Source organism: Loxodonta africana, chromosome 6 (genome assembly GCF_030014295.1).
Source record: "Loxodonta africana isolate mLoxAfr1 chromosome 6, mLoxAfr1.hap2, whole genome shotgun sequence".
Classification (NCBI taxonomy): Eukaryota; Metazoa; Chordata; class Mammalia; order Proboscidea; family Elephantidae; genus Loxodonta; species Loxodonta africana.
This window is the reverse complement of record NC_087347.1, coordinates 53,290,994-53,867,709: the sequence shown is the minus strand read 5'-3', so window position 1 is coordinate 53,867,709 and position 576,716 is coordinate 53,290,994.

Genomic DNA, 576,716 nt, shown 5'->3' with positions numbered 1-576,716 from the left:
CTTCCTCCTGGCTTTACTTCATCACTTCCAGCATTTGGCTTTTCTGCTTTCCTTTCTCTCTCCTCCTCTGGTGAAATTGTTAAATAGTCATGACATTCTCTTTACATTATTGTACAGCATACCCACTACCTACTTTAGTATCTGCCTTCCAACCTCTCCAAATTATATTTTGTAGATAACTCACTCAGGTTTGCCAGAATGGGAAGTCCACATGCAAAGAAATGGGAGACAACTGGGAAATAACAGCATAAAACACAGGTGGCCTTGGTGTTTGTATAGAAATTTTATAGAAAAAAATTGATCTCGAGAGATAATAATGCTCATGGAAATATTCCTTTCAGTAGCAGAAGCTATCAACAGATCAAAGGGTCTAAAAAAGTTTCAGGAAGCAAAGGGATTCAATTACATTCAGGAATGATAAGCTGCCTAGATTTGTAACTGTAAAGGTATTATAAGTCATGCATAGGAAAAAAAAATATATAGGAACTATGAGTATCAGTCTATCAATACCCAAGCCTTCTCTATTTTTCCCTTTCTGTTTCTCCTGAAGTGTTGACATATTTCTTTAAGCCTGTAATTTCTTATCTAGTCCAAGTAATTGTCAGTGACACATATGTTAGACACATTTGACCTAATATAAAAACATCTGCCTAAACTCACAGAAAAGGGAAAAGTAATTGACAGGAATATGTATTGCCAGTTTATTCTAATTATTGATCATTTTCTCATCTACAGTAGATATTATCTCACATAATTCAAAACCTTCTTATGTGATTTTTCTAAAATCTAAGCTAAATGCACATAGCTAGCATATTTTTTATGCAAATGATGCATACCTTCTATGTTTGCTTGCCAGCTGTGCCCTCCCCTGATGAGACATTTTTGTAAGTACTACTGTGCTAATTTTTTTTACATGCTTCTGCAAAAAAATTAGCATAGCATACTTATGAAAAACCTAAAGGGGGGGTTGGGGGGAGGGGATGGCTGGCAAACAAACTTAGAAGGTACACATTATTTGTGTAAAAATATGTATTTGATGTCAAAGTTAGAACTAACATTTATATTTTTTACTATTCTTAAATATTTAGCAGAATTGAATAACAATAAATCTTTAAAGCTCTCAAAAATATCCAAATTCAAAATCTGGGTATTTGGCAGAATTGGTGTGTTTAGCAGAAGTGAATAACAATAAAAACAACAAAAATAACAATAAACATCATATCAAGGAAACTACCATAAAATTATGTTTGAAAATTTTTGAGACTCTCTATAATAACGAAGAAAACATACCCACTGTAGCACTGAAAATTACCAGCAATGATCTCAATTGATTATATTTATTACAGAACTGATTATTACAAAATTGACTGCCTAGAAAAACCCAAATTATTCCTGGCCAACATGTGTTTTCCCCAATTATCAATAAATTATTTTTTTCTATTTTGGATTTCATTTGTTTTCTCTTAATTAAATTTGATTTCTTCAAACTGAATCTAAAAAAGAAAGAAAACCCTAAAAAACAAAGAAAAAAAAAACTTTTGGTCTCTTTACAAATGTCAGCTGACAAGCCACTAAGTATCAATCTTCTAAATTTGTAATAAATGGATCACAATTACTGAAACTGAGTTTTGCTTGTTGTATCTAAATGTCAGGGAAAAAAGATTTTCACCGTCCCATTTGTCCAATGTCCGTTGCAAGTGATTATTTAACCTTTGAATGCACTAGATTGTAATACCAACGAAAACTTAATAATACTTAGAATGAAAGATGTATTTGCTATTGTAAGCCCTCAAATTAAAAACCCAGTCGTAAACTAAATGTTCGTCTGTAGTTATCTTGATTGGAAATCTGTATATATTATTTTTCTAAAAAAATCTTATAAATAATGGTTTACTAAACTTGTCCAAAACTCATATTTAATCACTATGAAAAATGACAAAATACGCTATAATACTTGTATGAATTTAAGAGAAATCGAATGATAAATGGCAATTGGCTATGAATTTTTGCCCTTCGGAAAGCAGGCATCATCATCATCAGAGAATGAGGGCTTACCTGGATCCTTTCTGGGCATTCTGACTCTGGATATTTTCAAGAGATTTACGTTACCTGATTTTAGTGTCTATAGTTTACTGCCCAAAAACGTAACTTAATTTTTTTCTCTTAAAAGTAATGCACCTATTATTTGTAAATTAATTAGCCATGACTTCATAAAATGATATAAAGAAAGATAAAGAAAATAATAAAGCAAGTAAAAGGAATGCTAGCACTAAATAAAATAGTAAAACCCGTTACTGTCGAGTTGATTCTGACTCATAGCAAACCTATAGGGTAGCATAGAATTGCCCCATGGGATTTCCAAAGATTGCCTGGTGGATTCGAACTGGTTAGCTGCTGAACTCTTAACCACTACACCACCAGGGTTTCCTGTAAAATAATAGAGGGCTAGAATGAAAAAAAAAAAAAGAAAGGTGTTATAGAGAAGAATGTAATTAGATTTACCTACAGAAAACAGGCAAAATTAGAAGAAAGGAGAAGGGGGAGTCCATTAAAAAAATATCTTCAGACACTTTTATTTTGTATTGTGGTAAGCATATATATATATATATATATATAAAACATTTGCCATTTCAACATTTTTTACATGTACAATTCGTTGACACTAATTACATTCATGATGTTGTGCAGCCATCACCACTATCCATTTCCAAATTTCCAAGTCACTAAAACAGAAGCTCGATGCCCCCTAAACATGGTTCCTTCTTCCTTTTCCCTCCCACCCCTGAAAACCACTAGTAAACTTTGGTCTCTATGTATTTGTCTATTCTAGATTTCCCATATAAATGGGATCATATATATATGTATATGCATATTTTATTTATTTTTTAGAATTGAATTATTTTAGGTATTGAGAGGTAGATTCAATATTCTCTTGATACCTACAATTTACTAGATGACTGGTGGTGTTACTATCCATCCAGTATGCCCAAAAAGATGCAGGGTTTACCCGCATCTTATTCATCATAAAACTCTGTGTAGTTACTGATTTTTTAGTACAAAAAAGAAAAGAAAGAAAGAAAAAGCTTTTACTCTACTTCAGGACATGCAGAGTTGCAGTTTATTCTGTGGGGATCCCACTCTTACCACCTGGCTGTTATGTGATATTGTGCTAAGGCTATGGAGTGTGATCAGAACATGTTTTTGCGAATTGACCCAAAGGCTGATAACAGATCAATAAATACCACAAAATACCTTGTTGCTGTTGTTGTTAGGTGCCGTTGAGCTGGTTCCCACTCATAGTGGCCCTATGTACAACAGAACTAAACACTGCCTGATCCTGGGCCATTCCCACAACCGTTGTTATGCTTGAGTCCATTGTTGCAGCCACCGTGAGGCAAGATATCTAGACCTAATCTTAGAAGAGTTGCGAAAGAGGTCTGTCAAGAACAGAAATATATATAGCCATATATTACTGTGAAATTGTTTTGATTCTTTCCAGAAAGTTAATGAATTAAATGGACACATATATTCTAGTTTCCCTCCTTATTTCAAATGGTACATTTCCACACGCAAATGTGAAATGGTGCAATAGGTGAATCCAGAAACAGTGACACTTTTAATCTATCAGAACTTTGAAAAATAAAATCGATAGATTCTGGTAGTGAATGCTTTTGATGTAATGGGTGCTTAAGACATCAATTTCTAATACTATGAATCTGTTTCTTTCCCCAAGGCTTTTGGTCCACTACCTTGTAACAATAAGTAGAAGCTTATCTATGAAAAATCCGTAATGTGCATTTATAATAGTCATCCAGCAGCTTCAACTATGTGATTATTGAACCACAAATATGCAGTTCTAACTTACCAAATAGGAAAATGAAGTGTTTGTTTAGGACACCATCATGTTGTTGAGCGGTTATGTGCCATCGAGTTTGTTCCAACTCATAGTGACCCTGTGTACAACAGAACGAAACACTGCCAGGTCCTATGCCATCCTCATGATCCTTGTTACACTTGAGCCCATTGTTGCAGCCTCTGTGTCAATCCATATTGTTGAGGGTCTCCCTTTTTATTGACCCTCTACTTTACCAAACATGATGTCCTTCTCCAAGGACTGATCCCTCCTGATATGTGTCCAAAGTATGTCAGACAAAGTCTTGCCACGCTCACTTCTAAGAGCATCCTGGCCGTACTTCTTTGAGACAGATTTGTTCATTCTTTTGGGAGTCCGTGGTGTATTCAATGCTCTTCGCCAACACCGTAATTCAAAGGAGTGAATTCTTCTTAGGTTTTCCTTATTCATTGTCCTGCTTTCACATGCATATGAGGCAATTGAAAACACCATGGCTTGAGTTAGGCAACAGATGTCCTTTAAGTGACATCTTTCCTTTTTAACACGTTAAAGAGGTCTTTTGCAGCAGATTTGCCCAAAGCAATGTGTCATTTGATTTCTTGACTGCTGCTTCCATGGGTGTTGATTTTGGATCCAAGTAAAATGACACCCTTGACAGCTTCAATCTTTTCTCCACTTATCATGAGGTTACTTATGACACCATCATAGCGAATCATAATCTTATATTTGAAAAAGAGTCATCATGTTAATTATCAGAATGTCTGGACACCTTTAGACTAATTTTATCTTTAATTGGAAGTAGGAGGCAATATAATGTGTTAAGTGCTTAGGGCTTCAATTTCTTATTATAATCCTTCAAATATGCCTACTCTTTACTCATTCTCATATTATTTCTTCTTCCTCTAATGCCCTCTGCTGTGTAGTCTCTCATTGGAATTCCAACTGTCTTTTAAAAAGTAGATACATTCCTTACTCCGGAAACTTTTGAATCAGAATTAATAGCTAAAGGGATTTTAGACTCCACAATCTTTTTTGTTTTTTTCATTTTAACAGTTAAAAGTTAAAAACTTAACATTTTCTTCATGTAATGGTGGTCAGTGTATGTCTAAACACCGTTACATGCTTACAAAACATCAAAAGTGTACTTCAAAAGCTTAAACTTTTTGAACCGAGAGGGAGTTTAGGGTTCCACCTCTTATAAACAATTAACCCAAGGCCCAGAGAATTAAACTGTTTTCCCAAAGAATAAAAGCCTATGGAATCGGTAATAGAAGCCACCTTTCCTGGCTTCTGATTTGGTACTCTTACCAAACTATCTTACAGAGTAATTCAAACATATTGGATATTCAATAAATGATTGTTGTATTGAATTACATTTGGACTTTGAATAACAGCACTTTTCAAAAATAGTCTTGATTAACTATTTTGGAATGCAAGTTTACTCTCTATTGATACACCATAGCCAGTATTCACATTTATCTTAAAATTGAAGTCCTTTGGGGGTGCCTTAGATTTGTTTATTAGTCGTTATAGTTTCTTTACTCCTACAACAATTGAAAATAGCTTACCCACAAAGTCGCAAAAACATCATTAACTATTAAAACAAGGAAAAATAACAAGAGCCAGGTAATAAATTGGATCTGAAAACAGGCTAACAGTAACTACTGATCTGAATACAAATTAAAGCTCTGAGCCTTCTGGAAATTCAGGCACATAAGAAACTACAATGTGCTACATCACTCTCATTATTTATTATATGAAGTGCCTTAGAAAATGCAGTGCTTTCTAATACAAAATATGTTGTTAGGTGCCTTTGAGTCCGTTCCAAGTCATAGCAAACCTAGGTACAACAGAAAAAAATAACGCCTGGCCCTGCAGCTTGTGCCCATTGTTGCAGCCACTGTGTCAGTCCATCTCATTGAAGGTCTTCCTCTTTTTTGCTGATCCTCTACTTTACCAAGCATGATGTCCTTTTCCACTTGCTGGTCCCTCTTGATAATATGTCCAAAGTATGTGAGGTGAAGTCTTGCCATCTTTGCTTCTGAAGAGCATTCTGGCTGTACTTCTTCCAAGACAAATTTGTTGGTTCTTCTGGTAGTTCAACATTCTTTGTCCACACCATAATTCAAAGGCGTCTATTCTTCTTAAAAAAAAAAAAAAAATTCTTCTTAGGTCTTCATTATTCATTATCCAGCTTTCACATGCATATGAGGTGATTGAAAACACCATGGCTTGGGTCAGGTGCATCTCAGTCCTTAAAAAGCTTTGCTTTTTAAAACTATGAAGAGATCTTTTGCAGCAAATTTTCCCAATGCAATATGTAGTTTGATTTCTTGATTGCTACTTCCATGGCATTGGTTGTGGATCCAAATAAAATGAAATCCTTGGCAACTTCAATGAAAAATACAAAGGGGTTTTACCTGATAAATCCATACATATGAAGTATTAAACAGTATATTGGAAAGTAACTTCAATAGTACTTTTAGAAGAGATCAGAGACATTCGTTTAACAGTTTTTTTTTTTTTTTTTAGGTCCACTTAATAAAAGATAAAGTCATAATGTTATCTTTTTTTTTATTTTATGAGGATAGTTCTAGGTGTAACAGACTGATATAAAATGAAATTCAGGTAGCGTTCAGAGGTTTTTTTTTTTTTCATTTTAAGTTTAAGAGTTTGAGTCTTGAAAACCTAGTGAGAAAATAGTTAGCGTGCTTTTCATTAACTGTCAATTAAAGGTTTCATTTTTTTTTTGCATAGGAACTAAAAGGTAAATTATTCAAAATAAAGCTATTATGATTTGGTCCTGAAATACAATTAAACTTTCTGTATTAATTATTGAAAATACTTAAATATCAAGAATGAAGGTGGCAAACTTGACATTTATTACGGAATTTAAAGAATGTGACATGAATTTGTAGCCCATATACTCCACTGAGATAGGCTACAGGGGTTTCAATAGGCAGAACCAAGTCTTTCTCAAGTAGCGTCACTGACTCTGCTCAAATGATCATATAAGCACTTTATTAAAATGCTGGGATTCTTCAACCTAAAGCTTGGAAGGCATTAACTTGACTATATATATATATATATATATATATATATATATATATATGGAGCCCTGGTTGTACAATGGTTAACAGCCTGACTGCTAACCAAAAGGTTGTCAGCTTGAATCCACCAGCTACTCCTTGGAACCCTATAGGACACTTCTACTCTCTCCTATATGGCCGCTATGAGTCAGAATAGACTTGATGGCAACAGGTTTATGTATGTATATATATATATGCATGTTTTATTTATATATTTTTTCAGAATTATATTATTCTAGGTCTTGAGAGATGAATGCAATATTCTCTTAATACTTACAATTCACTAGATGACTGGTTTTGTTACTATTCATCCAGTATGCCCAAAAAGATGTAGGGTTTATCTGCGTCCTATTCATCATAAAACTGTGTGTAATTATCGATTTTTTAGGGGGAAAAAAAAAAAAAAAGAAAGAAAGAAAAAGCTTTTACTCCAGGACATGTAGAGTTGGAGTTTATTCTGTTGGGATCCCATTCTTAGCATCTGGCTATTAGGGGATGTTGTGGGCAGGCTGTGGAGGTATCATCAGAAGTGCTTTGTTTACATGTTGTTTTTGCAAATTGACTCAAAAGCTGATAATAGATCAATAAATACCACAAAATGCCTTAAATTGTTTCTATTTTCTCAATATGTAGGAGTAGACTGTAGCAATTACCATGAGCCACTAACATAACTGAGCCTATGACCCTGAGAGATTTGAGATAGTGAGGTACAGAATGGCAGTTACTGAGAATGAAAATACTAAAAATAGTAATAATCACAAGTTTTGAGGAATTTTTGTAAGAATAAAACTTCAACTCAAAGAGGATGCAAATAATCGGGTAAGCAAGATTCTTCCCACCAGCCTTCTAACACTATTAGTTAACTATCAGTTAACTGTGCAGAGTACATTGGAGTATGGCGTTTCAACTACAGATGTAGTGGAGAAAAATTAGGGTAAACTTGTCCAACCTGGCATTGATGGAAAACTGTAACTCTGAAATTACTCTTTCTTAATTTATGTAACAGACACATTTGTCTCCACTTTCATTCATTTTTGGTAACTAGTGGCAAATACAGTCCCTCCTACTAAGACACATTTGTTTGAAAATGATAAGACACTTATAAACTACATAGTCACTTTTCCAATATTTTGATAGTTTCTCAGGGTTTTAGGGGTGGTTGTTATTGTTGCTGTTTAATTTCATTTTTATTTTTCTTCCCCAAAAGCCCAGAGGGTCACAGCACAGTCATGTCGTTGATAGGAGAGTCAGGAGGTTTCACGCTATCTGTCATCTGTGGGTATATACCTCATTACTCATAGTTATCCTGTTATTGTTGGACTTCTGAATATAACAGTTTCTCAGCTTCTGTGGCTGAGGACAAAATACAAGCAAACAAATAAAACCTCCTCATGGAAAATGTGAACTTCTACACCAAACAAAACCTGGAATACATTCTGAGCACTTTGTACTGCATAGCCTTTTGAAGTGGTCTCTTCTTGCAGAATCTCTGAACAGCACTGGGCTTGAACACATAACAGTCTGAGAAGGGATAGATGTGTCTGAAATGATTAAAAGATATTGAACATTGATGTATCAAGTGTTTTTCTGGCTTCTTCTTTCATTTGGTTCCTTCCTTTATTTAATCTACACAACCTGTGCACACACAACTTTGCAGCCATTGTTCTGGGTTGACACTACTAGAATAAAATGTGAATAAAATAGACACCCTATTCTGGTGACAAGAGATTTCTATCCTCTAATTACGGATAGTATGGCTAGTAAAAAACTTTTTCCTTAATTCCTATAAAATACAGTACTGCAATATCACTTAAAAAGAAAGTTTTTCTAGTTAGTACAATTTAGTACCCATGATAAGTGTCAATTTTAATTCATTATGAGGCATCATTGAGGTGTCATTATGACACAGTTATATGGGGACTATGACAGTGGCTCTACAAAAAAAAAACTTCTGCTCTCATGAGGTTTTGTTTTCAGTGTATACCATCTAATACCCTCGCCTACCCAGGTGCAGATGTATTTACCAGAAGATTGACTTGGTGTGCAAACCTCTGAACAATGATTCAAAATGTGAGCAACTATGTATGAGTTTCATAGATTATAAAGACCACAGTGTGATTCTCTTTGGGAAATTTTATTGTGTTATTTTTCAAATAGAATGAGGTTTTCTAGAATATTAATTCCAAGAAGCAAGAAGAGAGTACCATCAACTTCTCCTCAATCACCTATTTTAAGGACAATTCTGCCCTCTTTCATGAGAACAGGTACTTTTTTATTGCTTACTGATATTTCCTAGGAAGTCTTAATTCTTCTACACTGTTGCCCTCTTGAAGAAAAAACAGAATCATACATACATATATATATGTGTATATACATTAAAAAAAAAAAAAAGTTGCTTTTGTGTCGATTCCAACTCATAGCAACTCTATAGAACAGGATAGAACTGCCCCCTAGTGTTTCCAAGGAGTGGGTGGTGAATTTGATGGATTTGAACTGCCGACCTTTTGATTAGCAGCCAAACGCTTAACCACCGCTTCACTAAGGCCCAACATATGTGTGTGTGTGTGTATATATATATATATATACAACAAGATATGATCCATGCAAACCCAATAAGCATTTTTAAGAAAAACATATCATCCCAAAACTAACGGATTTTCCTCTCTTCTCCACCCTCCTCCCATAAACCGCTAACTACTTTAACTATAGAAATCCCAAAGGACCAAATTTTCGACTGTAATTGAACTAAAACATCTTCTTATATCTAAAAGAGTTAGGTAACTTTCAGACTATGCTATTCAAAGTTCATTAGAGTAAATTATCATAACTCTCATAGTAGTCTATATCATTTTTCCAAAACCATTTTTAGTATGTAGATTACAGATTAATACTTGACTCTAAATTATGTTTTGTGTTTTGTAAATTGGGTTTGCACTGCATATTTTACACACAGTAAAATTTTACCAACATTTGAAAATTAGAACATTTAATATGAAAATCTAGATTTCTAAATTCCTTTGGCAAATAGGAAGATGTGGCTGCAAAACGTATACATTTTTACAATGACTACTTCTAAGTATTTCCAGTTTGTTGCCACAGGTTCTCAAACTTTTATCTCTGAGGCCAAGAGCCGGTTGTCATGCTGCGTTTTAGATCTGGCTGACTTCATTCATTTATGCCCTGTCTCTGGCCCCTTGTTAAGTAAAAATCAAAAGGAGACCCATCCCAAAAAAGTGAATATAATTAACATCCCTACTTTCCCACTTCTCTGTCTCTGACAACAGTCATTTCTACAGCAGAGTCTCTCTCTGACCCTAGCCACCCAGAGTTAAATCAGATCTCATCCCATCTATCCTGAACCTGGTCAAAACATCTCTGACCACCTGAGGTCAGGTCATCTGGGATCAGCTGTAGGCTCAGAGCTCTGCACAGCTCTCTGTACTTCAGACCAGCTGTCCTCCCTTTCTTTCTCTCGTCTAGTCTTCTGGGACTAGGTCACAAGCTAGAAGGACTCTATTTTTCTTCATCGATTGGCTGTGCAGCCATTCCCTGTCACCCTAAACTGTATCTAAACAAATCTACTCTGTACTGCCAGCCCCTGTGGGTTCCATAATTCACTAGAATGACTCACAAAACTCAAGGAGACTTTTGCCTCTACTTACAGTTACCCATTTATTATAACCAGAAAGGATACAAGCAGGCAAGCTCTGGGAGAGGTCCCAGCACCACGAGGCTTTTATTGTCCCCAAGGACATGCTGTACACTCTCGCATGCGATATATTCAGACAGTAAATAAGAGAACACTCCAAAGATCTGGGTCCCCTAGTCATTGAGACCTCAGTGAATATGCACGGATTGGGCCTTAATGAATAGTTATGATTGATCCAAGCAATGAACACGCTTGACTCCATCAGGCTCCCCTCCCTTCCTGAAGTTAGTCCACCAGGTGTGGGATCTGTGTAAACCCTACTTGCCCGACTGTTTTGGAAAACAAAGGCATCTGGATTACTGAGTTTATTTTCAGAAACCAAAGTCAAAGAACCAAACCAATGTCTTTGTCTCACAGGCCCTTTAGTAGTTTGAGGTGTGGCCATCATTTTGAAAAGTCACAAGATGTTACCCAAGACATTAAAAAAAATTAGATAGTAGAATGTCTGACCTTTGAATTTGCCCCTATTTCAATGCTCTTTTATTTTGGCAAAGTGTGTTCCTTCTTTCTTCTGGAAATTTTCTAGGTTTACTTATATTCTTTCCTTGTTATTTGAACTTATATTTTTCTTCTGTTCATGGGTCAAACAATTATAGTAAGTTCTTTCCTATGTCTTAACAATACCAGGAATGTATGTCCCTGAGCATCTCCTTTCACTGCCAAGTGTTCCATATTTCAAATATATTACTCTGATTTTAATTTTATTTTCTTTAAAGATGATGGGTAGAAAACCTTCTTTGTGAGGTTAGGGAGATTTAGTTACTGCTTTGCCAAAGGGTTTTGATGATGAGAAAGATTATTTAAAATGCAAGTTAATGGAAAAGTCAGTGCAAGAACAAAATCTACTAAATAAAGGTTTTCACTGTTTTGCCTTCAGGATTCTGTTGCACGGTGTATAATAAGTTGATACATTATCTGATAAAATGGCTGTTTGCAATGATACAAATTAATAGAAGAGATTTACCATTTTTATCAAGTAATAGAAACAAGTACCCTCCTGAGAAATAGGACTTATCTCTGAATGAAGGCAATTAAGATTATGCCACTGAACCACACAATCTTAGTCTTGTGAGGTTATTTAAAATTGTGTCTGGTCACATGAAATACATTTTTAATGAGTAGCGTAGAGGGATAGAAGTACTTAAGGATTTAAAGACTTCATGGTAAACATCATTTTAAATCCCTGTTACAGTTTATATTACATCAAAGGTAATCCTATTATTCACTTCTGAAAGAAAGTTATACTTCCATTGTTGTCTAGGGCTTTCAGGAGGAAGAGTTTGTGATATTCGAAGAATAATGTAGAGGAACTAATTATATTTCATAGTTCACTATTGATATACATTTCCTTTCTTTGTGTAATTATATATGGATGCATTCTCATTTATGAATTATAATATGTACAAGTTTTCTTTATATACTTAGAAATGTGTCTTTATACATGATTTTAGAAGTGCATATAATTGAAGGAAAAAAAGTTACAACTTGTTCAGCCATTAGGACATGAAATGATTACTCAAATTATCCTATTGTTACATTGAACAACAATAGTATTATTTAAAAATAGTTTAGGAAATATACATGGTTTAAAATTACCTGAAAATGGGTGTACTGTAATGTATTTTTAGAAAAAAAATTAGAATCTGTATAATATAATCACTGAATTTTAGAGATGAAAGTGACCTTACAGTTACTTTATAAATTTTTACATAACCACTTTACTGTCATAGCAGTCCAAAATATTTTCATATCACAGTGTGAATAAAAAAACATAATGCTATCTGTGCCTATGTATGTTTGTATTGTCATGACATCAGTCTTGAGAAACAGTTTTTAATTCTCCTGAAATCTAGATTTCTGGGGTCCACAAAGTTGGGGTGACCTACCCAGACCATTTGCCTTTAGGTGTCCTTTTGAACCTTGAGGCTTGAAGAAACTGATTGTCTAAAAATCAGCTTTGAGTCAAAGAATAGTTTAAATAAAGTAATAAGACCACTTTGCCTTAAACATTGTGCTTTTTGAACTATTTCAGGAAATAGTAACAACAAAGGTCAGACTGTGAGCTATATTTTAGGGTAAATCAGTAATTATTTTAATTGTTCTTCAATTCCACGCTGTATGAAAACCTTCCTGACCACAAATTGTTTTTTGGTTCTGTTCCAGCCTTTTATCCATGGCAATGCCAATAAGACTGGGTATAAAAGTGTTTGGAGGTTCTCTTGTCTTCAGAACATCGGCTGCTAACCAAAAGGTTGGCAGTTCACACTTACCAGCTTCTCCCCGGGAAAAAAAGATGTTACTGTCTTGGAAGCCCTATGGGGCAGTTCTACTCTGTCCCATAATGTCACTATGACTCAGAATTGACTCGACAACAAAGGGTTTGGTGTTTTTTGGTAGTCAAAATATTACTCTGCTTTGCAAATCATATATTAAAAAAACTTCAATCAATTTCTACTATTGGTTTAATATGCTTTTTCTTTAACAGTCTTTTGAGGAAAAATATTGTATTGCATATTCTGAGAAACAGTCTTTTGTATGTCATAACAGCACAGAACTGGAAAACATGTTAACAAATGTATAAATTATATATCACATCTCCCCCTCTGGGTTCCTGCAAGTACAGCATAGGGAAAGTGAAGTAAACACTGCTGAGACATAAACTTGAAAACACATTTTTTTCTGTGCACTGAGTTAATGGTAAATGGTAGAAAATTTAATCGGGGGCAATAAAAACATGGAAAGTCTTTCAAAAGATGATCTCCTAGTCACTCTCCTAGCTACTCTCTACCACCTTGTAGGCCTTTTTTTTTTCTATATTTATACACCTTTAGAAAAAATTAGTGTGAATTTATTATAACAAGCCAATGAAAAAATGTTTATTTTTCATTAAAAGAAAATGAAATCACCACAGCAGTGCAAATAATTAATGAGCTTGGCTGCTAACCGAAAGATTGGAGGTTTGATTCAACCAGAGGAACTTTAGGAGAAAGGCCTGACAATTTGCTTCTGAAAAATCAGCCACTGAAAACGTTGTAGAGCACAGATCTACCCTGACACATGTGGTGTTATGGATTAAAATTGTGTCCCACAAAAACATGTGTCAACTTGACTAGGCCATGATTCCCACTATTGTGTAGTTGTCCACCATTTTATAATCTGAAGTGATTATCCTATGTGTTGTAAATCCTAACCTCTATGATGTTAATGAGGCAGGATTAGAGGTAGTTATGCTAATAAAACAGGACTCAATCTACAGGATTAGATTGTATCTTGAGTCAACCTCTTTTGAGATATAAAAGAGAGAAGCAAGCAGAGAGGAAAGGGACTTCCTACCACAAAGAAGGTAAGAGCCAAGAGTGGAGCATGCCCTTTGGGCCCTGGGTCCCTGCACCAAGAAGATTCTATACCAAGGCAAGTTTGATGACAAGGACCTTCCCCTAGAACTGACAGAGAAAACCTTCCACTGGAGCCAGAGCCCTGAATTTGGACTTCTAGCCTCCTTAAAAAAAAAAAAAAATCAAACCTGCTGCTATTGAGTCTATTCTGACTCATCATGACCCTATAGGACAAAATAGAATTGCCCCATAGGGCTTACAATGAGCTCTTGGTGGATTCGAACTGCCAGCTTTTTGGTTAGCAGCTGTAGCTCTTAACCATTATGCCACCAGGGTTTCCTCTACCCTCCCAGACTGAGAATAAATTTCTTTTTGTTAAAGCCATCCACTTGAAGTATTTTTTTTTTTATAACAGCACTAGATAATGAAGGTAGAATTTCGTACAAGGACAGTAGAGTGCTGCTCTTAACAGAAATCTAAAATGTGGAAATAATTTTGAAGCTGTGAGTGGTTGGAGGCTGGAAGAGTTTTAAAGCGCCTAGTAGTAAAAGCCTAAATCTCCTTGAAGAGACTGTTGGTGAAATTATGGACATCAAAGACAATTCTGGTGAGGGCTCAGAAGGAAGTGAGGAGGACTGTAACACTGGAGACAGTGCAGACAGCGAGAAGCAGCACCAGAAACACGGCAGCAGCAGAACCAGGAGACCGGTGCCAAATGGTGCGGGAGCCAACTCATGGAGCAAAAGAGCTGAGTGTCTTCAGGTAGGAGGCTTCTTGACAGAGTGGGGTGCTTCCAGGCACTGATTGGTAAAGATAAAGAGGTTTGAAACACTTGCCTGAGCAGGACAGATGCTGGGCCAGCCCAAGAAGCCTGAGGGGCTGAGGGGCCAAGGAACCAGAAAGGAGAACCTGAAAAGAGAAGGAGCACAGGAAGCAGTACCGCTTTGGTCTCAATGTGTACGGCCACAACCTCTGAGGTCTCAAAGGGTGGCACCATGCCCTGCTGGGTCTCAAAGTGTGGGGCCACGACCTGCTAGGTTTCATAGAGTCATATCTTTATGACCTTGTTTCCAGAGTGAGGGGCTGTCATTCGTGAGTGCCAGTGGAATGGGGCCAAACCACTGCCCAAAGCTGAAGGAGTGGTGGAGCCATGCGCAAGAGGAAGAAGAATGGGGCCTGCTGGACCAAGGGGGTAGGGTTGCCACTCTGACAGACTAGGAAAATGAGACCACCTACACCTGAGAGAGCAGAATTGCTGTCCCAGTGGGACTCGTACCTGCCAGCATCGTATGCATATGTTAACTTAATATTTAAATATTTGATAGAGCATTCCAAAACAGAATAGCACCTCTGTTTTTACTTTCTGGATTTGGGCATATCAGAATTGTGACCAGCGACAGGTAATCCAGACAAATAAGAAAAATATCATAATTCTAGGAGTCAAAAGTACATGAAAGATGGTATGTGTTGTATAAAAATAAGGAGAGAATTACACTCATATTAACCACATTCTATCTTTTATGCACTATGCTTACTCAGTATTTCTCCAACACATATTTATATATGTTTTTATATGCTAAATGTCCAGATTTTTCTTAAAAATTGATGACTTAAAGAAAAAGTTATTTCATAATGTTAGCTGTTATTACATGTTTACTTTGAATCAATAAATAATTATATGTTCACATTCAGAAAAAAATGATGAATGACCAACTTCTCCTTAGTCAGTTACAAATGGATTCACTTATAAAACACATTTTTAGTTCTCTTTTCTTTATACACCTGCATCCATGGTTACATACAACAGAAAGTTTAAACAATCAGGATAGAAATCTAAATAGAATGCTATACTCAAATTTGTATAAGAAATACCTAACTATTTCTGGAAGGAAGTCAACCAAATGTTAACAATGGTTATCTCTGTATGTTAGGATTTTGGATGACTTTTATTTTGATCTGTGTAATTATTTGCTTCTCAAATTTTCTGAAAAACAGAATTCTTAATACTGAAGTTATCACCTTATATCTGTCACAAATCCATCACTTATCAACGTGGTTAGTTTCCAAAACAGGGTCATTATGTGCAAATCACTATTTTCCAAAAATGGAGGACGAACATATTAGTTCACAAAATAGAGGATAGTTACATCATTATATGAGTGCCAAATTACACCATTACACTACTGCCAAATTACATCATTACATAACTGCCAAATTGTATCATTATATAACTTCCAAACCACTGAGAATCATGGCCCAGTCAAGTTGACCCACAGTCTTAACAATTATAGCCAGGATTACTCTCCCCTCATATCTCAGCATTCATTACTACCAGACATACATCATTATTGCATAAAATAATCAGATAGTAGATTTTTTACTATTGTCATAAATGTAAAATGTTGGATAACGAGATGTTTGATAAGTGAGGGATAGGTATATATGATGGATGGATGTGTGTGTGTGTTTGTGTGTGTGTGTGTATCACAGTAAAACCTGCAAAAGCCAGAACCTGTGTAAGGCAGAAACCTGTCAGAGGAGGGAAACTCAAATATTTTCCACTAAAAAAGAGGGATAGAAAAGTGGTAAACTGCACCTGGTCAAAGGAGGGAAACTTGTGAGCCCCAGAAAACAAGGTGGTCCTATAGAGTTCCGGCTTTCACAGGTTTCACTGTATATATATATATATATATATATATATATATATATATATATACATATATATATATATCTCCTTGTAAATATATATCAATAACTAAATATCCTTGGTGAATCTTTTCATTCACATGTATTGAAATGTTAAATTTTAGAAAGATGAATTAAGATTAATAAGGGTCTCTGCTTTATCATTGGACAATTACATCTGAAAGTTTTGTATTACTCTTATCTGATAATGACATTACAGTATTAGATTGATAATTCCAAAATCTAAACTAGTAATTAATTCATTGAGAGGGATTGAAAAATATGCACATTTAATTTTTTTTTTAATTCAGCATATAAATGGTGTTTTTCACTTACCTCATTTACCTTAACACACTTCCTGTGGATATGGGAGTCATTTATTCAATAATTTAATTTAATTTATGGCATCACGTTTGAGTTTAAAATTCAGATTCATCCTGTAAAGGTTAAAGACCCTTTGTGACCTTTGTACCAACTGCAACAGCATAGTAACTTTAGATTAGAAAGAACCTTATGTTAATTCTATCAATACCTGTTACTGCCTGAGTCTCTTACCAGAAACAAGCTCTGTGAACACAGGAACTGTTGCTCTCTCATTCACTGCTATATCCCAATGGTCCCAAAAGTTTCTTGCACATAGCATCTAATCAGTAAATGTTTCCTGAATGAAATCTACTAATTAATTGTAAAGAAAGCCAATTGTATCTTATTTTTAAATTAATAGACAATTTATTAGTAAACAGCTTTGAATTATAAAATCTTCTCCAAAACAGAACTAGGAGACATCAAAAGAAAACAAAAAAACAAACAAACAAAAAAACACATTGAAATGATAAAAATCATCACTGCATTTTAGTCTTTTTGTGATGAAAATTACATACACTGTCTGACATGGGGATTCTAACAGGATAACAAGAATTAAATATTTAAAACATCTTCAGGGCCACGATTTCAAAAGAGCTTTGCATACACAGAGTACTTTTGATATGTGTAAGGGATTCCTTAATTGGTATATTCCCAATTAAGAAATTCTCTTAGCTTCCAGTAAAGTTGGAATATATTATATGTTCAAAAAGAAGTCTCAGAAAGAATTCCGCTGAATCATTAAGGAAAGGTGCTCCCTAAATGGGAACTAATAGGAAGAGTAGAAAATAGAATGTCAGGGGCAAATCACATTTTTGTAGAAAAGGATTTTTTCCCCGAAATCCTCATCCCTCTCTCAAATAACTTACGTTATTAATATATTTTCTACACCAACCAACACAAAGTCCTGATTTTATTTTGATCGCACTAGTCCTGGTGGTGTAGTGGCTAAGAGCTACGGCTGCTAACCAAAAGGTCAGCAGTTCAAATCCACCAGTCACTCTTTGGAAACCCTATGGGGCAGTTCTACTCGATGACACCTAACAACTACAACAACTCATCTTAAGACTTATTTCTAAGGAACCATGGCAGTTGGAAATTAACACAAGATTAAGGATTTAAACAATCTAGGAGTTTATGTTGGGGTGGGACAATTTAGTAACAGGATTTGGATTTGAGTGAATGTCTTCAAAACAGCAAAACACTTAATGACGTTGCACTTTTAAATCCACAGACATCTACATATTTACTTAAACCTCATTGTCTATTTCCACCAGCCACACAATATATATCAGTAACTATTAAACTGCCTATCACTGTTTAAAGACATAGGAGCCCCCTCAGGAGAGTGCATACTTAAGGACCTTCATTATCTAACTATAATTTAGCTTCTCAACAGTCTCTTTCCCTTAACTCTTCTATAGACCACTCTTCTAGTGATTTGGCCAAAACATACCCCGGGGCATTCCTCACAACTACCCTGTGCCTTCTCTTTGCTGTGTGTACCGTCTGTGTTCACCGCACTTCTCCTCCCTCAAGAGGTTTACAATTGTGACTGAAATAATTTTGGGGGGGGGGATATTAGCAGTTTATTTTTCCTTCCCTTCCATTTAAGAAAGTTGCAATTTTCTGGCCAACATGATTTAAAAACTTGATCCTTCAGAATTATTAAGAAAATTGGTGGATATGCAGATTGCTTGAGTAAAATGATAGGGAAGTCCAGGGTATGTGAGGAGAAAGATTGAAGACATTAAGGGGGAGAAGGGGGTACCTGCATTTATCCCCATACCCAGTGCATGAACACACTATAAAAGATTTTCCTCTCCTCTTTGGCTGGATAGATTGAAAAGTGAGGAGAAAAGATTTCCAAAAATCATACAATAGTAACTGGTGTGTCTCAAAGAATGGATCCTGAACAGAAACTTTAGAATCTGAAAGGCAGGATTTTTTTGTTTGTTTTGTTTTGTTTTTCTTTCTTTCTTTCTGTCCTCTCATCACATAGGTTCTCTGAGAAAATGAATAAAGGATGAACAACTTTCTTAAATAGAGGGAAAGTAAAAAAAAAAATACTAAATAATGTTCGAATACAATGTTATCAGATTTCCAAAAATTGTACAATAGTTAAAAAAATATTAATCCCACTACACTGTCTTCTTGTTATTTATCCAAGTCATGAATTCCTTCTTGAAACCTTCCTTGGTTCTTCCTCATAGAGAAATATTGTTTCTATGTATGTCACAACAATATTATCATACTTGCCACTTTCAACATTTGGTTCCAACTCCCTGTATTTATATCTTTTATAGATTTTAAGTTGCTGAACAATATACATATTTTTTACCCTCTCACTCAGTGACCACAACATAAGGCCCCTTTCAGCCAGTTGAAGAAAACTAATATTCAATTCAATATGTATTTGCAAAAGAAACAAATGAATACATGAATAAGTGTGATAAATTCTGATCAATTTATTAAAAAGAGTCATTAAATGAGAAAGTAATGTTCAAAAAATTTAGAGTAAACTAGCTTTACAGTTTTTAAACCTTTAATGAATGAAGAAATAATTATATGATAAATTATATCAGTAAAATATATTTTATTGTCACCTATAAATTCATATTTGATTATACCACTAGGATTCCTACTTACAAAATATATAAAGTATTGTTAAATATGCACACACACATAGGTAACCACACACAGACAGACTAATTCAAGCAATTAAGATATCCAGTGGATGCGAATGACCTTACTTTTGTTACTGGGTATATATTTTGATCTGATTTGGTTTAGTTTGGTTTGTTTGTTTTGAGTTTATATTTCTTTTACTTGTTTACAGTCCTTATGTTCTTATGGTTTTGTGAGTTGGCTAATACTAAAGAAACAGTATTTCTTTTCCTTTTAATTCTAGAACTTACAATAAAGAGACTCGATATTTAGAAGAAAACAACCTATCAATTAAGGCATTTGTTTGTATAGGAACTGTCAACTTGTAAATTTCCTTTACATGTTTATATCAGGTGTACAGTCTATTCATCAGTTCACTCATGGTCAAATACTCTGATAACCAGCCACCTCAACTTCAGAAATTAACTAAAAATTTTCTACTGAAATCTTTTAGCAAGCCTGCATTCTTAAAGATCATTCTTTAAAGCTTTAAAGCTCTTTAAAGCTTCCAATGACCTCGTTGCTCTTAAGCATACACCCTCAACCACATACCCAAATAGTCAAATGGATATATTTATTCTTTCCTACGCTTATTTCCTAGACTCTTTTTACATTGTTTCCCCATCCTCCTTCTCCATATTACCTACCTAAAACCATCTGTCATGAATTGAATTGTGTCCCCCCAAAATATGTGTATCGATTCGGCTAGGCCATGATTCCCAGTATTGTGCGATTGTTCACCATTTTGTCAACTGATGTGATTTTCCTATGTGTTGTAATCCTATCTCTATGATGTTAATGAGATGAGATTAATGGCAGTTATATTAATGAGGCAGGACTCAGCCTACAAGATTAGATTATATCTTAAACCAATCTCTTTTGAGATATAAAAGACAGAAGCAAACACAGAAAGGAGAACTTCATACGACCAAGAAAGCAGCAATGGGAGCAGAGCACTTCCTTTGGACCTGAGGTTCCTGCACAGAGAAGCTCCTAGACCAGAGGAAGGCTGATGACAAGGACCTTCCTCCAGAGCTGGTAGAGAAAGCTTTCACTTAGAGCTGACACCCTGAATTTGGACTTCTAGCCTACTAGACTGTGAGAAAATAAACTTCTGTTTGCTGAAACCATCTACTTATGATATTTCTGTTATATCAGCACTAGATGACTAAGATACCACTAAAACAGAAAGTCTCACATTTTCCAAGAAGTCTTCTCCTAGCTCTGTCTCACCTTCCTTTCTTTTGACCACTACAATCTTCATTTCCTGTTACCTTATCACTTGCTCCCTGAGCACATCTTTTATGGAAATATATTTCATTTCTTCAAATATAGCATATATCCTCTTTTTTATTCTGGACCTTTAGATGTAGTTTTACCTTCCCCTTTCATGTCTTACCTGGATGAATGCTACTCTCCCTCTAGATCTTAGCTTAAATGTTACTTCTTCTAGGAGACTTCCTTAACTATTCCAGCATATGTTAGATACTTCTGCTATAAACCCAAATAGCCACATTAATTCTCCTTATATTGTATGAAGCACCTTTGGTGTCACAATGGTAAGCACTCGACAGTTAACTGAAAGGTAAACTGTTCAAACCCACCAGCCACTCTTTGGGAGAAAAGACCTGGTGATCTGCTTCTGTAAAGATTACAGCCTGGAAAACCCTGTGGGGACATAATCCTCTATCATATGGGTCAGAATCAACTCAATGGTACACAAAAACAACAAATATTGTACTTATTATGCTTAATCTAAGTATTTATTGTCTTTCCATTAGATTGCAAGCTCCATGTTAGGGTGGTAAATACTATTTTACTCACAAATGTGTCCATGTCACCATCTTTGCTCCTGTGTATTTCTCCTTCTTTCAGAATTTCTTCACTCATATCTTTATGGGTTGCTGTTATCTCAGATTTTTTTAGTATTTTTACTTTTCATTTGAAGTAGCAAAGACCCAGATAATATATTAGCTTAAAGATTATTTGTAGAAAAATGGTAGAAAAAAATAGATAAGAAAACAGAAATTAATTCAAACAGAGAGCAAGGAGAAGAGAATGAGAGTAAGGATAAATGAGGAAGGAGGTGAGCCAAGATGATGGAATAGTCAGATGCTTTGTGTTGTCCTTCTTACAACAAAGACCTGAAAAAATAAGTGAATCAGGTATATATATGACAATATAGGAACCCTAAATATCAAAAACAAAGCTAAAGAATCAGGATGAGAGACAGGTGGAGGGAAAGACAATTCAAAAACAATGCAAATGGAGAATTACAGATCCCTAGATCACTGGTACCTTTCTAGCTGAACCTGCACAGTGCAGACATATTGAGGCAAGCAGCAGCATCCCAAGCCAAAATCCACCCCATTTGGTGCAGCTAAGCAGAAGTGACTCTGCACACACCTCCAGAATCAAACAGCAGTGACACCAGATCAGTGAAAGTTAAGTACATACTCTTGACCCACTGCACATACCACAGCCCCACCACCAGATCTCCATGGGCCAAGGAGCACTCCCTCCCCTCATCCATTCCTCCCTCACTCTGACACCAGTCTGGTGGCATTCAGCACTGTTATGTCCCCTAAGCCAGGAACTCAAAGCTCTGGTCCAAAGATACCTGCCTCTTTCCCCAGCCACTGGCACAGGGGAACCACGGACTTGTAGCGACCCACAGCCCCTCCAATCACTCACACGAGTGCCTTACTAGCCGAATCAGTACAGCACATACGCACTGGCATAGGTGGCAGTTCTCATCTGAAGCCTGTTTTCACCAGCAGCAGACAAGTGGGAGCTGCAGATCTGTGGCATTCAACACTACCCTGCCTCCTAAGAAGGGAGCTCAATCACCCACACTGGGGCCCGAAGGCCAGAGGTACCACCTACTCCATCAAGCTACCTGTAACAGGGGCCTAAGAATTAGTGGCTTCCCCCAGTCCCTCCAGCCAATGAAACTGAATGCCCAAGGATGGGCTGCCCTACCCCCCACTACGCTCTCTAGAGAACAAGGGCATCCTCTTTATCCAGGCACCTGGTTAATGCTTACAGACCCCTACCTTGTCCCACACATTGCCCTTCACTTTAACCAGAGACCTGTGCCTGTTTCAAACATCCCCATGCAGCCCTGCCCACCTAGGACTGTAGGTGAGAGCCTCCACATCACATACTCAGCGACCAATGACCCAGGCATCTTTGCTCCAACCATCCAGCAAATGTGGAGCACACACATAACACCTAACCCAAGGACCACGGAGAACACTCCCTGCACCCACAGCCAGGTGACCAGCAGCACAGATATATCACCTCAGCAAAAACACCACCTATATCCTCAGCAGCCCCACATGAATAGTGAACAGAGTTCTAGGCTCAATACCTAGCGGCTGCTCTGCCCACCTGGAGACAGGAAGTGAGAGCTTCAATGTGGCCAGAGTAGTGCACATGCCCAGCCTGCATGAATATATCAAAAGGAAACAAAACAAAAATTCCAGATGCAATAAACTAACATACAATAATAATAATTCCTTAGTGCCTCAGAGACAACAGTCAGTATCAAATCACATAAAGAAGCAGAACAAGATGGCTGTAGTGAGTGACCAAAATATAGTACCAAAAAAATGGAACTACTTGATAAAGAATTCAAAAGACTAATAGAGCTCTCTAAGAGAAAAAGAAGGAGATCAGGCAACAGACAGACAAATCCAAGAATCACAGAGAAAAAGCAGGAGAAGAATTCAGGAAAACAATACCACAAAAAATTGACACAAAAATAAGTAACTAGAAACCATATGAAAACAATAACTAGAAATCCAAAAGGCTAACAATAAAATTTTAGAATTAGACATACAAGGTCACAGGAGCAGAATTAAGACAATGGAAGTCAGAGTTAGTGATATTGAATATAAATCCTTTTACACCAATTTGTTTGAAGAGAAATCAGGAAAAAAGAATGAAGAAAAATGAAGAAAGCCTAAGAATTATAGAATTATGGGGAATACTATCAAGAGGAAAAACCTACAAGTGATCAGAGTTTCAGGATGGGGGGATAACAGAAAAGCCACAGAGAATTGTTGGAAATTTGCTGGTAAAAACTTTCCTACTATCATGAAAGAAGAGAAAAGATATATCCAAGAAGCTCAACAAACCCCATACAAGATAAATGCCAAAAGAAAGTCACCAAGACATATCATAATCAAACTTGTCAAAACCAAAGACAAATAATCCTGAGGGCAGCTAGGATAAAAATCACCACAAAGTAGAACCAATAAGACTAAACTTTGATTATTCAGCAGAACCATGCAGGCAAGAAGGAAATGGAATGAAATATATAAAGCCTTGAAGGAAAAAAAAAAAATTACCATCCAAGAATTATATATCCAGCAACCACTCCCAAAGCCCACGTTTCAGACAAAGACTAGGCAGGCCTATAAAACAAACAATAACACACGAGGAAAATACCTCCTCAATCAAATATAAGGAAGCAAATGGGCAAGATGAGGAGCCAGGAAAGGACAGGAACTGGACAAATGGACACAAGAAACCCAGGGTGGAAAGGGGTAGAATGCTGCCACGTTATGGAGATTGCAACCAATGTCACAAAACAATGTTGTTATTGTTAGGTGCCGTCGAGTCGGTTCCAACTCATAGCAATCCTATGCACAACAGAATGGAACACTGCCCAGACCTGAGCCATCCTTACAATCGTTGTTATGCTTGAGGTCATTGTTGCAGCCACTATGTCAATCCACCTCATTAAGGGTCTTCCTCTTTTCTGCTGGCCCTGTACTCTGCCAAGCATGATGTCCTTCTCCAGGGACTGATCCCTCCTGAAAACATGTTCAAAGTATGTAAGATGCAGTCTTGCTACCCTTGCCTCTAAGAAGCATTCTGGCTCTACTTCTTCCAAGACAGATTTGTTCATTCTTTTGGCAGTCCATGGTATATTCAATACTCTTTGCCAACTCCACATTTCAAAGACGTAAACTCTTCTTCGGTCTTCCTTATTAATTGTCCAGCTTTCACGTGCATATGATGCGATTGAAAATACCATGGCTTGGGTCAGGCGCACCTTAGTCTTCAGGGTGACATCTTTGCTCTTCAACACTTTGAAGAGGTCCTTTGTGGCAGATTCGCCCAATGCAATGCATCTTTTGATTTCTTGACTGCTGCTTCCATGGCTGTTGATTGCTGATCCAAGTAAAATGAAGTCCTTGACAACTTCAATCTTTTCTCCATTTATCATGATGTTGCTCATTGGTCCAGTTGTGAGGATTTTTCTTTTCTTTATGTTGAGGTGCACTCCATACTGAAGGCTGTGGTCTTTGATCTTCATTAGTAAGTGCTTCAAGTCCTCTTCACTTTCAGCAAGCAATGTTGTGTCATCTGCATAACGCAGGTTGTTAATGAGTCTTCCTCCAATCCTGATGCCCCGTTCTTCTTCATATAGTCCAGCTTCTGGTATTATTTGTTCAGCATACAGATTAAATAGGTATGGTGAAAGAATACAACCCTGACGCATACCTTTCCTGACTTTAAACCGATCAATATCCCCTTTTATGACTATTATTCAAATTTACACACCAACCACTAGGGCCAAAGATGAAGAAATAGAAGATTTTTCTCAGCTGCTGCAGTCTGAAATTGATCAAACACGCAGTCAAGATGCATTGATAATTACTGGGGATTGGAATGCAAAAGTTGGAAACAAAGAAAAAGGATCAGTAGTTGGAAAATATAGCCTTGGTGATCGAAACAATTCCAGAAATTGAACGACAGAATTTTGCAAGACCAACGACTTCTTCATTGCAAATACCTTCTTTCACCAACATAAAAGGTGACTATACACATGGACCTTGCCAGATGAAACACACAGAAATCCAATCGACTACGTCTGTGGAAAGAGAATATAGAAAAGCTCGATATCATCAGTCAGAATGAGGCCAGGGCCCGACTGTGGAACTGACCATCAATTGCTCATATGCAAGTTCAAGCCGAAACTGAAGAAAATCAGAGCAAGTCCACGAGGACCAAATATGACCTTGAGTATATCCCACCTGAATTTAGAGACCATCTCAAGAATAGATTTGATGCATTGAACACTAGCGACTGAAGACTAGGCGAGTTGTGGAATGACATCAAGGACATCATCCATGAAGAAAGCAGGAAGTCACTGAAAAGACAGGAAAGAAAGAAAAGACCAAGAGGGATGTCACAAAACAATATGTGTATAAATTTTTGAATGAGAGACTAACTTGGGCTGTAAGTTTTCACCTAAAACATTACACAATTTTTTAAAAAAAATGCAGCAAAAGAAAATAAAGAAGAATAAGTGAGGGAAAGAAAAACATCAAAGATACAAAAAAAAATAAAAAAAAAAAGAAGGGAGAAAGTTGGTTTAAAAAGGAAAATGAAAAAACTCACTCTGGGGTGTTTTCTCTCACTGAAGTCCTCCATAGGAATAGAGATATAAGTGTAATATATTTAGCCTAGTCCTAAGAGTCCTAATATGTCATGTGGTTGATTATAAAAAAATTTGGTTTGTAACTTGTAATAAAAACAAGTTCTATCACAATAAACTTTAAAATATCAATTTATTGTACTGAAGTTTCAATTGTGCTATATTAACAAAAATTCACATTTTTATAATAAATTTTTAAAATGTAGAATTAAAATAATGCCTAGATTGATTTAAAATCTTGTCTATAAATTCTCATCATTCCTGTATGCACTTCCTCTATAATATGACTTTGTTACTCTTGCCATTATTGCTACTTTCTCCATCTCTGAAATCTGGGCTTGGCCAATGGTCGCTGAGTCAGAATTGACTTTACAGCAATGGGTTTTGTTTGTTTTTGAACGGGGGATTAGCAAATGTGAAACAAGCAGAGGCTTGGACAATGCTTGCTTATTGGCCCAAACCCCTTCGTGTTGGTTTCGAACACAGATGCCATATAAAATCCACACCAGCCTGTTAGATGTTGGACAAGTCTGTCTCAATTGTCGCCTATACCCCCAACCAAATCCAGATTATCTACCAGCTGACTGGAGCTGCTGTGAGCAATGGGGGAGGCCAGTTAAGTCCAGGCCAATTTACAACCCACAGAATCAGGACCTAATGAATGTTTTTTTGGGGGGGGGTGTTTGTTACACAGCAAGCGCTAACTAGTACAGAATTTTTTTTTTCTCCACTAATCTACATGCAATTAAGTTTAATAATAATTAGAGGACAAATGAAGTCATCTGAAAGTCAACCAGTATTTTTACTTGCTTTTAAGAATTCTTTTACTCACAATCATGTCTGGCCAAGTTTGAATCATGTTTCTCAGCAATAACACTTAAATAATGCTAGAAAAATGGCAATATGTGAAATAAATAACTTTTTGAGGAAAAGCTTCCAATTGATTAAAAAAGTAGCATGTATCAGATTAAAAAAGTTGCTTTCACTTCAAAAACATAGACTAGGAAGAATAATCAGAGTAAAAAGTCTGCAATACTACTAAACTGAGAAGTAGGCAGATAGCTATATAAAGCGCAGTTAAAATTATTAGACTTAGCGCACAAATAAAACCACCTTTTTTGGAAGCCCAGACAGGCAGTAAATGGAAATACCTGATAAGTAAAAATGCCAAAAGAAAAAAGGGACTAAGCAACCACAGTGGACAGTACATTAGAAAGACATTTTAAAAGTAATGAAAAAACCAATCCCATTAATGGAAAAATTATTCTGGATTTGTGATATGTTTTCTACACTGTTTTGATGATTGGAATGTTAATTTCAAAGTACAAAGAACAGACGAGTTGAAGGGAGTTATGAAAAGATCCTCAAGCATGATTAAGAAACTGAGGTAGTAATTTATAAAGAAGGATTAAAGGATATAAATGAAGAGAGCTTAGCTAAAGGTAAGTGGGTAAAAGTAGGACAGTGTTTTCCAAACTCAGGAGAGACATAGGGATACTTTTTTTAAAAAAAGGTTTTCACACTGATTTCAATGCTCAGAACTCTTTGAAAACTTCCATGAATGTTATATGATACTAAAAATGAACACAAAAATTTTCTCCATGTATAGGAAAGTATATTATATATAAAAAAAAGAATTTAAGGAAATACAGTTATTGTTCATTAAAAAAAAAGGAGAGAAAGATCATATGTTTGGGATTCTGAGCTTGGGGTAAGCTGTAACGGTAATAACAATTGCTATTATAGCACCAAAAAAGTTATGTGAATGTTACCATTGAAGTGATTTCTTTCCACAGTTTACTTCTCAAAAGATTTATAATTATATTCTATAGTACACATATAAATTAAAATCAAATAAATAGTGTATATGATATGAAAACATGATGCTCCGAAACTTTTAATATGATTGCTGTGATCGAGCATTAAATTTACCTCTGATCCTCTGTGTCATGGATTGAATTGTGTCCCCCCCCCACCCCAAATATCTGTCAACTTGGCTAGGTCATGATTCCCTTGTGTGGTTGTATGATTGTCTACCATTTTATCTTATGATTTGATTTCCCTGTGTTGTAAATCCTATCACTGTGATGTAATAAGGTGGATTAGTGGCAGTTATACTGATGAGGCCTAAAAGATTAGATAGTGTCTTAAGCCAATTTCTTTTGATATATAAAAGCAGAAGCCAGCAGAGAGACATGGGGACCTCATACCACCAGAAAGCAGTGCCAGAGTGGAGCAAGTCCTTTGGATCTCAGGTTCCTGCGCTGAGATGCTCCCAGACCAAGAGAAGTCTGATGCATTACAAGGACCTACCTCCAGAGCCAAAAGGGAGAGGAAGCCTTCCCCTGGAGCTGACTCCCTGAATTTGGACTTGAGGCCTACTAGACTGTGAGGGAATAAACGTCTCTTTGTTAAAGCCATCCACTTGTCGCATTTCTGTTATAGCAGCACTAGATGACTAAGACACTCTGCTTATCAAAAACAAACAAACTTCAGAAATTCCAGGATATATAATTTTATGTTCAGAGAAGGCAAGCCTATTCATTAGAAAAGATAAATAACATAATAATGTAGTCAGAAAATCTAAAATGAAATTTTCTTCTATTTTTTTTTACTGAAGTTTTCTTCTAATGCCTTAGGAAAACTACTTAATCCTCTGTGTCTCAAGTTTTACTGCCCTGTACAAAGACAGTTGTTGCAGTTTTTGTATCTCAAGCAGATGTTTTTGGGTAGTTCTTGGATGCTGTAACTTGAACTACAGGGCAAATTGTTTTATCCCAAGAATAAAATAGCTTTTTGCAAAGTGTCCTGTAATATTTTATATTATTTATGTCCTACAATGACAACAAAGAGGATTTTTTAAAAATTTTATTGTGGTGAAATATACATTAAAAAACACTGCAACCATTTTTACATGTACAATTCAGTGACATTAACTACATTCACCATGCTGTACAATAATCACCACTACCATTTTCCATTCTGATTTTTATCATCCCTAACAAAGACTTTGTACCTCTTTACCAATACACCCCATTTCCTCAAAAAAAAAGCAACTGTTAAACACTCATACCACAGTGATTAAATGTTGTTGCTGTGCTTAGTTGCTGTCGAGTCGGTTCCGACTCATCTGGCTCCGTGTGTGCAGAGTGGAACTGCACTCCAGAGGGTTTTCAAGGCTCTGCCCTTTCTGAAGCACATCACCAGACCTTCTGAGTTGCCTCTCTGGATGGGTTTGAATTGCCAACTTTTTGCTTAGTAGTCCAGCGTTTAACCATTGGCACCACCCAGAAACTCCTGTGATAAATATTAAACTATGTAAATCTGCTGTGGAAAAAATTAAAATAGCAAAAATTAGAGAAAGAATGCAGACATTTGGTTACAATTTTGGAAAGAGATGATAAGATAGAATTTATCTGTGTAGGTTTAGTAATCATATTTAGGCAATTAATATACTCTGAAAATGTGACTTATATACTTTGAGATCAAAAGGATTAATTTATAAAAAATCTCGGAACAACTAGAGTTTTATTAATATTTCTCAATTTGCCATTACTGACTGCTTGTTGTTACAGTGATTTATGACTGGTTTATGTTCTGATTTGACATTGGAAAATGTCTTTTATAGCAATGACAAGTGCCTCCACAGGGTCTGTGCAGTCCAATCAAGGGAATGACATCATTCTTATACAATCAACTTGTCCCCAGTTGTGTGCCAGTTTCCCTGCCATCTTCTCTTTCTCATGATCATCATTATGAGTTATAAGCCTCTTACGAATAATTTGGATGACCTCAATTTCCCTCCACATTCTTCTTTAGTACATGATATGTTCATTTTACTTTTTAACATCTTTCACATTTTAGCAAAGTAGTCATTTAAAATGCATGCAGAGCTAGAAAGTAAATTACTAGGGTAAAGGGCATTTCAAGATGATTGAAAATGTGCCTTGTGAGCTGTTGCCTTTTCTATTTCACAGCTAGAGTTGTAGAGAAGGTGTTAAAAATGTGATTTCACAGGTAAATGTATATGTACTCTATGTGCTTTCTATTTAAATGTACATTTCTTTAATGTTTTGCATCTTTATCCTCATTATAATGAAACCTGAAATAAATAATGCTGTCTATGATGTAGCTATACCTAGACAGGTTCAATACCTAGACAGATTCAAAATTCTCAAGCCCTTTTCACTGGAATTTCGTGGGTCTTTTTCATGGTACTAGTATACCTAAAACAGTTGAGAAATATTAACTGTAACTTCACATGCATTTTGTCTTATATTACCTGAATTTATGTACCTTCTAGGGTGGTTTATCAAAACGACCAGCACTTTGGTTAGGATGAAACAAATGGGAATTTAGATTACAAAAAATAAAGTTTTTCCAAGTATGTTCAATGAGCTACGTAGTTGGCCACAATTACAATGGTGTGGAATTTGGAAATGACCATATATTTTTAATACATATATATGTATATATTTAGCTAAGGAGAACTGGTGACTCAAAGGTTAAGCACTTGATTGTTAATTGAAAGGTTGGTGGTTCGAATCCACCCACAAGCTCTGCAGGAGAAATACCTGGTTATCTGCTTCCATAAAGATTACAGTATAGTAAACCCTATGGGGCAGCTCTGTTCTGTCACATGGGGTCACTATGAGCTGGAATTGACTCGATGGCACACAACAACAGCAACGTATTAAGGTACTGCTTCTCCTTCTCCTTTGAAAAGTTAGCTCTATGAACTTAATGCTGTATCTTAAATATGTTACATTTTCTTCTGTTTCTTTTCATAAAAGAGAATTTTGCAAAACATGGTTTCCCTCCTTTCTCAAAAGCATGCAGTTTTAAATATTCTCGGTGGATATGTCAAAAAACTAATTTGAGACGGAAGAAATTTTCCAAACAAATAAATTGCATATTTTTATTCAGCTATTTTTATGAATATTTCATTCGTTATCTACTTAGACCCATATTCGGAGCAGGCCTTGGGAAAAGTGGATCAAAGCAGGGTAGAGTCTGAGGGAAACAAAGAAGGGCTTTTAGAACATATTTGCACTACGCTCTTGGTCATTTGGAAACCCTGGTTGCGTGGTGGTTAAGAGCTACTGCTGCTAACCAAAAGGTCAGCAATTTGAATCCACCAGCTGCTCCTTGGAACCCTACAGGGCAGTTCTACTCTGTCCTATAGGGTTGCTGTTTCAGAATCCACTTGATGGCAAGGCAATGGGTTCTTGGTCATTTCGTCCTACGACTTCGTTCCTTTAGTCTTAAAAATCTCCAGTTTAAAAGTGAATATCCCAATGTGGGTCTTAAATTCTACGTTTTGTTAACTATTGCTCAAGTTCTTCCTATAGAAACATAGTACTCCAAACCTGCTAAAGCCAGACCTATATAAGGTGGAAACGTGTCAAAGAAGGAAAACTAAAATACTTCCCACTAACAGGAGCAATAGAAAAGTGGTAAGGCTACACCCTGTCAAAAGTGGGAAACTTGCAAGACTCAGAAAAGAAAGGCGGTTCCAGCTTTCACAGGGTTCACTGTATAGCTCTTGATATATGCCAGGTAGTCTTCAATATATTGACTTAATTTATCTTCATAACAACCTGGCATTATTTTTCCCACTTTGCAAACTGATTCTTAAAGACTTTAAGTAATGTATGCAAGTTTATTCACTCACGAAACATTAGTGCCAGAGTCAGTTGGAACCTTTTCTGCTGTAAAGAAAAGGTAGTAACAACTGGGATGGGGAACACGCAGTGACAAGGAATATAGAGAAAACAAAACAAAACAATGTTGCGAGGGATGGAGAAGGATAAGAGAGTGCAAAGGATTAACTTTAACCATTCTACTGTTTAGCTATGGTCCAACGTTATAAACACTAAAATCAAAACCAAACCAAACCCACTGCCATCGAGTAGATTCTGACTCATAGAAACCCTATGCTTTTGCCCATTGCCGTCGAGCCAATTTCGACTCCTAGCAACCCTACAGGACAGAGTAAAATTGGCCCATAGACTTTCCAAGGAGTACCTGGTGGATTCGAACTGATGACCTTTTGGTTAGCAGCTGTAGCACTTAACCACTATGCACCAGGATTTCTGTTATAAGTATTACAGGTGTAATTTCTGTGAATTTATTGGAAATTCTATTTGGACCACAGGGCATATAAAAAAGAATAGAACTTAGGCAGAAATCTAGGGTCCAAAGGATAAAATCTACATCAGACATTAAAATCTCTAAACCAGGCTGCAATCAAAACTACCATAAATGATTTTGAAACTTCACTTTTTTATTATGATACACTTAATAAAATTTCTGATAATTACAGAACACCTGGGTGAATGTACTACTATCTATTATCATAGAGTCTCAGATTGCCACATCGTACTTACATGAAGAATAAAACATAAGGTTCTCTATAAAAAAATTATAAAATTTCTGGGCAACAGACCTTACACTAGCAATATAGTTGCCCTCAGAATGTTATGCCAGAAAGTTTTATGCAAGTACATTAAAGTAAAATAATGTGAATATCAGTCTGAAAGGAATCTGTCCATTCAAACTCTGTCATATGGCTGTTCTGTCTTGACTCCCAATAAATTAACGCAGGTTACAGGACTGTTAGCACCTGAATTTTATGAAGAGTCTAAATATTTTCTTCCTCACAAAAAGCTCTTAAAAGTTTGACATATTAACTGTTTTAATTGTAATCAATTGAAATATCACAAAGGGCAGGTTGCAATGAATTTAGTTTTACTCCAATCACAGTATTCTCTCTTCAGAGTGTTGGATTTATTTCTCATCTCAGATGAAGACACAAATAGACCCTTGTCTCATGTGATTGGAGCAGGAATTTTCAACCTAGAGTTCATAGATCAACTGTGAGTCCCCTGAAGTTTTACCCACAAATTAGATGAATAAGCCAAAGTGAATTTTTCTAAGGAGAGAATCAAAAAGGTACATCGTTTATTAAATGATTGGAATTACAGTTTACATAAAAATTATGTAAGTATAAAAATACAATTTAATTACACTTGTATTTCTTTATTTAATCAGTAGTTTTCCCATTTATTTTTCCTTCCCATTGATACACATTAATTTTTGACACTTTACATAGCAAGTGGTAGATAGTATCTAAGATCCCAAGGCTTATTAAGAGTTTTTTTTAAAGTTATTAAAAATTATATTTTGATATACTTAAATGAAAGATATATGGAGCCATTAAAACTCACATTACTTTAAAAAATTATATTTTAATGCCTCTTCTAGAGATTGAATGAAGAGAATCAGCTTTTACCCACTGTGAAGTAGATTTTTTTCCAACAATAAATGTCAATTAAAAATCCAAGATATATTGCTGTTTAAAAAGATGGTAATTAGATTCTTAAACATATCTTAAAATTCTATGAAGTATTTAAGTATTGAGTGGAGGAAGGTGGGAAACAGTCTAGTGAAATTTCAGTAATCTTTGATTTTCTGTACATTTTTTATAAGAAACTGTCACTTTTTTAAGGCAAAATTCATTCATATAGTAAATATTACTCTGAGTCTTTTTATCTTGATTTTGCCCTTGTATCTTAGAATGAATCTGAATTACAACTAGTACAGAATTTATCTCTCTGTTGAGGGGCAGTGTTTGACTTAGACAATTAGTTTGTAAGAAGTAATATTTGAAATCATATTTTTCTAGAAGTGCTCATCTCAGCTGTAACGTACCCCAAATTTAAATTTCCTAGTCTTTTTATGTCCCTAACTCAGTTGACAATCTGAAAATACTTCCACCTTCCCAAGACTGACAAGTTGGGAATATGAAAAGCAGATTAGAATAATAAGTATTTCCCACTTTATATTTTAAGGAATATTTTAGTCTAACCATTTACCAGTTGAGACAGTGAGGATTATAATTAAAATTAAATAACATGATTTGGTACTACTTCCAGTTTCCTAATTGCCGTTTCAAATAGCTAAGTGAACATCAAAATGTCATATTCTAAAAACCACCAAGCTCTGAACACTTAAAATGTCAACAAGCTGAGATAAGGAAAAATCTTCCTCACTCCTAGGCTTTGCACCTACTTAGTAGGCCAATAAGGCTTTGAATATATTTGAGAATATACAGCACCTGGGCTTTAAAGTAAGCCAAAACATCTCATTACATGTAAGTGTTATGTCTTAGTCTAGCATACAGCAACTGAACAAACTGTCTGTAGAACTGACAGTGTCATTCTTTCTAGGAGCCAAAATTTCCAAACGAGATTTGACCAGATTATTCTTTAAACTTTCAAGACCCTGTTCTGTTAGAATTTTCTGTATTTAATAATACAGAGACAAAGCAAGTTGTTCGTACAATATTTTCAATATTGCAAAGAAAAATGAGAAGAAAGAAATAGAAACCGATATAAATAATGCTTTGGAGCATAGATCTACTCTGAAACACAGGGGATCACCATGATTTGGAATTGACTCCACAGCAGTTGGTTTGATTCTTTTTTTAATGAGTTGGAATTGTTTGAAGGATTTGAAAAATATAATGTTTAAAAATATGTTTAACATACTATGGATTTCAAATTTCTTCATAAATAAAATCTGAAAGAGCATGATTTTGTTGGTTTTTAAAATTAGTTGAGAGTCTTTTTGTTGTTGTTTGCTTTAATGAGTTCTCAAGGGAGAAGTACTTTGTATAAATATAACAATAGCTAATACGGACATAAGCTAATTGTCAGTCAGGTTTAGTCTAGTGCTTCATATGTATTCACATGTTTAATCTGCACACTGAACTATTAATTAAGTACTATTATTGACCCTGATTTTACAGACAGAAAATTGAAGTTTGAGGGCATCAGCTAGTAAACTGTGAAGGTGGGATTTGAACCCATGCAGTATGGCTTCGGACATTCTTAATCATTATATTATACCACCTATCAACTTGTAATTACACAAATAATGCAAATGAGCTGTGCAAGTTTATATTTAGATAGTTTCCATGAAAAGCATGTTAATGAATTCATATGCATCAATTCTTTAGACTTGTGCTATCCAATACGGTAGCTGCTAAGACACTGAATACACAACCTGCTAGGTGTAACCTATATATCTACTTTGGACATCGAAGGGAAGAAAGATGAGAACAATCATAAGTAACCTGCAAAAGCATAACATCATAAGATCTGAAGGAAGAAACAGTCTTACATATAGGTTTTCTATGTCATGTCTAGGGATACACAGAGTTTAAAAGCATTAGATGAAATGAATAGAATTTTACATGCTAAGATCAAAGCACAGGAGAATGCCAAGTGCGTAGGTGCATTCCGCATACATAGCATATAGCTCTATATTGCCTCTTTATTAATTACATTTTCAGTGTATCAATGCCCAATGTTTCAACTCTTACCAAGTATACTAGGAAAGAGTTTATGGAGAATGTCTATGCTGCCTTAATCCACAGTACTCATTAATCAAGAAAAATACGTAAAAATGCAAATATTTAGGTGTGATATATCTCAAAGGGAATTAAAAAAAATTTAAAGAATGTTATTTTTACAGTGTGGGGAAAAATAAGCTAAACAGTTTTTCAACTATTGTTAAAACATTTTAAATCCTTGGAGCTAGTCTCTACCAATGTAATTAATAATGTGTGTGTGATTATATATATGTGCGTATGCTTAGACTGCATTCACATGTCCAATATAAATTAAAAAAAATGTTAATTCGATGTTTTACTTTACCAAGAATGTTTGTTTCAATCACTGCATCTTCTTAGAATTGCCTACATAAAACGCTAAATTAGACATCAGGCATCTGATTTCTATGCATGTTTTAGTCTTCAGGCACCTAGTTGCAAATGGCAGAAATGTGTCTTAAACTCTGCTTAAGCAAAATGGAAACTTTAATGTAATTATGGTTAACAACAACTATGAGCTCACATTCCTTTCCCACTTTTCTGCCCCCAACCTAAGTTCCAATTCTGAAAAATCAAAGAAGTTAATTCTGTGGCCTGGCTTGTGTTGCATATGGAACTTGGACAATGATAGAGGCAAGAGGGGGAGGTAAGAATGGTAAATTGTGGGTATCTTGTCCATTCTTTCATCATCAGTGTGAAAGGGAGGGTGGTTAAGGAAATAAAGCTCCAATCAATTCACACTTGGAACAGGGTACTGTTTACTGGAGGGGAGAGCGGGAGCTGTAGATGAAAAGAAAAGAAAACAAAAATGATCTCACCTTTTGTTTAACAAGAATGCCTCCACTTCTTTCAGCCTCTAACCATCTGAAAGAATGATACTTTGATAACTTGCTTAAGAAATTTTTTCCTGTTAAAAAAAAAATAAAGGCTGCAAACTCCATGAAATTAGAGAATGTGGACCAAGTTTATAGGAAAAAAATAATATGGTGAAATATTTTTAAAAAAAGAGCACAACATGTGGGAGAAGATGATAAGCCAATCTGACTCACATTAAAAGAAGCTACCCCCCTTGGTGCCTCAACTGTAGGTGGTTTGGTCTTCCCTTCTAAATCCAAGGCTGTCTTTAACAAAATCTTAAGTGTCCATTGTTCATAGCATCACCAGCAGAAAATGTAGTTTACTTGTAGTACTACTTTCTCTTTTTAAAAGATCTGTTTTCTAAGGAGAAAGAGATTCTCTTGTTGAATAAGAACATCCATCATTGTTTAAACAGAATTTCTGGAATGACAGGTACCTTATTTAGGTAAGGTGAAACATTACAGCTTCCTTTCCCCCTCCTTTTTCTTATACAGTGAGATCTATATAGAGACAAAATTACTCTATCAGATCAAGTAAGTATCAAAGTCAGGCCCCATCTTCTGAGTTTTACATTTCATAGCCCCTTGAATTCATCTTCTAGCTGTTTGAAGGGCATTTGAAGTAGATTTCTGGTTTCTGTTGGTTACATCGAGTGTTAATGTGAACTGAAATTATTTTTTGGAGAAAGGTAATTGGAAAGAATTGTAGTAGTTCTGAAATGCTGCTACAGGCTGTAAAAAATCTGGATTAAAAAAGAATGAAATAGCTCTGAATGTCAGGGTTCTCCCTTTAAAATACATTGTAAGTCTTTCTGAAGTTCTAATTCACAATGAATTTCAATACGGAATGAGGAAATCCCACCCCTGATATTTTACTCCCTGTATAGTATTTTTTTTGCAACAATAACCTCAACATTTAATTAATAAAATAGAATGTTAGTGAACATTTCTCTCCTCACCCTGAAATCAATTGTTCAAGTTGATGCGACCATGAGAATTGAGAATATTTGTCAGTCAAATTAATAGTTAAGCATTTTAAGGAATAAAATAAAAACAAAACTGTTTCCCTGGAAAATTATAAAGAAGGCAAAAAATATAAATATCCATAATCAGATATTTCTTTCATATTAAAAAAAATAGTGCCGCATGCACCTTATGAGAGATAAAACCTGTCTTTGTATTTAGATAGAGCACTCCCTGTGAGGTATGATCTAAGAGTTACAAAACGGTGTGCTAGCTCCAAGGAAGCAGCCTCAGTGGCCTGACTAACTCACTGCCACCGAACAAAGTCATTTTCTAATTCATCTTGAATGTATGGACACTACATGGGAGGCTGACAAGGAATTTTAACATAAAATACTTTAGATTTGAAAAGAGCAGAATCTTAAAAGAAAGTAGAACAGACTACTGTCCTGGTTTTCTCTTAAAATATTTTATTATATATAAATACAGGGAAAAAGAAGAAAATAATTGTTTATCGCCATTAGCCTGATTTAGCCAGTGACAACGTATTTTGAATATATTTTGTAGTCAGTCTTTATTTTAAAATAATCTCTCTTTGATTTTGTAAAACTGATACATTCACATAATAAAGTTTCCAAACAAGCTGGAAATGTATATAAAACAACAATCCAAATCATGTCGTTGATATGTGAACATCATATTGGGTAAGCATGTTTGCAGAAACCTTCCTCTGCGTATATAAGAGTCACCTGTTGAATAATGTATGGAGAGATAGACAGATGAAAATATAAATAGATTGCTAAAATAAATAAAAAAAGATTAAAAAAAAAAACCCTATATTTTGAGGGAGAATCAAGTAACTCCTTGTCTTGAAGTCTGAAGGTTTTGAAACGCTTTCTTTCTACTATGACCTTTCCCTCACCTTGTTTGTTAATTAGGTTGTTATGGTTACATTGTCTAGATTCTTAACATTTACATTCTGTCCTCTAACCATAGTATATTCATTCTGAATTTAAATGGAATTAGTAGTCACCATCGATTATGTTACCATGGCTTCTCCATTCCCCAGGTTCTTTATTTTTAGTAATCAGCTAATTACATGATTTTGAAATTTATTCTTTAAAAAAGTCCTATCATGAGAAGGAATATTTTATTCTCCAAGTTCTTTTATGTTTGGAAATGTCTGCATGTGATCCTTAATATTTGATTAATACCTTGACTGGTTGTAGTATACTTCATAAGAATTTCCTTGAGAACTTCGAAGATTGCTCCACTGTCTTCTGGAATTAAATGTTGCTTTGGAGAATTTTTAGGTCAGTCTGAGTTTTCCCCTATTAAGTGATTGACTTTTTTCTGTCCTGATAATTGGAGAATTATTTATTTATTCTTAAAGTCCAATAGATTAAAGAAGTTATATGTCTCTTATGAGAAAACATTTTAATCAATTTCCTGAAAGATTTGTCTTGTCTTAGTCAACAAACTCCATTCTCCCTCACCCCTTCATGCCCAGCTAGGGAAAATGTCCAGAACTATACTAGTGAATTTATATATCATCAATTTCTTGAATTATTTTATATTGGTCTTCAATTTAGAGGCATCAGATATTCTTATGCTACATAGCCTTTTATTTCACATCATTTAGTAGCTTTCTAGACCCAAAGGTGCAAAAAGTTTGTTCTCATCTACTAACCTAAAGATTGATAGTTGGAAACCAACTTAACTACTTCAGGGAAGAAAGGCCTGGTAAGTTGCTGTCATACAGATTACACCAAGAAAATTCTTTTGAGCTCAGTTTTACTCCGTAACACGTGTGGTCACCAGACGTTACAATGACTGACTGGACGGCAACAGGTTTTAATTTTTTTTTTTTTTTAGTTGCCTTTTAATACCTCTAATCTCTTTTTCTTTATCCAGTATATTGATTATGACTGTTAAAAGTCATTTTTATTTGGAAATAACTTCATTTTTAGTGGTATCTATTCTGTTCAATGATAGTTTTAATTTATTTATTAATTCAGTAATGATGTTTTGGACTGCTTATTTCATTACTTCTTTAAGCTCTCCTTTTCTCTCACTTTCTATGTCTTTTGTTATAATGAATTCATTATTGATTAATTTATTTTACAGCATTGGGAAATTTTGACAAATTTGCTTTTATTCCATGTAATATTTTTCCTAGATTGTAATTTTTGCCTTTTTCCTGAATAAATTGTCATTTTTCCCCATATTTCTGTAATTTCACCATTCCCTTCGATTTCAAGTCACAATGCCCCTTCAAGGTTATAAAATACTTTCACTTTCTAAACTGTCAAAGAGCCTGACAGGATTTTCGTATTTGGCTGTTCAATACACTGTATAGTACAACCTTAAATTTTCTTTAGAAAAATATACTAATATGTGCACCTGACCAGAGAGGTGCACAATAGGCCTTTTTTGAAGTGAAGTAAAAGTTCTATATCTATACTGGTGGTGATGTTTATACAGTTTTATACAATTGTCGAAGCTCTTCTAACTGTACACTTAAGGCTTAGGCATTTATTACATTTAATTATACCTCAATTAAAAATATATGCTGCATGATAAACTACAATAATTTTGAATACAAATGAAAATACTTTTGAACCTATCCTTACTTTATTGCTTTTCTCAAATTAATTTCTATGGAAGCTTCTTTGTGTATTGCTTGGGGTCTGTGGTGAACAGATATAACTCTGAAAAGGGATGATTAAAAAAAAATGGGTTATTTAGAAATGTGTGGGACGAGTTAAGGGAAAGCAACAAGGATAATGATCTCCTCCAGCCTCCTGCCTATTTCCAAGCACTAGCAACAGTTGAAAATTTTTAGAACTACCTAGACCTGAAGGGTCAAAGACCTGGAGAGGTTTCCAGAACCAAGCAAGACCCGTAGCTGAAGTACAAGAGGTGTCTAACTGGGGTAATGTCTATTGGCAGAAGAAGGCAGCCATCGGCTACACATGATCAAATAGGAAATGAACAAGTGAATAAATATCAGACCTTACTCTGCTCTCCCCTTAAGTGCGCTGTCTGATCTTCCCATTGACAAAGCATATGGTAGCCTGTCTTCAAGATGAGGACTGTTAATTCCCCAACAAGTGGTGGACTTTATTGCTACCATCCCGTTGAATCTGCATTGGCATCAGTAATTTGCTTAAGCAGTAGAACGCTCTAGAAATGACTTTCTGGAAGTTTTGGTGCTAGGCCATAAGAAACTTTGTAGCCTCTACTGGGTCCATAATCTACTTGGAAAATTTTATGATTTAATTTCAGATTATCGTCAAAACTAAAAACGTAGATAAGCCAGCAGAAAATAACTAGGATCTTATTTTGTGACCCTGCTTTCCCATGAAGAAAGGCAATTTAATATTTCTTAAAATTATGCTGTATCATATATTTTTACTTAAATTATACCTTGCTTAGTATTTTGCATTCCTAAAAATTATGTGAAATTAAAAAAAAAAGGTATTCTATGTGAATTCTTGGTTTTCTCTGTGAGAATTTGTTTTTATTTTGTTTCATTTCCATGAAAACTTTAAACATTGAACATACAGAGCAATCATTTTCTTGCAGAACAGAGCACTGAAAAAAAAATACTCTATTAAGAAACAAGTAATACCTGTACAGAAAGAGAACAGATTACATAAAAACAAATAATATATTAAATACAGAGGAAAAGGAAAGTACAAAATATCGTTGCCAATCATCATACAGTTCGTCCTGCGTTGATGTCGTGCAATTCTTGAAGCTACAATAATAAAATTTAAGAGCATCTCTGATGTCTTGTATAATAATCAGTATTGTACTATATTCATAAAACAACAGTCCAGGTTCCTAATTTAAGCCCAGTGTAAAGTAGACATTTTTGTGTGTGTTTTATAACCTATGTTTCTTATATACTTTTTAATAAGCTTTTTTTCTGTCATCTAAATATATAATATGCATTGGCATTTGGTATATTCTAAATGTATGGTACATACTACATTATCTGCCAGAAATAAGTGTATCACTAAATGTTTACAAAGTGAACACCATCTGTGGTTTTACCCCAACACCATGAACCTATCGGATCTACTGCTTATGTTTTTGTATAAATTTTCTATAGCTGAGTAAAAAAAGAAAAAAAAAATACATATACGCCACAAACTTAGCAGCCCCCTCAGATACACACATTTATTATTTTATGGTTTCTGTGAGTCAGGAATCCGAGCACAGCTTCATTGGGTCATTTGCTCAGCATCTCATAAGATAACTCACAAGGCGTCAGCCAGGCATTACTCTTACATGGAAGTTTGAAGATTATTGGGGTTGTTGCAAAAATCATTTCTTTATAGTTGTATGACTGCTGGTCCAACTTGTAATGGTTGTTGGCTGGAGTTGTCTCTCAGCTTCTGAAATCTACCTGAGGTTCCTAGAGGTTGACTACAGTTCCTTATCATGTGGGTGTCTCAGACATGACCACTTACTTCATTAAGCCATCCAGGGAGTCTCTAGAGCCAGTTGACTAGTAAGACATAGAATTATATGGTGTAATATAATTATGGCAGTGACATCTCCTCAACTTTAATGCATTCTATTTATGGAATTAAGTCTTAGGCTGCATTTATACTCAAGGAGAGGGGGTTATAAAAGAGCATGAATACCAGAGGGTGGGGGACAATGGGGTAGCTTTAGGGTCTGTCAGTAATAGTTTTTAACATTTTGTCAGTTGCCTTTTGCTTAGTTTTCTGTAATTTACTCTACATAAACACATATTAAGGGTTAATTTATATTTTATGGGGAAACTATATGCAGAATATTCAGGTTGATTTTCTACAATTTTCCTTTCTCTATATCAACCCACTGCCATCGAGTCCATTCTGACTCATAGCTACCCTATAGGACAGAGTAGAACTGCCCCATAGGGTTTCCAAGGAGTGCTTGGTAGATTTGAACTGCCAACCTTTTGGTTAGCAGCCATAGCTCTTAGCCACTACACCACCAGGGTTTCCAGCCCTCCCTAATTCCAGGCTCCTTGGGTAACCCAGAAATATTATTTATATTCTCAACCCAAGAATGGTGCTGGAGGCTGGAGGCTGCTTCTTTTTCTTTGAGCTCTGTGCCCCTACTCTGACGATGCTCCATCTTGCCTACGGTAAATGCCAGCAGAGGAAAAAGCAGTGGTGAGTGCAGTCTCACTCCAGTGCATTTCCCTTTTGTGGTAGCCAGAATAATGTCCAGCTAGAGGTGACCAGGACCTAATACCTGAAACCTGTAAATATGCGAGAAGAGTAGGCTGAATTGCCCAGGTGGGCATAATGTAATCAATAAAGTCTTTCATATGAAGGAGACAGAAAGGTCAAAGTCAGAGAAGGAGACAGGAAAAGAGAAACAGAGGTCAGAATAATGCAATCACTGGAAGGGGCCCAAGAACCAAGAAATGCAGGCAGCCCCTAAAAGCTGGAAAAGACAAGGAAATAGTTGCTGTCCTAGATTTTTGAGAATCATTGCAAATCTGTCAACATTATTTTAGCCCCATAAGATCTGTTTCAGCCTTCTAACCTCCAGAATTGTAAGGTAATAAATTTGCTTCATTTTAAGCCTCTAAGTTTCTCGTAATTTATTACAGCATCAGTAGGACAGTAATGCCTCTTCTCTCCAGGATCTTGGTTGCTCAAGTCCTGCATTTCTTTTCCTTCTTTCTTTTTTTCTTTCCTTTTTCTTTGAACTTTATTCAGTTTTATAGTTGTTCTCAGCCAAAGGTTAGTCTAGTACCAGATCCTCCATCACATAGGAGGTGAGAATCTCAAATAGACTTAATATTCACAAATGCTTCATCCCATAATCTTTGCAATATAAATTTCTCCACTTTATCCAGCTACAAAATGAGGGCAATAATAGGTACTTCACTGGGTGACTCTGAGGATTACAGAGATTCAAGTATTAAGCTATGGCAACCATACCCAGTAACCAGACCATGCAGCATAGAAATATAAATGCTGAGAGGCTGGTTTTGCAGTTAGGTTCACAGCAAAGTGACTCATTTCATATCTGTTTCAAAGCTTGAAAAATAAAAACACATGTCTCCGCAAAATGAAAATTTCTACCCAGCCATTGACCTCCAAGAACAGTAGTGAGTAGGTGGAAACACAACTGAAAAAAATTGAGACCACGAGGAATACTATCAAATAAGATGGGGCCTTCAGGACATCAAAGACTGATAACATTATTTGAGTCTGCAATAATCTAAAGGATGTTATTGTGAGAAGTCTCATTTGAAGAATGGACTTTTTTCCTACACTGAATTCATATACATTTTTTTGAAGTTATGACTATCTTTTGAATGATATTTTATAAACCTAGTAGACTATAAACTTCAGGAGAAAAAGGACCAAATCCACTGTCATCAAGTCGATTCCGACTCATAGCGACCCTATAGGACAGAGTAGAACTGCCTCATAGGGTTAACAAGGAGCACCTGAGGGATTCGAACTGCCGACCTCTTGGTTAGCAGCCATAGCTTTTAACCTCTATGACACCAGGGTTTCTGAGAAAAAGGACAGTAATTATAAATGCACCAATATAGTGAAATGCATATTGTAAATTTTAATGATTAATGGTTAAATTAATTGAAGCTGTAAAAACTTCTACATAGGAAACTTAGTAGTTTTACTTAGAGTCATTTTAACACTGAAGTTATTTTTATAGTATAGTAATCTATGTATTACGTATATAAAAAGCAGAAAATTTGAATAATGAGACCATAATAACCCCTTGCAAAGTTAGGTAACAGAGAGGGCTGATCATAGCTGAGAGTGGTAAGTTTATGGGTGCACATGGGGTGAAAATGGGTGTATTTGAAATTATGTTCATATAAAAAGATGAAAGATAAGGTATGTGCAAACTGGCTTCTGTGTAGTATAATAATTCTAAAGTGCTTAGAACTACCAGGGCTTTTCAAAGATATAAGTACACAGTAGCCATGGTAAACATTTTTATAATTATTCTCTAATTCTTATTTAACGTAACATATTCGCCTTTTCATGACTCACACTCAAGAATGTTCCTGTTTTCTCCTCTCACCTAACCTATTTAATTGTCTAGTTCTTCATCTAACGAGAACACATAAAATTTTCCTGTAACTACAAATATGGGAAAGGATATTAGCTACTCAAGCTTTTCCTATGAAGAAATTTTTTGTTCAAACAAAACAGAGAGAGAGCAAAAGTTTTGCCATTATTAATTATTCCTGGAGATAACTTTTTAAAATCATTATTTAATGATATATTGTGAAAAATATTCCACCGAACATATCAGTTATGTATTCATGGCTATTACTGTCTAAAATATGGAGAAGTAATTAATCTCTCTATCTAGATGCTAAGAACATAACGCATTCATCCAAATCCATCCTCCCCAAATGCAAAAATTGGTCTGACCCTGAACGTTTCAGCAGAAATTATTCTTAAATTATAGCTATAAGTCTGAGATAATTCTTCATGAAGGCCATTACATCAGTTTGTCTTCTATTAATTTCCTATCTGTATAATACATTATTTACACAAGTTGAAAATATCTTTCAGAAATCGCCCATTTCGGCCTTTTAATGCAGACAATATGAATGTGATTACTGTCGTGGTCATCATTCTGATTACAGATCTCTCTCTTAAGGCCACTATTCTATTTTTTAATTAAAATCTATAAAATAATCCTTTTCTTTGAGATTATAGGTAAGGTTATTTTACTTGAACAGGCAGGAAAAATCTTGAGTCTCATTGTATTACCAAGAAGGTTTAGTTTATGAACAAGAAATCTCTTTCTATGAGCTGTTGTTGCCTGGCAACATCTGGAGGAAGCTATCTGTGAAGTGAAAGCTATAGTGAAAACACGAAGCACAGCATTGTCTAGAAAGGCCCATTATATTCTACATTTATATTCTACATTATCTGAATCAGTTTACAATATAGTCTGCTGTCATCAAGTAATTCCAAAATATGGGCAATAAGATTTTAATTATTACATTAGAATACGGCTTACTTTTTCTTAATAAGATGTAGAGAGAGTATCCTTTTCAATTTTATCTTGTTCTTTTCAATTTAGTAAAATAATGTGTATATTGGTTTAAAAAAATTTACTATATGGAAATGCCATTTGCATTGGCATTTGGAAAGCTTAAAAACCTGACTCAAGTTTTGTGTATTGTCATGATAAAAACTGAAATGACACCTGGAAATACCTTTTCAAAAGCATTTAAATCGTTAGAATTAGAAAGTCATAAGGGACATTGAGAGATTAATTAACTCATCCTTTTGCCATCTGGTAGGACTACGTTCACTATTTTAGATAGATGAGAATCTATTCCATTTCCATGAAGGGGATTCATGATCTCTCATTTTACAATCTACTTTAATAACATTTTTGACACAACATTTTCATTAGTAACATCTTGTAATTACTAAAAGCAAATTTATAAATGTAAATTAGTTTCTGTGCTCCCATCTATTTATTATGCATCTTAGATCACGTCTGTCTGGGAGGCTTAGTAATGGCTTCATAGAAGAGAGAATATTTTAAATATTCCAAGAATTGTAGTGTGGCAGAGACTTTATGCTATTTATCAAGACATGTATCTTCTTGGACACATAGCCAGGCTACATCGTCCAGACTTCCTGATCGAGTGTAACCATGTGACTGAGTTTTAGGCAATGAAATGAGAGCAAAAATTATTTGTGCATCTTAAAATCTGCCTGATAAAACCCTCCATGATCTTTTCTTCTCCGCTGACTTGATGAAAATGAGCATGGCAACGTGAAAGTAGAGACAGTGCTTGTAGCTACTTTCCGAATTGAAGATGGCAGAAACAGATGATTAAAGAAGCCTGAATTCCTGACTTATCCCTGTAGAGGAGAGCTGCCTGTCAAGCAAGAACAGATATTTGAGAACTTCCCATGAGCAAGAAATAAACTATCACATTAAATCACTGAGATTTTGTAGTTTATCTAGTATGACATTTGCCTTGTTGTTGTTAGGTGCCGTCAAGTCGCTTCCAACTCATAGTGACCCTATGTACAACAGAACAAAGCACTGCCTGGTCCTGCACCATCCTCACTATTGTTGTTATGCTTGGGCCCATTGTTGCAGCCACTGTGTCAATCCATCTCTTTGAGGGTCTTACTCTTTCACTGACCCTCGACTTTACCAAGCATAATGTTCTTCTCCAGGGACTGATCCCTCCTGATAATCTGTCCAAGGTATGTCAGACGTAGTCTCGCCATCCTAGCTTCTAAGGAGCATTCTGGCTGAATTTCTTCCAAAAAAAAAAAAAATGCTCTTTCTTTTGGCAGTTCATGGTATATTCAATATCCTTCACCAACACCATAATTTAAAGGCATTATCAGTTCTTCGGTCGTATTCATTGCCCCCAGCTTTCTCATGCATATGTGGTAATTGAAAACACCACGGCTAGAGTTATGGGCACCTTAGTCCTTAAAGTGACATCTTTGCTTTTTAACACTTTAAAGAGTTCTTTTACAGTAGATTTGCCCATTACAATGAGTCCTTTGATTTCTTGACTGCTGCTTCCCTGGGTGTTGATTGTGAATCCAAGCAAAATGAAATCTTTGACAACTGCAATCTTTTCTCCATTTATCAGGATGTTGCTTATTAATCCAGTTGTGAGGATTTTGTGACCTTATTCAATATATATAAGAAGAATTCGGATAGAGAAACCTAAGTGGGAAAGGAAGTTAAGACAAAAAAGGAGTTCAACACAGAAGGAGAAAGATGCAGAGGCAGGTAATAAGGCATTCGTCTAGATCCTAGTCAGTCTGACTGGGAGATAATAATAGTGTAAAATATGTTGTTAGGTGCTGTCGAGTCAGTTGTGGCTCATAGCAACCAACCCTATGTACAACAGAATGAAACACTGCTTGGTCCTGTGCCATCCTCACAATTGTTGCTATGTTTGAGCCCATTGTTGCAGACATGGTGTCAATCCATCTTGTTAAGGATCTTCCTCTTTTTCGATGACCCTCTGCATTACCAAGCATGAATTAGAAATTATGGTGTTGGCAAGAACATTGAAAAGACTACCAGAAGAAGGAAAAAATCTGTCTTGAAAGAAATATAGCCAGAATGCTCCTTAAAAACAAGGATGGTGAGACTTGTCTCAAGTGCGCTGAGCATGTTATCAGGATAGACCAGTTCCTGGAGAAGGACACCATGCTTGGTAAAATACAAAGTATATTGTGGCCATATTTTCAAAGGCTTCAAGTGCTAAAGTGATGCCTTTGACTTAATTTAGGAAATCATGGAGAGATAATTAAGGTAAGCGAGCAAAGATAATCAAGGCTAATGAACAGAGAAGGAGCCCTGGTGGCACAGTGGTTGAAGTGCTCAGCTGCTAACCGAAAGTTTGATGGTTTGAGCCCACCAGGCATGCTGTGGGAGAAAGATGTGGCAATCTGCTTCTGTAAAGATTTACAGCCTTGGAAACCTATGGGGTAGGCCTATTCTGTCCTATAGGGTCGCTATGAGCTGGAATCAACTCTACGGTGAGTTTTTTTTTTTTCCTTTTTTTGATTAAGGATCAAAGAAAAGACAGAATTTGAATTGCAGTATAAGTCTATTAAACTAACAGCTATAAATAGCATGATTTGGAGACTGGGGGTGAAGAAATCTTTGTAATAATGACCATAGATAAAACAAGATAATGCACACAGACTGAGGAAAGGAATGATGGTATTGGAGAGGTAGGATTCATAAACTTGGCACCTGAGTTCATGTGAAGGTGCAGGTAGAAATAACAGCAACTATAATAATAATGAGCTGATGCTTATAATCTTACTATATATATGTATGTGTATATATATGTGTGTGTATATATATATATATATATATGACAAAACCAAACCCATTGCCATGGAGTAGATTCTGATTCATAGTGACCATATAAGACAGAGTACAACTGCCCACAGTGTTTTCAGGGAGCACCTGGTGGATTCCAACTGCCAACCTTTTGGTTAGCAGCCCTGGCTATGTATCACCAACTGTGCTAACAGATTTTGTGTTTTGTTTCTCTCAATTTTTTCACAACCCTATAAAATAAATGTTAATATTGTCTATATTTTACAGAAGAGGGTGCAACTGAGACAAGTTTAGGGCATAGGGCATAGGGCATAGGAAAAGGTCATATTTAATTAAAAATGGTACAATCAAGATTTGAAACAATTTAATTTTTGTTTCAAAAATCCTTGGCTCTTAACGCTTACGAACTCAAGTACCAGTCATGAGAAGAATGGTGAACCACTTACAGATTTTGAGAAAAAGGAGGAAACATTCAATTAATATGTCTGTTTTGGTAATTTTTTATATTGAAATAATTTCAAACTCAGAGAAAAGTTGCAAGAATAGTCCAAGTAATTCAAATATACATTTTACTCAAATGTAAGCTATTTATACTTTTACACACACACTTGTATACACACATAAAGGGTGATGTTTGTTTTTTAATTTGTTGAAAGCAAAATGACTCTGGTATATTTGTATATTGATAACAGAAGCCAATTATTATTTATGACTTTTGACTGGCCTTTGGGAAAGGCTTCAGGGTTGGGTTTAATGGTATGGGATAAATTAGCACAGGCACAAATTAGTAAAATCAATAAAACCCTGAGTGAGAGAGTTTAGAAAAAACAGGACAATTCATTAGAAATAGGATAATTCTATGCAATGAGTGTCCAGCAAGGACAAAAATATACAGATATATAATCATAAGGTCAAAAGCTTCAGAACAGTCAAGAAATATGGGGAAAGATTAGATTTAGTATTCATGAAATCAGAGTGACCATCATATGACATTGTAGGCACTATACTGAAAAAGCACACTCAATTAAAAAGGGTAAGAAGAGTAATTGGTGAGAAAAGTGAAAATAAATGTAAGAAAAAAATTGTTGGTGTATTTATTGATATATTTTATTTTTTCTTCTGTGACTTGTCTATTAATTTGTTTTGCTTTTATTTTCAAAATTAAAAGCAGAAAAAAAAAAAAAAAAAAACAACACTTTGCAGAGGCCAGGCAGAAATCTTGAGGTGGGGTGGTGCAGAGTGGAGTGGTGACCATCACTTCAATCTGCTCTGGGCCACACTGAGGCATGGGATGGTGTATCTTTCTGGAAGCACACAGAGTTCTGTGAATACCCCCATAAACTCTGCTGAGAGTGATGTAGCAAATGGAATTGGGCAATTTTTAACAGCAACGTGTTCATGCCTGCCTAATTGATCAGGATGGGGATACAGCTCAGGTATTTTACTGCTTACAAATGAAAATAAAGCGTGGCACCTGAAAAGTGAGATACTTAAGGATATTTGGAATATATATGTAAGCATAATTGTGCACATATTCCGTGGATATATTTTATATATGCCATATACTATGTATAGTGAATATATACATATATATTTCTATCTCCACTCTGCTTTGTACTGGCATTGACTCTGGTTTAGAGAAAACTTTTCTACATCTCAAAGGTGGTGATTTCATTTAGGTCTTAAGTGAATAAACTCAATTCATTTAAGAAATGTTTTACAATTTCAGAAATTTTAGACATTTCCCTCATAGATGCTTTCACTGCCTTGTGATTCTCGCAAGGTTTATTTCTGTGAGATATAAGAAAAAAACCTTTTGTAGGTAAAAACTGAATAACTTGGAGGGCCCATTATTTCTTCTCATAAACAAATCAAGGCAAAAAGTTGTAAGTCATAATAGTAAAAATAGTAATAATGATACATAAGTAATATATTAAACTTAACATTTTGCCTTCACCTATGTTTTTCAACATAATTCTTTACTGTCCTCCAATAATCATTAGAATAAAAGTACTCTCTAAAAGTTTTCCGCTTAGGTCCTCTCATTTGTAAGTGGAGACTGCAGCTATTTACTGGGCTTGTGAAGTTAAACAATCTCCCATTACAGAACAGTGTCTACGACCATCATCACCTCATGATGGCCTGACTAAATCACTAGACTTTCCATTTTAAAATACTTAACCTGAAAGAGATTTTAATTGAGCAGTAGCAACAGCTCAGGAAGAAGTTATCTACTACCCAGATGGGTATCACAAGAGAAGCTTGGCTTACAAGCACATTCCATGAAGGATGGTGTATTTTGAAAAAAAGAACCAGTTAAATATTTTGCCTACGTTTGTTTGAACTGACACATCAATCAGTGTTTTCCTCACTGTGTGTGTCTGAACCTCCCTTTTCCCCATGATAATATAGATACCATACAAGTCATAACAATGGTTTCTCTTTATTATTTTAAAACTTTAAATCAATTAAAATAGTCATATTGGAGTGACATCAAGAAGATTTTAACTAAATTAACACCAGGGTGCACTGGCTGGACCATGCTTATGAAAGAGTGGTCTGCGGATCCCCCAAGGGAAAAGAGGCACCATTCTTCTCCAAGACAACCTAAATCAGGAGCTCTCTTGTTTAGAAAGAAAGAATGTCAGCAAGGAATCAGTAACTATAGATAGAATTTGCATCAATTCCCTCTATGTCTTTCAAGACATTTAAAACCAACAAGGCTGACAGTTTTATGAGAAGAGTGAATGTATTTCTTACCATGTATATGTTACCAAACAGTGTCTTCAGCATAGTAGGTCATCATTAGGTTTAATAGATTGGTGTTTGCAATTGTGTCCTTTTTGTTGTTTCATAGTGTGACCAGGAATGGGGACTCCACCCTAAGGAGTTGGCCAAATTCTATTGTTTCACCTTTCTCCCCTCCTCCTTTTCTTCCTCCCTCCCTATGTCTCCCTACTTCTTTTTATTTCTCTTTTGAACACTAGAGGAGTCCTGAAGCAGTGAACCTCAGCCAGCTCTTTCGTATGCATTGTGACCTGGACACATTTTTAGGCTTCCTTGTTAATTCTGGTTGTGTACATTAAAGTGTGTGCATGACTGCTAAATCCTGATGCTCTAAGAGATGAACCTTCACTTGGAAAAAATTCTTTTTTTAAAAAAAATGTATATTAACAGTATCAAAATTAATTCCAAACACTTGACAAAGATAAAGTATTTTAATCTACTGTTTATTAGTTGAAATTATTTATTTCAAATACATTTTAAATCACATTCACTTGCAAATCAACTTCGTTATTTGGTAAATTTGAGAAAAAAGAGTACCAGTAAATAAAAATATTTTAATATAAAATATTTTATTATATAAATATTTCATGTTATTACATTAAAGCTGATCAAAAATTTGAATCCTTAATGCATGATGTCTGGTCTTAGATAATTGCCTTTTCACTCTCTGCCTGTAGGTTTTAAACTTTCAAAGGTCAGAGTATCTATATCACGTTTACTGCAAAGAAGCAAGTTATTCTGATACTACCAGGTTGAAATTCTGCTAACATTCCTTTCATGCAGAGACTCTCATTGGGATTAACATATGTCACAATTCAAAAACCTAAACAGAATTCTATTTAAACTTACTGGTTCTGAAGGTGTAAGTGTTCAGGTGTTTTTTTTGTAGCACTTCTGGGAGAAACGCCAAACACTCAGAACATTAGTAATCCTGCAACTTTACATTCTCTTCCAGGAAATTCTTCTTCTGGAAAATGTACAATATTGTTCAAATATTAGATAATTAAGCCATACATAGTCACACATGTAATGATTTATTAATTGAGAAAAATGCGGGTGAGTGGGTAGACAGCAGATATTTAAAATAAAGGGGAGACATAGTCTCATTTTGTCAGGATGAATATGCTACCCCAATGATTGAAATACTTAGATTAATATTAATAATAAAAATATATCAAGTCTTACTGTAGTCCAGAAAATATACATCCATTGCCCTCTAATCTTTGGGGAAACCATGCAATGAAAGCTTATTAGTGGCATTTTAAAATTAAGAAAACTGAATTTGAGTCAGGTTAAAGTCAAAGATGGCTAGTAAAACAGCCTGTCTTGTTCACCTTTATATCCCCAACACCTGGATTGAGGTCTGCTTATAGTAAATATGTGTTGAAAAGCAAATGCCCATATAATGCCTAGGAAGGTAATTAGTGGCTATGGCAGAACATAAATATCACCATCTTGAACCACAAGTCTCACTAAGAAAGATAAGGAGATGATTGAAGTTTCTAAAGAAAGTGTCATTTAAAGTGATCATAAGGAGTAAATAAATCAGAGTTACACTACTAGAAAAATGAAGAGAATTGCAAAACCTACATGTTTCAGTGAGACTGAAGAATAGGTGTTTTAGAAAGCAGGGCACATAAGATCTGAGGTGCTAGGAACAGATTGCTTGGCTTTGTGTGTACATTACCACGAGTATCTGGGGGTGTAACACTAAATATAATTCCACACATTTTTATATTATGTTCTTTGTTTTAGGTATTTAAGTTGGTTTTGTTTAGTGGACTGTAAACTCATCTAATACAGGCACTGAGTTGTTTTTTTTTTTTTTTGCAAATTTCTACACAATTTTTGACACTTACTGATTGAAGTCTGATACTGTTTTGTAAAGTAAATGATTGAATAAACCGAGATCCACAAGGCAATTTCAGTGGAAACAGATGATACAGAGAGAAAGGATAGAATTTTTTATTCAGAAAGCAAAGTTCAGGGTTTGACAACCATGGATGTTGAGATATTTTGTTTGACAATGAGATGTGACCATAACGGAAGAAATCTAGTCATTAAGCTTCTAGGTTTCCAGAAGAAGCAATGGGAAGGAACTAGAATATATTGAGCATCTATTTGAGACAGATGTCAAGACTCTGCATTTAATTTGTTTGCTCATCATACCAGCTTTACAAATTAAACACATGTGGAGAAAACGCTGATAGGCTAAATGACTTTTTAAAGATAAGTCAGCTAGTTTTTGATGAGGGTAGAGTCTGAAGCATAGTTTTATGGCTGAACCATAATGACAAGTAAAGATTCTCTCTCTCACACTCTCACTCTATATATATATACACACATGTGTGTGTACGTTGTCATGTGAATTCCGACTCTTAAGATAGAGTAGAACTGCCCCATAGGGTTTTGTAGGCTGAAACCTTTATAGGAGCAGACTACAAAGTCTTTTCTCCCACTGAGCAACTGGTGGATTCGAACTGCTGACCTTTGGTTAGCAGCCTGAGCTCTTAACCACCTCACCACAATGATCATAAGTAAATAACGTTCTCACAGTAAAAGTGCAAGCGGCCTATCATACCACAGTCCACAGACTGGTCCAGGGCTGGGGGAAAAGTTACCACTTTAATAAAAGGAGTGTATAAGTTATTGATACTTTTAATAAAATATTTACTTATAAGCAGTATGTGATATGGCATCTGTCAAGCACTCAACACTTTCTAATATTTGAAGATTATCTAACACATCTGTTGATTATACACTTTTATAACATCCAAATTCATTAGTGACTAGGGTCAGATAACCAGAAAGCAATGTGTCAAGATCATATTCTCTTATTTTTTCTACATTCAGAAATTTACTTTGTTGTTTTCAATAAAAACTAATTTATTGAGTTACAATTAATTAATGTTTTTTAAGTCCTTTCTTGAGAATAAAATTGATTCTCATCTTAAAAAATAAACTAAAAATTTCAGAAGGTGAAAACATCACTGCTATCTAAGAGGATTAGGGTATACTTTTTAGATGAAATAACATTTGATCTGGGCTGTGAAAGATAGATTCGTATTAAAGAGAGATTTAAAACAGGATTGTCTAGGTGAAGTAAACAGTAAGAGCCAAACAATGGAGAGACAAAATGTAGGTTGTACTTTGTGAAAGGCATAAAATTTAGTCTAACTCTAAACAAAATTGTTGCAGTTGTGCTGATAGCGACCCTATAGGAGAGAGCAGAACTGTCCCATACAGTTTCCAAGGAGCAGCTGGTGGATTTGAACAGCTGACCTTCCGGTGAGCGGCCAAGCTCTTAATCATTGTGTCGTTAGGGCTCCATAATCCGACTCTAGCACGCAATAAATACATATATGGAAAAAAACACATCTAAGAAGCTAATTTAGAATTGTTGTACTTAGGTGCCATAGAGTTGCTTCCAACCCATAGGGACCCTATGTACAACAGAATAAAACACTGTCTGGTCCTGCACCATACTCATTATCATTGTTAAGCTTGAATCCACTGTTGCAGCCACTGTGTCAATCCATCTCATTGAGGGTCTTCCTCTTTTTGGGAACCCTCTACTTTACCAAACATGATATTCTTTACTACTATTTAGAATTAGACATTCAAAAACCATGCTAAGCATTTTTTTTTTTTTTAGGAAGAGGGATTCTTTGAAGTTTTGATGAGGGAAGTAACACTGTCATAATTCTACATTATAACAATTACTTGGATACCAGAGAAACTCTTACAGGAAGGTAAGTCATGGGGCTATTGCAAGTTTGAAATTTGATGGTCTAATCTAAGACAATTACAGTATAAATGCAAATGAAAAGACAAACAGATATTACAGAAGTGAAAAAAAATGAAGAGAGAGAACTTTGATACTCAGTGAAGATGGTAAAAAAGAGAAAGCAAAAACTCAACAAAGGACTAGTAATTCCACTTCAAGCAGAAAAATATATAGTCAGAACTTTATATTATGTAAAAAAAGAAAACACATTCATGAAGGAATAAATCCAGGTAAAATATTTTATTTTTCTTATTTTTAATTGATCTAAAATATAACTATTTAAAGTAATAGTAAAACAAAAAATTGAAACCTGTTGTCATTGAGTCAAGTCTAACTCATGGTGACTATATGTGTTACAAAGTAGAACTGCTCCATAGGATTTTCTTAGCTGTAATCTTTGTGGAAGCAGATTCCCAGGCCTTTCTTTCATGACATCCCTGTATGGGTTAAACTGTCAACCTTTACATTAATAACAATATAGTTGGTGAATATAACACACGAATAAGTGAAACTAATGACAACAATATCATAAGGGATTAGAGAGACAGATTGAGAACTTCGTCATAATGTATCTGCAGTATAGGTGAAGCATAATGGTGTTATTGTTGTTGTTAAGTGCCATGAAGTCGGATCCAACCCATAGTGACTCTATGTACAAGAAAACGAAACACTGCCCAGTTCTAGGCCATCCTGACAATCGTTGTTATCCTTGAGCCCATTGTTGCAGCCACTATGAGAATCCATCTCATTGAGATCTTCTTCTCTTTTGCTGGCCCTCTACTTTTCCAAGCATGGTGTCCTTCTCCAAGGATTGGTCCCTCCTGATAACACGTTCAAAGTATGTGAGATGAAGTATTGCCATCCTTGCCTCTAAGGAGCATTCTGGCTATACTTCTTCCAAGACAGGTTCGTTCGTTTTTTTGGCAGCCCATGGTATTTTCAATATTCTTCGCCAGCACCATAATTCAAAAGCATCAATTTTTTTTCGGTCTTCCTTATTCATTGTTCAGCAGTGATAGAAAACACCACGGCTTGGGTTGGGTACACCTTGGTCCTTAAAGTGACATCTTTCCTTTTTAACACTTTAAGGAGGTCTTTTGCAGCAGATTTGCCCACTGCAATGTGTCCTTTGATTTCTTGACTGTTGCTTCCATGAGCACTGATTGTGGATCCAAGTAAGATGAAATCCTTGACAACTTCAATCTTTTCTCCATTTATCATGATGTTACTTATTGATCCAGTTGTGAGGATTTTTGTTTTCTTGGTGTTGAGGTGTAATCCATACTGAAAGCTGTGATCTTTGATTTTCATGAGTAAGTGCTTCAAGTCCTCTTCTCTTTCAGCAAGCAAGATTGTGCCATCTGCATATAGTAGGTTGCAGGTATATATAAATTAGTTAAAATATGTTTTATGAAGTCTAGGACAAACATTAACATTTTTAATAATAATATATGTGATAGGTGAAACAGTAGATACAATATAATCATATAAAAAGCTCGATTAAAATATGTGAAGGCAGAAAAAGAGGAGGGAAAGGAACCAAAGAACAAATTCAATAAACAGAAAACAGTAACGAACATGGTAGATCTTAACCCAACTATGTCAATGAAAACTTTAAAGGTAAATGGCTAGATACAACAATTACAATAAGAAAACTTTCAGAATATATATTAAAAAAAACGAACAAAAAATAAAACAAAACTAAACCTAACTATATGTTGTCTACAAGAGAACCAATTTAAATATAAACAATTCAGATATGTTAAAAGTAAAGGGATAACTAAGAGAAATCAAAAGAAAGCTGGAATAGCTATACTAATTTCCAATAAAGCAGACTTTAGAAGAAGGAAAATTATCAAGGATAAAGAGGGACATTACATAACGAAAAAGGGTCAATTTTGCCAGAAGACATAGCAATTTTAATACCCCAAGACATAATATACCCTGTTAGATCATGTACCCAAAAAGACAAAGTCACAATACGTGAGACAAAAAATTGATAGAAGAGGAGAGACAGACAAATCCACTGCTGTAGTTGGTTACTCCAACACCCATATGTCAGTAGTTGATCGATTAAACCAGCATAAAATTAGTATGGATGTAGTTGAACCACACTATGAATCAACTTGATCTTTTTGTAATGTATAGAATACTCCACCCAATAACAGAAGAACACTCATTCTTCTCAAACTTGCATTGAACAATCTCCAAGGCAGACAACATCATGTGCCAGAAAACACACTTTAACAAGCTTAAAAGATTAAAAATCATACAAAATATAATGTAATTAATAAATCAATAACAGAAAGATAGCTGGGAAATCCTAAAATACTTGAAAATTAAAAAATAAATTTTTAACAATCCATGGTTCAGAGAAGAAGTCTTAAGAGAAATTAAAAATTATTTTAAACTACATGAAAAAAAATGTAATATAAAAATTTATGGCATGTATCAAAAGCAATGTTTAGAAGGTTATTGACAGAATTGAAGGCATTCTTAGCAAAGAAGAAAATCTAAAATCAATAATAAATTTTTTACTTTAGTAAACAAGAGAAAGAAGAAGAATTTAAGGTTAAAGCAAACATAAGAACAGAAATGATAAAAAATACAGCAGCAACTGATAAAACTGTAAATAAGAAAACAGTAGAGAAAATAACAATGAGCCAAATGTAGGTTCTTTGAAAACAGCAAGTAAATTGATAAACTTCTAGACTACGTAAGAAAAACTAGAAGACTCGAATTACCAATATCAGAAAAGAAGGATAAGTTATCACTGCTGATACCATAATTATTAAAAGAACAATAAAGGCATGCTATGAACAACTCTATGCTTTAAAGATAACGTCCACAAAATTAATAACTTGCATGAAATAGACCAATATCTTGAAAACACAACCTACCAAAGGTCTCACAAATAGAGAGAAATATATGAACAGCTCTGAACTTACTGAGGAAATAATATAAATACATAATAACATTCCAAAATAGAAAGTACCAGGCCCAAATGTTTTCACTGGTGGATTCTACCAAGCATTTAAGGCTGATAATACCAACCTTCCACAATAGCTTCCATAAAGTAGAACCATATACTTCATTCTACAAGGCCAGGATTCCACTAATACCAAAACCAGAGTTACATTAAAAGACCATGTTCTTTTTTTAGACATAGTTGCAAAAATTTTAGGTAAACACTAAGGCAATCTGTCTAATGTATGGCCATTGGCTAATAAGCATGTATTAATATTAGTTCATTATTTGTGACTATGTACCATATTAACATATTAATAAAAGGGGAGACTGGGTCTGGGGTATATGGGGTCTCTCTTGTATTATCTTGGCAACTTTTTCTGTAAATCTAAAGCTATTCTAAAATGAAAATGTTAATAAGAGCAAGCGGTTGAGGCCAGATTTTGAGCCTGAGTAGATGAGTGCTCCTGACATTCATAGAAATTGACAAATCAGGAGGAGATTATGAAAGAAATTATTAAGAAGAGTTGGCATAGTCTTAAATGTTAGGATAGTTAGGATATATATTTCTCTATATTTTACATATTCTAAGTAGATTTAGAAAGCAGATAATACAACCTTGCTTGCTGAAAGTGAAGAGGACTTGAAACACTTACTGATGAAGATCGAAGGCTTTAGCTTTCAGTATGGATTATACCTCAACATAAAGAAAACAAAAGTCCTCATGACTGGACCAATAAGAACATCGTGAAAAATGGAGAAAGGATTCAAATTGACAAGGATTTCATTTTACTTGAATCCACAATCAATACCCATGGAAGCAGCAATCAAGAAATCAAAGTATTGCATTAGAAAAATCTACTGCAAAGAAATTCTTTAAAGCGTTTAGAAAAAAAACAAAGACATCACTTTGAGGGCTAAGGTGTGCCTGACCCAATCCATGGTGTTTTCAATTGCCTCATAGAATGCAAAAGCTGGACAATGAATAAGGAAGACCAAAGAAAAATTGATGCCTTTGAACTCTAGGGTTGGCGAAGAATATTGAATATACCATGGACTGCCCAAAGAACGAACAAATCTGTCTTGGAAGAAGTACAGCCAGGATGCTCCTTAGAAGCAAGGATGGAGAGGCTTCATCTCACATATTTGGGCGTGTTGTCAGGAGGGACCAGTCCCTGGAGAAGAACATCATGCTTTGTAAAGTAGAGGGTCAGCAAAAGAGAGGAAGACCCTAAATGTAATGGACTGACACAGTGGCTGCAACAATGGGCTCAAATATAGCAACAATTGTGAGAATGGTGCAGAACCAGGCAGCATTTCCTTCTGCTGTACTTAGGATTGCTGTGAGTTGAAACCCACTTGAGGGCACCTAACAACAACATCATAGTTCAGTGACATTATGTTCATCATGTTGTTCAACCATCATTCTTATTAGCTCCCAAATTATACCATCAGCTTAACAGAAGTTCAATGTCCAATAAGAATTGATTTTTGATGTCATTGTGTTTTTAGGTCATAAAATAATTTTTTGATTATAAATGTACTTAAATCATAAGATACCTGTAATCACTAATATGCTGCATTGCCATGAAAATACTTTTATTTATATGTAAATGCTTACGATCTTGCTCTTTAATTCCCAAGTCTAATTCCCATATGTATTCAACTTCTTTTTAAGCTTTGCTTGTAATTTCATGTTTGGCGTTAGCTTTCCCCTTCAGAAGTTTTCAGTATGCCTTTCATGAGATGTACCTAGTTCAGCCCTGTTATATCTGGATTATATCATTACTTTCAAAATTGTGCAAATTAACTTAAGAGTTGCTGTTTTTCTAACTACAGCATCTCCATGGATATAATGAAGCAGGTGTTTGCATGACTCTTGTTGGGATTATGAAGTACTATAATATTTCTGGAAGGCAACTACTGAATACCATGTGAAAACAGAAGCAGAGATTGGAGTTATGCTGCCACAAGCCAAGGAATGCCTGGGGCTAACAGAAGCTAGAGGAGAAAAAAGAAAGATCTTCTCTTGAAGCCTGGAGAGAACATGGCCTTGCTGACACTCTGAAGTTGGAATTCTAGCCTCTGGAACTGAAAGAGAATAAATTTTGTTGTTAAAACTTTTTCGTGTTTTATGTACTCTGTCCCTTAATTCAAAAATGCGTTATGTTTGGTCTCCAAAGTACTTGTTATCTATTTCTCATGGCTTCCAGCCAACCACATATTTTCTCACTTACTTCTACATTTTCAACCAAGACATTGATAGAATATTGCCCAGTTAACACTAGCTTCACAGTCAGTAAACAACACCTGGCCATATGTTACAACCACTGTGCCCCATTTTGAAACTGCCAACAAATTCCGTAAGTCTTTGTGTCTAACTTCTCCTAAGATACAATTTAAAACAAATATATTATAAATCCATCCTTGTTTACATAGATAATAACTCAGTTTTAAGTATCATTTAGTTGATGAATATCTCCCTGAGTTTTTAAAGTCTGATCCTACTGATATAATCTCTAATCATACTCTTTATTTTTTGTCATAGCACGCATTGAAATTTTAAACTCCATGAAAGCAGAGATGATTACTATTTGGTCACAGTATATTTCCAGATTTAAGAGAGGGCTTGGTTAATATTTATTATTCAATAAATATTTGTTACATTTGTGAGTGGAAGCCGTAGGATAGCTATGAAAACAGAGCTACGGTTTAAGGGTTTAATACATGTATATTGAGTTCCTTTTCCAAAAATTGTTAAGCAACGGTAGTTTGTCCAGTTAAAAAAGACATGTCCTAAAACTGTTTAAAAATGCTATGCCTTCAGCTTCATGGATATATAACTGGAAAAGGTCCTTTTCTGAAGAATCTACCCTTGTCTCAGTAAGTCTTTCGCTTCTGTGAAGAGATATGAGTTCCAGTGTTAATCTGAATTTTTTCAATTGTCACCAACAGGTTTCCTGTAGGAAATGCTATCAAAGTGAATAACCGAGAACAAATAATAAAGGATTTCTGACTCACTGAAATAGCACTGCACTGAAAATAAAATACCTTTATGTTACAGCATTCCCTACTAAACTTGGTACCATGTCCAATGTCAAGTGGAAAGAATTCAGAGATAAAACTCCCGGATTTGTAAAACTTTCTGTTGGCTACTTCCTTGAAAAAAGAATCTATTTTTCTGCTACCTTATGCTGTACATTGCTTTTTTTGAGAGTTTGTGTCTACAGATTTTTGTATATTTATGGCTATGTTCTTTCACTGTTAAATTTCTTCTTCCTTTATTTCATTAATGTGAATTCAAGCTGGAGACATTAATAACTATTATGAAAACCACAAATTCATTTTCATGAGTATAATGCTCAATTTTTCCAAGGAGTACATTCTTCCATGACAAATTTCACGTTGTGATAATCTTTGGATTCTACCACGCCAACTAAATACAGCTCTTTTTTCTTCTTAGATGTGCCCGACCCACGTAATCTCTTACATTATGTTTAGTCAAAAAGAGAAAAATTAGTTTTATTCAAAATAAATATATTTACTGTATTTTTATGCAAATAATGCATGCCTTCTGCATTTGTTTGCAGGCTGTTCCCTCCCCCCATGAGGCATTCTCACAAGCACCACCATGCCAATCCTCTTCCACATGTTCCTGTAAAAAAAATGATCATAGAGCACTTACAAAAATACTTCCCCGGGGGAGGAAGCAACTGGAAAACAAATGCAGAAGGAGCGGGAGGGTGCGACCAGAAAATAAATGCAGAAGGAACATGTTATTTGCAATAAAATATGATATCTTGTATTTTAACACTCATATTAGTGAAGAAAACAAAAATCTTCTCAACTGGACCAATAAGCAACATCATGATAAATGGAGAAAAGGTTGAAATTGTCAAGGATTTCATTTCACTTGGATCCACAATCAACACCCATGGAAGCAGCAGGCAAGAAATCAAATAATACATTGCACTGGGCAAATCTGCTGCAAAAGATCTCTTTAAAGTGTTAAAAAGTAAAGATGAGAGGGGGCCAAGATGGCTGACTAGGTAGACGTTACCTCGGATCCCTCTTGCAACAAAGACTCGGAAAAACAAGTGAATCGATCACATACATGACAACCTACGAACCCTGAACAACAAACACAGATTTAAAGAGATGACCTGAGTGACAGAGACGGAGAACGAACAACTAGGGGGAAGTAGCAACTGTTTTTGGAGCCTGGAACCAGCATCCCAGTCAGGTAACCTTGGCGCCGGGCTTAGGACTGGGTGCAGGGGAGCTGAACACAACATCCTGTGATGGCGCAAACACGGGGCGCAGCCTACCCCCCTGAGCTGACCCCAGGAGGGGGCCCAGCCAGTCCGTGCGGGTGGCGCTGCGACAGGGCTGGTGGAAGGAGAAGTCGCCGGGAGCCAGTGACTGGTTTTGGAGCCGAGAGTGCAGCATCCCAGCCGGGGAACCTTGGCGCAGGGCTTTGGACTGGGCACAAGGGAGCTGAGCAGGATATCCTGTGAAGGTGCAAACACTGGGCGCAGACCTACCCCCCTGAATTGACCCAGGGAGGGGGCCCAGCCGGTTTGCGTGGGCGGCATGGTGACGTGGCTGGTGGGAGGAGAAGTCCCCGGGAGAGAGCGACTGATTTTGGAGCCAGGAGTGCAGCGTCCCAGCCGGGGAACCTTGACTCTGGACTTTGGACTGGCAGCGGAGGAACTGCCCGTGGCTTCTGCAGGCCAGACCCTTGGGGGCAATCTCTACACAGCCAGCACACATAGGCGAAACGCCCCTCGGGAATCTCAGATAAAATAGTCATCCCAAGCAAGATAAGCAACTTTGGCTATATTCTGGGGTGCTACTCTGTCCTGTTTTTCTGAACACTCCCCTCCCCTTCCCAGGCAGCTTCATTAACATTGGAATTTCCTGAGCCAGAGGGAGAATGGCTCCGGCTCCGCAGCTTTTCTCCCCCGCCCCTTTTTTTTTTGGTCTTTTCCTAACCCATTCTTCCGGCCTGAGAGAAGCAACCACAAAAAACCTAGGGACCAAAAATCCTTTCCTAATTGGACTACAAACACAGAACCAGCTCCAGCCAAGCATATATGATCCAAATCTCAGGCTTTCATCCTTACAGGGAACAAGGTGGCTGTTATAATGCAAAGGCAGTTCTGATAGGGATCTGACTGCATTTTTTTTTAGCAGATTTACTGGGAAAACAAGTTTCCCAGGTCTGAAATCTCTGCTTATTCAACAGAGCCCTCACTGACCCACAACAGGGAACTGAGGGCTGAAGCTCCCCCCAGACCACCTAGCCTCTTGCCTGAGGGGTCTAAGGAGGGTGACACCTACCAATCTGTAGAGGTACTTGCATTGGGGGCCTAAGGTACAGCTGCAGAGCCCTCCCACCAAGGTGCTTTAGGAATAGAGACACGCCTACCTCACTGACACTTGGGGAAGCCTGTCAGCATCCTGCCCCCTCTGGAGTGTGAACTCCAGCTGCTACTAGAATCTGGTGCACACAGCTATCACCACTACTTCTCGAGATGCATAGGTGTTAGGGTGCAGCACACACTTGATGACCCAAAATCAGATTCTACTCAAGAATAGTGAATAGACTCAGGCATATATATCTGGCAATAGCCCAAACCAGCTGGTAATAGGTCATAAGTAAGTCAAGGGCTACAACAATCAAGACAGCACAATCTAGTAGCCCATCCACGTATATTGAAAGAAAACAAAACAAGATAAGACTCAGTGAGCAAATATAGAAAAAATCACTATAATATCTTAGTGATGGCTCAGGGAGAGCAGTCGATATCAACCACATAAAGAAGCAGACCATGACAGCTTCTACAACCCCCCCAAACAAAAGAATCAAAATCTTTCCCAAACGAAGATACAGTCCTGGAATTATCAGATACAGAATATAAAAAACTAATTTACAGAATGCTTCAAGACATCAGGGATGACCTCAGAAATGAACTAAGGCAAACTGCAGAAAAAGCCAAGGAACACACTGATAAAACTGTTGAAGAACTCAAAAAGATTATTCAAGAAAATAGTGGAAAAATTAATAAGTTGCAAGAATCCATAGAGAGACAGCATGCAGAAATCCAAAAGATTAACAATAAAATTACAGAATTAGACAACTCCATAGGAAGTCAGAGGAGCAGACTCGAGCAATTAGAATGCAGAGTGGGAAATCTGGAGGACCAGGGAATTAACACCAACATAGCTGAAAAAAAAATCAGATAAAAGAATTAAAAAAAAAATGAAAAAACCCTAAGAATCATGTGGGACTCTATCAAGAAGGATAACTTGCATGTTATTGGAGTCCCAGAACAGGAAGGGAGGACAGAAAACACAGAGAAAATAGTTGAAGATCTGCTGACAGAAAACTTCCCTGACATCATGAAAGATGAAAGGATATCTATCCAAGATGCTCATCAGACCCCATTTAAGATTGACCTAAAAAGAAAAACACCAAGACATATTATCATCAAACTTGCCAAAACCAAAGATAAAGAGAAAATTTTAAAAGCAGCCAGGGAGAAAAGAAAGATTTCCTTCAAGGGAGAATCAATAAGAATAAGTTCAGACTACTCAGCAGAAACCATGCAGGCAAGAAGGGAATGGGATGACATATACAGAGCACTGAAGGAGAAAAACTGCCAGCCAAGGATCATATATCCAGCAAAACTCTCTATGAAATATGAAGGTGAAATTAAAGTATTTACAGATAAACACAAGCTTAGAGAATTTGCAAAAACCAAACCAAAGCTCCAAGAAATACTAAAGGAAATTGTTTGGTCAGAAAACCAATAATATCAGATACCAGCACAACACAAGGTCACAGAACAGAACATCTTGATATCAACTCAAATAGGGAAATCACAAAAACAAATTAAGACTAATTAAAAAAAAAAATGTTCAAAACAGGGAATCATTGAAGTCAATATGTAAAAGATCACAACAATCAAAAAGAGGGACTAAATACAGCTGGCATAGAACTGCCATATGGAGAGGGATACAAGGCGATATAGGACAATACAAGTTAGGTTTTTACTTAGAAAAATAGGGGTAAATATTAAGGTAACCACAAAGAGGTATAAAAAAAACAACTCCATAACTCAAAATAAAAACCAAGAAAAATGTAACAACTCAGCAAACATAAAGTCAAATACTATGAAAATGAGGATCTCACAATTTACAAAGAAAAACGTCTCAGCACAAAAAAGTAACTGGAAAAATGAAATTGTCAACAACACACATAAAAAAGCATCAAAATGACAACACTAAACACTTACTTATCTATAATTATGCTGAATGTAAATGGACTAAATGCATCAATAAAGAGACAGAGAGTCTCAGACTGGATAAAGAAACACTATCCATCTATATGCTGCCTACAAGAGACACACCTTAGACTTAGAGACACAAACAAACTAAAACTCAAAGGATGGAAAAAATATATCAAGGAAACAATAAGCAAAAAAGAAGAGGAGTAGCAATATTAATTTCTGACAAAATAGACTTTAAACTTAAATCCACCACAAAGGATAAAGAAGGACACTATATAATGATAAAAGGGACAATTGACCAGGAAGATATAACCATATTAAATATTTATGCACCCAATGACAGGGCTGCAAGATACATAAATTTTAACAGAACTGAAAAGTGAGATAGACACCTCCACAATTATAGTAGGAGACTTCAACGCACCACTTTCGGAGAAGGACAGGACATCCAGTAAGAAGCTCAATAGAGAAACGGAAGACCTAATTACAACAATCAACCAACTCGACCTCATTGGCTTATACAGAACTCTCCACCCAATTGCTGCAAAGTACACTTTTTTTTTCTAGCGCACATGGAACATTCTCTAGTATAGACCACATATTAGGTCATAAAACAAACCTTTGCAGAATCCAAAACATCAAAATATTACAAAGCATCTTCTCAGACCACAAGGCCATAAAAGTGGAAATCAATAACAGAAAAACTAGGGAAAAGAAATCAAATACTTGGAAACTGAACAATACCCTCTTGAAAAAAGACAGGGTTATAGAAGACATTAAGGAGGGAATAAGGAAATTCATTGAATGCAACGAGAATGAAAATACTTCCTATCAAAACCTCTGGGACACAGCAAAAGCAGTGCTCAGAGGCCAATTTATATCGATAAATGAACACATACAAAAAGAAGAGCGAGCCAAAATCAGAGAACTGTCCCCACAACTTGAACAAATAGAAAGTGAGCAACAAAAGAATCCATCAAGAACCAGAAGAAAACAAATAATAAAAATTAGAGCTGAACTAAATGAATTAGAGAACAGAAAAACAATTGAAAGAATTAACAAAGCCAAAAGCTGGTTCTTCGAAAAAATTAACAAAATTGATAAACCATTGGCTAGACTGACTAAAGAAATACAGGAAAGGAAACAAATAACCTGAATAAGAAACGAGAAGAGCCACATCAAAACAGACCCAAGTGAAATTAAAAGAATCATACCAGATTCTTATGAAAAATTGTACTCTAACAAATTTGCAAACCTAGAAGAAATGGATGAATTCCTGGAAAAACACTACCTACCTAAACTAACACAATCAGAAGGAGAACAGCTAAATACACCCATAACAAAAAAAGAGATTGAAAAGGTAATCAAAAAACTCCCAACAAAAAAAAGCCCTGGTCCGGATGGCTATACTGCAGAGTTCTACCAAACTTTCAGAGAAGAGTTAACACCACTACTACTAAAGGTATTTCAAAGCATAGAAAATGACGGAATACTACCTAACTTATTCTATGAAGCCACCATCTCCCTGATACCAAAACCAGGTAAAGACATCACAAAAGAAGACAATTACAGACCTATATCCCTCATGAACATAGATACAAAAATCCTCAACTAAATTCTAGCCAATATAATTCAACAACATATCAAAAAAATAATTCACCACGACCAAGTGGGATTTTTTATGCAAGGCTGGTTTAATATTAGAAAAACCATTAATGTAATCCACCATATTTTTAAATATAACAAAAGACAAAAACCACATGATCTTATCAAGTGATGCAGAAAAGGCATTTGACAAAGTCCAACACCCATTTATGATAAAAACTCTCACCAAAATAGGAATAGAAGGAAAATTCCTCAACATAATAAAGGGCATCTATACAAAGCCAACAGCCAACATCACTCTAAATGGAGAGAGCCTGAAAGTATTTCCCTTGAGAACGGGAACCAGACAAGGATGCCCTTTATCACCGCTCTTATTCAACATTGTGCTAGAAGTCCTAGCCAGAGCAATTGGGCTAGACAAAGAAATAAAGGGCATCCGGATTGGCAAGGAGGAAGTAAAATTATCTCTATTTGCAGATGACATGATCTTATACACAGAAAACCCTAAGGAATCCTCCAGAAAACTACTGAAACTAATAGAAGAGTTTGGCAGAGTCTCAGGTTATAAGATAAACATACAAAAATTCACTTGGATTCCTCTACATCAACAAAAAGAACACCGAAGAGGAAATCACCAAATCAATACCATTCACAGTAGCCCCCAAGAAGATAAAATACTTAGGAATAAATCTTACCAAAGATGTAAAAGACCTATACAAAGAAAACTACAAAGCACTCTACAAGAAATTCAAAAGCACATACTTAAGTGGAAAAACATACCTTGCTCATGGATAGGAAGACTTAACATAGTAAAAATGTCTATTCTACCAAAAGCCATCTACACATACAATGCACTTCTGATCCAAATTCCAATGTCATTTTTTAATGTGATAGAGAAACAAATCACCAACTTCATATGGAATGGAAAGAAGCCTCAGATAAGCAAATCATTACTGAAAAAGAAGAAGAAAGTGGGAGGCCTCACTCTACCTGATTTCAGAACCTATTATACAGCCACAGTAGTCAAAACAGCCTGGTACTGGTACAACAACAGACACATAGATCAGCGGAATAGAATTGAGAACCCAGATATAAATCCATCCACATATGAGCAGCTGATATTTGACAAAGGCCCAGTGTCAGTTAACTGGGGAAAAGGTAGTCTTTTTAACAAATGGTGCTGGCATAACTGGATATCCATTTGCAAAAAAATGAAACAGGACCCATACCTCACACCATGCACAAAAACTAACTCCAAGTGGATCAAAGACCTAAACATAAAGACTAAAACGATAAAGATCATGGAAGAAAAAATAGGGACAACCTTAGGAGCCCTAATACAAGGCATAAACAGAATACAAAACATTACCAAAAATGACAAAGAGAAACCAGATAACTGGGAGCTCCTAAAAATCAAACAGCTATGCTTATCTAAAGACTTCACCAAAAGAGTAAAAAGACCACCTACAGACTGGGAAAGAATTTTCAGCTATGACATCTCCAACCAGCGCCTGATCTCTAAAATCTGTATGATTCTGTCAAAACTCAACCACAAAAAGACAAACAACCCAATCAAGAAGTGGGCAAAGGATATGAACACACACTTCACTAAAGAAGATATTCAGGCAGCCAACAGATACATGAGAAAATGCTCTCAATCATTAGCCATTAGAGAAATGCAAATTAAAACTACAATGAGATTCCATCTCACTCCAACAAGGCTGGCATTAAAAACATTAGAAACAGAAAATAATAAATGTTGGAGAGGCTGCGGAGAGACTGGAACTCTTATACACTGCTGGTGGGAATGTAAAATGGTACAACCACTTTGGAAATCTATCTGGCGTTTCCTTAAAATGTTAGAAATAGAACTAACATACAACCCAGAAATCCCACTCCTCGGAATATACCCTAGAGAAACAAGAGCCTTCACACAAACAGATATATGCACACCCATGTTTATTGCAGCTCTGTTTACAATAGCAAAAATTTGGAAGCAACCAAGGTGTCCATCAACGGATGAATGGTTACATAAATTGTGGTATAGTCACACATTGGAATACTGCGCATCGATAAAGAACAGTGACGAATCTGTGAAACATTTCATAACATGGAGAAACCTGGAAGGCATTATGCTGAGCGAAATTAGTCAGAGGCAAAAGGACAAATATTGTATAAGACCACTATTATAAAATCTTGAGAAATAGTATAAACTGAGAAGAACACATACTTTTGTGGTTATGGGGAGGGAGCGAGAGTGGGAGAGGGTTTTTTACTGATGAATTAGTAGATAAGAACTGCTTTAGGTGAAGGGAAGGACAGTACTTAATACATGGAAGGTTAGCTTAACTGGACTGGACCAAAAACAAAGAAGTTTCCAGGATAAATTGAATGCTTCAAAGGTCAGTGGAGCAAGGGCGAGGGTTTGGGGACCATGGTTTAAGGGGACTTCTAAGTCAATTGGCAAAATAATTCTATTATGAAAACATTCTGCATCCCACTTTGAAATGTGGCGTCTGGGGTCTTAAATGCTAACAAGCGGCCATCCAAGATGCATCAATTGGTCTCAATCCACCTGGATCAAAGGAGAATGAAGAACACCAAGGTCACACAATAACTAAGAGCCCAAGAGACAGAAAGCGCCACATGAACCAGAGACCTACATCATCCTGAGACCAGAAGAACTAGTTGGTGCCTGGCCACAAACGATGACTGCCCTGACAGGGAGCACAACAGAGAACTCCTGAGGGAGCAGGAGATCAGTGGGATGCAGACCCCAAATTCTCACAAAAAGACCATACTTAATGGTCTGACTGAGACTAGAGGAATCCCGGCGGTCATAGTCCCCAAACCTTCTGTTGGCCCAGGACAGGAACCATTCCCGAAGACAACTCATCAGACATGAAAGGGACTGGACAGTGGGTAGGAGAGAGATGCTGATGAAGAGTGAGCTAATTATATCAGGTGGACACTTGAGACTGTGTTGGCATCTCCTGTCTGGAGGGGGGATGGGAGGATAGAGTGAGTTGGAAGCTGGCAAAATTGTCAGGAAAGGAGAGACTGGAAGGGCTGACTCATTAGGGGGAGAGCAAGTGGGAGTACGGAGTAAGGTGTATATAAACTTATATGTGACAGTCTGACTTGATTTGTAAACGTTCACTTGAAGCTCAATAAAATTAAAAAAAAAAAAAAAAGGTAGCAGGCCAGGCTTGAACTGTGGGTCATAGTTTGCTGACCTCATATTAGAACATTAACTACATAAGTATATAATTTACATATTTTGATTGCCACTCTCTCCTCTTCGCCTAGAACAGATTACAGTAGGTTTTAAATAAATACTGTTGCGTGAATAAATACACCCATGTTGAAGTGTAACAATGACTGTCCTCATGGCAAAACAAGAAGGGACGAAAGATTTTCTCTTAACAAGGTCTAAAAGAATTTATTTCTCATTTACATAACAGATAATAAGTATTCTTGGAATTGAATGAAATTAAATTTCTTTGTATTTCTTCTTCATAGAAGCCTTTGTTATATCTCCCCCATTAGAAAAATCTCAAAATCAGATTTGGTTTTAAAAAAAAAATTAATTCATTGTGGAAGCTAAGCCAAAGTAATTCAAGGCTTTTGAAGGAGTAATGAAATAGGATGAATAAAAGCAACTGAGATTGGTTTTACAGGTGTCCTGTGGAAGAAAGGGAAGGACACTCAGGCTCAAAAAACCTGAATGAAATCTTGGTTTTATTATTAATTACTTCTGTGACTTCAAGGTTAGGCATTTTTCTCAGCGTCTCAGTTTATTCATCTGTAAAAATAAAGGTATTGGATAGATGGGGAAATAGGTAGATAGATAGATATATAGGTAGATAACTCCTGTCAAATTGACTATGACTTACGGCAACGTTATGTACAAAAGAACAAAATGTTGCCCAATCCTATGCCATCTTCAGGTTCACCAGCGTGGCTGGGTCCATCACTGCAGCTATTGTGCCGATCCATATCATCAAGGGACCCCCTCACCCTCGCTGGCCCTCTACTTCACCAAACATAACGTCCTTCTCCAGACACTGATCACTCCTGATGATGGGCCCAAAGCAAGTAAAGAAAATGAAACCCACAAAAGAAAATTGATTTGTCCAAGGCCTTTCAGTTGGTGGTCCCAAAATTGGACCTGGAGCTATGATTGCTTGGTCCCTAACACAGAGATCTTTCTAAAGCTAGAATTTCCTGGGACTTGAGCCAGCAGCTTGCCGTCTGATCTGCTGATCTTGAGTTTGTCAGTCTCTGCAGCTACATGAGTCGGGAGAAGTCTCCAGCCTGATGCCTGACCCATAAAAAAAAAAAAAAAAAAACTGAAATTTTCCAGCCTCTACAACTGTGTAAGCCATTTTCTTGATGTAAATCTGTGTGTATGTATATACATATATATATACATATATACATATACATATATATATATATATATACAACCTTCGCTAGTTTTACTTCTCTAGAAGCAAGACAGTCTAAGACAACCATGGGCTGCCAGAAGAATGAACAAGTCTGTCTTGGAGGAAGAACATCCAGAATGCTCCTTAGAGGGGAGGAAGGCGGGATTTCATCTCACATACTTTGCTCATGTTGTTAGGAGGGACTAGTCCCTGGAGAAGGACATCAGACTTGGTAAAGTAGAAAAAAAAAAAAAACCCAGTGCTAAAGTAGAGGGGCAGTAAAAAAGAGAAAGACCCTCAACGAGATGGGTTGACACAGTGGCTGCAAAAAATGGGCTCAAACATAGCAATGATTGTGAGGATAGTGCGGGACCAGACAGTGGGACAGTGTTTCCTTCTGTTGTACACAGAATCGCTACATGTTGAAACTGACTCGATGGCACCTAACAGCAACAACATAATAATCCCATGAGTAGGTAATATTATCGTTATTGTTTTATACATGAGGAAATTGAGTCTCAGAGAGATTAGGTAACTTAACCAAGAACACATAGCTTGTAAACGTGGAGAAGTAATTCAAACTTAGGCAGTGTGATTCTGGAATCTATGTTTTTAATATTTATAATAAAATGCATCCTAAAAGGGGATGGACATTTCCCTTAAAAGCCAGTACTATTGTCTTAGGTTTTCATTGTTAGCTCTAATGACTTTGGGTTATAGGCTAATCTAGAAAAGCCTTCCATGGTGAGTGACATGCCAAGAGGATGACAGCTTTATTTTATTACCCAGAAAGAGGCTATGAAAGACTTCCACAATATGCCTCTTTCAAAGTGTTTTATAATTAAATATATTTGAGAAATGCTGAATCAAAAAAAAAAAAAGTAAAGATGTCACTGTCTTAATCATTTAGTGATGCTATAACAGAAATACCACAAGTGGATGGTTTTAACAAAGAGAAATTTATTTTCTCACAGTCTAGTAGGCTAGAAGTCCAAATTCAGGATGTCAGGTCCAGAGGAAGGCTTTCTCTGTCTGTCAGCTCTGGAGGAAAGTCCTTCTCATCAATCATTCCCTGGACTGGGAGCTTCTCTGCACAGTAATCCTGATCCAAAGGACACGCTCTGCTCCCAGTGGTTCTTTCTTGGTGGTATGAGGTCCTCCATCTCTGCTTGCTCCTTTTCCTTTTTATCTCTTGAGAGATAAAAGGTGGTGCAGACTACACCCCAAGTAAAATCCCGTTACATTGAATCAGGGATCTGACTTTAGTAAGGGCTTTAAATTGTAACATAAAATTTTAACATAAAATTACAATCACAAAATGAAGGACAACCACACAATACTGGGAATCATATCCTAACCAATTTGACCCATATTTTGGGGGGACACAATTCAATCCATGACAATCACCTTGAAGACTAAGGTGCACTTGGCCCAAGCCATGATGTTTTCAATTGCCTTATATGAATGTGAAAGTTAGATGGTGAATAAGGAAGACTAAAGAAGAATTGACGCCTTTGAATTATGCTGTTGGCAAACAATATTGCATATATCATGGATTACTAAAGGAATGAAACGAATCTGTCTTGGGAGAAGTAGAGTCAGAATGTTCCTTAGAAGGAAAGATAGCAAGACTTTGTCTCACATACTTTGGACATGTTATCAGGAGGGATCAGTCCCTGCTATCAGGAGGGATAGGTTACCAGACATCATGTTTGGTAAAGTAGAGGGTCAGCAGAAAAAAAGGAAGACTCTCAATCAGATGGATTGACATAGTGGCTGCAATGATGGGCTCAAGCATAACAAGGATCATGAGGATGGCGCAGGACTGGGCAATATTTCATTCTGTTGTACACAGAGTCACTATGAGTCAGAATACACTCAAGGCACCTAACAACAACAACAATTTTTGCAAGTGTATTTGTGTGAATGGGTATATACAATCTCTGAAATCAAATGTGTATTCTTCTAGATCAGGAGTTGGCAAACTTTTGGGTAAAGGGTCAGAGAGTAAATATTTTAGGCTTGTAGGATGAAAGGTCTGTTGCTACTACTTCACTCTGCTCTTCTAGTCTGACAATAGCCATAAACATTACATAAGCAGATGGGCATGGCTGTATTCCAATAACAGCTTGTTTACAAAATCATTCTGCCACCTAGGGGCTGTCGTTGGCCAACCCATGTTCTAGATTATTGAGAAAGTTTAAAAGATTTTCTGTTTTTTGCTTTATTCAATGATTTATTACTGTTGACCATAAATATATTTATGTGATGGCCAGAATAACATCTCAAAATTTTGAAATATTTATCCTAATATTTAGAAAATAAAAATATGTGTGTGTATTTACATTTGGATCAAATGTAGTTATCAGTGTTTATTACATGCACACATTTCTTCTTTGATTGTTAACTAAATTACTTTGATGTTTGTATGGTATTATTTCAGTCCCCTATATCATATCATGGAAACTCTGATGGTGTAGTGATTAAGTGCTATGGCTGTTACCCAAAAGGTGGGTAGTTAGAATCTGCCAGGTAATCCAGAAATAGTAAACTCAATGGGGCAGTTTTACTCTGTCCTATAGGGTCGCTATGAGTCAGAATCAACTGAACACCAATGGGTTATAACATATTACATCTACTTCCAAGATTTAGAAAAACACTAGGAAGCAAAGACTTGAAATGTTTGATTTTCTCAGTAGTTTTGTATGGACCCACATTTGATTTCATGGAAGTTTTGTCTTTATAACCCCTTATCTTACAGGTTTATTGGTGTGAAGGCCAAGCTTACTTCTTTGATTTATGTTATGTGCCTTCTTGAAATATGGCAGTACAATGGAACAACCAATCCATATGCAATATGCTTTACTAGAGTTTTTTCAAAGGCAGGGGTTAAATAAAAAAGGGAGGATGAAAGGAAAAAAAAAGAAACTTGTTGCCACGTAGCATTGTAATGACATACTTGATTGAAGTTTCCACAGCAACAAATTTTCACTCAGAGAAATGAATTTCCTTGACAGCCAGCATATTAAAGACAGCTAACTGACAAAAATAAATAGGTAGAAAAAAAAAGTGCAGTTGTATCTTCAGTAGATTAGTACTATAAAGTGGAAAAAGAATTCAATGTGTTGTTGCTCTTTGTGTGTATTCCTAGGCATTTCCTTATTTGTTTCTGTATATGGTTACATATTTACATATCACAAAATTAGGTAATTACAATTTTTGTGGTCAAGAAACAGAAACAGTACAATTTGCACATGGACTCATCTAAAAGTTCAGTAAAAACTGACCAAATTCAGAAAATCATATTTACAACAACCCAAAAAAAAAAAAATTTTTTTTTTTTTTATATTGGTTTAACATGTTAATACCAAAAAAAAAAAAAAAATCAGTTTACTACCTAATTTGATGTGACTCTCACAATCTTCTAATAGAGGTAGGGAAGTAAATTCAGGCCATCATTACTAAAGAGGATCTTGAGATCAAAGTGATAACCTCATTTGCCCAGGGGTGCACAATATGTAAATTGAAAGTTGGGGTTAGACACTGTCTTAGTGGTCTAGTGCTGCCGTAACAGAAATATCACAAGTGGATGGCTTTAACGAAGAGAAATTTGTTTTCTCACAGTCTAGTAGGTTTCAAGTCCAAATTCAGGGCGTTGGCTCCAGGTGAAGCCTTTCTGTCTTTGTCGGCTCTGGAGGAAGGTCCTTGTCCTCAATCTTCCCCTGGTCGAGGAGCTTCTCATGAACAGGGTCCCCCGGTCCAAAGGACACACTCTGCTCCTGGTCCTGCTTTCTTGGTGGTATGAGGTCCCCAACTGTCTGCTTGCTTCCCTCTGCTTTTATCTCTTGAGAGAGAAAAGGTGGTGCAGGCCGCACCCCAGGGAAACTCCCTTTTCCTTGAATCAGAGAGGTAGCCTGAGTAAGGGTGGTGTTACAATCCCACACTAATCCTCTCAACTTAAAATTACAATCACACAATACTGGGAATCATGGCCTAACCCAGTTGATACTCACATTTTTGGGAGGACATAATTCAATCCATTACAGACACCATGCTTTATGACTCTTGGTCTATACTACCTTGTCTATAATAATTTGTTTTTACTTAAAGAGGTTATTTAATAATATTAAGTTACAATTTAATAGACATAGTATATGTAAGTCACTAATCAAATTATTTTTCTCTGCTGTGCCATGAATCAAAATTTTCCATTTTAAAATCACTTTTAGTCTACATTATGTTCTTCTGGAATAGGCAGCGCAGGTTTGTTTGTTTTCTAAAAAAGCTAAAACCCCAAAGAAGTTAGTGGTTAAGAGCTCATTTACTAACCCAAAGGTCAGCAGTTTGAATCCATCAGTCACTCCTTGGAAACACTATGTGGCAGTCTAACTTTGTCCTATAGGGTCACTATGAGTCAGAATCGAGCCGACAACAAAGGGGTTTGGTTTTGTTTTTTAATGTTATACTCCTGGTTTTAGAATTGGAACTAGAAATAGATTCAAATTTCTTCATTGTTAGTCCATTAGTTATTTAATCAAATTATGGCTATTTGCTAATGCCAGGGAAAAAAAAATCACAGTGACTTCACAAATAATTGTAAATTAAAATGGTTTTCTGGCCTATAAACAGACAAACTTACAACAGCAATACTAATGATAAAAACGACAATCGAACAATAATAGTACTACTTATAAAACACCTAATATGTGCTAGGTAGTTTTCAAAGTGATTTGCATACTAACTCAATTAACTCATGGAAAATCAAAAGTGGAGCAGTTCAAGGCTGTCAAAGTACGATATTTATTTTGGAAGTTACTATTGGTGATATTTGCAATTTTAAGTATAATACTTTATCCACCAGCTTCCAATGCTACTGTTTAATCTATAGTTTTTTAGATACAGTTTTAGTGTCCCCATACCAAAAAACCCCTTGCTGTTGCATTGATTCAGACTTAGCAAACCTATAGGACAGAGTAGAACTGCTCCACAGTTTCCAAGGAGCTCCTAGTGGATTCGAACTGCTGACCTCTTGATTAGTAGCTGTAGCACTTAACCATTATGCCACCAGGGTTTCCAGTGTCCCTATATTACCCTCTAAATCTTTAATATCTATAGTTAGGTCTTTCTTATCTACATATTGATTTTAAACACTTGAAAATTCAATAAACAGAATTCACAATGTTAACATTATGTAACTATTATTTAATAAAGAACAAATATAATTGCATCTGTGGAGAAAAGACAATTGAAAGAAAATGTTTCAAACATTAGGGTCAAATGGATTTTAATCTCTTAGCATTCCATTAGGTTTATTAAAATCATGCTAGGAAGGACAATGTTTTTCTTAAAAACAAACAAAAACTTTCTCTTCCCCATTGAGCTAAAAAAAAAAAAAAAGAATTGTTTTGTGAAAGAGGTGTCATTTGCTTTCCGCTGCCTATCATTAATCGCATAATAGGCAAATATCCTAACTTGGCTGGATTGTTTTCTCGGCATGTATGCACTTATCATGATTTATTTTTCTCTTATTGTGCATATCTAGTTTGAATCCAGAGTTTCTTAGATTTCTTTCCTTTCTCTTCTTGTATTTCTACATTTTTAATTAGGTTAGATGATCTCAAGTAATTTCATAGAAAATGATGAATTGGAAGGAAGTATCTTTTTTGGGTCCAAACATATCTAAAAATGTCTTTATTTTTTTCCCCTTGCTTTTGGCTGATATTTTTGTTGGCTATAAAAATTTTTTTTTAGTTGAAATTTATTTTTTCTCAGGATTTCAAATGTATCATTCTGTTTCTGCTTTTATTATTCAGGCTCACTGATAAGAAGATAAATAATTTTGTATCATCTCATATTTTCTGGCTTTTCAGAAATCTCATAAGGGTATTTTTTTTTTTTTTTTTTCATTGATACTGTTAGGTCCACATCAATCCCATTCAATCTTAAGACTTGTGTCTTTCTTCAGTTAAAAATACTTTTTTATTTCATTTAACAATTTATGCATCTATATGTTCATATTCTCTGCTCTTTCTGGAACTTTTATCACATACATATTAAAATAAAAACCCTGGGGAGTTCTTTACTGACTCTTTAGAGCAGAATGAGAGTTATGGCCATTTTGGTGTGTCACATTAACTGTAACGTTAACTTTGAGGTGCAGAGAGAAGGAATAGGCAGACAGGATGAACCATTTTTAAAAAAATGCCAAGAGAAGCTGGTTGCTACATTGAGATGCAGTGTTTCACACTTAGCATAGTACACCCATATAGGCAGATCACTCAAATTTTTCAGAGTAATTTCCAGTTTCAGCATGAGTAAAAGTAACACCGACACACTCTCTGACCTGCTATCTCTAAGACTGGGCCCACTGAGAGTTTCTGCTCTAAGGATATGTTCATACCCAGCTGTAGTCTTATTTTATGCTTTCTCTGCCCTATGGATATTTCTATTCTGGTTTCTTCATAAGTGTACTTGGCTTTTCTCCTCCCAGGGTTTATTAAAACGTCTGAGTTCTACTTCTGGCAATGGTGGAACTGCTTGCTTCAAATCAAGCATACCACTGAGAACAACTAGAAAAACTGAACATTGGGAAAAACAAAACAAAACTGTTTGACAGTTTCAAGGTAATTCCAAAGTGGTGAGAATTTGCAGTGCAAAGACAGAGAAATAAGGAAGTCCCGGATAGAGGAAACTCACAACAGATGCAGCTTCCCTGCCCCCCCCCCCCCGCCCCCAAGACATTTGCCAATTCCAAAAAAATAGTCTCTGAAAGGCTGAAAGGCTATATAAGACTGACAGGATCTCAGTGGGTGAAAGTTATAGATCAGAGTCCAACAAGGAGGAGAGGCTCTGCTAAACACTGCGTAGTATTTAAGTTTTGTAATTTTTTGAGTTTCTTTTTACATTTCATGATTTTTCTTCTTATTTTAGCTGTCTTTTCTTGTTATATGATGTATTATTTTTCACTCTGCACTAGATATTTTATTAGAATATTGTAGAACTCATTTAAAGGTCTAGCTGGTGCTTCTGAAATTCAGCTAGTCCAGAGATGTGAACAAACCTAAAAACAAACTCAAAACTCACTGGATGGGTTTGAAAGTAGAATAGACACAGATGGGGAGATATATGTATATATAATATAACATAATAAAAATTGAGTTTATTCCAAAAATGCAGCATTGATTTCTCATTTAAAAAGAAAATATCAGTCACTGTAATTCATTATTTTAATAGAACACAAAAGATACATTCATATGATAAAATTTAACACCCAAATAGAATTGTAAGTCTTGGCCTTTATAGGTTTATTACCTCCCAAACTAAACAGTCATAAATACAATGCAATTAAAAAAAAATTGTTTGCAGTCATCAGAGAGCAACCAAAGAAGTGAAACACCTCAGATTCCATATTCAGCTCAGTTTCCTCCTTAAAGGCATTTCCAAACTGCACTGCAGATAAAGAAAGCACCTACTGAAAGTGGTAGCCTTACTAGTCAGAGGAAATAGAGATCAGAATTCAAGACCACCAAAGCATTCGAGATTTTGGGGGCAGGTTAACAGAGAGTAGATGCCCAATAATTTGTTTACAAATTTCCCTGAACATGTGCAGGGATGGACTTCACAAGCTCCCTGGGATGGCAGAGAGCTGAGCAGTATATTGACAGGCTGCACATTTCATACTTTCTAGCAGTAAAACCAAATCTAAAATAGAAATGTAAAGCCTGTGATAAAGCTTAGACAATCTAGTGTTTATTTATTTGATCCAGATTTAAGTTAACTGCCTACAAGGGGGAAAAAAAAAAGTAACTCTTTAGAGGAATATAACATAATCTGGACTCTCTACAATTTATCATATATGCAAACTACATAAAATTATAAATATTTTCATTTGTAAAGGAACAGGAAAAATGATGGATAATGAAAAGAAAAAAAAAGTCAATAGAAACCTATCCAGAAATGTTCAATATATTGCTGGTGGTAGAAAAAGACATCAAAATAACTAACACTGATATGGTAGAGACAATAAGGAAATATGAAAAAAAATGGACAATTTAGATTAGAAATCTACGCAGAAAATAAATGAATATATTATAATTAAAATATTCAGTATCTACAATAAGAACACTTCTAATGTACACAATAACAGGTGAGGAAGATCAGAATAAATTGAAGTAGAAAATAGATCGATACAAAATATTTTAATTAAAAATTGTTGTTGTTAGGTGCTGTTGAGTTGGTTCTGACTCATAGCTACCCTATGCACAACAGAACAAAACACTGCCCGGTCCTGAGCGATCTTACAATCATTGTTATGCTTGAGCTCCTTGTTGCAGCCACTGTGTCAATCCACCTCGTCGAGGGTCTTCCTCTTTTCCGCTGACCTTGTACTTTGCCAAGCATGATGTCCTTCTCCAGGGACTGATCCCTCCTGTCAACATGTCCAAAGTATGTAAGATGCAGTCTTGCCATCCTTGCTTCTCAGGAGCATTCTGGTTGTACTTCTTCTAAGACAGATTTGTTTGTTCTTTTGGCAGACTGTGGTATATTCAATATTCTTCACCAACACCACAATTCAAAGGCATCAATTCTTCTTTGGTCTTCTTTTCATTGTCTAGCTTTCACATGCATATGATGTGATTGAAAATACCATGGCTTGGGTCAGGCTCACCTTAGTCTTCAAGGTGACACCTTTGCTCTTCAACACTTTAAAGTGGTCCTTTGCAGCAGATTTACCCAATGCAATGTGTCGTTTGATTTCTTGAGTGCTGCTTCCATGGCTGTTATTGTGGATGCAAGTAAAACGAAATCCTTGGGAAGCAAAAATAGAAAAAAACGAAGATGAGAAATATTTGTGTTACATGTTGAAAACATCCACATACGTGTAATTTGAATCCTGGAAGGAGGGGAGAAAGAATGAGACAGAAGCAATACTTGAAAAAAAAAGGCCAAGAATTTTTCCATATGATGAAAAGCACCAATCCTCAAATTCAAGTGTCTCAGTAAATCTCAAGCAGGATAAATAGCAAGAAAACCAGAAACACAGTATAGTCGTATTTCTGAAGGTTAAAGACAAAGAAAAAAATTTAAAAGCATCCAAGATAGATGTATTACCTTTAAAGGGCAAAATTCAGTCTGATAGATGATGTTATAACAGAAATTATGAAGTGACAGGACAATGGAATGAGCCGTTTACAGTGCTGAAGAGAAAAAAAAAACTGCAATCTAGAATTCTGTAGACAGTGTACATATCCTTCAAAGGCACAGGCAAAATAGACTTTTCTCAGACCAAAAAACAATATGAAAAAATATGCTGCTGACAGACATGCTTTACAAAGTAAAATAAGTTCTTCAGGCTAATGGAAAATTATTTAAGAGAGAATAACAAAATTAAAACTGCAGAAGGGAATGATGGGTACCAGAAAGGGTAAATACTTTGGTAAATATAAATGTTGCTGTCGTGTGCCATCAAGTTACTTCTGACTCATAGTAACACTATATGGCAAGAATAGAACTACCTCATAGGGTTTCTGAGGCTATACCTTTACAGGTGTCACTTTGAGGACTAAGGTGCACCTGACCTAAGCCATGGTATTTTCAATCACCTCATATATATATGCAAAAGCTGGACAATGAATGAGGAGGACTGAAGAAGAATTGATGCCTTTGAAATATGATGTTGACAAAGAATGTTGAATATACCATGGACTGCCAGAAGAATGAACAAACCTGTCTTGGAAGAAGGACAGCCAGAATGCAACTTAGAATCGAGGATGGTGAGACTACATCTCACATGTTTTGGACATGTTATCAGGAGAGACCAGTCCCTGTAAAAGGACATCATGTTTGGTAAAGCAGAGGGTCAGCAAAACAGAGGAAGGCCCTCAACAAGATAATTTTGACACAGTGGCATAGCAGTGATTGTGAGGTTGGCGCAGGACTGGGTAGTATTTCCTACTGTTATACATAGGGTTGCTATGAGTTGGAACCAACTCGACCTGATGGCACCTAACAACGACAACAACAATCTTTATGGAAGCAGATCCTAGGTCTTCAGAGGAGCCATTGTTGGGTTCAAACAGCCAACCTTATAGTTTGCAGTCGAGGGCTTAACCATTGCACCATCAGGGCTCCTAAATATAGATTAATATTGACCATTTAAGAGAACAAAAGTAATAATGTCTTAAAAAAAAAAAGTGAGTTATAACATAGGCAAAAGTAAAATACATGGCAGCATTAGCACAAAGGCTGGTAGAGGTTAAATGGGGCTAAATGGCTGTAAGATTTGTGTTACTTGGGAAGTGGTAAAAGCATTAGATGAACATATGTTTAAATTAATCAGCGATACATGTTGTAACTCTAGGCTAAACAGTAAAAGAATCATTACAGAAGGTACAACTAAATAGCTTATGTGGGAAAAAATGGATGTTTTTTTTAAAAATTGATTAATCCAGAAAACAAAAGGAAATGAAGTAAAAGATAATTAGATGGCAGATATAAAGCAATTATACTAGCGATATATATAAAATTTTAATGGTATAAAGACTTTATAGATTATAAAATTGGATTTAAAAACTCTGACTATATTCTCTTTTTAAGGGGGGTAAATTTCTCTTTGAGGTTTGGAAATTAAAAGACACACTCCTAAATAAACCAGCAGTCAAAGATGAATTCACAGTGGAAGTTAGAAAATATATTGAGCCTAATAATAATAATTAAGAAAAAACACACATAAAAATTTGTAGAATATAACTATTATAGGGATTAGAGGGGAATTAGGAGCTTTAGATGTCTACATTAGAAAAAAACAAAAGCTAAAAATTATTTATTTAAATTTTCAACTTATGGAGATGGAAGGGAAAAATAGCAAATTAGATAAAAACAGTATCATCATTTTTGTTCTTCTGTAGTATTTCATAGTAGATATTTCTCAAATTTTACTAAAAATATCGAGATAAACCTCCCACTACATTTAAGACAGGCTTTCTGTTTTTATTATTTGATGTGTTGTTATTGTTTAGCCCTAAGATCTATTTTTATTGAAAGATCATTTTAAAAAATATAGTTTATGAAATACAGAGTATAAAATGACATATTTACTAACATCAAATAGGAGAAGGCATATAATAATTGTAATTAAAATGCTGTTTTAAAAGGTAGTGGATACAAGACAATTTGAATGTACTCAATAAAAAAAATTTTTTTTTTTTTAGTTAAAAATCATATATATAGATATTTATTATATATTCCCAAAATATTATTGGTTTATCTTTGGGTTATGTGATTACCAGTTTTCTTAGTTATTGTTTACAGTATTTTTAATATTCGTATAGTTAGCAATCTACTGCAATACGAATTTTTAAATAAATAATAATTCCCTTTCATTTATGCCAATTACTCACATGTATTTCCCAAGTTCAAGAGTCATGAGTAAAGATCTTCTAATGCCTCCTCTGAGAGATAAGCAACAAAGAGTTTTCTATGGAAATTTCAAGGAATGTTAATTTAATTATTTAATCAAAGTAATCCTCTATCAAGTAGATTTTCATTAATCTAGAGACGGGGACTTCAAAGATAGCAGAATTCCGTTAGTTGAAATCTATAATCTTATTAAAACTTTTAGCTTCTCATAATCACATTTTTTTAAAAAACATGTCCAAAGTTATTCATTACATAAAGTAGTCTCATTTCAAACTTCCCAATAGCCGTTATACAATTTAATTTTAAGTACAAATGCTTTAAACAAAATTTAAAGCAATATGTAATTACATATATATACACACACATGCAACGTACATATACAATGTGTATATTTTATATTTTATACATATACAATCCCATATATATACTTTTTCTCTCAAATTTTAGATACTAAAGTTTTATAAGTCCTTGGAAAATGATTTTATTTTGAATCACATGACAAAGTAGATACTGAAAATACATAAACAAATTATATGTCAATAGATTACCTAAATAAACCAAACTAAATATATTTGAGGAGTCGCTGGCTGGTGTAAATGGTTAAATGCTTGACTACTAACTGAAAAGTTGGCAGTTCAAATTCATCCAGAGGTGCCTAGGAAGGGTGATCTCGTCCTCAAAGGTCACAGTTATTAAAAACACTATGGAGCACAGTTCAACTCTGCCATACATGAAATTGTTCAAAATGACAGGACAGCAACTTGAAAAAAAAAAAAAAAAGTTTATTTAGGAACTGTATTTGTGGCCGTATATGCATTTTAAATTTATTTAATGTTTAAGGAATTTTAATTATACCAAAGATGGTAATAGTGACTCTTATAAAATATTTGGAAATCCTGCTGGCATAGTGGAATCACCTCAATGGCACTGGGGTTGGGGTGGGGCGTGGCATAGTGGTTAAGAGCTACAGCTGCTAGCCAAGGGGTAGGCATATAAGTTAAAATGTAAACTTACTCTTTCATATTCTCCCATCCTACACTGAACGTAAAATATACTTATGCACATTCTTCTCTGTACAATGATACTTAAAACAATTTTACAGAACTAAAAAAAAGTAGACAAATTAAACAGTATATCATTGAGGATTATTACAATTTAAAATTACACAGGTTCATTTTTGTCAACCTACAAATTGTGCTTCAAACATTTGTACAATTTGGAGAGATTTATGACCATTACATCTTTTTCTGCGTAAGAATTAAAAATACTTGCTAATGAAATTGGAGCCAAGTGCCTGTAATCACAAAGTGCAAATTAACACTTCTATTATCATCAATAGGAGTAAACACACACACATTAGTAGAAAATGAATCCTTATACTCTAAACTTCAAAGTTTATAGAGAAATAAATTAACCATAAAATTAGGATGTAGGCTCTTTTTTGAATAAAAAGTCTTAAAGGTATTTTAAAGTATTTAAAAAGCAGTATGTCCTTAACAAATTTAAGCAGAGACAGGTAAGTTGAACAAGGCAATTTAAAAATTGGACAAGATTTCCATTAAAATTAACCTTTGCTTAAGTTTCTGGAAAAGTGAATTGGGCTAACTGTAAGCTGCCTATATAATAAAAAGAGCAAATGAAATCTGCTCTCTTCCTCCCTAGATGATATTCATAGCAGTCTCTCCAAAATGACTACCACCAAGATTACTTTCCCAGTGTGTGTGTTGGGGTGGGGGTGGGGAATGGATAGAATGCTTTCAAAGAACATGGGAAGGAATATAAAAGAACACCAATTTAAAATGTAGATAAATTTATATCTGTGTAGTTTTTTATTGAAAGGAATTTATGTATGCTTTACCATGCAGGCTTTTTAGACATTTAAATAAAGGACAAATGTAGTGGAGCATGGAAAATTTCAGATGTTGGGTTTCCATAAAACAATTAGGACAAAAAATTACTTAGAAGGGTAAGATCTTAAGAACACATTCATGTGACAATGTAAAAATAGAGAGCTTAATGTGAGTCATGAAATACTCTCATCAAATATATTGTAAATTTGAGCTCTAAATTAGGATGTAGGCTGCTTTTTGAATAAAAAGCCTTAAAAGTATTTCAAAGTGTTTAAGGAAACCCTGGTGGCCTAGTGGTTAAGTGTTACCACTGCTAACCAAAGGGTATGCAGTTTGAACCGCCAGGCTCTCCTTGGAAACTCTATTGGTCAGTTCTACTCTGTCCTATAGGGTTGTTAGGAGTTGGAATCGACTCGACGGCACTTTGTTTGGTTTTTGGTTTTGGTTTAGTGCTCACTCAGTTATTCTGAAAAACAACAAAGTGCAAAAACGTTTTAAATTTTTAACGTATTCTGAGAAGACAATGATACTGAATTATCTAGATATATGTTACGAATCGTGGTTAATCTACTATCATGGTAACCTTTTATCACCATTACAAATTAGAAAAAATATATTTTAAAACACTAGTAAAATTTCCATTTGTTCCACCTACCACTCTAATTTGATCTCTGTAACTATGGTGTATTTCATATTACAAAATAGATAGAATCGGGATTTGCTGGATTAAATTTGAATCACTGGACTCAGCAATATACCTTTCCTTAAGCTTTGTTTTTATCACGACAATTTCTTTTTGCAAAAAACTTTTGAAAGTGCAAAGATATTTGTTCTTCGATTTAGATAAAGTCAATGAAGGAGAATTTAACTAAAACCACAAAAAAAAAATTCCAGGACCTTGTTACCATGATAATATTTATTTATAAGGCAAAAGGGTGAGAATTCAAAATTCAGTTTAGAATAATTTTTAATAATTTTCAGTGGTATCTAGTCCATATTTCCTAACACATTTTCTTTGGAAACCTCACTGAAATTAAAAAAAAAAAAAAAAAGGAAAATTAAAATATATAAGGACAGGCCTGCAATTTCTACTGTTTTGTACGCCACATTGTTTCTTCAGTTTGGATGTTTCCATTAGCAAATAAAAGGCAATATGGTATACAGTATTCTCTTTAACTTAGTAAATTAAAAAATAAAATTATAGTGTAATATTTCCAATCTATTTAAATCAATAAAAAAAGTAAAACAAAATCCTTGTACCCACCACTAAACTCAAGAGATAAAACATTACTGGCGTGGTTAAAGCTACTTCCATCTCCCACCTCTTCACTGGTAACCTTTATCTCATGTGTTGTTGGTTATTTTATTTTGTCCTACATTTATGTACAGATTCCTAAATACATAAGATTTTCTTCAAATTTTAAATTTTGAAATAAGTGTTTTCACATTGTATTCTTTGTCAAATACAATTTTTGGCTTGAATTTGTATTTGATATTCTCCCAGCTTAGTTTATATATCCATAAATTTTTTTTTTTTTTTTTTTTAGATCCAGTTTATTCATCTTCACTTTTGTGTCATTTTCATTGTTTGAGTATACCCCCATATTTATCATTCCTCTTCTTTGTTGGATATTTAAGTTGTTTCTGTTTTTGCCAATATAGAATTTAATGTTAATTTTTTTTATATTTATGGACCAATATGCAACATCATGATAAATGGAGAAAAGATTGAAGTTGTCAAGGATTTCATTTTAATTGAATCCATAATCAATCCCATGAGAGCAGCAGTCAAGAAATCAAACAATATTTTGCATTGGGCAAATCTGCTGCAAAAGATCTCCTTAAAGTATTAGAAAGCAAGGATGTCACCTTGAAGAATATGGTGCCCCTGACTCAAGCCGCGGTATTTTCAATCACCTCACATGACATGAATAAGAACGACTGAAGAAGAACTGAGGCCTTTGAATTGTGGTGTTGTAGAAGAATATTGAATGGACCATAGACTGCCAGACAAATGAACAGTCTGCCTTAGCAGAAATACAGCAAGAATGCTCCTTAGAAGAGAGGATGACAAGACTTTGTCTCACATACTTTGGACACGTTATCAGGAGGGATAAGTGCCTACAGAAGGACATCATGCTATCATGCTTGGTAAAAATCAAGAAAAAAGAGGAAGACCATCAATGAGATGGACTGACATGGTGGCTACAACAGTGGGTTCAAATTTAGCCACTATTCTGAGGATGACACAGGACCAGGCAGAGTTTTGTTCTGTTGTAAATAAGGTCACTATGAGTTGAAACATACTTAATGGCATCTAACAACAACTACATACATAGATACCTAGATTCACGTGCATGATAATTTCCCCCCCTCCCCACCCTGGGGAGGAATCAATCAAAACTGAACTGTCAGTCCTTCAACTTTCCTAGTGTTGCTAAATTTTACTCCCCTAAAAACTAGGTAAGAGCGCCTGTTGCTCCATATCAGCATTAACATTTTCAGAATTTTTATCTTTTGGCAGTCTGTGTGTATAAAACTGTATATTCTTATTCCTTTAATTTCCATTTCCAGGATTACAAATGAGATTAAGCATCTATATATATATATATATATATATATACAGAGAGAGAGATGTAAATACATATATATATATAGTCCATTTTGTTTTCCTCTCATGTAAATTGCCTAGTATATTTTACTGAATTTTATTTTGGTTATCATGTCATGTCATAGTGCCTGTTTTTATCCCTTGTTATCCTCTACATATAACAAGGGACATGAAAATAACTCGTTCTGGGAATCCTTCATAAGTAGGTTGCTGGATTACATTTTTTTTTTTTTATTGTGGTGAATGTATATGTAGCTATTTGCCATTTCAATTGTACAGTTCTTTGACATTAATTAGGATCGTCATGTGTTTCAACTATCACCACTATCCATTTCCACATTTTTTCTTCACCCGTAAGAGAAGCTCAGTGTCCCCTAAGCAATGAGTTCCTTTCCTCCAGCCATCCCCTGGTAACCATTAATGAACTTTGTTCTCTGTGTATTTGCGTATTCTAGGTATGTTGTATAAGTGGGACACTACAATATTTCTAATTTTTTTATTCACTTATTTCACTCAGCATAATGTTTCCAAAGTTCATTTATGCTACAGCATGTATCAGGACTTCATTTACCTTTATGCTGAGTAATATTCCATTGTGTGTATACACTACATTTTTGCTTATCCATTTATCAGTTGATAGACATTTAGGCTGTTTCCAACTTTCGCTATTGTGAACAGTGCTGCAAATGAACATTGGTGCACAAGAATCTGTTTGAATTTCTTGTTTTCAGTACTTTTGGCTATATACCTAGGAGTGCATTCGCTGGATCATAAGGTAATTTTAATTTTAACTTTTTGAGGAGGTGCCAAACTATTTTCCATAGTGACTGTAACATTTTACAATCTACCACCAATGAATGGGGCTCCCAATTTCTCCACATACTGGAAAACACCGGTTGTTTTTCTTGTTCTTCTTTTTTTTTTTAATCATAGCCATCTTGTTTGTTCCTGTTGGGTACCCTCAAATCAGTTATGATTCAAAGCAACCCTGTGTACAACAGAAAGAAATATTGCCCAGTCCTGTGCTATTCTCACAATTGTGGTTATGTTTGAGTTCATTGTTGTACCCACTGTGACAATCCATCTTGTTGAAGATCTTTCTCTTTTTCTCTTACCCTCTACTTTACCTAACATGATGTCCTTCTCCAGTGACTGGTCCCTCATGATAACATGTCCAAAGTATGTGAGACAAAGTCTCATCATTCTAGCTTTTAAGGAGCATTCTGGCTCTATTTCTTCCAACACAGATTTGTTTGTTCTTTTGGCAGTCCATGGTATATTGAATACTCTTTGCCAACACCATAATTCAAAGGTATCAGTTATTCTTTAGTCTTCCTTATTGATTATCTAGCTTTTGCATACATATGAGGTGATTGAAAATATCATGGCTTGAGTCAGGTGCACCTTAGTCCTCAAGGTGACATCTTTGCTTTTTTAACACTTTAGAGAGGTCTATTGCAGCCGATTTACCCAGTGCAATGCGTCCTTTGAATTCTTGACTGCTGCTTCCATAGCTGTTGATTGTGGATCCAAGTAAAATGAAATCCTCGGCAACTTCAATCTTTTCCCCGTTTATCATGATGTTGCTTATTGGTCTAGTTGTGAGGATTTTTGTTGTTGTTATGTTGAGGTATAATCCATACTGAAGGCTGTGGTCTTTGATTGTCATCAGTAAATACCTCAAGTCATCTTTACTTACAGCAAGCAAGGTTAGATGGATCTTGACTGAAAGCAGAGAATACCAGAAAGATTTGTATGCCTGAGTTCTATTGACTATGAGAAGGCATTTGGTTGTGTGGATCATAATTAATTATGAATAACATTGTGAAGAATGAGAATTCCAGAACACTTAATTGTGATCATGTGGAACCTGTACATAGACCAAGAGGCAGTTGTTCAAACAGAACAAGGAGATACTGCATGATTTAAAATAGGAAAAGGTGGGAGTCAGGGTTGTATCCTTTGACCATACTTATTCAATCCGTATGCTGAGCAAATAATCTGAGATGCTGGACAGTATGAAGAAGAATGTGGCATTAAGACTGGAAGAAGACTCATTAACAACTTGTCATATAGCCATTTTAATGGATGTGAGTGGTATTACAATTTGCTTTTGATTTGCATTTCCCTAATGTCTAACGCTATTAAGAATCTTGTTGGCCATTTTTATTTCTATGAGCTTCTATGTTGAAGCTATGTTGCTATTCTGCTAGCTGTGCACAGATTTATGCTCTTTGGCTGAGTTAATATTTAACAGTGACTTCCAGTTGTTTTTTTGCAAATCACAACTGTAGAGCAGCTGTAAACAGCATCATTTTTTTCCAGTTGTTTTCTTGCAAATCACAACTGTAGAGCAGCTGTAAGTAGCATCATCATTGCCTGCGTGTTTTCCTGTGGCTATTGTGAATTTCATGACTGCCTGAAAGCTGGCAACACACCTTAGCTAAATTAATGGCCACCGCTGATTATATCTTTCCTTCAGTCCAAGTCTATGTACTAATTCCTTAATGCCTGAAATGCATGGATAGTGTCTCTTTTTAATTCAATTTTCCAACATATTATAGATGAAGAGAGCACCGGTAAAGAAAGAGATGTCCTTTGATTTCTCGGCCTTAGGGATAAAGCAAAGTTTCTGACTGAAGTTTTTTCCACTCTTCCTGATGATAGTGTTCAAGGAGAATCACTCTTAGATATTGTGTCTTCAAGAAGGGAAAGATGACTTATGCTACTTAGCTAGTTGATTCCTGCTACTACCGTTAAGTGCAAACTCAAAAAGAAATATTGAGTTAAATAGATATTTTCTAGGGTACTATTTTAATTCAATTATTACTTCATTTACTATACATTTATTTAGAGAATCTTATAGACTTTCCGGAAGCCCTGGTGGCATAGTGGTTAAGTGTTATGGCTGCTAACTAAAGGGTCAGCAGTTCGAATCTGCCAGGCGCTCCTTGAAAATTCTATGGGGCAGGTTAATTCTGTCCTAAAGGGTCACTATGAGTCAGAAACGACTTGACAGCACTGGTTATAGACTTTCTACATATATCATAGGGGTTAGCTTAAAACATAAACAAGTATATTTATTGCTTCACAGTAATATGAATACATTTTATGGAAAATTTTATATTATCGTTGAAAAGTAGCAAAAATTGTGCTTAGGCAAAAAAGTTTTTTTCAAAACTAGCCTAAAAATAAATATCAATCCATATCAGGCACTAAAAAATCACCTTTAGGGGAATATTTCTTAGGCATAAATAGTTTTCTTACTTTACAGAAGTTATTTGTTTGTAAGTAGAAATTATGATCCATCTCAAGCAGTATTTGAATTGTCAATAAGAAGAAAATTGTGATTACCCATTGCTTTTATTGTGAAAGACAAAGAAACTTGCCTGTGTTTTGCTTCAACTTGACCTTCACATAAATTATCAAAAGCAGTTTACCTTTTGCTAATTTCAGGTGTTTAAAGCTGCGGTTAAGAGTTGACCATCAAAAGAAAGTTGATTTTTGTGTCATCTATTTTACCTAAATTCAATAATGTTGTCCTTTAAAAATAGAATATTTTATTCTGACAAACATTTTGAGAGTTCTTAAAACTTTAAAATGGTATTGTGTGTGTGCATATGTTGACATAGTTGTGAAAAGGTTAAGATGAAATAGAAAAATGGAAATATCAAATACGCTTACCGTTCTACTCTTGGGAGAGACTAGAAGGACAAAGCAGCTTCCTGAAGTCTACTAAAAAAAAAACTAGGAAGGATCAATGATAAATATTTGTTAGTACATTATGAATAAAACTGTGACTAGTGTTTCTAGAAAGCATGCTACATGAATAACTTTTGATATTTTATAATAATTGTTTAAATAAAATATACTGTCTAAATCATATTACAAAGTATATGATTTTAGAGATTGGGGGAGTTTAGCAATATTAGCTTACCTATTCTCATTCATCTCACTGACTAGGAAAAAAATGGAGTATAGGGAACATAATTAACTTCCTCCAAATTATTCACTAGCACCCAGCGTGAAATTTAAGGTGTTACTGTCAGTATTAACTTATTATTACCATTATTGAACAGTTAGTAGGGGCAAATTTAAAACAAGACCTCAAATTATTTGACCTTCTCTCATCAAGAGACAGGTTCTATATACTCTCACCTCTATTCTAAGCAGATTTTAAGTGTTTGATACAATTGTTGTGTTGGTTCTGACTCATAGCCACCCTATGCACAACAGAAGGAAACACTGCCCAGTCCTGCACCATCCTCACAATAAATCCTATGTTTGAGCCTACTGTTGCAGCCACTGTATCAATCCATCTTGTTGAGAGTCTTCCTCTTTTTTGCTGACTCTCTACCTTACCAATCATGATGTCCTTCTCCAAGTACTGGTTCATCCTGATAACATGTCCAAAGTTCATGAGACGAAGTCTTGCCATCTTGCTCCCAAGGAGCACTCTGGCTGACTCCCAGGACAGACTTCATTCTTCTGGCCATCCATGGTATATTCAACATTCTTTGCCAACACCATAATCCAAAGGCATCAATTCTTCTTTGGTCTTCCTTTTTCATTGTCCAGCTTTTGTATGCACATGAGGAGATTGAAAATATGGCTTGGGTCAGGTGCACTTTAATCCGTAAAGTGACATCTTTGCTTTTTAAGATTTTAAAGAGGTCTTTTTTTTTTTTTTTGCAGCAGATTTGCCCAATGCAATATGCCTTTTGATTTCTTGACTGCTGCTTCCAAGTAAAATGATTATGCATCCAAGTAAAATGAAATCCTTGACAACTTCAATCTTTTCTCCATTTATCATCAGTTATGATGATTTTTGTTTTCTTTACGTTGGGGTGTAATCTATACTGAAAGCTGTAATCTTTGATCTTCATAGCAAGTGCTTCAAGTCCTCCTCACTTTCAGCAAGCAAGGTTGTGTCCTCTGCATAACAGAAGTTGTTAATTGTGTCTTCTTCAAATCCAGATGCCACGTTCTTCTTCATATAGCCCAGCTTCTCAGATTATTTCCTCAGCATACAGATTGAATAAATATAGTAAAAAAATCTTTTCTGACTTTGAACAATGTAGTATCCCCTTGTTCTGTTCGAGTGACTGCCTGTTGGTCTATGTGTAGGTTCTTCATGAGCACAGTTAAGTGTTCTGGAATTCCCATCCTTTGCAATGTTATCTGTAATTTGCTATGATCCACATAGTTGAATGCCTTTGCATAGTTAATAAAATACAGATAAACATCTTTCTGGTATTCTCTGCTTTCAATCAAGATCCATCTGACATCAGCAATGATATCCCTCATTCCACATCCTCTTCTGAATCTGGTTTTAATTTCTAGTAGTTCCCTGTCAATGTACTACTGCAACTGTGTTTGAATTATCTTCAGTAAAATTTTACTCGTGTGTGATGTAAATGATATTTATTGTTTGATAATTTCCTCACTGTGCTGGATCACCTCTCTTTGAAATGGGCACAAATATGGATCTCTTTCAGTTAGTTGGCTAAGTAGCTGTCTTCCATATTTCCAGGCATGGACAAATGAGCACCTCTGACACTGCATCTGTTAGTTGAAACATCTCAATTGTTTTTTTGTCAATTCCTGGAGTCTTGCTCTTTGCCAATGTCTTCAGTGCAGCTTGGACTTCTTCCTTCAACACCATTTTTTCTTGATCATGTAATACCTCCTATAATGGCTGAACATTGACACATTCTTTTTGGTAGAGTGACTCTGTGTTTTCCTTCCATCTTCTTTTGATGATTCCTGTATCATTCAATATCTTGCCTTTAGAACCCTTTAAAATTGTAACTTGAGGGTTGAATTTTTTCATCAGTTCTTTCAGCATGAGAAATGCTGAGCATGTTCTTCCCTTTTGGTTTCCTAACTCCATATCTTTGCACATTTCATTGTAATTCTTTACTTTGCCTTCTCAAGCCATCCTTTGAAATCTTCCATTTAGCTCTTTGACCATTTCTTCTATTGGCTATAGATATTCTGGGTTCAAGAGCACATTTCAGAGTTTCTTCTGACATCCATTTGGTCTTTTCTTCCTTTCTGGTCTGTTTCACGACCTCTTGGTTTCTTCATGTATGATGTCCTTGATGTCATCCAATAGTGTTGGGCTAAGTGACACTATGTGATTTCCAAGACTAGGTCATAAAAATCTTCTGCCTGATTCTCTTGGAATGTTTGCTCTCTGGACAACTTCTTTTGGGATTTTCCTCTTGGAATTCACCCAGTCTTTTGTAAGAAGCCCAAATTATATAGAGAGGCTACATATAGGTAGTAAACAGTATTTTCTGAGTCTAGCCATTGAGCATCCAACTCACTCCCTAGACTGGTGAATGAATAAGGCTCTAGATGGTTCCATCTTTCAGCTGTTTAAATCATCATCACCTGTTTGAATCTTTTCATCATCACCTGTCTGAGACTCCAGACATCATGTATCAGTCAAGATATATTTTCTATGCACTGTCCAAATTCTGACCCACAGAGTACGTGAGCATAATAAAATGGTATTTGGCTTTATGTTGTCAGCTCCCATTAAGTTGGTCCCTGATTCATGTTTACCTGATGCACAACTGAATGAATCATTGCCTGGTCCTGAGCCATTCTCATCATTGGTTGTGAATCAGACCATTGTTACCCATAGGGTTTTCACTGGTTGATTTTGAGAAGTCAATTGCCAGGCTTCTCTTTGTGGTCTTAGTATGGAAACCCCATTGAAACTTGTTCAGCATCATAGCAATAAGCAAGCTTCCAGTGACAGACAGGTGGTGGCTCCACATGAGGTGTGTTGGCCAGGAATCACACCCGATTCTCTTGCATAGAAGGCATTAATTCTATCATTAGGCACCACCATCCCTCTAATTTATTTTGTGTTATGTCATTCATTTTGTAGTGGTTTGTTACACAGCGATATAGAGATGAACCTTAGTCAGAAATGATTTTTTTAGTTATGATTTACATTTATTGAGCAGTAATTATATGCCATGACCTCAGTAAGAATTTATTTCACATGCTCTATCACTATCATTGACAAAGGTACCAGAAAGTCATAAGTAAAACTTTGACTCTCAGAAAATTTGCTAAAAATTTTTTTCTGTTCTAAATGTATACAACAATCCATCAAACTTGTGCTCCAATTACTAAGAAAGATGGGTAAAAATAAATATGTAAATAGATACCTCCGCTTTGGAAAGAAAAACATGAACTATGGCATAAAACTAGGAAACTAAGTAGAAATCTGATCTATGATACAGAAAGACGCTGTATTGATAATACTAAACTAATGACATAATTTTGATAATAAGAAATAAAATGATAAGAATTGATATTTTTCTAAGAGGGTAAGAAAAAAAGAGGAGATATTAGACCCCCACATTTATGAAGAAAAAGAAGGAGCAACGTAAAGGAGAGAAGTAAAAGTTGAACAAAAATGCCTTTGATAAAATAAAAATATTTTCCTATTGTTTAGGTATATATAGATAAAATATTAGGGAAATTTATATGTCTTCTAGGTAAACAGAATTAGAGTATAAATAACTAAGGAAAGTTTTCTCAACTTTTCACTTCGATATATATGACACAGAAAAGGTGAAAGCCACCTGAAAACACGGAATACCATTTAGTGCATTAATCATTAGCATTACTAACTTCTGGGCAAATCACGACGGACTGGGAAAACCTCAGTTTACCAAAACCACACTACTTGAAAATTTGTAAAACACTGAAAATGAGTCATCAAGTCATGTATTCAATTTACTTATATAATAAATTTACTTATAAAGTTCATACATTCTTCCTCACCCAGGAAGCATAGAATTTAAAAAATAGTAGGTTTTTGATAATAATGATGAAAGGCAGTCCTATAGCAGAGGGTTTCAAGAATGATCTTGAGAACTGAGAGTGCCTCGAACATGGTCTCCTTGGCCTCAGCACCATCTTCTTTAAAATGGGATTAATGGCAGTACCTATCTCTACAGAATTACTATTATTATTATTATAAAATCAGATAATAGATGTGAAGTAGTTGAATCACTGTCAGGCACACAGTAACACCAAAGAAATGATAGTCTGTATTGCTTTACTCTAATTGAGCAGATATGCCTCTGCTGATTCAATACATGCATTCCTTCATCATAATCCTTGTAACAATTTATGAAATAGACACACTTTTTACCCCCATTTTACTGACAAGAAAACTTAAGCATATTAAATTTAAAGATCTGTTCCAAAGTTAAACAGCTGGTAGCTCAATACAAAATTTAAATAATTTACTTCCTCAATACTTCAGTATTCCACAGAAATGTTTTATGTGTACTTTCCATTTCGTCACAGAGAATATTACAAAGATATATATTCAGTGGTCAAAATTCACCAAAATTAATAATTTGTACTGCTTAAACAAGGGCATTCTTCAGTGAAATTGATTTTATTTCATTTTTCTGTGAGTGCATAGCAGAGGAGTATGCAATGTCTAGTAGTACACGGTGATTCCACAGCCTTCATTTGGCTTATGCACCAGCAGTTTTACCTACCATTATTTTGCTTCACTGTAAATGTCGATTCCACAGCCTTCATTTGGCTTAGGCACCAGCAGTTTTACCCACCATTATTTTGCTTCACTGTAAATGTCAACCAAATGAAAAAGGAAAATACTATTCTAACATTGTTGTGAAAATAGGCTGCCCTCAAGACCCCCTGAAAGGGACTCAGTGACTTTCAAGAGTCTGACAACCGCACTTTGAGAACCTCCCTTCAACATTATCCAAAAGAAATTCATACATTACAACTTATTAAATGAAGAGCACCACTGAGTCCAAGTTTTAGTCAACAAACCAAGCAAACACGTATAACCAATTCCTATTTCTATGCCTAATTTGTTAAATGAGTGTAAACAGGGCAAAGAAGGTCTTACTATTTTTATAAAAATAGTTTTGAACTGTAGACCTCATAGAAGGGTCTCAGGGAGGATGCTAAGAAGTATCTGAACCACATGTTGAGAACTACTGGCCCAGAGCATGCTGAATTCTGACTCATATCATAGGAGTAGAGGTAGTAAGTAGTGGTGATCTTGAGGAGACTTGGCATTCCTTGCAAGGCAACTGCCTCAGTTGAGATTATTATAGAATCATCTGGTGAAGGACGGCTAATTTCCTCAGGCATAAAGAAAAGGAGGCTGGGGGGCACCCGGAGTTCAAACTTCCCAGCCTTATTTCATTTCTTCTTTTTTTTTTTTTCCTTTTAAATAAACCTCAAAGATCTAACATTGTGTTGGTTGATGATTGTTCATGTATTTTTGGAAAATGTGTACCACACAAAACATTTGTCTCTTGTGCTTATTTTAGCCTATGTCACAGTTAGACCTTGTGAATGTAACCAGCTTTTTGCTGTCATTTTCACACACAACAGGAAATAGTTTTCCTACTTAGGAGGTACTACTCAGTGACTGGAAACCCTGGTGGCACAGTGGTTAAGTACTACGGCTGTTAACCAAGAGGTCGGCAATTCAAATCTACCAAGCGCTCCTTGGAAACTCTATGGGCAGTTCTCTGTCCCATAGGGTCGCTATGAGTTGGAATCGATGGCAGTGGGTTTTTGGTTTACTCAGGGACTAGTCTGAAAGGTAATACTATTTCATTCCTCACCTGTTTTGTTGCGAAGCCAAAAAAGTAAAAACACACCTTTTTCCTTATAGCTATACTACTTTTAACATATACTGAAGAAGATCAGTACTATTATACATACTTTCTTAACTCTTCAAGGACATCATTAAAATCATTTAACAAATTTAATGGGTGTTCATTGATATATGGATCAATAAAAACAACTGCACTGTTGATTGAAACCATTGAGGTTTCCGATACTGATAATTGTGATTCATTATTAACCAGCTTACTATATTGCAAGGTAGTGGCATGTTATCTCTCAGTTGTAAAATAGTAATGGAAAAAACAAGCTTTCTTAGCTTTAATTGGATTTGGGTATTCTTAACATAATATCCTTAATATAGTGCAGCTATATTTTACTTTGAAAGGTTTTTTTTTTTTAGCTTTTAAATTATCCTTTTTAACATTTTGACATGTTTAATTTTCTTATTATTAGTAAGCAGCCTAATTCACAGCTGTATTCTTTGAAGCAATTATATATAATTTTTAATACATTTTTAAGCAGAAATAAACTTTGAGTACCACTTTTTTTTATATATAAATGAAGTTTAAAACCAGCACAATATAGGATTGAGTAAAAATATAATGTGTAAAAAATAATGGTATTATAGTTTTCTTATTGAGCTTAATTTACATTTTCCAACTCCAATGTTGAAGATTAAGTGTGTTCTCAGTAAATTTACCAATGAATTGAGAGCTTTTTTCAGTAAGCGCTTGTCAACAATAATAAAATTATTAAAAGAAGTTGATAAAATTGTCATTATTTGCCTTAGAAAATCTCAGTACACAGAATGCCAAAAATAAGTAACAAAACATTTATTTGTAAAAATTACACTTTTTTTTTTCTATTCTATTTTGGGTGAGAGTTTACGCAGCAAATTAGGCTCCCATTCAACAATTTTTATACAAATTGTTTTATGACATTGATTATAATTTTCACAATGTGTCAGCATTCTCAACGATTTTCATTCAGTTTGTTCTGTTTCCATTGATCTAGCTTTACTGCCCCTCCTAGCCTTCCTATCTTTGCTTTTGGGTAAATGTTGACTGTGTAGGCTCATATAGTTGATAGTTTAAGGCAACACATTATTCACAGGTGCTATTATTTATTTTATAAGCCAATCTATTTTTTTTGGATGAAAGGTAACTTCCAGGAGTGGCTTCTGTTCCAAGTTCATAGGGTATTTTAGGGCAATAGTCTCAGGGGTTCCTCTAGTCTCTATGAGTTCAATTACTTTTTAGGAATTTGTATTTTGTTCTACATTTTTCTCATATCCTATCCAGGACCTTCTATTGTGTTCTCCTGGTCAGAATGGTCAGTAGTGGTAGCCAGGCATTTAGTTTGTCTGGTCTCAGGTTAGAAGAGGTTGTGGTTCGTGTGGGCTATTAATACTGTGGAATAGTTTCTTCTTTGAGTCTTTGGTTTCCTTCATTCTCTTTTTCTCCAGATGAATAGAGACAAATAGTTATATCTTATACGGCCACTGGCTAGCTTTTAAGACCCCAGATGCTTCTCACCAAACTAGGATGTAGAACATTATCTTCATGAAATAAAAAAATATGTTATGCCAATTGACTGAATTGTTCCACAAACTATGGTCCTGAGCTTTTAACCCAGTAAACCTATCCTGTGAGGTGATTGGGTATGTCTAGGAAGTCTCTGTAAATGTGCTGCTGTGTGGTTTATTATATATATGACTATATATGCAGCACACACAAACATGTATGTACATATGCCTACAGATACACGTATACATGTAGGCTCATGTACTCACGTATGCCTTCCTATACACACTTATGCATACTTATCTACCTATGTAACCATACTCACATTTTCTGGTTGTTACTACTGTTTTTGCAAAGTTGTATATGTTACAGCATTTATTGAAATTATACCTTATTATTGCATACTTCCTGGTGTCTTCATTTACCTTGGCTAAGTTGTGCAGAGTTCACCAACGTTGGGCATTGCTTTTCCCATCACCAAAAATAACAAGTGTCTACTATCTACAAAGTGATTCCCCCTCCTTTCCCTGTTGGATTTTCCTGTAGATTTTAGAGATTAGACCTTTGCTGGATTTGTCATAGCCAAAAATTTCTTCCCAGTCTGTAGGTTCTCTTTTTACTCGTTTGGTAAAGTCTTTTGACTAGTATAAGTATTTAATTTTTAGGAGGTCTCAGTTATCTAACTTAGCTTCTGTTGTTCCTTCATTTTTAATCGTGTTGGATAGTCTATTTATGCCAAAAATTAAGTCTCCTAGTTTTGTCCCTATGTTGTTTTCCAGGAACTTTATAATTTTAGCTTTTACGTTTAGATCTTTATCCATTTTGAGTTAGCTTTTGTGTATGATGTGAGGTATGGATTCTGTTTCATTTTTCTTCAAATGAATATCTAGTTTCACCAGCACCATTTGTTAAAGAGACTTCTTCTTCCCCATTAAATGGGCTTCAACTCTTTGTTGAAGACCACCTTCCCGTAGACGGATGCCTTTACTTCTTCTGGGCTCTCTTTTCTATTCCCTTGGTCCTGTGTCTTTCACTGAGCCAATACCAGGCTGTTTAGATTACTGTGGCTGTATGGTAAGTTTTGAGATCAGAATGTGTGAGGCTTACTACTTTGCTTTTTTCCTTCAGTATTGCTTTAGCTATTCAGGCCCTCTTTCCTTTCCATATATAAAGTTGGAGATTAATTTTTCCATTTCATTAAAGAATGTTGTTGGGATGTGGATCAGGATTGTGTTATATCTATAGACATTTTCACAACACTAAGCCTTCCAATCCATGAGCATGGAAGTTTTTTCATTTATGTAGGTCTCCCTTGGTTTTTTTTTTTTGCAGTAGTGTTTTATAGTTTTCCCTTTATAAGTCTTTGGTTAGGTTTACTCCTAGATATTTTATCCTTTTGGGGACTATTGTAAATGATATTGTTTTCTTGATTTCCTTTTCAGAGTTTGCCTTGTTAGTTTAGAGGAACCCAAATGATTTTCGTGTCTGTCTTTTACTCTGCCACTTACCTAAAGCCTTCTCCTTCTATTAGTTCTTATGAAACCTTTGAAATTATTTATATACACGATCATGTCATTTGTGCATAAGAATAGTTTTACTTCTTCCTTTCCAATTTGGATTTACCTCATTTCCCTTTTTTTGCCTTATTGTTCTGCCTAGGACTTCCAGTACAATATTGAACAAGAGTGGTGATAATGAGCCTCCTTGTCCCATTCCCCTTCTCAGGGGGAATGCTTTCAATCTTTCTGTGTTGAGAATAATGTTGGCTGCTGGTTTTTCATATATGTCTTTATTATGTTGTGAAATTTATCTTCTATCCCTATTTTACTGAGAGTTTTTATCAGGAAAGGGTGTTGGATTTTATAAAATGCCTTTTAGGCATCTATTGAGTTGATCATGTGATTCTTTTCCTCTGTTTTATTTATGTGGTGAATGACATCGATTGATTTTCTAATGTTGAGAACCCCTGGTATGAATACCATCTGATCATGATGTGTTATTATTATTTGATATGCTGTTGAATTCTGTTGGCTAGAATTTTGTTAAGAATTTTTTTGTCTATATTCATGAGGAAACCCTGGTGGCGTAGTGGTTAAGTGCTACGGCTGCTAAGCAAAATGTCAGCAGTTTGAATCCACCAGGCGCTTCTTGGAAACTCTATGGGGCAGTTCTACTCTGCCCTATAGGGTCGCTATGAGTCAGAATCGACTCCACGGCAGCAGATTTGTTTTTTTTTTTTTTTTTTTTTGGTGTATTCATGAGAGATATTGGTCTGTAATTTTCATTTTTTCATGATGTCTTTACCTGGATTTATATCAGGGTTATGCTGGCTTCATAGAATAAATTAGGGAATATTCCTTCCTTTTTAATGCACTGAAATAGTTTGAGTAGAATTGGTCTTGACTTTTTTCTGAATGTTTGGTAGAATTCTCCAATGAAACCTTCTGGGCTGGGGCTTTTATTTGCTGTTCTCGCTCTCTTTTTTAAATGACATGTTCAAGTTCTTCTTCCGTTATGGGTCTATTTAGATTTTCTACCTCTCTTTGTGTTAGTTTGGATAGGTAGTATGTTTCTAGAAATTTTCTTTTTCTTTTAGGTTATAACTTTGTTACAGTATAATTTTTCAAATATTCTGTTATGATTCTCTTTCTTTCAGTTCTATTGTAATGTCACCATTTCATTTTTTATTTTTGTTATTTGTGTTTTCTCTTTTTTTTTTCCTTCATTAATTTGGCCAGTGGTTTGTCAATTTTATTGATCCTCTCAAAGAATCAATTTCTAGTCTTGTCGATTCTATTTTTTTTTTTTTCTATTTCATTTATTTCTGCCCTGATACTTATTATTTTTGTTCTTCTGGAAACTATGGTCTTCTTTTCCTTTTCTATTTGTTCAAGTTGTCAGGTTAAATTTTTTATTTTAGATCTTTCTTCTTTTTGAATTATGCATTTATTGCTATAAATTTTCCTCTGAGCACTGCTTTTGATGTATCCCAAAGGTTTCGGTATGTTGTGTTTTCAATCTCATTTGATTCTAAGTATTTTTTAAATTTCATTTTTGATTTCCACTATGACTCAATGGTTTTAAGTAATGAGTTATTTAGTTTACACGTATTTAATTTTTTTTTTGTTTTTCCTGTTATTGATTTCTTGTTTTATAGTGTTATGGTCAGAGAAGATGCCCTATACTATTTTGATGTTTTTGAATTTATTGAAGCTTGCATTGTGACCTAAAATATGGTTAATTCTGGAGACTGTTCCATGTGCATTAAAGAAGAATATGTATTGTGCTGTTGTTCAGTGGTGTGTTCTGTATATGTCTCTGAGACATAGTTGGTTGAGTGTGTTATTTAGATCTGCAACTTTGTTGATTTTCTTTCTAGTTTCTGTCCATCATTAAAAATGGTATGTTAAAATCTCCAACTATTTTTGTAGAACTGTTTATTTCTCTTTTGTAAATATCACATTTTAATAAATAATAAATAATAACGCCAATAATAGAGAACCAAGTAAAATCTAAAGAAAGTGAATTTATTCCAAGATGGGGATCTGCTGATTAGGCATTATTACTCGAGGGGTATGGGCAACATTCAATCTGGAAGAAGTCAGTGTTCAAAAATGTTGAGGTGAAAGAAATTGTGGCAGATGCAATGAAACAAAACAAATGAAGAATTACTGGATGTAGACTGAGAGGAGAGAGGCCTTGTAAGCAATCTTAAATGATTGAATTTTATTATAAGGACTTTGGGAAGCTACTGTGAATTGCTAGATAAAGTTTACGTTTTCAACGGATTGAGGGTAAGCAAAATTGTGGGTCAAATTAAGAGTATACGAGGAAAATAATAGGAGGTAGCCCTGAGTATGCAGAAAAGTTGATAATTCAAGAATCTTGACAAGTGTTTTAAAAGGGATGATGAAAATTGAGTAGATAGGCTTAACTCATAAGTTGCTGGCTTTGACAAATGGGTAAAGCATGAGTTAAAGAACAGTGTCTTAGAGGAAAAATGATATTCCAGTTTTGAACGTGTGGAATTTGAAATGTCTAGAAAATATCTAACATGTGGAGCAGGTCTAAAAATAAAGATGTGAGCGTCCACAGCATATAGCTAATAATTAAAGCAGGAAAAACCAATCCAATAATGCCAGGGGAGAACTGAGCCTAGAATAAATATCAAGGAATGCTATCATTTGATATTAAAATAAGAGGAACCTGAAAATAAGGCTGAAAAACAGAGTGGTGGTACTAAGAAAACCAGGAAAGTGAGGAAAATTTTTGAAATCTCAAAAGGATGTACTCAGTTAAGGTTCACAATGATGCCAATGGTTAAGCCAATTAATGTCAAACAGCAAGGGCTGTTAACGCCAGGGGAAAACCAGATAGGAGTGAGTGAATAAATCAGTAAGTGGTAACCTGGAATGTAGGTGACTGCAGGAAGATGAGAGCTAAAACAACATTTGGATAGGAATTGGAGAGATTAAATTAAATATTCTATTAACTTGTAAAAATAAAGTAGAAATGCGCATTTCTGTTTAGAGTGACAAGAATGAATTGTGGTGTTAAGAACTCAAGGTTTATAGCAACCAGAGGTGTAAAACAGTTATTGCCAACTTCTGGCAATTCTTGCTACATTATTTTTGGCATAACACAGTGTAAGGTATATGAAATAACTATGTAGACTTTTCGGATTGTAGCAAAAGGGACCCTGTAACATTCAGTATCATATTTACCAGAGGAATGATTATTGTTATTATTTGTATGTTTACTTTGGGAAGAACCTCTTGAGCTCCAACAGTTTCATGAAACAGAATATGTGGGACAAGGGCTAAGGTAGATTATTCTTTTTTTTTTTTTAAAAAAAGGACAACACAATACAGGGGAAGTCAGCACAATTGGTCTAAAGCAAAAACAAAAAAGTTTCCTAGACACATTCAAAAACTTTGAGGGACACAGTAACTGGGTCTGGGGTCTGGGGACCATAGTTTCAAGGATGTCTAGGTCAATTGGCATAGTATAGTTTATTTTTTTTAAAAAAGTTCTACATCCCACTTCGATGAGTGGCTTCTGGTGTCTTAAATGCTTGTAAGCATCTAAGATACATTTATTAGTCCCATTCGACTTAGAGCAAAGGAGAATGAAAAAAACCAAAGACACAAACAAAATATCAGCCCAAAGAGCTAAAGGACCACATGAACCAGAGGCTCCACCAGTCTAAGACCAGAACTAGATGATGCCCAGCTACCAAGAATGACTGCCGTGACAGGGAACACAGCAGAGAGTCCCGGACACAGCAGGAGAAAACTGTAGAACAGAATTTACATTCACATAAAAAGACCAGACTTAATGGTGTGTCAGAGACTGGAGGAACCTCCAAAACTATGGTCCCCAGACATACTGTTAGCCCAGAACTGAAACTATTCCCAAGGTCCACCCTTTAGACAAAGGCTGGACATGACTATGAAAGAGAAATAATGCATGTGAGGAATGTGCTTCTTAGTTCAATCAGATGTGCGAAACCAGATGGGCAACTCCTGGCCAAGGTCAGGATAAGAAGGCAGGAAGGGACAAGGGCTGGTTGAGTGGACACAGGGAACCTGGGGTGGAAAGGGGAATATGTTGTCACATTGTGAGGATTGCAACTAATGTCACAAAATAATATGGGTATAAATTTTTGAATGAGAAATTGATTTGAGCTGTAGGCTTTCACCTAAAGCACAATAGCATAAATAATGAATAAATAAAGATAAAGAAACTGAGAACAAAACACCAGTGAACGTTGTTCTTAAGTGGGTCAATCATGTTCACTGCCCTGAGATGGAGGAAACCAGTTTTGGCTAACCTTGCTCAATTTGCTTAACGTTTTGAGTAAAGTTAGTTAATTATTGACGGTGTTACAATAACTTTTCAACCAAACTTTATTTGTCTAGGATATTTCAACAATAAAAAATTCTTCAGTTTGGAATATTTATTTCCATCAATTTTTTTAATGGCTTATAGATTCCCTCTTTTCAAGGATTTTTGATAGAAAACTATATTTCACAAAGTTCTGATGAAGGAGTAAGTGGTACTTAACTAGAAGAGCCTTGGTAAGTTTTAAATAACAAGCGCAACAGATTTCTGAGCTAGGTGAAAAAAGAAAGAACAATGTGAAATAAACTTTAATGACACTTGTAAGAGTGCTTCATCAATGCCTCTCTAACTCACCTACATTAAGACATGTGCAATCTTTTATGTACTTATTTCAAAAACAAAACATGGCTTTTCAATTGTCATAGAATGATTCAATATACACTTTGTATTTTCTCAACAAAAGAAAACCACTACTGAACCACTTTAACTTTTCCCTTTTCATTAAAATGTATTGTATGTGGTTGAGCTTTCAGGTATGTGAATCTCTTGCAGGATATCAAATTCTTATTTAAATCCATCTAAGTATACTTTGATGAACAACAACACTATCTTGTCTCTGATACTTCACTATATAATAGTGAAAGAATGATTCTGCCCAAAGCATTGGAGAATGATGAATACTTGACATTCAAGAACATCTCTAGAGAAGAATTGAACCACATTCATAAAGATTTTCTCTATTCTGGTGCTTTTATACTGTACGTAAAACATTTTAAGGGCTGTTTTTTAATATATGCACGTAATCTTTTTTTGAAAATTTTGAATCATGTGAAGAATTTAAAGAGAAATAAAATGTACATTGCATAAAAATGTTTTGAATTATATGTATCCTAATATCATAGAACTCTTTGGAAACAGACAGTTACTATAAAGCTAGGAAAGAATTCATAATTTTGCATCCTGGGACTTTTTCACACAGCTAACATGTTCCCTGAACAAAATCAAGAGTAATAGGCATATAAAAAAGGTCAGAGTTAACAGAAATGTTTTACTTGGAAAAAAAATTTATTGGTGTTTCCTTATTAGCAAGTATCTTTTAAGTATTAAATATTATGAGTCAAGTAAATGAGTATGCATTCTCCCAATAATTGTAATATGCAATTATAAAACAATGTTATGAAAAATGTTATTTAAACAAGATATATTTAAAAGTATAAACCTACTAATAGCATAGAAAACTACTTAGAGATTTTTGTCATTTAAAACAAATTTGAGGTTTATTTTATTTAATTAAACTAGTTTTATTTTCTTTGATTATAAAAATGAATTATGTCTTTTGTAAAGATTCAACAGTTTAAAAAAACACAAGGTATAATGTAAAAATACCATTATATTTGAAAGCTATTAATCTGTGAAGTATTTAGTAAATATTTTTCTACATCTTTCTTTACACACACAGATACCCATATAAAAAAATTTTTTTTTACCATATAAGCATATATAAAATCAAACACAAATTTACTTACAATGATATTTTAGTATAAATGTTTGATACTTTACACCTACCTAGAAATATGATGTAAATTTTGTTCCATGTTTATACATTTAGAAATTTAGAAAAATAATGTTTTTAGTGATTGTCTTGTTTCCCTTTATTTTAATGTCTGCAATTATAGTTCATTTAAGCATTCCCCCACTATTGGGCTTCTTGATTTTTTTTGTGTACTTTCACCATTATAAACAGCACAATAGAGAAAATCCTGATATGACTTCACCATCTTTTCTGATAACCATTTTAGGACACATTGACAATGGAACCATTGGAAAGATAATTTCTAATGTTAAGTAGAAGAGAATCTAGGAAGAAGTTCAAGTATAAATCAGGTTAAGAGTTATCGATGTTTTATTTTAATTCAATAAGAAAAGAATCAATATTTAAATAAATCCCAAGAAAGGTTATCAATCCATTTTATAAGAAACAAAATACCAGACTTCTACCACAATTAAATCTAAAACTAAATTTCAGAAGTGAACATAAAAGCAATATAGTGAAAATCAATTAGAAGAAAATATGGAATATATTGGCTTAGTTTGGGTAAAAGAGGTTTTCTAAAAAAAAAAACAGAAAAACTATAGATAAAACTTTAGAAAATTGGAAGTTTTTAAAATAACATTGGGCAAAATGACTCAAAAACAAAATCAAAACTTAAATAATAGGTGGCAAATTTAATACATATAGTTACAAAGAAATATATCTAATATATGAAAGGCTCTTCATGATATTAAAAAATATTTAACACTCAAGAGAAATTACTAAAGTATGTGAACTGAGTGTTCAAGCAAGGAGAAATACCAATGATTAATAAAAAAAGAATAATGAAATAATACTCAATTTCAATAATGTTTAGAGAAAAAGAAATGAGTGCAACACAGCTTTCACTCATCATATAAGCAAAAATAAAAATTTTAGAGAACTTAGACATGTCTTGCCTTAGTTGTGAAGAGTAATGAGTACTACACTTAACACTACTCTGGTTCCACTTAACAAATCTTTAAAACAAAGCACAAAAGGATGACATTTTCCAGGTAACTTAATTGTGTCCCACAAAAGAGCTCAAGAGTACAAAAATATCCACCAACTAAAAAGATAAAATATGCAATGATTGGCAACCAAACAAAGATTATCAGACATGAAAACATGACAGGCTAGAATTGTTAGGAAAAACATGACCCTTAAGAAAAAATTTAAAAAACAGTCTATTGAAACCAGCCCAGAACTGGTATGGATATTAGAATTAGGTGACAGATGCATTAAGTACTTTATAATAAATGCATTCCTTCTGTTCAAAAAGATAATTAGAGACATGGAAGATATGTATATAAAAGACCAAAATCAAACTTCTAGAAATGAAAACTACAATGACTGAAGTGAAAAATACAATGGATATGATTAACAGCAGACCAGATATAGCAGAAGAAAAGACTACCTAACTTGATTAGTAAGCCAGTAATAGTAATTTCACTCTTACATTTATACCTCTTAAAAAATGTACATTTGTCCATTTTGTGCAAAAGACATGTACAGCCAAGCTCATAGTATTGGTATTCATAATAGCTCCCAAAAGGACAAATTCCAAGGGTTCATCAATATTAAAGTGGATCAATAAATTATGGTACATTTTACAGTGTAAACACACACACACACACACAGAAATGAAAGTGAACAAAATTACCCGTCTCCAACAACATGAATCAATCTCACAATTTCATTAAAATATCCAGATCCAAACAATACTTAAATGAAACATGAAACAGGCAAACTACTTTATCGTAGTAGAAATCGGAATAATGAACACCCATAGAAGGATAGTTTTTTTGAGAGTCCATAAATCGGCATCTGCTGTCAAAGTCCTATTACTTAATACAATTGGTGGTTGAATGAGTGTGATCACTGTGATAATTTATACAGCTGCATATTCATGATGTTTGCACCTTTGTATGTGTGCAATAAAATTCAATAAATCAAGTAAAATGGTGGTGGGAGGGGAACAAAGGCAGCGGACCAGACACAAAAGAATACCAGGAGTAAAACAAGAGACACATATCAGAACAACTGAGGTTATAAAATTTTTGAGCAATCATAAATAATTTCAGTGAAACTGGATGCTAGGGTATTTCTTGACATGTGAGAAAGGAAGGAAAGCCCGTATATTGGCAAAAATAAGAAATGAAAGGGTATACTAGCACTGAGTATTGAAAAACCTCTTTTATGTCTCATGAATTTTTAGTTCGAATATTTCATAAATACTCATATGTATTTCCTCAAATTTTATTTCTTTGTTTTACCTGACGTAAAGCTTCTGTCAGCCTGGAGAAATATAGAACTTACTCCTATGCTTGCACTTTGAGAGAATCTGTGACAATAACCTTAGTGACATTCCTCTGGAATTTTTATTTCAAAATATTTTTTTTGTTTGTTTTGTCTTCCCATGCTATACATGATGCATGCTTTTGAATGCCTTCATATTTTACATAAAAACATCAAATGTTATACTTCATATCATTCTTACAAAAAAAAAGTCACTGTCATTCAAAATTATTCAGTGTCATATTTAGTTTTCTAGGTTAAAAAAGATGATTGTTAACTTTTGACAGGCCAAAATTCTTGGAGAAAAATTGCCTGTTTTTAAACAACTAATTAAATTACAACTACATCACTCTATATAAATTTTAGGAATGTGTCTGTCAGCTAAATTTATTATATTTCCCAATAAAATGTGCATTGTAGTTTTGGGATCAAATAATTGTTCTAACCTATTTCCAAGGTTCTTTTGTCAATGCTCACAAACACTTGACCCTAAAGTTTTAATGTTCTTGGTATTTTTTCTATATGTACATAATCTTCTAAGTGAGAGTTTTTGCTGAACTTTCATCTCTGAAAGAGGATATTTTTCATGTCATTTTCTTGCACAATTATGAGAAGGGATACTTTTCTTTTTCTGCCCCCCAAAAGAACTTAATATTAACCATGTCAGTTACATTGAATTGATCATTCAAATTAATTTCTCCAGCAGGTGCTTGTCACTATTTTTCAATGCACTATTATCACAAGCTGTTATTAATGCTTTTATTTACAATATATAATAATACATTTACCCCCTGCACTGTCACACTGACATACACAGGCACATATACCAACACATGCGCACACACACGCACACATACACAATTTACCAATTGAAAAGTAATTCCAAAAATCTGAGAAAACCAATGCAAAATGGCCAACACTTTGGATGTTAAAGAAGAAAATTATTTGAGTATCTTGGGAAAAAGATCAAGTTACTTATAAAACTAGATTAGATTATTATCCGACTTTTAGACAGCAATATATATACCAGAAGACCAAGGAGTAACATAGTTAACATATGCAAGGAGAGAAAGTGTGAGCAAAAGATTTTATATCTGCTAAAGTGACCTTCAGTGTAAATTCCTCAAACAAACACTTATGAACATGCAAGACCTTATGAAATATTGATTCATTGCCCTTCTCAAGGAATCTAGAGAGCAAACTTAATACAATCAAAATGGCTGAAATGACAGCAGCGTAAGGATTAATGGTGAGTATTAAATACAGATTTAACTATAGAACGAAGACTAGATGATGGTTATGAGCAAGAGAGAGCTATAATGTCTATATCCCCTGACACTTAGATAACATTTCAATTATCAAAAATGTGGGGAGTTTCTGTAAATTTAAAATTATGACAAAATAAAAAGTCACAAAAATTAGGGGAAAATTTGGAGAGTTTATGTGAAGTGTACGTCCTTATGCTTTCTCTTGGCCTTGTATGTATTAACTGGGAGTAAAATTTTCCCATTTTATAATAATTTTCCCTCAGTACTTCATATACTCTCTTGCTTTCACAATATTCAACTGCATCTAATTCTTTTTCAGAAATACTTCTTCACTGTTAAAATTAAAAAGCTGAGAGTGGTTGCTATTTACTCTCTGTGTCTATGTGAATTAGACCATAAAGGAGTTAAGACAAGTGGCAGTTTTACAAGGAATAAATCTTGCAGCTGAAGGAAGCTGTGAATAAGAGCTATGAAATTTGCTTAGGTGCTTAAGGAGGTTAAGGTTATCATCCTCTGTATGCCTTGCAGACTGTCTGCTGACCTATGTTTGAGTACACAGTAACCTAATAAATCAATCAGATCCTATGTTTCAGCTCAGCTGCTGGAACCATAATAATAAAACTTGTGGAACAGAATTGTTCTATTGATCTCTCCTTAATCTAATCCCCCTGTAGTATCAACCCATCACTAGGCTTCTACCCTTGCAGGACCCTTGCCCTAAAGCAATGACAGCTGGACTTGTTATAATATGGACAATATTCTCTTTCAGCTCTACCATCCATTATCAGGATGTAGTCATCAAAAAACATTTGCTTTTCATGACTTTTAACAATTCTCTAAGACTAGCATCGTTGAATATCTATACATCTATATGTCTATCTCTCTTTTTATATAGTATACATGCATGATATGTATGCATATATACACATAGTTTAATAGTCCCTAGTATAGGCTTATTGGCTGGAAAAGATTTAGTGCTGAATCAGGTAAGAGAAAAAAATTAATTACTCCTCTCCCAATTAATCAAGTTAGAATAGCATGAGTTAGAACTTGGGAATGCAGATGCTTCTTATTTCTATAAAAAAAAAAAAAATACTCAAGGCATTATCATTTATAAAAAGAAATAGAAGCTCATTTCAGTGACACTATGATCTTCAATAATTCCCAAACTCCTACTGTCTCTAATCTTTTTAAATGTTTTAAGGAGATATTTTCTTTATTTAACACAGGAATTAAAAATGCAGTGGTGAGGTCAGGTGTTTTGCAGAAATAGAGATTCATGGAAAAGAGATAAAGGAGGAATAATGCATTCCTGTTAGTAGTTTTGAGGAGTAAAAACTAAGCAAATTATTTGTATGTAAATCTATGTGGAAATATAATTTCTGTATTTTTAATAAAAAGTGCAAGTAATCTGAATGAGTGGAAAATAAAGTTATTTAATTATATATGTACATATTATTCATAATAAATATAACTACTAATAATATTGCAGATTCTCCATAGAAGATTATCGACCATTTTAATGAGGCTTAGAAAAAGAAACACACTATTTTGTTTGAAAGTCTAGAATGTGATATAAAGAATCTTAGTTGAAGACAGCATTAGAATATGTATATTTTTCTCATTCAAAAATTTGCACTTCTACTCTCTCCAATAGGGTCACTATGAGTTGGAACCGACTCGATGGCACCTAACAACAAAAATCTTTGGAAAGTGAGGTTCAGGAGTGGTTTCCGTTCTGAGTTAGCAGAGTGCCTGGGGGCCATAGTCTCGGGTTCTTCCGTTCTCTGTCAGACCTGTAACTCTGGTCATTTTTTGTGAACTTGAATTTTATTCTACATTTTTCTCTTAGTCTGTCCTGGACTGTCTGTTGTGATCCCTGCCAGAGTAGACATTGGTGGTAGCTGGGCACCATCTAGTTCTTCTGGGCTCAGGCTGGTGGAGGCTCTCATTCATGTGATCCTTTTGTCCTTTGGCCTAATCTTTTCCCTGAGTCTTTGGTTTTCTTCATTCTCTTTTGCGCCAGACAGGATGGGTTCAATAGATGTATCTTAGATGGCTGTGCACAAGCAACACTAGTATTCTTTAGATTTTTGAAATTAAAAAAAAAAAAATTTTTTTTTTTTAGAGCGTTTTCTTACCTCTTTTCTTTCTGGTAATAAAAAATGTAATAAATGTGCTGAAAGTGGGCTAATGACACCCAGGCTTTTAACATTCTCATTTTAAGACACTTACGAACTACAATTAGATAATTACTGCTAATTGGTATGTTGGGATAGCAGGATTATTAGAGTATAGAGAGAGTTAGCAATATGTTGAATGTATGATATTCATCCAGGGATCAGTGACGCTGGGATTTTCTTTGCTCTTTTCTGTTAACATTGGAATAAAGACTACTCTTATTCTTTATTACAATTTTTACTAGTTTATATTTTGTACTGCTTATGTTTGTGTCTGTGATATATTGGTCCTTTCCATAACTGAAGGGAATTTAACAAATTATTCACTGAGAACAGAAACCTGAAGGCAAAATTATAAACTGAACCGAAAAGAATTTTTACTATTTGAAAAGCCTTTCTTTATTCTAAATATCTAAATCTATTTTTTAATAAATTATTATGACAAAATGATATTTAAAGTTGCAAATCATATGACCATCACATGAATGTTATTATCTCAACTGTAAAGGTAGCCTGGTCTATGAGTCAAAGATAGGAAGAAGTTTAATAGTTCTATCCAAATACAGTGATGGATAAAAAATTAAAGACCTATACCAGTAACATTAATCTGTTGGGAAAAAAAAAAGATAATAAAAACTTAAGTGATCTGACCATTGTATATTCTTTTTCAACATATAATGCTAGTCAGACCATATAGAAGAAAGAGTTAGATAATACAAATGAATACATTCTTATGGTCCTTAAATTACATGGCTAGAATATTGCTTCAATAACAGAAAAAAATACGAACATTCCTGGATATCCACTGCATGGATATTCAAAGGCATTTACTTTGTCATGAAAAAACCATATGAGGCAAACTAGTCCCTAAAGGCAGTATTGAGAATTACTAAATATTATCTGCCATCTGAGCTATAATATTAAACATTACAATTCTTCTAGAGAAGGTCCTTTCGTTTAATCCTCATCTCTCCCTCTCATGCACACACACTTTTCAGAACTAACAGACTAAGATTCTGAGGTATAATTTGTACATATAGTTCAATGCCCAAGAGCAATTCTTTGTTCCAATGCTAAAAGATTCATTTAGGAGTCCCTGGGTGGTGCAAAGGGCTAACTGCTCAACTACTAGCCCAAAAGTTGGCAGGTCAAAGTCAACCAGAGGCACCTTGGAAGACAGGCTTAGTGATCTGCTTCCAAAAGATCCCAGCCATGAAAACCCTATGGAGCAGTTCTATTCTGTACACATGAGGTAGCCAGGAGTTGGAATCGATGTGACAGCAAGAACAGTCTCTAAAGGGGTTATTGAGAATTGCTAAATATTATCTGCCATCTGAGCTACAATATTAAACATTACATTTCCTCTGAAAAGGTCCTTTCATTTAATCCTGGTCTCTCCCCTCCCCATACACACTCACGTTTATCAGAACTAAAAGACTAGAATTCTGAGAAATAATTTGTGCATGTATTTCAATTCCCAAGAATGCTTTAAATGTTTTTAAAAAACTCATTTAAGGCCAGCATTAACACTTCATGCTCTAAAATGTCAAGCATACCATGCTTTATAGTCATCCTAATAGGTCTTCTTTGCTGTTATTTAACCATAGCTACTAACACCAATAAAAACCTGGTACCTAAAAGCATGGTAGTGAGCCTTAAGGACATATAAAAACCTGGTACCTAAAAGCATGGTAGTGAGCCTTTAGGACATATTACTTGTACTATCTTTCATTTGCTCCTTCAGTCAGCGAAACAAATCTTTTTGTTTATGTCACTATACACCATTAAGAAGTCCATAGGAAAAAAACTGATTTTACATTGTTGCTGTTATTAGGTGCTGTTGAATTGGTTCTGACTCACAGCGGCCCTGTATACAACAGAATGAAACACTGCCCAGTCCTGCACCATCTTCATGACCATTGTTATGCTTGAGCCCATTGTTGCAGCCACTATGTCAATCCATCTCATTGAGGTTCTTCCTCTTTTTCACTGACCCTCTACTTTACCAAGCACGGTGTCCTTCTCCAGGGACTGATCCCTCTTGATAACTTGTCCAAAATATGTGAAATGAAGTCTCCCCATTCTTGCTTCTTAAGGAGCATTCTGGATGTACTTCTTCCAAGACAGATTTGTTTGTCCATGCTATATTCAATATTCTTCACCAATATTTGGTAGTCCATGCTATATTCAATATTCTTCACCAACACCATAATTAAAAAGCAGAGAGTGTATGTTCACATCTTCTGCATCAAAATAAACAAATAAATTAACAGTCTTGCCATCTCCCTTTAGATACCATTCTATATCCTTTCCCTCTCAATTGAGCTTCTTGGAAGAGTAGTATAAATCCCTGGCCTTCTCGTTCCCAGTACCAATTACTTCTCTTCTCTTTGTAATATGCCCTTGGCTTCGTCACTTTGCAGAATCTGCTCTTGAAAAAGGCACCAATGGCCTAGGTATTGGAAAATATAATAAGAACTTATTAATTTTTTTAAGCTATATTGCATGGTGAATGGCTTATTGTTTGAAAAAAATCTATTTCTTTATCTTCTTAACACTCCTTCCTCACTGCTATTTATTCTTAGTTTCTTTTTGGTCTCTCCTTTTGAGTCCATAACCTATGACAACTTCCTTAAATCTTTAACTCTTATTCTTTACATATACTTTCTTTGAGTGATCTCATTCCCTCTTAGGTTTTTTTTTTTTTTTTAACTTAGTGGATATTGTTTTTTTGTTTAGTTGTTTTTAACGACCTTTATGCTACTGACCTAACTCGAATTTTCCAACACTGGATTATCCTGGAACTATAATTTTGCAGCCAGATTTATCTAAAAGCCAAATCTAGCTACATCAATCCCATGATTTAAAGTTTAAACTAATCCCTAGCTTCTTATTATTTGCAGACTGTTCTCAAACATTTTAGTATGCCCTGAAAGTCTGCAATTACTTGAACCTCAGCTGTGTCTTCAGTTCCTCTTACCTCACCCCAATTTGCACTTTACTATTTGTCATTACCCACACAACATCTATGATTTCTCCTGTGCATTTTTCTTGTTTTAGATTGCCCTTTTGAATATCCTGCACTTCATTAACCCCTTCCCATCTTTACTTTCACAGTATAATTTTTACATTCATCAGAAAAACCTCTCTGAACCCAAAATTATTTGAAGTACTCCTCCTACCTCGCATAGATCTCTAAGGAGACTTAAATTTAGCCCTTGAGTGATTTTGAAATGATCTGTTGCTGTACCCATTTCAGCTAATAGGCTGTAAAAACTCCAAGATCACTGTTCTGTCTTATTTATGCTTATGAGTCCTGGTATAGTGCCTCGCACCTAGGTATTCAATAATTACTTGTGGAATTTAAAATGAAATTATTATTTGAATACATAACAACATGACTTACAGAATTTTCTGAACTATTTTATGACATATTTTCAAAATAATTACAGCCACATAATAAATAAAAATAACAATAATAATTAATCTATATGGGTATGGGCCACTCTGACCCTCGAGCTCCTTCAATATCTTTTTTGTTTTCTTCAGTTATCTCCTTGTTTTGCTGGCATATAGATCAAATGACTCACCAGTCTAATCGTGGATTGTGCTGGCATTGCAAACGTAGTACACTTGCTGCAGTTCCTCAGCCATTAAATGAGGATAATAATATTAGCTACTGCATGAGTATGAATGAGATTATATGTAAATGTATATATATATACATGCATGTATATATATATATATATATATATACACATGTAAGATGTATATATAAATATTTTTGTAATTGTTGTCAGATACCATCAAGTTGGATGCAACTTGTGGCAACCCCAAGTATGGCAGAATGAAGCATTATCTGGTCCTACATCATCTTCACAATCATTGGTATACTTGAGTACCCTGTTGCAGGCACTGTGTGTTTTGAGTACCTTCTGACCTAGGGGACTCATCTTTCAGTACTGTACTAGGCAATATTCTGTTGTGAGCCATAGGGTTTCCACCGGCTAAGTTTTAGAAGTAAATTGTCAGATGTTTCTTCCTAGTCAATCTTAGCTTGGAAGCTCCACTAAAACCAGTCCTCCATGGGGATTTGAAATACTGGTGGCATAGTTTCATGCCAGTCAATACAGTACAACAAATTGACAGAAGGGCAGTGAACATACACACACACACACACACATATATATATATATATATATATATATATATATATATATACATACACAAAGAGAGAGAGAGCTGGGGGAAGGGAAAGATAGAAAGAAAAACTGAGTAAGACATGTTGGTTTATTACAAGGAGATTGTAATGTTTTGTTTGTATGTCTGGCAGAGAGAGAGAGAGAGATTTCAGCATAGTGTGTATGTATGTGTGTGTTCACAGGGAAAGTGCAGAAGATATCTCCACTTTATGTAAAAGAATGGTCATACCTAAATGGATGAGAAATATACTTAAAACCAACTGATTTTTTTCAGAAAAAGTAATAGGACACTTTTAACTATGTACAAGATGTCTGTAGCATCTGAATATCAGATCGTAAAATAGAGCACGGTGGGAAAAATCAGTACAAAAATAGTCTTGAAAAGCTGAGAGGTCCAGTTTGATAGGGGGATAGGTATAAGGTATAGAGGTGGGAAAAGTACAAAGTATAACTGATTGGGTAGGTTGAGACCAAACAGAGGCTTATAAATGTCATGCTACAGAATTTGAATTTTATTTTAGGCAGTGAAAAACCAAAGCAACTACCATCTAGTTGATTCTGACTCAGCAGCCCTATAGCATTTCCAAGGCTATAAATCTTTATGGAAGCAGACTGTCACATCTTTCTCCCACAGAGCTGCTGGTGAATTCAAACTGCCAACTTACGGTTAGCAGTCGAATGCTTTAGTCATTGCACCACCAAGGCTACTTTACTGTAGGCAATAGTAGCCGTTAAAGACTTGTTAATCAAGGAGTAACAGGACTCAACCTGTGTCTTAGGGTAATTAATTTGACTACCTTCATTAGTTGGATTGGAAGGCAAAGAAAAATGTAGATGTGGGAAAACCAGGTATGAAACTTTTGCAGTAGCACATAGGAGAAGTGATAAGGGAGTGGCTTTAGCATCAGAGGAAACGAGAAGAAAGGCACTACACTGAAAAGCCTTCTTATACTTCCAGCTTATGCTGGAGACTGTATCAAGAATGCAGTGCTAACTCCTGCATTTAATTACACAGACATTTTTCGCATTATGTAAAATTGTTTTGAGAGGAGAGATTAAGAAAAACGTAATAAAATTTACATCTTCTGGAAAGCATGGATTCAATCTTTCTAATTATTTATTGGAAAAAAGTACGCAAGAAAAAAAAAATGACAACTTCAGAAGCATTAGGAAAACAAATGGAAGTGTCAAGTTTCTGAATGCCCCATTACATACTCACCTCAGTGGACAGTGAGCAAATTGACATCAATCACCTTTGTCTGTCTTATGAGATGCATTCAGTGTCCCAGTACCTTGGTTTCCTTGCTGTAAATTTGTTTAATAAAATCGTTACCTCACTCACCGCTCCTGCTGTCCTCTGACAGTAAATAGTGGTATCTACATAGCAACATCAGTGGACACTAGAAAATTTAGCAAATGTTTTAGGGCATAGACATAAACCACATCATGAGTGAATTCAGGAAAGCATTTAAACACCAATTTGTCATTTTTCTCTCTGTATTTTTCCTCTTGATCTATCTTGTAATTAAAGGGCTAAAGTGCAGTGGTTTGAATATAAAGAGGCTCCTGAAATATGACACTTTGGTAAGGGCATTTTGTAGACTGTCTGATTCACAGTCACCCTTTCTTGTACTTCAGCTTTAGAAAATCTGTAATTCAAAAAGCCTCAGGAAAGAGCTCTTGGGCTGATGTATTTTGAAACAGATTATAGTCATAAAAATGTTTCCACATTAGTTTCTGGAGTGTCCAGAGCAATTATTAAGCCAGTCCTTCTCATTTTGTGACTGTCAATCGATTTTTCATCATCTTTTCACAGAGTAAAGGCTAGAATTTGTTGTTTCTTTGAGACAGAAAAATGTCTCTAATGTATGATAGAGTTTCCCATTTTATTCTTCATCATATTTCTATAGCCATTATGTTGTTGTTGTTAGGTGCCATAAAGTCGGTTCCGACTCATAGCAACACTATGTACAATAGAATGAAACACTGCCAGGCCCTCCACCATCCTCACAATCGTTGTTATGCTTGAGCCCATTTTTGCAGCCTCTGTATCAACTCATCTTGTTGAGGGTCTTCCTTTTTTTTGGTGATCCTGTACATTACCAAGCATGATGTCCTTCTCCAGGGACTGATCTCTTCTGACAACATGTCCAAATTATGTCAGACGCAGCCTCGCTATCTTTGCTTCTAAGGAACATTCTGGTTGTACTTCTCCCAAAGCAGATTTGTTCGTCCTTTTGGCAGTCCATGGTATATTCAATATTCTTCATCAACACCACAATTCAAAGGCGTTATTTCTTCTTTGGTCTTCCTTGTTCATAGTCCAGCTTTCACATGAATATGAGGTGATTGAAAACACCATGGCTTGGGTCAGGCACACCTTAGTCTTCAAGGTGACATCTTTGCTTTTCAACTCTTTAAAGAGGTCTTTTGCAGCATATTTGCCCAATGCAATGTGTTTTTTGATTTCCTGACTGCAGCTTCCATGGATGTTGCTTGTGGATCCAAGTAAAATGAAATTTTTAATGACGTCAATCTTTTCTCAGTTCATCATGATGTTGCTTATTGGTCTAGTTGTGAGAATTTTTGTTTTCTTTATGTTGTGGTGCAATCCATACTGAAGGCTATGGTCTTTGATCATCAGTTAAGTGTTTCAAGTCCTCTTCACTTTCAGCAAGCAAGGTTGTGTCATCTTCGTAACACAGGTTGTTAATGAGTCTTCCTGTGATCCTGATGCCCTGTTCTTCATATAGTTCAGCTTCTCCAATTATTTTCTCAGCATACAGATTGAGTAGGTATGGTGAAGGAATATAACCCTGACGCACACCTTTCCATGCAGTATCTCCTTGTTCTGTCTGAAGAACTGCCTTTTTTTCCTTTTCGTGTTAGTTTTATTGAAATTTTTTTTATTGTACTTTAGATGAAAGTTTACAGAACAAACTAGTTTCTCATTAAACAGTTAGTACATATAGTCTTTTATGACGTTGGTTAACAACCCCACAACATGTCAACATTCTCCCTTCTTAACCCTAGGTTCCCTATTATGAGCTTTCCTGTCCCCTTCTGCCTTCTAGTTCTTGTCCCAGGGCTGGTGTGCCCCTTTAGTCTCTCATTTTTTGTGTGTGTACATGTCCAATCTTTCGCTGAAGGGTGAAACTCAGCAGTGACTTCATTACAGGGCTGATAAGGTATCCAGGGGCCATACTTTCAGGGTTTCTCCAACCTCTGTCAGGTCAGCAAGTCTTTTCTTTTTTAGTTAAAATTTTGTTCTACATTTTTCTCTGGCTCTGTCCAGGATCCTCTATTGTGATCCCTGTCAGAGCAGTCAGTGGTGGTAGCCAGGCACCATCTTGTTGTACTGGACTCTGTCTGGTGGAGGCTGTGTAGATGTGGTCCATTTGTGCTTTGGACTAATCTTTCGGTTGTATCTTTAGTTTTCTTCAATCTTCCTTGTTCCCAAAGGGGTGAGATCAATGGAGTATCTGAGATGGCCACTCACAGGTTTTTAACACCTCAGATGCTACTCACCACAGAAGAATATAGAACATTTTCTTTATAAACTATGTTATGCCAGTTGAGCTAGATGTTCCCCAGGACCAGAGTCCCCACAGCCCTTACCCCAACAATTTGGTCCCTCGGGGAGTTTGGATATATGTATGGAGCTTCCATGAACTTGCCTTGCACAAGTTGTGCTGGTGAGCAACTTCCTTTGATCTAGGTACAGGTTCCTCATGAGCACAATTAAGTGTTCTGGAATTGCCATTCTTCACAATGTTATCCATAATTTGTTATGATCCACACAGTTGAATGCCTTTGCATAGTCAATAAACACAGGTAAACATCTTCCTGGTATTCTCTGCTTTCAGCCAGGATCCATCTGACATCAGCAATGATATCCCTGGTTCCAAGTCCTTTTCTAAATCCTGCCTGAATTTCTGGTACTTCCCTGTCGATATACTGCTACTGCCACTTTTGAATGTTCATCAGCATAATTTTACTTGCTTTTGATATTAATGGTATTGTTGGAAAACTTCAACATTCGGTTGGATCACCTTTCTTGGGAATAGGCATAAATATGGATCTCTTCCAGTTGGTTGGCCAGGAAGCTGTCTTCCAAATTTCTTGGCATAGAAGAGTGAGTACTTCCAGCATTGCATCCTTTTGTTGAAACATCTCAATTGGCATTCCGTCAATTCCTGCAGTTTTGTTTTTTGCCAATGCCTTCAGTGCAGCTTGGGCCTCTTCCTTCAGTACCATTGGTTCCTGATCATATACCACCTCTTGAAATGGTTGAATATCGACTAATTCTTTTTGGTATAATGACTCTGTGTATTCCTTCCATCTTCTTTTGATGCTTCCTGTGTCGTTTAATATTTTCCCCATAGAATCCGTCACTATTTCAACTCAAGGCTTGAATTTCTTCTTCAGTTCTTTCAGCTTGAGAAATGCCGAGCTTGTTATTCTCTTTTGATTTTCTACCTCTGGCTCTTTGCACATGTCATTATAATACTTTACTTTGTCTTCTTGAGCTACCCTTTGAAATCTTCTGTTCTTTTACTTCATCATTTCTTCCTATTGCTTTAGCTGCTCGACATTCAAGAGAAAGTTTCAGAGTCTCTTCTGACATCCATTTTGGTCTTTTCTTTCTTTCCTATCTTTTTAATGACCTCTTGCTTTCTTCATGTATGATGTCCTTGATGTCATTCCACAGCTCATCTGGTCTTTGGTCATTAGTGTTCAACACATCAAATCTACTCTTGAGAAGGTCTCTAAATTCAGGTGGGATATACTCAAGGTAATATTTTGGCTCTCGTGGACTTGTTCTAGTTTTCTTCAGTTTCAACTTGAGCTTGCACATGATCAATTGATGGTCTGTTCCGTAGTTGGCACCTGGCCTTGTTCTTACTGGTGATATTGAGCTTTTCCATTGTCTCTTTCCACAGATGTAGTTGATTTGATTTCTATGTGTTCCATCTGGTGAGGCCCATGTGTATAGCACCGTTTACGTTGGTGAAAAAATGTATTTGCAATGAAGAAGTCGTTGGTCTTGCAAAATTCTGGTATCCAAATACTGGACGCATAGCTTCCAGTATCACAGCAACACAAAAGCCCCCAAAGTATGACAAACTGACAGACACTTTGGGGAATTTCCTGGTAGAATCCTTCAATATTGCAACTCAGAGTGTGAGTTTTTTCTTCAGTTCTTTCAGCTTGAGACTTGCCGAGCGTGTTCTTCCCTTTTGATTTTCTATCTCCAGCTCTTTGTACATGTCATTGTAATATTTTCCTTTGTCTTCTAGAGCTACCCTTTGAAATTTTCTGTTCAGCTCTTTTACTTCATCATTTCTTCCTTCAGCTGCTCAATGTTCAAGGGCAAATTTCTGAGTCTCTTCTAACCTTCATTTGGGTCTTTTCCTTCTTTCCTGTCTTTGTAATGACCTCTTGCTTTCTTCGTGTATGGTGTGCTTGATGTCATTCCACCACTTCTCTGGTCTTCAGTGTTCAATACTTCAAATCTATTCTTGAGGGTCTCTAAATTGAGGTTAGGTATATATACTCAAGGTTGTGCTTTGGCTCTTGTGGATTTGTTCTAATTTTCTTCAGTTTCAACATTAAATTGCAGGTGAGCAGTTGATGGTCTGTTCCACAGTAGGCCCCTGGCTTTGTTTTCACTGATGATATTGAGCTTTTCCATTGTCTCTTTCCACAGATGTAGTTGATTTGATTCCTGTGTATTCCATCTGGCGAGGTCCATACGTATAGTCATTATTTATGTTGTTGCAAAAATGTATTTGCAAAGAAGTTGTTGTTCTTGCAAAATTCTAGCACATAATCTCAGACATCTTTTCCATAAACTAAAAGCCAAATTTTCCAACTACAGACCCTTTTTTCTTCATTTCCAACTTTTGCATTCAGTGCTTCCTAATTGAATGTTCAATCAATTTCAGGCTGAAGAATTTGGTAAAAATCTTCAATTTCTTTATCTCCACCCTTAGAGGTTCATGTCTAAATTTGAATAATAGTCATATTTACTGTTCTTCTTTGTTGCGGTATGGATGTTATCCTATCATTTACAGCATTTTACTTCAGAATAGATCTTGAAATGTTCTTTTTGATGATGAATGCAATGCCATTCCTTTTCAAGTTGTCATTACTGGCATAGTAGACCATATGATTGATCGATTCAAAATGGCCTGTACCAGTCCGTTTCATCTCACTGATACCTAGGATACTGATGTTTATGCGTTCCATTTCATTTTACATGATTTCCAGTTTTCCTAGATTCATATTTTGTACATTCTAAGTTCTGATTTTTTTTTATAATTTTTATTCTGCTTTAAGTGAAAGTTTACAAATCAAGTCAGTCTGTCACACAAAAACCCATATACACCTTGCTACACACTCCCAATTACTCTCCCCCTAATGAGACAGCCCACTCTCTTCCTCCACTCTCTTTTTTGTGTCCATTTCGCCAGCTTCTAACCCCCTCCACTCTGTCATCTCCCCTCCAGGCAGGAGATGCCAACATAGTCTAAAGTGTCCACCTGATCCAAGAAGCTCACTCCTCACCAGCATCCCTCTCCAACTCATTGTCCAGTCCAATCCATGTCTGAAGAGTTGCCTTCGGGAATGGTTCCTGTCCTGGGCCAATAGAAGATCTGGGTGCCATGACCACCAGAGTCCTTCTAGTCTCAGTCAGACAATTAAGTCTGGTCTTATGAGAATTTGGGGTCTGCATCCCACTGCTCTCCTGCTCCCTCAGGGGTTCTCTGTTGTGTTCCCTGTCAGGGCAGTCATCGATTGTAGCTGGGCACCATATAGTTCTTCTAGACTCAGGATGATGTAGTCTCTGGTTCATGTGGCCCTTTCTGTCTCTTGGGCTCGAAATCACCTTGTGTCCTTGGTGTTCTTCATTCTTCTTTGATCCAGGTGGGTTGAGACCAATTGATGCATCTTAGATGGCTGCTTGCTAGTGTTTAAGACCCCAGACGCCACTCTTCAAGTGGGATGCAGAATGTTTTCTTAATAGATTTAATTATGCCAATTGACTTAGATGTCCCCGGAAAACATGGTCCCCAGACCCCTGCCCCTATTACGCTGGCCTTCAAAGCATTCAGTTTCTTCAGGAAACTGCTTTGCTTTTGGTTTAGTCCAATTGTGCTGACCTCCCCTGTATTGTGTGCTGTCTTTCCCTTCACCTAAAAAGTAGTTCTTATTTACTATCCAATTAACAAATGCCCCTCTCCCACCCCCCCTCCCTCCCGCATCTCGTAACCACAAAAGAACATTTTATTCTCAGTTTAAACTATTTCTCAAGTACTTATAATAGTGGTCTTATACAATATTTGTCCTTTTGCAACTGACTAATTTCACTCAGCATAATGCCTTCCAGGTTCCTCCATGTTATGAAATGTTTCACAGATTCCTCATTGTTCTTTATCGATGTGTAGTATTCCATTGTGTGAATATACCATATTTATTTACCCATTCATCCCTTGATGGGCACCTTGGTTGCTTCCATGTTTTTGCTATTGTAAACAGTTCTGCAATAAACATGGGTATGCATTTTTTGTGTGTGTGTGTGCATATATCTGTTCGTGTAAAGGCTCTTATTTCTCTAGGATATATTCCAAAGAGTGGGATTGCTGGATCATATGGTAGTTCTATTTCTAGCTTTTTAAGGAAGTGCCAAATGGATTTCCAAAGTGGTTGTACCATTTTACATTCCCACCAGCAGTGTATAAGTGTTTCAATCTCTCCACAGCCTCTCCAACATTGATTATTTTGTGTTTTTTGGATTAATGCCAGCCTTGTTGAAGTGAGATGAAATCTCATTGTAGTTTTGATCTGCATTTCTCTAATGGCCAATGATCGTGAACATTTCCTCATATATCTGTTAGCTACCTGAATGTCTTCTTTAGTGAAGTGTCTATTCATATCTTTGGCCCATTTTTTAATTTGGTTATTTGTCTTTTTGTAATTGAGTTTTTGCAGTATTATGTAGATTTTAGAGATCAGGCGCTGATCAGAAATGTCATAGCTAAAACCTTTCTCCCAGTCTGTAGGTAATCTTTTTACTTTTTTGGTGAAGTCTTTGGATGAGCATAGGTGTTTGATTTTTAGGAGCTCTCGGTTATCTATTTTTTCTTCTGCATTCTTCATAATGTTTTGTATACCATTTATGCCATGTATTAGGGCTCCTAACGTTGTCCCTATTTTTTTCTTCCATGATCTTTATCATTTTAGATTTTATATTTAGGTCTTTGATCCATTTTGAACTCGTTTTTGTGCATGGAGTGAAGTATGGGTCTTGTTTCATTTTTTTGCAGATGGATATCCAGTTATGCCAGAACCTTTTGTTAAAAAGGCTGTCTTTTCCCCATTTAACTGTTTTGGGGCCTTTGTCAAATATCAACTGCTCATATGTGGATGGATTTATGTCTGGATTCTCAATTCTTTTCCATTGGTCCATGTATCTGTTGTTGTACCAGTACCAGGCTGTTTTGACTACTGTGGCGGTATAATAGTTTCTAAAATCAGGTAAAGTAAGGCCTCCCACTTTGTTCTTTTTCAATAATGCCTTATTTTTCTGGGGCCTCTTTCCCTTCCATATGAAGTTGGTGATTTATTTCTCCATGTCATTAAAGAATGTCCTCAGGTTTGGATCGGAATTGCATTACATGTATAGATCGCTTTTGGTAGAATAGACATTTTCACAAGGTTAAGTCTTCCTATCCGTGAGCAAGGTGTGTTCTTCCATGTATGTAAGTGTCTTTTGGTTACTTGCAGAAGTGTACTGTAGTTTTCTTTGTATACGTCTTTTACATCTCTGGTAAGATTTATTCCTAAGTATTTTATCTTCTTGGTGGTTACTGTCTATGGCATTGATTTGGTGATTTCCTCTTCGATATTCTTTTTGTTCGTGTAGAGGAATCCAACTGATTTCTGTATGTTTATCTTGTATCCTGATATTCTGCTGAACTCTTCTAATAGTTTCAGTAGTTTTCTGGGGGATTCCTTAGGGTTTTCTGTGTATAAGATCATGTCTTCTGCAAATAGAGATATTTTACTTCTTACTTGCCAATCTGGATGCCCTTTATTACTTTATCTAGCCTAATTGCTCTGGCTAGGACTTCCAGCACAATGTTGAAAAAGAGTGGTGATAAAGGGCATCCTTGTCTGGTTCCCGATCTCAGTGGGAATGTTTTCAGGCTCTCTCCACTTAGGGTGACGCCGGCTGTTGGCTTTGTATAAGTTCTCTTTATTATGTTGAGGAATTTTCCTTCTATTCCTATTTTGCTGAGAGTTTTTGTCATGAATGAGTGTTGAACTTTGTCAAATGCCTTTTCTGCCTCAATTGATAAAATCATGTGATTCTTGTCTTTTGTTTTATTTATGTGGTGGATTACATCGTTTTTCTAATGTGGAACCATCCCTGCATACCTGGTATGACTCCCACTTGGTCATGGTGAAGTATTTTTTTGATATGTTGTTGAATTCTATTGGCAGAATTTTGTTGAGGATTTTTGCATCTACATTCATGATGGATGTAGGTGTATAATTTTCTTTTCTTGTGGTGTCTTTACCTGGTTTTGGTATCAGGGATATGGTGGCTTCATAGAATGAGTTTGGTAGTATTACGTCCTTTTCTAAGCTCTGAAATACCTTCAGCAGCAGTGGTGTTAACTCTTCTCTAAAAGTTTGGTAGAACTCTGCAGTGAAGCCAACCGGAGCAGGGCTTCTTTTGGGGGGAAGTTTTTTGATTACCTTTTCAATCTCTTCTTTTGTTATGGGTCTATTTAGTTGTTCTACCTCTGTTTGTGTTAATTTAGGTAGGTAGTATTTTTCTAGGAATTCATCCATTTCTTTTAGGTTTTCAAATTTGTTCAAGTATAGTTTTTCATAGTAATGTGGTATGATTCTTTTAATTTCAGTTGGGTCTGTTGTAATATCACCCATCTCATTTCTTATTTGGGTTATTTGCTTCCTTTCCTGGTTACTTTTTGTCAGTTTGGCCAGTGGTTTATCAATTTTGTTGATTTTTTCAAAAAAACATCTTTTGGTTTTTTTGATTGTTTTTCTTTTTCTATGTCATTTAATTCAGCTCGAATTTTTATTATTTGTTTTTCTGGTGCCTGTGGGTTTTTTTTTTTTTTTTTTTTTTTGCTCTCTTTCTATTTGTTCAAGTTGTAGGAATAATTCTTTGACTTTTGGCCCTTTCTTCTTTTTGGATGTGTGCATTTGTTGGTATAAATTAACCTCTGAGCACTGCTTTTGCTGTGTCCCAAAGATTCTGATAGGAAGTATTTTCCTTCTCATTGGATTCTATGAATTTCTTTATTCCATCCTTAATGTCTTCTATAATCCAGTCTTTTCTGATCAGAGTATTGTTCAGTTTCCAAGTGTTTGATTTCTTTTCCCTGCTTTTCCTGTTATTGATTTCTGCTTTTATGGCTTTATGGTCAAAGAAGATGCTTTGTAATATTTCAATGTTTTGGATTCTGCTAAGGCTTGCTTTATGAACTAATATGTGGTCTATTCTAGAGAATGTTCCATGTGCACTAGAAAAGAAAGTATACTTGGTTACTGTTGGGTGGAGTGTTCTATATGTGTCTATGAGGTCAAGTTGGTTGATTGTGGCATTTAGATCTTCCATATCTTTATTGAGCTTCTTTTTGGATGTCCTGTCCTTCACTGAAACTGGTATGTGAAGACTCCTACTATTATTGTGGAGCTGTCTATCTCACTTTTTAATGCTGATAGAGTTTGTTTCATGTATCTTGCAGCCCCGTCATTGGTTGCATAAATATTTAATATGGTTATATCTTCTTGGTGTATTGTCCTTTTAATCATTATATAGTGTCCTTCCTTATCCTTTCTGATGGATTTAACTTTAAAGTCTATTTTGTCAGAAATTAATATTGCCAGTCCTGCTCTTTTTGATTGTTGTTTGTTTGATATATTTTTTTCCATCCTTTGAGTTTTAGTCTGTTTGTGTCTCTAGTCTAAGATGTGTCTCTTGTAGGCAGGATATAGATGGAGCTTGTTTTTAAAGCAATTCTGCCACTCTCTGTCTCTTTATTGGTGCATTTAGTCCATTGACATTCAGGGTAATTATGAATAGGTATGAATTTAGTGGTATCACTTTGATGTCTTTTTTTGTGTGTTGACAGTTTCTTTTTTCCCACTTGATTTTATTTGCTGAGTAGGTTTTCTTTATATATTGTCCTTTCCTCATATTTGTTGTTTTTGATTTTGTTTCTGCTGAGCCTCTATTTTTCCCTTGTATTTTATTTTGATGAGTAGGACAGTTTGTCTCCTTTGTGGTTTACCTTATTATTTACCCCTATATTTCTAAATTTAAACCTAACTTTTATTTCTTTGTATCACCGTCTCTTCCTCTCCATATGGAAGGTGTAAGATTACATGTCTTAGTCCCTCTTTATTATTTTAATGTTGTCTTCTTTTATATAATAACATTGTTGTTACCCTGTTTTGGGCTTTTTTTATATATATATAATCTTGCTTTGTTTTTTTGGATTTCCCTGTCTGGGTTGACTTCTGGTTGCTCTGCCAAGCGTTTTAGTCTTTGGTTGATACCTGATATTATTGATTTTCTAACCAAAGAACTCCCTTTAGTATTTCTTGTAGTTTTGGATTGGTTTTTACAAATTCTGTAAACTTGTGTTTATCTGGAAATGGCTTAATTTCGCCTTCGTATTTAAGAGACAATTTTGCTGGATATATGGTACTTGGCAGCCAATTTTTTTCCTTTAATTTTTTTAAATATGTCACCCCATTGGCTTATTGTGTGCACGGTTTCTGTAGACTAGTCCGAGCTTATTCTTATTTTTTTTTTAATAACTTTTATTAAGCTTCAAGTGAACGTTTACAAATCCAATCAGTCTGTCACATATAAGTTTACATACGTCTTACTCCGTACTCCCACCTGCTCTTCCCCTATTGAGTCAGCCCTTTCAGTCTCTCCTTTCGTGACAATTTTGCCAGCTTCCCTCTCTCTCTATTTCCCATCCCCCCTCCAGACAAGAGTTGCCAACACAATCTCAAGTGTCCACCTGATATAATTAGCTCACTCTTCATCAGTGTCTCTCTCCCACCCGCTGACCAGTCCCTTTCATGTCTGATGAGTTGTCTTCGGGGATGGTTCCTGTCCTGTGCCGACAGAAGGTCTGGGGAGCATGGCCGCCGGAATTCCTCCAGTCTCAGTCAGACCATTAAGTATGGTTTTTTTATGAGAATTTGGGGTCTGCATCCCACTGATCTCCTGCTCCCTCAGGAGTTCTCTGTTGTGCTCCCTGTCAGGGCAGTCATCGATTGTGGCCGGGCACCAACTAGTTCTTCTGGTCTCAGGATGATGTAGGTCTCTGGTTCATGTGGCCCTTTCTGTCTCTTGGGCTCCTAGTTGTCATGTGACCTTGGTGTTCTTCATTTTCCTTTGCTCCAGGTGGGTTGAGACGAATTGATGCATCTTAGATGGCTGCTTGTTAGCATTTAAGACCCCAGACTCCACATTTCAAATTGGGATGCAGAATGTTTTCATAATACAATTATTTTGACCATTGACTTAGAAGTCCTCTCAAACCATGTTCCCCAGACCCCCGCCCCTGCTCCGCTGACCTTTGAAGCATTCATTTTATCCCGGAAACTTCTTGGCATTTGGTCCAGTCAAATTGAGCTGACCTTCCATGTATTGAGTGTTGTCTTTCCCTTCACCTAAAGCAGTTCTTATCTACTGATTAATCAATAAAAAAACCGTCTCCCTCCCTCCCCCCTTCGTAACCACAAAAGTATGTGTTCTTCTCAGTTTTTACTATTTCTCAAGATCTTATAATAGTGGTCTTATACAATATTTGTCCTTTTGCCTCTGACTCATTTCGCTCAGCATAATGCCTTCCAGATTCCTCCATGTTATGAAATGTTTCACAGATTTGTCACTGTTCTTTATCGATGCGTAGTATTCCATTGTGTGAATATACCACAATTTATTTACCCATTCATCCACTGATGGACACCTTGGTTGCTTCCAGCTTTTTGCTATTGTAAACAGAGCTGCAATAAACATGGGTGTGCATATATCTGTTTGTGTGAAGGCTCTTGCATCTCTAGGGTATATTCCTAGGAGTGGGATTTCTGGGTTGTATGGTAGTTCTATTTCTAACTGTTTAAGATAACGCCAGATAGATTTCCAAAGTGGTTGTACCATTTTACATTCCCACCAGCAGTGTATAAGAGTTCCAATCTCTCCGCAGCCTCTCCAACATTTATTATTTTGTATTTTTTTGGATTAATGCCAGCCTTGTTGGTGTGAGATGGAATCTCATCATAGTTTTAATTTGCATTTCTCTAATGGCTAATGATCGAGAGCATTTTCTCATGTATCTGTTAGCTGCCTGAATATCCTCTTTAGTGAAATGTGTGTTCATATCCTTTGCCCACTTCTTGATTGGGTTGTTTGTCTTTTTGTGGTTGAGTTTTGACAGAATCATGTAGATTTTAGAGATCAGGCGCTAGTCTGAGATGTCATAGCTGAAAATTCTTTCCCAGTCTTTTTACTCTTTTGGAGAAGTCTTTAGATGAGCATAGGTGTTTGATTTTTAGGAGTTCCCAGTTATCGGGTTTCTCTTCATCATTTTTGGTAACGTTTTGTATTCTGTTTATGCCTTGTATTAGGGCTCCTAGGGTTGTCCCTATTTTTTCTTCCATGATCATTATCGTTTTAGTCTTTATGTTTAGGTCTTTGATCCACTTGGAGTTAGTTTTTGTGCATAGTGTGAGGTATGGGTCCTGTTTCATTTTTTTGCAAATGGATATCCAGTTATGCCAGCACCATTTGTTAAAAAGACTATCTTTTACCCAATTTACTGACACTGGTACTTTGTCAAATATCAGCTGCTCATATGTGGATGGATTTATATGTGGGTTCTCAATTCTGTTCCATTGGTCTATGTGCCTGTTGTTGTACCAGTACCAGGCTGTTTTGACTACTGTGGCTGTATAATAGGTTCTGAAGTCAGGTAAGGTGAGGCCTCCCACTTTCTTCTTCTTTTTCAGTAGTGCTTTGCTTATCCGGGGCCTCTTTCCCTTCCATATGAAATTGGTGATTTGTTTCTCTATCCCCTTAAAATATGACATTGGAATTTGGATCGGAAGTGCGTTATATGTATAGAAGGCTTTTGGTAGAATAGACATTTTTACTATGTTAAGTCTTCCTATCCTTGAGCAGGGTATGTTTTTCCACTTAAGTATGTCCTTTTGAATTTCTTGTAGTAGAGCTTTGTAGTTTTCTTTGTATAGGTCTTTTCCATCCTTGGTAAGATTTATTCCTAAGTATTTTATCTTCTTGGGGGCTAATGTGAATGGTATTGATTTGGTGATTTCCTCTTCGGTGTTCTTTTTGTTGATGTAGAAGAATCCAAGTGATTTTTGTTTGTTTATTTTATAACCTGAGACTCTGCCAAACTCTTCTATTAGTTTCAGTAGTTTTCTGGAGGATTCCTTAGGGTTTTCTGTGTATAAGATCATGTCATCTGCAAATAGTGATAACTTTACTTCTTCCTTGCCAATCCGCATACCCTTTATTTCATTGTCTAGCCTAATTGCCCTGGCTAGGACTTCAAGTACAATGCTGAATAAGAGCGGTGATAAAGGACATCCTTGTCTGGTTCCCGTTCTCAAGGGAAATGCTTTCAGGTTCTCTCCATTTAGAGTGATATTGGCTGTTGGCTTTGCATAGATGCCCTTTATTATGTTGAGGAATTTTCCTTCTATCCCTATTTTGGTAAGAGTTTTTATCATAAATGGGTGCTGGACTTTGTCAAATGTCTTTTCTGCATCTATTGATAAGATCATGTGGTTTTTATCTTTTGTTTTATTTATGTGATGGATTACATTAATGGTTTTTCTGGTATTAAACCAGCCTTGCATACCTGGTATAAATCCCACTTGATCATGATGAATTATTTTTTTTGATGTGTTTTTGGATTCTATTGGCTAGAATTTTGTTGAGGATTTTTGCATCTATGTTCATGAGGGATATAGGTCTATAATTTTCGTTTCTTATTCGGGTTATTGGTTTCCTTTCCTGTATTTCTTTAGTCAGTCTAGCCAATGGTTTATGAATTTTGTTAATTTTTTCGAAGAACCAGCTTTTGGCTTTGTTAATTCTTTCAATTGTTTTTCTGTTCTCTAATTCATTTAGTTCAGCTCTAATTTTTAGTATTTGTTTTCTTCTGGTGCCTGATGGATTCTTTTGTTGCTCACTTTCTATTTGTTCAAGTTGTCGGGACAGTTCTCTGATTTTGGCTCTTTCTTCTTTTTGTATGTGTGCATTTATCGATATAAATTGGCCTCTCAGCACTGCTTTTGCTGTGTCCCAGAGGTTTTGATAGGAAGTATTTTCATTCTCGTTGCATTCTATGAATATCCTTATTCCCTCCTTTATGTCTTCTATAACCCAGTCTTTTTTCAGGAGGGTATTGTTCATTTTCCAAGTATTTGATTTCTTTTCCCTAGTTTTTCTGTTATTGATTTCTAGTTTTATTGCCTTGTGGTCTGAGAAGATGCTTTGTAATATTTCGATGTTTTGGACTCTGCAAAGGTTTCTTTTATGACCTAATATGTGGTCTATTCTAGAGAATGTTCCATGTGCGCTAGAAAAAAAAGTATACTTTGCAGCAGTTGGGTGGAGAGTTCTGTATAAGTAAATGAGGTCAAGTTAGTTGATTGTTGTAATTAGGTCTTCCGTGTCTCTGTTGAGCTTCTTACTGGATGTCCTGTCCTTCTCCGAAAGTGGTGTGTTGAAGTCTCCTACTATAATTGTGGAGGTGTCTATCTCACTTTTCAATTCTGTTAAAATTTGATTTATGTATCTTGCAGCCCTGTCATTGGGTGCATATATATTTAATATGGTTATGTCTTCCTGATCAATTGTCCCTTTTATCATTATATAGTGCCCTTCTTTATCCTTTGTGGTGGATTTAAGTCTAAAGTCTATTTTGTCAGAAATTAATATTGCTACTCCTCTTCTTTTTTGCTTATTGTTTGCTTGATGTATTTTTTCCATCCTTTGAGTTTTAGTTTGTTTGTGTCTCTAAGTCTAAGGTGTGTCTCTTGTAGGCAGCATATAGTTGGATCGTGTCTCTTTGTCCAGTCCGTGACTCTCTGTCTCTTTATTGGTGCATTTAGTCCATTTACATTCAGCGTAATTATAGATAAATAAGTTTTCAGTGTTGTCATTTTGATGCCTTTTCATGTGTGTTGTTGGCAATTTCATTTTTCCACATACTTTTTTGTGCTGAGATGTTTTTCTTAGTAAATTGTGAGATCTTCATTTTCATAGTGTTTGACTTTATGTTAGTTGAGTCGTTACGTTTTTCTTGGCTTTTATCTTGAGTTATGGAGTTGTTCTACCTTTTTGTGGTTACCTTATTATTTACCCCTATTTTTCTAAGTAAAAACCTAACTTGTATCGTTCTATATCGCCTTGTATCACTCTCCATCTGGCAGTTCAATGCCTCCTGTATTTAGTCCCTCTTTTTGATTATTGTGATCTTTTACCTATTGACTTCCATGATTCCCTCTTATGTGTATTATTATTTTATTTAGTTTATTTTTTTTAATTAATCTTAATTTGTTTTTGTGATTTCCCTATTTGAGTTGATATCAGGACGTTCTGTTTTGTGACCTTGTGTTGTGCTGATATCTGATATTATTGGTTCTCTGACCAAACAATATCCTTTAGTATTTCTTGTAGCTTTGGTTTGGTTTTTGCAAATTCTCTAAACTTGTGTTTATCTGTAAATATCTTAATTTCGCCTTCATATTTCAGAGAGAGTTTTGCTGGATGTATGATCCTTGCCTGGCAGTTTTTCTCCTTCAATGCTCTGTATATGTCATCCCATTCCCTTCTTGCCTGCATGGTTTCTGCTGAGTAGTCTGAACTTATTCTTATTGATTCTCCCTTGAAGGAAACCTTTCTTTTCTCCCTGGCTGCTTTTAAAATTTTCTGTTTATCTTTGGTTTGGGCGAGTTTGATGATAATATGTCTTGGTGTTTTTCTTTTTGGATCAATCTTAAATGGGGTTCGATGAGCATCTTGGATAGATATCGTTTTGTCTTTCATGATGTCAGGGAAGTTTTGTGTCAGGAGTTCTTCAACTATTTTCTCTGTGTTTTCTGTCCCCCCTCCCTGTTCTGGGACTCCAATCACCCGCAGGTTATCCTTCTTGATAGAGTCCCACATGATTCTTAGGGTTTCTTCATTTTTTTTAATTCTTTTATCTGATTTTTTTTCAGCTATGTTGGTGTTAATTCCCTGGTCCTCCAGATGTCCCAGTCTGCATTCTAATTGCTTGAGTCTGCTCCTCTGACTTCCTATTGCGTTGTCTAATTTTGTAATTTTATTGTTAATCTTTTGGATTTCTGCATGCTGTCTCTCTATGGATTCTTGCAACTTATTAAGTTTTCCACTATGTTCTTGAATAATCTTTTTGAGTTCTTCAACAGTTTTATCAGTGTGTTCCTTGGCTTTTTCTGCAGTTTGCCTTATTTCGTTTGTGATGTCTTGAAGCATTCTGTAAATTAGTTTTTTATATTCTGTATCTGATAATTCCAGGATTGTATCTTCATTTGGGAAAGATTATGATTCTTTTGTTTGGGGGGTTGGAGAAGCTGTCATGGTCTGCTTCTTTATGTGGTTTGATATGGACTGCTGTCTCCGAGCCATAACTGGGAAACTAGTTTTTCCAGTAAATCCGCTAAAAAAAAATGCAGTCAGATCCCTATCAGAGTTCTCCCTCTGGCTCAGGCTATTCGGATGTTAATGAAGCCGCCTGGGGAGGGTGGGGGAGGGATCAGAGAGATAGGAGAGTAGCACCTCAGAATATAGCCAGAGTTGCTTGTCTTGCTTGGAATGACTATTATATCTGAGATTTCTGCGGGATGCGTCGCCTATGTGTGCTGGCTGTGTGGAGATTGCCCCCGGCGGGTCTGGCCCACTGGAGTCACGGTCAGATCCTCCACTGCCAGCCTGGGACTGTGCACTCCCGACTTCAAAATCAGTCGCTGCCTCCCGGGGACTCCTCGTCCCGCCTGCCGAGTCGCCGTGCATCCTCCGCGAACTGTCTGGGCTCCCCCCAGGCTCAGCTCAGACGAGTGGAGCAGCTCCCCGCGCCTGCACCGCGACCGCGTGTCCTGGCTGGGACGCCACTCTCCCCGCTCCAAGACCTGTCATTGTCTCCCGGGGACTTCTCCCACCGGCTGCGTCGCCACACCACCGGTGCGAACCTGCTGGGCCCCCTCCCGGGGTTAGTTCATGGGGATGGAGCAGCTCCCCGCGCTTGTGCTGTGCCCGCTCCCCACCTAAATCCCGGGGGGATGGCTCCCTGGCTGGGACACCGCTCTCCCCACTCCAAGACCCGTCACTGTCTCCCAGGGACTTCTCGCACCGGCTGCGCCGCCACGCCGCCCGCGCGAACCGGTTCGGCCCCCTCCCAGGGTTAGTTCATGGGGGTGGAGCAGCTTCCCGCGCCCACGCCCCGCCAAAATCCTGGTGGGACTGCTCCCTGGTTGGGACACTGCTCTCCCCGCTCTAAGACCAGTCACTGCCTCCCAGGGACTTTTCCCACTGGCTGCGCCGCCATGCCACCGGCACGAACCGGCTGGGCCCCCTCCCAGAATGAGTTGTTTGTGCCATCTGCCCCCCTGGGCTCTGCCCCAAATCGGGCGCAGAAGGTCACCTGACTGGTACTCTGGCTCCAGGCTCTGAAAACAATTGCTGCCTCCCCGTATTTGTTCGTTCTCCGTCTCTAAATTTGTGTTTGTTGTTCAGAGTTCGTAGATTGTTATGTATGTGATCGATTCACTTGTTTTTCCGAGTCTTTGTTGCAAGAGGGATCCGCGGTAGCGTCCACCTAGTCCGCCATCTTGGCCCCGCCTCCCCGAGCTTATTCTTATTGGCACTCCTTTGTAGATAACTTTTCGTTTATCCCTCACTGCTCTTATACTTCTCTCTTTATCTTTGGTTTTGGCAAGTTTGATTGTAATATGTCTTGGTGACTTTCTTTTAAGATCTACCTTATGTGGAGTTCAATGAGCATCTTGGATAGATATCTTCTCATCTTTCACAATATCAGAGAAGTTTTCTGCCAACAAATCTTCAACAATTTTCTCTGTATTTTCTGTTGTCTCTCCCTGTTCTGGTATTCCAATCACTCGTAGGTTATTTCTCTTGATAGAGTCTCACATGATTCTTAAGGTTTCTTCTTTTTTTAAAATTATTTTATCTGCTTTTTCTTCAGATACATTAGTGCCAAGTGATTTATTCTAGCTTCTACTTGCTCAATTCTGCTCTTCTGACTTTCTACTGAGTTGTCTACTTCTGTAATTTTATTGTTAATCTTCTGAATTTCTGATTGCTGTCTGTGTATGGATTTTTCCAGCTTATTAAACTTTTCATTATGTTCCTGAATAATCTTTCTAATTTCTTCAGCTGCTTTATCTGTGTGTTCCTTGGCTTGTTCTGTGTATTGCCTCTTTTCCTTCCTGATGTCTTGAAGGGTTGTGTATATTAAACTTTTGTATTCTGCATCTGGTAATTCCAGGAATGCACTTTCATCTAGAAGATCCCTGGATTCTTTGTTTTGAGAGCCTGTTGAGGTGATCATGATCTGTTTATGAGATTTGATATTGGTGTTGTCTCTGAGCCATCTATAAGTTATTATATTAGTTTATGCTTGCTTACTGTGTCATAGCTGCTTGCTTACTGTGTCATAACTGCTTGCTTTTTTTTGTTTTGGTATACCCCTATAGGTTGCTTGGGTGAGCTAGCTTGATTATTTTCACCTTTGGAGCTCTGTTGTCCTGTCCCCAGCTGACTGGAGCTGTTATCAGGTATATCAGTCTAGGAGTCCATTCAGTTTTCTTGTATGAATTCAGCTCAGTTTTCCAGGTAGCTGATCATCAAGTGTGTGGTACAGGCTCTGTCATACAGTCTTAGAGGGGCAGGTGTGATTGGTGTATATACTAGTATTTGATTGCAGCAGTGGGTCACACTTTGAACACAGCAGAGGCCTGAGAACCAACCCCCAAATGTCTCCTAGGAAAATGCATCTCTGTTCCTTAGAGCGTGCAGGTGGGTGGGTTCTGCAGAGGTACCATGGGCACCCAAGTTTTTGGTTGTAAGGACTGGGAGGTACCAGTTATCTCTGGGTCCCTGTCATGGGTAGCTGGGTGACCTGAGTGGAGCTACCAGTCCTTAGGTCCCTGATGTGGGTAGGTGAGGACCTAGTTTAATAGAAGAAACAATGTTAAACATCAAACACCCACCTCTCCACCACACTGCAGTAATGGTTAGAGTTTGTCAACAAGGGCCTATTCTCCTGAAATAGGCCCACACAGGTCCATGCAGAAGGGAAAGGTGCTCAAGGTCCATGGATGGTTTATGCTTGGACAGGAGCCGCTTCTGTCCCGAGCTCCCCCAGTTAATGGAGCTAGCAAATTATCTTTTCCCCCAAATGCAACTTTTTCCTTCCTGAAGGCTGGGAGGATGGCTCTAGGTGCTCACCAAGGTGTATCTCAGGCCCAGGGATTCCACCACTGACGTGGGTTTGGGGGTCGGGGCTGCGGTAAATATACGCAAGTACTCAGCTTTTGCCAAGAGCGTCATTCTCCTCCGGTTCCAGAGGTGTGAGTGGGCTATGTGGCTGGCTGCTTCTCCCTGAGGAAACTGCGGTCAAACGCTAGTACCAGCCCACCGCTGCCACCGCCTCTGCAGCTCCAGGAATGGTGCCTAAGGGCTCCCCATGATTCTGGTCCAGTAATTTCTCTCCACTTCTGAATGATGTCTTCCTTCCCCTGCTCCTCAGTTCATTGTCTAAGCTTGCCTTTGGTGTTCAGGGCTCTCAGCTTGTCACAAATGTTCTCATTTCACTTGTTTTTTTGGGTCTTTGTTATAAAGAGGGCTCACTGGAAGCATCTGTCTATTCTGCCATCTTGGCTCTGCTTCCCTAAGGTCTGAGTATTAATGAGCATTTGCAGCTGTTTCTTCTCATCTTGAGCCAGGCCACATCAGCAAATGTAGGTCCTGAAAGCTGAACTCCACCCACTTCATGAAGGTCAACTCTACTTTGAGGAGGCAGCTCTTCCTCAATTTTCTTTTGAGAGCCTTCCAACCTGAGGGGCTTATCTTCCTACACTATATCAGACTGCTATTCATAAGGTTTTCACTGGCTAATTCTTTTCAGAAGTAGACTACTGGGTCCTTCTTCCTAGTCTGTCTTAGTCTGGATGCTTAACTGAAACCTGTCCAACCTGGGTGACCCTGCTGGTTTTTGAAAATCAGTGGCATAACTTTCAGCATCACAGCAACACTAAAGCCCCCAAAGTACGACAAACTGACAGACGTGGGGAATAACCATCATGGAGACTCAGAATGGGTCATTTTACTTACATTCATAAATAGAAAAATAAAATCTTTCTTATTGCATAAAATATCTAGCAGGAAGAACACAGGACTCCAAATTAGAAAATCTGAATTCAATTCCAGGTTCCACTGCTAATTAGTTATTTTATCTTGGCCATTGACCTAATTTCTCTGAATCTTATTTTTCCTCATAAAAAATTAAAAAAAGAAAAAAACTAGAAAGCTGTAAGGATTAAATAAATAGTGGATAGCACATAGGCTTTCTTCTTATATAAGAAAAAATTCAAGAGTTCAGGCTTAGTAAAAAATCTGTCACATTCACTAAATATTTTATGTTACTAATAATATTGAGATATTTAGCAAAAAATATATATTTCATTGATTTAACAAATAATTACTGAGTTTCTACTCAGTGTCTTGTACTTTGCTAGGCATGGAGGATAAGGTGGAGAATAAAACAAAGTCTGTGCTCTTGCAGAGTTTCTATTCTGATACGTGGGCACAAGAGTAAGCTAATAAACCAATAAATATATAATATTTCAGGTGGCAGTTTTATTAAAAAAATAAGCAATTTAAAGGTACAGAGAGAGTGACCTAAAGTGGAGGTAGATATTATTTTTACTAACGTTGTTAAGGAAGGAAGCTTAGATTTGATACAATTAGAACATTATGAATATTGTAGATGTACATTTCATAGCAAAGGAAATAAACATTATGGTCCTGAGGTGAGAGAGACCTGGGTGTGTCCATCTCCTTATCTCTGGTAAGGTGCTACATTATTTCCCACACCAGGTCTTAAAGGTGTTACCATGCAGAAAAAAAGATGTAATTTTGTAGAAAATTTCTAGGTCTGGGGTTGAAGCATAGGTTGAAAAGCCCAAGTACATCTTAGTTACAGTACATTTAAGTTCAATGGACAATTAGTGTATCCTTAAGGCTTTACAGGATGAAACACTAAGAAATCATAGAAACTGTGCTGAAGGAATTATTAGTCCTGAAACTGTAATTAATTTAATGATGATTTGTGCATTTAAAATTTAACTTTTGTGGCGTATTTCGCCTTTTCCTATATCGTCTTCCTCATATATTTACAGACTTTGTGTGTGTGTGTGTTTCCTTTTGTGTTTATTTTTCATTTGTTGTTTTGTTTTCTTCGTGGTTTGATTTTGTATTAAGTAGTGGTGCTATAATGACCTACAAGGAGAAATCTTAAAAAAATAAAACAAAACATATACGTATGCAAACACTGTATTAGAAAGAGCTAAGGCAACATTTTCTGGACTGCAAAATTTTACTTTCTTATTTCTGTTCTTTTCTAATTGTGAAAAATTCTGTTTCATATAAGATATTGCTTCTGAGCACATTTTGCCTTAATTTACGAGTTTTTATTTAATGTAAATAATACACTAGAATTAGACCCTCTTCATTAATAAACAACTGTGTGCAAAAGTTTATTTTTCCCTTTTTTTACTTTCTTTTTTTCTTTGAAAGAATTCTACCTGCTTTTGAAAATAAGTAAACCCTGTTGGTGTAGTGGTTAAGCGCTATGGCTGCCAACCAAGAGGCTGACAGTTCAAATCCAGCAGGCACTCCTTGGAAACTCTATGGAGCAGTTTTACTCTGTCTTATAGGGTCACTTTGAGTTGGAATCAACTCAATGGCAATGGGTTTGGCTTGGTTGGGTTTGAAAACAAATGAATTCTTTTTTTCACTCTATAGGAATTAAGGTGTTGAAAATAATGTTTGCATTTTTGTGTTTCCAAAGCTGTGTATTATTCTGTGTCCCTTTCAAATTCTAGGTTTTATGGTAGGAACCATAATCTAATTCAGAGAGAGATAGTAAGGGTTCGTGGAAAGAAGACTGGTCTTAAAGTAGAAACCTGAAATTTATTTTTATGTTTGCTCCCAAATACCTCTGTCATCTTGGGCAAGTCATAACTCTCTGGGTTTCAGTTTTCTTACTTTAATATGAAGCAATTGATTTCCAGAGTGCTTCTAACCATGTATGATTCTTTTATATTTAAAAATGCTCACAGTTAGTAAATGCTATATGGAATTCTAAAGAGCTCTAGTGGTGCAGTGTAAGTGTTTGATTCTAACTGAAAGATCAGCAGTTCTATCCCAGTAGTGGCTCTGCAGGAGAAAGATGTGGCAGTCTGCTTCCATAAAAGACGGGGTAGTTCTACTCTGTCCAACTGGGTTGTTAAGAGTCAGAATCCACCTGACTGAAATGGGTTCGTTTGTTTGTTTTATATGGAATTCTATTGTTTTAGCAATTACTTGTTTCGGATACTTTTCAAAACCCAAATATAATATTGACTCATACCGTGAAATATACTACTTCATATCCAGAGTCTATTATCAAAAAATGTGAATATTTTCACTTGTATGTGGAATCTATTTTATCTTCCCACTCACCTACCCGTCTACTATATTTCATGGGCTATTATATTAGCTTTAACTCTTTTATCTCTAGTTGCTATATTTTCTTTCTATCCATATCTTACACATTAATTTTGTTTTCTTTACTATTGTACAAACCTTAGGGAGATAAGGAATATATATATTTTTATATACCCAGAGATTTTTAACACAATGTGCAAAGCAGTCACATATAAATACATTTTCAAATGCTTCCTTAACCAAGGACAATACAGAACACAAATGTTTCTTAAACTGGTCTTACTAAGACATTGATTTCTTATTGTCATCAGGTAAAAGGGACATACACAGAAATCCAACCACAAAAACTAGCGATAGATTCCCTTAGGAATCTTACATTTATATTCAATTTGCTTCATATTAAATTAAGGGGAAATAAGTCAGGTAATGTCATGTCAAGTAAATGTCTGCTCTTGCTACTATTTCCATAGCAACTTGATTTAATGTAAATATCATCATGTGATAAAACAGAATTAAATCAAATAAAAATGGGATTGGAGAGAAAAAAAAAGGACTTCATGTAAAACTGCTTTTCTGTCAGTCTATTCTTTCCTGTTTTCTCCAGAGTAAAATAATATTTCAAAAGAGACATGGCATAAGAAATGCTGCTTTTGCAAGTGTAAGATTGAACTTGGTCATTTGTTTTTCTGCCACTTTACATTTAGACTCTAGGGTAAGACTAAACAAAATTCTTTGTTTTAATACGCATTTTTTGTTTTAGAAACTCTGTGTTAAAAACAGAAAACTGAATTCCTATAAATCTTGGCATGTTTTGTATTTTTAAACCTTTAACGGGCAATTTTACAACAGATATTTAAATTAAGATAGACATAATTCTATTCAATTTTTTATACCCTTAACAGTTTGGCAGCTGAAACTCACTTTAAATATAATTGTGTTCCTGGCTGCAGTTTCAGTTAAATGTTTAGAATATTATCAGGTAAACTTTTTACCAATTTCTCTTTACGAAAAACAGAAACCACTGCTAGTAATCAATTCACATTACCAGAGACAGCTCAATGTTAACAAAAAGTGTCAAAGATGATGGGAAATTTCTTGTAGATTATCATCAGGGGCTAATAGCCAGATGTCTGCACATAGATTATATAGGTACCAGAAATCAAGATTTAAATGATATTTTTATTATTTACAACTGATTCATTCTGCAGCCTGTGGTTTTTTTTTTTTAAAACCACAGACCACAGAATGAATCAGTTGTAAATAATAAAAATTTCATTTAAACCTTGATAAGCATATGTAAATTACTTACAGAGCTGGTTGGATGACTTTCTACCGAAACTCACAGGTATGTTATAATGCTTGCTAATTGTTTTGTTGTATGATCTTTTGGTAGTTACTAGTCAATAAATATTAATAACGCTAACACATTTTCACATTCCATTAACTGGGGGATGACCAAAATATCCCCCACACATCTGTCAGTTTGTCCTACTGTGGGGGCTTGTGTGTTGCTGTGATGCTGGAAGCTATGCCACCAGTATTCAAATGCCAGCAAAGTCACCATGGTGAACAGGTCTCAGCTGAGCTTCCGGAATAACACAGACTAGGAAGAAGGACCTGGTGGTCTACTTCTGAAAAAATATTAGCCAGTGAAAATTTTACGAGTAGCAGCATTATCTGATATAGTGCCAGAAGGTGAGCCCCTCAGGTTGGAGGACACTCAAAAGACAGAGTTGCCTCCTCAAAGTAGAGTCGACCTTAATGACATGGATTGAGTCAACTTTTTGGGACCTTCATCTGGTGATATGTCGCAACTCAAAATGAGAAGAAACAGCTGCAAATATTTATTAATAATAAGAGCATGGAATGCATGAAGTATGAATCTAGGAAATTTGGAAATCATAAAAATGAAATGGAAAGCTTAAACATCAATATTCTAGGCATCACTGAGCTGAAATGGACCGGTATTGGCCATTTTGAATTAGACAATCATATGGTCTACTATGCTGGGAATGACAAATTGAAGAAGAATGCCGTCTAATTCATAGTCAAAAGGAGTATTTCAAGGCCTATTCTGAAGTACAATGCTGTCAGTGATAGGATAATATCCATATGCCTACAAGGAAGACCAGTTAACAGGACTGGTATTCAAATTTACACGCCAACCACTAAGGCAAAAGATGAAGAAATTGAAGTTTTTACCAACTTCTGCAGATTGAAATTGATAGACCCTGCAATAAAGATGCGTTGATAATTACTGGTGATTAGAACGCAAAAGTTAGAAATAAGAAGAATCAGTAGTTGGAAAATATGACCTTGGTTATAGAAACAATGTTGGAGATTATGTGATAGAATTTTGGAAGACCAGTGACTTCATTGCAAGTAACTTTTGTCCACAACGTAAACACACAGACCTCACTGGATAGAATACATAGGAATCAAACCGACTACTTCAGTGGAAAGAGATGATAGAGAAGCTCAATGTCATCAGTCAGAACAAGGCCAGGTGCAGACTGCAGAACAGGTCATCAATTGCTATTATGCAAGTTCAAGTTGAAGCTGAAGAAAATTAAAACAAGTCCACAGGAGCCAAGGTACAATCTTGAGTATATCTCATCTGAATTTAGAGATCATCTCAAAAATAGGTTGATGCATCGAATACTAATGACTGAAAACAAGACAAATTGTGGACTGACATCAAGTACATCACACAAGAAGAAAGCCAGAGGTCATTAAAATGACAGGAAGACAGAAAAGGTCAAAATGGATGTCAGAAGAGACTCTGAGACTTGCGCTTGAACATTGAGCAGCTAAAGAGAATGGAAGAATTGATGAAGTTAAAGAACTGAACAGAAAATTTCAAAAGGCAGCTTGAGAAGACAAAGTAAATTATTATAATGACATGTGCAAAGACCTGGAGTTAGACAAAAAGGGAAGAACATACTCAGCATTTCTCAAGCTGAAAGAACTGAAGAAAAAATTCAAGCCTTGAGTTGCAATAGTGAAAGATTTTATGGCCAAAATATTAAATGACACAGGAAGCATCAAAAGAAGATGGCAAGAATATACAGAGTCACTGCTCCAAAAAGAACTGGTCAACCTTCAATCATTTTAGGAGGTAGCATATGATCAAGAACCAATGGTACTAAAGGGAGGGGTCCTAGCAGTACTAAAGACACTGGCGAAAAACCAAGCTCCAGGAATTGATGGAATACCAATTAAGATGTTTCAGTAAAGGGATGCAGTGCTGGAAGTGCTCACTCATCTATGCCAATAAATTTGGCAGAGAGCTACCTGGCCAACCAACTGGAAGAGATCCATATTTATGCCCATTCCAAAGAAAGGTGATCCAACCGAATGTGGAAATTATTGAACAATATCATTAATATCGCATGTAAGTAAAATTTTGCTAAAGATCATTCAAAAGCTGTCACAGCAGTACATCTACAAGGAACTGCCAGAAATTCAAGCTGGATTCAGAAGGTGATGTGGAACCAGGGATATCATTTCTGATGTCAGATGGATCCTAGCTAAAAGCACAGAATACCAGAAAGTAGTTCACCTGTGTTTTATTGACTATGCAAAGGCATTCGACTATGGATCATAACAAATTATGGATAACATTGAAAAACATGGGAATTCCAGAACACTAAATTGTGCTCATGAGGAATCTGTACATAGACAAAGAGGCAATCATTTGAACAGAACAAGGCTATTCTCGAGGTTTAAAGTCAGGAAAGGTGTGATTCAGGGTTGTATCCTTTCACCATTCAATCTGTATGCTGACCAAATATTCTGAGAAGCTAGACTATATGAAGAAGAATGGGACATTAGGAAAGTGGGAAGACTCATTAACAACCTGCGTTATACAGATGACACAACCTTGATTGCTGAAAGTGAAGGGGATATGAAGCACTTACTGATGAATATTAAAGACTATACAGCCTTCGGTATGGATTACACCTCGACATAGAGAAATACCCAAATTCGCACAACTGGGCCAATAAGTAACAGCAGAATAAATGGAGAAAATATTGAAGTTGTCAAGGATTTCGTTTTACTTGAACCCACAGTCAACACCCGTGGAAGTAGTAGTCAAGAAATCAACCGATATACTGCTTTGGGGAAATCTGCTGCAAAAGATCTCTCTAAAGTGTTAAAAAAAGCAAAGATGTCACTTTAAAGAGTAAGATATTCTGACCCAAGCCATGGTATTTTCAATATTCTCATATGCATGCAAATGCTGGGCAATGAATAAGGAAGACCAAAGAAGAATTGATGCCTTCGAAGTATGGTGTTAGGAAGAATATTGAATATTCTGTGGATTGCCAGAAGAAGGAACAAATCTGTCTTAGAGGACATACAGCCCAAGTGCTCCTTAGAAGCAAAGATAGCGAGACACTGTCTCATGTACTTTGGACATGTTATCAGGAGGGATCACTCCCTGGAGAAGGACATTATGTTTGGTAAAATAGAGAGTCAGTAAAATAGAGGAAGACTCTCGGTAAGATGGATTGACACAGTGGCTGCTGTGTTTCTTTCTGTTGTACGTAGGGTGGCTATGAGTTGGAACCCACTACAAGGCACCGAACAACTACAACAACAGCCAATGTATATGAGCTGATGACAGACTAATTATAGTTTTATATTTGAGATGCCATGCTGTCCTACATATTAATTTAATTGACAGTTTTATAAATTAACTGAATCCATAAATAGGTCATAACTTCATATATACAATAAATCACATAATAGAAACATTTCAAAAATTATAAATAATATTAATACTAGAATAAAATATACTCTTATAAATGGTAAGATGGTGGCCTGATTATTTGTCTGTAAACATTATGGATAATCTTATTATTACACTTCAGAGAACATACTCCTGTTATAAAGTAAAAACCGATTTGAACTATAAAGTTAATGAGTTAGAAAACCTTTCTAACTCCATAAACTATGGTTTCATGTATACTTACTGTCTGTTTTTTCCAACCTTCCACTTCTCCTCTCTGCCATGGACAATTAAATGTCAGGAGTATAAGACAATGAACTAAGGATAAAAAAGACAGACAAACCCATTGCCGTCAAGTTGATTCCAGCTCACAGAGAACGTATAAGACGGGGTAGAACTGCCGCCATAGAGTTTCCAAGAAGCACCTGGTGGATTCAAACTTCTTCCTTTTGGTTAGCAGCCATAGCACTTAACCCCTACACCACCAGGGTTTCTGAGCTAAGAATAGCATGAAAAAATTGACAGAAGTAGAATAAATTATTCTACAGAAAACAGTTGGATTTTGAGGTGGCTGCACTCATTTATTTCTTTAAGATTTTATCCCAAGTTGTTCTCAGAATCTGAGTTCTCTGCGTCTGATATTCTTGACCACCAAAATGAGGATATGAATATTTCTTCACATGGTAGTTTGAAAGATTAGCTAATTTACAAATAGCTACAAAAATGTCACCTAATAATTAGCAAGTATTCTTGGATATTAGATATTGGAGTCTTGATGGCTCAGTGGTTAAGAGCTCGGCTGCTAACCAAAAGATTGACAGTTCAAATCTACCAACCACTCCTTGGAAATCCTATGGGGTAGTTGTACTTTGCCCTATAGGGTTGCTATGAGTTGGAATTGACTTGACGGCAATGGGTATGGTACACATTTAGATATTAGATACTATATTATTATAATTATAATCATTAATAATATTAATATAGTTGCTTTCTTGTAGTAAATAAGTGTATGTACTTGAGAATAATGATTTCAGAGATTTTGGAATAGCAATTCAGGTAAACTTTTGGTTGGAAAGAAAAAAGATAATCACCAAATGGTGCAAGTCTCTGTGGTGAATAATATCGATATTAGGTGGGTTTTCTTTTCCTATTTTTCCATTTACCCTTTAGCTTCTTAAGTTTTCTGAAATAATCCCTCATTCAAGGATTCCCTTGATGTTCATATTATTTTTGCTCATCTGTAAAAAGAAGGAGTCATTTATGTGGATTGAGGAAAGACGTGCTGTTCACCTTCCCATTGTTTATACATCTATGCATGACATTAAGTACCTCCACGCTTCAGTTGCCACTTTCCTGTCAGCTCTAGTTTCTACTCAATTATATGACATCCCCACACTGATTTCCTGTCTATTCTGATAGTCTGTAAATTGAAGTTTCTTTCTTCTTTTTGGGGGGTATATTTCCATTGCTCTTGTCAGCAATTTGACATAGCTCCGCATCAATTCCCAACTAGTCGACTGTTATGCTTGCCTAGGTAAATCCCCTTCAGTCCTTCCTAAAAACAGTTGCTATTGCACACTACACTTTTAGTCATATGCATTGTCTCTATTTAATAGCGATGATGAGGATGATAATGATGATTAGACTACATCTTTAGTGCTTGTCAGTTTTAAGTGCTTTACATGTACTAATTCATTTATACTCACAATAAGTCTATAAAGTGGGTGCTATTATCATCCACATTTTTTTAGATAGGGAAACTCAGTCACAGAGTGGTTAAGCAATTGTCTGTGGTATAAGAGAGGGTAAAGATAGGAAATAAATAAAAAGCATTGAAATTACTAAGAGCCTATAATTACACAATTTTCAGAGGATAGCTATAGGCTGGAATAGTGTTTTCATGCCATGAACTTATTGTGACCATGTACAGCAATTTTTTTTCCCCCAAGTCTCACACACACACAAGTGGTCCCAAATACCTCCAGTCACAAAGACAATGGTAAGGAAATGTATAGCAAATATTTTGTTGCAGTTCTTTTACTATCCTGAAATGTGATTCATGCATAACATAAACTCTCTGTTGTTTTTGTTTGCTGCCATCAAGCCAGCTCCCTACTCATGATGACACCATGCACAAAGAAATGAAATACTGCCCCCTCCTATGCCAGTTGTGTTTTGGCTGTGTGTTCTGTAGGTTTCTCACTGGCTGCATTTCAGAAGTAGATAGCCAGGTCTTTCTTCCTAGTCTATCTTAATCTGCAAGCTCCACTGAAACAGTTCAGCATCATAGCAACACAAGCTTCAGTTGACAAGATGGGTGGTGACCACGTATGGAGTGTATTGGCTGAGAGTTAAACCTGGGTCTCTTTTTTTTTTTTTTCTCCTGAATGGAAGGTGAGAATTCTTTCATAGAACTATGCCTGTCCCCTTAAACTATCTATACACATAATTCAAATAAAACCAATATATTGCCCTAACTTTAAAATAACAGAGAAATAAGAGGAAATAAATTATAATTCAAAATCTTATATTTCAAGTTTTAAACGCTTGGCCACAAATACACTAAAAGGTTTAAATAAGTACATCTGAATCTTGTACTTACACGTAGAATCAACATACATGAATTAAGCTTATTGTATTGTAGATTTATGCATGGGTAGGCTATTGATGATATGATTTTTCAAAATAGAGAACAACTTTTGGCAAAATTCTGAACAAAATAAAGTATAGCCTTCTAGCGATTTACACAATAAATATTCCTAACCAGTTGCCGATTAGTCATTTCCAATATATTCTGACCCCATGTGTGTCAGAGTAGAACTGGGCTCCACAGATTTTTTTGTTGGCTGATTTTCCGGATGTAGATCATCAGACCTTTTTTCCCAGGTGTCTCTGGGAGGACTGGAAACTTCAGATTTTGGTTAGCAGCTTAGTGCCTTAACCATTTGCAGCAGCTAGGGACTCTGCACAAAAATTACATTGATGGAAATCTAGCTTACATTTAACTGTGTAAAAAAAAGTTATTTTTGGTTTATATCAAAACTTTATTTAGGTTCAAGGATCAGATAATTACATATGTTTTTTACTTCTGAATGCCTGGCTGATACATACAGGAAACTTCTTCATTGGGTAGTACTGACTCATGGATTTCAGAAAATCTAGCATCCTTGGCCCCAGTCCATAAAACTCTCCAATTACTCCAAGAAATTTACAAAACTTCAAGTCTAGGACATGATGCCACACTTGCTGAGAACTTCTGAATTTGGTAATTTCTGGCAATATAACAACTTGGGACCATTATATTTTTATAAGATAATCTCATGTTTTTCTTTTATTCCTGAATTAAAAGTGTTAGTAAAGCATATATGTGATGTTAAGTTAAAAATTCATGCATTTTATATAATGGTGGGCAATAAGAAAATTCATTATTCATTGTATCTTTAAAAGAAGAGGAATTACTGAAGGGAGAAGGAGCAACCAAGAATATATTGTGTATTTATTTGAAGGTATGCTTGCATATGCTAAAGCGCTATTGATTTGAAATGGCTTTTGGTCTTTTTATTTCCTTTCTCACCTTTGTCTAGAAAATTAAGTGTAAAGAGATTAAATGTAACTAATTTGCTTTTAGCTTGCTAACAATGTGAAAAAATAATAACTAGCATAATAGTTCCTTTTACAGGAGAAAAAAAATCTTTTTTAGGAAAACAATGTGTTGAACCATTTCATGTATATATATATCTATATCTTTCTCTGTCTACCTATGTATCTATCTACCGTCTATCTATATTATGAAGCCATGAGAGAAGACTTCCTCAAAAGGCAATGAATGGAAGGGAGAGAAAATGCTATACATAATAATTACCTGGATATTGAGTGAACGTATGGGCAGGAGGACTAAGGCAAGAGTAACAGGGAGAGAATGGTAGAGAATTTGCTGGAACCAAGGGTCAACGTGCTCGGGGGTAACTTCTGGAGGTTAAGATTTTGAAGAAAGTTTGAAAAGGTGGAGACTATACTGTAAAAGTCCACTCTTAACCCCAAATTTCAGTAACAAATGAGTTCTTTGCATAGGTAAATTTAGAGGGATAAAAATAAGTAAATAAATAAACAACCTGGCTGAGTAAAACGGAAAAGGTGAAAAACAGCAAGAAGCAAGTGAGAATGGAATTCAACTAAAATGTCACTCTGGGAAGCTGGTAACCCTGGAAATAGGGGGAAAAATGATGAATGATTTGAAAACAGGGAGTCAACACAACTACAACTAAATTTCAAAGGGCAAGTTGACTTCAGCTGAAATATGTGTTTCTGGGTTCAACTTACAACTTTATATACATTTTTAAATTTAGTAACAATGAACCTTGAAACCAAAGGAAAATAGATTTATGGATTTAAAAAAAAATTTCAATGTTGCCCTAAAACATTATCACATATAATTAAGAATTATCTTTATTTTTTAATGCACATGCTATATATGTATGCATATATAAAACAGACTTGTTGCCCTTGAGGCGATCGCAACTCCTGGCAACTCCATGCATTACAGATTGGAACTGCTCCATGAGGTTTTCTTGGCTGTAATCTTTACAGAAGCAGTGTGCAAAACCTTTCTTCCTCAAAGCTGCTGGATGGGTTTGGACCAAGTAGGCAAATGCAAACCACTTGCACCACACAGGGAACATACATATTTAAATATATTTGCATTTTTGTAGTAATAGATAAAACCAAAATCCATTGCTGTCCTGTTGATTACAACTCATAGCAACCGTATAGGACACAGTAGAACTGCCCCATAGGGTTTCCAAGGAGTAACTGGTGGATACACAAACATTATTTTATAGTTTTGGTTTTTATATAAAAATAATATCAAAGTTAGTAATGATAATTCCATTGATTTATAGATTTCTAATAATTCATAATGAGAAGGCTAACAAGTAGGGGTTCAACTACATTGGTGTGAAAAGTGCCACAATAATAGTTAATGACAGCAGCTCAGAGTTTTAGCATATGGTTCCTGTTGTGTTTATATCAGTAATAGTGAAAAGCATTCTGTTGTGCACTACTGAATTTAACTGAATAAACACCACAGTCCTCTAATGCCAGCCGCTGATAAAGAAAATGGTACTATACTATTATATTAACATTTTCTCAGTAGTGTGATATTCAGGTTATTTTCATTACATACCCACATAAACAACCTTACATTGTGTTTGCATTGTCCTTTTTAAATGAAACAATAAAGACATTTTCAATAAAAAAAGCAATAACCTGATAAAGTAAAGGTGAGGTGTATCAATTATATCATTGTATTTAACTAAATCTAAATATTTTGAATATTTCCTCTTCATTTTGAGGATTACTAGTTGAAATGAAGTGCTTTTAAAATAACTTTCTTCGTATTTTTCAGTAATTTATATAAAATGTTAATCAAAGAAGACGTTAGTCTTTACCTTTTATTTCCTTTTGTCTGACAGATTAATGAGCCAATTTACATTTCCTAATCCTTTTTTAATCCCATATAGTTATCTATTTCTGTGCTCTATTAAAGTGGTTCTCAACTTTTTTTCTACCCAGCATACTCAAGGACTATATTATATACTGTTCTATAACAGTGTCTTACAATGACAGTGACATTGGATGTGGGACACAGGGTTAAGTAACAGGCTGAAGAATCTAACCTGGGGAAAGTAGAGGTATGATTCTCGATTTTGAAGATACTCTGCCGCCTCACTCTAACACATGCTCTCTTAAACTGGAACAAGAGTCACCTATTCTGAACAATTGCTTTTTTGAGCCAAAGCTAAATTCTTCAAAATATTGCAGCCTTATAAATGTTTTTATGTATGTTCTGGTATTTGTGTCCTAGTATGTTTGTATAAAATAATTTATTACACTGTAGCTTCCTTTTAAGAATTATAACAATTTAATATCAATCAGCTATTTTAACCTTATTCTAATTTTAAATATACTCAGTGATTAAAAAAAAAAAAAAAGTGATTACAACCATTCTTCTCCTCCCAGGAGTTATTAATTCACTTTATGACTAAACATTTGAGAAACCCCGGAATTGAAAGACTAGCATAATAAATATTCCCCTTCTAATTTATTCAACTCTTATTATTTTGTCATCTTCATTTTAGCTCTCTCTGCAAAGTTTGGTTTTACAAAACCACTTGAAAGTGGGTTGCAGATATTTTGACACTTCACCCTTAAATACCTTTGCATGGATATCCTAATAATAAAGACACATCTTTACATAATCACAATAACACACCAAAGAAGATTAAATATTCCATAATATAATCTAAATTCTAGTCTATATTCAAATCTCTTTCAACCCTTTACTGTCCAGTCAATTCCAAGTCATAGTGACCCTATAGGACAGAGTAGAACTGCCCCATAGGGTTTCCAAGGCTATAATCTCTATGAAGCCAACTGACACACCTTTCTCCCATGTAGTGGCTGATGGGTTTGAACCTCCAACCCTTTGGTTAGCAGCTGAGTTCTTAACCACTATGCCACCAGGGCTTCTTCAAATCTCAAGTGTCCCAATAATATATTTTATATTTTTTAAATATTTTTTTGAACGAGAATTAAGTTTTCAACATTAAACTTGATTTTTTTAATGATTCTTAAATCTCTTTTATTCTCAAAGGATTTCCCTACTTTGTCTATTTAGATGGGCTTTCTGAAGAGTTCTGATTAGATATCTAGTCGATAAACCAAAAAACCAAATCCATTGCCATCAAGTCGATTCCTGCTCATGGAAATCCTATACGACAGAGTAGAACCTTCTCATAGGGTTTCCAAGGAGTGGCTGGTGGATTCGAACTGGCTACCTTTTGGTTAGCAGCCAAACGTCAAACCACTGTGCCACCAGGGCCCCATCTATTAAATTAATGCTCCTAAATTTTTTGTGCACCCATGAATTACAGAGGAATTTCTAAAAACGCAGACTGATTTAGCAGATCCAGCTTGGGGGTCTGAGATTTTAGGATTCTAACAAGTTGCCAGGTTTGAGGATCATGCTCAAGGCTAAAGAACTTCCTGTATTGCCGGATTCTTCCTCCACCCTTGTTTATTCATTGTACAGTTTTACTAGGATCTCCATCTTCTGCTTTTCTGTAAATTAACATAAAGGTTTATAAGCTTGATTGGATTCATATTAAACATTTTTGCCCATAATACTTAATAGACAGTATTGTTTCACATCATGAGACACATGTCATGTTGTCCTACTCTGAGCAACTTTGATATTATCACTTGGTTGAGGTGACTATGGCCGGGTGTCTCCACCGTTAAAGTACATTTTTCCCTCTTTTGCAGTTGACCTGTTATCTTTGGAGTGATATTTTAGCATCATGAAAATATCTTGCTATCAACAATTTTTCATCATGTGTATGAGTTTAATGTGAATACTACTCTTTTCATTGTGCTTTCAATTTCATGGTTTTAATTTCCACTAAAACACTACATATAAACAACAACAGATAAAACTACTCCATTGTAAACTTACATATAACTTATTGATCAACAAATTTAAGGATAGACAATTTATTTATGACTTTCGAGTTGCATTTAGTTAAAAAAAAATGCAAACATTCAAATGTTGTTACCCTTGATATTCCAGGTCATTTTTATGTTCTGCAATACAGACTACAACTTCTTGCTTTGGATACTTATGTCCGCAAAATGTTCCTGAATTCCTTTGTCTTTATCAGCTAAGAAAAATCTCAAAAAGCTGTAATATACAAATACAGTTTTTATTTTCGTTAGAATCCCTCTTATGAAAAAACCCACTGGAAAGCCAACACAATCACCAGGGAGTTAACGTAGCAGCCTTACAGAAGTCTTGAAAGTAAGCATTTTCATTTTTTTTCCCCCTGAACCTTGAGCAGGAAAACCGGTACCAGGAGCAGAGCCGCGAGCTCCCCTTCGGTTCCTTGCTTGGGGCATTTCCTCCAGGCGGGAGCTGCGGTTTTACTGTTTAAAACGAGCGTTAAGAAATGACGGTTTAACCGTCATTCCACTCACTGTAGTCGCACATCAAATAGGAGAACTGAGACGACAGGTGGGCTTGCTGTTCGTCTCTGGGTTCAAAGCCTAGCAAGAGGATGGCTTCAGGGACCACTGAGTAGCTGGACATCGAAGACGGGCGCGGACACCGCGGCTGCCCACACCTGTTCCCACGGACCTGCAGGTGGAGCTGGACGCTGTTGGCTAGGCTGCACATCCTAGCACTTTCCCGCGGCAGTTTAACGCAAGAGCACGTCTCCCTTGTTCTACAGGATCTCTGAAAGGGTGACCGAGGTTGCCTTTCCTGGGGCCCAATCACCCATTGATCCAAGCAGAAGCAGAGAGTGCTACCGCCGAGGGTCCGCAGGTGTACTCAGGCTCCTCAGAAGGCCTGAAATGGAGGGACTGGGGCCTTTAGCTTAAGTGTCTGGTGGATAAGCAGCTTCACCAAAGTCTCCAAATGTCTGGAGGGTATGGTCTGGCATCACACTGCAACAGGAAGGATTCTAGGCCCTTTCCTCCAGAGGTGGAGGGAGAGGCTGTGGAATGACGAAGTGAACAGAACTCAGTAGGAGCTGTGGCCCAAAGCTCTCCAAACACATTAGAGCTGCTAGTCACGTTACTGTCTGCCATTAATTTACTGTTGTCCCCTTCCTCTGTGATCTGCTTTACACAAGACAATCTCCATTTTGCCTTTGGAGTTGTTGAAAGTTAAGGCTTGTCTTTTGGAGTATCTGAAATCCAGGCAGATTTAGGATATTACCCCCGTGGGTCATTGCAAGCCGTTTTTGAGCTCTGCAATAGAGATTGCAACTTTTTGTTTTGGATATTTATTTCCACAGAATTTTCTGAATTCCTTTGTCTTTATCAGCTATATGTATCTCCTTATCGTCAAACTGGCCCGCTTGAGCTGTTTATTCCTAGTTTTACAGATTTCGAAAACCAACTGGGCCTCCACCCAGGACTCCCTCCTTCAGTCTAATCTTTTTACTGAAAGCCTGCTGAGATTGAGCTCCGAGATTTCATTTTTACTCTCATGAAGTCAGCTCTTCCATTTCTTTAAGATAGCTTTTGATTTTCTCACCACGATCTCTCCCCACTGCGGAAGAGTATGGGTTCAGGGGGTTTACACCATGATTTTCACCACAAAAGATGTACCTTCCAGATCACTTTGTGATTGGGCTGCAGTCATTTGGAGAGGGGTATAACTGAGATGGATGGAAAAGGAGTCAGTTGATTCTTGTACAACATGAACAGATTCCGTCTCTTTTGAAGACGGTGGACTATTCCCCCATTTCTATTCTGTAGTTCAGTTAACCTGCTCTTTGAACCCTTGATGGATTGCGTGAGAAAAAAAAAAAAAAAAAAAAAACGAAACCTTGCTTTCCATAGAAGACACATGGACCACAGAAGCTGCTATGAATCAGAATTGACTTGATGGCAACAGGCTTGGGTTTTTTGTTGTTGTTGTTGTTCAACTTCGTAGATACTTCCTTTACCAGCCATTCCAAAGGCTTGCTTGTTTCTGGTAAAGTCTTTATCACTAAGCAGAAGTTGCTGCTAAATGGCCCTTATAGACTCCTATAGCTGTGGAACTTCTGCTATCATTTTCAGAGAAGATTCACGGACTGGAGACACATCTTGATGTTGCTGGAATAGATGGGGCTAGAAAAACAGTGAATTCAGCCTGGAGGACTCTCCTTTTCGTGATGCTGCATTTTCTGTTCTGGTCTCCCTGAGGAGCCTCATCTCACCATGCCACTGCTGCTACCATTATGCCTGTTTGCATTATGAGAATAAGATGTGGCAATGAGCCCAGGAGATGGTTTAGAGTAGGAGCAGGGGCTATACTACTGCTAGACTGAGCAGACACTGCTGCTGAATGGCTCTCTGACTCACTCCGAGATGGATTCCCAGATGATTGCTCAGACCAGCCAGGCCGGATAAGTAATCCAAACACCTGATGGCTTCAGCCTCTTTTGATGACTGACAGTTAAATAAATTATTACATTTGGGGACAGAGAATGATTTTTTTTTTTTTAATTAGTAGCTGGAATTTTTCTAGAAAGAAAGGCTTTTCTATTTTCCCCTTTCTCTTGTTTGGTAGGTACTAGTATGAGTATATAGCTAGCTAGGCAGCTAGATATTCAATGTTTTAGACTCATTTGCCATTATTATTCTTTGTATGCTCATTATCACAAATTTGGCAGAGGCACCCCTTCAAGCTGACTCTGTGTCTTTTTGACATAGCCCCATTAAATATTTTTTGCACTTCCTTGCTTTCTGGAAGGAAGCATGTAACATGCTAACTTGTATTTTTCCCTTCATATATCTATAACTAGCCATTTTTCCAGGAAAACTTGATGCTTTTTGGTGGATAATGGTACCTAGAAAACAAGATATAGTCAAAAAGTGGGCTTACTGCTAGTGGGGTGTCATTGCTTCTAGGTTATTTTACTGGATAATTTATTTACTTCGATCACATCTTGTTTGATTCATGTAAGTTATATTTTGTGTGGCTGCATTACAGCTACAAGTAATATTTTCCAAGAAAGGCAAACAATTAGCATGCTATTCAGACTGTGGTAATAGTATGAAACAAAAAGAGCACAAGAGAAAGGCTTTGAAAATGTCTTTCAGTTGTGTTGACACATGTATAAATTCTGTCAGATATAGAACTCATGCATTACATATTTTTGGCAAATTCTGTAGATGGATATGTGTTAAGTCTCTTATGGCTCTTATGTTTGATGAGATTACTTCTTTCTTGTGGTTGGTTGTTTGCTCGTAATTAAAAAAGAAAAAAAAAATCCAACCCAGATAGTGGGAATCTTTGAAACTAAAAACTTCTTAAGGAATTTTTTAAGTTAAATAACTTCACTTTCCTTGGGATAGCATGGTTATAATTTCTTTTATTCCCCTACCTAAAAACTTGGGTGAAACATAGTTTTACTTTCACACTTGAGCTAGAGTTACACGCATTTTAAGTTTGGGTTGAAGAGAGATATACTATCCTGGTCAACCTTAGTCTGAACATTTTTCCCTATAATCTCTGTCTCAATTAGTGAACACATTAATACTTGCTATCATCTTTAATAAGGTGGAGGTTTGTCTTGTACTGTTAAAGGTAACTCATGTTTCTTCCTCTTGCTCTCATGAGAACCACTTGCATTTTTGATAAACTACATAAGACTGATTCCCTTAAGCATGCTGGTATTTTTCATTTTGTAGTTTACCATGTTTTTTCATCTCACCATTACTTCTTTTCCATGGCTGCAAAATTGACTTCCTTTCAGATGTCATGTTTAGAGAGCTGTGATTTAGGGAGTTGATGAGTGGAAGAAAACAGCTTAGCCAAGTATTTTGTTTTACTTTTCCCCCAATGTCTCTCTCTTTGCTTATCTGTGGTGAAGAAAAGGGCTCAACATGGTGAAGGGTTTTCAACCGCTCCCTGCCAAGCTCAGGGATATTTTATAGGCTTCCTTTAGACTTCTCTCCAGATTTACTGATGACACTACACTGTATTCCTAAGGAGAGGGATATGTACATGCTACTGGTTAATTCTTTCAGTTTTTGGCAAACTGTATTTTTACCTGGCCAATATTTTTTGAGCTATTTTATTTATTTTTTAATATTTTTTGAGCTATAGGTTTTTATTTTATAGCTTTTCATACCTTGGGTGTTGTTGTTGTTAGGTACCATCAAGTTAGTTCCGATTCCTAGCGACCGTGTATACAACAGAATAGAACACTTCCCGGTCCCGTGCCATCCTCACAATCATTATGCTTAAGCCCGTTGTTGCAGCCACTGTGTCAATCCATTTCATTGAAGGTCTTCCTCTTTTTTGCCTACCCTTTGCTTTACCAAACATGATGTCCTTCTCCAGGGGCTGATTCCTCCTGACAACAAGTCCAAATTATGTAAGATACAGTCTTGCCATCTTTGCTTCTAAGGAGCATTCTGGTTGTACTTCCTCCAAGACAGATTTGTTCATTCTTTTGGCAGTCCATGGTATGTTCAATATTCTTTGCCAACACCATAATTTAAAGGCGTCAAATTCTTCTTTGGTCTTATTTATTGTCCAGGCCTCGCATGCATATGAAGGCGATTGAAACCACAGTGGCTTGGGTCAGGTGCACCTTAGTCTTCAAGGTGACGTCTTTCCTTTTTAACACTTTAAAAAGGTCTTTTGCAGTAGGTTTGCTCAACGCAATGTGTCTTTTGATTTCTTGACTGCTGCTTCCATGGGCTTTGGTTGTGGATCCAAGTAAAATGAAATATGTGACAACTTCAGTCTTTTCTCTGTTTATGATGATGTTGCTTACTGGTCCATTTGTGAGGATTTTTGTTTTCTTTATGTTGAGGTGTAATCCATACTGAAGGCTGCGGTGTTTGATCTTCATCAGTAAGAGGTTCAAGTTCTCTTCACTTTCAGCAAGCAAGGAGGTTGTGTCATCTGCATAATGCAGGTTGTTAATGAGTCTTCCTCCAATTCTGATGCTCTGTTCTTCAAATAGTCCAGCTTCTTGGATTGTTTGCTCAACGTTCAAATTGAATACTTATGGTGAAAGGATACAACCCTGATGCACACTTTTCCTAACTTTAAACCACACAGTATCCCCTTTTTCTATTTGAAAGACTCCCTCTTGGTCTATGCACAAGTTCCTCATGAGCATAATTAAGTGTTCTGAAAATCCCATTCTTTGCAATGTTGTTCATTGGAGGTAGGAAGTTTTATTTTGTAGGGATTTACTTCAGAGGTTATCATGAAGGAGGGACAAATTTTAAATGTGTACTTGTGTTGACACTATCTTCAAGGCTGGTGAAACTTAAAGGTACAATTAGTCTCCATTCACCTGGAGCAGCAGAGGAAGGGGAGTTGAATCAGAGGAAGAAATGGTTGTGTGTGTCTAGTTGCCGCCATGGGCAACTGCCTCCTTTGGCACAAGACCAGAATAACTTACTGAACATTTTGATCAAAGATTCCATAGAAGAGTCCTGATCAAAAGGGAGAAAATGAGGTACAGAAATTCACATTTTCAATGGAATCCAGACTTTCTGGGATCATTGAAGCTGGATGAACCCCTGAGACTACTGCCATGAGATAAAATTTAAACTTTAAGCCTTAAAATAAAATTATCCCCTGACATCTTATTTGAACCAAACAGTAGGTTAATTAGTAAAGTATGTCTGCCTTGAACATTGTGGTCTTTTAAAGAACTATCTATGTAAGATCAAATTGACAACAGCAACTTGAAAGATTAGATTGGAAGCTTAGTGGGGTTGTGACTTTGTGTTAATCGTGGTAGAATCATTTGGAAAAGGATAGCCAGAAGAGTTTCACAATAATCAAAGTTGCTGAATCGTACATGTAGAAATTGTTGAAATGATGTATAATTTGCTGCCTATATTTTCACCAAAGAAAAAACCACAGTACAAGGTACTGCTTTAATGATTGTATTTATATGTAGAAATATCTTTATATACTAATTAGAGACTCCAAAGGTTTTACTTTCTGAAACTCTTTATGAATATGAAATAAAAGCGAATCTAATTTTATTTCAGATGAGTCACATGAATCAGACCTAAGCAAATGCAATATACTTCACATTTTGAAACAATGGCCTCATTTTGGAATCTGAAGACTGAAACATTTCTCCTATTAAAAAATATCAGGTCAGGTTGAATGTTACATTATGGTCAAGATCCAACAGAGAAATTTATATAAATGGAATCCTAGAGTACGTATTCTTTTGTGTCTGGTTTCTTTCATTCAGCATAATGATTTTAAGATTTGACCTTGTAATTATGTAAATAGATTGTTCTTTTTATTTCTGAATAGAATTCCAGTGTATGCATATGCCACAATTTATCCATTATCCTATTGGTGGGTATCTGGGATGTTCTAGCTTTTTGCCATTATGAATAAAGTAGCAATGAACAGTGTTGTATAAGTCTTTTTTATATGTCATCATTTTCTTGGGTAAATTTTTAGAAATGAAATTCCTGGAAAGCAGGTGGTTGTATGTTTATTTTTAGAAGAAACCATCTGGTTGTATCATTATGCATTCCTGCAAATAATATATGAGAACTCTGATTAACAAACACCTTTCCAATACCTGGTATTTTCAGGTTGTTTGTTTTTGTTTTAGCTGTTCTGGTGGATGTTTAGAGATAATGTCGTGGTTTTAATTGCCTATTCCAAAATTGATTTTTGAATATCAAACCAGAAAGCAGGTTGAATTAGTTTGTAATTATTAGACTTTAGCTATTCATGTAATAAAATTTAATTAATCAATGCTAAAGGATAATTTCCAAAATAAAGGTAAAACAGCATGACCTACATATAAATATACATTGAACACATGCCAAATAATTAATGAAGGAACCTATAAGATGTTATAACCAATTTAAAAGAAAATTAAAATAAACAAAGACATATTTAGGACAAAAATTTACAAAGATGTAAAATGGCTTTTTTCCATGGGTTTGGGTAGGAGGAGTCAATTGTTTTTCCATTGGAATGAATTTATTTCTATGACTATAAATAAGAATTATCTGCATGGAAATCAGTTATCTACAACTTACAGAGTGGTAAATAGCTTTAAGACCCCACAGAATCAGATAACCTCAAAGGGTGGTGCTCTAAATGATGCATATTTTTCTGCTGAAGACAGTAATTTTTTATTGCATTTCAAAACCTTTCACAGTTTTTTCTACATCTTTCCCTTGAGAATAGAAAAACATTAATATAACCAAGTAGTTATGTGTGTGTGTGTGTGTGTGTGGGTGTGTGTGTGAAAATCAGGAAGCATTTCCACTATCCTCTCTGAAGTGAAGTCAAGGCACTGATTCCTATAGAATTTAGGCCTGAGATTGGGTAGTATATGGACCTTACATATTCTGACATCTTGCTGGGACTAAGATGTTCATACAGTGTATAACACAGACACATACATATTCCCTTAGCAGAATTAAGATTGCTGTTTTTGAATTTTTGCAATATATGTAATTAGTGACTGTACCCTACTGAGAAAAGAAATTTTATACCCATGGGCCATACGCATGCCTATGAAAGATGTTACGCACTGGATAGATTAGTTTTAAGTTGGAAGGTTTTGTTGTTGTTTTTTGTTTTTTAAACATGGCATGATCATGGTAGATGTTAGATCTATTTCCTTCTAAGTTATCCATATGGATTTTTCCCTCTGAATTAACATGAGATGACAAAAAATCACTTGAATTTGTACCACCTGTGTAGAGAAGGCAGCGTTATGGTAAACCAACTATTGAACACATCAACCAACCAAACAAAGGTCAAAATGGACGGGAAGGGGCATGCTGTGCAATTAGTTGAATTAATCGTCTTTGGTTTATTCCTAATGAATGGATCAATGTAATCATGTACTGCTAGGTACAATCTTGGATTGGCAACTTATATTTTTTTTAATCATTCAGTATAATTTTACTATGATCCTACTACATGATAGATGTACTGTCTTAGGCACTTGTGATACAGAAAGAGAAATGAGTGAAATGTTTCTGAATGCAGCCTGTCAGAGGAGATGGAAAAGATAAAAAAAAAAAAGATAAAATGTGATATGTGTTAAAATAAAAATTATTGTCAAATATTTGTGTAGATTTTAAATGTAGTATAAATAAGGTTCTAATTACTTTTTGAAAAGGAAGTGGCTTAAATTTGAAAGAAAACACAAATTCTGTTGCTGTTGTTGTTGTTAGGTGCCATTGAGCCAGTTCCTACTCATAGCAACCCCATGCACGACAGAACGAAATGCTGCCCAGCCCTGTGCCATCCTCACAATTGTTGTTATGCTTGAGCCCATTGTTGTAGCCATTGTGTCAATTAATCTTGTTGAGGGCCTTCTTCTTTTCTGTTGACCCTCTACTATACAAAGCATGATGTCCTTCTCCAGGGACTGGTCCCTCCTGATAACATGTCCAAAGTATGTGAGACTTAGTCTCGCCATCCTTGCTTCTAAGGAACATTCTGGTTGTACTTCTTCTGAGACAGATTTGTTCCTTCTTTTGGCTAATTCTAAATTTAAGTAAATTAATGTAGTTAGGAAATGCTTTATTTTGGTGTGTTAAAATAGATTGAAAGTTTTTTGTTTTTTTTTAGTTCTATACAGTTTTATTAAGAAAAATAACTGATCTATTTATTTTGATATTATTGTAGATTCATATGTAATTATAAGAAATCACATAATGAGATCCCAGGTACTCCTTGATGTTCTTCAGTGTTGACATTGATGCAGTCATGTTACTGAACAGTCCCATCATCACAAGGATTCTTCCTGTCTCCCTTCTAAAGCCATGCCATGCCCACTTTCCTCTCCAGAGCCTGTCTCTGGCCCTTAGTAATCACTAACCTGTTCTCTATTTCTGTGGTTTTATTATCATTTCAACAATGTTATATAAATGAAATCATGCGATATGGAACATTTGGGATTCACTTTTTTTCAATCAGCATGATTACCTAGGAATTTATCCAATTTGTTGGATGTAGCGGTAGTACACTCCTTTTTTTTTTTTTTTTTTTGCTGAGGAGTATCCCTTCGTACGTTATGTCCCACATTATGTCTAACTATTCATCTGCTGAAGCACATCTGTGCTGTTTCCAGTTTTGTTTATTAGTAATAGAGCTGCTATGGATATTCTTGTACAGGTTTTTACATTAACATAAGCCTTTATTTCTATGGAATAATGCCCATGAGTGAATTTTGATGGTTACTATGGTCATCACTTATTTAGTTTTGTAAGAAACTTCCAAACTCTCTTCCAAAGTGTCTGTACCATTTAAGGTTCTGGTCAGCAATTTTTGAGTGATCCAGTTTCTCCGAATCTTCACAAGCATTTGGTGTTATTACATTTAAAAAAATTTATTTTTAGCCATTTTGATAAGGAAACATCCAAACACTTTTCCAAAGTGTCTGTACCATTTAAGGTTCCCGTCAGCAACGTATGAGTGATAGGTTCTCTGAATTTTTACAAACATTTGATGTTATCACCTTTTAAAAGTTTTATTTTAGCCATTTTGATGGGGAGTGGTGGATAGTGATAGCTCACTGTGATTTTACTTTGCATTTCCCTAGTGGGTAATGAGGAAACCCTGGCAGCTTAGTGATTAAGTGCTGCAGCTGCTAAACAAAAGTTCAGGAATTTGAATCCACCAGGCTCTCCTTGGAAACTCTATGGGGCAGTTATACTCTGTTCTGTGGGGTTACTGTGTGTTGAAATGGACTCCATGGCAAACGGGTTTTTTTTTTTTTGGTTAGTGGGTAATAAATGGAGCCCCGGCAGTGCAGTGGTTAAAACGACTGACTATTAATCAAAAGGTTTGAAGCCATCATTTGCTCAGTGAGAAAGATGTGACAGTCTGCTTCTGTAGAGATTTACAGCCCTGGAAACCCTGTGGGGTCACTATGAGTCAGAATTGACTAAATGGCAGTGGTTTGGTTTTTGGTTTTGGGGTTAGTGGGTAATGATGTTGAACATCTTTTTTGTGCTTACCTGACATCTCTATATCTTCTTTGGTGAAATGTCTGCTTATATCTCTTGTCTTGAATTTTTTTTTCAACTGTTGAATGTTGAGACTTATATATATATATATATAATGTGAGTCTGTTGTCTATGGCTTCCAGATATTTTCACCCAGCCTTTAGGTTATTTTATCCTTTAGCAGAGTGTTTCAGAGAACAAAAGTTTTTAATTTTGACAAGGATCAGTTTTTCCTTTTATGGACAGTGTTTTATTGTCAAATCTAAGAATTTTGCCTAGTCCTACATCCAAAAGATTTTTTTTTTTTTTTTTCTGAGCTTTAAACATGAATAGTTGGGGAAATTTTACTCTGGGGTCTATGTCATTTCGTTCTAATTTTATATGGGGTCAGGAGCAGTTAGGTATGAGAGTTTGTAATTAAGACAAATTGTAGGGCACCAAAAACTAAAAGCCTACCCTGCTTTCGTATTTTTTTTCTGACACTGTGACTTTACCTTAAATTTGAATTTATGTATTGAGAGTATGTTAAAAGTCAAATATTCTACAGGAATGGCAACACATTTAAGGCAATAATAGATTCATCAAATTAGTTGAACAAACTCTTAAGTTAGGGTTCTTAGACAATGGATAAAAACAAACATATATTTGAAGGATTCAGTAAAATGGAAGCAGACAGGCAGAAAATCAATTAAGCCCCTGAGAATGGCATATACCTTGTGAAAATAAAGTATGAAGCTATGTCTTTTTAAAGAGGGTAATTAAGTGATAACAAAATAAAACTTTTAACACTCATTTTCTAGAGCTTATTTTATTTGTTTTATATTTGTCTTTTCTTAGGAATCCATAAAAAATGTTTGTGGCTAATGGTGGAGAGCATGCATGCAGGCTTGTATTTTTATTAAAACAAGTCAGAAAATTTAACTATATAACACATTTCATATCCTGTACATCAAGTCTATCTATTAAATCTTTTTCTTTAATTGCATTGAATAACACACCAAACAGTTAAATAATAGTTTTGACTGTGAGTGTAATTGGACTTTTCCTGCTTACAATGGAAATGTTTATTAAGTTTTATGTTGACCTTTGATTTGAGACAGACATTTTTTATGCTATTCATAATATAAGACATAATTTAGAACTGAAGAAAAGATGCTGAATTTCATCAATTATCTTTTTGGCACTTATAAACCTGTTTTCTCAATTGACCTAGTTATATGATTTCTTTTATTATGACATTTTCTAAAACCAAGATGACTTTGTAATCCCAGAAGAAATCCTGTTTGACATAGAACATAATTATTTTAATATACTGCTTTGGATAATTTGTTAATATTTACTTCGTGATAGATGCTTCTATTGGTAATAAATGTAAAATTAGTCTGAAGTTTCTTTTTCCTGTACAGTCCGTTTATAGTTTTTGCTGACATTTTTTATGGTAGCTTCATAAAATTACTGAAAAATCCCTTTACTTAAAATTTTGAAAAGATTTACATAGTATAAATTGTTTTCTTTCTTTTTTTAACTCTGCAAACCCCAGAAATAACTTACTCATGAAGCTTTTAAGGGTGTATACTATCTTGAGATATTATTTGAAAATATTCTCATTTTTCTTTATGATTATTGAGTTATCCAAATATTATGCCAATTTTTCAATCAAATGTGATATTGGTTTTCTTTTGAGAATTTAAAGATGTCTTAGGGCAGAACTTTACATTTTACTTATTTTCTTTTGACAATTAACACAGCCTCATATCTGTGGTTATTAGCTTTCTTTCATATAGTACATTGTTCCTCTTTTCCCATTATTTTCTCAAGTTTAGAAATTTTGTTTATACTTATGCCTTTTCAGAAAAATAATTATTGGGTTTACTTAACATTTGTTCTTTCTAGTGAATTTATATATTACTAATTACTTTATGAAGGAGCCCTGGTGGAGCAGTAGTTAAGTGCTCAGCTGTTAAGCAAAAAGTTGGCAGTTGGAACCCATCAGCCACTCTGCAGGGAAAAAGATGTGGCAGTCTGCTTCCATAAAGCTTTATAGCCTTGGAAACCCTCTGTCCTACAGAGTAACTATGAGTTGTAATTGACGCAACGGCAATGGGCTTGCTTTATTTTTTTTTTGGAATTACTTTTCAAAGATGTTCCTGAATTTTTATTTTAGGTTTTCAGTTTTTAATTTTATTTTCGACTTCGGCAGTTGAATGTTTAGTTTATTTTCCCTTAGTTAATTTCATAATTAAGTTCAGTAGGGTTATTTTTTCTTCCATTTATGTGTACATAGTCAAATTCATCTTGTTGAATTAGTTATATGGTATTGTCATAAAAAATTTTAAAATACAATCTAACTCTATTTAATTTTATCTTTATTTTAGGTATCTTCTTTTCCAAATGGGCTTGTATTTTAATATTTTATCAATATATATTTTATCACATATGCAAAGAATGTTGCTATTGCCATTACTAACATATTGACATTTTGATGTTCCCACTGCATCATTTATTTTTTAAAGTATTTTATGATTATTATAATAAATGGTTTCATAATGCCCAAATTTCAGTGTATTTTGTGTGATGAATATTGATTATTTAATTATTAAATGACTCAAAATTATATTAATTCTGATTTTTTAAATAACCCCTCTGTTCTACTATATTTGCTTTTTCACATTTCCAATTTTAATAAGATTTTTATTTTGATTAAATCCTCAATAACTTCAATAAAATTATGAAATATTTTTCCCCAAGAATCTTACATGTGTTGGTCGCAGACATTACTGATCACTTCCAATATTTATATATTACTTAGTATTTAGTATTTGCATACATACTTGGTGCTTAGTCCTTTCCCTTTTTTCCTGTAGCAACACTGAGACGTGATGTCTGAAAGTGGAATAGCCATCTTACGGCATTAGAACTATAATAGTTTCTGTTGATAAGGAATCTGGGATGTGGCTTAGCTGGGTACCTATGCTCAATGTCTTTCATGAGGCTGTCTGTATTCAGGAAGTAGGCCTGGGCTGAGTTCTCATCAGAAGGTTCAACTAGAAGAGGACCCAGTCATGTAGCTTTTGGCGGGATTCAGTTCTTTTCTGGTTATTGGACTGAAGGCTTCAGTTGTTCTCCCTGGCTCTTCCTTACCAGATGAACCTCTTCATAGGGAAGCTCCCAACGTGTCAATGGACTTACCTCCAAGTGAGCAAGAGAAAATTGTCAGATGGAAACAATTCTTCTTATAATCTTAGAAGTAACATTCCATCATCTCAACTGCCTTCTATTTGTTAGAAGTGAGTCCGTAAACACAATTCACACTCAAAGGTAGGAGATTATAAAAGGGCGTAAAGACCAGGAGGCAGAGATTAATTGGTGTCTTTTGAGAAGCTATTGATGCCTCAAGCTTAGGATGGTAAAGCATCATTCCTCTACTCATTAAGGAAAAAAGCCTTTAAAATTACTGTTATCTGTATCTTTAGGTTTTTTTCATAGCTTCCCTCAGGAAATTTATAGAATCACTTTAAGTATTTATGTAAATCTCTTTGGACTCTTCAAGAATTTTAAAGGATCATTAGCTTAGTCCCTGAAGGTATCATTTTGCAACAGCCCTAGTTCTGAAATTTTATTTCTGAAATTCTTGTGATGTGATATTTGCATCTGATCCCCCAAGACCTCCCCCCATAAAAAAAAAAAAAGGAAAAGGAAAAGAAGTCTTTTATAGGGTTTTTAAGCCCCTGTATTCAGCCTGAATGCAATCTTAAAATGACACAGGTGGTATATTCTCTGAGTTTCTCTATGACGAGAGCATGTGTTACTCTTACTTGGGAGTAGTAGCTTGCCTGACTATAACACTCTTGAGACACAATTAGTTCTTCAATACAGAGCAAATATTACTTCATTGAATTTTGTTTTTTAAGGTTGGAGAGGAGCACACTGACATTGATTTTATTTATTTTTGTAAGTAAAATTTATTTACTTTAGGTCTTTTTGTAAATAAAATTTATTTACTTTAGGTCTGAATAGTTTTTTCCTCATCCTTGAAATCTAAACATTGAATCATACCATATCTATATGTATGTGTTTTTAACATTACTTTTATCTGGTAAAACTTGAACTTTCTTTGGGATTGAGCTTACATTAGCATCATGATTTTGTTAAATTACTTGGTTAATTATTATCATTACCAGTATAGGATTTAGGAGTATTTTCTACCCCACTCCCAGGTTTTTTTTTTTTTTGTAATATCTAGATATTTCACTTTCTTTCTCTCTAACTCTTTCCCTCTTTTTACTTTTTTGCTTGCCTTTACTACTTTATTCTTTTTTCTAAATTCTGTGAAAATTAGCTGAGCAGGTTATTTTGTACCCTGATTTGGTTTTCTACAGTATCAAAACCATTGTTGAATGCCAGTACTGAGAGTTTGGGTGAGTGTTTATGTGTGTTTGTATCAGAAAGTATGATTTTCTAACATACTAATCTGAGATTATTTACTTTTCATAAATGGAGTGTATTGCCAAATTCTGTGGAGAGTTAGAATTAAAACCCAGTTTTCTTTTATCTCCTTTTTGTGGCATATTGTCTTACATAGGGCTCAATTTTCTCCAGGAATTGACAGAATATCAATTGAGATGTTTCAAAAAACAGATATTTACTTATGATGTGTTAACTTTTAGCTCTGTCTTAAATGATACAAAAAAAAAAAAAAAAAATCCATGCCTTGAAGTCAATTCTGACTCATAGTAACCCTATAGAACTGAGTAGAACTGCCTCCTAGGGAATCCACGGTGAATTTGAACTGCTGACCAGACAAGCCCTGAACCACTTCACCACCAGGGATCCTCTTAAAGGATAGTGGTGGATATTTGTCAGTATTTGGAATTAAAATTGACTCTCTTATATACTATAGGGGTTTTTAGTCCAAAAAAGAGAATACTGCCGCACAGCAAAGAAATTCACTGCTTTTCCAAAAGGATTCTTTCTTGTTGCAATTAACACATGCAGAATGTTCTTCTGCCCTGTACTAGTTTTCTATTGCTGCCACAACAGGTCTACTTTCTTTCCATAGATGTCTGCTCTTTTTGGAATGTCATATGAATAGAAACATACAATGGACAGCTTTTTTTGATTTTCCTCCTTTCCCTTAGTAAAACTCATTTAAGATTCATCCATGTTGATAAGAATCAACAGCTTGTTCCTTTTTGTTACTTAATAATATTTCATTGTATAGATGCACTATAGTTTGTTTATTCATTCCACAGATAAAGGACATCTTGGTTACTTCCAGTTTATAGTGATTATGAATAAAGTGGCTATAAATATACATATACATATTTTACCGAGGACAAATCACTTGAGTACATACCAAGAAGGGCAACTGCTGAATCATGTGATAAGCCTATGTTTAACTTTTTAAGAACCTGCTAAAAATATTGTTTTACATTCTCATCTGCAATGAATGAGATTTCCCATTTCTCCACACTTTCATCAGAATTTGTTATTGTCAGTTTTTTGGATTTTTGCCATTCTATTATGTATGTGATGACTCATCATTGTGGTTTGAGTTTGAATTTCATAATAACACAATATTGAGAATCTTTTCATGTGTTTATTTGCAAGCTTTTATTTAGAATTGGTTTATGTTCATACATTTCAGGAAGTAGCATAAGATCAAAAACCAATGGTACTGAAGAGAGAAATACAAGCTGCACTGAGAGCATTGGCAAAAAACAAAGCCCCAGAAATTGACAGAATACCAACTGAGGTGTTTCAACAAAGAGATGCTGCACTGGAGGTGCTCATTTATCTAGGCCAAGAAATTTGGAAGAGAACTACCTGGCCAGTCGATTAAAAGAAATCCACATTTGTGCCCATTCCAAAGAAAGGCAATCCAACAGAATGAGGAAATTATAGAACAATACTATTAATGCCACATGCAAGTCAAATTATGTTACGCTGAAAATCACTCAAAAGCGGTTGCAGCAGTACCTTGACAGGGAACGGCCAGAAATTCAAGCAGGATTCAGAAGAGGACATAGAAAGAGGGATATCATTGCTGATGTCAGATGGATGCTGGCGGAAAGCAGAGAATATCAGAAAGATGTTTACGTGTGTTTTATCAACTATGCAAAGGCATTTGACTGTGTGGATCATAACAAATTATGTATAACATTGTGAAGAATGGGAATTCCAGAACATTTAATTGTGCTCATGAGGAGTCTGTACCTGGATCAACAGGCAATCATTTGAACAGAACAAGGGGATACCACGTGGTTTAAAGTCAGGAAAGGTGTGCATTAGGGTTGTATTCTTTCACTGTACCTATTCAATCTGTATGCTGAGCAAATAATCCTAGAAGCTGGACTATATGAAGAAGAACTTTTTCCAAGTTAAGCCTATTGTCGATTTTGTTAATAAACTGCTCTCTAATTTTATATTACACCTAACACTCTCAATGTCCTATTAATGGAAATAGCAAACCCACAAATAGCTCTTATTTGAATAATGACTAACATGTGTGAGTATTTATTACGTGCCAGGCACATTTCTACATGCTTTACAACCACATCTAACCTAACCCTCGCAATCAGGTTATAAGGTATCATTATTATTACTATCAATTATTATTACTATTCAGTCTGTATGCTGGGCAAGTAAGCTGGGGAGCTGGACTATATGAAGAAGAATAGGGCATCAGAGTTGGAGGAAGACTCATTAACAACCTACGTTATGCAGATGACACAACCTTGCTTCTTGAAAGTGAAAAAGACTTGAAGCACTTACTAATGAACATCAAAGACCACAGCCTTCAGTATAGATTACACGTCAGCATAAAGAAAACAAAAATCCTCACTACTAGACCAATAAACCACATCAAGATAAACAGAGAAAAGACTGAAGTTGTCAAGGATTTCGTTTTACTTGGATCCACAATCAACACCCATGGAAGCAGCAGTCAGGAAATCAAAAGACATTGCATTGGGCAAATCTGTTGCAAAAGACCTCTTTAAAGTGTTCAAAACCAAAGTTGTCATCTGGAAGCCTAAGGTGTGCCTGACCCAAGCCATAGTGTTTTCAATTGCATCATATGAATGTGAAAGCTGGAAAATGAATAAGGAAGACCAAAGAAGAATTGATACCTTTGAATTGTGATGTTGGCAAAGAATATCGAATATGCCATGGACTGCCAAAAGAATGAACAAATCTGTCTTGGAAGAAGTACAACTGGAATGCTCCTTAGAAGCAAGGATGGCGAGGCTGCATCTTACATACTTTGGGCCTGTTGTCAGGAAGGATCAGTCCAGGGAGAAGGACATCATGCTTGGTAAAGTAGAAGGTCAGCAAAGAGAGGGAGGCCCTCGATGAGATGGATTGACACCATGGCTGCAACAATAGGCTCAAGCATAACAACAATTGTGAGCATGACGCAGGACTGGGCAGTGTTTTGTTCTGTGGTACATAAGGTCATTATGAGTAGGAACCAACTCAGTGGCACATAAGAACAACAAGTTTTATAGTAAGTTCTGAAATGAATTATCCTGTACAGTATTCCCTAACTTTATTCCTCTTTTTAAGAATTCATTTGGTTATTCTAGTTCCTTTGCCTCCACATATCAACTTTAGATCAGCTTGTTAATATCTACAAAAATATTTGCTGAGGCTTTGATTGTGATTGTGTTGATACTACAGATCAAATTGGAGCAAATCGGTATCTTAGTAATCCTTTCAATTCATAAGCTTAATATATCTATTTATTTAGATCATTTTTTATTTCTTTCATTAGTGTTTTGTGATGTTCTGTATACAAATTTTGTACATGTTTTGTTATATCTTCTTATAACAAAAGGAGTCGATCATATCAGATCTTAGGTTGGGCCAGGATTCATCAATAATCATAGGGTGGGAACTTGCCATGCCAGAAAGAACAACCACCAACCTTGTTATTTCGGTCCCCCAATATCAGTTGACTTGAGACTGAGTTCGACCACTTGAGAAATCAATCTGTCAACCAATCATGCCTATTTAATAAAACAGCAGTAAAATCTGTGGACACTGGATCTTGAGTAAGCTTCCCTGATTGGCAGTATTCTATGTGAGTTGTGATACATGGATTACGGAAGAGTAAGGAATACTGAGGCCAGTTGAAGTTTCCTATTTGAAACTCTCCCAGGCCCTAGTCTATTCATCTCTTCCCTTGTCTAATTCTGTCTTGTATCTTTTCCTCCTAGTAAACCAAAACCATGAGTATAATAGCCTTAAGTAAGGTATGGGATTCCTTCTAGCAAATTACTAACTGAAAGTGGTCTGGCAACACTTCAAACTTTCACTTAGTGTTTTGGGGCTGTGCCCTCACATCTCACAGTTTTGCTAACTCCGGGTAGGGTGACAGGGAGGTAACGGTATTTCATCATTGCCCTCTGGCAACATCTTTCTCCTGCAGAATAAGCCTTTTACTCAGTAGGGAGAAGGATGCTGGTGGTTTTCGCAGCAGCTGTTGATCCATCCTTCCAAATTCTACCTGTAAAAGCCTCATGGGATTCCTGGAAGAATAAGCCTGTAAAATTGTGGAAAACTTTCTATGCCTCACAGAGGATTCACACTCTCACTTTAACTTTTACTTAACCTGCAGAAAATTACCAAAATTTCTGTGTTAATATTTGTAACTACCACTTACATGGCTTCTGGTGGCTTCTGTCCCCTGTAAGCAATTGTTTGGTTCCTACGTTTCCCCGCAAGTGCTTTTCTCATTCCAGGTTTCAGAATGGCCGTTTGTCCTGTGTTCAGTTCTTGAAGTCATTAATTTGCCAACTGTCCAACTTATTCATGTTGTAAGGATGAGAACTTTTTTTTTTTTTTAAGCACACTACATGTCTGAGCTAAAACCAGAAGTTGCTAAGAAAGTGTTCAGATCAATGATGGACCTCACATTTAGTAAGTAAATCAATTAAAAGCTTAATGAATAATGATTACTGTCACTGTTTCGGTGATACAGAATTTTTCTGAGCTGATTTCTGAAGAATCTTACTTTACCTCAATTAAGATAAACCGACTTGATGGCACCTAACAACAACAACAATAACAATTTTGTATTATTTATTTATATACAGTTTACCTATTAAAAAAAAAAAACCTATTGCCATCAAGTTGATTCTGACTCATAGCAACCCTATAGGACAGAGTAGACCAGCCATATAGGGTTTTCAAGGATCACCTGGTGGATTCAAACTGCTGACCTTTTGGTTAGCAGATGAACTCTTACCTGCTATGCCACCAGGGTTTCCTGGCTTACCTATAAGTGTTTCAAATTTGAAATATTTGAATTAATAAGTTTTTGAGTCCAAAGAGATCTACATAACCATTTAGGTTAATTTTGTAAACTTTCTGAAGGCATTTATAAGCAAAAACAGAGAACTAGTGCTTTAAATATTTTCTCCTCATATATACAGGGATGCAGTACTGATAAACTAATTACCACATAAATCTAGAATGATATTTTAATCACTATTATTTTAGACTAAAGAAATAATAATTAAAGAATACTTTATAGTAAGTTTGATATTCTCCAGGGATGAGTATTACTTTTGTAGAAAAAAAAAATTACCATTTATCAATACTTTTTTTCTGTTAAATAAAAGTTGTAAAAAATGAAGTGAATTCCCTCATTATTTCAGACTATATTTTAAACAGATAACTTTATACAAAATCAGGAAATGGGCAAATATTTGGTGTTTTCATTCCATTTCTGTATCATCCTCTTTTCCTCTCTGGCCTTACAGCCTCTTCATAACTCTCAGATGACCAGTGAACTTGTTTGCTCATCTCCCCTTTATAAAAATTTTGCTAAAGAAAGTCTTGTTTAAAAACGTTTCTACTTAATGTTGAGGAGTGCTAGGAACAATGTGTTATTGCTCTCATTTTAACGGGACACTATTTTTTTTAATGTATATACATATCAGAAATAAGTAGGCTTTTTCTTTCTTTCCATGATAGGAGTTGGGGAGGAGAAGGAGAAATACACATATTTATTTAGCATCTACTCTGGTTAATCACAATAATAGGTATTTTATATATGTTTCTTTATAAGGTAATTAGTTTCCTAAGACTATCATAATAAAGTGCCACAAAACCGGTGGCTTCAAACAACAGAAATTTATTGTTTCACAGTTTTGGAGGTTAATAGTCTGAATTCAGGACGACAGCAGGACCATATTTTCCCTCAAGGATCCAGGGGAAGACTTTTTCTTGTCTGTCTCAGCTTCAGGTAGCCCCAGGCATTGCTTGATGTTCCCTGGCTTGTAGAAGCATTTTCACATGGCCGTCTTCCCCTTGCATCTCTTCTCTTTTATACGGAGGCCACTCAGATGGAATTATATGCAGAATGTTCTTTTATGACCTCACATTAACTGCTAATATCTTCAAAGATCCTATTTCCAAAAAAAGGTCACATTCACATGTAGCAGGGGTTAGGACTTCAATGTATCTTTTCGGGTGGCAAAATTCAACCCATGACATATGGCTATCTTAGAATCCTAACCAAAGTAGATTCAGATATAGAAAACAGAGTTTTGAGTGATTAAGTAATAGTTTTAAGGTAAATAAGTTTGTAGGAAGTGAGATTGTAACTTAACCTGAAACTTTGCTTTCCAAACAAAGCTTATGCTACTACCATTATACTGGCTGGAAAACCTTTTGCAATGCCAAAATTTATGATAATTAGGGAGCTTAATTTATCCCTAGACCTTTCCTGAACATGCAGTCCACATATATGTATACACTACACACACACACACATTTTTAAACATGTCACTTTATACCTAATAAACATGAATTTTTTAATTAGCCTCATTGGAGGACCAGGGTTTATCATCACAAGTCAAATCCTAAGAAGAAAGAACCCAGCCTCAGATCATAGGCTAAAAATAGTTGACATAAGTAATAGAATCGGGGGGTGGGGGGGATAAGTAGTTAGAATATAAGAAAGTATAGTCAGTGCTGAAACTAAGTCATAAATGCATGGGATCAGAGTTGATGTATCTGATTCATGGTCATAATTATTGTCAGTGTATAGTAGATTGGATAATATTTCTGTCCTCTTTGTCAGCAATTTAATGGTAAGGAGAAAAAAAGAAAAACAAAATATTTGAGCCATAGTTAAACAGGTGACAGGCACTCTTGGTAGAATATGGTCATTATGTCAGAATAGTGCTTGACATGTATTTGTTACTCAATAAGACTGTGTTGAATAATTTAATGACTTAAGATCATGGTTCTTAAGGACTAGCCTTCTTCAAATTAAAGACTTACTGACTTTATTGGTTGAAATTAATCCATGTAAGACATCCTCAGCAACACACATCTGCTTCCTAGTAAGCTGTCAGGTTCCTTGCAGCTCCAGTCCTCTCAGGATGTTTCTATGAATTACATAAGATTACTGATTTCCAACCCGCATAGTGTTAATACCACTCTGGCTTCAGTGGGTGTGGTGGGACTCTGCTCTCCCTTTGTTTATTTTATGTTTGACCGACCATCATCAGCCAAAGAAATGAAGCTGCTTCTTTTATTGAATTGTTGATATAATGAAAGTGAGAAACAGCAGGTAAAATAACTTCCAGCTACTTCATAGGCACAAAAGCTTCCAAGGATTTCTTACCAGGAAAACTCCTGTTCTACTACCTCCCGTTCCTCATACGACCAGTGCCTGCTCACCTTTCAGTGAGCCAGGTTTCCTGAGCATATTCATGCCTCAGAGGCCAAGGCAACTGACCTTTGACCTCAGAGTTGACTGATTATCTTTGTACTCCACTATGAGATTCCATTATGAAATGTTTTCTTTGAGTCTTTAGTTTTCCGTTGTTAAGAACATCTGTCAACATACAGGAAACAGTATACAACAGTGGTTAGAACTTAGTCTTTGAAGTCAAAGTGTCTGGATTTCAACACTTATTGCAAAAAATTGGTTGTTTTCTTTGGCTTTATCCACCCTCTCTATGCTTTATTTTCTTTATCTGTAATTTGAAACAATAATATCTATGACGATTAAATTTGATGCATTGCATGCAAAATGCTTAGTTTAATGCCTGACACATAATAAGCATGCAATAATTTTAGTGTTTTCTTTTTTTTATTCTTTGTCTTTGGAAAAAATCTCTATACATTCACAAGAAGTAATTCTTTGTACAACTGATGCAATAAGACAACCATGCAATGCTATGAAAAGACATTTCTCAAAGTTTGGCCTATGTGGTTTTAAATAACATAGTAGTGCATCATCAATACCCTGTCCATTGGGTCTGTACCAAAATGGCTTTTCAATGTTTTTTAAAGCTTTGCTTATCAAGGGGTTAAAAAACCCTGGGCTGCAGAGTCTGTCTAGAAAAGTGAATTCCAATTACTTTATAAAATAAATAAAACTTGTACTTTATAAAACGAACAAAATCTCAAGATTCCCCTGACTAGTGGAAAGTATTTGAACGTCTACAAGTATGTGAATAAGGTTACTTGTGGAAGGTATAAAACATCATTGGCCGTGATGTTGTTGTTAGGTGCCATTAAGTTGGTTCTGACTCATAGTAACTCACGTACAACAGAACAAATCACTGCCCGGTCTTTTGCCATCTTCATAATCTTTGCTATAATTGAGCCCATTATTGCAGCCTGTGTCAATCCTTCTCCCTGAGGATCTTCCTTTCTTTTGCAGACCCTCTACTTTATCAAGCATGATGTCCTTCTCCAGGGACTGTCCCTACCGATAACATGTGCAAAGTATGTAAGATGAAGTCTTGCCATCCTCAGTTTTAAGGAGCATTCTGGCTGTACTTCTTACAAGATAGATTTGTTCCTTCTCTGGCAGTTCATAGTATATTCAATATTCTTCACCAACACCATGATTCAAATGCATCAATTCTTCGGTCTTCCTTGTTCTTTGTCTAGCCTCTCCATGCATATGAGGCAATTGAAAATAGCATGGCTTGGATCTGGCACACCTTAATCCTCAAGATGACATCTTTGTTTTTTAACACTTTAAAGAAGTCTTGCGTAGCAGATTTACCCAAAGCAATATGTCATTTGATTTCCTGACCTATAACTTACTGTTATTTTTTGTTTTGGGTATTATTTATGAGGTATGGATATTTCACTTCACAAACCAGAGACCTTCATGAAGCTTCGAATTTTATTTGTTTTTGTCATTCTAGAGCATAGATGAAATAGAGTAGTTTTGAGTCCACTTGTTGAGTTTTTACTACCAGCACTCATTCATGCTTTTCTCTGAAAATCTGAAAATCTCTGAAAATCGTACCCAGATTCAGTTTTATTCCATCTTCAGTTTCCTCATCTTTTGCATTAGTGTTTGGTGCGTAAATTTGAATAACTGGTCTTCCTTATAGGTGTCTAGATATTATCCTATCACTGACAACGTCGTACTTCAGAAAGATCTGGAAATGTTCTTCTTGATGATGAATGTGACACCATTCCTCTTTAAATTGTCATTCCCTGCATCATAAACTATATGACTCAAAATGGCCAATGCCACTAATGCCTAGGATATGGATAATCAAGCTTTCCATTTCATTTATGACAGCTTTCAATTTTCCTAGATTCATATATCACACATTCCACGTTCTGATTATTAATGGATATTTGTAGCTGTTTCTTCTCATTTTGAGTCATGCTGCATCATCATGAAGGTCCCAAAAGCTTTACCCCGCTCACACCATTAAGGTTGGCCCTACTTTGAGGAGGCAGCTGTTCTCCAGTCATATTTTAAGTGTCTTCCAACCTGACTGGCTCTTCTTCCAGCACTGTATCAAACAATGTTCTGCTGCTGTTCAAAAAGTTCTCACTGGCAAAATTTTTTTTTTAGAATAGACCACCAGGTCCTTCTTCCTAGTCTGTCTTAGTCTGGAAGGTCCACTGAGCCCTGTTCATCATGGTTGACCCTGGTGATTTGAAATACAGGTGGCATAGCTCCCAGCATCACAGAAACAATCAAGCCAGCACAGTAGGACAAACTGACAGACAAATGAGGACTTGAAGCACTTACTGATGAAGATCAAAGACTACAGTCTTTAGTATGGATTACATGCTAACATAAAGAAAACAAAAATTCTCACAATTGGACCAATAAGCAACATGATGAACAGAAAAAGGATTGACGTTGTCAAGGATTTCACTTTACTTGGATCCACAGTCAACACCCATGGAAGCAGCACTCAAGAAACCAAATGACATACTACTTTGGGCAAATCTTCTGCAAAAAACCTCTTTAAAGTGTTAAAAAGCAAAGATGTCTCTTTGAGGACTAAGGAGCTCCTGATACAAGCCATTGTATTTTCAATCGCCTCATATGTATAGGAAAACTGGACAATGAACAAAGAAGATCAAAGAAGCATTGATGCATTTGAATTATGGTGTTGGCAAAGAATATTGAATATACCATGGACTACCGGAAAAAACAATTATGTCTTGGAAGAAGTACACCAAGAATGCTCCTTAGCTGAGAGGATGGTGAGACTTCTCTCAAGTACTTTGGAAATGTCATCAGAAGGGACCAGTGCCTGGAGAAGAACATCATGCTTGGTAAAGTAGAGGGTGAGTGAAAAAAAAAGGAAGACCCTCCAGAAGATGGATTGACACATGGGCTGGAAGCATAGCAAGGATTGTAAGGATGGTGCAGGACTGGGCAGTGTTTTGTTCTGTTGTACATGAGTTATTATGAGTCAGAACTGACTTAATGGCACCCAGCAACAACAAATTCACTTTCTTTCAGTGTTTCTGGTAGAGTTGGCTCTGTCCTCAATACCAAAGACATGTGAAAGCAGTATGGCACAGGAGTCTGGAACATCAAAGTATAATTGGTTTAGTTTAAAGAAGAGCCAATGGATAGAGACGTTGCTATGAATTCTGAGAAAAACAATTTCACTCTCCCTCTAGAACTAAAACAGTACCTGAGTCTACACAAAATATAAATCTACTGAAGCCACCTTTTACCATGAGTAGAGACTAAAAATGGAGAGCAATCTAGATGAAAAGGAGTGTGGGTATGGAGAGAAATTTTGTAATTTCGTTAGAGGTTTGCATCTGATTCTGTTTGAAATTTGCCCTATTCCTGGATTTTTTAGTTACTTGAGCTAATAAATTACCTTTATTTTCTTCAGGTAAATCTGAGTTGTATTTTCCGCCAATAAAAAAAAAAAAAATAGAGTCGATTCCAACTCATAGCGACCCTATGGGACAGAGTAGAACTGCCCATAGAGTTTCCAAGGAGTGCCTGGCAGATCTGAACTGCTGACCTCTTGGTTAGCAGCCATAGCACTTAACCACTGTGCCACCAGGGTTTTAGTCAATAGAGTCCTAAAATACAGGAAATACGTTTTTTTTTAAAGATCGTTGAATAAAAGGAACAAAAAAACAGCCATGTAAGCTGTCTCCTTAAATTATTAAGTTCCAGGACAGAAATATTTTTAATTTGGTGTCTGTGGGTCCCTATGTGCTTCTAATGGTCTAAACCACCTCCATCTCCCAATTATGGGTAACATTTGAGAGGACATAATTTTTTGCATATTTTTGGAGTGAGGGACCAACATTTTCATCACATTCTCAAAGTTGTCAATGGAGTGGTAACTTTTAAACGAAAACTAAATACAGAGAGTAATAAATTAGAACAGATCAACATTTTCAAGGATTATTGAAAAATTATTTTCAAAAATTATTAGATTTGAATGTTTGAATATATATTAAAAACCATAGCCCTAGTTTTAGCCTGAACTAAAAGTAAAATCCATTAAAAGTACGCTGGCTTTTATTTTGAGATATAAGATGTTCGGATTTAATTGGCCTCATATAGTTACAAAAATCATTTATTCTCTTAGGTTAAGATAAAGCTGACACTTGTAGTTGTGGTGACATATTTACAACCAGCTTTTGACAGAGACTTATGCGCTTTTTGAAATAGCAACAAATTAGAGATTAATGAGAAGTTTGATATATGATAATCTTTTCAGGAACAAATATAAGATGTTCTAAAAATATTCTGTAAGGACATAAAATATGATTTTCTCGGTTATTGTGTCTCTGTCTTATTTTCTGCCTAAATAATTTATGCCACAATAATCTCCACATTAAAAATATGCTACTTTCAACTTAATATTTCTGTTTTCATGGGGCTCCTTTGCATATTGATTTTAGTCACTGAATAAGTGGATTATTTTTTGTAATACAGACTGATATTTGGATGTTTGCATTAGTGTTTTACTTCATTGTTATTTCATAATACCTATCTTTCAGCCTCAGGACAAAGAATTTTTAACAGAAGAATTCAGACTTCCATATAACAGTGGAGATATGCAACATGAAGGAAGAAAAACGAAATAGCTCACAGTAACCAGTTTGTCCTTTAGTTCGAAAGAGATTGTGTTATAAATTCCACCCAAATGTAAATAACAAATCACTAGCAATTGCTTTTGTTCAAGTGTAGTTTTTCATTGTACACTTTTTCAGAGAACATAGTTACACCTATATCAGGGTAGTTTTTAATGCTATACAAAAGGCAGATACCCAAGGTTGATTATATTTTTAGTGGTGTGGACAGTAGCTTTCCTTCCCAGTTCCTCCATGTATAACAGCTCACAAATAATTCAGGGTGGGCTAGCTGAGAAATGAAAATGACCAGAGAGTCTTTAGAATATTTGAGTAAATGCTTGACTAGTACAAAAGACACTTTCCAGGGGTGACGATTGATTTTGGAGAGACATACAAATTGAAAAGATAAATTTATTCTTAGACTATAAGAGAAAAAAGAAGATTATAAGGGGACTCATAAGAAGTGATTAGCCCAAAGAATTATATTGGTAGATTTGACTCTTAACAAATGTGGGGTTGACTATGGCTCTCCAAGTTTGGAATCTTCTCCCATGGAATCCTGGACAAGCCCAGGTAATTAAATCTTCACACCTCAGCATAATTCCAAGGAATTTCCTGCAAATAAATCCTTGCTGGGGGACCCTACACCCTGGCCACAGGCTATTGGACTAGGAAAGATCATATATCTCAAAGGAAGACAATCATAAGTGTGTACATCAATAGGTCTACTAGTTATTAGCTGATCTATTCAGATTCTCTCTCAGTAGTTTGGGCTAGATATACAAACTGATTAGCTCATTAGAAGTGAAATATGAGGCAAAAAAGGGAGACAAAGATAATAGACATATCTGAGTTGGGCTAAAAGTAGATTACTAGATTAAGGAGCAGAGAATATAAATTACTAAGGGGTATGTGAAACAACTCAGGTTGTTAGAGTTGAGATTCTATTTCCCTAAATTATACTCTAGCTTCGTAAGCACAGTCTGTCCTGAGGTTTAAATTTCTGCTCTGATTGTCCCTGTCCTCGAAACTAAATGGACCCAAATAATATTCATGGCTGCATTGTACCACTCTTTGTGGTTGTAGAAGGAAAGAAATGGAGTAATTCATTAAACTGTTATCTCCTTGAGGATAAGTACTACACTGTATTCTATTCAACACTTAGTATATTGTAGGTTCACAATCTTACTTGAAAAATGGATGTAGAAAGCTACTATGTGTAGAATATAAAAATGGAAAATGAAATAGAAATAATGTAGGATAAAGAAATAAAACAAAAAAGAAAAATCAGCATTTAATGAAAACACTATTTAGAATTTCTCTAATAATTGCATGTTGATAATCCTAGTTTAAAGAAAGGAATGGCAAAATACATTTTTTCTTCTTCCATTGATGTTTTTCCTCAGTTGCTTAATCTGTGTTGGTGAATAAATAAAGAGAAACATGTTTAAGGAATATATTTATGTGGCATTTGAATACTTGTGAGTACTCTATTCAATTCATGAGAACAGTTCATTTTAATAAATAAAATGTTCATTTGGACTTTTGAAATTGTAAAGCATAGACAATGATAAAAAGTTTAGGGAAAAAAAGCACAGAAAGAAATGAATATTCTTCCAAATGTTCTTAATATAAACACATATACACAGAAGATAATTTATTCTTGAATTCTGAATATTATTTTGAGCTGAATATCTACTTCTTGTGGTTATCTCTGGGTGTACACCACAGTTTTGAAAGCTACTTATTTTTCATGACTATTTTTAGTAATATTAGATAATTTTCTACCACCACACAGCACTGATATTTTAATCTAGCAATAGTCTTGGTAGGGTTTGTTCCTATGAGTATATGCTGAGAATTTATCTTCAGCCAAAAGATGGTATTCCTAGTACTTAATTTTTTTTAGTTTTTCTTTTTATTTGAGACTTCAGACATAAAAGTCTGTTTTGGAATTAATTCCTGTCTATGTATTTAATTTATAATTGTTATATGCATGCAAATTGCTTTCTGTTAACATCTATTATTTTATCTCCTTTAATTCATGAAACTAAATTAAATGCTCTTTATTGAATGTATAGATCTTAGACTCAGATGGTGCAAATGACCTCTAAGTGAATTGAATGACTTCAAGCCACAAGACAATGTTTGTATTCCTATGTCTCTTTAATCTTTTAAAGTAATTATCATATATTTATCACATACATGTAAAATTGAACATTCTAAAGCCACAATTCATTATTTGTTACCTTTATGTCTATATCTATCTGTGTAGCTATCTAGCTGTCATGTACCCATCAAAAGTGTTACAATAGATTTAAAAACATATGATTGGTTTTTAATCTATTATAACTCTTTTAAAAACACGTGATTAGTTTTTAATCCAAACTATGACATTCACGTGTCAGAGAAGAACTATGCTCCGTAATATTTTCAGTGGCTAATTTTTGGGAAATAGTTTGCCAGACCTTTATTCCAAGGTGCCTTTGGGCAGGTTTGAACCTCCAAGCTTCTAGTTAGCAGCCAAGCTCATTAAAACTTTTGCACCACCAGGACACACATGAGGTTGTCATGAGTTGTAATTGATGCAATAACAACCGGTATGACATACATTGCTCATCCTCTAGGTATGATGCCTCAGGTTTCAGGTTTAACATCTATGACTGTAATTGTTTAGAATAAACAATTACATGAAATTCTGAAAATAAGACTTAATAGTTTGGGGCAAACATTGAGAGGTATACAAACACGTTTTTCATTCATTTAAATGAGGTGTGCAACTGAATTCTCGTTCTAGATGAGAGTTTGAGAACACTTGTCTGTCCTCTCTCTATCCCACCCCATCTCTCTGGGTCCTATGGAAGTAATTGGAAATTATGTTTCAAATTAGATCAAAGATTCATGTAAAACAAAAAATTAGGGCCATTATCAACTCAAATGTTTTGGAGGTTTTCTTTGAGATAGAAATTAAAATTAAATTGACTGAGAATCCCCTGGCAAAAGACATCAGCTATACAACTAGTTAGTTCTTCCCCAGGTGGCCCTGAAGATAGCAACGTAGGCCCAATAAATGAAAAGAGAAAGAACGGGCCATCAGGATATAATCATTGTCATTAATTATACACTGCATTAAAAATAGCTGAACCAGTTAATACCGTCCCTTTTTCTCATATTTTGCAGCAGCTTTTCCCCTCTAATATAAAGCACTTAAATTTTCTCTAAAATGAATATCTAACTGGGTGCTGTCCCTTAGAGTGAGATCTGGCAGATAATTTAAGCTCCCTATGAGATAATACTGTATCCTCACCAAATAGAAAGGGATACAGTAAATAAAAGGGAAGAAAAGGATCCTATCCAAGATAGAAATATGCCAAAGAGCTCCGTTCCCATATTAAAGAGCTCTTTACTCTGGAATTTTGAGGGCACCTACACCCACCCTGTTCCACCTGAGTAAAGCTTGACATTAATCCTTCCTTCATTCACGGGACGGCCCTGTTGGAAAATAGGCCAGTGAAAGTGTAGAGAAAATACAACCTAGCTTCTTGTACTAATAAACTTAGGTCATTAAAAACCAACATGTAAGTGGACAACAAGGATCACCAGCACAAAAGGGAAGGACAAGATGAACAAACAGAAGTCTCCAAGAGGAAGTACGAATAATCAGTAAAGAAGAGAAAATTTAAAATAAAATTATAATATTCTTAGAGCAATTTGAGAGATATTTGAAGCCTCAGAGTAAGAACCTGATGCAAAGCAAAAGGAACAATGAAAGAAAAAGTGTCCTTGGAAAGTAAAAGTACAATTACATGGGAGCACTAGAATTATACTGTCAAGTTAGAGGCCTAGAAAATAAAGTCAAAGAAAATTCTGGGTAAAGATTAAAGATATTTAAAAAAAAATGGGAAAGCTTAAGAAATATGAGTGTAGATTCAGGAGTTCCAACATCCTAATAATTGTAAACCCAGAATGAAAGAAGAGACAAGAGGGGAAATCATAAAATAAATATTAAAAAAAGATACTGGTAAAATTCTTGACATATTATGGCATAAAAGGCTGCTAACTGAAGGGACAGCAGTTTGAATCCACCAGGAGCTCCTTGGAAACTCTATGGGGGCCGTTCTACTCTGTCCTAATAGGGTCGCTATAAGTTGGAATCGACTCGATGGCAGTGGGTTATGGTATAAAAAAATTTTAAATTTCCCAGAGTGAATACTTACTTGTTAGCAACAGCTTTTCCCCTCTAATATAAAGTGCTTAACTTTTTCTCTAAAATGAATTTATAATTTAACTGGGTGCTGCCCCTTAGGATGAAATCTGACAAACAATTCACGCTCCCTAAGTTAATATAAAAAAGAATTAGAAATACGTTTAAAACAACTTTTTACCAGCAACATTGAATGCCTTCAAAATTTCCCTATGGCAAGTAATTATGAACATAGTATTAATATCTAAGTGTGAAGGTAAGTAAAGTTATTTTTAGACATTTACATATTTGGGGAATTTATCAATATCCCTCTTCAGTCCTTCTCTGTGAAAAATTACGCAACACTGAAGAAGCGGAAATAAAAGAAATCCAAGAAGTAGAAAACCTGAGGTAACAGGAACATTGGAAGCTCACATTAGCCCCAAAGAGAGAAAAAGCTGAGGAAACTAAAGCTAAGCAAGTTAAACTTGATAATAGGTATATATTCCTGCACCTATATCTATAAAAGAAAAAAAAATGTAAAAAAAAAAAAACAAACCTTTTGCCATCCAGCCAATTCTGACTCATAGAGACCCTATAGGATAGAGTAGAACTAACTGCCCCATAGGGTTTCCAAGGAGTGCCTGGTGGATTTGAACTGCCAATATTTTGGTTAGCAGCCAAACTCTTAACCATTATGTCACCAGGGATTCCTGTATGTATGTATGTGTGTGTATATACCCACTGCCATCGAGTTGATTCCGACTCATAGCGACCCTAAGGACAGAGTACACACACACACACACACACACACACATATGTATGCACACATATAGGACTGACTGAATAGCAATGGGTGTGTGTGTATACATATTTATTTATATGAATGATAAAGGCAGTGGAAGACTTGAGCATATCATTTACGTTGTAAAAGGAATCCCAAGTAAAAAGTTAAAGATAAATTGTTAATAGTTGTTACCTTTGGAGAATGGTATGGGAGTTTAAGAGAGATATTTATATTTTCATTTAATATCATTTCATTCTATGTGATTTATTAGATCCTTGAATATTAGTGATAATAATATCAATAATAAAGAAATAAAAATTTAAACAATTCATGGCTGCTTTTTATTTCCTTTATTCAATAAATATTTACTGAACGCCTGCCTTGGGCCAGGCACTGTGCTAAGTGCAAGGTGATGACCAACAGACATTTCCTCTGCACTCCAAATACTAGCACAGTGGTTAAGAATGAAAACTCCAAAGACAGACTCCTTGAGTTTTTATTACTATGTCAGTATATATATCTTGTGTGACTTTAGAGTTGTCAATTAATGTCTTTGTTTTTTCAGTTTCTTCTTCTGGAAAATAGTAACAGTGGCACCTTCCTTAGAGTTGCTGTGAAGGTTAAATTAGTTACTGTATATAAAGCATTTAGAAGAGTACTTGTCACATGGCAAATGATATAAAAATGTAAGATATTATTTCTATCATTATAATATAATAGAAAGAACATACAAATCTCTACAATGAAGTGAGATGAGCCTATTACTTTGATATATGGAATGCCATGGGAAGATGTTAGTCCCGTGGGAACTATAGGATAGCTATGAATCAGAATTGACTCGATGGCGACGGGTTTGTTTGTTTTTTATGGGAACGTGTATCTGTCTAATGGAAACATATAACTTTATTTTTAAATCATTGTTTCTAAGAGAGAAATAATGCCTGCTCTTTTAAAAACTAAACACTTAGATGATGAAGAATGCTGTAGAATTACACATATCCTGAAAGCTCAGAAAGCTAGACTCCAGGCATCACACACATTCAGTCATTTGCATGAACCATCTGGAATCTGGCATCTGCATTCCAGATTTATTATTTAGAGCCTTAGGAGCTTTTAAAAAAGCTGTAAACCTTCACTTTTCTTTTTTTTTTTTTTTCCAGTAAAGTCAATTTATTTTAGGGTGTTATCTTCTAGAATATAATTATATACCCCCATTTTTGGATGTTTTTTTCCCAAGAGTAAATTAAATGCTTTCTTTTTGGTGATAAACTTATTTTTAAAATTGACTTTTGTTCTACTTAGGAAGTAATAGAATCAACAAAAAATGCATTCTTTAAATTCTGTTTTAGGCTGGGTTCTCTAGAGAAGCAAAACCAGTGAAGCATATAAAATATATACAGATTTATATTAAGGAAACAGCTCATGCGATTGTAGGGGTTAGAACATCCCAAGTCCTTGGATCAGGATAGAGTCTTTTCCCAATTCACAGAGCTACTGAGGTTGGTGAACCCAAGAACAGCAGGTTGGAGAGCAGGGATCCCGCTCACAGGTTGTGATGGTGGAGGAATCCCCAAGTTCGGCAGGCAAGACCTCAGGTTTCTCCGGAATCAGCTGCAGAGGCTGGTGAACCCAAGATAGGTAGGTCAGGGAGCAGAACTCTTGTTCACAGGCCGTGAAGATCAGAGAATCCCAAGATGGACAGGTAAGATGATAGCTCATGTCCCAAGAACCAGAAGTCAGAGAAGAGACAGCTGTTGGATCTAGAACAAGCCAACAACCTTGGCAAGGTGAGCAGGAAGGAAGTAGGTGGTGGAAGGAGAGAGATGAAGGCTGAGGGGGTGGTGAACCACCAGAGGCCCCACCCCCACAGGTACTACTCAGCAGATTCTATCATGGAGGTGATCACATATCAAATTTCAATAGGAAAGTGATCACAACATTATACAACTGCCACAACACTGTGAATCATGGCCCAGCCAAGTTGACACTCAATCTTAACCATTACAAATTGTAATAATTTCAGAGGTGATTCATTCATATTTAGTTTGTTTCCATATGTAGGGTAGAAAACGATTCCTCAAAGCTTAAACCCATTTTTCAAAAAGGCAGCCTTTCTGCTTACCATTTAGATTGCTGTGGTATTTAGCTACTTGATAGCTTTGACAAGGGACATCAAGGCAGTGTCAAGATATTAAGTTGTAGACTTCCCCCATGACTTAATGTCTACACTGGATTTGGGTTTTATAATATATATATATATTATAATATATATATATATATATATATACATACAGTTTGGGAAATCCCAGTGGCACAGTGGTTAAGATATCAGCTGCTAAACAAAAGGTTCACAGTTCGAATCTTCCAGCTAGTCCTTGGGGATCCAATGGGGCAGTTCTACTCTGTCCCATAGGATTACTATGAATTGGAATTGACTTGATGGTAATGAGCTTGACTTGGTGCATAATATAGTATATAATTAATAATATATAAAATTTAATCTGAGAAATTGAACTATATGAAGAAGAATCTGGCATCAGAATTGGAGGAAGACTTATTAACAGCCTGTGATATGCAGATGACACAACCTTACTTGCTGAAGTGAAGAGCACTTGAAGCACTTACTGATGAAGATCAAAGACCACAGCTTTCAGGATGGATTACACCATAACATAAACAAATGTCCTCACAATTGGACCAAGAAGCAACATCATGATAAACAGAGAAAAGATTGAGGTTGTCAGTGATTTCATTTTACTTGGATCCACAATCAACGCCCATGGAAGCAATAGTCAAGAAATCAAACTATGCATTTCATTGAACAAATCCGGCACAAAAGACCTCTTTAAACTGTTAAAAAAGCAAAGATGTCACCAAGAGGACTTAGGTGCTCCTGACCCAAGCCAATTGTCTCATATCCATGTAAGAGCTGAACATTGAATAAGGAAGACCAAAGAAGAATTGATACATTTGAATTATGGTGTTGGTAAAGGTTACTGAATACACTATGGACTTCCGGAAGAATTAATAAATCCATCTTAGAAGAAGTATGGCCAGAATACTCCTTAGAAGCAAGGATGGCGAGGCTTTGTCTCTTGTGCTTTGGACATATTACCAGGAAGGACCAGACCCTGAAGAAGGACATCTTGCTTGATAAAGTAGAGGGTCAGTGAAAGAAAGAAAGACACTCAACAAGCTGGAATGACACAGTGGCTGTAACAATGAGCATAAATACAGCAACTATTGTGAGGAGAGTGGAGGAGTGGGCAGTGTTTCCTTCTGTTGTACATAGAGTGGCTATTAGGCGGTACTGACTTGATGGTACCTAACAACTACAACAATACATGACATATCCTACCTGTTCTTGAAATTGTTTTTAACCTAGAAATGCTATGATGATTTTATAATGAAAACAATTTTCAACAACATTTTAAAATAAAATATCCCCAAAATTTCTATATTTGTAAATGTGTGGTGACATAGCATTCTCATTTCTTCTTTTCCATACTGATAAGAAAATTTCATATTGTAAAATATATACACAGGTACATAATACATATTTATTTGTTAATTTATTTATGGTATGCCAAATGGAACCAGAAGAGTGTTCTATACAAAGTTGTATTAAAGTTTTTACTTCTTCTTTTTATTCTGTATGAGTAGGTGGTATTTAACTCATTTGTAGGATCTTGTCATTTAGGGAAGATATCACCCAAAACTTCAGCAACCATTTTGCTGAATTACAAACCATAGGCTTTACATGGTGTGACTACCAGGATCTCAGAATTTAATTATTACTTGTGCCATAACAGTTACTTCTCAACCATATGTATGAAAATTGGTAGCTTAGATAGTTCACAGAATCTGCTCTGCCATGAAACTACCTGAGCAATTAAATATTTGGTAATCGTTAAAGAACAAGATTTTTAATAATTATTTTTTCCTTAATTCTAAAATTCTAAACAATATTTTTACATACATACTTTATATATTTTAAATGACTAGCCCTGGTGGCACAGTGATTAAGAGCCGTGAGAGCTAACCAAAAGATTGGCAGTTCAAAACCACTAGTTTGCTCCTGGGAAACCCTACGAGGCAGTTCTACTCCTCCTGTAGGATCGCTATGAATTGGAACTGACTTGAGGGTACTTAACAACAACAGATGCTAGGTGGTGCAAAAGGTTAAGGGCTAAACTACTACGCAAAAGTTTTGTCATTTGAACCCACATCGAAGCACCCTGGAGCCCTGGTGTTACAATGGTTAAGTATTCAGCTGCTAACCAAATGGTCAGCAGTTCAAATCTACCAACTGCTCCTTGGAAACTCTATGGGGCAGTTCTACTGTGTCCCATAGGGTCACTGTGAGTCGGAATTGACTCAACGGCAATGGTTTTTTTTTTGGAGGGGGGTTTAGAGTCATCTTAGAAGACAGGTCTGATGATCTGCTTCCAAAAATTCACAGCCTTGAAAACCCTATGAAGCTCAGTTCTACTCTGTACACATGGGCCGCCGTAAGGCAGAATCATCCCAATGGTAATTAACAACAACCACAACTCTGAAAGAAACATATTTATGTGAATGTATGTATGATTTATTTCCATAGTTTTGGAGATTCATGAAAATAATTAAAAAATACAATTTCAGTCTTATTAGAAATAATAAAGCTTGGTGAAGAAAAAAATCAACACAGGTTTTCTAAAGTTAAAAGATAACAAAGATAAAAAGCCAAGAAATAAATGAAATAGTTTTATTTAGTGGCTTATCAAGTAAAGATAAAATCTAAGAAAAAGATTGCCACTCCAAAATTGTAACTTTTGGTGAAGTAAATTTAATGCTCTACAGAGATAAAATTTACACACAGTCTTTATTTTGACTGACCACCTCAAGTTGATGTGATTTAATATCTATAATCTTATTTACCCCCACGTGTCTGTCATTTTGTCGCACTGTGGGGGCTTCTGTGTTGCTGTGATGCTGGAAGCTATACCACCGGTATTCAGATACTAGCAGGGTCCCCCATGGAGGACAGGTTTCAGCTGAGCTTCCAGATTAAGACAGACTAGGAAGAAGGACCTGGAAGTCTACTTCTGAAAAGCATTAGCCAGTGAAAACCTTATGAATAGCAGTGGAACATAGTCCGATATAGTACTGGAAGATGAGCCCCTCAGGTTGGAAGGAACTCAAAAGATAACTGGGGAAGAGCTACCTCCGCAAAGTAAATTCGACCTTAATGACGTGGACAGAGTAAAGCTTTCAGGACCTTTGTTTGCTGATGTGGCACGACTCAAAATGAGAAGAAATAGCTAAAAATATCCAGTAATAATCAGAACCTGGAATGTATGAAGTATGAATCTAGGAAAATTGGAAATCGTGAAAAATGAAATGAAATGCATAAACATCTATATCCTAGGCATTAGTGAGCTGAAATGCACTGGTATTGGCCATTTTGAATCAGACAGTCATATAGTCTACTATGCTGGGAATGACAACTCGAAGAGGACTGGTGTTCCATTCATCGTCAAAAAGAATGTTTCAAGATCTATCCTGAAGTACAACGCTGTCACTGATAGGGTAATATCCATACGCCTACAAGGAAGACCAGTTAATACGACTATTATTCAAATTTATGCACCAACCACTAGGGCCAAAGATGAAGAAATAGATTTTTATCAGCTGCTGCAGTCCGAAATTGATCAAACATGAAATCAAGATGCATTGGTAATTACTGGAGATTGGAATTCGAAAGTTGGAGACAAAGAAGAAGGATCAGTAGTTGGAAAATATGGCCTTGGTGATAGAAACAATGCCAGAGATCAAATGATAGAATTTTGCAAGACCAGCGACTTCTTCAATGCAAACACCTTCTTTCACCAACATGAACGGTGACTATACAAAAAAAAAAAAATTTTTTTTAATACACATGGACCTCGCCAGATGGAACCCACAGAAATCAAATTGACCACATCTGTGGAAAGAGCCAATGGAAAAGCTCAATATCATCAGTCAGAACAACGCCAGGGGCCGACTGTGGAACAGACCATCAATTGCTCATATGCAAGTTCAAGCTAAAAGTGAAGAAAATCAGAGCAAGTCCATGAGAGCCAAAATATGACCTTGAGTATATCCCACCTGAATTTAGAGACCATTTCAAGAATAGGTTTGATGCACTGAACACTAGAGACTGAAGACCAGATGAGTTGTGGAATGACATGAAGGATATCATCCATGAAAAAAGCAAGAGGTCAATGAAAAGACAGGAAAGAAAGAAAAGACCAAGATGGATGTCAGAGGGGACTCTGAAACTTGTTCTTGAGCACTGAGCAGCTAAAGCAAAAGGAAGAATCGATGAAATAAAAGAACTGAACAGAAGATTTCAAAGGGCCTCTTGAGAAGACAAAGTAAAGTATTATAATGATATGTGCAAAGAACTGGAGAAGGAAAACCAAAAGGGAAGAACACACTTGGCATTTCTCAAGCTGAAAGAACTGAAGAAAAAATTCAAGCCTTGAGTTGCAATAAGCAAGGATTTTATGGGGAAAATATTAAATGATGCAGGAAGCATCAAAAGAAGACGGAAGAAATACATGGAGTCATTATACCCAAAAGAATTAGTCAATATTCAACCATTTCAAGAGGTGGCATATGACCAGGAACTGATGGTACTGAAGGAAGAAGTCCAAGCTGCTCTGAAGGCATTGGCAAAAAAACAAGGCTCAGGGAATTGATGGAATATCAATTGAGATGTTTCAACAGACAGATGCAGCACTGGAGGTGCTCACTGATCTATGCCAAGAAATATGGAAGACAGCTTCCTGGCCAACTGACTGGAAGAGATCCATATTTATGCCTATTCCCAAGAAAGGTGATCCAACCGAGTGTGGAAATTATAGAACAATATCATTAATATCACACGCAAGCAAAATTTTGCTGAAGATTGTTCAAAAATGGCTGCAGCTGTATATCGACAGGAAACTGCCAGAAATTCAGGCCGGTTTCAGAAGAGGACGTGGAACCAGGGATATCACTGCTGATGTCAGATGGATCCTGGCTGAAAGCGGAGAATACCAGAAAGATGTTTACCTGTGTTCTATTCACTATGCAAAGGCATTCGACTGTGTGGATCATAACACACTATGGATAACACTGCAAAGAATGGGAATTCCAGAACACTTAACTGTGCTCATGAGGAACCTTTACATAGATCAAGAGGCAGTTGTTTGGACAGAACAAGGGGATACTGATTGGTTTAAAGTCAGAAAAGGTGTGCGTCAGGGTTGTATTCTTTCATCATATCTATTTAATCTGTATGCTGAACAAATAACCCGAGAAGCTGGACTATATGAAGAAGAACGGGGCATCAGGATTGGAGGAAGACTCATTAACAACCTGCGTTATGCAGATGACACAGCCTTGCTTGCTGAAAGTGAAGAGGACTTGAAGCACTTACTAATGAAGATCAAAGACCATAGCCTTTAGTATGGATTCCACCTCAACATAAAGAAAACAAAAATCCTCACAACTGGACCAAAGAGCAACAACATGATAAACAGAGAAAAGATTGAAGTTGTCAAGGATTTCATTTTACTTGGATCCACAATCAACAGCCTTGGAAGCAGCAGTCAGAAAATCAAAAGACACATTGCATTGGGCAAATCTGCTGCAAAGGACCTCTTCAAAGTGTTGAATAGCAAAGATGTCACCCTGAAGACTAAGGTGCACCTGACTCAAGCCATGGTATTTTCAATCACATAATATGTATGTGAAAGCTGGACAGTGAATAAGGAATACCTAAGGAGAGTTGACGCCTTTGAATTGTGGTGTTGGCAAAGAATATTGAATAGACCACAGACTGCCAAAAGAACAAACAAATCTGTCTTGGAAGAAGTGTGACCAGAATGCTCCTTAGAAGCAAGGATGGCGAGACTGCATCTTACATACTTTGGACATGTTGTCAGGAGCTATCAGTCCCTGTGAAGGACATCATGCTTCTCAGAGTACAGGGTCAGCAGAAGAGAGGAAGACCCTCAATGAGGTGGATTGACACAGTGGCTGCAACAATGTGCTCAAGCATAACAACGATTGTAAGGATGGCACAGGACCAGGCAGTGTTTCATTCTGTTGTGCATAGGGTCGGTATGAGTCAGAACCAACTCGATGGCTCCTAACCACAACAACAACAATAATCTTATTTACGATGGGAAACTTCACGTATATGTGTTAAGCTTGGTAAGAAATTTATTGAAAGTGAATGAACCTTGAGGGTCCAATTTGTATTTTTGCACATATGAATAGTGAGTATTCATGCAGTTGGAGCTATAAAGAAAAAATATGTTTTTCCACATTAATGCCTCAACTTTCTCAGTTTATTAGTAAATGTCCATATGTCCACCAAGAATCTTAAGAATTCTCTGCATAGTATTTGCTTCACTAAATAGAATTTTTTTGTCTCACTGCCAGTTATTGGAAGCTCTCATTTAAATATTTTATTTGTTTTTTGTTTATTTTTCAAGATCCTGGTTTATATGAGCACCTATCCTCCCAAGAGTTTAATTCTAGAGTACCCCAACCTTTTCCTTATCACCACAGTTTCCTCATGCACCCATTCCTCAGGAATGAAGGATTAATTCTTTTCTTGAGCTGTTATTCAAAAGCCAGTCCAAGGCATGAACATTTTTCAACTTAGTAGTTCACATATTTACTTTTGAAATGCCTGACTAAATGAACGTTGAATAAGACCTGATTATTCCCTCTTCAAAGAAAATTAAGAAATAATGCATGCTTCTCATTCAAATTTTAACTCTTCTAAATTCTGAGGTCTCTGACAGCAATCAATCTTGTATTTCATAGTCATAAAAATATTCTTGTACCCTATGGAAATTCCACAGCTGACTTGACTCCTCTTTCTCCCCCATGAGAATAGAATGGCAATTTGGATCAGTAAAATCATAATTATTAATATATAAATATCTTTAACTTTCTGCTGATGTGGGAAAAATTCACATCTCACTGCGGAACAAGATGTATGTGCTACCGAACACTGAGAATTAGTTATTCATGGTTTCTTGAGAACCTCTGTAATGGATTTTTTCGTTATAAAAAATCTACACATGGAGTATATTAAAAATACTTTAACACAAATTTGTTGTTACAGGTCATAAGGAAGTGTTTGAAATATGTAAAATTTTCAGTAGAAAAAATATGATTTAAAAAGCTATTGTTCAAAAATTTGTCTGCGTTTCTCAATCATACAATGTTGTATAATATTTTATCCCATATTTTCCCCATTGTAGCCAATAAAGTTAAAAAATAAAGATGTCACTTTGAAGACCAAAGTGCCTCAAAGTAGCTTCAAAATTTCTATGGCCTTTTCAATCACCTCACAAACATGTGAAAGCTGGACAATAAAAAAGGAAGCCAGAAGGTGAACAGATGCATTAGAATTACAGTGTTTACAAAGAATATTGGATATACCCTGGACTGCCAGAAGAACAGACAAATCAGTCTTAGATTAAATATAATCAGAACGCTCCTTAGAAGCAAGAATGGTAAGACTTCATCTAGCTTACTTTGGACATGTTTTCAGGAAAGACTAATTGCTAGAAAAAGACATCATGTTTGGTAAAATCATGGGTCAGTGAAAACTATGGAAACCCTCAGTGGGATGGATTGACACAATGGCCACAATAGGCTCGAACATAAAATACCAATGATTTTGTAGAATGCACAGGACCTAGCAATGTTTTGTTACGTTATACATAAGGTTGCCATGAGTTGTAACCAACTAGAGGGCAACTATAAACAACAGCCAACAATAAGCATTGAGCACATTTCTATTCCCATTTTATAAGTGGTTACTAAAGCCCATGGAGTTGCAGTGAATTGCAAAAGGTCACACGATGAGTAATAGACCATACTATAACAAAGATCAATTTTTCATCCCAAAATTCAGTCACAATGTTTGTTGCCTAAAACATACATTCTCTTTTTCCTCTCACCGTGTCAATCTTTAACTTGTCAGTTACAGTACTTGCCTTCTATAAAGGGGAGTAGACATAATGATACAGATATCATAGCTCAGAATTAATATTAACTCAATTTAATTTATAGAAGAGCTACAAGATAGTAGTAATTATTTACTGATATTTGAATTTTAATGTGAATAGAAAACTTTTTCACTTTTCATTAGGTTTTGTAACTCATTCTGTTTCTGGATTTTCTGTTTGAAATAAATGAGCCATGCTGTTTCAAGTTTAGAAAAGCTAGTCCCTACCCTCTAAAAGCTGATACTTTTCAATGGAAGGAAAGGGAAATACTCCATATATATGCTCTATCATCTAATTGGAAACCCAGGTGGCGTAGTGGTTAAGAGCTACAGCTGCTAACCAAAAGGTCGGTGGTTGGAATCCACCAGGCACTCCTTGGAAACTCTATAGGGGCAGTTCTACTCTGTCCTATTGGGTCGCTATGAGTCGGTAATCGACTCGACAGCAGTGGAGTTTTGGACCATCTAATTACCTTGAACATTTATGCATTTTCCTTACCTATTTCTCATCATCAGTGTTTTCCTTTAAATTAACAAGGTGCATTACTATTATTTACTCTCTGTTTTATTATTTATTAATATAGGTATACTGTTATGTTCTGTATTATGCAAAAATGAAATATTTTTAATAAAAAACCTCACATCATTTCTAGGCCATGACTTATAAACCTTAGTAGTTACTAGAAAAATAAATGAGTAGTGAGAGGCTTAGACCTTGGGAAATCCATAGACAAGCCCAAGTTGTCTTTTCCCACAGCACCTGAGTAAAACTTAAAATGTCTTTCATTGATACGCAAGAACATTTTGAGTGCCAACTATTAATCTAAACAAATAAATCTCACGTTGATTAGTGCAATATATCTTATTTTACACGAATAATGCACGTCTTTTACTTTTGTTTGCCAATCATGCCCTCCCCCACAAGGTATTTTCATAAGTGCATTATGCTAATTTTTTTACAGCAACATGTAAAAAAAAAAAATCAGCGTTTTTTTTTTTTTTTTTCCAGCATAGCAACACTTACAAAAATACCTCTATGGGGAGAGGGAACAGAAGTTGTCAAAACAAACATAGGATGTGTGTATTATTTGTGAAAAAGTGATAAGTTAGAATAAATTTCCAGACAACAAAATTCATTGTATTATCAAGGGCCAACAAATACATATGCCTAAGTAAGCTTAATTGAAGTTACTCAACATAGAAATATAAAAAAACAATTAAGATACTACTAACCCAACCCAGTGCCATTTTTTAAGATACCACTGGTGCAGAAAAATTAATGATGAAAAATTACTGTGGTCTATATTATAAAACTAGTTATTGGAATAGTCCAGCTAGCACTAAATATGGAAACCCTGGTGGCGTAGCAGTTAAGAGTTTGGCTGCTAATGAAAAGGTCAGCAATTTGAACCCATCAGGCAGTCCTTGGAAACCCTACCGGGCAGTTCTATTCTGTCGGAATTAACTCAACAGCAATGTTTTTTGTTTCTGTTTTTGTTTTTAACACTAAATACTGTTAGTTCAAATTGTCAAATTCTTAGCAAAATAATTTTGCTGGTAGCATTATATTTGCTAACAAGGGTAATATTCCTATTATCTATCTTTTTATCCATGCCAAAATAAACTGAAAACAATGGAAGAAAGATACTTATGAATGTTATCAAAAGGGATGCCTTTTAATACATGTATTGTCCATATTCATTTTCTTACAGTTCTCTGAAGGATTAAATTCATGCATAGGTAGAGGACAGTAAATGGTAGAAGCTGATGTTCTGCAGCCATAAACCACCAGGAAAAGACTTGTAATATAATGAAGTTAGACTCTTGACTCTTTACAAGAAGAGATGCCTACCATGGACAATTATGAGTAACAGTAAAAGTTATTATAGTGTTTGGGCTTGTTTTTTTATTTTGCAGAGGATTCAAGGTGTCAGGTTTTTTTTTTTCCCCCCAATAAATTGGTTGGTAATATGAATGAGAAGATTCCTATTGGATATCTTGATACTTATTTAGAAAGTAGTAGGAATTGAGCACAGTTAAAGTGGTAATTCCACCACCCATCTGTTAGTTTGTCATACAATGGTGGCTTGTGTGTTGCTATGATGCTGGAAGCTTTGTCACTGGTATTTCAAATACCAACAGGGTCACCAGTATTGGACAGGCTTCAGTAGAGCCTGCAGACTAAGACTGACTAGGAAGAAAGACTTGGTGATCTGCTTGCAAAAATTAGCCAAAGAAAATTCTATGGATCACAACGGAAGATTGTTCATATAGTACTGGAAGATGAGCTCCCTAGGTTGGAAGGCATTCAGAATACACAGTGGCTGCAAAAATAGCATGCTCTAAGCAAACCAAGGATTGTGAGGATGATGCAGGACCTGGCAACAGTTTGTTCTGTTGTACAATGGGTAGCAATAAGTTGTAGCCAACTAGACACCAACTAACAACAACAACCACAACCAAGTGGTAATTGGTAAAGTAGCAGTAGTCACTCATTTTAGCCAGGATAAGAAGTTGTTTGGCCATTCCTGTGGTTTGGAAAATGTATTGTTTCTGTGTTCAAACACGGTTATACATTGGTCTTGTTCTTATCTAAGACAGACTTGGAAGAATGGGTGGAGATTTACATCTGAAAATTACTAAATGAAAACCTTATGGATAACAACAGTACATTATCAAACTCATTTTTGACACGTGATCAGGAGGGATTAATCATTAAAGGAGAACGTTACGTATGGTGAAGTAGAGGGCCAATGAGGGTGTCATGGATTGAATTGTGTCCCCCCAAAATATCTGTCAACTTGGCTAGGTCAAGATTTGTAGTCTTGCATTTTTTTTTTTATGATCATCTATCTTTTTGTCATGTGATTTTCCTGTTTTGTAAATCCTACCACTGTGATGTTAATGAGATGGATTATCAGCAGTTATATTGATGAGATCTACAAGATTAGACAGTATCTTAAGCCAATCTCCTTTGAGAGAAGTGAGCAGAAAGACAGGGAGACCTCATACCACTAGGAAAGCAGCGCCAAGAGCAGAGCATACTCTTTGGACCCAGGGTTCCTGTATGGAGAAGCTCTTAGTCCAGGGAAAGATTGATGACAAAAATCTTCCTCCAGAGCTGACAAAGAAAGAGTTACCCTGGAGCTGATACCCTGAATTTGGACTTCTAGCCTCCTAAAATATGAGAGAATAAATTTCCCTTTGTTAAAGCCAGCCACTTGTGGTATTTATATTATAGCAGAAACTAGATGACAAAGACAGAGGGCAAAGGAGATCCTCAGCAAGATGGATTGTCACAGCAGCTACAATGATGGACTGTACATGCCAGCAATAGTGAGGGTGATGTACAACAGTGCATGTTTCATTCTGTTGTACATTAAGTAACCATGAGTCAGAGTTGTCCTGATGGCAACCATCCATCCGTCCGTCCGTCCGTCCATCCATCCTCCGTCATCCATCATCCAGCTATCTATCATCTATCTATCTATCTACCTACCTACCTACCTATCTATCTATCAATCATCTATCTATCTATCTATCTATCATCTATCTATCTATCTATCTATCTATCTATCTATCTATCTATCTATCTATCTATCTATCTATCTATCTATCTATCATCTGTCTGTCTATCATCTATCAATCTATCTATCTATCTATCTATCTATCATATGTCATCTATCTATCTGTCTGTCTATCTATCATCTATCAATCTATCTACCTATCATTTCTGTTTTTATCTTGCTCCATTATGGTCACAGAGTAAACTTGTCTGCTATTGATATTTTGGGAAATTGTTTACACTCAACAGAACATTTTGGTGAAACTGGGAGTCCTAGGTCAGCTGGCAGCAACACAGGTGCCTACCTATTCCTCTGCTTCTAACTGTCAGAGGCTCCTTTTCTTTCTCACAGATTTTCTCTGTGTAATTAAACCTCTTATTTTATGCCCCTGCTTAAAAAAAAAAAAATCACATAATGAATGACATCAAGTCACTAATACAAAATGAATACATCTATGGATCACTTACCTCTCTCAGAAACAGTACTCCACTGGGTGGACTGAGATAAGTGTCTGGAAAATAAAGTAAGAACAACATAGAATAATAAATGTATCTTGTTTTATATTCCACTAAGTTCTTAGTAATTTGTTATGACAGCAATACATAAGTAATACAATGAATTTTGTCCAGCAGTATAAATTTGAAATACATTTTCTTGTAATGTGAATAGATATTTCTGTAGTGTTAGTATAGAAAGATCACTAGCCAAAATGTGATGGCTACCTCTTTTAAAACAGCTTAGGCATTTTGAAAACAAAACCATATGGTATGTGGAACCTAATACAATATATTCAATTTAGGACAAACTCTATGTTAATCGAGTAAATTAAAACAAACAGAAACATAATTATTTGATATAGCCATGTCTATCCTTAAGACAAAATGAAGTGAAAAGAGGCTTTCAGACCTCATTTAGGGAACAGTGAAATCTATCTGAAGCATACCTACTCTGATTTCCCGGATGGATCAATGTAATTAACCAGATAAAGTTTATGCCACAATTTTGGTGACACTTAACACTTGTATTATGAGAATGCAATGTTAAAAAGAGGTTTTCCTATTAATTTATCATAATTTATGGTAAGTCCAAACATTGAATGATTTTGTGTATATAGATACGCAGAGTGGAAGAAATTGACATTTCTGAAATTCATAATGAATAATGTAATTAGTGTTTAGGAAGAAGACTACAGTTTTACTGATTGAAAATCTCTAAGATGAGAAGAAAATCAAAGTGTACTGAGAATAAAGAGGGACTGTGTGGTCAAGGCTTTTTGATTCTCATTGCAAACAAAATTAGAGCCAAGCATATGAAAATGAGCAATAGAAGGATTTGCTGTTACACAAACCCCAGATGGTCTAATAATTTATATATATATATATAGTATATATAAATTTCAAGACACTTCAATCTCTAATCTCAAATATGGAGAGGAATAATTATTGCTTAAGGATTATGGGTAGCGACTATTATTTTAATCTCACAATAGGTACTTAACCTATAAAGTATTCAGTTTGAAAGCATTAAATTTTAGAGATCAGTCTTTGCTCTATACTAGCACTACAGAAATAAGGTCTTTAAAAATGCTATTAGTCCATAAAATATTTGCTCATTTTATTGTTCTTTCTAACTCAAAGAACCTAACTAATCACTGTCTAGATTAATTTACATTACGAGCCTTCAAGCTGTTGTAATTATCTCATTCTTCAAATTTGTGTTAAGGGTAAAGCTAATGTCCCAAAAGGTCATGAAGAACTAGCAGTATAGGTGTCATCTCAACACTTTATTTTCCTACAGTTCTTCCACTAGCACCCAAAAGTACTGTATAAAGTGAAGTAATAACCTTGCCATGCCCATTTCTTAAGGATGAATGCAAAGCAGTGCTCAAAAATAGATTGACATTTGAAGTAATATCAATTATTGTAAAAGTTGTTGTATAATTAACGTATTACATCCTTTTCTTTAATGATCTAAATAAATAAAACTGAGAATGCAGATCGTGATTGCATTAAAATGTAGCTGAATCTTTCTGACTTGTTTTCTTATATTAAAGTATAACAGCCTTTTCTTTAATGATCTAAATAAATAAAACTGACAATACAGATAATGATTGAATTAAAAATTAATTAAAATGTAGCTAAGTCTTTCTAATTTGTTTTCTTACAAATAAAAAAATGTAGCTTTTGTTTCAAAACTATTTGGATTTACAGCAGAAAAGTGTGTTTTAGGTAAGTTGTTTCTAATTTGTTTTCTTACAAATAAAAGAAATATAGTTTTTATTTCAAAACCATTTGGATTTATAGCAGAAAAGTGTGTTTTAGGTAAGTTGTTTTCTTTTGATAATATGGAAAATACAAATATTCCATGAGAATAGTCAATGTGAGTCTGGACATTGGGCTGGAGCTTACAGTTTGGTAGAGAGACTGAGAAAGATCCTGGGTTACTGATGAAGCTGATCGGTGGAAAGTTAGCTCTTGGTATTTCTGATCCAATTTGTACGTAGGATGCACTGTATCTACTATAATAACCAAAAAAACCCATATAATAGTTACCTACTTTTCTAACTTGTGTCAAAACCTTGCCTTTCATCCCTATTTCAGCATAGTACTTGAAAGCAGGAGTTTTGCCATGACATAGACTTGGGCTTGAAAAACAGCTGTTCCATTACTGATTATGACACCTTAGGCAATGTTAAACTCTCATTTTGGTAGTAAATTAGAGATAGAAATATCTAAGTCATAGTTATTTTTTGTTAAGTGCCATCTAGTAGGTTCCAACTCATAGCAACCCTGTGTACAACAGAATGAAACACTGCCAGGTCCTTGCTATCTTCACAATCATTGTGATGCTTGAGTTCATTGTTGGAGCCACTGGTGTCAATCGATCTCATTGAGTGCCTTCCTCTTTTTTGATGACCTTCTACTTTATCAAGCATGATGTTCTTCTCCAGAGACTGATCCCTCTTGATAATATGTCCAAAGTATGCAAGACGTAGACTCGCCATCTTGCTTCCAAGAAGCATTCTGGCTGTATTTCTTCCAAGACAGATTTGTTTGTTCTTTTGGAGTCCATGGTGTATTCAATATTCTTCGCCAACACCGTAATTCGTAATTTGAAGGCATCAAACCTTCTTCAGTCTTCCTTATTCATTGCTCAGCTTTTGCATGCATATGAGGCAATTGACAACAAAATGGCTTGGGTCAGGTGCACCTTAGTCTTCCAGGTGATGTTTTTGCTTTTCAACGCTTTAAAGAGGTCTTTTGCAGCAGCTTTGCCCAATGGAATGTGTTATTTGATTTCTCGACTTCTGCTTCCGTGGGTATTGATTGTGGGTCCAAGTAAAATGAAATCTTTAACAACTTCAGTCTTTTCTCTGTGTATCATAATGTTGCTTATTGGTCTAGTTGTGAGGATTTTTTATTTTCTTTATGCTGATGTGTAGTTCATATTGAAGCCTGTGGGTCACTGATCTTCATCAGTAAGAGGTTAAAGTTCTCTTCAATTTCAGAAAGCAAGGTTGTGTCATTGGCATAATGCAGGTCGTTAATGAGTCTGTCATCCAATCCTGACACTCCATTGTTTATCTAGCCCAGCTTTTTGGATTATTTGCTCAGCACATAAGATTGAACAGTTATGGTGAAAATATACAACCCTGACACACACCTTTCCTGACTTTAAACCATGCACTATCCCCTTGTTCTGTTCAAATGACTGCCTCTTGATTTAAGTACAGTTTCCTCATGAGCACAATTAAGTGTTCTGGAATTCCCATTCTCACCAATGTTATCCATAATTTGTTACGATCCACACAGTCAAATGTCTTTGCATAGTCAATAATACATAGGTAAACATCTTTCTTGTATTCTCTGCTTTCAGCCAGGATCTATCTGACATCAGCAATGCTGTTACTGGTCCCATGTTCTTCTGAACCCAGATTGAATTTTTGGCAGTTCCCCATCAATGTACTGCTGCAGCTGCTTTTGAATGATCTTCAGCAAAGTTTTACTTGGGTGTGATATTAATGATATTGTTTGATAATTTCCACATTCAGTTGGATTACCTTACTTGTGAATAAGCATAAACATGGATCTCTTCCAGTCGGTTGGCTGGATAGCTCTCTTCCAAATTTCTTGGCATAGACCAGTGAGCACTTCCAGTGCTTCATCCATTTGTTGAAACATCTCAGTCGGAACTCCATCAATTCCTGGGAACTTGTTTTTCACAGTAGTCTTCAGTGCATCTTGGACTTCTTCCTTCAGTGCCATTGGTTCTTGATCAGATGCTAAATGGTTCAACACTGATCAATCCTTTTTGGTATACCCAACCCACCCAGTACTATATCTTTTTGGTATAAGTGGCTGTAAATTCCTTCCTGCCACATCCTGCATCGTTTAACATTTTCCCCGTAGAATCGATTCTTCAAAATTGCTCTCGAGGCTTGAGTTTTTTCTTCAGTTCTTTCAGCTTGAGAAATGCTGAGCTTGTTCTTCCCTTTTGGTTTCAATCTGCAGGTCTTTGTACATGTCATTTTTATACTTTACTTTGTCTTCTCAAGCTGCTCTTTGAAATCATCTCTTCAGCTCTTTTACTTCATCTTTTCTTCCTTTTGCTTTAGCTACTCGATATTCAAGAGCAAGTTTTAGAGTCTCTTCTGACAAATATTTTGCTCTTTTCTTTCTTTTCTGTCTTTTTAATGACCTCTTGCTTTCTTCATGCATGATGTCCTTGATGCCATTCCACAACTCATCTGATCTTCAGTCATTAGTGTACAATGCATCAAATCTATTCTGGAGATGGTGTCTGAATTCAGGTGTGATATACTCAAGGTTGCACTTTGTCTCTCGTGGACTTGTTCTAATTTCCATCAGTTTCAACTTGAACTTGTCTATGAGCAATCGATTTTCTGTTCCTAAGTCAGCCCCTGGCCTTGTTCTGATGGATGATATTGAGCTTTTCCATCATCTCTTTCCACAGATGTAGTCAATTTGATTCCTGTGTAGTCCATCTGGTAAGGCCCATGTGTATAGTCACTGTTTATGTTGGTGAAAAAATATTTGCTGTGAAGAAGTGGTTGGTCTTGAAAAATTCTGTCATGCAATCTCAGGCATAATTTCTACAACCAAGGCCATATTTTCCAACTAGCAATTCTTCTTCTTTGTTTCCAACTTTCACATTCCAATCACAAGTAATTATCAATGCATCCTGATTGCATGTTCCATCAATTTCAGACTGCAGAAGTTAGTAAAAATCTTCAATTGTTTCATCTTTAGTTTTAGTGGTTGGTATGTAAATTTGAATAATATTCATATTAACTGTCCTTCCTTTTAGGCATATGGATATTATCCTATCACTGACAGAGTTGTACTTCAGCATACATCTTGAAATGTTGTTTTTGATGATGAATGCAACACCATTCCTCTTCTAAATCATTGGCTAGCTAATTATAAAATGAGAAATTTATGTTAAGCATTTGGCACCATACCCAGTAAGCACTTAATAAATAAACAGGCCACTGTTTTAACTAATGTCTCACAATTAATTCCTTGGTTCACAACCAAGATGATCCAAAATCTTCCTATCAATCTTTGTAAGGTGGTATTATCCTGCATCTCAAAGTACGTTCAAATCTTTGAGAAACCATTCATGTATTCTGCCTGTCATTCTCTGACAATTTATTGAGGATCTGCTATATGCTAGACTGACACAGAGGAATTAATATGTTCGATGTCAAAGTGGAAAAAATAGGTGTATTTGACAATATGTTGCATTGCTGTTATAAATATTCTGAGATATTTGTAAAATTACAATATTACAGTCCTTACCTAATGATAGCTTTACTGATACCACCTCCCCACCTCCCCTCTTTTCTGTAACCAGGTGACATCCAGTTGACACCAACCATGGCAAAACCATGTGTGTTAAAGTAGAAATGTACTACATATGATTTTAATGGCTAATTTTTTAGAAACTGACCATGAGGTCTTTTTTCTGAGGCACCTCTGGGTGGATTTGAACCTCTAGCCAATCATCACCCAGGGATGCCTTCCTGTACCTCCTCTTATTGTCTAGTGCTTACACACCTGTGACTGTCTTCCCTAGCCCCACAGGTCTTTATTTCTAGGTCCCAAACATAAGTCTTACCTATCATTAAATTAGAATAGTGATTATATTTTGGTTTATCTTGTTAATATTGAGGGTTTTCACCCTTATGGTTGTTTACTTTTTTAAACTGCTTCATTGAGATATAATTAACATGCCATACAATTCACCCATTTAATGTGTTGAATTCAATGGATTTTAGTATATTCACAAAGTCATGCATCCATCACCACAATCTATTTTAGAACATATTCATTATTCCAAAAAAGAAACCCTGCACCCCTTAGCCATCACTCTACAATCACTTCACACACAACTTGTCCTAGGCAATACTAATCTATTTTCTATGACTGTCTATTCTGGAGATTTCATATAAAAGGAATCACACAATATGTGGACCTCCGAGACTATCTTCATTCACTTAGCATAATATTTTCAGGGTTCATCTATGTTATGGTATACGTATCAGTACTTCATTATTTTTTTTTAATCAAAAAATGAAAACATACTACATTTTATTTATCTCTTCATCAGTTGGTAAACATTTAAGTTGTTTCAGCTTTTTGGATATTATGAGTAACGCTTCTATGAACATCAGTGTACACGTTTTGTGGAACTGCTGGATCATATGTTTAACTACTTGAGGAACCGCAGGACAGGTTTCCAAATCAGCTGCAACATTTTGCATTAATACCAGCAGTACATGAGGGTTTCCGTTTCTCCACATCCTGGCCAACACTTGATATTATATGTCTTTTTTTAGTAAAATCATCCTAGAGGTAATGGAATGGTGTCTCATTTTTGTTTTTGATTTGTATTTCCCTGATAGCTAATGAGGAGTATCTTTTCATGTGCTACTTAGGTATTAGTATATCTTCATTGGAAAAATGTCTATTCAGATCCTTGATTCATTAATTAATTTGGTTAGTTGTCGGTTTATTTGTAAATTGTAATAGTTCTTCATATATTCGAGATACAACTTTCTTATCAGATACATGGTTTGCAAAAGCTTTCTTCTATTCCATGGGTTGTCTTTTCAATTAATTCATGGTGTCTTTTGAAGCACAGGTTTTTTTTTTTTTTTTTTTAACTTTTATTGAGCTTCAAGTGAACATTTACAAATCAAGTCAGACTGTCACATATAAGTTTATATACACCTTACTCTGTACTCCCACTTGCTCTCCCCCTAATGAGTCAGCCCTTCCAGTCTCTCCTTTCGTGACAATTTTGCCAGCTTCCAACTCTCTCTATCCTCCCATCCCCCTCCAGACAGGAGATGCCAACACAGTCTCAAGTGTCCACCTGATATAAATAGCTCACTCTTCATCAGCATCTCTTTCCCACCCACTGTCCAGTCCCTTTCGTGTCTTATGAGTTGTCTTCGGGAATGGTTCCTGTCCTGGGCCAACAGAAGGTTTGGGGACCATGACCGCCGGGATTCCTCTAGTCTCAGTCAGACCATTAAGTCTGGTCTTTTTGTGAGAATTTGGGGTCTGCATCCCACTGTTCTCCTGCTCCCTCAGGAGTTCTCTGTTGTGCTCCCTGTCAGGGCAGTCATCGGTTGTGGCCAGGCAACATCTAGTTCTTCTGGTCTCAGGATGATGTAGGTCTCTGGTTCATGTGGCCCTTTCTGTCTCGGGCTCATAGTTATCATGTGACCTTGGTGTCCTTCATTCTCCTTTGATCCAGGTGGGTTGAGACCAATTGATGCATCTTAGATGGCCGCTTGTTAGCATTTAAGACCCCAGACGCCACATTTCAAAGTGGGATGCAGAATGTTTTCATAATAGAATTATTTTGCTAATTGACTTAGATGTCCCCTTAAACCATGGTCCCCAAACCCCCACCCTTGCTCCGCTGACCTTCAAAGCATTCAGTTTATCCGGGGAACTTCTTTGCTTTTGGTCCAGTCCAGTTGAGCTGACCTTCTCTGTATTGAGTATTGTCCTTCCCTTCACCGAAAACAGTTCTTATCTACTAACTAATCAGTAAAAAACCCTCTCCCACCCTCCCTCCCTCCCCGCCTCGTAACCACAAAAGTATGTGTTCTTCTCGGTTTATACTATTTCTCAAGATCTTATAATAGTGGTTGAAGCACAAGTTTTTTAAATTTTGTTTATACTCATTTTTGTTGCTGTTTGTTGCTTGTGTTTTTGTGTAGTTGTTTACTTTTTAATGTAATAGGAATATGTGATCAATGTGAAATATATGATAATAACAGAAAATTTAAAAGATGTCAAAGATGGCACAGGACCAGGCACAGTTTAGTTCTGTTGTACATAAGTAAGGTCACCATGAGCCAAAGCCAACTTGATGGCAACTAACCACAACATTTAAAAAAAAAAAGAAACAGACCTTTCACAAAAGCAAATAAATATGTTTTCAGAAGTTAGGCTGCTTGAAACTCTATATTCCCTTTGACATATTTAGTATCAAACTCTACTTGTTAATTTCTTAAAGGAAGGTTTTTCTTATCTTGTTTTTGTTTTTTCTTACAGTGTATCATGGGGAAAAAGGTATTTATTTTGTTGACAGAAAAAAATAAATTATGTTTTATTTTCTATGATTTCCAGTGTCTTCATTAACACTTTGTACAAAACAGTTAAGGCTCAGTAAATGGGATGGAGAGAAATCTAGTGGAATATGTTATGATAACACACTATAAAAGAAGTTGAATGAATGACCTAGAGTTCTGAAATTTGAGATTGACATTAAGAGACAAAATGACAAGAATGAAAGGCAAGATGCTTTAGATAATATGCTGTCAAAAATCACTCCCAGAACTTGCTTCATTTAATTTCTTTATAACTTACTGACAAGAATGATGTATCACTTATTTTTTAAAAAGATGCCTCAATAAACCAGAAAAGTGATGAACAGTTCTTTTGACCCTGGGGCCCAGATATGATTATGATTATCTGCACTATTTAGTTTGAAAAGAATCGGACACTCTTCATGGTCTGTTACTTCAACTATGATGTTTGATAATCTATACATACAAGTCAATGAAGGTCACTCAGCCTTAGAATACTTCAAATGAACTTAGTCAGCCTTAAATGAATAGTCAAGTGTCTGTGCCACTTTCCTATTACCTACCTGTCTTAACCTTACCTAAGTCTAAATTGCTGAAAGATGAACACATTGATTTTATCTGCTGTGGATAAAAGCTTGAAAGAATTCAGCTATTTTGGATGTGTAAATATACCTCATTGGATAGAACATTAGAAAAGAAATATGTAGATATTTTCACACTTTAAATGCCTGCTGTCAAATGAAACTAGAATCATAATTAAATTTACTTTGTTTTTATTATAAATAATATGCTATAATTGTAAATATAAAAAATTTTCCTTTGATTCCCACATCAAGTGAGGGTATTAAAAAAAAAGAGAAAAATATTTTTTAAATGTATAAGCAGATGTATACACATGAAATGAAAAACCATATTAAACAACTTTATCAAGAAAGTCCTAAAATAATAATTTCGTATGTTTAACCCACAATTACCATAATGCTATAAAGTTTGTTTCTAGAATTCATCCAGTTTTTCACTGCCAACAAAAGCCTGAAGGTTAAACACTGCATCTCCGGGTCCTGAGGTTATTACAGGCTTTTACACCATGTTTAGTCACTTTAGTATATTAGACTTTTATTTCATTTTGAAGGGAGGCAGGAACTATGGTAAATTTTCTATTGTGGAATTATGGATACACTTCAATTGTTATTAAAGAAGAGAGCTGGGAATGAGGGTAACAACCTCCCCATCTTTTTACACATTGGAGACAGACTAAACAACTATGGGCCTAGTTATTATCCATATATGTAGCTTCAGACAATATAGTCATAAAACATTCTCTAAATGAAGCAAAAATAATACTACACATCTATAAATTCAAGCCTAGACATCAAAACCCTGTCATGTTATTGTCTTCTATTTTTGTTCAATAATACATCAATAATCAATTGTATTATTTTCCCACCCATAGATACCAAAAAAGACATAATTTTGTTAGTAGAGTATGGATGGTAGAAAGAGGACTTGAGAGAAAAGAGAGACTACACTGTTTTTTCTAATCAGATACAATAAAGTGTCAACGAGGAGGATCCTAACCACAATTTGGTCAGTGCGTACTGCTTAAAGCCATATAGAGCAATGATATGGCAGGTTAGCCAGATGGATAGCCTCTTGCTCAATTACTCCCTTCCCTTATTCCTCAGAGCCCTGGTGGTGCAGTGGTTAAGAGCTTGGCTGCTAACCAAAAGGTCGGCAGTTTGAATACACCAACCACTCCTTGGAAACCCCATGGGGCAGTTCTACTTTGTCCTACAGGGTTGTTATGACTGGGAATCGATTCAAGGGCAACAGATTCAACTTTTGTGGTCCTAAAGAATGTGAGCTTCAATCAGGGATTAATAGTTTAGCCAAAAGCACTGTGATTCTCAATCAAGTAAGATTTCTGGAGTTTGTACTATTTTTCTATCATTTCCTATCCCCTTGACCTTGGTAAATTGTTTCCCTTTCTGTGCCCCAGCTTCTTTATTTTTAAAAATGGAGATAGTAATAATGTTGTTGTTGTTAGGTGCCATCAAGTTGGTTGCGATTCATAGTGAATCTATGTACCACAGAATGAAAGACTGCCCGGTTGTGCACCATCCTCACAATTGTTGTTATGCTTGAGCCCATTGTTGAAACCACTGCATCAATCTGTCTCATTGATGGTCTTCCTTTTTTCTATTGACCCTGTACTTTACCAAGCATGATGTTTTCTCCAGGGTCTGATCCCTCCTGACAACATACCCAAAGTATGTAAAAGCAGTTTTGCCATCCTTGCTTCCAAGGAGCATTCTGTTTGTACTTCTTCCAAGACAGATTTGTTTGTTCTCTTGGCAGCCCATGGTCTATTCAATATTCTTTGCCAACACCACAATTCAAAGATGTCAGTTCTTCTTTGGTCTTCCTTATTCCTTGTCCAGCTTTCACATGCATAGGAGGCAATTGAAAATACCATGGCTTGGGTCAGGCGTACCTTAGTCTTCATGGTGACATTGTTGCTTTTCAACACTTTAAAGAGGTTCTTTGCAGCAGATTTGCCCAAAGGAATGCGTCTTTTGATTTCGTGACTGCTGCTTCCATGGGTGTTGACTGTGGACCCAAGTAAAATGAAATCCTTGACAACTTCAATCTTTTCTCTGTTTATCCTGATGTGGCTTATTGGTATAGTTGTGAGGATTTTTGTTTTCTTTATGTTGAGGTGTAATCCATACTGAAGGCTGTGGTCTTTGATATTCACTTTCAGGAAGCAAGGTTGTGTCATCCGCATAATGCAGGTTGTTAATAAGTCTTCCTCCAATTCTGATGCCCTGTTCTTCATATAGCCCAGCTTCTCAGCTTACTTGCTCAGCATACAGATTGAACATTAAAAATAATTAATAGTAATAATAATGATACCTTATAACCTGGTTACAGGGATTGGGTTAGACGTGTATGTAAAGCATGTAGGACTGTGCCTGGCACATAATAAATACTCCCACATGTTAGTCGTTATTCAACTAAGAGCTATCTGTGGGTTTGCTATTTTCATTAATAGGACATTGAGAGGTGTAATATAAAATTAGAGAGCAGTTTATTAACAAAATTGACAATATTCTTAACTTGGGAAAAGACTGATGAGAAAGAATATTCGGTCAATGAAACCCAAAACCCCACTGCCTTTGAGTTGCTTTCTGACTCATAACGACCCTATAAACAGATATAGAATAGAGTAAAATTACTCCATCGGGTTTCCAAGAAGGACCTGGTAGACTTGAACTTCTAACCTTTTGATTAGGAGCTAAACTCTTAACCATTGCGCCACCAGGGTTTCCATTGTTAAGAGCCTTATAAAACTGAGAAAATTTTGACACTTTTTTTTTTTTTATGATATGTTTGCTTTTCAGAACAACCTTTTCTAGGTAATAATGCTATTCGATCAACTCCCAACTCTTTGGTGCTATATACACAACCTTTTGGAAGAAAATGGAAGAAGATTTTTATGTCCTTATTTTGGGGCCGTATAGAAAATGAGAAAAAGAGAAGGTGAGAAGTGATGTTGTGATTTTTTTTACTAAGGAAGAATTATGGTTTCAAGTGAATGTTAGCTGAAGAAATGAAATTTTAAGAAAATTAAAATAAACATACATGAGCGTCAACTGTCAAAATGGGAGTGAAGACTGACTTATACCAAAAAAAATTTAGGTATGACAGGAATTTGAGAACCAAGCAACATTTGTCTTTTTATAGCATTGAAAAATAAAATAATTTGGCAAATGACACTAGAAATCAATCCAATTATAAAATATTAAAAAATGGAGGAAAATATCTTCTCAGTTTCTTTTTTAAACTGAAAATGCATTAAAAATTCTACACACTCTGAGGGAAAACAAAAACTAATGCATTCATTTGAACTAAAGATTTAAGGTGCTGATTTTACGTGGTTAAATCAAAAGAAATCAATAAACAATTATTTTATACAACAACATCCTCCTTTGAATATCACTATTAATCTTGAATTAATTTTCTCATACAATTGTTATAACAAGTAACAACATTATTGGCTTTTATATCCCAAATCTTCTTTTATAAAAATACAAAAAGCAGTGAGAAATATATTCTCTACAAATCAATATTAAGGGAACAGATTAAAGCCATACTTCATTTATACAACCAAGTAACAAGATTGACTATTCCCTGCTAGAATGCAAACAAATTTTCCATAAAGAGTAACATAAACAGAGTATATTTTACTTCTTTGAATTCTTGCATCCATAACTTCATTTATTATATATTTAATTGCTAGCTTTTTTTTTTTTTTTTTTATTAAAAATTGTGTATGCTTACTATGAAGTCCAAAGGCAAAGAACTAATATCTTACAGTGGCTTTTGAACAATGAATGCATTTTCTGAAGACTTCGCTACTGCATTATACTCATCCTTCTCCCACCCCTAAAATATACACTAGGTCCTAGACTCTCTAAAGTCAATTTTTTAAATAACTTTATCTTGATTTATTTCAACTACCTTATTTTTACCCAAATAATGCACACTTTCTGGGTTTTAATGCACACCATCTGATTTTTTGCTGGCCACATCATCCCACCTGAAAGGTATTTTAGTAAGCATGCTATGCTAATTTTTTTTTTTTTTTTTAACAGCAATGTACGGAAGAAGATTAGCATGACAGAACTTGAGGGTGCCTCTCAGGGGGAGGGTGAGGGTGGCAAACAAACACAGAAGCCACTTGTTATTTGGGTAAAAATGCGATACTAGTTATCTGGTGCTAGATCGTAACTTCAAGCTCCAAGTCTCTATCTCCACTCCAATAAGAGAGCTCCAGGTCATCTCACTAGAAGGCCTTACCATAAATTCAAATTGTACCTGTTCAAATGAAGTTCGTTTTCTTCCTTCTACTGTAACATCCATTTTTATTTGAGACCGTACACAGGTTAAATATTTCCTACTTACACAGCACATTTTAGTTTCTTTTGTACAAAGGTTTAAAAAGTTTTGCTTTTTTTTTTTAGATTTTTTTTTTTCAGCTTCACAATCTCCTTTATTGCTAGAGTTTTATGCTTTGTTTCTGATCATTTTCTACTTTCTACTCACTGATATTTTATTTCATCAGAACTTAACTTCAGGCAATAGATAGGTCAGGTAGAATAAGAACAGCTGAAGTAAGTACTGAGAACAGTCCAGGCAATCCGTGCAGAGACTGAAGTATTTAACTACAGGGGTAGGCAGTAGAAAAAGAGATTCACAGTACAAATACAAATACATGTGAAGAAGAAAATGGAGGACAATAAGAAATATCATGGAAAGTTCCAAATAGAATGTAAGCTTCAATACATATATTGTTGTTAGATGCCTTCGAGACAGTTCCGACTCATAGCAAACTATATACTACAGAACAAAATACTGCCCAGTCCTAAGCCATCCTTATAATCGTTGTTATGCTTGAGCCCATTGTTGTAGTCACTGTGTCAATCCATCTCATTGAGGGTTTTCCTCTTTTCTGCTGAACCTGTACTTAACCAAGCATGATGTCCTTCTCCAGGGACTGATTCCTCCTGATAACATGTCCAAGCATGTTGTGTAAGAAGCAGTCTCACCATTCTTGCTTCTAAGGAGCATTAAGGTTGTAGTTCTTCTAAGACAGATTTGTTCATTTTTTGGCAGTCCACTGTATATTCAATATTTTTCGCCAACACCACAATTCAAAGGCGTCAATTCTTCTTTGGTCTTCCTTATTCTGTGTCCAGCTTTCACATGCATAGGAGGCAATTGAAAATACCATGGCTTGGGTCAGGTGCACCTTAGTCTTCAAGGTGACATTCTTGCTTTTCAATACTTTAAAGAGGTTCTTTGCAGCAGGTTTACCCAATGCAGTGCGTCTTTTGATTTGTTGACTGCTGCTTCCATGGCTATTGATTGTGGATCCAAGTAAAATGAAATCCTTGACAACTTCAGTCTTTTTTCTGTTTATCATGATGTGGCTTATTGGTCCAGTTGTGAGGATTTTTGTTTTCTTTATGTTGAGGTGTAGTCCATATTGAAGGCTGGGCTCTTTGATCTTCATCAGGAAGTGTTTCAAGCTCTCTTCACTTTCAGCAAGCAAGGTGGTGTCATTTGCATAATGCAGGTTGTTAATGAGTCTTCTTCCAAATCTGACGCCCTGTTCTTCTTCACATAGCCCAGCTTTGCAAACTATTTGCTCAGCATACAGATTGAACAGGTACAGCAAAAGGATACAACTCTGAGACACACCTTTACTGACTTTAAACTAATCAGTATCCCCTTGTTCTGCCCGAACGACTGCCTCTTGATCTATGTAAAGGTTCCTCATGAGCACAGTTAAATGTTCTGGAATTCCCATTCTTTGTAATGTTATCCATAATTTGTTATGATCCACAGAGTTGAATGCCTTTTCATAGTCAATAAAACACAGGTAAACATCTTTCTGGTATTCTCTGCTTTCAGCCAGGATCCATCTGACATCAGCAATGATATCTCTGGTTCCATGTTTTCTTCTGAATCCGGCCTGAATATCTACCAGTTCCCTGTTGATATACTGCTGCAGCCAGTTTTAAATGATCTTCAGCAAAATTTTGCTTGCATTTGATATTCTTCAATAATTTCCACATTTGGTTGGATCACCTTTCTTGGGAATAGGCATAAATATAGATCTCTTCTAGTCTGTTGGCCAGGTAGCTGTCTTACAAATTTCTTGAAATAGATGAGAGCACTTCCAGCGCTGCATCCGTTTTTCGAAACATCTCAATTAATATCCTGTCAATTCCTGGAGCCTTGTTTTTTGCCAGTGCCTTCAATGTAGCTTGGACTTCTTTTGCTACCATTGGTTCCTGATCCTATGCTACCTCTTGAAATGGTTGAATGTCGACTAATTCTTTTTGGTATAATGACTCTGTGTATTCCTTTTATCTTTTTTTGATGCCTTCTGTGTAGTTTAATATTTTCCCCATAGAATCCTTCACTATTGCAACTCGAGGCTTGAATTTTTTCTTCAGTTCTTTCAGCTTGAGAAATGCCAAACATGTTCTTCCCTTTTGGTTTTCTATCTCCAGCTCTTTGCACATGTCATTATAACACTTTACTTTGGCTTCTTGGAATCTTCTGTTTAGTTCTTTTACTTCATCATTTCTTCCTTTTACTTTAGCTTCTCAACATTTGAGAACAAGTTTCAGTGTCTCCTCTGACATCCATCTTGGTCTTTTCTTTCTTTCCTCTGTTTTCAATGACCTCTCTCTTTCTTCATGTATGATGTCCTTGATGTCGTTCCACAACTCATTAGTGTTCAACACTTCAAATCTATTCTTGAGATGGTCTCTAAATTCAGGTGGGATATACTCAAGGTCTTACTCTGGCTCTCGTGGACTTGCTCTGATTTTCTTTAGTTCCAACTTGAACTTATATATGAGCAATTCATGGTCTGTACTACAGTCAGCCCCTGGCCTTATTCTGACTGGTGATATTGAGTTTTTCCATAGCCTCTTTCCACAGATGTAGTCGATTTGATTCCTGTGTATTCCATCTGGTAGGTCCGTGAGTATAGTCACCATTTATGATGGTGAAAAAAAGTATTTGCAAGATGTATAAGGTCAAGGAAATGGGTTTTCAAGTTTGAAGTTCATTTATTAAGCAATTGGAAAAGATCTAAAATAACAGGATAGAATTTAAATGCTTCTCAAGAGGCTTCAGGGAGCAAGTTAATTGGGAGATTAAAATTTATGAACAGAAATTTGGTCACAGTATGGGAAGACTCAGTGTTATCTGGTGATTAGTGAAAAGCCTGAAGGAGGTAGGCTGGAAGGATACATGACATAAAACCCATGCAAAACAACTAATAAATAAGGATAAACAAACAATAACAAAAATACCATTGCAGTCAAGTTGACTCCAACTCATGGGGATCCCATGTGTTACAGAGTAAAACTGCTCCATAGGGTTTTCTTGGTTCTAATCTTCATGGAAGCGGATCACCAGGCTTTTCTTCTCTGGCATCTCTGGGTGGGTTCAAACCACCAACCTTTACCTTAGTAGATGAGCACAAACCACTGGTGCCACCAGGGTTAGATCAGTCCCTATTATTGGGGAATCCAGGTATAAGGTTGAAGTTTAACATTGTAAATCAAGGCAAAAACAGTTACGACAAAAACGGGCTAAGTAATTAAGAGCTGGACCAGTAATAACAATTATAGTTACTATTTTTTTATTTACTAAGTAATGATTTTGAGCCAGGAGCTGTACATTCAGTATTTCTAATCTTTAAGACAGAAATTATTGATCCTACTTTGCTGAGGCAAAGAGAAAACCAAAAGTAAAATAATTTAGAAATTCATTAAATAATTTCTGAACCTGAAATTCAAACTCGAGTTTTCTGAGTTCTAAATCTTCATCCTTTCCACTTTAAAGCACTGCTTCTCATCAACTACAGTGAATTAGGCATTGTATTCCCACAAGTTAAACCAAAACCAAAAACCAAACCTGTTGCTGTAAAGTGGATTCCATCTCATAGTGACCCTATAGGACAGAGTAGAACTGCCTCATTGGATTCCTAAGGAGCAGATGGATTCAAACTGCTGACTTTTCGGTTAGCAACCATAACTGTTATCCACTGTGCCAACAGGGCTCCACCTCTCTGACAAGTTAAGATGCATTTACTATTGGGATTCTGATGGAAATTACCTATAGTCTAAACCTTGTATGTTTAGAACCTTAAAGACATATAATGATGACATGAGATGGCATGATAAGTCCTATCTAGCCACTTATCCTTGAACAGGATGTTATAACTAAAATTACATATTCAAAGGCATCAAATTCTATGTTAGCAAACATGTGTAATAAAATATTACTCTATATTCAATTTACAAAATCTCCTGAATCTCTTTAATCTTCTATCAGTATTTTATTGAATCTATCGTAACCCACCTATTATTTGTTTCTACATACTATAGAAGGTTAGTCAGTGTGGCCATATCCTAAATCATCAAATTTCTGATGTGTTGATTTTTATTGTCATAGAATCCCTGGGGGTAAATGATTTACTATTACATAGATCGTAGCTCTAAACACTGTTGTTTTCTCTCTATTATGAGAACTGCACCAGTCCCTCCTTTGTTCTCAAAAAAAAATTTGTGACTCTTTTTGTATAATGGAAAAGTCAGTCCAGGTAACTATGTTGATTTCTTTTTCGTAGGTTTAGAAGTGTATTTTTGTTCTCAAGATCTTACTACTTACTTATTGTTATTAAGGCCAAAAAAATTAATTTTCCTCCCAAGTTAAGGCATGGAGCAAAACTTCATTAAAGTTGTGTGTGGGGAAGACTATCTTATTTTATTTAGACCTTTTTCCAATCCTTTTAAGCTGTGAAAAGATGTGAGGAGAAGGTCTACTAAGGGGGAAAGAACCTTCAGGCCCACATTATAAGTCTCAACGAAAGAACAAACAGAACAATGTACGTCAAGAGGGAGAAAGTTTCAAGTAAGCCAAGATAATCAAGCTATTCTATTTATAATTTTCTTAACTTTGCAAATAAAGCTACCTCCTTTAGCTTGGAAACCCACTTATGTACTTGGCTTTGATGCATATCAGTATTCCTCCAGTTTGGGAGTCCTATATAAAATATGAATTGGAACAAAATAAATTAATCTTGAGCTCCCCATAGAGGTTAGACTGTGTAACCAACACATATTGCTGGTGATTTTATGGCTGAAGAAATCATTCTGGATAATTCGATGTTCTTTGCCTCTCTTCCATTAACCCGTTCTTTGCATTATATGGAAACTGATTTACATGGGTTCATAGTATTAGCTAGTTTGCATACATTTTGCTGAAGAGGGTTTAATATTTGCAAGGTTGAGGAAAAGACTTTGACCTATTTTATATCCCTTGTATTTAAAGGTTTTTAAATAAATTTCTTTCTCCAGAATTTGAATTTTCTTAGTGCTTCAATTTTTCTTCAAATTGTTTTTTGTTTGACTATCAGTAGGCATTACCCAAAGCTATTTGTATCAAATTAATTATCTGTACTTACTGGTTTGCTCTCATTAAAATTGCATTTCCCATTTTTCTAACTTTAATCCATATTATTGGTTTCAAAATGTACAGATGTTTCACCCGACTCTCAATAATCACCTTCCCTTTTCAGATACTCTTTTGAGGTTGGAGATCCTGTATAATTTATCTTCTTAGGAAGAAGCATGGCAAATGAGAAATAAGACAAGACAGTAATTAAGACTGATTTTCATTTTACTGTCATTGGCAGTTAAATGTGACAGCTACAGTGAATACTTCATAACAGGCCATTCCCTAGACAGTGAGATTGACATTTGTAAATAGTTTAAAGACAGTGAGTAGAGATTTCATGATTGGATGGCTGATAAAATAGCAGTAAAACTTATTCTAACCATACGCTTAAGCACCACTGTGTTATCTGCTATGGCACCACTCCCAATCCTGATTGAAAAAGGCCAGTGATGTTCACGTTATACTGCAAAGAATTCAATGATACAGTACCAGAGCATGGTATAGGCTATACAACTCTCTCTTATGGTCTTATAATCATGCAGGGATGAAAAGAGTCTAAACCAATATAAATTGCTGCTTATACCCAGAGACTAAATGTATATAGTGAAGAGTCTCACCCTTCTTTCATACCTCCCAATTTTCACTTTCCTCTCTTTTTTCCCCTGTTCACTAACAGAATTTAGCCATAACTTTTTTCTTAGAAAGAAGGAAAATATGACAGAAACAATAAAAAGCCCTGAGCCTATTCTTTCTAGACAAGGGAACCGTGAGGAGGAGGAGGAAGGCAGACATAGAAAAGAGAAGGCCAGAATTCGTAATGAAGAGTATCAAGAAAAATGAGCAGGAATTCTGTAGAATTAACCACAGGAGATATATTTACCTGAAGAAACTATTTAAATTTTTAAGTTGAAATGGGTTAGCAGATTGGCTCATTCACCAAATACAGACTGAGGAATCATTGTGTGCCAGGTACTGTTTAGGAGGTAGGGATACAGAGCAAATTAAAAAAATGCCTCCATGGAGCATATGATCTAGTGTGGGTAGGCAGCTGATAAACAAACTTAAAAAAAAAAATTGGCTATATTTCCAGAAATTTCTAAGAGCACTATAAAAAAAAAAAAAAATGCTGCCATGGAGCAGATTCTGACTCATAGCGACCCTTAGAGAAGAGTAGAACTGCCTCATAGAGTTTCCAAGGAGCACATGGAGGATTTGAACTGCCAACCTTTTGGTTAGCAGCCGTAGTACTTAACTACTACTAAGAGCTCTATAGAATCATATAATTGCATTCAGCAATAGGGAATGATGGTCTCTTGTAGATAGGTAAGGAATGGATTCTACATATAGCCACATAGTGAGAGCCAGTCTCCTTGACAAAGAGTGTGTGTGTGTGTGTGTGTGTGTGTGTAAAAGGGAGAGAGACAGGTTGGGGGTGTGTGTCACTTCATCAAGAGCATGATGATCTTTGTAGCCCTTGCCTCTGTCCTGCCAAGGGTAGACTGAGGCATTGGAAGGTCAGAACATCCATGCCCCAATCTCCTTAAAATCCTTTAACAGCAGCTTTGGGCAGCCCTGTGCATCCTCTTTACTCTCTACCCACCACATACCCGTTCCCATCTAGTTGATTCCGACTGAGCGATCTGATAAGACAGAATAGAATTGTACCATAGGGGTTCTTTACAGAAGCAGATTGCCTCTTCTTTCTCCAGCGAGTGGCTGGTGGGTTCCAACCACCGACATTTCAGTTATCAGCTTCCTCCCCACCACATATAAAAAAAAAATAATAATAATACACTCTAAATCCTCTCAGGGCAGTTTCCAGACTAGGGGAGGGCACTCTACCAGGAGCACCAGGAATGTGGTAGAGTTACTTGATATTAAGTTTAGAGAAGGGACTAAACTAAATACAACTTTTTTTTTCCCCCTGCCCTACATTAGCTTGGAGGAGGAGAGGTGCTCATGATTCAGATTGGGTGTGGCAGGTTGGGTTCTCTGAAACCAGACAATGAGATGAAGTTTTGTGTGAAGGATTTTTATTAGAGTTGTCCTTGTAAACACCTGAAGAAGAGCGAGAAAACAAGCAGGGTTAGGCAGATGGAGAAGTTGAATTGTGAATTGCATTTCAGTGCAGGTTCCACAGTCTCAGCCAACACCACATGAGATTCTAAGCTTCCATGAGATCTGCCGGAATTGTCCTGTAGTTTGCCAAAATGGGCAGTTATTTATACCCCCACTGGGAAGAGTGAGACCTTTGGCCGGTGCTTCAGCAGCAAAGCCAAATCTTGTAGGATCTGACAACTGGGTCCAGTCCTTCTTTGAAGGGAGACCTGTATGGAGCATGTACGTGTCCATCCTATCAGTTACTTCTAGAAAAATCACAAAGTTACAGTTTTTTTTTTAGCATATTCACGTGAAGTGTGACTAAAGGTTTTCCCTCAATACATGAGGTTAAAATAATTTGACATTTGTGTTAGGGTTTAGACTATTTTAAGGACTGTCACTGAGTTTTCTTTTTATTGAGTAAAGTAGACTTTATTAATTTACTTTTTTGTTACGAATTTTAGTATTCATTGTTATAGGCTGAAAATCAAGGCTTTTTTCTAATTAAAAATGAAAATATCCTTTTAAAGAAAATTTGGAAACTGTTAGGGAGTATAAATAAAATTTGAAAATTCCTATAATTTCATCACCTGCATTTTAAATGCTATCCATATTCTATTTATTTTCTTGTAATATTTATTTGAAGAAGATACATTTAAATTTTCAAGTAAGATCATATTCTATATACAGTTGTCTGTGCCTTCCCTCTTTTAAACTGTGATATCATTTGTATTTCCTACATCTGTTGCCTGCTGGAGCCCTTGTGGCACAATGGTTATGAACTTGACTGTGAATCAAAAGGTCGGCAGTTTGAATCCACCAGCTACTCTTTGCAAATCCTATGGAGCAGTTCTACTCCGTCCTTTCCTATAGGATCGCTGTGAGTCAGAATCACCTCAGAGGGAATGGGTTTTTCATTGACTGCTATAATTTAAACTTTGGAAGAACGTAGATATCTGACTATTTTTTCATGGATTAATTCCTTGTGTTAGACTAGTACATAGTAAACATGTAAAATATATTAGTTGAACAAAATGAGATATCTAAATTTTTGAAGACATGATTTTAATGACGATTGTTAAATCCCACTCCCCAACAAGTGGGGAAAGGGAGGGAGTTTTCATATAATGGGCTTTCCAGGAGATCCCTGAGATAATTCAGCCCTGTTCCTGCTGCTTTCCTTGAATAATGACTTTTGTATTAAAATCAGCTTTTCTTATCAGAAACAGAGAAGCTTAACATTTCCAAGTAGCAGCGTAAACTTCCAGTTCACTGAAGCATTATTGTGTCTCTTGGTGAAAATGCTCTATGTTAGATACTTGTTACAGACTGAATTGCATCCCCCCAAAAATATATGTTACAAATTTTAACCCCTATACCTGGGGATGGGAAACCCTGGTGGCATAGTGGTTAAGAACTACGGCTGCTAACCAAAAGGCTGGCAGCTCATATCCACCAGGTGCTCTTTGGAAACCCTATGGAGCAGTTCTACTGTCTTGTAACCCAGTAAAACCAGTGCCGTCGAGTCGGTTCTGACTCATAGCAACCCTATAGGACAGAGTAGAACTGCCCCATAGAGTTTCAAGGAGTGCCTGGGGCTGTTTTGTAGGATCGCTATTAGTCAGAATTGACTTGAGGGCAATGGGTTTGGTTTTTGGCTTTGGTTACCAGAGAATGTAATCCCATTTGGGAATAGGGGTTTCTTTGTTATGTTAGTGAAGCCAATGAAGCAAGGAAGCACTGACGGGAAGGATAGATGTCACAGCCACATGAAGACTGCCAAGGAACCAAGAAACAGAAGCTGAAGAGACAAGGAGCTTCCCCAAGTGCTGACAGATAGAGAAGCTTCCCCTAGAGCTGCTGGCCTGAATTTGTACATACAGCCTCCTCAGTGTGCGAGAATAAATTTCTGTTTGTAAAAGCCACCGACTTATTAAGACATGTAAGGTAATTGGTACTGTCATCTCACTGGTTGTTCTCAGAAAAAGGTTATCAATGTATTAAAATACTATGTCGTGCTTTGTGATAATGAGACAATCAAGGTTCATGTGGCTTGGAGACAGAGTTGAGACACCCCAAAGCAGGATGACAAGAGTATTGGTGTTTTCACCAGGCAAAAGCAACTGCTTCTTGTAGTCCTTAAATATCAGATGGTAGCAAAATGCATTTGGCAGACAAACTGATCAATTTCCCCCAGCAAGGAGACTACAGCTGGAATAGAAAGTCTCTACCAGGTCTCTCCATCTGATTAAATTTAAGTAAGCATTTCTAATATCTAGAAGTCTTTGGCATTTGTTAAACTAAAAGAATAAATGGGCATGTAATGAACAATATCACTCTTGCACATATTAAGTTTTTGATGCTAGCATTAGTCTGCAGTTCCTTCAAGAAGGTAGTGCATTTCACTTTGAAATTTGGTAGTAATTGAAGTTTAGGGTATTTTTAACTTATGGTAATAGGCATAATTCTTTAAATATGGAATGAAATAGGATTAAAGAAGAGTAGAATTCAGGGAAAATCGGGGAACTAAGGAACATTCTGTATATGTTTCTGTTGTGAAATAATTTGCCTCCAACAAACACTTCTCTCTATACATCTCCTTTTCAATGTTTAAATCTCAAACTAGACAATCCCATTGGTCCAGGCACAGTCAGTTTCCTCCACTTGGATTGATTAGCCATGGCCAAGAGGCAAAAAGAATAAGACCTTGAAATGCCAGATAAGGATGGCTGTAAGCCTGGCAGCCAAACAAATTTAAATCCAAATTTGTAGTTAACTCACTACACTAAGTAAAAAAAATAAATAAATGCTTTGAGCTTCTAGGTGCATTTTAACTAAGGAGGTTAGTATGTCTTCTGAAACAGAGCATCTTTTGGTAACACAAACAGTACAATTACCATCTCTTTAAAATTCATTAAATTTTAAATAGCATAACACAGTGTTTAGGAATTTGAACTCCAGGCCTACGTGGTTTTTCTTTTTTTTAAATCCTGGCTCCATCACTCACCAGCTCTTTGTCCTTGCAAGATATCACTTATCCCTCTATGCCTTTAGCCCTCAACTAAAAATAAACATCATACAACAGCTACTTCATAGGGCTGTTTTAAGAATAAAATAGTTTAATGTTTGCAGAGCACTTATATATTACGTCTGACACACACAGAACGTATTGTATAAAAAAATATATATGTAAGTGATCGTTAAATAATTACATGAAGATTATTGTAAGAAGAGTGAAAGATTCAGCTAAATGATTTGAAGGAAATCATGTAGCCTGAATTCAGGAGGACCATATGTGTATGTGAAGACTTCCTTTTGTGTACTGATACTTCAGAGTGTGGGCTGAAAATTTAATCAAACTACAGTGCAAGTGAAAAAGTTCCCCCAAATTAGAACATAAAAGAATCAAATCTATTAAGGAAATAATAGTGGGTGTTTCTATAAATGCATGCAAAAACAAAACCTGAGAACAGATTTAGAAGGTCTAAAATAAATGATGGATATTTTACTAAGCATGTTAAATAGCAATTCTCCCTTATATTGCTTAGAAAATTTTGGAATTGTATAAGAAACTGGTTAACCAAGACAGCCTTAAGCCCTGTTGTAACATGTTTCTAAATTTTCAAATCATATAATTATATTGCTACAAAAGAAAGACAGAGAAGGAAAGGAAGAAGGAAAGAAGAAAGAACGAAAGAGAAACTCAGACAGAAAGAAAGAAAGAAAGGTTTTTCTTAGTAGTTGTATTAAAATTGAGAAAGTCAGAAGAAGACTGGCACTATCTGAGTAGTACAATGTTGGAAAAAGAAGGTGAGAAAATAATTGCTCACCAATTTGAATTTATTTTAAAATATATGTAATTACTTTCTAGAATTCCTGGGCAGTTTGGAAATGCATGTGGCTGTGAGGGGGACAATATGGAAGCTCATATAATATATTGCTTTTTTTTTTGCTTTTGTTGTCAGCGTTTGAAGTCTATTACTAGGTCAGGCAAACCTCACCTTGCATGTGTCTCGGTTTTTTTCTTTTTTTTTTGAGAAAAGGAACTTAGTGGGATGTAACTTCATGTTTTTATGTGGGCATCAATTAGTATATCACTTATTATATACTTTTTCCCCTCATTGTCTTTTGCATAGGAGCAAAAGAAAAAAAAAGTATTTGATAAATTTAAAAGCAAGAAATGAGATGCAGAGCTCATGCCCTTCCCCAGCCTGCCCCTAAGGTCTTCCTGCTGGGAGGGAGCACACGTTCTCCTGCTCTCTGCCATGTTATTAACAGGGGCCTTTGATGCTACGCAGGTAGGGAAACATGTCTGATTTTAGGGCAAAGCACTTAGAGGGCAGTTGTTGCTACACAACAGTTCACAATTTCCAATATTTAATTTCCGTTTACTTTACCAATTTGTCTGTCTCTAAATTGGTTCTGAAACCAATTGATGAAAGGGGTGTTATTTATTCCCAATATAGAACAATACATAATATATATAATAAAAAAAATACAAAACAGTATATAAATACAAGAGGGAAAAGGTCTCCCTTTTTCCCACAAGCTAGAAGTCAAAACAAAAGCACACAGTGTATATTCAGACAATTAGGTATCCCTGTCTGAGACCTTTGTTCTTGAGCAAGTGCCGTATCAATGCAGGGAAAAGGGAGCATGGCGATGTGGCAAAGGTGATGACAACCTAGCAGTGGTTGTGTGTCTGATGGCTCTGGAAGTGCCCACTACTTGCAGTAATGTATAGTTTTGATGGTGTCATTTTTCTGGCCATAATGTGTCTGCAGCTTAGCCACTCTGGGTTCATGCCCTCTTTCTAAGTTTGGCTCTTAAGCATTGCCATGTTATTCTTTAATTTCAGTCTCTCCTAGTGATGCTGAATTTTAAATGATCCCATGCTAACACAATAGGGCTAAATCAAGTGATTCATGAAGAAAATCTAATCTTTAAAAAGTACAAATGTAGTGTATGTTAGGTAGTACAATAGAGAATGCTCACATATTAGCAATTATTTTTTGAAATTTCAATTAAAGCAGTTAATCACAGAGAACAAAAGAAATCTAAAATTTAGTGGCGATTTTGAGCTAATTACCTATACAATGAAATTAATCTCAAGGAAGCAATAAAACTGGCTAAGTAATTCAATAAATTCACTCTTAAATCAAATTTATTTCTATATATTTTAGTAAATTTAGTCACAGAACTTATTCAATAGCTGACATTTGCTACAAATGCACCTAGAGCCCTAGAGTTACTTACAATTTAACTAGGATAAAACATAAGTGGAAATATATAAACAAAGTATTATTTCACATTGATTGAATGCTTACTTAGTGTTCTGACAATTGAAAAGAATATAATCTAGTACCAATGATTGTATAGCTTTGTTCAATGTCACCTTCAGTATATGTGAATAAATACCTTATACTATATCTGGATTTTTTTTTAACTTATTTTCCATGTTTGTACCTTATTAGATTTCTATCACCCTCAAATAATGCAACAGAATATCAGGAAGAGGCATTTCCAAACTCATAATAAATTTTTCAAAAGAAATTGAAATGGTCCTTTGTTTAATTCATAACTATGAAATATGAGGTGAAGTTTCAAAGGCAGTGGAGACTTAACACAGGGAAAATATAAAGAGTACTCCAAGTTTTGACTTCGAAAGTGTTCAGGTAACGCAAAATATAAAATGATTCATATATAGTACCCTTGCTTTATTGTACTACACATCATGCATTGCTGTTTAGGACATGCTGAATTTATCAAAGGATATTTAATTCTAGATTGAAACTTGGGATTTCATTACGTTTCTATATATTGAATATATACCAAATTTACACACTCCTACATATATATCAAATTCCAAAAAACATTGCATAATAAAGAAATGGTCATTTATTAGTACAGATAAAACACATAATCTTAAAATATACAAAACTTTCATATGTGAAAAATGTCAAAAATTTAATCAGAGACGAAGCAAATATCATATTCAGAAAAAAAGTGGAAGCGAGGAGAAAAGGAAAAACCTCAGGCACTCTTTAAATCTATTAGCATTAGTTTAGGAGAAATAATCAAGTCTTATCATTGCTATGAGCCTACATCAACTTGAGAGTACACAGCAGTGACAACATCCCTAATTTATCCATCTAGAGGTGTGGAAGTCAAATAACACTCCAGAAGTACTGGCCTCCTGGTCATCCCTTCCATGAAATCAATCCAAGCAGTGAGGATATATAACGCGGGGTAAGTTGTGCTCTACACAAGGATGCCCAGCCAATGGGTTGAAATTCAGCCCAGGTTCCAATTGTGAAAATATGAACCCGTGTATAGAGCTGAGTCAATCTCAAGAGGTTGACTTTGTTGAATTACACACAGTCACTGCTTGGGCTACCTATGGTTCTGGTACACTTTTCCACAGGCAGTCTGGCTGTCTAGCAGTTCTGACATGAGACATTGGATCATTGCAGAGGAAACAGTGGATGTCCAGCTCAGTAATTCCTTCTAGGCCAATTAACCAATAAAGTTTACACATTATAAACAAATGAGTCACATACATGTAAAAATTCTGTTCTGTGTCGTCAAGCAGAAACCATTGATACTTGGCTAAGTTTCTTAGTGCTGCGAAAATAGAAATACCACAAGTTGGTGGCTTTAACAACCAGAAATTTATTCTCACACAGATAAGAGTTTAAAAGTCCAAATTCAGGGCACCAGCTCTAGGAGAAGGCGTTCCCTTTCTGTTGGCTCTGGGGAAATTCCTTGTCTCTTACAGCCTCTGTTCCTTGGCTCCTTAGTGATCTTCATGCGGAGTGGCATCGATCTTCCTCCATTGGTGCTTCCTTGTTTCCGTACCTAGTCTGCAACTTTTGTATCTCAAACATGATCCCTTAAGACACATCTCATATTGATATGGCCTCATTAACATAAACAAGGAAAATCCTACTCGCAAATATTACACCCGCCAGTATGTTGCTGTTGGGTGCTAAGGAGTCATTTTCAACTCATAGACATCCCATGTGACGGAATTGTCTGATAAGGTTTTCCTGGCTGTAATCTTCATGAAAGCAGATCTCCAGTTCTTTCTCCCTTGGAGACACTGGGTGGGTTCACATCACTAACCCATAGAGATTGGGATTTCAACAGATAATTTGGGGTAAACAATCCAACTCATAACAGTACTTTGGTGGGTTTAATACATTAGAGACCTGACTTTGGCACTGAAAATTAATCTTGTGATGTAGAATGAAGTTATTTGTAGAACTTAATGACATGGATGGAAGCTTTCAAAACCTTCATTTGCTGATGTGGCACAACTCAAAATGAGAAGAAACAGCTGCAAACATCCATTAATAATCAGGATGTGGAATGTATGAAGTATGAACATAGGAAAATTAGAAATTGTCAAAAATGAAATGAAACCCATAAACATCAACATCCTAGGTGTTAGTGAGCTGAAATTGACTGGTACTGGCCATTTTGATTGGACAGTCATATGGTCTACTATACTGGGAATTATAAATTGAAGAGGAATGGCACACCATTCATTGTCAAAAAGAACATTTCAAAATCTATCCTGAAGTACAATGCTGCCAGTGATAGGAAAATATCCATATGTCTACAAGGAAGAACAGTTAATACAACTATTCAAATTTACACACCCATCGCTAAGACCAAATATGAAGAAATTGAAGATTTTTACCAACTTCTGCAGTCTGAAATTGATCGAACATGCAATCAGGATGCATTGATAATTACAGATGATTGGAATGCAAAAGTTGGAAACAAAGAAGAAACAGTCGTTGGAAAATATGACCTTGGTGATAGAAATGATGCTATACATTGCTTGAAAGAATTTTGCAACACTAACGGCTTCATTGCAAATACCTTTTTATAACAAAGTAAATGGCAACTATACATATGGACCTCACCAGATGGAGTACACAGGAATCAAACTGACTACATCTGTGAAAAGAGACAATGGAAAAGCTCAATATCATCAGTCACAACAAAGCCAGGGGCTGACTGTGGAACAGACCATCAATTGCTCATATGTAAGTTCAAGTTGAAGCTGAAGAAAATTAGAACAATTCCATGAAAGCCAAAGTAGGGCCTTGAGTATATTGAACCTGAAGGAAGATACCACCTCGAGCATAGATTTGAAGCATTAAACACTAATGACCAAAAGCCAGAGGGGTTGTGGGAAGACATCAAGGACATCATACATGAACAAAGCAAGAGGTCATTAAAAAGACAGGAAAGAAAGAGAAGACCAAAATGTTTGTCAAAAGAAACTTTGAAACTTGCTCTTGAATGTAGAATAGCTAAAGCAAAAGGAAGAAATGATCACATAAAAGAGTTGAATAGAAGATTTCAAAGAGTGGCTAGAGATGACAGAGTAAAGTATTATAATGAAATGGGCACAGACTGGGAGCTAGAAAACTAAAGGGAAGAACACACTCTGCATTTCTCAAGCTTAGAAAACTGAAGAAAAAATTGAACCCTTGAGCTGCAATATTGAGGGACTTTAGGGGGAAAATATTAAGCAATGCAGGAAGCATCAAAGCAGATGGAAAGAATACACAGAGTCACTGTACCAAAAAGAAGCCGTCAAAGTTCAGCCATTTCAGGAGGTAGCATATGATCAAGAATAGATGGTACTGAAAGAAGAGGTCTAACCTGCCTGAAGGCATTGGCAAAAAACAAAGCTCCAGGAATTGACGGAATACCAAGTGAGATGTTTTAAAAATGGATGCTAAAAAAAAAAAAAAAAATGGATGCTGCCCTGGAAGTGCTCACTTGTCTATGCCAAGAAAGTTGCAAACAGCTACGTGGTCAACCAACTGGAAAAAAAAAAAAAAAGAGAGATCCTTATTTGTGCCCGTTTCAAAGAAAGGTAATTCAACAGAATATAGAAATCATTGCACAATATCATTAATATCACACACAAGTAAAATTTTGCTGAAGATCATTCAAAAGCAAATTGCCAGAAATTCAAGCCTGATTCAGAAGAGACATGGAACCAGTGATATCATTGCTGATGTCCGATGGATCCTAAGAAAGCAGAGAATACCAGAAAAAGATGTTTACCTGTGTTTTATTGACCATGCAAATGCACTCAACTCTGTGGATCATATCAAATTATGGGTAACATTGAGAGGAATAAGAATTCCAAAACACTTAACTGTGCTCAGGAAGAACGTGTACACAGACCAAGAGGTAACTGTTCGAACAGATCAAGGGGATACTGCATGGTTAAAAGTCAGGAAAGGTGTGTGTCAGGGTTGTGTCCTTTCACCATACTTATTCTATTTGTATGCTGAGCAAACAATTTGAGAAGCTGGACTATATGAAGAAGAACTGGGCCTCAAGATTGGAGGAAGACTCACTAATAGCCTGCAATATGCAGCTGACACATCCTTGCTTGCTGAAGTGAAGATCACTTGAAGCACTTACTGATGAACATCAAAGACTACGGCCTTCAGTATGGATTACACTTCAACTTAAAGAAAACAAAAACCCTCAAAACTGGACCTATAAGCAATGTCATGATAAATGGAGAAAATTTTGAAATTGTCAAAGATTTCATTTTACTTGGATCCACAATCAACACCCATGGAAGAAGCAGTCAAGAAATTAAAAGACACATTTCATTGGGCAAATCTGCTGCAAAAGACCTCTTTAAGGTGTTAAAAAGCAAAGATGTCACTTTGAAAGACAGAAGAAGAATTGATGCCTTCGAAGTATGGTGTTGGCGAAGAATATTGAATATACCATGGACTACCAGAAGAAGGAACAAATCTGTCTTGGAAGAAGTACAGCCAGAATGCTCATTAGAAGCAAGAATGCCAAGACTTTGTCTCACATACTATGGACATGTTATCTGGAGGAACCAGTCCCTGGAGAAGTACATCATGCTTGGTAGAGGTTTGGCAATAAAGAGGAAGACCCTCAAGGAGATGGGTTGAAACTGTGGTTGCAACTGTGTACTTAAGCATAACAATGATTGTGAGAATGGCTTAGGACTGGACAGTGTTTTCTTCTATTGTACATAGGGTCTGCATGTGTTGGAACTGCCTAGATGGCACCTAACAACAACAACAGAATGGAGTTAAGGTCCACCAGGGCCTCCTTTGCATCCCTCCACTTCCAGGAGCCATACACTGGAAGGTTCTGGGGAAATATACCAAACCAAACCAAATGCGTTGCCATCGAGTTGATTCTGACTCCTAGCGACCCTATAGGACAGAATAGAACTGCATCATAAGGTTTCCAAGGAGGGCTTGGTGAATTTGATCTGCCGACCTTTTGGTTAGCAGCTGAACTTTTAACCACTAAGCCACCAGGGTTCTCGGGGAAATATAGACTGTTATAATTTTGTGTCATGGGAGTCACATGTGACAGAAACATCAAAACAATTTCTCATGCATCACCCCCCACCCCCACCCATGGAATTCTGTATCAGTGTAACTCTATCACCCTCCCTGACTTAGCCATATGGAGAAAGGAACAAGGATGGAGAAAAGCTGAACAAGAACCCATTAGCTGTTGCTCTTTTGGCCCTTCTGAGCAGCTTCTGATCTTGTTTTATCACAATTATTCCTCTAAATCATCAGGCTAAATATCTGCCTCTGTGTATTTTCTCTTGCCTTTCCCTCAGTTGGAAGTCCCCTCATTACCTCCCATATAGGCACAGCTAACATCCTATGCTCTAAGGTAAATTTCTCAGGAAGGCATTTTCTGGCCAAGCTAACTCCCAGCTCCTCTTTCCTGCTTTATTTTTTCTTCTTAGTGCTTATTGCCTTTTAATATATGAGATATTTTTATTAACCTTGTTTATTGTTTCTGTCTCCTGCTAAACTTATTCACAACTGAATCTCAAGGTCCGAAACAGTGCCTAGCAAGGTCACTCTGTATTTGTTGAATGAAACTGAATCATGAACTCTCAACACCTGATCTTCAGAATCCATCCATAGACATTAGAAAAATCAATCTTTTTCTAGATTCCTTGTTCTCAGGGTGCCCTGGTGGTGAAACAGTTAAGCTCTCTCGGCTGCTACCCAAAAGGTTGACAGTTTGTTCCTACCCAGCAGCTCCACAGAAGCACGACCTGGCAATCTGTTCTGGTAAAGATAAAACCAAAACCAAAAAACCAAACCTGTTCCTGTCAAGGCAATTCCAACTCACAGATACCAGGTGGGACAGAGCAGTTCTGCCCTACAGGGTTTCCAAGGAATGGCTGGTGGACTCAAACTACTGACCTCTTGGTTAGCAGCGGTACCTCTTAACTACCATAGTCTTAACCACTCTGCCACCAGAGCTTTTATAAAGATTACAGCCTAGAAAACCCTGTGGGGTGGTTCTATTCTGTTACACAGGGTCACTATGAATTGAAATCAACTCGAAGGCATCAGGCAATAGTAATTCTTCATACCAATGTACAAAAATCTAGATATATGTCTAGTATTAATAGTAGTAATGAGTAGAAGCCTCATGGTATATTTAACAAAAATATTCTAATTAAATTCACTGAGAAGGAAGGGGAAAAAAAAAAAAAAAGCCGGAAATATACTCACCCTAAGTTTAATGCTAGCAAAAGAGAGTGGGTAGTGATTTTGGTTTGCTTAATTTTTCAGGCCTTATCATTTAAAAAAAAAGAATATGACTGAATGTAGTCCATCATAAATTTTAATTTAACACTTATAATATCATTGATCTTGATACTAAAATTATTTTCCCTCACTAAATTGTTTTTTGAGTAATATTGAACAACGTTTGATATGCTTCATCATTTCATCATGATGTACAAGAATATCTATCAGTCTGCCCTGCTAAATTGAGTGTTTGAGCATTAGAGGAAGATCCTTTCTTGTCTCTTTCAGTTTCTAGTCTCCCCAGGCGCTTCTTGGCATTTCTGTTGTAGACAGATCCTCCCATGCTGGCTCCCCCCTATGTGTGACCGGTTCTGTGTCTGTTCTCTCCTTCTTTAAGACATCATTTAAGAAGGATTAGGTTCAGGACTCACCCTACTCCAGTATGGCCTCCTTTAATGTAACTGATAACAAAAGAAAAACCTTATTTCCCAACAAGGTCACACTCATAGGTACAAGGGTTAGGACCCAGCATACTTTTAGGGGACACAATCCAATCCATATTAAGTGCGATTATGCTTTTCTTAAAAAAGAAAAATGTAAAGAATATATATCTATAAATATTTCCCAACTTACATTTATATATACATATGTATGTGTATAAAAAAAAATACATATGTATATACATAGAGACAGAGAGAAAAAGAGACAGAGAGAGATCTGTCATTTTTCATATTAACACAGAGAACCAGGTGACAATGGACCACATTAGGAATTGGAGGAGGAGAAAGAGAGGTTATTAATTTTCTTTATACACCTCACTACTGCTTGCCTAACAAGAATAGATAAATTCTACTGAAAAAAAACAACAGCAACACCTGTCCCCTGAGATGGGAGACTCAAATCTTTTTTTTTTTTTTTATCTGATTACTGCTTAGATAAACTTAGGATAACAAGTCCATTTTGCGGTGGAAAGAAAGGAGTTCTTTGGTAATCTTTCCATCATTCAGAAATCTTTGAAGTTTCAGACAACATTTTGACCACTGGCATGTTGAAAATTATCAGATGCATAATAAAACTAGGAAATTTTAATGATTTTTTCAGCAGAAGCCATAGTTGCTATATCTTGTACTAGTCGTTATTTATGTGTTTATAGATCTATCTCCATATCCATATTTAGGCCTGTATCTATATATCACCAAAATGCTATTATTAATGATATTTAATATCTCTTCAGGTAGAAATATCCCCAAAAGATGAGGAAATTAAATAGGATTTCTTCACAAATATCCACCACGACGATGGAAAAGATGTCCTTCAAACAGTGGTTGCTGCAATCACCTCCATACCATGGCAGTAAAGTCATGAAAAATTTGCTTGAAAAATATCCACCTCTCCCATTTGAAAGTGCCAGTTTTTCAAGTCTGTTGTCATTTTTCCTTAGTGTATGTAACCCTATTACATTTTAATTGCATCTGAGGGTACCTCAATGCATATACTCAGTCATAACTACAAAGCTACTTTTTGGAGGAAGAAGCTAGCAACCTCTCTTCTCTAATTCTTTCCAGTGTAAGACAATGAAGATCTAGGGAGCTTAGCAAAACTGAAGCTATCATCTGTGTGCCCCTTGGAGGCAACTGGAGCTCACATATGTAATTGGAGAGGAGAGGCAACAGGAGCTAGCTAGCTATTAAGAATAGTGTAATTTCTCTAGTTGAAATTATATGATCTTTAAGAATGGGCAGGCTTGAAAAAAATGGTCCATATATTCCTGGTGAAATTAATCAATACCTAATTATTTAGAAGCTGTAAATGACTATCTTTGGCTGACATGTTCACAAAATGTGTTTTCTTCTGTCAATAAAGGCCAACAAGCCAGAAATCTAGTGTAAAGAAAGTTATTACAGAGCACAAAAGGCTCACCCTCATTTTTGCACTTAGCTATTTCATCAATTTTATGGTATTTATGCCACTTTAGTAAGTAAAATAAGCAGCTTGGACCTTACAAATATAATTGGAAAATAGTAACAAAGTGATAATACCTGGAACCATAGAAAATAATAACACTCCAAAAAGAAATCATTCATAATTCAGGACATTAGCAAATCACCTCTTGAGATACACATATCAAATAAGTATTGCCATGTTAACTTTGAGAATATATTGCAAATGTCTTGCATTGGTCTGCTTTGTTTATTTAAATGTTTTTTTTTAAATCTGAATATCAGGTTTCACTGATTATAGTGAATGCACATGGGTGCCATTCATATGCCCTGGTAGACTAAGGCATAACCCCACAGTTGCTGGAAATTTCTACTGCTGATGGCTCAGGGTTGGGCCCCCTAGCCTGATGGAGCCACCTTACTCAAGGTCAGACTTCTTCCCCAAGGGCAGCCCTTCCAGTGACTGGTCAATGCCGGAGTATGACGTCTCTTCCACCCCTTGACTCCGCACAACTCAGAAGGTCATCCTGGCTCCAGAGCTCCTGGTGGGTTTGGCAGCTGTGAAATCCTTTGTTGTGACTGTATCACATGTTCACAGGTTAACTGCTCCCTCCATCCAATCACTGTCTTCATTTCCCCACAGATTTTGATTTTAAGGTGCTCACCAATTAGCCTCCTGTATTCAAAGTCTCCTTCTCAGAGTTTCTTTCCCAGGGAACCTGACATAAGACACTGATCAAACAAAATCTTTGCATATAGTTTTTAAATAATGCCATGCAAACAAATTCTTAACAGTGAAATTATATTAGGCACAAACAGGAAAATGTTTAAAGTATAAATATATGACATAACAAATAACTATGAAGCAAACACCTGTGTAACTTCTAACATAAGTCAAGAAATAGAACAATGTCAGAGCCTACCAAGCCCTTGATGATATCCCTTCCTGATATTGCACCTTTCACTCTGTGCTAAAAGTAACCACTTACTTTGTTTTGCTTCATAATTTTACCTGTACAGAGAGGTAATTATCTGCTAATGATGCAGATATAATGATTGATTGATTGGTTATGTCTTATACATCTTAAAACCACCATATTGTCCAATTTACTTTAAGATCCAGAACTTTATATTCAAAGGCCCACTGGAAATCTACATTTTGATGCCCTCATTAGCCTAAAACTCCATATGCTCCAATATAAACTTATTAAATCTTACCTACTCCAGACTATCCTCTTGTATTCCCCGTTTTCTTTAATAGTGTCACTACCCACACTTCAGATTTAGAACTTGAATTTTTTTTCTTTATTTCTACTGTCCAATATACTTCTGTGTAATTAAGTCCTATTCTTTTTACTTCCAAAATAGTCCTTTACTCTTTTTCTTCTTTTTATCAGTGACACTACCATAGAGGCTGTCCCCATATCTTACTGTACTATTGCAAGAGCCACTCACTTCTTCTCTTGGCACTAATCTCCACACTTAACCCTTTCTCCACCCTGCCTCCAAAATAATCTTTCTGAACCACAATTCTAACCACCTAAATTTTCTCCTTAAGTTTCCTCTGCCTCTTTTTTTTTTTTTACCTATGGGTTAAGGTTCTAGATTTTCATGTGTCATATTGATAAATTCATGCAGTGACCCTGTCCAGTCTCTTCTTTCTCATCTCCTACCATCTCTTCTCCCTCACTTTACAATACAGCAACACCAATCATATTAGATTTCCCAGGGCAAATCATAGTGTTTGCTGACAGTATTTACTTGTTCTCTCTAGTATCCCATATTCCCTTCCCTCTCATAATTACATTTTTAGGGGCTTTTATTTATCATTCACCAGAAAGACTTCATCTCCCCCTGGGATAACCTTCATCAAGGAAGAGTCAATATTCTCTCCTTCACACTCTGTACCTTGTATACATACTTCTATTTTTGCACTTATCACAATGTCACAACATATTGCAATGTATCCCACTGACATGTTTGTCACTCCTACCAGTTGTGGGCTTGATATTAAGAAAAATTTTTACATAGATCTATACACTCAGCATTAAGCACAGTTCCTGGCACATAGAAGATGCTCTCTCAATACTTGTTCAACTGAATATTTCCTTAAAGTCTCTGTTTTCTGTCTTATTAATTCACATTTCTTATTACAGCACAATAACATTTTGCTCAGCTTAATTTCTGCACGGCTTCGTTGTTTCCATGAAAAACTTAATATTGATTCAAGGGGTCCATGCAATGTTAATGAGCACCCAGGCCTGTAAGGCCAAACAGCCATGGAATGACCAACTATCACACCACGAGTTTCCATAAGACTAGAGGGTTTTAAGCCTGTATTTATGAACATATTTTATTTTCATATTGTTTATTATACTGTAAGCCTTTATGGCAAAAGTGGTTTCTTTTATTGCCTTTTAAATGTGCCTAGAGGAAGTTAACCAATGGTTGCATCCAATAAATAAATACATACATGTATATTTATTTATATGTTAGCATTGTAAAATTGAGATGGTGAAGTAATAGTTCCTTTGAATTTTCTGTTTTTTCTAATGTGTTTCCTGAAATGAGACTTGGAAATGAGCTATAATAAATAGAAAATTGGAGAAACTGTGTTCTATGTCTATTAATTCTACTCTCTTAATTTCCTAAAGGGAATAAAAAAACAAAAATCCTCATTTTCTTATATACTAAAGAAAGAGAGGGAGTAACATTTATTTGTGTTTTGGCACTACACTGCTGTAACAAGGAGATCTTTTTTCTCCTAAGTGAGTATTTTTCTCATTTATGATCTGTCATGCATGTTGCTGTCTTCCCCTTAATTTTTTTCATTAAATTTGATTATACGAAACTGCTATTTTATTGTGAAAATTATGATCAAGCCTTGCTAATTTGTAAATTGTTTTTACTAGTTTGGTGTAATAATGAAAATAATAAAGCCTCATAGGAAAAGAATGAAATAACCTTTAAAAATCCTTCTCTGGCGTTCTTTTCTCCCTTTAAGAAGCAGCATTAATGTTTTATGGCAGTAACTGTAATATCCTAGTGTTTGGTTTACTGCTGCAGAAATGGTAAATACCTGAAAATTGCATATTCAATAGTATTAAAAGATGACAATTTGTAGTTCAAGACTGGTTTATATTTAATGATGCTCTCGGTTTTAAAGGGAAGAGATATAGAGCAATAGACTTCACCGCATTTTGTGAATTCATATGCACCGAAGGGCAGGCTTTAGGTGAATGTGAAAAACAAACAGCAATACCTTTGTTAGGATTTAAGCCAGTGCGTAAAGGTTATGGACAGATGGTATGTGGGAGTATAGTGTAATCTTTGCTTCACTTGTGCTTCTTATTTTATATAGTGTGCTCTACGTTGCAGATTACAATGGCAACATATGCAGCTATTTTTTTGGTGGTAATTTTCCACTGTCTCTTGTCCTTCTTTCTCCCTTCCTTCCTTCCTCCCTTTTTCTTTCTTTCTTTCCTTCCTTACTCCTTTCATCCCACTGAACATAGATCAACAAAGATTATGCAATCAGAAAAACTGAGGGGGGAAAAAAAGAATGAAGAAAAATGAACAGAGCCTCAGACATATGTAGAACACCATTAAGCACACCAACGTACACGTAATGGGAGCATCAAAGGAGGAGAGGAACTGGCAGAAAAAATTATTCAAAGAAACAATGGCTGAAAATGTCTCAAATTTGATGAAAAACAATAATCTACACATCTACAAAGCTCAACAAACCCTAACCTGTATAAACCTAAGGAGATCTACACCCAGACATAAAATAGTCAAAAATATTGAAAGCTAAAAATAAAAAGAAAATTTTGAAAGCAGTGAGAGAAAAATAACTCATTACTTAGAAGGAAACTCCAATAAGATTTGCAGATAAGTTTCATCAGACAAATGAAGGCCTGAAGGGAATGGGGTGACAAAAAGTGCTAAATGTAAAAAACAAACAAAACAAAGACAACAAAAAACTGTTAACCAGAATCTTATACCCTGTGAAACTATCTTTCAAAAATGAAGGAAAATAAATACATTCCTTGATGAAAAAAAAAAAAATTGAGAGAATTTGTTGCAAGCAGACTCACCTTATAAAAATGCTAAATGGAGTTTTTCAGGCTTGAAAACAAGTGATACCAAATAGCGAAAAGAATCCAATGGGAAAAGAAAAATGACAGCAAAGGTAGTTTTCCAAAACACCTGTCACTTTACTGTACTATAGGGGTTTGGGTGTTGCTGTGATTCTGAAAGCTATGCCACTGGTATTCAAATACCAGCAAAGCCACCCATGGCAGACAAATTTCAGCTGAGCTTCCAGACTAAGACAGGTTAGGAAGAAGGGCCTAGTGGTCTACTTCCAAAAGTAATTAGCCAGTGAAAACTTAATGAATGGCAGCAAAGCACTATATGATATAATCTCAGAAGATGATCCCCTCAGGTTGGAAGGCACTCAAAAGACAATAGGGGAAGAACTGCATCCTCAAAGTAGTTGTTGTTACTGTTAAGTGCCGTAGAGTCATTTCCAAATCATAGTGACATTACATACAACAGAATGAAACACTACCCAGTCATGCACCATCCTCATGATCATTGTTATGTTTGAACCATTGTTGCAACCACTGTGTCAATCCATCTCCTTGTGACTTTTCCAGTTTTCCACATGATATTCTTCTCCAGGGACTGCTCCCTCCTGATAACATGTCCAAAGTATTTGAGACTAAGTCTTGCCATTCTTGCTACTGATGAGCATTCTGGATGTACTTCTTCCAAAATAAATTTGTTCATTCTTTTGGCAGTCCATGGTATATTCAATATTCTTCACCAACACCATAATTCAAAGGCATCCATTCTTCTGCGGTCTTCCTTATTCATTGTCCAACTTTCACATGCATATGAGGCCACTGAAAACACCATGCCTTTTGTCAGGCACACCTCAGAGCCTGAAGTAAGATCTTTGCTTTTTAACACTTGAAAGAGATCTTTTTTCAGCAGATTTGCCCAATGCAATATGTTGTTTGATTTTTTGACTGCTGCTTCCATGGGTGTTGATTGTGGATCCAAGTAAAATAAAATCCTTTTAATTTCAATCTTTTCACCATTTATAATGATGTTGCTTATTGGTCCAGTTGTGAAGATTTTTGTTTTCTTTAAATTGAAGTGTAATCCATACTGAAGGCTGTTGTCTTTGAAAAAAATGAACTTCATCAATAAGTGCTTCAGTCCTCTTCACTTTCAGCAGCAAGGTTGTGTCATCTGCCTACTGAAGGTTGTTAATAAGTCTTCCTCCAATTCTGATGCCTCATTCTTCTTCATTTAGTCCAGCTTCTTGGATTATTTGTTCAGTATACAGATTGAATAAGTATGGTGAAAGGATACAACCCTGATGCACACATTTCCTGACTATAAACCATGACATATCTCCTTGTTCTGTTTGAAAGACCATCTCTTGGTCTAAGTACAAGTTCCTCATGAGCACAATTAAGTGGAATTCCTGTACTTCCAGTGTTGTCCATTATTTGTTATGATCCACACAGTCAAATGCCTTTCCATAGTCAAGAAAACACAGGTAAACATCTTTCTGGTATTCCCTTCTTTTAGCCAGAATACATCTGAAATCAGCAATGATATCCCTCGTTCCAAGTCATCTTCCGAATCCAGCTTGAATTTCTGGCAGTTCCTTGTTGATGTATTGCGGCAACCCCTTTTGAATGGTCTTCAACAAAATTATACTTGTTTGTGATATTTATGATATTGATTAATAATTTCTACATTCTGTTGGATCACCTTTCTTTGGAATGTGTACAAATATGGATCTCTTCCAGTTGGATGGCCATGTAGCTGTCTTCCAAATTTCTTGGCATAGATGAGTGAGCATTTCTAGCACTGCATACACTTGTTGAAACATCTCAGTTGGTATTCCATTAATTCCTGGAGCCTCATATTTCATTTGCTGAAATGGCATGACTCTAAATGAGAAGAAACACCTACAAACATCTATTAATAATCAGAACATGGAATGTACAAAGTATGAATCTAAGAAAACTGGAAATCATCAAAAGTGAAATGGAATGCATAAACATCAACATCCTAGCCATCAGTGAGCTGAAATAGACTGGTATTTGCCATTTTGAATCAGACAATCATATGATGTACATCTGGGAATGACAAATTGAAGAAGAATGGCATTGTGTTCATTGTCAAAAAGAACATTTCAAGATCTATCCTGAAGTACAATGCTGTCAGTGATAAGGTAATATTCATAGCCCTATAAGGAAGACCAGTTAATGCAACTACTATTCAAATTTATGAAACAACCACAAGATCAAAGATGAAGAAAATTGAAGATGTTTATCAGCTTCTACAGTCTGAAATTGGTCAAAGACACAATCAAGATGCATTGATAATTACCGGCAGTTGGAATGAAAAAGTTGGAAACAAAAAAGGAGGATTGGTAGTTGGAAAATATGACCTTGAAGATAGAAACAATGCTGGAGATCACAAGGTAGAATTTTGCAAGACCAACGACTTCATTGAAAATACCTTTTTTCAACAATGTAAACAGCAACTATGCATGTGCTCCTCACCAGATGGAATACACAGGAAACAAATCAACTACAACTGTGAAAAGAGACAATGGGAAAGCTCAATATCATCAGTCACAACAAAGCCAGGGGCCAAATGTGGAAAAATCAATTGTTCATATGCAAGTTCAAGTTGAAGAAAATTAAAACAAGTCCATGAGAGCCAAAGTACTACCTTGAGTATATCCCACCTTTATTTAGAAACCATCTCAAGAACAGTTTTGACATATTGAACACTAACAACAGAAGACCAGAGGAATAATGGAATGAGAACAAGGACATCATACATGAAGAAAACAAGAGGTACTTAAGAGAGGAAAGGAAGAAAAGACCAAAATAGATGTCAGAAGAAACTCTGAAATTTGGTCTTGAGTGGAGCGTAGCTAAAGAGAAAGGAAGAAATGATGAAGTAAAAGAGTCAAAGGAAAAGTTTCAAAGGGTAGCTTGAGAAGACAAAGTGAAGTATTATAATGACATGTACAAAGACCTGGAGATAGAAAACCAAAAGGGAAGAACGTGCTCAGATTTCTCAAGCTGAAAGAACTGAAGAAAAAATTCAAGCCTCGAGTTTGCAGTATCGATGAATTCTACAGGGAAAATGCTAAATGACACAGGAAGCATCAAAAGAAGATGGAGGGAATACACAGTGTTACTGTACCAAAAAGAATTGGTCAACATTCAGCCATTTTAGGATGTAACATATGATCAAGAATCTATGGTACAGAAGGAAAAGGTTCAAGCTGCACTGAAAGCACTGGCGAAAAAGAAGGCTGCTCAAAGTACAGTCTACCTCAATGACGTGCGTGGAGTCAAGTTTTCAGGACCTTCATTTGCTAATGTGGCTTGACTCAAAATGAGAAGAAATAGCTGCAAAAATCCATTAAAAATTGGAATGTGGAATATTCAAAGTATGAATCTAGAAAAATTGAGAATTGTTAAAAATGAAACAGAACTCATAAACATCAGTATTCTAGGAATTAGTGAGCTGAAATGGACTGTTATTGGCTATTTTGAATCGGACAACCATATGGTCTACTATGCTGGAAATGACAAATTGAAGAGGAATGGCTTTGCATTCATCATCAAAAAGAACATTTCAAGATCTATGCTGAAGTACAATGTCAGTGGTAGGACAATATCCATATGTCTATAAGGAAGGCCAGTTAATACTATTTGAATAATAGTACTGTCATTTAAATTTATGCACCAACCACTAATGCCAAAGATGAAGAAACTGAAGATTTTTACTAACTTCTGCATTCTGAAATTGATAAAACATGCAATCAATATGCATTGATCACTACTTATAATTGGAATGTCAAAATTGGAAACAAAGAAGGATTGCTAGTTGGAAAATGTGGCCTCGGAGACAGAAACAACGCCAGTGATAACAAGGCAGAACTTTGTGGGACCAACGACTTCTTCATTGCAGATACATTTTTTCAACAACATAAACGGAGACTAAACATGTTTACCTCACCAGGTGGAATACGCAGGAATCAAATTGGCTACATCAGTGGAAAGAGACAATGGAAAGTCTCAATATCATCAGTCAAAAGAAGGGGGGCCAACTGTGGGATAGACCATCAATTGTTCACATGCAAGTTAAAGTTAAAGCTGAAGAAAATTAGAACAAGTCCACAAGAGCCAAAGTACAACCCTGAGTACATCCTACCTGACTTTAGAGGCCATCTCAAGAATAGATTTGATGCGTTAATCGCCAATGACCAACAACCAGATGAGTTGTGGAATCACATCAAGGACATTATACACGAAGAAAGAAAGAGGTTATTAAAAAGACAGGAAAGAAAGAAAAGACCAAAGTGGGGGTCAGAAGAGGCTCTGAAAGTTGGTTTTGAATGTAGAATAGCTAAAGCAAATGGAATAAATGATGAAGTAAGATTGCTGAACAGAAGATTTCAAAGGGCACCTAGAGAAAACAAAGTATTATAATGACATGTGCAAAGACCTGGAGTTAGAACACCAAAAGGGAAGAACATGTTTGGCATTGCTGAAGCTGAAAGAACTAAGAAAAATTTTAAGCTGAAGTTGCAATATTAAAGGACTCTACAGGGAAAATATTAAAATGACTCAAGAAGCATCAAAAGAGGATGGAAGGAATACACAGAGTCATTATACAAAAAAAACTGGTCAACATTCAAGCATTTCAGGAGACAGTATACGATCAGGAACCAATGTTACTGATGAAAGAGTTCCAAGCTGCACTGAAGTCATTGGCAAAAACAAGGCTCCAGTATTTGGCAGAATACCAACTGAGATGTTTAAACAAATGGATGCAGCTCTGGAAGGGCTCACCTGTCTATGCCAAGAAATTTTGAAGACATCTACCTGACCAACCAACTAGAGGAGATCCATATTTATACGTATTCCAAAGAAAGGTCATCCTACCAAACTCAGAAATTACTGAACAATATCATGAATATCACGTGAAAGGAAAATTTTGCTGAAGATCGTTCAAAAACAGCTGCAAAAATACAGGGAACTGCCAGAAACTCAAGCTGGATTTAGAAGAGGACATGGAGCCAGAGATATCATTGGTGATGTCAGATGGATCTTGGCTGAAAGCAGAGAATACCAGAAAGATGTTTACCTGTGTTTTATTGACTATGCAAAGGCATTCAACTGTGTGGATTGTAACAAATTAGGGATCACATTGCGAAGGATGGAAATTCCAGAACACTGTGTTCATGAGGAATCTTTACATAAAACAAGAGGCAGTTTTTCAAACAAAGAAAAGCGGATACTGCATGGTTTAAAGTCAGGAAAGGATTGTATCCTTTCACCGTACTTATTTAATCTGTATACTGAGCAAATGATTCAAGAAGCTGGAATATAGGAAAAAGAAAGAGACATGAGGATTGGAGGAAGACTCATTAACAACCTGCATTATGCAGATGACACATCCTCACTTGCTGAAAGTGAAGAGGACTTGCAACACTTATTGATTAAAATCAAAGATCATAGCCTTCAGTATGAATTACACCTCAGCATAAAGAAAACGAAAATCCTTACAACTAGATCAATAAGCAACATCATGATAAACAAAGAAAAGATTAAACTTTGTCAAGGATTTCATTATACTTGGATCCATAATCAACACTCACGGAAACAGTAGTCAAGAATTCAAATGAGACATTGGATTGGGCAAATCTTCTGCAAAAGGCTTCTTTAAAGCATTAAAAAGTAAAGATGTCACCTTGAAGACTAAGGTACACTCAACCCGAGCCATGGTATTTTCCATTGCCTCATACGCATGTAGAAACCCTGGTGGCATAGTGGTTAAGTGTATGGCTGCTAACCAAAAGGTTGGCAGTTTGAATCCACCAGATGCTCTATGGAAACCATATGGGGCAGTTCTACTCCGTCCTATAGGGCCATTACAAGTGGGAATCAACTCGACAGCAATGGTTTTTTGATTTTGGTTTCATATGTATGTGGAAGCTGGATGATCAATAAGGAAGATTGAAGAAGAACCAATGTCTTTGAATTATGCTTGGAGAAGGATATTGAATATACCATGGACTGCCAAAAAAATGAACAAATCTGCCTTGGAAGAAATAAGGCCAGAATGCTCCTTAGAAGTGAAGATACCGAGACTTCTTCTCATATACTTTGGTCATATACATATTATGAAAAGGGGTCAGTCCCTGGAGAAGGACATCATGCTTGGTAAAATAGAGGGTCAGTGAAAAAGAGGGTCAGTCCAAAGAGATGGACTGACACAGTGGCTGCAAAAATGGGCTCAAACTTAACAAAGACCATGAGGATGGCTCAAGACCAGGCAGTGTTTCCACTCTGTTTTACATGGGGTTGCTATGAGTTGGAGCCAACCTGATGCCACCTAACAACAACAGAAACAACAAAGGTGATTATGTAGGAAATTATTATAATAGAAAGTATAATTAGAAATATAACAAACTCTATGAATATGTACTTGCACTTCTTTCTTCTCTTAGCTTCTTTAAAAGACAAGACGTTAAATAAAATAATATTTTTTGCAGTATACATATAATATTTACTATATAAATGTGGAGTCCCTGGGTGTGCAAACAGCTAACGCACTCAGCTGCTAACCAAAAGTTGGAGGTTAAAGTTTACCCAGAGGCACCTTGGAAGAACGGCTCCTGAAAAATCAGCCATCGAAAGCCCTATGAAACACTGTTCTACTGTAACACACAGGGGGTATCTTTATGAACAGTCATGAACTTGAGTGTTAATGTGCAATATAACTAATTTAACACTCATAATAAACCAACAAATATACACTATTATTATTCCCATTTTTCTATTTTTATTTGATGGTACTGAAGTACAGAAGGGTTAAAAAACTTTCCCAAGATTACATAGCTTGTAAGTTAATTATCCCCAAAGTATATTGTAGCAAAAACGAGTATGCTACTAATTCAATAATTGACCACCCCCATTCTCTAAATATTCACTGACCAGCTCAATAAGTAAAACATCAAGAAAAGAAGAGTCTGAATATTTCTAACACCTCTATTAACTACAACATTTCTGAAGGGATATTATTATTAACAAGTATGAGGTAGGAAGATTTTGCAAGCATTGTACTTATTTTACTATACATAGCACTGTGCTTATTTGGCAAAAATGTCTAAATGAAAATAATATGGAGGTGTTTATATAAGCTTATTTTAAAGAGTTCATTAAGAAGTACTTATAGGGACTTCTGACCAACATGGCACCATAGAGAGAAGCAACGCACCGTCCCCTCACAGCAAAGACCCAAAAAACTAAGTAAAACAGAGCCAAATGTCACTCCTGGAACTTGAAGTGTCAAATGAAGAGATAAAGAGCTCAGCCAAGCACTGAATGAAATAGGAAACCTACAGAGGCACAGAGCAAGGACAGATACATGCAGAGGTTCCCTATCAGCTAACACAGCACGGATCCACCACTTGGACTCCTGTTGGAGCTCAACAGAGAGGGAGCAGAGGAAAGCACCTTCATGAAGCTCCCAGCAGGAGACAGAGCGGCAGGTGACCAGCGATATATGCTTTCCCACCTCCTATCCTCTCCCCTCTGCTCTACCTCCATGCTTCCTGGGTGACAGCTGTGGCTCCACCACCCAGGAAGTGCAGGGTCCATGGCACTTTGATTCACTCCACTCACATTGTTGATTGGTGGACAGGGAGTACAGGAAAGCAGCTTCACAAAGTTCCCAGCAGGAGACAGAGCACCTGGTAACCAGAGATATATGCCTTCCTAACACCACCCTTCTTCTCCCTGTCCAAGTCTGTTCTGTTTCCCACCTGCCTCAATCTCTTGGCCTGGAGGCAACTGCTTCCACCTTGGGCCTCTTGGATTCACCCCACCCACAATGGCTAGCTACTTGAGTGCCATTTGTCTATAGCTGATGTTGCTTTTTTCCATTTCTTTTTGTTTCTTCCGTGCCTTCCACCACCTCCCCCCTTGCTCTTGAATACCTGGCTCCATGTGCAATCTTTGCTTCCTTTTGAAAGGCTGTGAAGTGCTGCTTGACAGGGGAAGCACTCCCCCAGCCCAAGACACCATGCTGGTGAGATTTCCAGGACTTTTTCTTTTTTGATTTGTTTTGTTCTGTTCTGTTTTGTTTGTTTGTTTTCTCTTTCTTTTCGTAGCTTAGGAGCTCCATCTGGTTGGGTTGCACTGCATGGATTAAGAGCCACTTCTGCAGTCAATGGGATACCTGGGGGCATTTCTTTTTTTTCTTTTCTCTTTCTCTTCTTTCCTTTCTGTCTTTCTTCATTTCTCAGTTCTACTCTTTCTATATATACTTTCTTTTCCTGTCTTCTGAATACCTGGCACCATGTGACATCAATGACAACTCTAGCCAGGCTATACTGCACAGCCTGGGAGCTACTGCCTGGTCTTTGCAGCCAACGAGTGGCACCTCTGGGGGCTTTTCTTTTCAAATTTTTGTCTAGTTACTTTATTTTCTTTTTCCCATTTTTATTTTTTTTCTTTTGTTTTTCTCCATTTCTTGGTTTCTCAAGCCTCCACTCCAACAGCAAGCTCCCTTAGCACTCTTATTTTGTTTCTTTGCTTTTGGCTCCTGTTTCTCTCTCTGATCTCTCCTCTTTCCCATACTCATATTAGTACCACATATCACAAACTCCCCTCTCCTTCCTCCCTACCTGCACCATGCATTGAACATCACACCCCAATCAGTACAGGCACAGTCTACCAGAACCTGCCCAGCACTGATTCCCACCCACCCTGTCAGCCCTAATATGTGCCACAAACAACCCATCCCAGGCCCTCCCCTTCAGTTGGACCTGACCTGCTGCACCATAGCTGAGCGACTGGACCTTCCCATTGGACAAGGAGGTGAAAAGTATCATGACCACAATAAAGAAGGCACAGCCCATCTGCCCAGGCATAACTAAATAAAACAAAAAAGCAGGATGAAACAAACAGATCTACAACAAATAAATGAAGAGAATAACTACTGAATGTCCCAAAGACAGCAGAAAATATCAAAGCAAAACAAAACAAAAAAGGACAGATGGTTCCTGTGGGCATCCAAAATAAAACACCAGATGACCTTCCAATAGAAGAAAAGGCACTAGAACTACCTGACAGGGAATTCAAATATCTAATATTCAGAGCTATCCAAGAGCTCAAGCAAAAAGCAGACAAAAATGAGGAAAAAATAGACAAATTAATGGAAAAGGCAGAAAAATTCATGGAAAATACAGACAAAAAATGGAAGAATTCAGGAAAATAATACAGGAACAAAATGCCAAACTAAATTCACAGCCAGAAATCATACAAAAACAATTAGAAATCCAAAAGATGAACAAGATTTCAGAAATGAGCAGTATCATAGAAGGGCTGAGAAGCAGGTTTGTAATGATGGAAGACAGGATCAGCAAAATTGAAAACAAACACTTGAGTTCCACTCTGAGCAAAAATCAGAAAAAAAGATGAAAAAAAATGAAGAAACCCTGAGAATTTTGTGGAATACAATCAAAAGCAAAAATTTGCAAGTGATTGGAGTTCTGGAATAGGGGAAGAAAATGGAAAGCACAGAGAGTATCATTGTAGATTTGCTGACAGAAAACTTCCCTAATATGATGAAAGATGAAACGCTGACCACCCAAGAAGCTCAATAGACCCCCAAAGAAAATCACCATGGCATATCATAATCTCACTTGCTAAAAGCAAAGGAGAAGACAAAATCCTGAGAGCACCTTGAGAAAAACAAAAAGTCATGTACAGAGGAGAAAAATTAAGACTAAATTCTGATTATTTGGCAGAAACCGTGCAAGCAAGAAGGCAATAGGATGACGTATACAAAACACTGAAAGAATAATTGCCAACCCAAAATAGTAGATCCTGCAAAACTCTCATTCAAATTTGACGATGAAATTAGGGTATTTGCAGATAAACAGAAATTAAGGGAAAATATAAAAACCAAACCTACAAGAATTATTGAAGGGAGTCCTTTGGTCTGAGAACAAACTACATCAGACCACAGCCTGAACCTAGGATGCAAGATTGTGCCAGCCAGATACCAACCTAAGAAATTAACTTTCAAGGACTATCCAAAACCAAAAGAAATACAATAGGGAACCAGAGAGGTTAATCTGGAAATGACAAAAATGTCAGAACAATAAAATAAATGTCAGAACAATAAAATAAATGGTGTAGATATAGAACTTTCTAATGGTGAGGAAGGCAAGGCCATATCAAGTAGCATAAGACTGGTTGAAACCTAGGGAGATAAAGGTAAATTTCAAGGTAACCACAAAGAAATTTAAAAAACCTACTCATCAAAATAAGGAAGAGAAACATAAAGTCTCAAAAACAAAACATACAAAAACAAAAGAAGTGAAAAAGAAATCCACATACAAAAGGAATTCAGCACAGAAAAGTAAAGAGGAACAAAGAAAATGTCAGCACCAGAAAAAAAAAAAAGCACTACAAAATCACAGCAATTAACTCAAATCTATTAATAATTACACTGAATATAAAATGCCTAAATGGAGCCATAAAGAGAGTGACAGAATGGATAAAAAAAAGAGGATCCATCAATATGCTGGCTACAAGAGACACACCTTAGAAACAAGGATGTAAATTTATTAAAAATCAAAGAATGGAAAAAAAAATACCAAGCAAATAGCTACCAAAGAAAAGCATGAGTGGCAATACTAATCTCAGGAAAAAAATAGACTTTAAAACAAAATCCACCATAAAAGACAAAGAAGGGACAATCGAACATGAAAACTTAACTATAATAAGCATGTATGCACCCCAAAGACAGGACTCCAAAATACATAAAACAAAATCTAATAGCACTGAAAAGAAAAATTGACAGTTTCACAAAAATAGTAGGAGACTTTAACACACCACTCTCGGTACAGGACAGAACATCTAGAAAGAAACTCAACAAAAATACAGAAGAGCTAAAGGTACAATCAGCCAACTTGACGTCATAGACATATATAGAACACACTACCCAACTACTACAAAGTATACATTCTTTTCCAAAGCACATGGAATGTTCTCCAGAATAGACCACATCTTAGGCCACAGAACAACCATCAACAAAATCCAAAACATTGAAATAATTACAAAGTATCTTCTCTGACCACAACATCATCAAAGTAGAAATTAACAGCAAGAAGAGCAAAGAAAAAAACGATTACACTAAAACTGAATAACACCTTGATTAAAAACCACTGGGTAATAGAAGAACTCAGAGATGGAAACAAAAAGCTCCTAGAATCAAACGGGAATGAAAAAACATCATACCAATGCCTTTGGGACACAGCAAAGGCAGAAATCAGAGGTCAATTTGTAGCACTAGATGCACACATCAAAAAAGAAGATAGGGACAAAATCAAAACATTAGTTACACAACTTGAACAAATAAGAAAGAGAACAGCAAAAGAAGCCCACAGACACCAGAAGAAAGGAAATAATAAAGATGAGAGCAGAAATAAATGAAATAGAAAATAGAAAAACCATAGGAAGAATCAACAAAACCAAAAGTTGGTTCTTTGAAAGGATCAACAAAATCCACAAACCACTGGCCAACTTGAGAAAAGAAAAACAGGAGAGGATGCAAATAACCCAAATAAGAAATTAAATGGGGGTTATTACAACAAACCTAGCTGAAATAAAAAGGATTATAACAGAGTATTATGAAAAACTATACTCCAACAAATTGAAAATCTAGAGGAAATGGACAAATTTCTAGAAACATACTACCTACCCAAACTAACACAAAATGAGGTTGAAAATCTGAACAGACCCATAGCAAGAGAAGAGTTTGAAAAGGTAAAAAAAAAAAAGGCCCAACAACAACAGCAACAAAAAGCCCTGGCCAAGATGGTTTCACTGGAGAATTCTACCAAACATTCAGAGAGGAGCTTACACTAGTACTACTCAAACTATTTCAGAACGTAGAAAAGGAAGCAATACTCCTGAATTCATTTTGTGAAGCCAGCATAACCCTGATACCAAAACCAGGCAAAGACACCAGAAAAAAAGAAAATTACAGACCAATATCTCTCATGAATATAGATCTAAAAATTCTCAACAAAATTCTAGCCAATAGAATTCAGCATCATATCAAAAAATAAGATACCATGACCAAATAGGATTCATAGCAGGTATGCAAGGATGGTTCAACATTAGAAAAACAATCAATGTAATCCACCCCATAAATAAAAGGAAGGAAAAGAATCACACAATCATCTCAATCAACAGAGAAAAGGCTTTCAACAAAGTCAAACACCCATTCCTGACAAAAAACTCTCAATAAAATAGGTACAGAAGGGAAACTTCTCAACACAGAAAAGGGCACCTATGCAAAACCAATGGCCAACATCATTCTTAATGGAGAGGTGCTGAAAACATTCCCTTTGAGAAAAGGAACAAGACAAGGATGTCTTTTATCACCACTCCTATTTTACATTGAGTTGGAAGTCCTAGCTAGAGCAATAAGGCAAGAAAAAGAAATAAAAGACACCCAAATAGGTAATGAAAAAGTTAAACTGTCGCTATTTACAGATAATATGATACTATACATAGAAAACCCACAAGACTCCACGAGAACACTACTGAAACTAATAGAAAGATTCAGCAGATTAGCAGGATACAAGATAAACATACAAAAATCAGTAGGATTCCTAGACACCAATAGAGAGAATGATAAAAAGGAAATCAAGAAAACAATACCATTTGTAATGGCCCATAAAAAAATAAAATACTTAGGAATAAATCTAACCAGTGATGTAAAAGACCTATATGAAGAAAACTACAAAACACTAATGCAAGAAACCAAACGAGACATACATAAATGGAAAAATATACCATGCTCATGGATGGTAGACTCAATGTTGTGAAAATGACAAATCTATCTAAAGCAATTTACAAATACAATGCAATCCCGACCCAAATACCAACAGCATTCTTCAAAGAGGTGGAAAAACTTATCATTAACTTTACGTGGAAAGGGAAGAAGCCCTGGATAAGTAAAGCAGTACTGAAGAAGAAGAATAAAGTAGGAGGACTCGCACTACCTGATCTCACAACCTACTATTCAGCTGTGGTAGTCAAAACATCCTGGTACTGGTTCAAAGACAGATACATTGGCTAATGGAGCAGAATTGAGAACCCAGGTGTAAATCCGTCCACCTCTGGTCACCTGATCTTTACCAAGGGCCCAAAGTCCATCAAATGGGGAAAAGAGATCTTTTAATAAATGATGCTGGCAGAACTGGAGGAGATCCATCTGGAAAAAAATGAAACAGGACCCATACTTCACACCATATACAAAAGTTAATTCAAAATGGATCAAAGACCTAAATATAAAGCCCCAAACTATGAAGTTCATAGAAGGAAAAATAGGATTAACACTACGGGCCCTAATACACGGCATTAACAAGATACAAATCACTACCAACAACACACAAACTCCAGAAAATAAGATAGATAACTGGGATCTTCTAAAAATGAAACAATTAGGCTCATCAAAAGACTTCACCAAAAGAGTAAAAAGAGAACGCAAAGGCTGGGGAAAATATTTTGGCTATTACAAATGAGACAAAGGTCTAATCTGTAAAATCTACAAGAAAATCCTATACCTCTACAGCAAAAAGACAAATAATCCAATTAAAAATGGGCAAAGGAAAGAAACAAACACTTCACCATAGAAGTCATTCAAGCAGCCAACAGACACATGAGGAAATGCTTGTGATCACTAGCCTTCAGAGAAATGCAAATCAAAACCACAGTCAGATACCATCTCACCACAGCATTGCTTGTGCAAATCAATGAAACAGGAAATAACAAATTGTTGGAGAGGCTGTGGGGAGATTGAAACTCTTATACACTGCTGGTAGGAATGCAAAATGATACAATCATTTTGGAAAACAATATGGCCCTTCCTTAGGAAGCTATAAATAGAAATACCATATAACCTAGCAAGCCCACCCCTAGGAATATAAACCAAAAAAGAAAAGAAAAACCCAGTGCCATTGAGTCGAATCTGACTTATAGTGACCCTACAGGACAGAGTAGAACTCCCCCATAGAGTTTCCAAGGAGTGCCTGGGGGATTCGAACTGCCAATCCTTTGGCTAGCAGCCGTAGCACTTAACCACTAAGCCACCAGGGTTTCCCCTAGGAATATAGCCTAGACAAATAAGAGCCATCGCGCGAATAGACTTATGTACACCCATGTTCATGGCAGCACTGTTCACAAGAGCAAAAAATGGAAACAACCTAGATGCCCATCAACAAATGAATGGATAAACAAACTATGGTACATACACACAATGGAGTATTACACAATGATAAAGAACAACAATGAGTCTGAGAAGCATCTCATAAAATGGGTGCATCTGGAGGGCATTATGCTGAATGAAATAAATCAATCACGAAAGGACAAATATTGTGTGAGACCACTACTGTAAAAGCCCATGAAGAGGTTTACACACAAAATGAAGCCATCTTTGATGGGTACGAGGGAGGGGAAGGGTGGGGTTGGGAAACTAGACAATAGATAACTGTGGTGAAACGTAAGACAGTACACAATACTGGGGAAGCTAGCACAACTTGTACAAGGCAAGCCCATGGAAACTCCATAGATACATCCATACCCTCTGCGGGACCAAATTGCTGGGCTGAGGGCTGTGGGGACTATGGTCTCTGGGAACATCTAGCTCAATTGGTGTAACATAGTTTATAAAGAAAATGTCCTATATTCTACTGTGGTGAGTGCAGTCTGGGATCTTAAAATCTTGTGAGCGGCCATCTAGGATACTCTACTGGCTTCAGGAAGAATGAAGAAAACTAAAGATACAAGGGAAAGATTAGTCCTAAGGACTAATGGACCACACCTACCACAGCCTCCATTAGACTGAGTCCAGTACAGCCAGATGGTGCCCAGCTACCACCAATGACTGCTCTGATAGGGATCACAATAGAAGGTCCTGGACAGAGCTGGAGAAAAATGTAGAACAAAATTCTGACTTACAAAGAAAGACCAGGCTTGCTGGCCTGACAGACTGGAGAAATACAGGGAGTATGGCCCCCAGACATCCTAACAGCTCAGTAATTCAGCCAAAGGTGGACAAGCCTATAAAACAAAGTGAGACTAAAGAGGCACGCCAGCCCTGGGGAAAGGACTAGAAGGCAGGAGGAGACAGGAAAGCTGGTAATAGGGAACCTAACATTGAGAAGAGAGAATGTTGACATGTCATGGCTTAGTTAACCAATGTCAACCAATGTACTAACTGTTTAATGAGAAACTAATTTGTTCTGTAAACTTTCATCTAAAGTACAATAATAATAATATTTATATAATAAAATTCCTTTTAAAAAGATAGTGACACTGTACATATGGTCAAATGTCTGAAGCATGACCACTTCAATAAAAGGCATTTTATTCTCAGGAGTCAGGAGAAGAATGTTACCCTATCATTTATCGGGCAGTTCTAAAGGTCCTTGAGTCAGAAGTAGGAAACAGAATATATACAGGAGTTGGAAATGTACAAAGGGGTAATTCTAGTGTTCAAAGAACAAATTTATTTCCTTGAATAAATTACAAATATACAATCTAGTTTTAAATGCAAATTAAAATTGTGTCAATAACAATATGTGCTTGCTGTTATGTTTTGCTTTTTTTTTTTTTTCTCACAGCATGTCACTTAAATCAGGTGTAGTAAAAGGGCACTAAAGAGCAAGGGTTGATCAATGAGAGTAACTGAGTTGATTTGCAATAATGACAAACATCAGTCACAAAAAAGAAAAAAAAAAAGTTTGTTATCCATACAAAATCTAGGAAAAGAATGGCAAATAGTTTTGCCCTTTTCAAAACTAGAGGAATTGCTTACTATAACCTTCAAGGTAATAATAAATGTACATTTTGTATTGCATTAATACCTTTAAATTTAATTAGATACCTACCATTAGAAAATGTAATTTGGCTGTATACCAGATCTTAGTTTCATTAAATGCTTATAATAAAGTAAAAAAAAAAAAATGTAAAATAAACAAAAAAACTACTTCTCCTGTATATGCTATTGGTAACAGAGAACAAATTTCTATCCTTAAACTAAGGTGTGTATGACATTTTTCAAAGTTAACTTAAATTTGCACCAGAATTATGGTAACCATACTATTCAATGTCCAAAAAAAGGTTTTGAAAATGGGGGTGGGGGCTAAAATAATTAAAAGTATATGATGCTTCAATAAATTCTGAAATGTTTACTTGACTAGCACAAAAGGATCTAAAAAAAAAAAAAAAGATGGCTCTTGTCATTCGTCTTACATCAATGTCCATGATAGCTGCCACTGAAATTTCATTGTTTAGGACCTACATTGCCCCTTTCAGGTACAGTTGCTCTCCTGTCTCCAAGTCATTGTAAAGTTTGTGAAGACCATAGAAAAGATGTTTATCCTTGTTTGAGAGCTCTATAGGTCATTTGCAGTCATTGTATTTGAGTCTCTATTCCTCTTAATTACTATCATTAAGTTTTTCATGAGCCTCTTCTGTGAGTCTTTATTTGTTGGATAAAGAAGCTAGAACATTTCCCAGCCTGAAAGAAAAAAACAAAAAACTTTCCCTTCCCCTTTGTAGATCTTAAATAAGTGTTTGCTCACTTTTTCCTCTCTGAGCACCTAATATAATATCTGCATACAGTCCAGGCTTTTATTAAGAAGAAGAAGGAGGAGTAGAAGGAGGAAAAAAATATCAGGGCAAACCACTGAGTTAACATAGCATTTATTTTCTAACATTAATATTCCAATTTGCCACTTATTTAAAATTGATTTCTAAGGTACCCAAAAACAAATCATACAGAAAGGTGGGATTTTTTTTCTGGAAGATTTTAGAAATTAGTAACTACATGAATATTGAGCCAGGAGCCGTGGTGGCACAGTGGTTAAGTGCAGGGCTGCTAACCAATAGGTGGATAATTTGAACTCACCCAGTGGCTCCACAGGTCAGAAGACTAGTAATCTGATCCCATAAAGATTAAAACCTAGAAAACCCTACAGGGCAGTTCTACTCTGTCATACAGGGTCAATACGAGTTGGAATTGACTCACCAGCACAGAACAGCAACAATAACAACAACATGGATATTGAAATTTGATTAGAAACATTTACTTCCCTTTTGTAAAACAAAATAATTGTTTCTATTAAATAAATCAGTCCCTAGATGGTGAAAACCATCCAAATTCAACTACCAGCCGAACGGTTGATGGTTCGAATTCACCCAGATGTGCCTCAGAAGTCAGGCTTGGTGATCTGTTTCTGAAAGGCACAGACTTGAAAAACCTGTGGAGCAATTCTAGTCTGTGCACATGGAATCACTATGAATTGGAATAGACTTGACGGTAACTAACAATAAAAACATTAAAGAAAAGCCACCCGAGAAAAAATAAGAGGGACAGATGTTTGGTTGCCATCCAAAAATGAGTTTTTTTTTTTTAATTTTTAGGAGATAATCTGGTTTTTTAAAAAGAAAGGAGAGTAAAATGACTTTAGTTAGAAAAGTCTCCTCAAAAGTCTTCAGACTATACCCTCTACTTGATTAACTTTTCATTTTTCAAAGAAAAAAATGTATCCTGATATGACAGATATATATCAAAATCAGGGAGTACTTTAAAATATGTTTTAAAATAAAAAAAATTTAATGGTATGATTAGAAACTTTAAATAGAATTGAAAGATGACCTTTAAAGATAATCAACTAAATATGAATATTAATGACATAACTATTAATAAAAATTACTATATTTTTTGCATTTTAATATTAAAATAAATAAATAATAAAAATACAGTGTCAGCCAAAGACACAAGGAAAATATTAGTCCAAAGGAATAATGGGCCACATTTTTTTTTTTTTTTGAACCACAGCCTCCACCAGCTGGAGCCCAGAACTAGATGGTGCCTGGCTACCACCACTGACAAGGATCAAAATAGAGGGTTCCAGACAGCGTGGGAGAAAAATGTAGAACAAAATTCCAATTCACAAAAAAAAAGACCAGACTTATTGGTCCAACAGAAACCGGAGAAATCCCTGAGACTATGACCCCCGAATACCCTGCTAATTCAGAACTGAAGCTACTCTCAAAGTCCACCATTCAGTCAAAGATTACACAGGCCTATAAAACAAACAAAAACACACCTGAGGTAAGTGCTTCTTAGTACAATCAAGTATATGAGACCAAATTGGCAACACCCGTCTAAAAGCAAAGACAAGAAGGTAAGAAGTGACAGAAAAATTGAATGGATATGGAGAACCTAGGATGTAAAGGGAAAGGGGGAGAGTGCTAACATATTTCGAGGATTGCTACCAATGTCACAAAGCAATTTATGCATACATTTTTAAATAAGAAACTAATTTGCACTGTATTTTTACCTAAAACACAATAAAATTAAAAAAAAATACAGTATGAGCAATTCATCTTAATAAAAATATGCAGAATAATTATAAATTTTATTAGGCAAACTAAGATAATTTAAAGGCGACATCAGAAAAAACTAATAAAATTATTTTAACCATGAAATTTAAAAAGAAAAAAATTTCAGTAAAACTTATAAAATTCTATATACATATATATGTATGTGTGTGTGTGTGTGTCTATATATAAAACCCCCCAAGTGTCTGTCAGTTTGTCGTACTGTGGGGGCTTGTGTGTTGCTGTGATGCTGGAAGCTATACCACTGATATTCAGATACCAGCAGGGTCACCCATGGAGGACAGGTTTCAGCTGAGCTTCCAGACTCAGACAGACTAAGAAGAAGGACCCGGCAATCTACTTCTGAAAATCATTAGCCAGTGAAAACCTTATGAATAGCAATGGAACATTGTCTGATATAGTGCTAGAAGATGAGCTCCCCAGGTTGGAAGGCACTCAAAAGATGACTGGGGAAGAGTTGCCTCCTCAAAGTACAGTTGACCTTAATGACATGGATGGAGTAAAGCTTTCGGGACGTTCATTTGCTGATGTGGCACGACTCAAAATAAGTAGAAACAGCTGTAAACATCCAGTAATAATCGGAACCTGGAGTGTACGAAGTTTGAATCTAGGAAAATTGGAAATCATCAAAAATGAAATGGAACACATAAACAGATATCCTAGGCATTAGTGAGCTGAAATGGACTGGTATTGGCCATTTTGAATCAGACAATCATATAGTCTACTATGCTGGGAATGACAACTTGAAGAGGAATGGTGTTGCATTCATCATCAAAAAGAATGTTTCAAGGTCTATCCTGAAGTACAAAGCTGTAAGTGATAGGATAATATCCATACACCTACAAGGAAGATCAGTTAATACGGCTATTATTAAAATTTACTCACCAACCCCTAGGGCCAAAGATGAAGAAATAGAAGATTTTTATCAGCTGTTGCAGTCTGAAATTGATCGAACATGCAATCAAGATGCATTGATAATTACTGGCGTTTAGAATGCGAAAGTTGGAAACAAAGAAGGATCAGTAGTTGGAAAATATGGCCTTGGTGATAGAAACAATGCCAGAGACTGAATGATAGAATTTTGCAAGACCAACGGCTTCTTCATTGCAAATACCTTCTTTCACCAACATAAACAGTGACTATACACATACACATGGACCTCACCAGATGGAAAAGACAGAAATCAAATTGACTACATCTGTGGAAAGAGATGATGGAAAAGCTCAACATCATCAGTCAGAACATGGCCAGGGACCGACTGTGGAACAGACCATCATTGCTCATATGCAAGTTCAAGATGAAACTGAAGAAAATCAGAGCAAGTCCAACAAAACCAAAGACCTTTAGTATATCCCACCTGAATTTAGAGACCACCTCCAGAATAGATTTGACGCATTGAACGCTAGTGACTGCAGACCAGATGAGTTGTGGAATGACATCAAGGACATCATCCATGAAGAAAGCAAGAGGTCACTGAAAAGACAGGAAAGAAAGAAAAGATCAAGATGATGTCAGAGAAGACTCTGAAACTTGTTCTTGAGCATCGAGCAGCTAAAGCAAAAGAATTGATGAAGTAAAAGAACTGAACAGATGATCTCAAAGGGCCTCTCGAGAAGACAAACTAAAGTATTATAATGACGTGCAAAGAGCTGGAGATGGAAAACAAAAAGGGAAGAACATGCTTGGCTTTTCTCAAGCTGCAAGAACTAAAAAAAATCAAGCCATGAGTTGCAATAGTGAAGGATTCCATGGGGAAAATATTAAACGATGCAGGAAGCACCAAAACAAGATGGACGGAATACACAGAGTCATTATACCAAAAAGAATTAGTCAATATTCAACCATTTCAAGAGGTGGTATATGATCAGGAACCGATGGTACTGAAGGAAGAAGTCCAAGCTGCTCTGAGGGCATTGTTGAAAAACAAGGCTCCAGGAATTGGAGGAATATCAATTGAGATGTTTCAGCAAACAGATGCAGCGCTGGAGATGTTTACTTGTCTATGCCAAGAAATATGGAAGACAGCTTTCTGGCCAACTGACTGGAAGAGATCCATATTCATGCTTATTCTCAATAAAGGTGATCCAACTGAATTTGGAAATTATAGAACAATATCATTAATATCACACAAAAGCAAAATTTTGCCGAAGATCATTCAAAAATGGCCACAGCAACGTATTGACGGGGAACTGCCAGAAATTTAAACTGGCTGGAGTAGAGAACGTGGAACCAGGGTACTATTGCTGATGTCAGATGGATCCTGGCTGAAAGAAGAGGATACCAAGAAGGATATTTACCTGTGTTTTATTGACTATGGAAAGGCATTCGACTGTGTAGATCACAACAAATCATGTATAACAACACAAAGAATGGGAATTCCAGAACACTTAATTGTGCTCATGAAGAACCTTTACATAGATCAAGAGGCAGTTGTTCGGACAGAACAAGGGGATACTGATTGGTTTAAAGTCAGGAAAGGTGTGCGTCAGGGTTGTATTTTTTCACCATACCTATTTAATTTGTATGCTGAACAAATAATATGAGAAGCTGGACTATATGAGGAAGAGCGGGCATCAGGATTGGAGGAAGACTCATTAACAACCTGGGTTATGCAGATGACACAACCTTGCTTGCTGAAAGTGAAGAGGACTTGAAACACTTACTAAGAAGATCAAAGACCACAGCCTTCAGTATGGATTGAACCTCAACTTAAAGAAAACAAAAATCCTCACAGCTGGACCCATGAGCAACGTCATGATAAACGGAGAAAAGATTGAAGTTGTGAAGGATTTCATTTTACTTGGATCCACAATCAACAGCCATGGAAGCAGCAGTCAAGAAATCAAAAGATGCATTGCATTGGGTAAATCTGCTGCAAAGGACGTCTTCAAAGTGTTGAAGGGCAAAGATGTCACCCTGAAGACTAAGGTGTGCCTGACCCAGTCACATCATATGCATGTGAAAGCTGGACAATGAATAAGGAAGACTGAAGAAGAATTGACGCCTTTGAATTGTGGTGTTGGTGAAGAATATTGAATATACCATGGACTGCCAAAAGAACGAACAAATCTGTCTTGGAAGAAGTACGGCCAGAATGCTCCTTAGAGGCAAGGATGGCGAGACTGTTTCTTACATACTTTGAACATATTGTCAGGGGGGATCAGTTTCTGGAGAAGGACATCATGCTTGGTAGAGTACAGGGTCAGCGGAAAAGAGGAAGACCCTCAACAAGGTGGATTGACACAGTGGCTGCAACAATGAGCTCAAGCACAACAAAGATTGTAAGGATGGCGCAGGACCGGGCAGTGTTTTCTTCTTTTGTGCATGTGAACCGACTCGACGGCACCTAACAACGACATGTATAAATACTGCATAGTTTCCAAGGGTTCATTTGCTTGCCTTTTTGTAGTTTCTTATTGTAGAAGTTTAGATTATTTTTTTGAGGTCTTCCTTCTTATTTAGTATAAGCATTGAATGCTATAAATTTCCCTGGATGTTCTACTTCAGCTGCATCCTACAAATTCAACCTTTCTTCTCAATTCATTTTCAAGCATCCTCTTTACATAGTCAATCTCATTATTATCTTGTTTATTGTATATATATTTCTTTTACAAAAACAGATACAGTATATTATCTTATTCTATTGTGACACACATGGGATAGCCATACGGCAGGATCAACTAAAGTAGTGTCTGGCTATGTAGGTCATCTTAAATATCATTTAAACTGAACTATATTTAATATGTTTAGAAAACAAATTCTTCACGCAACAACCAATATATGTTTATAAAAGCAAAATGGTCAATTCAGTGCATTGAATACAAATAACCTATGTACTTGTATTTACCTGTATGTGGGAAAAAATAAGTTTACTTGTTTGAATAAATTTCAACTAAAGTTGTAGCTTATTTGGAGATCTTTTGGCTTTAAACATAGGTTTGTACCAAACATGAATTTCACTAATAGAATCTGGTAGGGAAACACGCTAGAGATATAGATAGAACTGCCACATTGGAGAGAAACTCTATGAGTATTTAACTGTCTTTGAAAAAGAAAGTACAGTTTTGAAAACAAGCAGAAAATCAAATATGTTCAGCAATTTGAATTTGTGAACACAGACTCATATTAATCAACACTATGTAGTGGTTGTGGTAAGTAGCAGCACGTATTGACTTTTAAGTAATTTTAATGATTCTTACAGTAAGCTGAAAAATTACTCATCAAAGATGTCCAGGTCCTAATCTCTGGAATCTGTAAATATATTACCTTACCTGGTTAACCTGGTTAGGTGCAATGTTTGTTTGTTTTATGTGGCCTTTCTGGCCCTCTATGTGTTGTTGTTGCTGTTGTCAGGTGCTGTCCAGTCAGTTCTGACTCATAGCAACCCAATGTACCACAGAATGAAACACTGCCCAGTCCTGCGCCATGCTCACAATCATTGTTATGCTTGAGCCCATGGTTGCAGCCACTGTGTCGATCCATCTCTTTGAGGGTCTTCCTCTTTTCCTCTGGCCCTGTACTTTACCAAGCAAGACATAGTTCTCCAGGAACCAATCCCTCCTGACAACATGTCCAAAGTGTGTAAGATGCAGTCTCGTCATCCTTGCTTCTAAGGAGCAGTATGGTTTTACTTTTTCCAAGAGAGATTTGTTCATTCTTTTGGCAGTCCGTGGTATAGTCAATATTCTTCACCAATACCACAATTCAAAGGCATCGATTCTTCTCTGGTCTTCCTTATTCATTGTCCAGCTTTTGAATGCATATGATGTAATTGAAAATGCCATAGCCTTGGTGGCATAGTGGTTAAGAGCTATAGCTGCTAACCAAAACCCCGGCAGTTTGATTTTACCAGGTGCTCCTTGGAAACCCTATGGGCACTTCTACTCTGTCCTATAGGGTCGCTATGAGTCGGAATCGACTCGACGTCAATGGGTTTATTTATTTATTTTTTGTTTGAGTCGGGCGCACATTAGCCTTCAAGGTGACATCTTTGCTTTTCAACACTTTAAAGAGGTCCTTTGCAGCAAATTTGCCCCATGCAATGTGTCTTTTGATTTCTTGACTGCTGCTTCCATGGATGTTGATTGCGGATCCAAGTAAAATGAAATCCTTGACAACTTCAACCTTTTCTCCATTTATCAGGATGTTGCTTATTGGTCCAGTTGTGATGATTTTTGTTTTATGTTGAGGTGTAATCCATCCTGAAGGTATGGTCTTTGATCTTCATCAGCAAGTGCTTCAAGTCCTCTTCACTTTCAGTAAGCAAGGTTGTGTCATTTGCATAACCCAGGTTGTTAATGAGTCTTCCTCCAATTCTGTTCCCCCCCTTCTTCATATACTCCAGCTTCTCATATTATTTGTTCAGCATACAGATTAAATAGGTATAGTGAAAGAATACAACCCTGACGCACACCTTTCCTGACTTTAAACCAATCAGTATCCCCTTGCTCTGTCTGAACAACTGCCTCTTGATCTATGTAAAGGTTCCTCATGAGCACAATTAAGTGTTCTGGAATTCCCATTCTTTGTGATGTTATACATGATTTGTTGTGATCTACACAGTCAAATGTCTTTCCATAGTCAATAAAACACAGGTAAATATCCTTCTTGGTATTCTCTTCTTTCAGCCAGGATCCATCTGACATCAGCAATAGTACCCTGGTTCCACGTTCTCTACTCCAGCCAGTTTAAATTTCTGGCAGTCCCCTGTCGATATACTGCTGCAGCCGCTTTTGAATGATCTTCAGCAAAATTTTGCTTTTGTGTGATGTTAATGGTATTGTTTGCTAATTTCCCCATTTGGTTGGGTCACCTTACTTGGGAATAGGCATAAATATGGATCTCTTCCAGTCTGTTGGCCAGGTAGCTGTCTTCCAAAAATCTTGGCATACACAAATGAGCACTTCCAGTTCTGCATCCATTTGTGAAAACATCTCAATTGATATTCCATCAATTCCTGGAGACTTGTTTTTCACCAATGCCTACTGTGCAGCTTGGACTTTTATTTATAATTCTCCCAAAATGACTGGTCAGGGTATAATCTGCTATAGGACAGTTTGATTTACTATTTGCATAAGTAACTTTCACGGATTAATTGGTTTACTATTCACATAAGCAGCTTGCAAAAGATAGGTCAGTTTAATATCTGCATAAGGAATTTGAAAGGATTGGTCAGTTGACACAGATTTGGTACTCCCTGCCCCAGTAGTTCACCTAAGAGAATTGGCTGTGGTGCCTACCCAGTGACATTAAAAAAAAAAAAAAAAAGACCTGGAAAATGGAAGCTCAGTTGGGTACCTCTTAATCAACAAGAGCCTGGAGAAGAGCATGTTCTTTGGACCCATTGTCCTTTGGACTCAGTGTTCCAGTGCTGAGAACCTCCTAGATCCAAGTGAAATGGCTCCACTGAGCTGGTCACACTGAGCTGATAACACTGAAAACCAGGAGAAAGGATGGCACACACAACAGAGCGGAGCAGCAGAGAAACAGAGGTAGCAGTGTAAGTGGTGGGAACTACCAGATTGGCAGAAGATGGCGGTGGGTTAGTTGGCCAACAGAGTGGAACTAGACACCTCCGGCAGGAGGTCACCAATGGAGCAGAGGTTAGGCATACACCGTACAGGGATTGTCCATAAAACGGTTTTGCCTCAAGAGCTGTCATAATGCTGACCTAACCAAGAATTGCCCCAAACCTGCTGGTTGACTGCTGGATCAGCAAGCACAGGGAATCAGACCCAGCCAAGAGAAGTCATGGAGAGAGACAGAGAGCAAAAAACGAATACTGCCACACCATGCCTGATCTGACATGATGACACACATACTGAGATAGAGAGACACGCCTGTTTATACCTGGTCCACAGTGTGCCTGCCAGAGACACAGAAATGGACATGGGTAATTTGAGAGGGGTGAGTAGATCCCCTTTTAGAAATAAGTGGTTTTTCTCCCTACAATGCTGAATGAGGTACTCCTAGGTGTAGAAAGGACCAGTTCAACTCAAATCTGTTCCTGTTGCTTACTGTATGCTTTCTATAAGTAATTTGTTCTTGCTTAATTTTTTTTTTTTAACGTTTACTGTCTATAAATAATAATAATGACTTTCATTTGGCAACACTGATCAGAGAGAAGATTTCTCATCCCAGCAGTTTTATTGCTGCATGTAATTTTGAGGCAACAGTTCACCTGGCAAAGGAATTTTGCAGATTTGATTAAGTTTAGGATCCTGAGATGGGGAGATTATTCGGGTGTTGTGGATTGAATTGTGTCCCCAGAAAATATGTTTTGTAAATCCTAACCTCTATGCCTGTGGCTATAATCCCATTTGGGAATGTGTTGTCTTTGTTGTATTAATAAAACAGTATTAGCGTAACCTGTGTCTTAAGTCAATCTCTTTTGAAATATAAAAGAGATTAAACAAGCAACGGAGTGAAACAGAGATGGCGGAAGAGAGAAGCCAAGCCACATGAAGACTGCCTAGAAGCAGATGCTCAGAAGAGACCAGGACATTCCTCCAGGTTTGACAGAGAAAAAAGAAGCTTTCCCTTAGAACTGGAACCCTGAATTCTGACTTCTAGCTTCCTAAACTGTGAAAAATAAATTTCTGTTTGTTAAAGCCATCTACTTGTGGTATTTGTGTTATATCAGCACTAAATAACTAAGACACCTGGATTATCCAAGTGGACCTTATGTAATCACAAGGAAGGCAGAAACTCAGACAGAAGAGAAGGTGTTATGTAAGTGACTTTGAAGATGGAGGAAGGAGCTATGAGCCAAGGAATGCAAATGACACCTAGAGCTTAAAAAAGCCAGGAAAAATGTTCTTTACTAGAGTCTCTCAAAGGAACACAGCTCTAGGTATCCATTTTAGACTTTTGACCCCCATAACTATAAGATAATAAACGTGTTATTTTGAGCCATGAAGTTGTGCCAATTTGTTACAACACCTATTGGTAATGGATGCATTTTGTTCTAAGTAGAGACCAGCCAGTTTGCCAATACATTTACCATTAAACTTGAAAAACTCCGTTGTATGGTTCAGAAAACCAAAAGGATTGGTTTACGAAGTAGGTAAGTATATGTTACAAGTAATGTAACTGGCTTTCTGTGAGGAAATTAATCAGAAATTTAGAAGAGGTTCACCTGGAATTATCTTAATTTACCCAGGAAATTATGGAAATTATAGCCCCTAGGATCTTGGAAGACAAGTCAAGGATTCCAGTTACAGTAAGGTTGAGCAGGGGGAAACCTGAGTTTGGCCCTCATCTGTTTCTAGGAAAACAAATACAATTTTTCTTAAGTCTATATTGTTAGGCTTTTATTTTTAATGTCCCTTTTATAACTAAACCTATAATTTTAACTATCATACAGCTCAAGTTTTCACATATATTTTTTTATGAGTAAATAACCCTCAAATGGTTAAGTAAGAAAGTAAAGCAATGTAGTTCACAAAGCCTACTCTTCAGCAATCATTTTATTAGTAAAGCTGATTTATAAATTTTCCTGAATCTTGAGTTAATGAAGAGTTAATAATTATTTAAACTGATATGCCCTGTTTACAGTAGAAGTGGTGGAATTAAACTTTTTAAAAAAGTATACTTCTAGAAGCAATGTGATAAAGTGTAGATAAAATCATAGAGGTGCTCATTTTATTATATCATCAGACCTATGATAGAGATTATATATCTAAGTATCACACATACAAATATTTTCCACGTCCCTTCCTTTGAACAAAACTTCAAAGCAAGTGCAGAACCAACTTTAAAGATTTCCCTTGTGGCACAATTAGCGCTTCCACATATATATATATTTTAATTAATCCCTGAGGAAACTTAGTTAATTTATATTTAACTCCTAATTCAAGAAAGTTTTCTTTAAGTTATGGTACAAGTTTAACCATTCTAGTAGTGATTTGTTAAATGTACATAATTCACTACTACTGAATTTATCTTTGAAGAAGTGAATTCATGTAGACATTTTACCAGATGAGACACTTAGCAAACACCTGTTAGAGCTATTGTAACTACATCACTATCGAGGTTTTCTGAAGTCATTTAAAATTAAAATGAGTATGAATCATACTTTTAATTAAAGGGTATAAAAAAATTTTTAAAGGGTATAAAAGAACATATAAATTGATAATCAGTTAATTTTTCTTGCAGAAATAATGTAGTAAAATGTCTAAAATGAGACTATACAAAAGGTATGGAGCCATTTAATACAGATGTTAAAATATTTAAGTGTTGATTTATTTGTAATTTTCCATATGCAAACATATTCTTGACAATATAATTGAATTAATTACAAGATAAGATTTAAAATGTACTTTCCACCCTGCACGTAAAAACCCAAAACCAAACCTGTTGCCATCAAGTAGATTCCAACTCATGGTGACCCCAGTAGAATTGCTCCATAGGGTTTTGTTTTTGCTGTAATCTTTATGGAAACAGATTGCCTGGTCTTTCTTCCATGGCACCACCGGGTGGGTTCAGACCACCAACTTTTAGGTTAGTAAGACAGAAGTCCCCAGGCTGTGGAAAATTCTACTGCTTCAAGAAGTTTGGCTGGCACACCCATAGCTTTACATTAAAATCCTGGTTCCCTTTTCCTTAACTGCTGTCCAAAACTAGAGAAAATTAGCAGAAACTGGCTTAGGCACCATGCTGAGATTCAGATAACCTTTTAGACATCATACATTGTATCTTCCCTGCCTCTGGGTGGAGTTTAATAGCCATTTTCAGAACACACAATGCATGAAGTTATGTGTAAACCTCATTGTGCCTGCGTAGTATGATTAAGAATGTTGCTGATGCAATTTGTATGAACTTCCTACTTGTAAACCCTTTAAAAGCAACCTTCCCTTCACCCTTGCTGAGCAGCCTTGATGACAGTAGCCTCAGCTATTCCTTTTTGCAATGAAATAAAGGCGCCTTCCTATTCTCCCACCTTGGTCTCTCATTTATTCACTGAGACAAGTCTCACTGAGCAGAACCTGGGGTTCCCCCCCGGAAACATTTCTGGTGAGCCAGACAGAATCCACCCACTCGGGAACATTCAATGGATCCCGATTGCAGCCCCTTAGGATGCATCCTTACAAACTGGAAATATTTCAGACCAAGCCTCATGAAAAAGAAAAAAAATGGTGTACCTTTGCAACACGGCCTAATCACAATATAAATTAGCAGATGGAGAGGAATGCTAGAGAAGGGGTCCCTAAATGATAATATCATCCTTCAGTAGACCTTTTCTGTACTTGCTAAGGAAAGTGGGATTAGAAATATCATGTGAAAGCTTTCATGACTCAGTATCGGGACAAAGGATTGCAGAAGAAATGTAAAATTTTAGTCCAGAAAGGGCCAGCAGATCTCAATGGCCAGTCCTTCCCTCTGACCCTGAGGAAGAATACTTTTTGCCCTTGGTTTCTGCTTTGGTGCCCATATCGCTGCCCCCTTTATGCATCTGTTCTGGAAGAAACAGTTGTGCCAGCAAAGATTCCACCACTAAACCCTCTCAGTCCCTTTATTCACCCCTCCCAAGCCCTTCCACCCTGGCATTGGGCTAGCTGACCCACATATGAAGTGGAATGGCCTTTGGGCACCTCATTTGAATCACTAGGGAGAAGGAAAGTAACAGGAAGGTGACTGATTCTCAGGAAAGCCATAGCACAGCCAAGCCCAGGGGGCATGCACCCCCTCTGATAAGTCTCAGCAGGAGAAGTTACTATGGTCTGGGTCCACCAAACTTTCTCAACAAGTGATGTTTATAACTGGAAATACCATTGCCCCAGGTATTGGGAAGACCCTAAGAAATGCAGGATCTTTTTGCCTCCATCTTCTGCACTCATAACTCTAATTGTGCAGATTGTCAGGCACTTCTAGATGTGCTCCTGACCCCAGGAGAAAGGTGCATGGCCCTAGAAAAGGCTAGGGCCAAGGCCAAGAGGCACCACAAAGTGCAGACAGTAAATCAGCCAAGGGCAGAGACTTTCCCTCTTAGGGTTCCTGGCTGGGATCAGAATATGGCTGAAGAATGGACCCACCTCACTTATCATAGGGGATGCCTTTTTAGAAGGGTTGAAGAAAGGGTGCCAAATGACAACAAAAAACCTTATCAAAATGTATGAAATCAAACAAGAACCAACCAAAGATCCCTTTAAGTTTCAGGAAAGAATTTATAAGGCTTTTAGACAGTATGCAGACACAGACCCTGAGAATCCTGAAAAACTGTCATAGTGAATATGATTTTTATCAGGCAGAGTTCCCCAGACATATGGAGAAAACTCCAGAAATCTGAGGGAGGTGTGGTGTTGGGGATCTCACAACTTGTTTAGCTTGCCCACCAGGTATATTCCAATCAGGACTAGGAATAGGGAAAGAAAAATCACCTATCAGAAGAGATAGGCCACATTTCTGGCTGCTACCTTGCAGGGAAATGACCCATCTCCTCATGGCTCAAGAAGAGGAGGGTCCCTGAGGAAAGAGGGAGGTGAGAGGTCCCTATCCCTATTAAGCAAAGATGAGTGAGCCTGGTACAAACAGAGAGAACTTTGGAAGAGAGGGTACCCTAAACTCCTACCCAGAGGTAAGAAAGTGCTTGGGGCTGCCCAGCACTCCAGGATGCTGATGGGGGAAGATTCAGACTGAGGATGACCAGAGGTGAGTCACCCTTCTGAGCATGAGGTTATAATGAAGGTTGGAGGGGAGGCCCTATACAGTTTCTAGTGGATACTGGAGCAATCCACTCTGTCCTGACCCAGAAAAAGACAGCCCTGATGAAACAAACTCTCAATTGTGGAAATCTCAGGTAAGAGCGAGAACCCTCCCTTCCTCCTGCCTCTAATCGGCTCCATTCAAGAGAAGTCATTAACACATTCTTTTTTCTACGTGACTGACTGTCCCATTCCCTTGCTGGGAAGAGATTTGTGCAAACTGCGAGCACAAATTTCTTTTGATAAAGAGGCCATGCAGATGCAGTACCACCAGACCACCAGAGAGTGAAAGGCGATGGTAGATGGCACTTACCACTGAGTTACCCACCAATTATACCATGAAAGGACACTATCAGGGGTCGGTACAGCCAGACATCAAGGACACAGTGGTCCCGTGGGTATGAGCCAACAAGTGCCAGGATGCACCAAAAATATTGCCTTGGTGGCAATCAAGCTCCTATCTGGCATAATTCTCCCTCAACTTAAGCAATACCCCATCCAGGTGAAGGGCCGACAGGCACTGGAAAAAATCATCACCAGACCCCTGAAACATGGACTGCTCAGATCAAGTCAGTTACCATTCAACATCCCCAAACTGCCAGTGAAGAAGAAAAACGGAGAATACTGGTTTGGTCAGGATTTGTGAGCCGTCAGCCTGGTGACAGTCATGGTCCACGTAGTTCCCAACCTGTATACCTTACCATCGACCTTGTTCACCTGCTTTTCTAGATTCATTGTACTGGATCTGAAGGATACGTTCTTCTGTTTTTGAAAAAAAAAAAAAAAAAAAAACCATGAGATCTTCACCTGTGAGTGGGAGGACCTGGACAATGGACGAAAGCAACAACTCTGCTTACGGGTCCTTCCCCAGGGATTTAAAAACAGCCCCACTCTTTTTGGGTCCACCCTAACTAAGGAACTGAGACAACTGACCCTGACCAATGGTATACTCCTCCAGTATGTGGATGTTTTACTCATCGCCACCCACAGTGAGTACAATCCCCTCTAGAGCACCTAGAGGTTTTGAACTTTCTAAGAAATGCAGGGCATCGGGTCTCAGAAGAAAAAGTTCAGCTCAACCAAAAGGAGGAGATTTATCTGGGTTTTAAAATCAGACAGGGAAAGCCAGAACTCTTCCTCTCCTGAAACAACGCTATCTGCAGATTGGTGGACCCTGCCAAGTGGAGACAGCTCTGAGGTTTTTTTGGAATGGCTGGTTTTTCTGCACCTGCATCCCAAATTTCAGACTTATTACCAACCTTTTACACTGAGTCTTAGAGGGAAAAGGCACAGAACCTTTAGAATGGACCAGGACAGAGCAGCAGGCTTTTGATACTATTTTATATGATTAGGTTAAGTGACATTTAGTTGGACCAAAGGTCCACGCCACTATCTTGGCAGTGGTAAAGGGCTGCCCCACCTGCGTGAAAAATAATTCCAAAAGCACTGCTGAAGTGCCCCTAGGGATCCAGTGAACTGGGACAATGCCTGGAGACTACTGGCAGGTGGATTTTACTGAGATGCCTCAAGCTCCCAGGAATTACAAATATCTGATAGTCTTTATCAACACCTTCACTAACTGGGTTGAAGCCTTTCCTTACAGGACTGAAAAGGCCACCAAGGTTGTGAAGCACCTCCTGAACAAATCATCCCTCGATTCCAGCTTCCCGTCTCCATTGGCAGGAACAACTGGTCCCATTTTGTGGCCTTGGTAGTGCAATTGGTGGCAACCACTCCAAGCATTAATTGGAACTTGTGCATGCCTAGAGACCTCAGTCCAGCGGTAAAGTACAGCAGGCTAATCAGACTCTGAAGAGATGCCTAGCAAAGCTGTGCCAAGAGACCACGTTTAGATGGACAGGGGCACAGCCTATGGCCCTCTCAAGAGTTTCGTCTGCCCCTAAAGGCAAACTAAAACTCAGTCCATTGCCCTTTATTAGCAATCCTCAATGTAGCTTACCTTAATACCAACCTCCCTCCCTTCATGAGGTTGGAGATGTTCAAGTCACTAAATTCTTGCAGACTATTTGGGTGACTCTGTCTTCTCTTCGTGGATACACTCACCTGAGGAGCCTGCCTGAGCCAAAGATGCCCCTCCAACCTTTCCAGTCTAGTGATTGTGCCCGTCTAAAGGCATGGAATGCCAATCCCCGTCAGCAGAAATGGACCAGCCCATTGAAGTCTTCTTGGCTACCCCAAAGGCTGTCAAACTCGATGGGCTCAAAGCTTCAGTCCACCATACTCAAGTAAAGAAAACCATCCCGCTGGACACTGAGGGACAGATTCATCAGAAGTGGGAGAACTGGACTTGTGAACCAGTCGAGGACCTTAAGTACTTGTTTTCCCCATACCCTCCTGCATGGGTGAGATCCCCCAAGGACTCTTAACATGTTAATAACCTTGGTGTTAGCATTCTGTCTCCCACACATGCGTTCTTGAACAGGTTAGATTGCTGCAGACCTTTAAGGGAACAGAATCAACCACAAACACGGCAATGTGGTTATTCTTAGGTGTTGCCTTGTGTGTAAATGCTGGATGAGATTTCAGTGTTCTTAATAGGTTGCACCAGGAAGTTGTAAACCATACTGCATGGGCTAACAAGGGCTGGATTGGTTCACACGCCCTTTCTCATGTAAGGCAAGGGTAACCCATAATCCCTGTACCTCTCTGTCCAAATTACTGGCTAAAAGAAGGGGCACAATTAATAAATAGGTGTTTCCAAGGAGCAGCTGATGGATTCAAATTGCCAACCTTTTGGTTAGCAGCCAAACACTTAACCACTATGTCACCAGGGCTCCACAATGCTGCACATAGGTGAATAAAATTGTACCAATATACTTTTGTATCTAAGGACTTTTAATTAGCTTCTGTCACAGTGATTAAGAGCTTGGTTGCTAACCAAAAGTTTGGCAGTTTGAATCCACCAGCTGTACCTAGGAAGCCCTAGGAGCAGTTCTACTCTGTCCTATAGGGTCACCATGAGTCAGAATCAACTCAACAGCAATGGCCTTTTTTTTTTTTTTTTTGGGAATCAGCTATTCACATAAGGTTATATAAGTAATTTGGAGATTGGCCCCTTGAATCAAGAATGCTTATATTTTTTATAAGCTCAGATTATTGACTGATCATGACTGGTTCTTTACTTCAATTTTATATCTTCTCAAAAGTATATATTGAATCTTCTTTTAATTTTTTTTTTTGAGAATATAGACCATTTCAACAACTTCTACATATACAATTCAGTGGCATTGGTTACATTTTTCAAGTTATGCAACCATTCTCACCCTCTGTCTTAGTTATCCAGTGCTGCTATAACAGAAATACCATAAACGGATGACTTTAAACAAACAGAAATTTGCTTTCTCACAGTTTAGGAGACTAGAAGTCTGAATTCAGTATGCCTGCTTTAGGGGAAGGCTTTCTCTGTCTGCTCTGGACGAAGGTCCTTATCTCTTTGAGCTTTTGCTCCTGGGTGACCTTTATGTGGCTTGACATCTCTTCTGCCATCTCTGCCTGCTTCTTTGCTTGTTTAATCCTTTTTATATCTCAAAAGAGATTGGTTCAAGACACACCCTACACTAATCCTGTCTCATTAACATCATAAAGTCAACCAATTCCCAAATGATTATAAACACAGGCATAGAGGTTATGATTTACAACAAATATTTTTGAGGGACACAATTCAATACATAATATTCAACCCTCTTTGATCCCCCAAAATTCATGTCCTTCCCGCATGCAAAACACATTAACTCCAATTACATCATGGCAAAAGTCTGAAATCAACTCCAAGTCCAAAATCGCCTCTTCTAATGCATCTATATCAAATGTAGGTGAGACTTTGGGCATATTTCATCCTGAGGCAAAATTCCTTTTCATCTGTGAGCCTATGAAATCTAGCCTACAAGTTATCGGTTTCCCGAGGGTATATTGAATCTTGGTGTCTAAAGGTAAGAATAAGCAAAAACGGGTATACATTTGCAATAGCAAGATTCCCAGGAATTTTAGAGCAGACCATGAATTCATTAGCTCAAAAAATATTTATGGAGTACTTACTATGTAATAGGTACTATTCCAGGATTTGTGGAAGCAATAGCAAAAGTACACAGAGGTCCCTGCTTTAGTGAATATGAGTCTGCAAGAAGAGCCTGTCAGTGACAGGTTCAAAGAGAGTTAGCGACCTCAATTTTTTTTTTTTTTGGCAAGGGACAGGGCGTATATAGGTAATCTTGCTCCAAATCATGCATAGTCAATGGGTTATGTAAATATACGGTCATTAAAAACACTGATTTCATTTCAAAATGAGTTGTAAGGTAATTTGCATAAGATAAAATTGCAGAAACAATCACCTATGTGAAGTACTTCGACTGCATGGTAAAACAATGTAATTACTGTGAACTAGAACGGGAACTACTATAGTACTTAAACATCCCTGCAAATCTAAAAACCAATAAAAAGGTTCTGTTATTTATGGTTGGAATCTGAGTTGTCCACTGAATCTTAATATTGTTATGCTATTTTACATTGATTCAGAGGTAGTTGAAAGAATTATTTCTACCTTGCATACAAGGACTGACATAATGTTTCAGACTGGTTATATAAAACAATAATCCAGAAATAAATAGACACGTATTTAAATTTTACATACCTGTGTTGTTGTTTTAGGCTCTGACTCATGGGAACACTATGTATAACAGAATGAAACATTGCCATCCTCAAGCTCGTTGGTACTTTTGGGGCCATTGTTGCGGCTGGTGTGTCAATCCATCTCATTGAAAGTTTCCCTCATTTTCATTGGCCTGCTACTTACCAAACACAATGTCCTTTTCTAGCAGTAGGTCTTCTTTTGTGAAGCATCTAGCTGTCGTAGAATGATAAGAACATGATCTTCACAAAGAAACAGGCATTTAAATTTCTCACATATTAGCACTGTTACTTTGATCATGTTATTTATCCTCTTTGAATTTTGAGATTTTTATATGTAAAAGGGGGTTTATGTTACTTTGTTTTTAGAATAAAATAAAATGAAATACCATATGTGAAAACGTCTACTACTTGTAGCATAAGGTATATACTCAATAAATATTAGCTTCTTTTACAGTTAAACTATTTTCTAGGAATATGTTCATATCACAGATGATGTAACTACAGTCCTACTATTTATAAAACAACAATTTTCACCTTATATTTAAATAGTCTGTCAATATCAAGTAAAATACTGAAAGAGTAACATTAGAAAAATTATTAGTAATAACAAAAGTTATCTGGAAAAAATTCCGTTAAGTCTCCTATTTATTCAACAAAAGTAGTTTGCCAGTTGCTCTGATAGGAGGTTAGTCAGTTAGTTAGCTGGTTTAAGTTAGTTAGACGGTTACAGCCATAAATAAAATACTTGGGACTATCTTAATCATAATATGAAGGGGTAATAAAAACAATTATGTTTGGTATTTTCTTCTATTGGCTTTCCTGAACTCATTCAGTTAACAACATTCTGTGTTTCTTACTGAGGTAAGAAGTGACACAGTAGAATTTTGAGAGTCAAGGATAACCACATTTTATGAGTAAGAATAAAACTCCCACCCATGATACTCAAAAAGAATTTCTGGGACTTGTTAGAAGAATGAAAAATAAAAGAATATATTGAAGACACTGGTAGGATGTGAAAAGTGGCAACCAACCCTGGAGAGGCTCTGTCATGTTTAATGGTGCAAACACCCAGGGAGACGGCTGGGCCATCAACTTGGCAAGCATCACCCATCTTCCCAGCCTGTGAACTGCGTGCATGTCACATAGGTGAACACAGACCTTCTAGTTTCCTTTTGATAAACATCACATTTTGACTTTGCTAAAGGATTCCCTCCATTAGTTGTCTTTGCTTTAAGTATCCATTCTTTCATGAGTATTGAGCACACTGCCCAGTGACCCTTCAAAAAAGATGACACCCATATATGTCTTGAGATTGCTCCGTTCAGGTACGAATTACTCCATGTGGCCAACTCTCATTTTGTCCAAACCATCACTATTACTTTAAAAGTCCAGGGATATCTCTAAGTATCTGAAGTAAAGGATGGGCCTACGTGCCCAGTGAAGTGGTGGTAACACGGAAAGAATGTCTCATGACCCTGTTTGTGTGTGAAGCTAAGTGGAACCAACGCACTACCCTACCCCTCAAAGCTAGGACAATCATAAAAGATCACTATTTCAGAATTATGTTAAAATTAATTAAAACCCTGTTTTTATAAATCCAGCGTGGTACTAATTCTACAAAATAAATAAATAAATAAATAATTCTAAAAAAAACCCCAAAATAGCCTAGGGAAATTCCCATATTGTCAGTCCCATGCTAAAAATCCCATGTTAGCAGTTCTACCCCTTAGGTCTAACATTTCTCAAAAAGATAGATAGATGTTCACTATAAGGTTATACCAGCTCCCGAAACAGTTCTAACCTCATTTTTTTTTCTAATTCCATGTGTGATATGGTTAAGTGACTCTTGCATTTCCTTCTTTCTCAGTAAGATGGGAATTAACCACTTTTCAGGATATTAATGAGGATTGAACAAGAAAATGCATGTTTGTTCTTCCCCATACTATAAAATATTTTTTAAAATATTTAATACATAAAAACTATTATAGTATATACCTACTCCTCAGTTACAGACTATCTCATTACACACACTTCACATTTACAATAGTAAAATATCTCCTAATGACTATTTTGTGCCTTAATAAGGAAAGGATGCAAGAGCATGGGGAGGAGGAGGAGGGTGAGGTTTCTGAGAGGGAGCAAGGCTGTGCTGGTGGCAGGTGGTTCCTATAACCCAAGTCAGGTGGAGGAGCAGACTGGGCAGCAGCAAGCGCAGAGTAGGCAGGTGGCATGCAGGAGGGGAAGGTAGCCAGGCCATAGGAGGTGGACAGGGAGCTCCGAAGTCTCTTCTTCCAAAGAGACCATTCTGCCAGCTCCATAGCCTCTGCTGCCGGGCCCAGGTGGTCCGACTCACCTGCCCACAGACCTAGGAATCCCTTGCTGCCAAAGCCTGTCTCTGAGGCTGGCAGAACAAGAAAGTAGAGAGAGGAGTTGCAGGGGTGCTTGGGGGGGGGGGACCTGGAGCACAGCCGGATGATGATGGGCCCCTGCTGCTCCTGAGGCAGCTGGCAACCCCAAATCACCACCATAGCCACCCCCCAGCCACCTTGAAGAGGGGTTTGCCACACCACGTGGCTCCTAAGACATGCCAGGGACAAGGCCCCAACTCTTGCATAAAGCTGATTTTTGCATAACAGCCTGATCTTTGGAATCTAACCACTCTGGTAAGTGACGAGTGTACACATAAAGTAGAGTAAATTTTAATAGTAATTAATTGTGATTTTGGGGCATCCAAAGTACCTTTTCTCATTGCTGAAAATAATAGGATTCTGGAATGGTAGTGAAAAACTTTAGAAGTTTAAAAGTATCATTTCTATTAGACAATTTTAATTAGCATAAAATAAGAATATCATTACCTCATTCATCAATGATAATTCTTTATATGGACCTATAGTTCTCAAATATGAGATTATAAAAGGAAGAATGCAGAAATTAAGCCTTATGAACTCTTTGTTGAGGTGTATTTAATTTGGTCATTAGTGTTGGCATAGTGTTTCCATCATCAGCAAATCTCTTATTATTTTGAATAATGAATTATAATGTTAATTCAGAAATAATTACCTGCCAGTTTATTTAAGGAGTTATTACTTATCAATAAGAAATAAGGTAATGTGGAATAAAATGATTTTCATTAGCAACAAACATGAACTGGAGAATATTTGTACAAAATACAATAAATCAAATTTTACAGTGAAGAGTCACTGTATTACTATTATTTCTTTTTTTTTTTTTTTTTTTGCATTCTTACGTTTATTTTATTTCGGGGAAGCCCAAATGTGTACCATTAAGCCTCATTCCAGACTGCCTAGGACTAAAAAATTGTGACACAACGAAGGTGACATTACTTATACCTTAAAAAGAAATTGGTTCTCCCTAACTTCTACAGGAGTTAAAACGCATGAAAACCTATTGCCATCAGTCAGTTGAATCGGACACACAGCAACACTTGAGGACAGAAGAAAATGGCTCCACAGAGTTTTCAAGGAGCAGCTGGTGATTTGAACTAAGAACTTTTTTTTTTTCCCCTTAAATATTTATCTATTGTGCTTTAGGTGAAAGTTTACAAATCAAGTCAGTCTCTCATACAAAAACTTAACACACCTTGCTATGCACCCCTAGTTGCTCTCCCCCTAATGAGACAACACACCCCTCCTCTCCACCTTGTATTCCCTGTGTCCATTCAACCAGCTCCTGTCCTCCTCTGCCTTCTCCTCTTGCCTCCAGACCGGAGCTGCCCACATAGTCTCATGTGTCTACTTGAGCCAAGGAGTTCACTCCTCACCAGTATCAATTTCTGTCTTAGAGTCCAGTCCAATCCCTCTCTGAAGAGTTGGATTTCCTCCATTTCCTCAAACTTGTCAAATTTCTGTGTTGGTTTTTTGGTAGTATTCCCTGATCGCTCTTTTTTTTTTTTAATAATTTTTATTGTTCTTTAAGTGAAAGTTTACAAATCAACTCAGTCTCTCACACAAAAACCCATATACACCTTGCTACACATTCCCAATTACTCTGCCCCTAATGAGACAGTCTGCTCTCTCCCTCCACTCTCTCCTTTTGTGTCCATTTCTCCAGTTTCTAAACCCCTCCACCCTCTCATCTCCCCTCCAAGCAGGGGATGCCAACATAGTCTCAAGTGTCCACCTGATCCAAGAAGCTCACTCCTCACCAGCATCCCTCTCCAACCCACTGTCCAGTCCAATCCATGTCTGAAGAGTTGGCTTTGGGAATGGTTCCTGTCCTGGGCCGACCGAAGGTCTGGGAGCCATGACAACCAGGGTCCTTCTAGTCTCAGTCAGACCATTAAGTCTGGTCTCAAGAGAATTTGGGGTCTGCATCCCACTGTTCTCCCGGTCCCTCAGGGGTTCTCTGTTGTGTTCCCTGTCAGGGCAGTCATTGGTTGTAGCCAGGCACCATCTAGTTCTTCTGGTCTCAGGATGATGTAGTCCCTGGTTCATGTGGCCCTTTCTGTCTCTTGGGCTCCTTATCACTTTGTGTCCTTGGTGTTCTTCATTCTCCTTTGATCCAGGTGGATTGAGACCAATTGACGCATCTTAGATGGCAGCTTGCTAGCGTTTAAGACCCCAGATGCCACTCTTCAAAGTGGGTTGTAGAATGTTTTCTTAATACATTTTATTATGCCAATTAACTTAGGTGTCCCCTGAAACCATGGTCCCCAGACCCCTGCACCTGCTACACTGGCCTTTGAAGCATTCAGTTTATTCAGGAAACTTCTTTGCTTTTGGTTTAGTCCAATTGTGCTGACCCCCAACCCCCGTACTGTGTGCTGTCTTTCCCTTCACCTAAAGTAATTCTTTTCTACTAAGTGGTGAATACCTCTCTTCCACCCTCCCTCCCGCCCGCCTCTCGTAATCACAAAAGAATGTTTTCTTCTCAGTTTAAACTATTTTTCAAGTTCTTATAATAGTGGTCTTATACAATATTTGTCTTTTTGCAACTAATTTCACTCAGCATAATGCCTTTCAGGATCCCCCATGTTATGAAATGTTTCACAGATTCCTCACTGTTCTTTATTGATGTGTAGTATTCCATTGTGTGAATATACCATAATTTATTTATCCATTCATCCATTGATGGGCACCTTGGTTGCTTCTATCTATTTGCTATCGTAAACAGTGCTGCAATAAACATGGGTGTGCATATATCTGTTTGTGTAAAGGCTCTTATTTCTCTAGGATATACTCCAAGGAGTGGGATTGCTGGGTCGTATGGTAGTTCCATTTCTAGCTTTTTTTTTTTAATTAATTTTTATTAAGCTTCAAGTGAACATTTACCATTCCAATCAGTCTGTCACATGTAGGTTTACATACATCTTACACCCTTCTCCCACTTTCTCTCCCCCATTGAGTCAGCCCTTACAGTCTCTCGTTTCGTGCCAATTTTGCCATCTTCCCTCTCTCTCTATCTTCCCATCCCCCCTCAGTCAAGAGTTGCCAAAACACTCTCCAGTGTCCACCTGATTTAATTAGCTCTCTCTTCATCGGCATCTCTCTCCCCCCCACTGACCAGTCCTTTTCGTGCCTGATGATTTGTCTTCGGGGATGGTTCCTGTCCTGTGCCATCAGACGTTCTGGGGAGCATTGTCTCTGGGATTTCTCTAGTCTCAATCATACCATTAGGTATGTTCTTTTCATGAGAATTTGGGGTCTGTATCCCATTGGTCTCCTGCTCCCTCAGGATTTGTCTGTTGTGTTCCCTGACAGGGCAGACATTGATTGTGGCCGGGCACCAACTAGTTCTTCTGGTCTCAGGATAATGTAGGTCTCTGGTTCATGTGGCCCTTTCTGTCTCTTGGACTCTTAGTTGTCGTGTGACCTTGGTGTTCTTCCTTTGCCTTTGCTCCAGGTGGGTTGAGGCCAATTGATGTATCTTAGATGGCCGCTTGTTGGCATTTAGGACCCCAGGTGCCACAATTCAAAGTGGGATGCAGAATGTTTTCATAATAGTATTATTTTGCCCATTGCCTTAAAAGTCCCCTCAAACCAAGTTCCCCAGACCCCAGCCCCTGCTCTGCTGACCTTTGAAGCTTTCATTTTATCCCGGAAACCTCTTTGCTTTTAGTCCAGTCCAATTAGGCTGACCTTCCTTGTATTGAGTGTTGTCTTTCCCTTCACCCAAAGCAGTTATCTACAGATTGATCAATAAAAAACCCTCTCCCTCCCTCCCTCCCTCCCCCCTTTGTAACCACAAAAGTATGTATTCTTCTCCGTTTTTTCTATTTCTCAAGATCTTATAATAGTGGTCTTATACAATATTTGTCCTTTTGCCTCTGACTAATTTCACTCAGCATAATGCCTTCCAGATTCCTCCATGTTATGAAATGTTTCAGAGATTCGTCACTGTTCTTTATCGATGTGTAGTATTCCATTGTGTGAATATACCACAATTTATTTACCCATTCATCTGTTGACGGACATCTTGGTTGCTTCCAGCTTTTTGCTATTGTAAACAGAGCTGCAATAAACATGGGTGTGCATATATCTGTTTGTATGAAGGCTCTTGTATCTCTAGGGTATATTCCGAGGAGTGGGATTTCTGGGTTGTATGGTAGTTCTATTTCTAACTGGTTAAGATAACGCCAGATAGATTTCTAAAGTGGTTGTACCATTTTACAATCCCACCAGCAGTGTATGAGAGTTCCAATCTCTCCGCAGCCTCTCCAACATTTATTATTTTGTGTTTTTTGGATTAATGCCAGTCTAGTTGGTGTGAGATGGAATCTCATCTTAGTTTTAATTTGCATTTCTCTAATGGCTAATGATCGGGAGCATTTTCTCATGTATCTGTTGGCTGCCTGACTATCTTCTTTAGTGAAATGTGTGTTCATATCCTTTGCCCACTTCTTGATTGGGTTGTTTGTCTTTTTGTGGTTGAGTTTTGACAGAATCATGTAGATTTTAGAGATCAGGCGCTGGTCTGAGATGTCATAGCTGAATATTCTTTCCCAGTCTGTAGGTGGTCTTTTTACTCTTTTGGTGAAGTCTTTAGATGAGCATAGGTGTTTGATTTTTAGGAGCTCCCAGTTATCTGGTTTCTCTTCATCATTTTTGGTAATGTTTTGTATTCTGTTTATGCCCTGTATTAGGGCTCCTAGGGTTGATCCTATTTTTTCTTCCATGATCTTTATTGTTTTAGCCTTTATGTTTAGGTCTTTGATCCACTTGGAGTTAGTTTTTGTGCATGGTGTGAGGTATGGGTCCTGTTTCATTCTTTTGCAAATGGATATCCAGGTATGCCAGCACCATTTGTTAAAAAGGCTATCATTTCCCCAATTGACTGACACTGGTCCTTTGTCAAATATCAGCTGCTCGTAGGTGGATGGATTTATATCTGGGTTCTCAATTCTGTTCCATTGGTCTATGTGCCTGTTGTTGTACCAGTACCAGGCTGTTTTGACTACTGTAGCTGTATAATAGGTTCTGAAATCAGGTAGACTGAGGCCTCCCACTTTCTTCTTCTTTTTAGTAATGTTTTGCTTATCCGGGGGTTCTTTCCCTTCCATATAAAATTAGTGATTTGTTTCTCTATCCCCTTAAAGTATGACATTGGTATTTGGATTGGAAGTGCGTTATATGTATAGATGGCTTTTGGTAAAATAGACATTTTTACTATGTTAAGTCTTCCTATCCATGAGCAGGGTATGTTCTTCCACTTAAGTATGTCCTTTTGAATTTCTTGTAGCAGAGTTTTATAGTTTTCTTTGTATAGGTCTTTTACATCCTTGATAAGATTTATTCCTAAGTATTTTATCTTCTTGGGGGCTACTGTGAATGGTATTGATTTGGTTATTTCCTCTTCGGTATTCTTTTTGTTGATGTAGAGGAATCCAAGTGATTTTTGTATGTTTATTTTATATCCTGAGACACTTCCAAACTCTTCTATTAGTTTCAGTAGTTTTCTGGAGGATTCCTTAGGGTTTTCCATGTATATGATCATGTCACCTGCAAATAGTGATAGCTTTACTTCCTCCTTACCAATCTGGATACGTTTTATTTCTTTGTCTAGCCTAATTGCCCTGGCTAGGACTTCAAGTACGATGTTGAATAAGAGCCGTGATAAAGGACATCCTTGTCTGGTTCCCGTTCTCAAGGGAAATGCTTTCAGGTTCTCTCCATTTAGAGTGATATTGGCTGTTGGCTTTGCATAGATGCCCTTTATTATATTGAGGAATTTCCCTTCTATTCCTATTTTGGTAAGAGTTTTTATCATACATGGGTGTTGAACTTTGTCAAATGCCTTTTCTGCATCTATTGATAAGATCATGTGGTTTTTATCTTTTGTTTTATTTATGTGATGGATTACATTAATGGTTTTTCTGATATTAAACCAGCCTTGCATACCTGGTATAAATCCCACTTGATCAGGGTGAATTATTTTTTTGATGTGTTGTTGGATTCTATTGGCTAGAATTTTGTTGAGGATTTTTGCATCTATGTTCATGAGGGATACAGGTCTAAAATTTTCTTTTTTGTAATGTCTTTACCTGGTTTTGGTATCAGGGAGATGGTAGCTTCATAGAATGAGTTGGGTAGTATTCCGTCTTTTTCTATGCTTTGAAATACCTTCAATAGTAATGGTGTTAAGTCTTCTCGGAAGGTTTAGTAGAACTCTGCAGTGTAGCCATCTGGGCCAGGACTTTTTTTTGTTGGAAGTTTTATGATTACCGTTTCAATCTCTTTTTTTGTTATGGGTCTATTTAGTTGTTCTACTTCGGATTGTGTTAGTTTAGGTAGGTAGTATTTTTCCAAGAATTTATCCATTTCTTCTAGGTTTTCAAATTTGTTAGAGTACAATTTTACGTAGTAATCTGAAATGATTCTTTTAATTTCATTTGGTTCTGTTGTGATGTGGTCCTTCTCGTTTCTTATTCGGGTTACTTGTTTCCTTTCCTGTATTTCTTTAGTCAGTCTAGCCAATGGTTTATGAATTTTGTTAATTTTTTCAAAGAACCAGCTTTTGGCTTTGTTAATTCTTTCAATTGTTTTTCTGTTCTCTAATTCATTTAGTTCAGCTCTAATTTTTATTATTTGTTTTCTTCTGGTGCCTGATGGCTCACTTTTGTTGCTCAGTTTCTATTTGTTCAAGTTGTCGGGACAGTTCTCTGATTTTGGCTCTTTCTTCTTTTTGTATGTGTGCATTTATCGATATAAATTGGCCTCTGAGCACTGCTTTTGCTGTGTCCCAGAGGTTTTGATAGGAAGTAGTTTCATTCTCGTTGCTTTCTAAGAATTTCCTTATTCCCTCCTTAATGTCTTCTATAACCCAGTCTTTTTTCAGGAGGGTATTGTTCATTTTCCAAGTATTTGATTTCTTTTCCCTAGTTTTTCTGTTATTGATTTCCAGGTTCATTGCCTTGTGGTCTGAGAAGATGCTTTGTAATATTACGATGTTTTGGGTTCTGCAATGATTTGTTTTATGAACTAATATGTGGTCTATTCTAGAGAATGTTCCATGTGCCCTAGAAAAAAAAGTATATTTTGCAGCAGTTGGGTGGAGAGTTCTGTATAAGTCAATGAGGTCAAGTTGGTTGATTGTTGTAAGTAGGTCTTCTGAGTCTCTATTGAGCTTCTTACTGGATGTCCTGTCCTTCTCCGAAAGTGGTGTGTTGAAGTCTCCTAGTATAAATGTGGAGGTGTCTATCTCACTTTTCAAGTCTGTTAAAATTTGATTTATGTATCTTGCAGCCCTGTCATTGGGTGCATAAATATTTAATATGATTATGTCTTCCTGATCAATTGTCTCTTTTATCATTATATAGTGTCCTTCTTTATCCTTTGTGGTGGATTTAAGTCTAAAGTCTATTTTGTCAGAAATTAATATTGCTACTCCTCTTCTTTTTTGCTTATTGTTTGCTTGATATATTTTTTTCCATCCTTTGAGTTTTAGTTTGTTTGTGTCTCTAAGTCTAAGGTGTGTCTCTTGTAGGCAGCATATAGATGGATTGTGTTTCTTTATCCAGTCCGTGACTCTCTGTCTCTTTATTGGTGCATTTAGTCCATTTACATTCAGCGTAATTATAGATAAATAAGTTTTTAGTGCTGTCATTTTGATGCCTTTTCATGTGTGTTGTTGGCCATTTCATTTTTCCACATGCTTTTTTGTGCAGAGACGTTTTTCTTAGTAGCTTGTGAGATCCTCATTTTCATAATGTTTAACTTTGTGTTTATTGAGTCGTTACGTTTTTCTTGGCTTTTTTCTTGAGTTATGGAATTGATATTCCTTTTTGTGGTTACATTATTATTTACCCCTATTTTTCTAATTAAAAACCTAACTTCTATCTTTCTGTATCGCCTTGTATCCCTCTCCATCTGGCAGTTCAATGCCTCCTATATTTAGTCCCTCTTTTTGATTATTGTGATCGTTTATCTATTGATTTCCATGATTTCCTGTTATGTGTATTATTTTGTTTATTTATTTTTTAGAATTAGTCTTAATTTGTTTGTTTTTGTGCTTTCCCTATTTGAGTTGCGCTGATATCAGGACGTTCTGTTTTGTGACCTTGTATTGTGCTGGTACCTGATATTATTGGTCATCAGGCCAAACCATCTCCTTTAGCACTTCTTGCAGTCTTGGTTTGGTTTTTGCAAATTCTCTAAACTTGTGTTTATCTGTAAATATCTTAATTTCTCCTTCATATTTCAGAGAGAGTTTTGCTGGATATATAATCCTTGGTTGGCAGTTTTTCTCGTTCAGTGCTCTGTATATGTCGTCCCATTCCCTTCTTGCCTGCATGGTTTCTGCTGAGTAGTCTGAACTTATTCTTATTGATTCTCCCTTGAAGGAAACCTTTCTTTTCTCCCTGGCTGCTTTTAAAATTTTCTGTTTGTCTTTGGTTTTGGCAAGTTTGATGATAATATGTCTTGGTGTTTTTCTTTTTGGATCAATCTTAAATGGGGTTCGATGAGCATCTTGGATAGATATCCTTTCGTCTTTCATGATGTCAGGGAAGTTTTGTGTCAGGAGTTCCTCAACTATTTTCTCTGTGTTTTCTGTCCCCCCTCCCTGTTCTGGGACTCCAATCACTCGCAGGTTATCCTTCTTGATAGAGTTGCACATGATTCTTAGGGTTTCTTCATTTTTTTAAATTCTTTTATCTGATTTTTTTTCAGCTATGTTGGTGTTGATTCCCTGGTCCTCCAGTAGTCCCAGTCTGCATTCTAATTGCTCGAGTCTGCTCCTCTGACTTCCTATTGCATTGTCAAATTCTGTAATTTTATTGTTAATCTTTTGGATTTCTACATGCTGTCTCTCTATGGATTCTTGCAACTTATTAATTTTTCCACTATGTTCTTGAACAGTTTTATCAGTGTGTTCCTTGGCTTTTTCTGCATTTATCCTAATTTCTTTTGTGATATCTTTAAGCATTCTGTAAATTAGTTTTTTATATTCTGTATCTGATAATTCCAGGATTGTATCTTCATTTGGGAAGGATTTTGATTCTTTTGTTTGAGGGGTTGGAGAAGCTGTCATGGTCTGTTTCTTTATGTGGTTTGATATGGACTGCTGTCTCCGAGCCATCCCTGGGAAACTAGATTTTCCAGGTAATCAGCTAAAAAAAAAATGCCGTCAGATCCCTATCTGAATTCTCCCTCTGGCTCCGGGTATTCGGATGTTAATGGGGCCGCCTGGGGAGGGTCGGGGAGGGATCAGAGAGCTGGGAGTGTAGCACCACAGAATATAGAGCTGAACACCGCGTTCAGAGTCCGCCCCCGTCCGCCAAAATCCGGGCAGGACGGCTTCCCAGCTAGGACACTGCTTTCCTTGCTTGGAGACCAGTCATTTCCTCCTGGGGACCACTCCCTCCGGTGCGCGGCACCGCTCACGGGCACTGGGTGGGCGTCTCCCGCATGAACGGGTGGGCTCACCCCCAGGGTCTATTCCGGAGAATATAATTGGACCCCGCGCTTGTGCCCTGCCCGCGCACGCCCAAATCCCAGCGGGACAGCTCGCCGGCTCGGACCCTGCTTTCCCCAGTCCAAGACCAGTCACTTCCGGGGGTTTCTCCCTCCCGTGCGCCGGGCCACACGCGTGATCTAGGGGGGCGTCACCCGCACGACCAGGTGGGCCCGCCCCCTGGGTCAATTCAGGGGAATGTAATTGGACCCCGTGCTCATGCCCCACCTGCGTGCGCCCAAATCCCAGCGGAATGGCTCCCCGTCTGGGACGCTGTTTTCCCCGCTCTGAGACCAGTCACTTCCGGGGATTTCTCCCTCCGGTTCGCCGCTCCAAACACGTGGACTGGGTGGGCGTCCTCCCACACAAACATGTGGGCCCCGCCCCGGGGTCGCTTTAGGGAAATATAGCTGACCTCCCCCCCCCTCGCGCCCCGCCCGCTTCCTGCCAAACTCCCGGCAGGACGGGTCCCCAGCTGGGACGCTGTTCTCCCTGCTCCAATATCAGTCACTACCTCCCGGGTGCTTCTCCCTCCGGCTGCGCCACTACGCCGCCTGTGCCAACCAGCTAGACTTCCTCCCGGGATGGGTTTGGGGGGGAAGGGCTGGGCCCCCCGTCTGTGCCGTCTGCCCCCCTGGGCTCTGCCCCAGATCAGGCTCCGAAGGTCACCTGCCTGGTACGCTGGCTCCTAGTTCTGAAAATGGTCGCTGTCTGCCCGTATTTGTTCGTTTTCCGTCTCTAAGTCTGTGCTTGTTGTTCAGAGTTCATAGATTGTTATGTATGTGATCAGTTCCCTTGTTTTTCGGAGTCTTTGTTGCAAGAGGGATCCACGGAAGCGTCCACCTAGTCCGCCATCTTGGCCCCATCCTCCCCATTTCTAGCTTTTTAAGCAAGTGCCAAATCAATTTCCAAAGTGGTTGTACCATTTGACATTCCCACCAGCAGCGTAGAAGTGTTCCAATCTCTCCACAGCCTCTCCAACATTGATTATCCTGTGTTTTTTGGATTAATGCCAGCCTTGTTGGAGTCAGATGAAATCTCATTGTAGTTTTGATCTCCATTTCTTTAATGGCTAATGATCGTGAACATTTCCTCATATATCTGTTAGCTACCTGAATGTCTTCTTTAATGAAGTGTCTATTCATATCTTTTGCCCATTTTTTAATCAGATTATTTGTCTTTTTGCAGTTGAGTTTTTGCAGTATCATGTAGATTTTAGAGATCAGGCGCTGATCAGAAATATCGTAGCTAAAAACTTTTTCCCAGTCTGTAGGTAGCCTTTTTACTCTTTTGGTGAAATCTTTTGATGAGCATAAGTGTTCAATTTTTAGGAGCTCCCAGTTATCCAGTTTTTCTTCTGCATTCTTTTAATGTTTTGTATACTTTTATGCCATGTGTTAGGGCTCCTAATGTCCCTATTTTTTCTTCCATGATCTTTATTGTTTTAGATTTTATATTTAGGTCTTTGATCCATTTTGAGTTAGTTTCTGTGCATGGAGTGAGGTATGGGACTTGTTTCATTTTTTTTGCAGGTGGATATCCAGTTATGCCAGAACCATTTGTTAAAAAGATTGTCTTTTCCCCATTTCACTGTTTTGGGGCCTTTGTCAAATATCAACTGTTCGTATGTGGATGGATTTACGTTTGGATTCTCAATTCTGTTCCTTGGTCCATGTACACGTTGTTGTACCAGTACCAGGCTGTTTTGACTACTGTGGCAGTATAATAGGTTCTAAAATCAGGTAAACTAAGGCCTCCCACTTTGTTCTTCCTTTTCAGTAGTGCTTTATTTATCCGGGGCCTCCTTTCTTTCCATAAGAAATTGGTGATTTGTTTCTCTATCTCATTAAAGAATGTCCTTGGGATTTAGATCAGAATTGCATTAAATGTATAGATTGCTTTTGGTAGAACAGACATTTTTGTAATGTTAAGTCTTCCTGTCTGCGAGGAAGGTACATTCTTCCTCTTATGTAAGTCTCTTTTGGTTTCTTGCAGAAGTGTACTGTAGTTTTCTTTGTATAAGTCTTTTACATCTCTGGTAAGATTTATTCCTAAGTATTTTATCTTCTTGGGGGCTACTGTAAATGGCATTGATTTGGTGATTTCCTCTTCGATGTTCTTTTTGTTGGTGTAGAGGAATCCAACTGATTTTTGTATGTTTATCTTGTATCCCGATACTCTTCTGATCTCTTCTATTAGTTTCAGTAGTTTTGTGGAGGATTCCTTAGGGTTTTCTGTGTATAAGATCATGGCTGCAAATAGAGATATTTTACTTCATCCTTGCCAATCTGGATGCCCTTTATTTCTTTATCTAGCCTAAATGCTCTGGCTAGGACTTCCAGCACAATGTTGAATAAGAATGGTGATAAAGGGCATCCTTGTCCGGTTCCCGATTTCAGTGGGAATGCTTTCAGGCTCTCTCCACTTGTTGGCTTTGTATAAATGTCCTTTATTATGTTGAGAAATTTTCCTTCTATTCCTAATTTGCTGAGAGTTTTTATCATGAAGGAGTGTTGAACTTTGTCAAATGCCTTTTCTGCCTCGATTGATAAAATCATGTGATTCTTGTCTTTTGTTTTATTTATGTGGTGGATTATATTAATTGTTTTCCTAATGTGGAACCATCCCTGCATACCTGGTATGAATCCCACTTGGTCATGGTGAATTATTTTTTTTATATGTGGTTGAATTCTCTTGGCTAGAATTTTGTTGAGAATGTTTACATCTACATTCATGAGGGGTATAGGTCTATAATTTTCTTTTCTTGTGGTGTCTTTTCCTGGTTTTGGTATCAGGCATATGGTGACTTCATAGAATGAGTTTGGTGTATTCTATCCTTTTCTATGCTCTGACATACCTTTAGTAGTAGTGGTGTTAACTCTTCTCTGACCGTTTGGTAGAACTCTGCAGTGAAGCCGCCCAGTCCAGGGCTTTTTTTGGGGGGGAGTTTTTTGATTACCTTTTCAATCTCTTCTTTTGTTATGGGTCTATTTAGTTGTTCTACCTCTGTTTGTGTTAGTTTAGGTAGGTAATGTGTTTCTAGGAATTCAACCATTTCTTCTAGGTTTTCAAATTTGTTTGAGTATAGTTTTTCATAGTAATCTGATATGATTCTTTTAATTTCAGTTGGGTCTGTTGTAATATCTCCCATCTCATTTCTTATTCGGGTTATTTGCTTCCTCCCCTGTATTTCTTTTGTCTGTTTGGCCAGTGGTTTATCAATTTTGTTGATTTAAAAAAAAAAAAAAAACAGCTTTTGGTCTTGTTAATTCTTTCAATTGTTTTTCTGTTCTCTATTCCATTTAGTTCAGCTCTAATTTTTATTATTTGTTTTCTTCTGGTGCCTGTGAGTTTCTTTTGTTGCTCTCTTTCTATTTGTTCAAGTTGTAGGGATAATTCTTTGATTTTGGCCCTTTCTTCTCTTTGGATGAGTGCATTTATTGATATAAATTGGCCTCCGAACACTGCTTTTGCTGTGTCCCAAAGGTTCTGATAGGAAATATTTTCATTCTCATTGGATTCTCTGAATTTCTTTATTCCATCCTAAATATGTTCTATAATCCTGTCTTTTTTGAGCAGGGTATTGTTCAGTTTCCAAGTGTTTGATTTCTTTTCCCTGCTTTTCCTGTTATTGATTTCCACTTTTATGGCCTTCTGGTCAGAGAAGATGCTTTGTAATATTTCAATGTTTTGGATTCTGCCAAGGCTTGCTTTATGACCTAATATGTGGTCTATTCTAGAGAATGTTCCATGTGCACTAGAAAAGAGAGTTTATTTGGTTGCTGTTGGGTGGAGTGTTCTGTATATGTCTACTAGGTCAAGTTGGTTGATAGTGGCATTTAGATCTTCCGTGTCTTTATTGAGCTTCTTTCTGGATGTCCTGTCCTTCACCAAAAGTGGTGTGTTGAAGTCTCCTACTATTATTGTGAAGCTGTCTGTCTCACTTTTCAGTGCTGATAGAGTTTGTTTTATGTATCTTGCAGCCTTGTCATTGGGTATGTAAATATTTAATATGGTTATATCTTCTTGGTATATTGTCCCTTTAATCATTATATAGTGTCCTTCCTTATCCTTTCCGACGGATTTAACTTTAAAGCCTATTTTGTCAGAAATTAATACTGCCACTCCTGCTCTTTTTTGATTGTTGTTCGCTTGATATATTTTTTTCCATCCTTTGAGTTTTAGTTTGTTTGTGTCTCTAGTTTAAGGTGTGTTTCTTGTAGGCAGCATATAGATAGATATTGTTTTTTAATCCATTCTGCCACTCTCTGTCTCCTTATTGGTGCATTTAGTCCATCGACATTCAGGGTAATTATGGATAGGTATGAATTCAGTGCTATCATTTTGATTTTTTTGTGTGTGTGTTGACAGTTTCTTTTTCCCACTTGATTTTATGTGCTGAGTAGATTTTCTTTATATATTGTCCTTTCCTCATATTTGTTGTTGTTGATTTTGTTTCTGCTGAATCTCTATTTTTCCCTTGTATTTTATTTTGATGAGTAGGATAGTTTGTCTCCTTTGTGGTAACCTTATTATTTACCCCTACTTTTCTAAATTTAAAACTTACTTTTATTTCTTTGTATCGCCATATCTTCCTGTCCATATGGAAGGTGTATGATTACATTTCTTAGTCCCTCTTTATTATTTTAATGTTGTCTTCTTTTATATAATAACATCACCGTTACCCTGTGTTAGGCTTTTTGTTGTTGTTGTTTTAAATCTTGCTTTGTTTTTTTTGATTTCCCTGTCTGAGTTTACTTCTGGTTGCTCTGCCCAGTGTTCTAGTCTTGGGTTGATACCTGATATTATTGATTTTATCACCAAAGAACTCCCTTTAATGTTTCTTGTAGTTTTGGTTTGGTTTTTACGAGTTCCCTCAACTTGTGTTTATCTGGAAATGACTTAATTTCACCTTCATATTTAAGAGACAATTTTGGTATACATGATTCTTGGTAGGGAATTTTTTTCCTTCAATTTTTTAAATATGTCAACCCATTGTCTTCTTGCCTGCATGGTTTCTGCCAAGTAGTCCGAGCTTATTCTTATTGGCTCTCCTTTTAAATGACTTTTCTTTTATCCCTCGCTGCTCTTATAATTCTCTCTTTATCTTTGGTTTTGGCAAGCTTGATTATAATATGTCTTGGTGACTCTCTTTTAAGACCTACCATATGCAGAGTTCAATGAGCATCTTGGATAGATATGTTCTCATCTTTCACAATATCAGGGAGGTTTTCTGCCAACAAATCCTCAACAATTTTCTCTGTATTTTCTGTTATCCCTCCCTGTTCTCGTACTCTAGTCCCTCGTAGGTTATTTCTCTTGATAGACTCCCACATGATTCTTAAGGTTTCTTCATTTTTTTAAATTCTTTTATCAGATTTTTCTTCAAATATATTAGTGCCAAGTGATTTATCTTTGAGTTCAGAAATTCTAGCTTCTACTTGCTCAATTCTGCTCCTCTGACTTTCTATTGAGTTGTCTACTTCTGTAATTTTATCATTAATCTTCTGAATTTCTGATTGCTGTCTGTCTATGGATTTTTCCAGCTTATTAAACTTTTCATTATGTTCCTGAATAATCTTTCTAATTTCTTCAGTTGCTTTATCTGTGTGTTCCTTGGCTTGTTCTGCATTTTGCCTCATTTCCTTCCTGATGTCTTGAAGGGTTCTGTATATTAAACTTTTGTATTCTGCATCTGGTAATTCCAGGAATGCACTTTCATCTAAAAGATCCCTGGATTCTTTGTTTTGAGAGCCAGTTGAGGTGATCGTGGTCTGTTTCTTTATGTGACTTGATATTGACTGTTGTTTCTGAGCCGTCTCTAAGTTATTGTATTAGTTTATGCTTGCTTACTGTGTCATAGCTGCTTGCTTTGTTTTGTTTTGGTATACCTCTATGGGTTGCTTGAGTGAGCTAGCTTGATTGTTTTCACCTTTGGAGCTCTGGTGTCCTGTCCACAGCTGGCTAGATCTGTTATCAGGTATATCAGTCTAGGAGTCCATTCAGTTTTCTTGAATTAATTCAGCTCAGGTTTCCAGGTAGCTGATATCAAGTTTGTGGTACAGGCTCTGTCCTACAGTCTTAGAGGGGCAGGGGTGATTGGCGTATATACTGGTATCTGATTGCAACAGGGGGCCCCACTCTGAACAAGGGAGGGGGCTGAGAACCAACCCCCAAGTGTCTCTGAGGAAAACATGACTCTGTTCCCTAGAGCATACTGATGGGTGGGTTCTGCAGAGGGATGATGGGCACCCAAAGTTTTTGGTTGTAAGGACTGGGAGGTACCAGTTATCTTTGGACCCCTGTCGTGGGTGGCTGGGTGACCTGAGTGGAGCTACCAGTTCTTTGGTCCCTGTTGTGGATGGGTGAGGCCCTTGTTTAAAAGGCAAAGCAATGTCAAATGTCAAACACCCACCTCTCCACCACACAGCTTAAATGGTTGGAGTTTCCCAACAAGGGCCTATTCTCCCAAAATAGGCCCACACAGTCCATGAAGATGGGAAAGGTGCTCAAGGTCCACGGACAGTTTATGCCTGGACAGGAGCCTCTTCTGTCCTGAGCTTCCCCGGTTAATGGAGTTTGCAAATTATCTTTCCCTACCAGTTGCAAATTTTTTCCTTCCCCAAGGCTGGGAGAATGGCTCTAGGTGCTCACCAGAGTATATCGCAGGCCCTGGGATTCAGCCGCTGAAGCCGGCTTGGGAGTGGGGGGGCTGGGTAAAATATACGCAAGTACGTAGCTTTTGCCAAGAGCACACTGTTCTCCTCAGGTTCCAGAGGTGTGAGTGGGCTGTGTGGCTGGCTGCTTCTCCCTGGGGAAATTGCAGCCGAACGCTAGTACCAGCCTGCCGCCGCCACCTCCGCAGGCACAGGGAATGGTGCCTAAGGGCTCCCTGCGATTAGGGTCTGGTAACTCTTCTCCACTTCTGAACGGCCTCTTCCTCCCCCTGCCCCTCAGTTCGTTGTCTAAGCTTGCCTTTGATGCTCAGGGCTCCCAGCTTGTCACAATTATTATTATTTCTTAATGGCCCATGAAATATTTTTTGACTCTGAAATAATGTCAATGTTTGCTTGTCAGAGCAATTTGCATTTCTTCCCTTTTTTAAAGAAATAATTAACTTTTTTTATTTTAAAGACTCTTAGAAAGGCTTTTGTGTATGTATTCTCACATGATGCTTGAAGTAAGTGTAATTTAAATTTCCCTAGGTGAGTAAAAAAAAAAAATTTTTTTTTTTTTTTTTTTTTTAATTTTATCAGCGTAGAGCCTCTTTAGGCTGGTGCATATAGTCACCATAACATTTATTAATTTCTGTGTGTGTGTGGTTTGTGGTTTATTCCTTATTAGGGAGGCACAAGTGTTCAGAGAAGCTGAGCAGATAATCTGGACAACACTAGAAGTAGCGCAATGAATTTAAGAGGCTACATGTCAGAAGGTCAGAAAGAGCTTACAGCTCATTTCCCACAACCTAAATTGTGTCTGCTTATTCCTTTCTTGATTCTTGCCAAGAATTCTGTTATGCAATTTTGTTATTCCTCATATCAAGAGTTTAGTAATGGGCTTTATGTATAGCATTGTCTCTAAAAGGTCTTTTTTTCTTTCCTTTTCTTTAACTGTATGCTTTCTGTCTTTTTGAGCTGATCGCTAGCATGCTGATAGCCTCGTTTGAGGTTTCTCTGCCCTTTGTCCTAATGTCCATAAAAAAAAGTGGTTCCCAAAATCTTTCTGTTTATAGAGTCATTAGTTTTTAAGTAATTTTTTCATAGCACCCCTAGGGGGGGAAAAAAGTTCTGTTTATTAAATAGTTAGATTGTTAGGTCCAAACAAGTTAATAGATGTAATTTGAAAGGTGTCTGACGAATGTCGCTCTGTTTTCCTAGAAATTTAAAATATCCCTCGGTGCCCACTTAGGTTTGTGGTAATGCCCCTGGGCATCCTGGCACACAGTTTAGGAACTGCAGTTTTAAGAGGCGTAACCTCAATGGAATGATAGCAATAGTGGGAGTACTTTCAGAGCTATTCACTAGGTCCTGGTAAGCAAATGATTCTCAATAGGCAGCAACCTTCTTGCCCTATGCCATACCCTTGTGCCTGCAATTTCCTCTAATTTGGGTGAATAAGAGTTTTATTAATGTATATGATAACTAAGGTTATAGTCATGACTTAAAGCACAGTGATTTTTAAAAAATTCTTAAGTTTAGAAGAAAAAAAGAAAAAGTTAGTGGTTTTAGTGTAATTAGTAGCGAATAATGAAATTATTAATACAAGGCCACACAGTTTTGTGTCTTTGTAAGTAGTACTTTTGATCTGGCTGCAGTATATGGCTATTGCAATCCAGTTTTTATGTAGCTTGCTTGTCCTAGATTTAATTTATTGGCCTCTTGAGATACATGCTTGGCATTGTAATGTGTTTTGCTTCCAAGTTCTATATCCAAGGGATATATGATGAAAACACACATAAATTTATTTTCAGGGTGAACTATTTTCCTTTTAAGGAACTATCCTTACTCATCCTGCTGAGGTAGAAAATAAAACAATAATCAAATGTAGATATTCAGCAAATGAGGTCCTCACGGATTTTATACCTATGGTCACTTCATGTGTAATTCTGACCAGAAATGTAAGGAAACTTAACTAAGAATTAAAATATGCGACTCTATATCAAATAAACATTAAAATGTCTTAGAGTTAAATATCCACGTGGCAAATTATGAGAAAACATAAAAAACGATAAAGCTTTGGAATATACTAAACCCGTAAGGACTGTTCCCTTGGTTTTTTTCTGGCTCCCACAAACCACTTACCTACATTCTTATTACGATTTTTACTTCTTATAAAAATATACTGAAATAATTAAGCAAATTCATAAAGTGGAATGATAAAATTGTATTAAAAAATGCATTGGAACTCAACGTGACCTTATCAAGTGAGGTGAGCCATTCATTAATTCAGATAATAGAACTTATTATCATAATCTTTTGCTTATTCTATTGTTAAGCATACCCACATTCATATTTGCATATGCATATTGAGATAATATCATTTCATTATTTTTTGTACTGAACCTTAATCCTCATAAGAGTAATTCTGAAAGTTTTAGATTGCACCATATTTTCAACTATATATGTGTGTGTTATCTTTCTATATGCTGGCTTAATTTATAAGCAATTGGAACTGTCAATTGCAATGTACTTTTTGCAACAAATCATCTGTCTACATATTCGTTAACTAAATTACATAATTTATTTAAAATGCACAACACAGAGTGTGGAAGGTATTAAAATCTGTTGCTTTGCCTTCTTTTCCTAACTTTTAATATTTTGTTTCCATTGCTTTTGTGCAGTTGTTCTCCCCACTTCTTTGTTGATCCTTACTGTCAATTTCCCACAGAGCAATAAAAAGAAAGTTTCTAAATATGAACTAGATAATGCCACCCTCAACCCTCTCAAATCCTTTCAGTGTTCTCCATCACACTTAGAAGAAAAAGACAAAAAGCTGTCAGGAAACTGCAAGGTTTCCTGTGGTCTTATCCAGGCTTTCCCTACAATTTTATGCATTTCCCACCCACTGGACTCTTGGTGTCTTGCTAGTTTTCCTACAATCTCACTAACCTTTTCATAATTTAATGGACGAACTGGCTCAGTTTTGCCTGAGTACTTTTTCTTGATTTTGCTTCTGCCTGGATTGCTCTTCCAAAAGATAGCTATATGGTTCCGTTATCACTTCATCTAAGTATCTGCTCAAATATCTCCTTTTACGATAACTTCCAGGATCAATTGATCTAAAATACCTCTACCTTGTAACTTGCTTTTTCCCTTTCCTTCAAAAAGCTTTCACCACTTTGCATTTATATCATACATTTATTTGTATATATACATATATTTATACACCAGAATTATGGTAACCATATTCTTCAATGAACAAACAAAATGTTTTTAAAAATGGGAGGGGGAACACTAAAATAATTAAAAATATATCATGTTTGAAATACTTAAGTGACAAAAATTAGTTTTATTATATTGTTGAACCCATAAAATGGTCCTATTCAAAGCTATTCCTAAATTTAAAAATAATACCTGAATATATAAAACAAACATTCTTTATTATTTGAAGAGTAAAATTAGCACAAGTTAAAATAATTTTAGTGTATATATTAATATTTTATCAATTTCATAATCTTATCCGTCTCTAATCTTGTACATTGTGTGTGTGTGTGTGTGTGTGTGTGTGTTTTAATATGGCCTACTTATTGGACCCTAGGGTTCTCAGAATGGTAAATGAGCATTGGCTTCAACTTAAAGTCACTGGTTCCATTTGCCCCTAACAAAAGAGTCAGGTTGTCCTTTGAAACTGCAGCCAGGCATTGACTTCTCTCCATTTGAAAGTCCTAGGTGGTATCTTCTTCCAGTACAAACCCGTTTCATCTACAGTGGACACGTGTTGTTTAGTGCATCCACTTTCACCAATTATCTTAGCGAACTCTTCTGAATAACTTGCTGCAGCTTCCACATTAGCACTTGCTGTTTCACCTTGCACTTTTATGTTGTGGAGATAGCGTCTTTTCTTAAGCCTCATGAATTAACCTCTGCCAGCTTCAAACTTTTCTTCTGCAGCTTCCTTAACTCTCTCAGCCTTCTTAGAATTGAAGAGAGCTAGGATCTTGTGTTGCCTTATGGGAATGTTGTGTCTGGTTTGATCTTCTATCCAGACCGCTAAAACTTTCTCCATATAACATAAGGCCTTTCGTTTTCTTGTCATTCGTGTGTTCACTGGAGTAGCACTTTTAATTTCCTCCAAGAATTTTTCTTTTGCATTCACAACTTGGATAACTGTTTGGTGCAAGAGGCCTAGCTTTTGGCCTGTCTCAGCTTTTGACATGCCTTCCTCACTGAGCTTAATCATTTCTAGATTTTGATTTAAAGTGAGAGACGTGTGAGATTTTCCTTTCACTTGAACACTTAGAGGATATTCTACGGTTATTAATTGGCCTGATTTCAATTTTTTCATGTCTCAGGGAATAGGGAGGCCTGAAGAGAGGGAGAGATGGGGGATTGGCCAGTCGGTGGAGCGGTGATAACACAACACAGCATTTATCAGTTAAGTTTGCCATCTTACATGGGAGCAGTTCCTGGTGCCCCAAACAATTAAAACAGTAACATAAAGGTCACTGATCGTAGATCACCATAATAGATGTAATGGTAATGAAAAAGTTTGAAACGTGAGAATAACCAAAACGCGACACAGACACGAAGTGAGAGCATGCTGTTGGAAAAATGGCACCAATAGATGTGCTCGATGCAGGGTTGTCACAAACCTTCAATTTGTAAAAAATGCAATATCTGCAAAGTGGAATACATTGAGGTATGCCTATAAGAGAAATTTTTAAATGTTCACAACTGCAACTTTTTGGAGACATGGTTATGAGTTATAAAGATATCACCACCAATTAAGATTTATTCACTTAGTAAGAATATTATTTTCACCACAGTGCAGTACTTCACTGAAATTTATATTCAGATTATCAACACAGAAACAAATAAATTTAAACTCAGCTTTTTAACTAAATTTGCAATCATAGCAATCACAAATTACACCTCCGGTAGATTAAAATTCTGAGAGCTTTAATTTATTAAGATACATTGATACATGTAATCAATCATACATGAAATAAATACCTGGGATTATTTAACAGGGTGAGAAATGCTTTTTGCTGTGATAAAACATATTAACGATAGTATCCTCAATTTTTATACATGAACGGGAAAACTTGGAATCAAAACTGAGTAAATTTAATTAGGAAAAACAATCATTTTTATGTGAAAAGTCATGCTGCACAATCTGATATGTAAATGTGTTGTATGTCTGCAGCTACTTGTGTTAAATCATTACCTTTGGGAACAACTTTCTTAAAACTTTAGAAAAAGATACTGATTTTCTTAAGCAGATTTGTATCTTCTAATTTTCTCATGGATGGTAATTACAACCCTCATAAGTAATGGTAAATGTGGACAAATATTTTGCTATGTGTTGTCTCAAAGTTCCCTAAAAAATGAACCCTGGAGTAAAATTTTTTTGGTCCTGTATTTCTTGGCCCCCCCAAAAATAAATAAATAAAAAATTTTTGTAGCTCCAGGGTTCACCTTTTAGGGAATTTTGAGACAACACATAGCAAAATATTTGTCCACATTTACCATTAATTATACTTCCTATACTTCTTGACCCCCACGTGTCTTTCAGATTGTCATACTGTGGGGGCTTGTGTGTTGCTGTGATGCTGGAAGCAATGCCACCAGTGTTCAGATACCATCAGGGTCACCCATGGAGGACAGGTTTCAGCTGAGCTTCCAGACTAAGACAGACTAGGAACAAGGACCCGGCAGTCTACTTCTGAAAAGTATGAGCCAGTGAAAACCTTATGAATAGCAGCGGAACATTGTCTGATATAGTGCTGGAAGATGAGCCCCCCAGGTTGGAAGGCACTCAAAAGGTGATGGGGAAGAGCTGCCTCCTCAAAGTAGAGTCGACCTTAATGACGTGGAAGGAGTAAAGCTTTCAGGACCTTCATTTGCTGATGTGGCATGACTCAAAATGAGAAGAAACAGCTACAAACATCCATTAATAATCAGAACCTGAAATGTACGAAGTATGAATCTTGGAAAATTAGGAATCGTCAAAAACAAAATGGAACGCATAAACATCGGTATCCCAGGCATTACTGAACTGAAATGGACTGGTATTGGCCATTCTGAATCAGACAATCATATAGTCTATTATGCTGGGAATGACAACATGAAGAGGAAATGTGTTGCATTCGTTGTCAAAAAGAACATTTCAAGATCTATCCTGAAGTACAATGCTGTCAGTGATAAGATAATATCCATACGCCTACAAGGAAGACCAGTTAATGCAACTATTATTCAAATATATGCACCAACCACTAGGGCCAAAGATGAAGAAAAAGAAGATATTTATCAGCTGCTGCAGTCTGAAATTCATTGAATATGCAATCAAGATGCATTGATAATTGCTGGTGATTTTAATGTGAAAGTTGGAAACAAAGAAGGATCACTAGTCGGAAAATATGGCCTTGGTGATAGAAACAATGCTGGAGATCAAATAATAGAATTTTGCAAGACCAACGAATTCTTCATTGCAAATACCTTCTTTTACCAACATAAACAGCAACTACACACAAGGACCTCGCCTGATGGAACACACAGAAATCAAATTGACTACATTTGTAGAAAGAGAAGATGGAAAAGCTCAATAACATCAGTCAGAACAAGGCCAGGGGCCAACTGTGGAACAGACCATCAATTGCTCATATGCAAGTTCAAGCTGAAAATGGAGAAAATCAGAGCAAGTCCACAAGAGCCAATATAATGACCTTGAGCATATCCCACCTGAATTTAGAGACCATTCTGAAGAAAATGTTTGATACATGGAACACTGGTGACTGAAGACCAGACGAGTTGTGGAATGACATCAAGGACATCATACATGAAGAAAGTGAGAGGTCATTGAAAAGACAGGAAAGAAAGAAAAGACCAAGACGGATGTCAGAGGAGACTCTGAAAAAGCTCTCGAATGTCGAGCAGCTAAAGCAAAAGGAAGGATTGATGAAGTAAAAGAACTGAACAGAAAATTTCAAAGGACAGCTCGAGAAGACAAAGTAAAGTATTATAATGACATGTGCAAAGAGCTGGAGATGGAAAACCAAAAGGGAAGAACACACTCGGTGTTTCTCAAGCTGAAAGAACTGAAGAACAAATTCAAGCCTCGAGTTGCAATAGTGAAGGATTCCATGGGGAAAATATTAAATGACGGAGGAAGTATCAAAAGGAGATGGAAGGGATACACAGAGTCATTATACCAAAAAGAACTAGTTGATATTTAACCATTTCAAGAGATGCCATATGATCAGGAACTAATAGTACTGAAGGAAGAAGTTTAAGTGTCCTGAAGGCACTGGTGAAAAACAAGGCTCCAGGAATTGATGGAATATCAATTGAGGTGTTTCAACAAACGGATGAAGCGCTGGAGGTGCTCACTCGTCTATGCCAAGAAATATGGAAGACAGGTTTCTGACCAATTGACTGGAAGAGATCCATATTTATGCTTCTTCCCAAGAGAGGTGATCCAAATGAATGTGGGAATTATAGAGGAAATCACACGCAAGCAAAATTTTGCTGACAATCATTCAAAAACGCCTGGAGCAGTATATTGACAGGGAACTCCCAGAAATTCTGGCCAGTTCCAGAAGAGGACGTGGAACCAGGGATATCATTGCTGATGTCAGATGGATCCTGGCTGAAAGCAGAGAATACCAGAAGGATGTTTACCTGTGTTTTATTGACTATGCAAAGGCATTCGATTGTGTGGATCGTAATAAATTATGGATAATGTTACAAAGAATGGGAATTCCAGAACACTTAATTGTGCTCATGAGGAACCTTTACATACAACAAGAAGCAGTTGTTCGGACAGAACAGGAAAGGTGTGCGCCAGGGTTGTATTCTTTCACCGTACCTATTTAATCTGTATGCTGAGCAAATAATCTGAGAAGCTGGAGTATATGAAGAAGAACGGGGCATCAGGTTTGGAGGAAGACTCATTAACAACCTGAGTTATGCAGATGACACAACCTTGCTTGCTGAAAGTGAAGAGGACTTAAAGCACTTACTAATGAAGATCAAAGACCACAGCCTTCAGTATGGATTGCACCTCAACATAAAGAAAACAAAAATCCTCACAACTGAACCAATGAGCAACATCATGATAAGCGGAGAAAAGATTGAAGTTGTCAAGGATTTCATTTTACTTGGATTCACAATCAACACCCATGGAAGCAGCAGTCCAGAAATCAAAAGACACATTGCATTGGGTACATCTGCTACAAAGGACCTCTTCAAAGTGTTGAAGACCAAAGATGTCACCTTGAAGACTAAGGTGAACCTGACCCAAGCCATGGTATTTTCAATTACATCATATGCATGTGAAAGCAGGACAATGAATAAGGAAGACCAAAGAAGAATTGACGCCTTTGAATTGTGGTGTTGGCAAAGAATATTGACTATACCACGGACTGCTGGTAGAATGAACAAATCTCTCTTGAAAGAAGTACAACCAGAATTCTTCTTAGAAGCAAGGATGGCAAGACCACATCTTATGTTCTTTTGACATGTTTTCAGGAGGGATCAGTCTCTGGAGAAGGACATCATGCTTGGCAAAGTACAGGGTCAGCGGAAAAGAGGAGGACCCTCAATGAGGTGCATTGACACAGTGGCTGCAACAATGGGCTCAAGCACAACAACTATTGTAAGGATGGCGCAGGACCGGGCAGTGTTTCGTTCTGTTGTGCATAGGGCTGCTATGAATCGGAACCAACTCCATGGTACCTAAAAACAACAACATACTTCTTGGGGAAGTATAAGAAGGGAAAGTGGGGTGTGAGGCAGGAAAGAGGGCAAAGCAAATCTAAGGAGCTGCACCACTAAGAAGGTCATAGGTTTGGAACAAACATTTGGTCTGTCTTATAAGACATCTTCAGAGAGGCTGCTCCTCTAGACTGTTTTCTTGGGGAAAGCAAGGAGAAAAAATTATCCCCACCACTTGTACCCCATTTTCAATGTTCACCCCAGACAGCATTTATAGTTGCTCAACCTTGCCTTTATAGTGGTTCAGAAGTGGCCCTATAGCAATCTTACACTTAGGAAATAACCCAGGGGACTTACAGTATAGGTTGGAAATGATGCACTGATAGGGCACATCCAGCAAAGCTTCCGTCTGTTGCAGTGGGGACAAACATGAGATGGGAACAATACCAGTCTTTCCACCTCACTCAGAAAGCAATGCCTCCCCACTCTGAAAGCAAGGCCAGAGTGCGAATCTGGGGAAATGCATAAACTCATACGGCTTGGGTTTTCTCACACCCTATTATGATATCTAATATTCACCTTCCATTCTTCCCTGATAATGGAGGAGATGAATATGCAAACATTAAATACTATTGGTAATTGCTATACCCTAAAAAATAATAAGCGTATTATCAAGCTAAGCTACAGGTAGTCAGTTCAAGCTATAATCTGGGCTCTTACATTATGGAGTGGTCAAAACCTTGATTTCTAAGTTATTTTGAGTTTATGGGGCTATGCTTATGCATTTGCCATTTTCTCTCATTAGTGGGTAAAGAAGTACCAAGAGATATCCTATATAATCCCTCACTGTGTAGTAGCAACACTGGCATCTCATGGTAATCAGGATAGATTCCTGCCACTAGTACATTCTGGTTTCACCAGAATTGGGAGCTCTAAGTGGTCATACTTCTATTATCCACTTAGAAAACAGGACCTCTAACTTGACTCGATGGTACTGGGTTTTTTTTTTTTTTTTTTTTTTTAACTTGGAAGAGCCTAAGGTGGGATAAGAAGAAATTTCACAAGTGGGTAACTATAAATAAGGTTGAGTAGGCCATCCTACTTCTATTCCCTGCTTCTCAGACCTGTTGACTCAGTGCATATACCTTGTGCTGGAGAACAACATTCCAGAATTTTGTCTCTGTACTGGCTTCTTAATTGAGCTTTCATTCTATCATTCTGTAAGTGTTAAGACCTGTGGATCTTATGGTCACTCATTCATTGTCATACCACCTTTGTGCTAACCTGTCTTCCCTTGGTCCCTTGGACTGTGACAATGTCACACAAAATATGCTGTGATGTCAGATATTTTATAACCTTGCAGATGATGGTGCTGATGAAGGCATTATGGATCAGGAAGTCAAAACCATATCTAAGGGGGGCGGAGCCAAGATGGCGGACTAGGCAGACTCTACCTCGGATCCCTCTTACAACAAAGACACGGGAAAACAAGTGAATCCAACACATACATAACAATCTACGAACCCTGAACAACAAACACAGATTTAGAGACGGAGAACGAACTAATACGGGGAAGCAGCGATTGATTTCAGAGCCTGGAGCCAGCGTACCAGTCAGGTATGGCACAAGCACAGAGAGCTGCTCCACACCCCTGAACTAACCCCAGGAGGGGGACCAGCTGATTCTGCAGCGGCGTGGGACGCAGCCGGTAGGAGAAGTCCCCGGGAAGCAGTGACTGGTCTTGGAACGGGCAGAGCAGCATCCCAGCCGGGGAACCATCCCGCCGGGATTTGGACTAGACGCAGGTGGCTTCATTAACATCCGAATAGCCTGAGCCAGAGGGAGAACTCTGATAGGGATCTGACTGCATTTTTTTTTAGTGGATTTTCTGGAAAAACTAGTTTCCCAGTGATGGCTCGGAGGCAACAATCCATATCAAACCACTTAAAGAAGTAGACCATGACAGCTTCTCCAACCTCCCAAACAAAAGAATCAAAATCTTTCCCAAATGAAGATACAATCCTGGAATTATCAGATACAGAATATAAAAAACTAATTCACAGAATGCTTCAGGACACCACAAACGAAATAAGGCAAACTGCAGAAAAAGCCAAGAAACACAGTGATAAAACTGTTGAAGAACTCAAAAAGGTTATTCAAGAGCATAGTGGAAAAATTAATAAGTTGCAAGAATCCATAGAGAGACAGCATGTAGAAATCCAAAAGATTAACAATAAAATTACAGAATTAGACAACGCAATAGGAAGTCAGAGGAGCAGACTCGAGCAATTAGAATGCAGGCTGGGACATCTGGAGGACCAGGGAATCAACACCAACATAGCTGAAAAAAAATCAGATAAAAGAACTTAAAAAAATGAAGAAACCCTAAGAATCATGTGGGACTCTATCAAGAAGGATAACCTGCGGGTGATTGGAGTCCCAGAACAGGGAGGGGGGACAGAAAACACAGAGAAAATAGTTGAAGAACTCCTGACAGAAAACTTCCCTGACATCATGAAAGACTAAAAGATATCTATCCAAGATGCTCATTGAACCCCATTTAAGATTGATCCAAAAAGAAAAACACCAAGACATATTATCATCAAACTCGCCCAAACCAAAGATAAACAGAAAATTTTAAAAGCAGCCAGGGAGAAAAGAAAGGTTTCCTTCAAGGGAGAATCAATAAGAATAAGTTCAGACTACTCAGCAGAAACCATGCAGGCAAGAAGGGAATGGGACGACATATACAGAACACTGAAGGAGAAAAACTGCCAGCCAAGGATCATATATCCAGCAAAACTCTCTCTGAAATATGAAGGAGAAATTAAGATATTTACAGATAAACACAAGTTTAGAGAATTTGCAAAAACCAAACCAAAGCTACAAGAAATACTAAAGGATATTGTTTGGTCAGAGAACCAATAATATCACATATCAGCACAACACAAGGTCACAAAACAGAACGTCCTGATATCAACTCAAAGAGGGAAATCACAAAAACAAACAAATTAAGATTAATTAAAAAAAAATACACATAACAGGGAATCATGGAAGTCAATAGGTAAAAGATCACAATAATCAAAAAGAGGGACTAAATACAGGAGGCATTGAACTGCCATATGGAGAGTGATACAAGGCGATATAGAACAATACAAGTTAGGTTTTTACTTAGAAAAATAGGGGTAAATAATAAGGTAACCACAAAAAGGTATAACAACTCTATAACTCAAGATAAAAGCCAAGAAAAACGTAAGGACTCAACTAACATAAAGTCAAACACTATGAAAATGAGGATCTCACAATTTACTAAGAAAAACGCCTCAGCACAAAAAAGTATGTGGAAAAATGAAATTGTCAACAACACACATAAAAAGACATCAAAATGACAGCACTAAAAACTTATTTATCTATAATTACGCTGAATGTAAATGGACTAAATGCACCAATAAAGAGACAGAGAGTCACAGACTGGATAAAGAAACACAATCCATCTATATGCTGCCTACAAGAGACACACCTTAGACTTAGAGACACAAACAAACTAAAACTCAAAGGATGGAAAAAAAAATATATCAAGCAAACAATAAGCAAAAAAGAAGAGGAGTAGCAATATTAATTTCTGACAAAATAGACTTTAGACTTAAATCCACCACAAAGGATAAAGAAGGACACTATATAATGATAAAAGGGACAATTGATCAGGAAGACATAACCATATTAAATAGTTATGCACCCAATGACAGGGCTGCAAGATACATAAATCAAAGTTTAACAGAATTGAAAAGCGAGATAGATACCTCCACAATTATAGTAGGAGACTTCAACACACCACTTTCGGAGAAGGACAGGACATCCAGTAAGAAGCTCAATAGAGACACAGAAGATCTAATTACAACAATCAACCAACTTGACCTCATTGACTTATACAGAACTCTCCACCCAACTGCTGCAAAATATACTTTTTTTTCTAGTGCACATGGAACATTCTCCAGAATAGGTCACATATTAGGTCATAAAACAAACCTTTGCAGAGTCCAAAACATCGAAATATTACAAAGCATCTTCTCAGACCACAAGGCAATAAAACTAGAGATCAATAACAGAAAAACTAGGGAAAAGAAATCAAATACTTGGAAAATGAACAATACCCTCCTGAAAAAAGACTGGGTTATAGAAGACATCAAGGAGGGAATAGGGAAATTCTTAGAGAGCAACGAGAATGAAAATACTTCCTATCAAAACCTCCGGGACACAGAAAAAGCAGTGCTCAGAGGTCAATTTATATTGATAAATGCACACATACAAAAAGAAGAAAGAGCCAAAATCAGAGAACTGTCCCGACAACTTGAACAAATAGAAACTGAGCAACAAAAGAATCCATCAGGCACCAGAAGAAAACAAATAATAAAAATTAGAGCTGAACTGAACTAAATGAATTAGAGAACAGAAAAACAATGGAAAGAATTAACAAAGCCAAAAGCTGGTTCTTTGAAAAAATTAACAAAATTCATAAACCATTGGCTAGACTGACTAAAGAAATACAGGAAACGAAACCAATAACCCGAATAAGAAACGAGAAGGACCACATCACAACAGAACCAAATGAAATTAAAAGAATCATTTCAGATTATTATGAAAAATTGTACTCTAACAAATTTGAAAACCTAGAAGAAATGGATGAATTCCTGGAAAAACACTACCTACCTAAACTAACACATTCAGAAGTAGAACAACTAAATAGACCCATAACAAAAAAAGAGATTGAAACGGTAATCAAAAAACTCCCAACAAAAAAAAGCCCTGGCCCGGACGGCTTCACTGCAGAGTTCTACCAAACATTCAGAGAAGAGTTAACACCACTACTACTAAAGGTATTTCAAAGCATAGAAAATGACGGAATACTACCCAACTCATTCTATGAAGCCACCATCTCCCTGATACCAAAACCAGGTAAAGACATTACAAAAAAAGAAAATTATAGACCTATATCCCTCATGAACATAGATGCAAAAATCCTCAACAAAATTCTAGCCAATAGAATCCAACAACACATCAAAAAAATAATTCACCATGATCAAGTGGGATTTATACCAGGTATGCAAGGCTGGTTTAATATCAGGAAAACCATTAATGTAATCCATCACACAAATAAAACAAAAGATAAAAACCACATGATCTTATCAATTGATGCAGAAAAGGCATTCGACAAAGTCCAACACCCATTTATGATAAAAACTCTTACCAAAATAGGAATTGAAGGAAAATTCCTCAACATAATAAAGGGCATCTATGAAAATTTTTTTTTTTTTTTTTATGCAAAGGCAACAGCCAATATCACTCTAAATGGAGAGAACCTGAAAGCATTTCCCTTGAGAACGGGAACGAGACAAGGATGCCCTTTATCACCGCTCTTATTCAACATCGTGCTGGAAGTCCTAGCCAGGGCAATTAGGCTAGACAAAGAAATAAAAGGTATCCGGATTGGCAAGGAAGAAGTAATGTTATCACTATTTGCAGATGACATGATTATATACACAGAAAACCCTAAGGAATCCTCCAGAAAACTACTGAAACTAATAGAAGAGTTTGGCAGACTCTCAGGTTATAAAACAAACATACAAAAATTACTTGGGTTCCTCTACATCAACAAAAAGAACATCGAAGAGGAAATAACCAAATCAATACCATTCACAGTAGCCCCCAAGAAGATAAGATACTTAGGAATAAATCTTACCAAGGATGTAAAAGACCTATACAAAGAAAACTATAAAGCTCTACTCCAAGAAATTCGAAAGGACATACTTAAGTGGAAAAACATACCTTGCTCATGGATAGGAAGACTTAAAAATGTCTATTCTACCAAAAGCCATCTGTACATTTAACGCACTTCCGATCCAAATTCCAATGTCATATTTTAAGGGGATAGAGAAACAAATCACCAATTTCATATGGAAGGGAAAGAAGCCCCGGATAAGCAAAGCACTACTGAAAAAGAAGAAGAAAGTGGGAGGCCTCACTTTACCTGATTTCAGAACCTATTATACAGCCACAGTAGTGAAAACAGCCTGGTACTGGTACAATAACAGGCACATAGACCAATGGAACAGAATTGAGAACCCAGACATGGATCCATCCACGTATGAGCAGCTGATATTTGACAAAGGACCAGTGTCAATTAATTGGGGAAAAGAAAGCCTTTTTAACAAAAGGTGCTGGCATAACTGGATATCCATTTGCAAAAAAATGAAACAGGACCCATACCTTACACCATGCACAAAAACTAACTCCAAGTGGATCAAAGACCTAAACATAAAGACTAAAATGATAAAGATCATGGAAGAAAAAATTGGGACAACCCTAGGAGCCCTAATACAAGGCATAAACAGAATACAAAACATTACCAAAAATGATGAAGAGAAACCCGATAACTGGGAGCTCCTAAAAATCAAACACCTATGCTCATCTAAAGACTTCACCAAAAGAGTGAAAAGACCACCTACAGACTGGGAAAGAATTTTCAGCTATGACATCTCCGACCAGTGCCTGATCTTTAAAATCTACATGATTCTGTCAAAACTCAACCACAAAAAGACAAACAACATACAATCAAAAAGTGGGCAAAGGAGATGAACACACATTTCACTAAAGAAGATATTCAGGCAGCCAACAGATACATGAGAAAATGTTCACGATCATTAGCCATTAGAGAAATGCAAATTAAAACTACGATGAGATTCCATCTCACACCAGCAAGGCTGGCATTAATCCAAAAAACACAAAATAATAAATGTTGGAGAGGCTGCGGAGAGATTGGAACTCTCATACACTGCTGGTGGGAATGTAAAATGGTACAACCACTTTGGAAATCTATCTGACGTTATCTTAAACAGTTAGAAATAGAACTACCATACAACCCAGAAATCCCACTCCTCGGAATATACCCTAGAGATACAAGAGCCTTCATACAAACAGATATATGCACACCCATGTTTATTGCAGCTCTGTTTACAATAGCAAAAAGTTGGAAGCAACCAAGGTGTCCATCAACGGATGAATGGGTAAATGAATTGTGGTATATTCACACAATGGAATACTACGCATCGCTGAAGAACAGTGACGAATCTGTGAAACATTTCATAACATGGAGGAACCTGGAAGGCATTATGCTGAGTGAAATTAGTCAGAGGCAAAAGGACAAATATTGTATAAGACCACTATTATAAGATCTTGAGTAATAGTAAACCTGAGAAGAACACATACTTTTGTGGTTACGAGGGGGGAGGGACGGAGGGTGGGAGAGGGTTTTTTATTGATTAATCAGTAGATAAGAAATGCTTTAGGTGAAGGGAAAGACAACACTCAATACATGGAAGGTCAGCTCAATTGGACTGGACCAAAAGAAAGAAGTTTCCGGGATAAAATGAATGCTTCAAAGGTCAGCGGAGCAAGGGCGGGGGTCTGGGGAACATGGTTTGCAGGGACTTCTAAGTCAATTGGCAAAATAATTCTATTATGAAATCATTCTGCATCCCACTTTGAAATGTGGCGTCTGGGGTCCTAAATGCTAACAAGCGGCCATCTAAGATGCATGAATTGGTCTCAACCCACCTGGAGCAAAGGAAAATGAAGAACACCAAGGCCACACGACAACTAAGAGCCCAAGAGACAGAAAGGGCCACATGAACCAGAGACCTACATCATCCTGAGACCAGAAGAACTAGTTGATGCCCGGCCACAATCGATGACTGCCCTGACAGGGAGCACAGCAGAGGACCCCTGAGGGAGCAGGAGATCAGTGGGATACAGACCCCAAATTCTCATAAAAAGACCAAACTTAATGGTCTGACAGACTAGAGGAATCCCGGCGGCCATGGTCCCCAGACCTTCTGTTGGCAGAGGACAGGAACCATCCCTGAAGACAACTCATCAGACATGAAAGGGACTGGTCAGCGGATGGGAGAGAGACGCGATGAAGAGTGAGCTAATTATATCAGGTGGACACTTGAGAGTGTGTTGGCAACTCTTGTCTGGAGGGGGGATGGGAGGATAGAGAGAGAGAGAAGCCACCAAAATTGTCACGAAAGGAGAGACTGAAAGGGCTGACTCAAGAGGGGGAGAGCAAGTGGGAGTAGGGAGTGAGATGTATGTAAACTTATATGTGACAGACTGATTGGATTTGTAAACGTTCACTTGAAGCTTAATAAAAGTTAAAAAAAAAAAATATCTAAAGTACGTATTTGTTCTGGTAAAGGACAAACACTGTGCCCTCCATGGTGGAAGGACTCTTATTTAATCTATTTACCACTCAGTGACTGGCTGGACTTCCCAAGAGATGGTGCCACATGGGGGACTCTGTGATGTCTGGCAGATTGGACATTCATCAGTGCTAACAATAAGATCAGCTTCAGTGGGGAGAAATCCATCTTATTAGACCCATGCATGGCAGCAATCACTCCCACTATGGCCAGTCCGTTCTTTATGTTGCACATATGTTGTACATATCAGCCCATCATGCAAGAATTGGCATAGCCATTCTCTCCACATCATTGAAGAGACCCTCCCTGGAGATGAATTCTCTCTGGTGCACATTAACATGATTTACCCATCTCTGCATGCTTTGAGCTCACTTCCATAGCATCATCTACATACCACTGACTTCAGTTTTGTTTCTTTCAGGACCTTGAACGATGAGCCAAGCCACTGCCACAATCCAGGAGACAGCATATATCTGTACCTCTTGCCACCTTACCTTCCACACAATGTGAAGAACCAAGTTTACCGCTCACATCTATGCCCCCTGGGAGGAGTTCCCTTTGCTGATGAGTTTAGGACCAACTCTGACTGGTACTGAAATGTCGCAGTGGTCCATTTTGAGCTTCCACTAACATTTCGAACTGTCTCATCTGTGAACCAGGCTAGTTTCTTTCCTCCTTTGAAACAGAAGGAAAATAAGAAACTTCCCAAAGCACATTTCACTTTCTAACATTAAATATCATCTTTATTCATAGTATTTATTACTTTTCTGGTCACAATATGGAATGTCTCAAGTACCTAAAAAGTACCCAGCATATACTATGTGGCCAATAAATGTTCGTTAAAAGATTGAAGGAATAAACCAATTCTGTGTCTCCTCTCTCTTTCAGTTTTCCTTATAGTACTTATCACTACACAACATTATATAACATATTTTTTTTTTGTCTTCCTCTTTTCCGTTAAAATATAAAACACGCAATGGTTTACTTGTTCAATCCATTATCCTTATACCTAGTAAGGTGCCTGGCTTCAGAAGTATTTGTTGAATTAATTAGCCAAAGATCCACACTTTTCTTCTTAACTGTGTCTTCATGTACTGCATAATACAGTTTATGTTATATAGTAAATTCTCAGTGAAAAAGTTGTGATATAAAATGGATACACAATTCTAAGTAGTACCTGGACTGGTAGTGGCCTCCTTCAGCACTATTTTAGTCTCCCAACAGATAGAATTGGTCTCTACCTTACATGATGGCTTTGGTCCTTAAGTATGTTTCTCAGAAGGCTGCAAAAAGAAAATCTGAATCATCTATCAGCCTGACATAATGGAAAACTCATTCCTTTTGTTTATACTCAGCTTTTATCCCTTGTCCTGCCATGACATTGCTTAGGTTTTCCATGATCCCTGGCACCTTATTTCCTTGGGAAAAAAATAAAACCAAAATTTTAAGAAGTGACGTGAAAAGACAAGAAGCTCTTTTGTTATCTCTACTTTGCCTTACAGTTGGAAAGAGTTAATTTTTTTTAATTATAAAACTGCAACTTTATCAACAAGAAATTTCCATGCTTCAATTCCTTTGAAATTGATCCTTTGCAGAGCTTAACCATAAAGCTGGAAAGCTCTCCCGCTCACTCTCTACAGGATCATCTACAAGTAATTAACTATTTTATTTCCTTGTCATTCATTCAACAAATACTTATCGAATACCTGATAGCACCAGGGACTACACAGATATTAAGTTTTCAGAAGGCAAAGCTAATTTTCAAAAACAAAATTTTTACATATTACAGTTTTATTCTTAGCACATAGGTTACAGAAGGGAAACATTTACCCATAATGGGCAAATCCATTATTATTTCACATTAACAGGCTTAGAATGCTCCAATGAACAGATTTTCAGGTAAAATAGTAAATTCTTATGGGGAGGTTGGGTAAGGACTTTTTAGTTTTCTAGTATGGAATGATTAGGATCTCTCCAGAGAATCAACACTCACAAATGAACTTCCTACTGACAAGAACGTTATATCCTGAAAGTACATTACGAACAGGTCTGACTAGTGACTAAGAGCTGTTTAAAGACTTGAGATATATTAAGGAAAAAAAAAAAAAAGACTTTATAGCCAGCGAATAAAAGATTTAGTGTCCAAACATGTATTTTCTACATCATTTTTTGTGAAATAAGGTTATCAATGTTAAATAAAATATTAATTTTCTTTGCTTGCTTCTATTCATGTCTTCATGACCATTTCTTCATTTTTCCTCCCCAAAATGTTGCATGCTATGCTTGAGGCAATGAAGAATTCTTAAGTAACGTGGTTAAACCAAAAACAAAACAGAACAACCAAACCGGTGGCTGTGAAGTCAGTTCCAACTTATGAGTGGAATTGCCTCAAAGAGTTTCCAGGGAATGGCTGGTGGATTCAAACTGCCAACCTTTTGATTAGAAGCCCTAGCTCATCATAGCTCTTAACCACTGGGCCACCAGGGCTCCATGGCTAAGGACCTGAAAATTCATCCACAGCTACCTATAGGATGTAATTTTGGTTCCATTTGCAGCAGGCAGTAGTGGTCCTAGTGGTTTTTCCATAGCCACCCTCCTTGACAAATTTTTGGAAAACGTTTATCATGATGACCTTGATACATCTTCAAAACTCAGGTTTTGTTGCATCTTGAAGAGCCAGGGTACAAGGACCCAGCCACATGGCAGAAGGTAGCCCCGTTGTCTACCTTGCTGGGCAGCCTTGAAAAAAGGCAAGAATTAAATTTTTAAGAGATATTCTTAAAACACTGTTGAAATTTATCGTAAGAATATTCAGATTAGAAAATATGGCAGGAGGATGGCTTTGGACAATTTTTCTTATAGTTACTTGGAAGATGAAAGGGAGTTAATGTTCATTTTTCACACATTATATTGAGATTTTTTAATCCATTCTTTTTGAGTTGAGTTTGAAAAAAGTCTGATCTCGTGATATCATTTCAGGACAGTTCTATGAGTATTTGTGACAAATGAATCTTTTATTTGCCTTGAAAATTATGATTCGATGAAAAAATATGGGTAATGTTTAATCACTACTGTCATACAAGAGCTGAGCTGTCAGCAGGATACTATGACACCTCGAGTTAGTCACTTCCAGCTGAGAGAGGCTCCACACAGCTTCTAATGGCTTGGGAAGCTGTGACTTGATATTCTGGCTCATTTATTAGATTCATTATGTTTCATGTTCTATATGGAATTCTATATTTGAAACTAACCTAAATAATTTGTTTGAATATTTAAATGTTATAATATTATTTATACTTCTACTTTTTAAAAAGAATGCAGAAATGTTTTTAAAAGAACTCAAGTACTGATTGATAGGAACATAATTTTAATCATAAAGCATAATGGGATATTTGATAATTAACACATTTATTATGCAGATATTATATGTCCAGTTTTGTACAGGGTCATGTGGAATCTTATCAATAATACATGTTTCGTGTCCTCTACCCTTGAGGATTATTTTTTCTCTAGTTGAAGAGATAAAACAAGTAGGAAATGACTGTAACAATACATGTTTGTACTTAAAGCATATTTAATCATGAATGTATGAAACAGATTAGTAGTAATTTTAAGTATAGCATTAATTGAAAAAAAATATATTATACTGAGATATCAGACATTTTGTAAGCCCTCAGAAGGTGTGTATGGAAGCACTATGGATCAGGGATGCAAGTCCATATCCAGAAAGTGTATTTGTTCTGGCAAAGGACAAACACTGTCCTCCTCATGGTGGAAGGGCTCTTATTTAATGAGCCATGGTGACTGTCTGGACTCATCAAGAAATCGTGCCACATGGAGGTATAAAGGTCTGAAGACTGAAGACGAGGAATAGGTTTTTAGATGGAGATACAGATTAACAGGTCAGTTGGTAATAACTGAATTTTTAGGCAAGGGTGAGACAATAAGAAAGAATGTTATAGACACTTCATTTTGTTTATTCTGGCTATTCTTAGTTCAGCTGTCTTTTTGTTTTGGGGGGACTCTCTAATTTTGTGTATTATTGTGGGATGCAGTGTCCTGCTTCTCACGGAGGAGAGGGGTGGAGGGGAGGGACTGCCCATCAGCCAGCCAAGGTCACACCAGGCCAAGGTGGAGGAGGTGATACCATGAGTTACCACATTGAGTGACACCAACCCTAGTAACTCCTATATCTAGTTGGACCAACTTTTTTATTTTTTACTTGTTTTCAAAGCCTGGTCCTCTACCTTGTGACCAATCCTCAAGTTTCTAACACTATTCCAATTTTTTTTTTAAATGTCTGCAATAGTTAAAGTTTACTTTCCTTCTTGCAGTTATGGTGTACTCTGAAGACATGTAGATGAGAAAAGAAATGGGCAGAGAAGTAAGGACATTTCTTAGTTAAAAAAAAAAAAATTTCTTAGTTAGGGAGCATATATTTAGATGCTCAGCACCAGTCCGAGCCTTTTATGTTTTCTAGTGACAAACCTTCAGTTTTAGTCTAACATAGTTTTGTATTGTCATACTGCCTTCAAACAAAACAGTGCCAGATGTAAAGGAGCACACACTAATAGTCTTGAAATTTGCCAAGCTGACTAGTTAAAAAATAAATAAATAAATTTACTGACAGTACTGATTTGATTGAGTGGGAACGGATGAATCTCTTTGTAAGTTTGCTGTTACTATGTGTGTATTCACTGGCAAAAAATGTATGTTTTATTCAGTTTAGTAAAAAAAAAAAATTGTGTGCATGTGTTCTGTACATGTTTGTGTGTGTGTATACAAATGTTTAGCATATTAGTATTTATCCAAATTCTGAGTTTTTTCTGGCCATATAAATAAAGGTTAAAGTGATGTTTTATTCATAGAAAAAAATTATTAAATTATGTCCATGAAATCATGACTTGATGGGTGTATGGAGCTTATATACACATGTTGCTCTACTGGATACATTTCAAAGTGTGAACAATCCAGCTCATCTACTATCAAATCTTTTCTTCTTCAAAAGTATGTAGATTCATTTCGGTATTGTAAAAAATCAAAACACATAATTTTCACATTTTTAAAATGGAGACAGAGCTTTTGTGGATGAAAAATGTAAAGAATCTGAAATTGAAATATAAATTACTTGATTTTCATAAAAGTGTCAAAATATAATATGAATTTTCAAGTTTAGCAGATTGCATTGAGACTTTACCTATAAGTTTTTGTGTTACTTACCACAAGTGTATGATCATCCAGTCATTCATCTACTCATCTATTAGTCTGCAAGTTTGCTTTTGTGCCTTCCATGTGGCAGCTACGACATTAAAAATAGAAAAATGAATAATATACAGATTTTCCCCAGTGAGGGGCTCAAAACTTTGGTAGAAGGTATAAATTAGCTCAGTTATAAACAGCTATAAGACAAAATAGAGAAAAAATATGAAGTCAGAAATTTAAGAAACTTTGAGAAAGAAATTCTAGTAAAGTTCAAATAGTAGAAAGAATTTTGTTAGATGATAGTGCTATGTGATGCCAGTGATTTTTTTTCTGTGGAGAAAAGGAGCAGATCATGTATTTCTCAATATTTTCTTGCTTTAGTTTCAAATACTTTGCCATAATTCAAATCAAAATAATATTTTAGCACAAATAAAAAACTATGCTTAAAGTAAATACCAAAGAATTATAAAATATTATTAAATCACAAACTTAAATGACCTGAAAGGTAAAGGACAGAGAAAGTAAAAGACAGGTGACCGAGAATGTGATAATACTTGGGGGAACTATTCCATCAATTTGTAGGTGCCCTTGAATGCTCACTCTTATGTTTTTGCCGTGAGCAATAATCCAGAGACTCTATTTTTGGCTCTTTCTATCAAAACAAGACTGATTTTCTATGTTATAATTCCCATTGCCTTACAATTCCATTACTTGAGTTATAGCAGAAAAGTCATTCTTTTAATTATAGCATAAAGTGTGCTAGTTACAATAGTTTAGGGAATACTTTAATCACTCATTGACATTTACATATTTAAATAGTTCATGAATCACACAAATCGTTATAAGAAAAAATAGTTTTTCTGATAGTGTTTGCTAACCGAATTATTTTAAATAAGGTGATTTTAGCAATAGTATCACTAGCATCAAAATATATTGGTGGTAACAAGTAATATGAGTATACCTAGAATTAAGGTTCTTTGCTAACCTTAGTATTTTAAATATAGGGAATAGATTTGAAGGAGAAAAATATCATTTGTGCATAAAGCCATATATTTTTAAAGTCTACTGAAAATGTCCACTGATAGTCTATTAAAACAAAACAAAACAAACATTGCTCTTGAGTCAATTCCTACTCAATACAACCCCATAGGACAGAGTAGAATTGTCCTATAGGATGTCTAAGGCTGTGAATCTTTGCTGAAGCAGACTTCCACATCTTTCTCCAGTGGAGCAGCTGGTGAATTTGAACACTGACCTTTCAGTTAACAGGTGAGTGCTTCACCACTATGCAACCATGACTCCTAATGAAATATCCAGATTTTACAATACTGTTCCTCCTACTAAAACATACATTACCCCAATATTCTTGACTCTGTCCAGTTAAACTTGAAATATAATGTAAAAAGCTATGTAAATTATTTTTCTTTAATTATTTAATCAGATGAATGAAACTGTGTGCCTGAGTTTGTGCATTGGTGTGTTTTTGCTGTCTTTTAGTTTATTTTGTTTTGCTTTCTAATAATAGCCCAATCTCTAAGCTTTCATATTCATCAAATGTTACATTATCTATTGCATTATATGCAAACAATTTGTCTGCAAATTATTTGCACATAGTAAGTGCACTTTATTTTAGAGTTTTCTAAAATTTATTTATTCTAGTTGGGCCAAAAATATTGCAAAGATTTGTCTCAAGGTTTAGATTTTCCGTTTTAGTGTAGAACCTAGATACATTCAAAGGAAAGGACTTTCTTATGTGGTGGGGTGGTGGGTGGAAAAGGGAATGTTATCAATAACTTCAAATTTAATTTTGGAGAAAAAAATAGACAACATAGTCCTAAGCAATTGGATTTCAATATATAATCTTAATGACACCTCCCTTTGTGAAAACCAGAATATTAACACATGTAAATATGGATTTCCACTATCGACTGCCAAAATATAGTTATTATTCTTGCTGTGACTACTCCTGATGGAGTGCTCCCTTCATCTCGACCACTATGCTAAGCACTAAACTAATATTACCTCATTTAATCATCATAATAAATTAATGAGATATGTATTATTATCCCATTTTTATATGAAGAAATTAACAGAGAGAGAGATTAAGAAACTGTCTTTTATCACATATCTATTGATTATCAGCAACAAGATTTGAACCCCAGCCAGAATGCTCTTTAGAAGTAAGGATAGTTAAGACTTTGTCTCAGGAGAGATCAGTCCCATAAAGAAGAGAGTCATCAGAAAAGAGAAAGACCTGCAACAAGATGGATTGACATAGTGGCTGCAACAATGGATTAAAAAATAGCAACGATTGTGAGGATGGCGCAGTGTTTTGTTCTGTTGCACACAGGGTTGCTATTATTTGGAACTGACTGGACAGCACCTATCAACAACCACATAATGTTGGGGATAAATTAATCATAGTACTTGTACTCTCTTGTATCAATTGAGTTATTAGTAGATGATTCTGACCAATTAAACAGAAAAGAGTTTATTAAAAAGATATTGCATAGGTAGCATTATAGGAAATATAGAGGACAAAAGGACTCTGGGTAGTACCAAAAAATGTCCAAAAAAACTGCAGAAGTAGCAGTGAGGAGAGCAATACAATGTCACTTGCTGCTACCAAGTGCTAGACGCTCAAGTTTGCAGCCAGGGACTTGACATATTCATGCTGTCACTAACATCAGCACCAATGCCCTCTGAGCATTGGGAAGTGGGCATTTTGACCATTGCTGCTCTCAAAAGTCAGGTGTTTATGCTACCACCCTCATCAGCAAGTTGATACCTAATACAGAACCTGCATCTTGATTTGCTCTCTTCCAAATCATTTGCTTAAATGGTTTACTTAGCTGCAGGGAGGCCAGAGTTTTCTGCTTCTTCCTTGTGGAGGCAGAAGGCAGGATTTATGAAGCTTGGTATTCTCCAAAGATTAGAATAATATTCATGAGGTGTTGAATGTCATAAAACATGAAAAATTTAACATTCAAATTCAAGAACTCAGTTTTGTTTTGCTTTGTTTTGGGATAACTCTGCACCTATTTACGTCCTATTTCTACTCTTGGATGTCTGTTTACAATTACTGCAGATTCTCCACTGACTGCCTTGATTCTATATTCACATTTAGTATAAAAACAGTATATATTTAAAAAAATATGTGGCGGAATCTCAAAACTAGTGGTTATGGATTGAGATAGTGTTATACAGCACACTAATGTCTAGTGACTAGATTATTCCATAAAAAATATTTGGGGATATTAAAAGATAACATTATTTGAGTATATCCAACTAACAATGGACAAAAAGAGAATAAAAATGGGTGTTTTTTCAAAAAAGTCTATGTGTATTATGTAATTTTTCTGGCCCAAAACCTACCTGGAAATAGGTCCATTTGATTATAAAAGTTAATGAAGAGAAGTCAAGAGTTTTTACTCATTCATTTCTTTATTTTTTTTCAGTTAGGTAAGTTTCATTCATGGTTTCACATGCATCAAAAAGTTCATTTTTAACATGGTGGGTGAAGTACGTTTTCTATGGAAGAGAAATATTTTAAATATTTGTTCCTCATTATTCACAGATATTAGATCAACTAGAATAGCTTGCAGGCAGTGTTGGGAGGTAGACTTTTTCTGAATAGACTACCCTTACATCTAAGTGTGGGAGCAGTGGTGTGGGCTCAGGGGTGGAATTCTTGCCTTCCATGCAAAACACTGGGGTTTGATTCCCGACCAATGCACCTTATATACAGTCACTACGCATCTATTAGTGGAGGCTTGTGTTTTGCTATGATGCAGAACAGGTCTCAGTGGAGCTTCCAGATTAAAATGGACTAGGAAGAACAGCCTGGTGTTCTACTTCCAAGGATCAACCCACGAAAACTCCGTGGATCACAACGGTCTGATCCTCATCCATGCACAAGACTGAACAGTATTTCATTTTGTTGTGCCTGGGGTTGCCATCAATTAGCGCCAACCTGAAGGCAGATAACAACAACAAAACTATGTGTACTCTATGAAAGAAATTGCTCTTAGTGAGTGAGTAGTTTAAGGCACAGTCTCAAGTAGTATACAATCATCAAATGCTTAGGACGTGGAGCAGTCCTACCATGGCCAAGAAATTTCCTTCAAGCTTTATTAGAAACGAATTAGAAAAACAATGAATTCAGGAGAAAAAAGGATGATCATTTAGGGTTTTTAAAAACATTACAGCTGTGTAAACTGAGGATGAAAGACAGTAATTGCCTTGGTTAAATTAACTTAAGACTTACAGTAGAAGAAGCAGAGCCAACTAATGCTCTAGGTTCACTGAGTTGCTTCTACTACACCATTCTGCCTGCCTCAGTGCCCCATGGCGGTGATGGCCAAAGCAGGATTCACACCTGTGATTAATCTCACTCTAGGTATTGTGCCTCAATTTTAAAAATACAGCACACTAAGGACATGACTTTTTAAGTAAAGAGCACTAGCGCATTGAAGGCCCAGTTGCTTTTTTATCTGTCTTTAAAAAAAAAAAATGCAACAAAATCATAGTGACTTAGCCATTACTTCTAATTTTAGCTTCATATTATCACTTGACATATTGCCTATGGATATTAATTCAGTGATGCCCTATAAACAAATGGCACATAGAACGGACTATTGGATTAAAGAATTAAATAAACTTAAAGGTTTTCCCTGCGCTTTTTAATCTAAAGAACAAAGCAGAGACAACAGTTCATAGATCTTCATTGAAGATTCACACGTGAAATAAACACTCTTGACCATGAATGGTGATTACTGTCAACCACCTCCATAGATCATGAACAAAATATTTGTCCCAGAGGGACTGTTTTTCTACAACATCTCCTGTAATAAACATGGGGCCAGTCCTTTTAAAATACCCTCAGGGAAGTGAATTCAGCACTTTCAAAGTGACATGTAATAATAAAACCCTGCAGGTCACCTGCTTCTCTATTCTGGAGCAGAGTTGCTGGAATTGCCAGATCCCAGAGCACTGAACAGACCTTTGCCTCCTATGGTCTGCTGATCTTCATATATATATATATAAAATTAGAATAGTCTTTAAGGAGTCTGGATAAATGTGGTTATTAGGCTTCATTTTTCTAGTACTTAATATTTTCATGGATCTCTCTATCAGGATGGGGATTTGCATCTTAGGATAGCAAATATCCCCAGAAAATAACTTTTACATGTCTAATGTTGCGTAGTAAGCCTGAAGCCACTCCAGGCCTCATTAATAAAAACCTAATGGTAAATAATAATAACACAGAAAAAGTGCCAGTGAAGCACAAATTCAATGATCCTAAATTATTTCTCACCCCTTCAGCTTGTTGCATGTGACATTTTATGAATGCAGCCAGGATGGAAGGAAAAACAACTCCTGGAAGAAACTTCGACGTCAGCCTGTTGAAAGTTCCTAGGGACAGGAAAAACTGCTAAAAAGGCTTGGAAAGTGTGAGTTAGGATAGCAGTCCTGTGATCAGTCTTTGTGATGAAGTCCTCATGCTCCATAAGTGCATTCCATATTCAGAGTGCACAAGCTCACCCAGTGAGCAGCAAAAAGTGGCAGCAGACAGACAGGGAAAAGCAATCATCAGGCATGCTAGAGTGCACCGTCTTTTCACATAGCTCTCAGTGCCTTATGCCTGCTTTTACTCTGGCTAAGAAAACATTCTGTTGGAAAAAAAATCTGGAAAAAACAAAGGTGTCTTTGCCAATATTATGTTTTGCTTTGACAAGGCATGAGATGTCTGAGGGAATCCACTATGAATGGGATCAGGCCATTCATTTATGTTGTGCACAAATATAATTTTAAGATACGACCTCCACAGAGAGTATGCTTTCCTAAGCGTAGGCATTTGGAGGACTAAGGGTAAGGCGTTCCTCCACAGCTAATCAAGAAAGGTGTTCTTTGCATTCTGAAATGTCCTTGTTGTAAATAGTGGGTATATTGATTAAATTCACACTTAATGGATACACTCTGATAAGTATAACCTTTAATTTATGGATGGACAAACACCACAAAAGCAAAAACCCTGGCTAAATTATTGCATTTTCTGTGTAACTATGAGAAAAGGAGTCCTGTTCGCTCTTTGGCAAATGAATCAGAATATTTCCAAGTCTTATTTAGAGCGAGAACCACACTACAGAGCCTTAGCTGTACTTTGGACAGTTCTAGTATTTCAACCAATTAGACTATCCAATTGTCCCTTATATACATTTCTCCTAGAATTTGAAACTCAGTTTTAAGTATGGAAATGTAATTGATTAACATATATTGATCAATTCAAATAGAACCCCTTAAAATACTAGTCTCATATATTTTATATCATAAATGTCATATAGTAAAACAAATATATCCACGCATATATAGATCATTTCCAATATAATGCCTTCATATTAACAGAATCATCTTTATTTTGTGATTTTTTTCAGAATGCCAAGAATTTTAATCTGTAGTTATTTCATAGTAAAATGGATTAACAATCTAGCATTAATTGTATAATACAATTATTATTATGCATCTAAGGAAACGTAATCTGAATATTTAAAGTTAGTCACTTGTATTTTTTTTGTCCTTAGTGCCATGATTATAATTACTATTTTAAATTAAAAAAAAATTATATTTCTACTTAATATCTGCTATATACAATGAATTATGGTAATTATGGCAAATATTAAAAATTTTCAAGCAGCATATTAAGAATTGGATGTACAGAGATAAAAAGGTCATCTCTTAAAGCAGACTTTTGGGTGAGATAGTACTAGTTTTGAAAAGGGCAAGAGTCCAAGCCCCTAATCTACCCTTAATAGCCTGCTGGTCTTGCACAGGTCATTTAACCTCTTTCAGTATCCTGTGTCCTTTTATCTCTATAATGAGGTTATAATATCAGCTTGTCTTTTAAAGAAGAGCAACATAAGTATCAATGGAGAAGATATGCAACTTTTAAAAAGTATATTTTTGTGTAACAGATTATCCATATAATTGCTGGATGGAATAGAAACAAACAAAAACTGTTGCCATTGAGTCAATCCAGACTCATAGTGACCCTATAAGTCAGAGTAAAACTGCCCCATAAGTTTTGGTGGAGTCAAACAGCCAGCTTTTTGGTCACCCACCAGGGCTCCAAACAAAAAGAAGCCATTTCTTTTATATGTGTTTTTCACCAGATATACAGAAAGCTCACAAGAATGGCTCTCTTTTATTTTACGATTATTTGTAGAATTGTAGTTGAACGATGGACAGTTAGGCTTGTTTCTGTAGATCATAAACGAGTGTTTTTGGAGATACATTACACATGTTAAAATTATACTTTAAGCTTAACTTTAAGTATTAAAGGTAGAGTTAGATTCTGAAATCAGTAGAAAGGAGTATTAGCAACATAAAAAGAGGAAGAGATAGCTGAATTAAAACTTTATCAACATCTGTGCACAAGTTGTTCGGTGCCATCGAGTCAGCTTTGACTCATAGCGACCCTACGCACAACAGAACGAAACACTGCCGGGTCCTGCGCCATCCTTACAGTCATTGCTATGCTTGAACTCATTGTTGCAGCCACTGTGCCAATCCACCTTGTTGAGGATCTTCCTCTTTTCTGCTGACCCTGTACTTTGCCAAGCATGATGTCCTTCTCCAGGGACTGATCCCTTTTGACAAAGTGTCCGAAGTATGTAAGACGTATTCTTGCCATCCCTGCTCCTAAGGAGCATTCTGGCTGTACTTTTTCCAAAACAGATTTGTTCGTTCATTTGGTAGTCCATGGTATATTCAATATTCTTCACCAACACCACAATTCAAAGGTGTCAATTCTTCTTCGGGCTTCCTTATTCATTGTCCAGTTTTCACATGCATATGATGCGATTGAAAATACCATGGCTTGGGTCAGGTGCACCTTAGTCTTCAAGGTGACATCCCTGCTTTTCAACACTTTAAAGAGGCCCTTAGCAACAGATTTACCCAATGCAATGGGTCTTTTGATTTCTTGACTTCTGCTGCCATGGCTGTTGATTGTGGATCCAAGTAAAATGAAATCCTTGACAACTTCAATCTTTTCTCCATTTATCGTGATGTTGCTCATTGGTCCAGTTGTGAGGATTTTTATTTTCTTTATGCTGAGGTGCAATCCATACTGAAGGCTGTGATCTTTGATCTTCATTAGTAAGTGCTTCAAGTCCTTTTCACTTTCAGCAAGCAAGTTTGTGTCATCTGCATAATGCAGGCTGTTAATGAGTCTTCCTCCAATCCAGATGCCCCATTCTTCTCCATATAGTCCTGCTTCTCGGATTATTGGCTCAGCATACAGATTGGATAGATATGGTGAAAGGGTACAACAAAGACGCACACTTTTCCTGACTTTACACCAATCAGTATCCCCTTGTTCAGTCCAAACAACTGCCTCTTCATCTATGTACAGGTTCCTCATGAGCAAAATTAAGTGTTCTGGAATTCCCATTCTTCTCAATGTTATCCGTAATTTGTTATGATCCACAGAGTTGAATGCCTTTTCATAGTCGATAAAATACAGCTAAACATCCTCCTGGTATTCTCTGCTTTCAGTCAGGATCCATCTGACATCAGCAATGATATCCCCGGTTCCACGTCCTCTTGTGAAACCAGCCTGAATTTCTGGCAGTTCCCTGTTGATACACTGCAGCAGCCATTTTTGAATGATCTTTGGCAAAATTTTGCTCGAGTGTGATATTAATGATATTGTTCTATAATTTCCACATTTGTTTGGATCACTTTTCTTGGGAATAAGCATAAATATGGATCTTTTCCAGTCAGTTGGCCAGGAAACTGTCTTCCATATTTCTTGGCATAGAAGAGTGAGCACCTCCAGCACTGCATCCATTTGTTGAAACACCTCAAGTGATATTCCATCAATTCCTGGAGCCTTGTTTTTCACCAATGCCTTCAGAGCAGTTTGGACTTCTTCCTTCAGTACCATCAGTTCCTGATCATATGCTACCTCTTGAAATGGTTGAATATCGGGTAATTCTTTTTGGTATAATGACTCTGTGTATCCCTCCCATCTCCTTTTGATGCTTCCTGTGTCGTTTAATATCTTCCCCATAGAATCATTCACTATTACAACACGAGGTTTGAATTTTTTCTTCAGCTTTTTCAGCGTAAGAAACGCAGAGGGTGTACTTCCCTTTTGGTTTTCTATCTCCAGCTCTTTGCACTTGTTTTAATACTTCACTTTGTCTTCTCGAGCCACCCTTTGAAATCTTCTGTGCAGTTCTTTTACTTCATCAGTTCTTCCTTTTGCTTTAGCTGCTCGACGCTCAAGAGCAAGTTTCAGAGTCTCCTCTGACATCACCTTGGTCTTTTCTTTCTTTTCTGTCTTTTCAATGATGTCTTGCTTTCTTCATGGATGATATCCTTGATGTCAATCGACAACTCATCCGGTCTTTGGTCACTAGTGTTCAATGCGTCATATCTATTCTTGAGATGGTCTCTATATTCAGGTGGGATATACTCAAGGTCATATTTTGGCTCTTGTGGGCTTGCTCTGATTGTCTTCAATTTCAGCTTGAACTTACATTTGAGCAATTGACGATCTATTCTACAGTTGGTCCCTGGCGTTGTTCTGACTGATGATATTGAGCTTTTCCATCTTCTCTTTCCACAGATGTAGTCAATTTGATTCCTGTGTGTTCCATTTTATGAGGTCCATGTGCATAGTTGCCATTTATGTTGGTGAAAGAAGGTATTTGCAATGAAGAAGTCTTTGGTCTTGCAAAATTCTATCATTCGATCTCCGGCATTGTTTCTATCACCAAGGCCATATTTTCCAACTACCGATCCTTCTTCTTTATTTCCAACTTTCCCATTCAAACCACCAGTAATTATCAATGCATCCTGATTGCATGTTCAATCAATTTCAGACTGCAGAAGCTGATAAAATCTTCATTTTCTTCATCTTTGGCCTTAGTGGTTGGTGCGTAAATTTGAATAATGGTTGTATTAACTGGTCTTCCTTGTAGGCATATGGGTATTATCCTATCACTGACAGCACTGTACTTCAGGATAGATCTCGAAATTTTCTTTTTGATGAGGAATGCAACACCATTACTCTTCAAGTTGTCATTCCCAACATAGTATACTATATGAATGTCTGACTCAAAATGGCCAATGCCAGTCCATTTCAGCTCACTAATACTGAGGATATTGATGTTTATGTGTTCCACTTCATTTTTGACGATTTCCAATTTTCCTAGGTTCATACTTCGTACATTTCCAGGCTCCGATTATTAATGGATGTTTGTAGCTGCTTCTTTTCATCTTGAGTCGTGTCACATCAGCAAATGAAGGTCCCAAAAGCTTTACTCCATCCACGTCATTAAGGTGGACTCTACTTTGAGGAGGCAGCTCTTCTACACAGGTAGGCTTACTAGAAACTTTGTTGTTGTTGATGTTGTTAGGTGCCATCTAGATGGTTCTGACATATACTGACCCTATGTACAACAGAATGAGACACTGTTTGGTTCTGGTTATCCTCACAATCATTGTTAAGCTTGAACCCATTGTTGCAGCCAATGTATCAATCCATCTCATTTAGAGTCTTCCTCTTTTTCACTATCTACTTTACCAAGCATGATGTCCAGGGATTCGTACCTCCTGATAACATGTCCAAAGTAAGTTAGAGGAAGTCTCACTGTCTTTGCTTCTAAGGAGCATTCTGGCTGTACTTCTACCAAGACAGATTTGTTCTTTCTTCTGGCAGCACAAGGTATATTCAATATTCTTCACCAGCACCATAATTAAGAGGCATCAATTTTTCTTCTGTCTTCCTTTTTTTTTTTTTTCTCCTTATTCATTGTCCAGCTTTTGCATGCCTATGAGATGACTGGAAATACCATGGCTTGGGTGAGGTGCATCTTAATCCTCAAACTGACATCTTTGCTTTTTAAAACTTTAAAGAGGCTTTAAAGCAGATTTGCCCAATGCAATATGTCTTTGATTTCTTGACTGCTGCTTACATGGGTGTTGATTGTGGATCCAAGTAAAATGAAATTCTTGACAACTTCCATCTTTTTTCCTTTTATTATGGTGTTGTTTACTGGTCCAGTTGTGAGGATTTTTGTTTTCTTTACGTTAGCTGAAATCCATACTGAAAGCTGTAGGCATTGATCTTTATCAGTAAGTGCTTCATGTCCTCTTCGCTTTCGGCAAGTAGAGTTGTGTCATCTGCATATCTACAGGTTGTTAATGAGTCTTCCTCCAATACTGATGCCACATTCTTCTTCATATAGTCTGATTTCTCAGATTATTTGCACAGCAGACAGATTGAATAAGTATGGTGAAAGGATACAGCCCTGATGCATGACTTTCCTGACTTTAAACCATGCAGTATCCCCTAGAAACTCTGTAATCCAATGCAAACAGCATAGTTAGGAAAAGATACTCCCCAGGAAAATGGTTACATATGATGAGAGAAGACTAAACCTAGAGCATAGAGTCATCAGTTTGTTGTATGGTTAAAGAGCCTAGTATATATTAAATCATAGAAAATTAATTAAGATTTAAAAACTCACTTGAACTGTGCTGCTTCTCTTGATTACAGTTTTCAAGCAGTAATGTAATGGTCTATGAGATTAGGGTCATATAGCTTTGTTAAATTGCATGAACATCATTCGGATATGGGTGGACAACAGTGAGAAACAAGTGGAGTCTTCAGCAACTTCTTTACTTTTCTTCAGTCATTGACTATCTCTTTTTTCTCACTTTTTTATACACTTGCCCCTAGATGTTTTTCCAATATATGTGCAAAGCTTGCCATATGCTTTTTTTTCTAAATGTTATTTATTTTGTTGTTGTTGAGAACGTACTTAGCAAAACATATACCAATTCAAGTTTCTACTTGTAAAATGTATCACATGGTTTACATTCTCCCACTTGTACAGTCCTTCTCACCCTCCTTTTCTGAGTTGTTCCTTTCTCATTCATATAAACTCACTCCCCCTGAGGTTTCCATCCAATCTTTTGAGTTGCTGTTGTCAATTTGATCCCATATAGACAGTTCTTAAAAGAGCATAATGCTCAAGGCAGACTTTTACTAATTAAGCGGTTTAAAGAAGACTTCAGGGAATATTTTGGTTTAAGGTTTAAAGATTGTCTCAGGGCAATAGTTTCAGGGTTTTATCCAGTCTCCATGGCTCCAGAAAGTCTGGAGTCTATGAGAATTTGAAATTCTGTTTTGCATTTTCCCCGTTTTGATCAGGATTCACCTATGAAATCTTTGATCAAAATGTTCAATAATGGTAACCAGACACTGTCCAATTCTTCTGGTCTCATGGCAAAGGAGACAGCTGTTCATGGAACCAATTAGCCACACATTCCATATCCACTTCCTATTCCTCACTCTTCTTCTTCCTCTGTTGCTTGAGGTGAATAGAAACCAAATGTTGTGCCTTGGATGACCACTTCCAAGCTTTTAATATCCCAGGCAGTACATGATGAACTAAAAGATAGACCATAAGCACTAAACACAGTATTTGACCAATCATCTGAGATGTCCCATGAAACCATGACCCTAAACCTTCCAACAAGGGAACCAAATCCCATGAATTGTTTGGTTGTACATAAGCAGCCTCAGCAGTTACTCTTTTGTTGTTGTTGTTGCCATTGTTGTAAATATATCTATCACACAACTTTTGCCAATTCAACTTTTTACAGGTGTACAACTTATTAGCAGCAATTACAATAATTGGTAGTGCAACCTTACCATTAATCAATGTTATTTTTCCATTACCTTTAACCCCCCTTCCCTCTCCCTCCCTCCAGTGGTAACTACTGATGAACTTTGGTCTCTGTACATTTACCTTTTCTTGTCCTTTATTTAAGTGAGGTAATAAAATATTTGTCCTTTTGAGATTGGCTTATTTCACTCAGCATAATGTCTTCAATCTCTATCCACACTGTAGCATGTATAAAGACTCCATTTCTCCTACTGGCTCAGTAGTATTCCACTGTATGTATGTACCACACTTTGTTTATCCATTCACCTTTTACAGGCATTTAGGTTATTTCTACTTTTTGGCTATTGTGAATAGTGATGCAATGAACATTGGTGTAGAAGTTTCTTTTTGAGTCTCTGTTTTCTCTTCTTTTGGGTGCATACCTAGGAATGGAATTGTTGGGTTATAGGACAGTGTGTCACTATGAGTCAGAATCAACTCTACAACAACAGGGGTAGAGTCCTTTCAAATCAGACATTTTCATATGCTTTTAATGCACAGACTTGTTAACTATTACTCTGTTAGGCATCTGTCTTGGACATGTATGGGAACCAAAGCTGTGAGAGCTTGAATGACATATACAAGTCAATGCTGTTAAATAGTAAAGCCAAAATTTGGCCTTCGTATCATATTATCTCATTCCAACAGATATCTTTGCTAAAAAGGTTATAATATCTAAAACTGTGACATAGGGATATACTTGCGGGACACTTGAAATTATATGATAGAGGGAGTGGTAGAAATGAGCATTTATTTGCTTCTACAATGAGGCCAGCATTTTATAGGTTTTAATCTTTACCTATGAAGTGTTGTTATCTACATCTGTCAAATGAGGAAACATGCTCAAACAAGATTTGGAATGCTAAAATCACATAGATTCTTACTCTACAACAGTGGGATTTGCACTCAAATGTATCTGTCTCTGAGGTCCTGGACTATTAACTACATCATTCGGTGACTTTGTGGTGTTGTGATTTACACATGGTATTATATGCCATGTATATAATATGTGTTGATTTTATGCCAATTTTCTTTTAGAGTTACAATGACTAGTGTGCTTAGAGGTTGGGATTTTTATACCAGGTTATGCTACTATCTAGTAGAGAGGTTTTTCAGAAATCTGAGTGGATATCAAGAGGAAATAAATCAGTTCTTAAAAGGCACCTTGGCTTTAATGCCAAAGCATCTCGCTTACACAGTTTACAACACTGGATTGGAATATGCATAGTTCAGAAATTAAAATGAATTGTTGTAAGAGATGAAAGCTTCAACTAAAAGCTTATATTATCTCAACCAAAATGTGGAATAATAGGAGCATCTCTCAGGCATTCTTTTTATTTATTTGTCTTCCTCTTCCTGCTTGTCTACTTTGAAAGTCATAGGGGGTAGGAAATAGAATTGTCAAGCCAGGGACATTGACAATATAAAGATGGCTTTCTTTGTAAACACTTTACCTTTGGATTTCATTTATAATCAAAAGAAGGTACCATAACCTCAAGCTTAAAAGACTACATGGGGCATTATCTGATGGCAACTAATAAATAAATAATCAGGGGACTATAACAGAACAGAACTGTAAGGAAAATGGTGAGAATTCACAAAATTTGGAAAATATGGCTGTAAAATAATACAGTTGGTCCTCCGTATCTGTGGGTTTCATATCCACAGATTCAACCAACCATGGATCGAAAATATTAAAACAACAAAAAAAGAAATTTCCAAAAAGCAAAACTTGAATTTGCCTAGTGTTGAGCACTACACTGACTCCATGTGAATGAAGTGATGTGTAGGCGTCCCTTGCTGTAGCCTCCAGCCATTTCACAGATTTCACAGATCCTGTCTCTGTCCAGCACTTGTTGTTTGAGCATTGTTTGCCACAAGTCTTATCATTATTCCCTAAACAATACAGTACTGTATAACAGCTATTTGCATAGCATTGACATTGTACTAGGTATTATATGTAATTTAGAGATGATTTAAAGTATATGGTAGGCTCTTCATAGGTTATATTCAAATACTATGCCATTTTATGTAAGGGACTCAGCATCTGTGGACTTTGGTATCCAAGGGGGTCCTGGAACCAGCTCCCAAAGATATGGTGGGGCAACTGTAAAAAAAATCCACTCAATCCAAAATACCATTGGGCGACTTATCTGTCACATGCATAATCACTGGGGATGTGCCTTAAGCACAAGGTTTGAGTGAATGGCTAGACAGCTAATTGATGCATTTTTATGCAAATTTTACTTATTTTAAATATCATCCTCAGCCATCCTGGTTTTTGACATGAGCATCTGTTTTTTAAATGCCACTGTAGTATTAGATTTGTTTTGGGGGCCTGTATTTTATTTCACTCAGTCTCCTTAACCTTCATGTCTCAGTCAAAATATATTAAAATCCACTCATTTATCCATACCCTAATACAGTCATTAAGTAGAAAATTCATTCTCTCTTTGTCCTTAAAAATAGCAATTTTTTTCCTTTAAAGTGTGATGACTTTTTTAGATTCTGTTGCTAACCAACATTACTGTGCCTTCCTCACTTTGACAAGATAATCAAGCGTCAGTTTATAGAAATAAAGTAAAACATAAAATCATTGATTGTTTTTCTATAGCATAATTCCTCTTATTAATAACTATAGTCACACTGTTTAAACTATTTTTTCATATGGTTGATTTTCCTTTTTCTTCAAGTTGAATCTTGATTTCAGTATACATCTCAAAACTTGACTTATCTTCACTTTAGCGTAGTCCTTCCTTACACATAGCCCTGTGTGGATCATCAGAACTTGTCAGAAGAGTAAAGTATCATATACTGAAACAATTTTTGTAAAAAATGAACCTATAGGTTTTGGGTGAGTGATAAATTTTAATAATAGGATGGAAGAATGCAGAAATTATATCATAAAGCAATTATTCTATATCATGTAAACCCATATAGCACAGAAGCAGAGATCCATTAGAAAAGAAAAATGATGAGATATGAAACTATGAGTATCATATTTATAATTTGATGGTCTAGTTTTTATTCCAGTCAAAGTAAAATCACATAATTCTGAATTGAGTGTGTGTGTGTGTGTGTAGTCTAATCTCAAATCACTGAATGGTAAAAGTTGTCTAAATTGAAATATAAATGTGTTGCTTTACATGTTGTTAAAGTCTAATATAATTCAATAAAAATATTACAAAATTCACATATTATGAATAATCTTGCTGAAATTCTTAAAGAATATTGCGATAACTAAATAAATGAGGCCACACTCAGTAATCATCCTACCTTGAATTTGCATCCAAAGCTTTACTTCTCCTTTTTATGGCAGCTAACTTTTCTCATTTACTGCTTTTACTTCTCTTGTTTCCTTTTTTATTTTTTTGCAAAAAATACATCTGTGCTTTTCTGATTACAATATCAATAATTGCCTTGTGTAGGTAATTGAAAGTATATAGGAAATTAGAAAGCAAAATAAATAAACAGTTAAATGACCTTTTTTCCTTCTATCCAATGATATCCACTCTAGGTAGGATATGCAACATATGTGACCACATAAATAAATTCAATTGCCTTTGCATTCAATTTGAAACTGTGCTGATTATTCAAATTTAAAACAAACATCCAATTCTAAGCAACTCTTAAGGTTTCCCACCATGAATCAATGAAGAATGAATTCCTTAGTGTTGTGTATCAATCTGTAAATCAGAAGCCTGGATCTCCCATTTTATGATAATACAGTACCTCTCTTGTATTACTTCTGCTATTGAATTAGTTCTGGCCTTAACATAGCTAGCCTGAACTTTTTAATTACCTCCTAACAATTACTATTCCTTTTCTGGATAATATGTCTTGATTTTCCCAGCAGGAATTAGAAAGCTTCTTTTCCTGTGCAGCCCAACACCTGTTACGTATTTTACAAAACTTAATAAATTGTAGTAAATATGTTTTCACATCATTTTCACCCCCCACTGAAGTGTGAGTCCTTCTGTGAAAGGGATCCTGTTTATTTATATTCATTGTAGTTACATTCTAATAGCAAATCCAGCAACTGCCACCTGAATAATGGGTGATTAATACATTTTTGTTAAATGGATAAACAAATGGATGGGTGTATATTAGTTTGGAATTCTTGTGAGAATATCGGGTAACATGGAGAAAGCGCTGTCCTAGAATAAAGAAGGTGAGATTTCAAAGAGCAGAAGTCAGAAGCATGAACCAAGATGACAATGGTAAATGCTGATTGGAGGATTCAGAAGGAAGTAATATAAAAAAGAACAAACCCTACTGAAAAGAAAAAATATATATATGACTTTGCATATTAATTCATTCAACATATTTTTATATGACACAGATTATGTGCCAAGCATTGTTCTAAGTCTTGGGGATATAAACCAGTTGCTGATGTTGATTTTAACTCATGGAGATCCCATTTGTGTCAACACTGTGCTCTATAGAGTTTTCAATGGCTGATCTTTTCAGAAGTAGATTGCCAGACCTTTCTTCCGAGGAGACTCTGGGTAGAATTGCACCTTTAATTTTTCAGTTAGCAGCCAAGTACATTAACTCTTTGCACCACCCATGGACTCTAGCAAATAAAACAAAGTTCCCACTGCATGAAACTTAATGTTAATTAGAGGAGGCTAAAAATTTAAAAAAAAAAAAAATTAAACAACAAATAAATACAGGTATGTGCTGCTTAACATCCATGATATGTTCTGTGAAATAGACCATTATGTGATTTAGATGTTGTGCGAACACCATATTATATAGAGGAGAGAAGCACACAGGACTGTGCCAACACTACCATGCTGAGGGACTGCACTAAGATTTTGGTCCTCTGGCGCACACTCGCCATCCAGCTGGCCACTGCCAGCTCCCTTCCCTTCCTCCTTCCTTACCTGCCTTCCCTGCCCCCATGGGCTTTAAACTCTTCCAGCCCCTCCAGCCTTCCTCTGCCTCCTTCCCAGCAGCCTTTCCTGCTACTCCTCCAGCCACAGCTGAGAGGCCCAGCCACTGTAGGAAGGGCCACTGCCTCAGGCTGGGCATCATGCACAGGGCACCCCAGCCAAGTGAGCTTGGCATCAGCTTCAGTGGCGCATTGCCCTCTCTGGCTCCAGGCATCTGTGAAGTTCCTGCCTGAGGTGAGAGAGGTAGGACAGGCAGCTGCAGATGGGCACCAGGACTCCTTCTCCCTGTCACCCCAGGACCAGGGTGGACACAGGACCAGGAGAGCTAATAAGAGATAGATTTGATCTCCACATTTAGCAAAGTACGTCCACTACAGCTACATCCCATTCTCTGTTTGGGATTTCTGAACTTTATTATAACTTTATGGGATCACAGACTTTGCGCAAACAGATGTTAAGTGACACGTACTTGTGCTAATAAGTTCTATGGTGAAAAGTAAAGTAAAATAAGGAGTTTACATTTTATATATGATGGTCAAGGAAAGTCTGACAGGTGACATTTGGCCAGAGTATTGAAGGAAGTGAGAATGAGCTTTGCAAAAAAAATTTTTTAAATGTGTTCCAGCAGGGGAAAAACTGAGTATAAAGACCTGGGAGGAGGAGTACTTTGGCATGTTTAACCAATAGCAGGTTGTCCACTGGATGGAACAGCAGATATAGGTAGCGAATTTAGGAGACAGGGTCAGAGCCTAAGCCATGTAGGACCTTAATGGTAATTGTAAGACTTTTGGTCTTGGATGGCAAGCAGTTCTACCATGTTTGAGCAGAGAAGTGACAGTTTCCAATTTTCCTTTTTAAGAGGTGACCCTACTACCTCTGTAGAGAATAAACTCTAGGAGACAAAATTTGGAAGCAGGAGGACCAATTAGAAGATTGTTGTAACTGATCCAAATACCAACAACATTTTTTAAAGAGATGGAAAAACCTATCATTAACTTTATATGGAAAGGGAAGAAGCCCAGATAAGTACAGCATTATTGAAGAAGAAGAAGAAAGTAGGAGGGCTCACACTACATGATCTCAGAACCTACTATACAGCTACAGTAGTCAAAACAGCATGGTACTGGTACAATGACAGATACATCGACCAATAGAACAGAATTGAGAACCCAGATGTAAATCCATCCACCTATGGTCACCTGATCTTCGACAAGGGCCCAAAGCCCATTATATGGGGAAAAGACAGTCTTCGTAACAAACGGTGCTGATAAAACTGGATGTCCATCTGCAAAAAAATTAAACAGGACCCATACCTCACACCATATACAAAAACAAACTCAAAATGGATCAAAGACCTAAATATAAAGGCAAAAGCCATGAAGCTCATAGAAGAATAAATAGTATGAACACTACAGGCCCTAATGCACGGCATTAACAGGATACATATCACAACCAACAGCACAGAAGCTCCAGAAGATAAGCTAGATAACTGTGATCTTCTAAAAATTAAACACTTATGCTCATCAAAAAATTTCACCAAAAGAGTAAAAAGAGAACCTACAGACTGGGAAAAAAAAATTGGCTATTACGAATCAGGCAAAGGTTTAATCTCTAAAATCTACAAGAAAATCCAACACCTCTGCATCAAAAAGACAAACAATCCAATTAAAAAATGGGCAAAGGAAATGAACAGACATTTCACCTAAGAAGACCTTCAAGCAGCCAACAGACACTGGAGGAAATGCTCACAATCTCTAGCCATTAGAGAAATGCAAATCAAAACCACAATAAGAAACCACCTCACCCCAGCATTACTGGCCTGAATCAGTAAGAAAGAAAATAACAAATGTTGGAGAGGATTCACGGAGATCGGAACTCTTATGCACTGCTGGTGGGAATGCAAAATAGTACAACATTTTTGGAAAATATATGGCTCTTCCTTAGAAAGCTAGAAATAGAAATACTATATGACCTAGCAATTCCACCCCTAGGAATAAGAGTCATCACACAAATAGATACATGTATGCCCATGTTCGTTGCAGCATTGTTCACAATAGAAAAAGATGGAAACAGCCTACCTGGATGCCCATCAACTGATGAATAGATAAATAAACTGTGGTACATACACACAATGGAGTATTATGCAATGCTAAAGAACAATGATGAATCTGTGAAGCATCTGATAACATGAACGCATCTGGTGGACATTATGCTGAGTGAAATAAGTCACAAAACGATAAATACTGTGTGAGACCACTGCTATAAACACTCATGAAAAGGTTTACATACAAAAAGAAAATATTTGATGGTTATGAGGGAAGGGAGGGGTGGGGATGGAGAAACACTTAATAGACAATAGATAAATAGTAACTTTGGTGAAGGGTAAGACAGTACACAATACTGGGGAAGCCAGCACAACGTATACAAGGCAAAGTAGCTCCATAGACACATTCAAACTCCCTGAGGGACTGAATTGCTGGGCTGAGGGTTGTGGGGACAATGGACTCAGGGAAAATCTAGCTCAATTCACATAACAGAGTTTATAAAGAAAATGTTCTACATTCTACTTTGGTGAGTAGTGTCTGGGCTCTTAAAAGCCTGAGAGTGGCCACCTAGGATACTCCACTGGTCTCACCTCTTCGGGAACAAGGAATAATGAAGAAAACCAAAGACATAAGGGAAAGATTAGTCCAAAGGACTAATGGACCACATCTACCACAGCCTCCACCAGACTGAGTCCAGTACAACTAGGCGGTTCCCAGCTACGACCACTGATTGCTCTGACAGGGATCACAATAAAGGATCCTAGTCAGAGCTGGAGAAAAATGTAGAACAAAATTCTAACTCAAAAAGAAAGACCAGACTTGCTGGCCTGACTGAGACTGGAGAAACCTTGAGAGTATGCCCCCCAGCATGATTTTAGCTCAGTAATGAGCCCACTTCTGAGGTTCACCCTTCAGCCAAAGACTGAACAGTCCCATAGAAGAGAATGAGACTAAAGGCAAACACCAGCCCTGGGGCAGGAATTAAAAGGTAGGAGGGAACTGGAAAGCTGGTAATAGGGAACCCAGATTTGAGAAGGGAGAGTGTTGACGTGTCATGGGCTTGTTAACCAGTGTCGTAGAACAATGTGTGTACTGTTTGATGAGACACTAGTTTGTTCGGTAAACTTTCATCTAAAGTTCAATTAAAAAAAGAAGCAGAAGAAGAAGCTTATTGTAACAAACCGGAGAGGAGGCAATGTTTCAAACCAGAGTGGTAGCAATGGAAGTGAAGAGAAGAAGTCCGATGTAGAGTGGGAGAAAATAGAGACAAGAGGATGATTTTAGTATTTTTTAGCCACACAACTGAAAGAATAGTGTTTCCATTTTCTTCCATTTTTGAAGGTGCAGGGCTGGATAAGGAGAGAGCAAGTTTTTAGTTTTGGACACGTTTAATTTAAGAATGTCTGTTAAACACCAGAAACCCTAGTGGTGTAGTGGTTAAGAGCTCGGAAACTAGAAGGTGGGCAGTTTGAATTCAGCAGCTGTTCCTTGGAAACCCTATGGAGCAGTTCTACTCTGTCTTATAGGGTCACTATGAGTCAGAATTGACTCCATGGCAATGGGTTTTTTGTTGTTTGTTATTAAACACCATAGTGGAGATGTTGAGTATAAAATTAAAAATACAAACTTGGATATTGAGGAGACATCCGAGATAAAGGCATAGTTGTGAAATTTTAACACAGATAAATATATAATGACATTGGAAAGTAAAGATGTGGCCTAAAGAAAATACGAGAAAAGTATAAAGGTCTAGGGCAGGCATTAGCAAACCACAGTTCATGGGAAAAATCCACCACATTTTTGTATGTAAAGTTTTTTGCAACACAGCCATGCATATTGGCTTGCATATGGCTTATGGTTGCTTTCATACAACAATGGCAGAGCTGAATAGATGCATCAGTGAGTGTATGGAGCCCTAGCAGCTAGTAGTGGTTAAGAGCTCGACTGCTACCAAAAAGCTGGCAGTTCAAATCCACTAGCCACTCCTTGGAAACCCTATGGAGTAGCTCTCCTCTGTTCTACAGGGTTGCTATGAGTTGGAATTGACTTAATGGCAACAACTTAAAGCTTAACCCATTTCAGAAAACTATCATTTTAGTACTGAGTGGTAGCAACACAGAACAAAATCAAGGGGATTGTGAATCTATGTGAATCAACTGGACTGCAATTATTCTCAGAGTAACTGAACAAGATGAACTAGCATGTTTGGGCTTACAAGGGGAACACACAGCCATGTGTCTTGCTTAGGTGTTAGGATTACAGGGCTACGAATTCACATCAGCATGGAAGTATGCCACTTGTAAGCAACAGAAATAAGGAAGCAATGTCTGCAAAGCAATATTGCCAAGGAGTCCCATCAGTTCTAACTTATATACATAGAGAGCTTAAAGCTACCTGCTGAAAATTACCCAAAGCTAGCCAAATTAAACAGAGTTTATGGGGTTAAATTAATAGGCCCAATGTGGTAAAGAAAAATGTTAAAATTCATTGTGAAGATTTTCTAATATTATAAACAGACAAAACATGCCATAGTTCCTTCATCTCTAATCGTTTAATTGTAGAGTAAATTATGTTGTTCCGTTTTCAGCATTTAATTTTTAAATTAGCTCTTGGCAGTGTCCTCTATTACAGACCTCAATTAACTGTGCCTGTTGAAAACAATTATGTTATATACAGGGTACATGATCACATGAAAACTTTTAATACAAGTAATTGGAATTATAATGAAGCTGGTTAACAGTTCCTTAAAGGTGGAAGAACAGATATAAAACAGGTTGGATTTAGGGACAGAAGATTTAAAGGGGAAAGAGCTGCAGTAAAATTATATCAGCCTGTATTCCTATCTGGAGCCCTGATGGCGCAGTGGTTAAGTGATAGACTGCTAACCAAAAGATTGTTAGTTCAAATCCACCAGCCACTCTTTTGAAACCCTATGGGGCAGCTCTCTGTTATCTAGGGTCTCTGTGGGTCAGAATAGACTCGAAAGCAACAGGTTTGCCTTTTTTTGGGGGGGGTGTTCTATCTAGGCAAATGTTTTGATCAAATGAATATAAGTATTGAGTTATAGAAGAATGTATTGTTTTACTTTTCTTGCATTAGTTTTGTTATAGAAAGATGATAAACAACATGAACAGTCTTTATTCACCAAATTAAACAGAGAAAAATATTTTTTTAATTTTTAATTGACAGTTTTTGTTTTTAACACCATCCTACTTGCAATGTTGCAAGCACGCTCTTTATATTTTACTAGTCAGTGATAATAACTTCTGATCTCCTCATAATTGTACAAATCATGTCCACAGGAAAGAGCAGCTAAACCAGAAATTGCTTTTCAACAATATTTTATAAATTGAAAGAGTTCACAGAGCTAATTACATCTATGGAAAGAGAATATTTTTCTCCAAAAATTAATGAAAATGTTGCTTTAGATCTTAGCCAAATTCAAATATTCAATATAAAACTTCAAAAAAATTAGAGATTTAAAGCATCTAGAAATTACACAATTTAAATTTTTTTTTCTTTTGAACAGACTGAGTGAAATAAATGGTAGTGACAACAGAAAAAAAAAAAAAAAAAAAGCTTTTGAACACTGGGAGAAGGCAGGGACGCAGACTCATTTATCCAGCCATTCTTCAAGTGGTTGTTTATATAATATGGGACTGTCCATTTTTGCTGCAGAAGTAAATACTATTTAAAGTATTTCACACAAAAAATAAATATGTATTTGTTTATCACATCACATGAGGGCTGTAGGTCACCTGCAAGGCAGGTCAAGTGAGCCTCATTGTGTATGATTGGGTTCTATTGGGCTGGGGACTCAGCTCCACCTTAATTCTCATCTATTTTTTTTTTTTTTAACTGAGATAAAAGTAGTAACCACTATCTAGGAAACATGCTTTCTTGCTGAAGGACAGGAGCACTAACCATGCAATTATGTTTAATATTTCTACTGGGTTGTGAAAAAATTAAATTTTGCTTACATACCATTGGCTAAAGCATATCATAGTTCCAAGTTCAAAGTTAAACAATGTGGAAACTATTCCTTTTTCCACAGATGCATGGGCATTTGACCTAACAATACTAATAACCAAAAAAAAAAAACAAAAAACAAAAAATCCTTTGCCATAGATTAGATTCCGACTCATAGCTATCTTATAGAATAGAGTAGAACTGCCCCATAGGGTTTCCACGGAGAGACCGGTGGATTTGAACTGCTGACCTTTTGGTTAGCAGCCAAATGCTTAACTACTGCATCACCAAGGCCCCTATAATAGTAATAGAGATATCGTATTATTATAGATAGAGCTGGTGGCATAGTGGTTAAGAGCTATGGCTGCTAACCAAAAGGTCAGCAGTTCGAATCCACCAGGCACTCCTTGGAAACCCTATAGGGCAGTTCTACTCTGTCCTATAGGGTCTTTATGAATTAGAATCGACTCGACAGCAACCGGTTTCAGCAACAGGTTATCTGAAGAACAAGGCATCTGAATTGGAGGAAGACTCATTAACAGCCTGTGATATACAGATGACACAATCTTGCTTGCTGAAGGTGAAGAGGACTTGAAGCACTTACTGAGTAAGACCAAAAACCACAGCCTTCAGTATGGATTATATTTTAGCATAAAGAAAGCAAAAATCCTCACAACTGGACACAATAAATAACGTCATGATAAATAGAGGAAAGATTGAGGTCGTCAAGGGTTTCATTTTACTTAGAATCTCAATGAATGCCCATGGAGGAAGCAGTCAATAAATCGAATGACATACTGCATTAAGCAAATCTGGTGCAAAAGATCTAAAGTGTTAAAAAGCAAAGATGTCACTTTAAGTAGTAAGGTGCACCGGACCTAAGTAATCATGTTTTCAATTGTGTCATATGCGTTTGAAAGCTGGACAATGAATTAGGAAGACCAGAGAAGAATTGGTGCCTTTGAATTGTGTCATGAATATAACATGGACTGCCAGAAATTTGAACAAATCCATCTTAGATAATGTACGGTCAGAATGCTCATTAGAAGAAAGGATAGCAAGGCTTCATCTCACATACTTTGGGCATGTTATCAGGAGGGACCCTGGAGAAGGACATCATTCTTGGCAAAGTAGAGCATCAGCAAAAAAGAGGAAGACTCTCGGTGAGGTGCGTTGGCACAGTGGCTGCAACAATGGGCTCAAACATAGCAATGATTGTGAGGATGGTGTGGAAATAGGCAGTTTTTCATTCTGTTGTTCACAGGGTAGCAATGAGTCAGAATCAATTTGACGGCACCTGTTTAAAAACATTATTATAGAGAGTGTGTAAAGAGTTGGAAATAGTAACACAATACACTACAGATGTAGATGCTATAACATCTCCAAGGCACGGAAATAACCTGCTTCTGGTAATTATCATTGAATAAGGAGGAGAGAAGAATGTTGAGACCACACAAAAAGTTACATTTTGACAAATTGTCTTGACATGCTCATTGGCTATTTCCCTTTAGTAGAATGTAACCTCAAAGAAGACAGGTCTTTTTATCTGTTTTGTTCCCCTTTGGATAACATGCTTCTAGAAAAATGCCTGGCATGCCATAGGTACTCGACAAACATTTATGACTGTCTTAATGAAGAAGAATATAGAACACACTTGAAGAGAGGTTTGAGTAAATTTGCGGAGATGATTTAGTGAAGAAATGATGATCACATGATCTAAAGCAATGCTAAGGGCAGGAAAACAAAACATGAGTAGAGAAGGATATTTCTGGGTTAAAAAAAAAAGAAAAGAAAAAGTAACCTCTGTGAAAATCTCCAAACCTGAGATAGGGTAGAATAATAGTAGAGCTTAGTGAGGTAAATAATCATAATAAGGTAAACATTTGTTAAGCATCTTTTTTTTTGCTAGATTCTGTGTTAGACACTAGAAGAACATGTTCACATTCAATCCATTGACATCTGTATCACTACCTTCATTATACAAACTAGAAAAGAAACTCAGTAGAGACACAGATTAGAAGAATAAGGATTTGGGTCTAAGATTCAGATCCAAAATCCTGTTTCCTTTGTACTATTCATCATTTTTCTTTTAAATTAAATCCAGTGTTGATTTCCATGAACTGTTATGGAAAAAAAAAATGACTAAACACATCTTGTTTTCAAAAAATACTGATATCTGCACTACAGACCTAACAATATTGGAGCAAAGGCTATTGCAGAATGTAAGCCTAGGACGTTAATAACTCCTGAGGCAAGCCATACATTGGTTGCATTATTATTTAGAAAGCAATAGATACAAGTATTTATGACTCGTAACTTATTTTTTGACATCCCTCAGTGGCACAATTGGTTAAGCACATGGCTACTAATTGAAAAGCTGGAGGTTTGAGTCCACCCAGAGAAATATTGGGAGAAAGGCCTGGTAATCTACTTCCAAAAAATCAGCCATTGAAAACCCTGCAGAGTTCAATTATACTCAGACAAACGTGTCACCGTGAAAATTCAATGGCAACTGGAAAAAAAACTTATTTTCTAGTTTAAGTCATAATCTTGATATTCTTTCATCATGTATCTTTCCTTGAGTTGGTCAAAACATGCAGGTTTCTCAATATAGATAATGTGCCAATTGACTCAGCACTTAGCTTGTAAGGTTGTTAAATTCTAAGTATTTAATTAACAAGCTAATGATTTTATCACTGTGGGCTATATTCAGAATGAAAGTTGCTGAATCAATAGTATTATTGCTAATAGCATTAACCAACTTATAGATTTTTCCAGACCCAAACCTGTACAATGCAACATAACTCCACCACCAAAACTCCGTTGAGAGAACACTCCCTGTACCTAATTTGCTATTCCCATCAGAGTTATTCATGTTCTTTCTTAGTCTTTGTCTAAACATTTCTCAAACACCATAAATCCTCTGAAAATTTTACAATATGTCTACATCATGTGGCACTTCTGATCAGAGGACTTCAGAATCAAGTTTAATAATAATGTGCCTGAACACAAAGCAATTAGATATTGGCAAGCTTGATTGAAAGCACTAAGCATTTAAAAGTCAAGTTATAATCAGAGCCCACGCACTTTCATCAGCACATGCAATGCACACCTGTAGCTTGTTAGTAACTTTCCTCGCCAAGAAAATTGAGCAAAAAACTGTTGGTTTTCCCAAATGCACTGTATTTACATCTTCCTGTGATTATTATTCAATATTCTAGATTTTTAGAAGACTGAGATAGATTTAAAATAAGCCTTATTTGTCTATTTCAGATACATCCAGAATCACAATAAAATATGGATAGAAAGTTCAATTACTATAAAACATGCCTTAGAGAGTGTGTTCGAAATTTTACTTTTTTTTAATTAAAGCCCAGAATAATTGATGAAAATTACTTTATCTACAAATGGATATGTTCAACTGAGTGCTACTTGAGTGTGATTCACAAGCATATAAACATTTAAACCCTTTAAAAAGTAATTATTTATATTTTGATATGCATAACTACTGCGGAAAATTACATGACTTGCTAGCATTCAAGGTTATTAAAACATTGAAAACATTGCCAATATACTAGTAAAAAATTGCAGTTATATCTTTTTAGGAAAGCATGTAAGTACTCAATATGATAATTTTTCATAAAAGTATGTAAACACATTATGCTGATATTCATATTTACTTGTTTTTTTCCAGAGAGCTTCTAAAATGGTAAAACTCTAACATTCATGTTTACTAGGTTATGGGACAAATACACCTTTACTTATTCAGGTAACAGAGCACGTAAAATTAGTTGTGCTCCCTTCAAGACAACATAAAATGTTGATAGAGAAAAAGAATCAAATATATGATTTACTATTTAATCAAATCTAATCTTTTCCTAAATTCTAGATCACAAGTACTAAAGATTTATGGATGGTGATGAAGAGGGAGGAGGATAAAATGTAATGGTCCATGCTTTTCAAAGGTTTTCCATTCTTCTCCTTCTAGCCAAAATAGAGTAAAAGGATGAAACTTAACCTCTCACCATAAATGGATATAAAACCAGATATAATACACAAAATGCTTTCAAATGTTGGAAAACAGCTACTGTAGGCCTGTGATCCCTTGGGGAAGGAAACCAAAAGAGGTGAACCTTATAATCACTTCAATTTTCTTTCTACAGGAAATTTTGAGATCATAATGTAGAGAGGGAAAAACAAGAACAGAACCTGGAACTCTTACTTACTTGAGTAGATAAGGTTAGAATTTGGAGAGGCTCAGATGATTGAAACTTGAGAAACAAAATGTAAGAAAGAATTATACATACAAAGAACTATAGAATCTCTATTACTAATCCTGTGAATATTTACTGAGTACTAGGCTGCAAATACACAGACTAAAACTCCAAAAGCCTGTAGAAAACATAATTGGGTAGTTGTAAGCTGAAAAGAAGCGAAAGTGTATGCAAGTTTGAGCTCTGACCAAACAAAAAATAGAGTACTAGTGATTATTCTGTGAGGACATTCAGTAAAGATTCAGAAGAGTCACCTCAAACCAAACCAAACCAAACCTGTTGCCACTGAGTCAATTCTGACTCAGAGCAAACTCTATAGGACATAGTAGAACTGGCCCATAGTGCTTCCAAGGCTGTAATCTTTACAGGAAAATATTGCTTTCTCCTGTGGAATGGCTGGTGCATTTCATCACTGACCTTTCAGTTAGCAGCCAAGTGTTTTAACCACTGTAGCACCAGGGATTCTAGGAGTGTCACACTTTAATTACAGTGAAGTTCACGCTACACTCAGACAAAAAACAGATTGCCATTGAGTCTACTGCAACTCATGACAACCCCATGTGTGTCATACTAGAACTGCTCTTCATAGGGTTTCAATTGCTGTAATATATCAGAAGTAAATCTACAGGCTTTTCTTCCATAGCACTGGTGGATGGATTCAAATTACCAACTTTTTGATTAGTAGCCAAGAGCAAACTCTTTGTGCCACCCAGGAACCTTAGTCCTAGGCTACCAAAGCTTAAAAACAAGCCACAAAGTGATCAAAGTGAACTTAACTGCAGGTCAAAACAAAGCTAAGTCTATTTAAATACTTATTTAGGTATATAACAAAGTAACATCATACTGTCCAGTATCCAATAAAAAATTACTAGGTGTACCAATAAGCATAAAAATAAATCCCATAACCATCAGAAAAAGGAGTTAATAGATACAACCAGAAACGACAGATGATGTAACAAAAAGACAAAAGTGTTAAACAAGCTATAATATCACTTTGAGTTTAAGCTCAGAGATATATAGAAAGATGGGACAAGTATCAAACTCACATGAACAACAATCCCAAATAGAGCTGGAAATATTTAATGCTAATGACATTTCTCAAACCCATCAGAGAACTGAGGTTTTAGGGTAAACAAAAAACTGAGCTTTAGAAAAGACAGACTCCTGCAGAGAAATGGAACTGCGGAAGGACATCAAAATTGTAATGGAGAGGCAGGGCCAAGATAGCAAAATACTCAGAAGTTTCCGGTTATCCCTGTTACAACAAAAACCCAAAAAAGCAAGTGAAACGATTATACTTAGGACAAGCTAGGAGCCCTGAACATCAAAGGCAAAGTTAGAAAACGGACTGAGGGGCAGAGGGAGGGAGAGATGGTTCAGAAACAGCAAGGAGTTGCTGGAACTGAATCACTGCGAACCCTCAGGCACCATTCCCTGGAGCGACTGCAGTGCGGCTCGCGGTAGCGTTCTGGATGTGATTCCCTCAGGGAAAGACAGCCAGCTGCACAGCCTACTCGCACCTCTGGAACCAGAGAAAAATTGTGCTCTTGGCAAAAGCTAAGCACTTGCGTATATTTTACTGTGGGCCCAGCCCCCAACGTGGCTTCAGTGGCTGTCGATTTCCCTGGGCCTATGATAGGTCCTGCAGAGCACCCCAAGCCATTCTCCCAGCCTTGGAGAAGGAATAAATTCACAATTGGGGAAAAAGATAATCTGCCAGCTCCACTAAGCTGGGGAGCTCAGGACAGAAGCGGCTCCTGTCCAGGCATAAATGGTCTGTGGACTTTGAATACATTTCCACCCTGCATGGAACTTGTGGGCCTATTTCAGGAGAATAGACTCTTGTTGGCAGACTGTAACTGTTTCAGGCATGCCATGGAGAGGTGGGTGTTTGATGTTTGACACCACTTGGCCTATTAAACAGGGTCCTCACCTACCCATATCAGGGGCCTAAGGACTGGTGGTTCCACACATGTCACTCAGCCACCCATGACAGGGTCTAACTGGTACTTCCCAGTCCTTACAACCAAAAGCTCTGGGTACCCATGGCCCATCTGCAGGACCCACACACCTGTGTGCTCTAGGGGACAGGGACGCACCTTCCTCACAGACACTTGGGGGTTGGTTGTCAGCCCCCTGCCTTGTTCAGAGTGTGACCCTTGCTGCAGCCAGATACCTGTACCTACACCAATCACCCCTACCCCTCTAAGACTGTAGGACAGAGCCTGTACAACACACTTAACAACCAAGTACCTGGACACCAGAGCTGAACCCATACAAGAAAAGTGAATGGACTCCCAGACTAATATACCTGATAGCGACTCTAGCCATCTGGTGATAGGACGTTACAGCTTCAAAAGTGAAAATAATCAAGCTAGCTCACTCAAGCAGCCTATCATGGGCATATCAAAATAAAACAAAGCAAGAAGGTAGGATACAGTAAACAAACATAAAATAAACCAATACAATAACTTTTAGATGGCTCGGAGACAACAGTCAATATCAAATCACAAAGAAGCAGACCGTGATCGCTTCAACAAGCTCTCAAGACAAAGAATCAAGGGACTTTCTGGATGAAGGTGCATTCTTGGAATTACCGGATTGAGAATTCAAATGATTAATATACAGAACTCTTCAAGACATCGGGAATGAGAACAGGAAGGAGATCAGGTAATACACAGAACAAGCCAAGGAACACACAGATAAAGAGTTGAAGAAGTTAAAAAGTTTTTCAAGAACATAATGAAAAATTTAATAAGCTGCAAGAATCCATAGAGAGACAGCAATCAGAAATTCAGAAGATTAACAATAAAATTACAGAATTAGATGACTCATTAGAAAGTCAGAGGAGCAGAACTGTGGAAGTGGAAGGCAGAATTGTGAGATATAAGATAAAAACATGGCACCAATATATTTGAAGAAAAAAAAGATAAAAGAATTAAAAAAAATAAAGAAACCCTAAGAATCATGTGGGACTCTATCAAGAGAAATAACCTATGAGTGATTGGAGTACCAGAAAAGGGAGGGATAACAGAAAATACAGAGAATTGTTGGAGATTTGTTGGCAGAAAAATGCCCTGATATTGTGAAAGATGAAAAGATACCTATCCAAGATGCTCATCGAATGCCATATTAGGTAGATCTCAAAAGAAAGTCACTAAGACATATTGTAATCAAACTTGCCAAAACCAAAGATAAAGAGAGAATTTTAAGAGGAGTTAGGGATAAACAAAAAGTCACCTACAAAGGAGAGACAATAGAATAAGCTCGGCCTTAATTTTTTTTTTTTTTTTTACTAGGCAGAAACCATGAAGGCAAGAAGGCAATGGGACGACTTATATAAAGCATTGAAGGAAAAAAATTGCCAGCCAAGAATCACATATCTAGCAAAACTGACTCAAATACAAAGAAGAAATTAGGACATTTCCAGATAAGTAGAAGTTTAGGGAATTTGTAGAAAGCAAACCAAAACTACAAGAAATACTAAAGGGAGTTCTCTGGCTAGAAAATCAATAATATCATATATCATGCCAAGACTAGAACACAGGACAGAGCAAACATATGTCAACCCAGATAAAGAAATCACAAAAATAAATCAAGATAAAAGAAACACTCAAAACAGGGAAATGGTGAGGTCATTATATACAAAAAGACAATATTAAAACAATGAAGAGGGACTAAGAGATGCTGTCATAGATCTTTCATATGGAGAGGAAGACAAGGTGATATAAAGAAATAAAAGTTAGGTTTCAGCTTAAGAAAAATAGGGGCAAATATGAAGGTAACCCCAAAGGAGACTAAGAATCTTTTTCATCAAAATAAAATGCAAGGAAAAAAAAAAAAAAGACTCAGTGAAACAAAATCAACAACAACGAATAAGATGAAAAAATATATAAAGCAATATATAAAGATAAAATACTCAGCACAAAAAAATTAAGTGGGAAAAAGAAATTGTCAACGATACTAAAAAAAGGTATCGAAATGATAGCACTAAACTCGTACCTATCCTATAATTATGCTGAATATAAATGGACTAAATGCACCAATAAAGAGACAGAGCGAGGCAGAATTGATTAAAAAAAACATGATCCATCTATATGCTGCCTACAAGAGATACACACTAGACTTAGAGACACAAACTAAAATTCAAAGGATGAAAAATATATATGAAGCAAACAACAATCAAAACAGAGCAGGAGTGGCAATATTAATTTCTGACAAAATAGACTTTAATTTTAAATCTAACACAAAGGATAAGGAAGGATACTATATAATGATTAAAGGGACAATATACCAAGAGGATATAACCATATTAAATATTTATACACCCAATGACAGGGCTGCAGGATACGTAAAACAAACTCTAACAGCATTGAAAAGTGAGATAGCTCCACAATAATAGTAGGAGACTTCAACACACCACTTTTGGTAAAGGACAGGACATCCAGAAAGATGCTCAATAAAGACACAGAAGATCTAAATGCCACAATCAATCAAGATGACCTCATAGACATATACAGGACACTACACACAACAGCAACCAAGTATACTTTCCTTTCTGTGCACATGGAACATTCTCTAGAATAGATGACATACTAGGTCATAAAGCAAGCAAGCCTTAGCAGAATCCAAATCATCAAAATATTACAAACCATCTTCTCTGACCATTAGGCCATCTTCTCTGACCATTAGGTCATGAAAGTAGAAATCAACTAATAGGAAAAGAAATCAAACACTTGGAAACTGAACAACACCCTGCTAAAAATGACTGGGTTATAGAAGACATTAAGGATGGAATAAAGAAATTCATAGAATCTAATGAGAATGAAAAAACTTCCTATCAGAACTTTTAGGACACAGCTAAAGCAGTACTGAGAGGTCAATTTATAGCAATAAATGCACACATCCAAAAAGAAGAAAGGGCCAAAATCAAAGAATTATCCCTACAACTTGAACAAACAGAAAGAGAGCAATAAAAGAAACCCTCAAGGATAAGAAGAAAGCAAATAATAAAAATTAGAGTAGAATTAAATGAAATAGAGAACAGAAAAACAACTGAAAGAGTTAACAAGACTAAAAGCTGGTTCTGTGAAAAAATTAACAAAATTGATAAACCATTACCCAAACTGACAAAAGAAAAACAGCAGAGGAAGCAACCTGAAAAAGAAATGAGATGGGCGATATTACAACAGACCAACTGAAATTAAAAGAATCATATCAGATTAGTATGAAAAATTGTACTCTAACAAATTTGAAAACATAGACGAAATGGATGAATTTCTAGAAACACACTACCTACCTAAACTAACACAAACAGAAGTAGAAAAACTAAATAAGCCCATAACAAGAGAGAAAATGTAATTTAAAAATTCCCAACATTCAGAGAAGAGTTAACACCACTACTACTAAAGGTATCTCAGAGCATAGAAAAGGACAGAATACTCCCAAACACATTCTATGAAGCCAGCATATCCCTGATACTAAAACCAGATAAGACACCACAAAAAAAATATTTACAGATCTATATCTCTCATAAACTTAGATGCAAAAATCCTCAACAAAATTCTAGGCAGTAGAATTTGACAATATATCAAAAAAATAATTCACCATGACTAAGTGGGATTCATACCAGGTATTCAGGGATGTTTCAACATTAGAAAAACAATTAATGTAATCCATCATATAAATTAAACAAAAGACAAGGACTGCAAGATCTTATCAACTGATGCAGAAAAGGTATTTGACAAAGTTCAATACCCATTCATGATAAAACTCTCAGCAAAATAGGAATAGAAGGAAAATTCCTCAACATAATAAAGGGCATTTATACAAAGCCAATAGCCAACATCACCCTAAATGGAGAGAGTCTGAAAGCACTCCCCTTGAGACAGGGAACCAGACAAGGATGCCCTTCATCACTACTCTTATTCAACATTGTGCTGGAGATCCTAGCCAGAGCAATTAGGCTAGATAAAAGAAATAAAGGGCATCGAGATTGGTAAGGAAGACGTAAAATATCCTTATTTGCAGATGACATGATCTTATACACAGAAAACTTTAAAAATCCCTCAAGAAAACTACTGAAAATAAGAGTTCAGCAGAGTATAGGGATACAAGATAAACATACAAAAATCAGTTGCATTCTTCTACACAAACAAAAAGAACATGAAGAGGAAATCACCAAATCAATGCCATTTACAGTAGCCCCCAAGAAGATTAAATTCTTAGGAATAAATCTTACCAGAGATATTAAAGACCTTTATAAAGAAAACTACAAGACACTACAGCAAGAAACAATAAAAGACCTACATAAGTGGAAAAACATAACTTGCTCGTGGATAGGAAGACTGAACATTGTAAAAATGCCTATTTTACTAAAAGCGATCTATAGATACAATGCAATTCCGATCCAAATTCCTATGACATTTTTTAATGAGATGGAGAAACAAATCACCAATTTCATATGGAAGGGAAAGAGGCCCTAGATAAGTAAAGCATTACTGAAAAACTACAACAAAGTGGGAGGCCTCACTGTACGTTTTAGAACCTATTATACCACCAGAGTAGTCAAAACAGTCTGGTACTTGTACAAGAACAGATACATAGACCAGTGGAACAGAATTGAGAATCCAGACATAAATCCATCCACATATGAGCACTGTCAGTTAAACGGGGAAAAGACAGTCTCTTTAACAAATGGTGCTGGCATAACTGGATATCCATCTGGAAAAAAAAGAAGTAACAAGACCCATACCTCACACCATGCACAAAAGCTTACTCAAAATGGATGAAAGACCTAAAATAAAATCTAAAATGATAAAGATCATGGAAGAAAACATAGGGGCAATTCTAGGAGCCCTAATACATGGCCTGAACAGTGTACAAAACATTAGTGACAATGCTCAAACGCCAGAAAAGCAACTAGATAACGGGGAGCTCCTAAAAAATCAAACACCTATGCTCATCTGAAGACTTCACCAAAAGAGTAAAAGGATTACCTACAGACTGGGAAAAAGTTTTTAGCTATGACATTTCCGATCAGTGTCTGATCTCTAAAATCTATGTGATACTGAAAAGATTCATCAACAAAAAGACAAATAACCCAATTAAGAAATGTTCAAAAGATATGAACAGACACTTTACTAAAGAAGTTCAGGTAGCTAACAGATACATGAGGAAATGTTCACAATCATTAACCATTAGAGAAATGCAAATCAAAACTACAATGAGATTCCATCTCACTCCAATGAGACTGGCATTAATCCAAAAAACACACTATAATAAATGTTGGAGAGGTTGTGGAGAGACCGAAACACTTATACACTGCTGGCGGGAATGTAAAATGGTACAACCACTTTAAAAATCTATTTGGTGCTTCCTTAAAAAGCTAGAAATAGAACTACCATACTATCCAGTATTACCGCTCCTTGGAATATGTCCTAGAGAAATAAGAGCCTTTACACGAACAGATATATGCACACCCATGTTCATTGCAGCATTGTTTACAATTGCAAAAAGATGGAAACAACGAAGGTGCCCATCAACAGATGAATGGATAAATAATGGTATATTCACACAATGGACTACTACCCATTGATAAAGAACAATGATGAATCCATGAAACATTGCATAACATGGAGGAATCTGAAAGGCATTATGCTGAGTGAAATTAGTCAGTTGGAAAAGGGCCAATATTGTGGGAGACCACTATTTTAAGAACCCAAGAAATAGTTTAAATAGAGAAGAAAATATTATTTGAAGGTTCTGAGTTTGGGGAGGGAGGGATAGGGGTATTCACTAAATAGCAGACAAGAACTATTTTAGTTAAAGGAAAGACAACACACAATACAGGAGATGTCTGCACAACTGGACTAAACCAAAAGCAAAGAAATTTCCTGAATAGACTGAACACTTTGAAGGCCAGAGTAGCAGAGCTGGGGGGTTGGGGTCCATGGTTTCAGGGGACATCTGGGTCAATTGGCATAATAAAATCTATTAAGGAAACATTCTTCATTGCACTTTGAAGAGTGGCGTCTGGGGTCTTAAACGCTAGCAAGTGTCCATCTAAGATGCATCAATTTGTCTCAACCCTCCTGGAGCAAAGGAGAATGAAAAACACCAAAAACACAAGGTTATTACGATCCCAGGAGACAGAAATGACCACAGGAGGGAGCAGGAGAGCAGTGGGATGCAGACTTCAAATTCTCATCAAAAGACCACACTTAATGGTCTGGCTGAGACTAGAAGGACCCCGGAGGTCATGGTTCCCAGACCTTCTGTTTGCCCTAGACAGAAACCATTCCCAAAGCCAACTCTTCAAACGGGTATTGGACTGGACTATAGGATAGAAAATGATACTGGTGAGGAGTGGGCTTCTTGGATCAAGTGGACACATGAGACTATGTGGGCAGCTCTTGTCTGGAGGGCAGATGAGAAGGCAGAGGGGGTCAGAATCTGGCTGAATAGACAGAAAAATAGAGGGTAGAGAGGAGGAGTGTGCTGTCTCATTGGGGGGAAGCAACTAGGAGTATATAGCAAGGTGTATATAAATTTTTGTATGAGAGACTAACTTGGTTTATAAACTTTCACTTAAAGCACAATAAAAATTAAAAAAAAAATTTAATGGGAAAAAAAAACTGTAATTGAGGGTGGTAATGGGAAACATTCCAGTGAGAGGGTAATCGGGGACGAAAAGCACCACCACCCATGCTAGGCTCCAGAATTACCTTAATATAAGGGTAGAAAAATGTGTGAAGCCATATCCCTGCAACCCAGATTGACAGTGCATGTAGAAAATAGAGTCTTAAACATGACATCAGAGAATATTCTTTTTTACCTTACCCATGCTAATGGACATCAAATCTAAAATAACAATGGAAAAATCATGAAAACATACAAGAGGCAGACTCTGTCTAGGGAATCAGCACAAGCGGAAGACAAATTTTAAGCAGGAAAAAAAAAAAAAAACAGGGTGTGGGTAGAGGAATTTGAAGTCTTTAGTTGCACAAAGGTATCCATAGCAAAAACAAACCTGAAATTAATCCCAGCTCCTGATGAGATTAGGAAAATCCCCCACACTAATGGCTTTGAAAAAGTAAATGTGCTTATTTCCAATCATAAAACACATTTTCCTCATAATCTACTGCCCTAATATAATAGCTTTCATTAAAAAAATATAAAAAAGACAACATAAATACAATTGAAATGAGAAAATGATCGTCAGAAAAAGACTCAGATATGACATAGATGTTGGAATTATCAGAAAGTGAATTGAACATAGAATGGTGCAATCTGTAATAGAAAAAATAGCAAACATTCAAGATCACATTGGTAATTTCAAGAGAGAGATAGAAAAGAAAAAGAAAAAATCAAATGGAAATACTAGAAATCAAAAATACAGCAAAAGAAATTACAATTCCTTCAGTGGAGTCATCATTAGACTTGATACATGTAAGGAAAGAATTAGTGAACTTGAAGAGATACAAATCAAAATTTCCAAGGAGAAAAAAAAAAAGAATTAAAAACTAAAACAGAAAAAAGCATTCAGGTATTGTATGACAGTAATGGAGGGTATAACGTACGTGTAATTGGAATCCCAGAAGATCAAGAAAGAGAATCAAGAAGATGGAATACTTGAAGGAATGACAGCTAAGAATTTTTCATAAATAAGACAGACATCACACTAGATGTTTAAGAACTCAAGGAACACCAGGCAGGGGAGAAATAAAAAAATCAAGCAAAGCAAAACCTAGGCCTAGGCATATTACACTAAAACTGCTGAAAAACAAAGATAAAGTATACTCTGCGTTGAGTAAAGCTGAGGCAATGGTTATAAATTATCTAAAGAAGAACAAGGATAAGAATTACTTCAAATATATCATTAGAAACCACGTGAGTAAGAAGATAAGGTAGTGATAATATTTCACTGAAAAGAAAAAACCCGTCAATCCATAAGTTTATACCTGGTTAAACTATCCTTCAAAAAAGTGGAGAAATAAAGACTTACTGGACAACAAATGCTGAGGAAATGTGTTACCAGCATATTTAGGCTTCAATAAATAAATTTTTCAAATCAACAAAAAAACCACGATGTAAGTCAGAAATCTACTCAAAGATACTAGGAATATACTATTATAAGGTCTGTACATTATACCTGTAGTGATATAAATAATTTTGAAGGTAATCTCACATAATTTAAATGTTTATGTTGTAAATTTTGTTAGCAATAACGAAGTTTTTAAAAAAATAAATAATAAGTCAATACAGGAGAGCAAATGAAATCATAAATGTAATTAAAATCAGAGAAAGCAGAAAGGGTAAAATAAACAAAGAACAAATATAAACAGCTAACTATAAGCTAAATTTTCATCCAAATACGTCAATATTTACTTTAAATGTGAATTTTATAAACATATAAGCTAAAAAACAAAGAACGTCATAGTGAAATTTATAAAGAACTCTTCTCATTGTCTAGATATAGAAACCTAATCATAAAGAGAGTTAATGAGTTTTTGCAGTTGCAGAGGTAATTAGTGCAGAATGGAACTAGACCTGGACGTGAACTTGCTTACATTTAGTTTGTTAATATTTTGCCTTGAGAAAATACATTTTCCTAAAAAGTCATATATTCATCACTTCTTACACATACACATTGTTGTTATTGTGTGCCCTCAAGTTGATTCTGACTCACAGTGACTCTATAGACAGAGTAGAATTGCCCCATATGGTTTCCAAAGCTGTAAATCTTTGCTGGAACAGATTGTCAGGTCTTTTCTGCCAAGGTGCTGGCAGGTTCCAGTCACTGATTTTCAGTCAGCAGATAAGCACTTAACCATTATGCCACCAGGGCTCCTTCACATACATATTACCCCTCTCCCCGCCAAAAAAAAAATCCAGGACTAATAGTAGATTTAGGTTATACCGATGGAAATATAATGGAGAGTATATATTGTATATACTGCAATACATGGTTTTAAAATTACATAAATATTTTAACTGTTAATTAACTAGGATTCTACTAAAGCATAAACATAATGTGCAAAGATCCTTATCCATGTCTGAGTATCAGCTTTCAGGACTAAAAGAAACTCTAAAGAACTTACTAGAATACTTAATTCATTTGATGTTGATCAGTGCTTCAATTTTATATAATAATCAATGTGAAAATCATGCTGTATAAAGAATCCTATAATTATATTACAAACTGCATGATTGTATAATTATACTCTAATAACTTGTACAATTTTTTGACAGTGCATGTGGAAATCACATATAGTATAGGAAAGTGATAAAGATAGTTTCAGCAATATAAGATGTCAATGTTCTGGGTTTTTCTGTAGGGTAATAACAAAAATATAAAGATAAATTTAAAAAGATCACAAAGAAAGGGTATAATAGAGGCATATTTTGCCCATGCAAAATCACTTAGCAGATATTTAAATTCCTCCATGACTAGGAGAATTGGGTTGATATAGCATTTTGATGAGTATGAAGGAATTGTTATGATGAAAAAGCTTGAAAAATGAATTTGAATCCAAACTCTGCCACTTATCAACCACATGATTTTGAGAAAGACACAATCTTGTTTCTCAACTTTTTCATCCCCCAAAAGGGATATGTATACCCACCACCTGCAACTGCTAAGTGAACTCCATGATAGCAAAATCTCATTGTGCTCAACTTTGTGAAGGTTAAATGTGATAGCATAAAAAAAAAGGTTACTTCTAATGGCATTACCTGCAGAGATTTAAAGGTATTCTGGTTTCTAATATTTCACGTCATATAATTTGAAAGTTTACTACCGATCCAGTTGAATGAAAAAATTTTCTAATCTTATAAAATGTTAGAGATCAGAAAAGGATAAAACATATAAATATGATTGAATATCATAATTATTATCAGTTATTATACCAATTTTCTGCTAACATTTCTGAAAATACAAATATCAACTGCATGATTCACCTTGAAGATTTAACAGGTTGTAAAGGCTAAGTATTAATCTTAATGGCAGAACTGAGACACATAATTCTGATTATGTACAAATACTAGAGCAGTTAGAAAAAAAAAGTATTCAGTATACTTCATCTAGGGAAAATACTAAACGATGCAGGAAGTATCAAAAGAAGTTGGAAAGAATACATGGAGTCACAGTACCAAAAACAATCGGTCAACATTCAGCCATCTCAGGAGGTAGCATATGATCAAGAACTGATGGTACTGAAGGAAGAGTCCAAGCTTCACTGAAGGCATTGGGGGAAAAAGAAGGCTAGGGAACTGACAGGATGTAAACTGAGATGTTTCAACAAATGGGTGAAGTGCTAGAGGTGCTCATTTGTCTAGACCAAGAAATTTGGAGGACAGGTACCTGGCTAGCCTATTGGAAGATATCCATTTGTGCCCTTTTGAAAGAAAGGTGATCCAACAGAATATGGAAATTATCAAACAGTGTCATTAATATCACATGCAAGTAAAGTTTTACCGAAGATCATTTGAAAGCTGTTGCAGCAGTACATTGACAGGGAACTGCTACAAATTCAAGTCAGAAATTCAAGCCAGATTTAGAAGAGGACGTGGAACAAGTGATATCATTGCTGATGTCTGATGGATCATGACTGAAAGCAGAGAATACCAGAAAGATGTTTGCCTGTGTTTTATTGACTATGCAAAGCCATTTTACTGTGTGGATCATAACAAATTATGGATGACATTACGAAGGATGGGAATTCCAGGACACTTAATTGCACTCATGAGGAACCTGTACATAGATCAAGAGGTGGTCATACGAACAGAACAAGGGGATACTGCATAGTTTAAAGTCAAGAGACATGTGCCTCAGGGTTGTATCTTTTCACCATACTTGTTCAATCTATATGCTGAGCAAATAATCTGAGAAACTGGACTATATGAAGAAGAATGTGGCATCAGGACTGAAGGAAGACTTATTAACAATCTGTGATACACAGATGACACAACGTTGCTTGCTAAAAGCAAAGAGCACTTAAAGCACTTACTGATGAAGATCAAAGACCACGACCTTTAGTATGGATTACACCTCAACATAGAGAAAACAAAAATCCTCACAACTGAACCAATTAAGTGACAGCATGATAAATGGAGAAAAGATTGAAGTTGTCAAGGATCTCATTTTACTTGGATCCACAATCGATGTCCATGGAAGCAGCAGTCAAGAAATCAAATGACATATTGAATTGGAAAAAAATCAAAAGACCTCTTTAAAATGTTAAAAAGCAAAGATGTCACTTTGAGAACTAAGGTGTGCCTGACCCAAGTCACGGTATTTTCAGTAACCTCATACGCGTGCAAAGGCTGAACGATGACGAAGGAAGACCAGAGAACTGACGCCTGTGAATTCCGGTGTCGGTGGAGGATATTGCATATACCACGGACTGCCAGAAGGACAGACACATCTGTCTCGGAAGAAGTACAGCCAGAGTGCTGATTAGAAACAAGGATGGTGAGACTTCAACCGACATACTTTCGACCTGTCATCAGGAAGTACCAGTCCCTGGAGAAGGACATCATGGTTGGTAGAGGGTCACCAAAAAAGAGGAAGACCCTAAACAAGATTGATCGACACAGTGACTGCAACAATGGGCTCAAGCATAATGATTGTGAGGATGGCACAAAACTGGGCAGCATTCCATTCTGTTGTACATAGTGTCGCTGTCAAGGATTGAATTATGTGCCCCCCAAAATTTGTGTGTCAGCTTGGTTAGGCCATGATTTCCAGTATTCTGTGGTTGTCCTCCATTTTGTGGTTGTAATTTTATGTTAAAGAGGATTAGGGTGGTATTATAACACCACCTTTACCCAGGTCACACTCCTGATCCAATGTAAAGGGAGTTTCCCTGGAGTGTAGCCTGCACCACCTTCTCTCTCTCAAGAGATGAAAAGAAAAGCGAGCAGAAAAGGGGGACCTCATACCACCAAGAAAGCAGTGCCAGGAGAAGGGTGTGCCCTTTGGTTCTAGGGGTCCCTGTGCAGAGAAGCTCTTAGTCCAGGGGAAGATTGATGAGAAGGCCAACAGAGAGAAAAAGCCTTTCCCTGGAGCTGATGCCCTGAATTTGGACTTTCAGCTTCCTTTACTGTGAAGAAATAATTTTCTCTTTTTTAAAGGCATCCACCTGTGGTATTTCTGTTATAGCAGTACTAGATGACAGTCGCTATGAGTTGAAACTGACTCGATGGCACCTAACAACAACAACAAGTGGTCTGTTTTTCACCCGTTTTGAGAATCTCTGCTTTTCAGTATGGTCTTTATACTATTTTGATTTAACATAATTATTAATACAATTGGATTTCAATCTACTATTTTTTTTTTTGACTCATTTGTTCTTTGTTCCTCCTTTTTTTCCTGACAGTTTTGGATTGAGTGTCTTCTTCCATTTTTATCTCTATCCTTGTCTTATTAATTTCAGCACTTTTTTTTTTTTTACTATTTTTACTATATGTATATTATAATACCCACACCTTTTGCTACACAATGTACCATCACAGAAGAGTATGCCACTTCATGTGTCATGTAAGAAAAATTTTCTCCCTCTCATCAATTATGCTATTGCTTCAAACAGGTTATTTCTACATATGCAATAAATCCTCACATTGCTACTGTTTTTGCATTAGGATAATCCATTATCATTTAAATGAAGCAAAAAGGAAGAAAAAATATGTTACTTACCCTAAATCTCAAATGTCTCCTCATCTTTATTTCATTTTTTAATGTAAATTTCCATTTGGCATCATCTTTTGGCTGTTGAACTTCCTTTGTTATTAATTGTCATGGAGGCCTATTGCTAGTGAATTCTCTCAGCTTCCTTCTATTTTTAAAAAAAAATGTTTTTGCTAGATAGAGGTTTCTAGGTTGACTTTTTTTTTTTGTACTTTAATGACATCACCCATTTTCTTCTGGTTTTCAAAGTTTCTGATAGGAAGTTTGTTTTGTTTCTTGGTTTCATATGTAATTTTCCATTTTCTCTGGTGGCTTGTTTAATTTTTATTGTGTGTGTGTATGTATGTGTGTGAGCTGTGTGTGTGTATTTTCCTTTTGGATAGCTAAGTTTCTCTGATCTGTGGTTTGATATCTTTCAGTAATTTTAGAAACATCTAGATCATTGTTTCTTCCAATATTTCTTTTACTTCATTCTTTTTCTGTTCTTTTTGCAGGATGGCAATTCACGTGTTTGCCCCTAGCTTTTGTATGCTCTGTCCTGTTTAGCTTTTTAGTATTATTATTATTTATCATTCTATTTAGATAATTCTTGCTAACCTATTATGTGTTTATACATGTTGCCTACATTTTCCATTAGCTTTTCAAATGTATTTTGGCATTTTAATGTTCTTAGTTGATAATTTCAATATCTGGGTCACTTCCTGTTGTATTTCTGTTGATAGATTTATATCCTGACAATTGTTTGTTCTTGCTCCTTGTGGGTCTTATACATTTTAATTGAATGCAGGGTAATATAAGAACTCAGACAAAATAGTATTACTCCCAAAATTGCACATACCTCTTCTTCATTCAGGCTTTTTTGATGAGTTGTTGAGTCAGTATAAATAGTAGTTGAGCTGTGTTTGGGGTATTATCGTATCTATGGTTACCTTAAGGATCCCTGGTGATGCAGTGGTTAACTACTGGGCTGTTAACCAAAAGGTTGGTGGTTGGAACACATCAGCTGCACTGCAAGAGACAAAAAAAAAAAAAAAAAAAAAATTACAGTATGCCTCTGTAAAATTACTGCCTTGGAAACCCTATGGGGTTCAAATGTTTTAGCAATAATCTATTGTAATCTTGATTTTATTGAAGGTCCTGCATGTGCAGGAAGTTTTTCTCAGTGTTACTTCTCCAACCAAGTAGCCCTGATGGTGCAATGGCTTGGCTGCTGTCAAAAATGTTGGTGGCTTCAACCCACCTAGCAGCTCCATGGGAGACAGACCTGGCCATCTGCTCCTGTAAAGATTAAAAACCAAAACCAAACACATTGCCTTCAAGTTGATTCCAACTCATGATGACCCTACAGAGCAGAGCAGAACTATTCCGAAGCAGCAACTGGTGGTTTCGAACTGCCAGCCTTTTTTTGCCTAGTAGCCAAGTTCTTAACCACTGGACCACCAGGGCTATCCTGTAAAGATTACAGCCTAGAAAACCCTGTGGGACAGTTATATGTTGTTATATGGGGTCGCTATGAGTTAGAAATGATTCTATGGTACCTAACAACAACTTCTCCAACCAATGCTTTCAGCTGGCTCTGCATGCCTCTATCTCAGAGCAGTTATCTTTCTAATTTTTTGTTTCTCTCTTAGTAGTAGATACTCCTGTTGTTTCTCACTTTCTGCTAGGCTTGTGGTGTGAGAAGGAATGGGTTCTCTGTTTTCTCAGTTCAGCTTTCGTCTTTGGCTGACTCTCTGTGGCTGAGCCCCAGTGCTGCGGCTTTCTCAGTGGCTTAGCCTCTCTCACATAGCAAGAAAACTTTGCTGTTGAGTAGATTCTAACCTGTAGGACAGGGTAGAACTGCCCCATAGAGTTTCCAACTGAGGCCGTAATCTTTATGGACTTAGACTGCCACTTCTTTCACCCATGGAGCAGCTGGTGAGTTTGAACCCCCAACCTTTCAATTAGCAGCCGAGAGATTTAACTACTGCACAACCAGGGCTCCTTGTCCAGAGGAGGCTTATTTTCCAATAGGATGCCACATGAAATTCTGAATTAAAAAGTTCTATCTTTTTTTGTAGGCTAAACCAGGCAGGCCAGGCATATTCTTGATACGGGTGGCATGGTAGTTAGGCATTATTTGGACAAATGTACATGGATTTAATATATAAAAATTATTATTTCATTATTCAAGCATTTTACTCTTTCTAATAACATTAATTGCTTGTAAATATATCTGCTCTTCCCACAGATTTTAAGCCTCTTGAGAAGATGATCTTTCCTTTATTCACACATTTAGTCATTCAATTAACATTTGTGCCTAGCAATGTCTGCTTCTCAAAGTAGGTTCTTAGCAAAATATAATGAATTAAAGGATGTACTTTGAGTTAATTGATGATAATTGTTGTCAATAATGTAATTTTTATAAGCATCATTTCAAGGACTTTCTAAATAAGGTACAACAACTAGCTTTCATTTCTGTTTTAATACCTAAAATCACTTGCTCCTGAATTCTATTTACTGGTAGAAGGCTCTACAGGATTTATTCTAATGTTTGTAAATATAATACTCTTTTAAGTTGGCCTTATCTTAAGAGATCTCTGTACTTTACCTCTTCAGATTTGGGAGCAAACTATTGTATTAATATAACATTTTACCAATTTTATTAATTCTGATTAAAGAAATAAAAATAAAAGATAATAAATTGTCAAATTAAATTTGAGTCACTCTGGTTTAAAAATAAATTGTTTTTTTGGGGGGGGTATGAGCAAATACCTTGAAGATGCATTGTTATGATTTTGTGCATTGTCAACTCCAAAATGGGAGAAGATGGAAAATGTCCAAAAAAAAAATCTACAGAATAGTTCCTCTTAGAATATTTCACTGAAAATATATTAACATTTATTGAAGCAGAGGTTGAATATTTTATTTTGCAAATGGTAAATTATTTTGCAAATGGCGGATGTTAGTAAAGTCTTATGAAGTTATAAAACTACAGAAACAGGAAAATCAAACTGTAGAAATTGGAAGCTAAAGGATGAGAACACGTAGACCACATGAGCAAATGTGGGTAGAAAAAAAAGACTTCATGAAATAAGGAGTTTTAAATATTTGTCTGAATATTTACTTGAGAGCTAAATGCCTTGATTGTTGTTTTTGAAAAATAAAACTTAACCCCCCCAACGGGGAAAAAAAAAGAAAATGAACAACTTTAAGGCAGATAACTCTCATTTCTGATGTAAAAATATTGGAATATGACCATCATTTTGAAATACGTTTGCTTTAGACGAACAGGAGAACAAAGGAAGAATTCTCCAATATAGCTGGACATCATTACAGCAAAGGAACAGGCTGCTGCTGAACACATTTGCTAGTTTCTAGGGTTTATTAAACACGAACAGTTTTTAATAATCTCTCCAAAAGGGACAGTCTTGAAATTTTAGACCCAGAATTGCCAAATCACATATAGTATGTCTTGTATACTGGGTACTGTATCGGGTAGCGTCAATGCCTTAGAGATGAATTTTACTAAGCTTGCATGAGTCTTTCTTACATTGAAACAGATAATTCGTAGGAATTCAGTATATTGTCAGCTCCAGGATATTTTAACGGGGGTTTTTTCAAGGTAGCCATAATCTTAGCTGTACAGGTCAAGAAGGACCTTTAAGCTTGCGATGTTTTTCATTATTTTGCTTTTCTATGATATTATCCATGGGTGTTGTAACTGTGCCTTCCTGACATTCATTTTGTGTCTTTCAGACACTCTGTCTAAGGAAACAAATGTGATTGTGAATTTATTGTATTTTTGTGAATATTTCACTTATCAGTTATTTGGCATACTCCATGTAACAGCTTCTCTGCTGAAAGGATTAAATTATAAATTCAGTGAAAATGAGAAAGAATCAGCAACAATAGACATTTACTTTTCAAGAACTTTTAATAAATTCATTGTACTTTCTAATCATACTTTGAGTTAACGGAGTCTTTATTTAGCACTGGTTGAGGTTGAAACTTGAGGCATTCCTGGAAGGATGTGGTTTATCGTAATACTTCATCTTTCTTTCCTTCTTGGGAGCTAGTTCTTTTTTCTTTTTAAAGAGGAGAATTCTCAGCCACTTGGGGATCAGGTAGTTGATCATTTCATCAAACCAAGATTTTAAAATGTTGCTGGATAAGTGATTTCCTGGTGTTAGGGAATACTTTAAAGCAGTGTCAGAAACAACATATTTAGTAATTATCTGTTGAATAATTGCTATTGTCCTTGAGTGTTTGACATTTGACAAACTTTTCTTTCTTTCAAGAAAATTAGTAGGAAACATCCTTAATAAGCACTATATGTGTTCTTTTGATTGCAACAATTTTTCCCCCTTGGGAAATCTTCAGATCTTTTTTGCTTCTTTAAGACAGCAAAAACTTGTTATAAATAATCTTATCAATTAAAAAAAATTTTTTTTATCAATTACTTCAGAAACATAAGAGTTGAAAATTATGCTTTATTAAACAGAATATCAAACAAATCATGTTATGTGCAAAGACTTTTTTGAGTTTCCTTTTCTCATATTTTTGTTGTTGTTGTTAGGTGCAATTGAGTCAGTTCTGACTCACAGAGATGCTATGCACAACAGAACGAAACACTGCCCAGCCCTGTGCCATCCTTATAAGTGTTGTTATGCTTGAGCCTATCTTTGCAGCCACAGTGTCAATCCACCTTGTTGAGGGTCTTCCTCTTTTCTGCTGACCTTGTACTTTACTAAGCAAGATGTCCTTCTCCAGGGACTGATCTCCCCTGACAACATGTTCAAAGTATGTGAGATGCAGTCTCGTCATCCCTGCCTCTAAGGAGTGTTCTGGTTCTACTTCTTCCAAGACAGATTTGTTCGCTCTTTTGGCAGTCCATGGTATATTCAATATTCTTCGCCAACACCACAATTCAAAGACATCTATTCTTCTTCAGTCTTCCTTATTCATTGTTCCGCTTTAACACACATATCATGTGATTGAAGATACCATGGTTTGGGTCAGGTGCACCTTAGTCCTCAAGGTGACACCTTTGCTTTTCAACACTTTAAAGAGGTCCTTTGCAGCAGATTTGTCCAATGCAATGCATCTTTTGATTCCTTGACTGCTGCTTCCATGGCTGTTGACTGTGGATCCAAGTAAAATGAAATCCTTGACAACTTCAGTCTTTTCTCCGTTTACCATTATGCTTCTTATTGGTCCAGTTGTGAGGATTTTTGCTTTCTTCATATTGAGGTATATTCCATACTGAAGGCAGTGGTCTTTGATCTTCATCAGTAAGTGCTTCAAGTCCTCTTCACTTTCAGCAAGCAAGGTGTGTCATCTGCATAATGCAGGTTGTTAATGAGTCTTCCTCCAATCCTGATGCCCCATTCTTCTACACAAAATCCACCTTCTCAGATTATTTACTCAGCATATGGATTGAATAGGTATGGTGAGAGGATACAACCCTGACGCACGCCTTTTCAGACTTTAAACCATTCAGTTTCCCCTTGTTCTGTCTGAACAACTGCCTTTTGGTCTATGTATAGGCTCCTCATGAGCACGATTAAGTATTCTGGAATTTCTACTCTTCACAATATTATCCATAATTAGTTGTGATCCACACAGTTGAATGCATCGGCATAGTCAATAAAAAACAGGTAAACATCTTTCTGGTATTTTCTGCTGTCACCCAGATTCCATCTGACCTCAACAATGATATCCCTGGTTCCACATTCTCTTCTGAGTCCGGCCTGAATTTCTGGCAGTTCCCTGTCGATATACTGCTGCAGCCACTTTTGAATGATCTTCAGCAAAATTTTGCCTGCGTGTGATATTAAAGATATTGTTCATTAATTTCTGCATTCTGTTGAATCAGCTTTCTTGGGAATAGGCATAAATATAGATCTCCTCCAGCTGGTTGGCCAGGAAGCCATCTTTCATATTTCTTGGCATAGATGAGTGAGCACTTTCAGTGCTGCATCCGTTAATTGGAACATTTCAATTGATATTTAGTCAATTCCCGGAGCCTTGTTTTTTGCCAATGCCTTCGGTGCAGCTTGGACTTCATCCTTCAGTACCATTCGTTCCTGATCATATGTCACCTCTTAAGTGGTTGAACAATGACTAATTCTTTTTGGTATTATGACTCTGTGTATTCCTTCCATCTTCTTTTGATGCTTCCTGCCTCATTTAATATTTTCCCCATAGAATCCCTAACTATTGCAACTTGAGGCTTGAATTTTTTCTTCAGTTCTTTCAGATTGAGAAACGCCGAACGTGTTCTTCCCTTTTGGTTTTCTATCTCCAATTCTTTGCACATGTCACTATAATACTTTGTCTTCTCAAGCTGCCCTTTGAAATCTTCTGTTCAGTTCTTTTTCTTCATCATTTCTTCCTTTTGCCTTACTTGCTCGACATTCAAGAGCAAGTTTCAGAGTCTCCTCTGACATCCATCTTGGTCTTTTCTTTCTTTCCCGTCATTTCAACGACCTCTTGCTTTCTTCATGTATGATGTCCTTTGTCAACTCATCTGGTCTTCGGTCATTAGCGTTGAACATGTCAAATGCATTCTTGAGATGATTTCTCAATTCAGGTGGGATATAGTAAAGGTTGTGTTTTGGCCCTTCAAGACTTTCTCTGATTTTCTTCAATTTCAGCTTGAACTTGCATATGAGTAATTGATGGTCTGTTCCACAGTTGGTCCCCGGCCTTGTTCTGAAAAACAACATCACTAAAAAGAATTCCACGTTTTTAGTGATGTAATTTTTCTTGTTTTACTTATTTTTTGGTAATTTACTTGAACAGATAAATAACTTTTGGCTCCTGTATGTAGAGATTAATATACGAGACATTTTAAAACATATTAGAATGTTTTAAAAATTGTTGGTGTTGTTTTTAGGTGCTGTCGAGTTGATTTCCAACTCATAGCAACCTCATGTGACAGAGTTGAAATGCCCCATATGGTTTTCTTAGCTGTAATTTTTATGGGAGCAGATCACCAGGTCTTCCTCCCGTGGAGCAGCTGGGTGGGTTCAAACCACCAGCCTTTTGGTTAGCAGTAGAGTACTTAACAGATTTAGGACCAGGGATCTTTTGTTTTAAAAATGGCTTTATTTAAAGCTTACTTTTTTTCCTGACAACATGAAAACATAATCAAAATACAAAAATTACTTTCTTTCTTCATTAAATGTTCAGTATATCTTTCTTATGAATTTCTAGTAAGTTTATGAAATAAATATTATTAATATTGGAAAACTCTATCCCATTCTTATCGTAGTCTAAGCACATAACTTACAGTGTTTTTTGTTGCAGCTAAGTATACACATATTCAGCCAAAATAGACAAGCTGAGTAAGCAGAACAGGACTATTTATGAGGTTGGTTTGGGTGACATTCACAAAACAGATCCCTCCAGTTGTTTCATAAAGGGAAACGATCAAAAGTTATGTTTTTTTGTGTGTGTAGTTCAGTTAAATGACTATACAACATTAATGATCTTATTTAAGAGACAAAATGATGTAATTTATAATAAATTTTACAATATAATGTCTGAAGTAAACAAATTTGCAATTCCAGAAAATATTTTTGTGTGGTATAATTTTTTATCTCACTCAGGTTCCTGAAGAGGGACTGGATAGAATGCTCACACATAGAGAAGTAGGTGACTAAAGAAGGAACTGGTACTTTTTACAAATCAGTTGAGATAGATAGATACATGTTCTCTCAATTTTTAACTGTACTGTCACATTTGCTCTATTGGTTCATAGGATTGATGGGGAAAGTGGTTTCCTGCAGTGTCAGGGCTGTATCAGGATTAGGGCTAAACTGATGAAACAGAGAAATTTTAAGAAGTACTGTCTACAGAAGACACATATGTATTTCTCTCTTATTTAAGAGAGCTTCATAAACTCAATCAGAGACTTAGATTCCATCATCTCCTAGGATATTTTGCTTACCTTCGTGATTGGTTGAAATGGAGTCACACCCAATTCACCGTCAGTTTCTTGGCAGAAGGAAGGAGGCAGCTAAAAACTGTTTCAGATTGAAGGCAACAAAAGAGCCATGACAACCAAAAGCAATGTAAGATGCTAGAAGGAATGTCTTAAATTTGAAACATAATCTCTATCCACAGAGCTATGTGCCCAGCTACAGCTCTTTTTCTGTGAAATAATTTAAATACACAAGAAAAATAAATAAATAAATAAATAAATGTTGCTAAATAATGGTTAGGTGAAAACTAAAGGCCTTCATTTCAGAAGGTAAAGAAATTAATGTTACCAAAACACTACATGTTAGCACTTGCAGGATGTTGCCATATCAGCTCTCATAGCGAACTAAACAGGTTTTAACTCATTCAATTGAACAAGAAATTTAAAAAATTAACTATTCATATAATATCAGGGGAAAGTAGACAAAAGGAAGTAATGGGGATAAATCAAATATTAATGAAGTGACAAAAACTTTAAATATAAAGAAATCAGAACAGTGTAAGTAAAGGTACAGAAAAAAAATATATATATATGTATTTTTTTTTATATATGTATACCAAAAAAACGTACAGTGAAAAAGAGTAAGTATAAAAAGGTTTGAGTGGTTATATTAATATTAGATAAAGCAGGTGCAAATATTCTGAATCCTGCAGTACATAAGAGGATAATACATCATGACCAAGTGAGGCTCATTACAAAAATGCAAGCTTCTTTCTTTTAAAGCATCTAATTTCTTCAGACTCAGGGTTTTCACCGTGCTACTAATCTTTTGGGCCTTGATATATTATTTATTGTGGTAGATATGTATGTAGAAAAATATTTGACTTTTCAACAACCTTAATATGTATAGTTTACTGACATTATGTTCCTCATGTTAACCATCACTCCTGTCTGTTCCCAAATTATACCACCACCCATAACAGAAGCTCTGTGTCCCCTAAGCATTTAGTTCCCCTTTTCCCATCCCCTCCAATCAGTCCAGTAACCACCAATAAACTTCAGTCTCTATATACTTGCCTATTCTAGATATTTCGTATAACTGGATCGTACAATAATATAAGTATATTTTAACATTGGAACAGCAGTCAATGTAATTCATCATATTAAAAGAATAAACGAGAGAAACCATGTGATTGCTTCAAGAGTTGTAGAGAAAGTATTTGTAACAATGGTGGGGGCATGTCTGACCTCTAACCCCACAAGGGGAACCAAGATCAACAGAACAAGGCTGACTCTGTTGAGGTGGAGGCCAGACAAGCCTCCTCTCTCCATCATCTTTACTAATTCTGACACCAACCATCCCTCGCACACCACTCTCTGCTTTTTTGCTGGATTTGATAATTCATTGTAACGGCCACACAGAACTCACAGACTATACTCATAATTGTGGGGTTTATTAGGGAAGTAACAGTTACAATTCAGGCTCAGGAATACTCAGGATATAGTTTTTCCATCAGGACAGCCTCTTCCCAGCTGTGCTCACAGGCATGCCTCTCCCTGGCCCTTAGTCTCTACCCAAAGGCACTCAGCTTTCTACCTCCTTGGAACAGGAAGCCCACCGTGCCGTCTCCTGCTGCTGGGTCTCTCCTGCTGGTCTTTCCTTCCTTGGTGGTGGTGGGTTCCTCCTCTCTGTTCTGGAATTGGCTCTTCTTTTTTGTTTGTTTTAATTGTGCTTTAAGGAAAAGTTTACAAATCAAGTCAGTCTCTCATACAAAAACTTGTTTACGCCTTGCTTTGTACTATGTACTCTGAGCTGCTCTCCCACTAATGAGACAGCACACTACTCCTCTCCATCTTGTATTCCCTGCATCCATTCAATCAGCTCGTGTTCCCCTCTGTCTTCTCATCTCCCCTCAAGACAGGAGCTGCCAACATAGTCTCTTATGCCTATATGAGCCAAGAAGCTCACTCCTCACTAGTATCATTTTCTGTCTTATAATCCTGTCCAATCCCTGTCTGAAGAGTTGTCTTCAGGAATGGCTCCAGTTTTGGGTTAACAGAAGGTCTGGGGACCATGACCTCCTGGGTCCCTCTAGTCTCAGTCAGACCATTAAGTCTGGTCTTTTTATGAGAATTTGAGGTCTACATCCCTTGGTTCTCTTGTTCCATCAGGGGTTCTTTGTTGTGTTCCTTGTCAGGGCAGTCATCAGTTGTAACTGGGCACCATCTAGTTCTTCCAGACTCAGGCTGATGTAGTCTCTGGCTTATGTGGCCCTTTGTGTCTCTTGGGCTAATATTTACCTTGTGTCTTTCGTGTTCTTCATTGCCCCAGGTAGGTTGAGACCAATTGAGGCATCTGAGATGGCTGCTTGCTAGCACTTAGGACCCCAGACTCCACTTACCAAAGTGGGATGCGGAATGTTTTCTTAATAAATTTCATTATGCCAGTTGACCTAGATGTCCCCTGAAACCATGGTCCCCAGACCCCCGTTCCTGCTACTCTGGTCTTTGAGGCATTTGGTTGTATTCAGGAAATTTCTTTTCTTTTGATTTAGTCCAGTTGTGCTGTCCTCTCCTGTGTTGTACGTTGTCTTTCCCTTCACCTAAAATAGTTCTTGTCTACTATCTAATTAGTGAATACCTCTCTTCCTCCCTTCCCACCTTCCTAACCATCAAAGAATATTTTCTTCCGTGTTTAAGCTCTTTCTTGAGTTCTTATAATACTGGTCTCATACAATATTTGTTCTTTTGCAACTAATTTCACTCAGCATAATGCCTTTGAGATTCATCCATGTTATTAGATGTTTCACGGATTCATCATTGTTCTTAATCATTGTGTAGTATTCCATTATGTGAATATACCATAATTTATTTATCCATTCACCCAATGATTGGCACCTTGGTTGCTTCTATCTTTTTGCTGTTGTAAACGGTGCTGCGATGAACATGAATGTGCATATATTTGTTCATGTGAGGGCTCTTATTTCTCTAGGATATAGTCCAAGGAGTGGGATTGCTGGATTGTATGGTTGTTCTATTTCTAGTTTTTTAAGAAGCAACAAATTGATTTCCAAAGTGGTTGTGCCATTTTACATTCCCATGAGCAGTGAATATCAGTCTCTCCATAACCTCTCCAATATTTATTATTTTGTGTTTTTTTGATTAATGCCAGCCTTGTTGGAGTGAGATGGTATCTCATTGTAGTTTTGATTTGCATTTCTCTGATAGCTAATGATCATGCGCATTTCCTCATGTATCTGGTAGCCACCTGAATCTCTTCTTTTGTGAAGTGCCTGTTCATATCATTTGCCCGTTTTTTAATTGGGTTGTTCGTGAATTGGCTTTCTTTTAAGGCAAAACTGACCAATCCCCTTGGTAGGCCACAATTACCTTATCACATAGGCTCACTCAACCACCCAGGTAGAAATTACAAGACCATGGCTAGAAAGGCCACACACACAAAAGTAATTAATCTACTACAGTATTTGACAGAGTTCATCACTCACTCATGACAAGACTCATCAATCTTTGAACAGAAGTGAATTTTCTAAATTTCATAAAAGAGATCTAAAAAAAAAACACCTACACCTATCTTCACACTTACTGTAAAATATGGAACACTTCCTCACTAAGATCAGGGAAAAGGCATGATACACATTGTCAGTACTTTCATTAAACACTGTATTGTGTGTTTTAGCCCTTACAATAAGGCAAGAAGAACAAATAAAAATCATAATGGTAGAAAAGGAGGATAGGATTCTACGGGGAAAATATTGAATGACATAAAAGGAGGCATCAAAAGACAATGGAACGAATACCTGGAGTCACTATATGAAAAAGAATTGGTTGATATTCAACCATTTCAAGAGGTAGCATATGATCAGGAACTGATGGTACTGAAGGAAGAAGTCCAAGCTGCACTGAAGACATTGGCAAAAACAAGGCTCCAGGAATTGATAGAATACCAATTGAGATGTTTCAACAAATGGATGCAGCTCTGGAAGTACTCACTTATCTTTGTCAGTAAATTTGGAATACAGCTACCTGGCCAAGTGACTGGAAGAGATCTATATTTATGCTTATTCCCAAGAAAGGTGATCCAACAAAATGTAGAAATTATCAAACAATATCTTAATATCAAAAGCAAGTAAAATTTTGCTGAAGATCAGTCAAATGCAGCTGCAGCAGTATATAAACAAGGTACTGCCAGAAATCCAAACCAGATTCAGAAGAAGATGTGGAACCAGGAATATCATTGTTGATGTCAGAAGGATCCTAGCTGAAAGCAGAAAATACCAGAAAAACGTTTACCTGTGTTTTATTGACTATGCAAATGCTTTCAACTGTGTGGATCATAACAAATTGTAGATAACATTTAAAAGAATGGGAATTCCAGAACACCTAATTTTGCTCATGAGGAATGTGTATATAGGTCAAGAGGCAGTCATCCAAACAGAACAAGGGGATATTGGGTGGTTTAAAGTCAGGAAAGTGTGCATCAGGCTTGTATCCTTTCTCCACACCTATTCAATCTGTATGCTGAGCAAGTAATGCGAGAAGCTGGACTATGTGAAGAAGAACTGTGCATCAGAACTGGAGGAAGACTCATTAACACCCTGCATTATGCAGATGACAGAACCTTGCTTGCTGAAAGTGAAGAGGATTTGAAGCACTTACTGATGAAGATCAAAGATCACAGCCTTGAATATAGATTACACTTCAACATAATGAAAACAAAAATCCTCACAACTGGACCAATAAGCAACATCATGATAAATGGAGAAAGGACTGAGATTCCCAAGGATTTCATTTTATTTGAATCCACAATCAACGCCCATGGAAGTGGCAGTCAAGAAATCAAAAGATGCATTGCACTGGGCAAATCGGCTGCAAAAAGACCTCTTTAAAGTGTTGAAAAGCAAAGATGTCATCTTGGGGACTAAGGTGCACCTGACTAAGCCATGGTGTTTTCAATTTCCTCAAATGTATGCAAAAGCTGGACAATGAATAAGGAAGAGCAAAGAAGAATTGACGCCTTAGAATTGTGGTGTTGGTGAAGAATACTGAATACACAATGGACTGCTAAAAGAATGAACAAATCTGTCTTGGAAGAAGTACAATCAGAACGCTCCTTAGAAGCAAAGATGGTGAGTTAGGTCTCACACATTTAGACATGTTATCAGGAGGGATCAGTCCCAAGGACATCATGCTTGGTAAAGTGGAGGGTCAGTGAAAAAGAGGAAGACCATCAATGAGATGGATTGACACAGTGGTTGCAACAATGGGCTCAAACTTAGCAACTATTGTGAGGATGGCACAGGACCGAATGGTATTTCTTTCTGTTGTGCACAGGGTCACTATGAGTCAGAACTGACTTGATGGCACCTAACAACAACAACAAGAAAAGGAGGAAACAAACTGTCTTTTTGTAGATTCCATGATTATTTATCTAAAATAATCTTAAGGAATCCACAAAATGAATATTGCAACTAATAAGTGAATTTAGCAGAGTTTTAGGAAACAAGGTTAATATAATAAAGTCAATTTTATTTTTGTGTATCAGCAGTAAACAATTGGGATATCCCAAAAACCAGAAAAAAAAAAAAAAACCTGTTGTTGTAGAGTCAATTCTGACTCATAGGAACCCTTTAGGACAGAGTAGAACTGCCCCATAGGGTTTACAAAGAGCTGCTGGTGGATTTGAACTGACAATCTTTTGGTTACCAGCTGTAGCTCTCAACCACTGTGCCACGAGGGCTCCAAGTTAACAAAATCCATATCAAAATGGAAGGAATACATTAAGCAAAACATACGCAAGACCTCTAAACTGAAAATAAGTTAGTTATTTTCTAAACCAGTAAAAATATGTTAAATTCCAGAGAGTACGATATGACTTTTATGAATTTTTCACTGGTTTTATTTCTGCCATACCCTGAGTCAGATTTTTTTGTAACGTATATGTCATTAGTTTGAAGTTAAGTTGATATTTTGAAAGATGTACCTGATTTTTCAGCTCAATTAATTTAAATGTAGAGAAACATTCAAGACTGTATTAAATTTCAAGGATATGATTCTAGAGTAATTTTATCATGAAAGCAATGTTTCTGCCATGGTGATTGTAGCTTTTGAAAACCTTTGGAAATACAGACGTGGAGAAACTTCAGAAATGATATTTGCAGCAGTCAGTTAGCAACGTGACATAACACGGAGGACCAGTATGTCCCAGTCTAATGATATTCAGGCAATGGGATTTTCAAAATAAAATTACTAATGTATCAAGAAATATAAAAATCTTCTAAAGAATATTTTCACGAAAATCATGCTATTTCTCGGCTTTCTTTGGAAATAAGTGACTTTTTACAGAGTCAGTATTGGAAAAAAAGACAGATGTTGCAGTTGGAAATAAATAATAGTTTGAAGTGTAAAGTGGAAGAAAGGCAGCATCGTTCTGACATGTTTATCATAGCATGAAACAGCACTGGAACAATACTGCAGATGTTTGTGTTTGAGACTCCACAATGTGGGCAGACATAATTTGATGATAATTTAATGTGGTAATTAGATGAAACTAAGTATATTAAATGCAAAAACATAATTGTGTAACACTTTTATGTAATACATGAAGTATGAATATTTAAACCAAATTATTTCACATACCTAGACTGGCTTTCTTTGACTTCAGGAACTTCATTACAGAGAGCAGCCAGTAATAGAATTTATTGGAAAACACAGGCTATGTGATTTTCATTGGTGTAGCCCCATCAGCACCAAACAGTGCTCTAATTTTATCGTAGACAATAGATATATGTTGACAGATTCAAGTGTATATTTGCAATTCATCATGCTAGAGTATTTTCAGGATATATAGGAGAGTTGGAATTTTTTTAAATAAATGCATCGTGTTGTACATGCCAGCCGTTTTTGGTAGAAAAACGTGAGCTGCAATAGAAATAATCCCCTGCCCTGTTTTTTGCTCCCCTTCCCCAATTAAAATATCTAGCCTTGATTAAGATGTGTCATATGTTAGCAGAAAAGGAAAAGGAGCTGTATTTTTTATGGGAGCAGAATCAGGAAGGGGGTATCGGAAAATTTCACTTAATAAGGAAAATTATTAAAAGTAACCAAGAAGGTTTCCAGTCCCTGCTAGGATGTAATAAGCTGTAAAGAGCATTGTTTTCACTCTCTCAACAATGAGAACAGAAACCTCTACAAATTGGAGATTCACAGCCTTTCTTGGATTTATCAGAGACCAAGGTGACAGATATACAAACTAACCTAAAATCTAAGGAAAAGCAAATGCCTACAAGAAGAAATGGACACTGCGCCAGTATTCCTCGGATAGATGCTGCCAGAATTCAGCTAACATTTTTAACAAATTAGTAAAGGCTGAATGTAAGTTTGTGAGAAAATACGGAATATCTGAAGGCATTGATATTAAGGAGAATTCACACCCACAAGTAGGGTTGACATAGACCATAGTGGCAATATTTACACCATGGCAATTAGCAAATGCTACAAATCAGAGCATGATTTACGGTTCTATTGAATGTTTAGATTTAAGAGAATGATAGAGTAAATGTTGAAAATGCAAAATAATTTAAAAGTGTTTTGTGTCTGTATCCATTACTTTGTGAATAACACAAAAAAATTGAAGAAATATTCTCCCATTATTTGTAAAAAAAAAAAAAAAAAGGGCTGTCTAATTCAGTAGTCACTGAAGTAACTGATGGACGACTGAAATTCTTTCACGTGGCATCATTGTTTCACATTTGACTTACTTGTCAGAGTAATCTAAAACAGCAACCAACATTCATGTAGGAACCACACTTCGCACCAGATTGTAACAAAAGCTTGCACACTGATAAACAGTATGTCAAAACCCAATGAAAACATTTCATGAGACTCAATCGGCTGTGTGAAAATTACAATAAAGTACATTTTATATTCTTAATTGTAAATTGTGTGTGACACATTCTTTATATCACTAAAATTTAGAGTAAAGTTATGTGCTTATGTACATTTATTTTTTATTGGAATAGTTGTTGTTAGGTGCCGTCGAGTCCGTTCCCACTCATAGTGACCCTAGGTACCACAGAACGAAACACTGCCCAGTCCTGCGCCATCCTCACAATCATCACTATGCTTCAGCCCAGTGTTACAGCCACTGTGTCAATCCGTTCCTTCAGGGTCTTCCCCTTTTCTGATGACCCTCTGCTTTACCAAGCATGATGTCCTTCTCCAGAGAATAATCTCTCCTGACAACGTGTCCAAAGTATCAGAGACACAGTCTCACCATCCTTGTTTCTAAGGAGCATTCTGATTGTCCTTCTTCCAGGAGAGATTTGTTCATTCTTTCGGAAGTCCATGGTATAGTCAATATTCTTCTTTGCTTTTTAACACTTTAAATAGATCTCTTGCAGCCGATTTGCCCAGTGCAATGAGTCTTTTGATTTCTTGACTGCTGCTTTCATGGCTGTTGATTGTGGATCCAAGTAAAATGAAATCCTTGACAACTTCAAACTTTTCTCTGCTTATCTTGATGTTGCTCATTGGTCCAGTTGTGAGGGTTTTTGTTTTCTTTATGTTGAGGTGTAATCCATACTGAAGGCTGTGGCCTTTGATCTTCATCAGTAAGTGCTTCAAGTCCTCTTCACTTTCAGCAAACAATGTTGTGCCATCTGCATAATGCAGGTTGTTAATGAGTCTTCCTCCAATCCTGAAGTCCATTCTTCTTCATATAGTCCAGTTTCTCAGATTATTTGCTCACCATACCAATTGAATAGGTATGGTGAAAGATTGCAACCCTGCTGCACACCTTTCCTGACTTTAAACCACTCAGTATCCCCTTGTTCTGTTCGGACAACTGCCTCTTGATCCATGTACAGGTTCCTCATGAACACAATTAAGTGTTCTGGAATTCCCATTCTCCACAATGTTATCCATAATTTATTTTGATCCACACAGTCGAATGCCTTAGCATAGTCAACAAAATACAGGTAAACATCCTTCTGGTACTCTCTGCTTTTAGCCAGGGTCCATCTGACATCAGCAGTGATATTCCTGGTTCCACAAAATCTTCTAAATCTGGCTTGAAATTCTGACTGTTCCCTGTCCGTATACTGCTGCAGCCACTTTTGAATGTTCTTCAGCAAAATTTTGCTTGCATGTGATATTAATGATATTGTTTGATAATTTCTGCATAAGGTTGGATCACCTTTCTTGGGAATGGGCATAAGTACGGATGTCATCCAGTCAGTTGGCCAGGTAGCTATCTTTCAACTTTATTGGCATAGAAGACTGAGCACTTCCAGAGCTGCATCTGTTTGTTGAAACATCTCAAATGGTATTCGGTCAATGGGGAAAATATTAAAGGATAAAGGAAAAATCAAAAGAACATGGAAGGAATACATGCTAGGATGTAATAAGCTGTAAAGAGCATTGTTTTCACTCTCTCAACAACCAGAACAGAAACCCGTACAAACTGCACATTCACAGCCTTTCTTGGATTTATCAGAGACCAAGGTGACAGATATACAAACTAACCTAAAATCTAAGGAAAAGCAAATACTTTTTTTTATAGAGTCACTATACCAAAAAGAATTGGTCAATGTTCAGCCATTTCAGTATGTAACCTATGATCAGGAACCAATGTTACTGAAGAAAGAAGGCAAAGCTGCACTGAAGGCATTGGTGAAAAATGAGGCTCCGGGAATTGATGGAATATCAATTGATATGTTTCAATAAACGGATGCAGTGTTGGAAGTGCTCACTTATCTATTCCAAGAAAATTTTTTTTCTTTTATTGTACTTTAGGCGAAGGTTTTCAGAACAACCTAGTTTTTCATTAAACAGTTAGTACACATATTGTTTTATGACATTGATTAACAATCCCATGATATGTCAACACTCTCCCTTCTTGAACTTGGGTTCTCCAGTACCAGTTTTCCTGTCTTCTAGTCCTTCTCCCTGGGCTGTTGTGCCCCTATAGCCCCGTTTTATTTTATTGGCCTGTCTAATCTTTGGCTAAAGGGTTAACCTTGGGAGTGCCTTCATTACTGAGCTAAAAGGGTGTTCGGGCCATACTCTCGGGGTTTCTCCAGTTTCTTTCAGGCCAGTAAGTATGATCCTTTTTTGTGAGTTAGAATTTTTTTTTTTTTTAATTTTTATTGAGCTTCAAGTGAACATTTACAAATCAAGTCAGTCTGTCACATATAAGTTTATATACACCTTACTCCATACTCCCACTTGCTCTCCCCCTAATGAGTCAGCCCTTCCAGTCTCTCCTTTCATGACAAGTGAGTTAGAATTTTATTCTACATTTTCTTCCAGCTCTGTTAGAGCAGTCAGTGGTGGTAGCCAGGTACCATCTAGTTGTACTACTGGACTCAGTCTGGTGGAGGCCATGGTAGTTGTGGTCCATTAGTTCTTTGGACTAATCTTTCCCTTGTGTCTTTAGTTTTCTTCATTCTCCCCTGCTCCTGAAGGTGTGAGACCAGTGGAGTATCTTAGATGGCCACTCATAAGCTTTTAAGACCCCACATGCTACTCACCAAAGTAGACTGTAGAACATTTTTTTATAAACTATGTTACGCCAATTGAGTAGATGTTCCCCGAGACCAAGGTCCCCATAGCCCTCAGCCCAGCAATTCAGTCCTTCAGGGAGTTTGGGTATGTCTCTCTCTTTTTTTTTTTTTATGGAGCTTCCACAACTTTGCCTTGTACAAGTTGTGTATGCCAAGAATGATTCACATGCTAGTACTATTGCTGCCCACCTCATCCATAAAAACATCCTGGATATTTCCTATTCCCTATATTGAAATATTTAAAAAAAAAAAAAAGTTTCTGTATTTTTTTTTTTTTTTTTTGTAGTAAGAGTGTGGATCCAGCAAGTAGGAATAAGCCTAATTGCAAATTCTTTTACTTAACAAATGAGGAAATGATTTTTATCTACATGAAAGTGAAGAGGTGATGCTATTGGGAATAAATGAGTTAAAATATGAAAAAGTACTTAAGTGTCCAAAAGATTGCAAATATAAGCTGTTATTATCAGGAGCCCTGGTGGCACAGTGGTTAAAACAATCGACTGCTAACTGAAAGATAGGCAGCTGGAAACTAGCAGCGGCTCCACCGGAGAAAGATGTGGCAGTCTGGTTCCATAGAAATTACAGCCTCACAAACCCTGCGGGGTTGCTATGAGTTGGGATGGACTCTACAGCAGCGAGTTTATTATTATTCTATTAATTGTGTTTGTTTTCTGTAGATAAAAAACATCAGTTTTATATTTTTTGAGTACTTTAATATTCTGTTTTTATTTTTATTTATCTGGTCAGATGAATGATATTTTCAATCAGTACAGGATTTTTGGCTTACTGTCTGTTTCTTTTTCTATGTTGCATATATTTTCTCCAGAAGTATACGAGAGAGGTTGAGAAGTATAAGGCTTGCCTTTATCCTTTTTTTTTTTTCCTTTGCAGTATGTTTGATCTGTACCATATTCTAGTTCTCAGATTGTTTTATCAACTTATGTTTAAAAGAAAAAGAATTTTTTTTTTTTTTTTTTTATGTTTAGGTACTCTAAATAGTTCTTGTTCATTTATTTGTTTATTTTCTGGTTTAGATTTTTATTTGTTTGATTGAATCTTCTCATCTTTACAACCTTTGAGATCTCTCCAGGAACTTGCAAATTCACAGGCTATGGAACACAGTCTAGGTGCTGTGCTAGTGGTCTAGGAGTAAAGCATCCAATGTCAAGACACGAGGAGGAATCCTTTTGGTTCTCTGGTCTCTCTGTGAGCTTTAAGGGCAGAGGAGGTACCCTCACAACCACATAGATGAGCTACAAATTAGGTCATCCTTGTAATTCCATTCAATGACCTTTAGCCACACGGGTAGAAACCAGTTTTCATCAAGGCCTCAAAAGGTTAGGTATTTTGAAAGTTAATAATTCATATTGTTATATTTTTGTCCATGTTTCTGATCTATTTTAGATAAAGAAAATATTCAATGTGTCAGAGACCAGACGACTAATTTGCATTTTATTATTATTGACTTAAAAAGCAAAAGAAGATAAATGATTCAAATATTAGGTATTTCTTAGAATACAAGTTAACTTAAGGCAGTCAATACCTCTTTATGAGAAACATTCTATAAAACTTACATTGTTTAATCCTTCGCCTTAACAAGACTGCAAATGGTAATTAACAACCTTGATTTATGAATTTTTTTGTTTTACTTTAACAGTAATGATTTTCTATTACTGTGCTTTTTTTAATAAATTTTATTATTTATTGTAGTTCAACTATAATATGGAAAACTGCTGAGAAATACAAAAAACACTATTGTACATAGTGACCATCTGTGAATAGAATATTGATTGCAATTTGCCGAGATTAACATACGGAAGATAAAACAAAAATATTATAAAAGATCAATAGTTTATCTAGTCCTACAGATTGTTTCTTACAGATGACTCAGATAATAATTGCTTGTTTGTTTAATTTGTGAAACTAGGGTATTTCTACTAATTGTGTTCTTTTTTCTGTAGATAGACAACACTGCTTTTATATTTACTGAGTACTTTAATATTCTCCTTTTATTTCTCTGGTCAGATGAATGAAATTTTGAATCATTACAGGATTTTTGGCTTACTGTCCATTTTTTTTCCTATGTTGTATATGTTTTCTCCAGAAGTATACTAGAGTAGATTTTGGCCACTGATGCCAAGTTTAGGATTGTAGCCAATAACTTTAAATTTTCACTACAGAATAGGAGGTAGGAATTAAAGTAGGTCATTAAAATGCATTTGCTCCTTTTACTAATGCATTTTCCCTTTTCTGAAGGGGCACCCAAGGAAAGAAAAGAAGTCATATGATCCAGCCTAATCTCCTTGTCCACTGGACCTATGAATAAATAAACAATAATATTTTCTAAGAGGAAGAGAATTTACTCATTGAATGCCCTCATTGAGACTATCCGAACTAAAGGATTGTTATTGTTAGTTGCCTTCAGGTTGATTCTGACTCATGGAAACCCAAGATGTACAGAGTAGAACTGCTCCACAAGTTTGTCAAGGCTGTGAACTTTCAGAAACAGATCACCAGGCCAGTCTTCTGAGCCACCTCTGGGTGGGTTCCAACTGCCAACATTTAGGCTAGTAGTCTTAACTGTTTGCATCACTCAGCTCTCTGACTAAGGATTACTTGCAGAAAATAAAGCCAGAATTTATGAGGCATAGATTTTGGAGAATGTCATATAGCTATGTAATTCTCTGGGTTATAAAATGAAGATGTGTCAAATTCAAATGCTTTCTACTCTGTATGTTGTTCCTACCAAACTCATTTATAAACAAAACAAACAAACAAAAAGACAGTTGCCATCCAGTTGGTTCCGAATCATGGCGACCTCGTATGTAGACCTCATCTGTTATTCTAGGCCAGAGATGTATGTCTCATGTGGGAGAAAGGACCTAGGGAGCCACCTTCAATGAATCAGACGTAATTGCTATTTTGCTGAGCTTTTTGATTGCAGCCTTCAAAATATTTGCAAAGCTATATACTGAGTAAAATTTCTAGTACTTGTGGGTTGGGTTTGACTCCTGAGTGTTTAGTTTGAAATTATATCTAATTTGGTCTCAGGCAAGGAGTGAGTGATAATATAACTAACTTTTGCAAATGAGAATATATAGGGCATATAAATACCTGGTTAGGGTAGGGACAATATAGATGCATTTTTAAAATCTCACTTAGGTGATTCTGATATTCATGTCTAATGTACCCAATAGAGGAGTATTTTTTTTTTAATCTTACTTATAGTCAGTTGTATGTGGGATAACTATTTCAATATTTATAACTCTTTATAAAGTAGTATTCACGTCTCTCAGTTTGTCGTACTATGGAGGCTTGCATGTTACTGTGATGCTGGAAGCTATGTCACCTGTATGCAAATAACAGCAGAGTTACCCATAATGGACAAGTTTCAACTGAGCTTGCAGGCTAAGGCTAGGAAGAAGAATATGGTGGTCTACTTCTAAAAATAATTAGCCAGTAAAAACTTTATGAAGAGCAGTGGAACATTGTCTGATACAGTGTAAGAAGATGAGTCCCTCAGGTTAGAAGACAGCGAGAATCATTAAAAAACACACAAAAAAGAAAAGACCAAAATAGATGTCAGAAAAGTCTTGAAACTTGCTCTTGAACCTCCAGTAGCTTAAGCAAATGGAAGAAATGATGAAGTAAAAGAGCTGAACAGAAGATTTTAAAAGCCAGCTCAAGAAGACAAAGTATTATAAAGACATGTGCAAAGATCTGGAATTAGAAAAGCAACAGGGAAGAACACGCTCACATTTCTCAAGCTGAAAAACTGAAATTCAAGCATCCAGTTGCAATATTGAAGGATTGTACAAAGAAAATATTAAATTTTGTAGGAAGCATCAAAAGAAGATGCAAGAAATACAGAGTCGTTGTACCAAAAAGAATTGTTCGACATTTAACAAATTTGGAAGGTAGTATATGATCAAGAACTGATGGTACTGACAGAAGAATTCCAAGGCATTAGCAAAAAACAAGGCTCCAGGAATTGACAAAATACCAACTGATACGTTTGAACAAATGAATGCAGTGCTTGAAGTGCTCTCTTGTCTATGCCAAGAAATTTGGGAGACAGCTACTTGGCCAAGCTACTAGACAAGATCCATATTAATGCTTTTTCCAAAGAAAGGTGATGTAACATAATGTGGAAATTGTCAAGCAATATGATTCAATATCAATATAATAAGTAAGTAAAATTTTGCTGAAGAGCATTCAAAAGTGGCTGCTGCAGTACATCCACCAGGAGCTGCCAGAAATTCAAGCCAGATTTAGAAGAGGACTTGGAACCAGGGATATCATGGCTGATGTCAGATGGATCCTGGCTGAAAGCAGAGAATAACAGAAAGATGTTTACCTGTGTTTTATTGACTATGCAAATGCATTCAACTGTGTGGATCATAACAAATTATGGATAACATTGAAAAGAATGGGAATTCCAGAACACTTAATTGTGCTCATGAGGAACCTATATACAGATCAAGAGGCAGTCACTGGAACAGAACACAGGGATACTACATGGCTTAAATTCAAGAAAGTGTGTGCCAAGGTTGTATCCTTTCACTATACCTATCGAATCTGTATGCTGAGCAAATAATCTGAGATATTGCATTATACGAAGAAGAACCGGGCATCAGGATTGGAGGAAGACTCATTAAAGATCTGCATTATGCAGATGACACAATCTTCCTTGCTGAAGTGAAGACGACATGAAGGACTTACTGATGAAGATCAAAGACCACAGCCTTCAGTATGGATTACACCTCAACATCAAGAAAACAAAATCCTCACAACCGGGCCAATAAGCAACATCATAATAAATGGAGAAAAGACTGAAGTTGTCAAAGATTTCATTATAGTTGGATTCATAACCAACACCCATGGAAGCAGCTGTCAAGAAATCAAAGGATATATTGCATTGAGCAAATCTGCTACAAAAGACCTCTTTAAAGTCTTAAAAAACAAAGATGTCACCTTGGAATTAAGGTGCGCCTGACTCAAGCTATGGTGTTTTCAGTCACCTCATATGGATGCAAAGGCTGGACAACGACTAAAGATTACTGAAGAAGAATCAATGCCTTTGAATTATAGTGTCATCCAAGAATATTGAATGTATCATGGACTGCCAAAAGAATATGTTTTGGAAGAAGTACAGCCAGAATGCTCCTTAGAAGCAAGGGTGGCGAGAGTATGTCTCATATACTTTGGAAACCCTATCAGGAGGGGCCAGTCCCTGAAGAAGGACATTATGCTTGGTTAAGTAGAGGGTCAGTGAAAATGAGGAAGGCCTTCAAGGAGATGAAATGACACAGTGGCTGCAACAATGGGCTCAAGCATAACAACAATCATGCGAATGGTGCAAGACCAGGCAGTGTTTCCTTCTGTTGTACGTAGGGTCTCTATGAGTTGGAACTGACTTGATGGCACCTAATGATAACAGCAACATAAAGTAGTATTAGTCCTGAACTTCAAAAGTTTGAATTTCTGAAATATTTTCTGATGTTAAAAAGCTAATGACTTTATGAAATAACTTTATGAAATGATTTGTTAATATTTACATAAAATGTACTTTTGAATTTTTTTATTAAGAGGGAATGCTTCGAGAAATTAAGAAAATCTTGAATCTGCATATGTAATAGAGACAACAAAAAAACAAAAACTTATATATGTACACCTAATCAATTGCTCAGTTTGATTATTCTTCCACAAATTTTAAGGATGTATAAAAATTCTATAACCACCTTGTTATCCACAAAACTAAATAGAGTAAAAAAAAAAAAAAAAAGTAATAGAGTAAAAAAATTGATTAAAATTTAGGTTTGACCCTGACATGTACAGTAATCAATGGAGTGAAGTAAAGTTTTGAGATAAAATAATTATTATTTAAATATTCTTATTTAGCCGAACAGCTCTTTATCCAAAAATGTATCAGAAAAGCATAATTTATAGCCTACATATCGTGAAAGATGAGTAAAAATCAAATAAAAAATTTTAATGGTAGGACAGAATATTTCAACAATTTATAGACATATTTATTTAAAATAATTTAAACACTACAAATCAAATAAAAAGTTGCAAAAAATAGACTTAAAATTTTGAAATGTCACATAAGACATTAAATCCCATATTCAAACAGTAAAAACTCACATGTTGATTGGGAAGTGTAGTTGGATGTTAAGATTTACAAGTGGAAAATTATCACTGTATTTTTTTAAAAATGTATCTTTATTATCCAAGACAAGGAAATTCAGTTAGAGAATTAAAAAATCTGCTTACAAATAAAAATAAACATTGTGTATATCCTACAAATTTCTTGAAAAACAAAGAATTCAATGAAAGAATTAAAAAAATAAATGAATGCCTTAGAAATGAATTATCAAGTAATACAAGTTAATAAAAATGATAAATTCTAATTATTATTAATTAGTTAAATCTCTTACTAAAGTTCTAAGAGTCATGTTCAGATAAAATATAACAATCTGCTCTTAACAACTGGAACAAGTAGAGCTGAAATTATATGGAAATAGAATAAATACCAGAATACATAGATGTTCTGAGGAATAAGATTAATAAACAATTAGATATAGCTTGTTTCCTAAAAACATGCATATATTGTCTAGAATAATAAGTGTCAAAACTTAAAATATGATCAGCATTTGATCAAGATCAGAAATAGATTTTCAACTAATAGTCATAGGTGTCATAAGGATTTTTTAAATTCTACTTTTCTCATTTCTTTGTCATAAAAATTTGATATAGCTTACTGTATTTTTAAGCAAACAATACACACCTTCTGAATTTGTTTGCTGGCCCTGCCCTCCCCCATGAGTCACCCTCACAAACACCTCCATGCCAATCCTTTTCTACATGTTGCTGTAAAAAAAAAAAAAAATAGAGTGCACTCATGAAAATACCTCACCGCATGTCACACACACACACACCCCATACACACGCCTTATAGAGACAGAGCATGGATGAATCTGGAGGGCATTATGCTGAGTGAAATAAATCAACTACAAAAGGACAAATATTGTATGAGACCACTATTATAAAAACCCAAGAAAATGTGTACATGCAGAAGAAAAAAACAAGCTTTATGGTTATAAGGGTGGGGAAATCACTTAACTAGACAGTAGACAAGGGTTAACTTTGGTGAAAGTAAAGACAACACACAACATAGGAGAATTCAGCACCACTTGACAATGGAAAAGTCATAGAAACTTCCTAAACACATCCAACCAAACACCTTGAAGGACTGAGTTACTGGGGCTGAAGCCTGGGGACCATAGTCTCAGGGGACATCTAGGTCAATTAGCATAGCATAGCCCATAAGGAAAATGTCTTACATCCTACTTTGGTGAGTAGCTTCTGGGGTCTTAAAAGTTTTTGAGCAGCCATTGAAGATCCATCTATTGACTCTATCTCGCCCAGAGGAAAGGAGGGTGAAAAAAAAAAAAGAAAAAGAAATACACAAGGAAAATATTAATCCAAAGGACTAATGGATCACATGAATCAGAGCCTCTAACAGCCTGAGCCCGGAAGAGCTATTCGGTGCCTGGATACTTCCATCGACCGCAGTGACTGGGATCATAATAGAGGGTCCTAGTTTTTTTTTTTTTTTTTTTTAGATGGAGAGGGGGAATAACGTAGAACAAAATTCAAATTCACATAAAAAGACTAGTCTCTAACAGAGACTGGAGGAAACCCTGAAACTATGGCCCCTGGACACCCTGCTAACTCAAAACTGAAGCCACTCTTGAAGTCTACTTTTCAACCAAAGATCACACAGGCCTATAAAACAAACAGTAACACAGGAAGAAACGTGCTCCTTAGACCAATCAAGTATAGTAGACCAAATGGGCAACACTTACCCAAAAGCAGCAAAAGGACACGGAGAATCCAGAATGGAAAGGGAAAGGGGGAAGAGTGCTGATGCATTGTGGGGAATGGGGGATGGCAACCAATGTCACACAACAATTTGTGCATATATTTTTGAATGAGAAAAAAAAAATTAGCATAGCGCGCCTATAAAGGTAGCAAGAGGGGAAGACACAGCCGACAGGCAAATGCAGGAGGGGCATGTTATTTGCATAAAAATATGATAATTGACTAACAATAGGCTGTTGTGGTTGTCGTTAGGTGTTGTGGAGTTATTTCTGACTCATAGTGTCCTACATACAACAGAACGAAACAGGGCCTGTTCTTTCACCACCCTCACAATTGTTGCTATATTTGAGCCTGTTGCAACCTCTGTGTCCATCCAGCTCATTGAGACTGAGACAGGGAAGAGATCAGGCTGGCTGAATTAAAGGCTACATTTCAAGGCCCTATGTGCATGACCAGCTATAATTAAATAGCCTCTGAATCTAAACCTAAGCGCAAACAACCATATAACTTTTCCTGCTGGCACCCGGAAACTACTTATAGTTAACAAACTAGGTGCTTAAATAAGATAAGGGGCTACATTTCAAGGTCCTGTGTGCTTGACCAGCTATAAATTACTGATAATCTTCCTGAGTTGTTTTTTTCAAGGCCTCACCATGTGCAGAGCATACGCAGTAAAGATCAACATGGCCTATGGATGCACATGAGACAAACGTGAACAGTGACTCCTTGCCCTGGATTGAACCAAGATCCAGAGGCATCACGCATGCACAACATCTCAGAATAAGTCCTGTTCAACATACCAGCACCCTTTGTGACAGACTCCATCTTAGTTCCAACAACCTCTGCGAGGAAGTCCATCTTGAATTCTAACTGCGTGTGCATGTGATTTCTGTAATCCCTCCCCTTCTCCTAGAAATCTTCATCCATCTTATGAATAAAGATATTGCCTTTTCCCCTCCTAAGAACTTTTATAAGCCCTATGAAATCCTTGACCAGTTGCAAGACTGGAGGCTAGCATATGTGGAAACCCCTCTCCCTCTCTCCTTCACAAGCCTTTTACTCTGTCTCTAATAAACCTTTGTTCGTGTGGAATCTCTGAGCATCTCCTGGTCATTCTTGGTCAGAAGGTAAGAACCTAAGTAGGGCTTAGTCCCGAGCTGGGAAGCCCTATTCTGTAATAAGAGTCTGCATCTTTTTTGCTGACCCTCCACCTTACCAAGCATTATGTCCTTCTCCAGGGACTGGTCCCTCCTGATAACATGTTCAAAGTATGGGAGACAAAGTCTCACCACCCTCGCTTCCAAGGAACAATCTGGTTGTACTTTTTCAAAGACAGACTTGTTTGCTCTTCTGGAAGTCCATAGCATGTATAATCAATATTCTTCGCCAACACCATAATTCAAAGGCATCGATTCCTCTTCAATCTTCCTTATAGTCCAGCTTTCATGTGCATATGAGGAGACTGAAAATAGGATACACGGAAAAGATGCTGTTGATACGTTATTTGTATAGAATAGTAGATAGCTAATTATAGAAAAAAATGATAACGTGACAATCATTACATCAGATTGCCTGTGGTTGTTATTTATAAATGAAAGAGATATTTTTGGTTTCCAGTGCATTTACCTAAATTTCAAATTTTTGATAATAGACATTGCTTTGAAAATTTAAAAAAACATGATATTATTCAAAGAAATATTTATTTTATGTGAATTTGCCTTGCCTTTTTTTTTTTCCTGAGAGTCTTTTGCACTTATTACAAAGTAAACATTTTAGAGGCCTTTGCAATGACTTTCAAATATTTGTAGTTTTCTCATCTCATAATTTACAAAAGCTTATACGCATTGAAGGATTTCTTCTTCTGACTTGTCAAGTGAAACAACCTATTTGCCACACTGCAAAGCACTGATAAGAAAACATTCAGAGCGGCTGGCCACCCTTCCACGCACCCAGCAAACACAAAATCCAAATGATTAGAGAATACATAGAACCATCAACTCACATATTGACTACTCCTTTAAAACTATTCTGTTTTTGAAATTGTGTTTAAGCTGACATTCTCTTTGGTGGGTGGCACTGTTCGCCATGTGTGAAGAGAAAAATGACAATTTATTTTTAGTAAGGAAGAAAAATAAAGTCAATAATATTAAGTCAATACACATGATGCTGATTTTTCTCTAAAGTGGGTAGGGAATAAGGATACTAGAATTGTAGACTCTAAATATTCCTTAGTTAATGGAAATGAATAAGGAAACGAAACGAAACAAAACAAAACTTCATCTATTACTAAGCCCTCTGTATTTATCCCCAGTTTAAAAAAAAAAAAAAATGCCGTCATTTTTTTCCTCTCGAATAGAACTGGGATTGGTGGAATCTTTGCTTTACATCCTTAGGTAAATAGATCCAGATATAGGTAAATAGATAGGCAGATGAACTATAGCTAGCTAGCTGCTAGCTAGATGATAGGATATTTCACAAATCCATGTATGACATATGCACATCACATGTCTGTACACATGTATGTATATATATAATACATATGTATATAGAAACTTCAATCAGTTAATTATTTATTTTTACCCACAAATATATTCCTACTTTGTTTGTTTGTTTGTTTGTTTTAATCCAAATCCACATCCTGGAAGTTATTTCAAAAGTACTACTACAAATAGGTGTAATCACAGTATTCAAAACCTAAAGAACACATTCAAAGAGTTATTCCTTAACAATTGAGATGGAGAAAAATTATTCTTTACAGGTTTTTAACTGGATTGAGAGTTGTAAAACTCCATGCTAGTGATTCATAGATGTTTATTTTTGGTGTGTATTGAACCCTATTCTTAGAAAAAAATATGCAGTTAATCTTTCAGGAGACCTAGCACAGCTGTCCTTTTCTGTAGACCGCCTCTACTCAGAAGTTGACATTCTGTAAAGAAGTAATCAGTACAGTGCCATTTTTTGTAATGCCTTAATAAGTAAATAGTGTTTGAACAAATTGACAGTTTGACTTAAAGGCCTGAAAGTTTGGTTCACTATTAACTGTTTTAGTCAAGAAGAGTTTTTAGGGAAAAATAGTGTCACTATTCAAAAGCAATCTAATTTTGCCTGTAATAATCTAACCTTTAAAGAGGTTAGTGCACCTGAGGAATTTTAGAATTTATCATATTCCATACACGTTTTCTTTTTTGGCTGTTTTTTTTTTTTTGGTTAACATGTCAAGTATATTTAACTGATGAATATGCCCTTTTAAAACAGTTCTTAAGCAATGGATTTTGAATTAAATCTGTATTTGTTCAGATAAATTGTGTTTCCCATGGGTACCCCAGTTAGGCAAAAGTATGTATAAGAACTTGGAACAATGTTTTAAAAATTTTGGAGGTAAAACATGGTAGTTAATATATATATATTTTTGTATTTAATTAAAAATATTGATATGTTTTTAAAACAAAATTAAGTAAAGTTATAAATCCCTAACAAGAGAAATAGTTATCCTCAAGCTAGTATACTCCTAAAAATAGTACATTAAGTAAACTTCATTCCTAGGCCAGAATTTGCTATTATTGATTTTTGCCAGTCTTTTACATTAAGGTAAGAATAGATTTCATTCTCTTAAATCCCATGTGTCCTTATTTAATCCACCAGACAGTTGGACAACGAATAATAAAGATTGAAGTAGAATTGATGACTTTGAATTATGGTGTTGGCAAAGAATATTGAATATACCATTTACTGCCAGAAGAACAAATAAATCTGTCTTAGAAGAAGTACATGTCTTGCTCCTTAGAAGCAAGGATGGCAAAACTTCATTTTACTTACTTCGGACATGTTATCAGGAGGATGTCCAAAGGATGTCCCAGGAGAAAGACATCATGCTTGGCAAAGGAGAGGGTCAATGAAAAACAAGACCCTCAATGAGATGGATGGATACAGTGGCTTCAACAAGGGATTTAAGCATAACGATTGTGAGGGTGACTCAGGCCTGGGCAATGTTTCATTGTGTTGTGCATATGGTCACCAAGAGTCAGAACCAACTCAATGATACCCATTACCTAAGCAATCTGTACAGGGTCTTTCTAAATAAGAGGTTTTTTTTGTTTGTTTTTAATGAAGCAACATGTTTATGTGCATTTCATAAATTGAAATACACATTCTACACTATTCAGTTGTATCTCAACAGCAGCTGACAGAAATATGTTAAAAAAAAAAACCTAAATAGAGATAAATCAATTTGGAGGAAGCCATTTATACCATGGACAGCCAGAAGAATGAACAAGTCTGTATTGGAAGAAGTACAGCAAGGATGGTGAGACTGCATCTCACATACTTTGAACATGTTATCAGGAGGGACCAGCCCCTGGAGAAAGACATCATGCTTGGTAAGGTAAAGAGTCCATAAAAAAGAGGAAGACCCTCAAAGGGATGAATTGACATGGCGGCTGTAACAATGGGCTCAAATGTAGCAATGATTGTGAGGATGGCTCAGGACCAGACAGTGTTTCATTCTGTGTGATAGGGTTGCTATGATTTGGAAGCAGCTCAACGGCCCCTAACAAGAACAACAACAACAATTATAGGCAATGGATTGATTCATTTAAAATACTTTTTTTTCTCTCATCTATGAGGACACCAGACTTCTAATATGATCAATAGATAGACGAACCTCGTGTCAAGGTTTACCTGTGGAAGTCCTGGGTTTAGCCTGCTGTGTGTAATGATTCATTATGCTTCCTTTTACTCTCAAAAGTTAACCTGCTTAGGTAATAAATTATGTGATCACTCTAGCTACATGCAATAAGGGACTGGCAGGAAAGAAATGAAGTGCCATCCAAAAAAGGCAGAGTGACTAGAAGGCAAAAGGGTCAGGAACATGTTTGGGAAGAGAGCAGATAATGTGCTTTTACAACTTCCTTAGAGCATAATTTCCCAAAACATTATACTCTGTATATTAGCCCAGAAATGCTCCATGGAGGAAAGAAAAAAAAAAAAAAATGCCTTTGTGAAATAAAATTGGTCAGTATGTCAGGTTGTTTTTATTGTTTTGTGCTGTCAAGTCAATTCAAAGTCATAGGAACCCTATATGACAGAATAGAACTGCCCCATAAGGTTTCTTAGGCTGTAATCTTACAGAAGCAGATCACAGGATCTTTTCTCCTGGTGGATTTGAACCAATGAACTTTTGGTTAGCAGCTGAGCTCTTCACCATTGTACAACCAGGGCTTCCTCATACTAGGTTAACCTCTAGAAAAAAATCATGGTGTAATAATCATAGTAAAGTCTCAGAGAAGACCTTTTGAAAATAAAAACAAAGTAATTATAGAATTCAAATTCCTTTAAGCCAAAAATATTTTGTTTATAACCATCAATTCTTTATTTTCTATGTGGCATTTATTAATACAAAAAAAGAAATAATATTCTATAAATAGGGTGATCATTTATCATCCAAACCACAATACTGCTGAGAGTGAGAGTGGGTCCCAGCATTATTAATAATTTAACCAGGAGAATGACGTCTATAGGTATTTTCTCTGGTAAACCAGGTGCAGTGCTGGGTGATCCAGGAATTAAGAGCTCACTACACAGTGTCCAAATACATCAAGGACCATTGAATCTGCTCTATATTGCTGTCAGTATTGACTGGATACAATGACCTAACCAATGGATATACTATGTACATGGTTCCTTAAAACAGCAGTTCCCTGAGCCTTTAATGTATGCTGTAAATTTGGTGTCTAATATGTCACCAGGAATTATTTGAACTCATTAGGCATTTTTAAAGTTTCTTGTGGAAACTTTAGAATTAGTGTCCCAAAGAAAGGACTTTGTGTATAGTGGTGTATAGTTGAGAATGGGAAATAAACCTATAATTTTGTTATTTATTTTAAAGGCAAATAATTTTTTCTATTCAATGATGACAAAAAAAGGGGGCCAAGATGGTGGACTAGGTGGACGTTACCGCGGATCCCTCTTGCAACAAAGACTCGGAAAAACAAGTGAATCAATCACATACATAACAATCTACGAACCCTGAACAACAAACACAGATTTAGAGATGGAGAACAAACAAATATGGGGAGGCAGGGATTGTTTTCAGAGCCTGGAGCCAGCATACCAGTCAGGTGACCTTTGGCGCCCGATTTGGGGCAGAGCCCAGGGGGACAGACAGCACAAACAAGGGGCCCAGCCCTGGCCCCCGAACTCATTCTGGGAGGGGGCCCAGCCGGTTCGCACTGGCGGCGTGGTGGCGCAGCCGGTGGGAGAAGTCCCCGGAAGGCAGTGACTGGTCTTGGAGCAGGGAGAGCAGTATCCCAGCTGTGGACACGCCCCGCTGGTATTTTGGCGGGGCACGGGCACGGCATAGGTGTGGAGAGCTGCTCCATCCCCACGAACTGACCCCGGGAGGGGGCCCAACCAGTTCGAGCGGGCGGCGTGGCGACGCGGCTGGTGGGGGAGGTCCCCAGGGGGCAGCGACTGGTCTTGGAGCGGGGAGAGCAGCGTCCCAGCCAGGATGCACGGTTGCGGCACAGGCGCGGGGAGCTGCTCCGCTCGCCTGAGCTGACCCCGGGGGGGAGCCCAGCCCATTCGCGGAGGTGGCGCGGCGACACGGCTGGCGGGACGGGGAGTCCCCGGGAGGCAGAGACTGATTTTGGAGTTGGGAGTGCACCGTCCCAGTAGGGGAACCTTGATGCTGGACGTGGGGCTGGCAGCGGAGAATCTGACCGTGACTCCAGTGGGCCAGACCCCCCGGTGGCAATATCCACACAGCCAGCACACACAGGCAAGGCGCCCTGCAGAAATCTCAGATATAATAGTCATTCCAAGCAAGACAAGCAACTCTGGCTAGCTCCCTGATCCCTCCCCCACCCTCCCCAGGCGGCTTTTAACATCCGAATAGCCTGAGCCAGAGGGAGAACTCTGATAGGGATCTGACTGCATTTTTTTTTTTAGCGGATTTTCTGGAAAAACTAGTTTCCTAGTGATGACTCGGAGACAGCAGTCCATATCAAACCACATAAAGAAGTAGACCATGACAGCTTCCAACCCCCAAACAAAAGAATCAAAATCTTTCCCAAATGAAGATACAATCCTGGAATTATCAGATACAGAATATAAAAAACTAATTCACAGAATGCTTCAAGACATCACAAATGAAATTAGGATAACTGCAGAAAAAGCCAAGGAACACACCGATAAAACTGTTTGAAGAACTCAAAAAGATTATTCAAGAACATAGTGGAAAACTTAATAAGTTGCAAGAATCCATAGAGAGACAGCATGTAGAAATCCAAAAGATTAACAATAAAATTACAGAATTAGACAATGCAATAGGAAGTCAGAGGAGCAGACTCGAGCAATTAGAGTGCAGACTGGGACATCTGAGGACCAGGGAATCAACACCAACATAGCTGAAAAAAAATCAGATAAAAGAATTAAAAAAAATGAAGAAACCCTAAGAATCATGTGGGACTCTATCAAGAACGATAACTTGCGGGTGATTGGTGTCCCAGAACAGGGAGGGGGGACAGAAAACACAGAGAAAATAGTTGAAGAACTCCTGACACAAAACTTCCCTGACATCATGAAAGACGAAAGGATATCTATCCAAGATGCTCATCGAACCCCATTTAAGATTGATCCAAAAAGAAAAACACCAAGACATATTATCATCAAACTCGCCCAAACCAAAGATAAACAGAAAATTTTAAAAGCAGCCAGGGAGAAAAGAAAGGTTTCCTTCAAGGGAGAATCAATAAGAATAAGTTCAGACTACTCAGCAGAAACCATGCAGGCAAGAAGGGAATGGGACCACATATACAGAGCACTGAAGGAGAAAAACTGCCAACCAAGGATCATATATCCAGCAAAACTCTCTCTGAAATATGAAGGCGAAATTAAGATATTTACAGACAAACACAAGTTTAGAGAATTTGCAAAAACCAAACCAAAGCTACAAGAAATACTAAAGGATATTGTTTGGTCAGAAAACCAATAATATCATATACCAGCACAACACAAGGTCACAAAACAGAACGTCCTGATATCAACTCAAAGAGGGAAATCACAAAAACAAACAAATTAAGATTAATTAAAAATAAATAAATAAAATAATACACTTAACAGGGAATCATGGAAGTCAATAGGTAAAAGATCACAATAATCAAAAAGAGGGACTAAATATAGGAGGCATTGAACTGCCAGATGGAGACTGATACAAGGCGATATAGAACGATACAAGTTAGGTTTTTACTTGGAAAAATAGGGGTAAATAATAAGGTAACCACAAAAAGGTATAACAACTCCATAACTCAAGATAAAAGCCAAGAAAAACGTAACGACTCAACTAACATAAAGTCAAACACTATGAAAATGAGGATCTCACAATTTACTAAGAAAAATGTCTCAGCACAAAAAAGTATGTGGAAAAATGAAATGGCCAACAACACACATGAAAAGGCATCAAAATGACAGCACTAAAAACTTATTTATCTATAATTACGCTGAATGTAAATGGACTAAATGCACCAATAAAGAGACAGAGAGTCACGGACTGGATAAAGAAACACGATCCATCTATATGCTGCCTACAAGAGACACACCTTAGACTTAGAGACACAAACAAACTAAAACTCAAAGGATGGAAAAAAATATATCAAGCAAACAATAAGCAAAAAAGAAGAGGAGTAGCAATATTAATTTCTGACAAAATAGACTTTAGACTTAAATCCACCACAAAGGATAAAGAAGGACACTATATAATGATAAAAGGGACAATTGATCAGTAAGATATAACCATATTAAATATTTATGCACCCAATGACAGGGCTGCAAGATACATAAATCAAATTTTAACAGAATTGAAAAGTGAGATAGACACCTCCACAATTATAGTAGGAGACTTCAACACACCACTTTCGGAGAAGGACAGGACATCCAGTAAGAAGCTCAATAGAGACACGGAAGATCTAATTACAACGATCAACCAACTTGACCTCATTGACTTATACAGAACTCTCCACCCAACTGCTGCAAAGTATACTTTTTTTTCTAGCGCACATGGAACATTCTCTAGAATAGACCACATATTAGGTCATAAAACAAACCTTTGCAGAGTCCAAAACATCGAAATATTACAAAGCATCTTCTCAGACCACAAGGCAATGAAACGAGAAATCAATAACAGAAAAACTAGGGGAAAATGAACAATACCCTCCTGAAAAAAGACTGGGTTATAGAAGACATCAAGGAGGGAATAAGGAAATTCATAGAATGCAACGAGAATGAAAATACTTCCCATCAAAACCTCTGGGACACAGCAAAAGCAGTGCTCAGAGGCCAATTTATATCGATAAATGCACACATACAAAAAGAAGAAAGAGCCAAAATCAGAGAACTGTCCCTACAACTTGAACAAATAGAAAGTGAGCAACAAAAGAACCCATCAGGCACCAGAAGAAAACAAATGATAAAAATTAGAGCTGAACTAAACAACTGAAAGAATTAACAAAGCCAAAAGCTGGTTCTTTGAAAAAAATAACAAAATTGATAAACCATTGGCTAGACTGACTAAAGAAATACAGGAAAGGAAACAAATAACCAGAATAAGAAACGAGAAGGACCACATCACAACAGAGCCAAATGAAATTAAAAGAATCATTTCAGATTACTACGAAAAATTGTACTCTAACAAATTTGAAAACCTAGAAGAAATGGATGAATTCTTGGAAAAACACTACCTACCTAAACTAACACATTCAGAAGTAGAACAACTAAATAGACCCATAACAAAAAAAGAGATTGAAACGGTAATCAAAAAACTTCCAACAAAAAAAAAGCCCTGGCCCGGACGGCTTCATTGCAGAGTTCTACCAAACTTTCAGAGAAGAGTTAACACCACTACTACTGAAGGTATTTCAAAGCATAGAAAATGACGGAATACTACCCAACTCATTCTATGAAGCCACCATCTCCCTGATACCAAAACCAGGTAAAGACATTACAAAAAAAGAAAATTATATTATATCCCTCATGAACATAGATGCAAAAATCCTCAACAAAATTCTAGCCAACAGAATCCAACAACACATCAAAAAAATAATTCACCCTGATCAAGTGGGATTTATACCAGGTATGCAAGGCTGGTTTAATATCAGAAAAACCATTAATGTAATCCATCACATAAATAAAACAAAAGGTAAAAACCACATGATCTTATCAATTGATGCAGAAAAGGCATTTGACAAAGTCCAACACCCATTCATGATAAAAACTCTTACCAAAATAGGAATTGAAGGAAAATTCCTCAACATAATAAAGGGCATCTATGCAAAGCCAACAGCCAATATCACTCTAAATGGAGAGAACCTGAAAGCATTTCCCTTGAGAACGGGAACCAGACAAGGATGCCCTTTATCACCGCTCTTATTCATCATCGTACTTGAAGTCCTAGCCAGGGCAATTAGGCTAGACAAAGAAATAAAAGGTATCGGGAGGAAGTAAAGTTATCACTATTTGTAGATGACATGATTATATACACAGAAAACCCTAAGGAATCCTCCAGAAAACTACTGAAACTAATAGAAGAGTTTGGCAGACTCTCAGGTTATAAAATAAACATACAAAAATCACTTGGATCCCTCTACAGCAACAAAAAGAACACCGAAGAGGAAATAACCAAATCAATACCATTCCCAGTAGCCCCCAAGAAGATAAAATACTTAGGAATAAATCTTACCAAGGATGTAAAAGACCTATACAAAGAAAACTACAAAGCTCTACTACAAGAAATTCAAAAGGACATACTTAAGTGGAAAAACATACCTTGCTCATGGATAGGAAGACTTAACATAGTAAAAATGTCTATTCTACCAAAAGCCATCTGTACATATAACGCACTTCCGATCCAAATTCCAACGAATTCTAACTCTAAACATAAAAATTAAAACAATTTACTTTTTAGCAGAAAACATAGGAGAATATCTTCATTACTGTGGAGTAGGCAAACACTTCATAGACAGGGTGTAAGAAAAAGTTATATTTTCTAGCTATATATTATAATTAAGAACTGCCCCATAAGGTTTCTAAAGAGTGGCTGGTGGATTCAAACTGCTGACCTTTTGGTTAGCAGCCAAACGCTTAACCACTGTGTCACCAGGGATCCTTCATAGACAGAATGCAAAAAAAATAGTAACCATAAGAAAAAATTATGTAACTGCACAGAAAAATATAGATGACTCTTAGAAGTATAATATTTAGCCAAAAATTCAGATATAAGTAAAATTACACTTATATAAAGTTCAAAAGTAGCAAAATTAGTTGATGGTGTTAGAAGTCAACCTAGTGGTTACCCTTGTATTGATAGTGATTAGAAGGAGGGCTAAGGGGAACTTCTGAGGTGCCTATAGTGTTCTATTCCTTGATTTATTTGCTGACTAAAATATTTTCAGTTACTAAAAAAAAATACACATCAGTCTGTACACTTATTATTTGTGAATCTATACGTATGTTTGGAAACCCTGGTGGCATAGTGGTTAAGTGCTATGGCTGCTAACCAAGAAGTCGGCAGTTCAAATCTGCCAGGTGCTCCTTGGAAACTCTATTGGGCAGTTCTACTCTGCCCTATAGGGTCACTATGAGTCGGAATCGACTCGACGACACTGGGTATGTGTATGTTATATTTTAAATATTCAATGAGGTAAATAAACTTATCTTAGAAAATTTAAGTCTATGCACAAAAGTCTGTGAGGTGTAGGATTTTCTGCTAAAAAATGGTCTAATAACACATCATCGGTCTTTGAATAACAGAATTACAGAAAGATACTGTCAAAATGCATAATTTTCTCACAATTATATATAGTCTCACATATATATGAAAATATATAGATTTTTTTTTATTAACTTTTATTGAGCTTCAAGTGAACTTTTACAAATCGTCAGTCTGTCACATATAAGTTTACATACACCTTACTCCGTACTCCCACTTGCTCTCCCCCTAATGAGTCAGCCCTTCCAGTCTCTCCTTTCATGACAATTTTGCCAGCTTCCCGCTCTCTCTATCTTCCCATCCCCCCTCCAGACATGAGATGCCAACACAATCTCAAGTGTCCACCTGATATAATTAGCTCACTCTTCATCAGCATCTCTCTTCCACCCACTGTCCAGTTCCTTTCATGTCTGATGAGTTGTCTTTGGGGATGGTTCCTGTCCTGTGCCAACAGAAGGTCTGGGGACCCTGGCCGCCAGGATTTCTCTAGTCTCAGTCAGACCATTAAGTATGGATTCCAGACTGTTCCATTGTTCCATTTGTCAATCCTTGTACCAATACCATTCTGACTTAATTTATATTACTTTATACTAGATCTGAGTATCAACTTTTTTTGTTTTTCAAGTTCATTCTATTTATTGCCCTTTACATTTTTATATAAATTTTAGAATCAGCTTGCCAATTTCCACAAAAAAAGAAAAAAGAAAAGCCAGGTATTTGATTAGGATTTCCTTGAATCTATAGAGCAATTTTAGGAAAATTAACTTCTTTATAATACTGACACTTCCAAACCTCAAACATGCTATGACCTACTATTTTATAGGTATTCTTTAATCTGTTTTGACATTGTATATTTCTCAATAGAGAGATTCTATGTATCTTTTGTTAGATTTATCCTTGATATTTGTTGGGTTTTGATATTATATCAAATTAAATATATATATATATATACCAAAAAACCCGTTGCCATCGAGTTGATCCAACTCATAGTGACCCTATAGGACAAAGTAGAACTGCCCCATAGAAGCACCTGGTGGATTCGAATTGTCAACCTTTTTGGTTAGCAGCCATAACACTTAACCACTATGCCACCAGGCTTATATACATATACATTTAGTTTTATATTTGTATTTTAGGGACATTAGCTCTCTTAGCATAAAAAAAGAAAATACTGGGAAGAAAAAATAATATCCTAACCTGCCTTTAATAAAGGATTCATTATAACAATCTAGATGCTTTAAAACAGGATGTTATAGTAAGCAGTATATTTCATTAATCTTAAATTTACTTTACGTGCTGCAGTAGCCTTATATCTTGCATATGTCTTCTATGGGATACGGGAAAAAACAAATACTGTGATTCCGCTTGCATTTTACTATGGCATTTACAATTTTCCATATACCAATTTGCTCACAATAAAAGTAATATTTGCAATTGCAGAAAATATTTAGAGCAGCAAATAATGATCCTCATAAGCCTAGCCAATTAGAAACAGTTACTATAATTTTTGGTGTATGATTCTCCACAACATTCTCTTGCTCTCAGCTCTCATTTTTTTCCTTTTTTTTCTTTATGCACATACACAGAATTGAACACACACATATATAAGGCAGAAAATAGGCAATATATTTTACTGTCTTGCTGTGACATGATGCTTAATAGAGATGATTTTAATATATGCCTGGTAGGGGTTTTGAGATTATAGATACAATAAATCCAAAGGTGACAAATAAACAATAAGTACTTAATAAGTATTCATATTTCTTAAATATTATGGATAATATGGAGGCCATATTATTCTTAATAATATATAATACACTTAATTTTATAAGCACTCATTATTTACTAAGGAGATCTACTTCATTTTTCAGACATTTAAGTAGTTTCCAACCTTTTCACTATTGAAAACTTAAAAACAACAGAAAACAGGATTAGAAAAGCCGGAAAAAAAGGTAAGGAAAAGCTTTAAAGTGAATAAAAATGCTCAAAAACACACTAAAATCACCATGTAGAATATAAAGTGATCAACAATGACTAAATCATTGAATTAGATATATATTTTTGACCAAATCTTTTCATTTCTTTATGTTTGTGTAGGACCAGCTTATTTTGGACCATCTTATTTTCACACAATTCTTTTTTGCTGTTCTGTTTTTTGTGTGTTTTAAACACACATTGCCTGGTGCAACAATTATAAATGCCTTAGTTTCCTCCTTCAATGCATATTTTATTAAATTTCAGTTCTAATGTTTGGATTTGTTTTTACTGACTTTTCCATCTCCAATACCCAGTTCTCACGTTTTTCTGATTATCCCCACCATGAATGATTTGCAAATTTGATGTAGGGACACTGAAATTCTGCTGCAAATCTGTAAATGCTACTTTTTAAATTAAAAGGATTTCAAAATTTAGATTTCTGAATGTCTACACTCCTTTATACCTCTGTTCTGAAATCTCTCATGTGCCAGACAACTCACTAGATGTTATGGACACATTTATGAATAAGAACACAATCCTTGCCCTTAAAGACATCAAGCCCATTTTAATTATGGGAATATAGGTGCAACTAAACCAGCATTACCTAACCAATACAATGCAACATGCCCCGTACTAGCTAGAATAAATAAAAGCCCCTAATGCTCCACTCAAACTTTCACTCATAAAAAATAATTTTTTGTTGTTCTTGGTTTGAACATTGTGGATTCAATCATGAATCTTTTAACTTAACCTTAGTATTTTCCATGGATGTTTTCTTTCCTTTTCTAAAAAATTCTTAAGGATCTCTCATTTATTACCTTTTTGCAAGGATTCGGCACATCATGTAATGTGAACTCCCGTTGTCAGCCTGCAACCCAATTCTGCTTTTATACTCACAAAATCACCTTGTGCTGTTCTCACATAATGGTAAAATGATTGAAACGTTGGCAGTTCATTTATTATGATTTTAACACTTCGAAAGAAAGGATTTATAAAAGATGTTAGAAGCTCTAGAATACTAACACTTAAATCTCACTTTGTCTCTAACTAAGCTAATATGTGTATACATTTCTGCAAGGTCGACTATAGGGGAGTATATCTACTCAGTGAGAAAGGAATTGAAAGTTGTCTCAAAGACAGCAAAAACCACCGCAACAATACCCGAAGGCCACTACTTCAAATAGGAATGACCTTCAACTAGTTCCATGAATTTATTCATCATTTCTTTCTGCAAAGAGAGCAAGGACTCTTTCTTATATGCCTTTGTACTCTCAGTCCCTAGCCAAGTTTTACTTTCATAGTAGGAATTAGGAAATATTTGTTGCCCTAACAATGACTGTCTATTATATGTCAGAACTACACTTGTAGGCAAGAGGTACAAGTAAAAGCTATTGTCCTTATATTCAAGGAAACCACAAAATGGGAATAGACGGACAAGTTAACCAAACATTAAATATATCTGTTACTGTGATCTGATAAACAGGGTACTATGGGAAAAGGAGAAGGGCCAACTTCAGGCTTTTTAAAAGCACTGCCACCAAATGAGTCATGAATAATGGCAAAGAAGGAAATATCCAGTCAGACAAAGAAAGAAAGAAGTCCCTGGAAACAACCAAAATGAATGTACAATGGAGGCAAGAAAGAGCAGGACACTTTTGATGAAATTTCAGTTTCATCAGTTCTTTATGTTGGGATGCAGGTGAGTGTCAAATCAAAATTAGAGATAGATTTTATTCTTTATGTCATAGAAAATGAGATCGCCTACTTAAATGAGAAAAAAAAAAAATCTCTTAAAAACGCCTAATTTGCTTACTCGGCACTGACTGCTCACCATACCCACTACTGCCTTCCTGATAAAACTCTTTTGCTCAAATACCTACTTTTTTATACACTGTGATTCAGGTTCAGGGAAAGAAACCTTATTCTAACTTCAGAGGTAGGCCTCTATTTCTCTAGATACCCAGGGCATCTCAACTTTTATTTTTTAATCATCATACGCATACAACACGGTACAATTTTAGGGTACGCTAGAGTAAATGACTGAAGTTGCTTTCAGCAGCAGGAACCAGGTTAGGCTCCATTGTCCAGGCTCTGCTCATCCATTCTGAGGATGGAAGGTCCAATATATTAGCACACCTTTAATGCAGTCACAGCACTTCAGATATTGAGGAATGAAATACTAAACAATTTTCATTAATCATATCTTCCTAGGTCATAAACCCAGATTTAAGTCGGTTAACACAAGGCATTCTCTTGTTGACTGTTATTGTTTCAGAACTAGACATATGGTCCAAGTTTGACAATATTAGACTGGAGGAAACATTTACACTCTATTTTACAGAACAAGGAATTCTACAGTCCTTGTTGATGTTCAATGCCACCTGACAATCCTAAAGGGCACCAAATATAGGAAGAAACTGACACGTGCAACAGAGAAGAGAGAATCCAGAATCTGAGAGACCATTGCAAAGCAGCTGAATTAACTACCCTGAAGTCTAACTTCTGCAGTATAACAGAATTTCATTACTGTAAACTATAGTCTGTGTGAAATGAGGGAATTACTATCCATTTACTTGCAGCTGAAAGTATTATGGGATGTAAAATAAGGATGAACTGAAGGGTATTATTTGAATTATTTTAAAAAAAGAAATATAAACATCCTGAGTATATCATTTTAGAGGTGCAAATGTTTAAGTGATTGGTTGCTAACCAAAAGTTTAGCATTTGTAGCCCACTCAGCTACTGTACATGACAAAGATCCAGCAATCTGCTTCTGTGAAGATTATAGCCAAGAAAACCTTGTGGGGCAGTTCTACTGTGTCACATGGGCTTGCTGTGAGTTAAAATTGACTCGGTAACACCTAGCAACAACAACAACGTAAGCTGAAATTTTTAAATGTCTAAACTTAGGGAAAAACTCTGATGGATCAGGTTCATTCTCAACAATTACACTTACTTTCTTTTTCAGGAAACAGAATCTACCATACGGAAGTTCTCTCAGTATACTCTCCTTTATCTAAAGGCATTTCTGAAAGTGGTTAAACATCTCTTCCTGTTGACATCCAGGTCTCAAACACACTCAAGTTTATACCATAAAGGGAAATTTAAAAAAGAAAAGAAAACAATTTATTTCATTATATCCCCCCAACAGATGCATGCCAAAATATTTCATTATTGATGTTAGAGGACGGGATAATATCTGCAGACAAATGGGCATCCTAATACTAAACTTTAGGATTAGCGCACGTACAAACACAATCCAAGTAATACTCGACTAGGGCTAGCCTCTCCCTGATGAAGAAAGGAATCCTCTGATGTGGTGAATAAATATTCTTCTTGATAATTTTCACATAATCCATTGGACTTAACCACTGCTCTGGTCAAACCAATCTGTAACCATGTTTTCTGCAATTGGATATCAACAATTTTTCAGGACAACTCTGACCTCATTTTCTGGAAGATGTGTCTTCCCAATAGAAGGAACCAATGAAACCCTGGTGTGCAGTAGGGGGGCTTGCCCTTAAGAAAGCTCTAAAATAGGTCATAACAGTGAATTAATTAAATCAACTCTAAGATTACTGTGTGCGCAAGATTGGAGCTTTACCTCTAAAGCTCTATTGATCTGAATCCATATCTGTTGTTGTGTTATGTGCTGTCGAGTCATTCCAACTCAAAACAACCCTATGTACAACAGAGCAAAACACTGCCTGGTCCTGTGCCACCCTCACAATCACTGTTACGGTAGAGTTCGTTTTGCAAGAACTGTGTCAATCCATCTCCTAGAAGGTCTTCCTCTTTTTCGCTGACCATCTACTTTACCTATGAGTTGGAATTGACTTGACTACAATGGGTTTGCTTTTTTGGTTATCTACTTTACCAAGCATGATATGCTTCTCCAGGAACTGGTGCCACACGATAATATGCCCAAATTATGAGATGCAGTCTCACCATCCTTGCTTCTAAGGAACATTCTGGCTATACATCTTCCAAGATAAATTTGTTCATTGCTCTGGTAGTCCATGGTATATTCAGTATTCTTTGCCAGAACCATAATTCGAAGGCATCTTGTTCAACCTTCCTTATTCATTGTCCAGCTTTCACATACCTATGAGGTGAATGAAAATATCACGGCTTGGGTCAGGCATACTTTAGACCTCAAAGCGACATCTTTGCTTTTTAACACTTTACATAGGTCTTTTGCAGCAGATTTACCCAATTCAATATGCCGTTTGATTTCTTGACTGCTGCTTCCATGGGTGTTGGTTGTGGATTCAGGTAAAATGAAATCACTGACAACTTCAATCTTTTCTCCCTTTATCATGATGTTGCTTATTGATCCAGTTGTGAGGATTTTTGTTTTCTTTATGTTGAGGTATAATCCATACATCGAAGGCTGTAGTCTTTGATTTTCATCGGTAAGTGCTTCAAGTTCTCTTCACTTTCAGCAAGCAAGGTTGTGTCATCTGCATAATGCAGGTTGTTAATGAGTCTTCCTCCAATCCTCATACTGCATTCTTCTTCATATAGCTCAGCTTCTCAGATTATTTGTTCAGCACGCAGATTGAATAAATGTGGTGAAAGGATACAACCCTGATACACACCTTTTCTGACTTTAAACCACGCAGTATCCCCTTGTTCTGTTTGAATGACTGCTTCTTGGTCTATGTACAGATTCTTCATGAGCACTAATAAGTGTTCTGGAATTCCTATTCTTTGAAATGTTTTCCATAATTTTTTATGATCCAAACATTCCTTCCTTTAGCTATTCTTCATTGAAGAGCCTACTAAAATTGGAAATAGTAAAAAATGAAATAGAATGCATAAATATCAATATCCTAGGCATTAGTGAGTTGAAATGGACTAGTCTTGGGCATTTTGAATTGGTCAATCATGTGGGCTACTATGCCAGGAATGACAAATTGAAGAATAATGATGTTGCTTTCATCATCTAAAAGAACATTTCAAGATCTATCCTGAAGTACATTGCTGTCAGTGATAGGATAATATCCATACACCTATAAGGAAGACCATTTAATACGACTGTTACTGAAATTTACTTGCCAACCACTAAGGCTAAAATTGAAGACTTTTACCAGATTTTACAGTCTGAAATTGATCAAACATGTAATGAAGATGCATTGATAATTACTGGTGATTGAAATGTGAAAGTTAGAAACAAGGAAGTATCTGTGGTTGGAAAATATGACCTTGGTGATAGAAATGATGCCAGAGATTGCATGACAGGAATTTTACAAGAAAGATCAACAACTTTTTCTTTGCAAATACCTTTTTTCAACAAAGTAAATGGTGACAGGTCCTTGGTGGTGCTGTGGTTAAGAACTCAGCTACTAACCAAAAATTGGCAGTTCTAATCAACCAGCTGTTGCTTGGAAACCCTGTGGGGCAGTTCTACTGTGGCCTGTAGGGTCACTAGGAATCAAAATCAACTTGACAGCAACAGTTACTATACACATGGACCTCGCCAGATGGAAAACACAGGAAACAAATTGACTACATCTGTGGAAAAAGATCATGGAAAAGCTTAATATCAGTCAGATCAAGGTCAGTGGCTGACTGCAGAACAGACCACTAAATATCAGTCAGATCAAGGTCAGGGGCTGACTGCAGAACAGACCACTAATTGCTCATATACAAGTTCTAGTTGAAGCTGTAGAAAATTAGAATAAGTTCACGAGAGTCAAAACACAACCTTGAGTATATCCCACCTGAATTTAGAGACCATCTCAAGACTAGATTTGACACATTGAACACTAATGACTGAAAACCAGACAAGTTGTGAAATGACATCAAGGACACCATACATGAAGAAAGCAAGAGGTCACCAAAAATACAGGAAAGAAAGAAAAGACCAAAATGGATGTAGAAGAGACTGAAACTTGCTCTTGAACATAGAATTCACATCTAGTATTGTCCAATATAGCTTATCATGTTTTGAAATGATAATGAATGTATCATTATGATATCACAGTAATAAAATCTTGGAAATGTAGAGACACTACAAAGGTGAATATAAACCCTCCCCTTATGAGGTTTCTTGGAAGTATGTGGAATCTGTAAGTTTAATTCCTCACATCAGTATGGCCCAAGGAAATTCCAGTCATAAATCAAATTATCTTGCTCTTGAGTTAAAATATGAAGAAATTTATGTCATCCTTAATTCCTTTTCTTCTCTCTCTCATCTAGAGGGGGTCACAGTGACTAGATGGATTTAGAGTATGTTCAGCAACTGTAGACCACATTGTCTCTCAGTAGCATGATTTTCTTTAAAGGCTTAGAATTTTTAAAGTGAAGTTTCTGATGTATATCAGTTTTTAGATTTGAGAATCAATAATATATCCAAATATTACAGTAATAAAAACTTCTAACCACACAACTTATTCAGAAATCTCTAGATCCTAGGGCAATTATTCCAGACAGATTTTGTTACCAAACACAATAGCAGAGACGCATAGATACCTGGGGAAGTAGGGTGGAAGATCTTAGTTTTAGCCTTGTCAAGATGCCAGATGGTTTAAGCCAATTTTCCAGAATTCAGGGTTGTGAATTTAAACTCAATTTGGAGTAAATTTCCAGGGGCATGTAAATTTTGCCACCAAGTATTTATCATCTCGGGGGACAAGGGTTCTTTAACGAATAACTTTTTGACACATTAACCCACTGCTCTCGAGTCCATGCCAACTCACAACGACCCTATAGTATAGAATAGTACTGCCTCATAGAGTTTCCAAGGCTGTAAATCTTTATGGAAGCAGGCTGCCACATCTTTCTCCTATGGGAGAAGCTGGTGCACTCGAACTGCCTACATTTCAGTTAGTAGCTGAGTGCTTTAACCACTGTGCCACCAGGGATCCCTTTGATATGTTACAGCCCTCCAACAGTATTTAGAAATTTGAAATGGTGGCAGTTCCATTCACCGGACTTTATTTGAAATACCTTTATTTCTTATCCAATATTTTAAATATTTTAATTCTCATTTTCTCTTGAGTCCTAGGATTACAGCAGTTTGACTAGGTCACTATTGTGACCTTCATCTCATGGTGTACAGTGTCAATACTTTGTTGTGAGCAGCACTTCCAGGCCTGGGCCACAGCCACTGTTTCTATAATCTCTTACTACCAAACTGTAGAAGAATTGATGCCTTTGAATTGTGGAATTGGAGAAGAATATTTAATATACCAGGGACTGCCAAAAGAATGAATAAATCTGTCTTGTAAAAAGTACAACCAGAATGCTCCTTAGAAGCAAGGGTGGCAAGACTACCTCTTTGGTCATGTTGTCAGGAGGGATCAGTCCCTGAAGAAGGACTTCATACTCGGTAAAAAAGAGGGTCGGCAGAAAAGAGGAAGACACACAACGAAATGGACTGACACAGTGACTACGACAGTGGGCTTAAGTTTAACAATTGTGAGGATGGTGCAGGACAGGGCAGTGTTCCCTTCTGTTGTACATAGGGTTGCTATGAGTTGGAATGGACTCAATGGCACCTAACAAGAACATCAAACTTCTCAGGCCTGAGAAGCTTGTTTCCTGAGTAAGGATGTCTATGATACGTAATTTGACTAATTAAATAATCTAGAGTCATTTTGATACCATATGATGGAATGAGACCACTGGTATATAGGTCAGCCTTTTCACAGTTATCTCTTCAACCTAGAATTCAGAATGGCACTAAGGACAAAACTTCACTAGTGCTCTGTCACACAGATGGACATATGCTGACTTAAAAGCAGATGACATTGTTCTAACCCTAATATGTAAAAGGGCTATAAAAGAAGAAGTCTGTTTCCTACAGACAAATCTTTGGCTTATTCATATCTAGTTAGGAAAAACCAGGTATGTGTAGTTCACTGTGAAGCAGTGGTGCCAGCACCTACAGCTGCCCAGTATTCTAAAGGCCCACACTTCTGCTGAAACTGTCACGACTAGCTTTCACTTGCTAGGCCTTACGTATCTGCGGTCTGCTGAGGCCTCTGGCTATGACAAGGAATTACTTATGTATCCCCGTTTCCGTCTTTGTTAAGACCAGCACAATCCTTAGCCTCTCGTTATAGCTATAACAAACACGAAACAAAACAAACAAAAGTTTCCACTGAGTCATTTCTGACCCACGAAGACCCTGTGTATGTCAGAGTAGAACTGTGCTCTGTAGGGTTTTCAATGGCTGATTTTTCAGAAGTAGATCCCAGGCAGATAACTTTGCAAAGGAACTGGAGAGGTGTTACATGCTCAGTAGGAGACCCAGAAGAATATAAATATATGCAAGGGATATTTTCAGAAAAAAAGAGACAATTACCCAAGTCAAAGGCTAGAATGGGTACACGCCTAAAGGAAAATTAGGGGTTATAAGATGATCACAAAATATTTATTATTATTATTATACTTTAGATGATGTTTGTTACAGAATAAACTAGCTTCTCATTAAAAAGAACACATACTGTTTTATAACATTGGTTAACAACCCCACTACATGTCAATACTCTCCCTTTTCAAACTTGGATTCCCTATTACCAGCTTTCTTGTCCCCTCCTGCCTTCTAATTCTTGTCCCTGGGTTGTTGTGTCCCTTTAGCCTCATTTAGTTTTATGGGCCTGTCTAATCTTTGGCTGAAGGGTGAACCTCAGGAGTGACTTCTTTACTAATCTAAAAGGGTATCCGGGGGCCATTCTCTTGGGGTTTCTCTAGTCTCTGTCAGGCCAATCAGTCTGGTCTTTCTTTGTGAGTTGGAATTTTGTTCTACATTTTTCCCCAGCTCTGTTTGGGACCCTCTATTTTGATCTCTGTCAGAGCAGTCAGTGATGGTAGCCAGGCATCATCTAGCTGTACTGGATTCAGTCTGGCAGAGGCTGTGGTAGACGTGGTCCATTAGTCCTTTGGACTAATCTTCCCCTTTTATATTTAGTTTTCTTCATTCTTCCTTGCTCTCAAAGGGGTGAAACCAGTGAGTGTCTTAGAGGGCTACTCACAGGCTTTTAAGATCCCAGATGCTACTTACCAATGTAGAACATTTTCTTTATAAATGGTGTTACATCAATTGAGCTAGATGTTTCTTAAGAACATGGTCCCCACAGCCCTCAGACCAGCAATTCGGTCCTTCAGGGAGTTTGGATGTATCGATGAAGCTTTCATGACCTTGCTTGTACAAGTTGTGCTGGCTTCCCCAGTATTGTGTACTTACTCTTCACCAAATTTACCACTTATCTATTGTCTAGTGTTTTTCCATTCTCACTCCTTCCCTCCCTCATAACTGTCAAAGATTGTTTCTCTTTGCATGTAAACCTTTTCATGAGTTTTTACAGTGGTGGTCTCATACAATATTTGTCCTTTTGTGATTGACTTATTTCACTCAGCGTAATGCCCTCCAGATTCATCCATGTAATGTTTCCCGGATTCATCGCTCTTCTTTATTGTTGGGTAATACTCCATTGTGTGTATGAATTTTTTTTTTTTTTTTAATGCCCTCCAGATTCATCCATGTAATGTTTCCCAGATTCATCGCTCTTCTTTATTGTTGGGTAATACTCCATTGTGTGTATGAATTTTTTTTTTTTTTTTTAATGCCCTCCAGATTCATCCATGTAATGTTTCCCAGATTCATCGCTCTTCTTTATTGTTGGGTAATACTCCATTGTGTGTATGTACCATAGTTTGTTTATCCATTCATGTGTTGATGTGCATCTAGATCGTTTCCATCTCTTTGTTATTGTAAACAATGTTGCAATGAACACAGGTGTGCATATACCATTTCCAGCGATGACGCTTATTTCCTTAGAATATATTCCTAGGATTGGGATTGCTGAACCATACGGTGTTTCTATTTCTAGCTTTCTAAGGAAGTGCTGTATCATTTTCCAAAATGTTTGTATCATTTTGCATTCTCACCAGCAGTGCATAAAAGTGTGCATCTCCCTGCAGCTTCTGCAACATTTGTTATTTCCTGTTTTTTGATTTGTATCAGTAATGCTGGGGTGAGATGGAATCTCACTGTGGTTTTGATATGCATTTCTCTAATGGCTAGTGATAGCATTTCTTCATGTGTCTGTTGGCCGCTTTAATGTCTTCTTTGGTGAAATGTTTGTTCATTTCCTCTGCCCATTTTTTAACTGGATTGTCTTTCTGTTATAGAGGTGTCAGGTTTTCCTGTAGATTTTAGAGATTAGACCTCTGTCATAACCAAAAATTTTTCCCAGTCTGTAGGTTCTCTTTTTACTCTTCTGGTGAAGTCTTTTGATAAGTATAAGCATTTAATCTTTAGACGATCCCAGTTATCTAGCTTAATTTCTACAGTTTGTGTGTTGTAGTTTATGGTTTGTATCCTGTTAATGCCGTGTATTAGGGCTTCTAGCATTGATCCTATTTTTTTCTTCTATTAACTTTATAGTTTTTGACTTTATGCTTAGGTCATTGACCCATTTTGAATTAGTTTTTGTCTATGGTGTAAGGTATGGGTCCTGTTTTATTTTTTTGCAAATGGACATCAAGTTTTGCCAGCACCATTTGTTTAAAAGACCGTCTTTTCCCATTTGATGGACTTTGGGTCCTTGTCGGAGATCAGGTGATTAGGTAGATGGATTTACATCTGAGTTCTCAATTCTATTCTATTGGTCAATGTATCTGTCATTGTACCAGTACCATGCTTTTTAGTTGATTACAAATTTTACGGAAACAGGCTGTAATCGCGATTGGCAAACGGAAGAAAATATACTGTTGTCACAGATTGAATTGTGTCCCCCAAAAATGTGTGCCAAATTGGCTAGGCCACAATTCCAGTATTGTATGACAGTCTACCATTTTGTCATCTGATATGATTTTCCCATATGTTGTAAATCCTACCTCTATGATGTTAATGAATCAGGATTACAGGTAGTTATGTTAAAGACATAGGACTCAATCTACAAGATTAGTTTGTACCTTGAATCAATCTCTTTTGAGATATAAAAGACAGAAGCTAACAGAGGGACGGGGGACCTCATACCACCAAGAAAGTAGTACCAGGAGCAGAGTGCATACTTTGGACCCAGGTTCCCTGCACTGAGAAGCCCCTAGACCAGGGAAAGAATGACGGCCAGAACCTTCCCCCAGAGCCGACCGAGAAAGCCTTCCCCTGGAATTAGCACCCAGAATTCAGACTTCTAGCCTCCTAGACTGTGAGAGAATAAATTTCTCTTTGTTAAGGCCATCCACTTGTGATGTTTCTGTTATAGCAGCACTAGATAACTAAAGGTAACTGTGAAAAAAAATCACTGAATGACCTAGAGTAAAGAGGGAAGGCATTTTTTTCAAGACAGGAGGAAACTGAGCGTTTTAAAATGCAGCAAGAAAAGAGTAAATATAAGTAGACCGGGAGAAGGTGAAGATATTCTAGAACAGAGAAAGGCCATATGCAGAGAGAAGATTTGGCTTAGATTAGGTAAAATAAAAATTCCTGGGTATCACTGAGAGGTAGATTTGCCAAACTTCCTTCTCTACCTTATTAAAAAGAAATAAAAATGGGAAATGGGAATAGGATTACAACTGTTACAGACTACAGATTGGTACGTGTTAGTTTTGTTATACCTACTTTTTTCTCCTTCCATGTACTATTTAGCTGCATAAATTTAAGAAGGTAGGAGTCATATATTTGATCTAAAACAGAATTGGCAATTTACAAAAAAACAAAGAGTGAAAAGTCAAGAAGGCAAGGGAATTAAACTTGATGAGAAAGGAACTGAATAACCCATCGTTACCCTAACATAGGAAAAGTGGGACAGAATGTCTGAGAAAATGCTTAGTTTCATCAATGGTCACAGGATCAAATCGAAGTCTTAATATATCATCTTCAAGGTTTGTTGTTTGTTTGTTTTTTTTTATAAGCAGAAAAATATAACAAAAAATAATATCCACATGAAAAATATATTTGAATATAACCTCTCATTAACAATTTTGTGTTTGAGAGTATTCATTGATGAGGTCAAATACCTCTAATTTTTATCTACTTCCTTAAGGCATTTTGAAATAGCAATCGGTTTAGTAGGACCATCTTTCAACCAATTTTATGTGATTGGATTTTTATTTCCATTGCCTGTCATATGTAAATAAGGGGAAATGAGGTATTGGTTTTCTTAGTGAATGTACTAGAGCAGATGGCAATGACGATCTATTTTGAGCTCCTCTCCTGACTTCTAATCACTTGAATAGTCTAATTAAGCAAATTTATGGAGTCCTTTTAAGATATATATATTTTTGTTCTTGGATATGTCTGTTAAGGTCTTATGGAAATCAGCTTTTTAGTTCCTCATTCGTACACTCAAAAATTACTTCTTGGAAGACAGACTTGCCTTATATTATGGAATGTGAAGGAGCACTAAACAGTACTGGTAATGAGTCTAAACTAAAACCAGTAATGTGCCTGATAATACTCTATGGGGAAAAAACAATCAACTACCTGATATTCCAAAATCATGTGGTTGAGGTCTTACAGTAGAATTTTGTTATTAAAATTAATGTTAAGAATAACATTTAATATAAAAAATAACCCTAACCACAATGGCAGACATTAAATGTCTTAAGTCCTGTCTTTCTTCTACTTTTGTTGACCACATTCGAAGGCTACCGTGGTATGGGACATGTATTATCTCTCAATTTCATAATGGCTTGTCTTCATTTCAACGCAGCGCACAGTTCCAAATATTTCTGTTTCAAAGAGAATTATATATTCAGATAAAATAATAAATGTATGAAATACTGAAATGTTTTTAAACCATTATTATATATACAAGGATATTTTTTGTATTTCAAATGTGCTCTTTTTTAAAGAATTTTATAAAAGTTAGACATATAAGTGTGAACCAATCAAGGTATATAGATGATTTTCACTTTTCATCCATTTTTCAAATATCTGCCACCATACTTTGTCAAATATTTTGTATTTGTGTCAAATTGTATTAACTATCAGATTAAATAAATGTTCCCAAAGAAAAGATTCCTTATCTGCATTGACTACCTTGTTACAATTGAACACATTTTGCATTGTTCAACTTTTCATTGGCTCGTTTGTCACTAAAAGCTTTGTAAGTTTCTTTGACATTATTATACAAACCAGTTTATTCTAAATTTATTGCACTTCCTAATATTCATTCATGAAGCTAGAAAGAATCAATCATAATACCTACATTTCAGGAAAAATGCTGTCTATATATTATTTGCCCGTATCAATAAATGTACATTAGGTCATAATTTATTTTATTCAGACTTGCCCTGAAACCTCCATAAGTTTGCAGTCTGATAGCTGTTATATGTACCTAAATGACTATTTTTATAAACTATTTTACAATGTTGTTGTTTTTAGGTGCCGTCGAGTCAGTTCCGACTCATAGCAACCCTATGCACAACAGAACGAGACACTGTCCCGTCCTGCGCCATCCTTACAATCATTGTTATGCTTGAGCTCATTGTTGTAGCCACTGTGTCAATCCACCTCGTTGAGGGTCTTCCTCTTTTCCGCTGACCCTGTACTCTACCAAGCATGATGTCCTTCTCCAGAAACTGATCCCCCCTGACAATATGTTCAAAGTATGTAAGAAACAGTCTCGCCATCCTTGCCTCTAAGGAGCATTCTGGCCGTACTTCTTCCAAGACAGATTTGTTCGTTCTTTTGGCAGTCCATGGTATATTCAATATTCTTCACCAACACCACAATTCAAAGGCGTCAATTCTTCTTCAGTCTTCCTTATTCATTGTCCAGCTTTCACATGCATGTGATGTGATTGAAAATACCATGGCTTGGGTCAGGCGCACCTTAGTCTTCAGGGTGAGCTCGTTGCCTTTCAATACTTTGAAGAGTTCCTTTACAGCAGATTTGCCCAATGCAATGTGTCTTTTGATTTCTTGACTGCTGCTTCCATGGGTGTTGATTGTGGATCCAAGTAAAATGAAATCCTTCACAACTTCAATCTTTTCTCCAGTTATCATGATGTTGCTCATTGGTCCAGTTGTGAGGGTTTTTGTTTTCTTTATATTGAGGTGTAATCCATACTAAAGGCTGTGTTCTTTTATCTTCATTAGTAAGTGCTTCAAGTCCTCTTCACTTTTAGCAAGCAAGGTTGTGTCATCTGCGTAATGCAGGTTGTTAATGAGTCTTCCTCCAATCCTGATGCCCGTTCTTCTTCATATAGTCAGCTTCTCGTGTTATTTGTTCAGTATACAGATTAAATAGGCATGGTGAAAGAATACAACCCTGACGCACACCTTTCCTGACTTTAAACCAATCAGTATCCCCTTGTTCTGTCCGAACAACTGCCTCTTGATCTATGTAAAGGTTCCTCACGAGCATAATTAAGTGTTCTGGAATTCCCATTCTTATTTTACAATAATTGCTATAAAATTGGAACAAGTCATGGATACAGTATTAAAATTATCTTGAGCTGGATCTCAGAATACTTTATGAAGGAAAGAGCACTTGGGTTGGCCTTTGGAAGATATGTAGGATTAATTCATTCTATTATTAATATTTGGCTTTTGATTTGGTATTATCAGTTTGGAGCCCTGATGGCACAGTGGTTGAGAGCTTGACTGTTAACCAAAAAAGCTCGGCAGTTTGAATCTACCAGCTACTTCTTGGAAACCATATGGGATGGTTCCACTCTGTCCCATAGGGTCGCTATGAGTCTGAATCAATGTGATGGAATGGGTCTTTAGTTTTATTACCAAAATGTGTAGAAAGATGTGGCAGTCTGCTTCCTTAAAGATTACATCCCTGGAAGCCCTATGGGGCAGTTGTACTCTGTCCTGTAGTGTCGCTATGAGTCAGAATCGGCTTGATGGCAACGAGCTTGGTTTTGGTTTGTCAATATCCATTGACATTGCGTTTTAAATTCAATTAGTTGTTATTTCTATATGATACCACTCATTTTATTCTATAGTCAATTTTTTTTTCTATTTACTCTTTAAATTCTCATAGTCCGTCTCTCATTCCTTTGGTCTATACTATTGAAATTTTGTCTTGTGACCTTTTAATTTTAATAGAGTCATGTAAGCATGGTAACTGCATGAAAAAAAAAGAAAATGTAGCACATAAATGCCTAGAACAAGCAATGGTGGATTGTCGCCACTATTCACCCAGGAAAAAGCCAACAGCAGCTTAGCAGTTTAGGAGCCTTAACCTTCTATTCTTTCTGCTCATTAATTATACATATATATATGCACACACATGTATACACACACATATGTACATATATGTACGTACACATATATATGCACATATATGTATATACACATATACATGTATATTTCTGTATATATTATGCATGTATATTATTCACACATTTTTTTTATATATGTATATGTATGTATGTATGCATATACATTTTTTGAAAAGATAAAATGAAATATGTTTGATTTTACAGTTCTATTGAATGTGCAAATTGGTACAAGTACATTGTTTAAAAATTTAGTAACCTTAGTTTTATGTCCTTTAATAGAAATTCCACTTCTGTATCTCCAATTTATGGAAATAAAAATTTAAATATGACAAGAATATTTATATACAAAAGTATTGATGGTAACACAATTTATAAAGACTTGCAAAGGGAACGTATTATACATTACAATTCATCCAAGTTAGAGAATTGGCAAAATATTATGCCACTCTCAAATTTATGCCATTCTCAAAGTGAGATTTTCAATGAATTTTTAACAATGTAAAAAATATTTAAATGTAACATATCATGAAAAGTGGGAGAAAATGATTTATATGTTTAATTGTCTGCCATGTAAAAATGATGAATGGACAGATAAATCAATGTTATATAGATACCCACCCAGATACATGGATTAAAAAAAAGGAAAGTTACTGAAATGAATTTTCCAAGATATAATAACCCCTGGTGGTATGATTATTGGTGTAGTAGGCAGGATAATGCTCCTACCTCACCCCCCCCAAAAATGTCTACATCCTAATCCCTAGAACCTGTAAATATGTTATCCTCCATGGCAAAAGGGTATTAAAGTAACAAATATAATGAAAGCTTCTAATCAGCTGACCTTACAATAGGAGATTATCCTGGATTATCCAGATGAGGCTAGTGTAATCACCAGAATTCTTAAAAGTGGATGACATTAACAGAAAGGAAAGACAAGACACAGACTGGGAGAAAATATTTGTAACGTATTTGTAAAGCACTCATATTTCAAACACACAAAGAACTCACAACATTCAACAATAAGAAAACAACCCATTTATAAAATGGGCAAAATTGCTGAACAGATACCTCACCAAAAATATATATACAAATGATAAACAAGCATAAAATAAAAAGATGCTCAATATCATATGTCATTAGGGAATTGCAAATTACTGTTGCTAGTTGTCACTGAGTCAGCTCCTATTCATAGGGACCTTACGTATTACAAAATGAAGTGTTGCCCGGTCGTGTGTCACCCTCATGATCATTGTATGTTTGAGTCTATTGTTGTGGCTATTGTGCCAATCCATCTTTTTGAGGGTCCCCCTTGTTTTTGCTGATTCTTTACCTAATATGACAGAACGGCTAAAATCCAAAATACTGATACCATCAAATATTGGCAGGGCTGTGGAGCAATAGAATCTTTTGTTTTTTATGGGCAGAAATGTAAAATAGCCGAGTCATTTTGGAAGACAGTCTGACAGTTTCTTGTAAAGCTAAATATTGGCTTACCATAAGATCCAGCAATCATACACCTAAGTATTTACCCAAATAGGATGAAAATGTATGTCCACAAAATTTACACAAGTTGTTTATAGTAGTTTTATTCATAATTTTCAAAAATTGAAAGCAACCAAGATGTCCTTCTATAGGTAAATGGATAAACAAACTGGTACATCCACACAATGGAATATTATTAAGCAATAAGAAGAAATTAACCCTGAAGCCACAAAGGCGTAGAGAATCCTTAAAGCATATTGCTGAGTGAAAGAAGTCAGACTGAAAAAAATTACATTCTATATAATTCCAACTATATGACATTCTAGAAAAGGCAAAACTGTAGAGACATTTAAAAGATTAATGGTTACCAGGAGATTACAGCTTGATAAAATTAATATAAGAATGTAGGTCAGGATATACAGTTAAATTGCCATGACAAACAACTCAGTTGTTTAAGACAACAAACTGTACTTTTTGCTTATATAAATCTGGCTGTAATTCTATGTACCATTTCACATTAGCCATCTTCCACATGATGACTCAGGTTCAATTCCATATTAACACAGCTACCATCTTGGCTGAAACAGGAGAAAGGTTACTGGACAGGCTCATAAATGCAATTAAATATTTGTACTCAGAAGTGACACATATTACTGTCACCTCACTTGAAGGAGGATGGAATCTTGCAGTTGTCCTTGTGCCCAATAAGGGAAGGACCAGCAATCTTGCTGAACAGCATTAATATCTACACAAACATGTTTACAGATTGAAGTTAACACAATTCTTGGAATTAAAAGGTTATATACGGATATTTAAAGACAGGCTCTGTAGTATAACCAGTTGACAAAAAATATTCCTATATTTTTACACTGATTGTCAGGAAAAACAAGACGGATCTGTAACTTATGGCACATGATGGAGTACAGTCAAATTTAATCTTCCTGAGGCCTTTTTCTTAAGTATAATTTGTCATTTAACAAGACAATTTTCCTTACCTCACAGGGTCATCAATACTCTATATCCTTCATCTTTCTTATCTTCCAGACAGGGGTAACTTACTTCATAGAGGCTGAATAATCAGAATATCTTTAGGCCTAAGCTTCTGTGCAAAGCTGTTGATGTTTATCAAAATTATGACATTTCATAAAGTTTGAATGACAGACATATATAATTTCATTCTTAGTGTCTTGCAGAGTGTTGCTGTTGTTGTCGTTAGGTGCTGTCAAGTCGGTTCTGACTTATAGCTACCCTGTGCACAACAGAACGAAACACTGCCCAGTCCTGCGCCATCCTTACAATCGTTGTTATCCTTAAGTTCCTCGTTGCAGCCACTGTGTCAATCCACCTCGTTGAGGGTCTTCCTCTTTTCCACTGAACCGGTACTCTGCCAAGCATGATGTCCTTCTCCAGGAACTGATCCCTCCTGACAACATGTCCAAATTATGTAAAACGCAGCCTCCCATCCTTGCCTCTAAGAAGCAGTCGGGCCGCACTTCTTCCAAGACAGGTTTGTTCATTCTTTTGGCAGGCCATGGTATATTCAATATTCTTCACCAACACCACGATTCAAAGGCATCAACTCTTCTTCGGTCTTCCTTATTCATTGTCCAGCTTTCACATGCATATGATGCGATTGAAAATACCATGGCTTGAGTCAGGCGCACCTTAGTCTTCAGAGTGACATCTTTGCTCTTCAACACTTTGAAGAGGTCCTTTACAGCAGATTTGCCCAATGCAATGATCTTTTGATTTCTTGACTACTGCTTCCATGGGTGTTGATTGTGGATCCAAGTAAAATGAAATCCTTCACAACTTCAATCTTTTCTCCGTTTATCATGATGCTGCTCATTGTTCCAGTTGTAAGGACTTTTGTTTTCTTTACGTTGAGGTGCAATCCATACTGAAGGCTGTGGTCTTTGATCTTCATTACTAAGTGCTTCAAGTCCTCTTCACTTTCAGCAAGCAAGGTTGTGTCATCTGCATAATGCAGGCTGTTAATGAGTCTTCCTCCAATATGATGCCCAGTTCTTCTTCGTATAGTCCAGCTCCTCGTATTATTTGTTCAGCATACAGATTAAATAGGTATGGTGAAAGAATACAACCCTGATGCACACCTTTCCTGACTTTAAACCAATCAGTACCGCCCTGTTCTGTCTGAATGACTGCCTCTTGATCTATGTGAAGGTTCCTCATGAGCACAATTAAGTGTTCTGGAATTCCCATTCTTCACAATGTTATCCACAGTTTATTATGATCCACACAGTTGAATGCCTTTGCATAGTCAATAAAACACAGGTAAACATCCTTCTGGTATTCTCTGCTTTTAGCCAGGATCCATCTGACATCACCAATGATATCCCTGGTTCTACAACCTCTCCTGAAACTGGCCTGAATTTCTGGCGGTTCCCTGTTGATATGCTGCTGCAGCCATTTTTGAATGATCTTTAGCAAAATTTTACTTGCGTGTGATATTAATGATATTGTTCTATAATTTTCACATTTGGTTGGATCACCTTTCTTGGGAATAGGCATAAATATGGATCTCTTCCAGTCACTTGGCCAGAAAGCTGTCTTCCATATTTCTTGGCATAGATGAGTGAGCACCTCCAGTGCTGCATCTGTTTGTTGAAACATCTCAATTGATATTCAGTCAATTCCTGGAGCCTTGTTTTTTGCCAATGTCTTCAGAGCAGCTTGGACTTCTTCCTTCAGTGCCATCAGTTCCTGATCATATGCCACCTCTTGAAATGGTTGAACATCGACTAATTCTTTTTGGTATAATGACTCTGTGTATTCCTTTCATCTTCTTTTGATGCTTCCTGCATCTTTTAATATTTTCCCTGTGGAATCCTTCACTATTGCAACTCGAGGCTTGAATTTTTTCTTCAGTTCTTTCAGCTTGAGAAATGCCAAGCGTGTTCTCCCTTTTGGTTTTCCATTGCCAGCTCTTTGCACATGTCAGTATAATACTTTACTTAGTCTTCTTGAGCTGCCCTTTGAAATCTTCTGTTGAGTTCTTTTACTTCATCAATTCTTCCTTTTGCTTTAACTGCTCGATGTTCAAGAGCAAGTTTCAGAGTCTCCTCTGACATCCATCTTGGTCTTTTTTTCTTTCCTGTCTTTTCAGTGACCTTTTGCTTTCTTCATGTATGATGTCCTTGATGTCATTCCACAACTCGTCCAGTCTTCAGTCACTAGTATTCAATGCATCAAATCTATTCTTGAGATGGTCTCTAAATTCAGGTGGGATATACTCAAGGTCAGAAACCCTGGTGGCATAGTGGTTAAGTGCTATGGCTGCGAACCGAAGGGTTCACAGTTAGAATATGGCAGGTGCTCCTTGGAAACTCTATGGGGGTAGTTCTACTCTGTCCTATAGGGTCGCTATGAGTCGGAATCAACTCGATGGCACTGGGTTTGATTTTTGTTCTTTTTTTTATACTCGAGGTCATATTTTGGCTCTCGTGGACTTGCTCTGATTTTCTTCAGTTTCAGCTTGAACTTGCATATGAGCAATTGATGGTCTGTTCCACAGTCAGCCCCGGCCTTGTTCTGACTGATGATATCGAGCTTTTCCATCGTCTCTTTCTACAGATGTAGTCAATTTGATTTCTGTGTTGTCTATCTGGCAATGTCCATGCGTATAGTGGCCATTTATGTTGGTGAAAGAAGGTATTTGCAATGAAGAAGTCTTTGGTCTTGCAAAATTCTGTCATTTGATCTCCGGCATTGTTTCTATCGCCATGGCCATATTTTCCAACTACTGATCCTTCTTCTTTGTTTCCAACTTTCACATTCCAATAGCCAGTAATTATCAATGCATCTTGATTGCAGGTTTGATCAATTTCAGACTAGCAGCTGATAAAAATCTTCTATTTCTTTGTCTTTGGCCCTAGTGGTTGGTATGTAAATTTGAACAACAGTCATATTAACTGGTCTTCCTTGTAGCCATATGGTTATTATCCTATCACTGACAGTGTTGTACTTCAGGATAGATCTTGGAATGTTCTTTTTTACGATGAATGCAACACCATTCCTCTTCGAATTGTAATTCCAGGCATAGTAGACTATATGATTCAAAATGGCCAATACCAGTCCATTTCAGCTCACTAATGCCTAGGATATCGATGCTTATGCATTCTATTTCATTTTTGATGATTTCCAATTTTCCTAGATTCATACTTCATACATTCCAGGTTCTGATTATTAATGGATATTTTCAGCTGTTTCTTCTCATTTTGAGTTGTGCCACCTCAACAAGTGAAGGTCCTGAGAGCTTTACTCCATCCATGTCATTAAGGTTGACTTTACTTTGAAGAGGCAGCTCTTCCCCAGTCATCTTTGAGTGGCTTCCAACCTGGGGGGCTCATCTTCCAGCACTATATCAGACAATGTTCCGCTGCTATTCATAAGGTTTTCACTGGCTAATGCTTTTCAAAAGTAGACTGCCAGGTCCTTCTTCCTAGTGTGTCTTAGACTGGAAGCTCAGCTGAAACCTGTCCTCCATGGATAACCTTGCTGGTATCTGAATACCGGTGGCATAGCTTCCAGCATCACAGCAACACACAAGCCCCCACAGTACGACAAACTGACAGACACGTGGGATCTTGTAAAACAGGGGGTTCCATGTCTATTAACCTTTCCGATTCCGTATCTACTCATTTTTCTCTCTCTCTCCTCCCGATCTCTTCCCTTTGTTCCCCCTCTTCTATCTCTCCAGAAGGAGGAAAATTAGATAATTATTTTCTGTAATATTTATTTTTTATATTTCTTTAACTTGAGGTCTTGTATTAGTTTTCTATTTTTTTCAGTAACAAAATACCTCGAGCTTTGTGTCCTAAAAAACCACAGATTTATATACTTACAGTTGTGTAGATCAGAAACCTGACATGGGTCTCACTGGAGTAGAATCAAGGTGTGGACAAGGCTGCATTCCTTTCTGGAGGGTCTAAGGGACAATCTGTTTCCTTGCCATCTCAGCTTCTGGAAGCTGTCCACTTTTCTTGTGTTATGGCTCCTTTCCAGCTTCAAAGTCAGCAACATCAGGCTGTTCCTCATGTTCTTATTTCTTTCTTCCATCTACTTTTTACATTTATACCCTTCTAATTGGGCCCACCTGTATAATAAAGGCTAATATCCCCACCTCAAGTTCAGCTAATTAGCAACCTTAATTCCCTTTTGTCTATTTGGTTCAAACCCCTCTTGAGAATTTGCACTTCTGCCCCAGATATACTAAATCAAAGTGTACATTTTAACAAATCCCTAGGTGATTCTTATGTATAACAAGTTTTGAGAACCACTCCTCTACCAGTGGTTCTCAGAAGTGGTCCCTAACCAGCAGCATTAGCAACTCCTGGGACCTTGTTGGAAATGCAAATTCTCAGCCAGGGTTTGAACAAGAATCAACTAACTAGAAACCCTGTGTGTAATTTAACTATCCACAGTTTTTGGAAGTTAGGACATGAAAATATTCGGAAGCCATTATTCTGCCTACCACATGTCTCTTCAGTGATATATTTGTGCTTGCTTAAGTACATTTTCAAGCATTTCCTTTAGATAAGAAATGTAAGTAATCTAGATAATGAATTCTTATATTTTTGAAAATGTCCTTTTTTTGCCATTAGAGGTAAATACTCTATTTTCTGGATATTAGTTGTTCGTGTGCAATCTCTAGATATTGTTCCATGATCTTCTAATTTCCAGATGTATAGATAAGAACTGCAATGCTGTACTATAAACTTTCTTTGTAAATAACCCATTATTTATTTCTGGTAGCCTACAGGATTTCTCTTTATTTTTGTAATAAATAATTTTCCCAACATATGTATCACGTCTTTTTGTCCCATTATTTTGTCTGTATAATAAGTTGGATAGTCAACTTTTATTTTTTTATTGAACAGATCATTCTTAATCTTTCCATTAAACCTGTTTTTCTTTGTGGTTCCCAATGTTTGTTTCCTATCACTTTTGATGTTTTGAGATATTTGTGATTTAAAGCATCAATTTAGTGAAAATCTTTCAAAGTTGATTTATTTATAGTTGTTAAAGTAAAAAAAAAATGTGCTGCAGTTCATAGAAATTATTTTATGTTCAAATTGAATATACTTAAGTGTTCTTTATTGGTGCATGTGTGTGTGTTATATTAAAGCAGGGCTTCAAACTTTTTTGTTCTGGTTAGACTCTCTGCTGAGAGTTTGCCTTTCCACCCCAGATATGCTGAATCAAAATCTACATTGTATGTATAAATACCTAGGGATACATAAAATATGTATAAATCGCCTGGGGATACATAAGAGTCACCTGGGGATCTTGTTTTAAAGCTTACCTCTGTCTCATCCAAACCATCTGCTTAACTAGAAAATACCCGTTTTGAATTTCCTTTTGTTCTTGCTCTCTCTCATAGTCCGTGTCACTCTATGTGCTTTGTTTGTTACTTCCATTTCCTAAACCGGGCTTAGTTTCCAGTCAATTATCATGTCAAGTTTCTAGGGTTACTCGTTCAGTAGCATCCCTGGGTATGATGAAAACCACAGCAGTCTCCACTTGCATAGAAAACAGCAAATCATCAGTCCTCCATTGAACAACCCTGACACCTCTCAGTACCAGCTTCATGGGGTGTCTTTGCTCCCTGGCTTCTCAGTTGGCAGCACTTTGCCCCACCAATCGGATCCTCTGAAGTATGTTCTCCAGGTATTGTTCATGAGCCAGCAGGCCCCATCTTTTTTAGAGGTATCTATAGCTGCTCTTAGGCAGTCATCTTCTCAGATTCATTCTGGAATAAATTTTGATGATCTGTTTAATAAATATTAGCAGCCCTTCAGCTATTAAAAACTTTCTGCTTCCATAGCTACTGCAAACATGTTTATCTGTCTTTCAAGTTTCTTGAATAAATTATAAGTCCTACTTGGGTTTTTTGTTTTGTTTTTCATCTTTTTCCCCCTCTTCGATCCATGGTACTTCACCAAGTTCATCAGTATTGTCCAATAAACACTTTTCAGATCATCATCCTTATGTATATCTCTTGGAATTACAACTTTGAATTTGTAACACTATGATTTTCTGATTTTCTCCCAAATTATCTTGCTCCAGATTTTATTTTTTCCTGGCATGATTCTCTTCTTTGGGTGCTGATCTTAAAATATTTGTGCTCTCCAGTGTGTCTGTTCTTCCTTTCATTTGTAATGTCATAAATTTTAACGTCTTAGCTTCTTCCTTAATATTTCACAAACTGTATCACTAGCTAAGCAGAGAGCAAATCTCTTTCCCTCACTCCAGATAAACTAACCAAAGTCTCTTTAATATATATATATATATATATATATATTTGGTTTATACACAGATATTACAAACTCAATATGTCCAAAACCGAAATTCTATCTCTCAAAAATTGCCTCTTCTCTTATATTGACTCTAGATACTGGGGTAATCATCTAATCCAAAACAACTACTAAGGAAGTCTCCTTAATACCTTTTTTCTGTTACTCTATCACTTTTCAAGTTTGGTTGATTGTATCTTCTTGATCTATACTGAACCTTTCTTCTCACACTACCTACTTGGTTAGTGTAGGTACTAATTTCTCTCTAGGTTCCCCCAAAACATTTTGTAACACATGTTCCTATTTCTAGTTTGTCACTTACAATCTATTCTTCACTGTGTTATTTCTAAATGGAATAATTAAATTATGTGTTTTCTCTTAATGTTCTTCAGTGGCTTTTTCTTCAATTCAAGATGCTTAAGTTCTTTAATATGCAAATTCTCTCAGCACTCTGTCTCCCCACACACTAACACGCACACTCACAGGAAGAAAAAGAAAAACTCAGAGTCACAAGCATTTGCCAAAAAATCAGCAATGAGTACAAATGAGATAAACTTCAAAACAATCAACCTGCCAAATTAAAATATATATTTTGAAATATTAATATTAAAAGGAAAAATGTAAAATTACCAAACTTCCCAAGTTTCCATTCCGCTGTTAATGGTAGGAAAAGAGCACTTTTGCACCACATATCTGAGAACAAAATGGGTACTGGTGTCATCATCTCATTTAATTTCATAACAGTCCTATGCACAATGTATTGAATCAACTGTATTTTGATAAATGGTGTCATTTCTAGGGCCAATTTGAAATGACATAGTACTTATTCTGCCTATGGAAAACAATTGAGGCATAGCTAAGAAACTTTATCACAATTTATGGGAAAAACTCCAGATCTTAAAATAGGATTTTTTACCCTTTATCACGTAAATAAGCCTAGCTATAAATAGTGATTTGCATCCATGTATATGAATATATGAGATACAATCTGTATATTAGACTCATTATTCTGATATGTTACAGTTATCATTACTTTTATTCTTATTTTATTTCATTTCTAACATATTCTTTTTGTCATGGAATATATATATAGATATATATATTCAAATATTCTTCAATTTGGGTGAGTCTACAAAATAGAAAGCAAGAGAATTAAATCATATTTTTTTTCCCTGTTCTTAATAAGAGTTTTAAAAGTAATCTTCTAAGTTGATTGCCTTTTTAATGAATTGTAGGCAACCATCACTAATTCAGTTCTTTCAGTAATATAAGGATTAACTTGCCTCTTTTGAATTAGCAATCAGTAAGTAATTCAAATAAGCATTTAAGGATCAAAGAATCTAAAACCCTTTTGATGGTGGTACCTTTTAGCCCAAGCCTTATCAAGAAGATTTGCCATGGGTACTAAATAGAATATCATGTCAAATGTGTTAATCCAAGGCAAGTCCCTTCATCAATTTACTGCCTTGAGTTGAGGCTACCTCTGGGTTCTCCTGCCAAGGATAAATTTAGTACAATTTGTGATGTGGGAATATTTTACTTTGGCTGTTTATATAACTCTGACTTCTCCCTTGGAGACTTACTGAACAAGCTTTCTATCCTTTTTTCTCTCTTTGATCTAAAGCTGTCAGAACTTCATTTACATTTCAGTCTCTCTGGTTAAATACATGTCCTTTGGGTAATGAAGAATTGTTAGATGACAGAAGTGACCATACACTTATGAATTACTCGTTCTATTTAAAATCTTGGATACACCATTCCATCTTCTTCTTAGGAGTGTTTATCTGTTTTGTGTGTGTATGCATGTACATGTGTAATTTTGTATGTATGTACACATGCACAAACACATAAATAACTTTTAGGTACCTCCATTTCAAAATATCCTACATGATGCAATTAATTACTAATACTATACATACAAGTAGAGGTTTAACTTTGGTTTTGCAATTTCTTTGAAATCTGAATATGACTGTTACCCCAGATTCAACATTTCTTCAAAGAAATAGTTTTTTTACTAGAATTTTATTTTAAAATCGACTTTCCTGACACACATTATTTTTACCTGATAACCTTTTACTTAATGTAATTGTTTTTTTAGAGGTTACTTCAAACGTATTATTTTTTCTTAATTATTTTACTTCACATGACACAGAACCATTGATATAAATATACATTTCTTCCCTTTAAAAATAATGTAAACTGTTGGCAAGATATTCCCAATTTCATTCAGTTATGGACTCATATCACCTAAATATAATTTTAAAATATTTATAGTTTCAAAAATAAGTAAATCTAATGAAAGCTAATAGGGAAGTAATTTCAGGGTTTAATCTGAAGCTTTGCAAGGGCTCAATATTAGCTTAGTTTGTTCTGCCCAAATGTGGAAAATACAAATGCTGTGTTTTAAACAGGGGTGCCAAGTAACAATTTCTTAAGTATAAATTTTATTGAAATTCCCTCCTTAATTTGTAATTTCAAAATAGAGTGTAATATTAGTGTACTGTGGGGACTTCCATGTTGATGTGATGCTGGAAGCTATGCTACTGGTATTCAAATACCTGTAGGGTAACTGTGGTGGACAGGTTTCAGCTGAGCTTCCAGACTAAGATGGACTAGGAAAAAGGACCTGGAAGTCTATTTCTTAAAAGAATTAGCCAGTGAAAACCTTATGAATAGCAGTGGAACATTGTCTGATACAGTGCCAGAAGATGACCCCTTCAAGTTGGAAGGCACTCAAAATACGATTGGGGAAGGGCAGCCTCCTCAGAGTACAGTCAATGTTAATGACATGGATTGGAGTCAAGCTTTCAGAACCTTCATTTGCTGATGTGGCACGACTCAAAATAAGATGAAACAGCTACAAACATCCATTAATAATTGGAACATGGAATGTACATAGTATGAATGTAGGAAAATTGGAAATCATCAAAAATGAAATGGAGTACATAAACACTGATAGATATCCTAGGCATTAGTGAGCTGAAATGGACAGATATTGGCAATTTTGAATCTGAAAATCATACGGTCTACTGTGCTGAGAATGACAAATTGAGGAGGAATAGCCTTGCATTCATTCTTAAAAAGAACATTCCAGGAGGGGGGGCCAAGATGGCTGACTAGGTAGATGCTACCTCGGATCCCTCTTGCAACAAAGACTTGGAAAAACAAGGGAATCAATCACATACATGACAATCTATGAACCCTGAACAACAAACACAGATTTAAAGAGTTGACCTGAGTGACAGAGATGGAGAATGAACAACTACGGGGAAACAGCGACTGTTTTCGGAGCCCGGAGCCAGCGTCCCAGTCAGGTAACCTTGGCGCCAGGCTTAGGATTGGGCGCAGGGGAGCTGAACACAACATCTTGTGAAGGCGCAAACACGGGGCGCAGCCCTACCTCACTGAACTGACCCTGGGAGGGGGCCCAGCCGGTCCGCGCCAGTGGCGTGGTGACGCGGCTGGTGGGAGAAGTCCCCGGGAGACAGTGACTGGTTTTGGAGCTGGGAGTGCAGCAACCCAGCCGGGGAACCTTGGTGCCGGGCTTTGGACTGGGCACAGGTGAGCTGAGCATGGCATCCGGTCACAGCACAAACACGGGGCACAGCCCTACTCCCCTGAACTAACCCTGGGAGGGGGCCCCGCCGGTCCGTGGGGGCAGCGGGACGAGAAGTCCCCGGGAGAGAGCGACTGATTTTGGAGCCAGAAGTGCAGCATCCCAGCAGGGGAACCTTAACGCTGGGCTTTGGATTGGCAGCGGAGGAACTGACCGTGGCTTCAGCTGGCCAGACCCTCGGGGGCAATCTCCGCACAGCCAGGACACATAGGCGACACGCCCCTCGGGAATCTCAGATAAAATAGTCATCCCAAGCAAGATAAGCAACTTTGGCTATATTCTGGGGTGCTACTCTCTCCTGCTTTTCTGAACCCTCCCCGCCCCTTCCCAGGCGGCTTCATTAACACTGAAATTTCCTGAGCCAGAGGGAGAACAGCTCCAGCTTCTCAGCTTTGCTTTTTCCTCTTTTTTTGGGTCTTTTCCTAACCCATTCTTCCGGCCTGAGAGAAGCAACCACAAAAAAACCCAGGGACCAAAAATCCTTCCCTAATTGGACTAAAAACACAGAACCAGCTCCAGCCAAGCATATATGATCCAAATCTCAGGCTTTCATCTTTACAGGGAACAAGGTGGCTGTTATAATGCAAAGGCAGTTCTGATAGGGATCTGACTGCATTTTTTTTTAGCGGATTTACTGGAAAAAAAGTTTCCCAGGTCTGATATCTCTGTTTATTCAACAGAGCCCTAACTGACCCACAACAGGGAACTGAGGGCTGAAGCTCCCCCCAGACCACCTATCCTCTTGCCTTAGGGGTTTAAGGAGGGTGACACATGCCAATCAGTAGAGGTACTTGCATTGGGGTCCTAAGGTACAGCTGCAGAGCCCTCCCACCAAGGTGCTACAGGAATAGAGACACACCTACCTCACTGACACTTGGGGGAAGCCTGTCAGCATCCTGCCCCCCTTGAAGTGTGAACCCCAGCTGCTACTAGAATCTGGTGCACACAACTATCACCACTACTTCTCAAGGTGGATAGGTGTTAGGGTACAACACACACTTGATGACCCAAAATCAGATTCTACTCAAGAATAGTGAATGGACTCAGGCATATGTATCTGGCAACAGCCCAAACCAGCTGGTATTAGGTCATAAATAAGTAAGGGCTACAACAAACAAGACAGCACAATCTACTAGCCCATTCACGTATATTGGTAGAAAACAAAACAAGATAAGACTCAGTGAGCAAATATAGAATAAATGACTTTTTTTTGTATCTTAGTGATGGCTCGGAGACAGCAGTCGATATCATAGCACATAAAGAAGCAGACCATGACAGCTTCTACAACCCCCCAAACAAAAGAATCAAAATCTTTCCCAAATGAAGATACAATCCTGGAATTATCAGATACAGAATATAAAAAACGAATTTACAGAATGCTTCAAGACATCAGGGATGACCTCAGAAATGAAATAAGGCAAACTGTAGAAAAAGCCAAGGAACACACTGATAAAACAGTTGAAGAACTCAAAAAGATTATCCAAGAACAGAGTGGAAAAATTAATAAGTTGCAAAAATCCATAGAGAGACAGCATGAAGAAATCCAAGAGATTAATAATAACATTACAGAATTAGACAACGCCATAGGAAGTCAGAGGAGCAGACTCGAGCAATTAGAATGCAGAGTGGGAAATCTGGAGGACCAGGGAATTAACACCAACATAGCTGAAAAAAAAAAATCAGATAAAAGAATTTAAAAAAATGAAGAAACCCTAAGAATCATGCGGCACTCTATCAAGAAGGATAACTTGCGTGTGATTGGAGTCCCAGAACAGGGAGGGAGGACAGAAAACACAGAGAAAATATTTGAAGATCTGCTGACAGAAAACTTCCCTGACATCATGAAAGACGAAAGGATATCTATCCAAGATGCTCATCGAACCCCATTTAAGACTGATCCAAAAAGAAAAACACCAAGACATATTATCATCAAACTTGCCAAAACCAAAGATAAAGAGAAACTTTTAAAAGCAGCCAGGGAGAAAAGAAAGGTCTCCTACAAAGGAGAATCAATAAGAATAAGTTCAGACTGCCAGCCAAGAATCATATATCCAGCAAAACTCTCTCTGAAATATGAAGGCGAAATTAAGATATTTACAGATAAACACAAGCTTAAAGAATTTGCAAAAACCAAACCAAAGCTACAAGAAATACTAAAGAAAATTGTTTGGTCAGAAAACCAATAATATCAGATACCAGCACAACACAAGGTCACAGAACAGAACATCCTGATATCAACTCAAATAGGGAAACCACAAAAACAAATTAAGATTAATTAAAAAAAAAAAATGCTCAAAACAGGGATTCATTGAAGTCAATATGTAAAAGATCACAATACTCAAAAAGAAGGACTAAATACAGGTGGCATAGAGCTGCCATATGAAGAGGGATACAAGGCGATATAGGACAATACAAGTTAGGTTTTTACTTAGAAAAATAGGGGTAAATATTAAGGTAACCGCAAAGAGGTATAACAACTCCATAACTCAAAATAAAAGCCAAGAAAAACGTAACGACTCAACAAACATAAAGTCAAATACTCTGAAAATGAGGATCTCACAATTTACAAAGAAAAACGTCTCAGCACAAAAAAGTAAGTGGAAAAATGAAATGGCCAACAACACACATGAAAAGGCATCAAAATGACAGCACTAAAAACTTATTTATCTATAACTACGCTGAATGTAAATGGACTAAATGCACCAATAAAGAGGCAGAGAGTCACGGACTGGATAAAGAAACACGATCCATCTATATGCTGCCTACAAGAGACACACCTTAGACTTAGAGACACAAACTAAAACACAAAGGATGGAAAAAAATATATCAAGCAAACAATAAGCAAAAAAGAAGAGGAGTAGCAATATTAATTTCTGCCAAAATAGACTTTAGACTTAAATCCACCACAAAGGATAAAGAAGGACACTATATAATAAAAGGGACAATTGATCAGGATGACATAACCATATTAAATATTTATGCACCCAATGACAGGGCTGCAAGATACATAAATCAAATTTTAACAGAATTGAAAAGTGAGATAGACACCTCCACAATTATAGTAGGAGACTTCAACACACCACTTTTGGAGAAGGACAGGACATCCAGTAAGAAGCTCAACAGAGACACGGAAGACCTAATTACAACAATCAACCAACTTGACCTCATTGACTTATACAGAACTCTCCACCCAACTGCTGCAAACTATACTTTTTTTTCTAGCGCACATGGAACATTCTCTAGAATAGACCACATATTAGGTCATAAAACAAACCTTTGCAGAATCCAAAACATCGAAATATTACAAAGCATCTTCTCAGACAACAAGGCCATAAAAGTAGAAATTAATAACAGAAAAACTAGAGAAAAGAAATCAAATACTTGGAAACTGAACAATACCCTCCTAAAAAAAGACTGGGTTATAGAAGACATCAAGGAGGGAATAAGGAAATTCACAGAATGCAACGAGAATAAAAATACTTCCTATCAAAACCTCTGGGGCACAGCAGAAGCAGTGCTCAGAGGCCAATTTATATCGATAAATGCACACGTACAAAAAAGAAGAAAGAGCCAAAATCAGAGAACTGTCCCGACAACTTGAACAAATAGAAACTGAGCAACAAAAGAATCCATCAGGCACCAGAAGAAAACAAATAATAAAAATTAGAGCTGAACTAAATGAATTAGAGAACAGAAAAACAATTGAAAGAATTAACAAAGCCAAAAGCTGGTTCTTTTAAAGAATTAACAAAATTGATAAACCATTGGCTAGACTGACTAAAGAAATACAGGAAAGGAAACAAATAACCAGAATAAGAAACAAGATGGGCCACATCACAACAGACCCAACTGAAATTAACAGAATCATATCAGATTATTATGAAAAATTGTACTCCAACAAATTTGCAAACCCAGAAGAAATGGATGAATTCCTGGAAAAACACTACCTACCTAAACTAAAACAATCAGAAGTAGAATAACTAAATAGACCCATAACAAAAAAAGAGATTGAAACGGTAATCAAAAAACTCCCAACAAAAAAAAAGCCCTGGCCCGGATGGCTATACTGCAGAGTTCTACCAAACTTTCAGAGAAGAGATAACACCACTACTACTAAAGGTATTTCAAAGCACAGAAAATGACGGAATACTCCCTAACTCATTCTATGAAGCCACCATCTCCCTGATACCAAAACCAGGTAAAGACATTACAAAAAAAGAAAATTATAGACCTATATCCCTCATGAACATAGATGCAAAAATCCTCAACAAAATTCTAGCCAATAGAATTCAACAATATATCAAAAAAATAATTCACCACGATCAAGTGGGATTTATACCAGTTTGTTTTTTATGCAAGGCTGGTTTAATATTAGAAAAACCATTAATGTAATCCACCATATAAATAAAGCAAAAGACAAAAACCACATGATCTTATCAATTGATGCAGAAAAGGCATTTGACAAAGTCCAACACCCATTTTGATAAAAACTCTCAGCAAAATAGGAATTGAAGGAAAATTCCTCAACATAATAAAGCGCGTCTATGCAAAGCCAACAGCCAATATCACTCTAAATGGAGAGAGCCTGAAAGCATTTCCCTTGAGAACGGGAACCAGACAAGGATGCCCTTTATCACCGCTCTTATTCAACATCGTGCTGGAAGTCCTAGCCAGGGCAATTAGGCTACACAAAGAAATAAAGGGCATCCGGATTGGCAAAGAGGAAGTAAAATTATCTCTATTTGCAGATGACATGATCTTATACACAGAAAATCCCAAGGAATCCTCCAGAAAACTATTGAAACTAATAGAAGAGTTTGGCAGGGTCTCAGGTTATAAGATAAACATACAAAAATCACTTGGATTCCTCTACATCAACAAAAAGAACATCGAAGAGGAAATAACCAAATCAATACCATTCACAGTAGCCCCCAAGATGATAAAATACTTAGGAATAAATCTTACCAAGGATGTAAAAGTCCTAAACAAAGAAAACTACAAAGCTCTACTACAAGAAATTCAAAAGGACATACTTAAGTGGAAAAACATACCTTGCTCATGGATAGGAAGACGTAACATAGTAAAAATGTCTATTCTTCCAAAAGCCATCTATACATACAATGCACTTCCAATCCAAATTCCGATGTCATTTTTTCAGGTGATAGAGAAACAAATCACCAACTTCATATGGTAGGGAAAGAAGCCTCGGATAAGCAAAGCATTACTGAAAAAGAAGAAGAAAGTGGGAGGCCTCACTCTACCTGATTTCAGAACCTATTATACAGCCACAGTAGTCAAAACAGCCTGGTACTGATACAACAACAGACACATAGACCAGTGGAACAGAATTGAGAACCCAGATATAAATCCATCCACATATGAGCAGCTGATATTTGACAAAGGACCAGTGTCAGTTAATTGGGGAAAAGATAGTCTTTTTAACAAATGGTGCTGGCATAACTGGATACCCATTCACAAAAAAATGAAACAGGACCCATACCTAACACCATGCACAAAAATTAACTCCAAGTGGATTAAAGACCTAAACATAAAGACTAAAACGATAAAGATCATGGAAGAAAAAATAGGGACAATGTTAGGAGCCCTAATACAAGGCATAAACAGAATACAAAAGATTACCAAAAATGACGAAGAGATACCAGATAACTGGGAGCTCCTAAAAATCAAACACCTATGCTCATCTGAAGACTTCACCAAAAGAGTAAAAAGACCACCTACAGACTAGGAAACAATTTTCAGCTATGACATCTCCGACCAGCGCCTGATCTCTAAAATCTGCATGATTCTGTCAAATATCAACCACAAAAAGACAAACAACCCAATCAAAAAGTGGGCAAAGGATATGAACACACATTTCTCTAAAGAAGATATTCAGGCAGCCAACAGATACATGAGAAAATGCTCTCCATCATTAGCCATTAGAGAAATGCAAATTAAAACTACGATGAGATTCCATCTCACTCCAACAAGGCTGGCAGTAATCCAAAAAACACAAAATAATAAATGTTGGAGAGGCTGTGGAGAGATTGGAACGCTTATACAGTGCTGGTGGGAACGTAAAATGGTACAACCACTTTGGAAATCTATCTGGCGTTATCTTAAACAGTTAGAAATAGAACTACCATACAACCCAGAAATCTCACTCCTCGGAATATACCCTAGAGAAATAAGAGCCTTCACACAAACAGATATATGCACACCCGTGTTTATTGCAGCTCTGTTTACAGTAGCAAAAAGCTGGAAGCAACCAAGGTGTCCATCAACGGATGAATGGGTAAATAAATTGTGGTATATCCATACAATGGAATACTACGCATCGATAAAGAACAGTGACGAATCTGTGAAACATTTCATAACATGGAGGAACCCGGAAGGCATTATGCTGAGCGAAATTAGTCAGAGGCAAAAGGACAAATATTGTATAAGACCATTATTATAAGATCTTGAGAAATAGTATAAACTGAGAAGAACACATACTTTTGTGGTTACAAGGGGGAGAGGGAGGGAGGGTGGGAGAGGGTTTTTTACTGATTAATTGGTAGATAAGAACTGCTTTAGGTGAAGGGAAGGACAGTACTCAATACATGAAAGGTCAGCTCAACTGAACTAGACCAAAAGCAAAGAAGTTTCCAGGATAAACTGAGTGCTTCAAAGGTCAGCGGAGCAAGGGCGGAGGTTTGGGGACCATGGTTTAAGGGGACTTCTAAGTCAATTGGCAAAATAATTCTATTATGAAAACATTCTGCATCCCACTTTGAAATGTGGCGTCTGGGGTCTTAAATGCTAACAAGCGGCCATCTAAGATGCATCAATTTGTCTCAACCCACCTGGATCAAAGGAGAATGAAGGACACCAAGGTCACACGATAACTAAGAGCCCAAGAGACAGAAAGGGCCATGTGAACCAGAGACCTACATCATCCTGAGACCAGAAGAACTAGTTGGTGCCTGGCCACAACCAATGACTGCCCTGACAGGGAGCACAACAGAGAACCCCTAAGGGAGCAGGAGATCAGTGGGATGCAGACCCCAGATTCTCACAAAAAGGCCATACTTAATGGTCTGCCTGAGACTAGAGGAATCCCAGCGGTCATGGTCCCCAAACCTTCTGTTGGCCCAGGACAGTAGCCATTCCCGAAGACAACTCATCAGACATAAAAGGGACTGGACAGTGGGTAGGAGAGAGATGCTGATGAAGAGTGAGCTAATTATATCAGGTGGACACTTGAGACTGTGTTGGCATCTCCTGTCTGGAGGGGGGATGGGAGGATAGAGAGAGTTGGAAGCTGGCAAAATTGTCACGAAAGGAGAGACTGGAAGGGCTGACTCATTAGGGGGAGAGCAAGTGGGAGTACAGAGTAAGGTGTATATAAACTTACATGTCACAGTCTGACTTGATTTGTAAACGTTCACTTGAAGCTCAATAAAAGTTAATAAAAAAAAAAGTACAAAAAAAAAAAAAGAACATTCCAAGATCTATCCAGAAGTACAACTCTGTCAGTGATAGGATAATACCCATCCGCCTCCAACCAAGACAAGTTAGTATGACTATTATTCAAATTTACACACCAAGCACGAAGGCCAAAGATGAAGAAATTGAAGATTTTTACCAACTTCTGTAGTCTGAAATTGATCAAACGTGCAATCAAGACACATTGATAATCACGGTGATTGGAATGTGAAAGTTGGAAACAAAGAATTGTTAGTTGGAAAATATGGCCTAGGTGGTAGAAACGATGCTGGATATCACATGCTAGAATTTTACAAGACCAGTGACTTCTTCATTGCAAATGCCTTTTTTCAAGAACATAAAAATGGATTATATATGTGGACCTTTCCAGACAGACTACGCAGGAATCAAATGGACTACATCTGTGGAAAGAAGCAATGGAAAAGCCAAAATCATCGGTCAGAATAAGGCCAGGGGCTGACTGTAGAACAGATCCTTGAGTATATCCCACCCGAATTTAGAGACCATCTCAAGAATAGCTTTGATGCATTGAACACTAATGATAGAAGACCAGATGAGTTGTGGAATGACATCAAGTACAACGCAGATGAAGAAAGCAAGAGGTCATTAAAAAGACAGGAAAGAAAGAAAAGACCAAAATGTTTGCAGAAGAGACTATGAAACTTCCTCTTGAACACCAAGTAGCTAAAGCTAAAGGAAGAAATGATGAAGTAAAAGAGCTGAACAGAAGATTTCAAAGGGTGGCTGAAGAGAACAAAGTACCATAATGACATGTCCAAACACTTGTAGATAGAAAACCAAAAGGGAAGAACATGCTCAGCATTTCTCAAGTGGAAAAAACTGAAGAAAAAATTCAAGCTTCGAAGTTACAATATTGAAAGATTCTATGGGGAAAATATTAAATGACGCAGGAAGCTTCAAAAGAAGATGGAAGGAATACAGAGTCACTATGCCAAAAAGAATTGGTCGATGATGTTGAACCATTTCAAGAGGTAGCATATGATCAGGAATGATGGTACTGAAGGAAGAAGTCCAAGCTACAACGAAGGCATTGGTGAAAAACTAGGCTTCAGGAGTTGATGGAATACCAACTGAGATGTCTCAACAAACTAATGCAGTGCTGGAACTGTTCACTCATTTAGGCCAAGAAGTTTGGAAGAGAGCTACCTGCACAGCCAGCTGGAAGGGATCCATATTTTTGCCTATTCCCAAGAAAGGTGATCCAGCCGAATGTGGAAATTATAGAACAATATCATTAATATCACACGCAAGCAAAAGTTTGCTGAAGATCATTCAAAAACGGCTGCAGCAGTGTTATCGACAGGACACTGCCAGAAATTCAGGACGGTTTCAGAAGAGGATGTGGAACAAGGAATATCATTGCTGATGTCAGATGGATCCTGGCTGAAAGCAGAGAATACCAGAAGGATGTTTACCTGTGTTTTATTGACTATGCAAAGGCATTCGACTGTGTGGATCATAACAAACTATGGATAACATTGCGAAGAATGGGAATTCCAGAACACTTAATTGTGCTCATGAGGAACCTTTACATAGATCAGGAGGCAGCTGTTTGGACAGAACAAGGGGATACCGATTGGTTTAAAGTCAGGAAAGGTGTGTGTCAGGGTTGTATTCTTTCACCATACCTATTCAATTTGTAAGCTGAGCAAATAATACGAGAAGCTGGACTATATGAAGAAGAATGGGGCATCAGGATTGGAGGAAGACTCATTAACAACCTGTATTATGCAGATGACACAACCTTGCTTGCTAAAAGTGAAGAGGACTTGAAGCACTTACTGAGGAAGATCAAAGACCACAGCCATCAGTGTGGATTACACCTCAACATAATGAAAACAAAAATCCTCACAACTGGACCAATAAGCAACATCACGATAAACAGAGAAAAGATTGAAGTTGTCAAGGATTTCATTTTACTTAGATCCACATTCAACACCCATGGAAGCAGCAGTCAAGAAATCAAGCAATATATTGCATTGGGCAAATTTTTTGCAAAAGACCACTTTAAAGTGTTGAAAAGTAAATATGTCACATTGAAGACTAAGGTGAGCCTGACCTAAGGCATGGTGCTTTCAATCACTTCATACTCATTCAAAAGCTGGACAAAGAATACTAATTAACGCCTTTGAATTGTGGTGTGAAGAATGTTGACTGTACCATGGACTGCCAAAAGAAGGAACAAATCTTTCTTGGAAGAAGTACAGCCAGAATGTTCCTGAGAAGCAAGGATAACGAGACTGCATCTCACTTACTTTGGACACATTATCAGGAGGGATCAGTATCTGGAGAAGGACATCATGCTTGGTAAAGTAGAGGGTCAGTGAAAGAGAGGAAGACCGTCAACAAGGTGGAATGACACAGTGGCTGCAACAATGGGCTCAAACATAACAATGATTGTGAGGATGGCGCAGGACCAAACATGTTTCGTTCTATTGTACGTTGGGTCGCTAGGAGTTGGAACTGACTTGATTGCACCTAACAACAACAACAACACAACGTTAGTGTTTTTAGAAAATATAGACCAGATGATTTTCTTAATTATTCACCATCTATCTATTGTTTATTAGGTCTAGTCTTAGCCTACATCTTGCCAAGGGTACAGAATAAAGACCAAAATTTCAGTTAAGTTTTGAAGTAACATATGTGAACTTTGTGTTTTTCCTTTGAAAAGAACTTTTTCTTTGAATTTAGTGAAGAAAATTACTAACACAATTGAAACAATTAGACAACAAGAAGGATAATGAAAGTCTACTCCAAAAACATTAAAAAACCAACACGATATTCTAGAGTAACAAGCAGTAGATGATCTAGGAATGAAACCAGAAAAAGTCAAACTGAAATAATCAGGGGAAAGTCCATTGTAGAACATCAATTTTTATCTAGAATACAAGACATTTCAGACACAAAGAAAAACATGAGAAAATGTTGGAAATGGGTATATATGAAAGTTAATAAGACATTTTCTTACAAAAATAAAAATATAACTTTATTATGCTAAATATTAGTATTAAAACATTTATAAATTTTGTCATCGATAATTTTAAAATTAAAAATATAAGTGATTTTCATTCTGAAAAGTTATCATTTTTCTTACCTCATCGTACTTTGTGAAAATATAATTTTTAAACTTCCTGTCTAAAACAAGAAATACAAGGAAATGATAATCAGATATAGTGGACAGACATAACTATGTAGTGGACGTCTTTTTCCCTCTGCTCATGATAACAAAACCCCAATTTTCTTTTCAGGAACTGGAGAGAGTAGTGAGACCCAGGAGACCCCCAAACACATGACACTGCCTTCTGCTCTACAGGGTTGAACACGCCAATGATATTGCCCAATCAGGAATAGTCTCGGTGAATTCTCAAGCCGCTGACTCATGACCCAAGCCAGGACAACCAGAATCCTTTTTTAGGACCAGTTATTCTTTGAGTTAAAGATTTTCGTTCTCTGGGATCTCCAACTGAAAGGACAATGACTACTTTTAACCAAAGTATATTCATATTTCTCATAACAAAAAAGGAAGCCCCTCAAGGAGATGGATTGACTCAGTGGCTGCAACAATGGGCTTAAACATTGTGGGGATGGCCCAGGACCAAGGAGCATTTTGTTCTGTTGTACATAGAGTTGCTACGAGTCGGAACCAACTCAACAGCACCTAACAACAACAACATAACTAAAAAAATGCCCTGAATAGATTTAGGCACTTTGAAGAGTTGTGTTGTAAGTGACAAATGTGGAATTATGTGTGCGTTAACGTGGGGTTGGCACACTTTCGTCCCTTATTCCCTGAGAGGTCATTGATCACTGTAATGTGGTGAAAAAAACTGTCGGTTAAACTGTCAGTTTGTTTCATGAGACACAGACCGTGACCCAACAAAGGCTGAATCTTTAGGGGATTTGATATAAAACTGTAAGAATATCAGAGCTAGGTGGCTAATTTTCTTGGGTTTTGGTGAATTTTTACACAAAGGAGATAAGTATCATCACTAGAACCTAGTTAAGCTTTTCCCTTTCAGCTTGAGATGAGGGGGGAAAAAATGAAGCAATTTCAGAAACTGTATGACTTGCAGAATTGAAATAACTCCAATTTTTTGGCCAAAGCTAAATTTAACCCTTTCATGCCTAGCAATACATTTAGCAAGCATGAAATTTTTCAGCCTCTGGGGTTTATTGGGAAGATTTTGTACCCCTGATAGTGCATGTTGCCACAAGGCAGGAGCCTTTATGACATTTTGAAAGAGAAGAAATGGTATGTGTCACAAATTCTGTTTCTATAGGGTATCGTATCAGGTGTCTGAATTTTTAGTAGGAAAAATAGAAATTTTGAAAATTTTTACTTGTTGCACATCAGAACCATTGGACCCTGGTAGGGGCTTTGAGCTATAATTAGTGGTACCTCATATGTACCAATAAAAGCTTAGGGTAGGCTTGTGGGAGGAGGCAAGAAGCAAAATCCATACTACCTACTAAAAATTCAGGCACACTCAATGATTCATTAATGAAAACACATGGTATCAACAAAAAATATAAAGCGGAAAATAATTGGTTCACCAAAGGGTTAACGTGAGAAAGGCAGGTGGTGAAAAACAGAGTTGAGTAAAGTTGGAGCAGGATTAGCCAAACAACTGTAAGAATTTGGATTCCCCAAACAACTCCCTTTTGCCTCACACTATTCTGTATTTGCTTTCTCATAAATACCAATATCCCCTTGCAAAGAGCCATTATCTGTGTGAATTCTATGAGCAAGTGGCAGAATACCATGGCCTCAGCTTACTCTTACGTAAGCAGGATTAAAATGAAAGGATTTAAGTTGAGGTCTGAGAGAACAGGCCAGGCACAGACCCCAAAGCAAAGGCCTAGATGGTAGGTGGTAACTCAGACGAGAATTTCAAGCCAACGGATTCGATAAATGCAATTCAACAAGACCCTCCTAATGTTTTTTTTTTTTTTTTTTTAATTGTACTTTAGATGAAGGTTTGCAGAACAAACTGGCTTCTCATTAAAATAGTTAGTACACAATTGTTTTATGACATTGGTCAAAAACTCCCGACATGTCAACACTCTCCCATCTTGACCTTGGGGTTCTTATACCAGATTTCCTGTCCCTAGCTACCTTCTAGTCTTTTCCCCTGGGCTGGTGTGCCCCTTTAGCCTCATTTTTCTTATTGGTCTGTTTAATCTTTTGATGAAGGGTGAATCTCAGGAGTGACTTCATTACTGAGCTAAAAGGATATTCAGGGGCCATACTCTCGAGGTTTTTTCCAAGTCTCTGTCAGGCCAGTAAGTCTGGTCTTTTTTGTGAGTTAGAATTTTGTTCTTCACTTTTCTCCAGCTCTGACCAGGACCCTGTATTGTGATCCCTGCCAGAGCAGTCAGTGGTGGTCACCAGGCACCATCTAGTTGTACTGAACACAGTCTGGTGGAGGCCATGGTAGTTGTGATGCATTGTCCTTGGGACTAATCTTTCCCTTGTATCTTTAGTTTTCTTCATTCTTCCTTGCTTCCAAAGAGGTGAGACCAGTGGAGTATCTTAGATGGCCACTCACAGACTTTTAAGGCCCCAGACGTTACTCACCAAAGTAGAATGTGGAACATTTTCTTTATAAACTATGTTATGCCATTGAGCTTAATGTTCCCTGAGAGCAGGGTCCCCACAACACTCAGCCCAGAAATCTGATCCCTCCCTCCTCAAGTTTTAAGGCGATTATTTTATTTTGTTTATTTAAAGCACCAGACAAAGAAAGCCATATATCCTCACTATTCTTAAAGCAACCTCCTGGCCATTAAACCTGAAGACCAAAAGAAAGTACTGTCTTTGTAGTTCAGTCTTTGAAAGACAAATTCTCTGAGTCATCCTCTCAGATGTGGCCATGAAGAACACAGACAATGGGGATCCCGGAGTTCTGTCCCAGATTATGCATCTCTGTGGATTTGCTCAGTATCATTTTCTGCTGATGTTACTGAAAACCTTCCAGGGAGGTCACCTGGAACTAATCTGCTCTCTTCGAGGCCACAATAGAGAGCTTTCAATATTCATTCGCAGAATGACTTTTGAGCCCTCTTGTCACCTTTTTGCTAAGGATGTGCTCCTGTGTTCCTGCACTTGCTTGGCTGACTTGACCTGCTGTAGTAGGTATACTCTGTCCTTCATGTGTTCCAAGAATTTAATCCAAACATCTTTCACCTTAGGGCTTATGCTTATACTTCTCATTTGTTCTCCATGGGTTTCCTATTACCACTGAGTAAAAAATTTCACATGACCTGTTGGGCCCCTACAACATATGTTTGCACAACAGGACCTGTGAGTCTACAGGTTCCATGCGTACATACAGGTAGGGTATGCTGTTTTCTCCTTTCTGCTTCCTGGCTTGCAGGTGGGATGCTGCTGTTGCTTTGGCATCTGTCTTCCCAGATAACCTCTTGTGAGATTGGATGGCGTAGCACAAGTGTGCATGGGAACTGATATCCTAGGAGCAAACATTGACCAATAGAAGATAGGAACCGAAGGATAAATTCTTTATCCTCCTTACTAAATCCAAAGATCCAGTAGTTCAAATGATACTGCTAAAGACATACCATGAACCTGAGAAAATGACGCAGTAACATACTTTCTTCTATTTGCTCCTCCCCTCATTCTCCCCCTTAGTCTTGTTTCTTTGATTTCATTTTATAATAAAGTGTTTGCACCCAGGTTTTCCCTCAGGTCATATTGTCTAGAAAATTTGGCCTAAAATCCACAATGAACAAAACCTGGGGTGTCAGATTAGCAGACGACACGATTTACTCCACTGTTGGGGCGGAGAGATTTCCTTAAGGCTCTAGTGGAACATGTGTTATCGGTAGGTGGACACATGTTTTCCTCTCTCCTTTTGTACAAATGGGACATTTTTTATTCTTACTATTTTCTGCCTCTGCCATGATATAGTTGGTATAATGAGAGATGCATAAATACTAAAAAAGTAGACCTAGGTTGCCAGACCATGAAAAACATGAATGGATCTGTATAAGAAGAAAATGATTTATCCAGAAATCCTGGACTTAGATTCAGTAGCCTTTTGAAAGTAGGGATGTAGTTGGTCACAGCAAGTATGACCAGTGGGCCAAAAATTTTCCCTACTCTTCATATAGTAAGTTGGTATAGGAAATCCAGATGTGCCTCAAGATCGAGCTGTAGGGCAGATATCATTCTTTTCCTGAAATGACTATTGATATAAAATGTAAGCCGAGAATAATTCTCTTCCCTCTTTCTCTGTGTCCTTCTCATCCACACACATACATACACACACACGTACACATTCACTTGCTATAGTTTCCCTCACAGTGTGGCATCCAGTTTGTAAATTCCACTCAGAAACAGTACTTGAATTCAAATGTGTCTACAACATTCTCCTCATTGCCTGATCCTTAGTCCAACTATTATTCTTATGTATTAACCAGGGTCTTTGTCAGCCTCTTCTGACAAAGCTGCTAGTGTTGTGCCTTTAAAATAATGAAAGTTGAAAGATAGTCCTTTGTTCAAGCTGGTGCCATTTAAAATATGTCTTGCTTAAATGTCTTGAAGTCTCTAGAAAATGAGTGTTCGTGAAGAGTTATGCCATAGTTATAATTTGATTGGAATCTGGAACACAGGTGAGGGCTTCAGGACGTTTTTAGTAAGATCGTAGGCTGCACCCACATCAATTAAAAAAAAAAAATCTCGTTGCAAACCACTTGCATTTGTAGACATGCATGTAAAGAGGAATTGTCTTTTTTGTAAGAATTGCTCTTAGAGTTTATTTTATATTCTTTAAAATATGGAAAGATCAAAATTATATTGATTCTTGTCAAATACATAAATAGACTTATGAATGAAAAATATAAAATTGTGTCTGTCATGAGAAATAAGAGGGGATTTTTTTAGATAGCAAATTTCTTAAAAAATTAAAATTATCAATTGCCCTATTAAATTAGAAAAGGAGAAAAATAAGATTGAGAATCTCCCTGTAAATCACTAATTTCTAAAAACACAACAATCATTTCAAGTTTTAATAGACTCCTGTATATTTTAACTGTATGTTAATTTTTTTTTTTTTTTTTTTTTTTGGAAACGCTGGTGGTGTCGTGGTTAAGAGCTATGGCTGCTAACCAAAAGGTCAGCAGTTCGAGTCCACCAGGTGCTCCTTGGAAACTCTATGGGGCAGTTCTACTCTGTCCTATAGGGTTGCTATGAGTCAGGATTGACTTGACTGGAAGGTTTTTTTTTTTTTTTTTTGATATTTTTATTAGCTTTTTCAAAGATACTGAACAATGTCTACTGCATTTTTTACTTAGAGTTGAATAGATATACATAATTAGAGACATAAAGTACACTTTTCAATATTTCATAAATATCTTTTTTACTGATTTGAGCCACATTTATATATTTTCAGATCTGCTATGCAAATTTTATATAAATAGGGAAGAAAATTAGGAAGCTTACCTTAATATAGAGATTTTTTTATTTGAATATATTTCCATATAAAATATTTAAAATGCTTTCAGGTGATATATTAAATAAGTGAAAGGGAAAAGAAAAAAAAAAAGAATGTTTGCTGCTTATGGAGAATTCTTCCTTGTTAAGAATGATATATATCTTTATAATTAAAGGGCAATTTAATCATAAAGTGTCAGTCCTCCTTGCCTCCCAGGTTCTGATACTGGAAGCTGTATTCTGCTGGAAGGATTGTATTACAAAATTTTAGAGAGTAGAATTTGCAGGTAAAAAGAAATGATTGTTTGATAAAAGCATCACAGATTTTATTTTTCCCTTTTTAACATGGACAATAGATAAAGGAATAATTTCTATATTCCATGTACCACAAATGAACATAATTATCAGAATTTTCTTATGTTAACTTATTTAACAAAGCCTATTCCATTTAAATATTCAATATGTAATAAAATTAGCTACCCTTGTCTTATGTTATTTATGTGCTTATTTTATATGTTAAAAATCTAAGATTAGTATGTCATAAATGCATGTTATATATCACTGACCTACAGGAAGTCCACAGATTTTCTGAATCATTTCAAATTCTTTCATCATGCAAATGTGTCTTTTCATCATTTTTGAAATAGGAATGAAACTGATTTTGCTAAAAATAATGGATGTAAGTGTCAGTGCTGCATGCCCATACAAGCTCCCCTTCTGTGTTACTGATGCATCTTTCTCCTCAACCTCCAAAAGGAGCTGGAAAACTTTCTCCCTGGAAAATTTTAATAGAAATATTAAGAAGCTATTCATAGAAGCCTTTAAAATGATATCATTAGAAGAAATTTCTAAATTAAGCAGTGCTGCTGTAGGGTTGTTATAAGTTGGAATCGACTCGGCAGCAGTGGGCTTTGAGTGGCTCTGTGGTTTTGAAGGAGGGATTTTTTTTTTTTTTTTGACATCTCATGTATGATCCTGCACTTTTTCCCTGATTTTGGATTTGTGAGTTTCTTGATGATTTTCTTTGTATAGTGTATATTGTATTTTACTTCCACTTCCATATACATAACAAGCTACAAGAAGAGATTAGGACTGAACTGGGAAAAGTTAAAGTTATGCCATTTGGAACAATGCCTTGTGTATTATTTCATGTTTGTCTTTAGAAGACAAAGAGCAGAATACCAGTAGACTAAATCTGAAATTGGATACCAGTAAAAGAAAAAATCTTGTTGTATGCCCTGATTTAAAAACAAAGATCACTAATGTATTTCGCCAGAATAAGCAAGGTTATACTGCAGTAATAAACAATCACAGAATTGTTGTAGCTTATAACAACAAATGTCTGCTTACCACTCAGACTACGTGTTGACTGCAGATGACATGGAGATTCTGGTCTACATTTCTCTATTGCAGATCCAGCCTAAGAAAGCAATTGCTATCTGAAGCTTTGACTGTCACTGTAGCAGAGAAAGAGAACTCAGGAGTGAGTCTTACCAGCAAATGTCCTATTTATAGAATTGATATAGCCACTGGCTCACCCAAAAAGACCAGGAACTGCATTCCTATCATGTTCCAATAGGAGGAAAAACAAATATATGCGACAGTACTAGTTATGATTACAATGAAATCCCAACCTCTTCATTTAACATTTAAAAAAATTTTAATCTACAGAGGAATTATTAGTTCTTTATCAACTATAGGCCCTAAGGAAATATTTAAGATCAATAAGTAAAAAAATTCAGCAAATAGAAAATATCCTGTTGTTCCTAGGCAGTAAAATTTAAGTTTTGAAACAAATCATAAGAAATCATTTTCAAGAGTGGGTTTAAATTTGAAAGCCCTGGTGGAGAAGTGGTTAAGTGCTACAGCTGCTAACCAAAAGGTTGACAGTTGGAATCCACCAAGTGCTTCTTGAAATTCTGTGGGGCAGTTCTACTCTGTCCTACAAGGTTGCTGTGGGTCAGAACTGACTTGATGGCAATGGATTTGTTTTTTTTTGGGGGGGGGTTAAATTAATATACCTCTAGACCATAAATAAGGTCCCCAGGTGGCACAAGCAGTTTGAGCTCAACTACTAACCTAAAGTTTAGGGATTTGAACCCACATGGCAATGCCATGAAAGAAATGCCTGGCAATCTTCCATAGAGATTACAGCCAAGAAAACCCTGTGGAGCTCAATTCTACTCTGTAACACATGAGTTGCTGTGAGTTGGAATCAACTTGACAGCAATGGCATTTTGGGGGGGGGGCGGTGGTTAAGTCATAAGCATTTTGCTTTCTCCCAGCAGAAACAACCAACCAAACGATAAAAAAAAAAAAAAACTGTCACATGGCATGGCCCAAGAGACCTGAGCAAAAGTTGATTTACAGATGAATGAAAAACAAGAATCATCCCACTAGTAGAGAGTAAGCCAATTATACTGCAAGTTCCCTACAACTGGCTACTCATGAAATATTAAAATCAAATCACTTCAGGCAAGTGCTTTGTAATGGATTAACTTGTCCATGATGTAATCAAGCTTTAAAATAATATTACAAATGCCAAACAAGACTTTCAAACAGCAACATTAAGACCCTTTGCCAGCTGACTCCATTACTGCAGAAAGAAATCCTTCAGGCAATGTTAGGTCACTGATTATAGCAATTTATTTCTCATTAGCTGATAACTACCTGACCTCTTCATCTGTTTCTGCTCTATGAAATTTCACTTCAGGATTTATGCATACAAAGTCATAAGATAGCATTTCATTTTTTGGACCAAAAAAAAAAAAAAAAAACCTGAGTCTTATTTAATGCAAGTGTTTGTTCCCTAGAATCGTAATCAGGAATATTGGCCAGATGATTCTTGTAATTGGAGTTTTACAAAAGAGTGTTATTCTATACATAAAGGAAAGGCAGAATTAGGCTCTATTTCAGTGTTTGATTGTAAGTCTCATCAAAACATATTCAAAAGAGTTCATTTCGTTAGAGGAGTTGTAAATTTACCACCCCTCATTCAATAAAATTTCTAAAGATACAGAGAACAACTTTAAGGAATAGAAAATCTCTGTGCCATTAAAAGCTAATTTTTTTTTTCAAAAGTACAGAATATGATGGAGAGCTTTCTAATTCATCATTAAAATTTAACATAATCCTGATACTAAAACTAATTAAAACTAATAAGTACTGTTAAAAAAAATCAAAACTCAAAGAAACTGGAGCACAAGCTTTATTCTGAGCAGTTATTCTATCTGCATGTAGGGAGATAATTCTGATTATAAAAAAAGTAAATGGCTCAAAGTAGGCTAGTTACAATGAAGCTTATAAAGAGGAAGGAGAATAGAAGATCAACCATTGGCTAATCTTAACATGATTGAATCTTGCTCTCTCCCTTTTACTGATATCAACAGACATCAGGTCATAAGGTGGTATCTGGTCTGGCTGCTAAAATTTGGCCTCCCACCCTTTGAGACCTTTTGAAATTTAAGTAAGCCTAGAACTTTTTTCATTAAATCTCGAGGTAATGGTCTTGCTATTGACTCCTCTTGGAATAGAAAAAGAAAGTCAATTAGCAACTTTGAGTGAAAAAATCAGGTCATTGAAGCCATAAAAAAACAGGTGGGATTAATTTTGGGCCAGAAATTTTTAGGTTGGCAGATAAGAAAAGCCTCTTGAAATAAAAGTAAAATATCTATTTTTAATAAAATATTTTCATAGTATATTAAAAATAATCTATCTTTTATTAGTTTTCTATGGTTGCTCTAACAAAATTTGGATTGAATTGTGTCCCCCCAGAGTAAACGTGGGAATCCTAACCTCTATACTTTTGGTTGCAATCCCATTTAGAATAGGGTTTTCTTTGCTGTGTTAAGAGGCCGTAACAGCTTAGGGTGTATCTTAAACACTTTTGAGATATAAAAAGAGCAGTTTAGGTACAGAAGAAAGCATGCATAAATGGGAGAAAGATAGATGCCATGTGGAGATCACCAAAGGACTAGAACATCTAAGCGAGAAAAGCTGAAACAAGAGGTTTTTCCCAGAGTAGACAGAGATAGAGCTTTTCCCTAGAGCCAGTGCCCTGAATTCAGACTTTTGGCCTCCTAAACTGTGAGAAAATAAATTTCTGTTCTTAAAAACTACCCACTTGTGGCTTTTCTGTTACAGCAACACCATGAAACTAAGACAAATGATATATTAAAACACACGCACACACACACACACAAAGCCTTCTTTTAGAATTCTAGAAGTAGAAATCTGAAATGAGTTTTCTGGATTAAAGTCAAAGTGGGTCAGCAGAGCTGCACTCTCTCCTGAGGTTCTAGGAGAAAATCCACTTTCTGGTCTTTTCTAGCTTCTATAGCTCTATCTCTTGCATTCTTTGACTCTTGTCCCCTTCCTCCATATTCAAAGCCATCATCTTAATATCTTGCTTCAGCCATCACATTGACTTCTTCTTCATTTCTTATGCCTCCCTGCTATTAGGATACTTATAATTACATTAGGGCTTACCTTGATTATTCAGGGTTATTTCCCCATCTCCAAATCTTTAACTTAATCACATCTGCAAGGTCACTTTTTCCATATAATTTATTATTCACAGATTACAGGTATTAAAAGGACCTGGATATTTTGGAAAGCATACAATGTATCTTGGAAACCCTGGTGGTGTAGTGGTTAAGAGCTATGGCTGTTAACCAAAAGGTTAGCAGTTCAAATCCACCAGGCATTCCTTGGAAACTCTATGGGCAGTTCTACTCTGTCCTATAGGGTTGTTATGAGTTGGAATCAGCTAGATGGCATGGGGTTCAGTGGGTTTTACAACATGTGTTGGAGCCCTGGTGGGACAATGGTTAAAAGCTTGGCTGTTAACCAAAAGGTTGGCAGTTGAATCCACCAGATGCTCCTTGGAAATGCTAAGAGGCAGTTCTACTCTGTCCTACAGGGTTGCTACGGGTCAGAACTGACTTGACGGCACGCGACAACAACATATCTAAAAGAAATGGAGCTTGTCCTAGAAACACAAAAATGGCTTAATAATATATTCATAATAACTCACTACATTAAATGACTAAAGGGATAAACCACAGAAAAATATAGCTAGCTGTCAAAAATTGACAACCTTCCCAAATAAACTACTAGTTATGGAACTTGATATAAAGTTACCCTGAAGTTGAGAAATAGAAAAGAAATTTTACCGAAGCATAAATATATATTTCCAATAAATATTTGATACAAGTTTATATATCATTAGCAAAATGCAATTAAAAAATATTTTACTTTTGCAATTGTCCAAAAATGAAAACTAATCATGTGTTCTGTGAGCAGGGTGGGGGAAAACGGTGCTTCCATACACTCTTAGTGGATTTGTAAAAGTAGACAGTCTTTTAGAAGGGTCATTGGACCATATCTACCAAAAAGACAGTATGTTCATGTTCAGCTTAGCAATTTCAATTTTAGATAATTAGCCTAGAGAAATACTTGCACATCTGTACATATATTCAATGATATTTGTTACTATATTTGCAAAAACATGTACTTGCAAAACTTGGAACAACCTAAATGTCCAACAATATGGAAATTGATTATAAAAATTAAGTTCCACTCATTCTATATAAAAGCTGAATAGCAGAAGTTAGCTCTCATTTCAAAGTAAAAATAAATAAATAAATAAAAGATCAAAAAAGTATAGTATACAAACCATGAACTTATATCAAACCAATATAAAGTAAAAAAAGAAACCAAATTCACACTACATGATTCAGATAAACAGTTCTAGAATGATACTTAAACTCTTGCCATCAGTTCCAACTAATGATGACTCCAAGTGTGTCAGAGTAGAACTACGTTCCATAGGATTTTCAACAGCTAAAGTAGAACTACTGGCCTTTCTTCGAAACTGCCTCTGGGTGGACTGAAACCTCCAACCTTTTGGTTAGTAGCTGAGGGAATTGACAGCTTGTCCCATCCAGGGATCAAATTGTTCTCTTTGTTTTGTTTTGTTTTCTGCAGAAGGAGATGAAAATATTTATTATATTGGTTGCATTCATCACATCAAGTGTATATTTTACATAAATATACTTATATTATTATCTATATTATACATATACATTTTATTATATATTAATATTGTAAGTATAATTGTAAATGGTAAAACATTTTATAAATTAACAACAGCCAAAAAAAAAAGCATGATGCTTGCCTTAGGCTGATTTCTATAGAGAAGCAAAACCAGTAAAGCATATAAATATATATAGAAAGAGATTTATATCAAGGAAACAGCTCATGTGATTGTAGAGGTTGGAACATCCCAACTCCGTGGATCAGGATAGAGGTCTGTTCCAATTCATGCAGCCACAGAAGCTAGCGAACCCAAGATTAGCAGATCAGTGAGCAGGGCTCCCACTCACAGGCTGTGAAGGTCAAGGAATTCCAGATCAACAGATAAGCTGCTAGCTCAGGTCCCAAGAACCAGATGTCAGTCAAGAGGCAGCAGCCGGATCTAGAACAAGCCAAAAAGATTGACAAGACAAGCAGGAAGGAACTATGTGACAGAAGGTGGAGAGATGAAGGCTGAGGAGGTGGTGAGCTGCCACAGGTCCCACCTCCACTGGTACACTAAACAGATTCATTCCATCATGGGAGTGATCACATTACCAAATTTCAACAGGGAAGTGATCACAACATTATACAACTGCCAAAATACTGAGGATTATTGCCCAGCCAAGTTGACATACAGTCTTAACCATCACAGTGCTTAATTAAATATATATATATATATATATATATATATATATATATATATATATATATAATTTTCTGATAAGTTGCTGGTATATTCACTATAGCCAATATATTCTGTTGGTACCTTAAGGAAATATCTCGCATTTGGCATATCTTTGCCTTTTGTTTCAGGTATTTCATTGGCTTCTGACTAACTATTCAACAACATTTACATTTCATGAAATCTATAGACAGGAATTCTGGGGTTTGTAAGGTTATAAATGTTGTATCAAGTGGGAACATTTGATAATATTTTAAGTCACTTATAGAACATTCGTTCGCTTTCATTCTAGGCTCCTATGAGACAAAGAGGAAAGGACAAATAGAAATAAATATTTTCTACTTATAAGAACTTCAAGTGTTTTGTGATATAAATTAAAAGTATTGAGTGAAGTGAACCTGAGTTAGCATCTTTGGAATTTTAAATACATGGAGAAATCATCCAGATGGAATAATTATAGTGTTTCCCATCCTTAGCAAGAGAGAACTGAGTCACCTAAACCTGGGTAGATTGATAGTGTTAAATATGTCTATTAGTCAATCTCATTTTACATCAGCTTTCATCCTAAGACATTCTAACATTTTGACATTATTCTTCAATTTTTGTTTCATCCTTCAAAAGTCAAGTTTGATGAGTTTTATATGAACAATGTATGCCGTTAATAAAGATAATCTAAATCAGGCATAATACCAACATACATCTGAGCAAAATAGTCTTGTATGCAAATATCTGGGAAGAATAATGTAATATAAATACAACAGTTTTGAAATAGATTAATGAAATGTCTTTCTATGTCACTGACCCTCATACCTCTCAAGAATCAGTATATTCACAATATCCCTCTATTGTAACTTTGATTTTTTCTTTGATCCCATGATTATTTTAGGTAATGAAAAAAATCTTAGTTCTTTATTTAATGTATAACTATATTTTTATTGTTATTTTAATATTTATGAGAGTATTTTCCAAACTGACTTAGAATATTAGTTCCACAGGATGTCAATGTATTCCTAAAGAAATCAGAAAAGCCAACAATAACCAAAATGGAATTTGCTGGTTCATAAAACTATGTCAGATATAATTAAATTCAGAGGTTGGCAAACATTTTCTGTAAAGGGCTAGAAAGTAAATATTTTAGGTTTTGAGGGCCATAAATCTCTGTCACAACTATTCAAGTCAGTTGTTATAGTGTGTAAGCACTATAGTAAAAAATTGGGCATAGCTGTGTTCCAGTAAAACTTTACACATAGAATTGGCCTCCAGGTTGTAGTCTCCAGACCACCGGACTGGATTAAAAGATGCATGTCATTTAGTTTCTCTCCCTCTTTCTCTTTTTTTCTCTTTCTCTTTGTCTCTGCCTTTTTCTCCCACCCTCTCCCCTTCTCTTGGCCTGTTTCTGTCTGTGGTTACACTCTTCCCTAATAAATAAAGACATCTAAAAAAAAAAGCAATGAAAAATTAAGAAACATAGACCGATACATATAAGAAATGTAGAGAATTATTCAAAGACAAGTATTTCCTGTATCTGGTTAAATGTCATAAGAAAATATTTCAGTATTTAGAATATTTTAGCATCTAGCATTTGGTACTCTGTATTATGTGCCTATTACTTTGTTTAGATTCTGTGGGCAGGAATGGTTTTAAAAAATAATTAACCAATATTGAGTCATATGCCCACTACTCTATACAGGCAGAAGGGCACTGTGATTAACAGACCTGTTGGAAATGTATAAACTGAGGATTCACAAAAGGAAAGTGTAATTCCTATTACAAAAATAAGAGATGCTCAGTACAAAGCCAGACCTAAATTGATGGGCAAACAAAGCTGAAGTCTATTTATCACAGCTGATTTGATAAATTTTCTGCTGCATTGTGTTGGACTCGAGGATACAAACAGCAAAATTTCAAAACAGGCATCGCTGTTCTTGCAAGCATTTCAGTGTTTTAAAAGGCAGGCTCACGATATTAGGTAACTTATGTCTAATAACAAAATCTAATAATAGTGTCTAAAAATTGTGTCAAATAATAATTAGGGCAGTGGGCTAATGAATGGATTTATTAGTCAAGAACAGAGGTGCTACTCCTCCTTCACCATCCTTGATGTTGCCTCTCCAGAATGTCATTTTCCCACACCTGGATAACTGTAACAACCTCTCATTTTGATCTGTTTCACATCATGATCTATCTACTGCAAACTATCCTCCATATCAAACCAACTTTCAGATTAATTTTTATTTCTATACCAAAACCAAACCTGCTGCTGTCGAGTCAATTCTGACTCATAGTGGCAGTATACGACAGAGTAGAACTGCCCCATATTGCTTCCAAGAAGTGCCTGGTGCGTTCGAACTGCTGACCCTTTGGTTAGCAGCCATAGAACTTAACCACTATGCCACCAGGGTTTCCTATTTCTATACAGATAGTCAAAAATTAGTTTGAAAAAATTAGACACATTCTTAGGTACACTAAGGCATGGGAATTTATTGTAAACTGATAAGAGGAAATTAAAGGATGGTGCACGATTGCAACAGGCTTGGTAAACCACCAGAAAATAAGAAGATGCCAACACCATAATTCAAAGACATCAATTCTTCTTTGGTCTTCTTTATTCATTGCCCAGCTTTTGCACGCATATGAGGCAATTGAAATACCATACTTGGGTCTGACACACCTTAGTCTCAAAGGATATCTTTGATTTTTAACACTTTGTCTTTTGCAGCAGATTTGCCCGATCAATATGTCACTTGAGTTCTTGACTGTTGCTTCCAAGGACACTGATTGTGGATTCAAGTAAATGAAATCCTTGACAACTTCAATATTTTCTCCATTTATCACAATATTGCTTATTGGTCCAGTTTTGAAGATTTTTGTTATCTTTATGTTGAGGTGTAACCCAACATAAAGTCCTTGATCTTCTTCGGTAAGTGCTTCAAGATGTCTTACTTTTCAGCAACCGATCCTCCAATCGTGATACTGTGCACTTCATATTATCCAGCTTCTAGGATTATTTACTTGCATACAGACTGAATAGGCATAATGAAAAGGTGCAATACTGATGTATACTTTTCCTGATTTCAAACCATGAAGTGTCCTTGTTCTTTTCAAAAAACTGTCTCTCGGTCTAAGTACAGGTTCCTCATGAGCACAATTAATTAAGTGTTCTGGAATTCCCATTCTTCCCAATGTTATCCGTAATTTCTTATGATCCACACAGTCAAATGCGCTCACACTTAATAAAAAACAGATAAACATCTTTCTGGAAACCCTGGTGGCATAGTGGTTAAGAACTACATCTGCTAACCAAAAAGATTGGCAGTTCAAATCTACCAGGTGCTCCTTGGAAACTCTGTGGGGCAGTTCTATTCTGTCCGATAGGGTCCCTATGAGTCGTAATCCACTCAATGGCAATGGGTTTGTTTTTTGGGTTAAACATCTTTCCAGTTTTCTCTGCTTTCAGCAAAGACCCATCTGACATCAGCGATGATATCGCTATTTCCACGTCCTCTTCTGAATCTAGCTTGAATTTCTGGCAGTTCCCTGCTGCAAACACTTTTGAATTATTTTCAGCAATTTTGTTGAATCACCTTTCTTTGCAATGAGCACAGATATGGACCTCTTCCCATCTGTTGGTCAGGAAGCCATCTTCCAAATTTATTGGCCTAGACAAGTGAGAGCATCCAGCGTTGCATCTGTTTGTTGAAACATCTCAACTGGTATTTCATTAGTGCTTGGAGCCTTGTTTTCACCATTCCTTTCAGTGCAACCTAGACTTCTTCCTTCAATACTGTCAGTCTTTGATCATATGCTACCTCCTGAAATGGTTGAACGTCAACCAACTCTTTTTGATGCAGTAACTCCATCTTCTTTTGCTGCTTCCTACATCATTCTATATTTTGCCGATAGAATCCTTCAATATTGCATCTTGAGGCTTGAATTTTTCTTCAATTCCTTCAGCTTGAGAAATGCCATGTATGCCCTTCTCTTTTGGTTTTCTAACTCCAGGTTTTTGCACATTTCAGTATAATAGTTTACTTTGTCCTCTCCAGCCACCCTTTGAAGTCTTCTGTTCAACTCTTTTACTTCATCATTTCTTCAGATCGCTTTAGCTAGCTAGACTACATTCTGCAGCAACTTTCAGAGTCTCTCCTGACGTCCATTTTGGTCTTTTCTTTCTTTCCTCGTTTTTAACGACTTTTTACTTTCTTCATGCATGATTTCCTTGATGTCATCCCAGAACTTGTCTGGTCTTCAGTCTTAGTGTTCAAGGCATCAAATCTATTCTTGAGATGGTCTCTAAATTTACCACTCATCTGTAAGTTTGTTGTACTGTTCTGGGTTGTGGGTTGCTGTGATGTTGAAAGCTATGCCACCGATATTTCAAATATGAGCAGGGTCACCCACAGTGGACAGGTTTCAGAGGAGCTTCCTGACTAAGATAGCCTAGAAAAAGGGACATGGCAATCTATTAAAAAAAAAAAAAAAAATTGGCCAGTGAAAATTTTACAAATATCAGAGGAATATTGTTTCATACAGTGCCAGAAGATGAGCACATCAGGTTGGAAGGAACACAAACTGTGACTAGTAAAGAGCTGCCTCCTCAAAGTAGAGTTGACCTTAATGATGTGGATGGCATAAATCTTTTTGGATCTTCATTTGCTGGTGTGGCGCAACTCAAAACGAGAAGAAATAGCTGCAAACATCCATTATTAATCTGAATGTGGAATGTATGAAGTAAGTAGTTGCTGTTTTAGGTGCCATTGAGTGGGCTCCAATTCGTGGTGACCCTATGCACAACAAAATGAACCACTGTCCAGTCCTGTACCATTCTTATAATCTTTGTTATGCTTGAGCCCATTGTTGCAGCCACTGTTTCAATCCACCTCGTTGAGGGTCTTCCTCTTTTCCGCTGAACCGGTACTCTGCCAAGCATGATGTCCTTCTCCAGGAACTGATCCCTCCTGACAACATGTCCAAAGTATGTAAGATGCAGTCTCCCATCCTTGCCTCTAAGAAGCAGTCTGGCCACACTTCTTCCAAGACACATTTGTTCATTCTTTTGGCAGTTCATGGTATATTCAATATTCTTTGCCAACAGCACAATTCAAAGGCGTCAATTTTTCTTGGGACTTCCTTATTCATTGTCTAATTTTAACATGCATATGATGCAATTGAAAATATCATGGCTTGGGTCAGGCACACCTTAGTCTTCAAGGTGACATCATTGATTTTCAACACTTTAAAGAGGTCCTTTGCAGCAGATTTGCCTAGTGCAGTGCTTCTTTTGATTTCTTCACTGCTGCTTCCATGGGTGTTGATTGCAGATCCAAGTCAAATGAAATCATTCACAACTTCACTCTTTTCTCCATTTATCATGATGTAGCTTATCAGTACAGTTGTGAGGATTTTTGCTTTCTTTATGTTGAGGTGTAATCCATACTGAAGGCTGTGGTCTTTGATCTTCATTAGTAAGTGCTTCAAGTCCTCTTCACTTTCAGCAAGCAACGTTATGTCAGCTGCATAATGCAGGTTGTTAATGAGTCTTCCTCCAATCCTGATACCCAGTTCTTCTTCATATAGTCCAGCTTCTTGTATTATTTGTTCAGAATACAAATTGAATAGGTATGGTGAAAGGATACAACCCTGTCACACACCTTTCCTGACTTTAAACCACTCAGTATCCCTTTGTTCTGTCCGAACAACTGCCTCTTGATGTATGTACATGTTCTTCATGAGCACAATTAAGTGTTCTGAAGTTCCTGTTTTTCACAATATTACCCATAATTTGTTATGATCCACACAGTCGAATGCCTTCGCATAATCAATAAAACACAGGTAAAGATCCTTCTGGTGCTCTCTGCTTTCACCAAAGTTATCCCTGGCTCCACATCCTCTTCTAAATCTGGCCTGAATTTCTGGCATTTCCCTGTGGATATACTGCTGTTTGTGTGTTGCTGTGATGCTGAAAGCTATGTCACCAGAATTCATATACCAGCAGGGTCACCCACGGAGGACAGGCTTCAGCTGAACTTCCAGACTAAGACAGACTAGGAAGAAGGACCCGGCAGTCTACTTCTGAAAAGCATCAGCCAGTGAAAACCTTATGAATAGTAGCGGAACATTGTCTGATATAGTGCTGGAAGATGAGCTCCCCAGGTTGGACGGCACTCAAAAGATGACTGAGGAAGAGCTGCCTCCTCAAAGTAGAGTCGACTTTAATGACGTGGATGGAGTAAAGCTTTCAGGACCTTCATTTGCTGATGTGTCACGACTCAAAATGAGAAGAAACAGCTGCAAACATCCAGTCATAATCAGAATCTGGAATGTACGAAGTATGAATCTAGGAAAATTGGAAATCGTCAAAAATGAAATGGAACACATAAACATCGATATCCTAGGCATTAGTGAGCTGAAATGGACTGATATTGCCCATTTTGAATCAGACAATAAGACAGTCTACTGAACTGGGAATGACAACTCAAAGAGGAATGGGGTTGCATTCATCAACAAAAAGAACATTTCAAGATCTATCCTGAAGCACAACGCTGTCAGTGATAGGATAGTATCCATATGCCTACAAGGAAGACCAGTTGATAAGACTATTATTCAAATTTACACACCAACCACTAGGGCCAAAGATGAAGAAATAGGAGAGTTTATCAGCTGCTACAGTCTGAAATTGGTTGAACATGCAATCAAGATGCATTGATAATTACTGGCGATTGGAATGCGAAAGTAGGAAACAAAGAAGAAGGATCAGTAGTTGGAAAATATGGCCTTGGTGATAGAAACAATGCCGGAGATAGAATGATAGAATTTGGCGAGACCAACGACTTCTTCGTTGCAAATACCTTCTTTCAGCAACATAAACGGCGACTATACACATGGACCTCTCCAGATGCAACACACAGAAATCAAATCGACTATATCTGTAGAAAGAGAAGATAGAAAAGCTCGATATCATCAGTCAGAACAAGGCCAGGGGCTGACTATGGAACAGGCCATCAATTGCTCATATGCAAGTTCAAGCTGAAACTAAAGAAAATCAGAGCACGTCCACGAGAACCAAAATATGACCTTGAGTATATCCCACCTGAATTTAGAAACCATCTCAAGAATAGATTTGACACATTGAACACTAGTGACCGAAGACCAGACAAGTTGTGAAATGACATCAAGGGCATCATCCATGAAGAAAGCAAGAGGTCAATGAAAAGACAAGAAAGAAGGAAAAGACCAAGATGGATGTCAGAAAAGACTCTGAAACTTGCTCTTGAGTGTTGAGCAGCTAAAGTAAAACGAAGAATTGATGAAGTTAAAGAACTGAACAGAAGATTTCAAAGGGTCTCTCGAGAAGACAAAGTAAAGTATTATAATGACATGTACAAAGAATTGGAGATAGAAAACCAAAAGGGAAGAACAGGCTCGGCGTTTCTCAAGCTGAAAGAACTGAAGAAAAAATTCAAGCCTCGAGTTGCAATAGTGAAGGATTCCATGGGGAAAATATTAAAAGATGCAGGAAGCATCAAAAGAAGATGGAGGCGGAGCCAAGATGGCGGACTAGGCAGACGCTACCTCGGAGCCCTCTTACAACAAAGACACGGAAAAACAAGTGAATCGATCACATACATAACAATCTACGAACCCTGAACAACAAACACAGATTTAGAGACGGAGAACGAACTAATACGGGGAAGCAGCGATTGTTTTCAGAGCCTGGAGCCAGCGTACCAGTCAGGTACGGCACAAGCACAGAGAGCTGCTCCACCCCCCTGAACTAACCCCAGGAGGGGGACCAGCCGGTTTCGCGGGGGGCGTGGGACACAGCCTGTAGGAGAAGTCCCTGGGAGGCAGTGACTGGTCTTGGAACGGGGAGAGCAGCGTCCCAGCTAGGGAACCATCCCACCGGGATTTGGACTGGACGCAGGTACGGCATAAACACGGAGAGCTGCTCCACCCCCCTGAACTAACCCCGGGAGGGGGCCCAGATGGGTCGCGCGGGCGGCGTGGGATGCAGCCGGTAGGAGAAGTCCCCGGGAGGCAGCGACTGGTATTGGAGCGGGGAGAACAGCGTCCCAGCCGGGACACTGGGTCAGGGCACAAGCACGGGGAGCTGCTCCACCCATCTGAACTAACCCCGGGAGGCGGCCCAACTGGTTCTAGGAGGCGGCACGGCAACGCGGCTGGAGGGACCAGAAGTCCCCGGGAGGCAGCGACTGATTTTGGAGTCGAGAGTGCACCGTCCCAGTAGGGGAGCCTTGACGCTGGGCATGGGGCTGGAAGCGGAGGATCTGACCGTGACTCCAGTGGGCCAGACCCCCGGGGGGCAATCTCCACACAGCCAGCACACATAGGCGACGCGCCCCGTGGGAATCTCAGATGTAATAGTCATTCCAAGCAAGACAAGCAACTCTGGCTATATTCTGAGGTGCTACTCTCCTATCTCTCTGTTCCCTCCCCCACCCTCCCCAGGCGGCTTCATTAACATCCGAATAGCCTGAGCCAGAGGGAGAACTCTGATAGGGATCTGACTGCATTTTTTTTTTTTAGTGGATTTTCTGGAAAAACTAGTTTCCCAGTGATGGCTCGGAGGCAACAATCCATATCAAACCACTTAAAGAAGCAGACCATGACAGCTTCTCCAACCCCCCAAACAAAAGAATCAAAATCTTTCCCAAATGAAGATACAATCCTGGAATTATCAGATACAGAATATAAAAAACTAATTTACAGAATGCTTTAGGACATCACAAATGAAATAAGGCAAACAGCAGAAAAACCCAAGGAACACACTGATAAAACTGTTGAAGAACTCAAAAAGATTATTCAAGAACATAGTGGAAAAATTAATAAGTTGCAAGAATCCATAGAGAGACAGCATGTAGAAATCCAAAAGATTAACAATAAAATTACAGAATTAGACAATGCAATAGGCAGTCAGAGGAGCAGACTCGAGCAATTACAATGCAGACTGGGACATCTGGAGGACCAGGGAATCAACACCAACATAGCTGAAAAAAAATCAGAGAAAAGAATTAAAAAAAATGAAGAAACCCTAAGAATCATGTGGGACTCTATCAAGAAGGATAACCTGCGGGTGATTGGAGTCCCAGAACAGGGAGGGGGGACAGAAAACACAGAGAAAATAGTTGAAGAACTCCTGACACAAAACTTCCCTGACATCATGAAAGACAAAACGATATCTATCCAAGATGCTCATCGAACCCCATTTAAGATTGATCCAAAAAGAAAAACACCAAGACATATTATCATCAAACTCGCCCAAACCAAAGATAAACAGAAAATTTTAAAAGCAGCCAGGGAGAAAAGAAAGGTTTCCTTCAAGGGAGAATCAATAAGAATAAGTTCAGACTACTCAGCAGAAACCATGCAGGCAAGAAGGGAATGGGACCACATATACAGAGCACTGAAGGAGAAAAACTGCCAGCCAAGGATCATATATCCAGCAAAACTCTCTCTGAAATATGAAGGCGAAATTAAGATATTTACAGATAAACACAAGTTTAGAGAATTTGCAAAAACCAAACCAAAGCTACAAGAAATACTAAAGGATATTGTTTGGACAGAGAACCAATAATATCAGATATCAGCACAACACAAGGTCACAAAACAGAACGTCCTGGTATCAACTCAAATAGGGAAATCACAAAAACAAACAAATTAAGAATAATTCAAAAAAAAAAAATACACATAACAGGGAATCATGGAAGTCAATAGGTAAAAGATCACAATAATCAAAAAGAGGGACTAAATACAGGAGGCATTGAACTGCCATATGGAGAGTGATACAAGGCGATATAGAACAATACAAGTTAGGTTTTTACTTAGAAAAATAGGGGTAAATAATAAGGTAACCACAAAAAGGTATAACAACTCTATAACTCAAGATAAAAGCCAAGAAAAACGTAACGACTCAACTAACATAAAGTCAAACACTATGAAAATGAGGATCTCACAATTTACTAGGAAAAACGTCTCAGCACAAAAAAAATGTGGAAAAATGAAATTGTCAACAACACACAGAAAAAGGCATCAAAATGAGAGCACTAAAAACTTATTTATCTATAATTACGCTGAATGTAAATGGACTAAATGCACCAATAAAGAGACAGAGCTTCACAGACTGGATAAAGAAACACGATCCGTCTATATGCTGCCTACAAGAGACGCACCTTAGACTTAGAGACACAAACAAACTAAAACTCAAAGGATGGAAAAAAATATATCAAGCAAACAATAAGCAAAAAAGAAGAGGAGTAGCAATATTAATTTCTGACAAAATAGACTTTAGACTTAAATCCACCACAAAGGATAAAGAAGGACACTATATAATGATAAAAGGGACAATTGATCAGGATGACATAACCATATTAAATATTTATGCACCCAATGACAGGGCTGCAAGATACATAAATCAAATTTTAACAGAATTGAAAAGTGAGATAGATACCTCCACAATTATAGTAGGAGACTTCAACACACCACTTTCGGAGAAGGACAGGACATCCAGTAAGAAGCTCAATAGAGACACGAAAGATCTAATTACAACGATCAACCAACTTGACCTCATTGACTTATACAGAACTCTCCACCCAACTGCTGCAAAGTATACTTTTTTTTCTAGCGCACATGGAACATTCTCTAGAATAGACCACATATTAGGTCATAAAACAAACCTTTGCAGAGTCCAAAACATCGAAATATTACAAAGCATCTTCTCAGACCACAAGGCAATAAAACTAGAGATCAATAACAGAAAAACTAGGGAAAAGAAATCAAATACTTGGAAAATGAACAATACCCTCCTGAAGAAAGACTGGGTTATAGAAGATATCAAGGAGGGAATAAGGAAATTCTTAGAAAGCAACGAGAATGAAAATACTTCCTATCAAAACCTCTGGGACACAGCAAAAGCAGTGCTCAGAGGCCAATTTATATCGATAAATGCACACATACAAAAAGAAGAAAGAGCCAAAATCAGAGAACTGTCCCGACAACTTGAACAAATAGAAAGTGAGCAACAAAAGAATCCATCAGGCACCAGAAGAAAACAAATAATAAAAATTAGAGCTGAACTGAACTAAATGAATTAGAGAACAGAAAAACAATTGAAAGAATTAACAAAGCCAAAAGCTGGTTCTTTGAAAAAATTAACAAAATTGATAAACCATTGGCTAGACTGACTAAAGAAAAACAGGAAAGGAAACAAATAACCCGAATAAGAAACGAGAAGGACCACATCACAACAGAACCAAGTGAAATTAAAAGAATCATTTCAGATTATTATGAAAAATTGTACTCTAACAAATTTGCAAACCTAGAAGAAATGGATGAATTCCTGGAAAAACACTACCTACTTAAACTAACACATTCAGAAGTAGAACAACTAAGCAGACCCATAACAAAAAAAGAGATTGAAACGGTAATCAAAAAACTTCCAACAAAAAAAAGCCCTGGCCCGGATGGCTTCACTGCACAGTTCTACCAAACTTTCAGAGAAGAGTTAATACCAAAACTACTGAAGGCATTTCAAAGCATAGAAAAGGACGGAATACTACCCAACTCATTCTATGAAGCCACCATCTCCCTGATACCAAAACCAGGTAAAGACATTATAAAAAAAGAAAATTATAGACCTATATCCCTCATGAACATAGATGCAAAAATCCTCAACAAAATTCTAGCCAATAGAATTCAACAACATATCAAAAAAATAATTCACCCTGATCAAGTGGGATTTATACCAGGTATGCAAGGCTGGTTTAATATCAGAAAAACCATTAATGTAATCCATCACATAAATAAAACAAAAGGTAAAAACCACATGATCTTATCAATTGATGCAGAAAAGGCATTTGACAAAGTCCAACACCCATTCATGATAAAAACTCTCAGCAAAATAGGAATTAAAGGAAAATTCCTCAACATAATAAAGGGCATCTATGCAAAGCCAACAGCCAATATCACTCTAAATGGAGAGAACCTGAAACCATTTCCCTTGAGAACGGGAACCAGACAAGGATGCCCTTTATCACCGCTCTTATTCAACATCGTGCTGGAAGTCCTAGCCAGGGCAATTAGGCTAGACAAAGAAATAAAAGGTATCCGGATTGGCAAGGAACAAGTAAAGTTATCACTATTTGCAGATGACATGATTATATACACAGAAAACCCTAAGGAATCCTCCAGAAAACTACTGAAACTAATAGAAGAGTTTGGCAGACTCTCAGGTTATAAAATAAACATACAAAAATCACTTGGATTCCTCTACAGAAACAAAAAGAACACCGAAGAGGAAATAACCAAATCAATACCATTCCCAGTAGCCCCCAAGAAGATAAGATACTTAGGAATAAATCTTACCAAGGATGTAAAAGACCTATACAAAGAAAACTACAAAGCTCTACTACAAGAAATTCAAAAGGACATACTTAAGTGGAAAAACATACCTTGCTCATGGATAGGAAGACTTAACATAGTAAAAATGTCTATTCTACCAAAATCCATCTATACATTTAACGCACTTCCGATCCAAATTCCAATGTCATGTTTTAAGGGGATAGAGAAACAAATCACCCATTTCATATGGAAGGGAAAGAAGCCCCGGATAAGCAAAGCACTACTGAAAAAGAAGGAGAAAGTTGGAGGCCTCACTTTACCTGATTTCAGAACCTATTATACAGCCACAGTAGTCAAAACAGCCTGGTACTGGTAGGACAACAGGCACATAGACCAATGGAACAGAATTGAGAACCCAGACATAGATCCATCCACGTATGAGCAGCTGATATTTGACAAAGGACCAGTGTCAATTAACTGGGGAAAAGACAGCCTTTTTAACAAATGGTGCTGGCGTAACTGGATATTCATTTGCAAAAAAATGAAACAGGACCCATACCTTACACCATGCACAAAAACTAACTCCAAGTGGATCAAAGACCTAAACATAAAGACTAAAACGATAAAGATCATGGAAGAAAAAATAGGGACAATGTTAGGAGCCCTAATACAAGGCATAAACAGAATACAAAACATTACCAAAAATGATGAAGAGAAACCCGATAACTGGGAGCTCCTAAAAATCAAACACCTATGCTCATCTAAAGACTTCACCAAAAGAGTAAAAAGACCACCTAGAGACTGGGAAAGAGTTTTCAGCTATGACATCTCCGACCAGCGCCTGATCTCTAAAATCTACATGATTCTGTCAAATATCAACCACAAAAAGACAAACAACACAATCAAAAAGTGGGCAAAGGATATGAACACACATTTCTCTAAAGAAGATATTCAGGCAGCCAACAGATACATGAGAAAATGCTCTCGATCATTAGCCATTAGAGAAATGCAAATTAAAACTACGATGAGATTCCATCTCACACCGGCAAGGCTGGCATTAATCCAAAAAACACAAAATAATAAATGTTGGAGAGGCTGCGGAGAGATTGGAACTCTTATACACTGCTGGTGGGAATGTAAAATGGTACAACCACTTTGGAAATCTATCTGGCATTATCTTAAACAGTTAGAAATAGAACTACCATACAACCCAGAAATCCCACTCCTGGGAATATACCCTAGAGATACAAGAGCCTTCACACAAACAGATATATGCACACCCATGTTTATTGCAGCTCTGTTTACAATAGCAAAAAGCTGGAAGCAACCAAGGTGTCCATCAACGGATGAATGGGTAAATAAATTGTGGTATATTCACTCAATGGAATACTACGCATCGATAAAGAACAGTGACGAATCTGTGAAACATTTCATAACATGAAGGAACCTGGAAGGCATTATGCTGAGTGAAATGAGTCAGAGGCAAAAGGACAAATATTGTATAAGACCACTATTACAAGATCTTGAGTAATAGTAAACCTGAGAAGAACACATACTTTTGTGGTTACGAGGGGGGAGGGAGGGAGGGTGGGAGAGGGTTTTTTATTGATTAATCAGTAGATAAGAAATGCTTTAGGTGAAGGGAAAGACAACACTCAAGACATGGAAGGTCAGCTCAACTGGACTGGACCAAAAGCAAAGAAGTTGCCGGGATAAAATGAATGCTTCAAAGGTCAGCGGAGCAAGGGCGGGGGTCTGGGGAACATGATTTGCAGGGACTTCTAAGTCAATTGGCAAAATAATTCTATTATGAAATCATTCTGCATCCCACTTTGAAATGTGGCGTCTGGGGTCCTAAATGCTAACAAGCGGCCATCTAAGATGCATGAATTGGTCTCAACCCACCTGGAGCAAAGGAAAATGAAGAACACCAAGGCCACACGACAACAGAGCCCAAGAGACAGAAAGGGCCACATGAACCAGAGACCTACATCATCCTGAGACCAGAAGAACTAGTTGGTGCCCGGCCACAATAGAAGACTGCCCTGACAGGGAGCACAATAGAGGCCCCCTGAGGGAGCAGGAGATCAGTGGGATACAGACCCCAAATTCTCATAAAAAGACCAAACTTAATGGTCTGACTGAGACTAGAGGAATCCCGGCGGCCATGCTCCCCAGACCTTCTGTTGGCACAGGACAGGAACCATCCCTGAAGACAACTCATCAGACATGAAAGAGACTGGTCAGCGGGTGGGAGAGAGACGCTGATGAAGAGTGAGCTAATTATATCAGGTGGACACTTGAGATTGTGTTGGCAACTCTTGTCTGGAGGGGGGATGGGAGGATAGAGAGAGAGAGAAGCCGCCAAAATTGTCACGAAAGGAGAGACTGAAAGGGCTGACTCAAGAAGGGGAGAGCAAGTGGGAGTAGGGAGTGAGATGTATGTAAACTTATATGTGACAGACTGATTGGATTTGTAAACGTTCACTTGAAGCTTAATAAAAGTTAATAAAAAAAAAAAGAAGATGGAAGGAATACACAGAGTCATTATGTCAAAAAGAATTAGTCGATGTTCAACCATTTCAAGAGGTAGCATATGATCAGGAGCTTATAGTACCGAAGGAAGAAGTCCAAGGTGCTCTGAAGGCATTGGCGAAAAACAAGGCTTCAGGAATTGATGGAATATCAATCGAGATGTTTCAAAGAACAGATGCAACGCTGGAGGTGCTCACTTGTCTATGCCAAGAAATATGGAAGACAGCTTTCTGGCCAACTGACTGGAAGAGATCCATGTTTATGCCTACTTATCCCAGGAAAGGTGATCTAACCAAATGTGGAAATTATAGAACAATATCATACCCAAGCAAAATTTTGCTGACAGTCATTCAAAAACAGCTGCAGCAGTGCAACAGGGAACTACCAGAAATTTAGGCTGGTTTCAGAAGAGGACATGGAACCAGGGATATCATTGCTGATGCCAGATGGATTCTGGCTGAAAGCAGAGAATACCAGAAGTATGTTTACCTGTGTTTTATTGACTATGCAAAGGTATTTGACAGTGTGGATCATAACAAACTATGGGTAACACTGCGAAGAATGGGAATTCCAGAACACTTAATTGTGCTCATGAAGAACCTCTACATAGATCAAGAGGCAGTTGTTCAGACAAAACAAGGGGATACTGATTGGTTTAAAGTCAGGAAAGGTGTTCGTCAGGGTTGTGTGCTTTCACCATACCTATTCAATCTGTATGTTGAACAAATAATAGGAGAAGCTGGACTATATGAAGAAGAACGGGGCAGCCGGGTTGGAGGAAGACTCATTAACAACCTGTGTTATGCAGATGACACAACCTTGCTTGCTGAAAGTGAAGAGGACTTGAAGCACTTCCTAATGAAGATCAAAGACCACAGCCTTCAGTATGGATTACACTTGTACATAAAGAAAACAAAAATCCTCGCAACTGGACCAATGAGCAACATCATAATAAAAGCAGCAGTCAAGAAATCAAAAGACGCATTGCATTGGGCAAATCTGCTGCAAAGGACCTCTTCAAAGTGTTGAAGAGTAAAGATGTCACTCTGAAAAATAAGGTGCACCTGACCCAAGCCATGGTATTTTCAATCACATCATATTCATGTGAAAGCTGGACAATGAATAAGGAAGACCGAAGAGGAGTTGACCCCTTTGAATTGTGGTGTTGGCGAAGAATATTGAATATACCATGGACTGCCAAAAGAACAAACAAATCTGTCTTGGAAGAAGTGCGGCCAGAATGCTCCTTAGAGGCAAAGATGGCGAGACTGCATCTTACATACTTTGGATATGTTGTCAGGAGGGATCAGTCCCTGGAGAAGGACATCATCCTTGGCAGAGTACAGGATCAGCAGAAAAGAGGAAGACCCTCAAAGAGGTGGGTTGACACAGTGGCTGTAACAATGAGCTCAAGCATAACAACGAGTGTAAGGATGGCACAGGACCGGGCAGTGTGTCCTTCTGTTGTGCATAGGGTTGCTGTGAGTCAGAACTGACTGGATGGCACCTAACAACAACAACAACATACTGCTGCAGGTATTTTTGAATGATCTTCAGCAAAATTTTGCTTGTATGTGATATTAATGATATTGTTCTATAATTTCCACATTTGGTTGGATCACCTTCCTTTGGAATATGCATAAATATGGATCCCTTCCAGATAGTTGGCCAGGAAGCTGTCTTCAATGTTTCTTGGCATAGACTAGTGAGCACTTCCAGCACTGCATCCATTTGTTGAAACTTCTCAATTGGTATTCCATCAATTCCTGGAGCCTTGTTTTTCGCCAATGCCTTCAGAGCACTTTGGACTTCTTCCTTCAGTACCATTGGTTCCTGATCATATGCTACCTCTTGAAATGGTTGAACATTGACTAATTCTTTTTGTTATAATGAATTCCTTCCATCTTCTTCTGATGCTTCCTGCCTCGTTTAATATTTTCCCCATAGAATCCTTCACTATTGCATCTTGAGGCTTGAATTTTTTCTTCAGTTCTTTCAGATTGAGAAACGCCGAAGGTGTTCTTCACTTTTGGTTTTCTATCTCCAGCTCTTTGCACATGTCATTATAGTACTTTACTTTGTCTTCCCTAGCAGCCCTTTAAATTTTTGGTTCAGTTCTTTTACTTCATCAATTCTTACTTTTGCTTTAGCTGCTCAACACTCAAGAGCAAGTTTCAGAGTCTTTTCTGACATCCATATTGGTCTTTTCTTTCTTTCCTGTCTTTTCAATGACCTCTTGCTTTCTTCATGTTTGATGTCCTTGATGTTATTCCACAACTCATTGGGTCTTTGGCCATTAGTGTTCAATACACCAAATCTATTCTAAAATCAGGAGGTATATACACAGCTTTGTATTTTGGATCTCGTGGACTTGCTTTGATTTTCTTCAGTTTCAGCTTGAAGTTACATATGAGCAATTGATGGTCTGTTCCACAGTCAGCCCCTGGCCTTGTTCTGACTGATGATATTGAGCTTTTCCATTGCCTCTTTCCACAGATGTAGTCGATTTGATTTCCGTGTGTTCCATCTGGCAAGGTTCACATGTACAGTGGCTGTTTATGTTGGTGAAAGAAGATATTTGCAATGAAGAAGTTGTTGTTCTTGCAAAATTCTATCATTCAATCTCCAGCACTGTTTCTATCACCAAGGCCATATTTTCCAACTACTGATCCTTCTTCTTTGTTTCCAACTTTTGCATTCCAATCGCCAGTAATTATCAATGCATCCTGATTGCATGTTCGATCAATTTCAGATTGCAGAAGCTGATAAAAATCTTCAATTTCTTCATCTTTGGCCTTGGTGGTTGGTGTGTAAATTTGAATAATAGTCATATTAACTGGTCTTCCTTTTAGATGTATGGATATTATCCTATCACTGATAGCATTGTACTTGAAACGTTCTTTTTGTTGATGAATACAAAACAATTCGTCTTCAAGCTGTCACTCTGGCATAGTAGACTATATGATTGTCTCATTCAAAATGGCCAATACCAGTCCATTTCAGCTCACTAATGCCTAGGATATCTATGTTTGTATGTTCCATTTCATTTTTGATGATTTCCAATTTTCCTAGATTCGTACTCTGTACATTCCAGGTTCTGATTATGACTGGATGTTTGCAGCTGTTTCTTCTCATTTTGAGTCATGCCACATCAGCAAATGAAGGTCCCAAAAGCTTTACTGCATTCACATGTTTAAGGTTGACCCTATATTGAGGAAGCACCTCTTCCCTTGTCGCCTTTTGAGTGGTTTCCAACCTGAGAGGCTCATCTTCTGGCAGTGTATCAGACAATGTTCTGCTGCTGTTCATAAGGTTTTCACTGGCCAATTCTTTTCAGAAGTAGACTGCCAGGTCCCTCTCCCTCATCTGTGTTAGTCTGGAAGCTCAGCTGAAACCTATCCTCCATGGGTGACCCTGCTGATATCTAAATACCAGTGGCATATCTTCCAGTTTCACAGCAACACTGAAGCCCCCACAGTACAACAAACTGACAGATACGTGGGGAGTATGAAGTATGAATCTAGGAAAATTAAAGGTGTCAAAAATGAAATGGAATTCTTGTAGTTCGATGGGCATTAGTGAGCTGAAATAAACTGGCATTGGCCATTTTGAATTGGATGACCATCTAGTCTACTATGCCAGGAACGGCAAATTAAAGAGGAATGGATTTAGATTCCTCATCAAAAATAACAAGATCTATACTGAATTACATTGTTGTCTGTGATAGGATAATATTTATATGCCTATAAGGAAGACCAGTTAATACGACTATTATTCAATTTTTTTTGCACCAACCACTAATGTCAAAGATGATGAAACTGAATATTTACCAACTTCTGCAGTCTGAAATTGATCACAAGGCACTGGAAATTACTAGTGATTGGAATGTGAAAGTTGGAAACAAAGAAAAAGGATCAGTAGTTGGAAAATATGGCCTAGTTGATAGAAATGACACTGGAGATAACAAGATAGAATTTTGTAAGACCAACAACCTATTAATTGCAAATAGCTTTTTTCAACAACATAAATGGTGACTATACTTGTGGACCACACCAGATGGAATACACTGGAATCAAATAGACTGCATCTGTGGAAAGAGATGATGAAGAAGCTCAATTTCATCAGTCAGAACAAGGCAGAGGCCGACTGTGGAGCAGACCATCAATTGCTCATGGGCAAGTTTACGTTGAATCTGGAGAAAATTAAATCCGTAAGAGCCAAAGTACAATCCTGAGTATATCTTACCTGTAAAGATTACAGCATAGAAAACTCTATGGAGCAGTTCTCCTCTGTCATGTGGGATTTCTATGAGTTGAAATCTACTTGACAGCACCTGTGAACAACCAGGTTGTTTTAAAACAGTAAGTTTTGAGTCTCAGTCTAAAATACCTGCAGTAATTTTGACTTTGGAATGGAAGGTTAGTGTAATGAATCTTTAACATATAGACATTGTATAACTAGGAATAGCACATAATGAGTAGATACAAAAACCTACCTACTTGCTGGATGAGGAAGAGACACGAACCACACTGTCCTCAGTAGCCCAGGCAAAGATTTTCTGCTTTTCTGGTAGAGGTAGAAGGAAAAGATGTATTTTCTTGGGAGAGGAGCCAGACCCAATATCCTACACTGATATAGGTCACAGCCTGATACCAACAGAAATAGAGAAGGTTATTGTCCTCCATGTAGGACCCAACAATGATACAAGGCACATTTTGGCACCTGTGAGGGAAGGGGCAGTGTCACTAAGAATATCCCATCCCTGAGACCTAGGCGCACAGATCTCATCTAAGTTTGAGGCAGGGCCAGGAAACCAAATCCCCCTTAACCCCTGCCCCTTCCCAATAACAAAAATGATGAGAAAATCTAGTATATCTGAAAACAAAAATTACAGCATTTTTTGTGGAATATTCCTTAAGTGTGAAAGTAACAAAGTAACCAAGTAACCTCTATAAATGACAAATTATAAAGTGTATAGATTTTCATTACTGATCTAACTGCTGCAAAATAAGAAATAATCTCTGATTGATTAAAAAAAAAAAACTTCAATTTAAAATGAAATCATAAAAATACAAGAACAATTGGAAAACTTCATTTACAACAATTTGGAGTGAAATGCCATTCTAAAAAAATAAATAAATAACACATGAACCATAAGCTTTAAAATAGTTCTGTGACCTAAAAGACCTCATAGACAAAGTCATCATGAGTTGGAATTGACTGGACAGCAACAGGTTTGTTTTTTTAAAATAAAATCCAATACCTAATGACAAAGTTAAAAAAAAAAATTGCAAGCCATATTTTGGACAAAGCTCTAATCTATATGAATCAATTTCAGACCATGCAGAAACATCAAAAAAAAAAAAAAAAAAGTGGATCAATGACATGAATTAATCCCTTAAAGATAAGATATACAAATATAGAATCTTCTAAAATTACTCTTGTCAAATCTATTCCTACTCATGAAGACCCTATGTGTGCAGACTAGAACTTCTCTATAGGGTTTTCAAGGCTGTGACTTTTGGAACCAGAACATCAGATCTGTCTCCCGCTGTGCCGATGAGTGGGTTCAGAAGAACCAACCTTTCAACTAGTAATGGCGGGTTTAGCCATTTGTGCCACACAGGGACTCCTTAATGCCGTTTTCTGCCTATCTGTTTGGAAAAGATCCAAACATTTTGATAAATCATTGCTGAAGAGGCTTTACAGAAATAAGACCCAAGATGAAGAAAAGCCACCCTTTGAAACATTTTCTGTTGTTCCAACAGAGAAAAAAGAAAGCTCGAGAGTGTTCCAAGCAAACTTTCATGTACTCCAACCACTCAAAACACATCAGCCAGACTAAACGCATTGCCCCACCCAGTCACAGAAGGTCCATGAAATGAAACTCTATAAATTTCCCAAAAGAGAGGAATAACAGGAATAATTTGGAGAATAGCACCAATGGATACTACACTCTACTATACTTATCAAATATCCAATACATTATCCTTCCCACATACAAAATATCCTCCAGCCCTTCTCAAAGACCATTATCCGAAAAGCCATCAAGTCACAGTGTCAAGGTTACAAAAAGCATTTTGGCTTAAATGTAACTCTAACAAAAAGAGCTATTTATTACTGTCCAATTTTTTTCAGAAGTAGACCACCAGGTGTTTCTTTGTAGCCTGTCTTAGTTTAGAAGCTCCACTGAAACCTGTCCACCACGGGTGACCCTACTGGTACTTGAAACAACAGTGGGATAGCTTCCAGCATCACAGTAACACAGAAACCACCACAGTACAACAAACTAACAGATTTCTGGTGATAGAAATGATAGCAGAGATCACAAGGTAGATTTCACAAGACCAATGACTTCTTCATTGCGAATACCTTTTTTTCACCGACATAAATGGCAACTATGCACTTGGACCTCACCGGATGGAATACACAGGAATCAAATCGACTATATCTGTAGAAAGAGACAATAGAAAAGCACAATACCATCAGTTGGAAAAAACCCAGGAGCCGACTGCCCATAGGCAAGTTGAAGTTGAAGAAAATTAGAACAAGTCCACTAGAATTAAAGTACACTCTTGAGTATATCCCCTCTGAATTTCGAAAGCATCTCAAGAATAGATTTGACACATTGAACACGAATGACCAAAGACCAGATGAGTTATAGAATGATAACAAGGATATCATACAAAGGAAAGCAAAAGGTCATTAAAAAGACAGGAAAATAAGGACTCAAATGGATGTCAGAAGGGACTCTGAAACTTGCTGTTGAACGTATGCTAGCCAAAGTGAATGGAAGAAATGATGAAGTAAAACAGCTGAATAGAAGATTTGAAAAGGCAACTGAAGAAGACTAAGGTATTATAATTAAATGTGCAAAGACCTGGAGTTAGAAAACCAAAAGAAAAGAACACGCTCAGCATTTCTCAAGCTGAAAGAGCTGAAGAAAATAATTCAAGTACAATTGCAATATTGAAGGAGCCTACAGGGAAAATGTTGAATGAATCTGAAAGCATCAAAAGAAGATAGAAGAAATACACAGAGTCAAAAAACAAACCAAACCCATTGCCATTGAGTTGATTCTGACAAATAGCAACTCTATAGGACAGAGTAGAACTGTCCCACAGAGCTACACAGAGAGTCAGTGTACCGAAAAAATTGGCCGACGTTCAAATATTTCAGGAGGTAGCATATGATCAAGAACCGATGGTACTGAAAGAAGAAGTCCAAGCTATAATAAAGGCTTTGTTGAAAAATAAGGCTCCAGGAATTGACAGAAAACCAACTGAAATGTTTCAACAAACAGATGCAGATGTGGAAACAATCTCTTGTCTATGCCAAGAAATCTGGAAAAGAGCTTCCTAGGCAACTGAAAGTAGGAAGTCCATATTTGCGCCCATTCCATAGAAAAGTGATCCAACAGAAGGCAAAAATTATCTTAAAATATCATTAATATTATCCAGAAGTAAAATATTGCTAAAGATCATTCAAAAGCTGTTTCAGCAGCACATCAACAGGGAACTGCCGGCAATTCAAGCCGGATTCAGAAAAGGACGTGAAACGAGGGATATCATTGCTGATGTTAGATGGATCCTGGCTGAAAGCAGAGTATACCAGAAAGACGTTTACTTGTGGTTTATTGACTATACAAAGGCATTAAGCTGTGTGGATCATAACAAATTATGGATAACAATGGGAAGAATGGGAATTCTAGAACACTTAATTGTGCCCATGGGGAACATATACATAGACCAAGAGGCAGTTGTTTGAACAGAACAAGGGGTGCTACGTGGTTTAAAGTCAGGAAAGGTGTACATCATGGTTGTATCTTTTCACCATACTTATTCAACCTGTATGCTGAACAAATAATTTGAGAAGCTGGACTATATGAAGAAGAGTACAACATCAGGTTTGGTAGAAGACTCCATAACAATCTGCTATATGCAGATAACACAACCAGACTTGGTGAAAACAAAGTGGACTTGAAGCACTTACTGATGAAATCAAAGCCCACAGCCTTCAGAATGGATTACACCTCAACATAAAAAAAACCCAAATCATCACAACCGGACAGAAAATCAACATGACTAAAGCCACGATATTTTCAATCACCTCATAGGCATGTGAAAGCTGGACAATGAATAAGGAAGACCAAAGAGGAATTGATGCCTTTTAATTATGATGTTGGTGAAGAATACTGAATATACCATGGACTGTCTTGGAAGAAGTACAGCCAGAATGCTCGTTAGAAGTGAGGATGATGAGACTTTTCTCACATACTTTGAACATGTTATCAGGAGAGACCAGTGCCTGAAAAAGGACATCATGTTTGGTAAAGAAGAGCATCAACAAAAAAGAGAAAGACCCTCAGTAAGATGGATTGTCACAGTGGCTGCAACAATGGGCTCAAGCATAATTGTGAGGATGGTGCAGGACTAGGCAGTGTTTAGTTCTGTTGTACCCAGGGCTTGCTATAAGTCAGAACCAACATGAAGGTACCTAACAACAACAACAAGAAATAGAGCAGCTATGTAGAAAATAAACAGGTTCAGTAATATCCATAAAAAGTAAACAGTAAAGGCCCAAAGCAAGACTTTTATTGCTGAAAGCATACTTTTTGTTTTCTGTATATTGGTGGTGGAGTGCCGAGGGGTAGAATTTGTCGCTAAGAATTTGATTTACTGTGATAGTTACATATACTCATCATTAGCCTTCTCTTCTTTAGCTAACAAAGCACTTGGTAAAATATTTTCTGGGTACTTAAATAATTAACTAATTACTGTGAGGTAGATTATTTTGCAATCCAAGTTTAGGATATTAATATTTACTCTTCGGTGAAATACTTAACATTTTTTAAGCATCTTCTCCTAACTGGAGGAAAGAGTTACAACAGCCTATGGCTGTGGTATAGAACGTGAAAGTGAAAAAATAAACAGAAAGAAATTTTACATTTATTTAATTGTTCTGGTCTTATATGTAAGTGATTATAAATGTATCCTTAATGTTGCATTATTCCATTACATGTCTTATCATTATCCAACAATTTACTTGTATTCCCTGTGATATCATTATGTATAAAAAGGCTCATGCTAAATAAAAAAAAAAGAGAGAGAGAGTTTTTAGTTATTAATTCTTCTGCATTTTCCACTAGGTATTATTCTAAAATTAAACACACTATGATTACATTGTTTATACCTTGTCTCTTCTATAATAATGGATGACAAGTAAATTTGAAAAATGATAATGACATGTAAGTGTAAAAATAAGTTTTTCAGGTGTCGTGTTTGAAACTGTTTCTGCTCATAATTTCCAAGATTGTTCACATTTCTCCATTAATGTAAATATGCTGTCTCTATGTCTTCAACTGATTTGTTTCTTTTCCCTTTAAGTGAAATGTGTTTTGAAGGATGAAATCTACCATACTGAACTTATGTCTGAGGTACAATTACTAAATTAGCAAATAAAAGAATGCACAGAGTAGATAAAATATCTCAAAGTTCTAGAATGTGGAATTAATGATGACGCTATACTGTAAAATGTGCCTACAGAATATTATCCTCATCTGTATTCTAGAGATTCCCTTGGGATTGCCTTTTCTTGCTCATGGAATTTTATTGACACGTTAGATGTCATCTTCTAAAAATATTATGAAATGAGACAGAAGAGTGTTTCCTTCTTTAAGTTTTTTACACCCAAGTTTTCTTCTCCTGATGTGGCATCTGGGATTATCTTTGGGTCACACACGGGGAGTTTTGCCAGAATACCTTGAAGAAAGAATTGAAGGAAGGACAGGGAATACCAAAGTTTCACATGGGTATCTAATCTTAAAGTTTTGAAAAATTCAGAATATTTTTAGTAGAGAAATCTAAGTGATGTAGCTATTAATTTGATGAATTTGGCATAGTACATTTTGATAGTGGAAGGAAGGGAAGAAAAGAAGTAGGGAGAGAAGGAGGGACAGAGGGAAGGGAGGTAGGAATGAAGCGAGGAAGGGAGGAAGGGAGAAAGGGGGGAGGGAGGGAAGGAGACAAGGAGGGATGGAGACAAGGAGGGAGGGAAGGAAGGAAGGAAGGAAGGAAGGAAGGAAGGAAGGGAGGGAGGGAGGGAGGGAGGAAGGAAGGAAGGGGAAAGTGTGCAAATTTACAGGCAAATAGAACAAACTGTATTTATTTAGCAGAAAAATAGTAGATTATATAATGAAAAATAGGAAATTTTACTGATCACACATATTCAAATATTTCTAAAACTGTAATATTTGGAAACAAAAATATTACCTAAAAAACTGGTGCCAAATATTTGGATCACTCATTATATGAGTGTATATATGTGTATATGTGTGTTTGCTAATCTTTCTTTTTTCAAAGGTTTTGGCATTTTATACATATATTCTCAAAGTACAAAAGAGTCCTCGTGCCGTAACGGAAACAACTATAGTGAACCACATGAAAAATTCCCACAAAGCTTACCTACTTGCACAGGACATCTGTTACTTCATAAATGAGGAAAATTATTAGCATCAGCATTACTGAAGGCAAATCAAAGCAGATTATAAAAGGTTCTTCTGGTTTATAATCTCTCATGTTGCCTACAGACATTTGACTTACAGTATCTGGAGTAAAGGCCATTGTCATTTTTCCCAAACACCAAAACTCAGAGAAAAGACTTTCAGTAACAAACAAAATAGCAACATAACATCCGTTTTACTCTCAGCCGTACTGGTTTGCTTCATAGCAGTGGGAAAGCCTTAGAAATTGGCATTTGCGGTATATTTCTAATGCCAAATATTATCCCAATGGTTGACAGGGCATGTATAATTAAAAAGAAAATCTCTCAAAAAAAGTCGAAGAGAGACCACTATTGGGTCCAATTATATGTGTTCACTATTATTTGACCCTACCAAATGACAATGGTTGAATTAAGACAACTGCTATAACTAGTCTTTCTGCATCTATTCATTCAGAATTCCATGATTCAACATTTTGCATAACACATGCAGCTTAGTGATGTAAAACTCTTGCTTAATTATCTGATTATGAATATTTAACATAAAAGAAGAAGAGCAATACCTACCTTTGGTATTTTGAGAGGATTAAATGAAGTGTGCATAAAGCATCTAAACAATGCCTTGTAGAGTGAAATTTGTGAGAGCCGGAACTCGACGGGACTGCCTTGTGTTTCCGGGTTTTTCAAGTTTCCCACTATTGATAGGGTGAAGGCTTACCACTTCTCTATCACTCGTTTTAGTGGAAAATATTTGAGTTTTCCTTCTCTGACAGGTTTCCACAGGTTCTGGCTTTTGCAGATATTACTGTACGTAAACCAAAACAAAACTCATTTCCATCAAGTCAATTCTGACTCATAGTGATGCTATAGGACAGAGTAGAACTGCTCCATAAAGCTTCCAATGCTGTAATCTTCATGGAAGCAGACTGCCACATCTTTCTCCCAAGAGTGGCTTGTGAGTTCAAACGACTGACCTTTGGGTTAGCAGCCAAGTGCATAACCACTGCACTTCCAGCACTCCTTCAGAGTAGGCACTCAATAAATCATACTGACAACAGTAATAATACCATTTGCACAATTAATAATGCCATAACACATCTAGCACTTTCATTCATTTCCTAGGCAACATCACAAAAAATATACAGAACAGATTATTTCTAATTGCTCTAATTTGTATTATCCTATTTTTATAACACTAGCACATTAACATACCATATACAGCTTTAAGTATACATGGGCACCAATTATTTTTTTAACATTTTTATTGTGCTTTAAGTGAAAGTTTACAAATCAAGTCAGTCTCTCACATAAAAACTTATATACACCTTACTACATACTCCCAATTACTCTCCCAACAATGAGACAGCCCACTCCCTCCTTCCAGTCTCTGTTTTTGTGTCCATTTTGCCAGCTTCTAACTCCCCCTACCCTCTCATCTCCCCTCCAGGCAGGAGATGCCAACATAGCCTCAAGGGACACCAATTTTTTGAAACCAAACAATGAGCTTGTTTTATGGAACTGAAAGGACGAAAAAAAGAGAAGGAAACTATTTTTTGTTATTATCTGTATTATTATTTCAATTGTCTCTTTTACACCCAGCACTGGAATCTGATATACAGGAAAATAATATTTGTCATGTATGTCTTTTCTTAAAATGCAGTGATAGATAACAAATCTTGAACTCAGCTATAGAACTCTTTGCTGCCTAAGTTACTTCATTATGATACTGGCAGATTTCTTCATAAGGCAATGTATTGAAAACTTCATACAGTCCTGCACATCACATCTAATAATACCAAAAGGAATCTGGTGTGATTAGTAGTGTTATAATGAATATCATATGAATTAATAATATTTGGCTACTTCTTGAAATTTTAATGGCTCCATCTGTTTCTTAGTTAATTTGACATAATACTCTGTTGCTTTTCTTCTGAAAGCAATTTAGACATCCTAGCCTCTGATGGTTATATGTGTCCCTGAATAAGGAACAATTTGAGTAAAGAGTTAAGAGAGAATGTGGAGACTGCATCCTCCATATTAACTACCTAAAGAGGAAGCAGCCCCACACTTGCCAGGTTAATTCTTATTTACACAATTCAACCCTAAGGCTGGCAGGATGGCAGAGAGAAAGAAGTAAGTTCGGTGCATATGATAAACACATAATTATTGTTGTTGTTGTTGTGTGCTGTTAAGTTGATTCTTACACATACAGACCCGATAAGACAGAGTACAACTGTTCCATAGGGTTTCCTAGTCTGAAATCTTTACAGGAGCATATCACCAGGTCTTTCCTCCCAAGACACAGCTGGTGGGATCAAACCACTGACCTTTCGGTTAGCAACTGAGCACTTAAGCATTATACCGTCAGGGCTCTTTTACTAAGTGCTATTGCAGTTAAAAAAAAAAAAAAAGTAAGTCAAGTAAGTATCATACTTCCATTTAATTTCATGTTATCAAAATATTCTTTAGATTGGCGTATATTTACATAATACAACAATTGATTATCTAATTTTCTGCTATCTGACTCATTTTATTTTTCTTATACTTTGTTTTACTTATTTACAGTCACAGAAAGCATCACGCTCATTTGAAGGATGTCAAAGAAATGATCATACTCATTTAGGAGCAAAAGAAAAGGAGTTCTACTGAGGAATAGTACAGCTTGAGCTGGGCTGCACTATGTATAAATACAAAGCACTCTACTGTTCAAGCCGAAAGGGGAGTCTATATACATGGAAAACTAAGGACAGGTGGGGGTTAGTGATTGATTATAGAACAGATCAGCTTCAAAATGACGTCTTTTGAAATATATTGATAAGCCGTTTGGCTGGGAGGGAGTGAATTATCACCAGGTGAATGGTGCTAAAAAGTTTGGTTATACGTGATTGCAGTCATGAACACATTTTTCCTGGGAACAAATTGTTTGCATCTTGACACATTCATCCCAAGAAAAAATGGCCTTTTGCTTTCTGAGAACACATATTGGCCCCATCATTCTTACATCTGATATGAAAGCCTCCAGTTTGAAACTTTTATGTTTACCTTGTCTCCATTTTGATCAAGCCTCCACTACGGGGTGCTGATCACCCACAATGGAGTATCCTTTCTTCTGCAAGGATTTTGTCTGTTTTCTTGTGGAGCTTTGTTTAATAAAAAATATTTTCTTCACCTTGCTAAGCTAATAGGCCTCATGTTCAGGGGGAGTAGGTTTTATGGGGAACATCTTAATGGACAAGGACACATTCAAGAACATTCCTCAGTCAGGAAAGAATGATAGAGGTCAAAATGAAACACACATAGGGAGACAAAAGGGAGGTGATTAAACAACACAATCACTGGCGAAAGCTTGTGAAACCAGCATGATTTTATGTGAAGGGTCAAATGTCTTTGAAGTACAGTATTTCATGAATAAAATGCATTGAACTAAAGCAAAACAGCATTTTATAATTACAATATTAGAAATAATGAAGAATATAAAGATTCCAAAATAAAGTAGCAATATTTTCCACCATCCACCCCAAGTAGAAAACCAATTATATATAATGTCAGTTAAGGAAGGAACAGGACCATTAAGGCGAGATACTAAGCATTGCATATTATTGACATAGAGTGCAATATTATCACTATTGTCAAGAACATAGATACAGCAATCAGATTTTATTATAGCACAGGTAATTCCTTGGGCTACAGTAAGAATGTCAATGGCCATTTTATTTTGGAGTATGATTTTTTTTTCTTATCATTGCTATTGAGGTTTTGATCTCTTGAAGCCCACAGGCACTATCATTAAGGGCAGTTTGGGTATATTAGGTTAATAATTCTACACACGCCATAACATCTTCAAGTCCTTCCTGAGGTGTAAATACTGCTGCTAAAGGATCAAGCCAATGAAGCACTGATCAAGGCCATCAAGCTCTTAATATCAGTACATTAGGTGATAAAGGGACTTCGGTTAAAATAAGTCCTTGAGTCCAGCTCAGGCCCAGAGTGCATCTTCCAATCCAGCCTGGCAGGAACCAGGGACAAAGATTGGTTCCACACAGCCATAAGTTGCCATTTGGGGCCACTCAGTAGATGCCTGAGCATAGTACCCAGTCAGTGGCAAACCAATCAATAGCTTATAAGGTTATAATTAATGTTGTTGTTGTTGTTGTTAGGTGCCATCAAGTTGGTTCTGACTCATAGCGACCCTACATACAGTAGAATGAAACACTGCCCAGTCCTGCACCATCCTCACAACCATTGTTATGCTTGAGCCCATTGTTGCAGCCACTGTGTCAATCCACCTCTTTGAGGGTCTTCCTCTTTTCCTCTGACCCTGTACTCTGCCAAGCATGATGTCCTTCTCCAGAAACTGATCCCTCCTGACAATATGTCCAAAGTAGGTAAGACACAATCTCTCCATCCTTGCTTCCAAGGAGCATGCTGGTTGTACTTCTTCCAAGACAGATTTGTTCGTTCTTCTGGCAGTCCATGGTATATTCAATATTCTTCACCAACACCACAAATCAACGGCATCAATTCTACTTTGGTCTTTCTTAATTAATTAATGTACATTCAGATATTGCAAGCCATCTCATAAATCTGGTGATGGCTTTTATTCACATGGATATGATCAGATTGTTCCCAGTAAAGGGGAGCAATCTGATTCAGTCTCCCTGCTTGGGGAGCTAACCAGATAAATCTGTCTCACCGTGGTTGATATGGACCTAATATATGAAGGGTGCCATTTGTGGGTCTGGAAGATTATTTAGCTAGCTTTTCTGGGGTGACTTTATCTAATAAAGTGTTAAGACTAAAGTTTAAGTTATGGTCTCAGTTTTGTTCAGATCCAAAAACAGGTCATTTATGAGAAAGAAATCTAGTAATGGTGATTTTCTGTAGTAATGAACTATTTCTTGTATCCATAGATCAAGAGCGACCCAATCATATCTCTGTAGTAGACAGACCCACCAGGGAAGGACAGATTGACTTGAGATTGGGCTGGCACAACATATCCAACAATTAAAACTTTTTAGGGTCACTATGAGTTGGAATCAACTTGACTCAAGGGCAATGGTTTTGGTTTTGGTTTTAATCTAGGAAAACATTAGTAGAGACATGACTGTAACAAATGTAAAAAGATAAAATGTGCATTTTCAGTCTTGATCCGGGGTCTTGGGTCAGCTGTCTGCCTCAGATGTCATCAGCTTCTGGTCACAGGAGAGTTTAAATGTAACATTCTGTTCTCTGGTGGGCTGGCTAATCCAAAGAGGATTTTTAGCCTTTTTTAACTGTGAGGAATGGATCCAAGTTTTTTTTTTCCTCGTAATTTGGCTATGCATGGATTGATGAGGAGGATTAAGTATGTTCCCTTCTAATGAGGTTCTAATGAATCTTTTATTTGGTGTCTCTTCTAATATACATATTCTCCTGGGGTGATATTAACTGACTTCAGGAGTCTACTTTCTGTTAGTCAAAGGCTTCTCTAACCTGTAAAAGATATTTTTTAGAATATTGGATTAAAAACTGACTATGTAGCACTAAGTCAGGTTGAACAATGTTAGGGTCAGTGCAGGCAACATAAGGAAGGATCATGGGTCTCCCAGTAATTATTTCATAGAGGATAAGTTCGTGAGATCTCAACAGTGTGGATCTCAGATTTAAAAGAACTAAAGGAAGGACCTTAGTCCTGGATAAAGTTAGAATTTCACAAGGCTTTGCTATTTCAGTCTTTATTATCCCATTTAATCTCTCTACTACATCAGAAGACTGAAGATAATAAATGGGAAAAACATGACACAGTTCTTGGAAGACTTGATTGGCAAAATTAATTTTCTAATCACTACAAAGTTTTTTTGGTGACCTCCAGGTGGATCTGATGTTTTCAAGAAGTTTCTTTGCTGTATATGCTATAGTAGTACAACAGCAGGGGAAGGCTTCTACCCCATATGAAAATCTATAAATAATTACTAATACAGATTTATAACCATTTGAGGGAGGAAGCTGAATAAAATCTGGCTGCCATTCAAGCATAGGCCAGAAAGGCAAAGAGTATTGTCCAGGCAGGACTTTAAGGTGTTTTCTGAGATTGTGTAGAAGGCAACTAGAATGATGGGTGGCAACATTTTTGGCAACCTAAAAAAATTTTTCCGCCAATATTTTTTTAAGGTCTCAAGCATTTTGTCTCCTCCCATATGGGAACCTTCATGTAAGATTTGCATCACCGAGACATACAGGAAATTGGGTAAGACAGTTTTCTTATTAGGTCAAGTTCACAATTTAGTGGCATGATCTTGGCAACAGCGTGCCTTTTTCCATGCCTTAATTTCCTCTGTTTGGGCTAATTGTTGGTGTTTTAAAAGTTTTCTAAAGTTAATTCATGAAGGTAGGAGTTATCTATAGACATATTTGTGGGGTACTTTTCTTTATTTATTATAAGTGAAAAATAACTTGAGAAGCAACTTGTTAGGCTGCTGTATCAGCAATATTATTTCCTCCAGTTTCTTCAGTTTGAAGTACTCCTTTTTTTTAGTTTGTGAGCTTGTATTTTTATCACAGAAATTTCAGAGGGGACTAATAGAGAGCCTAGAAGTTTCACTTCTAAAGCTCCATTTTTTATGGAGTTTCCAAAAGAGGTTAAAAAACCTCTTTATTCCCACAACATGCTAAAATCATGTACAATTCTGACAATATCTACTACCTGTAAAAATATTTTATATTTTCTTGAAATAATTCAAACTTCAAGCTTGTTGGGCTGAAGTGGCTTCAGAGAGAACCTGACTTTCAAGGACTTCAGTAGAACTCATAACATTGTATCTGGCTTGATAGTGAGGACTAGTAAGATTAGGTTTTAAATAAAAACTATTCACAAAAAAAAAAAATCTGGATTGGTTAAAGAGGTCTCTTTTAAGTCTTTCTGAGAGATTAAAAGTTGCTCAGTCAAGTCTAGACAAACATATGTAGGATGGTAGTTCTCATTAGTTGCAGGGAGAAGAATAGATGGATTAAAACAGGCTACGACATACAGTCTAATGTTAGATGCAACCAGGAGAAGAGCATCATAAAAGGTGAGCTTGCTGGCAGAAAGATGTTGTGTCAAGGCAAAATTAAGTAAGACAGACACAACATGAGGCACATAGACATCTAAAAAATTTCCACCACCACATTTGCAGCCACAGGTCTAAGACAGAGACACTGTTCCCTGGCTACAGGGTAAACTGTAGGCTATAATAACCTGTAAATCTTTGTTGGTCTTGATGTTTTTGAGTTAGTATGCCTAAAACATTTCCAGATACTTCATGTACAAACAAGGAAAAATCTAGGTGGTAATTCGGGAAACCTAGAAAGGGGGTTTCATTAAAGCACCTTCTAATTGAACCATGGCCTAACAATCTTATGGTGCAATTTGGAATCAATCCAGCTCAGAGATTTTTGTATATTTGCATGAAGGTTGAGCCAACAAAGAAAACTTGGGAATCCATGTTCAAGAATAGTCAGAGAGTCCTAGGAACTTGTATAGCTGTTTTTATGTTTTTGGTATAGGAAAGGCAAGAATAGCTTTTTTTCATTTAGGATCAATAGAGATGTCTTCTGCAGAAATTAGTAGGCCTAAATATTTAACATCAGGGAGCCTTGGTGCACAGTGGTTAAAGTGCTCAGCTGCTAACCAAAAGGTTGGTGATTTGAACCTACCAGCTGCTCTGTGGAAGAAAGATGTGGCCTTGGAAACCCTGTGGAGCAGTTCTATTCCATCTTATAGGGTTGTTATATGGTTGCTATGAAAAAAAAAAAAAAAATTTTTTTTTTTTTTTTTTTTATGAGTTGGAATCAACTCAATGGCAGCAGGTTTGGTTTCTTTGGTAAATATTTAACAGAGCCCAAGTCCAAGCCAAGCCCAGTGCCTTCGAGTTAATTCCGACTCATAGCAACCCTATAGGACAGAGTAGAACTGCCCCATAGAGCTTCCAAGGAGCACCTGGCAGATTCAAACTGCCGACCCTTTGGTTAGCAGCTGTAGCACTTAACCACTATGCTATCAGGTTTTCCTATTTAACAGAAGGGTGAGATATTTGTAATTTTTATTTGGAAAATTTATGTCCATCAGTAACCAGATGTTTTAATAAAACTACACTGCCATCAAAGCAGGCCCACAGGGACGTTGAGCAAACTAGCAAATTATAAACATACTGAAGCTATGAGAATGTGTTTGTAAACTGTAAAGGCTGAAAACCTGCATGCATAATCTGAGAAAATAGGTGGAAGATTCAGTATATTCTTGGGACATTACAGTCCATGTAAATTGTGGATTTTCCCAGATAAAAGCAAATGAATATTCACTTTCAGGATGCCCAGGAATACTGGAAAAGACACTGGAAAGATCCAGTATCATAAAATGAATTGCATCTGAAGGAACATTGGAAAGTAATAAATGAGGTTTAGGGACTACTGGGAATTTAGGAATAACGATATGGTTGATTGAATGCAAATCTTGAACAAATCTCCAGCCTCTTTTTTTTTTTTTTTTTTAACTGGAAGAACAGGAGCATTACAAGGGCTGATAAGGGGACAATAAAACATTTAGAAATGAAATTTCGTGTGTTGGGAGCTAGTCCCTCTTTTGCTTCTAGTTTGAGTAGATACTGGAGAGTTTTAGCAGAGGGTTAAATAAATCTATTTGAATTTTAATTGGCTCAGCTGACAAAACTTGACTTAACGTCCCTCGATGTGGAGTCTCATAAGTTTTCTGGATCTAGAGGAAAATATCAGAAGGAGGAGAACTAGGTCGAATTAAATTCTGGAGAGGTATGACTAGTGCTTATGCATGGCAAATAGATTCTTCTCTTGACTGTTGCCTAATTTAAAGCCTATCTCTATTGACTTAGGCGTATCAAGAAAACTGAATAATATTTTCAAGTTTTCATTAAATTGTAAATGGCAAGTCCATTTGGATAAAAGATCACTTCTCAGTAGATTTATAGTCATATCTGAACTGAACAAAAAAGGGTGTAAATCTTCAAAGGAGCAAGAGATATTGGAACAAGTTGGGAGTAAATCAACACTTGTTCCTTACTGGTGACCTTTCTCTACTTTTGAAGTTCTAGTACTCTGTGGCAGGGGCGTTTGTAAACCAGTGGGGTTAATAGCAGACAGAGTGACTCCAGTGTTAATTAAAAATTGACAAGTTTCTCTTTTGTTAAGTAGTTTCTCCTTATGGATTAAGAGCCACCTCAGGAAAAGTCCCAGTTTTTTTTTCTCAGAGACCCTTTATTCTGAAGCAGGTTATACTTTTTATAAAGGAGAATCATGTCAGCCTTTGTTTATTTTTTTAACTTATAGCATTCATTCTTTCCAATGGCTAGGTTTTTTACATTAATGACAAAAATCAATCTATGTGCCACTGGGAGGTTTAGCATTTTTCTTTTGAATGGAAAATTATTGCAACAGAAGGGCCACTAATTTATTAGCCTTAGAAACTCTTTTATCTTCAAAAGCCTGGGAAAGTTTATAGGCTAAGTTGTTTACCTCAACAATAGTAGATATCTCCCAACCTAATTCATGTTGTTTTATGAAGGCTGAGAATTCAGGTTTAAGGCCAGAAATGAAAAAAAAAAACATTGAAAGCTCCAGATGCAACAGGCACAGTCAAAGTAAGGCCAGAGTGATTGGAAAATTTTTGGAGCAGCCAAGTCTAATAATCATAAACACATGCAGCTGTGTTTTGTTTACAAGACTGAATTTTAGTCCAATCAGTTAGTGGAGGAAAGGCCTTTGGGATAGCCTTCAGCAATTTTTTTTTTTTTTTTTTTTTTTACTCATGGCCCAAGAGTCTTCCAACACCTTTGTGGTAATTTTATAAATATTTCAGGCTAAACTATCCTTGAGGTCTTTCCATTCTACCTGTTCTAGTCATAACTGGACTTCCCCTGAGCCAGTAATCAAATGAACAAGTTGATATAAGTCAGGGAACCCAGGCTTTAAGGTTTAAACAAAGATTTAAAATTCTTCAGAAATTTATAGAGGGCCTCATGGACTTTAGGAAAAATTTTTTATAGGAAGTTCTTGTATTAAGAATAAGATCTGTTCCTAAGACTTTCTTCAAGTTGAATTTGCAGGTAAGTTGGAACAGGTACATAGAGTTCTTATTTATCATCACTTACTCAAATGTTTTTCTTAGTATATAGTATATATTTTACCTTTCTATGCATATAAAACATTTAAATATTTCCAAAGAGCACAATGTTTTCCTGAGTGTCACTAAGTTGTGTGTGTTGTTTCCTTATTATGAACCATCACATTTAACTCAAAATTTCAATATAGTAGGCTTTATGGCAATCTGTTCTCCAGTACAAATTGCCCATAAGTTGGACATTTGTAACTGGGGAGTGCCTGTACAATGCTTTATAATTCTGAGCATCTTCTTGGGACGAAAGTGATATGAAGGAATTTTCAGCATCACTGGGGTGAATTTTAGAGGATATTTCAGGCAAGGGTTTGTTTGATGTTTTTTTTAGGGAAAAAGGGAAGTTCACATAAGGTGTTATCAGGAGTAGGAAGGCAAAGAACGGTATAAAGAAGTAGCAGACTGCATTGGAGCAGAAAGTGTAGAGGCTGAAATTTGGCATTGTAATTCTTTATTCAGCTTAGTTAGTTTAGATACAGCATCCTGCAGGGAAACAATTTCACTGTTTTGATGTCTATGAGTCCCCAATATACCAATGCAAATAGGCATTCCAGTGGGACTGTTTAATCCAGGAGCCATGGTAGAGATCAAAAGAACCCTAAAGTAGCCACAATTCCAAACTGTCTTGAGAGAAGTCATGCCAGACAGACAAGAACATGCATGAGAAGGGACCATAATGCTTGTTCACGGAATGAGTAGGAGTCCCAGAATGTTGCTCTAAATCTCCTTTAGACACAGAATTTTCCATTTTAGGATGAAAGTAACAACACATTTTTACTTGCAAGAACCAAAACGAATCCACAATAAAACTTGAAAAACGAGGAGAGGCCAAGATGGCTGACTAGGTAGAAGCTACCTCGGATCCCTCTTGCAACAAAGACTCGGAAAAACAAGTGAATCGATCACATACATGACAATCTACGAACCCTGACCATGAAACACAGATCTAAAGAGTTGACCTGAGTGACAGAGACTGAGAACAAACAACCACGGGGAAGCAACAACTGCTTTTGGAGCCTGGAGCCAGCATCCCAGTAAGAAAACCTTAACGCCGGGCTTTGGACTGGGCGCAGGGGAGCTGATCACGGCATCCTAAGACGGCACATATATGGCATGCAGCTCTAGCCCCCAGAAATGACCTCGGGGGAAGCCCAGCCAGTGCACGCAGGCAGCGCAGTGACGCGGCTGACAGGAGGAGAAGTAACCGGGAGGCAGTGACTGATTTTGGAGCTTGGAGTGTGGCGTCCCAGCTGGGGAACCTTGGCGCTGGGCTTTGGACTTGGAGTGGAGGAACTGACCAAGGCGTCTGAGACAGCGCAAGCACAGGGCACAGGCCTGACCCTCTGGGGCAATCTCAACCCAGCCAACACACACAGGATACACACCCCTCGGGAATCTCAGATAAAATAGTCATCACCAAACAAGGTAAGTAACTTTGTCTATATTCTGGGGTGCTACTCTCTCCTATTTATCTGATCCCTCCCCTCCCCTTCCGAGGTGGCTTCATTAACATTGGAACTTCTTGAGCCAGAGAGTGAAGCGCTCTGCAGTTTTCCTTTCTTTTTTTCTTTTCGTCTTTTCCTAGCCTATTCTCCTGGTCTGAGAGAAGTAGCTACAAAAAACCAAGGGACCAAAAATCCTTCCCTAATTGGACTAAAAATACAGAACCAGCTCCAGCCAAGCATATGAGATCCACCGTCTACGACTTCCATCCCTACAGGGAGCAAGGTGGCTATTATAATGCAAAGGCAATTCTGATAGGGATCTGACTGTAATTGTTTTAGCGGATTGCTGGAAAGACAAGTTTCACAGGTCTGATATCTCTGCATAATCAACAGAGCCCTCACTGACCCACAACAGGGAACTGAGGGCTGAAGCTCCCCCCAGACAACCTAACCTCCTGCCTTAGGGGTCTAAGGAGGGTGACACCTACCAATCTGTAGAGGTACTTGCATTGGGTGCCTAAGGTACAGCTGCAGAGCCCATCCACCAAAGTGCTTTAGGAATAGAGAAACACCTACCTCACTGGCACTTGGGAGAAGCCTGTCAGCATTCTGCCCCTCCCAGAGTGTGACCCCCTGCTGCTACTAGACTCTGGTGCACACAATTATCAGCACTACTCCTCTAGGTGGATAGGTGACAGTCTGCACCACAAACTTGACCCAAATTCAGATTCTACTCAAGAATAGTAAACAGACTCTTAGGCTTATATATCTGGTAACAGCCCAAACCAGCTGGTAATAGGACATAAGTGATTCAAGGGCTACAACAATCAAGACAGCGCAATCTAGTAGCCCATGTACGTATATTGAAAGAAAACAAAACAAGATAAGATTCAGTGAGTAAATACAAAATAAATCATTACAATATCTTATAGATGGCTCGGAGACAGCAGTCGATATCAAACCACATAAAGAAGCAGACCGTGATTGTTTCTACAACTCCCCAAACTAAAGAATCAAAATCTTTCCCAAATAAAGATACAATCCTGGAATTGCCAAATACAGAATATAAAAAACTAATTTACAGAATGCTTCAAGACATCAGGGATGACCTCAGAAATGAAATAAGGCAATCTACAGAAAAAGCCAAGGAACACACTGATAAAGCAGTTGAAGAAATCAAAAAGATTATTCAAGAATATAGTGCAAAAATTAATAAGCTGCAAGAATCCATAGAGAAACAGCATTCAGAAATCTAAAAGATTAACAGTAAAATTACAAAATTAGACAAATTAATAGGAAGTCAGAGGAGCAGACTCAAGCAATTGGAATGCAGAGTGGGGGCCCGGAGGACAAGAGAATTGACATGAATATAGCTGAAAAAAAATTAGATAAAATAATTAAAAAAAAATGAAGAAACCCTAAGAATCATGTGGGACTCTATCGAGAAGAAAAACTTGTGTGTGATTGGAGTCCCAGAACAGGGAGGGATAACAGAAAATACAGAGAGAATACTTGAAGATCTGTTGGCAGAAAACTTCCCTGACATCATGAAAGACAAAAGGATATCTATCCAAAATGCTCATCAAACCCCATATAAGATTGATCCAAAAAGAAAATCACCAAGACATATTATCATCAAACTTGCTAAAACCAAAGATAAAGAGAAACTTTTAAAAGCAGCCAGGGATAAAAGAAAGGTGTCCTACAAAGGAGAATCAATAAGAATAAGTTCAGACTACTCAGCAGAAACCATGCAGTCAAGAAGGCAATGGGATGACATATATAGAGCACTGAAGGAGAAAAACTGCCAGCCAAGGATCATATATCCAGCAAAACTCTCTCTGAAATATGAAGGCGAAATTAAGATATTTACAGATAAACACAAGTTTAGAGAATTTGCAAAAACCAAACCAAAGCTACAAGAAATACTAAAGGATATTGTTTGGTCAGAAACCAATAATATCAGATATCAGATACCAGCACAATACAAGGTCACGAAACAGAACATCCTGATATCAAGTCAAATAGGGAAATCACAAAAACAAACAAATTAAGATTAATTAAAAAAAAAATAATACACATAACGGGAATCATGGAAGTCAATAGGTAAAAGATCACAATAATCAAAAAGAGGGACTAAATACAGGAGGCATTGAACTGCCAGATGGAGAGTGATACAAGGCAATATAGAACGATACAAGTTAGGTTTTTACTTAGAAAAATAGGGGTGAATAATAAGGTAACCACAAAAAGGTATAACAACTCCATAACTCAAGATAAAAGCCAAGAAAAACATAACAACTCAACTAACATAAAGTCAAACACTATGAAAATGAGGATCTCACAATTTACTAAGAAAAACGTCTCAGCACAAAAAAGTATGTGGAAAAATGAAATGGCCAACAACACACATGAAAAGGCATCAAAATGACAGCACTAAAAACTTATTTATCTATAATTACGCTGAATGTAAATGGACTAAATGCACCAATAAAGAGGCAGAGAGTCACGGACTGGATAAAGAAACACGATCCATCTATATGCTGCCTACAAGAGAGACACCTTAGACTTAGAGACACAAACTAAAACACAAAGGATGGAAAAAAATATATCAAGCAAACAATAAGCAAAAAAGAAGAGGAGTAGCAATATTAATTTCTGCCAAAATAGACTTTAGACTTAAATCCACCACAAAGGATAAAGAAGGACACTATATAATGATAAAAGGGACAATTGATCAGGATGACATAACCATATTAAATATTTATGCACCCAATGACAGGGCTGCAAGATACATAAATCAAATTTTAACAGAATTGAAAAGTGAGATAGATACCTCCACAATTATAGTAGGAGACTTCAACACACCACTTTCGGAGAAGGACGAGACATCCAGTAAGAAGCTCAATAGAGACACGGAAGACCTAATTGCTACAATCAACCAACTTGACCTCATTGACTTATACAGAACTCTCCACCCAACTGCTGCAAAGTATACTTTTTTTTCTAGCACACAGGGAACGTTCTCTAGAATAGACCATATATTAGGTCATAAAACAAACCTTTGCAGAGTCCAAAACATTGAAATATTACAAAGCATCTTCTCAGACCACAAGGCAATAAAACTAGAGATCAATAACAGAAAAACTAGGGAAAAGAAATCAAATCCTTGGAAACTGAACAATACCCTCCTGAAAAAAGACTGGGTTATAGAAGACATCAAGGAGGGAATAAGGAAATTCTTAGAAAGCAACGAGAATGAAACTACTTCCTATCAAAACCTCTGGGACACAGCAAAAGCAGTGCTCAGAGGCCAATTTATATCGATAAATGCACACATACAAAAAGAAGAAAGAGCCAAAATCAGAGAACTGTCCCGACAACTTGAACAAATAGAAAGCGAGCAACAAAAGAATCCATCAGGCACCAGAAGAAAACAAACACTAAAAATTAGAGCTGAACTAAATGAATTAGAGAACAGAAAAACAATTGAAAGAATTAACAAAGCCAAAAGCTGGTTCTTTGAAAAAATTAACAAAATTGATAAACCATTGGCTAGACTGACTAAAGAAATACAGGAAAGGAAACAAATAACTCGAATAAGAAACGAGAAGGACCACATCACAACAGAACCAAATGAAATTAAAAGAATCATTTCAGATTACTACGAAAAATGGTACTCTAACAAATTTGAAAACCTAGAAAAAATGGATGAATTCTTAGAAAAACACTATCTACCTAAACTAACACATTCAGAAGTAGAACAACTAAATAAACCCATAACAAAAAAAGAGATTGAAACGGTAATCAAAAAACTTCCAACAAAAAAAAGCCCTGGCCCGGACGGCTTCACTGCACAGTTCTACCAAACTTTCAGAGAAGAGTTAACACCACTACTACTGAAGGTATTTCAAAGCATAGAAAAGGACGGCATACTACCCGACTCATTCTATGAAGCCACCATCTCCCTGATACCAAAACCAGGTAAAGACATTACAAAAAAAGAAAATTACAGACCTATATCCCTCATAAACATAGATGCAAAAATCCTCAACAAAATTCTAGCCAATAGAATTCAACAACATATCAAAAAAATAATTCACCATGATCAAGTGGGATTTATACCAGGTATGCAAGGCTGGTTTAATATCAGAAAAACCATTAATGTAATCCATCACATAAATAAAACAAAAGACAAAAACCACATGATCTTATCATTTGATGCAGAAAAGGCATTTGACAAAGTCCAACACCCATGTATGATAAAAACTCTCAGCAAAATAGGAATTGAAGGAAAATTCCTCAACATAATAAAGGGCATCTATGCAAAGCCAACAGCCAATATCACTCTAAATGGAGAGAACCTGAAACCACTTCCCTTGAGAACGGGAACCAGACAAGGATGCCCTTTATCACCTCTCTTATTCAACATTGTGCTAGAAGTCCTAACCAGGGCAATTAGGCTAGACAAAGAAATAAAAGGCATCCGGATTGGCAAGGAGGAAGTAAAATTATCTCTATTTGCAGATGACATGATCTTATACACAGAAAACCCTAAGGAATCCTCCAGAAAACTACTGAAACTAATAGAAGAGTTTGGCAGGGTCTCAGGTTATAAGATAAACATACAAAAATCACTTGGATTCCTCTACATCAACAAAAAGAACATCGAAGAGGAAATCACCAAATCAATACCATTCACAGTAGCCCCCAAGAACATAAAATACTTAGGAATAAATCTTACCAAAGATGTAAAAGACCTATACAAAGAAAACTACAAAGCTCTACTACAAGAAATTCAAAAGGACATACTTAAGTGGAAAAACATACCTTGCTCATGGATAGGAAGACTTAATATAGTAAAAATGTCTATTCTACCAAAAGCCATCTATACATACAATGCACTTCCGATCCAAATTCTAATGCCATTTTTTAATGTGATAAACAAATCGCCAACTTCATATGGAAGGGAAAGAAGCCTCGGATAAGCAAAGCATTACTGAAAAAGAAGAAGAAAGTGGGAGGCCTCACTCTACCTGATTTCAGAAGCTATTATACAGCCACAGTAGTCAAAACAGCCTGGTACTGGTACAACAACAGGCACATAGACCAATGGAACAGAATTGAGAACCCACATATAAATCCATCCACATATGAGAAGCTGATATTTGACAAAGGCCCAGTGTCAGTTAATTGGGGAATAGATAGTCTTTTTAACAAATGGTGCTGGCATAACTGGATATCCATTTGCAAAAAAATAAAACAGGACCCATACCTCACACCATGCACAAAAACTAACTCCAAGTGGATCAAAGACCTAAACATAAAGACTAAAACGGTAAAGATCATGGAAGAAAAAATGCGGTCAACATTAGGAGCCCTAATACAAGGCATAAACAGAATACAAAACTTTACCAAAAATGACGAAGAGAAACCAGATAACTGGGAGCTCCTAAAAATCAAACACCTATGCTCATCTAAAGACTTCACCAAAAGAGTAAAAAGACCACCTACAGATTGGGAAAAAATTTTCAGCTATGACATCTCCGACCAGCGCCTGATCTCTAAAATCTATGTGATCCTGTTAAAACTCAACCACAAAAAGACAAACAATCCAATCAAGAAGTGGGCAAAGGATATGAACACACACTTCAGTAAAGAAGATATTCAGGCAGCTAATGGATACATGAGCAAATGCTCTCGATGATTAACCATTAGAGAAATGCAAATTAAATCTATGATGAGATTCCATCTCACTCCAACGAGCCTGGCATTAATCCAAAAAACACAAAATAATAAATGTTGGAGAGGCTGCGGAGAAATTGGAACTCTTATACACTGCTGGTGGGAATGTAAAATGGTACAACCACTTTCGAAATCTATCTGCCATTTTCTTAAAAAGTTAGAAATAGAACTACCATACAACCCAGAAATCCCACTCCTTGGAATATACCATAGGGAAATAAGAGCCTTTACAAGAACAGATATATGCACAGCCATGTTTATTGCAGCACTGTTTACAATAGCAAAAAGCTGGAAGTAACCAAGGTGTCCATCAACGGATGAATGGTTTAATAAATTATGGTATATTCACACAATGGAATACTACGCATCGATAAGGAACAGTAACGAATCTGTGAAACATTTCTTAACATGGAGGAACCTGGAAGGCATTATGCTGAGTGAAAGTAGTCAGAGGCAAAAGGACAAATATTGTATAAGACCTCTATTACAAGATCTTGAGAAATATTATAAACTGAGAAGAACACATACTTTTGTGGTTATGAGTGGCGGGGGAAGGGTGGGAGAGGGTTATTTACTGATTTGTCAGTCGATAAGAACTACTTTAGGTGAAGGGAAGAACAATACTCAATACACGGAAGGTCAGCTCAATTGGACTGGACCAAAAGCAGTTTCCGGGATAAACTGAGTGCTTCAAAGGTCAGCGGAGCAAGGGTGGGGGTTTGGGGACTATGGCTTAAGGGGACTTCTTAGTCAATTGGCAAAATAATTCTATAATGAAAACATTCTGCGCCCCACTTTGAAGTGTGGCATCTGGGGTCTTAACTGCTAACAAGCGGCTATCTAAGATGCATCAATTGGTCTCAACCCACCTGGATCAAAGGAGAATGAAGAACACCAAGGTCACACGATAACTATGAGCCCAAGAGACAGAAAGGGCCACATGAACCAGAGACTTTCATCATCCTGAGACCAGAAGAACTAGATGGTGCCTGGCCACAACTGATGACTGCCCTGACAGGGAGCACAACAGAGAACCCCTGAGGGAACAGGAGGACAGTGTGATGCAGACCCCAAATTCTCATAAAAAGACCAGACTTAATGGTCTGACTGAGACTAGAAGAATCCCGGCAGTCATGGTCCCCAAACCTTCTGTTGGCCCAGGACAGGAACCATTCTCGAAGACAACTCATCAGACATGGAAGGGACTGGACAATGGATTAGAGAGAGATGCTAACGAAGAGTGAACTACTTGTATCAGGTGCACACTTGAGACTGTGATGGCATCTCCTGTCTGGAGGGGAGATAGGAGGGCAGAGGGAGTTAGAAACTGGCAAAACCATCACGAAAGGAGAGACTGGAAGGAGGGAGTGGGCTGACTCAGGGGGAGAGTAAGTGGGAGTGTGGTGTAAGGTGTATATAAGCTTATATGTGACAGACTGACCTGATTTGTAAACTTTCACTTAAAGCACAATAAAAGTCATTAAAAAAAAAAAAAGTCAAAAAGCTACCGATGCAAGGGAATGGAGCTTGGACTCAAGAGGTTTTTTTAGCTTAAATGATTCCCAAGGTTTTGTGGAAGTGGAGAGAACAAAGTGGCTCAGCAGATAACTGTGCCTGGGTTCAATGCCTTGGGGATCATCAAAAGTAATGCACCTGGAGGCGGAGCCAAGATGGCGGACTAGGCAGACGTTACCTCGGATCCCTCTTACAACAAAGACACGGAAAAACAAGTGAATCGATCACATACATAACAATCTACGAACCCTGAACAACAAACACGGATTTAGAGACGGAGAATGAACTAATACGGGGAAGCAGCGATAGTTTCCAGAGCCTGGAGCCAGCGTACCAGTCAGGTACGGCACAAGCACAGAGACCTGCTCCACCCCCCTGAACTAACCCCGGGAGGGGGACCAGCCGGTTCCACGGGCGGCGTGGGACGCAGCCGGTAGGAGAAGTCCCCGGGAGGCAGTGACTGATCTTGGAGCAGAAAGAGCAGCATCCGAGCCGGGGAACCGTCCCACAGGGATTTGGACTGCTCGCAGGTACGCCATAAACACGGAGAGTTGCTCCACCCCCTGAACTAACCCCGGGAAGGGGACCAGCCGGGTCGCGCGGGCGGCGTGGGACGCAGCCGGTAGGAGAAGTCCCCGGGAGGCAGCGACTGGTATTGGAGTGGGGAGAACAGCGTTCCAGCCGGGACACTTGGTCGCGGCACAAGCACGGGGAGCTACTCCACCCATCTGAACTAACCCCGGGAGGGGGCCTACCTGGTTCACGGGGGCGGCACGGCCACGCGGCTGGAGGGACCAGAAGTCCCCGGGAGGCAGCGACTGATTTTGGAGTCGAGAGTGCACCGTCCCAGTAGGGGAGCCTTGACGTTGGGCGTGGGGCTGGAAGCGGAGGATCTGACCGTGACTCTAGCGGGCCAGACCCCCTGGGGGCAATCTCCACACAGCCAGCACACATAGGCAACGCGCCCGCGGGAATCTCAGATATAACAGTCATTCCAAGCAAGACAAGCAACTCTGGCTATATTCTGAGGTGCTACTCTCCTATCTCTCTGTTCCCTCCCCCACCCTCCCCAGGCGGCTTCATTAACATCTGAATAGCCTGAGCCAGAGGGAGAACTCTGATAGGGATCTGACTGCAGTTTTTTTTTAGCGGATTTTCTGGAAAAACTAGTTTCCCAGTGATGGCTCGGAGACAACAATCCATATCAAACCACTTAAAGAAGCAGACCGTGACAGCTTCTCCAACCCCCCAAACAAAAGAATCAAAATCTTTCCCAAATGAAGATACAATTTTGGAATTATCAGATACAGAATATAAAAAACTAATTTACAGAATGCTTAATGATATCACAAATGAAATTAGGATATCTGCAGAAAAAGCCAAGGAACACACTGATAAAACTGTTGAAGAACTCAAAAAGATTATTCAAGAACATAGTGGAAAAATTAATAAGTTGCAAGAATCCATAGAGAGACAACATGTAGAAATCCAAAAGATTAACAATAAAATAACAGAATTAGACAACACACTAGGAAGTCAGAGGAGCAGACTCGAGCAATTAGAATGCAGACTGGGACATCTGGAGGACCAGGGAATCAACACCAACATAACTGAAAAAAAATCAGAGAAAAGAATTAAAAAAAATGAAGAAACCCTAAGAATTATGTGGGACTCTATCAAGAAGGATAACCTGCGGGTGATTGGAGTCCCAGAACAGGGAGGGGGGACAGAAAACACAGAGAAAATAGTTGCAGAACTTCTGACAGAAAACTTCCCTGACATCATGAAAGACGAAAGGATATCTATCCAAGATGCTCATCGAACCCCATTTAAGATTGATCCAAAAAGAAAAACACCAAGACATATTATCATCAAACTCACCAAAACCAAAGATAAACAGAAAATTTTAAAAGCAGCCAGGGAGAAAAGAAAGGTTTCCTTCAAGGGACAATCAATAAGAATAAGTTCTGACTACTCAGCAGAAACCATGCAGGCAAGAAGGGAATGGGACGACATATACAGAACACTGAAGGAGAAAAACTGCCAACCAAGGATCATATATCCAGCAAAACTCTCTCTGAAATATGAAGGCGAAATTAAGATATTTACAGACAAACACAAGTTTAGAGAATTTGCAAAAACCAAACCAAAGCTACAAGAAATACTAAAGGATATTGTTTGGTCACAGAACCAATAATATCAGATATCAGCACAACACAAGGTCACAAAACAGAACGTCCTGATATCAACTCAAATAGGGAAATCACAAAAACAAACAAATTAAGATTAATTAACAAAAAAAATACACATAACAGGGAATCATGGAAGTCAATAGGTAAAAGATCACAATAATCAAAAAGAGGGACTAAATACAGGAGGCATTGAACTGCCATATGGAGAGTGATACAAGGCGATATAGAACAATACAAGTTAGGTTTTTACTTAGAAAAATAGGGGTATATAATGAGGTAACCACAAAAAGGCATAACAACTCTATAACTCAAGACAAAAACCAAGAAAAACGTAACGACTCAACTAACATAAAGTCAAACACTATGAAAATGAGGATCTCACAATTTACTAAGAAAAACGCCTCAGCACAAAAAAGTGTGTGGAAAAATGAAATTGTCAACAACACACATAAAAAGGCATCAAAATGACAGCACTAAAAACTTATTTATCTATAATTACCCTGAATGTAAATGGACTAAATGCACCAATAAAGAGACAGAGAGTCACAGACTGGATAAAGAAACACGATCCATCTATATGCTGCCTACAAGAGACACACCTTAGACTTAGAGACACAAACAAACTAAAACTCAAAGGATGGAAAAAAGTATATCAAGCTAACAATAAGCAAAAAAGAAGAGGAGTAGCAATATTAATTTCTGACAAAATAGACTTTAGACTTAAATCCACCACAAAGGATAAAGAAGGACACTATATAATGATAAAAGGGACAATTGATCAGGAAGACATAACCATATTAAATATTTACGCACCCAATGACAGGGCTGCAAGATACATAAATCAAATTTTAACAGAACTGAAAAGCGAGATAGATACCTCCACAATTATAGTAGGAGACTTCAACACACCACTTTCGGAGAAGGACAGGACATCCAGTAAGAAGCTCAACAGAGACACGGAAGATCTAATTACAACAATCAACCAACTTGACCTCATTGACTTATACAGAACTCTCCACCCAACTGCTGCAAACTATACTTTTTTTTCCAGCCCACATGGAACATTCTCTAGAATAGACCACATATTAGGTCATAAAACAAACCTTTGCAGAGTCCAAAACATCGAAATATTACAAAGCATCTTCTCAGACCACAAGGCAATAAAACTAGAGATCAATAACAGAAAAACTAGGGAAAAGAAATCAAATACTTGGAAAATGAACAATACCCTCCTGAAAAAAGACTGGGTTATAGAAGACATCAAGGAGGGAATAAGGAAATTCTTAGAAAGCAACGAGAATGAAAATACTTCCTATCAAAACCTCTGGGACACAGCAAAAGCAGTGCTCAGAGGCCAATTTATATCAATAAATGCACACATACAAAAAGAAGAAAGAGCCAAAATCAGAGAACTGTCCCTACAACTTGAACAAATAGAAAGTGAGCAACAAAAGAATCCATCAGGCACCAGAAGAAAACAAATAATAAAAATTAGAGCTGAACTAAATGAATTAGAGAACAGAAAAACAATCGAAAGAATTAACAAAGCCAAAAGCTGGTTCTTTGAAAAAATTAACAAAATTGATAAACCATTGGCTAGACTGACTAAAGAAATACAGGAAAGGAAACAAATAACCCGAATAAGAAATGAGAAGGACCACATCACAACAGAACCAAATGAAATTAAAAGAATCATTTCAGATTATTATGAAAAATTGTACTCTAACAAATTTGCAAACCTAGAAGAAATGGATGAATTCCTGGAAAAACACTACCTACCTAAACTAACACATTCAGAAGTAGAACAACTAAATAGACCCATAACAAAAAAAGAGATTGAAAAGGTAATCAAAAAACTCCCAACAAAAAAAAGTCCTGGCCCGGACGGCTTCACTGCAGAGTTCTACCAAATTTTCAGAGAAGAGTTAACACCACTACTACTAAAGGTATTCCAAAGCATAGAAAATGACGGAATACTACCCAACTCATTCTATGAAGCCACCATCTCCCTGATACCAAAACCAGGTAAAGACATTACAAAAAAAGAAAATTATAGACCTATATCCCTCATGAACATTGATGCAAAAATCCTCAACAAAATTCTAGCCAATAGAATCCAACGACACATCAAAAAAATAATTCACCCTGATCAAGTGGGATTTATACCAGGTATGCAAGGCTGGTTTAATATCAGAAAAACCATTAATGTAATCCATCACATAAATAAAACAAAAGACAAAAACCATATGATCTTATCAATTGATGCAGAAAAGGCATTTGACAAAGTCCAACACCCATTCATGATAAAAACTCTTACCAAAATAGGAATTGAAGGAAAATTCCTCAACATAATAAAGGGCATCTATGCAAAGCCAACAGCCAATATCACTCTAAATGGAGAGAACCTGAAAGCATTTCCCTTGAGAATGGGAACCAGACAAGGATGCCCTTTATCACCACTCTTATTCAACATCGTGTTGGAAGTCTTAGCCAGGGCAATCAGGCTAGACAAAGAAATAAAAGGTATCCGGATTGGCAAGGAAGAAGTAAAGTTATCACTATTTGCAGATGACATGATTATATACACAGAAAACCCTAAGGAATCCTCCAGAAAACTACTGAAACTAATAGAAGAGTTTGGCAGAGTCTCAGGTTCTAAAATAAACATACAAAAATCACTTGGATTCCTCTACATCAACAAAAAGAACACCGAAGAGGAAATAACCAAATCAATACCATTCACAGTAGCCCCCAAGAAGATAAGATACTTAGGAATAAATCTTACCAAGGATGTAAAAGACCTATACAAAGAAAACTACAAAGCTCTACTACAAGAAATTCAAAAGGACATACTTAAGTGGAAAAACATACCTTGCTCATGGATAGGAAGACTTAACATAGTAAAAATGTCTATTCTACCAAAAGCCATCTATACATTTAACGCACTTCCGATCCAAATTCCAATGTCATATTTTAAGGGGATAGAGAAACAAATCACCAATTTCATATGGAAGGGAAAGAAGCCCCGGATAAGCAAAGCACTACTGAAAAAGAAGAAGAAAGTGGGAGGCCTCACCTTACCTGACTTCAGAACCTATTATACAGCCACAGTAGTCAAAACAGCCTGGTATTGGTACAACAACAGACACATAGACCAATGGAACAGAATTGAGAACCCAGACATAGATCCATCCACGTATGAGCAGCTGATATTTGACAAAGGACCAGTGTCAATTAACTGGGGAAAAGACAGCCTTTTTAACAAATGGTGCTGGCATAACTGGATATCCATTTGCAAAAAAATGAAACAGGACCCATACCTCACACCATGCACAAAAACTAACTCCAAGTGGATCAAAGACCTAAACATAAAGACTAAAACGATAAAGGTCATGGAAGAAAAAATTGGGACAACCCTAGGAGCCCTAATACAAGGTATAAACAGAATACAAAACATTACCAAAAATGATGAAGAGAAACCCGATAACTGGGAGCTCCTAAAAATCAAACACCTATGCTCATCTAAAGACTTCACCAAAAGAGTAAAAAGACCACCTACAGATTGGGAAAGAATTTTCAGCTATGACATCTCCGACCAGCGCCTGATCTCTAAAATCTACATGATTCTGTCAAAACTCAACCACAAAAAGACAAACAACCCAATCAAGAAGTGGGCAAAGGATATGAACACACATTTCTCTAAAGAAGATATTCAGGCAGCCAACAGATACATGAGAAAATGCTCTCGATCATTAGCCATTAGAGAAATGCAAATTAAAACTACGATGAGATTCCATCTCACACCAGCAAGGCTGGCATTAATCCAAAAAACACAAAATAATAAATGTTGGAGAGGCTGCGGAGAGATTGGAACTCTCATACACTGCTGGTGGGAATGTAAAATGGTACAACCACTTTGGAAATCTATCTGGCGTTATCTTAAACAGTTAGAAATAGAACTACCATACAACCCAGAAATCCCACTCCTAGGAATATACCCTAGAGATACAAGAGCCTTCATACAAACAGATATATGCACACCCATGTTTATTGTAGCTCTGTTTACAATAGCAAAAAGTTGGAAGCAACCAAGGTGTCCATCAACGGATGAATGGTTAAATAAATTGTGGTATATTCACACAATGGAATACTACGCATCGATAAAGAACAGTGACGAATCTCTGAAACATTTCATAACATGGAGGAACCTGGAAGGCATTATGCTGAGCGAAATTAGTCAGAGGCAAAAGGACAAATATTGTATAAGACCACTATTATAAGATCTTGAGAAACAGTAAACCTGAGAAGAACACATACTTTTGTGGTTACGAGGGGGGGAGGGAGGGAGGGTGGGAGAGGGTTTTTTTATTGATTAATCAGTAGATAAGAACTGCTTTAGGTGAAGGGAAAGACAACACTCAATACATGGAAGGTCAGCTCAATTGGACTGGACCAAAAGCAAAGAAGTTTCCGGGATAAAATGAATGCTTCAAGGGTCAGCGGAGCAAGCGCGGGGGTCTGGGGAGCATCGTTTGCGGGGACTTCTAAGTCAATTGGCAAAATAATTCTATTATGAAATCATTCTGCATCCCACTTTGAAATGTGGCGTCTGGGGTCTTAAATGCTAACAAGCAGCCATCTAAGATGCAGCAATTGGTCTCAACCCACCTGGAGCAAAGAAAAATGAAGAACACCAAGCCCACATGACAACTAAGAGCCCAAGAGACAGAAAGGGCCGCATGAACCAGAGACCTACATCATCCTGAGACCAGAAGAACTAGTTGGTGCCCGGCCACAATTGATGACTGCCCTGACAGGGAGCTCAGCAGAGGACCCCTGAGGGAGCAGGAGATCAGTGGGATGCAGACCCCAAATTCTCATAAGAAGACCAAACTTAATGGTCTGACTGAGACTGGAGGAATCCCGGCGGCCATGCTCCCCAGACCTTCAGTTGACACAGGACAGGAACCATCCCCGAAGACAACTCATCAGAAATGAAAGGGACTGGTCAGTGGGTGGGAGAGAGATGCTGATGAAGAGTGAGCTAATTATATCAGGTGGACACTTGAGATTGTGTTGGCAACTCTTGTCTGGAGGGGGGATGGGAGGATAGAGAGAGAGGGAAGCCGGCAAATTGTCAAGAAAGGAGAGACTGAAAGGGCTGACTCAAGACGGGGAGAGTAAGTGGGAGTAGGGAGTGAGATGTATGTAAACTTATATGTGACAGACTGATTGGATTTGTAAACGTTCACTTGAAGCTTAATAAAAGTTATTATAAAAAAAAAAAAAAAAGTAATGCACCTTTGAAATTCCACTTCTGACACCAGAAATGTCAAAGAAGAAAATCTTATACTCTGTTACAAGTGAACGAAAGGAATTTTATTGAGGAATAATATAGCTCAAGTTGGGCAGCACTAAGTGGAAACACAAAGCATTCCATTGTTCAAGCTGAGAAAGGGGTCTATATACATAGAGTACAAGGGAAATGTAGGGGGTTAATGATTGATTATAAATAAAATCAGCTTCACCTTGAAGTTCTTAGAAATGGAAAAGTCAGCCACTTGGCTATGAGGAAGTGAGTTACCATGTAGGTGAGTGACACTAACGGGTTTGATTATATGTGATTGTGTGATTGCAGTCATGAACACATTTTTTCTGGAAACAAATTGTTTACATCTTGACATATTCTTTTCATGAACAAATGTTTTATGCCCTGAACTTTTGCTTCCTGGGAATGCATGTTGGCCCCATCATTCTTACTTCTGACATGAGTGCTTCCATTTTGAAACTTTTCCATTTACAAGACTAAGCCCGTGAATATTGAAGTACAGGAAATATTCAGAGAAAACATTTTTAAACTTCACTGTCACAGAAAAAGATTAAGAAAATTAAAAGAACAATTATGAAAATTAAAGCTCGACTGCTATGGGCTGTACTGTGTCCCCCAAATACGTGTCAACTTAGTTAGGCCATGTTTCCCAGTATTGTGTGGCTGTACTCCATTTTGTGATTTTTCTTTGTGTTATAAATCATAATCTCTGCCTGTGGGTATAGAGAATTAATGCAGGATATAACACCCTTGCTCAGGTCACATCCCTGATCCAATGTAAAGGAAGTTTCCCTGGGGTGTGGCCGGTACCATCTTTTATCTTACAAGAGATAAAAGGAAAGGGAAGCAAGCAGAGATTTGGGGGACCTCATACCACCAAGAAAGCAGTGCCCGGAGGAGAACACGTCCTTTGGACCCAGGGTTCCTGAGCAGAGAAGCTCCTAGTCCAGGGGAAGATTGATGAAAAGGTCCTTCCTCCAGAGCCAACAGAGAGAGAAAGCCTTCCTCTGGAGCTGATGCCCTGAATTTGGATTTCTAGACTACTAGGCTGTGAAAGGAAACTCTCATGGTGTAGTGGTTAAGTACTACAGCTGCTAGCCAAAAGGTCAGCAGTTTCAGTCCACCAGGCGCTCCTTGGAAACTCTATGGGGCAGTTCTACTCTGTCCTATGGGGTCGCTATGAGTCAGAATTGACTCGATGGCAACTGGTACACTATGAGAAAATAAATTACTCTTTGTTAAAGCTATCCACTTGTGGTATTTCTGTTATAGCAGCACAAGATGACTATGTCATCAACTTTGTTTCAACTGGCATTAGCACAGCTAGAAGGAACATTACAATCCAAATTAGGGACTTTTTTTAGAAGATGAGAGAAGCTCTAACTGTATGAATGTACTATACAGTGACTTGGCAGCCATACATCAAAGCAGATATTATACAGAAAATTGCTAACCTGACATTTGAAACACAGATTTTATTGAATGTGAAGAGTATAAATACCTGACATATTAGTATTTAGTGCCAGAGGACTCAGACGAACAGAACTATCATTTCAAAAAATAATTTTAATTGAGATACACTCACAAATGACCTTATACATAACATCTAGCATTTTCCAATGCACATAAAAATGCTTACTAAATATTAATAAAAAAGGATTGTGTAATTAGATTTTAAAATGAACTGAAATAATGTCTGGGGCATATATAAAAAGGAAATGTCAAACATCTATGACTGGCCAATCATGTGGGCGGAAATACATGTGGGAAATATTTCTCTTCCTTTCCTAAAGCTTTAAATGAAGATTCTTGTGTGTGGTATATATTTCTTAAAAGCAAAAGCTTTCACAAAGTAAATAAAGAAGATGAATAAAAAAAAAGAATACTAAAATATAGCTGAATTATAAAAGACTTCTTAACTGATTACATGAATCTTGTGAGTAGCTGAAAAATTTAATGGGGGAAACAATTTAATTTTTTTTTAAAGAAAATCATGTAATTAATCAAGCAATTTTTAAATATCACGAGCAGTTGCTGAAAAGCAATACTGCAATAGTTAATGTGTCACATTGGCCAGATTGTGGTGCCTAGTTTGGTTGTTGTGATTACATGTGATAAAATCAGCTGGCCTTAAATAAAAGAGATTATCTTCCATTACCCCCCTCAACCAATCAGTTGAAGGTCTTAAGAGCAAAAAGGAACTTTTCCTAGAGTGTGTTCTACCTCCAGTCCATATGCATTTTGGCAGAAGTTCCCCTCTCTCTATTTTTCCTGTCTCTTGATCTATGGATTTTGGGACACAAGCCTTCAGGATTCAACAGCCTGCTGCTGTCCGCAGACCTATGGATTTTGAACTTGCCAGCCCAAGTCTCTTATTTGAAATTTCTCTCTCTCTCTGGTTCTGTTTCTCTAGAGAACCCTAAGACAAATACTGACTGAAAAAAAAAAAATCACTTTTAAAGGCTACATGTTGAATTAACATTAATTTTATTTTAATGTAATCTGTAATTTTATCCAAAGGCTATGGTAGGATAGTGGGATCTTCCCTCTTCATAACAAAAGCTCAGTTCCTGTCCTAGTTTTATCCGATCTTACATTTTTATAAAGCGACCCCCTTGAATCAAAATGTCCCCTTTAAAGGTGAATTGGACAGAGAATAATACTATTATTTTTTAATGTCCTTTTGCTGTATATAATTATTAAAAAGAGGTTTGCTCTTCCTGACTAAGCACTGGCACAGAAGAAGCTTCTTTCACAAATATATCATGGGAGTGGCATGGGACTGGTTCATTTCCTTTCCTATGAAACAAGAGATAATGGATTTGAGAAAAATTACTCATTTGTAAAGGGAGGAGTCTAAAAGAAGGTGGATGCAGTTTATAAGCATAAAAGTAAATTTTATGAGTTGCATGTGTCAAAACACGTGTGTAATAGAAAGTCCAAATCTGAGATAAAATAAAAAAAAGATGAGTATGGATATTAAAAGTTTCTCCACACAAAATGATTTCAGAAAGAAGTGAGGTTTCAAGACATCAGTGATTAATCAATGGAGCATACACAATTGGAAGTCAACAGGAAAAAGAATACAGAAGGAAATAAGACAGTGAGTATCTCCTTTCAAATAAAGTCTTTTTTTTTACAAAAAACATTTTAAAGTGGGAGTTAGAGATACCATGATTATTTCAGAGACAAAATCTTAAATCCTGTTTTATTATTTTTCTGTTTTTTCGTATGTTTATTTTGTGTTCTTTTGCTTGCTTTCATACAAGAGAGAATTGGCTACTGTGCTCACAGCACAGAAAAACAATAGCTGTTCTGTTTGTGTGACTAGCTTATCAGTTGATTTTTAATTATTTTCTTTGTTTTTTATATTTGACATTGTTTTTTGCCCTATCATTTTGAGTATGAAATTCTAGGTTCTTACATAATTTTTCTCATAGAAGCAATTTTTTTAAAATATAATTTTTGGTAATGCCAATTTTCTTAGGAATTAGCAATCACATTATAAGATAGCAAATTATAAATGATAAATATATTATAGTAAAACCTGCAAGAACTGGAAACTGTGTAAGATGGGAACATGTCAGAGAGGAAAGCTTAAACATTTTCTACTGAATAGAGAGCAATAGAAAATTAGTGACTGTACCCTCTCAAAGATGGAAAACTTGTGAGACCTAGAAAAACAAGGCAGTCCCATTGAGCTCCAGCTGTCACAGGTTTCACTATAGGTAAAAGTGAGAGAAAGAAGCTTGAGAAAATCAACATTGTTACATTTGCAAGGTATCAAAAATGTACTCCTGTAAGCTTTGTTTTTGGAACTTATTGGAGTTTGTGCCTCAGCAAGTAAGAGAGTAAATAAAAGTGGAAGACGTGAAGCACCGGGAATCCAAGGCAGAAAAGGGGCAAAAGGAATCACTGGGATGACGGTAAAAATACGAGCTTTGCAAAAATAAAGTCCAAGCTTCTACTGCAGAAGATAATTATTCAAGATTGGAGCCTGTCAGCAGGCTCCAGCAAAGATTCTATTTAAGAAAATAAAATCAAGGGGGTTATAATGAGTGCGTTATACTGAGGAGAATCGTGATTGTCAGCATGTTTTGGGTTCAGTTAACAAGAAAAATTAACTTCAAGGAAAATTAAAAACCAGTGCAGAAAACAAAAAGTAAACATAGTATAATTCAGTGGTTCTCAAACTTTAAATTACATCAGAATCACCTGGAGGACTTATTAAAACACAGATGACTGGTCCCTGATCTGAGTTTCTAACAGTAGACCTGGGCAGAGAATCAAGAATTTGCACATCTAACAAGTTCCAAAATGATGTTGATGTTGTTGGTCAGACCAACACTCTGAGAAACACTGGTGAAATATATGGATTGTATATGTAAGTGTTCCCATAGTCATAATAATGAAAACATTGAATATTAATCTAAGTTACAGCCATTTTGGAAAAATTTGGAGATAAGTATGTTTACTTGTGTAAAATTGGTAAAAGAAAGGAAAGAAGAAAGAAAAAATATTCATTTTCTAGAAAGGAAGACAAAAGATAATGGCCCAATTTGAAAAATTAAGACTTTGAAAATTATACACATTATTTAAAGACATAGAGGTAAATATCAAATTAATTTGCTAAATAAAATGAACATAGTTTCCTCTGGGGAGAAGGAGATGGAAGAGAGGAACAGGGGAGTGCTATTTTTCATAACAAGTCTCATTGACTGTTTTGTGACTCTTGGGACATAAGGTATCCCAACCAATTTTTATGCCTCTGGAGTTTTCTGGGAAGAGGGTAACCCTATTTTAACGCACTTAGCCTCAAGGTAAAAGTCTTTCGAAATGCGTGAAACTCAAAAACCCTGAGTTGGAACCTCATTTTTGTGTAGATTGAGCATTGTCTTAGGTGATGCCTCCTGGATGTGTGAATTTTCTAAATTTTTGACAGGTTTGCCTTTATTTCTCTGAGATAAACCTCATTACTATGTTTCCCAGTCACCATGTTTTTGTGAAAATGTATTTATTAGGAGAATAAGCTATTCTTAGTCTTCATGCAGTCCTAGTGGCCATTTTCTCCTTGTTGCCATTCATTGTTTCCAGGTATTACTTGCTCCCTGCTTGCTTTTCTAGCTTCTGAGCAGCAAATAGTGCCCTTGCAATGTAGAATAATGCAATGCAGTAGTACTTTTCAAGGGTCTTGAACTCATATAAGTTATTCCTACCCCACATTCATTCTTAGGGCCCAATCATTGCTTCCATATGTAGCAGGTGGAATACACCACTGTGAGCAGTTCTGTAGTATTCCAGGACAGCTGTTTCTGCTTCTTAGCTGTTAGTACTGCTTTTGTAATAAAGAAGAATACACAGTAGTGGTAATTTTCCTGAGATTCAATTCCTTTAGTTTTATTTATTTGGCCTGTTAGTCCTACTTTTGCAGTAATAAAGAATGCATTGTAGTGGTAATTTTCCTGAGATTTAAAAAAAAAAAAAAACCCTTGGCTTTATTTATTTGGGATGTAAATACAATTTTTGCAGTAAGGGAGAATGCACTGTACCATGTTTTGAAAAGTTTCATGAAAAATAATAAACAGGCTAAGAAGAACAAGGAGGCTAGAAAAAAAGTATTTGCAGTCATTTCCAGGTGCCTTCATGTTTTACAAATTTTCAAGAAAAAAAAAAACTATTTTTATCATTGACTCATCAGCAGGGTTTATGATGTCCACTGGGACATATGAGATCCCAGATAATGGATATCAAAATCCATAACTCATAACAAAAATTCTGAATTGGTCCTTTAATCAGCATGCCTTCCATTAATGGGAACACATAATATCAACAAAAAGTTCAAAGAAGAAAAAAATTGGGTCTTGAAAGGGCTATACTATGTACATGGACACATTGGGTAAAGTAAAAAATAATTAAAATAAAACTACAGCAGCAAAACTAAAATAAATAGATTACTAAATTAGAATCAATGAACTTAACATCTCTTTTTCATGCCTATTTATGATGAGTTTTAAAAACAAAATGAAGAGGATTTGAGAGCCTTTCAGTTAACCTGCCATCTCTGAGTTTTGGATATCTTTATCTCACTAAATTTAACCCTTTATATAATATTTTACACATTTCTATCATTGAAGTAAATTAACTTTGTTTTCAAAAATTAATTGATTTAAATAAACTTATATTGGAAACCCTGGTGGCGTAATGGTTACGTGCTATGGCTGCTAATCAAGAGGCTGGCAGTTCAAATCCACCAGGCACTCATTGAAAACTCTATGGGGAAGTTCTACTCTGTCCTATAGGGTCACTATGAGTTGGAATCAACTTGACAGCAGTGGGATTGGTTTTTTTTTGGTTTTGTATACTTATATAAAGGAGCTCTGGTGACATCATGGGTAAGCACAGAGTTGCTAGCCAAAAGGTGGGTGGTTTGACCCCATCAGCCATTCATTGGGAGGAAAGACCTGGCAATCTGTTCCTGTAAAGATTACAGCCTAGGAAACCCCATGAGGCAGAGGGTTACCTGTCATAGGCTTACCTGTCATATATGGCTCCTATGAGCTGAAATTCACTAAACAACACACAACATACCTATGTGATACTTACTAAATCTGCATAAAATTACAGAAATATTTTATTCTAAACATTAGCCCATTTGCTTTTTATTTCAAAGTGTTAAGTTGTAGTAGTTTAAAATAGTGGGCAGTAAAGATGTATATCAAAATGAATTAGTGTATTAATTACAAGACAAATCAGGCCAGCCAATGTTTCTTGTTTAGCTTCCTTAAAATTTCAATGAGTGTAATTTTACTCTAAAGCAAAGAACATTTTTACATATCAAGTAATGAATAAATGTCCTAATTACGGGTAATAAATAAAATTTATTGAAATTTTAATATCTACTCCTGCCAGTTGCTCTGAAAATATATTCCTTGAATTGTATATTTTCCAGGTATATTTTAATTAATTTTACATTTTTCTTTCTACTAATTTAAAAGTGACATATACAATATAGTTAAATGCTTTTTTAGGTAGAATACTGTATAAGAACACAAAATCAAATATATTGAAAGTCAATGGAAATATATAGCCTAATTCTGACCTGAATAAGACATATATATAAAGTTCCTGCTCAAAAAATATTCTGTTCCTTGAATTCCTAGAAATTAATGAATATATGTATGCAGAAAAAAAACAAAACAAAACAAAAAAACAACTATATTTTGTTTTACTTTTATACTTAAATTACCATTTGACTCAGTCCTTGGTAACGGCTATTAGGTCTACGTACCTTCCTGACAGTTCCATTTAAATATTTTAAAGGAATGGCAATTAAAACAGGCTCCAAACTGAATTATTCTTCTTATCCAATCAAATCTGCTACTTTTCTGTATTCTGAGTGATATTTAAACCTACAAATCTTTTCATGTCACTTCCGTCTTCAAGCTGTGTAGGTTTGTTACAGTTCCACATCTTTAATGTGTGCCTTTAAGATGGGACCTTATCTTCCTTACTCTCCTATTTCCTTGCAACTCCTCTTATTAGGATGGATTTCATTTCCTCAAAATGCAATGTTCTCTCTTGTTTCTAGGTCATTAAGTGACCTGCTCTTCCCTGTGCTTGGAACACCTCTCTCCCCCAATCCCTCTACGATGGTTAATGTTATGTCTCAACTTCCCTAGGCCAGTGGTTCAGCAGACGCTATCTATCATCCTCCATTTTGTGATCTGATGTGAGCAACCAATCAGTTGGAAAGGGAGTTCCCTTGGGGATGTGACCTGCATCCAGTATATAAGTGGATGTTCTGGCAAAACTCTCTCATCTCTTGATCCTGCACTCATCCATTGTGACCTTTGTTTCTTGGAAAGTCCGAAGCCTGAAGCCTGCTGCCTGACCTGCAGATTTTGGATTCACCACCTCCTGCCACCCTGTGAGCCAGCAGATTTGGGACTTGCCAGATCCCTTAAATGCATATATATGTATATATTCTTCGCCGGTTTTGTTCCTCTAGAGAACCCGGGCTAAAACACCCTCTATCCAGACAATTATGATTCTACCTTCAAGATCCTGCTTAAGCATCACTTTCTCAGAGAATCTCTTTTTCACTCTACAAATTATTTAGTTCTCCTTGTTATACTCTGCATCAGTCAGGGTCATAGTCAAATTCTCCAGCAAAACAGAACCAGTATCATGATTTTGGTGGCCAGTAAGTTGGAAATTTAAAGGGTAAGCTGGGGCTGGTAGGCTGCAAACTCAGGCAGGATTTTATGCTGCAGTCATGAGGCAGAATTTCTGCTTTTCCAGAAAACCCTTGTTTTTGCTCTAAGGCCTGTAAACGATTGATATGTACAGTAATGCACCACATGACATCCATTTGGGCAATGTCAAAGCACATACACATCTGTGGTCATATGTGTATATATATATATATTTTTTTTGCAATTTGAATCTTTATTAGAACGCTTCTAAATTCATGTTTGCAAGCATTTAACATACGGAAAAAAAATTCCTAACGCAAGGGATAGAAGCAGAACCTATAAGCACAGGGCTCAAGACAGGGCTCCCACTTTAACTTCTGCATGTCTTCTGCTCCGGGGCACTAACTACCTTCAATATTTGGCAACCCAGACCAATGCAGGCTCCGGAGCCTGCTGAGTGCCTTCATCTCAGGCTGCCTCCAGAGTCTACTTGGTGCCGGCCTCCCGGGCTGCTTCTGGAGCCTGTTGGGTGCCTCCAGGGTCAGGCTCTTCTCTGAGCTTTGTGCCTGGCACTGGCAGGGATAGTCAGCCAAGTTAGTGATCATCTTGGCTATGTCCTTCTGGTAATAAGGCTGCCCAAATAAGATGATCTTGGCCTTGCCTTTGAAGTTCATTCAACACACAGGGAAAGCACACACACCTGGACTAAAGATTCCTTCCACCAAACATGAATGGAGATGAACTCTATATAGTATAAAATACGGTGTTTGCATAGTGTTCTGATCACACAGTATTTCACAGAACGTATCATGGATTATGGACATTAAGTAATGCATGATTCATATATAATATATATGTATTATATATATGAAGCCATTCACAATTGAACAGACTCAATAGGATCTTAAGTTTCCTATGAAAATATTCAGTGCAAAACTAGCAGCCAACAGTATAAGTATTATAAAGTCAAGGCCTGTTTTAAGAAGTTAATTTTGGTTTCTGAGATGCTGTCCAGCAAAATTATTCCATTTCTATTTTTTTGCTCTTTACATTACATTTATTTTTTAATTCATATGATTTAATGACCTAAACTTTCTTTCCAAGCTATTCACATTTTGTTTATATATATAAAAAAAAAAACTAGTGCCATAAAAAAACATAGTTATATCTAAAGAACCCTAAAAAACTGGCTTGCTCTTAAATGGTAAAATGGTTTTAACATCCTTCTTCAGGTTTTATAGGAACTTGTAAACTACAAGATCAGACTCAGAAAAATAGACACTGGGAGAAATATGATACGTCTTTCCTCTCGTAACTGTCATACTGCAGTTTCTATGATATATTAGATATGAATGACCTGTAACGTAAATAATATCAAATAATGCACCATAGGATGCTCTTAAATGAATAAAAACATTGTGAAGTATTCCCTTAGATAAGCGTTATGCAAAGATCAGACCCTGAACATAAAGACCAAGGTGTATTCACCTGGTTAATTACTCTTGAATGCATGGAAATCGACTTCAGTATTAATAAATTATCACAAAACCTCAAAGCTGTGTCTGCATTGAGCATGGTTAATTCATACGTAGACTTTAAGAATGACACAGCCTTATTGAAAGATCTAAGATGAACAAAAAGTAAATTAAAATAACTAAGGAATCAGTCTGCATGCCACTTTAGAAATACACATTAATTTTATTTTATATCTTGCTAAAAGAAGGATGTTTACTAGCTAAGCTTTAAAATGTAACTTGTACACTAGCCAAGTAACAAGCAAAGTGCCCAAGACTACTCTGGCATAATTTAACAACCGCAATTATTGGGCAAGGCAGTCTGTGAAATTAATGTTCTCTCCATGCGGAGCCTCTAAACATGTACTATAGTGGTTCAGACAAGGTATGTTAATCTTGAATCCACAGTAGTACCTAATAGACTCTGTCCCCAAGTTGCTAACTTAATCCTTGGTGGAAAATGAGGGTATTATCACTTCAAGAGTTAAGAAAGTCACTAAGCACCTCATTTTCTTCTAGTAGCTTTTTAAGCACAGGGAGAATTAAGCTGGTGAAATAATGACACTTCTCTGCTTCAAATGCTACTTCTCTGCTTCAAAATACAATAATCATCATATAAACTCTACACAATTCTGAATTGTTGTGAAGTAGTATAATTGTTACGTTGGCGTTAAGCAGTATAATTGTTGCAATGGTGTTAACAGGAAATTTTTTGATCAGAAGCTGAAATTGGATAATTATTTATAAGTATTAGTCATGCGAATTATTTTTTTGAGAAGTAACCTTTTTTGGTACATTAGCATTGCTTTGTTAGTGATAGCAAAATAACAAACTGTAATAATATAAAAATAATACTAGTTGTTGGCATTTATAGAGTTACATCTTTTGACTGAGTTTAAAGTGATTTAAAAAAAAATTTACTTAATGCTCACGTCATATTTCTCTAGCAACCTGTTATGAAAACTGTCTTAGTTGGAAAAGATAATATCTGTATTTCCATTTTAGTAGATTACCTTAATATTGTGGAACTCAGGATCAAAGTGGGAGTGCTGTTTGTCAAAGTAATATGAGTGAGTGCCCTCTGGAAGCTGATGGCAGAATATTATCATTATTCAAATTTATATGATCAGTCTATCCTAACTAGGCTCATTTGTGGTGATAGATAGATTAATAAGACTTCCCTGTATTTGTGTTCTTCTTCATACTTTTTAAAGCAAAGTGGCAATGCCCTGTCCTGTATTCAGAAGATTCGAAAGAATGATCATATCAATTCTTTCGGCTCATTCGGAAATGACAGCCTCATTCTCAACTCCTACCATTGTCAAAAGCAGCAATTTCAAAGTCAAATTAGACTTTTTTGAGGAAAAAATTGCTAAGTGTAAGACCATAGTTTAAAGCAACAGAGAAAAATAAAAGATAAAAATTTGAAATTTTTTTATTATAATATATGATTAAGCATAATCATAAAGCAGTGAATATTAATAGGTTAGATAAGAACTATTTAATGATTAAAATGAACATTAACCTTTTGTTTATTCAAACATCTAGATATTTTTAAGCATAAATGTTAGTACTATATCTGTTATTAATATTATACAACCTTGAGGATGTCACAGTACTGACGACTAAACTTTTTCATCTTTAAAATGAGAGATTGGACTAAACGATAAGGAATGAGTGATTTTGTTTGTGTGTGCCTATCTGTGTGGGATAGAAGGGTTCCTTGTTCTTTAGTGCTGCCTCTAAAGAACCTTGAGAGACGATTTGAAATAAGGTACTGATTGGCCCAAACATTTCCCTTCTAGCGGTATGTTCTCTGATTAATATTTCAGGGTAAGTTCTTTGATTCAGGATGTTAGAGAAATGCAATGTCTGCAGCCCCATTCTCACTAGAGTGCGTGTCCCCATTTTTTTCTTACCCAAACATCGACCCTGGCCACTATTAGTGAAGAGAGAGGCTGCATCTCAGAGGCTTCACCAATGCTTTCTTTACACATGATAACAGGCACTCTTTCTCAGAGGCTGATTAAGAACACTGACAACATTGGTGTGCTGGGTCACATATAAAGTCATAGATAGATTGATGAGGTTCAGTAGAACCATGTGAGTGCTAGTGACTATATGAACACAATAGTAAATACAAGTTAATGCTAACGGGAAAGATTGAGATGCTAGTGATAGTATGTCTGTTCTAATATTCACAAGATCAAAGTTACTGCTCACAGAGCTTTCAATCAGCTACAGTGGCTCATGGTGCATAAAGTCTTTCCTGATTAATGATTTTAGTATAGAATGAAAGAAAACGAGTTCTGTAAAACATGGTGTCTTGAGTTCAGATTTCAGCCAACTGTGGGTGAAAGAATAAGTTACCCAATCTCTGTGTGTAAAATGGATTTAAAAATGATAGTAACTGTCTTAAGGCTTTTGAGAAGTTGAATGAGATATTCTGTGTAATATGCTTTGCATGGTGCGTGGCGTACAGTGAGTCTACATGAAATCTCTACTTTTTATTCTTATTGTTTTGGCTGTATCTGTTGAAAGAAAAAATAATAACAGACATCTTTCTTTGTTTTTAAGGTTTTTTTAATCCATGAAACCAAATATAAACCAAAAATAGCCCATCCCAAACAGCAGAAGCCTGCAATAAGCTGCTCTATTAAACAACAAACAAACAAACAAACAAACCGTTGCAGTAGAGCCGATTCCAACTCAGAGCAATCCTTTAGGACGGGGGAGAACTGCCCCATATGGTTTCCAAGGAGACCCTGGTGGATTGGAACTGCCGACCTTTTGGCTAGCAGCTGTAGCTCTTAACCACTACGCAATCAGGATTTTTCCTTCCTTGAGCTATGGGGTCAAAACAGACAACATTGTGTGTTAAAAAGTTTTATACTTTTGAAACCAAAGGAATAGGGATGTGCATAGGGTAATGGATTTTCATCTGAGACATTTACAGTGTTGGCAGCATTGTGAATGGTTAGTGTTTCTTTCTGTGACTTCATGGAGTGCAGGTATCTATGAGTGAACATGAAAAAGACATTATTCATGCATGTAGCTGGGACGACCTGCTACAACAAAAAAGTGATCTTAGAGGATGGAAGACATTCTTTGCCAAGTAGATGTGATAAACATGTTGTTTATTTTTTTTGAAAATTAAATGCAAAGACAATGATTTTTACCTGTTATATGAAAGAGCATGGGAATATATATACATTTTAAATTTTTATTGTGCTTTAAGTGAAAGTTTACAAATCAAGTCAGTCATACAAAAATCTATATATACCTTGCTATATAATCCTAGTTGCTCTCCCCCAGAGACAGCACACTCCTTCTCTCCACCCTCTATTTTTGTGTGCATTCAACCAGCTTCTGTCCCCCTCTGCCTTCTCATCTCTCCTCCAGACAGGAGCGGCCCACATAGTCTCATGTGTCTACTTGATCTAAGAAGCTCACTCCTCACCAGTATCATTTTCTATCGCATAGTCCAGTCCAATCCCTGTCTGAAGAGTTGGCTTTGGGAATTGTTCCTGTCTTGGGCTAACAGAAGGTCTGGGACCATGAGCTCCGGGCTCCTTCTAGTCTCAGTCAGACCATTTAAGCCTGGTCTTTTTACAAGAATTTGAGGTCTGCATCCCACTGCTCTCCTGCTCCCTCAGACGTTCTCTGTTGTGTTCCCTGCCAGGGCAACCGTTGGTTGTAGCTAGGCACCATCTAGTTCTTCTGGTTTTAGGCTGATGCAGCCTTTGGTTTATGTGACCCTCTCTGCCTCTTGGGCTCATAATTACCTTGTGTCTTTGGTGTTCTTCATTCTCCTTTGCTCCAGGTGGGTTGAGAACCATTGATGCATCTTAGACGCCCACGTGCTAGCTTTTAAGACACCAGAAGCCACTCTCCAAAATGGGATGCAAAATGTTTCCTTAATAAATTTTATTACGCCAATTGACCTATGTGCCCTGAAACCATGGTCCCCATACCCCTGCCCCTGCTATGCTGGCCTTAGGAGTGTTCAGTTTATTCAGGAAACTTCTTTGCTTTTGGTTTAGTCCAGTTGTGCTGACCTCTCCTGTGTTGTGTAATGTCTTTCTCTTCACCTAAAATAGTTCTTGTCTACTATTTAATTAGTGAACACCCCTCTCGCTCCCTCCCCACTCTCGTAACCATCAAAGAATATTATCTTCTCTGTTTAAACTATTTCTTATGTTCTTATAATAGTGGTCTCGTACATTATTTGTCCTTTTGCAACTGACTAATTTCACTCAGCATAATGCCTTCCAGATTCTTCCATGTTATGAAATGTTTCATGGATTCATCATTGTTCTTTATCAATGCGTAGTATTCCATTTTGTGAATATACCATAATGTATTTATCCATTCATCTTTTGATGGGCACCTTGGTTGCTTCCAGCTTTTTGCTATTGTGAACAGTGCTGCAATGAACATGAGTGTGCATATATCTGTTCGTGTAAAGGCTCTTACTTATCTAGGATATATTCCAAGGACTGGGGTTGCTGGATCATATGGTAGTTCTATTTCTAGCTTTTTAAGGAAGTGCCCAATAGATTTCCAAAGTGGTTGTGCCATTTTATATTCCCTCTAGCAGTGTATAAGTGTTCCAGTCTCTCCACAACCTCTTCAACATTTATTATTTTCTGTTTTTTGGATTAATGCCAGCCTTGTTGGAGTGAGATAGAATCTCATTGTAGTTTTGATTTGCATTTCTCTAATGGCTAATGATCATGAGCATTTCCTCATGTATCTGTTAGCTACCTGAATGTCTTCTTTAGTGAAGTGTCTATTCATAACCTTTGCCCATTTTTTAATTTGGTTATTTGTCTTTTTGTAGTTGAGTTTTTGCAGTATCATGTAGATTTTAGAGATCAGGAGCTGATCGGAAATGTTATAGCTAAAAACTTTTTCCCAGTCTGTAGGTAATCTTTTTACTCTTTTGGTGAAGTCTTTGGATGAACACAGATGTTTGATTTTTAGGAACTCCCAGTTATCTGGTTTCTCTTCTGCATTTTTAGTAATGTTTTGTTTACTGTTTATGTCATGTATTAGGATTCCTAATGTTGTTCCTATTTTTTCTTCCATGATCTTTATTATTTTAGACTTTATATTTAGGCCTTTGATCCATTTTGAGTTAGTTTTTGTGCATGGTGTGAGGTATGGGTCTTGTTTCGTTTTTTTTGCAGATGGATATCCAGTTATGCCAGCACCATTTCTTAAAGAGACTGTCTTTTCCCCATTTAACTGACTTCGGGCCTTTGTCAAATATTAGCTACTCATATGTGGATGGATTTATGTCTGGATTCTCATTCTGTCCCACTGGTCTTTGTATCCATTGTTGTGCCAGTACCAGGTTGTTTTGACTTCTGTAGTGGTGTAATAGTTTCTAAAATCAGATAGTGTGAGGTCTCTCACTTTATTCTTCTTTTTCTGTAATGGTTTACTTATCTGGTACCTCTTTCCATTCCATACGAAGTTGGTAATTTGTTTTTCCATCTCATTAAAAAAGGTCGTTGGAATTTGGATCAGAATTGCATTGTATCTATAGATGGCTTTTGGTAGCATAGACATTTTTACAATGTTAAGTCTTCCTATCCATGAACAACGTATGTTTTTCCACTTATGTAGGTCTGTTTTGGTTTCTTCACAGTGGTGTCTTGTAGTTTCCTTTGTGTAGGTCTTTTACGTCTCGTAAGATTTAGAATATATAAGTTTCAATAATATATAGGTTATAAAATGTATCATCCATAATCAATTTGAAGAGTGGCAGGTTGTGGAAAAAATAATTATAATATACAAGTGTAAAATTATAGAGGTAAAATATCCAAAGACATTTTTAAAATTTGAATTCCATTTAATAAGATTTTTTGTACAACTGAAAGGATCAATATGGGGCTTCTGCAGGAAAAAGGAATAGCACTGTCAATCAATACAGAGACAGATGGGCTGTGCATTTTTCCAAAAGTTAAAAGGCATCTATAATAAGAGAAGCATTTTTTGCCAAGTGGGGCTAACAAATAAAATTTTTAGTATTTAGCTTTTTTATGTTAATAACACTTAAGAAAAAAAAAAGTTAGCTTAATTATTCTTTGTCAACCTTAGATTCATTCCCTACACTTCCCCTGTCTGTTTTCTGCCCCAAGAATTAGGCCTTTATGGGTTTTACTGCCTAGACTCTCTTTTTTCTAACATGTACTTGATTTCATTCAACGGCAGCCACCTCAGTTACATAAGAAAATGGGAAGAGAGAGAGCTATGTATTTCTCCTCTCTGCTTTCTTCCTGCATTGCCATAATTTCTCTATGGATACCAAATTCCTCCGTGGCTATAGCCTCTAATGGTTAGGTCATCCTCCACTGTTCATCACTCACTGGCTCTAGTAATATAATTCTTAACTCTTTTCCTGCAAGTCAGGACTTATAGTAGTAGCTTTGCGCTGTTGCTAGTCCCTGGCTGCCTTTAATAATCTTTGCTAGAGTTTCCTAACCTTGCCCAAACTTCTGTATGAATATGTATATTTTCAATTAAATAACTTTGAGTGTGCCATCATTTTCTTGCTGGGTAACATAAGTGTGAATGAATCAGAAAAAAAGACTCTAACAGTGGGATTCTGAGATAGACTGGGCACATATATTATGAGTGCACAGATAGTCAATTATCAGAGTTAAATGGGACACTGGTAATTCATGAAATATCCCCAGTGGAACTACGGAATGTAGTGCTCATAAAGAGAAAGGCTTGGGAAATCAAGTTGCTGGGACAATCATTTGTTTTGATGAAAATTTTGAGTACACGAGTGTAGGGTGGCTTGGCTATACATGCCTATCTTTGCTTACAAAAACAAAAAAATAAGTTACTGAATGTCTTGGCTATCTAGTATTGTTATAACAGAAATATCCCAAATGATGGCCTTATCAAACAGAAGTTTATTCTCTAACAGTCTAGTAGGCTACAAGTCCAAATTCAGGGGATCGGCACCAGGGGAAGCCTTTCTGTCACCAATCTTCCCTTCATCTAGGAGCTTCTCAGTGCAGAGGCCTCAGGTCCAAAAGGTGCTCTCTGCTCCCAGCATTGCTTTTTTGGTGGTTTGAGGTCTCCATCTCTCTCTGCTCACTTCTGTCTTTTATATCTCAAAAGAGATTGCCTCAAGAAAATCCAATCTTATAGATTGAGTCCTGCCTCATTAATATGACTGCCACTAATCCCATCTCATCAATATCACAGAGATAGCATTCACAACACGTAGGAAAATCACATCAGATGACAGAATGGTGGACAATCACACAATAATGGGAATCAAGACATAGCCAAATCAGTATACATATTTTTGGGAGACACAGTTCAATCCATGACACTGAATTTCAAACTTCCAATTCAAAGCATTATGCCGACTTCAAATTCAAAGCATTATGGTGACTTTAAAACTCTTCTATTGTGACTAAATTAAGCCGTTACCTTCTGTAACAACAGAGTAAACATACAATGCAATTTTATAGGGAATTTCTTTGTGGATATATTATTGAAAACACCTAACAACATCCTCCGAAGAAGGTCCAGAATGCGTTACATCTACCAAAGCATTAAGAAATACCTCAATGCGTGGCGTCTGGGGTCTTAAACGCTAGCAAGAGGCCACCTAAGATACATCAGTTAGTCTCAACCCACCTGGATCAAAGGAGAATGAAGAACACCAAGGACACAAGGTAATTACGAGCCCAAGAGACAGAAAGTGCCACATGAACCAGAGACTACATCATCCTGAGATCAGAAGAACTAGATGATGCCCGGCTACAACTGAAGACTGCCCTGACAGGGAAGACAACAGAGAACCCCTGAGGAAGCAGGAGAGCAGTGGGATGCAGACCCCAAATTCTCATAAAAAGACCAGACTTGATGGTCTGAGACTAGAAGGACCCCGGTGATCATGGCCCCCAGACCTTCTGTTGGCCCAGGATGGGAACCATTCCAGAGGCCAGCTTTTCAGACATAGATTGGACTGCACAATGGGTTGGAAAGGGATGCTGGTGAGGAGTGAGCTTCTTGGATCAGGTGGACACTTAAGACTATGTTGGCATCTCCTGCCTGGAGGGGAGACAAGAGAGTAGAGGAGGTTAGAAGCTGGGAAAAGGACACAAAAAGAAAGAGTGGAGGGAGAGAGCAGACTGTCTCATTGGGGGGAGAGTAATTGGGAGTATGTAGCAAGGTGTGTATAAGTTTTTGTGTGAGAGACTGACTTGATTTGTAAACTTTCACTTAAAGCACAATAAAAGTTATTAAAAAAAAAAGAAAGAAAGAAAAGAAATACCTCAGTGAAATACATCAGTTTGTCCCCACTTGGAGCAAACGAGAATGAAGAACACCAAGGACACAAAGAAAATATCAGCCCGAGTGACAAAAAGACCACATAAACCAGAGTTTCCATCACCCTGAGACCAGGAGAACTAGATGGTGCCAGGCTACCATCAATGACCACCCTCACAGGGAACACAACAGGGAGTCCCTGATGGAGTGGGAGAAAAGTGTGGAGCAGAACTCAAATTCATGCAAAAAGAACAGACTTGAGGTCTGACTGAGAGTGAAGGAACCTGCAAAGCCTTGGCCGCTGGATGCTCTGTTAAACCAGAACTAAAACCTTCCCAAAGCCTACTTTTCAGACAAAGATTAGACTGGACTATAAAACAAAACAATACTCATGAAGAGTGTGCTCCTTAATTTAGGCAGATCCAAACCAGATACATGAGACCACATGGGCAGCTCCTATCCAGAGGCAGGATGAAAAAGCAGGAAGGGACGCGAACTGAATGAATAGACACAAGAGACCCAGGGAGGAAAGGGGGAGTGTGCTGTCACATTATAGGGATTGCAATTAATGTCAATAACAATATGTGTATACATTTTTTATGAGAAATTAAAATTAACTTGAGCTGTAAACTTTCATCTTAAGCACAATAAAAAAAAGAACTAGATTTAAAAAGAAAGGTATACTTTAGTGAAGAAGAACAAACATAACTGAAAATCTTAATTGTGACTGCCATCAGCATCAGGTACAAGTGAAACCAATTAAAACTTGCGTTGCAAAGTGGACAAATAGAAGATACGCAAATATTACAAAACAGTAAGGATCTTTCCGGGCAGAAGTCTTTTCCTAAGGGATTTGGGAAAATTTCTGAATTAAAAACTCTAACCCTCCTTTCCATTGTTCTCCATGGATAATAGGCTCACCTTCTAGAAAGATCTTCAAAGACCTTTCAAGATCTCCAAGACCTCATACCATGTAAGCATCATGCAGTATGCTTTCTTAGGAGGTTGCACAGATTTTCAGATAGACTTTCTTCTTTGCAAGACTTGATTTAGGGCTTTTAAGAAAATATACAGGATTATTTCTTCATTGCAATTCCCCAAAAAATGTATTGGGCTTCCAACTTCATTGCTGCCAATTAGGTCCAAATGGCAGTAACCATATCTGAAGTTCTAGCCTAGGTTCTTGATTTATTTCTAGCCTGTTCCTTTCTCTTTCCTCTTGTACTTACTGCACCCAGCAATTACTGTGTCCAGTAACAACAGTCTTAGAGAAGAAAACTCTCAGGGTCTGTTAAAATAAAGTGTGAGGATTTATTGAAAGCACAAAAACATTTGAATGGAAAATCACAGACCACCAGCAAGTGAAGACTCTGAACAAATTTATGAAAGTGTGGTAAGTCAGCCTTGTAGCTACGTTGTTGCTTAGGAACTGTTTGACTGCTTGACTTAAAAAATGGAAAAATAAAAAAAGGGGCAGACATATACAGGGGCTGTTTCCTAAGGAGGGTTCCCAATGGGATACTTAACAAAAATTAGTCAATGAGCCACACAAAACTGCAAGGGTGGCTGGGAATTACAGCCTTTGTTGTTGCAATGTGCCCAGCAAAATAACCAGATATCCTGTTATGGAAGAAGGTAAGCAGATATTATTGGACAAGTAGCAGTTGTCCAACTGACTGGAAGAGATCCTACCTAGCCAATCCACTGGAAGAGATCCATGTTCGTATCCATTCCAAAAAATACATGATCCAATGGGATGTGAAAATTATAGAACAATAGCATTCACATCACATAAAAGTAAAATTATGATGAAGGTAATTCAAAAAATGTTGAAGCAGTACATTGACAGGGAACTGCTGGAAATTCAAGCCTAATTCAGAAGAGGTTATAGAACTAGAGATATCATAGCTAATGTCAAAGGATCTTGGCTGAAAGCAGAAAAAACCATAAAGGTGTTTGCCTGTGTTTTATTGGCGATGCAAAGACATATGACTGTGTGAATCATAACAATTTATGGATAATATTTAGAAGAATGAGAATTTCAGGACACTTCATTGTGCTCATGTGGAACCTATACAGAGACCAAGAGGTAATCGTTGGAACAGTACAAGTGGATACTGTAGGTTTAAAATCAGGAAAAGTGTGTGTTAGGGTTGTGTCCTTTCACCATACTAGCTCAATCTATATGTTGAGCAGATAATCTGAGAAGCTGTACTATATGAAGAAGAAAAAGGACATTAGGGTTGGAGGAAGAGTCATTAACAGCCTGTGATAGACAGATGGCACAACCTTGCTTGCTGAGGACTTCTTGCACTTATTGATAAAGATTGAAGACTACAGCCTTCGGTATGGATTATACCTCAACATACAGAAAACAGAAATTCTCACAACTGGACCAATAATGAGCATCATGATAAATGGAGGAAGTATTGAAGTTGTCAAAGATTTCGGTTTACTTGAATCCACAATCAACACCCATGGAAGCATCAGTCAAGCGGTCAAAGGACGTATTGCATTGGGCAAATCTGCTGCAAAAGATCTCTTTAAAGTGTCGAAAATCAAAGATGCCACCTTTAGGACTAAGGTGCACCTGACCCAAACCATGGTATTTTCAATCACCTCATTTGCATGCTAAAACTGGACAATGAATAAGGAAGACCAAAGAAAAGTTGACGCATTAGAATTGCTGTGTTGGCAGAGAATATTGGATATACCATGGACTGCCAGAGAATAAACAATTCTGTCTTGAAAGTAGTATAGCCAGAATGTTCCTTAAAAGCGAGGATGGTGAGACTTTATCTTGCTTACTTTGGACATATTATCAGGGGGGACCAGTCCACGGAGAAGGACATTATGCTTGCTAAAGCATAATGAGTCAGCAAAAAAGAGGAAGACCCTCAAAGAGATGGACTGACACAGTGGCTGCAACAATGGGCTGAAACCTAGCAATGATTGTGAGGATGGTACAGGGACGGGCAGTGTTTCGTTCTGTGTTACATAAGGTTGCTGTGTGTCAGAATGAACTTGATGGCACCTAAAAGCAACAGCAGAAGTTGTCCTATTGCTGTAACTATATAAAAAAAAAAAAGGGAAATAGAAGACAATTGACTGAGAAAAATGCAGAGTGAGATAAAATCCTATTATGAATGTATTAACTATGTATAAATTATCAAGATATCTGAATAATTTGAATTAGTTTTTTGGCCAAAATTGACAGTCAAGGAAAGATATTAAATCAAATCTTTACAATAATGTATTTTAAACCCCAGCCAGATTTTAGGAGAATTTTTGAAATGAAGAGTGAAGATAAATGCTGACAGATAGTTTTTATAGTAAAAGATAAAAGAAGGTAAGCTTTCAGTCAGTATGTCTTCAGGGAAATATCTAGTTGACAGTGATGACAGAGCACACTGTCAGAATATACAGTTGAAATGGGGTATAAGAAAGCATGTGTTAAGAATCCGAAGTCATTATGGTACTACATAAGGACCGTCATTAGTTTTGGTTTAAATGATTGAAATCGAATAGTAGCGAAAACTAAAATTAGATGTTTGGATGGAAAGAAATGTTAGGAACTCATGGAATGACTTTTTCCCCTCTGAGGTTATTGTAATTTTAAATCTATAGTCCAGGAAAGGAAAACAAACCAAAAAAGTCCTCATGTAGCTCACTGGAACACACATTTAAATACTTCATGCAATTTCTCAGTCCATTTTGAAGAGAAAGTAAAATAAGCACTAAAACTGTCAAGTATCAGATTTAGACTGTTGGTGGTAGTGACTTTGTTTTATTTTCTGTAATTAAACCTGTTTACTCATTTCCTGGAATTTTGTAGCAGGTATAAAGGCAGTTTAGGAAAACCTAATTGTATTGAATAATTTTAGAAGGATGTGATCTTGTTATTAATAGCCATTCATTTGTTTTATTTGCATATCATGATTGCCTTCTTTATTTTCAAATTAGATCTCCTTGGTTTTTAGATATCAAGTGATTCCAATGAAAAAAAAATCACAATGTATTTTATTATGGGTTTGGTAAAAATGCCCAATCTAGCAGATAATTACACATTCCAAGACACTTTTATGGCCTTTTATTTCATAGCCCATGAAGCTCAATATTTCGTGAATTTTATAGTCCATGAAATAGAGAGCTGGTGTAACGATAAGTTAAACCATTTAGGTTTCAAAAATGAATGTTAATTCTGAGATGCATTATGCTATAGGCCAATTGTCTAATGAGTTTGGGAGTAATTTTATGTTTATATATTTATAGTAGACTCCTTATCACGTAAACAGATTTTTACTGATGAAAAAGTCTGAGACCAAAGAAGACAAACAAAATGAGGAATAGATTTCCATCTGTGGATAGGCACATCTCTGAACCCCCTAGGGTTCTTTGTAGAACTATATAACCTGTGGTGAGATTTGAAGAAAACCTCAATCTACTATAAAATACAGCCAGATGCAGGGCATATCAAAAGTAAAGGCAATAAGAAAGCCTCAATTTAAGTCAGTAAAATCATATTCATTCTTACAGTAGATCTTATGTTGAATAAAGACTAAATGTCTTTCATATTCTGTGTGAAAGGAAAGAGTTTCTGCAGAAAACGCACATTTATTTGAACACTGACACAGGTATTGTAATCCTGCCTGCGGTTTAAAGGAGTGTTTCTCAATGTGTGTTCCATGAAACACTAATTTTGTCAGGAATTAAAAAAAAAAAAATTCTGTGAAAGAGATCTGTGATACAAAAAACAAAACAAAAATTGAAATAATGGATTAAACTAATTTTCCAAACCTATTTTACTATCTGCCTCATTTTTCATAGAGCTTCACCTAAGTAGTTTTCTATAGAATGCATTTATTTAAGTGGTGACTTAATGATTCTATTAATTCACTCACTTTCAGTATTTTCAATCAGAGATGCCCCAGAAACAAAGGTGATTCTCTCTTGCCCTGTGCCCCATTGCCGTCGAGTCGATTCCGACTCATAGCAACCCTATAGGACAGAGTAGAACTGCCCCATAGAGTTTCCAAGGAGCTCCTGTTGGTTTTGAAATGCTGACCTTTTGGTTAGCAGCCTTAGCACTTAACCACTATGCTACCAGGGTTCCCTATTCTCTCTCAAAAAAAAAAAAAAATTTTTTTTTTTCCCTCTCTTAGCCTAACATGATTTAGGTTTAAAAGTGTCATGTTGGAGACCTGTTAAGGGATAATATTTTATCTGTTCCTGCTATTATAGCATTCTACCCTTCGTATTTAGTCACTCAATTAAACAAAAATAGTTTATGATGAGCATGTTACATCCAAATAAGTGTACTGGGTGCTCAGAGGGAAATAATAGGAATTTGCGGTGTGGTATCAGTTCTTCTGAGACTCATTATGTGTCTTCTACCAAAGTTCGGGTATTTCTGACATCACCCATTTGAACCGTCCCAAGGCCAACAGGACCTGAACACACTTTGAGCTGACTCTACATACATTGACTCCTGTAACCGTCCCAATAGTATCCTGTAATTACCGTTTTACAGTAGAGATGGGACGATCACAGGAGTCCAAGAGAAAGGAGGCGTCAATGTCTGGATTCAAACCAAGGTCTTCCGACTTCACATCTCTGCCTCTTTACTACCATAGTTCCAGTTTTCAGCTGGCTCTATAACCTGGTATCATTAGCCAGGGAGCGGAGCTGAAGTCAGCGATTTAGGTTTTACAAATTTTTCTTCCACGTAATAATTGTGTGACCTTTTGTGTATTACCTAACTTCTTTCGATTCAGCTTGTTTATCTATATAATTATGTAGTGTATACCTCATCACATATATCTCTCATAATATTGTGGATTTTAAAGTGTTCAAATGGCAAGATCATAATTTTTTAACAATGAAACGATATTCAGGATTAATAAGAAACAAAAAGCAGATTTGTTCTGCATGAAAAGTTGTGGCGGAAGGCACTGAAACGGAGGCGAGTTCCAGAGCCTGGTAAAACCTCTAGTTTCCTTTCCTTCTTCCTACCCCCTCCTGCCACAAGCTGTATTAATGTCAACTTTGCGTATTAATAGGGCTTAAAAGAATTCTTTTTGAAATACTTTCTCATTTCAATATTCTCATATATCTGTAATTGCTTCATATAATGTAGTGTTAAGTAAATTAGTGCTATTTTGTTGCTAAATTAGTGAGGCAAATCTGTACCCCAAACATTTCCTTGAATGCGGCACCTTCCAAATATTATAATATCTAAAGTTTGTTGCAGAAGCCAAACGGAATTTTTAAATTACATTCTTAAAATGAATGACTTTAATCATGCATGAGAGTCATTTGCTTAATTCTAAACTAACCTAAGCACAACTCCTTTTGCTTATTTGTATGTCTACTAAATTTTTGAAATAAGACGTCAAATATGTTAACAGTACCCATTTTCAAGAGCATGAGAATTTAGTAATGCACGATCTCATCTTAATTTTCTTTTTATCATTTAGTATACCTATCACATATTTCCTGAAATGAATTTTAATTATGTCTTGTTGAAGTGGATTTAATCTAAACTTAAATATGTTTATATTTCACAATTTGTCACAAACTTAACAAATTCTGATAAAAAATTAGGTAGAAAATAAAATTGGTGGGTACTTAATTTCCTGTGTGTATTTGGGGAAGGTTGGGATTCACAATTCTACAAGAATCATTACACAGAAGATAACATAGACTTTTTTTTTAGTATTAAGTTTTCAAATAAATAAATGAACATGTTGTTTGTGGTATGTAAAGAAAAAATCCAGTTTCAGAAAGAGCAAACTATGGGTATTATTGAAAATTAAGATATGAGAAGAGTTTAAATAATTTATAATATTCTCTATGAGGCTTTCTTTGAATTCTTTAATCTACATTTGTCTCTCCTTTCTGTCAATTCTTGCATATAAATAATACCTACAGAAACTCATTTAGTATTTGAAACGTTATGAGACTATGATGGCTTTATTCTAAAAGATATGAATACATTCCCCTCCCTAAACTGGTTCTTGGTTCTTCTCTGTTGGAATGCCTTCCATTCTGATACTTGCCTTCCAGCCATTGGTAGAATGATTTATAGATTACTGAACTGATACAGTATTGCCAACAATTAAGTGACTAAAGACAAGAGAATGGCTCAACCCTACATCTAACCAGGTCCTTGTCTCTGCCCTTGCTATTGTAGGCTTACAAGGAGAAATAGAGGAGAATTACTAGGATCTCTATTTGAAGAAAAACAGTGCTTAAGAATTGTTTTATAGAGAGAAAGGACAAAAACGACAAATGGCACAGGCAATAAACCTCATTTTTTTCTTCCATTTTTGGCTACACATATATATTTCCAGTTTTTAGCAGTGGTTTGTAAAAATTTAAAATCCTATTATAGCAACCATTCATTTTATTTATCTGCTTATGTCTGTCTCATAATTTGGAATTGTTTCTCAATAAGCCAGTTTTAAAAGTTAATCTCTTCCAAGAAGGAACACAGCATTGGTTTCAAACTGGCCTTTCCACAAGTCTTCCCACATATCTGGGAATTTTCCAAGGTATGTCCCAAGGAAATTCCAGTCCTACTGAAGTAGGATCTCCGTGGGTGGTTCTCGAGAACCTCTCATTTTTGTACAATCTATGCAGTAATTTTGTAGGAGGTTAAAATTTAGAAAATATTGGTCCGTTGTTGTTAGTTGCCTTTGAGTCCATTGCTGCAGCTTTGAGTCAATCCATCTCATTGAGGTTTTCCCTAGTTTTTGCTGGCTTTACCAAACATATTCTTTTCTAGTGATTGTTTTTTCCCGACGACTTGTCCAAAGTAAGAGAGCTGAAGTCCCACCCACATCACTACTAAGGAGAATTCTAATTTTATTTTTTCTAGGACTGATTTGTTCATTCTTCTGGAAGTCCACAGTCTATTCAATACTCTTACTAACAGCACAATTTGAAGGCATCAATGCTTCTGTCTTTCTTTTTCATCTGTTCAAATTTCACATGCATATGAGGCAATTGAAAAGGCCATGGTTTGGGTCAGGTGTACCTTAGTCATCAAAGTGACATTTTTGCTTTTTAAAACTTGAAAGAGCAAAAACTTCTTTTGCTGAAGATTTGCCCAAGGTATCGTATAGTTTTATTTCTTGATCACTGCTTCCATGGATATTGATTCCATGAATATTGTCCACAACTTCAATTTTTATTCACTTATCATGATGTTGTTTATTGGTCTGGTTGTGAGAGTTTTCATTTTCTTCACGTTCAGTTGTAGCCCATACTGAAGGCTATAGTTTTTGACCTTCATTAATAAATGATTCAAGTTGCATTAATTGTTGACAAGCAAGTTTATATCATCTGCATATCACAAGTTATTAATGAATCTTCTTCTAATCCTGATACCACATTCTTCTTCGTACACTCCAGCTTCTCGAATTATCTGTTCAACATACAGATTGAATAAGTAAGGTGAAAGGATATAACCTGACTACACATCTTTTCCAATTTTAAACCATCAGTATCCCCTTGTTCTGTTTGAATGACTGCTTCTTGATCCAGGTAAGGGTTCCACATGAACACAATTAAGTGTTCTGGAATACCCATTCTTTATAATGTTATCTATAATTTGTTATGATCTAGATAGGTAGCTATTTAATAAAACATAAGTGAGAGAAATAAGCTCTAAGAGAACATTTAAAAAATGCCTTATTTACTATAGTATCCCCAGTGTTTAACACAAAGTCTGGTGCACAGAAGATTTTCTAAAAGTGTTTGCTGAGCGTATGAGTGAGGCAAATTGTTTAAAATAAATATAACTAAAAAAAAAAAAAAAGATCGTTGGTGAGTCTTATTTTAAATATTTTTGATGTTTATCTTAAAGTTTTTCCTCTTAATTACTTTAAATTCAGTAATTTATATATATATATTTTTAAACAGAACTCAGATGCTTATTGCCAGCCATATGAAGCCTTGGCTAGTTCTGTTAAAATAATTCACTGCCCTAACAATTTTGCTTTCTGATAGGTCAGAACCTGCCATGAAGTTCCTTCCTGTAGGAGTACAATCATCTTTACTAATACTTTTTCGTTCAAACGTCTTGAAATGTGCAGGTCCCAGTTAGGTGGCTGCTTCTATTCCCAGTAGCACTTGGGAAAGCTCCATCCATAATCCAATTTTACTACGAAAATGAAGCTTAGAGGAAGTGTTTAGGTTTCCAAATCCACAATGATAAGTAAAGAACTACAACTGAATCTAGATCTGGCATAGCTGCAAACCCTTGTTTTAGTAGTGTATCATAGTACCGCCTACACACACACACACAGAGACAGAGAGAGAGAGAGAGACAGAGAGAAAGAGAGAGACACAGAGAGAGAGAGAGAGAGACAGAGGAAGCCCTGGTGGCGTAGTGGTTAAGTGCTATGGCTGCTAACCAAAGGGTTGGTAGTTCGAGTCCGCCAGGCGCTCCTTGTAAACTCTATCCGGGCAGTTCTACTCTGTCCTGTAGGGTCGCTATGAGTTGGAATCCACTCGAGGGCACTGGGTTTTATACATATGTACATACATAAAAAAAAAAAAAAAAAATTTATACATATATATAATTGCTTTTCATGTTAAGAAAAGTCCTTATGATTTCCTTACTTCAATGTTCTAATTTATTTTCTTCTAGACTCTATCACTGGAAACCCTGGTGGCGTAGTGGTTAAGTGCTACAGCTGCTAACCAAAGGGCTAGCAGTAGCAGTTCGAAACCGCCAGGCGCTCCTTGGAAACTCTATGGGGCAGTTCCACTCTGTCCTATAGGGTCTCTATGAGTCGGAATCGACTCGACGGCACTGGGTTTGTTTTTTTTGTTTTAGACTCTATCATTAAGGTGTAACTGAATACATTAACTGCAGCTATTTAAATGCTCAATATTATACATAGTGACATAGGTAAAATTTTTTTTTTTTTATTTTTTGGTATACACTTGTAAAACCATTACAATAATCAAGATAAAGAACATATACATCATCTCCAAACATTTCTTGCACCCCTTTGTAATTCCTCCACCCAGCCTTTCTCCAATCTCCTCTCTCTCCCCCCTCCTTCCTCCTCTTCCTCACGTACCCCCTTCCTTTCACCAAACACCAATCTGCTTCTTGTCAATATAAATTAGTTTACATTTCCTAAAGTTTTACAAAGAATGGTACAGAATATAGTTTTTGGTCTTGATTCTTTCCTTCAGTAAAGTTATTTTTAAATTTAAATGTTTTAATAATGTGCCAATAGTTCACTCCTTTATATACCATATGGTGCAGTGATTAACACCAGTTCGAATCTACCAGGCACTTCTTGGAAACCCTATGGGGCAGTTATACTCTGTCCTATAGGGCCGCTACGAGGTGGCGTTGTCTTGATGGCAATCGTTTGGTTTTGCTCTGGTTATATGTATCATATATACCATAGTTTGTTTACCCATACACTTATTCATGACCAATACATCTGTTTTGAGTTTTTGGCTGGTATAAGTAAGCATTCCATAAACACTTGTGTAAAAGTCTTTGTATGAATTTATGCTTTTATTTATTTGGGAAAATACCTGAGAATGGCTGGATCATATAGTTCCAACCCCCCAAGTGCCGTCGAGTCAATTCCAACTCATAGCGACCCTATACGCCAGAGTAGAACTGCCCCGTAGAGTTTCCAAGGAGCGCCTGACAGATTCGAACTGCCGACCCTTTGGTTAGCAGCTGTAGCACTTAACCACCGCACCGCCGTGGTTTCCGATCATATGGTAAGTGTATGTTTTTCTTTGAGAAACTGCAAAACTGTTTTACAAAGTGGCTGTCTCATTTTATACTGCCACAAGAGGTGTATGATAGTTCTTCCAAGTCCTCAGTAACCCTTGGTATAGTAAGTGTTTAGGTTTTTGTTTTTATTTTAACCATTTAATTGGTGTGAAGTGATAACTTACTGTGGTTTTAACTCAATTTCGCTCATGAATAAGACTGTAGACCATCTTTTCACGTGCTTATTTGGCATCCACATGTCTTCTTTGGTGGATTGTTTGCTGAAATCTTTTCTTCAAATTTTTGTTGGGTTTGTTTAGTATTATTATTTCGTTTTGAGACTTCTTTGTATTGTGTTGGGAAAAGACAACTTTCAGTGCAGCCAGTGAGACAGAGACATAATATGCTTACCATGGTAGCTCATTTTAATCTGGACGCTAGACTAACAGCTACGTTTTTTGAGAAAAACATGTTTTTCCTTGGTGGTCAAAACCAGGATATGAAACCATATGCCCAAAGGATCATAACCAGGTACTACCTGCACCCCTCAATATAGCCATACTCTGCTGAGTGCTGTTGCCAACAATATATTTTTTATTTTTGCAAAGTAGACAAAGAAACTACATGCAAACATCTTGTGACCATGACGTAAGCATCCTGTGAAGCTACCTGTAATCACTAATTATACTATTAATAATCAGTATCCAGAGTGTGATTATTACAGTATTCATTGGCTTTCTTGTAGTTGTCTGCCCTACGGTTTGGTTTCTCTTTTTACGCCATAAAAATACTTGTATAATGAAACTGCCCTGGGATTACGTGACTCCATTTTCAACGGCCCGTGTAGTTCCCCAATTGCAATTGTTTTAAACCCTTAATAAACCTCTCTGTTTTAACTTGAAACACCTTTCAAGTTTTTCTCTACAACAGGACATTCTGGACAAAAATCTTTCTTCAGATATATCATTTGCAAATATTTTCACCCAGTCTTTGGCTTTTGTTTTCATGTGCTTGATAATGTCTTTCAAGGTGTCAAAATTCTGAATTTCCATTCAGTATAATTTATCAATTATTTTCTTTCAGGACTGTATCTTGGAAATCTTTGAATAACTAAAGTTCACAATGGTTCTGTGTTGTGCCTTTTTATTTCAAGTTAATAGTTTATATTATGCAAGTTATAGATTAAAAATATTTTATTTTTGGCATATGTATATTCAATTGATAGAGCATCATTTGTTAAAAATTGCTTTTGCACCTTTGTTAGAAAGCAGTTACCCATATGTGCGTAAATTTATTTCTGGAAGCTCTATTATGTTTCTTATTTCTATTCTGAAACCAACACCACAGTTTCTTGCTTATTGCAACTTCATAATAAGTCTCAAAAGCAGTTGATATTAGTCCTCCAAAAAGCTGTTTTTTGATGCTGTTTTCTCTATTTTAGCCCCTTTAAATAGCCAATACATTTTAGATAAGATTTTCAAATTTCTATTTAAATACTTGCTGAGATTTTGACTGATAACTGCAGTGAATCTATAGATCAATTTGGGGAAAACTGATATCTTAATAATACTGATTCTGAAAGACAGGCTCGAATAGGTGAGAGCAAATGATGGAATTACATAAGCCTATCATTTTTTTTATCATTCAAAGATGAGATTCCATGTGGATCACTACTGACTTACCTGTGTTAAGAAACAGATACAGTAGGCTTATCTTTGAAAAGAGAAGCAAGCATTCAGAATTAGAGTTTCACATAAGGTCAGGAATTCAGAAATGGAGATTGGATCATATTTTGGTGCTGAGAATTGTTTAGATTCTAAACTGTCATTGCAATAACACTTGGTCACAATTTCCTTTTCAGTTTTCATTGACTTCATTTTGTCTTCAACTTCATATACTTTGCTTTACATTATTAATAATAATATGGGGAAAACAAAGAAGGCTAGCCAATGACCTATAATTTCTAACAGTCAAAAAATAGCTTACTAGTTAGAAAGGCCAATGCTATCACTTCAGAATAAATGTACATTTCAATTTTAAAATTGTCACCAAATTGAAAGCTCTGTAAATGAGAAAATTAATCATTAGTAATTTGAACAATTTTTATGAGTCTGAAAATAATAAAGCCAATGTTCACCTGGAAGTAGTGCAGCCTATTTTGTTTCAGATAGATCCCTCTTTTGTTATGACACTCATAGAAGAATAAACCAGAAGTCCAGTTATCATATTAATTGCATGATTTCTTCAAACATATTTTACAAGAGCTAAATAGATAAATAATTTGTTACATAATTTTAATAATTTCTAGTATACAAACTTCTTTTAGACAATATATGTTTATCTGATACTCATAATAAATGTTGGGAGAAATTATCAACTTTAATAAATTTAATTTTGAATTAAAAATGTATTTTAAAGTCCTAGCAAAATTAACATGTAGTTACATATGAGAAAACACATAAAAATCTACAAATTTCTAAAGTTCTTCAAAATTGTAAACATAATTTTGCTAACTAAAATTAGAATTTCTGTTAGTCAAATGAAGGAAATTTTCTCATTAAATGCTTGAACAGATTGTCACCATAGTTACTAATAGACACATCAGGAGAAAATTATTCAAGTATATATTCTTGCAGGTGACTCCCACTCGCACAATCTTTCTTTCAGCTGCCTCCATACTTATTATTAGAACCAAAACAAATATTAGTGGGGAAAAAAAGAGAAGTTCACCTGAAAAGCATTTTTTTTTAAGTAAAATTGACTTACTAAACTGCATACATGGAATCTGTGCATATACGCATTTAATCTCTAATCCATAATATTAGTTCCTGCCAACTAATTGGAATAGAACAATAGTCCCTGTTTTTCACACCCTCTCTGAGGAGCAGGACTTTCTGCTCTTCCAGAGGTTATATTGCTATAGAGGCTTATCTGGGGTGTGTGTATGGAAGTTCTTAGAGAACTAAATCCACAAGACTAAGCATTGATAAAGGTGTCATATTCACTAATGGACATAGAACATTTTAATAAACAGCAATTTATAATTACCTCTCTAATACTATTAATTGCTGTCCTGTTTATTATCTTACACCATGCTATATTTCAAAATCCTACTTAAGTCAACAAACCTCTAAGTTAAATATTTTTATCTAGTTTTCCAGGATGAAGATATAGCAGCTCAGAAGCATTAGGTAAGTTAACAACAATCTAAGGCTAGTAATCAGTGGGACTTTTATTCCAAACCAGCCTGTCCATTTTTAAAACTAAAGAGTGCCCACTCCTGTGTGCTGTAGCTTTCTTATTGCAAGGAGAGGACAGATGAAAAACTAGAAATACACTGACAGAGAAGCAATGGCAAAGATGGCAGTTTTACTCCAGTACCCACCAACCTTCCAGTATATTGATATCTAAGTACATCATCACACAATTTTAGCTGAGCCCATGGCTGACCTTTACCATGTATCAGCCTTTCTTGTAGCTATGAGTTGTCATGTAACTAAATTCAGGGCAACAGTTAAATAAGCAGAAATGGTGTGTGCAATTTTTCAGACTTTTCCTGACAAAGGGAAATACTTTCACAAGGTTTTCTATTTTTCTTTCTTCCTCTGGGATCACATGCAGATGTGGAGGGAAATCAGTTTCAATCATGCAGGTCCACAACCAAAGGCACAGTGGATGCACAAGATGTACAGAATCTGGGTGCCTAAAGGGTCTTCCTGTGTAAAGTAACCTTGCCAGTCTTGGATTGTTTGTGTGTGGACTTCTCAGAGAGAGAGAAATGAACTTGTTTTTCATTTTAGTCACTAAACTTTGTAGGCATTTCATTAAAGCAGCTTGGATTTTGTACCCTAAGTAATGTAGATGCTCACTAAAAACTTGTTCCCGTTTGACCTTTCTTAGTTATCTGATAACTTAGAACAATTTTATTCACATGATAAACTTCCGAAAAACTAGTACCGAATTAAACTAAATTATTCTTATATTTTGGTTAATAGTAGGGTCACAAGACATAAATAATAAAGTTAGTAGGGGTGTTCTCATAATTCTCAAAATAAAACATTAGATAAGCAAGTGCAACTAAAGCTGTGTTCAGAGTTTCATAGCAACCAAAGCTAAAAGTCAAACGATGTGGATTCCTTAGGTCTCTTGCCTAATAAAACAAAGCATAGCAGTGCATCAGAACTGACAAACTTTTTCTCAGCTATGAATTCTGAGGGAATTTTATTGCACTGGTTTTTATGCCAGAGACACTTAACAATATAATTGATGATTCCCGCATGGCAGTTTTACAAAATGCAAGACATTGTAAGGATGACCGTTTCTTATTTTGACGTTGGAGGGCAAAATGTTAAGCTGCACTTGGGGAAAGACAACTCTACAGTGTCCTCTTAGAGTATCCACCCTACAGAGGATTTGCCTACTTACATGTGTTTGTAGTCTTATTCAAATCAAACTAATAGATTACATTTTTTGAAAGTAATATATTACTTTTTCTTCATGTGTAAATTGTTTTACATATTTATTTGCTATTCTATTAATCATTTCAATTGTAGTAATCTCTATAGAAGAAGGTCCCTGTGTGGCATACACAGTTTGCACTCCTTTGCTAACCTAAAAGCCGGCAGTTCGAACTCACCAGTGGCACCACAAGAGAAAGTCCTGGCAATCTGCTTCTGATTACAGTCAAGAACACTACATGGAGCACATTAACTCTGTAACACATGGGGTCTTTATGGGTCAAAATCAACTGGACAGCAACAGGTTGTCATAGCAAGGTAAACGCTATAGATTCAAAGAATGTGGAAAAACACATAACATTATTTTAGAGTTTGAATATAACGTAGGCACTGAAGAAATTAAGAGTAAAGATAAAAGTCTGATGTAGGTTATTTGATGTTAAATACAAATGTTAGGAAATACATATTTCATGAGAATTTTACATGGAGATCAAGGTGAGAGTTCGCAATAATTAAAATTAAATATAAAATTTATTATCTGCATTTTTAAAAAATCACCTTCCTTTGTCATTCAGTCAGATGTCTCAATATTTTTAGTCTCTATGTTTCTTTAAAAATGAATTTGTTCCATTTTAAAGTTTGGCAATAATAATGGGAGATGGTGGCATAGAATGACAAAGGTCTGTCATCCTTGGAGCATTAACCAATTTTTAGAATGCCCACAATTAATAGCTATGGTCATAGTCTCAAGGCTTATTGTTTACATAACTTTCACATAGGTATATAAGAATTACTAAATTCAGTAATTATTTCACTAGCTAATTCTTTTCAGAAGTAGACCACCAGTTACTTCTTCCTAGTCTGTCTTAGTCGGGAAGCTCAGCTGAAGCCTGTATACTATGGGTGACCCTGCTGGTATTTGCATACTGGTGGCATAGCTTCCAGGATCACAGAAACACACAAGTCACCACAGTATGACAGACATGTCGAGTAGCTAAAGCAAATTGAAGAAATGATGAAGTAAAAGAGCTGAACAAAGATTTCAAAGGGCATCTCAAGAAGACAAAGTAAAGAATTTTAATGAAATGTGCAAAGACCTGGTGATAGAAAACCAAAAGGGAAGAACACACCCAGCATTTATAAAGCTGAAAGAACTGAAGAAAAAATTCAAGCCTTGAGTTGCAATGTTGAAGGATTCTACAGGGAAAATATTAACCAACACAGAAGGCATCAAAAGAAGATGGAAGGAATACACAGAGTCACTACACCAAAAATAATTGGTCTACATTCCACAGTTTCAGGAAGTAGCATATGATCAGGAACCAATGGTACTGAAATAAAATGTCCAAGGTGCATTGAAGGCATTGGCGAAAAACAGTGTCCAGGAATTGACAGAATACCAATTGACATGTTTCAGCAAACATGTGTAGCACTGGAAGTGCTCACTTGTCAATGACCAAACAACTGGAAGAGATTCATATTTATAGCTATTCCAAAGAAAGGTGATCCAGTCTAATGTAGAAATTATCGAACAATATCATTAATATCACACACAAGTAAAATTTTGCTAACGATCATTCAAAAGCAGCTGCAGCAGTACATCAACAGGACTGCTAGAAATTTCAGTCAGATTCAGAAGAGGATGTGGAACCAGGGATATCATTGCTGATGTCAGATGAATACTGGCTGAAAGCAGAGAATGCCAGAAAAATATTTACATATGTTTTATTGACTATGCAAAAACATTCGACTGTGTGGATCACAACAAATTATGGGTAACATTGCTAAGAATGGGAATTCCAGAACATTTAATTGTGCTCATGAGGAGCCTGTACTTAGACCAACAGGCAGTTATTTGAACAGAATAAAGTGATAGCGTGTGGTTTAAAGTCAGGAAAATTGTGCTTCAGGGTTGTGTCTTTTCACCGTACCTATTCAATCTGTATATTGAGAAAATAATCTGAAAAGTTGGACTATATGAAGAACATGGCATCAGGATTGGAGGAAGGCTCATTAACAACCTGTTATACAGATGACACAAACTTGCTTGATGAAAGTGAAGAGGACTTGAAGCACTTACTGATTAAGATCAAAGACTATAGCCTTCAGTATGGATTAAAAAAAAAATGGATTACACTGCATCAAATCTATTCTTGAGATGGTCTCTAAATTCAGGTAGGTCATACTTTGGCTCTAGTGGACTTGTTCTAATTTTCTTCAGTTTCAACTTTAACTTGCCTATGAGCAATTGATGGGCTATTCTGCAGCTGGCGCCTGGCCTTTTTCTGACTGATGATATTGAGCTTTTCCATTTTCTCTTTCCACAGATGTAGTCAAATTGATTCCAGTGTATTCCACCTGGTGAGGTCTATGTGTACAGTCGCCCTTGATGTCGGTGAAAAAAATGTATTTGCAGTGAAGATATCATTGGTCTTGCAAAATTCTGTCATGCGATGTCTGACTTTGTTCCTGGCATGAAGGCCATATTCTCCAACTACTGATCCTTTTTCTTTGTTTCCAACTTTCAAAATCCACTCACCAGTAATTATCAATGCATCCTAGTTGCATGTTTGATCAATTTCAGACTGCAGAAGCTGGTAATAATCTTCAATTTCTTCATCTTTGACCTTAGTGGTTGTCACATAAATTTGAACTATGGTCATGTTAACTGGTCTTCATTGTAGGCATATGAATATTATCCCATCACTGACAGTGTTATACTTCAGGATAAGTCTTGAAATGTTCTTTTTGACAATGAATGCAAGCCATTCCTCTTCAAGTAGTCATTCTGGGCATAGTAGATCATATGATTCGAAATGGTCAATACCAGTCCGTTTCAGCTTACTAATGCCTAGGATATCGATGTTTATACATTCCATTTCATTTTTGATGATTTCCAATTTTCCTGAATTCATACATTGTACATTCTATGTTCTGATTATTAATAGATGTTTGCAGCTGTTTCTTCTCATTTTGAGTCGTGCCACATCGGCCAACGAAGGTCCCAAAAGCTTGACTCCATCCACGACATTAAGGTTGACTCTACTTTGAGGAGGCAGCTCTTCCCTGGTCATATTTTTTTTTTTTTCAAACTTGAGGGGCTTGTCATCTGGCACTATATTAGGCAGTGTTCTGTTGTTATTCATAAGGTTTACACTAGCTAATTCTTTTCAGAAATAGACTCCCAGGTCCTTCTTCTTAGTCTGTCAGTCTTGAAGCTCAGCTGAAACCTATCCTCCATGGGTGACCCTGCTGATATTTGAATACTGGTGTCATAGCTTCCAGCATCACAGCAACACTCAAGCCCCCACAGTTTGACAAACTGACAGACATGGAGGGGGGGAGAGGGTAAAGTGGAGGGTAGAGAAAAAGAGGAAGACCCTTAACGAGATGGATTGACATAGTGAGTGCAAGAGGCTCAAGTATAACAATTGTAAGGATGGCACAGGACTGAGCAGTGTTTTGTTCTGTTGTACATAGATTCACTATGAATTGGAACTGACTGGACAGCACCTAACAACAACAAATTCAGTAGGATTATTTTCCATCCGGTACAGCTTCACATCTCTCACCATACTAAAGAGTTTATTTGGCTACTATTATCTGTTTTCTCCTGCAACTTATCACTTTTCCCCCAAAGAAGCCATAAAAATACCTTTGGAATTGACTTCATAAATGTACCTTCATCCTTAATAAGTATATTTACTCTATTTAAAATGGGCTTTGCATTTGTTAGCCTATAAATTAATTATTATTTTTAGTTTCAATAGGACCTTGTTCTATTAGACCAGGCACAGAACCTCTGAATTCTATCTACAGCTGTCATGGGTTGAATTGTGTCCCCCCAAAATATGTGTCCACTTGTTTAGGCTATGATTCCCAGTATTGTGTGGCTGTCTTCCATTTTGTGATTGATACAATTTTTCTATGCATTGTAAATCCTAATATCTGCCTGTGATTAATGAGGCAAGATTAGATTATGTTAAAGATGATTAGGGTGGGATGTAACACCCTTGCTCAGGTCACATCCCTGATGCAATGCTTCCCTGGGGTGTGGCCTGCATCACCTTTTATCTTACAAGAGATAAAAGGAAAGGGAAGCTAGCAGAGAGTGGGGGACCTCAAACTGTCAAGAAAGAAGCACCCAGAACAGAGCATATCCTTTGGACCTGGGGTCCCTGTGCTGAAAACTCCTCAACCAGGGAAGATTGATGACAAGGACCTTCCTCCAGGGCCAACAGAGAAAGGAAAGCTTTCTCCTGGAGCTGATGCCTTGAATTTGGACTTGTAGACTACTCAACTGTGAGAGAGAATAAACCTCTTTGTTAATTAAAGCCATCCACTTGTGGGTATTTCTGTTACAGCAGCACTAGATAACCAAAACAACAGCTTTCCCAATTTTGTAGACTGCAAACATACTTTTATTATTCTAGGTCTTCCTAGATTAAAAATGTGTGTGCATTTCAGTTTGTTTTGTTTAGTTTTGTTTTCCCCCTTCTCTTTATTTTCATTTCCTTGGGTCTGATCTCTGTCTATTTGTACTTATATATTTTCACCTTTGTTTTAATCTTTATCTGTATGTTTTCTTTGGAGAATTCTGAGCACATCATGACTTCTCCCCAAAATTTAGGAAATAGTTTGCTTTGGGACCTTGACCTTTTTCATTAAACATTCTATTGACATTTAAATTATAACAGCACAATGTCCACTGGAACTGACAACTGTGACTTTCAAATCTCTGTTCTGGGTCATAAAGAGAGTGTGAAGTAGATCATCCCATATATAAATTTTGGATTTTTTTTTTATTGAAATGAATTTGCTTTCTCTCACCTACATAGAAGCTCATTTGTCAATGCATGCCTATGCATTTATCCTTCTATTCCTCCTGGGCTGCCTACCCCTTACCTGTTTTATGGAATAAATGGGTGATTTTCTGTTCCCCTTTCATAATTTACTCCCTTGAGAATGGATATCATTGTCACCAGCAATCAACAGAGTTTTCAGTCTATTTAAGAATACCTTAAGAGCAGCTGAAGAGCTAGACCAGCCTTCCCTATTTTTGTAAATGAAAGTGTATTCAAGCACTGGCTACTACATCTAACTGAGATATATTCCAAACTTTAGATGTCTAAATTTGGTTCCTTTTCTTGGATATTTACTATATGTAAAGTGTAAATGATTGCCACAAATATGAAGATTACACAAGAGCTTGTTCTATATTGTTAGGTGCCGTCGAGTCCATTCTGACTCATACCGATCTTATGCACAACAGAACAAAACACTGCCCAGTCCTGCGCCATCCCTACAATCGTTGTTATGCTTGAGCTCATTGTTGCAGCCACTGTGTCAATCCACCTCATTGATGGTCTTTCTCTTTTCTGCTGACCCTGTACTCTGCAAAGCATGATGTTCTTCTCCAGGGACTGATCCCTTCTGACAACATGTCCAAAGTATGTAAGACACAGTCTCGCCATCAGTGTCCCTAAGGAGCATCCTGGCCACACTTCTTCCAAGATAGATTTGTTTATTCTTTTGGCAGTCCATGGTATCTTCAATATTCTTCACCAACACCACACTTCAAAGGCGTCAACTCTTCTTTGGTCTTCCTTATTCATTGTCCAGCTTTCACATGCATATGATGTGATTGAAAATACCATGGCTTGGGTCAGCCACATCTTTGCTCTTCAACACTTTGAAGAGGTCTTTTGCAGCAGACTTACCCAATGCAATGCATCTTTTAATTTCTTGACTGCTGCTTCCATGGGTGTTGATTGTGGATCCAAGTAAAATGAAATCCTTGACAACTTCAATCTTTTCTCCGTTTATCGTGATGTTGCTCATTGGTCCAGTTGTGAGGATTTTTGTTTTCTATATGTTGAGGTGTAATCCATACCGAAGGCTGTGGTCTTTGATCTTCATTAGCAAGTGCTTCAAGTCCTCTTCACTTTCAGCAAGCAAGATTGTATCATCTGCATATCGCAGGTTGTTAATGAGTCTTCCTCCAATCCCGATGTCCCATTCTTCTTCATATAGTCCAGCTTCTCATATTACTTGTTCAGCATACAGATTAAATAGGTATGGTGAAAGAATACAACCCTGACACACACCTTTCCTACTTTAAACCAATCAGTATCCCCTTGTTCTGTCCGAACAACTGCCTCTTGATCTATGTAAAGGTTTCTCATGAGCACAATTAAGTGTTCTGGAATTCCCATTCTTCGCAGTGTTATCCATAGTTTGTTATCATCCACACAGTCGAATGCCTTTGCATAGTCAATAAAACACAAGTAAACCTCCTTCTGGTATTCTCTGCTTTCAGCCAGAATCCATCTGACATCAGCAATGATATCCCTGGTTCCACGTCCTCTTCTGAAACTGGCCTGAATTTCTGGCAGATCCCTGTTGATATACTGCTGCAGCCATTTTTGAATGATGTTTAGCAAAATTTTGCTTGTGTGTGATATTAATGATATTTTTCTATAATTTCCACATTTGGTTGGATCACCTTTCTTGGGAATAGGCATAAATATGGATCTCTTCCAGTCAGTTGGCCAGGAAGCTGTCTACCATATTTTTTTTGCATAGATGAATGAGCACCTCCAGTGTTGTATCTGTTTGTTGAAACATTTCAAATGGTATTCCATCAATTCCTGGGGCCTTGTTTTTCGCCAATGCCTTCAGAGCAGCTTGGACTTCTTCCTTCAGTACCATTGGTTCCTGATCATATGCTGCCTCTTGAAATGTTTGAACATTGACTAATTCTTTTTGGTATAATGACTCTGTGTATTCTTTCTATCTTCTTTTGATGCTTCCTGCATCTTTTAATATTTTCCCCATAGAACCCTTCACTATTGCAACTCAAGGCTTGAATTTTTTCTTCAGTTCTTTCAGCTTGAGAAACACTGAGCGTGTTCTTCCCTTTTGGTTTTCCATCTCCAGCTCTTTGCACATGTCATTGTAATACTTTACTTTGTCTTCTCAAGAGGCCCTTAGATATCTTCTGTTCAGTTCTTTTACTTCATCAATTCTTCCTTTTGCTTTAGCTGGCTCGACACTGAAGAGCAAGTTTTAGAGTCTCCTCTAACATCCATCTTGGTCTTTTCTTTCTTTCCTGTCTTTTCAGTGACCTCTTGCTTTCTTCATGGATGATATCCTTGATATCATTCCACAACTCATCTGGTCTTTGGTCACTAGTGTTCAATGCGTCAAATCTATTCTTGAGATGGTCTCTAAATTCAGGTGGGATATACTCATGGTCATATTTTGGCTCCCGTGAACTTGCTCTGATTTTCTTTAGTTTCAGCTTGAACTTGCATATGAGCAATTGATGGTCTGTTCCACAGTCGGCCCCTGGCCTTGTTCTGACTGATGATATTGAGCTTTTCCATTACCTCTTTCCACAGATGTGGTGAATTCGATTTCTGTGTGTTCCATCTGTAAGGTCCATGTGTATAGTCGCCGTTTATGTTGGTGAAAGAAGGTATTTGCAATGAAGTCGTTGGTCTTGCAAAATTCTATCATTCGATATCTGGCATTGTTTTTATCACCAAGGCCATATTTTCCAACTACTGATCTTTCTTCTTTGTTTCCAACTTTCACATTCCAATTGCCAGTAATTATCAATGCATCTTGATGGCATGTTCGATCAATTTTAGACTGTGGCAGCTGATAGAAATCTGTTTCTTCATCTTTGGCCCTGGTGGTTGGTGCGTAAATTTGAATAACATTCGTATTAACTGATCTTCCTAGTAGGCGTATGGATATTATCCTATCACTGACAGCATTGTACTTCAGGATAGATCTTGAAATGTTCTTTTTGACGATGAATGCAACACCATTCATCTTCGAGTTGTCATTCCCAGCATAGTAGGCTATATGATTGTCTGATTCAAAATGGCCAATACCAGTCCATTTCAGCTCACTAATGCCTAGGATATCGATGCTTATGCATTCCATTTCATTTTTGATGATTTCCAATTTTCCTAGATTCATACTTTGTACATTCCAGGTTCTGATTATTAATGGATGTTTGCAGCTGTTTCTTCTCATTTTGAGTCATGCCATATCAGCAAATGAAGGTCCCGAAAGCTTTACTCCATCCATATCATTAAGGTCGACTCTACTTTGTGGAGGCAGCTCTTCCCCAGTCATCTTTTGAGTGCCTTCCAACCTGGGGGGCTCATTTTCCAGCACTATATCAGAGAATGTTCCGCTGCTATTCATAAGGTTTTCACTGGCTAATACTTTTCAGAAGTAGACTGCCGGCTCCTTCTTCCTAGTCTATATTAGTCTGGAAGCTCAGCTGAAACCTGTCCTCCATGGGTGACCCTGGTAGTATCTGAATACTGGTGGCATAGCTTCCAGCATCACAGCAACACACAATCCCCCACAGTACGACAAACTGACAGACACATGGGGGAGCTTGTTGTATAGACTTGCTCAAATCAATCATTCTTGTCAAATTCCTGTACTTTTGCATAATTTGGAATATCTACCTTTTAATATGCAAAGCACATGAGTGTATACTCTGCAGTAATGAGAGTCAGCAAGTTTTGGGTGGAAAGTGCAAAATAATTGAGGCCATAATACCAGGTTCAATTCCTGATACAATGACTTCCACTAATTTTTGCAGGTTGCTTATATCACTAGAGCCAATCTTATTCATGTATGCGATAGCCATTATGTTTGAATCCAGTTGTTTTGAAGATTAAAGATAAGGCAAGCATTTATTCATTGACAACAAGAGTTATTATTTTCTAGCTATTATTATTATTACTGTCCATGTGCAAATGCATAAAACATCTAATAATCTATGTTATAGTCTTTCGAGAACATCAATTAGGATTTGGCCTTTAATAATATTTAGAATAACAATGTTTGTTTTAGAAATAAAACCCTTTGCTGTTCAGTCTATTCCTACTCATAGTGACACTATAGAACAGAGTAGGACTGCTGCATAGAGTTTCCAAGGAGCAGTTGATGGATTCAAACTGCCAGTCTTTAGGTTAGCAGCCGAGAGTTCTTAACCACTGTGCCACCAGGGCTCCCTTTAGAAATAAAGTCATGTGCATTTTGGCCTAAATGCTATTTAGCATTTGTACAAATAAGGAATAGAAGATGCTCTTATCACACTAAACATTCAAACTAAAAATTAAAAAAGTGCAATTAATCAAGATATTTTGATTATATCAATGTAGATGTACTCCATGTGAGACTTGCAATTAAGCTATTAATAATTTTCATCTTAAAAATAGTAATAAAGGGGTTCCTGGTCAAATAATTTTGGAGTATTTTATGCTTTATCCTTGTTGGAGATTGATATTATTTATTGATAAACAAAAATTCTCTTCAGCTTGAAATAAATTCTCAAAAACTTTAACCTTTCAAAAAAAAAACATTATTATTAAAACCTTTTTTTTTTTTTTTATTGTTCACGTAGTGACTAACTATAGACATGCCCAAGATTATGAATGAGATTGTTCCTGACCATGCCTTTAAGTAGATTTGTAAGTCGGTAACAGGTGCATGTGGTCCTTATTTAGTCTTATTTTAATGCAAGAAAGGGCTCGAAGCTTTTTCAATGATTTAAAAACTGCAGCAAGTGAAGATGATTTTGATGAAGAATTTGTTTCGAGTAAGGGTTGGCTCAATCATTTCAAGGTGAGGGTAAATTTACATAACATTAAATAGCGAGTACTAGTCCGTTAATCGGACATTTGTAATCAGGGACTGCTTATACTCATGATAGCAATCTTATTTTTTCAATATGACCTGGGAAATGTCACATTTAATAATGTGAATTAAACAACTATTATTACACATCTAAGTGCAATACCTTTCATAATGCCCACAGGTACATGGTAAAAAAAAAAAAAAAATTTTTTAGTGCTCGATAAATATTTTTGAGCCGTTAAATGAATGGTTGGCATTTTATATATCTCTATCTACCATCTATGTTCTTTTTTTTTTTTCTTAGAATCCATTAGGTAAACCAAAGTATAGGTCAACACACACACACACACACACACACACACAAAATCCTGAGGTAACAATTTTTATGATACAAATGTTTTATGAAATATTCAAGTAATAATTGTAATATAGACCATCTCTAACCTTTCATCATCTTGTAATTTTTTTTAATTTATTACTGTACTGTAAATATATGGACTCTACTTAGATATGTTATGCTGTTGCATGTACTATCCTTAAAATTTCTTGTGAAAATACTTACCTCCTACTGTTTTATGATACAGTGAAAACTCAGTGGGACAGTCTTGTTTTTTCAGGTCTCACAAGTTTTCCACCTTTGACAGGATGCAGCCTTACCCCTTTTCTACTGCTTATTTTAGTGGTAAATATTTGAGTTTTCCTTCTCTGACAGGTTCCTGCCTTACACAGTTCCCTGCGTTTGCAGGGTTTACTGTAGTATGATTATAATTGACACCACATAAATCCAGTTGCCCTGTGCTGATGAACTTCTTTACGTTCTAGTAAGTATGTACGCTGCAGTTTGCATTCTGGTTGCAGCAAAGGAGTAAAGGCAAAAAAGACATAGTTTTTACACAACGTTTAACAAGACTATGTGCCATTATAGAAGCAGAGGAACTGACCTCTGTTATTAGGTTCTCTGTGGAATACTAAAAAGTAAGAGAAACACATTAATATTAAAGACATTTACACAATTTTCAGACAGCTGAAAAAGGTCTAAATACCTTTCCCTTTCTTTGCTGAAGGATCAGGGTAGATTTGTGACCTTCAATATTTACAACAACAACAAAATTTGTCTTGTACAGTCTATTGAATTTATCATAGGGTCATGACCTTGTACTAACTAAATCGAAGCCCTTTGTTAGTAAATTAATTAATCACAGTTTAACAAAGAGCAAAGCTAATATGGATTATGTTAGGAGAAATAGTTCTCATGAAGGAGGAGATTTTAGAAAGAGAATTATTAAAAAGTGATTGCCATACAAAACTCTTTTTCTCTAATTTAATCTTTATTCAGCATATTCTTAGAGCCTATGATCTCTACTGACGTACCAAATTATATTTTGTCAGTATCGTAGGCAGTAGGATAAATAAATTTGGGGCAGGAAATATCCCCAAAAGATTTTAAAGTCTACTTTTCTCCATCAACAGAAATATACGTAAACCATTTCATAAAAATCTTTTGGTCTTTCTCAACTTTCAGCCCAGTGATTTTGGGACACCAGGGCAATTTAATTTGCTTTAAGAGGTAATATTTTGGCTTTTACATAGCCAAGGCACATTTCCATAGAATGATGTAATTGTCTGGAAGCATTCATTTAACAAGGGATTAGGCTCTGGCAGGACATACTAATGAGATATACTTAGTCTTGATTGATTCATCCACTGATTATGCTTCCCCTGGGGATCACTGTGTGTGTGTATGTGTGTGTGTGTGCTTGCACATTCTATATATTCTATATGACTTATTCTAGAATTTCTGCATAATTTCTAAAATATTACTTGCAATAATCATTACCATTGATAGAACAAATATTGTCTATCTACTTTTGCATACAAACATAAACTCAAAGGAAGTTATTTTGAATAGAAGATTAATTTTAAGTAATAAATGGATTTGGATATTATACACTTAAAACAAGTGTGATGATACTTTAACATTCCAAAAATTTTAACCATTAAATAATAGATAGATAGATAGATATAACTACTGTCGAATTGACTCTGACTTATCGCGACCTTATGTGCTGCTTCCCCCTCCCCCAAAAAAAAGACCCATGGAGTATTTAAATACGCTAATGGAAAAATTATATAAAATATTTACTCAGTTTTTTAAAAATATGTAATGTTAAAAATCCTGAGAAAAACAAAAAAGAGAAACAACTAATCTTTTATAAAAGGTACAGTTGATACAGCAATATTTGTCTCAGTAATTTATAAACCAAATAAAAACATTTTTATTGATATCTGTAGAATATGCTCTAAAAAAAATATATTTATTTATTTATTTATTTATTTTAAGGAACTAATAATTTATCCACACCTTGATTTGCAACTGAGGCATTTGTCAGTATAAGGCCGTAAAAGGAAAAAAAAAAAAGATTAGCACATTCATTAAATTTTGCAAAGATTTTTGAAGGATTAGTTTGTGCTAAAGTAGTCTATAAAACATTCAAAAGGAAATGATCTAGGAAAATGAACCTTGTTTATAATAAACCAGAAAGAATGGTAAGCAGGATGGTGGCTCTAGGAAAAAAAAAAAAACTAGTAAGTATTCTTAGCGTTCTGAGTGTTTTGTGACTAACAGTAGCAGACTGGCTGAAGCTGCAAGTGTCCAAGAGAAGAAAACAATCAGAATATCCTCGTACACCATAATTCTATAGACTAAAAGGCTAGATTAGTCAAGTTAACTGGCTCAATATCATGTGTTTTTAATCCTTAACCTCATTTTTCTTTTTGACAGTGCAACTTTTCACAGTGATTTGAAGATATTGGTTAACCCATTCTCTCCAATGAAAGCATTCACTTGGACTTGTTCAAAATTAGAGATACACAATTGGCCAAAACTTTCCTGTTTCTGCCCAACTCGTGTCCATCAAGAGAATATATCTGTTGGTATTCCATTTTCCTATTGCCCAATTACCTATACTCAACTCACACCAATAGCTTAGTGTGTTAAGTCTTACATAGCATAGTTACATTAAACAAACAAGCAAAAATTCTGGGAATATGATTCTTTAAACCAGACTATGAAAGACAAGCATTGTGAACATTTTTGGCAATTTAAGATACAGTGGTGATGGAGAGCTCTTTTGAAGTCTTTTTCTAGGTTCTAAATTTATTCTCAAATACTCAGGCCAATGAGATCTTTTCTGATTTGTAGCACTGTAATACACTCAACAACCATTAAGAAGTCTTTTGAGAAGAGGCACTTAGTTCAAAGTGACTGAGTCATATGTCCCAGGAGGTATCCTGGGGAGTGTGAAAGAAGCAGATGTTTTCCATCTTCACCAATCCTCAAGTGCTGTCACTAACACCCTACCTTTACATGCCGTAAATGGTAAGCATGCTCCATCTAGCTCATTTTTTGGATAAGTATTTCAATTTGAAAAAGTGATATTCCACATGGTTTTTAATTTTACTTTAGCTTCTTCTTTACTTTACCTCTTCTCTTTGCAAGTGTGTGACTGTTTCTCAGGGGTGGATTAACCAATAGACACAGTAAGTACAGTGCTTACCTTGCTTACTAGATCATCTGTAGGGAAAAATTTCACATTTTTCCACCATCAAAGATTCTGGTTCTAGGTATGGCTGGCATCTGTCTCTCTCCCAACTTCTCTCTCTTGCCTTCCTACAGAATCAAAACCTCTTTTCAAATTTACAATCCCTGACAGGTGTGGACGACCCAGTAAACAAGGTAACCATGGGGTTGCTTGTGCTTACTTACTAATCTGTAGTGAACAATTTCACTACAGATAATCTGGTAAGCAAGGTAAATACCATGCTCACCTTGCCTATTGGATAATCCTCCCCTGCTTTCTTATGAAAATAAATGTAGTAGTGAATATCAATACAGAAATGGGATATAATTAGTATATTAGTGCCCTAGTACCGCTGTAACAAAGTACCATAAAGTGGGTGGCATAGAAGCACAGAAACTTATTGTCTCACGGTTCTGGAGGCTAGAAATCCAAATCTGTGTTTTGATGAGGGCATGCTTTCTCTCCGTCAGGTCTGCTGAAAACTCCTTTCTTGTCTCTCTCAGCTTTCGTAGCCTCAGATACTCCTTGGTGTATAGATGCATCTTCACATGGCCATCTTTCCTGCATCTGTATCTCTGTTTCTTTTTTCCTATCTTATGAGGACACCACTCAGACAGAATTAGGAGCCTCCCTATGATCTTGTGATCTGTACCATCATGTGATGACTTAACTCATAACATCTTCAAAGGCATTATTTACAAAAAAAAGTCAAAGTTCACATGTACTAGGGGATAGGACTTCAACATATCTTTTGTGGATACTCAATTCAAGCCTTAACAGTTAGAGAGATTATATACATAGATAGATAGTATGGATATAAGTATATATATGTATATATTATTTGCTAAAATATTTTTAAAAGCATTTATTAGAAAAAAGTTATTTATCATTCACAGTTATTTTCTCCCTTAGGTTACCTGATCACCACTTGAATTAGTACTGAAATATTTCTTACAATTTGGGTTTTGTTATGATCTTGAATCTTGACAATCTCACTGAGTGCCAAGTAGGACATATTTGTAAGATACATGTATAGGACTATTATCAGTTAAAAAAAAATTCTACAGTGTTCATATGGTTAAAAATAGGCAACAGCATTCACCTTCATTTCCTCATTTGATTGTGGTACAGTTATAACCTGTACTCTGATTAAAGTAAAATTGAGAGATTTATTGAAAGCAAAGAGACAGGAAGAGACTGAATTGCATGAGGTGAAATCCAGCACTTCATAATGGCAACGCTGCAGTCATGTTTTATAAGCGTGAAACAGAGTACATGAAGTACATTACAAACAAAAAACAAAAAACCCAGACCAAACTTGTTGACATCCAATCGATTCAGGCTCATTGCGATTCTATAGGACAGAGTAGAACTGCCTCATTGAGTTTCAAAGAAGCACCTGGTGGATTCGAACTGCCAACCTACTGGTTAGTAGCCACAGCTCTTGAACCACTAGGCCAGTAGGGCTCCCATGAAGTACGTTACTTGGTATTTACAACGTTAGATCATCGAAAGACATTACTTGTTACTTACAGACCTAGATCATTGAAAGACATTACTGGATTGGCAGTAAATCATTATAAGGCAGAACTTCATGTGGCCCGAACTTGTAACACAGGACTTCTGTGGTGGGAACTCATAAGGCAAGACTTCCTGTAATGGGAGCTGGCAAGGTAAGAGGCTTAAAAGGACATCTTTGTCTTTCTTAGATTGGTTACAGTGTGGTAGTCATAAGGGTAGGTGACAGTGGTGGGGGAGGGTGGTAACGGGGTGGTTTAGTCATTATTACCGGACATTCCTCAGTTAGGGTAGTCACAGTATGGTTATGTCATCATTACTGAACATTCATCTCTTAGAAACAGGCTGCTCAAATGGCTATACAGAAGATGGCTGTTGCTAGTGTGAGAACAAGGCTAACAAAAGGGAGCCGAACCCAGAATCGAGCTAGCCATTTCAGATTTTTCCAAGTATCTTAATTTTAAATTCCTTTACACATGATATGGAATGTTTTTTATACCTATCTAATGTATGTGTGGAAACCCTGGTGGAGTAGTGGTTAAGTGCTAGGACTGCTAACCAAGAGGTTGGCAGTTTGTAATCCGCCAGGCTCCTTGAAAACTCTATGGGGCAGTTATACTCTGTCCTATAGAGTCGCTGTGAATTGGAATTGACTTGACGGCAGTGGGTTTGGGGTTTTTTGGTAATGTAATGTGTGTGTTCACATTAATTCCTCAAGATCCCACCTTAGGGCAAAGAGCCGAAAACTGAATTTATTCTCCTTAAACAGAAGAAGAGTGAAGTAGCTATAATCAGGCAATGAACTAATTGGAACTCCCAAATGACAATGCAGTGTAAGTCTTTACATTTCTACTTTATAAAGCTCTGATTATCAAATAGGTAGGCAGACAAACACACAGAGAGAAGTTAATATCGCAAATTTAAAAAAAATCACAATTTTAAATAATTGTTACAGTTTTGGGGAAAAAACATTTTTACACTTATACATTTATTTCCCTATAATTTGTCATTGTTTTAAAATACTGTGGAAAGTCAAACTGAATGATGAAAATTAGTTCAGAAAATTTTCATGTATTCACAGAAATTGAGCCAGGGTCATGCAATGTAGTGTTTTAAAGAAACTGGCATTGACAAATAAAAATGGCTTAATTGCTCTGTGCAATCTATTACTAAAGTTCTGAAAAAGAGCTCATTATTTACAATAATATTAATATTCACTTTTAAAAAATTCCCATGATTTGATTTTACTTGGGTGAATCTCTAAGAAAGCAAAGTATAGCAGTTAAATCCTCATGGAGGCACATACCTTCAATCTCAATGTTATCCAGTGTATCCTTATCCTACTGCTTAATTTTACAGGTGGGCAAAATTTCATAATACTGCTCTGACCTTCTGAGCTTCTGGCTTACCTAATCAACTTTCTTGACCTAATTTAAATAGGGTGTTAGTAATAACTGCTTATTTTGACTTCAAATAAATGGTCTTAAATTACTTATACTTACTATCAAGTTATAAACATGATTGCAGTCTTAAAACATTCCATGTGAAACCGAAATGTATTTAGACTGCATTTATACACTGTAATTTTCTTATGTGTTCACTATCTGTTCATTCTCTTTTAATCTTCATAAAGTATTCATCTGGGGTAGCAGGGGTAATTGTGTGACTGAGGACCTAAAATTAATGAACAGCAAAAATGATTAAAAAAAAGTTATTTTTTTCCTTTTATATTGCAAAAGCAAATATGCTTTTGTAAGTTTTAATTATTCTTTTTTTAAACTGTAGATAAATTTTATTCATTAATATCGATGCAAAAACCCTAAATAAAGTCTTGCAAACAGAATCTAGCACAGATTGAAAAAATAATTTGTCAGAATCAAGTTGAGTTTCTTCCGGAATACCTTTGTGAAGTTCATGATATTTATAATTCCAGTGGGTATTTCTGAGGAAGAATGAGTTCAACTGAACAAATCAGCAGAACAAAACACCACCAACATGCAATTTTCCAGGGTGAGGTGATGGGCAAAACTGTGATTGGAAAATGGTGTCATGTAGTATGTATAAATCAATACTCTGAATGAGTCCACTCATCCATGTGCCATATCAAAGAAGCGATTGCTGATGACAGCCCATAGCCTTTGGTTCCTTTGTTCCAAATGGATTTTCGCTGGGTGGGATCATGATCTTGCCTTGGACCCCAAGTTCCAGCCATTTCTGTCATTCCTCATATCTCTTGCTTCTTACTTTTCCCTACATGCAACATCTCCCTCAAGTTTGGGACTTCAATCACCACTGAGGGAGAATTAAGCAAATGTTTTGAGCTGGCAAAATTTTTAGTCTAGTACAGTCCCTTCATTTAAGCTGAAGCGCAACACGTGGTGTTTTCAAAAACTATGCTTTAATTCTCTGTGAAGTAACTCAGATTATTTTTATACCTATTCCAAGGTAACACACAAGGCAGTTTGAATTATGTTTCTGGTGATAGGAGGGAGTAGAAAGAGAAAAAAGAATTTAAAATAACTGTTTAGAAAACACATAACAAATTATTTCAATTTTAAAGTCACAAAAACAGCAATTGAAGGAGTATTTGTGTCAGGCAATAGGGGAATAATAATTTTTTTTAAATAATTTTTATTCTGCTTTAAGGGAAAGTTTACAAATCAAGTCAGTCTGTCACATATAAGCTTATATACACCTTACTCCATACTCCCACTTACTCTCCCCCTGATGAGTCAGCCCGCTCCCACCCTTCCAGTCTCTCCTTTCGTGACGGTTTTGCCAGTTTCTAACCCTGTCTGCCCTCCTATCTCCCCTCCAGACAGGAGATGCCATCACAGTCTCAAGTGTCCACCTGATACAAGTAGCTCACTCTTCATCAGCATCTGTCTCCAACCCATTGTCCAGTCCAATCCATGTCTGATGAGTTATCTTCAGGAATGGATCCTGTCCTGGGCCAACAGAAGGTTTGGGGACCATGACTGCCGGGATTCTTCTAGTCTCAGTCAGACCATTAAGTCTGGTCTTTTTACGAGAATTTGGGGTCTACGTCCCACTGTTCTCCTGCTGCCTCAGGGGTTCTCTGTTGTCTTCCCTGTCAGGGCAGTCATTGGTTGTGGCCGGGCACCATCTGGTTCTTCTGGTCTCAGGATGATGTAGGTCTCTGGTTCATGTGGCGCTTTCTGTCTGTTGGGCTCTTAGTTATCGTGTGACCTTGGTGTTCTTCATTCTCCTTTGCTCCAGGTGGGTTGAGACCAATTGATGCATCTTAGATGGCCGCTGGTTAGCATTTAGGACCCCAGATGCCACACTTCAAAGTGGGATGCAGAATGTTTTCATAATAGAATCATTTTGCCAATTGACTTAGAAATCCCCTTAAGCCATAGTCCCCAAACCCCCACCCTTGCTCCGCTGACCTTCAAAGCATTCAGTTTATCCCGGAGACTTCTTTGCTTTTGGTCCAGTCCAGTTGAGCTGACCTTCCCTGTATTGAGTATTGTTCTTCCCTTCACCTAAAGTAGTTATTATTTACTAACTAATCAGTAAATAACCCTCTCCCACCCTACCTCCCTCCCCGCCTTGTAACCACAAAAGTATGTGTTCGTCTCGGTTTATACCATTTCTCAAGATCTTATAATAGTGGTCTTATACAATATTTGTCCTTTTGCCTCTGACTAATTTCACTCAGCATAATGCCTTCCAGGATCCTCCATGTTATGAAATGTTTCACAGATTCCTCATTGTTCTTTATCGATGCGTAGTATTCCATTGTGTGAATACACCATAATTTATTTAACCATTCATTCGTTGATGGACACCTTGGTTGCTTCCAGCTTTTTGCTATTGTAAACAGAGCTGTAATAAACATGGGTGTGCATATATCTGTTCGTGTAAAGGCTCTTATTTCTCTAGGTTATATTCCGAGGAGTGAGATTTCTGGGTTGTATGGTAGTTCTATTTCTAACTGTTTAAGATAACGCCAGATAGATTTCCAAAGTGGTTGTACCATTTTACATTCCCACCAGCACTGTATAAGAGTTCCAATCTCTCCACAGCCTCTCCAACATTTATTATTTTGTGTTTTTTGGATTAATGCCAGCCTTGTTGGAGTGAGATGGAATCTCATTGTAGTTTTACTTTGCATTTCTCTAATGGCTAATGATCGAGAGCATTTTCTCAAGTATCTGTTAGCTGCCTGAATATCTTGTTTAGTGAAGTGCGTATTCATATCCTTTGCCCACTTCTTGATTGGATTGTTTGTCTTTTTGTGGTTGAGTTTTGACAGAATCATATAGATTTTAGAGATCAGGCGCTGGTTGGAGATGTCATAGCTGAAAATTTTTTCCCAATCTGTAGGTGGTCTTTTTACTCTTTTGGTGAAGTCTTTAGATGAGCACAGATGTTTGATTTTTAGGAGCTCCCAGTTATCTGGTTTCTCTTCGTCATTTTTGGTAAAGTTTTGTATTCTGTTTATGCCTTGTATTAGGGCTCCTAACGTTGAATGCATTTTTTCTTCCGTGATCTTTACCGTTTTTGTCTTTACGTTTAGGTCTTTGATCCACTTGGAGTTAGTTTTTGTACATGGTGTGAGGTATGGGTCCTGTTTCATTTTTTTGCAAATGGATATCCAGTTATGCCAGCACCATTTGTTAAAAAGACTACCTTTTCCCCAATTAACTAACACTGGGCCTTTGTCAAATATCAGCTGCTCATATGTGGATGGATTTACATCTGGGTTCTCAATTCTGTTCCATTGCTCTATGTGCCTGTTTTACCAGTACCAGGCTGTTTTGACTACTGTGGCTGTATAACAGGTTCTGAAATCAGGTAGAGTGAGGCCTCCCACTTTCTTCTTCTTTTTCAGTAATGCTTTGCTTATCCGAGGCTTCTTTCCCTACCATATGAAGTTGGTGATTTGTTTCTCCATCACATTAAAAAATGACATTGGAATTTGGATTGGAAGTGCATTGTACATATAGATGGCTTTTGGTAGAATAGGACATTTTTACTATGTTAAGTCTTCTTATCCATGAGCAAGGTATGTTTTTCCACTGAAGTATGTCCTTTTTAGTTTCTTGCAGTAGTACTTTGTAGTTTTCTTTGTATAGGTCTTTTACATCTTTGGTAAGATTTATTGCTAAGTATTTTATGTTCTTGGGGGCTACTGTGAATGGTATTGATTTGGTTATTTCCTCTTCGATGTTCTTTTTGTTGATGTAGAGGAATCCAAGTGATTTTTGTATGTTTATCTTATAACCTGAGACTTTGCCAAACTCTTCTATTAGTTTCAGTAGTTTTCTGGAGGATTCCTTAGGGTTTTCTGTGTATAAGATCATGTCATCTGCAAATAGAGATAATTTTACTTCCTCCTTGCCAATCTGGATACCCTTTATTTCTTTGTCTAGCCTAAATGCTCTGGCTAGGACCTCTAGCACAATGTTGAATAAGAGCGGTGATAAAGGGCATCCTTGTCTGGTTCCCGTTCTCAAGGGAAATGCTTTCAGGCTCTCTCCATTTAGGGTGATGTTGGCTGTTGGTTTTGTATAGATGCCCTTTACTATGTTGAGGAATTTTCCTTCAATTCCTGTTTTGCTGAGAGTTTTTATCATGAATGGATGTTGGACTTTGTCAAGTGCCTTTTCTGCATCAATTGATAAGATCATGTGGTTTTTGTCTCTTGTTTTATTTATGTGGTGGATTACATTAATGGTTTTTCTGATATTAAACCAGCCTTGCATAAAAAAAAATTTTTTTTTGCATACCTGGTATAAATCCCACTTGGTCGTGGTGGATTATTTTTTTGATATGTTGTTGAATTCTATTGGCTAGATTTGTTGAGGATTTTTGCATCTATGTTCATGAGGGATATAGGTCTGTAATTTTCTTTTTTTGTGGTGTCTTTACCTGGTGCTGGTATCAGGGATATGGTGGCTTCATAGAATGAGTTAGGTAGTATTCCATCATTTTCTATGCTTTGAAATACCTTCAATAATAGTGGTGTTAACTCTTCTCTGAAAGTTTGGTAGAACTCTGCAGTAAAGCCATCCGGGCCAGGGCTTTTTTTTGTTGGGAGTTTTTTGATTACCTTTTCAATCTCTTTTTTTGTTATGGGTCTATTTAGTTGTTCTACTTCTGATTGTGTTAGTTTAGGTAGGTAGTGTTTTTCTAGGAATTCATCCACTTCTTCTAGGTTTGCAAATTTGTTAGAGTACAATTTTTTTGTAATAATCTGATATGATTCTTTTAATTTCAGTTGGGTCTGTTGTGATGTGGCCCATCTCGTTTCTTATTCGGGTTATTTTTTTCGTTTCCTGTATTTCTTTAGTCAGTCTGGCCAATGGTTTATCAATTTTGTTAATTTTTTCAAAGAACCAGCTTTTGGCTTTGTTAATTCTTTCAATTGTTTTTCTGTTCTCTAATTCGTTTAGTTCAGCTCTAATTTTATTATTTGTTTTCTTCTGGTGCCTGATGGATTCTTTTGTTGCTCACTTTCTATTTGTTCAAGTTGTCGGGACAGTTCTCTGATTTAGGCTCTTTCTTCTTTGTGTATGTGTGCATTTATTGATATAAATTGGCCTCTGAGCACTGCTTTTGCTGTGTCCCAGAGGTTTTGATAGGAAGTGTTTTCATTCTCATTGCATTCTATGAATTTCTTTATTCCCTCCTTAATGTCTTCTATAACAGTCTTTTTTCAGGAGGGTATTGTTCAGTTTCCAAGTATTTGATTTCTTTCTCCTACTTTTTGTGTTATTAATTTCCACTTTTATGTCCTTGTTGTCTGAGAAGATGCTTTGTAATATTTTGATGTTTTGGATTCTGCAAAGGTTTGTTTTATGACCTTATATGTGGTCTGTTCTTGAGAATGTTCCATGTGCACTAGAAAAAAAAGTATGCTTTGCAGCTGTTGGCTGTAGTGTTCTGTATAAGTCAATGAGGTCAAGTTGGTTGATTGTAGCAATTAGGTCTTCCGTGTCTCTATTGAGCTTCTTACTGGAAGTCCTGCCCTTCTCCAAAAGTGGTGTGTTGAAGTCTCCTACTATAAATGTGGAGGTGTCTATCTCACTTTTCAGTTCTGTTAAGGTTTGTTTTATGTATCTTGCAGCCCTGTCATTGGGTGCAAAATATTTAATATGGTTATATCTTCCTGGTCTATTGTCCCTTTTATCATTATGTAGTGTCCTTCTTTATCCTTTGTGGTGGATTTAACTTTAAAGTCTATTTTGTCAGAAATTAATATTGCTACTCCTGCTCTTTTTTGATTGTTGTTTGCTTGATATATTTTTTCCATCCTTTGAGTTTTAGTTTGTTTGTGTCTCTAAGTCTAAGGTGTGTCTCTTGTAGGCAGCATATAGATGGATCGTGTTTCTTTAGCCAGTCTGTGACTCTCTGTCTCTTTATTGGTGCATTTTGTCCATTTACATTCAGCGTAATTATAGATAAATAAGTTTTTAGTGCTGTCATTTTGATGCCTTTTTATGTGTGTTGTTGGCAATTTCATTTTTCCACTTACTTTTTTGTGCTGAGACATTTTTCTTTGTAAATTGTGTGTTCCTCATTTTCGTAGTAGTTGAATTTATGTTTGCTGAGTCGTTATGTTTTTCTTGGTTTTTATTTTGAGTTATGGAGTTTTTATACCTCTTTGTGGTTACCTTAATATTTACCCCTATTTTTCTAAGTAAAAACCTAACTTGTATTGTCCTATATTGCCTTGTTTCCCTCTCCATATGGCAGTTCTATGCCTCCTGTATTTAGTCCCTCGTTTTGATTATTGTGATCTCTTTCATATTGACTTCAATGATTCCCTGTTTTGAGCATTTTTTCTTTCTAAAATTAATCTTAATTTGTTTTTGTGATTTCCCTATCTAAGTTGATATCAGGATGTTCTGTTCTATTACCTTGTGTTGTGCTGGTATCTGATATTATTGATTTTCTCACCAATTTCTTTTAGTATTTCTTGTAGCTTTGGTTTGGTTTTTGCAAATTCTCTAAGCTTGTGTTTATCTGTAAATGTATTAAATTCACCTTCATATTTGAGAGAGAGTTTTGCTGGGTATGTAATCCTTGGCTGGCAGTTTTTCTCCTTCAGTGCTCTGTATATGTCATCCCATTGCCTTTTTGACTGCATGGTTTCTGCTGAGTAGTCTGAACTTATTCTTATTGATTCTCCTTTGTAGGACACCTTTCTTTTATCCCTCGCTGCTTTTAAAAGTTTCTCTTTATCTTTGGTTTTGGCAAGTTTGATTATAAAATGTCTTGGTGATTTTCTTTTTGGATCAATCTTATATGGGTTTTGATGAGCATCTTGGATAGATATCCTTTCATCTTTCATGATGTCTGGGAAGTTTTCTGCCAACAGATCTTCAAGTATTCTCTCTGTATTTTCTGTTATCCCTCTCTGTTCTAGGACTCCAATCACACACAAGTTATTCTTCTTGATAGAATCCCACATGATTCTTAGGGTTTCTTCATTTTTTTAAATTCTTTTATCTGATTTTTTTTCAGCTATATTCATGTCAATTCCGTTGTTCTCCAGGTCCCCCACTCTGCATTCCAATTGCTCAAGTCTGCTCCTCTGACTTCCTGTTGAGTTATCTAATTCTGTAATTTTACTGTTAATCTTTTGGATTTCTGAATGCTGTCTCTCTATGGATTCTTGCAGCTTATTTATTTTTGCACTATGTTCTTGAGTAATCTTTTTGATTTGTTCCATTGCTTTATCAGTGTGTTCCTTGGCTTTTTCTGTAGATTGCTTTATTTCATTTCTGAGGTCATCCCTGACATCTTGAAGCATTCTGTAAATTAGTTTTTTATATTCTGTATCTGGCAATTCCAGGACTGTATCTTCATTTGGGAAAGATTTTGATTCTTTAGTTTGGGGAGTTGTAGAAGCAATCACGGTCTGCTTCTTTATGTGGTTTGATATCGACTGCTGTCTCTGAGCCATCTAGAAGATATTGTAGTGATTTTTTTTTGTATTTGCTCACTGAGTCTTATCTTGTTTTGTTTTCTTTCAATATAAGTAGATGGGCTAGTAGATTGCACTGTCTGGATTGTTGTAGCCCTTGATTCACTTATGTACTATTCCCAGGTGGTTTGGGCTGTTACCAGATATATAAGCCTAAGAGTCCGTTCACTTTTCTTAAGTAGAATCTGGTTTTAGGTCATCAAGTGTGTGGTTCAGACTGTCACCTATCCACCTAGAGGAGTAGTGGTGATAGTTGTGTGCACCAGATTTTAGTAGCAGCAGGGGGTCACACTCCAGGGGGGGCAGGATGCTGACAGGTTTCCCCCAAGTGCCAGTGAGATAGGTGTGTCTCTATTCCTAAAGCACTTTGGTGGGTGGGCTCTGCAGCTGTACCTTAGGCCCCCAGTGCAAGTACCTCTGCAGATTGTTAGCTGTTACCCTCCTTAAACCCTTAAGGCAGGAGGCTAGGTGGTCTGGGGGGAGCTTCAGCCCTCAGTTCCCTGTTGTGGGTCAGTGAGGGCTCTGTTGAATATGTAGAGTTATCAGACCCGGGAAACTTGTCTTTCCAGTAATCAGCTAAAACAATTACAGTCAGATCCCTATCAGAATTGCCTTTGCATTGTAATAGCCACCTCGTTCCCTGTAGGGATGAAAGCCCAAGAGAGTGGATCTCACACGCTTGGCTGGAGCTGGTTCTGTGTTTTTAGTCCAATTAGGAAAGGATTTTTGGTCTCTGGATTTTTTGTAGCTGCTTCTCTCAGGCCAGGAGAATGGGTTAGGAAAAGACCAAAAAAAAAAAAAAAAGAAAGAAAGAAAAGAAAAACCGCAGAGCTCTTCACTCTCTGGCTCATGAAATTGCCATGTTAATGAAGCCACCTGGGAAGGGGAGTGGAGGGATCAGATAAATAGGAGAGAGTAGCATCCCGGAATATAGGCAAAGTTACTCATCTTGTTTGGTAATGACTGTTTTATCTGAGATTCCTGAGGGATGTGTATCCTGTGTGCATTGGCTGGGTCGAGATTGCCCCAGAGGGTCAGGCCTGTGTCCTGTGCTTGTGCTGTCTCAGAAGCCTTGGTCAGTTCCTCCGCTCCCAGTCCACAGCCCAGTGCCAAGGTTCCCCGGCTGGGATGCCGCACTCCAGGCTCCAAAATCAGTCGCTGCCTCCAGGTGACTTCTCCTCCTGTAAGCCGCTTTGCTACGCTGCCTGCGTGCACTGGCTGGGCTTCCCCCGAGGTCACTTCTGGGGGCTAGGGCTGTGACCCGTGTTTGCGCCATCTCAGGATGCCATGCTCAGCTCCCCTGCACCCAGTCCAAAGCCCAGCACCAAGGTTTTCTGACTGGGACGCTGGCTCCAGGCTCCGAAAGCAGTCGTTGCTTCCCCGTGGTTGTTTGTTTTCAGTCTCTGTCACTCAGGTAAACTCTTTAGATCTGTGTTCGATGGTCAGGGTTCGTATATTGTTATGTATGTGATCAATTCACTTGTTTTTCTGCGTCTTTGTTACAGGAGGGATCCGAGGTAGCTTCTACCTAGTCAGCCATCTTCTAATTATTCTTAATAATTGAATTAATCATGATTTTTTCTATTTCATCTTTCCCCATTAGCTGAAAAAAAACTGACAAATACATGTGAAATTTACATGGCAATGATTTGCTTCTGATGATACTATAACTTCATTATGCATTTTTTTCCTAGCATTACATTTTTGTTTTGTGTAAATATTTCTTGTGTAAATTTTTCATCAGCTTATTAGGTTGTGATGAGACAACAACTTCTAAAAATTTGTTTTTAACCTTCCATTACTTTATGTTTACGTACACATACAAAGTGACAGATAACTCTAATTTTCAAGAAGCCCAAAAGACCAAATTGGCATACATTGTGATGAAAAAGCATTCACTCACCTATATGTCTCAAATGACCATATTGGGATTACATAAATGTATAATGCATTCATAAAAATATGTAAAAAAAAAAGGACAAGAAAGCCTATTTTAAATTCAGTTATGCAAATTAAAGTAATAATATAATATTATCTTGTATACTCATTATTGCTGTTAGCTGTTGTTGAGTTGGTTTCAACTCATAGTGACTCCTATGTACAACAGAACAAAACACTGCCCTGTTCTCCACCATCCTGGCAGTCATTACTGCGTTTAAGCCCATTTTGCAGTTACTGTGTCAATCCATCTTGTTGAGGGTCTTCCTCTTTTTCGCTGACCCTCTACTTTGCCAAGCATGAGGTCCTTCTCCAGGGACCTGGCCCCTTCTGGTAACATGTCCAAGGTACATGAGAGGAAGTCATGCCATTCTCTCTTTTAAGGAATATTCTGGTTGCACTTCTTCTAAGGCAGATTTGTCTGTTCTCTGGCAGTCCCTGGTATATCCAATATTCTTTGCCAACATCATAATTCAAAGGCATCAATTCTTCTTCAGTCTTCTGTATTCACTGTCCAGCTTTTGCATATACATGAAAAAAAAGCATATACATGAGGCAATTGAAAATACCATGGCTCAGGTCAGACGCACCTTAGTCCTCAAGGTGACATCTTTGCTTTTTAACACTTTAAAGAGATTATTTGCAGCAGATTTGCCCAGTGAAATATGTCCCTTGATTTCTTTACTGATGCTTCCATTGTCATTGATTGTGGGTCCAAGTAAAATGAAATCCTTATCTCCGTTTATCTTGATACTGCTTTTTGGTGTACTTGTGAAGATTGTTTTGTTTTCTTTATGATGAAACCCATATGTAATCCATATTGAAGGCTGCATTTTGATCTTCATCAGTAAATGCTTCAAGTACTCTTTACTTTCGGCAAGCAAGGTTGTTTCATCTGCACATCTGGACTGTTAATGAGTTTTCTTCCAATCCTGATGCTGGATTCTTCTTCATATAGTACAGTTTCTCAGATTATTTGCTCAGTGTGCGGATTGAATATGTATGGTCAAAGGATACAACCTTGCTGCACACCTTTCATGATTTTAAACCAGGCAGCTTCCTCTTGTTCTGTTTGACAGACTGCCTCTTGGTCTGTGTACAGGTTTTGCGTGAGCACACTAAGTGTTCTGGAATTCCCATTCTATGCAATGTTATTCATAACTTGCTATAGTTTACACAGTTGAATGCCTTTTCATAGTGAATAAAACACATGTAAACATCTTTCTGATTTTCTCTGCATTCAGCCAAGATTCACCTGACATGGCAATGATATCCCTCATTCCACATCCTCTTCTGAGTCTGGCTTGAATTTCTGGCAGTTCCCTGTCCACATACTGCTGCAACTGCTTTTGAATGATCTTCAATAAAATTTTACTTCTGTGTGATATTGACGATATTATTTGATAATTTCTTCATTATGTTGGATTACCTTTCTTTGGAATGGGAACAAGTATGGATCTCTTCCAGTCAGTTGACCAGGTAGCTGTCTTCCAAATTTCTTGGCATAGAGAAGTGAATGCTTCCGGTATTGCATAGGTTTGTTGAACCATCTCAACTGGTATTCCATCAACTCCTGGAGGCTTGTTTTTTGTCAGTGCTGTCAGTGTGGCTTGGACTTCTTTCTTCAGTTCAGGTGACTCATGATCGTATGCTACCTCCTGAAGTGGTTGAACGTTAACCACCTCTTTTTGTTAAAGTGACTCCGAGTATTGCTTTCATCTTCTTTTGATGCTTCCTGCATCATTCAATTTTTTCCCCCATAGAAATTTTCAGTATTGCAAATTGAGACTTGAATTTTTTCTTCAGTTCTTTCAGCTTGAGAAATGTAGAGATTATTCTTCCCGTTTGGTTTTCTAATTCCACATATTTGCACATTTTGTTATAATACTTCACTTTGTATCATGATAATACCAGGATTAATAATAGGCCTTCTGATGTGAGAGGAGTATAAATTTATACCACCCTTTGAGAGCAATTTTAAAATATGTGCAAAAAGTCTAAAAATAAGTAAACTTAAGACAGTGATGCCTGTCAGCCAGATTTGGACATCTCAATTCATCCTTTCGATTTGATTCATCTGTATCATCCCTATTCTTTGGCGGTATGTAAGGCAGTGGGTAGGAAGATGAAACACTAATAAGTGGAAAGATGAAGTAATTCGTTTAAATTACAAAGTTGTAATTCAGACCAGGTCTACTGATTCCAAGTCAGGTATTTTTAATTTAGATGTGTTAAGAAAATGAAGCAAAGAATAATGCAAAAAGAAAAAAAATTAAAAGAATATAGAGTACGAAGGTAGTAATCTATATTAAAAATATAATTTAGGGTATAACAAATTTGTTTGAGGGCTTAATCTCTTAATTATTTGAAAGACTAAGGCATGATTCTTTTTCTAGATTCGGGCATTAATTAGGACTTCTAAAATGTGATTTTCATTTTCTGATAGTAATATTACTATAAAAGTGTTTGAGAGTTAATGATTTGGTAATAATTTGTACTCCACAATACTCTTCAGTTCTCAGGAATGAAGCCTTCCTCTTTATGGTGTCTATTTACTATGTTTTTTTCCTCAAATATTTATTTTGACAAATGTTTTTATTTAAACATACAGTTGTAGATGATGGTGGGAAACATTACCCCATTCCCTGACCCACAAACAATGAACCCAAATTCTTGTCATAATGTTACATCCTCTTCACCACAGTCGTGGTTCTAGGGATATGTTCATAAGCCAATCCCCGAAAATCAGAGTGATTTCTTTTTGTTCACAAAAATGTCATGATGTGAGACTTGCCACGTTTAGAGCCATGGGCCCCTCTTTTTGGAGAAGTTGATCAGAGAGAATGATTCTGGAAATTTTGCAGGTATCTAAAATAAAAGCATAACAGTAATTTATGTCATTGGCTTATTCAATTTCATCCTTACCCACCCCTTAACTATTTTAGTTAGCTTTTCTTACCTTGAATACAAGGAGACCTAACTGAATACTTGCTTCTCTAAACCATCTCTTGTGGGAAGAAAGAAAAATACATATAAGATGGTGTGGTTATTAATTTTATAGGTCATCTGGGGTATACTTTTGTTAGTTGCTTTTCAGCCAATTTTGACTCTTCACAACTCCATGTGTACAGAGTAAAACTTTTCTATAGGGTTTTCAAGGCAGAATGCTAGGCCTGTCCTCTGAGGTGCATCCGGGTTGGTTTGAACAGCCAACTTTTTTGCTAGTAGTTGGGTACTGAAACTTTTTTACCACCCAGGATTGTGGCTAGTAGTTGGGTACTGAGCCTTTTGTACCACCCAGGATTGTGGCTAGGCTTTAGTACACAGTTTTTTAATTAAATACTAATCTAGGTGTTCCTGTGAAGGTATTTTGTAGTTACAATTAATATCTATAAGCATTTAAATTCAAGGGCCTTACTGTCAATAGTGTAGGTGGTCAATCCATTGAAGGTCTTAGGAGCAAACTGTGAGGTTCCTGGAGAAGAAGAAATTCTGCTTTAATACTGCAGTGCCAATTCCTGCCCAAGTTTCTAGTTTTTTGGCTAACATCATGTCATGTCATGAGAAACTTTATAAAAACTACAAAAGAGCTCATGAAGAAAATACTATTTGCTGACAGCTACGTTTTTCACATTCCTGGAACATCAAGTGGTCCTAAAGTTTATTGAGATCAGACGGACCTCCTGTGACACTCCATTGTCATCCACAAGGCAAAGCAGAGTTGATACAAGGGAAAAGTAACAGATATCCCTTATAAATTTGTCTAGTACATATCCAATTCAATTTATCACATAAGTCTAATATTCCTGTATACCAGACTCCTTGCTTGGCAATGTAGAATGTAATAAGAAAGTCATAATGTTAACTCTTAAAAATAATTAACATTTGATTCCGGAATTGATAAAGTAAACTAAAAAAAATAGAAAATAGAAAAAATATTTAAAGTAAGATCTAAAATTAGATAGGAGTAGGGAAGGAGTAAAACTAATAGTTATAAACTTCTCACTATATACCAAATAACATTTTACATATGTTGACTAAAGTAAAGAAGAGCTTCTGGCTGATGGTAGGATATCGGGGCTAGAATAAAGCCAACAGAAAAGGCAGAGAAAGCAGAGAAAAGGACATGAAAAGAGGTATAGAAAGAGGTATAAGGAGTAGTGATATCTGTGGTATGCTTAGGGAACAGTAATTTATTTAGTTTAGCATACTGTTCATAGTAGGAAGAAGTGATAGATAAATCTAAATCAGATAGATTCAAGTCATACTGAGAAGAATAAGCATAACAGTCAATATGAAATAGGAGCCACTACAAGATTTTGAGTAGGACTGGGGTTTAGAAAGTGCAATGCAAAAAACAACAACAACTTTGATGAATGGATTGGAATGGGGAATCACAGGTGTTAGAGAAAACCAGTAAAGCATTTATAGCTGCATTCTAGGGATGCTGTAGTGGGAACAATAGAATAGGAAAGGAAACAATAGAGAATATGGAATGATAAAGCTTTAAAAGTCTTGTTCATTTTTTTCTGAAATTATGCTTATGTTTCTGTCCTTCACATGCAAAAATGATGGCTGATTATTTCTTTCTGGTTCAGTGGGGACAATGAAAATGAAAATACTAACAGCTATCGTTTCTGGACTGGCAATCATCCAAATATCATCATGTCAGGAAGAAATAAATTATATGTCAAAAATGACTCTTGGCTTGTGCTATAGAAATTATCACACGGCCTTTCCCCTCACTATATGACTTTGTTTTTCCAATGGAATAATTTAAAAGCAACCCAAACAAGAGCAATTTATTGAAAAAAGAGTGATTGCCTTATGTTCTGTGATGCTGTGATCCACCTGGGATTGGCCAAGTCTTTAATGCACAGCTGCCTAAGCATCTGCCTTAGCAATGGTAGTATTTACAGTCCCTAAACTTCTTAACTGTCTTCAAAAAGAAACTCAATATGGAATCATGGATCTTTTCAACATTCCCAATTTAGATAAACTGAAAATTTACAGTTTAGTGTCAAAACCTTTTTGGCCTGCATTGGCTCCAAATTATTACTGTAAGAACCATTCTGCTGCTTGGACCAATATCAATGCAATCAGTTAATTGGTTAGTAATATTTTAAGGAATATTAACATTTTTATTATCTTTGGTCCCTAATAATATTTCATAGTAAGATTACTTTGCTCTACTCCCATGGACTTCTCTTTATGAATCCTCAAATGACTAAATCCTTTGGTTGTTATTGTCGCCTCCAAACTTATAGACTTCTCACAGTACTTTCTGGCTATTACACTTATCATCTCTTTCTTGCTTCTTGTAGCGTTTTGGCCTGATATTTCATAATGTTCTTTCCATTTAATTTCTCTCCAGCTTCCCGACTTCTATGAATGAATGATCATTCTTATAATTTCAATGAACTCAGTTAATTGCTTAAAGGAAATAAACCTGATAATTCCCAACTGGACACATAATATTCTTAAAGCTAAGAAGACTAGTTGATTTAAATGCAGCTTTGGTAATGTTTTCAAAGGTAGTGTTAAAAAATGGTGGAGCCAAACATCATTAAATGTGTAACTGTGACCATGTTCTAAATGGCTGACAATTAATTCCCTAAGCCTGCCAATCTAAAGAAACATTTTAAAAAAGTCAAACATTATTTTATAAATTACTGCCCTTCTAAAAAGAAGTTTTAGGCATTTTTTACCTAATCAGCCACCGTGAAAATTTAATGCCACAGTTGTACTCTATATATTTATATGCTGTATATATATATATATATATATACATATATATGAATAAAACCAAACCTATTGCCATCAAGTCAATTCCGACTCATAGCCACCATATATATACATACATATATGCACTTTATACGTAAAAAAAGTAAGATTATTTTCATCCCACAAAAAACAATTTTTGCCCCCAATGAGGCATATCTCCCCCATCCAGAATGCATGCTCTAATGTAATCTTAGGGTATGATATGACATAAAGTCGTATCTCTAAACCTAGAAATGACCTAGAGTCAGAGGGCTGTGTTATAGTGTGTATAATTGGGCTCTGGGAAACGTAGCAATTACTTGGGTGAGAGAGGCAGATGGTACTGCGAGAACTATCAGGGCATGTTGCTGACCTTGGAAAATATAGGGAAACAATTATATACATCAACAAAATTAGTCCAAGTGTAAATCCTACTGGACTGTAAGACACAAGAGTAGTTTTATATCAAAACAGCTCTATAGATTATTTTTTAATGAAAAAACAATCCTTGCTGAAGGCACCTCTTGATATAATAGTCAAACTATTTCAGCAACCAGTAAACAATAATCTATGAAAATGAAGTTCATAATCTACAAATATGAAAATTATATGCATTATTGTTTTGGTCTCTTTTCACTGGGAATAAGTAGATATTAGATCTTGACAGAGTGTAATTTCAGTGTCCTCAAAAAGGACTGGGAAGAATTGATTGAGAGAGGGGCTGGGTGGTCAACTTGGCCAAAATCCACTAATACTCATCTGTTTTGTCTTTCTCCTTTTGTCAGCAGAGAATTGGTTTGGAAAATTATACACAGTTAGATAGAGGGTCTACCAGCACCTAGGGTGCTACTCTCTACAACCTCGAGATTCATTGAGGGAGAAACAGGGAAGGTGATTCCACTTCCAGAGAAAAATAATACTCAGCTGAAAAAGTATCATGCAAGAAAATTCAGAAGTAAAACGTTTTCATGGTAAAAAAATCTTTGTGGTTAAAGAAAAATTCTCAGAATTTTAAGTCTATTTTAATAATTGCATTTTTTGCTGATTTAATTTAATAGTGGCAATGTGTCCTTGTTAATGAAGTCATTGAACAGTTCGACATTAGTTATTCTGTTAATAAATAAAAATAAAAGATGTTAGTTCAGAAGCTACTCAGATGTACCCATCTGGGAGTTGGTGCTTCAGTATATTCTTAAAGGTTTGTGTGTTCTTCCATCAAGAAAAAAGCAACATGTTGCAGGCAAGTCATTATTTAATCGGAAGGGAAATGGACCAAATAGAATAGCTCTACATTTTTCTCACTATGAGAAAGAATAGTTGTGAGCATTATACATGTATGAAATAAATATATTAATTTATCTCCTATTTCTTTAAGTATTTTCATGATAATAACCAAATGAAAGAGTTTAACTTGTTTGTCATTTTGGTTTTTTATGCATGTGTAATTATTTACAAACAACACAGTTTAAGAATAACTACTGTAGTAACTGATTAATTCAATGGCTATTTCTTTTTATATGTTACTAATAATAGACATCATAACTGGTCTGAACCATTCAAAATGTTAAGTGAATCAAGAAAGAAATATAAATTTAAGGAAAATAGTGTTAAAATTAAATAGTATAAATTCAGCTTTAAAATTTTTGTACTAGAAAAATAAGCTCCTAAAGATAAAAATATACAAAAATCAGATAATAAAGAACATGTAGTGCTTTGTTTTAAAAGTTATAACTCACATCAAATTATTTTTTTACAATCTCAAATATTGCTTCTCTCCATCAGAATGAGAGGTGCCCAGCTACCACCACTGACTGCACTGATACGGATTCAATAGAGGGTCCCGAACAAAGAGGGAGAAGAGTGTCGAACAAAATTCTAACTCACAAATAAAGACCAGACTCACTGGTCTGACAGGGACTGGAGAAACCTCGAGAGTATGGCCCCCCAGACACCCTTTTAACTCAGTAGTAAAGTCACTCTTGAAGTTCAACCTTCAGCCAAAGATTAGACAGGTCTGAAAAACAAACAATTACACACTTAGTTCAACCACGTATATGAGACTAAATTTGCACACCAGCCCAAAAGCAAAGATGGGAAGGAAGGAAGGGACAGGAAATCTGGATGAATAGAAATGGGGAACCCAAGGTTGAGAAGGGAAGAGTGTTAACACATTGCAGGGTTAGCAACCAATGTCATGAAACACTATGTGTATTACTAATTAAGGAGACACTAATTCACTCTGTAAATTTTCACCCAAAGCACAATTAAAAAATTGAAATTAAAAAATAAAATAAAATATTGCTTCTATCATGATATTTTGCAGAATTGCTTATCAAGGTTTACTTTAATGTGAAAAACATAATAATGAAAAAAAGTTTTAAGAACTAAATATGTGATGTTTTATAACAGAAACCCTTTCAAATATATATTTTTAAATATATATATATTAGTGTACATATAAATATGTTGTTGTGTGTCGTTTAGTCAATTCCAACTTCTAGCTACCCTGTATGACAGAGTAGAACTTTCCTAGGCTGTGATCCTTATCAGCTGAGCTGCTGGGTGGGTTCTAAACACTGGCTTTTTGGTTAGTAGCTGAGTGCTTAACCATTGTGCCAACAGAAATTCTCACATATACATATAACACCTAAATAAAGAAGAGGATTAAAAATGAAATTAAAATTTGCATCCAGAGAGATAGAGAAACTGGTTACTATTAATGGCAGTTTAGTCCTAGAATCCCTTACCAATACCTAGACTTTGAGTAAACTGTCATCACCTTGGTAAGTTTAGGTAACACATTTGAATAACTAGCTAGATGTTTGATAGACAGACAGAGACACACAGACAGATATCTGAAAGGTAGTTATATACCATTTACAGGGAAAGCAAAAGGAATTGATCAAATAGGTAGAAAACTGGTGCTTTAGAAACTTGTTTTTATATTCATGGAACAGTTTTAGGTACATTTTCCTCCCTAGGGTTGGTGATCTAGTTATCCTCAACCTCCTGCCCATTTTTGGCAGTTTAGACCAATCCTTGATTCCAGATTCATAGTTCGCCTTCTCCCTGCAGACCATTCTAGCTTACTTTTTTTTTAAACAAAGAAATAGTTTCTTGTACATTTTTATCAAGATTGCAGAATGGTACTTCTGATTGTGGTATCAGCCAAGTCAATGACTTGTTCTAGGAACAAAGAAGTCTGGGTTTCTAAAGAAAAGACTTTGTGAAGTTGGTCTGACAGCATAGAGTTACTGAAGCCTCAGGAAAGCATAAATCCCTGGTTAGCTTCAGTTAGGATAAGAAAAATCAGGGTTTTAAGAAAAATCCTTATTGCAAAATTAGCAACTATATAAATGTCAGGTGTCAGGTATGCAGGACCTAGATTGGATTCTTTTAGCTACATGCAGATTGCTTAAATTCCACAGTAAATATATAATTGTGATTCTGAATTAAGGGAAATTAGCTTTAAAAAATTTGAAATGTGATTAGGCAGGCAGTATGTGGAGGTTTAGGATTAAAGTATAAAATGGTGATAAAAGATACAAAATTTGATAAAAGATGCATAACATAAAATAGGTGATCTTTGGGGTAACAAAATATTTCAAAATTAAGTCTATTAATTTAGAATGTGCTGTGTTCACATCCACATTGACTTTCAGATAAGCAAATGGAGATCTTCAGTAAGAAATTCATAAAAAAAAAATTATCTGATTCCTGGCTTTAATATTCCACTTTTCTCCTTTTTGTCATTTAAATTATACCCTGGTGTTTAGTGAGATTGTACATAAAATGTGCACAGCAACTTTTAGACCATCTGTTATTGGTATCTGTTTTGTTTCTTTTTTTGAAATTATAATAACTGTCATGAATTCTGAAATGGAGTATTCTTCTGGGCCTTCTGGTTAAGATCATCCCTACATCTGCTCCTAGGAAAATTGAAGTGAATGTGGCATAGAATGAGCTCTGTGATATACTATGGCTCATTTATTTCTAACTGTTATGACTAGAGGTGCGTTTGAAACTTGGTGACATAAAAATGCTCTAAAGATAGTCCTTCATTTGAATGTGCAATATTAATAATACTCCTCTTTACACACGACTGACCAGGAAAAATTGATTCTCTTCTTTTCGTCTTTTCTCAATCTTAAATCTTTGATTCCTGTGGTACTTTGCCTCCTCAAACATTACCCATCAATCATAAACACTAACAAAAAGTACCCCATCTCTCTTTATTCTTTAAAGACTCGGTACATTATTTGAAATAATTTACTGCTCTAAGGATGTGTAAGGGTTTCCCAAAAAAGAATAGGCTAAAAAGGCCAAGAATTTGGATGGGAATATTGCTTTGTTCCATTCTCAAAACATACATAAAAGACATATATAAGTAAACTAGTAAATAATCAAAAATATTATAATAAAAAAATTTTTTTATAATACTTATAAAATATAATATCATTAATAACCCACCGAATGCAGATGATACAACCTTGCATTCTGGAAATGAAGAGAACTTGAAATATTTACTAATGGAGATCAGAGACTACAGCCTTCAGGATGGCTTACACCTGAACACAGAGAAAGCAAAAATCCTCACATGTGGACCAATAAGCAATATCATGATCAATGGAGAAAATACTGAAGTTGTTAAGGATTTCATTTTACTTGGATCCACAATCAACACAGCAGTCAAGAAATCAAATGATGTATTGGATTGGGCAAATTTGCTGCAAAGGTCCTCTTTACGTGTTAAAAAGCAAAGATGTCACTTTAAGAACTAAGGTGTGCCTGACCAAACCATGGTGTTTTCAATTGTCTCATATGCTTGCAAAAGCTGGACAGTGAATAAAGAAGACTGACGAAGAATTGATGCCTTTGAATTATGGTGTTGCGAAGAATATTGAAAATACCGTGGACTGCCAAAAGAACAAATCTATATCTTGGAAAATGTACAGCCAGAATGCTCATTAGAAGCAAAGATGGAGAGACTTTGTTTCACATGATTTGGACATGTCAGGAGGGACCAGTCTCTAGTGAAGGACATCATGCTTGGTAAAGTAGAGCGTCAATGAAAAGGAGGAAGACTCTACCAGATGGGTTGACACAGTGGCTGCAACAGTGGGCTCAAGCATGACAACAATTGTGAGGTTGGAGCAGGACTAGGCAGTGTTTTGTTCTATTGTGCGTAGGGTCGCTATGAGTCAGAACAAACTCAATGGCACCTAACAACGACATAATATAATTGTTATAAAATTTTATAATAGTTTTATATTTTTATAATATAAAATGTTATAGAAATATGAATACACTTGAATACAATAATAACATAATAATAAATATGTCCTATCTTTTTTATGTCATTAACTCACGTGTTTTTGCAAACAACTTGGTGTAATGCTAAATTCTGGATTTGGAAGTGAATAACATGCAACACAGTGAATTGAATTTGTCAAGGTTCCAAACCACTTTCACTGCATAATGGTTGAAATATATTGTAGTTCAGTGGTGGAAGTGTGGGCTAGACTGAGTGTACAGAAGAACATTGACTATCCTCAGATCTTTGATTTCAACTGCTAGACATGTTCTGGGAGCTGCAAAACTTGAGCTTCACAATGCTTGTTGACTAAATCATGATAATGATGCACAATACCATAGTTTAGTAGTGTAGTTTCACAGCACAGTAATGTGGAATATGTATTTAATATAATCTCAGTTTTGAAAAGTCTATATGACTGTCTCGTGCCTGATGCTATCAGGGCAAGTCAACAGTTGAAGTTTTGCAAGGTGCTTTTCTACCAAGCAAACACATCTTACCTTCAACTTCTCGGACTTTTTTCAGTCTGCCATCTACATACTCAAATATCTTCTCTACCCTCAACAACATGTTCACATTCTCTAGTGTCAATTTTGTTAGCATTCATCCTGAGAACAGAGAACATAAAATAACTACATAGATTAACAGGTAGTTATCAACCCTCTGAAAAATGCTTTCAGGTGACACTAAACAATTTGGATAAAATGCAAGTTGTACTTTGCAACATATTTTCAACTATGAAGACTTCTTTGTGAAAAAAAAAAAAAATTGAGATACCCTGATACCAGATGAAGGTCTTGAGACAAATGAACCTCTTTGTATTATAATTTCATCATCTATATTACCAAATGCACTACCTATTACTCAGGGTTGTTGTCAATATTAATTGGAATTTAAAAAAGTAAATGCTTAAGTCAAAATTAAAAATGCTATGTGAAAATGAAAATAAAATAGATATAAACTAGTATGCTAATGGTTTGTAAAAGAACACAAAATATCATTCTTCTAAATTCCTGCTGAGACCATTTGTTTGTATCTCAAAATCATGAAATCCAGACTGATGGGATTATTTCCTCGTTGAAGCAGGTTGCAGGTAGCAGGAGAGGCAGATTTAGTCTGCCATTGGTAACATCAGATTTGGATAGTGGGGGTAAAAATAAATCTTTCTGCTGCAGTGGGCTTTTGTCCATTTCATGACAATATTACAGTGCATCTCATTCTGTCATTTAATCACCTGTGTGCCATCATTCCATGTATCTCTGGCACGTATACCTTCTAGGTACCTTCTCCCCATTGAATATTTCTACTTTAATCATTTCTTTTTTCTGTACATTTTATCAAAAATTGATTTGATAGTATTTGTTAAGTCTCATATTCTTAATTTGCTTATTTTTAACCACATAGAATCACAACCACACCACCCATTGCCATCGAGTCAATTCTAACTCTAGTGACCAGACCCTATAGCTCGGTATTATTTATTTGTTCTTGCTAAGTTTTATATCTCCTTCTCATTTGTTATACTCACATTTTTTTTATTATATAACCTTCTCCTTCAGAAAGTCAAATGTATTTGGTAACGCTTTTCTTCTTAGGAACTGTTGCCAAATCCCACGGGCATGAGGTTGACCTGTTCAAGGGACTGATAATGTGGAGAATGATCCCATTGTTCCGGACAGGTAGTGCTTTTATCATTCATTTTTTTAAAAACATGTTTAGAATTAAATAAAATCTGACAGTTGTAGTTCTCTAATTTTCATGGCTGAATTGCACAATGTAAACAATCACTGATCCTGTTGACTGTAATTATTTTCTATAGGTTTTGTGAAAAAAAAAAAGAAAGGTCAGGAAAAAATATGAAATCTTTAAAAAAAAACTGCAGTTTCAGACATTTTCATAATCATGTAGTCATACCTACAGTTTTAGCATGCACTTACAAGTTTTAATATTTTTCAAGTCTCTAGATTTAAATTATTAAAGTATTAGATTTATCTCAGACTGTTCATTTTCATTTTTCCTAACTGAAAGTGGAAAACATTAATCTCTTAGTACCCTAACTATTGGATTAGAAAGAATAAATCAGCCTTAAAATCTAAGCAAAATCATTTTAAAATTGAAATCAAACTAAAAACTTTGAAAAGCAAGTACATTTAGTAGAATCTCTTTTTCCCTTTATTCGCCAAAAATTTATGTCAGGCATAGCATACAATATATGTATATAACATACAATAAAAATCTGTTGGAGAAAGGAGAAAATTAGTCTCCAAATACTGACTCAGGAATATTTGTTTTCCAGTGTCTTCATATCTGTAATTTTATAATCTGTGAGTTTAGTTTTGAGCAAGACCTTCAGAGATAGCCTGTGATTAAGAGATTAGTGTTTGGAGAAAATTGGGGGTACATAACTTACTTGTTAAGAAGCCTTGGTGGCACAGTGGTTAAGATCTCGGCTGCTAACAAAAAGGTCAGTGGTTTGAACCCATTGGCTGCTCCATGGTAGAAAGATGTGGCAGTCTGCTGCTGTATGGATTACAGCCTTGGAAACCCTATGGAGCAGTTTTACCCTGTCCTCTGGAGTTGCTGTAAATCAGAGTCAACTTGATGGATTAATGGGTAGCTTATTTGTTAAGTGTGTGGCTTTGAATTCTTTTCTGAACCTCTCTAAAGCTCAGTATTCTCATCTTTAGTAATAATGCTGTCTTAGTTATCTAGTGTCACTATAACAGAAATACCACAAGTGGATGGCTTTAACAAACAGAAGTTTATTCTTTCACAGTCTAGTAGGCTAGAAGTATGAATTCAGGGTGCCAGCTCCAGGGGAAGGCTTTCTCTCTGTTTTGGCTCTGCAGAAGGGCCTTGTCACCAATCTTCCCCTGGTCTAGGAGCTCCTCAGTGCAGGCACTCCAGATCCAAAGGATGTGTGTGCTCCTGGCTCTTCTTACTTAGTGGTAATGAGATCTCCCGTCTTTCTGTTCCCTTCACTCTTAAATCTCAAAAGAGATTGAATCAAGATACAATCTAATATTGTAAATTGAGTTCTGCCTCATTAACATAACTGCCTCTAATTCTGCCTCATTAACTTCATAGAGGTAGGGATTTACAACACATAGGAAAATCACATCAGATGACAAAATGGTGCACAATCACACAATACTGGAAATCCTAGCGTAGCCAAGTTGACAAGCATTTCTGGGGGGGCAGAGGGAAGTTGAAGAAAATATATATGAAAAACTATCAAAACAACATCTAATACAATATATGTAGTACTTGCTAGCAATTATTACCATTAACATGTACCCTGATATGCTGAAAAACTATTTATAATTTTAGATATTAGTAAAAATTCTACTTGTAGCTACATAGTTTTTTTTTTTTTTTTAAGTACTAGTACTTTTACGGGCAGTATGTCCATTAGAGTTTGGCTACTAACCAAATGTTTGGCGGTTTTAATCTAGCAGCCATTTCTTGGAAACCCTGCGGGACACTTAACTCTATCCTATAGGGTCGCTACGAGTCAGAATAGAATCACTGGAAATGAGTTTTTTTTTTTTGGTTTGTGTCCTTAAGTTTCCACTAAAGTGATTTTGTGGAAACTTATGGAACATTCACACACACATACACAATACATACACACACAAGCACACATGCACAGAGTATAACATTTCCCCCAGCAAAAATTTTGAAGAATTACATAACAACAGTGTTTTTTAAAAGCTATTCAATTCTATTTTGGAATTCTCACTTATGAAGGTCCCCTTTACTTCCCTGAGTGGAAAACTCTTGGAGAGGTGACAACACAGGAAAATTTATCTTTCTCACTGCATTTAAAATGCAATTCTCTGACAAGTGTAAAAAAAAAGAAGATTTTGGAAGTTTGCAATATTTTGTAGTGCTAAAAAATAATATATTTTCATTAATCAAGAAAAAAATTTACATTGACTCAGAATGAAATACTTATGTCCCCCTTCAAATTGTGAGAATAATTTTCTATTAGAATCATAGAAGGCCTCAAAAAAACTCTAATATTGTTAAAAGCGCAACATTAAGTGTTAAGCTTTTAATAACTGTGTTATTTTTATTACATTTTCTTTGTGTTCGATATTTGCCCTTCTGAATTGAGTCATTTTTTTTCCCCCAGTGCGTTATTGGGTATTATTATTTGCTATTATTAGGGGTAGACTGGAGCAAGAAATCATTCTATTTTTGGTGAAGAACAAATGGAAAATAAAACAAAAAGCACTGTAACTATGTTCTGGAACTAGACTTAGTAGAATCTCAGTCTAGGGGACTTGACTTTTAGGTGGAAAGCAGTGAATATTTTGTTTTCTTCAAACAGAATATACTTTATATAATAAAGTAAAACTATGCTTATAAAGAGTGCCAGCAGAATACCCTATACTTTGTGTGATTTCCCATTTGTCAGATGAAGCAAAAGGATTCAGTGGATAAAGAAAAAAAAAATCTTGGAAATTTTAATCACCGGATTCTATAACTTATTTGTCAGCATTTTGTTTGGAGGATATACAACTTTTTCAAGAGGTAAGGGATAGGTACCCAAAAGAGGTGTTATTTATGAGTATTGAAATGAATTATACAAGGTTATTATTTGTATAAGAATATATCTGACATGAAAATTAATGGGAACAAAAGAACTCCTGTTGGAAGTGTTTTCTGCTTGGTAATAGAAAGGAACAGAAGGCAAGATAGCTAAATATGAGCATGTTTCCATGGTTTGGCAGGTAAGAAGGAAGGAAGGAAGGATAAGACAGATAACATTCATTAAGGAAACATTTGCTAAATGTTTATATAATGGGGTAGTCTTTCAGAGTGGTGACAGTGGGTAAATGATACTCAGATATCCTAAGCATTACTATAAGCTGATTAATCAATGCAATACACATGCGTTTGTGAGTGTTATGTGTACAGTTCATGGTTGCAAGTTTTCATTATATAAGAGATAAAGAGCAATAAACTTAGGTATAATTTGAGACTACAGCTTCGACAGGTGAAAAGTATACAAATAGCCATTGAGAATGTTTTTATAGAGATGAACGTGTTGCCATCAGGTCAATTCTCACTCATGGCAATCCCATGTGTTACAGACTGGAACTGCTCCATAGAGTTTTCCTGACTGTAATCTTTGTGGAAGCAGATCCTCAGGCCTTTCTTCTGTGGTGCTGCTGAGTGGTCTCGAACTGCCAATGTTTAGATTAGTAGCTGAGCACAAACCATTTGAGCCACCCAGGCACCTCTTCTTATAAAGACAGAGGTGAGGTATACAGTAATTACCTATTTCAGTTATTTCACAAGCACATTTGACCATAAACTTTAATACCTTAGAATTTTACAGATAATTTTAATTAGTTTTGCTTTGAAGGGAAAAATTATCATCATGGAGTACACCTATATAACTGAAATCTAAAGAACAAATACCCTTCCTAACTCTTCAAGGATAATGTTAAAACATTTAAAAGGAAATAATACAAGTAGAATATCATCGTCTTGGTTTTGTGTAATATCCTGTTGAGAAGCAGATGATAAAAAGTCATACATAGTCATTTCTCTATCAGTACAAAGCATCATCTATTACCAACATTAACAATTCATCCATTAGTCATAACAGCAGTATTCTCATTTGAAGTGATCAATTACTAATGATTTCAAAATTCAGAAACTCTGAGCTTCCTCTAATTATTAAGGAAATGATTGCATCCTGTTGAATCACCATGCAGAAATATAAACTTAGCACATCATCCCAAAGGAATAATATCTCTAAAGTAACTTGTTGTTTGAATACTGATAATATAATAGCAGAAAAGAGTTCAATATTGTCATACATGTATTCCTAAGATTCTTTTTTTTTTTTAATATAAATATTTACCGACAATACCTTAAAGAAACTTTAACTTGGGAATTCTGTACCAAATTGGAAACATAAAGATGTCAAAACAAAACACAAATTTGCCTTGATATTTTTATTACTTGGTAAGAAATGCAAAGAAGAATTGGCAAAATTTTAACTTTACCTTTTGGGAATGTTTTTTATTGAAATATGTTACAGTTGGAAAACAAGGTTTTTTTTTTTTTTTTGCATGATCTATCTAATGCCCAGGAAATAGCACAGTAAAATTCTATAGAACAGAACATATTATGTTCAACTTTGTCATTCTCATAGTACTGTACATAACATTAAAGAAACAAATGCCAAATTGGTTCCAGTATAATTGAACATATTTTCATTCAGTAAACATTTGGTGGCTATATACAGCAGACACTGAAGATGCAGTGATGAAGGGCATAGCCTCAACTCTGTGAAATGTTCAGATAATCAATATTTGGAAGTTCAGATATTTATTTTGATGCAATTTAGTTTTAAGTCATGCAAATTTGGGGATTATGGCATTTCTCAGCCCCAGGATTATCTTATTAATATATTGGATACATTTTCTCTCATTCCAAGCTCTTAGGCAATTTCTTTGAAATATTGGTTTCAGTTACTGTCTCTTTTATGATACTTTTCTGATCTTCCAATTTTACTTTCTCAAAATTAGATAATATACATGATAAAATCAGCACAGTGCTTGAAGCACAAAGCAAGTTAATCTCCTTTTTACCCCCTCCACCAAAGGTATTGTAAATATCTGAATATTCAGGATTCAACTATGTCTAATTCTTCAACACTTTAACTACCCACTTAATATTGTTTTTTATTTTAATATTATTATCCAATAATTCCACAACTCATCTGGTCTTCGGTCACTAGTGCTCAATGCGTCAAATCTATTCTTGAGATGGTCTCTAAATTCAGGTGGGATATACTCATGGTCATATTTTGGCTCTCGTGGACTTGCTCTGATTTTCTTCAGTTTCAGCTTGAACTTGCATATGAGCAATTGATGGTCTGTTCCACAGTCGGCCCCTGGCCTTGTTCTGACTGATAATATTGAGCTTTTCCATCATCTCTTTCCACAGATGTAGTCAATTTGATTTCTGTGTGTTCCATCTGGCGAGGTCCATGTGTAACGTCGCCGTTTATATTGGTGAAAGAAGGTACTTGCAATGAAGAAGTCGTTGGTCTTGCAAAATTCTATCATTCAATCTATGGCATTGTTTCTGTCACCAAGGCCATATTTTCCAACTACTGATCCTTCTTTGTTTCCAACTTTCACATTCCAATTGCCAGTAATTATCAATGCTACTTGATTGCATGTGTGATCAGTTTCAGACTGCAGTAGCTGATAAAAATCTTCCATTTCTTCATCTTTGGCCCTAGTGGTTGGTACATAAATTTGAATAATAGTCATATTAACTGGTCTTTCTTGTAGCCATATGACCAGATGAGTTGTGGAATGATATCAAGGACATAATCCATGAAGAAAGCAAGAGGTCACTGAAAAGACAGGAAAGAAAGAAAAGACCAAGATGGATGTCAGAGGAGACTCTGAAACTTGCTCTTGCGTGTTGAGCAGCTAAAGCAAAAAGAAGAATTGATGAAGTAAAAGAACTGAACAGAAGATTTCAAAGGACCTCCTGAGAAGACAAAGTAAAGTATTATAATGACATGTGCAAAGAGCTGGGTATGGAAAACCAAAAAGGGAGAACACGCTTGGCATTTCTCAAGGTAAAAGAACTGAAGAAAAAATTCAAGCCTCAAGTTGCAATAGTGAAGGATTCCATGGGGAAAATATTAAATGATGCAGGAAGCACCAAAAGAAGATGGAAGGAATACACAGAGTCATTATACCCAAAAGAATTAGTTGATATTCAACCGTTTCAAGAGCTGGCATATGATCAGGAACCGATGGTACTGAAGGAAGAAGTCCAAGCTGCTCTGAAGGCATTGGCGTAAAACAAGACTCCAGGAATTGACAGAATATCAATTGAGATGTTTCAACAAACAGATGCAGTGCTGGAGGTACTCACTCGCCTATGCCAAGAAATATGGAAGACAGCTTCCTGGCCAACTGACTGGAAGAGATCCATATTTATGCCTATTCCAAGAAAGGTGATCTAACTGAATGTAGAAATTATAGAACAATATCATTAATATCACATGCAAGCAAAATTTTGCTGACGATCATTCAAAAACGGCTGCAGCAGTACATCGACAGGGAACTGCTAGAAATTCAGCCCGGTTTTAGAAGAGGATGTGGAACCAGCGATATCATTGCTGACGTCAGATAGATCCTGGCGGAAAGCAGAGAATACCAGAAGGATGTTTACCTGTGTTTTATGGGCTATGCAAAGGCATTCAACTGTGTGGATCATAGCAAATTACGGATAACATTGAAAAGAATGGGAATTCCAGAACACTTAATTGTGCTCATGAGGAACCTTTACATAGATCAAAAGGCAGTTGTTCAGACCTAATAAGGGGATACTGATTGGCTTAAAGTCAGGAAAGTTGTGCATCAGGGTTGTATTCTTTCACCATACCTATTTAACCTGTATGCTGAACAAATAATCCGAGAAGCTGGACTATATGAAGAAGAATGGTGCGTCAGGATCGGAGGAAGACTCACTAACAACCTGCGTTATGCAGATGACACAGCCTTGCTTGCTGAAAGTGAAGAGGACTTGAAGCACTTACTAATGAAGATCAAAGACCACAGCCTTCGGTATGGATTACACCTCAACATATAGAAAACAAAAATCCTCACAACTGGACCAATGAGCAACATCATGATAAACGGAGAAAAGATTGAAGTTGTGAAGGATTTCATTTTACTTGGATCCACAATCACCAACCATGGAAGCAGCATCAAGAAATCAGAAGACTCATTGCATTGGGCAAATCTGCCACAAAGGACCTCTTCAAAGTGTTGAAGAGCAAAGATGTCACCCTGAAGACTAAGGTGCGCCTGACCCAAGCCATGGTATTTTCAATCACATCATATGCATGTGAAAGCTGGACGATGAATAAGGAAGACCAAAGAAGAGTTGACGCCTTTGAATTTGGTGTTGGCGAAGAATGTTGAACATACCATGGACTGCCAAAAGAACGAACAAACCTGTCTTGGAAGAAGTGGGGCAGAATGCTCCTTAGAGGCAAGGATAGCGAAACTGTGTCTTGCATACTTTGGACATGTTGTCAGGAGGGATCAGTCTCTGGAGAAGGACATCATGCTTGGCAGAGGACAGGGTCAGCGGAAAAGAGGAAGACCCTCAATGAGGTGGATTGATACAGTGGCTGCAACAATGAGGTCATGCATTACAACGATTGTAAGCATGGTGCAGGACAGGGCAGTGTTTCGTTCTTTTGTGCATAGGGTCGCTATGAGTTGGAACTGACTCGATGGCACCTAACAACAACAACAGCAACAACATCCAATAATTAAAATGCTCACAGCTCCATCTTGTTCCCAGAAGAAGGTCTAGATGAACATCTTGAATCTATGAAATTTTGCAACTAACATGGGTGAGGGAAAAGTATTCTCAATAAATCTAATAATAGTATTTCTGAAATCTGAGGAAAAGGAAATTGTACACAGAGGGTTTAATACATCCTTAGGAAGAACTGGCCAGTTTTCAGTGATTTGATGATGCTTTGAGATGGTGTATTTGCAAACTTCAGGACAGCATCTTAGTGTACTATTATAAAATGTCAAACTAAGTATTAACTTCAATAACTTGTTGTTAAACTTGTGTTCAGCATTGAGCTTTCCCAATGATTTGATAAAGTTTCGGAATACAGAAAACATTTTGGAGTGCACAAAATGTAGTCAGTCAGATGAGAATATGCAACTAAACTTAAACTTGGAGTCTAAGTAATAGTGTATCAGGTACAGAACACGGACAAAGAGAGATGCTCTTGGTTTGTTCTTTACATATGCTGTATTAATGCAGTCTCATAAGGATTTTATAAGTTACATTTTAGTAGTCAGGCTTCACAGATGAAGAAACCAAATGTCCTAAAGGGTGAGTTGTTTCCACAAGATCACACAGGTAATAAAGATAACAATTTGAATGAAAACCAAGGGTCTATCTGACAAGAAACCAATGCTAAAAATCAGAGATTCTGTCTGTGTTTTGGACATTTATATTATGAGAAATATTAAAAACAAAAAACAAACAAAAAGAAAACACCACAAGCATCAGCGTTTCATGACACTTATACATGGGGATGATTTAAGGAAAATGTGAACAGACTGAGCAAGGAGGCATGCAGTTATAACATCATCTGCCTGCTCTAAACATGACATTGATGTGTTCAACTTATCAAAACAGATAAAACAATTGACTCTTAGACTTTTCATCAAAACTTCCTTTCTCAGCCTGGTTAACTAGCTGCCAGAACTTACCTTTATTCTCAAGTCTTATTTCAGGAGGTCAAGTAGGAAATGGTTTAAACTGTGAGAGGAAGCTGCTCTTTCGGAATCAGGAAGGACTACAATGTTAAACATGTACTGAACTTACAAAGTAAAAATCAATTGGAATGTTTTCTATTTGCATTTTTTTAATTAGGACAGTTTTTTTTTTTTTGGTTGTAATTTCAACATTTTTACTGTGAGAGGTTTTGTTTAAATGTTTCTGAATTGTTTTATTAATCTGATATTGTACAAAATGTGTTTCTAACGAAATCCCAGAATCTGTAATTTGCTGTTCTGTGCAAGACTCAGTTAGTTGGTGCATGATATTATTGAATTTGAGGCTGAAGGCTTGATCCCACTTGAGTCATTCAGCATCACAGAGAATGTTTCCTTTTCCAGAAGCAGCACTTCTAACTCTGCTTAACAGTTAGCCTCAAGGAGGAATATGTAAAACACTGGTTGATGAAACTCCATCTACTATGGAGGATACAACTCAAGACACAAGTTACATTGATGGTGAGTGTAACAAGATGTCCATAAAGGGATGAATGTTTTAATGTTACATAAAATGAGATCCACAATAATGACTGTAATCAAATACATTATTGGACCCCATCACAATGAATCCTGAGAGAAAATGAAAATAATATTTAAGACTGTTCAGTGAATTAGGTATATAATTTTATAAATCCAGAACAGTAAGACCTATTCTTGTTTTTTACCTGTCAATTTGAATATAAGGGGAAGCTTCAACTGGGTCCTTCTTTTCTATTAAACTTTGAAAATACTTTTAGAGAAAGCTTTTATGGTAATCACATTATGAGATAGATAACCTTTTCACATGAATAAGATTTCCAATGTAACAGATATTTTTAAATCAAATGGGCACAATTCCAAATGCATCAGTAAATTATTGCAATCCTCCAATTTTAAATCGATGTTCTTTTGGCTCCAATTTTCTCTTGTATTTTCAAGTAGTTTCAGTAAGAAGTATTATTTCCAGAGTTCTACTTCCACTATATAGTGTTCGTTGATGTGTATGTGGAA